The sequence below is a fragment of the Ambystoma mexicanum genome, chromosome 1q (assembly GCF_040938575.1).
Source record: "Ambystoma mexicanum isolate Mex_15411 chromosome 1q, UKY_AmexF1_1, whole genome shotgun sequence".
Classification (NCBI taxonomy): Eukaryota; Metazoa; Chordata; class Amphibia; order Caudata; family Ambystomatidae; genus Ambystoma; species Ambystoma mexicanum.
The window spans coordinates 180,675,342-181,226,560 of record NC_090922.1 but is presented as its reverse complement, the minus strand read 5'-3'; the positions used below and the strand labels follow the sequence as shown (position 1 = coordinate 181,226,560).

At 45.7% G+C, this 551,219-nt stretch overlaps 1 protein-coding gene across 2 annotated transcripts; it reads left to right on the top strand.

The window, feature by feature from the left end:
• The first annotated feature begins 213,507 nt into the window (after positions 1 to 213,507).
• On the top strand, positions 213,508 to 454,830 carry MYBPC2 (myosin binding protein C2). Of its 2 annotated transcripts, XM_069636949.1 has the most exons (30): positions 213,519 to 213,625; positions 278,663 to 278,692; positions 291,115 to 291,144; positions 293,780 to 293,854; positions 294,720 to 294,868; positions 299,450 to 299,567; positions 300,324 to 300,375; positions 302,770 to 302,829; positions 305,500 to 305,684; positions 323,312 to 323,444; positions 329,792 to 329,916; positions 331,719 to 331,824; positions 352,229 to 352,395; positions 361,588 to 361,753; positions 363,472 to 363,578; positions 363,674 to 363,703; positions 364,145 to 364,284; positions 365,991 to 366,150; positions 366,802 to 366,906; positions 367,966 to 368,154; positions 368,955 to 369,089; positions 370,675 to 370,842; positions 382,243 to 382,331; positions 425,413 to 425,608; positions 440,145 to 440,284; positions 440,638 to 440,797; positions 444,290 to 444,426; positions 452,993 to 453,179; positions 454,271 to 454,301; positions 454,467 to 454,830. In XM_069636949.1, exons 1-29 carry the CDS (start codon positions 213,604 to 213,606, stop codon positions 454,279 to 454,281), a joined length of 3,372 nt encoding a protein of 1,123 aa, XP_069493050.1. In that variant the 5' UTR covers positions 213,519 to 213,603; the 3' UTR covers positions 454,282 to 454,301; positions 454,467 to 454,830. The 2 variants fall into 2 exon arrangements, with proteins under 2 accessions (XP_069493060.1, XP_069493050.1); XM_069636959.1 differs by lacking the exon at positions 291,115 to 291,144 and having other exon boundaries at positions 213,508 to 213,625.
• The last annotated feature ends 96,389 nt before the right edge of the window (positions 454,831 to 551,219 follow it).

The following is a 551,219-nucleotide window of genomic DNA, read 5'->3' as shown; positions in this document are numbered from 1 at the left end:
TTCCTCGGAAAAACAGAACTGAAGCCAACGGCGCGGCCCGAGCTACTTATACTGATGGTGACGTCGACATGGTACAGAGCCCGTCGAGGGACATCGATGCCACGACCTCGTGCACAGCGCCCTCTGCCGAGAACATTTTTTCCGAAGCAGCAAAGCTGGCAAGATACGAATATCATAAGATGAGGAATACGTGGGAGTAACATCCAGTCGAAAGAACGTTACAGTTGGTAAGTAACTTGTTCATCTTATGCTTCTTGGTGCCACATTAACATATTTGGTTAGACTTTTAGTCCAGTCTGCTCTTAGTTGTCTCCTTTGTGCCACAATTGTGGTTTGCATCGTTTGGCTCCCCGGGCACAGATGCATTGGACTACAACTCCCATTAGTCGTAGACCGTATAATCAATGGTGAGGGTCAATGGGAGTTGTAGTCCAAACCATCTGGAGACCCGTAGGTTGCAGAAAGCTGTTTCCTTGGCGACACCGACCTTAACAGATTTTGTTCGGATTTTAGTTCAGTCGCAGTCTCCTTGGCCATGCAGCCTGAAATACATGCCATAGAGGCCATCATTTAGGACCTCATCATTCATGTGGCCATATTTCGTAACGGTGCCAAAAATGAATGACCCTTTACCCATGCAGAAATCATAATTCACACTACACTTTGGGCCTCATCACGAGTCTGGCGGTAACCCTTAAATGCAGCGGTAGCTCATGGCTTTGGCGGATTTCCCCCCAGCTCTCAGCTGGGGGGAAATCTGCAGCAAAATTTCTGATTTTCGGCGCGATTACCGCCGACAGGAAATCCGCCGGCGGTAATAGCGCGAATTTTCCCTATTGGGCCCAATGGGGAATGAGGAATTCCCAAATGGGCCCAATGGGGAATGGGCAATAACCCTTCCGCCAAACCCGTGATCCGGCGCTAATAGCGCGGGGGGTTTGGCGGTAGGGCTATTAGCGTTGGCGCTAATAGCGCCGGCGTTAACGCCCAACTCGTGATGAGGCCCTATGTATGGTGATGGTTATTTTGTATTGAGTCCCAGCGGTGATAAGTGGACTTTCAGCACGCTGGCCTTTGGGGGGCCAACGGAAGTATATAAGTGCTGTGAACCCATAATTATGTGGTACTGTAAAATATCGTATCAAGTCGTAACAAACTCAGTCTGCCGGTTTGCTTTTTTCTTTGTGGCATGCAATTGGCAAGCAGAAGTGTACACCAGATATCAGACTGGTACACTATTTTGCATTGCTGTAAATTATGCGCTCTTGAAAAAGCACACACATACTAAGTGAAGCAGTCAAGTAGACCATATATGAAACCCGGCGGGCAAATACATTACTTGTGGCTCATTTCAATGCATTTATCATGACATACATCTTTTTATCTGTTCACTTATGAAAAAAAAGTGTTCTATTGATTTATGAATAGTTGATGCACCTCAAACCTTACTACTACAAATGTTTAAAAAGATAGAAAACCTGCTCATATGAATCCAAAGTATTTGCAGCTTCTATCACAAGATATTGTGACAGCTTTATTCTAACCCTTTTGAAAAGTGTCCAGTCTTGGTTAGCTAAAGGGAGGGCTCCAGTGGGGGAGTGTACCTACACCACTGCAGCTCCCGTGGTGTACGGTACCTGCCCATCTTTGCGTGAGAGTGAGCCGGTTGAAGACACTGGATAACACTCAGAAATGCCTGTCTTTTCCGGAACTCGTTTTGGATTTCAGCAGTATTAACACTGACATTGACACTGATATCTGTCAACCCAAATGATAAGTACTAAGTGTGTTGTGGGGGAGTCGGATTACGGATGTCCTCCAAGCCAGTCGGGCATGCCATGCCCTCCTCCCATTTTGAGCAGCAGTGTTTTTCATCAGTGGATTCTGAATTTAGCCAGCGGATTGTAGGGGATCGAACTATGGGTGCCCGCCCCTTAATCCAGTTTGGTGTGCCTTAATCCAGTTTGGTGTGCCTTAATCCAGTTTGGTGTGCCTCACTTCCGTTTTGTTGGTGCTGCATAAACGCTCCTGTTTTATTTGTAATGGTTTATAATTGCTGCAGGAGTTGGGTGGATTGCTGCTGATTGGCTGCAGTGGGAGGGGAGTTGGTGGGGCAGAGCGCACTGTGGGTATTGTGTCAGTGTCTCCTGGGCCTGGTGGCATTGAATAGTCTGCAGCACGTAGTGTTTTATTATATATAGAGCCAAAACATGGCCAAAAGGATAGCAGATAATGCAATATACTTGTGCCACATTTGGCTTCCCGCCCAACCGATTCTGAATGGGATGGCCCATCGTTTTCAGTTGCACTACTGAAGCTCCAATTGTTCTGTCCACTTTCTTTTATGCTTTTTTTTGTGACTGTGTGTTTGCTGAATGGATTATTGCAAGGGCTGTCACATGTCTTTCTCCATGGATGATTATAGAATCCATGCCCATTTTTTACCACCACATTGTAACTTACAGGGGTTTAAAGCACACTTTCCAAAAAAAGCAAGTGTTCACAGTAAATGTCACCAGCAACGAGCGCTACCTGCTTTTACACTTCCAATGGGCAGTATATTGGCATCGCTAACTACTGTACCCTCTCGGCTCTCGCTCTCTAGTCCTTCCAGAGCAAGATGCCTTTTGGGCAGGACTCAGACTGCCATAATTAGATTCAGCTGGTTTAGCGTGTAATAGGGCAGTAACTGAAGGGCAGGGCCAACAGGCCACTGTTGGAGTATGTACACTGTGCTCGTGGTTGGTATTACTAAACCTGGGTGTTTTAAAATACACTATTTGGCAACATTATTTTCCTAAATGTGCGGCTGTGCTTAGAAACGTCTGAGTTTTTTGTGAAAACTAAATAATAAAAAACGTGTGATTGTGGGACTTTTTCAGACCAGTCTCACTTTTCTCATAGGCTTCGCTTGCGCTCTCCCATGTTCAGCAGCTCTCACGCCCACCAAATTCAAGGCTGTGACCCTTACTTAACTTACTAGTGTGTGTGCAGTGCAACACGCAATAGTGTGAAGTGAACGAATCGCCCACAGCACATATGTACTCCACAGCAAAAACCATAATCATAACCAAACAATTTACACACACATGGCATAAGAGTCATATAAGACCTGATGCACACGCACCACGCACGCACCATGGTTACATTCCACACAAGCACATGTGTTTTTAAAAGGACTTCAGAGCAAGTCACACAGAATGCCTATAAATCAAGTGGCTCTAGGATGACCTGCTTAAGACATTTTTATTACACCAGTAGGGGTTTGAAACTCCAATTAAGCTATTAACTCTCAGAAGACGGCTTTGATAAACACACTGGCAGGCACACTTCAAGTGCAAAGTTTGATAAGGCCTGATTAAAGTGAGCTCAAAGAGTTCCCATGAGCAAAGGTGTTGCTAGGGTGGGTGTGGTGGGGGGGCTGAGGAGGGTGTAGCCGTGGGTCCTCTTTTCGTTATAGCCCCTGGATAGAAGCTCAGGGGGCAGGGCTGCCTACAACCAAAATGGTAGCTAGCCCAGAGTCCCGCCAGTCCTGACATTAGCATAGCCTGCCCCTGGATCTTTTCCAGCCCTAGCAACACCCCTGCCCAATAGCGCAAACTAAAAATGATGCTGGGGTTGGTGTTCTTGTTGTATGTAAACAGGTACATGCTTCCAGATCCCCCAAACGCTGCACCTAGGGAGATGAGGGGAGTTAACAATTTACTGGGGACTGGAGCCCAAGTCCCGGCACCTCTACTGTGCACAATGTATAAGAGTGAGAGGCGTATGCGTTATTTCAGCCAGAAACTTAAACCAAAGCTGCCAGAGAAGGGAGAAATCCTTCGATCCTGCGCTGGAAGGGGATGGGAAGGGTCAGCAGGTCCCAAAACCGCAGTGGGGGGGTGGTTGGTCCATGCACTCCTGCGCCTCGGAGCTGTGGACCCTGTCACAGAACTGTATGCAAAGGAATGTGTTTTTATGAGTTGTGTTGTAATGTAACAGACACATGAACCCTCCATACGTAGCATTTTCTGTAAAGTCGTGAATTGACTCAGGCGAGGGGTGGGCCACTTTTTTGAGGCGGGGGGTGGGCCACTTTATTTTTGGTGTCCGGGCCTATTTCTTGTCCCAGTCTGACCCTGGGCATACACGTTTACCTGTACCTGGACGGCTAGCTCATTCGTGCCTGCTCACGGGAGCTGGCTGACTGACACACACAGACGACCGTCCAGATACTGACAGATCTGGGATTCTCCATCAATAATCCAAAGTCCTGCTAAACACCATCGCAGAACGTGCTGTTCCTGGGCGCTAGACTCAATACAGTGTCTTGCCTGCCGTCGCCCTTGGAAAAGCGGCTAGTAGCCATTCAAGGAAAGACGAAGACAGCCATGGTGCGGGCCATCAAGTCGTTACTGGGCATGATGTCATCCTGCATCTACCTCTACCTCATCCGGCTCTGCAGGTTGCAAATACGACCCCTTCAGGTGTTCCTGGATGCTCGCTGGATACCTGTGTCTGGAAGCTTCATAGACAAGACCCCTCTCTGCGACGAGTTCCGTTGGACGATAGGATGGTGGGGCGTCTGCTCCAACATCGCCCAGGGCACAGGATTTCAAATCCCCCCATACCAGGAGACGGTCACCATAGACACTTCCTTGGATGGCTGGGGAGCCCACACTGGACGTCTACATGCCAGAGGCCTGTGGCTGCCGGAGGAGAAGGATCTCCATATCAACATCCTGGAGCTATGGGCAGTGTTCTGGGCCCTCAAGTCGTTCCTTCCATCTCTGAGGGGCAAGGTGGTGAGGATCTTCACAGACAACACCACCACCATGTTCTACATCAGGAAACAGGGGGGCACTCAGTCCCCAGTGCTCTCCAAAGAAGCACAGGACTTGTTGCGCTGGGCCGTCAGACAAGGGATGCTCCTCGTCCCTCTTCATCTAGCGGGGGTCAAGAACACCCATTGCAGACTCCCTCAGCAGGTAGTTGTGCTCCTGCTACGAGTGGGAACTTAGGCAGGACCAGGTGGATCACATCTTCGTCAAGTGGGGCAGCCCCCATCGATCTATTTGCAACGGCGGCGTTCTCCAATTACCAGAGGTTTGCCAGTAGATTCCACCAACGGAGGAGCCTGGGGGACACGTTCTCCTTCCCATGGGAAGGGCTGTTTTTGTACGCGTTTCCTCTGTTTCCTCTCCTACTACGAGTCATCAACACACTCAGACAGTGCCAATGCAGGATGATAATCATTTCCCCGGCTTTCCCGAGGCAGATTTGGTACCCTGACCTTCTCAGCCTGTCAGTGTCGTCTCCGGTCAAGCTGCCAGTGGTTCTGGATCTTCTCACCAGCGAAGGAGACGCAATCCTGCATCCCGACCCAGGATCTCCTGAGTCTCGAGGATATGAGTTGCCAGCGGACTGCAGGGAGGTCCTCGCCAAAGCCAGGGCGTTGCAGACCTTGAAGCGCTACAGTCACAAGTATAAGCATTTTGTGCCGGTCACAGAAGATTAGCCCTTTCAGGGGCACGTCCCCACAGATCCTGCCGTACTTGCTATCCTTGGACAAGGCCGGACTGGCACACACCTCCATCAAAGTACATCTGGTGGCTTTCTCCGACTACACCAGGTCACAAGGAAGATCTTCACTTTGGTCCCACCGACTCGTCAAGGAATTTCTCAAAGGACTTTTCAGATCTTTCCCGCCGGTGAAGGCTCCTGCACCGGCGTGGGAACTCAACGTGGTTCTGACGAGGATCATGGGGGCCCCCTTCGAGCCTCTGTGTCAGGCCACTCTCGGGTTTCTCTCGTGCAAAACGACTTTCCTGGTGGCCATCACCTCTGCAAGAAGGGTAGGTGAGATCCAGGCCCTATCCTGCAAACAACAATACCTGACTGCTACGTACGCACCCCTCGTTCATGCTAATGGTTCCATGGGAGTTCCACCTCAACAAGCCTTTGGTGTTACCTGTTTTTTTCCTGAAATCTTTGTCGCCAGAGGAAAGGGCCTTGAATTTGCGGGACGTTGCTTGTGCCCTTAAGTTCTACGTCACACGCACAAAGAGTTTTCAGAAGACTTCACAGCTGTTCGTGACCTTTGGTCCTGTGAACCATGGGAAGGCCTTGTTCAAGGCTTCCATTTCAAGATGGCTGCATCACGCACTGTCATCGGTTGGCTAACCGACCGTTGCCCATCCAACCGAGTGCCCACTCCATCAGAGCGATTGCTGCGACAACGGCGGTCCTGTCTGGTGTACCCCTGCTTGACATCTGCCGGGCTGCTACGTGTAGGTCCACTCACACCTTCACGAAATTCTACTGCATCGACAGGGATTCCAGGAAGGAGTCCAGAATCGGCAAAGCAGTACTACACAACCTGTTGGCTTGAGGTGAATCTGTTCCAGGGGTAAGTGTAATTGCTTCGGTTGAGCCTTGCCACCTCTTGTGGTTGTGTAATGTTGTACTGCTATGTATTCGTTATTCATGAGCACGTGAATCCATGCCAGACCCCACGCTGGAGAAGGTTTGAGTTACTTACCTGTAACTATTGTTGTCCAGCGTGGGTCTGGCATGGATTCACATGTGAACCCTTCACCAACCCCTCTGCCGCTCTTCTTGGTCATACTGCCACTTTACGTGCTTACCAAATCTGAAGATGGCTGCCAGAGGCAGGGTTTTAGGGAGAACACTGTCATTGGATGGCAGCAGTATGACCCAAAGTGGTGTATTTATAAGTAAGGATTGGCAATGGGTGCATTAGTATAGGCCCTTTCACTTTGACGGAGACTCCACTATGACTGCGTTATTATTATTTGATGGTCAAAACTTGCTCCCATCCGTAGATTTAGGGTTAAATAGGCGTTCAACCAACCCATTGAAGTTCAATAAACACACTTGAACATTGATCACTAAGGTCTGTCTTCACTGTTTGATAGCATGCCTTCATTACAGCAGGTACTGAGGGAGCCTGGGTTGACATTAGCACAAATTCTTGAACTGGGTAGATCCTATGAGGTGGCGGAAACATGTGCCTCCAAAATGGACACTGCGATATGTATGCTCAAGAGCGAAGAAGTATGTGTAGTGGGGCGCATCCAAGGAGTGAGAGGGGCCCGGAGGACCATGGTGCTGACACATGAGAGGGGCGCAAAGGCATCGGCATCATGCCTCCAGTGCGGGTATGACCTCCCACATCCATCGTAATGTCCAGCAAAAGTGAAGCCATGTGGAAGGTGTGGCAACTCAGACCACTACATGCGGATGTTTCGCGCTCCGCTCCCAGTGGTCGTTAAGGGGGGCCTAGTCAGGGTTGAGTCCTTCAGACAGTCGTTCAGACAGCAGTACCCTCAGAGTGTGGCCCTCATGGACCAAGAAGAGGAGGTGGCGGAACTGGCGATTGAAGAGGAGGCGGATGAGGAGAATAGTTTCTTCATTTCCAGCATGAGCATGCTAAAGACAAAGACAAGGAGACAGCCAAAGTGCAAAGCGATTCCCGTTTTGGTGGACAGAAGGGCTTCAGTCAAGGTTATGGCTAAAGTGCATTACGAGGCGATGGAGGCTCCTCTGGTGCTGAAGCATCGAAGAACATGCATATTCACGTTCGGAGGGGATCAAACTAATCCCCCGATGGGGCGTTTGTATCACAAGTGGAACACCGATCCAAAGCAATCAAAGCCAGGTTCTTTGTCACAGACATTAGTGGCAACACCATGTTGAGTTGTGCCGCAGCTGAGGCATTGGGGATCGTGACATTTGCATACAGTGTGCATGTCGAGGATGTGCAGGCAGTGTTGGAGAGATTTGCTGGTGTGTTTGTTGGAATTGGGCAGCTGGTGGGAGAGCCGATTAGACTGCATATAGACAAATCTATTTGCCCAGTTGCCCTGAAACACCAAAGGGTTGTTTCATCTACGAGAGCTTGTAGACAAAGAGCTGGAGAATCTGACCAGACTTGACATTATCGAGAAAATGGAAGGACCAACGCCCTGGGTATTACCCATTGTTATAGCAAGAAAACCTAACTTGAGTCGGTCAGAATCTGTGTGGACACAAGGCTACCAAACAAGGCGATTAAGAGGGAGATGCATTTGAGACCCACAACTGATGACATTATCGCCAAATTGAAAGGGGCCAGGTTTTTCTCAAAGCTTGATCTGAGGGCAGCGTACCATCGGGTTGTGTTACACCATGTGTCCAGATATATAACCAGAATGGGTTTGAATTGGTATCTGTGCGCCGTTGACCACTCTTTTTTATTCAATTTGGCAGGCTGCATTCACCCCTCCACAAAGCCCACACAGACCAGGGCCTGGAATAATTAACAATGAGTATTAAATTGGATATTGGTGATTCGTACGCTGCAACCTGAAGATTAGCAGATTGGTCTCAAGATTTGGTTAAATCAAAGCATTCCAAATTAGTATTCTCGTAGTTTCAATTTATTTGTAATGTAGTCAGCCGACACGCGTTTCGACCTTGGTCGTTCCCAAGACCCTTCTTCTACTGTTTTTGTCAAATGACCATAATATTTCTCTCGTCGCTTGATTATTAGTCATATATCAGTTTGAATTTGAAAGACTCGAATGATAATTATGCACCTTAAATCCAGTATATCTTATTATATCGCATATAGTTGCATCTGCATTATATAATGCCGCAGGAAAACAATGGTACCCAGTCCAGGTAAATGATTTTGAGTGTGACCCCACCTTAATTGGCAATAAGAAATAGTCGTGGGGTTAAATCCCTGTTCAGTAGTTCCTGGTCGGTGCTCGCTTTCACGACTCACCAAGAATTATACCAGTACAAGCGCCTTAGTTTTGGTGTGTCATTGGCTGCGGAAGTCACCCAGAATATAATACGGGGCACCCTGGCTGACCTGCAGGGCGTCTTAAACATTAGCGATGATATTCTGGTGTTTGCAGGTTCAGAAGTGGAGCACATGGCGAGGCTGGTTAAGACACTGGAGCGGATATAGTCGCTGGGACCCACCCTGCACACAGAGAAGTGTGAGTTTCTCAAGACAAGCATCGAGTTCTTCGGATTTGTCTTCAAGGATGGCGGGGTGTCGCATGACCCAAGCAAGGTATAAGACATCATGAACGCCAGGCCCCCGGAGATGGCAGCGGAGGTGCGCAGTTTCTTGGGGATGGTAACATACTGCGGGAGGTTCATTAGGAATCTGCCCATGCGTTCGGAGCCATTGAGGAGCCTCACGTGGAAGGACAAAATCTGCCAATGGGGTCCCAATAGAGCAGGCTACTTTTGATGATGTGAAATCGACCTTCATGGCATAGGACACAATGGCGTTCTTTGACCCGTCCCTTCCGTCTGAAATAGTTGTGGATGCAAGCCCATTTGGCCTCGGGGCAGTACTTACACAGCTGGACGTCAAGGGTGAAGTGAGGTTGACAGCGTTTGCCAGCTGTGTCCTCTCTGAAATGGAGCAAAGTTACTTGCAGATCGAGCGGAAGGCCTTGGTGGTGCTGTGGGGGGTGTCGGCATTTCCGCCTGTATGTGCTGGGGAGACCTGTAATGGTGGTGACTGGCCACAAGCCCTTGCTGCCGATTATGGCAGGGTCGTCCTCGAAGCCCCTGACCATGATAGAGGGGTGGGTGTTGGCTTAGAATACAGAGTCTTTCTGGTGTAGCGACCTGTTGCAAACAATGCAGAAGACTACCTGACTTGACACCCACAGAAGAAAGGGGTTGACAGAGAGGACACGGCCGAAGAAGCAGGGGGAACATGTACAGGTGATCATCGAGTCCTCTACCCCGATCTTCATGCCCGTCCAGGAATGAGCAAAGGCCTTCGGAGGAAGATTAGTGTTTTGGCCTCCTCCTGGGTGAGCTGCGAAAAGGGGAGTGGAAGACCATTCTGGAAGGGCTCAGCAAAAGGGTCCTGGAGGCCCGTGTCACCCTGGAACAACTAGGGAGGGTGAGGGATGAGCTGTTGTTCACCGAATCAGACCTACTGCTGAGAGGGGACAGAATGGTGGTCCCAGTGAGCAAAATCCAGCAAGTGATCTCGCTGGCCCACCAGGGGCATCAGGGGATGGCCAAAACTAAGGCCCGCCTGTGGTTGAAGGTCTGGTTTCTGGATTTGGCAAAGAGGGTGGATGAATTTGTAACAGGATGCATCTGGTGTCAGGCAGCTGCCCTAGCACAACGAGAGCCATCCATCAAGCCCATGCCCCAAAGCACACAACTGTGGGAGGCGGTACATGTGGACTTTGGTTCGACAGGAAGAGACACAAACTTTCTAGTGGTCGTTGACCAATGGACAAGGTAACCCCGAAGTGGAATTTCATGGAGTCAGTAGCATTTGGCGACGTGGCGGCGGCTCTGGAGAAGGTTTTTGCCACTCATGGACTGCCACAGGTGGTGTGGTCTGAAAACGGACCACCATTTCAAAGCGAGAGTTTCAGCCAGCTCATGAGTGAGTACGGGATCCACCATTGTAAGATAACCACCATTTGACTGAGGGCAAACGGTGAAGCAGCGCATTTCATGAGGACCCTCAATAAGGTGTTCCGCATAGCCCATGGCCAAGGACACTGTCTCAAGCGAACCCTCTACCAAAAGGTTCAAAAGGTGTCTGAGGGGGCTGCTGCCAGCGACCAGGGACCGAGAACCAGCAGAAATTGACAATGACAGGGTGGCTATGGAGAGGAGAGCCAGGAATGAAGGGGAGAACATCCGAAGAGGACTCGGACTGCTCCAGCTGGTGCCATGAGATGGGGTGGTAGTGTGAAACCGGAAACCACAAGGGAAGTTATTGTTTCCGTACTTACGTACTTACGTACGTACTTACCCCATGGGCGTAGTGGCTGTGAAAGGGTCAATAGCGATAGTGTCCGACGGCAGCGCCATAGTCATGGGAAATGGCAGTTTCTTCAGGAAGATCAGGGAGAACAGTCTGTATAGCGGGTCGACTGGGAGAAGGATGTGCAGAAGAGTCCGTTTGAAGGCGGAGGGGGTGACCGCTCTCATGTCTCCCTGGACCAGGTGAGGAGACGTGGAGCTGGGGTGACGGCCGGCTGTACCTACAATGTAGTGGGCGGGGAAACCTGCTTACCTAAGACTATGTGCTGGACACATGAAGTTAACTTTGAACGTTGCTTAGAGTTTATCGGGAGTTTTGTTATGTTATTGCCAAGGTTTACTTGTGGGAGAGTTTGCCACTGTTTGTTGTTATGAAAAAGGGAAAGTGTGGTGTGTTGCTTTCAGAAACACATGCGACAGAGTGACGTAACCGTGTCACGTGTAATAAACGGGGCGGTCCTGCGATGCATCAGGGCACGCGCAAAGCCCGGATGGTGAGCAGCATGTGCTGTGTGGGACCGAGGGGGGCTTGCCGCATGCTAGGCCCTGCGGGCTGCGAACTACAATATTGAAGCAAAACAAAGCAATCTACATATTTGTAAAATGCGAACACATCTGTTTGTAAACTAATGTGTTAAGCCAATTTAGTGACATATGGGTTGGAATTGGGCCCAATGTCTTTGTGCATTAGTTTATCACAATAAAAATATGATATACTGACCACGATAGAAAGATTTCATCAGCGTTGCCTGCACGTGCTGACAAAACGTGTTTCCCCATTTGTGATTTAATCAAAATCCTGCATATTCCTAAATTATCCAAGATTCAAAAACACATTGAGCCCTATCGTCGGCATTGGTATTACTAAATAGTATGTAGATTTTTTTAAACCAATAAGTTGAGGATCAGTTGTGTTTGTTTTCTGGAACGCATAAATGTCCGTGTTGGAGTACTGTGTGTACTGATAATGAAATTTGTTTTCATTGCAAATGACGTTTTGTTGCATAATGTACCTCACGGTTCTAGCATGAAACGGCACCCAGACAATCGAGGCAATTTTACTGATTTCCTGGAATGGAAAGCCAGTGATTTGAACCCGTTTAATTTGTGAAAAAAATAAATGTACATTAGGGTTTAAACTGTGTAACATACTGGGATTCTAAGGTCGTGCTCATCCCAATGGGCATTCTTACAATTTTTCGTGTGATGGTTAACAGGAGCTGTATAATTATTTCAATCTCTGTTAAAACAATCATCAATAGCTACTTCTTCAAGCACCTTTGCTGATCCTGAAGTGCTGACATATACACTGTTGCACGGTGGAGTTTGGATATCCATCTGCCGCTCCCATATCAAGCCTCTTCTATTTCGTGCCCAAGCACCAAGTCAGGTGCTGAAATCCCACAGGGCATCTTGCCCAGTGCTAATGGCATATATTGGTTTCAGGAACCCTTGGAGAGGGACTGTAAATTGGCTTTTGGATCCCAGCACTGGTTTAACAAGGTCTTAGAGCTGGATCTGTTGCCACATGCTCCGGCCAGCGCAATCATTTGTAAGTCGCAGTGTTGGTCAAGACAATAAAGTACATGCAGTCTGTTACACCTGTCCAGGAAAAATGTGCTGTTCTGACGAGGGGCCAAGGGCACGTTGTAAGTGCTGGCCAAGGCAAGCTTTGTAAATTGCAGAGCAGGCCAAGCCAAGGAAAGTTAAGTAATCCATAGTCCGTATGAATCGTCCCTGTGTACTGGTTGAGGGAGGCGCACATATGTCACAGTGTTGGCCAAGCCAATGAAAAGTAGCCAAACTGTTCCATTTGTCCAGTATAAACAAAATAATCGGGATGGGGAGATCCAAAACAACGACACAGAAGTGCTAAGTGTGTGGGTTTATTATGTATTCACACAGGACGTGGTAGATAACTTCACAATTTAATTTACATTACTTCCGATAAGCACGAAAGTTTAGTTGAAAAAGACGGACAGGGTTGGTTTATGCAGTAGTGACACAGGTGGGTGTAGGCCTCTGAAGTATAGAGGTCGGCACTACACTGGGATACATGTTGCCTCATAAATCGAGGGGGTATAGGAACCCGCAGTTACACAAAACAAAAAGTGCACACAACAATCTTTGAATTTTAACGGGTGCAAGTAATGATACAGTTGTGATAGGAAGTTCGACACAGGGAGTGACACAAGGTGTGTTTCGGCCAAAGAAAGTGGCTTGGTTGTAGCCGTCTTTGTGCTGGCCTTCGTCAGGAAAAAGGGGCACCAGTGGTGGTGCTGTCCGTGCTGTCTGTGGGTAAAACAGAGCTATTAGGATCTCGGATAGTTGTACGTTAAGTACTATAAGTATTAAATACGGGCCTAATTGTTGCCCACGTTGTACACCATGTGGTGTGTCTAAAAGACAGCTTACCTGCCGTGCAGGGAATCAGGTGGGTGCTGTCAGGGAAGCCGCGAAAAGTGCGGAACGTCCGGTGCTGGGATTAGCACTTGGTGAAAGGCTTTAGTTTCCTAGGGGCTGGCGTGGTTCAAAGACTCACGAAGCCGGAGTTGGGCGTAATTGGACCCAAGTCTGAAATGAAAATTAAAAACCGGTATAAGTAACCTGTGAGGGTCAAGTGCGCCGGGGAGTATGTCCGCGTAGGAGTCAAGGGGAACTTACTGTTGTCTGGATGGTACGCTGCCGTGCTGGACGTGGACTGCTGGGAGCCGGATGAGTCGGACAGCGAGGGAGCCGTGTTGGACTGTATAAAGGACAGCCAGTGGCTGGGGACAGGCGAATGGGAACCCGCGATTCAAGGGCGACACCCAGCTTGGGCCAATAAGATGGCTGTGCGCCGTGTCCCAATGAAAAGGCGGTACTCCGTGTGTGATGTTGGGTAATGTAGTCCGGTGCGGTGAATGGGAACTCCTGCTCTTGGATACTTGCACAACATAACAGGTAGGATACATGGTTGCAAACATAGGTCATTTACGTGCGCCATGTGGATGGGCGAATGCCGACCACCACTACAGATGGTTAAACAAAATAGACTCTCGTATACAATAGTGTTCACAAGGTGGAGGATAGATGTCCAGTGTGTACAAGAGAAGTTAGTGCCAGTACAATAATGTTCACAAGGTGAATAACATTGGTTTCTAATGTGTGTCAGGACACAAGTTCATTCTAAACGGTCGAGCGTGGTGGCCACTTGGAGGAGTACTCTAGAAGTGTTTCCATTCGACGGTTACATTTAGGCCGTCTTGCACAGAGTTCAATTTGTGGACCCATTTTTGTTCGAGTTTAGTGAGGGCAATGTTTATGTCACCTCCTCGTCTTTGTGGCTGGAGTTGTTGGACCACGGTCCATGTGAATTGTTCGTGGGTATGCTTCTTCTTAGTGAAGTGTTCGACCAAGGGTTTGTCCTCGACTTGGTTTTTGATGCATGATCTGTGTTCATTAATCCTTTGTTTGACAGGTCTAATGGTTTTGCCAATATAAATCAGATCACAGGGACACTTAATGGCGTAGATCACGTGTTTGCTCTCGCAGTTGGTGTAAACTTCTAGGGGGTTTACACCAACTTGTGTCACTCCCTGTGTCGAACTTCCTATCACAACTGTATCATTACTTGCACCCGTTAAAATTCAAAGATTGTTGTGTGCACTTTTTGTTTTGTGTAACTGCGGGTTCCTATACCCCCTCGATTTATGAGGCAACATGTATCCCAGTGTAGTGCCGACCTCTATACTTCAGAGGCCTACACCCACCTGTGTCACTACTGCATAAACCAACCCTGTCCGTCTTTTTCAACTAAACTTTCGTGCTTATCGGAAGTAATGTAAATTAAATTGTGAAGTTATCTACCACGTCCTGTGTGAATACATAATAAACCCACACACTTAGCACTTCTGTGTCGTTGTTTTGGATCTCCCCATCCCGATTATTTTGTTTATACTACGCATACCCACCTGGGTAAATCGGGACCTAGCCAGGTGCCCTAAGATTGAAATATGTTCCATTTGTCCTACATAAAGGAATTGTCCTTGGAGGGGAGCTACAGTGCAGGTGAAGGCAAGTGTTTCAAAGTCGCAAAGCCAACAGAGAGTAACATCGTCCCTACAGAGTGCTGTGGGGACAGCTACTTAAGGCGAGTGATTGCAAATTACAGTGTAGGCCAAGCCAATGAAGATTTGCCCATTATTTCCTCAAGAAAAGCATCATCAGGAAGGGTGAGAGACTGTACTGGCTGAGGCAAGCATTTGAAGGTCAAAGCGCTAACCAACCCAACAAAGAGTAGCAAACTGCTCTGTCCAGCCATCACAATATAGGGATGCAAGGAATTGATTTATTCTTTTTGAACAAACCATATTCTGATTACGTGCCCAAGGCTTAATCAACAGCTAGGTGCTGAAATTCCACAGTGAATCTTGCCCACTGGTAGTTCCACATATTGGTATCCAGAACCTGTGGAGCTAGAATGGACATTGGGCGTTGTATTTCAGCTGTGCATTAAAATGGGATCTTAGAGCCACAGTATGTTGTGCCGTTCTCTGGGCAAAATGACACGTCTGTAAGACAATGAAGCGTAGGCAAACTACGTCCTACAAAAATGTATCGTCATCCGGTGGGCATTCAGTGTGCCGTTAGTTAAAGTATTGTCCAAGCCAACAGAGTAGTTCAACTGTTCCATCTGAATTCTAATCAAGGCAAGTCAAGTTACAGTGTTGCCCAGGCTAACGAAGAGTAACCAAACTGTGCCTGTCTTTCAAAATGTATCATCACCAAAAGGGATGCCAAAAGTGGATTTATTCTTTTTGAATGAACCTCTATGTTCTTTTGAATGAACCTTGGTCTGTTGTCACATGTGCTCTACGATGTAATGTTGCTCAGATACGAGTAGGTGTAAGCTTTTCATTCTGCCACCTAAACGTTAATGTTTGTCTCCTTTAAGCATGAATGCTTTAGCTGGTTCCGTTTGATCTTTAAATGTTTATCAATGGCACTTTATATGTTGATACGTTGTACAATGATCCAGCATACTTTGTGCCATATAACAATGTGAAATCACATAAAAAAAGGCAAAGTCCCAATGCAACCACCAAGATCATAGTATGTCATAATATGTTGCTTGAAATATATAATGTATTAAATGCTTAACTTTACACATTCTTTTTACTTTCTATTTTCTTCCATCAGTCATTATAAAAATATCAAGCAACAGAATAAAATGATTCTACAAACTGCACTGAACCTTGTGTGAAATCAACCACAGACTAATTTTGCAATATCCCTTCTTTTTAACGTTAACTTATTTTGTACTTTTCACCAAATGGGCATCTCTCGGCTCTTATTTATATAATAATGTAGAGCCATGGCCCATGTGTTTAATTTGACCAATCATAATGACATTCACATCTCAGCATATATCGATGTATTACAGAAAATGTTTGTGATATATGGTAGTTTATTTATATAGTGCCTACACACAATGTGTTTCAAAGCGCTTCAAGGCAAGGGAGGGAACAAGGGAAAATACAATGATATTCTTACAGGCCATGAACAGTAAGGATGTGAAATTAACTATTGTACTCAGCCTGACGACATTTCAGATAGTGCAAGAGCTAAGACAAAGATGAGGAAGGGAGGGGGAAAGTGGGAAGGAAATGGAAACAGACAGGCGACTACCGTACTAGGCCTGACAACATTTCTGGTAGAGCCGGAGAAAAACAAAAGGTGAGGGAGACGGGTGCAGAAAGGGAGGGGAGGAACACAACAAGCGACTACCGTACTAGGCCTGACGACATTTCTGGTAGAGCCGGAGGAAAACAAAAGGTGAGGGAGACGGGTGCAGAAAGGGAGGGGAGGAACAAAACAAGTGACTATCATACTAGGCCTGACAACATTTCAGATAGTGCTGAGGGAGTCTGGGGGGACAGTAAGGGGAGGGGGGAGACAGACGAGGTTGCTATCATACTAGATCCAGGGACAATTCTGATAGAGTAAGTGCATAGAAGAAAGTAAGGGGAGGAGATAGGAAAAGGGAGAAGGGAAAGGAGGAGAGAACAGAGTAAGCAGTCAAAAGGAGTGGAGAAGCAAGAGGGGAGAGTGAATACAATTGTAGAGCATAACTGTTGTGGAGCATAACATTTTGAACAGTTAATATCTGTTAACTGCACCTGTTCCCATCCACCATCTTGTGATACTCCACTATGATCAGCCTAAGGTGAAGGACCCCAGAGGCAATACATCACAGCACATGGCCCTGCTTTTGATGTCAGCTGCCTCAACCGCAACATTATACACCTGCTCATGATGTGAGTGGGCGAAGCAACAAACCGCACTGTCTAGGCAACGAATTTGCATGTCGTCATGGAAATGCACAAGATGCTTTATTGTTCAATAAAGATCAACAGAGCCTTTCTACGATGCCTGTATTATACACATACGTCGCTCACCGTTCGTTGTATTGCTCACCGACCAGAATCGTAAATTGTGGCCAGCTCCTATTAACTTCCAGCTACACTGAAACACGTATGTTTATTTATGTGTTTCTGCTACCACAAACCGCTCGCCTCCATGGTCATATAATGAAGCAATTATACTTTGGGAATTAGCTATTTATCCCAATGTGTTTCTACTGATGTCTTTTCGGCCTATTAAACCATTAACAAGTTCAGTTTGTTGTCGAAATATTTTTTTTAGCAATTTTTGCTGCTCTGTACCCTTCTAACTGATGCTTTTGCTAAACCCATGATTAGATTTACTTCATTTTATTTTAAGCAGGTTGTGAATTTCATTTTGACTTTAAATTCAATGCCCTGTTTTTTCCCTTTTTTCAACTGTTTTTTTTTCTTGTTTCCTTCGTCAACGAGCATGTCTAGTATTCAGCAGTTCGTGCATTGTCAGCAGCAGTCTGAACGCCCGGGGTGAAAGGGTATCTGGACAAAATAACAAACGGCCACATCTCTGCTTTCTCGCCCCTTCATTCTGGATTTCAGGACTCTGTTCTTGGATCTAAAACAAAGCACACAGAATAACTATTCTGCACTTTGGTTCTTTTTCCCCCGGCTCTCTTGTTTTAATTTAAAAAAACAACGAATGCTTCTGGATTCGTATTTAACTTGTAGCCCCAGCAAAAAGCCTGGAGGCTATATTCTGTAAAGTCTCTCTAATTACTGCCGCAGATTTGAAAATGTCAGCTTGTTTATTTTCTCTGAAGCTTCAAGGTGCACTATCTAATCTTTCTAGCGTACACTTTACATGTCCAGTTCTTTGAGTGAGGCTTGTGGCTGAATCCTGTTGTGCTTTCTTTTTTTTCTTGTATTCGGGAATTCCAATCCATTCTAATCTGACTGCTTTCTCCTTTTTGGAGTCCCTTAACTGCCTTTTAATTAAATGCTAAAAAACGGAATGAACCCGCGTTAACTGTGTTTATTCGGACCATCCGAGAGAACGAACGAACTCATGCTTGAACTGTCACATTGTACTGAAACAGATTGCCTATGCATTCACTTCAAGTGAGCTAATGCTTTCCCCTAAAGCAGTGGTCTTCAAACTTTTTTGGCCTGGCCCCCCCCTGAACAAAGTTTGGTCAGGCCGGGCCCCCCCAAATTGCCAGATGGACAGTATGTAGAAATCGCTATAAACGTTGGCGTGCCGTCACCGCACCCTGCTCCCAGTACAGACCCTGGGCTCTCCCAAACCTACTCCCACCACTATCCCAGTGCTGCCGCCCATCCTGCTCCCACCACAGTCCCATAATACAAGCATACACGCATCCATACACATATTTAAATAAAAAATAAATCGCCATAAAGGTACCTTCTGCAGGGGCCTGCGCGTGGTTGCTAAAATACCCCGCTCCAGGTTGCTCTGCCCGTATGTGCGAGGAGGCGCAGGAGCGCCCCCTCGCACATACATACATGCAGTGCCCCAGCCAGCATTTCCAATCAGCTATGCAAGGCTGGCGAAGCAAAACACCCCCAGCACTGCATGTCTCAGTGATCATGTGCGGCTGGGGAAATTAACTGTCAAAGGCAAACATTGTTTCCCTTTGACAGTTCAGCCAGCCCAGGAGCACTCCTTCAGCTGGAAAAAGCAGCTGAGGGAGTCCTCAGTGTTTCACTGGGCTGGCTCCTCGGCTCCTCCAAAATGGGTGAGGTGGCCAGTGGGTGGACGCCCCCTCACCCATTGTGGATGAGCCGGCAGGCTTGGACTGGCCTATAGGGCAATAGGGCGATGGCCGTACCAAAAATGCAAAATGCTAGTGTAGGCCAGTCAAAATGGGCCACTTTTTTGGCCAATGTGGCCCAGTTTGAGGAGTTACTTCACTATGCAACTAGTTGTTTGGGGAATAGTGCTGAATAAATATTCTTTAAATATCACAATTTGTTTATATTTGAACAAAAAACAACCCCTTGGGTACTATTCAAACAGTCTGTGACTAAAGGACTGAATATCCATTTGCAACTGCTGGCAATTTTTTCATTGGTGCCTAAGACCGTTTTATGGTCCAGTCTGACCAGCTGAGCTGCCCCTTCCCATTTCCTCCGATCTAAAAAAATAAATAAAAAAAAGGTTTTTTTTAAAATTATGATTATTTTTTACATTTCATGCTTGCCTCTGGCGCCCCCCCTGGCATGCGGCCACGCCCCCCTGGGGTACGCGCCCCACAGTTTGAAGACCTCTGCTCTAAAGCCTGCCTGTGCTTGAATGTGCTATTGAGCTGAATGGCGGCTTGTGTGCCTGCAAACAAATACACAACCTCCACGGGTAAGCCTCTGCGGCAGTGGCAACGAAGACTTGTCAGTTGACATCGCGCTTCCCTGCCTTGCCTCTCTTATTATGTATACTCTGACTGTCAGCAGTACATGCGCTGTGCCCATGCGCAACTCTCCAGGTACTTGTCGAGATTAGAGCATGCTGGCTCCCTCCAAAACCCCTCTCAAAGTCAGCACACACTCCAGGGAAATCTTGGTGCTAATAATCTAACTGCATACCTCAAGTGCATTCCACAGTCATGCTACAGTCTCTTTAGTGTGCTAAATATTAACTGTCTATGAAGTATGTACAAAGATAAAGTTTCAATTGACTCGAAACTTATCTTGTTAGTTGTTGCTGCTTGTGTCTCCAAATTGGCCTGGGTTCTTCTACTAGACATTTTCTGTGTCTTCTTAATACACCATTGCTTAACTCAAGAAAAATGTGAGCTAGTTCAAGATCTTGGATGAAAGGCTCGTTATAGTGCTTCTTAGGGCTCCACTCTGTTTCAGTGGTGGACTTCATGCCAATCAGTTTTGAGATAGCCCCCTTCCATCTTGTATAGGGACTGGCCTACGTTCCTGAAAGAACTTTAGTTTAGGGAAAGGTCTGTAACCAAACTAAATAACCACAAACAGCATAACTCCTCACTGAAATCTACTGTATTCATTGGTCAAAGAACATCCTCCCACCTTCTGAACAACCTGAGCCAATCTCCTAGAATATCTACCCTTAGGTAACCTCACACGTATGTACCAGAATATTGCGATGAAGAAATGGGATCAAGGCAAAGTCTGGGAAAAATGGAGATCTGTAACGCTCACCTGGTTCCCACGGAGGCGCGGCGTCGAAGGCGCAGAACTCTGAAGATGGACAGGAAGGGCCCCTCTATTCTGGCTTCCCTGGCTCGATGGATACCCTCCTGTGCGTGAAAAGGGAGTATTACCAATTGTGGAACAATGCTCAAGCCTCCCACTCCCTTCCAACCCTCCACGATACCTCCTCCACGATTCCCCGTGAAGCCTCACCTTAGGGTTTGGAAGGATGAGCTCTCCATCCTGCTTCTGATGCAGGGGCGCGTTGAAACCCAGTTACTTCACTGGATTGAGGATTGATGGGAGTTCAGGTAAGCTTGACTGTTCAGGTAAGGCACTGTAAAAGTTCTGTTCAAAAGTTCAAGCTTAATAATAATGTTCGTTGTCTAATTGCAGCAAGCGCTAATGCTTATGTCTTTTTCCCCTTAGGGGCCGGGGTTCGGAGTGCCGGAGATATGGCGCCGACCCGAAGTGAAACAGTTCTGGATGAGCGCTCAGGTAATGTCTTTGCATTCGCTCATTCAATGTCTTTGTCTTTTTTCCCCATAGGGGCCGGGGTCCGGAGATGGCAGGAAGCGGCAGGACCCGAAATGCAGTGGGAATAATCCAACAGGTAAGACTTAAAAGGAAACTGAGCTTTCCTTATTCCTTTTCTCCCTCTCACCTTTGTTCTTGTCTTTTTTCCTCTAGGCGCCGGGGCGTAGCTGAATCCGGAAGATCGCTGCTGAAGATGGAAGCGCCTTGCAAAGGTGAGTAAAATGCAGCGCTGCAGCGATCGAAACGAAATGCCTTTAAAATGATGTCTTCCTTTTCAGGGCCGTTGGAGAAATGACTCCGGGATGCAGATTTAGCAGGTAAGGGCTTTTCTTCTCCTATTCTCTTCCTTTCTCCCCTTGCAGGTGTTCCAGGGTGCTGGCAGGCGTGGCTGAAGTCAGGATGCAGGAGCTGACACGGTGAGCGTCCAGCTGCTAGGTGCAGAAAACGCGAAGCATGTGTGGCTGTTCGGGTGGGGTTTAAATAGCCTTGGAAGAAGTTCCTGGTATGTATCCTTCCACCAATCAGGTATGTATCCTTCCCCGACCACACCCGGGTGGTGAAGTAGTCCTACAGGTTAAGTAGTCCCATTCAGGCCTCCCCGACTTGGGCCCGCTGAGACTTCCCTGGGGAAAATGATGTCTGCCTCTGGGGTTGCTGGGCCCGGCCTGGCTCCTTAGAGGTAGGCATCATGACAAGATCACTGATACAGGAGCTGATTTGCCCGATCCAGAACCTAGTAGACTGGAAGACGTTTCCTCTTGGTATCACTGCCATTGATATCAACTCATGCTAATTTTGGAAGAAAATGCATATTGCTGAGAAAACTCCATCTGCAGGGCCTATCGATGAACATTCAGCACTATGCATAATATAGTTACCGGCCTTACTGATTCGGTTCTTGGAATGTTGATGGCTCTCATGCATGACCTTCGTGGTACTCTTTGTCCATGCATTCCCAGTAATGGGGGAGTATAGTGTCTATTTATTTTACTGATTAAACGATTTGGAATTTATTTGGACTTACTTTACAATCCACATGTCCAACAATCTCAAGTTTTTTCTATCTTTCCTGTTTGTTTATTTCAATCAACCAATCACTGTTTGCAAGTTACTTTTTTAACAATAAGTTTACGAATGTTATGTTCACAACCAAATCCAAACAAAAATGTATTTTCTGAAAAATATATTTCTTTTTATACTGACCCTCAATGATTTATATGGCATTGTATTTATTTGTATATTGCTTATTTTATATCTATCTGTTGGCGACCCCTGATGTTCAGTACTTTTGCCTTGCCCAGTTCTAGCAGAGTATAAAATTAAAAAAGAAAATTCAACTTTATAGTTCCTTTCTCTCAATTGAACAATTTCCATTTCTTAACAGATGGTACAGACTTATGGTATACAAAGCCTATACTTGGATTCATAGAAGACTGGGAGTCATAGTCCGCAGAGGTATACTAGTATGTGTTGTACAAACCGTAAGGGAGGAGTTTTCAAGTGAGACTAGTCAAGACAGAGGGCCTCATTACGAGGAAGGCGGCCGCAGAATGAACGATGCCGGTAATGAACCATTCATTCCGGGCCGCCACATTACGAGGTCTGCAGCGGGTCCCACTCCGGATGCCTGGCCAGACCAGACGTGCAGAGCGGGACCCGGTAGCAGACCAGGTTGCTAACAACGGCCCGTCATTAGCATCCTCCCCATTCCCATTGAGCCCTATGGGGGCTCAAATGGGAATGGGGATATACCGGGTCCGGGTCCCCAGAATGGGAATTACCGTGCCCGCTAAAGTCGGCTTGACCTGGTAATTCCCTATTTTTGGGACCGGGACCCGGTTTGGAGATAGCCATGTCGCTAAGAATGGCATGGCTACCTCCAAACCCCTAATGAGGCCCAGACTGTCTGTTAGCATACAGGCCAATCAAGCAGCATACAACATATAGTTTATTTTTTTATTTCACAAAAAAATCAGAAGTTTATTGTCAATGTTATTTTCTGGTCACAGTACACATGTGTAAAGACTGGAGGGGGTATCTGTGCCTCTGCCCCCTATATGATAGGGTAAAGGCACAGAACAACCTCAGCAAGGCTCTCAATTTGGTAAAACATGGCGAGCAGCCAGGCTTAAGCTTTCAGGCAGTGACGTAGGCAGGTTCTTAAGTACAGTGTTTCGCCAAAGCCCCCACAAACGAATGTCCACACACTATGTTAGGTGATAACACAACTTCTATATATAAAATAAGGTTTGCTACTGCTGTCCACAGTATATACATATAAATAATAACACTTTGTACATGGAATACTTATTCAAAGAATAGTAAATATACTCAGTAAGAACTGCACTTACTGCAGACAGTTTTAAATGGCAGGTGAATTGTTAAATAAGATGTAACAAGCATAGAATAGGAAAGAAAGGAAGGTTAGTTATGAACAGTGGCAGAATGCTTTCTTTAGACTAAACAAGTAAGTTTGAGTGAGGATCCCCCCACCCCCCACCTGGGCAACCTGTAATAGAAAGGTTAAGGAGTAACTTATGTTGTTTTTTACAGCCCAGTCCAATATTGCTCAATAACTTTGGGCTTTCTTTAAAAAGGTTCTAACACCCCAAAGTACCTGAGAGGCCACAGGAGAACAGGACCCAGGATGAATCTGGGACCCCTGGACGACTCCTGAGGCTAGAGAATCTATGTGATCACTGCTCCGTCCGCAATTCGGCTAACGAAAATGTCGACTCCAATTATGGCGTGGCACAGTGATCAGATAGATAACTTACTCCTATGTCCAGTCGTCCCGTCCCCTTTCCTCCATACTTATGGGACATCTCTCCGTCCTGTGGGACGGGACCGGAGCACTTTGTCAAAAGCATCCAAAAATGTGTCCTTCCTCTCTTTCTTGCGCGGGACCCGGCATGCGGCCGTAACCCCGCCCACCTTGGCTCCGCCCCGCGCATCGCCCATCAGTCCTTTTCTCCGCTCGTTCGGGACTGGACGCACTTGCATACTCGGAAGATTTTCTTCCCTTTTTCCTCTCTGGCTCTCGCTAGTAATCGTTTACTAGTCTGTCTATGTTGTTCAAACTAGACTTTCCAGATTGTTCATCGTGTCACCGTCGTTTCGCGAGGGCAGATCCCCATCCTCTTTGCTTAGAGTGTTTGGGTCCGGATCACCGTTGGGACTCCTGTTTTTACTGCGAATCCCTTTTGGTCCGGGCACTTCAACGTCGGTTGGAGCGGTGGGAGGAGGTGTTCCGACGAACTCCTGCTTCACATTTTCAGGCGTTCATCGAAGAGAAGAAAAAACGCCCAGTAAGTTCTTTACTTTTCAGAGCACCCGGGCCGGGGTATACCTTTCTGGGTTCCTGTCGGGCCGGGAGGGGCGTTGATCGCTCTGCCACCGGGGTTCACCCTGAGGTGCCCGTTGGGCCTAATAATTGTACCAGAGTTTTCTCTGAGGGTCTCCATAAGGGGCCTGTGGATACCGGAGTATGCTCCGAGGCCCCTCCTGTGGGGGCTGTTGGTAGACCCAGTTCTACTGAGTCGTGGGGTACCGGAGCTCGCTCTGAGGCCTCTCTGTCAGCTTACCTCAAAAATAAGACCGGGGTGCGCCCCGAGGCCTTGGGTGGGCTTGTCGCTACCGAACGGATGTTCGAGGCCCGAGTAGATAAGGCTGTTACCGGACCTGGGTCCGAGGTCTCTCGTTCAGAGGCTAAAGCTACCAACAGTTCTGAGAGGCCTGACAAGGCCTTGTCGGTGAAAGTTGTTTCTCACCGTTCCCGCTCCTGCGGTGATACCAAAGTTCTTCTTTTACCGGCAGTGACAAGGTCCTTCCTTCGAAGGCTGAGTTGGCGGTTGGTAAGTCACAAAAACATTCCAGGCCTCACAGTACCAGCTCTGCCGAGGTTCCTTATGTTAAGGCTAAAGTTAAGACCCCTGATCCATCGACGGGGACCCCTGCCTCACTTCCTCACATGCCGCAGTTCCCCTCAAATGAGGACAAAATGGCGCCTGTTCCAGCCACGACCGCGACAGCCATTTTAGGTGCTAACCCTACAACTACGCCATCGGCCTCAGGTGTAGGGTTTGGTCCCTTGGATGGCCATAGTGTCCCTTGTGCGCATCCTTATCGGCCAGTATACGATTGGAACGCCCGGATGCCTCTTCCGCACAATGATTCGTTGCCTGCGGGATCGGCACCTTTGATTTATGTGGATACGTCGGTGGAGGGGCCTATGTGGCACCCTTCCCCGTTACGTCCCTGGATTTGTCCACCTCATGAGAGGCCTCCTCAGGTTCCGAAACAGTCCCCGGAGGACGTCTTTTTCGGTAAATTTCAAACGCTTATGCGTACCGACCCCATGAGGGAATATTTCAAAGAGCTTTTCAGGGAGATATGTCCACCTGCACCTCCGGCTCCACCCATTCCTCCGGTGGTTCTGCCAGCACCTCCCTTGCCTTCGGTGCCTTCCCCGACTCTTCTGTTTTTGCCTCCATTGTCCCCGTTGGACAAGGCAGCACCTGACACGGCTCAGCAGGATCCTGACCTGTCAGATGACGCCCAAGGCGATCAGGACAACGAGGACCTTCCCCGCTCTATTAGAGCTTTTTATGACCGGGTAATGGACATGATGAATTTCTTAGATGTTCCGGTGCCCGAGGCACCCACTCCGCAGGAGGGAGTGCTTTCTGGGGCGTTCACCCTGTCTCCCTTGGAGCGTACCGGCCTGTTCTTGCAGAAGGACGTTCTGGCCGAGGTCCGCAGAGTCTGGGAAAAGCCACACTCTGGACTTTTTGTCAATAAGAAAATTGACGCGAGATACAGGCTGCATTCTTCAGAAGAGGTGGCCCTGTCGTCTTGTCCGCCTCCCTCCTCCACAGTGGTGGCTGCGGCCACTTTGCAGTCCAGGCCTGCAGCATCCTCTTCCACGACGGCTACTCAGGTTCTGGGAAAGTAGGACAAGCTCCTAGACTCCCTCGGGAGGAAAATCTTTGCCAACTCAGCCTTGCAGCTCAGGCAGGCCAACGCTGAATTGATTTTAGTGGGAGCTAACATGCGGATGTGGAAAGGTCTGTCAGAGTTTGAGGAGTTTATCCCGGTCGAGAAGCTGGAAGACTTCAAAGGTGGCCTATCCGACGCCAGGGTCTTGGCCCAGGATCTCCTAGAGGCTGCGGCTCGCTCATCACGTAGACACCTCGGCTCGGGGCCTTATGCTGGGGGTTGATACCTCACGGCAGGCGTGGCTGCATGCCACTACATTTTCAAAAGAAGTGCAGGACAAGGTGTTGGACCTTCCATTCGATGGTAAGGAGCTCTTTCATTCTACAACAGAAGTAGAGCTCACCAAGACGAAGGATAGCACTCAGACAGCTAAGTCATTGTTTGTCCTGGTTAAGGCTCCTTTAAAAACCCAGAGACCGTTGTCACAAAGTCGACCTTCCTCTGGCTTTAGGGGCTTCCTCGACTGCAAATCTCGCAGAGTGGATACCCCTGCGGGGAATAAGGCAACAAAGGACGCTGTTTTTCTCCCGCTCTTCAGCCTCCTCCTCAGGTTCAGGTGGCACTGCCACCGATAAACCTAGTAAATTAGGGTTTTCCGCGCTTGCACGAGACCCCGGTGGGAGGACGCATTGCGTCTCATTGGGAGGCGTGGCAGACCATCACAGAAGACAGATGGGACTTGTCAGTCGCTCGAGCGGGCTTCTGCTTACCTCTACCCTCTACCCCACCCCTCAACCCTCCTTTTCAGCTGTCGGGCTCGTCCTCCCTCAAAGCCGAAGTTCAGAAACTTCTGGACCTCAGAGCTGTGGAACCTGTTCCCCTCGGGGAGCGAGGGGGGGCTTCTACTCCCGGCTGTTTACGGTGCCCAAACCCAACCAGGCTGGCCTGCGCACCATCCTAGACCTTTCCCAGTTCAGTCTTTTCCTACCCCAAGAGAAATTCAAGATGATCATGCCCAGCCAGATACGCTCCTCCTTGCAGATGGGCGATTGGCTCAGCGTTGTGGATCTTCAGGACGCGTACATGCATATCCTGATTTGGAAACCACACAGGAGATGTCTGCGCTTCTCTTTGGGAGAGGAGCACTTCCAGTTTCGAGTGCTTGCTTTTGGCCTCAGCTCGGCGCCGCATGTCTTTACGAAGATGATGTCGGCGATTGCGGCTTATCTTCATTTCCAGGGTATCCATGTGTATCCATATTTGGACGACTGGCTCTTACGCAGCCCTTGTCCGCTGGCAGCAGCGGGCAATCTCCAGTCCCTCCTTCAGCTCCTGTTCCATCTTGGGCTGTCGGTGAACTGGTGGAAATATTCCATGACAGTCTCGCAGGACCTGATTTTGGGTTTTCGCTGGAACACGATCGACTGCAGAGTGTACCTGACCGGGGACAGAATGGCGGATCTGTTAGCCACGTGTCAGATGTTTGCGCAGTCGGAGAGCATATCGGCCTGGTGGTTCCAGAGGCTACGGGGCCTCATGGCCTCGTGTGTGCTGGCTCTTCCTCTTGCTCGTCTCAAGATGGGACGGACCCAGATGGCTCTTTGGAGTTCCTGGCGTCAGGCTGTGGACCCGGATTCCAAGCGGATAATGATTCTGAATTCCATGAGAGTGGACCTGGATTGGTGGTCATCTCTCAGCAACCTGTCAGGGGGCGCAGGGTTTCAGGACCCAGCCCCCATGGTGACAATCACGACGGACTCCTCCCTTCTGGTGTGGGGCGCGACGTTAGATCTTCTTCAGGTCTCGGACCTCTGGTCGCCTCAGGACAAGCTCCTGCACATAAATCATTTGGAGCTTCTGGCGATCTTTCTGGCGCTCAAGGCGTTCAGACAGCTCATTGCCAACAAGGTGGTCCGCATACGCACAGACAATATGGTGTCAATGTATTACATCAACAAGCAAGGGGGAACAAAGTCTCCCCCCCTCGTGGACCTGTCTATCCAGATATGGGAGTGGGCCGTGCTTCATGGTGTGTGGCTGCTTGCAGTACACATCCTGGGCCAGCTGAATGTCACAGCGGATGCCCTCAGCTGGCAGACAGTGGTCAGCTACAAGTGGGAGTTGAAGGCGGAGGTCCTCTCATGGATTTTCTCGCGTTGGGGTACACCGGAGGTGGACCTCTTCGCTACGGCAGTAAACAAAAAGCTTCCTCAGTATGCCTCCAGAGGGGGGCTGGGAGCCTCCTTTCTGGGGGATACTCTCGAGATTCCATGGCACAACATGAGAGCTTACGCCTTCCCGCCTCTAGTCCATTGCGCAATTTGGAAGCTGAAGAACTCTGTGAACTGTTCGCTTCTACTCATAGCCCCGTGGTGGTGGCCGGCCAGGTTTTGGTTCTCAGAACTTCAACACCTGTCGGTGTATCCGCCGATCAGGTTACCAGTAACTCCCGATCTTCTTCATCAAGGGGAACAGCAGATGTGGCACCCCTCCCCACAATCGCTTAGCTTGGCGGCATGGTGCCTGAGTTCAAGTCTTTAGAGCATCTTAACTTGTCTACGGATAACATGCGTATTATCCAGGCAGCCAGGAAACCCTTGACCAGATCCCAATACAGGAGTTAATGGCTCAGGTTCTGTCATTGGTGTTTGGAGAAGCAAATGGATCCAGGGGTGGCTACCATTGACACGGTACTGTCCTTCATGTCCTCCCTAGCAGAGTCGGGTGTTCACGTTCTGTCATGCAGAACTTACCTTTCAGCTGTTTGCAGGCTTGACACGCCTCTACCCTCCGGTTCGTAGTCTGCATCCGCCGTGGGACCTAAATGTAGTCCTGACGGCGCTGTGCCATAAACCTTTTGAACCAATGGCCACGGTGGACCTCAAGTACTTATCCTGGAAAGTGTCCTTTCTGGTCGGCGTTACGTCAGCAAGGAGAGTGAGTGAGCTCCAGGCCTTGTCAGTGGAGCATCCTTTCTTGGTCTTTCACAAGGACAAGGTAGTCCTGCAGACAAACCCGGCCTTTCTACCGAAGGTGGTAACTGAATTCCATCTGAATCAGTCGATCTCCCTACCGGTCTTTTTTCCGAACCCTGCCTCAGAGGCTGAAAGGCTTCTGCACTGTCTTGATGTCAGAAGAGCTAGTTCCTGTTAGGAGTGCTTGGGAATCTCCCATAAGTGTGGAGGAAAGGGGACGGGACGTAGGAGTATAACCAGGTTACTCACCATAGTGACCACCTTACTCCTAGTCCATAGTCCCCTTTCCTCCATACGCCCACCCGCCGTCCCCTCTAATAAGGTTCCTCTGTTATTGCTAATAGGTCTCTGACCTGGGGATAGAAAAGGACTGATGGGCAATGCGCAGGGTGGAGCCAAGGTGGGCGGGGTTATGGCCGCGTGCCGGGCCCCGCGCAAGAAAGAGAGGAAGGACACATTTTTGGAAAAATGTTTGGATGCTTTTTACAAAGTGCTCCGGTCCCGTCCCACAGGACGGAGAGATGTCCCATAAGTATGGAGGAAAGGGGACTATGGACTAGGAGTAAGGTGGTCACTACGCCATGGACACTTTTGGATTTACCCAATATAATCGCCACCGCTCACATCATCTTGGACACACCCTTGACTGGGTAGCAGTAACCAATGTGTCCAAAAAAGATCTGACGACCACTTCCTGCTTTGGTCGGATCACCATTTTGTTAACTTTGTTATCTGCTCAGCCTTTCCGGTAAAGCACAAAAGCAAAGTACTGCCACCTACTAAGGGTCGAAATCCAAAATCACTTACCTTAGAAAAAATGATCCCACTGGTCAATCACATGACCAATCTCTTGCCTACAGATTCTGTGCAGAACTTGTCCATAGTTCTTACGGACTCTTTTATGAACATCACTAACCGGTTAGCTCCTGAGAGATTGAGGAAGCATAAATCGGCACCCATAAATAAACCTTGGTTCTCTCCTGCCTTACGTAAGCTCAAGGTTCTTGCGCTTAAGCAATATTATAGTTGGAAAGCGAACTACTCTCCTATTTTGCTCTTTGCATACCAGCAGGCTATTAGAAAATATAAAGCTACACTATTGGAAGCAAAACTCCAGGGCATCAAGTCTAATATCCTCATTAGAAAAGCTAATGCATCTACCGAAGCTAGTGTCATAAGCTGTAATGTACTAACTAGGTGCCCTACAATTCCTGAATTTTCGTTTGCCGCATCACACTGGCAGAGTTGACGGAGGTTATGAAGCATCTAAAAATGACTAGCTGCAAGGGAGATGTTTTTTCTGATATTATCATTAAAACCTGTCGCCCCATCCTGTTGGATGCTATGCTTCAGTTCGTTAATGCATCCTTCAGAGAGAGCTCAGTGCCTGACGATCTGAAACGCTCGTGGGTGACTCCACTGTTAAAAAAAGCAGGCTTCCCTAAGGAGGACCCTTTGAACTACAGGCCCATTACCAACTCAGCATTTCTGATGAAAATATTGGATAGGGTCGCATATAAGCAGATAGCCAATCATCTCGAAAGCCACCCTATACTCAATTGCTGTCAATCGGGCTTCAGAGCCGGGCATAGTACCAAAATGGCTCTCCTGGAACTTAAATCTAGGCTCTTGTCCAACATCGACAAGGGAAAGAACACCATGCTTATGCTGTTGGATCTCTCTGCCGCTTTTGACCTGGTTGCCCATACGTTGTTGGTCACCAGGCTTGAAAAAGTGGCAGCATTTTCTACCAAGGCTTCCTGTTGGGTAGCCTCTTTCCTCCAGAACCGGGTCAGCTGTGTCTGCTCGTGCCGATTGAATATGGATTTCCACAAGGAGCAAGTCTTTCTCCTTGTTTTTATAACATCTTTACAGCTCCTTTTTTTGCGATGCTTGGGCAAGCAGGTATCTGGTTTACAAATTTTGCGGATGATACTAAATGTATTATCCCCTTCACTGGTGATCATGCACAGGACGAATACCGGATAAGACCGGATAAATAAGGCATAAACATGCATCGAAAATTGGATGGTCATGAATGGATTGACTTTAAATAGGTCCAAGACGAAACTTATGATTGTGGGGTCTCCTAGTTTGATCTCCAAGCTGGACCCCCGGTACAGAAATGTCCAACTTGGAGAAGTAAAGATCGATACCCTCAAGAAAGTAAAGTCCCTTGGGGTCATCTTGGACTAGCACCTCTCCATGAAGGCCCACGTGGGGAGTGTGGTCTCCGGAGCTGCCTACTATCTAAGACTCGTTGCACATTTGCGACCCATGATTTCCCAGATTAATGCAGAAACGCTAGCAAGAGCCATTGACTGACATTAGTAAAACCGAGATAGACTGGCTCCAGGTTTTCCAAAACGAGGCCGTGAGGGTTGTCACTGGTTTAGCGACACGTGACCATGTCACGCCAGCCAGAAGAACTTTGCATTGGCTCCATTTAGAGGCGAGAATTCGTTATCGACTCCTTCTGATTATCTTCAGGAGCCTTTTGGGCATTATGCCCAGGTATCTGAATGAACTTATTATGTTCGAGACCACCTCCCGATCACTCAGATCAAACGAGACAAAAATGCTAATCCCAAGAAGCAAATCCAAAAGGGCGGAAAAAGAAGCCTTTGCCATAGCGGCACCGGCGGTCTGGAATAGTATGCCGTTGGATCTTAGGCTGGAAACAAAACTAGAGCCTTAAAAGAAAAAGTTAAAAACTTGGTTGTTTGAGTAAACATTTCGTTTCTGCTCTTTTTCCGCTCTGGCTGACCCTTGTGTATGTTCTATGTATTAGTCTTGTCTGCGCCATCATGCCTATGGGTCCATTGCTGTGCACTATAAGTTCAATAAAGTAAAGTAAAGTAGAAGATGCTCTTTCTCGTCACGGTACCTTTGGTGCCTTGGCAGGCAAAGTGGCAGAGTTTCTCGGCTTTACTCGACGATTCCCTCAGAGGATGGACTCCCTTTGGAAGAAGGAGCCACTGGCATGCTGAGTCCAAGAATTAAAAGGAACCAAAGTCTTTCGGAATGGCAGCAGTTCGGCTCTTCGCAGTGTTCTCTTTGGTTGACGATTTTCCTGACTGTAGAAATCCTGGGAAGAAGAAACTTGCTGTTGTCTCCTTAAAGGCTTGGTGAATGAAGATAAAACCCTGGAACCCTTCGATGACTTGTGGCGGCGACGGGTGCATAGGTGTCATGACGCGCGCTCCCTGGAAGCTATGGAGCCGATGGAAGGGCTGATTCCGTTCCTCCACCAGCGGTCTAGTCTCTCACGCACTGCACATTACCGTCATGACGCATATATATAGGCGTCACACGCGGTAATCGATGCGTTGCAACCTTGCTTTCCTCGCCAGGTTCGTACGCTAGTGCTCGTCTCTGACTCCCCTTGTTAATTCCCGCTTGTTTTCTCTTCTCAAGTCCTCAGTGATTGCCCGCTCAGCTCCTAGCCTTTGATCTCTCAAGGTGCTTCCTCCACTCCTCTGTTCCTCCCGCTTTGTAGCCTTTGTTCCTTCTTCAGCTCTACTTGTTGTACATACATCTATGATTGTATGCTCCTTCCCATCGCAGCTTTCTGCAGACCTCTTCCTCATTCCTCGGCTACAGTCTCCATCCAAACAGTTCTACGTACGCTAGCTCGACTCCAGCAGGGTCTTCTGGGAATTGAAGTCCTCTCATCTACTTCAACGGAAAGCCTTCAGCCTTGATATTCGTAGTGCTACTACATCCAAGCACACCAGGGTTTTTCAGCCACGCTTTTCCCTGGAATTGGGGGCGGACTCCCTGAGGGTCCCTTCTGCCTTGCTGTTTGACAGCGGGCAGGTTGGCTTCCAGTGGAGCTCGTCCCAAACTCAACAAGAAAGGACTGGACCTCTGGAGAGAAAGGAGAGCCATAGACACAGACAGTTCCTCAGAAGAACTCAGTACAGGTGAGGAGGAGGAGGAGGGAACCAAGGAGGGTATTTGTCAAGCAACTAATACTTCATCGCATGACAATAGGTCACTTTTGGTGTCAGGTTTCGGAATGTTGAGTTTTTCCGACTTTCGCCTCTTTTGAGCTGCAACTGCAGCACGGACCTCTGGACATCTTCTGGTGACCTGGACTCGACCACTGGAGTGGACCTCGAACCCTCACCAAGTCTGGACCCTCAGGATGACTTCAATAGCTCCTGGTGGCGGGAAACCCACTGGCGGACCTTTCATGGCACCCAATGACTCTGGGATCTCTCTGACGGGAAAAAGTAGTCAGTGGTGACTGCAAGGATGTCCTTTCAAATGTTCTTAGGCAGTTTGGAACTTTCGCAGCTCTGGGTGTCCAGCAGCACTATGCCAGGGTACCCCCTCTTCTGGCCGATAGACAGCAACGGCTTCCAGTGGTCACGAAACACAACTCTGGAACTGGGGCGACATCAATGGACTTCTCTGGCTCGAGATGTCCGCTCTTCTCTTCTGGACTTTGAAGACACCTTCTCTGGACGGCAGGCACACAGGACTGGCTTCCAGGCTACTTTAATAAAGAGTAGCAGTATTGCACGATGGTCCCTCATAGCTCAGGGAAAGGTCGCTTTTGCAGGTCCTCTCTGGATTAGTCCTTGGGAGACACAACAGCTTTCAGGTTGTTGAAGAAATGCAGCAGCTGTCTTCTCTTTCAGCTGGGCTTCAAGGATCAGCTTCTTCTTGTTAAGCTTCGACTTCAGCTACTGAACAAATTGGTAAGTGAGAGGTCCCTGGATATACACATCTGTCCCTCATTCACTCTGCCCGAGCCAGGATCAGTCAGCCAGTCACACAGTAGGGCATTCACGCAGGCAGGCAGCTAATCAGGCTCAGAGGCATTCAGGCCATTTACTCCACACAGACACCCATTACAAAGAAATGTGGATTGTGCAAGTACATTCATGTCAGTTTCAGCCAGGGCTGTCTTGTTCATTGTGTCACACACACACAGAAACCAGACACCCACAACAGAGAATGTGAGTTCACTTCAGACTCCATTCACACAGGTACCAGCCCGAGGGTGTACTTACAACACACAACACCTGGGAAGGCTCCAGTTAGTCTGACAGGAGGCAGCTCCAGAGCCATATATGGTATTTCCAGCCAACAGTCAGTCAGTGGGAAAGGGAACAACAGAGACATATATGGTGTTTCCACCAACAGCCATTCAGGAGGAAGGGACAGAGTCAGGGCTTACCAGGACTTTGGTAAACAAGGTAAAAGGCAATAGAAACCAAGAGGTCACAGGGGCCATCTTGCCCTATGTCAGGAATCCACTGATTCCTATGGCAGGGTCTGGGTATCCCAAAATAGTGGATACTCAGAGCCACTGTCAAGTCTGCGTGTAGCTGCCACCAGCCCATACCCTGCTCTGTGAGCAACAAACAGGTGCATAAAAACACACATAAGGGGTGTAAGGGTGTACCCCCACCCATGGGTGCCATAAGGGTATCCCATTGGTTATGTTCACCAAAAGATAGGAGTGAAGAGCTGTACTGCCAGAGGTCCAGGATGGACCTCAGTGGCAGAAAACCTAGATAAAACACACACAGATAGGTTGTAGGACAAGGACAGGCGGTCCTGTCCCACCATAAGGCATGTCCAGCATCACAACATGTCTAATACAATTTAAAAAATACATTGTTGTTTTTCCCCATTATTTCTGGTCCCAACATATCACCTATACTCTGCTGCACTATACACAAGTTATGTGTGCAATGTGATTCTGCTGTGCACACATGCTTCAAGAGCAAGTCACCTGCCTTTCTTTAGAGCATCTAGAAAGATGGTGGTGTCTAGAAAATGAATCTCTAACTTATTTACGTTTGTAGTAAATTGTAGGTATCTATCTTGAATCTATCTTGTTTGTTCAACCACCTTAGGAGTGATTTTACTTCAATTTAATTTCAGTAAAAGCTTTTAATAAACACACTGATAAAAACTCACTGTTGTGATTCACTAGTTGCCATCCTAGGCATACATCTGAGAACCTCCCCTTTGGGCAGTTTCTTAGGCTGCAGAGAAATAGTTCACAAGACAATCCTTTCTCAATGAAGCAGAGTTGTTAAAAGAAAAACTATCTCAAAGTGGGTATCCCATATCACTAATAAACCTTTCATTCAAAAGAGCTTAGACAAACGATCAGAATGTCCTATTGGAACATAGAACCAAAGGAAAACAAAACATGAATACTCTTGTAAGCACTTTTTCCAATCTTTGTAAAAACATTAAGAAAGTGGTCCTAAGGAATTGGAAATACTTGAAGGTGGTAAAGCACCTCTGGGGAAACCACAGTTTGTGTATAAAAGAAGCAAAAAGCTTATGAAGCTAGCTTATGGAAATCATTGTCACCCCTCAACTCTCACAGTGTCTGGAATCAAATTCACTCCTTCTCCCTTCCCAAGCTGGTTTCAGACCCCTTAGAAGTACAGAGTCGGTGATGATATCTTTGTTGGATGAAGAGATTGGAGTGTTAATTCTCCTCAATCTCTCTGTGGCTTTCGATATGATAGACCATCATGTTGCTTGGAATTGGCCTGTTTTGTGGGCACCCTTCTTTCATGGTTGTCTTATTTTTTTATTAGAGTGATCACAGTGCCCCTCTTGCCGTTTCAGTCAGCACCAGTGCCTGTCACATGTGGTGTCCCTCAGCTGTCTGCTCCTTCCCCTCTTGTTAATATTTATGTACGTCCTTTGGCAGACCTCGTTACATCACATGGGGTATGTTTCTATACTACGCATATGATACACAACTGATCTTCTGACTCAATTACCCTATTTCTGACCCTCCGGAAAGGCTAAAAGCCTGTTTAGCGCCCATTGTCAACTGGATGTCGGAAAATTGGTTGAAGCTCAATGGAGAAAAGACAGAGATCTTGGTAGTTGATCCTCCGGACTCAAAGCAACTGTGGAACAATGATTTTGGGCCAGAGTCTCTGTATCTCAAGTAAGACTCTTGGGGTGAAAATGCTACCTACGGGCTCAAGAAGCACAGATTGCATCAGTATGCATTTCTGGCTTCCTTAAGCTTAAACTTATGAATGCACCACGTAGACAGTGTAAATGCTGTGAACAAACTATTACAAGTACTGAGGTAGGTAGATATTGGGCTATGAAAGAAGTGGAATCAGACATGTTTTACCAATTGGAACTCTGAGATGGTGGTTTATTTTATCTTGTGCCCAATGGGATTCTATATATAGGGAAGACTGAAAGAAAAAGGAGAGTATGAATTACAGAAACTGTATCAAAAACAAAATAGCAACAACTCCTTTAGTAACACACTTCATTGTGAAAGAGCACAAACCCAAGGAACTCAAATGCACGGTTCCCTATAGTATTAAAAAAAAGCAAAGCTTCCACAAGGGATAAAGATTGTCTGCTGAAAAAAGAACAGGAGCGTATCTTTTTTTACTAGAAGTAATGAGAAAGATCTACATAGACTGGCCCATGAGTCTTTTTTATTAATATTGATGTTTACATCCAGTATGCTACTCTAGCAGTAGATATGTTGTCCAGAATGCATTACAGTAAAGAACCCATATATGTACCTTGCACGTGTCTCTGACGCGTGCATATGAAGTTTAGAAGACCATGTCAAAACGAGGGGGGCAGTGTCAGCACTAGGTCTGCACACTCTGCGCTGTAGACAGTTTGGTTTTGGATGACTACATTACAATTGTTTGCGATACACTGAGGGCTCAGTTGTACTAAGCAGTGCTGTGCATTGTGATCCATGGTACTAAGGATGACACACTGGAAACTGTAAGCACGTAAGGAACTGTACGCATGCTGAGTTACTGTGACCAATTGTTGTAAGCAATGTTTAGAGCCAACGAGGTACAGGCTGGTTACTGGAGACCTATTTTGGTATCTCTTATGTGGAACGCACGTGACAACACCAGTCACGTGAGTGAGAAGCACAATACTTTGTTAAGTTGTTGGCACCCTTCTTTGTGTACTGATTATGTGTACTGATGAGTAGCGACACTAGTGATAATGTGTGGCGTTGTACTCCACAAGACGATGGCTTGCTGTTGAAATGATCCTGTAGATGGTTGAAAATGGTGTTAATAGCCGAAATATAGGCAAAAGCAAAAATTAAAGTGGTTACAGTGTGGCATTGTTCCACATGCATAACTTTGGGTGTGTGGTTGCACAGCAACAGGAAAAGTGCACAAACAGACAGGTAAAGATGGAGTATGACCAACAAATGCGTATAATTTGGTATCTATGTGCAACTCTGTTTTAGAACTTTGGTTCAGAACATTGGCATGTCCAGCAGATCACCCATGAAGAAGCTCCCCTTAAAAGGTGTGGTGAAGGAGTCAAATATGTTGGGTGAGATAGTTGGGATTGGTGTGATCTCATCTAATAAGATGTTGAGACAAAGGACATTGTGGTAGCCATATTGTTCAGGTACCTACATCGTAGTAAAACATTTTTAAGTTGGTGATCAAATTGTGTGTTTTGTAGTTAGAATTTATAGGATATCATATGTTTATGTACTGTGTTATGTCAAAAATGGTTAATGCAAAACATTGTTTCTGTGAATTGTTTGCATGTCAAAACAAATTGTTATTGATACTGTCACATGAGCCCTTTATAACAACCTTTTGTAAACAAGTGAGGGATTTCGGTTTATAATATTAAATTGACCATAAAGGAGCTGCAAGCTGTTTTATTGATGTTTGGAGGTGTGAATGGGCCTGTATTTGTTTATAATATGTGACAATCTAGCGATAGTTTATTTAGTGTTCTAGTCCCTAGAGTCTTCGCAATAGTTGTTGTACACCATTAAACAAAAATTATATTTGTGTTGCAACAACATTGCATAAATGGACATGTCCCGAGATGTCTGAGCCTAGAGACCCAAGCTGCTCCTCATGGATAACACCCAATAAGGCCGAAACATGTCTGGTGATGCTTGTGGTCTCATGCAGAAGGGATGTGGTCTGAGCCTGATTTGCATATGGTCTTTCTCCTTCTGTAATGGCTTGGCAGGCTAAAGAATGATGGTCTGCCCAGAGCAATGCCAGAGGTTAGGATTAATTCCAAACCCACCAGCCATTACCTCTTTTGTTTTGCATAAGTGTCCCTGAGTGGGACGGGTATGCCCAGATGTGGATCCCGAGCCTGCTGGGCCTAGATACCCAAGCTACTACTCACTGATGACGCCCAATGAGGCCAAAACATGTCTGGGGATGCTTGTGGTCTCGTGCAGAAAGGATGCGGCCTAGCAATTTGGGCTGGACTGCCTCTTTTGGGGTGGAACCAAGCCTGATTTGCATATGGGCTTTCCCTTTCTGTAATGACTTGGCAGGCTGAAGTACGATGGTCTGGGGTGTTGTCCAGAGCAATAGCAGAGGTTAGGATTAATTCCAAACCTTCTGCCGTCACCTCTTTTGTTTTGCACATTACAACTAATGACCATAACAATGTTATTTGAGATCCCTTTGCTTCTGCTTCATTGAGTTAGTAATATTTTGCTATGAAGAACTTTTTTAGATTATATAGCAATGGTCCACATTTCAGCTCAAAATGCATCTGTCAAAAAGGGGTCATAGTGCATATCTCTCATGGTTGTCAATTTACAACCTCTAAAATCCAAATATCCATTAGTCAACAAGATCCAATATATAGAGTTGAATGCACACGAAGGACACCACTTAAAATGTAAATAGTAGATGCTGTTGTTACAAAAGTATGTAATTTCACAAAGATGCTGTTTAGACGCAGCATTTACATAAAAGCCATGACAGCAAGTTGATTTTTTTCAATGTCAAGAGAACATACTGTGATTCAAAACATATATATTTCTTTATATAAGGAACCTGATGAACGGCACATGTAAATAAATGCCACTGCTCACATCTTGTTTCAATATTGTCTGGGACAGTCATATATCCAGAGAAGACTCTTGGTGTGTACCTACAGGCCTCCCTGGGAGCAGAAGCCCAGGTGGCATACCTCAAACGGACATGTCAATACCATCAAAGACTGTTAAAACAAATCAATCCCCACTTAAGCCAACAAAATAGCTCCAACATCGCTAGAGCTATCATATTATCCAGACTAGATTACGGAAACTCCCTAATGCTAGGTACCAACAAAAAGTGCCTTAAGCAATGCCAAGTCATTCCAAATAATGCCATAAGAACAATCACCAGCAAATCTAAAACAGACCATATATATCTCTGAAGAAAGAAAAGCCCTCCACTGGCTCTCTATCGAAGACCGAATCACTTTCAAGTCCATGGTCCTCATTACGGCTTTGGAGGCAGCAATGCCCTTAATAAGGACATGGCTGCCTCCAAAATTGTGTCCGGGTTCCCTGAATGGGGAAATACCGGGCCATTCCTAGTATGTAGGGCCCGGTATTTCCTCCTTCAGGCAACCCGGGCCCGGTCCTTCCCCATTCCCATTCGAGCCCCCATAGGGCTCAATGGGAATGGGTGCGGGAGCTAACAACGGACCTATTACGACCAGCCTGTTGTTAGCTTCCTGGTCCCCTCGCGGGACCCGCTCTGGACGTCCGGAAAAACCAGACGTCCAGAGCGGGTCCCGCTCTGGTACCTCGTAATATTGCGGAATGGGTTTAACGGCGCCGGCACCATTAGTGGCGCCGTTAAACCCATTCTGCAATAGTTGTAATGAGGCCCCATGTCTCTTGTCCATCATTGTCTCTATGGTTCTGCCTCGGACTGCCTAAAAAACAAATCAGCCCCTACGTACCCAGCCGGACCTTAAGATCAGGAAATAAAGGGCTGGTCAAAACCAGACAAATAAATAAAACCAATGGCTTGGGCTGAGCTTTCCCCAGCCTAGCCAAGATCAAATGGAACGGACTCCCACTTGAACTCCGACTTGAGCCCAACTACCTTAAATTCAGAAAAAAAACTGAAAACTGCACTGTTTAAGTAAACACCCCCCCTACCTAGCTCTGCCCCACTAACTGACAGAACCGTTCCGCTTGTCCTGTTTCTCCTATGTTGTCCTGCATATTCTTGTCAGCGCCCTGATGCCTGCGGTGCTCTATAAATAAATAAATAACTAAATAAAAATAAATCCAAATATATTTTTAAAGATACCACTGAACCTCTTGTTCTAATTGGCTTCATGTCACCTTTGAAATGAAATGTAAGTGATATTGTAAAGCGCCCTTCTATCACTATAGGTTGGCTCACTGCATGTGACTCTAAGAAAGTGAAGGGATTATTAGTAGAACTGTTGGAGATGCAGTCGTGAAACCTTTGGTATGAACAGGACAGGTAGTGAGTATTTGGTTCCTGAGTTCCACTCTGCTTTCTATGGTGTTGGTCTAGACACTGGTTATTTTGTTATCCATAGTGATGGGCCCAACATCTGATAGACTACAATGGTTTATGTCATCAAAAAATCTAACTACAATCACATTAAATGTAGTATGTATCAGACATAGGTCAACAAGCCTGTCCACCATGGGCATATGCTCATTTAACATCCTTTTGAGACCAACTATTCTTTGTACTTGTCACGCATGGGACATTGTGGACCAAGAAGTACATCAAGACAAGATGCACGAATCTCAACAATGTCATTAGGGACTGTGTACAGGGTTGGCCAACTTAAAAACAAACATGGATTCCGCAAAGAAAAAACAAAACATAGGATGGCCTTCTTGCTCAAATGTCTCTTAGACCACTTGCCAATCTGAGGGTGAGTCGTCAAACTTTTGAGTTTCAGACTTCACTGTTCCAAGGTCCCAGAGGGGTTAACTCACTCCTCCTTCCAGTATGCAGCAAACTCTTCTCCTGCTCCTCTGAGCTTAGATGCAGGCTTTTTCGCGGTTCCGTACACCAAGGCTAAGCGATTCATTGATATTCTGCAGGGCCCTCAGCAGCCTCTTAGAGGTGGCATGGGATTAAATACTAGAGAGGGAGAAATCTCTACTAGCCTTCCTTCCTGGCCCTGTTCACCACACCTCCTCTTTAAACTGTCCCAAGGCTCGATGGCCCCCATTGAAACCCCCTCCTGCTTAGAGCGTGAGCTGGACCTCTGGAAATTCCTACCTCTAGGTGACTGACCTGCTTCTGGCTCCTCACCTCTCTTCTCGATATCTTAATAAAATCCTGATCTCTTCTCTCTGTTGCTTTCTTCTTTTCAATACTCATCAATTCCTGGCCAATCTTCTTCACTCTCCTCATCTGAATACGTTTCATCCTCAGTCGCTTCACTCTCACCTACTTGCTCCTCCTGCTGATTTTTAAGTGTCTCCTTAGCCTATTTTTGCTTTCCACTCCAATCCAGGTCTTACTTCCCCCAGCATTCTAATGTTATTCCTTCTCTTAATTCCACTCCAGGCTTTATTTCCTTCCTAATTCCATCTGCTCTTGTCTCTTCTTGAGACTCCACTCCTGATTTTACTTCCTCCTTCTTTCCACTGTTCCTACTACTGCCTTCCACTCCAATCTTAGATGTGCTTCCTCCCTCCTTTCATCTGCTCTTAACCCCTTTTGCCACTCCACTCCTGGTTTTACTTTCTCCTTCGTTTACACTGCTCCTTCTAGTGCCTCCCACTAAACTTCTGGATTTGCTTCCTCCTGCCTTTCCTCTGCTACTACTACCAAATTCCACTCCACTTCTGCTTTTACTTCCTCCTTTACTCTGCTCCTACTATGAACTTCTACTCCACTGCTGGTTTTACTCCCTCCCTCCCTTCCCGTGTTCCTACTACTGCCTTCCACTCGACTTGTGGTTTGACTCTCTCCTTCCTTTATCTCCTCTTTAAATCTCACCACTTTCTTGTCTTCTGTAGAGCTCACTTCCTCCTCTCTCCTGCTGCAACTTCTCCAGCTCTCTGCAGCACATTGTTGTCTTCAGCCTCCAAAGTCTCTGTTGCACCTCTCCTGTTCAGCCTCCTCCAAACAGAAGCCACCGGTTCCTGTCAGCCACCACACTGAACTGGGCTGTATGGCCTATACAGCAACATGTCCCCACCCCTGATTGGAACTAGGGATGGTGGTTTGCAGCGGTGAGCGTAAACGGTACGAGATTTGGGATTGGTGGGCTCTCTCATTTCCTGATAGAATGAAGCTGAAAGAGCTGGGTTGAACCTGTAAGAGCACTGGGGGGCATTTTGAAACTCTGTGTGCATGGAGAGGCTGCATAAGCTACTTGTGTGAAGGATATCCTGCTGCGCTGCTGTTGGAAATTAAAGTGTGTTTGGTGGGCTTTAGGGGTGTTTAGGTTTCCCGAAAGGTCTTCCTGTCCAGAAAGGGATGATGTAATTTCTGCGGTCTATTCTAGGTTTTCCGGTTTGGACAGAAAGACACTGTCGGAGATGTAGTCCATCCGAGGGTAGTTTGTCTGTACACTTTTGGTGATTGGGCCCTGAGACAGATTTCCTTATGTCTTTCCTCGATTGAGTGAGCTGACATGATTATTTTTCCAGGTTTACCATATCCCTAATTCCTTTTCCTGGATCTGGTCAGAGTTTTGTCTTTGTTTCTGAGGGGGTACTATGGCAAATGTCTTTTTCTATTATTGTCTTGTCTAAGTACCCTACTCCCTCGGTTGCCTGGCTGTAACTTTGTTGCATACTGTATAGAGTGCTTTGTTGTAATTCTAACTATCTAACAAGGTGGGGTTGATATTGATATTGTATTTGTATCACGCTCGTTCACAAGTGTTTCAGAGCGTGATAAGTCAAGGGAGGGGAACAAGGGAGAACAAAAACAACGATCTGCGTCACATCTAGAAAGGATTATGAATGTTAGCATGTTCCACAGTTAGATGGAATTCTCGTTTTTAGCTTGCGTCACATCTAGACAGGCTCATGAATGTTAGCATCTACCACACTTAGATGGAATTCTGGATTTTAGCTTTTGTCACTTCTAGACAGGATTATGAATGTTAGCATATACCACACTTAGATGGAATTCTCGTTTTTAGCCTGCGTCACATCTAAACAGGATTATGAATGTTAGTATGTACCACACTTAGATGGAATTTACGTTTTTAGCTTGCATCACATCTAGAAAGGATCATGAATGTTAGCATGTACCACACTTAGATGGAACTCATGACTTTAGCCCGCGTCACATCTAGATAGAAATGGAAATGTTAGCATGCGCCACACTTAGATGAAACAGTGAATGATGACAAGTGCAACACCCGAATGGAATCATGATCACTAGCCTTCCTCACATCTAGACAGAATTTTGAAATTAGCAAGCGCGACACACTCAGAAGGAATAGTGAATGATGGCAAGCAACACACCTAGACATAAATGCAAGGACAGAAAGGCCAACTAACCAATCCACTAACAATCTCATCTCTCTGCATACACTGCTCAAACTCTAACCAAACACAACCACAACCCTAATACGCAGCAATCCGCACAAACTTCACTACACTGCAACAACAAAACAAACCGCACATAGACTTGCACAACAGCACACAATGACTATGGACCTTAAAACACCACAAGCCCAGCTAACGGACCCACCGGGTTGAGGCTGCCAACAGCAAATCACTGCTCTCTTGCACTTATTCCCACCAACTCACCCCCCGCCCTCCCTCTTTCAGAGCCGCCGGAGCGCCAGGGGACCACTCCGGTGGTGATAGTGCGCGGTACAAATATCCTTTAACATTAAAATTAACATCTGACTAGGCCCTGTGACATTGAGAACGCGCAAGTGCATGGGAGTCACTGTTCCTGTAGGAAGTGACAACAACCCTCCTTTCACAGTCAATTAACAGCACAAATGAATTAAGGTTTATATGACATTGTCATAATGTCCACAGCAGACACGGTGTCTTGACCTTGCTCTGTGTAGATGGTCTGAATAAAGAGACAAATGTCTTCTGTCCTTCTAGCCACTAGCGATGTCTCCTCACAACATATTGACTCCATCGCCAAATTCAAAGTCAGGCCTTGCAAATTCTTTAGAATGTCACTAGTCGTACAGGGCTAATGATTTACTTCACCTACTCGCCCAAAAAATTAACCTCGCCCCTCCAAAAATGTGTTAAAAGAAAATCCATGTTTTTTTGTTAAATGGTGCATGCCACCATTAATAAAGAACATATTTGGCGCACTGCTGCCACCTACTGTCCAGCCACACACAGTGAAACGTTTATTTGCTATGAAAGTTTCTTTGCAGTAAATAGCAAATAGAATATTCCCACATCCCTGTACTCGTCATGAAGGGGAGAGGACAATGCAGTCTTCTTGACTGTGCGAGAGGGTGAGGAGATTTTGTTAACCCTGTAAGTGTAGGCTCCGTTTAGCAAGGATCTGACAAGGTAGATGTGTCATTAGTCCTGCCAAATCCACCTTGTGGAAGTGACAATGGCCCTCCATTGAGTCAATAAAAATAAGGAATCAATGTTTATAAGTCATTGCTGTAACAGCCAACACAGACACGCTGTCTCAAGTTTCTCCTTTATTGACAGTCGTATAAAGAGACATATGTCATCGGTCCTGTTGGCCACTAAAGACCTGACTCCAAACATCCTTTTGGGACCATTGTCAAATTCAGAGTCAACTCAGTTTAGTAAGGATCTGACAAGTTGGGTGCACCACTGGCACTGGAGGAAGCAACAATAGCCTTCCTTTCAAAGTCAATTGACAACACACAGGAATAAAGGTTTGCATGTCATTGCCGTATTAGCAAATGCAGACAAGCTGTCTTGAGCTTCTCCTTTGTAGAAGAGAAAAAGAATAAGAATAAAGGCACATAAGTCATGAGGGGCCTACTGGCCACAAGAGACCGGTCTCCCACATCATTTTGACACCATCTCCAAACTCAAAGTGTAGACTCATTTTAACAAGGATCTGGCAAAGTGGGCCCACTCTAGTCCTGGAGGAAACAGCAACAGGCCTCCTTTTAAAGTCAATTGACAACACAAAGGACTAAAGGTTTATATGCCGTTGCTGTAATGTCCACTGCAGAAACGGTTTCTCTAGCTGTTCCTCTGTAGATGGTCCAACCAAAGAAAGAGATGTTATCAGCCCTGCTGGTCACTAGAGACCGGTCTCCTCACACCATCACCAAATTCAAAGTGTAGGCTCAGTTTAACAAGGATCCAATAAGGTGTGTGCACCACTAGTCCTGCAAGAAATGACAATGGCCCTCCTTTCACAATCAATTGACAACACAAAGAAATAAAGGTTTTTATGTGATCGCCATATTGGTGACTGCGGGCACAGTATCTAGAGGTAGTCCTTTATAGACAGTCACAACATGACACATATGTCATCAGTCCTATTGGCCACTAGAGCATGTTTCCTCACCCTATTGGCCACTAGAGCATGTTTCCTCACATCAGTTTGACACCTTATCCAAATTCAAAGTGTAGACTGGTGAATAATTAAGCAAGGATTGGAATAAGGTGTGTGTTCCACTAGTCCTGGAGGAACCCACTGTTGTCCTTTTTTTTACTTTTAATTGAGGAAACATAGCAATACAGGCTCCCATGACATTCTATGAAATGTCATTAATAATGTCTGCCACAAGCAAATGGTCGAATGATATCCTTTTGATACAACCTCTTGCTTCTAAGAGTAGATATAGCATATTGCCATTCTACGTCACTGTATTTCCTGCCCCCAACAGGCATTATCATACCTATTGAAAGGACAGTCCATCCTTTATCTGCCCCCATTTCATATATACATATTCGCTTCCTAGAGTATAAAGCCGAATTAGAGTCCAAAGAAACACCAATTCTCCACTTCATTCGTACAAAACAATTGCCACCCAGTACCTTGTCTTCAATTATGAATCACTCCTACCATCTTTGCCATACAGGTATTTCAAGTCTTTGTTCATGTTGTGTTTATATTCCTAGTGGTAAACTTTAATATTGTTGATTTTTTTTTGCTCATAACAAAAAACATCTCCAAAGGTTTCTTTTTGATTATGTCTTAAATATTAGTTATGGTTTAACTGTGTAGCAATTTTTTTTTTTTTTACTTTTGTTATTGAGCTTGGCAGCACAGGTGCAGGTGAGTAACATACAAGGCAGGTACAGTACAGAAACAGTGTGAGTAATACAGGTACACAGAGTCAGCTTACAACTTGATTATACACATAGGGGGCATATACAGAGTGGGTGCGGGACTGGAGAACAGCAGTTCAGGAGGGGGAATGGGGAGGATGAGGGGAGGGGCCTGGAGATGTAGTGTCTGACGCAGAGTTCATAGAAGACATATAGGATCAAAACATGACCCAAATATCTCTGGGTCTTGAGAGAGTTGGTTGTAGCAGAGCCCAGGATTTTTCAGTGTCTGGGGCCCATGTGACTGCCCTGAGCCACTGCGCATGAGTAGGTGGTATAGGCCGAAGCCAGCAGAGCAGAATGGACCGTACTGCGAGTAGCATGCAGAGGCCGGCCAGTTTTTTGGAGTCTCGGCAGAGTTCGGGGAAGTCATGGAAAAGACATTCATTGGGGATGGAGTGATAGGATGGACAAGGATAGTCGACATGGTAGAGCATACCAAATTCCAGAACTGGGCAAGGCAGGGGCAAAACCAGATCATATGAAAATAGTCGGCATTATCATAGCCACACCTAGGACATCTTGGGGAGTGGTCATTAAACATGTGGTGAAGTCTGTTCGGGGTATAGTGATATCTATGGAGTACCTTAAACTGAATTAGTTTGAATCGGGAGTTGAAGGATACCCCGTGTATACGTGCACACATACGGTCCCAATGTTCGTTGGTCATCTCCATCCCCAGATCGTCTTCCCACGCGTGTTTCAGTTTGGTGAATAGGGGGGTAGATCTGGTTTGAACCATGTTATAGAGTCTGGATACTTTACCCCTTGTGGGCGTGGGGGAGGTTAGCTCCGCAATTGGTGGTATCGCTGGAAAAGTGGGGTATTTATGTTTAAGGGTTTTCCGGAGGGACGAGTACTGGAGCCATATAGACGGTTTCTGTCTCAGGGACAATGGGAGGTCCGGCCATTCAATGAAGTTACCCTGTTCAAAGATGTCTCGGATCAGCTCATATCCTGCCTCGGCCCATCAGCGCACTATGAACGGTGGTACATGTGGGACCCCCGGGAGGAAGTTCCAAAGTGGGAAGTTACCATGGAAGGGGTGGGCGGTGCCTACTGATTTCCATGTCTTAGTTAGGGCCAGGGACGTACAAGCCACCGGGTCAAGTGAATCCAGGACTTTCGGCATGGGTTGAATAACTAGGGAGCGAATGTCCCGGTCGCAAACCGTCAATTTTTCGAGCCTGACATGTGGGGGGGGGGGTCCACCGTGTTGAACCAATGTGAAGTGAATTGGACTTGTGCTACCAGCCAGTATCTGTGGAAATTAGGAGCACCGAAGCCACCGCCCTCCATTGGGGTGGTCAAGGTCCTAAGTTTAAGACGGACCACACCTGAGTGCCACAAAAAGGTGTTAATCGTGTGAGTTAATGTACGGAAGAACCCTTCACCTGGCCACTGGGGGATGTTGGTGAACCTGTACAGAAGTTGGGGCAGCACTATCATCTTTAGTATCCCTATTCCGCCTGCAAGAGAAATCAGTAGTCTACTCCAGCCTAGTGCCTTTGTTGCAAGGCTCGTAAGGTATTTTTGATAGTTCTCTTCAAAGACCAATTCAAAGTGGTGAGCTACTTTTTATTCCGAGATAGGTGAATTTTGAATGGGCCCATGCAAATCCGAGGGTGGCGGGGGCGGGGGGCGCGTACAGTCTGTGAGTGGGAAAAGGGTGGATTTAGAGCAATTCACTTTCAGACCGGAGATGTGTCCAAAATGGATAACGTATTCCAGTATCAGAACTAAATTGGTGGAAGGAGAGCGAATGAAGAGAAGTGCATCATCGGCATACAGGGACACTATATCCGACTGGCCTGCAGTTCGCAAGCCTCTGTGTGCATGGGATTGGCGTAACATGTCCGGAAATGGTTCCATCGCTATGGCAAAGATCAGGGGAGAGAATGGGCAGCCCTGCCTCCTCCCTCTAGCAATTTGGAAAAGGGGAGAGCATCGGTCCTCAGTGCGGACCCTGGCAACTGGGTCGGAGTATAGCAGTCTAACCCAGGAGAGAAAACAGGGGCCGCATTTGCACTTTTCGAGAACCCGCCAGAGGTACCTCCACGACACAGAGTCGAACGCTTTTTGCAAATCGAGTGTGGCGGCAACTGCATGAACATTCGGGTTTATCCTACTCATTATGTTGAAGAGGCGCCTCAGGTTCAAGGAGGTGGAGCATCCTGGAATAAAGCCAGCTTGGTCAGGATGAATAATGTGCGGCATGTAGGGGGCCAGGCGTAGAGCTAATAGTTTGGCGTAGATTTTAGCATCACAGTTGATGAGTGAAAGTGGACGGTATGAGCCGCATTGTGTTGGGGGGTTTGCCAGGTTTAAGTAAGACAGTTATTGTGGCTTCATGGAGAGAAGGGGGAAATTTGCCCGTCTCAACTGATTCCTCCCAGAGGGCTATTGGGCGGGGAAGTAGGAGCGGTTTGTATCGTTTGTAAAATTCTATCGGGATGCCATCCGAGCCTGGGGATTTCCCTGAAGAGAGTGAGGCTATGGCATCCGAGAATTCCTCGGAAATAAATGGGGACTCGAGTGAGCTGATGGTTTCGGGGGAGAGCATCGAGAGGCGGAGGCTGTCTAGGTAGGAGTCAATCTCCGATGTCGGGGCATTTTCTGCGTTGGTATATAGGGATTCGTAGAAGGAAAGGAATTCGGAGTTAATATCTTGCGGTGAGGTGGCTAGGGAGCCATCGGGTCTTTCCATCCCAGGGATATGTGGGGCACCAAGTTCGCGACAGAGAAGCCTAGCCAGGAAGTGGCCTGGACGCTCACCCTCCCCATATTTCCTAGCAAGGCCAGTGCTGTCCAAGAATTTCAGCTCGCGGTTCGCCAGAGAGCAGAACGTGTCGAGTTCCGAGCCTATGGATGCTAGGGTGTCAGGGGTTTGGTGTAGCGAGGATTGGGCCTCCAGGGTCGACAGTGTGGCCTCACTCTCTGCGATATCCCTTCGAATTGTTTTGAGGATGCCATTTTCCTTGGAGAGTGCTATGCCCCTAATGTAGGCTTTAAAAGATTCCCAGAGGGTGGCCTTCGAGGATACCGAGTTGGTGTTTATCTCAAAGAACTCTTCAATGGCTGTCTTCAATTCGGAGCTAAAGACAGGGTCAAGCAGAGAATGAGGATTCATTCTCGAGTCTCTATTCCGATCGGGGTCAGGGCCCCAGCAAAGGGTAATCGTCACTGGTGAATGGTCAGAGAGGGTTCTGGGAAGGATCATTAGACGAGTCACGTTCCTTATCAGTATGTCAGACACTAGCCATCTGTCGATTCGGGAATAGGAATCATCTACCGATGAGTAGAAGGAGTAGGAGCGGGAGTCGGGATAGAAAAGCCTCCATGGTTCTAAGTGCAAGTCGGGGAAGGGATGGCAGCGTAGTATAGGCTGCTTTGGAGAGCTGGCGGGGTCTGGAGCCGGATCTATCTAGGTCTACGTCGAATATTGTATTAAAGTCACCCCCCAGAGGACTGGTATTAAAGGGAAGCTGTCAAGGAGGGACGTGAGACGTAAATAAAATTCTGGATCATCACTGTTGGGGCCGTAGACATTTAGAGTACCATGGAGCAACACATATCTGCCCTGAGGGTCGATCTGTGAGGATATGGAGTCAAACTTAAGGCTCTTGTGAATTAGGGTCATAACCCCACGGCTTTGGGTAGAGTAATTAGTGAAGTATCTTTGGGGGCCCCACATTTTGGCAAACTGTTTGGTGCAAGCATGTGTCTCTTGCAGAAAAAGGATTTTGACCCCCAACATTCAGACTGAAGCTGCAGTTGTCTAATTTTCTTGTAGTTACCCAGTCCCTGCACATTCCAACTCATAAAAGTCAAGTTATCCTTGGTTGACAGTGTAGATGTATTTGTTGAGGATCAGTGTTTATCGGAGTGGTGACCCCGGTGGCCGATGGATCGATCGAGCAGCACTGTAATACCATCGGTTCAATACTGCCTCGCACTCAACCTCCCTTGTGAACGCCAAGCCTTTTTTAACATGACCCCCAACATAACCCTCACTCCCACCCACATCCCTCCCCCAAACAGAGGAATGATAACCCCATACCCTTCTAACCAAATCCAAACCAATGGCATCAACGCCAGGGGGCCTGCGAACTGGCCTGGCGGCGATGCTCCGAGCTTAGGGCAATTTGAGGATAGACATGGTGTCTGACAATAAAATTGTGTGTAACTTAGGTAGGATCTTATGTAGTTGGGTCCAACGTGACCACATGATAGTTAAACAATTCACTCAGGGTTGGGAGGATCAACCTCCCAGACTACTAGAACATGAGGGTATCTTGAACTGGCAGCAACCAGTAAGCAGCGTAATAGAAGTGAATAGGTGCTGTAGGAGGGGGTCAGCCAGGGAAATGTTCGTCAATGAACCTGGAGGCCTCCTCTGGGATCGTGAAAAAATACACCTGGTTGGAGTGTTCAATCCGTAGCTTGGCAGGGTATAGCATGGCATATTTGACTCCCAGGTCTCTCGGTCTCTTTTTCACCGCCAGAAAGGTCTTGCGCTCCCTTTGAACAGCCACCGAAAAGTCAGGATATAGATGAATTCTGGCGTTTCCCAGTAGCAGTTCGCCTTTGGCTCTTGCTGCCCTGAGGAGGGCATCTCGATCGCAGAAATTCAGAACCCTGGCTATGATATGGCGTGGAGGTGCGCCAGTCTTGGGTTTGGCAAACTGGGGAGATAGCTTTGGAGAGTCTGGGAGCACCAGTAGTATACGTTCAACATAGTCATCCATAGGTTCCTTGATGCCGTCCTCGGGAACTCCAATAATGCGAAGGTTATTTCGCCTCGAGCGGGATTCAAGGTCCTCATTCTTATTCTCGACCTCGAGGACCTGGTTGGAGAGCGAGGAGACCCCCGCGCAAAGGGATCACAGGTCATCCTGGGTTGCGCTCACCCTCGTCTCGATCTCCGCCACCCGGCCGTCGGTCTTCTCAATATGAGCTTTATTGGAGGATATAGTACCATTCATATCATTGAGTTTTGAATGAAGTGTGGTGAAGCTCTCGCGGACGTATTCCATCATTCTATGGGAATCAGTAGGATCAGAGGATGTTGAGTTGGTCGGCGCCTGCTCCGTAGTCTCCTCGGCTGATCTCGACGGTGTTTTCGCAAACATATTGATGGAGCACTGTTTTTTTCCTGCTCCTTTGGTCATGGTACCGACAGGTGGCGAGCCCACAGACCCGGGCTCACAGGAGCGGGATCTAGAAGGGCCGAAAGAATGGCGCAACACTGGTAAGGAGCCCAAGGCGTCCTGCAGCACCTGACTGTGTTATAGGAGTTCAGTACGCCACGGGTTGAGGGGGCGAGGGATTTCCAGTGAGCAGTCTCCAACCAGAGCTGGGTAGGCGGACCAATCCTCCGGTGGTTAAGTGAATGTGTTAGGTGCTTATTAGGTGAGCGCTCCAGAAGGAGCTGTCTTCAATGTTTCTGCTCAGTGGCCGAGAGAGGCGGGCAATGAATGGTCAGAGGAGCGTGTGATCTGCAATATTTGTCCAGGGGTGGTTGAGCGAGACCAGAGGAAGGATTATGCTGCCCCAACAGAGGGCGCGAAGTGGTCCGGTGGAATGGAGAGGATGCGCAGCAGGTGCCCTGCGCAGGGATGGAGAGGCAATCACCAGGGATGGCGCTGTGCCAAGGCAGACGCGGTGATGGGCGATGTTGGTCACCCCCTGCCTCACAAGGACTTGAAGGTAGTGATGAATGATGTGTATCAGGCACGTGAGGGTCCAGAAAGTCCAGTCACAGGGTCCCGCACATCCACCAAAGCGCGGGCCCGTGTGGCCGGTTGTCCTGGGGTAGTCAGCCAAAACGTGAGTGGTAAGCCCACTATGTAGGTGGGGGCAGGCAATCCAGGTTCCCCGTGAAGCCCCGGTGCGCCCTGAAGGCTGCGCCCAAGAGTTAGACCCCCACCGGTCCCAGTACCTGGGGGCCCAGAAGGGGGTGGTAGTGGTGGCTGTGTCCCGGGATGGGGGGGCGGACCAGCCCAAAGGGGTAGAGCTGCGGGACCTACCGCCGTCGTCAGAGGAGTTGCGCGGCGCCTGAAGGCGAATGTCACAGCGGAACGGCCGGGGTCCAAGTGTTGATGAGGTCTCCTCACACAGCACGCCTCCCCGGAGGGGCGGCGGAGCAGAAGCTAAACGTCCAGGCTCTGTTTCAGTAGGCAGGAGCGGAGGCCGGCAGAGACGCAGGCACGGTGAGTGGCGTCTCTGCCCAGGTCTCGATGGATGCCGGAGGGACGCTAGAGGAGCCGAAGTGGAGAGGGCGCGGCGCCCCTCCCCGACGCCAGGCCTCGGATCCCCAGGCTCTCCGGACGGCGCCTCCGGAGAGGGGGAGCGGATCAGGCCGTGAGGTCTCTTGGCAAAGCTTCGAGGGGCCATATCTCGGTCCGGGGGTTGATTTGTGTCCCCGCACTCAGCTAGGATCTGGTGTGGTGCCCCACCAGCAGGTACCGTCAAGTGGACCCAGGACAGTCAGCAAACCAGGGCAGGATGCAACTATGAATGTGCCATCAGCATGGAGCTCCCAATTAGGCAGCCATTTTCAGCCAGCGCAACAGCGCCCCAACTGTGTAACAATTGAATTATTTTCAAATATCTTCATTGAGTTTGTCATTGATTTTCTTGTCAAAGTTAATGACTTTCATGCCGCAGTGTAATGTAATTTTTGTGGTCAGAACTTCATCTCTCAAAGAAGATGTATCCTGTCTTTTAATGGAATGTCCCAACTTTTCTCATGCATGTGAACTTATGAACCTACACAAGCCCCTTAAAATGAGGTAACAATACTTTGAGAATGATGGGGATGCAGAATATACTCAAACATCAATAATCAAACTGACTCATGAAGTTGGCAAAGTGTGTCTGTTTTAATATCAATTATCTAAAACAGAGTATAATGAACATCAACGAACTCGCTCGATCTTCTCACTAAATGCATTTAATAAAAAACATAGCTTATATAGTAAAAACTCCTCATCATTGACGTCAATCTACATTGCAAACTACAAAAACCTATTTTGGAAAGTCATTGGCTTAACTGGAACATCTAGGTATACGTTCCATACTTGTTGAGAAGGTGATTGGGTCTCTACTGTTAGGTGGGACAACTAAGCCCTCCTCTAGTGCAGATTTCTACGAATGTCATCAAATACACAACGTCCCATTGGTTATACAAACTATAGTGCTCTTCGACTACATGGCCCTTTATAATTGGTTGGCACCTTTGTACCCCTCTGTAATATTCCACCTAAGAAAGAAGCACGCAGGCTAACATCCAGGTGCTGGTGGGCTGATCATAACCATAGCTTCCCACCAATTAGCCTATCGTCAATCATCACTCTTGCAGTCTGTCAATCAATTAATGATTTGAACTTGGCTTTGGAAATGTTCTCTGCGCCTGTGAATAAGAGGGATTGTAGGCATACTCTGTCTCTTGGTTTCGATACAGCTCAACTCAGTATTTATTTTCATCCATCCACGTGACTGCAGACAATGGGCCTCATTCCGAGTATGGCGTTAAGGGATAGCGGCCACCGGTAACGAGACCGGTGGCGGTGATCCCTTACCGCCATACTCCGAGTTCCCTTTGCGCCCTCGCCCTTAACGCCTGCCTTGAGCAGGTGTTAAAGTCGAGGGCGCAAAGGGGCCTCCAAGCCAATAACGGTGACCGTAATGAAGGGTCACCGTTATTTGCATCTTCCCCATTCCCATTGAGCCCTATGGGGGCTCATTTGGGAATGGGGAAGAGCCTTGGTGAATGGGGAATTACCGCCCCGCCAACCTTGGAATGGGGCGGTAATTCCGCCATCCACCAAGGCGCTGCCGGTCCGGGTACGGCGTCAACCAAGGCGTTAATAGCACCATTGGTTAGCGCCGTACTCGGAATGAGGCCCAATGTTTCTGAGTATTTCTGTATTTAAAATACTATTAAATGATGAAGCTCTGATGTCTTCAATGTTCACACTCCTCATCCAAGACAGGAGTTTGTTCTTTTCACATGTTCTGTAACTACTGCATGAACATTCATGTTCCTAGTTGCCTTGACTTCCTGGTGCTGGGCAAACCAAGCCTCTCTTGATTCACCTCTGAATGCCGATTGCTTTTCCAACTGCGACACACTGAAAGCCTTTCTTTTCACTGGATCTAGCTCTGCGAAAATGCATGTGGAATCATCCATAGTCCATACATTGCTATGCATATACGTTGGCGCATTGCCGCAATCTATTCACTACGTAGCCAGCCTTTAGGTATACTTTGTTTACTTGCGTTACTGCATCTGTACACTTGTAAAATGACTTGATATCTTCTTAATTATTTCTGTAGCGTGAGCATCTTCATCTCAAGCCAGAAATGTTGCTCATCTTTAACACCTCCTTTGTTTCTATAGAATGTCTATATTCTTCAGCCTCTTCTTCTGAGTGCGTCAGCTGTGCTCTGTATGATGTCACCAGGCTTCTCTTTTGCTCAGTTTTCATACTTCTTCCGGGATTTCATTCGAATGGCCATCATATTGTCGTGAATGCGTGTATGGCTTCCTCAATGGAACTCTTACTTCCAAGATCCTTTTGGATATCGGTATTTTCACCGGTACTGCACGTATCTCACACTCTGGCTCCCAAAATATAGGCAGCATGGGGGAGATGCTTTGGGTGTGGATACTTGGCTCTACCTCTACACTCCCCCTCTGGGCGATTCATCGACCACTCTCTCATCAATCTTCACATTTAGACATCCTGGTCTGAAGAAATGCTTCTTTGGGACACATATTTTTATAACTCCTTTCAGGCCTTCAGCTGCTTTTACATGCTTTTCTTTATTCCAAGACATAAGCATGCATTGTTGACTTGAACTGCAGTAGATCCATTTCCCCACATACTTCTTGTGATTCTTTGGGTACAGGAACTTTGTTCCCTCGGGTGCATGAATACTGGCCTTCACATAGTCTCTGATTTCTTCATCTCTTAGCTCTTTAGTTGTCAATCCTGATTCAACATCAATCATAATCTTCATTCCTACTGCATTCTTTGCAGTCTTCTTGCATTGTGTGATAATTATCCTGATCATACAAAATCCAAGCAATACCATCACTATTAGGGCTCCAAGGAACTTGAACATATCTGACATCCATTGTGGAACCCACAAGAAGATTGATCCAAACCACCTGTCATCATCAATGTCTGCCACTTCGTCTATCATCTGGACTTGTAACTTCATCAGCATCGTTATGGCCTCTGTCAAAGTGCCATCCTCATCATCATGAGAAGGTATGAATGTGCAATACGATTCGCCAATTTTGGCACAAACACCTCCATCCATAGCTGTAATCATGTCCAGGACATATCTATTCTGAAGAGTCATCAATCGTATGGCTCTCAGCTTTACTTTGATAGCATTGAATCCCTTTATAGTAGTGTTAATCTTCTGCAACAATTCCCATCTGGTTATTTGTAACCACTTAGTATTTGCATCCGTCTGCATCCTGGGTATGAAGATTTTCGTGAATATCAATGAAGTCTCGCTGAACAATCTATGCTCATATGGAATGGATTCAAAAGCTTCTATTGACTTGGCTGAGAAATAGATCCCTCTCTTCATTCGATTCAGGAGTTCCGCTGATCTCTTCTTCCTCAGGTGGGCATCTGCTTTCAGAAACTCTGCAATATTCAGGTAACTTTCAGGAATTACCAATGCTGGAACATGGATGTTCACCATAGAACATAGTCCTCCCCAATCTCTGGGCAGTTTCTCGTAAGCTCTGGATCCACAAGCCCACTAGTGATCCATTATCAATGCTGTTTCAATGCTCATTCCTGGTACATCAAAGATTCAACCACAATTCTGATTCTCTCAAGGTTTTCTTGTGCCATTGTTTCTGAAACGCAGTTTTGCATTTTCCAGACGCACTATTTGCAATGGACCTCCATTGTCTTCGACCCATGTCAGCAGTTTAGCAAGTCTAGGCCATAACGGTTTGCATCCATTTTCCACAATGTCAATGGTTGGTTTGTAGCGGACAATTATTATCCACACTCTGCAGATGACCACTCCTTCTTCCCATCGTTCTGGAGAAAGTACTGATCCCCAAATCTGCATCTGGCCTCTGTTTTTCCATCTTTGAATTTCTTCTGCAGATGTTCCTGGACTCTCAAGTCTTCTGTTCACTTACCATCTGATTCCAGCCCCTTTCACTCCAGGCTGTTTGTATCTTATCACATGATTTCTAGTGTGGGCTCTTGCTCTTGTCTTTGTGTCTTGAACATAATCATCTTCATCTGGATCTGTCCATTCTGTTGCCAAAACTAAAGAAGCCGTTCGGCCCATGAACTGACCTCTTGTTCGGCAGAGTGCAATGTGTGATAGACAGTGTGCTGTCTGCACATCTATTTCAATAGCTATGAATATCTTAGACTTTCCCATACTACAAGGCAGGAGTGCACATACATAGCATTCCTCCTCAGAGGTTCGTTTGCCCACTTCTTTCATATGCTGATACCACATATTGTTACCCAAGTGTGCTGTACTATCTAGGAAGTCATTTAAATCATGATCATCCTCCCTTGCACTTCTCTTAGGTCTCTTCCTTGCCTCATGAGCTCTTGTAATCATCTCATGAAGTATGTCAGCATAATTCCTTCTTACTGGGGGAATCACTGGGACACTTGTCAGTGGAATCAGTGTTGTTACATGTACTACTGGTATAGGAACAATCACATACATCCTTGGCGGTCTTACAATCGCCATAGCTGTACCTTCCTGCTGCATAGGAAGATATACAGGAACTACTGCTCTTGTTGGATCGATATAGTAAACAGTACGTATCGTGAGGGAGAGAAGAATAACAATAAACATGAGACATGTATATATTATGTACAAATATGTCAATTTTATACAGAAATAGCTTCTTGCACGTCATGGTGCTGTCTGGTTGTTTGCCACATTGTTGTTACTATCAATGGTGCCCATATTGCTTGCGACTACTTTTAAGGAAGGAAACCCCAATTTTTAATCAGACAATCTCATAAACTTTTCTGTCAACTGTTGAATTTGCTCCACAAGCTCCACAAGCAGCTGGCTGATTGTAGGACGATTGACAGGATTCTGAATGAATACAAAAGTGTTATCTTTGTGCCAAACAAGATGAGGATGAGTTTCAAGCAAACAGTAAAAGAGCAAAGCCAGTAGATTGTGAATGTCATCACTCGACAGTACCATCTGTACTTTCAACAAGATGTTCAGGCAGCAAGCGAATCTGCTGCTGAATTTCACTTATCAGCCAATTTATCACAGGTTGAATCCTGGGATCCCTCAGAAATACACAAGTATTGGTTTGTCGTCCAACAAGATAAGGATGCTCTCCAATCAAGAAATAAAAGACCATTCCAAGCAGTTTGTGTGCATCTTCGTCAGATATGACCATCTGTAGTTTCTGTACTATACTCAGGTAACTGGAGGATTTGCAAATTATAGCTGTGGGCAGCCTCCTGATGATTGGACCATTTTTAGGATCTTGCAGGGACACGTGAATGACAACAGTTCTCCCAACCAGCGCAGGATGTGCACGAAGAATGAAGAGGAAAACAGCAAGAATGATCTGTTGAATGTTGCCAGTAGGCATTACAATGGGTGCCTCCAATGAGAAACAATAGCTTTTTCTCACTCCTTGCTTAGCAGCTGCAAAGAGTGTCTCGAAAGAACCACAGTCCAATGTACTCTTTATCTGTCTACTGGATAGTCGCTGCCTCCTTCTTCCTCGTAATCGATCTAGTCTGCACGTGCTGAGCTTCTTCTATGTGGCTTGCTTCTGAATGGGGTGGAGGTGTGGGGATCTCTCCAGCGTAGACTTTCACGTCTCCCAGATGCAACCAAGTGCATCTCCCTAGGACCTTCACTGCTGATGGAGTTACGTTCTCTACTTCGAAAGGACCATTAAATCTGTGTTGGTGACATTTGCGGGTAAAGTTCCTGATCAAAACTTGACCTCCGGGAAATAATTTTTGCAATAATGGTTCTTTAGTTCTGGTTGCTATATGGTCTTCATCTGTGTTCTGAGCCTGACACCCCGTCCGCTTGACTTGGTCTGAAAGGACAGAGATATTTGTAGTCATACATGTTAAGCAGGCATGTAACTCATCTCCTAACAATTCTGCTGTTTTCTGGGCATCACTTCTAGTCCTCGATGGAGGAGTGAGAGGCATTGTCATTCGCCTCCCCGATAATAATTGATGGGGCGTGAGGTGATGGTCAGAGCGAGGTTGATTCCTCAGTGCATATAATGCTAGAGGCAGGCAATGCAGTCATCCTTTTGTCAATGTTAACTTTAGTTTAGCTATCCTTTCCTTGAGCAGACCATTGAGTCTCTCACATATTCCATTTGCTTGCGTGTGATAAGCAGAAGAAAACCTAGGTTTTTTGCAGAGCATTAAACAAATTTGCTCGAATACTTTTTTCACAAAATCTGGGCCATTATCTGATATCAATACCTCAGATATTCCCCATCTAGGATAAACTTCTCGAACTAACAACTTTGCTGCACAAGTGGCATCTGGTTGTGTGCATGAACCAGCCTCGATCCACCTAGAAAAGGGGCACGCCACCACTATCATATACCTATATCCATTACAGACCTGCAGCATATCAACATAGTCAATATGTAAATGCTGAAAAGGACCTTTCGGTCGAGGTATAACTCCTCCGACTGTTCGCAGCGTGTGCCCAGCAGTAAACATCAAACTCCTTAGCAAAACTGGACAGCCATTGAAAGAGGGCAAATGGAAGGAAAGAGAGTGTGAGTGGATGCATAATATGAGAATGAGGGAGATGCACATGCTCAACTCCCAAAATGTGGCCGCTATCCCTGGCCGTTGTATGTGGAAATGTGGGGAGTTGGAGTTATGTATCGATTATTGCTTTGTTTCGGAGAATCTAAGAGATAAGGTGGAGAGCTTTGTGATAATGCCACAGAACTTTAGTGATCATGATCTGTTGGATATCTCCATCTCTGGATGGGAAACGGGCAAATGCTTGGAAAAAATGGGGAGGTTGAATTGGAATGGGGGTAATTGCTTAAGGCTTAAAAATAGGGAAGTGACCTAAGTGACAGGTTGATACAGGACTCTAATTCTTGAAAATCCCAATGAAGTTGACCATCTGGGAATTTTGATGGAATTTTATCGCCAATGGAGTAACAAAGTAAAAGGGAGCTGGGTACAAAAACAGGTGTATGGCCATGAGCTGGAAAAGAGGAGAAGAGTGATGAGAATGGACATTAGAAACATCAGAAGAGATGGGCTAAACTCTACACAAGAAAGAATTCAGAAATACCGAAATTGGTGTAATGGCTCGAGAATAATCAGAGCTCAGAATGATGCAGAACATATTCTCAAGTCGGTTTGTGCTAAAAATTCAAAGAATCTTTGGGAATTGATTAATAACGGAGGAACTGTCCGTCCGGCCAATTCTATTAGCATGGTACCGGAAAATGCATGGGTATTTCATTACACCTCTTTATTTGCGGATCCGGGGTGGGGGGGGTCAGCTATGATAGAGGGGTGACAGTTTCATCCTGGAACTTTGCATTTGACGATCATGATGCAGTGATGATGATAGGAAATCTAAGTTCATCGTGAACAGCAGGGCCTGATGGCCTGTCCAATCAGGAGTTGAAAAAAAACAAAGAGCAGTGGGGAAAACATCTAGTGGTCATGTTTGCACAGATCATGGTAAACAAGGAAATTCTATGTTCATGGAGGGAGGCCAATAATGTCCCAATTTTTCAAAAAGGTGGTAGGGTGGAGCCAAAAAACGACCTCCCTATTGCATTGCTTGACTCGATTGGGAAACTCGTTTTTCGACTGCTCTACTGAAAGATTTAAAAACATGGGCAGAGAAGAGTGATGTCCTAGATACGAGACAGACAGGGTTTGTCAAGGGGGTAGGTACTGCTATTAACCTCTTTATTATAAACATTCTTAAACAGAGGGCCTAGGAAGCAGGAATATGTCTTTACTTAGCCTTTATGGACCTCGAACAGGTGTTTGATGGAGTAATTAGGGAGAAAATCTGGGTGAAGTTGAGGGCTTGGCACTGTCCCGCCGACTTAGTAGAGGCTATGGAAGCACTCTACACGAACACCTTTGTTAGGATTAGGCTATCAGGGAAAGGTTATCTGTCACAAAAGATCCCCATGTATAGAGGCTTGAAGCAGGCGAGTGCTCTAGCACCACTGTTATTATTCCTCTATATTGCCGACCTGTCAGATTCACAAAAAAGAGGTGATAGCCTTTCCCCCTAAAATGAATGGCACAGGAGTGCCATGGATTTTATATGCAGACAATCAAGTTTTTCTAGATCAGACGCCTATTGGACTTCAGAGGAGGATTAAACATTAAAACATTTGACACCTTTTTGAGTGAAAATGGCATGAAGATCAACATTGCCAAGTCTAAAATTGTGAACATGAAGTCGGTCTGTAAAAAGAAGAATGGGGTATTTACGTGGAGAGTTGGAGCAACCCCACTAGAAATAGTTGAATCTATGACCTATTTAGGGGTGATAACAAACAGGAGTCAGAATGAAGTGGGCCAATACATGCATTTACGATTTAGGCTAACTACAGTAGGGTTCTCAGGTACGCCATTAATTAGTCCGGTGTCACAACCAGTACCTATAACACTAGGCCCATTCACTGAATCTTGCCCATTTCTTTTGACGAAAAATTGCGGCAAAAATTTGTTGGGATTACATTTGCTGAAGAAATTGAATGCAGTCATTTATTGTTCTCCTGATGGAGTGTATTTGACAATCTCGCCACAAAAGACTCCTGTATCGCAATTTGTATCTAAGCCGCTACCGACTGAATTGAGTAAAGTACCGGCTTGTATATGGGCAGTGAACGATAATGATGTTGGTTGTTTAAAAGTAGAGCCAGTGAAAATTGTTCTGAAAGAAGGCATTACATTGCCGCGTATTCCGCAATATGAAATTTCGGCTCAGGGAGAAAAAGCGTTGAAATGCATTGTATCAGATTTGATTAAAAGAAACGTAATTTAAGAAACTTCTGGTAGTACTTGCAATAGTCCGATTTTTCCGGTTTATAAGAAAGGAGGTAATGATATACCTTACCGTTTTATAATTGATTTACACGGAGTAAATAAAGTGGTTGATCTGCAATCTGCATTAGTCCCGGATGTGACTACAATTTTGACTATGATTCCAGCCTCTGCATCGTATTTTAGTGTAGTTGATTTGAAAAACGTGTTTTTTAGTATCCCAGTGCATCCAGATAGCAGATATTTGTTTGCTTTTACTCTAGGAGGACGTTCATTTACATTCACATGAATTCCGCAGGGCTACACTGAAAGTCCAAGTATTTACAGTACAGCTTTGAAGGAACAACTAGATATGCATGAACTACCAACAGGCTGCGTATTACTACAGCACATAGACGATCTATTGATGGCAGCAGACACAGAAGATATTTGTAAAGGGAGTACAGTTGCATTATTAACATATTTAGCAGCACATGGACAAAAAGGTTCGCTAAAGAAATTTCAGTATTTTCGAAAGGAAGTGGCCTACTTGGGCTACCTCCTTCTGTAGGAGGGAAGAAGATTGACACCAGAAAGAATAGAAATCATCTCTGATATGCCTATTCCAAATATGTAGGAAGAAGGCAGAGCTTTAATTGGCATGGCTTCATATTGTAGGCAGGGGATCGCTAACTTCTCAATGATTGTGAAACCAATAGTGGCATTGACATGGAAGGATTTTACCTTACCTTTGGCATGGAACATGGAATGTCAAGAAGCATTTGACCTGCTCAAGGCTGCATTGTGTTTAGCTCCGGTTTTGGGCACGCCAAATTACAACAAGAGTTTTAAGTTATTTGTGCATGAAAATAATTGATGTGCTTTGGCTGTTTTGACCCAGGAACACGGGGGGAGAAATAGACCATGTGGCTACTTCTCTTCCACGTTGGATCCTGTTGCATGTGCTTTGCCGCGTTGCTTGTGAGCTGTTGTTGCAGCCACTGCGTCAGTAAAACAAACCGAGGGAATGGTTTTAGGTCATGCTTTAACCGTAATGGTACCTCAATCAGTGGACGTTCTTTTAAATAGAATGCAGACGCAACACCTTACATCAGCCAGATTAACAAGGTATAAAATAGTTCTATTTGCACCACATATCCAAATTATGAGGTGTTGCGCTTTAAATCCGGCCGAGTTAATGCCCCCTCTACATGACAAAGGGGGTGAAAAACAATTCCCCCATGATAGCTTAATGGTTACTGAACAAGACACAAAAGGAAGAATTGACCTAACTGATACCCCACAGAACGAGCGAGATGGAGAACTGTTTTGTGACGGTTCCTGTTTTAAATTACCAGATGGCACATCAACTGCTGCTTATGCCATCACTACACTGAAAACTATTACAGAAAGCAAACAAATCCCATATAACTCAGCACAAGCTGCAGAAATAATAGCGTTGACAAGAGCATGTGAAATTTCTGCAAACCTCAATGTAAACATATATACTGACAGTCAATATGCCTTTTGGGTGGTACACAATTTTGGTCGATTATGGGCTGAAAGAGGTTTCCTGACATCACAAGGGACCAACATCCAACATGGCACTTTAATAGTGAAACTGTTGTGAGCACTTGCGCTTCCTAAGCGATTAGCGATAATGAAATGTGAAGCACATAAAAAAATAACATGTAATGTTGGAAAGGGAAACGCATTTGCAGACAAAATTGCGAAACAAACTGCCACTGATTTACACACAAAAATGTATGTCGAAAAAATAGAAGAAGTACCCTTCATGATAGAGAATGGAATTGCAACAGTTAAGGAAATGCAAGCAGAAGCTACTGTAGATGAAATAAAAAACTGGTCCGAGGGTCCAGCAGAATTAGATTCTGAAGGTTGTTGGGTGGACAAGAAAAATAACCAATGGATGTTACCAAATGCCTGTGTGATGGCTATGGTTACCATGGCCCACAGTCCAACACACATATGAGCTAGAAAAATGATTCAACATCTGGATTCTGAATGGCAGAATCCACACATTAAAACTGCTGAAAGATTGGTTCAGAATTGTATGACTTGTTTACAACATAACATTGGAAAGGGAACAATGACGCCAGTAGGAAGTTTTGGCCCACCGTCCATGCCATTTGAAGTCATCCATTTTGATTTTATAGAAATGGAGAGGTGCCAAAACTATAAGTATGTCCTCGTGGTGGTCTGCGCATTCAGTAAATGGGTAGAGGCTTACCCACTGAAAGATTGTACAGGTATGTCCACAGCTAAAGCCATGCTAAAAGAATACTTTTCCCGTTTCGGGCTACCCCGTGTCATATGGTCAGATAACGGCCTGCACTTTATTGCGGCTGTGATATTGCAAATTTGTGCAGGTCTCCAGATTGATAAACAATTCTATTCGGCCAGACACCCGATGAGTGCCGGTTTAGTAGAACGCCAGAAGGGTATCCTGAAAAACAAACTTAGCAAAATATGTGCAGGGAGCAATTTTAAATAGCCCAATGCATTACCACTAGCTTTACTTTGCACGCGAACAACTGTACAGGCGAGGACTGGTCTCTCGCCTTACGAAATCGTGATGGGGAGACCAGCAAATGTTTAGAATGCCCCTCAGCTGAAACGGTTGAGGGATATTGAGGACCTGTTACTTAGTGACTACTGTAAACAGTTGACTCAAAACTTGCATTTGATTCATCAGCAGGTGCAGGAGGCTCTTCCTGTCAGATATGCCGGCCCAGGACATTGTCTGCAGCCTGGAGACTCGACGCTTATCAAACATTTTGAAAGAAAGTCTTCACTTGCACCACACTGGGCAGGACCCTTCCAGGTGCTACTGGCTACGCAGACTGCAGTCCGAGTGAATTGACGAAAGCATTGGATCCACCCAACACATACGAAAAAAGTTCAGTTTCCGTTGCCACATGAGAAAGAGCTTGATGATCCTGAAATCGAAAGAAAGACAGCAGCACTTGATCACAAAGATATCATCGCAAGTTCTCTGTCAGAAGTGCTTCCTAAGCCTGAGGAAGGGCCTGGGGAGATTGCAACAAAGATCGAAAAGCCAAAGATGCCTCAACTTTGGCCGACTGCTGCCTTATCATCATCACGCAGTGCATCTCAAGCTGGCACTGAAAATCAGAAATGATCAGCTTTTGGTTCGCCTTTGTTCCTAGCTCACGGATGAAGCTGGGATTGGCGGCCTAGGCAAAAGGAGCGTTTGAGCTGTATCAAGCTGTATCAAATTGAAAGCTCTGACACACGGTTTCCCAGTGCTACCATCGAAAAGTGAAGGACCATTGCAACCTAGCACGGACAAGCAGGGGCATATGGTACCGACACCATCAAATTGATACTTGCTCCTGCCTTTTTGGAGCTCTGTGCAAATTCACATCAGCTTGCTACCATCAATAGACAGGCTAGCCTGAACTGGCCTGAACGATTTGTTGCTAATGTGTGTTGCTGTGAAGAACTTTCCCCGAAGGACACTGAAAAACCTTTCCTGAGATAAAGATTACAGGGTCTCATCACGAGTTTGGTGGTAACCCTTAAATGCGGCGGTAGCGCTATTACCACCGCATTTAAGGGTACGCCAAATCACGGCTTCGGCTGATTTCCCCCCAGCTCTGAGCTGGGGGGAAACCCGCTGAAATTGCCCGCACATACCGCCGACGGGAAATCCGCCGGCGGCAAGAGCGCAAAATTTCCCCATTGAGCCCAATGGGGAATGGGGCATTCCCGAATAGGCTCAATGGGGAATGGGGATTTCCAGTATCACCAAACCCATGATCCGGCGCTAATAGCGTCGGTGGGTTTGGCGGTAGGGCAGATAACGCCAGCGCTATTAGCGCCGGCATTACCGCCCAACTCGTGATAAGGCCCAATGTCTATATTTGCTCCTGCTCCCTCCTGCACTGATGCTGCTAATGATATAGAGACAGAGATTAAGCCTACTGCAAGAAAGTCTTGGTTCGGAAAGAATAATCTGCTAATGATTATGATACCGCTTTGCATTTTGATTACATTGGTCCCAATATTTTGGTATCTAGAAACTGTGCATCCTTTAAACTCTCTCTTGACTACTACCAGTGTTCCTACTATGAGCAGCCCAGTGCATGTGCTCTCTTATACTCTCCCCTCACAAGAAGTGAAAAGGGTATGACAAAAATACATTGCTACTGATTATGAATATGACCCTTGCTATCTTGAATAGGTCCAATTGTTGGCTCTGTTCCGATTGACCCCAGCACGGGTAAAGAGGAATGGGTTGGTATGTACATCCTTTTCCATTTAATACCGCCTCTTATGCATCATTAAGCGTGCTATTTTTCAGAAAATGCAATGATAGTGTCACTGCTCAGTTTGATGGAACAAATGTAAATGAATTTGAAAGATTGGTATTGGAACCGTTGGGTTGTTCCGTATTTACAAGCAATAGCAAAGTAAACTCGGTAACAACGAGTCCAGTAGATAGGCTCTCTAGGCCTGACAAGTCCCTAATCACTTTTAAAATGGACCGGTAGGAAATAAAGATGCTGTGCCTCCATGGGCGTAATAATAGGGGGGGTACAGGGGGTTTTGTCCCCCCCAACTTCTGTGGCATGCCTTTTTGTCCCCCCCTAACATTTGGAGGGAGGGCAGGGGGGCCGCAATGATCAATTATGTAATTGGACAGCGCAAGCCTTGCTCGGGTGCTCAGCAAGGCTTACGCTGTCTCATTACATAATGCAGAGATGCCTGGCAGCCGCGCTGCAACACATTCAGGGCTTGGATGCCCTGCATGGCTCAGTCCCTCACCCTGGCTGGCCTGACTCAAAGTCAGCAGCCAGGATGCTGAACTGGGTGCTGCAGGGCCTGGCGCCTGTGCTGTCACGCAAGCAGCAGCACTTCCGGGAGCCAGAGGCACAGATCATCGCTTTCCGACTTTGTGTTTGTGCGACACACAGACAGAAACTAGGAAGCTCATTCAGCTTCCTTGTTTCTGTCTGGAGGCGCGTGAGTGCGAAGAGGTTAGCTCGGTGTAACATGAGACGTGGCTCGGGTGGCATTTGAACGCAGAGCAGAGGTACTTTAAAACATTTTTTTTAAATGTATTGTGTTTGTGTATGTTTGTTGGGGAGCTCTGTCCCAGCCCTGTGAGGCAAAATACATGCAAACGTCCGAATTAGCATAAGGATTGCACCAAAAGAAGTGACTTCATCGAAAAGGACATTGCAAGGCGCAACATAAGTCTTTGATACTTGGAGGCACCTTGGAAGTGACAAGAATAAGTTGCTATAAATAATCCAAATGACAAATAACTTTGTGGTGCAAAATACCTAAATTGCACTTTTGTTATATATGGAGCAACTCTATAGTCATTAGGCTCTTCCATTATGATAGCATGATACATTAACATAAGCTTTGTAGTGAATCAATCACTTACAGAGCTGCAGATAAAGCACAATGTGATTAAATGATTTGCTCAGGATCACACACTTTGTTAAATGGTGAAACTGGGATGTGGACAATTTACGCGATCATGCCCATCTTTCCAAACTTAGTTGATATAGATATTTATTAAGGTTTTGCTTTACATTTCATGTGCTTATTAATTATATAATACATATAAAATATAATGATTTATAGCAATGCATTGGAAGCAAACCACATTACAGATTAATGTGAGCCTAACAAATCCCTCTTGTGTTTTAAAGCCATAGTCATTATTTCATAAAGCATGCCACAATATGCACCCTTCTCACTTCTGATCACTCCTCCCATTCACATTTGTAAAGGGACAAAAGTCCCTGCTAATAGTAACCCCGCTCCCTCCCGTCAGTGCCTAATGGCTCACATTGTAATACTCTGATACAGAGCAACGTGAGTACCCTCTGCTTCCCGGAGCTCCTTGGGACATAGTCCTGGCAGTGGGACACCTCTACCATTCGGAACAGGTAAGGTGTCCTGCTGCCAGGACTGCTGAGCAGGAATTGCTCAGCACACATTGTCCTGCCAGCGGGACACTTTTGGCATTGGGCACCCTCTTTGAGGTGCCAAATGGGAGAGGTGTCCCCATGACAAATGTCCCGGTATGGCTCTTAAAAGAGCTACGGGGGCAGCTTGACCACCCCCTTGCGACTCTCCCACTCGGTACTCCACTGCTTGGAGCCATTTGAACACAGGAAACATACCTTAATTTTAATCAGAATCTTGTAGAAAAAATCTATCAGCACGTAGACATATAAGATGCTGCGCAGAACACAAGTTTGGAGATAAATAGCATTTAAATATCTATACCAATTATACTTGGTCACCCACTGCACTGCATTAACCAATGATTTCTGCCTTTGAATGAAAGGAAAAATCAGGCAAATTACTGACATTGCAGTGAATCTGGTGCTTTCGACCATGGCTTTATAGTTCAGCTAGGTCAAGTCAACGTAGCCCACAATTTCAGGTATCAGGGGGTGATAAAGTCTGGTCTGCTCAATGGACGTTGCGCCACTGTTTCCATGTGTTATTGTAAATGTACATATACATGTTTTGTGCACCCAGTGTATGTCAGTGGAGGTGCTGGGTGCGTTTGTGTGTGAGTGAGAGTGTGTGCAAGCATATGTGTGTTGACTTTTGTGCTTGAATGAATGATAAATAATGCATTGTTTTTATGCTCTAGTGGAATTAAGTTTGTGAATGTTATGTTGTGTCACTGGGTGCATGGCAGGCCGACTGAAGATGTGTGGGGGCCTAATTGAATTTTAAAGATAAGCCACCAGTCTTATTAACGTTATAACAGAGCGTCAGCAATGGACTCTTGTGGTGTAGTAGTTTAGTTTTATCCCTCAGGGATTTAGGTTGTTTGACCGACGTATGAAATCACAGCAGAATTAATCGTAGATTTTTCGCTTCGAATACGAAAAACCAAACCCATGTCCCCTTAAACCACCAGTACACCCATAAACCCCCCACTTAACTTTTCTCCATCCGCTGCCTCTCCTGTAACCTGCAGCGTCAGATACATCCGTTTAACATGGGTCGGATCTGACGCTGCAGCGTCCGTTTTCTTGTTTTTTTGTTGGGTCCCCTGCCACCAATGCTGAGGAAGCGGGGGAAACCCCTGCAACCGCCAAAGCCAAAAATAACAAACATGGGCTCAGGGGCCACCCCTGTAACCACTGCTCTTCATGTTCGGTATCTTCGGCTTCGAACTAATGGTGGTGTCCGAATTCGGTCAAATCTACATTCGACCAATTTACTTAACAATTTGTCCGAAACGATCCCTCAGAGCCACTATCTGCCCTCTCTTCATCTCATCCCTTTACTTCAGTTGTCATGTCCCCCCCAACATTTTCAGCAAAGTTACTCCACTGTGTGCCTCCCTCTTATATTATTAATCATAGTCCGGGTTCTGTCCCATTTTGCTTACAGAAAAAGGGTTCCCACCCAGTGGGAACATTTACTAGATGCATGGACATTGGTGTGCTTGAACAAGAAGAAAAACCATTATATTTAGGAGGTTCTGTCTATTTTATATGTGGAGATCAGGCCTATCAATTTTTACCTAGAACCTGGGAAGGGACCTGTTATTTAGGTATACTTTTACTTGGTGTATTTGTTTCCAAAACTTCTGAAATATCAAAACTATCTAAATCTCTGCCACGTCGAGATGATACCACAGGACAGATCGTAGGGGATATTGCGAAATCATTTATACCATTTTGGGGACAAGCAATACATTCATGAAATATAAGGAAACTGTCTACGGTGTTAGAAAAAACGATAAAGGAACTACAGATATACTCTATAATATGACATTGGAACAAAAAGCAATCAGATTAATTGTACTTCAGAATAGAATGGTGCTTGATATCAGTTTGGCTGATCATGGAGGAGTATACAAATTTGTGGGGTCAGTGTGCTGTGTATTCGTAAGTGACTCCTCCCCCACCATTTTTGAAGCAATAAAAAAAATTGCATGTCCCCACAGGTGGTTGGAATCTGAATATAAGTTCATGGTTTTGGGAACTGCTGCGATCATGGGGATTGAAACTAATTGCAATTTTGGTTATCCTCATGTTCTGCTGTTGTTGCATACATTGCCTGCCAATCCTCTGCTCTCAAATTACAAATGAGTGTGTACATGCGATTAGAACAAAACCTCCTCGCATATTAAGTGAATGCGCACAACACGAAAATGAAATAACTAAAGAATTTATGGCAATTAATATTTCTGATGACCATTACACCAGTATGGGTAGTTCGGAATCAGATGCATGGTCCGATGAAGACGCAATGTATGGATGATGCTATTGGTTTACGGCCAAAAGGAGGGTTTGTTAGACCAGAAAAGTAACCCTATAGTCGAATGATATGTATAGTATGTTGGCCTGAAACCAATCGCATCAGGTGACAAACATTGCGACCTAAGAATTGTCAGTGTAACCAAAGGGCGTACATTTTGTGTAATGTCGGCCATTTGCTTTTTTCCTTTCTGTCAAAACGCTTTGCAAATATATTCTATGCTTCGAACTCACACAGAGTGCGAGGCCACAGCCTCAATGCTGAAATACTAACACAGACAGGAATGTCAAACTGTGCAGAAATACATTGTTTTTCTCTCTCACTAAGTCCTTGAAGTCGAGCAGAAGCTGCATCTAATCAGCAGACCAGGTGCCAGGTCGTCTTGCAAACGCTGTAGTAAAAGGCAGTTAAAACATGAATTATATTCTTCTAGCGGTGCTCCTTCTCGGAGAATGGTATTTTCTGCTTCAGAACTGTCTGACCCTTAGCTCATGAACCAAGACACACAGATAACGTAGTAAGGAATGTTTGCCTGCTAAGAACACAATATCCTTGCTGAGCCCCAGCGCCATGTTCCCCATAACAGAAAGCTGTCTCTGCTGCCTTTGCTAGAATAACTATGTTTAGGCTGAATGAAGACTTGTCATAACATGTCATAATTGTCATAATTGTCAATCACTGAACCCTAGCCTGTATGACATGTATGTGGGTGGATCGAATTGCCTTCACAAAGATTATGTCTAATGTATATATATTGCTGCTTGAGCACTGCTCGCTCTCTCTCGCATCTCACGGTGTTTGGGAACAAACGTCGTGAGGCGGTGAGACCCAGTCGGGCGACTGAGAATACTTTGAAGTAAACCAGACTTGTTTGGAAAACGAACCTTGTGTCTGACGTGTCACTTTAGTGTATGGTTGTTGTGCCTTGGTTTCCGTATGCGGTCTTTATGGCCTAGCAATTAGATAATAATATGGGTAATCAGGGGGGGCAGCAAAATAACACTGGTAATGCGAAGACTTTTGACAACACTACACACTCTTATTTCACTGAAGATTTTGCATCCGACGATGTTTTATTTCGCTAGGACAGCCCGGATCAGGGTCTGGAACCTACTTCTATTCCCGTAGACCAGAAAGGACTCTACGTAGAGATGAAAGTCGGGAATAAAGCGCTCATTTTGTGGGTGGACACAGGAGCCCAGAAGTGCTCCATTGACCATCTGCGGGTTCCAGATATTCCCCTGTCAGGGCAGAACAATGTTTCAGTAGGGTTTTCTGGTACTCCAGTAGTGAGTCCGGTTTTTCGACCAGTGCCAATAGCTTTGGGCCCATTCACTGACTCATGAGCATTTTTATTAACTACGAATTGTGGGGAAAATCTGCTGGGATTAACTTTATTGAAGAAATTAGACTTTATTTGACTATCTCACTTCAGCTGAATTCCACCTCAAGATGTATGGCTTTACCATTACCGATTGAATTGCACCAGGTGCCTACACATTTATGGGCAGTAAACGACCACGATGTGTGCATACTAGATGTTGAACCAGTTTGTATAGTGTGAAAATCCGGTATTACGTTACCACGCATTCCACAGTATAACAAGCATTTAAAAGTATTGTCTCTGATTTAATGCATCAAGGTGTTATCAAAGAGATTTGTAGTAGTACATGCAATAGTCCTATTTTACCAGTTTATAAGAAAGGTGACAATGCATTACCCTATCATTTTGTTATTGATCTTCGCGCGATTAACAAAGTAGTAACACCGCAGTTTCCCATTGTCCCTGACATCATCATCCTTATGACTATGATTCCTGCTATGGCTATGCATTTTTTTGTTGTCGCCTTGAAGAATGCATTCTTTAGCATACCCATTCACCCAGACAGAAGATATTTGTTTGCAGTTTCCCTTGGCGGATGCTCTTTCACTTTCACACGAATACCGCAAGGGTACACTGAGAGTCCTAGCACTTACAGTAGGGTCCTCAAGGAACAACTCAAAATGCTTGATTTGCCTTCCACTTGCACACTGATACAGTACATCGATAACCTGCTTATTGCTGCGGATTCAGAGAGCGCTTGCAAGGAGGGCACTATTTTGTTATTGAAGCATCTGGCTGTCCATGGCCATAAGGCATCTTTGAGAAAGTTCCAATGTTGTCAACAGGAGGTCACCTGCTTAGGCTATCTCCTGTCAAAGGAGGGTAGGCGCCTTGTGGCTGAATGCATACAAAGCATCTCTGGCATGACTGTTCCAAATACGCAGAAAGAGTTTAGGGCATTTATCGGGACGGCTTCGTATTGTAGACAATGGATTCTGCATTTTTTGATTAAGCCAATGTTGACATTGAAAAGGAAGGATGTTTATCTTCCGTTACCTTGGGATACTGATTGTCAGGACGCTTTTGATCTGCTCAAAATGGCATTATGTTCCGTGCCAGTATTGGGCACACCAAATTATAATAACAAATTTGTCCTATTTTTGCATGAGAGGAACAGATGCGCTTTGACTGTTGTGACACAGGAACATGGAATAAGAAGCAGACCATGCACCTATTTTTCCTCCACATTGGACTCTGTTGCATGCGCTTTGCCGAAATGTCTCAGGGCTACAGCTGCTCAGTGAAACTAAGTGAAGGTATGGTTTTGGGTCACTCCTTAACCGTGATGGTACCTCACTCAGTAGATGTTCTATTAAATAGAACACAAACTCAGCATCTCACATCTGCCCGACTCACGAGGTTTGAGTTGATCCTATTTCCACCTCACATCAAAATTGAGAGATGCTGTTCTTTGAATCCGGCTGAACATTTGCCTCCTCTGAACAAGGACTCTATTAATAACGCATCCCATGATTGCCTGTACATTACTGAACAGGATATCAAAGGCAGAATTGATTTGTATGATACACCATTGACATCCCCTGATGGAGAGCTAATCTCTGAGTGTTCTTGTTTTAAACTCTCTGATGGATGTTCTGCTGCCTATGCGATCACCACCTTAGACACCCATCATCGAAAACAGTAAAATTCCTCACAACTCTGCCCGGGCTGCAGAGATAGTTGCCTGGACTAGAGCTTGTGAAATATCCCAAGAATTTAGTGTAAATGTTTATACTGATAGTCAGCATGCCTTTGGAGGAGCTCACAACTTTGGGAGATTATGGGCGGTGAGGGGATTTTTAACATCTCATGGTACAAAGATTCAGCATGGTCCCTTAATGGTGCAATTGTTAACTGCACTGGCCCTTCCTAAACAACTAGCAATAGTGAAATGCGCAGCACACCAGATGGTCACTGACGACATTGGAAAAGGAAATGCATTTACATACAAAATAGCAAAACAAACTGCCACTGACCCACAATCAAAAATGTATGTGTTGAATTCTGCTGGATGGGTTGCTGAAACTGGGATGATGGAGGAGGGCATTAGCAGTGTGAAGGAAATTCAGGCTGAAGCCACAAAAGAGTAGATTGAACTTTTGGGGTTCTAGGCCTGCAGGGTTGGATAATGAGGGGTGTTGGGTTGACCATGAGAAACAGAGGTGGATGCTGTCCAATGCATATGTAACAGCTGTAGTTACACTGGCACATGGGCCAGCCCACATTAGTGCAAAAAGTATTTGTAAACATTAGACCCAGTATGGAATAATGACAATATTCCCACAATTGTGGAACGACTAGTTCAGAACTGTATGATTTGCTTACAACACAACATTGGTAAGGGAACATCAGCACCTAAGGGTAGTTTTGGACCCCCATCCTTGCCATTTGAAGTGATTCACTTTGACTTCATTGAGATGGAGCGATGCCAGAACTACAAATATGTGTTAGTAATATGTGCATTTAGTAAATGGGTTGAGGCCTTCCCTTTGAAGGGTAACACTGCCATATCCACTGCAAAAGTCATGCTGAAAGAGTATGTCCCTAGATTTGGGTTACCCAGAATAATTTGGTCTGATAATGGACCTCACTTCATAGCACCTGTCATGCTACAAGTATGCGAGGCGCTACAGATTGATAAACGATTTCATTCCGCATGACATCCTCAGAGTGCAGGTTTGGTGGAACGCCATAACGGTATCCTTAAGAACAAACTAGCAAAGGTGTGTGCACATAGCAAACTGAAATGGCCCGGCGCCTTACCATTAGCATTACTGTCTATGTGAACTGTGGCCCAGACAAGAACGGGGCTTTCTCCCTTTAAATAGTAATGGGGAGACCTGCTAATATATGGAACGCACCTAGACCTAGAAAGCAATCTGACATTGAGTACCCCTTTTTAGCTGATTATTGTGACCAATTGACTCAAAACCTGCGTTTGATTCACCAACAGGTTCGAGCAGCTTTGCCTAAAAAAAATACAAGGGACCTGGTCACCCCATTCGACCTGGTGACTTTGTGCTGATCAAGGTTTTGACAGGAAATCGAGTCGTGCAGCTCGCTGGAAAGGTCCCTATCAGGTGCTGCTGGCTACTCAGATGGCTATTCGAGTCGAAGGCAAGTAATGCTGGATACATGCAGAGCACCTGAAATGAGTGCCCTTGCCTTTGCCCTATGACAAGTGGGTTTAGGAGGGGGTTGATGATCTTTAAACCAAGTGTGTGCCTTTCAGTAACAACACCCATTCTGATACTAAGCATACATTTGAGCCCAAACAACTTGAGAATTCATCACTTTCTTCAGATATTTATCCCTTGTTCACGGACCACTCGGCACCAGGATCAACAAGGTACAATCTCCAACCACAGAAGTAGTTAGGGAATGGCATTTTTGTAGACTAGGAAAGTGTGGTATGATTGCTGCACCCACAAAAACACAACAGCTTTCCCTCCAATCCCCCTAAAGACGCTTCAAGGAGTTGCAGAGGGGGCAGGGTGAGAAGAAGACTACAAGCAAGATCGGCCACGTGGTCAAGTGCCACCCACGGATGAACTTATAAAGCCTGTTTCAGTGAGGCTTCTTAACGGACACTGAAAACTATGCCTATATTTGGAGCATGTAGAAATGAGGACATGGAAAGCATTGCCACTGGAAAGCCCATATCTAAAGAGCTATGGTCCACTAGGCACAAGTTTATAATTATAGCAATTGTAGCATGTGTCGTAATCACATTATTCCCTGTGTTATGGTATTTGGAGAGTTCACATCCACTTAGTATACTACTGCCTACTGTCAGCACAACCACTTTGTCTCCTCTCTATGTACACTCGCACACTCTTCGTCGACTTGATCTCAAACACAGAGAAGGATATCATAACAACACACTCATACAGATCATGAAAGCTCTCATGGGATTCTGAACAAAACTGCTGGGTATGGTCTTACCTACCACAAAACAGTGAGAAAGGTTTGGGTAGGTGTATATGTATCCACTCCCACTATCAACATCTTGTTATGCATCATTTAGAGCTTTATTTTTTGGAAAATGCAACGATAGTGCCACTCGTAACTTCGATGGAACAAACATTAATGAATTCGATCAATTCATTCTGTTACCTCTAGGGTGTTCTGTCTTTGCAAATAAAAGCAAAACCAATATTGCCTCCACCAAGAATACCGATATAAATACTAGACCCTATCAATCTATGATCTCATTTAGAATGTCACCAGTAGGAAACAGGGAAGCGATTCCTCCATCCTGCACCATTAATCATGATCCTGACACAGTACCATTCTGTTTACGTAAAGAAGGTTCCTGGTATATGGGCACATATAACAAATGTGTGAACACTGCGGTTTTGGTCAACGAGAATATGCCCTTATCCATTGGGGGATCTATTTACTTTGTCTGTGGCAAAGAAGCTTATCCATGGTTACTTAAAGATTGGAAAGGAACTTGTTTTCTGGGGATACTATTGCCAGGGGTTTATGTCACATCAACTGCTGACATACTGAAACACCGCCCTAGGAGGGGAATAGATGATGACAACCGTCTCTAGGTGTTAGGAGACATAGCAAAAGCCATGGTTCCTTTTTAGGGTCAAATAATAAACTCTCGAGATATTAGGAGATTGGCTAGAGTATTAGAGAACACTATCAATAAAACAACTGACATTCTGTTCAACGTGACATTAGAACAAAGAGCCATTAGGTTAGTTGCTCTTCAAAATAGGATGGTTTTAACGTCATGTTAGCAGAGTGTGGTGGTGTATGCAAAATGGTTGTGTCTGCTTGTTGCATGTATGTACTTGATTCCTACCCTACTGTGTTTAAAGCTATCAGAAGATTACATATATTGAGCTCTGAAGTTCACATTCCAGAAGGGGATTGGGACGTTTGAACATGGGCTTGGGAAACATGCTTAGAACTTGGGGTTGGAAAATATGCTCAGAACTCGCTATTATCATCGGGGCAATCATGTGCTGCTGCTGCATACAATGCTTGCATGTTCTAGGTTCTATACTAGGTAATTGCTGTTCTACATCTCTGATGAAATTGAAGCCTGGTCCTCATCCTCCTGTCAATATGACTAATGCCTTGATCATGCAGGAGGTTGCAATCAAACAATTTATGGCAATCAGTGTATATGACTCTGATAATCGTTCTGATGATGATGTATGATCTCAATATGTTGGCAATGTGTTGGTTTAGGCCAAAAGAAGGGTTTGTAAAAGTACATTGTCTGTATTATGTTGTGTTGTGATACACATTGAATCATGCAAACGTGCCATCCGAACTCCATCTTGGTCATTTTGCTCACTTTTTGGGTTTTCACTCTACATAGAGTGAAAGTTCACAGCTTGAAAAGTTCTTAATGTGTCTTTGCACAGAAATGCAAGAAATGCTGAGCACATTGTTTGTCTTTAGCTTAGGGCCTTGAAGAGCTGGCACAAACTAGATATTCAGTAATTTACGTGCCTTCCTGTCTTCCTGACTTCTGACTTTCTGAGGCTAATTGTGTGACTAGATGATTAAAAGGAGCACAATTGATGCCATGTGTATTTCTGAAAGTCAGATTTACCAAGTCGAAATACAGAATGACCTTTTAGCTAGGAATAACATATAAAATAATGTAGGTTAAGGAATGTTACCTTGTGCTAGAACAAGATATACTACTACACCCTGCTCTTCTCTGTTCCCAGAGAGTAAATTGTCTGAAGGACAAAGCTCAGCACTGCAGCATGTGTTGCCATAGCAAAATACCCACGTTTCACAGGTCATGAACTATTATCATGCGATGGACTGGGATGAATTTGAAGTGTTTTGAAACATTATTAAATATGTTCGCTCCCCCATGCCTTCGCTCATCTTCTGTAACGCTCACCTGGTTCCCACGGGGGCGCTGGTCTAGTCTGGATTGCTGTGGCCTCTTCTAGCGTGATGCGCAGGACCCGGAACACCGATTGGACAGAACCTCCAAATCGTGCTTGCCTGGCCCGTAGGAATATCCTTCTGCAGATGAGAAAGGGGATTAACAGTCTGCAGAATAGTGTGCTAGCTCCCCCCTTTCCCCCTTCGTTCCTCTCTAACTTCCTCCAAACCCCGGTTTAAGCTCACCTTATGGTTTGGAAGGATGAACTCTCCATCCTGCTTCTGGTGCAGGGGCGCGCGTTCGTCCAGTTACTTCACTGGTTTTCAGAATGGCGCTGGCAAAATCCACTTGACTTTCCTGAGCGATGCGCCGTAAGTATGAAAGTTCAAAGTTCAAGTGAGGCCCCCTTTATGTTGTCTTTCTAACCTGTGATCTGTCCTTTATTTCAGGTGCAGAATGAAGGCGATGCGTCGAGGGGTTAAACTGCCGAGGTGAGTAGTGATGAGGGCGATCCCTCTAAATGTCCTTATCATTCCCCAGAAATGTCTCTTGTCCTTTCCCCATAGGGGCCGGGGTACGGTACCTGCCAACGGGGCGGCGCCGACCCGAAATGTGGAAGAAAAGCCGGTAAGTATTATGGCTGTTAATCAGGCTTTCCTTCTGTGTTCCTTCTGCTCACCTTTTGTTTCTTCCTCTCTCCCCTAGGTGCAGAGATGTGGTGTCCAATGCTGACAGCCGCGATGGAGCCGGGAGATGTCTCGAGGACAGGTGAGTGAAGCGTGGCGCTGCAGCGAGCATCGGGATGCTTTTAAATGGAAGTCTTTCTTCAGGGATGCTGGCGAGAAGATTCCGGATGCAGGTAAGAAGTTTGAAATAGCCCTTGGTTCTCACCTTTCTCTTCTCTTCCTTCCTTGCAGGTCTTCCAGGTTCGAGGCGGGCGTGGCTGGAGTCCAGGAGCAGGAGCAGACACGGTGAGCGTTAAGCTGCAAGAAGCAGAACAACGCGAAGCATGAGCTGCTGTCTGGGCGTAGCTTAAATAGCCTCCAAAGAAGTCCCAGGTATGTATCCTTCCCCAACCAGGTATGTATCCTTCCCTGGCCACGCCCGAGTGAAAAAATAGTCCCTATGAAAAAAATAGTCCCTTTCAGGTCTCAGGGAGGCCTGAAGCGTGCAGCATGGTCTGCATCAGGTAAGTACACAAAACACCTCCCTTTATGAGCCTGGCGCCTATGGCGCCAGGACTGATGTCCAACATGAGCCTGGCACCAAAGGCGCCAGGACTGAGTCCAAAGAGCCCCTATGAGGGGCCGCTGGGCTTTTACCCGAGGGCATGATGCCTGCTTCCGGGGGTGCTGGGCCTGGCCTGGTGCTCCGGGGGTAGGCATCATGACAGCACTCCCCCCCCCCAAGGCCCCTCCCAAGGTCGTTCCTTCTGGAGGTTTCGGTTTGTTTGGGAAATTCTGATGGAACCTTTTTACCAGCCGAGGTGCATGTACGTGATCACTGGGTTCCCAAGACCTTTCCTGAGTCCCGTACCCTTTCCAATCAATTAGATAGAAAAGTTTTGATTTTGAGATCTTAGAATCCAAAATGTTCTTCACCTCAAATTCAGGCTCCCCATCTATCTGAATCAGTTCTGGTGGCTTTGTTAATCTGGTTCCTGGGTGTACTGGTTTCAAAAGTGACACATGAAAAACGGGGTGAATCCGCATGTTAGCTGGTAGATCCAGCTTGACTGCCACTGGGTTGATTATAGCTTTGATCGAGTAAGGGCCTAAATACCTTGGATTAAAAGTTCGAGGCCCCTTGAGTGATAGGTGTTTGGTAGCCAACCATACTTGATCCCCTATTTGGTATGGAGGCGCCTCTCTTCGATGCAGATCCGCATTCTTTTTGTATTTCCCTTTCACATGTTGCAAATGTGCAGTTGCATCCTTGAAGGCTTGAGTAATCGTAGAATGCAAATGGTCCACTGCGGGCATTTCAAGGCTCAGAGGTGAGTCCAAGTCTGAAGTACGAGGGTGATGTCCATATAGGGTATAAAAGGGGCTCTGACCAGTTCCAGAGTGTATCGAGTTATTGTATGCATATTCAGCCACCCATAAAATGTCCTTCCAATTACCCTCCGATTGGTGCAACATACATCGTAGATATTGTTCAAGGGTCTGGTTCGTTCTCTCCATCTGACCATCGGTCTGTGGGTGGTGGCTGGTCGAGAGTCTTACGTCGATTTGTGCCAGTTGACAACACTTTTTCCAAAAATGAGAAATAAACTGGCTTCCCCGATCGGAGACTAGTATGGATGGGAATCCATGCAAACGGATGATATTTTCGAGGAATTCCTTGGCAAGAACAAAGGCTGAAGGTAATCCTTTCAACGGAATAAAGTGGGCCATTTTGGAAAATACAGATCTGCTTTTCTGTTTTGCAGCCTGTGATCCAATTGGACCACTAAGTCTATATATTCAGTGCATTCTTGGGGCGGATTTACAACTTGTGCCAGGACATCTTTAAGTTCTCCGCGTAGACCTCGATAGAATAACGTGATTCTTTTATCCTCTGGCAAACCAGTTTCCACAATTAGTCTATTGAAGGTTGCAATGTAGGATAGAAGGTCTTGATTGCCCTGTCGCAGAGATAGAAGTTCGTCATCCAGAGCCTGTCCCTGGGAGTGTCGAGCAAATAACCTTTCCATGCTTGTTTGAAATCCTTGAAAATCACAAAGAATCGGGTCATCTTGCGTTACCAGTGGGACTGACCAATCGGCAACACAGCCGCTGAGATATGACAACGCAAAGGCTACCTTGGTCTGATCATTAGGGAAGGCCCCAGGTCTGCATAGGAAGTGCAAACGACACTGATTCATGAATACGCCGAATCGTTTGGGGTCCCCAGCAAAGCGTTCAGGTGGGGCCAGCGGCATGTTTCCAGGTAGATTAATCTGCACCGGGTTACTGGCAACCACAGGAGCGGGGTTCCCCCCGGAACTGGGCAAAGGAGTTTGTCCAGCTTGACCTTGCAAAAGCTGTCTAGCCAGGTCATCAGCTCTATCCTTTATTACAATCACTTCCCTCCTGAGGGCACTAGTCTCTTGACGAGCGGCGTGTACTTCGGCCCGTAATTCCCCCAGTAATTGGGCCAACTGGTCAGTTTCGGAAGTTTCCATAGCGCCTGGGTGGGAATTTGTAGGAAGGCTTCGCGTTCTGTAACGCTCACCTGGTTCCCACGGGGGCACTGGTCTAGTCTGGATTGCTGTGGCCTCTTCTAGCGTGATGCGCAGGACCCGGAACACCGATTGGACAGAACCTCCAAATCGTGCTTGCCTGGCCCGTAGGAATATCCTTCTGCAGATGAGAAAGGGGATTAACAGTCTGCATAATAGTGTGCTAGCTCCCCCCTTACCCCCTTCATTCCTCTCTAACTTCCTCCAAACCCCGGTTTAAGCTCACCTTATGGTTTGGAAGGATGAACTCTCCATCCTGCTTCTGGTGCAGGGGCGCGCGTTCGTCCAGTTACTTCACTGGTTTTCAGAATGGCGCTGGCAAAATCCACTTGACTTTCCTGAGCGATGCGCCGTAAGTATTAAAGTTCAAAGTTCAAGTGAGGCCCCCTTTATGTTGTCTTTCTAACCTGTGATCTGTCCTTTATTTCAGGTGCAGAATGAAGGCGATGCGTCGAGGGGTTAAACTGCTGAGGTGAGTAGTGATGAGGGCGATCCCTCTAAATGTCCTTATCATTCCCCAGAAATGTCTCTTGTCCTTTCCCCATAGGGGCTGGGGTACGGTACCTGCCAACGGGGCGGCGCCGACCCGAAATGTGGAAGAAAAGCTGGTAAGTATTATGGCTGTTAATCAGGCTTTCCTTCTGTGTTCCTTCTGCTCACCTTTTGTTTCTTCCTCTCTCCCCCTAGGTGCAGAGATGTGGCGTCCGATGCTGACAGCCGCGATAGAGCCGGGAGATGTCTCGAGGACAGGTGAGTGAAGCGTGGTGCTGCAGCGAGCATCGGGATGCTTTTAAATGGAAGTCTTTCTTCAGGGATGCTGGCGAGAAGATTCCGGATGCAGGTAAGAAGTTTGAAATAGTCCTTTGTTTTCACCTTTCTCTTCTCTTCCTTCCTTGCAGGTCTTCCAGGTTCGAGGCGGGCGTGGCTGGAGTCCAGGAGCAGGAGCAGACACAGTGAGCGTTAAGCTGCAGGAAGCAGAACAACGCGAAGCATGAGCTGCTGTCTGGGCGTGGCTTAAATAGCCTCCAAAGAAGTCCCAGGTATGTATCCTTCCCCAACTAGGTATGTATCCTTCCCTGGCCACGCCCGAGTGAAAAAATAGTCCCTATGAAAAAATAGTCCCTTTCAGGTCTCAGGGAGGCCTGAAGCGTGCAGCATGGTCTGCATCAGGTAAGTGCACAAAACACCTCCCTTTATGAGCCTGGCGCCTATGGCGCCAGGACTGATGTCCAACATGAGCCTGGCGCCAAAGGCGCCAGGACTGAGTCCAAAGAGCCCCTATAAGGGGCCGTTGGGCTTTTACCCGAGGGCATGACTTCCGGGGGTGCTGGGCCTGGCCTGGTGCTCCGGGGGTAGGCATCATGACAGCTTCTCTATGGCTGTACACGGACATGGATGAATCTGGGTTTGCTTAAGCGACAATAAACTGTTATATATTTTTTTCGTGACTGGTGTGTCTTCATTTATTCGCAGTTAACTCGGATTTGGGGCTAACATGATGAGAGATGAAAGAAATGCTAGAAACAAGTGAAGTTACGTAATCATATAGTTCTTGGGCCAACACCTCTGCTGCGATTTGGCAATCCCTCAGAGCCCTAGCAACCCTTTTATCTGACCTCTAGTCGAGGTTTTCGATATCCGCTGTCAAAGGAGGGAAAAGGTTATAGTACACTATTTATCAACGTTTTCCACTATGAGCCTTCGCAGCTCTGCACCTTACATGGCGGGCTCCGTACTCAGCCCCGCCTTCACCAGCACTGCTGCTGTCCAGCACACCACCTCAACCATGCGCAGGCTCCTTCCACGCACTGTTGCTTGTTCACCTGTCCTCCAATCCCAATTTCACAACACCATATCCTCGCCTTCCCAACACACTGTCCTATGCATCAACCTATGTGTGACGTCACCAAGCTAGAGTTCAAACAAGTGAAGAGACAATTGTGCGCTCAAAATGAATGCCCATTTTCCCCACTTCTCGCAAATACACCCCAAACCCAAAATAACCCCACAGCTGTCTTCCCAACTCTCCGGGGATGGAGTATTCTCTTTATTTCTCGTGTTTTACTGCAACTGACGTGTCGCCTGGTGGCTGAAACGCCTCTCTCCGGGAGGCTTAATCAGATAAAACATCTTCCGCAATCTAGGATAGCTTCAGCTAGCCCTTACAGGGATCCATCATCTATGCCCCGAACTAAAACGTCGAACACATAGGAATACCACATATATACATGTTTTCACAATCCTTGCTCATCATCAGAGCCTTTCGCCATGGTACTTGAACAAACACAGAAAAGGGACTTCTACCTCTGCTCAGGTCCCTACCACCATGCACGTGTCAAAACAACTCAGCACCAACATTAATTGTAAATTACACCTCCCTCCTCCCGCATACATGAAACCCACCCATACAACACATTGCCTGTTATGTGGACCACACTTACGTTCTTTTGTGTCTGTCGACGCTGCTCTGCCGCTGGCTCCCCGTTAACCGCTCGTATCACCCCTCTAAACTGCGTGGACACCTCGCCGACTACGGGCGGGATAGATTTCTCAAGGTGGCTCCCGATGGCCTATCTCCGGTTGCGCTGTCCGGTTATCTTGCAATTCCCATGAGGGTCCTGCAGCCTTCTGGGTCCGACAGCTAAGGAGGCAGCTTCTGGCCGGGCTGGCGTCACATCAGATCTCAGTGGGACCTCCAACTTCTTAGGGGCAGGCAACTGGACCGGGTGAGCCGCTCTGGGAGCCTGCTGGTGCAAGCCCATGGAAGGCCTAACTTCTTCCTTTTGCCCAATCAACAACGCCAGATCTACACAAGAGGCAAGGAATTACTGCGGTTTATTATAGCCACTTCACCACAGGGATCACAAACATGGAAGAACGTCCACACATCTCTCAACGGACCGTGGCTCGCAGGTCATTTTTGATGGCATCTGACATCACAATTAGCGTCATTCTCGGGAACCATCTGAAAAACCTATCTTCATTCAGGATAGGCTGTTGAGTAGTATGTCCCATATAGGAATTTATGGAGGTGCTGTGTTATTGGACAATGTAGTGTCAGGTGATATGCTTGGCTAGTCTCAAAAATGTGTTACTTGAAATTTGTTACAGTGAGCAAGCCCCGTGATTGGTTGATGACCCCCACTGTCCACCCCTACAAGTCCTTGGCTATGATTGGATGAGCCACGAGCCCTCCAAGCCTCGGACTAACTCTGTTCCAAGCCCACCAAACACCTGTGACTGGTGCCTTGTGCGATTATGTATCTGCAATGTGCAACTATGTGTCAGCGTCATAACGGTGTGTAGCCCATAGCTGCCATGAGCACGCTTCGCTTCCCAACGCAGAACAGTAACAACTTTGTTGCAGCTATTGTCTGGATGGCGGAACAGGTTGCTCTTCTCAGTCAGCAATCTTGGCAGCTCCTCAGCTCGGCCAGATCACGTGCTTGGAGACCACGTTTGTGAGCTCAGGAGCTCCTAATTATCCTGTATTTTGTTGGAGAGCGCACCTCTCCTGCTGCCGGTGTTACTTTGGTTCAGAGTGAGGAATGTCATTTGCAACATTGCGCCCTTGATGGCGGCTTCGCTCCTGCCACAATGGTTCTGCTTGCACGGCATTCTGTCAGGCTCGGGATACCTTTCTACGTTGATCGTTACCTACTAAATTTCCTAAACCATGGCTATGCTTCTACTGTGCACATTTTCTTATAGTCTGTAGGTTAGTATGTTATGGCTGTTAGGTCTCGTGAGTGCTCCTGCCACAGCATGGGGTTATTTGCATATGAGCGTCTGCAAGCATTTAGACAAACTCTTCTTTCTTCTTGCAATACTGCGGTGCTGTAAAGGTCTAATGGCAACATAATAAACATACTGTCGTCTAACTATAGAGCTGTATACCTGTGTTCTTCCTGTGTGCCATATTGTCTCAGATTCTTCTTCTTGTTGAAGGGTCTTCTGGGATGTAGGCACGTTCTGATTCCCCCTCTTCAAAATGGCATTCATTGAGGGAGTGGGAGGAGCGGAGGCAGGCACTGGCACCCAGGAGGCTGGAGGTGAGTCACTCCCCCTTGCAAATTGCATTGTAAGTAGGCCACCACTCCATCCCCAGTGTGAATGACCGACAGCCGGGCACTATGAGTGGGTGCAGTGCGTGTGATCTACCACAGCCACCCAGGACAGCACCCTTGTACCAGTGGCCCTAGGCGAACCCATGTATCCAGAGTTGTGAGTAGGGCAGTCAATGGACACATGCAAGCACCATGGCACACACATGGCAGGGGCACAGCAACGTAAGGTGGGTGTGAGTAGTACCAACCCACGCTCACTGACTGGGGCATGGCAGCTGTGCATTTGCATCATATGCATGAAAAGGCACTCCCAACTATTCAGAACCGTGCCCCCCATGCAGTATGCCCCAGTATTACCAACATCATGAATACTAAACAGGTCAGGGTTAAGCATGATAGAAACTGTCCTGTGCAACTCCCCCACACCACCCTATAAGCCTTTAAATGCATGAAAATAATTTGAGGTCCCCTGTCCTCGTGCATACCCTATGTCACCTACAGGCAGGCAGGAGTCATCTTAGTGCAACGTGGATGAGGAGGAGGCAGGCTGAAAGTGAACCCCAACTTACAGGAGCACCCCTTAAATATTTTGGGGTATCCCCTGATCACGCTCAAACCAGAGTAAATACACCCCTCTAGGAAATTAAGGTCATGAGTCTATCTTGCAAGCGATAACACATTTAATCTTTACAGATCGTGAGGACTCTGCTATTTCTGACCAGCATTCTGTCGTTCGTGGCTGGCTCCCAGGTCCTGAAGATTGGTGCTGGGCCTGGGGCTTAAATACTCTTGACATGGTTACTGGATACTGGCAGAGCTCATCCAAAACTGTTCTTCTTCCTTAAAAGGGATGCTGCAGTTCTTCTTTCTGGCATGGCTGGGTTCAGTTTGGGACAAGCTACATAACTTTATGCTGCCTATGCAGGAATACATTGTCGCTCTTGTTTAGCATAATTTGCTGTTATAAACATTTATACATAAACACATCTTCCCGCCATTCTCTCAACACTCAACTCAACATAATTATATTTGATCTGGTCCAGTAATTCCTACAAAAAACCCTTGTTTTCCTAGTACTCTGTATGTCGTGTATTGAATATTTTTTCAATACTTGGCTTGTAATGGACAGGAACAGCTGCTGAGTTACCTCGTGCTCTCTGTTAGAGCTCTCCGGGCCCCACGCAATGGCTTATAGTCTATTTTTAGTACAGGCTGCATTCTTTCTGGGAAGGGAGGGGGAGTATTTTTGAGTCATGTGCTAAGAACTGCATAAGCTTTAACATTTACAAATGTAACTTATATTTAAATAACTGCCTTCTATTAATACCCCCCTAGCCCCTTGTCTTTTGTGGTGCTTAGAAATAGTAACAGAATGTTGGCAAAAAAACTATTAACGGAAGTTTTGCCTAATTCTAAAGCGCTTCGAAAGTTTGGAAATGAAGGAAAGCACTAGGCTCCTTCCCAACAAGGCCCATCCCGATGTCTGCCCAGACGCGTCTCAACCACCACCACCATCCCGCGAAGGTCCCGGCAGGGTACTCCATGGCAGAGGATGCACCCAACCGCACCAGCGCCTCACCACCTCAACGCCCAGAAGCCAGCAGTGGCTCACCACCTCGGTGCCCACCAGCCAGCAGTGACTCACCACCACAGTGCCCAGAAGCCAGCAGTGGCTCACCACCTCGCCGCTCACAAGCCAGCCGACTCGGCGCCCACAAGCCATGAGGGCTGCCTCACCAAGCCCATCCCAAGTCACCATGGTCTCACAGGATGTAGAAGTTGCCATGAGTGCAACCACCTCAGATGAGGGTGCCTCTTCCATTGAAGAGAAGCATGCTGCACCTCTGACCATGCCAATACACAGTCCAGTGCAGCAAATGGACTCACGCAGAGGGATCCCTGAGCATGTGGAGACCCCCAGCCACAGGTCACATGTCCGTGCATGCCGCTGCCGTGCACACACACCAGTGGCAGATGAGGACACACCCTCATATGGGTCATCTGCTGGCAGGCCCTCAATCCATGGCAGCCCCACCGGACAGGCCAGCACTACATGCAACAGCAGCCTTACCACCCTGCTGAGACCTGCCAGGCACAGCAGCCCTGCACGGGATGCAGGGACAGGTCAGGCCAATGCAGGCATGGCATGCCTAGATGTGATGGAGGCACGCCAGATGAGGATAGAAGGCATGGCCAGTGAACACAACCGCTATATCAAGGCCATTAGCAGTGTGATTAGGGGATCCACACACAGAGGGTTGTAGAGGGATGCACTGCGGCACTTATGGGGTTTGGTACACAAATTATGTGAGGTGCAATCAGCGCATGCCGAACAGATGCGTGAGGCAAACAACCTCCTCCGACAGCAGCTGCAGTTGGCTGCATCAGTGCCATCCACCTCAACCTCCTCCACAGAGGGATCCATACAGGGGTCACCCAGGCTTAGGTCACTGCGTCATTCACAGCGGCGCTCTCCTGAAGGCAAAGCATGGGGGAAGCGACCATGTCCCTGTTAGATGGACAATGCACTGTTGGCTTGAGGGCCGGGCACATGGGCCCATATGCACTATGTTGGCGGAGGGTGGTATGTGTTGGGGAGTTGGTGGGGGGAGGGGTGTTTGTGTGCTGGGGAGTTGGTGGGGGGACAGGGGTATGTGTGCTGGGAAGTTGGTGGGGGTAGAGGGTTAGTTCCACGTATGCTCTTTGTGGCATGTGCCCATCCACCAAATCAGAAAAAATTCTCAATCAACGCCTGTCTGGCCAACCTCCCCTCCCTCACCCCATCCCTGTGTGCATTAGCCCCAGCAACGGGCCCATGGTCATTGTCACTCCCATCCCCTCGGTGTTGCGCTTCAGCATCAGGGGGTAGTGGCACATTCCTACAGCATCCACCATGCATCATGGCGCAAGTGAGTACAATTTTTCCAACTTTTTCTGGCGCATACATCTGTGCCCCATCAGTCTGGTCCAGGTACCGGAACCGTGCCTTCAACAAACCTAATGTCCTTTCCACACATATGCGGGTACGACTGTGGGCATTGTTATATGCCAGCTCTGCTGGAGTTTGTGGATTCCACACAGGGGTCATCAGCTGTGTGAGCTGCGGGTATCCTGAATCATCTGCATGGGATGAAATGTGTACATGAGGCCTAGGTTGCTTCACTGGGTCTGCAAGTAATAAGCATCAATGCAGTATGCACTGTGGTCATCTTTGTGTGCAACGGGGACATGCAATGTGATTGGCTGATTGGTATACATCTATCATCTTTCAGGACATGCATCATCTGACTCATACATGCACCCTGTGTGATTGAGTAGGCTGCTCTGTGGCAGGTTACATCTCCCTGCACTTGGGATTACTGGACTTGCAGCACTGGATGGTGACCTATGTGTATGGAATTGTGTGGGACACTCATGCTCAACAAGTACCGTCATGTTACTACTTCTCCTTGGATTATGGTGTATTCATGTGCCACGGGTTTGCTTTGCAATGTGAGACATGTCCCTTGTAGCCCTCTTTCTACATGCACCGCCCATGGGTTTGATTGGCACAGCGGTGCATCCATGATGTCAGGATCAAGATCCTGCCATGAATGCCTGTTCATTGCCAGTGCTCATTTATATTGGGTTGTGAGTTTTCTTTTTTTTTTTTAAACATGCATGTAAATGTACATTCATGGGTCACTCTCTCAGGGATGTTCAGGTTTTATCCAGATCTTCGGCAGTTGTTCCATGGATGGGTATTTCATTCATCTCAATTTCCATTCCCTGGTGGTGCCCTGGGTAAAGGTTGCACTTGTGTTTCAGGGTGTGAAGCTGCACTGCAAAATGGACAAGGTGCATTGTGGTTGTTGTGATCACATGTGTTATGGTGTTTGGAGAAGTGTGTGCCCATCACTATTTGGGGCTTCTGATGTAGTGGCTGTGTGCATGTGTCCTTGTGTGCCACATGTATATGGAACTAGTGCTGTGATGGTGCTGGCTGTGGCTCCCGGTGGCATGCAGGGCTTCCTGTGGGTCTGCCCCCCCCTACATTTGGTGTACTTTGGTATGCATTCCAGGCAGGGGTTGCACTCACCCACTATCCATGTGCGTTGTGCTCTGTGCTTCTCCATGTAGGCTGGCAGCACCACTGAGTCGTGGGTGGATCCTGGGTAGCGAGCACAGTAGTGGCTGATGGTCAGGTCTGTGCTACAGGTCATCTGCACATTCAGGGAATGGAAATGCTTCCGATTCCTTTAGGCAGCCTCATGGTCCCGGGGTGCTACCAGTGCAACATGTGTGCAGTCTAGGGCTACAATTACGTTCAGGACTTGGGCAATGGCACAGAACTGTGCCTTGAGTTTGTTCATCTGTGCCTGGGTGTTAGGCAATGTAATGTGTTGATTGACATGTCGCATCAGTACATCCAGCACCTAACCCAAGACGGCACTGAATGTGGTCTGGGCCATACCATGCATTATGGCCGCTGTGTGCTGGAAGCTGCCGGTTCCAAGGTATTGTAGGACTGACACATACTTCACGAGTGGGGGCACAGCAGTGCTGATGGCAATCCTGCTACCTATGTCACCTTGGATTGTGTCCAGCAACTGGGTGATGGTAGCCCTGTCCAGCCTGTATTCGGATACCAACTGTCCATCAGTCAGGGCCTAGGGTGTTGGCCTGAACCTGGGGATGGCTGGCCACCTTGCTGGGGCTGGTCTCCTCGTCTTCCTCCTCCCACCCCCGTGTTCCCTGTGCCCTGGGCTGGTTGGCAGGCCTCTGTAGCTCATGGAGCATCATGTAGAGGTCCACAACATGGTGTTGGGTGGGTGTGTGGGGCCAGGGCGGGTCTTTAGTGGGCCTCTTGTGTGCATTGTTTGCACCTGTGGCTTTATTACTCTCACCTGTGTTCTTTTACCTCCAGCATTTGGCCGGGGGTATTTTCATCGCTATTAGCGCCGGTTTTCCGGTGCTAGGTGCGGCGATGCTGTACTTGTGATAGGTCTGTAATAGCGCATTTGGTTGTCGCCGCTATTATAGCCGGCGCTGTTACAGCGGGCTGTAACAGCGCCCGACTCGAATTGCATCGGCTGGATTGCAGTCGTGATCCAGTGGAGCGGTATTGGCGGCGCTAATACTGTTACCGCCGAATTTAAGCTCGTAATGAGGCCCACTTTATTGAGTTTTGATTACAACCTGTTAACAAAACAGTCATACATACATCTGACGGGTGTATCATACAGCATAATATAGCGACTCAGAGCACATCTCAGGTAATTACCGCTTACAACATATGCATAACCAGAAGTACCTGAATCAGGATACAGACCCCACTAACCCAACCCTCAATCTTCTGCATGCTTAACCCACACAAAGCCACACAACATCTCTCTCCCAGCAATCCGCACGCACTTTACCACACCGCATCAACAACACATAAACCTCACCTACAGCACTCGAGGTCTTGCCAGATCCGTTACTAGCACCAAACCCCAGCACTCGGTGTATACCGAGCTGAAGCTGCCAACAGCACATCACTTCTCCCACTCTCCTTCTTTCCTCCTCCCGACTAACCCTACCCGTCCTTCCTGTTTACAGAGCGCCTGGGTGCCAATTCCATTGGTGACGGTGCGCTATATAAGTACCTTTAACATAACATAACATTATCTTGTGTGGGTTACAGGGGTGTATTTCCTGAGGGGGGGTGAGCCCCAGTTTGTTAATCCGCAGCTATAGGTAAGCAAGTGTGGGCGTCGTACCTCTACACAGTGCCCGGGGAGTGCCAGTGTCTTTCCCTTGCTCAGGGTTTCTCAGATCGGACTCTGCTGAGGGGGAGAACATTGTTTGTACCAATGTGTTCCAAGCATTGATCCTTGCACTGCTTTTGTGCATTCCCTTTTGCAGTGCATTATGCCATACGGCTGACTCGGCCAGCGACCAGCGTCTAAGGTCTGCACACCAGGCTTCTATCTTCAGACCTGTTTTGATTTCCAGGCTATCGTGATCCTGCGCTTTGCCAGGATGCACATTAGGTCCTTCATTTTGGCTAAGTGTGCTAATTGTTTGTTGCCTCTTGGGAATAGCCCCAGCAAGTAGGATTCTGGCAGCCAAGCATGCAGTTGGATGCCACTTGTGGCCGCTCTTGTTTTAATCTCCTCCCAGAATTTCCCAATCACTGGGCACGACCAGAACATGTGTAGCATGTTTGTGTTATCAGTGGCACATTTTGGACATGCCTGATCAGAATTGCCACCCATTTTGGATAACTTGTTCGGGGTTAGGTATGCTCTCTTTGTTACGTATAGTTGTGTTAGTTGGAATCTGGCATTTCTGGAGACCTTTTTTATGTACTGTAGGGCCCCCCCATTCTGTGTCAGTTAGTGCTCTAACCAGCTCATTTTCCCATTTGCTGCGTGCTGCGGGAGATGTTGTTGTGTTATAGTTGTGCAGGAGCAATTCATACAGTCTGTACACAGTGTATCCTCCTTCCGCCACATCGAACCATGTGCCGAGTACTTCATTTGTTCCCTCTCCTATTTTTAGTCCTGACCTTCTTTTTTTATTGTCTTGATCATGGCTTTGTACAACATAAATTGGCCTTTATGTATATCGTGGTCTGCCACTAACCTCTGGAACTAAGTCCACTGTCCTTCCTTCCATAAGTTGGCGATGTCGGCGATTCCTTTGGCTTTCCAATGCGGCCTGGTTGGCTATCAATGAGTCCCAGCAAGGGACATGTATAGAGCAAGGGTCCAGGGTTTTAAAAATCTTCCATGCTCTTCGCCACAGGGCGAGGCCTAGTGTAATGAGTAATGGGGGGTTTCTGGTTCAGGGTCTTACTCATCCATATTATCTCTTTTAAGTAGCAGTGCTGCAATGCGGGTCTAGGACTGAGAAGCTTGCGTCTCCTGCTTTGGCTCTTTGAAAGGTCGGGACTGCAAGCTGGTTGCAGTGTTGGGCCCGTTTAGGTCTTTCTGACGTGACACGTTGGATGGTTTCTGAAAGGTAGGGAGGTGCTGTGTTTGATAGGGAGGAGTGTGTGATGGAGAGGGCTTTAAAGAGGATGTGCTCTTTAACTGGGAGCCAATGGGCATCCCGCCTGGCTTGGGATTTGTGTTCCCTCTTGGGTATGCTGAGGATCGCTCTGAGGGCATTGTTTTGTGTGGTTTGGAGTTTCTTCAGGTTTTTGGATGATGTGCCTAAGAACAGGACATTACAGTAGTCCAACCTTGCCCCCACAGTGGCTCTGGCTATGTACAGGCAGTTTTTGGGGGAGAGGTAGGGTTTGACTGCGTCTATGACCTTCGTAGTTAGTGCGGCTGATGAAGCAATGGTGCTATCCTGCCGTGACATAGATAGGGTGGAGTCTATGTAGACTCCTAGAATTTTGGCTGCCGCTGATGTGGTGATAGTGGTATTGCAATGATGAATGATGAGTATTTACTATCCAATTTGTTAAGGATTTGTTTGGGACCTACCGGAAGTATTTTGGTCTTGTCTCCGTTTAGACATAGACCATTAGCCGCCATCCAGGCCTGGATGATGTCATAGGTCTTGCTGAGTGTGGCGGTGTCTTGTTTGTAAGAACCGCTGAGTGGGAGTAGCACTTGCGTATCATTGGCGTAGTTAGTGTACGCTATGCCATGATCGTCAAGGTCATTGAAAAGAGGGCGAGTAAAGATGTTGTAGAGAGTAGGTGAGGTGCAGGATCCCTGAGGAACTCCGCAGTGGATGGGGGTGGGGGTGGCACATGCTTGGTCTGAGAACACTCTCATTTGTCTTCCTTCCAGGAAGGAGGTGATCCAGGCGGTGGCTTGCTGGGAGAAATGGGCCGCATCTTTGAGGTGTCTGCATAGGGTCTACAGATCAAGCAGCAGGAGCAGTGCTGGTTTCCCTTTATCCGTGGTTTGTTCAATTTGAATTTTTAAATCGAGTAGGGCGGGCTCGGTACCGTGGCGTGGCCGGAAACCAAATTGCCTCTTACCCAGCATGTTGTTTTCTTCCAAGAATTGTTGAATCTGGAGGTATGCTGCCATGTCCAGTATTTTGAGCAAAAAAGAGACGGTGGTTATAGGTCTGTAATTGTTTGGCAAGTCTGGATCGAGGGAGTTTTTTTTTAGAAGCAGGCAAACCCAGGCTTCTTTGAGGGAGTGGGGGACAATGCTTGAGGAGAGTGAAGCATTAATGATGACCGTGACCAGCGGGGCTAGTTGTTCAGCACAGTCTTTGATGAGTGCAGCGGGGACAATGTCACCCTTGCATGAGGAGGGTTTAATGTGCTTAATGATGGATATTTTTTATTTATTTATTTAATATTTATATTGCGCCGGTAGCTTGCGAGCCTCGGGGCGCAGAAACAAGGACACGAGAACAGACGGAACAGATAGTGATTAGACGGAGCAGACGGGACAGTCACATAGAATTAAGCTAACTGAGGTATATGCCGTGATGGCCATTTATTTGAAGATATGGGTTTTTACCTGTTTGCGAAAATGCGAGTAGTTGGTTTCCAGTCTAAGGTGGTCTGGTAGGTTGTTCCAAAGGTTGGCGGCAAGGGTTGGAAAGGCTCTACCTAAGCCACTTTTGAGTTTGTGAGGTGACGTAGCAATTTTAACAAGTTGGGATGATCTCAATGTTCAATTAAGAACGTATGGATTGATCCTAGTTTTTAAGTAGTAAGATATGACTTCTGTTTCAGTAACTTGTCGGAAGGAGAAGGGTTTTGCATCTTTGTCGTCTGTGTGGTGGGCTGTGGCATGGGGTCTGTTGGCTTCAGGCAGTGCGTTGAGGTGGATTTTTATTTTTTGTTTAAGGGTGTTTATTTTTTTAAGCATGGCAGTCTGTATGGTGTTGCACCATGTTTCGTCTTTCACTGTTTCCTGGCTGTTGGTTGGGGGGATGCAAGCTCTTTGTAGATAGCAAACAGTTCCTTAGCCTCGGAATTTGCATTGGTGATTCTAGTGTTGTATGATGCAGCTTTGGCTAGCGTGATTTCTTTTTTGTAGCGGGAGGCAAGTGTTTTGTATGCCTCTAGCGTGGATTGGGACGGGCAGGCTTTCCAGGTGGTAAGTGCCATACGCTTTAGGGATCTCAGGTCTAGTAGCTCTTGCGTAAACCAAGAGTTGGAGTGTTTCCTAGTTTTGGCTTTTTTATTGGTTAATGGCGTGATGGCATCTATGGCCACTTTGATGGTAGAGTTGTAAGTGTCTACCAGTGCAAGAGGATCCGTGGAGAAAGGGGGTCTCAGGGATGATGAAGCCTCAAGGATGCGGAGTATCCTCTTCGGTTGGTTGACATGTAGGAGCATGTCATCTGCATAAAGAGAAATTAGGTGGGTAGTGTTATCTATTCTTATGCCTGCATTGGCATATTCCTTCTTGAGGAAGGCTGCCAGGGGCTCTAGGGCCAGTATGTAGAGCATTGGCGACAATGGACAGCCCTGCTTCATGCCTATGTGAATCTCCCATTCTTGTCTGGCTGTTTTGACCCTGGCTTTGGGCTTCGTATAGATCAGCTTGATCCATCTCAGAAACATTGGGCCTATCCCAAAATGTGCTAACACGTGTAGCAGCCAGTCCCAGCGCATTGAATCAAAATCTTTCACTGCGTCTAGGGAAGCTACCACACTATCTCTCGGCATGTGGTTAGTTTGGTCAATGACATGATATGATAGGTTATTTATAACGCGCTTAATACCCAGAAGTTTCTAAGCGCGTACCCAGGGATCGAACCTGTGTTGCTCTGTGTCGTCTTGCTTCCAGGGCGAGCACGTTGCCCCTGAGCTATCCTCCTGAGACATGGTGAAGTCTCCTCAGGTTCCACGTGGTATTGAGGCCTAGGACATATCCTGTTTTGTCTGTATGTACTAGGGTTGTTATAGCCTGTTTTAGTCTGTTGGCAAGGGCCGCTGTTAGAATCTTACTATCTTGATTGATCATGGAGAGGGGCCTATGCGATCCACAATCAAGTGGTTGCTTCCCTGGTTTCAGGATTAGTGTGATTGATAATTCTTGCATGGTGTCTGGTAGCATAACGTGTTTGTATGCCTCTTCATAGACTTCCAGGAGTTTGGATGCTAATATCTCTTTATATTTTTTGTAAAACTCCACCGGGAGTCTGTCAGGGCCTGGGGTTTTGGCCGTCAGGAGGTCTGTGATTACTACTTCAAGCTCTTCTAACGTCAACAGAGCGTCCACGACTGTTACTTGCTCTGTGCCAGTTTTGGTAGTTCGATTTGAGTTAAGGCCTCAAGCACGTCTCTTATTTCTGTGCTCCTGTGTTCCGTGCTGGCGAGTACAGTCCCTCGTAGAATTTGGAGAAGACCTCATTGATGCCCTTCTGGGTTCTGATGTTCTCTTCATCTTGATTTCGTATTGCGCTGATCACGTCTCTCTGCGCCTCTCGTTTGGTGAGCCAGACCAGTAGTCGTCCAGGTTTGTCAGCCTGGGCGTGGAATTTCTGTGTGTATTTCGTGTAGTCTAGTTTCCCTAGCTTTTCCCAAATGGTGATACATTTTAGTCTCAGTGCTACCGGCTCTTCTGGTTCTACTGCCGTTAGTCCTGCTGTTCTTTCTTCCCTCTCTATGTCGTCTTCTATGTCGGACAGTTCCCCCATCATGTCCTTTCTGAGGCCTCCCAACTTCCCAATTGCTGCGCCCCGTACCACCAATTTAAAGGCGTCCCACAAAGTGCCTGTCCTGTCAACGCTTCCTGTGTTAAGCTGAAAATATTCCTCCATCACGTCTGACATATGGCTTTGAAATTCCTCCTCCAGCAGGGCTGCTGCCTGCAGCCGCCATGTTGGTATAGGGGTTCTCGTGGTAGTATGCAGCCATGTCGCCACTAGTGGGGCATGGTCTGAGAGGGTCCTTGCCTTAAACACTATTTCTGTAAATTCACCTAGGGTCTCCGTTCCGGTGAACACGTATTCTATTTGCGTGTGTGTACCATGCGGAGCAGAAAAATGGCAGTAGCCTCTGTCCTCGCCGTGTTTATCCCTCCAAACATCTGCTAGGCAGAGGTGGCTCAGGAGGGTTTTTAAGGTTTTCGCTGGTGGGGCTGGTTTCTTAAATTTGGTGTCCGATCTATCTGGTAGTGGGTTGAGTGTGCAATTGAAATCACCCCCCACCCCCACCCAGATCTATGTCGCTCCTTTGGACGGTAATATTTGGGGACCCAATTATTTGAAGAACCCGGTGGTGTCTTGGTTGGGGGCATACGTGTTTACCAGGCACACTTCTCTATTTTCCAGGAGTCTGTGTACTATCACCAGCTTTCCTTCTCTATCCCTGTTTACTTATAGAAGTTGGAAGGGGACGTTGGTGGCCACCCATGTCAGCACCCCTCTAGCGTAGGTAGAATAGGTCAAGCCATATACTTTACCCCCCATTTCTTTTCTATCATGGAAAGTTTATCACTGGACAGGTGTGCTTCCTGTAGGAACGCTACTTTCACTCTTAATTGTTTCGTATAGTTATTTAGTGCCCTTACGTTCCATGTGACTATTTTTGTGCCTTCAAGACACAATGAAGTCCCTTCTTATTTTCTGTGTGTCATCATGCAATGAATTTCTTTTTTATTATTTAGGCTTCAAACCAAATGTTGGTCCTTACGTCGAGATACTTCAGACTTTGGACCTAAAGCAAGTTTTCATATATTGGTTTTTGATAGGACATTGTTGACATGTTTTCCAAAGTGCAAAATTAACTGCATTGTTTACTAACCTGATAATTTAATATCCAAGTCCTATGATTTGGTTTTGTGCTAGATCTTATGATCGCTGCACGTTTGCCCTGTAAATGATTTTTCAAAGGTATCGTCTATTTCTTTTATTCAGTTGACCTGTGGAGACAGAACCAACATTGTTGGAGGCGTGTTTCCCATATTAACTACAATATACTAATTTTCGCTTGCTCGCAGAGTTCCGCGGTTGTTTTTTTAAAAGTAGAAAAGGCAGCGGATCTCGGGGATACGATTCATTTACCTTTTGAAAAATTCAGCGGATCAGTCTTCCTTGTTCGTCGTGCAGCTCCTCTCAGTTTAAGCGCGGGGAGCCGACTCGTTCGAGATTGATGCCGCGAGGGAGGAGATTGTATTTCTTCCATAATCGCGTGTCATGTGACTACCGCGTGCGGATACTGAACGCCTACTCATTTCTGCTTAGTAATGCAGGCGGCCATCTTGGAGCGTGTATACCAAAGCTCCTTTTTGTGTTGATCTCCTTGAAGTGCAATTGTACTCTGTTGATTGTGATACGTTAAAAACATATAGGTAATGTAAAAGCTGGGTTTGAAATGTAGATATTTAAACGTGCACTCTGATGTTAGAGAAAGCCGTATGTAGCGACGTAGATGTGTTATTGGAAAACCATTTCGGGATATCGAAATTCAGGCGAAATGGTCTTTTGCCATATGTACAATAATACCAGACGCCCCTATGGATATTCACAGGGTACCACCTCTGTACTCGCTATAATTGAAAACACTTTTTGGGAAGCCTGTATGGCTTGGCCTGATCAGAAAGAAAAAACGTATTTACTCAAAAGAAAATGCCCCACTCGACTGACGAATTTAAGCCATTTTTCACAGTGTCCAGATCAAAAATCCACTTTTGTTCACATTTGCGCAAGGCCAGGGCGCGATCTCCTCCTCTTTTCGAAGTCTGGACTGTTTGAATAATAAACCAGAATATTTCGCATGGTTTGTGTTTGAAAAGGAGGTAATGGGCAACAAGGGGTTTATTAGGTGTTTTGTTTCTTATATTGGTCCGGTGTTCTCCAATGCATATTTTGATTTGTCTTTTTGTTTTCCCAATATATAGAAGTTGGCACGGGCATTTGATCGCATATACTACCCATTGGGAACTGCAGTTTGTAAATGATTTGAAATGCCAAATTCTTTCTTTTAGGTTGACACTCTTCAATTTTTTTTTCGTGAGTGAACAGACCGAGCACATACCACATTTGAAGTGTCCTATTACCAATGGGAGGTCCCAAAGGGTTTTCTGTGTTTCTGCTTTTTTTACTCGAGGGTATGTGTGGACCAAATTATCCTTCACATTTTTCTGTCTTTCAAATGCAAATCTCGGGGGTGCTGGATTGAAATCTTCAGTTTTTATAACGTGCCAGTTCTTTAAAACTAATTTGCGTAATTTGTGACTGATTGGGGTGAAAGTTGTAACACATGTCATTTTTTCCACAGTTGTTTTATTTGGCAGGTTAAGACATGTTTCTCGATTTTTATTTTTCGCATTTTTGTATGCCACATTCACCTGTTTTTTTGGATATCCTCTTTGTTCCAGGCGTTTTTTAAGTTGTTTCCCATGGATCTTGTAGTCGTCTATATTCGTACAGTTGTGACATACTCTTAGAAATTGGCCTATCGGAAGATTGGCCTTCAGACTGGCTGGATGATAGCTCTTATACTCCAGAAGTGTATTTTTGTCCGTCTTTTTCCTGTATAAGTTTGTGGTTAAGAAGCCGTCTGTCCCTATTTTAATTTCGAGGTCTAAGAAAGGGATACTCTTTGTGTTGTAACACAGGGTAAACTTGATGTTTGTGTTACATTGATTTAACCATCCTTGGAAATCTAATAGGAGTGAAGTTGGACCTCTCCATATTAGGAAACAGTCATCAATGTACCTATGCCATGCACTGATATTTGTTTTGAAAGGATTGTCTGTATGGTAGATGGACTTGGTCTCTACAGAATCCATATATAAATTGGCAATGTCTGGAGCAAATGTTGCGCCCATACTGGTCCCGTGTCTTTGGTTGTAGAAAGCAACTCCACAAATAAAATAGTTCTCCATAAGCGCCAGTCTTGCACATTCAAGGATGAAGGAGGTAGGAACCGTCTTATTATTTATGTTTCGTTGGTTCAGATATTGTTCCAATACTTGTAGACATTCGAGCTGCGGAATACTAGTGTACAAAGCAACAACGTCCAGTGTTGCTAAGATGTCTCCTTGTTCTGTGATTGTACTTTCTACGATCTTTATCATGCTCGTCGTGTCTTTCACATACGATTTCATGCGTGATACAAAGGGTCTGAGGAACCAATCAACATAAATCGACAAAGGTTCAAGTATCGAGTCTATGGCTGAGACAATTGGTCTTCCTGGAGGATTTGTGCTGTTTCTGTGTACTTTTGGGAGTAGGTAAAAGGCTAGGATAGTTGGATTGATGTTAATTAGGAAGCGTTTCTCATCATAGTCTATCCACCCTTCGGCTTCTGCATGTGACATTAGACTCGATATTTCCTCTTTTAGGCGCGATGTCGGGTCACCTTGTAATGCTTTGTATAATTTCTGATCTTCTAGATGTAATTTGATTTCCTCATTGTATGCGTTTTTGTTCCATAGGACTATTCCTCCTCCTTTATCTGCGGGTTTTATTACAAAGAGATCATTTGCTTGTAGATCTTTTAATGCCTGTCTCTCAATCGGACAAAGATTGTCTTTGGAAAAGTTTTTTGTGGATAACAGTTTTTTAGTTTCCTCGATTATTTTGTTTTCAAAAGCAGCTATGGCTGGGCTTATCATATGGTTAGCGGGTAAAAAAGTCGAAGGTGGTTTCAGACCTGTAGTGCTCTTTTCTTTTTCTCTATTCACTTCACTAGGATTTCGGAAAAAATATTTTTATTTTAGTCGAATTGTTCGGAAGAATTTTTGCAATTCAATCTCTGTTTGGAAATTTTCTGCCTTTTTTACAGGTACAAAACTTAGTCCACGGCTTAATACTTTAATCTCACCCTCCGTGAGGACATGAGTAGAGAGGTTGAAGATGGGAATTACCAATACTGCACTGGTCCATTCCAATTCCGTGTCTGCATCCTTTGAGTTGCTTGGGATCGATTGCGGTCTCCTTGTGCCCTCCCTTGAAAAAACTGTTGTCTTTGGTTTTTTCCTCCTCTTGGTGCGTTGGTGTTGGTGCTGTTATCGGAATCGCTACTTGTAGTACTGTTGGTGGTGTTTGAAAAAGTGACATATTCTTTTCTTTGGTATCCGTTTCTTCCTCTCAGTGGGCCTGTTTTGTTGATATTCTCGTAGTATGTTTCCACGAGATACGTATAGGTCTTCGTTTCTTTACACATTTCCATGTCTTTTTTCAGTTTCCAAATTTTTTTATCGATGGTTATTTTTTTGAATTTAGCCGTTTCTTCTTCAATTTTTTCAAATTTTTGTTTTATCTCAGTGATGACTTGGTCTGATTTTATTTTTTCTTCTAGAATATCAATTTCGGCTTGTTGTTCTTTGGCTTCTTCCTGAGCGATGTCGATGATTAGAATGAGCCAGTCCCTTGAACCTTTATTGCCCACACCACTGAATTTTCCTTTAAACTTTGCATTATCAATGAAAACTCGAGGGATGTTTTTGACCTGAAGGCCTTCCGGGATTATTCCAGCTTTTAAATAGGCTAACATCAGCTGTCCATGGGATTCTGTCCTGATAAGCTTTTTCTTTTTTTGTGTTAATATCTCGAAGTCATTCCCTGCAGTATTATTAGTTGGATTTGTTTCATCTGGGATCATTGTTAATGGTTGGTTGATTATTTTTCGATAGTACTCGTCCGTGAACAATACGAGATTCACTGTTTCCATGTTTGATAGATAACAGAAATTTCTATCTGGTTAAGGTTGCTGAATAACACAGACGGGCTGGCACAATGTCAGCACTTTATATTGGACCCTACAACAGCTGGGTTGTCCAAGTATGTGTATACAAAAGAGGGTGAGTCCCTATTTTTTGTTAAGGGGGATTGAGCTAACAACGGGACTGAATTTTGAGAGAAAAAGTAACAAAAGCTCAATTACCCCTCTTTTTGTCCGCCTTGCAAAGGGATCAGGGACAAAGGGATTTCTTTTTATAGATGTATTTCGTATCTATCTAGGAATCGCATAAAGACATATCATTGTCCAGAGAGCATTCAAATTAGAAAACACAAAATTTTAATAGGTTAAATTATACACTTTTATAAATGGTCGGTGCTTTCCACAAGACACCTCCGAACTTTAGAAACAAATTAGAACACATACGATTAAAAAGTCCAGCAAAAACACACACATATTCTATCCGTGGTGTCTAGGGTTAGTAAAGTGACAGTTCTTCTGAAAACCCTTAACAAATTACTTGTTTAGATTTCTCGTTCTGTTTGGGGAAAACCAAGACATTAAATGCACAGCATGAGAATTTTAACGCTGCAAAAAAGACACATCTATTCTTGTGTCAGGATGTCTACATATGTTTCGGCACACAGTTTGCATCAACACCATCCCTGGTGTTCTGCTTTTCTAGTTGTGGCCCTCTTCAGGACAGGATGCTGTTTTTTAGATTGACATAAATTCAGAAAACCCCAGGTATTCACTTTATTTTCCAATGCTGTAAAGAATGGAGATATGGAATTTGTGTTAGTGCTTGGTCTAAAAATACAGTTTAAAAAAACTCTTCTGGTAAAAGTTCATGCGAAATGGATACTCTATTTTCCACGTTCCCAGTTGGCACTGACCTTTATATGCTTTTGTGGTCGGACTCAAGTTTTTGATTTTTGTTGTAAAGACACAATGAAGTTGCTTTTTATTTTCTGTGTGTCATCGTGCAATGAATTTCTTCTCTATTGTTTAGGCTTCAAACCAAATGTTGGTCCTTACGTCGATATACTTCAGACTTTGGACCTAAAGCAAGTTTCATATATTGGTTTTTGATAGGACATTGTTGACATACTTGTTTACCAAAGTGCAAAATTAACTGCATTGTTTACTAACCTGATAATTTAATATCCAAGTCCTATGATTCAGTTTTGCGCTAGATTTTATGATCGCTGCACGTTTGCCCTGTAAATGATATTTCAAAGGTATTGTCTATTTCTTTTATTCAGTTGACCTGTGGAGACAGAACCAACATTGTTGGAGGCGTGTTTCCCATATTAACTACAATATACTAATTTTCGCTTGTTCGCAGAGTTCCGCGGTTGTTTTTTTAGAAGTAGAAAAGGCAGCGGATCTCAGGGATACGATTCATTTACCTTTTGAAAAATTCAGCGGATCAGTCTTCCTAGTTCGTCGTGCAGCTCCTCTCAGTTTTAGCGCGGGGAGCCGACTCGTTCGAGATTGATGCCGCGAGGGAGGAGATTGTATTTCTTCCATAATCGCGTGTCATGTGAGTACCGCGTGCGGATACTGAATGCCTACTCATTTCTGCTTAGTAACGCAGGCGGCCATCTTGGAGCGTGTATACCAAAGCTCCTTTTTGTGTAGATCTACTTGAAGTGCAATTGTACTCTGTTGATTGTGATACGTTAAAAACATATAGGTAATGTAAAAGCTGGGTTTGAAATCTAGATATTTAAACACGCACTCTGATGTTAGAGAAAGCCGTATATAGCGACTTAGATGTGTTATTGGAAAACCATTTCGGGATATCGAAATTCAGGCGAAATGGTCTTTTGCCATATGTACAATAATACCAGACGCCCCTATGGATATTCACAGGGTACCACCTCTGTACATGTTATAATTGAAAACACTTTTTGGGAAGCCTGTATGGCTTGGCCTGATCAGAAACAAAAAACTTATTTACTCAAAAGAAAATGCCCCACTCGACTGACAAATTGAAGCCATTTTTCACAGTGTCCAGATCAAAAATCCACTTTTGTTCACATTTGCGCAAGGCCAGGTCGCGATCTCCTCCTCTTTTCGAAGTCTGGACTGTTTGAATAATAAACCAGAATATTTCACATGGTTTGTGTTTGAAAAGGAGGTAATGGGCGACAAGGGGTTTATTAGGTGTTTTGTTTCTTATATTGGTCCGGTGTTCTCCAATGCGTATTTTGATTTGTGTTTGACTGACCAACAACCTCCCACCCAAAATAAGTCATTTCCAAATGCATTACAAGAGTTGTATACGTAACATAACAATGAATGCCTGTCTACATGCACGTTGTGCATTGCAAAATCAACACTGCAGCTTCTGTGTGCTGTGTCCTACTCCTGCAACACACTGCTCAGCGCACAGCACAGTGAACAGCCATTGTGTGTGATGCACACCCTGAGCATCACATCTAAGCAACAGACCACATCAAAAAGCAAATTAGGCATGTACAGGATCCATAATTGGTCACAGAACATGTGCTGCAGGGACACAGTGGGCACCAGAAGGCAAACAGTGTACACGTGGATATGCAAGGGTGGTAGTACATGTAGTGCATCAGAGTGCAAGTGTGTGGGTCAGCAAGGACATGCACTCAACATATGCATGTGCAATCGAGTGACCATCAGTGTTCTCTACACATCACATGTGAACATTCACCATGTGTACACCCCAGCATGTCAAACCACAACTATCCCCTCGCACTTGAAAGGTAAACACAACACATGAACAGGCATTGATCAGCAGAACACAACATGTACATAGGATACCACCATTACAATGTCAGGGTTCCCATCACACTGCAGGGCAAGGCAACTATCAACAACAACCCCCCCCCTCACAAATGACCATGACCCACTGAACAACTGCACCTGGGTCATGGAGCCTTCAACCCTCAATTCCACCTGGCCACAGGATCACCTTTACCCTTCGTCACCATCTCCCACCTTGTGTGTAAAAAGGTGCCTGCACCCTCAGAATCCACACTTATTTCCAAAATCACAAAATCCAAGGCATAAAAACGAACCAGAACACTCTCCAGTAGATGACTTGACGTAGCAGTACCTCACAAAGGCCAAGTACTACCACAATGATGCAACAACCAAGGTAGCACAGTAAAACAATGTCACAACAGGATGTGAACCATGTGTGGTACATAACATAGAATGATGCACCATGAACGGATGTGTACCGTCACAGGTCCCGTGTACAGGCGCGGGAGTGTCACGAAACAACCACCCCCACCGTGTCCCGGGTGCCTGCAAGGTCAAACTCACACAGGCCCCTGAGACCGTGGTGGGGAAGGAGGTTCAGATATATGCAGTCGGAACAGGTGTTGGCACACTGGATAACTGGAATGAGTGGCAGGAGAGGGGAGGAGGAATGACACATGAAAGTAGGGAATGCACGAAAATGTACTACCTGCATGAACACATACACAATCCAAACAAACTTAGACATCATTGTCATGGCCTCCTGTAGTCCAGGCTTAGGAGTGGCACGAACCAACCACCCCCTCTAGGGTTTTGGCGCCTGCAAGTTTGGGGCTTACACAGGCATCCGCAACCCCAGCGGGGAAAGAGGGTTAGGGAATGTTGCTTGGATAGGTACAGGAAGCAGGAACACCGGGTAGAGGGTACAGGGTTCAAAATTGCATAGTATTCTGGGTGATTAGGGGGAAGAAAACATACAAAATTGAATTACACATACATCCATGCATTAGTGCACCCCCAGCAAGCCTATGCAGAGCAGTTTGAAAGAAAAACAACAAGACACTTAGCTCTGGTTTTGAGTGCTGGCCTCCTGCCTGCGCACTCTCAGGTCCGGTTACAGGAGCACTGCAATGCTGCAAAGAGAGCCACAGTCAACAACCTGTACATGCCAATTACACAAAAACACACCACCAAACATGCCCCATAGCAACAAACTACTCTACAAACAGACAATCTGGTGTAGATGCTTCATACCCATATATAACATTACCCCTGTGATGGGTCATACACAGTCAATGCAGTAAGTCAGCCACCGGTGGGTGCGTGGCAAATGGAACACCAATGTGTCACAATTCACACAACATGCAATGTTCCCTGGGTAAGCAGACATACCCATATAGCAAGCCATGACATCAGAGCAAGTTATGTACCACCATGATCGAAACAAAGTTGGCAGTGCATTTATCATAATGTACATGGAAATGAAAAGCACTGCACCTGAGTATGTCCCTTGCTGTATGTCCCTGTGAGCTGGCCCTTTCCATGTCTCGGAAGGCTACATGGTTGATACAAGTGCCTCGATGGACCTTGGTGTACCGGAGGGTATGTGCCACTGCCCCTGCAGGTGTCCCAGACAACCTTACAATCAACAGCCACCAGTCCACCAACACATCTGAGCTGCACTGTGTGCTTCAACACCAATATTCGTCCAAGCTCACCCTCAGTGCTGTGACTAAGCCTGCATGTGCAACTCGCCTGGTGCAAGCTTTGCTGTGTTGTGGCCCCCCTGTGCTGCTCACCTTGCCTGGAGTTCCTTGGAACACGTCAGCAGTTCTAGGATGTAGGTCTGCAATCCCTGTGCCTCTGCTTGTGCACACATGTGCATGTGGGCACCAACAAACGTGTCCAGAATTCCGTCGTCCAATGGGCCATGTCTGCTGGCAAAGGTGCTCTGGAGGCTCATCCCCCTGCAGAAAGGGCATGAAACACATGATTAATGCTTCAAAGTCATCTGTGTGTGTCTCTTCAGGCATCTCATTACTTGACCATGTCAGAGAGTCACATCATAAATCACACCATCAGTCCGTCTTTCACATCCAAAGTGTGGAACACTATCTACAGCATGAATTGCAACAAGCATGTGTACAGTAAAGATAAGAAACATACTACACAATGCATAGCAATGAATGTACACATTAATCATGAAACACCCCATCTAGCAAAAGCTGAACAGTGGACAATAACACCAAAATCATCCCCACTAGGGGTGTAAACACAAGTCACACAGCACCAGACATGCCACAGATATGACAGTCCAAAGCCCTTGTGTAAAAGGTTGTGACACCGAACCATCCTTGCGAGCCCATGGATAAGGGAGGCAGGAGTGGCATATGTGAGTCAAGGACCCCAAGCAGCAAACACATACACAAGACAAGCCTTAAGGGCCCAGCTGGAACAGACAGTGGATGCCTTCAAAAGCCACAAAGCACCGCACCGTCACATGAAAGCACAATAGACAAGCAATTTTAAACTATATTAACTAATTACACTAACTATGGAAAACCTACATTACCTAATTAAACTAACTATCAAACAGAAACTTAACTAACTAAACTAAAAGAAAAATCAAAAATGGCCACATACGACCCGGGGGGAGGGGAGGCACCCAGGAGGGGGGAGGTACAGGGTGCTGCTCAACATCCACATGCGATGATGCTGAGCCAAAAAAAAAACCTCCATGGGCTCAACGCCTGCACAGCCCGACCTATGTGGGAGATAGATGGTCGTCCGAGTCTGGCTCATCCTGTAAAGGAGGACGTGGCACAGTAGCCTGGCCATGCCTAGCCGCAGCTTGCCCCTCGTCGGCAGCAAGTCTGCCGGACGGGTGAGCCTGGTTCTGTGTGGCGATGTGACGTAGGTCTGCATGCAGAACCTCACGTGATACACATGCTTCCTCTTGCAAGGTAGCACGTGTGACACGGAGTTCCTCCTGCAAGGCCTGGCTGGACAACCGCTGCACCTCCAGGCAAGCCTGTAGCTCAGCCGAGATGGTACGCTCAAGCTGTGCAAACCTCTCCTCTGCCTGCTGCCTCTGGGACATCATAAGGACACCCAGAGTGGATCTGAGGGAAGCATACTCCTCCCTCAGGGCATCCATGTGCGCCTCTGCGTGAGCAGCAATTGCTTGACGCAGAGACGACATTTCAGCCTGGCGTGCCCTGTCTGAGGCCGCCATGCCCAGCCTGAGCGAGCGGGCCATGGACCGTGCCGCCTGCTGCTGGAGAAGCACCTGCCTAGCAGGGGGGAGCACAGATCGGGCCACACGCTCCATGCTCTCAGCGATGTTCTCCATTGCTGCCCCCTGCCGTTTTGAATTGGCAGTCATGTCTTGCTCCCACTCAGTATACTGCGGTTGCGCGCGGCGACTGCGTTGCCGGGCTTGACCCCTGCGGGAACCGAGGACCGGGGGTCCTCGCTGTGTTGGCACCGCCCGCGGCTGCACGACTACATGCACCCGTCGACGTGATGTCCCAGGCACATCAGTGACTGGTGTGGAGGGTGACCCTGCGTCCCGATCCACCACGGGCGGAGGAACCAAGACTGTCTGATCCCTCAGTGCAGGTGTCGCAGACAGAGGAGTGTCCACATCAGAATCACTCACGCCTGACACAGGGACTTGATGCTCATCCAACTCAACATGGACGTCAGAGTCGTCATCAAGGCTGGACTCATAGGCAGCCAGAGACAAGATGGACTGTAGCACTTGGGGGTTTTCGTGGCCTACCACCCCACGACCCCCACTAGTGCCGGGTTGATGTAGTGGTAACAACCCTGTGTCCGGCACGACAACACCATCCTCCGCCTCCATTGCGTCATCACCTGAAAAATAGAGAGAAAAAAGGTCACTACACATGTCAGAAGCACACAACACACACACATACCGACAGCAAACGCATCAGGCAGACATGTGACACACAACATATAACCTGGCATGCATGCTGGGTCAACTTTGAATTGCTTCTGTGATCAGACCTGTTGAAAGGTAGCAGTTTCCATGGAAGTGGGTCTATGCAGTGCAGAAAATGTGTACGCCACTCACTACCTACATGTACAAGGACTCCATGGTGTGTGCCAGGAAATGTGAAGGCAGTGCAATGTCAAATTCAGACATCACGTGCATTGTGCATTCAATGTGTACCATATCTAGAAGCCAAGCACCCCCTCCACCCCAGTACCAAAGCAGGGATGCCTAGCATGGTATCAAAAGGCTGACCATACACCTGTGTATTGACAGGCAGTGTTGACTGGCATCAGCAGCTTAATGTGATTCAAGTGACAACACTGCAAATGATGCTGGGACAGTAAGCAGGGCACATGATGAAAACTCTGGATTCCGCCCATGTGTGAAGAAGACACAACAACAGTTGGACAGAGTCATTGGCCATTGAACAGGCTGAGGCCTGTGAGCCACACAGATTGTCAGACGCTAAACATGTGTGCAACGCAGGACTGAGCCACAGTTGACATGGGAAGGCTGATGAGATGGCAGGCAATGTATGTAACCAAGGACTTGTATTACAGTGATCATCCAGTCAAGGACACATAGGGGCATGCGTGCAATGCACATGGAGCATGAATGGGCACTCATGTCCCTGTGGGACATCTGACCTATGCACAGTACAAGTGAGATACCCTGCATCAAGTACTAAGGCTGTACCACACGGCATATGTTTGGCAGATTCTACGCTAGAAGTTAGCATCTACACAGGACGCATGAACAAGAAAGTACACATTGGCAAGATTGAAGAACACCAGTGCAAAGGTGGAACTGGGGTGCAGAGTGGCGGAGGAGGGGCAAGGGGGCATGCCTACATGGAGTCCCCGCATGCAGGCAGAGGAGACATGCATGACGGAAGCACTGCATTACTTACACATCAGAACCATGTACACGTCACATGTAGTGGCAATCATGCACAACACATCCCACAAGTGAAACACACATGTCCTCAACAAACACGCATCAACACTCACTGGACTGGGCATCAAAGTCCAGCATCTCTCCCACTCCTTCGACCAATTCAGGTGGTATGAACTCCGCAACGAGTGCCTCATGCGGAGTGAGCTCTTCCTCCTCTGGTGCAGGCCCACCGCCAGTCACCAGAGTCAAGTTGTAATTAGAGGCACGCTTAGCCTTAGTGCTGCGTTTGATGTCATTCCAACGCTTTTTGCACTCATGCGCCGTGCGCACCTCATGGCCGAATGAACTGACATGTTCCGCAACATGCTTCCAGTGGGTGTCACGTTGGGCAGCCGTAGTCTGACTATTGGCACCCACTAGCATGTCACGGCTGTGGCCCCGCACGTAGTCCACGAGGAAGTCCAGTTCCTGCTTGCAGAAAGGCTTCTTCCTCGACGTGCAGGAGGTCGTGGCTGTGTGTGGGGTCCCAGCCTGTGCTGCAGGTGCAACCTTCCTCCTCTTGGACTGTGGCGCAGACCCTAGCTGGCTAATGCCGCCCTGACCAGTATGGCCAGTGGGTTCGGTGGATTGAGCACAGGGAGTGGCAGGTGGAGGGATGACCAAAGGCCTGACTTGTGTCAGTGGCAGCTGGGTGCCCACTAATGGACCCTGCGCAGCAACATCAGCTGTGGCAGGGTCATTGACCGCAACGGTCCTGGTTGGCAGACTCACAACCGGGGTGCTGTTTGGTGCATCTGCCCCTGCACTTGCCAACACCCGGCTGTTCGGGGCAGCAGATGACATGACTGCCCCAGGGACACGTGTCTTGGTCTGAGTAGCCCGGCCTGCCCCTATGGTTTCCCTCCTGGCCTGTTGGAGATCTACCAAGGGCTCCTCAAGTGCCAACGCAGCCTGCGCTGGCAGACCCTGAGCCTGGGTGGTGGTGTCCACAGCTGCACCTGCAGCTACCACTACCCTTGGGCCCGTGGCAGTCGATGGAACGGACCGTCGGGTCACATGGGCGCCAGTGCCAGATGCAGAAGCTGCATCCCCCAGAACCACAGGGGGTGGTGGCATGACTGCACCGACAAATGGCACAACATTGTGCTCAAGTGGCGCCCCCCTGCCTCTTCCCCCTCTGTGGCTGCCCTGGACACCCTGGAGTCCCCCTACTCCCTGGTCACCACGGCCACGTCCCCGACCACGCCCGCCAAGAGGAGGACGCCCAGCTGAGGCGCCCCTCACCTTTGGTGGCCTCCCAACCATGGCACAGATGTAGTAGTGCCGGCACAGATGGAGTGGTGCCAATGGGAGGTGTACACCACAATTGACCTGGGCAATTGGGGTGAAGGGGGTGGGAAGCAAGATGTTAACAGCCTCCCTGCACCTGCAAGGCTGTATGTGACCCCGGTGATGTAGTGACGAGTCACGCAACGCTCAGGCACCCCAAAACTGCAGTAAAACCGTGCACGCAACCCTGCAGCCTACGTGCGTGGATTCAACCTCCCGCAGTACACGGTGGCACCCAGTAACACGAATAACGCGTACGTGTGGGACACGCAGGCTACTATGACATCGAAAATGGGTGCGATACACAGGGGCACCCGCAGTGGGAAAAAGAGCGTGTGCGACTCACCGTCTGACTAGCGCGATGCAGAAAAACACGCGTAGCCAATACCCCCGCCAAAAGAAGAGATACGTCCTTGATAGCTGTGAAGTTGTGATGGCGCGCGAAACAACAGGAAGCAGCAACACACGTCGGTCTCCACGAAAGGCACGTACAGCGAACTGCTGGGCCCGCTCACCTTTAACCCGTGCTAACGCCCGTGCGCGTCACTTCACTTACGCGCATGGGCCCTTTCCTCGGATTACAGGCGGACATGCAGTTTTTCACGTGCGCTGAAATGCCCATGCACGCCTGTGCGCATCACGTCACAGGGGCGCTTGCGCTTGAGGGGCCTTCTGTCCAATGAAATTGCGTATGCGTGCAGACGCGCTTACGCGCTAAGGGCCTTTCCTCGAATTACACGCTGACGTGCAGAATTTTCACGTGCCAAATCACTCCGTATCAAGCTGGCCACGCGTAAGCACACGGAAGACCAAGGTCCTGCCCAGAAGGCCGAATTACTGCCCCCCAGAGCCCCGAGCACGCTCCCACCTGCCATCTGCTGCTGCCTGACTGCCTGCTGCCCACGTGCCCTGCCATTTGCTGCCTGCACACCAGCCAGGGGTGCTGTTGCTGTGACCACCCCTGCTGGAATCGAAGACTCCCGACTGGGATTCCATCGCTCCACAGCCCAGCCCCGGGACCCAGTTGCCCACCCACTCCTGCCTCTGGGGTTGCCATGTCGGGCACTGCAACATCTGGCACCACTGACAACCCCCGGCCAGAGAGGCAGAGGGGCACCAGCTTCAGTGCCAGGGAAGTTGGTGTCCTGGTGGAGCAAGTCCTGGGGCAGTATGATGCCCTCTTCGGAAGTTCCCGCGCCGACAAGGAAGGACGGACTCATATCTGGACTGACATCGTAACTGCCATCAACGCGGAGGGGGTGGCAGCCCGTGAATTGCAACATGTCAAGAAGTGCTGGGAGGACTTCAGGTCCACGACCCTGAACAAGGCCCGGCGCCTCTTGAAGGCAGCGGATGCTAAGGGGCGCCGGGGCCACTTGTCGGAAGATCAGATGAGGGTCCTGGAACGCATATCCCCAGCGCTCCACGTCCAGGTCCTTGAGAGGCAGACCCGTCTGGAGTCCAGCGGTAAGTGTACATGCATCATGATTGTGAGCTGTGCGTGTGGTGATGTTTCAGTAGTGTGCAGGTTGCACATCTGTTTGTATGGGGTCGAGTATGGGTGGGGGTGTACAGGGCCGTGAGGCTAACACATGCGAGGGCGGTAATGTGTGAGACATGGATGGTGCTTGTGTGTGTAGGCTTGCATGCCAAATGCAGTTGTGTGGGCACACATGTTTGGATGAATGTGTATGTAAGTAGACATGTTCGTGATGTCACGCATGTATGTTGTTTTCAGCTGCATGTATCAGCACTGTGTACATGTGCATTTGTGTGTATTTGACAAGGGTGCAACAGTGATGCAACATGGATGCATGTGACAGCGGGATGTGGAAGCCTGATTGGCAGATGTGACATGGATGCCCATCTGAACACTGCGACACTTGGCAGAGGTGTACACATGCGTGCAAGTGTGGTGGTGTGTGTACATGTAAAAAAGACCAGAGCAGGGGGCTCCAGTTTCCCGTACCTCGCTGCCGTACACTGGAACACCCTCCCTAGCTCCCTGCGCTCTGAACCCTCACTGACCGCCTTTCGGAAAACCCTGAAAACGACCCGGTTCATCTAACAATTACATGGCCTAGCCCTCATAATTGTATTGTATGATGTATTATGTGATATATCTGATCACAGGTCACTGCCTTACTGTAACCCAAGGCACAACCTGCTCACATTGTAACTAAGTCTTCCTTGCAAGTAACAGTGCCACAATGCCCCTGGGCTGCCTGCGCGCTATATAAATTTAATAAATAAATAAATAAATGTGTAGTGCACTTCCTGTGTTACATGTGATGTCTGGCTCAGCTTTGCCTGCTCATGCTGTTGTATGTGTATGGATGGTGCTGGCAGTTGCGATATGGCTGTGGTATGGCTCATGTGTGCAAGTTGAAATGACATGTGTGTTGGGGATTGTGATGGCATGTCTGAGGTTTGCCAATGCCACTCATGTACAACTGTCATGTGTGTATGTGTCCATTGTACAGTGCCCTGATGCCTGTGTTTTATTTCTCCCTGTCTGCAGCGTCAACTGATGAAGAGGGCGGAGAAGGTGCTGTGGAGCACAGCGGCGGGGATCCCACCGCCAACCGGAGACGCAAGGCCCGGCTCCCCTCCCATGTTGTGATCTCGTCGGGGAGTGAGGAGTCCGGTGCCGCGTCTCAGGCCGCAGTTGCCGGGGGGAGGTCCAAGAGGCGGAGGTTGGAGTTAGACTCCTCGGCAGCAGAAGGGGCAGCTGGGACCCCACAGGGCCCAACGGGGGAAGATTGCACGGAGTCATCCAGGTTGGTGGGGGGTTTTGGTTTTGCTTTTTTTCACGGACATGCTTCTTTTCATTTTTTTACATTCCCATTTCTGTTTGTTTATTTTTGATTCAATTTATGTTTCCTTTAATACATATTTTTTGATCAAACTTCAATGTGTAGTATCATCTCATTGGTTTCATGCATATCATGATATGGGTTTTGAGATTCACTGACACCCATTGGGTGTATGTGAGGGACATGTGTTCGTTTCCAAACTTGCAATTGGTGTTCTATCATGTTATTGCCATTTCTAAGTGGGTGGATGCAATACTCAGGTGGGTGTTTTGCATTTGGAGGCTGACCATAGGGACCAGGGATCTAGATTGTAATGACATGTTGGCTGGGGAACATGAGTTGGGGCCTGCTGGCAGGTGCCCCACAGTGCTGGGGGGTGGGTTTGCAGGGGAACATGAGTTGGACATGAGTGGGGGCCTGCTGGCAGGTGCCCCACAGTGCTGGGGGGTGGGGGTGCAGGGGAACATGAGTTGGACATGAGTGGGGGCCTGCTGGCAGGCGCCCCACAGTGCTTGGGGGTGGGGGTGCAGGGGAACATGAGTTGGACATGAGTGGGGGCCTGCTGGCAGGTGCCCCACAGTGCTGGGGGGTGGGGGTGATGGGAGACATGAGTGGGGGCCTGGTGGAGGCTGCCCCTGCACTGCTGCGGGGTGGGGGTGGTGGGAGACATGGGTGGGGGCCTGGTGGAGGCTGCCCCTTGTGGCTGGGGGGGTGGGGGTGGTGGGAGACATGAGTGGGGGCCTGGTGGAGGCTGCCCCTGCACTGCTGGGGGGTGGGGGTGATGGGAGACATGAGTGGGGGCCTGGTGGAGGCTGCCCCTGGGGGGTGGGGGTGGTGGGAGACATGGGTGGGGGCCTGGTGGAGGCTGCCCCTGCACTGCTGGGTGGTGGGGGTGGTGGGAGACATGGGTGGGGGCCTGGTGGAGGATGCCCCTGCACTGCTGGGGGGTGGGGGTGGTGGGAGACATGGGTGGGGGCCTGGTGGAGGCTGCCCCTGGTGGCTGGGGGGTGGGGTGATAGGGGACATGAGTGGGGGCCTGGTGGAGGCTTCCCCTGCACTGCTGGGGGGTGGGGGTGGTGGGAGACATGGGTGGGGGCCTGGTGGTGGCTGCCCCTGGTGGCTGGGGGGTGGGGGTGATAGGGGAAATGAGTGGGGGCCTGGTGGAGGCTGCCCCTGCACTGCTGGGGGGTGGGGGTGGTGGGAGACATGGGTGGGGGCCTGGTGGAGGCTGCCCCTGGTGGCTGGGGGGTGGGGGTGGTAGGAGACATGGGTGGGGGCCTGGTGGAGGCTGCCCCTGGTGGATGGAGGGTGGGGGTGGTGGGAGACATGGGTGGGGGCCTGGTGGAGGCTGCCCCTGCACTGCTGGGGGGTGGGGGTGGTGGGAGACATGGGTGGGGGCCTGGTGGAGGCTGCCCCTGGTGGCTGGGGGGTGGGGGCAATAGGGGACATGAGTGGGGGCTTGGTGGAGGCTGCCCCTGCACTGCTGGGTGGTGGGGGTGGTGGGAGACATGGGTCGGGGCCTGGTGGAGGCTGTCCCTGGTGGCTGGGGGGTGGGGGTGGTGGGAGACATGAGTGGGGGCCTGGTGGAGGCTGCCCCTGCACTGCTGTGGGGTGGGGGTGGTGGGAGACGTGAGTGGGGGCCTGGTGGAGGCTGCCCCTGCACTGCCGGGGGGTGGGGGTGGTGGGAGACATGAGTGGGGGCCTGGTGGAGGCTGCCCCTGGTGGCTGGGGGGTGGTGGGAGACATGGGTGGGGGCCTGGTGGAGGGTGCACCACAGTGCTGGGCGGTGGGGGTGCAGGGGAACATGAGTTGGACATGAGTTGGGGCCTGCTGGCAGGTGCCCCACAGTGCTGGGGGGTGGGGGTGATGGGAGACATGAGTGGGGGCCTGGTGGAGGCTGCCCCTGCACTGCTGGGGGGTGGGAGTGATAGGGGACATGAGTGGGGGCCTGGTGGAGGCTACCCCTGGCGGCGGCTGGGGGGTGGGGGTGGTGGGAGACATGAGTGGGGGCCTGGTGGAGGCTGCCCCTGCACTGCTGGGGGGTGGGGGTGGTGGGAGACATGAGTGGGGGCCTGGTGGAGGCTGCCCCTGGTGGCTGGGGGGTGGGGGTGATAGGGGACATGGGTGGGGGCCCGGTGGAGGCTGCCCCTGCACTGCTGGGGGGTGGGGGTGGTGGGAGACATGGGTGGGGGCCTGGTGGAGGCTGCCCCTGGTGGCTGGGGGGTGGGGGTGGTGGGAGACATGAGTGGGGGCCTGGTGGAGGCTGCCCCTGCACTCCTGGGGGGGTGGGGGTGGTGGGAGACATGAGTGGGGGCCTGGTGGAGGCTGCCCCTGCACTGCTGGGGGGTGGGGGTAGTGGGAGACATGGGTGGGGGTCTGGTGGAGGCTGCCCCTGGTGGCTGGGGGGGTGGGGTGGTGGGAGACATGGGTGGGGGCCTGGTGGAGGGTGCACCACAGTGCTGGGGGGTGGGGGTGATAGGGGACATGAGTGGGGGCCTGGTGGAGGCTGCCCCTGGTGGCTGGGGGGTGGGGGTGGTGGGAGACATGGGTGGGGGCCTGGTGGAGGCTGCCCCTGCACTGCTGGGGGGTGGGGGTGGTGGGAGACATGGGTGTGTGCCTGGTGGAGGCTGCCCCTGGTGGCTGGGGGGTGGGGGTGATAGGGGACATGAGTGGGGGCCTGGTGGAGGCTGCCCCTGCACTGCTGGGGGGTGGGGGTGGCGGGAGACATGGGTGGGGGCCTTGTGGAGGCTGCCCCTGGTGGCTGCGGGGTGGGGGTGGTGGGAGACATGGGTGGGGGCCTGGTGGAGGCTGCCCCTGCACTACTGGGGGGTGGGGGTGGTGGGAGACATGGGTGGGGGCCTGGCGGAGGCTGCCCCTGGTGGCTGGGGGTGCAGGGGGACATGCGTTGGTGGGCAGTAGTGCAAGGTGACATGTGGGTTGGCTGGGTGCATGGCCATGGTGGATGGGGTGCCTGCAGGACATGTGCAGGGTAGGCCCCTGTGGTGTGGGCCACCTGCAGGTGCCGTGGAGGGTGTAGAGGGAACACCTGGGAGGACCCACACGTGCAATTCACGTGTGTTGCTCCCCGCGCACCCCTGTAATACACGTACCCTGATGGAATCGCGTGTGATACTTTCCGCGCACCCCTGAAATACACGTACCCTGCTGATTTTGCGTGTGATACTTCCCGTGCACCCCTGGAATACACGTACCCTGCTGTTTTTGCGTGTGACACTTCCCGCGCACCCCTGGAATACACCTACCCTGATGCAATCGTGTGTGATACTTCCCGCGCACCCCTGGAATACACGTAGCCAGGACATTTGCGTGTGGAATTTCCCGCGCACCCCTGATATACACGTACCCTGCTGATATCGCGTGTGAAACTTCCCGCGCACCACAAGATACACGTAGCCAGGACATTCGCTTGTGGAACTTCCAGCGCACCCCTGGAATACACGTACCCTGCTGATATCGCGTGTGAAACTTCCCGTGCACCCCTGGAATACACGTACCCTGCTGTTTTTGCGTGTGACACTTCCCGCGCACCCCTGGAATACATGTACCCTGATGGAATTGCGTGTGATACTTCCCGCGCACCCCTGGAATACACGTACCCTGCTGATGTCACGTGTGAAAATTCCCGCGCACCCCGAAATACACGTAGCCAGGACATTCGCGTGTGGAACTTCCCGCGCACCCCTGATATACACGTACCCTGCTGATATCGCGTGTGAAACTTCCCGCGCACCCCAAGATACATGTAGCCAGGACATTCGTGTGTGGAACTTCCAGCGCACCCCTGGAATACACGTACCCTGCTGATATCGCGTGTGAAACTTCCCACGCACCCCGAAATACACTTAGCTAGGACATTCGCGTGTGGAACTTCCCGCGCACCCCTGATATACACGTACCCTGCTGAATTCACGTGTGAAACTTCCCGCGCACCCCTGATGTACACGTACCCTGATGGAATCGCGTGTGGAACTTCCAGCGCACCCCTGAAATACACGTACCCAACTGAAATGACGTGAGGTACTTCCCGCGCATCCCAGTGATACACATAGCCCGCTTGCCGTGCTGGTACAGGGTTAGCGCAGCCCTTTGCGCTGGATTGGGGATTTTGATGGCTTTTCCCTGCACGAGAGGCGTTCTTGGGGGCGTAACTGGCGCTGCTGCAGGGTCGCTGAGCCACTGTGCGCCACGGCTGGTTTTGGTAGCTGGAATCCATGAATATGCTGTGCGCGGAAATGGATTTTAGCGCACGCAGCTGGCGCAGGGATTCGCACGCGCACACTGTGCGCCAGCCGCGTGCGCCACTTGTGCGCTAAATTCTATGAATTACCCCCTTAATGTCTTGGTTTTCCCCAAACAGAATGAGAAATCTAAACAAGTGATTTGTAAAGGTGTTTCAGAAGAACTGTCACTTTACTAACCCGAGACACCACAAATAGAATATGTGTGTGTTTTTGCTGGACTTTTTAATCGTTTGTGTTCTAATTTGTTTCTAAAGTTCAGAGGTGTCTTGTGGAAAGCACCGACCATTTATAGAAGTGTATAACTTAACCTATTAAAATTTTGTGTTTTCTAATTTGAATGCTCTCTGGACAATGATATGTCTTTATGCGATTCCTAGATAGATAAGAAATACATCTAACAAAAAAATCCCTTTGTCCCTGATCCTTTTGCAAGGCGGACAAAAAGAGGGGTAATTGAGCTTTTGTTACTTTTTCTCTCAGAATTCAGTCCCATTGTTAGCTCAATCCCCCTTAACAAAAAATAGGGACTCACCCTCTTTTGTATACACATACTTGGACAACCCAGCTGTTGTAGGGTCCAATATAAAGTGCTGACATTGTGCCAGCCCGTCTGTGTTATTCAGCAACCTTAACCAGATAGAAATTTCTGTTATCCATCAAACATGGAAACAGTGAATCTCGTATCGTTCACGGACGAGTACTATCGAAAAATAATCAACCAACCATTAACAATGATCCGAGATAAAACAAATCCAACTAATAATACTGCTGGGAATGACTTCGAGATATTAAAACAAAAAAAGAAAAAGCTTATCAGGACAGAATCCCATGGACAGCTGATGTTAGCCTATTTAAAAGCTGGAATAATCCCGGAAGGCCTTCAGGTCAAAAACATCCCTCGAGTTTTCATTGATAATGCAAAGTTTAAAGGAAAATTCAGTGGTGTGGGTAATAAATGTTCAAGGGACTGGCTCATTCTAATCATCGGCATCGCTCAGGAAGAAGCCAAAGAACAACAAGCCGAAATTGATATTCTAGAAGAAAAAATAAAGTCAGACCAAGTCATCACTGAGATAAAACAAAAATTTGAAAAAATTGAAGAAGAAACGGCTAAATTCAAAAAAATAACCATCGATAAAAAAATGTGGAAACTGAAAAAAGACATGGAAATGTATAAAGAAATGAAGACCTATCCGTAACTCGTGGAAATATACTACGAGAATATCAACAAAATAGGCCCACTGAGAGGAAGAAACGGATACAAAAGAAAAGAATATGTCACTTTTTTAAACACCACCAACAGTACTACAAGTAGCGATTCCGATAACAGCACCAACAACAACGCACCAAGAGGAGGAAAAAACCAAAGACAACAGTTTTTTCAAGGGAGGGCACAAGGAGGCCGCAATCGATCACAAGCACCTCAAAGGATGCAGACACGGAATTGGAACGGACCAGTGCAGAATTGGCAATTCCCATCTTCAACCTCTCTACTCATGTCCTCATGGAAGGTGAGATTAAAGTATTAAGCCGTGGACTAAGTTTCGTACCTGTAAAAAGGCAGAAAATTTCCAAACAGAGATTGAATTGCAAAAATTCTTCCGAACAATTCGACTAAAATATTTTTTCCGAAATCCTAGTGAAGTGAATAGAGAAAAAGAAAAGAGCACTACAGGTCTGAAACCACCTTCGACTTTCTTCCCCACTAACCATATGATAAGCCCAGCCGTAGCTGCTTTTGAAAACAAAATAATCGAGGAAACTAAAAAGCTGTTATCCACAAAAAACTTTTCCAAAGACAATCTTTGTCCGATTGAGAGACAGGCATTAAAAGATCTACAAGCAAATGATCTCTTTGTAATAAAACCCCCAGATAAAGGAGGAGGAATAGTCCTATGGAACAAAAACGCATACAATGAGGAAATCAAATTACATCTAGAAGACCAGAAATTTTACAAACCATTACAAGGTGACCCGACATCGCGCCTAAAAGAGGAAATATCGAGTCTAATGTCACATGCAGAAGCCGAAGGGTGGATAGACTATGATGAGAAACGCTTCCTAATTAACATCAATCCAACTATCCCAGCTTTTTACCTACTCCCAAAAGTACACAAAAACAACACAAAACCTCCAGGAAGACCAATTGTCTCGGCCATAGACTCGATACTTGAACCTTCGTCGATTTATGTTGATTGGTTCCTCAGACCCTTTGTATCACGCATGAAATCGTATGTGAAAGACATGACGAGCATGATAAAGATCGTAGAAAGTACAATCACAGAACAAGGAGACATCTTAGCAACACTAGACATTGTTGCTTGGTACACTAGTATTCCGCAGCTCGAATGTCTACAAGTATTGGAACAATATCTGAACCAACGAAACATAAATAATAAGACGGTTCCTACCTCCTTCATCCTTGAATGTGCAAGACTGGCGCTTATGGAGAACCATTTTATTTGTGGAGATGCTTTCTACAACCAAAGACACGGGACCAGTATGGGCGCAACATTTGCTCCAGACATTGCCAATTTATATATGGATTCTGTAGAGACCAAGTCCATCTACCATACAGACAATCCTTTCAAAACAAACATCATTGCATGGCATAGGTACATTGATGACCGTTTCCTAATATGGAGAGGTCCAACTTCACTCCTATTAGATTTCCAAGGATGGTTAAATCAATGTAACATAAACATCAAGTTTACCATGTGTTACAACACAAAGAGTATCCCTTTCTTAGACCTCGAAATTAAAATAGGGACAGACGGCTTCTTAACCACAAACTTATACAGAAAAAAGACGGACAAAAATACACTTCTGGAGTATAAGAGCTATCATCCAGCCAGTCTGAAGGCCAATCTTCCGATAGGCCAATTTCTAAGAGTACGTCACAACTGTACGAATATAGACGACTACAAGATCCATGGGAAACAACTTAAAAAACGCCTGGAACAAAGAGGATATCCAAAAAAACAGGTGAATGTGGCATACAAAAATGCGAAAAACAAAAATCGAGAAACATGTCTTAACCCGCCAAATCAAACAACTGTGGAAAAAATGACATGTGTTACAACTTTCACCCCAATCAGTCACAAATGACGCAAATTAGTTTTAAAGAACTGGCACATTATAAAAACTGAAGATTTCAATCCAGCACACCGAGATTTGCGTTTAAAAGACAGAAAAATCTGAAGGATAATTTAGTCCACACATACCCTCGAGTAAAAAAAGCAGAAACACAGAAAACCCTTTGGGACCTCCCATTGGTAATACGACACTTCAAATGTGGTATGTGCTCGGTCTGTTCACTCACGAAAAATATGAAGAGTGTCAACCTAAAAGAAAGAATTTGGCATTTCAAATCATTTACAAACTGCAGTTCCCAATGGGTAGTATATGCGATCAAATGCCTGTGCCAACTTCTATATATTGGGAAAACAAAAAGACAAATCAAAATACGCATTGGAGAACACCGGACCAATATAAGAAACAAAACACCTAATAAACCCCTTGTCGCCCATTACCTCCTTTTCAAACACAAACCATGCGAAATATTCTGATTTATTATTCAAACAGTCCAGACTTCGAAAAGAGGAGGAGATCGCGACCTGGCCTTGCGCAAATGTGAACAAAAGTGGATTTTTGATCTGGACACTGTGAAAAATGGCTTAAATTCGTCAGTCGAGTGGGGCATTTTCTTTTGAGTAAAGAAGTTTTTTCTTTCTGATCAGGCCAAGCCATACAGGCTTCCCAAAAAGTGTTTTCAATTATAACGAGTACAGAGCTGGTACCCAGTGAATATCCATAGGGGCGTCTGGTATTATTGTACATATGGCAAAAGACCATTTCGCCTGAATTTCGATATCCCGAAATGGTTTTCCAATAACACATCTAAGTCGCTAAATACGGCTTTCTCTAACATCAGAGTGCGCGTTTAAATATCTACATTTCAAACCCAGCTTTTACATTACCTATATGTTTTTAACGTATCACAATCAACAGAGTACAATTGCACTTCAAGAAGATCAACACAAAAAGGAACTTTGGTATACACGCTCCAAGATGGCCGCCTGCATTACTAAGCAGAAATGAGCAGGCGTTCAGTGTCCGCACGCGGTAGTCACATGACACGCGATTATGGAAGAAATACAATCTCCTCCCTCGCGGCATCAATCTCGAACGAGTCGGCTCCCCGCGCTAAAACTGAGAGGAGCTGCACGACGAACAAGGAAGACTGATCCGCTGAATTTTTCAAAAGGTAAATGAATCGTATCCCTGAGACCCGCTGCCTTTTCTACTTTTAAAAAAACAACCGCGGAACTCTGCGAGCAAGCGAAAATTAGTATATTGTAGTTAATATGGGAAACACGCCTCCAACAATGTTGGTTCTGTCTCCACAGGTCAACTGAATAAAAGAAATAGACGATACCTTTGAAAAATCATTTACAGGGCAAACGTGCAGCGATCATAAGATCTAGCTCAAAACCGAATCATAGGACTTAGATATTAAATTATCAGGTTAGGAAACAATGCAGTTAATTTTGCACTTTGGAAAACAAATATGTCAACAATGTCCTATCAAAAACCAATATATGAAACTTGCTTTAGGTCCAAAGTCTGAAGTATCTCGAAGTAAGGACCAACATTTGGTTTGAAGCCTAAACAATAGAGAAGAAATTCATTGCATGATGACACACAGAAAATAAGAAGCGACTTCATTGTGCCTTTACAAAAAAATCAAAAACTTGAGTCCGACCACAAAAGCATATACAGCTCAGTGCCAACTGGGAACGTGGAAAATAGAGTATCCATTTTACATGAACTTTTACCAGAAGAGTTTTTTTAAACTGTATTTTTAGACCAAGCACTAACACAAATTCCATATCTCCATTCTTTACAGCATTGGAAAATAAAGTGAATACCTGGGGTTTTCTGAATTTATGTCAATCTAAAAAACAGCATCCTGTCCTGAAGAGGGCCACAACTAGGACAGCAGAACACCAGGGATGGTGTTGATGCAAACTGTGTGCTGAAACATATGTAGACATCCTGACACAAAAATAGATGTGTCTTTTTTGCAGCGTTAAAATTCTCATGCTGTGCATTTAATGTCTTGGTTTTCCCCAAACAGAACGAGAAATCTAAACAAGTGATTTGTAAAGGTGTTTCAGAAGAACTGTCACTTTACTAACCCTAGACACCACGAATAGAATATGAGTGTGTTTTTGCTGGACTTTTTAATCGTATGTGTTCTAATTTGTTTCTAAAGTTCGGAGGTGTCTTGTGGAAAGCACCGACCATTTATAAAAGTGTATAACTTAACCTATTAAAATTTTGTGTTTTCTAATTTGAATGCTCTCTGGACAATCATATGTCTTTATGCGATTCCTAGATAGATAAGAAATACATTTATCAAAAAAATCCCTTTGTCCCTGATCCCTTTGCAAGGTGGACAAAAAGAGGGGTAATTGAGCTTTTGTTACTTTTTCTCTCAGAATTCAGTCCCGTTGTTAGCTCAATTCCCCTTAACAAAAAATAGGGACTCACCCTCTTTTGTATACACTTACAGTGACGTTGTCAGCTGCAATCTTCGGTTGGGCAAGATGCAGTCTTCGCCCAGGGCTGCCGGGGGTCTTCCGGCCTCTCTGACACATGTGTAGTACAGGCGTTTTGGGGCCGGCCCGGGTTCTAGTAGGCCCAGTATGTTCCCTTATCTCATGGGGTCAATGTAGTTAGGCTGCGCTGCAATCCGAGTAATGGTAGTGGAATTTACTGTATTGTGCAGCCCGGGCCGTGAGAACTTTGTTCCCAGGTGGCTGTTGTTGCTCCGGCTGGGTGCCGGTGGTTCTGTTAGGGGGCGGGGAGACAGAAAGTGCGTGCACTGCATTGGGGGGGTGCCCGCCGTTATTGTCTTCTTGGGTGGGGGGTGTAGTCCACGAAGCTAGTTTACTGCTGTGCACGCTGATCGTCGTGTGCACGCCGGCGCAATTTGTCTCACCATCGCCATCTTGTATTCGCGCTCTCTATGATTTGAGCGCTGTAACTTTTCCATACATGCAAACGACGCGTTGGAACACCGTGGTTTCAGGTCTGATTATTCCTCAAGTGTTCCGGTGCAGAATCTTGCAGGTACACAAGTCCAAGGTTTTTGGCAGGATTCAGAGTAATCTTGACTGGTTCAACATTCACCATATAACCAGAGTCATATGCATGTGTTAACCATAACTTGGCCGGGACTCGGTCCAGCAGTCACTGTCGTGAGCAGAGACTGTCGGCCCGGTCCTCAGGGTTGAAGTGGGTAATTTCCTGTAATACTGCCAGCACTTTGTGCTCTTTGTGAGCAGGGATGTCAAGATATATACCATCAGGGGAACAGTGAACACAGCAACGGAGCTTACTATATTGGTCAGAAATTGGACCTATCCTGACCATAAGCATGGCATACACAGGATGGGGAATTGGGGCATCCCCTATACCTACAGCTTTAACATTTTCATCAGAATGCATCATTCGCGGAAACTCAGAGTCTTTTGCTGTTCACCGCATTGCTCCTGTGTCATCCAAACATGAAATCTTTTGGCCAGCAATAACACAATAGACGTACGGAGCAGTAGAATCAATCAGTATGAGTTAGGCAACAAGTTCGGAGTCTCCTTGGCAATCCCATCCATCGATCTGAAGTGATGCTGGTGGAGGCTGGGACCTAGTCACCCCACTTACCGTGGTTGCTGTCTGCCTTGACCATCATACTGAGGCTGATGTGGACACTCGAATTTCCAATGTCCAAACTCTTTACAGTAGTTAGACTGTACGTGTTTGTGTAATACGTCTAAGCAGTTTGCCCTGGTTCATTTGATAGGCATGCTCCTCTCCCTCTTCCCCGCCCTCAATCGAGCCCTCCAGCCGTGGGGCGGAACCGTCTCCTTCCCTAGGAAGGTTGTAAACTCTGTATCTGCAATGCCATAAGTTTGACTTCTTCCTGTCTTTTGACTTTTTCATTGAAGTGCTGTGCAGCCAGTAAAACCTCAATCAAAACCCTTTCCTTCCCATCCTATTAACACTGCTTTAATTGCCTCTGATACCTCAGGTTGCAAACTTGGGACTAACTGAGCCACCACATCTTGTGGTGCTATGGTGGCTGTGTCAATGATACCAGACTATTGTTCAAAACTTTGTTTCAAACTTAGAAGATATTCTGCAGGATTTACACCCTTCACTTGCTTGAGCGCACTTATTTTTGACCGGACCAATCCGTCTTTCGGGGGCAGATTTCAAGAATAGTTTGAACCAGTCTATCAGTAAATATTTGCAAGTCCCTGGCAGTAGATGGTTCTTCTGCTGACCAGTTGGTGTGTTCTTCCAGAAGGGTAAAAGTATTTGTGGGCAGCTCTGCAATCATTGATTTAAATCCACTCACGTGGAGTGATAACATTTTATTATAACCTGAAGCTCTTCTTGAAACGTAACAGGATCTTCTCATATCTTTGGGAATCTCTGCATAATATTGAACAAATCGGTAGTGCTCGAGGGGGCATGTACAGTAACTAAGGTATTGCCTCCTCCAGTAAGCTGTCTTGAGTGGGAATGCACCAGTACTGGCTTTGGGCTTTACATTTGGGAACCTTTCCAACGTAGCAGAGGAAGGAAAAGAAAGTTTGGAGATCTGGGCTCATTATTCAGGGCTGAACAGACCAGTCACAGAGTTTAATGTGATGGACTGATGATAGATTGGCGGTTGGGTAGAAAATGGGCAAGCTGGTTGAGGGTCGGGTGCAACATTTAAAAGGGCAGGGTTGTAAGTGTCCATAATATCTTCGGGAGTTTCCTTTGGTGGGGGCTCCCCTTGGATAATGGGATATAACCGTTTGCACCCAGCTTTGTGGCCTGGTACCTGCAAGTAGAGTATTCGGGTTTCAGGGATTTAACTTTCTCCTGGAGCTCTTTCAGTGCTTGGGTCTTGGGCTCAGTCTGTCTCTCAGTAGCTTCAATATACCAGTCTAGCTAGCTGTCCCATTGCTGTTGGTATGCACATGCACCTTTCTTTTCTAGCACCTTACTTAATAGAGGAGTTAATGCTTTGGGGGAGTAGGGAGTAAACATGAAGTGTGCTATACTTCCTTTAGGAGGAAGTGGCACTTTCCTAGACTGGCCCGAATCCATTCTTTTAGGGGTAAGACAAGGTATGAATTATTACAGATTCAGGTCTGTTCCTAGCTCCATCACTTGTGAAACACTTGTGTATAGGCGTGTTATAAATGCCATATCATATCATATCTGCAGCGGGACGCTATCGTGTCCCATGGCTTGCGGAGTGAGTACGGCTGACCGCTCTGCCACATCTATTTGGAGGCTCAGGTATCACCACCCGACCATTGTTCTCCCCCCCACATACAGACATTTCAGTGACACCTGCAAGTGTTGGCCAGATTCCAGATGACTGCTGGTTCACAGCCTATATCCCCCGTTACACTACCCACAATGCAGAGCGGGTTTTCAGATTGTTTAAGAGACTTAGGTAGGAAAGAGTCAAAAGACAAGACACATAATTGGTATAAAGCCTGTTAATGCTCCTGTTCTAGGATAGAGGAGGGTGTGAAATATAAAGCAGGGTTGCAATTGAATTGCACATTTAGGGTTTCAAGTATCAGGAAACGGATTTAGACAAAGCAACCAAAGGTCTCTCATCCAAAATATTTTCTCCATACTCATATAGAACATATTCATCCTAGTCCCTGATCCATACTACACTACTCTGACCGGCACAGTTGTCTCGTGCCCTCTTAAATCAGCAGGGAGCATGGATGCACTGCTTTTTACTTTTTAATTCTAAGCTGCAGTGGCCAACCACTTCTACTTTTTCTTATTTAGATAAAGAGTTCTATAGGCAGGGTACCTACCCTCGTGTATCCTTGAATATTCACAACAGTTTTCAGATTTCGGAATTCTTTAACCAGAGAAAAACATTTACCCCAACCCATTTCAAACAATACTTATTCAAGACATGACAATACACTGATGCAATTACCTGTGTTCTCCAGCCCATGATTTTCAGTCGGCTCTCCTTCTGCATCTGCTCTATCCACCTTCTCCATGTCTCCAGGCACTCCGGCCAGCTCTCCCTTCTGATGAAATCATCTCTTCTAGGCTCATGGGGATCACTGGGAGGTGCGCTCAGCGACCCCTGGACCTGGACACATTGTGGCGGGCATCCGATGTCACAGGCACCAAACTTGTCATGGAAAAATTACCATTGACTATTCCGGTGGATTGGTGAACAATTTATTAGTAAAAAACAGCCAACAGGACAGCACAAACCAACAACAGTACAAGACTTTGACACAAGTGAGACACCCTCCCTCTGTGCATCGTTCTCGTACCCAAAAGAATACATGCGTTTCAATGGAAGGGGAGGTCCGGATAGGGCAAGGAATCATACTGAAACAATGTTTCTGCAGGGAACAAAGCCCCTCTTTACAAGTCTTTGATACCAGCTGCATTCCTACATGTAAAGACACTGTTATCAGGTAGGACAGCATAAGGTGATATATTTAGTTGAGCTGAATATACTCCTCAAAGGTTCCGACACGGTCTGAGGCAGGTGAGCATGCTTACAGTATGATGACTTCCCGTCTGCTAAAGCTCCTTTTCCTAAAACAGCGGGAGCCTAAAACACGCTTACATATGCCAAAAGGTAAAGACATCAGAAGCGAGAGATGTGAAGGCAAGCCTAACTACACAGTAGGCGAAGAGCTTTCATTGCAAAGACATGCGCAGTAAAGCCTAATGCCTCACCTTGCATAGGCAAGAAACAGTGTTTATGCATGGCAGTTTGCAGTGCCTACTCAATATTTTAATGCAGATCTATGCTAGGGAAGTACATCCAATTTTCAATTCCAGACATTCCCCACAGCAGTATAATCTCTACTCATCATGGGCTGGTTTACTAATTTGTTGATGTGAAAGGGCTTGTTTTATGAGACACAGTTTAATGAGCAATGAACACTTCAGAAGAACACATTAAAACTAGTTGTTGCTGCTCTGTGAAATACACAGGTGCCTGCCACTTCTCCCTCAGCCCACCACTTATTTTTAGTTTTCAAAATAACATGCATTGTTTTCAGCATTTACTTTTTCCATTGTTTTCAAAAGCAACTTCTCGCCAATATAAAAGATGGCAATAGAATTTTGCTCTGAACAAATCACTCCTTCAGCTTCAAGCAGTCATCCATGGGAGATATAAAGATTTTCTTTTGACTGGTCCAACCCATTCTCCTTCACATTTATAAAAAACAACTGCACGGATTTACACCACACCACATGAAGGAAAATCTGTAACACTTTGTGTCCAACTTGTTTCTCATTTGGCGCAAATCTGTCCAATGGTTTTCGTTATGCACCTGTTCAAATAATACACATTTTAACTATGGGAAAATGAATTGATTGGGCAAAAAACAGATTTTTTAAAAAACTTTTATAATTTTTGAACCGTTGGAGGAATGTGCTCTAAATATTCCATTTCGGGGGGGGACGTGTGCTTGACATTTTCTCTGTAAAATTTCAGACAGATGCGTCAGATGTTATTATTAATAAAATTTTCTTAAAAGTGAATGGTTCATAGGTTTCACCCTAGCTCCTTAACTATAGGGTCGCGACCATCACCACAGGGTGGCACTGTGGCTTGTTAGCTGAAAAGGCCTATTATACAGTGTGAAAGGGTCAGGGTTATGGCCTTGTAGGAGGAGAGAAAGGTCTACTCCGAGCAGGGGTGGGTAGCCTACAAGGGCATTGTCAGAGCCTGACCTACCCCAGAGGTGGGGTGAGGGAGTTTGGGGACGGAGTGGCCCAGTGCCTGACTGTCCACAGTGTTGAATGGTGATGTGAAAGCATTGGTACCTCTGTCCGTTCCGCAATACCAGGCAGCCCCTTCCTTTTCTGGCCTGATTTTTATTTGCTTCTTTTGCAGGGCTACATCTCCCAGAACTTCCCACCTAGCGATAATGATGATCTGCACTGCAGTCAAAAACTGAATTTAGGTTGTGGGATCGTCAAATTACTGTGCGCTAGTTTCCACTCTCGTTTTTATAAAAAAGAAGAAAAAAGGAAAAGAGGTGGCAGCAAGCAAACTCTTCCCTCAAACTTCCCACAAAGTTTGGAATCAATTGATAATAAGATATGAGTTTGGGGAGGTGTCTTGCGCTCCAACCACAATCAAATTATTGACACAGTCCACTGTTCTCAACTTTGATGCCAATCGAATAACTCCAACAATCGGTTGAGTAGTGTTTTTTTAATTCCTTGCATAGCACTCAGCCAACACGTGTTTCGACCACAGGTCGTTTTCAAGGCCCCACTCTTGTTAGTTATTATCTCTGAAAACGTTTTTGACAGATGTCTCAAGTGAACATTCAATGCACTGTAGTCTTGTTAATCAACTGTTGTCTTTACCATCCGCGGTACGTATCCTAATATTCACGATCCGGTAGCTGCGAACATTTTCTAAAGAGTAAAATTCAAGCTTCTGTATCAGACTTCCAATAGCCACATCCACCTATTGTGCAATTCCAATACAGGGCTCAATCCCTCGCAATGTGAAACAGGTGAGTACATGTACCGGGAGCCTCTCGGCCAGAACAAAGACCACAGATGGTAAAGACAACAGTTGATGAACAAGACTACGATGCATTGAATGTTCACTTGAGACATCTGTCAAATATCTTTTCTGAGATAAAGGAAAATAACAAACAAGAGTGGGGCCTTGAAAACGACCTGTGGTCGAAACACGTGTTGGCTGAGTGCTATACAAAGATTTAAAAAAACACTACTCAACCTATTGTTGGAGTTATTCGATTGGCATCATCAAAGTTAACAACAGTGGACTGTGTCAATAATTTCCCAAACTCATATTTTATTATGCACTGCAGTCAAGATAACGAAGTAACTGCTATGTTATGCTCATTGGAAAAACATCCAAACAGGACAACCTCGAGTCCTCACCCAGCTGTGTCAACCGGAACATCCATGATGCAAAAGGAATCACCCTTTCCTGGGGCAGAAAGCAGGCCTGCAGATTCCAAACCGTTTCTCATCGCAATCGCGGAGCCGATGTCAGAGAACAAAAATGGGGCAGGGCTTACTGGGCGGTTTTATAACTGGGCCAAAGAGCACGTGACAGGAGAAACTAATAGGAGACGGTGGAGTGGGGGGGGCAGAGAAGGGTAGGCTGGAATAAAAGCCCCTTTCCTCCCACGATGAATGACAGGTGTTCTGTGAGGTCAGATGAGGAGTTGGAGGACAGAAAGACCAGGTGGTGGAGAGCAGAAGGCGGAGATGCATGCTAAGGACATTGTGGCAGTGTTGGTGTAGGTCTGGCCTTGATGTGCTGTGATGATGAACACCCTGGAAGACCTTGGAATGGGAGATTGCGGAGGCTTCAAAGTGCCTACATGAGCTGCAAGGATCAGGCGGTCACCAGGTCCAGTTTGTGGTTCGACAGCAGGAGCTGGTACCACAGTGTGCAGGCGATTCGATTGGGAGAATTAGAGGCCGCTTTTTCGGGGGACACCAGGATCGTGTCGATCGACTTAGAGGAGTGGCGATGAAGAAACTAGTGGTCTATATAGTGCTCCGATCAATACAAGGCAGCGGTACTTCGCTGGTTCGAGCCACAGCAACAACGTGCTTCAGTTGGCGTGGTGCAGCGGCAACAGAGTCAAACAGTCAAACAGCTATTCATGGAAAAATTAAGTGTTGAAGGGGCCTGGTGGTTCGCTCTGCACCAAACACGCTCTAATCACGGCTTGCAGCGGGTCAGTGTCGAAAACACAGGGATCTTGGCCTTTATGGTTTTCAGGAGCTCTGAGTCCCACTTCAGGGTCTCGAAGGTCAGGATTAGTCATGCTCTCTGGCTCCCAAACACGGGGGAGGTTGGCACACACCTCCAGGGGTCCTGCAGCATGATGAGGCGCTAGGCAAGAGTGTGGCTGGCAGAGATGCAGGTCTTGATGCAGCAGCAGAGTTCACCCCAATGGTTGCTGGGGATGTTTGGGGGACAGAGCTCACCCCTGCCTTGGAATACCTGCCTTCACCTCACAACTGGAGGACTTTACAAAGGACTGCTCTCCCAGCAGGGACCAACACAATCTTCTTCAAGGGTTGGAGTCAGAGATGATTCAAAGAAGTTGTGGGAGATCCCTTCTTTTAGAGGTAAATGTCCACAGGTGATTGGACTAAAGAAACTCTGCCTCAGTGGTGAAATCCCTGTTCTTGAAAGACGTGGACTTTGCACTTGTGGCATCACGCACCAAGTGCTTTTCTCTAGAGGAAGTGTAGGGGACAGGAAGGGGAAAGAGGTAGAGAGAAACAAGATATTGGAAATCTTCCTCCACTGTACAGAGATCTCCTGTTTACACTAACCCCACCCCTTCCCTTCTCACTAGGAAACAAGGCCTTTACAAATGCAACATACTACTTTGGGGCTTCTCCCCTTGTAATAGGTGTGCTCCTTTAATGGGTGGGCCCAGGACAGCTGCCTGTTGTCCGTCTGTCTCTGGAGGAGTGTTACTTCGCCTCACAAAGAGATCAAAGGAGAGGCATGGCCATTCAGCTTCCTGTCCTCTCATTTGGCAGGCTAAGCCTGTCTGGCCAGAATACACATCACCTTCCACAGCTGAGCTAGCTCACAGGAGCTGACATATGTGCAATACAAAACTGGATGTGGCTGCAATGACTATAAGTAGTGCCAAGCACCATGCCTTAACTTGTGCACAGTTTATATTTAAAGTGTACCCTGCCACCAACATGGGCTACTTATAATCATCATCAATTTGGTACATGGGTGCATATCTTGAATGCAGCTCCAGCGCTACTGAGACTTGGCTATCACTACAGCTATCAAAAGGGCAAAGGCAGCCGCTGAACCTGCTCTGTGCCACTTGTAGAGCAGGCATTGCAAATCGGGATACTTATGCAGGAGGGCACAGAAATACACTAAATGTTTGCCATGGAGCTTATTATGAAAGTGGAATCTGATCAGCAGATTACTCTATCAGAGGTTGAATTACCTGGATCATTTTATTAATTAATACAAATCAAAAAAGACAGTCTTCTGTACCCTTGTCGGGTGGCAATTCTTCACACTTCCCATTTTTGCCCCACCTTCATTGTCTTACAATGAGTGATTTTTAAGAAAACTCACCTTTTGATGTCTTTATTTTTCTGGCCCTTAATCTTTAGTTTCAAAATTGAAAGCATGTGTCTCAGAGGCCCTTTTTTACATGACAATGGGAGTCTGGGACTTCCAGGATGTTGAGCACAAAGAACCATCATCAAATACTATGTATGTGGGAATATCAGACACATTCCCGGTGGCTATCCAGACAAGCCTCTGGAGGAGCCCGTGAATAAGAGTTTTAGTTATTCAAATTGACAATCGATGAACAAGGAAGAATGGTGGCTTGAAGAAGACCCTGATGAAAACACGTGAACAACTCAACATATTCAGATAGGAGGCCTAGGGTGGGGACTATTACACCCTGGTAGAAGTCAACGGCCAAAGGGTAATGGCCCTGCTGGACGGTATCAGTCCATTGCTGCACCAACAAAAATTCTGAACACAAAATGAATTGCAAAATGCACATTTCCACGCAATTATATGTTGGGGGGTATAGAGTAATACAAATTATAAGGGGAGTACGGGGGTCTCCCTGGCATATAATTGCGGGGAAATGTGCAGAATAAACCATCACACAGATCCCTGCTGGACGAGGGCAACGACGACACTGCCATTTGAGTAAATCTAGTTCTTCCAGGACAACATCTCAGCAGAAGGTTGACCCCCATCACTTGTGTTCATGTGGACCATGAAACATATCTGAAAGCCGAGATTAAGCTGTGGGTAGAAAATGAAGAGATCCCATTTGTAATGGCGGAAATTCTGAGATTACCAGAAAAATATACCCTAGGAACAGACCTTCAGATGTTTTCCTGGTGGATAGATCATGCCATAAGGAAGTTTAAAAACACCATTGATGCTGCTGCTTCAACCAAAGAGTGGACAATAACACGTCAGCGACAGTCTGGTGAAATCTTTTGGTGGATGAAGGTCTGCACACCAGGAAATGTCCTCAGGACTTTACATGGATGACCCTGAGAAATATCTGGTCGTAGACAGACCTGGATTAGCAAAGTGAGGGTCTTGTGGTGCTGGCTAAGCCTAGAGCAAGGAGGCCCTGCCCAACAGATCCTCTATGCATGTCCCTAAACAAAGCCCATTCGACATAATCAGTGTCTTGGGGGTGCCAAGTGCAATGCCTAAGGCTGTGCTTTGGGCAATATGCCCACACGTGCTTTGGGCAATATGCCCACACGGCATGGTCAAAGACCAGCATGCAAATTGGGTATCTTGGAGGCTCTCCTGGATTAAATGGGTGTCTCGGAGGATCCCTGGTTATCTCCACAGACCATACCTACTTACTGACCTAGCCCAGTGGACACTATAAGGAACGTAAAGATGCATAGCTCATGGCCAAAGGACAAGTGGGCACATTGTGTCTCTTAGAGGTGCCTAATGGGTGACTTGGAGGTGCCAGGGCCTGGCCAAAGGCTGTACTTTGGCAAAATGACCATGCCCATTGGAAACATTTGGTGTCTTGGGGGCCAAGGGAAAAATGTCTACAGGTCATGGCTGTACAACATGCCCAGTGGGCAAATTGGTGTCTCCCAGTGAACACATTGGATTTATTTATTGAACATTTGTATGGCATCTATACAGAAAAAAGTGTTTCTAGGCGCCAATGTGTGCACTGGGCATGACATGGAGGTTTCAGGGGCATGGCGGAAGGCTATTCTCTGGCAAAGTGCCCATTCCGAAGGGGAACATTGGGTGTCTTGAGGGCACAAGACGAAAACGTCATGTGGGCAAACTGGGTGTCTTGAAAGTGCCTCTATGACTATTAGATAACCATTTGCCAGGCACTAACGCATATGGCCAGGTACCTCCTACCATTTTCTAGTTGTTGCCAATTTATGTCTGGAAAATTCCTATCTCGTGCCTTAAAAAAAGCGAAAACGATTGCCTTTACCAATGCTTGTTTTGTTATTGATGTAAGGAGGGTGGCTGTCTGAGGACAAATAGGTGGCAATTGTTTATTGGGACTATGAGTTCATTGTTTCGGAAAAGGAAATAAGGAAGGCCATAAAGGGCCTGTATTGCTGAGCTGAGGCATGACATGGGCAAACCACGTGGGACATTAGGTTGACGGTCACTATGCATATTGTTTGTTTTCGTGAGTTGTTAATTGTGTCAGAAGTCCAGTTCTTTATTTCTATAGAATCTGATATATTTGCCTACTTTATATTGAAGCGCTGAAAGTGCATAATCGATGCAAAATTAACAAAAATGTACATGTATCAGGTTTATTCTCATAAGCAAGTCTCCTCTGTTGAACGAGCTTCATATCTGGGCCAGGAAGTCCGTGGGTAAGACATATCAGTTGATCATTGTGTCTGCTGCCGGGATCTCTCGTGTAGCCCACATGTCAGGGGCTCGGAGGTCTGTAAAAAGTTGTAGTGAGGTCCGTAGAAAAAATTGTGGCAAACCCCCTTACGAATTATTGCACTGGGCCAGTGGCGCCACTGCCATAAACGGGGGACTCAAATAAACCTCCTTGAATTTTCGCGTGGAGGAACCCAAATATGCTTTATCACACTGACGGAACAGGGCCCCCTACAGCCCCCGCGGTTCAGGGGACCCCGCCAGCACATATCCTGGGAGGGGGCCCCACTTTCTGTAACAAAAATAATTTCTTTATGAAGGCAGAGTGACTACAAAAAGAAACTTTCTTTTTTAAGGGTGAGGGCTCCCCCCAACCCATGACATTGAAGACCCTAGGCTGGAGGGCTCCATGTCATGGGGTGAGGGGCAGCCCTATAACTTAAAAAATAAATAGTTTATTTTTGAGGTCACTCTGCCTTCATAAAGAAATTATTTCTGTTATGGTTCATTCCTTAACTGAATCATTTCTTAATGAAGTTAGAGTGACTTAAAAAGGAAACAATGGGGCTCATTCTGACTATGCAGGCCCAGAAACAACGGTGCTGGTAATCTTACCAGCACCGTTGTTTCCGGACCTGCATATTACAGGTCTACCTGCTAAGGCTGCTGTACCCGACAGGTCTGACCCTGCTGGGCACAGCGGCCACAGTAGGCAGACCCGTCACGGAAGCACTGGCACCGTTAACAACAGTGCTGGTGCTTCCGTGTCCGCAATCCCACAGAGTTCTACGGGACTCCACGGGAATGGGGATTACCAAAATTACCGGCACCTGACTTCCCGGCCGCCGGACTTGAAAGAGCCCGGTGGCACCGGGAAATCAGACGCTGGTAGTTTTTTACAGTCAACCCTCCGGTAGCACCGGCACGGTTACCGCTGGATCCGTAATGAGCCCCAATTTCTTTTTGAAGTAATAGGGCTCCCCTCAACCCCATGACGTGTGCGTGTGTGTGTATGGTGAAAGGGTGCACACTTAAATGCATAGGTGGCTGCCTGTGTGAGTGTATAGTGAAAGAGTGCACATACATGTATGCGTCGTTGGGTGTGCGTGTTTGCATGTACAGTGAAAAAAGGTGCACACTTAAATGTATGGGTGGCTGCCTGGGTGCGCCTGTATGGTGAAAGGGTGCACAGTTAAATGTACGGGTGGCTGCTTGGGTGTGCCTGTATGGTGAAAAAGTGCACACTTAAATGTATGGATGGCTGGGTGTGTATATGGTCAATGGTGTGTGTGCTTGTGTACAGTGGCAAACCTACATTTCAGGGGCTAACCCTTCAAATGTTGGGAGAGGCGCTAACTTCACGGGTAGTGGGGAGAGGAAAACTTATTTGTGTGGGGGCATCTAACTTCTTTTCGCATTTTAATGAGAGTATTCTAGTGCAGCTTCAATGTTACAAGCAGTTAACTCTTTCCTTTAAGTCTCCTATTCCCTCTCTAACCTTCCAATCACTCCCCTTGCATGCAAGTACTAGACCCACATCGCAATTTCAATTGCCTAAAAAATGTGGCATTTGAATGCATGTACTAGCAGTGAAATGCTTTATGTTGGTAATTGCCGGACCCTTATTAACACCAAAACACATGTGCCGTTTTACATATGTGCCCTGTTCTGTCCGGCAACTGCTCTAAAGGTCAGCCAGGTCGAGTCAATATAGTCCAAAATGTCAGAGGTGGGGTGGGGGTGGAGTGCTGAAGCCCAGTCAACTCAATGGTGTTGCGCCACTACTTGTGTTTAATGCCTTGATTACTCCTAGCCCTATTCTTCCTCGTCCCAGTACCTATGTATGAGGCAGTACTTGTGTACTCTGCCTCATACACAAGTACTGGGATGAGGTAGGGGTACATGGAGGTAATGCCTGACATAGCTACCTGTAATCTTCATTACTCCTAGTCCCACTCTTCCTCATCTCAGTACTTACCTATGAGGCAAAGAGCCTCATACATAAGCTCTGGGACAAGGAAGAGGGATGTGGAGATAATTCTTGGCCAAGGAGCTGATTTTGGAGGTTGGAGTAGGGGGTGGGAGGGAGAGGAGAGGTGTGGGGGGCGGGATTGTGCGATAAATCATAATGGTTGTCCATGTCCAGGCTAAGCAGGAATGATATGTGGTATTAGTGGCTAGAGAGGCATTTTGGTGCAGCCAGTCTAGTCATTCCTCAGTTTGGTATGACTTTCTTTTAACTGGGAATTTCTGATAAAGTAGTCCTGCTAAGTGTAATTACCTGGCTAGATTGGCATTTGGGTGCTGCCAGTCTAGCCATTTCTTACTGTGGCATTGTATATTTTTCTGGGCATCTGTGATAAAATGATATGATAAAAGTCATTTATAACTCGCCTGTACACAAGTGTTTCTATGCGCGACAAGACAAGGGAGGGAAGATAGAGGACCCTAGGGGACCCTGACGTCTATGGAAACAAGGTAGGTCACCACACACGATAGAGACAGCAGACACAAGGTTGTATTCCCAAAGCTAGGGTTTTATTGCAAAGCAAAAGTCTCAGTCGGCCAACTCGGTCTCACGCCCCGTGACGTGTATCTCTAGACCTCGAGGGACGCAAGAGGAGTGAATTACGTACATCAGTTACATATATACAAAATGCATATCAAACAATCAGCTATGACATGTATAACACCCCTCTTCATTGGGTTTCTTTGAACTTGATGTGATCATGGACATCTCCGACCACTATGACACCTTCAAACATCTATTCTAGTTACAATTTGCAATTTGTGAGTGCGTAGGCATCTTTCGGTTATTGAATAGAACACAGCGCTTCTGTTCTTGGAAGCGAGCTACATACAAGGGGGAGTTGCATTCCGGACCTTGTTATCTATTAGGTGCTATTCGTGTCCTGGGAGCCGACATGCTCTTAGCGGGCTCAGCAAAGGGAGGCCGTTAGAAAAGCATAATTCAACCCTTTAGCGGTATTATTCTAACATATTCTACCATATAACAAAACTGGCTGGCAGCTGTGAAATGATTAAATGCCCTGCGGCTCTGCTTCAAGGCTACATTAAGGAGGGAGCCGGGCATTCTTCCTGACGCTGCCTACGTTTGTGTTTCAGCGAAACTCTTGTTATCCTCTCGGCCCTGTGGCCTTGTCCTTTTCATATACAGACAACAATGTTCCACAGTCGAGCAGTGTAAGCGGAAAATATACTGCGAAGCAATAGGAACAGAAAGCAATGAGCAATGGTTAGAAAACAAAATGGCCGTTCATTGGAAAACTCGAAAACCTATATTCTGTTGTATCGTGCATGAGACGGTTGGCCCACGGCCACCAAAATGCGTTTGCGGTCTCAAATTGGATTTCTAGACTGACAAACCCTCCTTTGGCCGTATGCCAAACGTCTCATGTATTTATTGAAACCTCCTCTAGTGATGATGAATCTGAAGTACTTATGTCTGAGTCTCGCATGCTATCGTGGACATCATTGTCTTCATTAATATCTATTGCCATCAACTCTCTCATTACTCTCATCTCATTTGGGTCTGGGCTAGTTCGATCATGAGGTTGTTTTTTCTTTGTTGTCATTTGCATGCATCCTTCCGTACATCCCTCAGTTACCTCTGCACAAACTATGGGTACACAATGTATACAACATCAACACGTTAGGAATATTCCGAACACCACTACTAGTATTGAGATCAGCTTCCATCCCCAAGATCGTAGTATTCCCCAAAACCAAGATCCTATTTCCCAGCTCCCTTCTCCCGTGGGGAGTTCAGAGCTTAGAACGTGCATTTTCTTTATTGCTTCAAAGATCGTGGGGGAATAGTTATCGACATAAACGCAACATGCTGATCCCACTATTTTGCAAATTCCTCCACGATCAACCAGGATTACATCGAGAGCCATTCTATTTTGCAGCGTCATTAACCTGATTCCTCTTTCTTCCAATGTCATGTTAAATAATATATCTGTTGTTGTGTTTATTGTATTCTTTAGGATTCTGGACAGTTGCCTTATATTATAGGAGTTCACTATCTGTCCTAAAAATGTAATGAATGATTTCGCTACATCAGTTGCTATTAAAACACCTTTGTCAGTCCTCTTGACTCTAGTTCTGGATACTTTGGCCATGGCTGCTGTTTCCAAGAGGAATACTCCTGGGAACAATAGCCCGAGATAACATGTACCTCCCCAGTTTCTGGGCAACCAAGGGTATGCTTTCTCTCCACATATAAAATAAACTGGATCCCCTACGTATACTGGTTCTATTTCCCATTATTTTAGTACCACTGTATTCATACAACCAGTATATGTTCCGACTGAAAAAGATCCTTTCTTTTTTAGGCAAAAAGGGACAGTTCTTGGGCTATAATTCACTGTGTAAAACGGGGGAATCGCATCTTTGTTCCCTTCTGTTCTTACACGAATCGTCATTACAGATGTTTTTTCTGGCGGGGACAATCTATCTCGTCTATTTTGTCGTGTTATCTTTCGTGTGCTTTTCCTCGTGGGCTCTGGGGCTATTACTTGTGCTTTATGGAAAATGGAACAATCCACAGGCTTCATTATTATCTCCTCAAACTCATTCATGTTGGTTCTGTCTAATTGACCCGTATCACTCTTATTCCACTTCCCATAGAACATTGCACCTAAAGATGCACTACATGCAGAACTTAATGGTAATGGCTGCACATAGCACCCTATTCCTTTCCCAGCATGCTGTGGTAAATGGGCACATACCCAGCAGTTTGTTTTCTTCAGGATTGCATGTGTCATGTTCATTATCAGAAGTAAGGTGTTATTCGTAAAACCTTCCCTGTGTTTTTCTTCCATTGGGGGTAGGGTATAAGTGATCACCTGAACCGGGCTTTCAGTAGTGGATATATTAATTATTGGTAAAAACATTTCTAATGGGTGTATTGTTTCTATCCACCATAATATTAGGGCAGCCGATATTGGTGCTACCACGCTCATAAAGCACATTATTATCGTTAGTGTCAGCATACAATTTGTTTTACCATGCGTTTTTCTTAAACTTATATGGCCTCATTACACGGATGGCGGTAGGGATTTACCGGTACCGGTAAAATACCGGTACCGGTAAATCCCTACCGCCTTACTACGAGGTCCCTTTGCGGGTTGGGGGATTTAACGGCTGCTTTTTGCAGGCGTTAAAATCCAACCCGCTAAGGGACCTTGGAGCTAATTACGGCACCGCAAAATCTCGGTGCCGTAATTAGCGCCTTCCCCATTCCCATAGAGCCCTATGGGGCAGAAATGGGAATGGGGAAGGGCAATGGCGGAAGGGGGATTTACCGCCCCTCCAACCTTGGAATGGGGCGGTTAATCCCCTTTCCGCCAAGGCGGTGCTGGTATTTTACCGGCATGAGCCATGGCGCTCATAGCGCCATGGCTCACCGCCTACCGTGTAATGAGGCCCATAGTCTTTATAACTGACTCATTCTCAGCGGTGGTGGTGCAGGAAGAGGCTGGTTCTCGTCGTCCTTCTTCTTCCTTATCACAGTTCGTTGTGGATATCTCTCTTCGTCGCGCTTGCTCTGATGTCTGTTAGTTCAATGGAATTCTCACAATTCAGTTTTGCCTGTCCTTTTTTTTTTAGCCTGGATTCGATTATTCGTTTTTAGGCGAGATCACTTGTCCCTTCTTATACTGCTCAGAGGACCTTTGATCAGTTTTCGCCTCAGTATCATGTGCGCCCAGCTTGTCCGCTCTGGTTCCGGACACATGTACTGTTAATCAATTATCTCACTTGTCATAGTACCATGTGCGCCCAGCTTGTCCGCTTTGGTTCCGGACACATGTACTTTTATGATCGCAACGAGGAGCCGCGAGTCTTGAATTGTCCGACTTGCACGATTCTCACGCTTCTCTCCTCTACACCCCTGGTTCCTTCTCCGTCCATGAGCTGAACCAGAGGTTGACATAAACACCAAAAGAAAAAGAATGCGGATCACTTTGTCTTCCAAGGCCGCAGGTTGTATCGCCTTGCTCCTGGTATCGTATGATCCGTGAACAGTGCCGGTGCACTTTCAGATTCAGGCTTGAAGTCAGCCTGTGGCGCTACTGCAGGTGCTGGTGTGCGCCGCGCCAATGATGCAGATTCGGTCTTTGGCGTGCTGGCAAGTGCTGTTGGGCGCCAAAGGGGTACACGATTTGGTTTTGCTGGTATCTGCAAGGCAGATTTCACGTCGGTCAGCAGTGATGTCGATTCTGCTGGGCAACGTTGGGGCACTCTTTGCCCTTCCCCCTCTTTGGCAATCGTCTCAGGCTTTGTTTCGAGTTTCACTTCACGTTTTTGCAGATCAGGTGGCTGCACACTGGCAACAGTTTCTTTCGTTTCTGGGACCACTGTCTCTTTCCGTCATCAGTGTCAGGCAAGAATTTCAGTGCAGTTGGAATCTTTTTGGCATGGGTGGCATGGATCCACGACTTCCTTCCATCCACCCGTATTGCCGTCTGCGTCGTTTAAGGTACTTGATGGGGCCCGCGCCACCTGGGTGCTAATGATGACTTTCTTTCGAAGTTTTTTAGCAGCACCCAGTCTCCTGGCTCCAGCGCGTGCCCCGGACCGGTATACCGCACGGGTAATGCCTCCTGCACCTACTGATGAATCAAACGCAATTTCTGCATTAAAGGGCCACAATAAGTACTAAGGACAGGATGTTCTATCTCACTGAGTCGTTTTGGCTGAGGTGCGCACCATACATTTGCCAGCCTCCCCATTATGATCTTGTATGGGGAGAGCCCAGTTTTAGCCTGTACAGACGTACACATGCATAATAGTGCTATTGGTAATGCATCCACCCAACTCAACTTGCTTCCCGCACAAATCTTGCTAATCTTTGATTTAAGAATCCTGTTGTGCCTCACCACCAGACCGGCAGAACTCAGATGCCTTGAACTATGGAATCTCTTATCAATCTGGAGACCTGCACATATCTGTAACACCACTGCACCCACAAAATGTGGTCCATTATCGGACCATAGGACACGGGGCAAGCCAAATCTGGAAAAATACTCCTTCAACATTACTTTTGCCGTAGTCATCGCTGTGCAGTCTTTTAAAGGATATGCCTCCACCAACTTACTGAATGCACAGATTATCACCAAGACGTATTTTACGTTTTGGCACCTTTCCATCTCTATGAAATCAAAATGAACTATCTCAAACGGCATGGAGGGCGGGCCAAAACTGCCTATTGGTGTCACTGTTCCCTTTCCTACATTGTGTTGTAAACATGTGATACAGTTCTGCACCAACCTCTCTGCATTCTTTTTTATGTTTGCATTCTGCCATACTGTAGAAAGGTGCTGCATCATTTTCTTGGCACAGATGTGCGTAGGGCTGTGGGCCATTGTGACCATTGCAGTCACATATGAATTTTGCAACATCCAGTTTCTAGTTCCCTTATCCACCCAACAACCCTTCAAATCCAACTCAGCAGATCCCTCTGCCCATCCCTGTATTTCATCGGCCATAGCCTCGGCCTGCATTTCTTTGACAGTCGCAACTCCATCTTCTATCATACAGGGTACTTCCTCTGTCTGAACCGTCATCATCTTGGTATTCAAATCAGTGGCAGTTTGTTTCGCAATCCTGTCTGCAAACGCGTTTCCCTCTCCTATTTTGCATGTTACTTTTTTATGTGCCTCGCATTTAACTATTGCTAGGCGCTTTGGAAACGTGAGTGCAGACAGCAATCGTACAATCAAAGGGCCATGTTGAATTCTGGCACCCTGTGATGTCAGAAACCCTCTCTCAGCCCAGAGTCGTCCAAAGTTATGAACCACTCCAAACGTGTACTGACTATCAGTATATATATTTACATTCAAATTTTCAGAAATCTCGCAGGCTCTCGTTACTGCTATTATTTCCATGGCTTGTGCTGAATTATAGGGGATTCCTTTACTTTCTACAACTCTCTCTAGCGTAGTGACAGCGTATGCGGCAGTTGTCGTGCCATCTGGTAATTTAAAACATGAGCCGTCACAAAATAACTCTCCATCCGGCTCTTTCTGTGGAATATCACTTAAATCAACTCTCCCCTTGGTTTCTTCCTCAGTGACCATTAAGCAATCGTGGGGGGGTGATTCATTCTTCCCAATTTCTTTTATGGTTATTGGCATTAATTCTGCAGGATTCAAAGCGCTACACCTCATAATTTGGATATGGGTCGCGAACAAGATAATCTCATATTTTGTCAATCTAGCAGAAGTGAGGTGTTGCGTCTGTGTCCTATTTAATAGAACGTCTATGGCATGTGGCACCATCAGAATTAAAGTGTGCCCCAATACCATCCCTTCCGTTTGTTTCACTGACGCAGCAGCCGCCGCGACAGATCGCAAACATTGTGGTAGTGCGCGCGCTACAGTGTCCAGCGCAGAAGAAAAATAGCCGCACAGCCTATTTCTTCCACCTGGTTCCTGTGTCAAAACCGCCAATGCACATCCTTCACTTTCACACACAAATAGTCTAAAAATGTTCTTATAGTTCGACGTACCCAAAACTGGAGCCGAGCATAATGCAGTTTTCAATCCATTAAATGCTCTGTGACATTCCTCATCCCACTGCAAAGGCATAACCGCATCTATTCTAGTCAAATTCACTAATGGTTTCACAATCAACGCAAAATTACCAATCCATTGTCGGCAATACGAAGCCATGCCTATTATGGCTCTGACTCCTTTTTGTGTCTTTGGAATAGGCATACAAGAAATACTTTCTATGCGTTCTGGCGTTAGTCTTCTCCCTCCTTTCGAAAGTAGGTAGCCCAAGTAAACTACCTCCTTTCGATTATACTGAAATTTCTTCAAACTAGCTTTATGGCCATGTGCCGCTAGGTGTGACAGTAGTAATACAGTGCTTTCTTTACAAATCTTCTCTGTGTCTGCAGCTAGCAATAAATCGTCTATGTATTGCAAAAGCACACAACCCATGGGTAATTCCAGAATGTCTAATTGTTCTTTTAATGCTCTACTGTAAATACTTGGACTTTCAGTATAACCTTGCGGAATCCGCGTAAATGTAAATGATCGTCCTCCTAATGTGAACGCGAACAAGTATCTACTGTCCTTGTCCACTGGAATACTAAAGAATGCGTTCTTCAAATCTATTACACTAAAATATTCTGCTGAAACAGGTATCATTGTCAATATTGTAGTGATGTCTGGCACTAGAGGAAATTGCGGATGTACTACCTTATTTAATGCGCGTAGATCAATTATGAAACGGTATGGTACCTCATTACCTCCTTTTTTATAAACCGGAAGGATCGGGCTGTTACATGTACTGCCTGTGATTTGCTCTATTACCCCTAATTTCACCAAATCAGTAACAATACTCTTCAATCCTTTCTCACCTTCAACCGAAATTTTGTATTAGGGTATTTGTGGTAGGGTAACAACTTCTTTTAAAATAATCTTTATTGGCTCCATCTTTAAACATCCCACATCGTTGTCATGCATTGCCCATATACAGGTTGGTACTTTACTTAGTTCCCCTGGTAACGCTTCGGACATAAATTCTGACACAGGGGCATCGTGTGGCCATATCGTTAGAAACACTCCGTCTGCCGTGCAATGTATAACAGAACCTAGTTTTTTCAACAAATTTAATCCCAACAAATTTTCTCCACAATTTTCTGTTAGAAGGAAAGGACAATGTTCGGTAAATGGTCCTATGGTAACTGGGACTGGTTTGGACACTGGGTTTATGACTGGTGTACCTGTGAACACTACGGAAATATTCATTTGCCCTGACAGTGGTATATTCGGAACCAAATGATGGTCTATTGAACACTTCTGTGCTCCTGTATCTACAAGAAAGCAGTGTTCCTCATTCCCGACTCTCATTTCTACGTAGGGTCCTCTCTGATTTACGGGAATAGACACTGGTTCCGACCCCTGTCCTGGGCTGTCCTATTGGGGAAATAACACATCGTCCGATGTGTAATCATTACTATTACTGTAATACGTGTTTGGCTGTGTATCGAAAACCATTTCCACTCTTCCCTCTATTTCCCCCTCTCTGATTTCCATATTGCTGATTTTGCTGTCCCTGACTCTGGTTTGGGGCATTTTGGTTTTGGCCTTGGTTTTGATGACCTCCGTTATTATGATGCTGCTGCATATTATTCCTATTTGGTCCATTCGCTCCTGGGTATCCTCTATGTTGTCTTCTCTGACCAGACCCATTTCTGTTCTGTAGATGCATGCATTGCGCTCGCCAATGTCCTTCTTCTTTACAATATGCACACTGATTCGGCCCCACTGTACCCCCATGCATATTCGAACTACTCCTTACTTGTGCGTTCCCTCGCCTTCTATTATGTCCTACTACATGCTGCATTAATACCCTTGTCTTTAGATTCACCCTATCCCTCTCTTCTTTTTCTTTTCCCGCAGTCACTCTGCGCTCATAATATTGGGCCATGTGCAGTACTTCGCCCAACGTTTTTGCTTGCCATGCACTCTCTGATGTCATTATTAGATCCTGAATTGGAAGTTTTAACCCCCTTACATATTTGTCAACAAATAACCTCCTGCTTCTGAACCCACATCCTGCCCGCTGAAGTCTGTGAATACTTCTTCAAATCTATTAAAATAATCTGTAGCCAACTCATCTTTGCCTTGTACACATGCAGTCAATTTTCTTCTCTCTGGAACAATTGTTTTTAACTTCTGTACTATACTTGCTGGTAATGCCGCCAGGTTCGGTCCTGGTGTTCCTCCAACCGCTTTATTCCTGTCTTCTATTACCAAGTCCGCCCATGTGGCGCCAAAGGCCGTTGCATCATCTACCTTCCTTATTTGTTTCCATATATCTGCTGGCAGGATCACCGGGAATATTAGGTCTATATCACCCATGGTAAGCACGGATGACTGTAGGCAGGACTCTACTTCCTTGTAAAACCCTGCAGGATTCTTTCTTATATCCAGGAATCGTCTGCTTTATGTTGTTCACCTCTTGTCTGAAAAAGGGGACATGCACGTATTGGGCGGTGTAATGGGCTGGTGTTACCTGCGCCGCTACATTGCCCGCTGCGGGAACCTCCACTTTGGGCACAAAGGTAGGTGGGACCTCCCTCATAGGAAATGCCCCAATTACCGTCCCTCCCCCTTCTCTTAGATGCAACAATATTTCCAGATCCAATGATAGGGCTGTTTCTCCTGTCCCTCGTTCTAATGCTCTCCTATATACTGCCATTATTTCAGGCGGGCTGGCCTTATCGTTTTTTATATCTTTATCTAATAAATGTTCAACCATCGATTGTAGCGCTTTTCTTTTCATAGGCATGGAATATTCATCAAATATCTCGTGTATCTCCATTGTGGGAATACTAGGATCTGACATCCATCTAGACGCTTCTCGCATACATACTTTTAACTTGTCGCCCCTTTGTACTGATGACATCGAATGTCGTCGCTGTATATATGGCTCTACAGTTTCCTTTCTATTTCTCCCGATCTCTTTACTCCTGTACCCGGGTGCAGTAAACATTTCGGCATAGTCATTATCTTATTCATCTTTAAGCTCAAAAAGTCTATACACATGTTCTCTTACTTCTTCATCCCTTTCCCTACAGCGTGCTAATGCATTCAAATCTATCAATCGCTGCGGTGGTAATTTCCCAATTAGCTGTTTCCATCTTTCCACCAAATATTCACCCATGCATTTCAACACTACCTGTCTTTCGTTGCTTCTACGAAAGTCATATATCGAAGCCAATGTTGCCGTCCCATCATTCCCGTCTATATACATCTCTGCCTGTTGCTGCAATTCCACCTTCCTTTCCTTGCTGATTGTGCTGCGGGTTACCCTCGTGCATCCCCGATGGTCAGTCCCGCCTCTTGCCCCCATGGTTTCAACTTCAACCCCGGGAGGAACGGACGGTACCGAGTCTGTGTCTAGAGCGGGAGGTGCGGATGGGACAATGGGAACAGCGAGTGTCTGTTGTGGGCCTGGTTGGCTAGTAGGAAGTGTTACGTGCACAGTCTGTGGCTGTGGGAGGGCTTGAGCTACCGGAGGGGGAGCTTGAGCTACGGGCGGCGTCTGGGCAATAGCTACTGACGTATCTGGTCTTACTTCTGATCTTGGGCCTTGTTTTGTATGGGTCAATATATTTTCTATCAATTCATCTGTCATGTGTAATTCTCGTTGTGGGTATATCTTTTCTATATTCAACTGGTCACGCCTGCCTGCCCTTCTTAGACTCTCAGTCCACTCCTCCTCTTCTTTTTCTTCCGCTACCTCACCTTTTGACTTATGCCTGCGCGCATGCTTTTCTCTGCTTTTAAATCGGAGCATTGCTTCCTTTCTCCAGTCTTTAATAGTTTCAAATGCTGCAGGACGCGCTTTCTTTCTTATTAACACCCTCTCCAAGTTATCTATTCTCGCCATCTGAAAACTACCATTAATCGGCCACTGATGGTCTTCTTGCTTTCTGGTTTGCCTTTGCCAAGTCTCACAGGATATTATCGCACCCACTCCATACTTCATATACATCTCATACGCCGGCGTTCCCCCAGGTGGTACAATTTGGCCATTTTCCAAAGATTGTCTACCACAGCGGAAAAACACTGCTAAGGTGGATAATACCCCAGGCATGTTTCAACCTTCCCCTTGGTTAATCAACCTTACCTAGGGCGTTTGATTTTGCAAAGTCAACTCTCAACCAATATCAGGATGCTTTGAATCGGGGAATGACTCACCTGATAAATCAAGTCGTCTGTATACTGATGCACCAAAGGACGTCGTGTCTGCGTTTCTTGGCTTCCGCCTCGTTTCGGGACCCTCGCCTCCTTTTTCTCTAGCCAGGCACGTCGATCAGGGATCAGATGTGTGCAGATCTGCAAAGGAGTCTCTCATCACTTTTACAGGGCACCCCGAACACCTCTTGATCCCGGCTCGATCGTCCCGTCCTCGCCGTTCTCTGCCTTTCTCAATTACAATGTTACGCGAAGGAACGGGTCCCTATTCGGGCGCCATCTTGAAAGGGGCCCCTAGGGGACCCTGAGATCTATGGAAACAAGGCGGGTCACCACACACGATAGAGACGCCAGACACAAGGTTGTATTCCCAAAGCTAGGGTTTTATTGCAAAGCAAAAGTCTCAGTTGGCCAACTCGGTCTCACGCCCCGCGACGTTTATCTCTAGACCTCGAGGGACGCAGGAGGAGTGAATTACGTACATCAGTTACATATATACAAAATGCATATCAAACAATCAGCTATGACATGTATAACACCCCTCTTCATTGGGTTTCTTTGAACTTGGTGTGATGATGGACATCTCCGACTACTATGACACCTTCAAACATCTATTCTAGTAACAATTTGCAATTTGTGAGTGCGTAGGCATCTTTCGGTTATTGAATAGAACACAGCGCTTCTGTTCTTGGAAGCGAACTACATACAGGGGGGAGTTGCATTCCGGACCTTGCTCTCTATTAGGTGCTATTCGTGTCCTGGGAGCCGACATGCTCTTAGCGGGCTCGGCAAAGGGGGGCCGTTAGAAAAGCATAATTCAAACCTTTAGCGGTATTATTCTAACATATTCTTCCATATAACGAGACTGGCTGGCAGCTATGAAATGATTAAATGCCCTGCGGCTCTGCTTCAAGGCTACATTAAGGAGGGAGCCGGGCATTCTCCCTGGCACTGCCTACGTTTGTGTTTCAGCGAAACTCTTGTTATCCTCTCGGCCCTGTGGCCTTGTCCTTTTCATATGCAGACAATAATGTTCCACAGTCGAGCAGTGTAAGTAGAAAATATACTGCGAAGCAATAGGAACAGAAAGCAATGAGCAATGGTTAGAAAACAAAATGGCCGTTCATTGGAAAACTTGAAAACCTATATTCTGTCGTATCGTGCATGAGACGGTTGGCCCACAGCCACCAAAATGCGTTTGCAGTCTCAAATTGGATTTCTAGACTGACAGGGGCACAAGACAAACAATTTCATTAGGCCTTGTGCCATTGTGAGAACGAGAGGTGCAAGAGGAAAGAGAGGGGGAAGTGCAAGGGAGAGGGGAGGGAAAAACAGGGCTGCAATGCTCTGAGTAAGTGCAGCCAGGGCAGCGCAGCTATGGGTAGTGCAAGGAGAAGAAGGGGCTGAAGGGTTACAGTTACAGCCCCTAAGTGCATGGTAGGCATGGAGGCAGTGCAAGGGTGACCGATCAACAAAGAGCCTGGACTCAGAGAGACTCTGAGGGTATCCAAGCAACCGGTCGGTACAGCAGACAGGTAGGTCAGCAGAGGAGGGCGAGAGAGAGAAAGCAGAGGAGAAAAGGACATTTTTGAGCTACTTCCAAAGCTTCAGATTGGCCGGCTCAAGTTTGAAGGGGCAGGGAGGCCATTCCAGAGGGAGGCACCAGCAGATGAGAGAGATCTACCCCCCACTCTCTACCTGGAGAAGCGTCTAACCCTTAGAGAGTTGGAGGTAGCTGAGCGAAGGGTTCGAGAAGGAAGGTATTTTGAAAGAGAGCGTTGGATGTAGTGCAGGCCCTGGCCCCAGAAAGCCTTGTGGACAATGCAAAGAGTCTTGAACTTGATCCTTGCAGCCACCGGGAGCCAGTGAAGAGATTTCAGGGCTGGAGAGATATGATCCCTGGGCTTGAGGCCAAGGATACGTCTTGCAGTCCTGTTCTGGATTAGTTGCAGATGACGGAGAGTAGAGGAAGGCATAATGAGAAAGTGTTACTCTCACCTGGCTCCCACAGAGGCGTCGATCTGGACTGGACTGCTGCGGTCTCCACCAATGTGACGTGTAGGGTCGAGATGACGGACTGGACCGGCCCACCTAGCTTCGTTTGCTTGGCCCGTAGGAATATTCTTCTGCAAGTGGAGAAAGGGAATTAACCACCTGTGGAGTTGAGCGTAAATCCCCCCAGCCCGCTGTTCTCCCCACTGATCACCTTGGATGTTCCCTCTTATATTCTCACCTGATGATTTGAAAAGATGAGCTCTCCATCCTGCATTGAGCGCAGGGGCGCGTAGATAACCAGTTGCTTCACTGGCTCGAAGGAATTGGTGAGTTCCAGGACAATATTGACTCCGATATTCCCGGCAAGACGCCATAAGTATGTAGTTCGTAAGAGTTCAAATGCCTGACTTTCACTCTTGTCCGATACCTTGCAGGTTGCAGCTTGACCCTACTGAAGAGTTCCTCATGGCAACAGGTAATGTTCTGGTAAGGATTTGTATTATCCAACACAGTTCGATAAAATAATGTCCATATGTAACCTGTTGCTTTCTCCCTTATTCAGGCGCTGAAAGAAAGCATGAAGTCTCGGGGAATAATGCCTCTGGCGGTAAAATCAGGTAAGTCTTTTGTGGGGAGGTGGGTTCCCCTTGTTAGCCCCTTGTTTCACCTTGCTGTCCTTTTGTTTCCCCTTAGGGGCCGGGGTTTGGCTAGGATGCAGTGGAAGCTGCGCCGACCCGTGAAGAAGAATAGTACACCCGGTGGTAAAATCAGGTAAGTCTATGGGGGGTATTCCTCTGTGTATTCCCTTGGCTCACCTTGCTGTTCTTGTCTTATCCTTAGGTGCCAGAGTGCGGCGGTAACATGCAGGAGGATGCAGTGAAATCTGAAGATGCTGCGAAGACCGGTGAGTTCAGCGCGGCGCTGCAGCAGGCGAGGCGACGCGCATAAAATAACTTCTTTCTTCCAGCTCGAAGGCGCGATGGATCAGGAATTCAGGTAAGGATCAAAGGTATTTCTCTTGTTCTAACCTTTTCTCCTCTCTCCCTTTTTCTAGGAGCTCCAAACTCGAGGCGGCCGTGGCAGATCACTGGATGCAGACTTGCAGGCACGGTGAGCGTTATGCTGCTGGATGCAGAATAACGCGAAGCATGTGCTGCTCTTCGGGCGTGGTTTAAATAGCCTCCAAAGTAGTCCCAGGTAAGTATTCCTCCCCAGCCCCACCCGAGTAAAAAAAATAGTCCCTAGGTAAAATAGTCCCTTCCGAGCCTCGTTTGGCTTGGAGCTCTTGCAGCATGGTCTGCATCAGATAAGTTTGCAGCATGGTCTGCATCAGGTAAGTTTTAATCTATGAGCCTGGCGCCTATGGCGCCAGCACTGATCTTCCATATGAGGCTGGCGCCATAGGCGCCAGGACTGCACCCAAATAGCCCCTAGCGGGGGTTGTTGGGCTTGCTTGGGGTAACTTGATGCCTGCTTCCGGGGTTCCTGGACTTGGTCTGGGTCCCTGGGGGTAGGCATCATGACAGCACTCCCCCCCAGACCCCTCCTAAAGTCATTCTTCCCTGTGGTTTCGGTTTGTCTGGGAAATTTCGGTGGAATTCTTTCACCAATCGGGGTGCATGAACACTAGGTTCCCATGACCTTTCCTGTGGTCCGTAACCTTTCCAGTCGATTAAATAAAAAAGTTTTGACTTTATCAGCTTAGAGTCCAGGATGTTCTTAACTTCAAATTCGGGTTCACCGTCTACAAGGAGGGGGTCTGGTGGCTTGGTTAGTCTTGTCCCTGTTTGTACTGGCTTCAAAAGTGACACATGAAAGACGGGATGAATTTGCATAATAGCAGGTAAATCCAACTTGACAGCCACCAGGTTAATAATGGCCTTAATAGAGTAAGGTCCCAAATATCTGGGGTTAAAGGTCTGTGTTCCCTTTAGAGGTATATGTTTTGTGGCTAACCATACTTGGTCCCCTATTTGGTATTATGGAGAATCACTTCTATGCCGATCAGCATCTTTCTTGTATTTTTCTTTCGCCTGTTTTAAATGTGTAGTTGCTTCCTTAAAGGCTTGTGTAATCGTAGCGTGCAGATGGTCCACTGCGGGCATTTCTAAGTCTTGGGGTGAGTCAAGGTCTGAGGTTCGAGGATGGTGTCCATATAAGGTATAAAAGGGGCTTTGTCCAGTTCCAGAGTGTACTGAATTATTGTATGCATATTCGGCGATCCAAAGAATGTCTTTCCAATTACTCTCCGTTTGATGTAACATACAACGCAGGTATTGTTCGAGAGTCTGATTGGTCCTCTCCATTTGACCATCGGTCTGGGGGTGGTGACTGGTCAATAACCTCACATCGATTTGCGCCAATTGACAGCATTTTTTCCAAAAATGTGAAACGAATTGACTGCCCTGGTCAGAGACCAACACGGACGGAAATCCATGTATGCGAACAATGTTTTCGAGGAATTCTTTGGCCAGGATTGAGGCTGAAGGTAGTCCTTTTAAAGGAATAAAGTGGGCCATCTTGGAAAAAAGATCCACAATAACTAGAATGGTGTTAAACCCATTACAAGGAGGTAGATTGGTAATAAAGTCTAACGATAAGGTGTGCCATGGTGTAGGTGGAATGTCTAAAGGTTGTAAGAGTCCAGCTGGTTTTTTCTTTTGACTTTTGTTTTGGGCGCAAATGCCACAAGACATAACAAATGATTTAATATCCTTTCGCCAGGTGGGCCACCACAGTTGTCTTTTAATTTTAGCTTCAGTTTTTGCAATACCTGGGTGCCCCTCCATTAGGGTATCATGATAACGGGAAATGAGTAGCTCTTGTAGTTCCTTGTGTGGCAGAAATAGCCGCCCTTGGTAAGAAGGCAGATCATTGGTGACAGAGTAGTCCGGGCCTTTCTTTACCCAGTCCTGCCGGGCTGTAGGATCAAAGAGTTGCTGGATCTTTACCTGAATGTCCTCTAGTGTCTGTAGAGTAGTCATGCCAATAATACTTTGTTTGGAAATTATAGGTACTGGTTCTGGGTTCACTTCTGCCTCTCCCATCCCTATTCGGGATAAGGCGTCTGCTTTACCATTCTTACAACCTGGTCGATAGGTTATCACGAAATCGAACTCGGCAAAGAACAATGCCCATCGGAGTTGACGTGACGATTGGGCCTTGGCTGTTTTTAAATACTGTAAATTCCGGTGATCACAGTAATGGTATGCCTGGCACCGAGAAGATAGTGCCGCTAAGCCTTGAAGGCGGATTTAATGGCTAATAACTCCTTGTCGGTAACCTCATATTTTAACTCGGGTGCCGAGAACTTTCTGGACCAAAATGCTACTGGGTGAAGCTGGCCAGTTTCAGGGTCCTTTTGAGACAGGACAGCTCCCATGGCTAGACTGGATGCATCAGTTTCCACTATGTATGGAAGTTCAGGGCGCGGGTGCTTTAACAAAGGTGCAGACGTGAATTTCGCTTTCAGCTCTTGGAAGGCATTTTCAGCTTCTTCAGTCCACATAAAGCGTTTACTTTTTCGCAAGAGTGCTGTGATGGGATGTACAACATGTGAAAAATCTGGGATGAATCTGTGGTAGAAATTGGCAAAGCCGAGCATGCTTTGTACTCCTTTAACTGAACTTGGTGATGGCCACTTAAGAATTGCGTTCACCTTTCGTGAGTCCATTCCGACTCCCTTTGGGGTCAGGATAAACCCTAGGAATTCAACTTCTGTGGCATGAAAAACGCATTTTTCTAGTTTTGCATATAGTTTGTGCTGGCGCAATTTCTCAAGGACTGCTCGGACGTGCTTCACATGGTCAGATACTGAAGAGGAGTATACTAGAATATCATCGATATACACGACAACACAAACGTCAATGAGTTCACGAAGGACATCGTTCATGAAGTATTAGAAGGCTGCTGGTGCATTGCACAACCCGAAAGACATCACCTGGTATTCGAATAACCCATACTTAGTTCGGAAAGCAGTCTTCCATTCGCCACCCTCTTTTACACGTACCAGATGGTATTCCCCCCCGGGGATCTAATTTAGTGTATATACAAGCGTCCTTCACTTGGTCTAGTAGTTCAAGGATCAGAGGCAACGGGTATCGGTTCTTAACAGTTATCTGGTTTAATGCGCAGTAGTCTATGCACGTTCTGAGGTCACCTTCCTTTTTGGGTACGAAGAACAAAGCTGAAGATGCAGGGGACTTGGATGGGCAAGTAAAGCCATTGGCAAGGTACTGGTCTAAGTATTGTTGTAGGTGAAGGTTCTCAGGTTCCGTAAGGGCATAGATCCTGCTACAAGGGGGTTGTGCACCAGGTATGAGATCGATTTGACAATCGTACGATCTGTGAGGAGGTAAGGTGTTTGCCTGTTCCTTTTGGAAGACATCCTGGAATTCTTGGTATTCTGGAGGTAGTTGCATGACTGCTGTGGTTACTGTGGCCAGGCCTGTGTTCTGATTTTTCTTTGGGTAACAGGTTTGTGCACAATCCGGGAAGGTTATTCTCTTCTCTCGCCAATCAATACAAGGATTATGTGTTTCCAACCAAGGTATCCCCAGTATTATTTGGAACTGTGGGGCTTTGATTAGATCAAACACAATAGTCTCTCGATGCCCATCCTGACCCAATAGTGTCATCTCTACGGTGGAGTAAGTTACAGGCCCAGAGGCAATTTCAGTTCCATCGACTGTGGTGATGACATCTGAGGTGGTTTTTCGGCAGAGAGGTAGATTCATCCTGGAAGCCAATTCATAGTCCACATAGTTTCCTATGGCCCGCTATCAATGTATGCCCTTACTGCGTGCATACGCGATGGCTGCCCTGGATCTACGAGGACCATTGGTATGATGAAATGCGAGGTCTGAGTATCCTTCTTCAAGCTCGGCAAGCGGACCTCTACGCTTGTCGGGCGTGGTTGTTTCCCGAGTCTGACTCCATATGGCTTTTATCAGCAGCTCCTACCACCTTCTTGGGTGGTTTTACAGGGCAATCCCGTAGAAAATGTCCAGAAGTTCCACAATATAGACACAATTGCATTTGCCGTCTACTTTCTCTTTCCTTTTGGGTTAGGGGTCTTTTAACCCCTCCGATTTGCATGGATTCTGAAGCATCTGCTCCTTTGGGGTTAGCGTGGGTTTCGACCAACACCCGATTCTCAAACTTGGCTCGATCAGCCTTTTGTTCTGAAGTCTGTGATCTAACTGGACCACTAAGTCTATATATTCAGCGCAGTCTTGAGGTGGGTACACGACTTGAGCCAAGACATCCTTGAGTTCTCCTCGAAGCCCTCGATGAAATAACGTGATTCGTTTTACCTCAGGCCATCCAGTTTCCACTATTAACCTATTAAAGGTCGCGATGTAGGATATAAGGTCCTGGTTACCCTGTCGTAGGGACAAAAGTTCGTTATCCAGGGCCTGTCCTTGGGAGTGCCGGGCAAATAGTCTTACCATGCTAGTTTGAAAGCCCTGAAAATCCCGAAGAATTGGGTCATCCTGAGTAACTAGTGGAATTGACCAATCAGCTGCACTGCCACTGAGATATGACAATACAAAGGCTACCTTGGCTTGATCGTTTGGGAAGGCTCCAGGTCTGCATAAAAAGTGCAAGCGGCATTGATTGGTTCATAAACACGGCAAACCTTTTGGGATCTCCGGCAAAGCGTTTGGTGGGGCTAATGGAATATGTCCTGGTAGGTTTATTTGCACAGGGTTACTCGATAACACAGGAGCTGGATTTCCCCCGGAACCAGCTGGGGGTGCTTGTCCAGCCTGGCTTTGCAATAGTTACCTAGCAAGATCATCAGTTTGCTCCTTTGACCAAATCAGTTCTCTCCTAAGAGTATTGGTTTCTTGACGGGCGGAATGCACTTCAGCCCTCAGTTCCCCTAGTAATTGGGCCAATTGGTCAGTCTCTGAGGTATCCATAACGCCCGGGTGGGAATTTGTGGGTAGGCTTTGCGTTCTGTTACGCTCACCTGGCTCCCACAGAGGCGTCGATTTGGACTGGACTGCTGCGGTCTCCACCAATGTGACGTGTAGGGCTAAGATGACAGACTGGACTGGCCCACCTAGCTTTGTTTGCTTGGCCCGTAGGAATATTCTTCTGCAAGTGGAGAAAGGGAATTAACCACCCGTGGAGTTGAGCGTAAATCCCCCCACCCCGCTGTTCTCCCCACTGATCACCTTGAATGTTCCCTCTTATAGTCTCACCTGATGATTTGAAAAGATGAGCTCTCCATCCTGCATTGAGCGCAGGGGCGCGTAGATAACCAGTTGCTTCACTGGCTCAAAGGAATTGGTGAGTTCCAGGACAATATTGACTCCGATATTCCCGGCAAGACGCCGTAAGTATGTAGTTCGTAAGAGTTCAAATGCCTGACTTTCACTCTTGTCCGATTCCTTGCAGGTTGCAGCTTGACCCTACTGAAGAGTTCCTTGTGGCAACAGGTAATGTTCTGGTAAGGATTTGTATTATCCAACACAGTTCGATAAAATAAAGTCCATATGTAACCTGTTGTTTTCTCCCTTATTCAGGCGCTGAGAGAAAGTATGAAGTCTCGGGGAATAATGCCTCCGGCGGTAAAATCAGGTAAGTCTTTTGTGGGGAGGAGGGTTCTCCTTGTTAGTCCCTTGTTTCACCTTGCTGTTCTTTTGTTTTCCCTTAGGGGCCGGGGTTCGGCTAGGATGCAGTGGAAGCTGCGCCGACCCGTGAAGAAGAATAGTACCCCCGGTGGTAATATCAGGTAAGTCTATGGGGGGTATTCCTCTGTGTATTCCCTTGGCTCACCTTGCTGTTCTTGTCTTCTCCTTAGCTGCCGGAGTGCGGTGGTAACATGCTGGAGGATGTGGTGAAATGTGAAGATGCTGCGAAGACAGGTGAGTTCAGCACGGCGCTGCAGCAGGCAACGCAACGCGCATAAAATAACTTCTTTCTTCCAGCTCGAAGGCGCAATGGATCAGGAATTCAGGTAATGATCAAAGGTATTGCTCTTGTTCTAACCTTTTCTCCTTCTTTCTCCCTTTTTCCAGGAGCTCCAAACTCGAGGCGGGCGTGGCAGATGACTGGATGCAGACTTGCAGGCACGGTGAGCGTTACGCTGCTGGATGCAGAATAACGTGAAGCGTGTGCTGCTCTCCGGGCGTGGTTTAAATAGCCTCCAAAGTAGTCCCAGGTAAGTATTCCTCCCCAGCCCCACCCGAGTAAAAAAATAGTCCCCAGGTAAAATAGTCCCTTCCAAGCCTTGTTTGGCTTGGAGCTCTTGCAGCATGGTCTGCATCAGGTAAGTTTGCAGCATGGTCTGCATCAGGTAAGTTTTAATCTATGAGCCTGGCGCCTACGGCGCCAGGACTGATCATCCATATGAGCCTGGCGCCATTGGCGCCAGGACTGCACCCAAATAGCCCCTAGCGGTGGTTTTTGGGCTTTCTTGGGGTAACTTGATGCCTGCTTCCGGGGTTGCTGGACTTGGTCTGGGTCCCCGGGGGTAGGCATCATGACAGAAAGAGGCTGTTGCAGTAGTCCAGCCTACAGAGAACCAGGGCTCTGGAGACAGTGAGCTTCTGGTGGAAAGTGAGAAAGGGAAGAGTCTCTTTGAGGAGGAGCAGCTGGTGGTGGAACTTCTTGGTGACATCCGAGATGTGAGGAGAGAAAGAGAGAGTGGCATAGAAGATGACACCAAGGTTTTTTGCCTCGCAGGAAGGTGAAGGAAGAGGGCCCAAGGCAGACGGCCAGAGTGAGAGAGGAAAGCTGGTGCAAGGGTCCTAAAGAGAAGGATCTCCGTCTTACTGGCATTAAGGCAGAGATCATTGGAGGCGCACCAATCCTGAATCGCTTATAGACAGTCAGGAAATAGCGAGAGAGGAGAGGAGGCTGATGGGAGCCTGCCATGACCCTTGCCCCTGGCCCTCACTGGCAAGTCAGCCTTCCAGTTAGGGCCAGGTCAAAGGCCTTAAAACCTCATCCAAGACTCTCTTGGAGTCATTCCTGGCGCCTTTGGCGCCAGGCTCATAACCATCAAGAAGACCAACATTAGAATGGGACTATTTACTTGTGACTATTCAACTTGGGTGGGTTCAGACAACATGGAGGCACACACATAGCTCAGTTACAAGGGACTGAACTATGCGGTCTAGTCTTTTGGGAGTGACAGGCCTGGGACTACTTTACTTGGACTACTTTGGGTGTGGCAGCCCTGGGACTATTTTACCTGGACTACTTTACCTGAGACTATTTAAACCTCACCCAAACAGCAGAACATGCTTTGTGTTATTCTGCTGTGGGCAGCTTAACGCTCACCGTGTCCTGTTCTTTGATGCCAGCCTACCTGAAACCAAGGACCTGCGGAGAGAGAAAGAAAACTGCGAAACCTACCTGGAACAGAATCCTGCCTTCAATCAATCGCTGCCTTCAGTTCCACTCACCTGAAGGTACGAACTCCATCTTCTGGCACTGCATGCATCCTGGACTACCATAACCTGGAAAGAGGAGAAAGAAAGACAGCATTAGTAAGCGTTTACTCACGTTTCCTCCCGAATGAAGAAAGCCACACAATTCTTACCTGGGTAGTCATCTCCTGGTCAGTATCATTGCTGAAACATTACAGCGCTCGGCGAGGAACATTGCAACCTGCAAGGAGAGAAAACACACAGGTTAGCAATATAAAAGGCGAAACAGCGCAGCGCATCGCGCATTACTCACCGGCTCATGCTCATCTTCAAACTGCATGACAACACCAAAATACCTTTCTATACCTAAAAGGAAAGAAGCAAGACATTATTATTCGAACTAAGAGGAACATAAGAACTGCATATAAAGACTGTAAAGCAGAAAACCTACGGAGTCGCAGCAGGCCTGGATTCCCACAGAGGGGCTTGCACCAGTGAAGTAACTTGGTCGCTGCTCGCCCCCCCACATTTACGTGCCCCTGCTACGAGGAGCAGGACGGAGAATCCACCTTTTACAATATTAAGGTGAGGAGAAGGCCCAAGGGGGAAGAAGGAGTTGAGGCCAAGGGAGGTGGGAAAACATAAAAACAATCTGGTATTTAATCCAGCTCTCCTATATTGCAGACCCATCTTTAACCAGAGGCCTTACCAAGGGCCCGGGAGTGGGTTCGAGAGTGCAAATCATCCAACCAGGGCTGGGTGGCGTCCCCAGTGGATACCAGGTGAGCGTAACAGAACACAAAGCCTCAATAATATTATCCACCTGGGCATCATGGAGACTTCAGAGACTGACCAGTTAGTTCAGTTGTTGGGACAATTACGCGCTGAAGTACATTCAGCCAGTCAAGAAACCAACGCTCTTAGGAGACATTTGATTGTTACCAAGGATCGTACTGACGAAATAAGTAGACAATTGCTCCAATCACAGGCAGGACAGACCCCATTGCCTGGTAACATCCCGCCAGCACCTGTACCAACTTCTTCCACCAATCCAGTACAAATAACCCTATTTGGGGCAGTTCCTTTAGCTCCACCTGAACGATTTACAGGGGACCCCAAGAAGTACGCAACGTTCATGGACCAGTGTCGTCTTCATTTTCTTTGCAGACCTGGGGCTTTTCCTAACGACCAAGCGCGGGTTGCTTTTGTCTTGTCATATCTGAGTGGCAGTGCTGCGGATTGGTCGGTACCATTGGTAAGTCAGGATAACCCGTTGTTACATGACTTTGGGGGTTTCCAGATGGAAATGGAAAAACTCTTTGCTCGTTATACCCAAGGCCAAGCATTAGACAACAAACTTTTGTCACTCTGTCAAGGAAGTCAAGACTTGTTTACATGTATAGCAACATTTAACAGACTAGTCGTTGAAGCTGGGTGGCCTGAGGAAAAAAGGACCACACTATTTCATCGGGGTCTACGAGGGGAACTAAAGGATGTCCTTGCTCAAGTGGTTACCCCACCTAAATACTGTGGAGAATTCATCAACCTTGTGGTGCAATTAGATCACAGATTACAAGACTGAAAAGCGGACCGGATGAGGTTAGACACTCGAGCTGTGTATATCCGGTCAAAGGATAATGTTCCACGTACATTGGAAAACACGGTAGAACCCATGCAAATCGGAGGCTTACGGCCCCCTTTAACTAAAACTGAAGGAGACAAGAGAAGGTAACAGCAATTATGCTTATATTGCAGAAAATCAGGCCACTTCCTCAAGGAATGTCCAGTGAAACCACCCAGGAGAACTGTTGGAGCCACAGAGAAGGAAGATAATAACAAGGAGTCGGAAAACTACCAAGCCCGGCAAGCGTAGAGGTCTGCCTGTCGAGCGAGGAGGATGAGCCACAGACCTCACACTTTGCATTACCAGTAACTTTGATCAATCACCAACAACCGTCTCGGATGCATGCTGTCGAAGCATACATAGACAGCGGAGCAGTTGGGAATTATGTAGACCAAGATCTGGAATCAGAGATGGGGCTTCCCTTATGCTTTAAGTCGACTACTGAAAAAGTTGCTACTGTTGATGGGATAGAAATAGCTTCCGGACCAGTAACCCGATGTACAGCAGCACTAACCCTACTGTGCCGGGATGGACACCGAGAATCCATTGCATTCGATCTCATCAAAGCTCCTCAGTTTCGACTAATCTTAGGGATGCCATGGTTGGTAGCTCACAACCCTCTGATAGATTGGCGTGCCAAGAAGTTGGCCTTATCCGATGATTGTGCTTGCACCTGTTATTACCAAGAAAAGGGGAAAACAGACTTATGTACATCTGCTAGTCCCAGTACGGCGGCGATTGTACTAGGTGTGACTAGTACTCTACCAAATGAATACCAAGATTTTCAAGACGTGTTCCAGAAAGAACAAGCCAATACTCTACCACCACACAGGCCCTATGATTGTCAGATCGACCTCATACCTGGTGCGCAAATTCCTTGTGGTTGAATCTATGCACTTACTGAACCAGAAAACCTCCATTTGAAATCTTATCTTGATCAGTACCTGGCAAATGGATTTATACGCCCATCTAAATCACCGGCAGCCAGTCCCTTATTCTTCGTACCAAAGAAGGAAGGAGATTTGAGGACTTGCATCGACAATCGCGCATTAGACCAGATCACAGTAAAAAAACCGTTATCCACTGCCGCTTATTCCCGAATTATTGGATCAAGTCAAAGACGCCCAAATCTATACCAAACTGGACCTTAGGGGGGCGTACCATCTTGTTCGAGTGAAGAAAGGAGACGGATGGAAAACCACCTTTCGTACCAAATACGGCTTGTATGAATACCAGGTAATGCCTTTTGGACTTTGCAACTCTCCTGCTGCATTCCAGTACTTTATGAATGATGTTTTGTGGGAGTTAATCGACTTTGCGCCCTGCTTTACATTGATGACATCTTAGTGTATTCTGCTACAAAAGAAGACCATGTCAGGCATGTCCGCTCCGTCCTTACTAAACTCCGCCTACATAAACTGTATGCTAAACTCGAAAAATGCTCTTTTCATGTCACCGAAGTGGAGTTCCTCGGTTTATCCTCACACCAAAAGGTATCAGAATGGATAGGCACAAGGTAGATGCCATTCTTAACTGGCCGTCACCAACTTCATTTAAAGAAATCCAGAGTATCTTGGGCTTTGCAAACTTTTACCGCTGATTCATCCCAGATTTTTCCCAAATAGTGCATCCAATTACTTTTTTTTTTATTTGTTTGGCTGAAATACAACCTTTCAAATATCTCATACATAATTAATCTGACAATTTTTTGTTATCCAGCTTATCAAATAAAATTAAATTTCACTTATAATAATTTTGATTAAACAAGAAGAATCTAAAAACATACAAACAATTTCACTTTGGAAAAATAACAGACATAAATTAAACCAAAGCAATATGCATCGATGTTCTGTCACTGTTAATTATTTGCCCCCATAGTTCCCCAAGCACCAAGTCATCGGCGTACAAGGTCCACATTATTTTTTGCTTTCCTAATTTCAGAGCATCACTTTCAATGTCGTTGAATGTATTTCCCAAATCTAGGATGAATAGATTAAAAAGGGTTGAGACCAAGATGCATCCCTGCTTGACGCCTCTTTCAGTTTTAACACAAGAGGATAAAAGCCCTTCCAACGAAAGCCTAATTTGGATGGTCGTATTGGAATGCAATTTCTCAATTATGGTTTGTAATGATTGAGGACAACCAAACATGCTCAACTTATCAAATAACAATCGACGATCAACCGAGTCAAATGCACATTGGAAGTCGTCAAAAGCCATATAAAGATTTTGGTTTTGATTGTTATATTTTGATTTTAACATGTTGAGTATTATCATGTTTGGTACTGTGCCAAGACCAGTCACAAACCCTGTTTGAAATGGGTTTCGTATATTATACGTATTCATACAGAGGTTTAATTCCTTCAATACTATTGGTGAATAGATTTTCCCAGGTGCGTCTAGCAAGGCAATGGGCCTGTTGCTCTCAGGTTTCTGACGGTTTCCTTTTTTAAAAAGAGGAACAATTATCGAATGTTTCCAAGAGGAAGGAATTGTTTGTGAGTGATTAACTTGCTCGAAAATAGAGACAGGACACTTGTCCATAGTTCAGGATGTTGTTTAAAGATGTAAAAGCTCTCGATGGACTAATTATTTTAATAAAATACAATATGTCCGATTTGTCAATTTTAAGATGAAAAGGGACTGCTCTTTTATCAGTTAGAGCTACATAAGCAATATTGGGAGAGGCGAAGATTTTACTAAAGTACTCTACGCAAGTCACTTCTAGGACATTTTTAATTTGTTTAGATTTTTGTTGAGAAGAGGTGGTATCATTAATGGCCTGCCACATACGAGTCATATTCTTATCTTTCAAGTATTCAAGCATTTGCTCCCCATCAGTTTGCATCATTTGAGCCTTATAATACTGTATCCAATTTCTGTATTTTGTTTTTATGCACTTAATAGTTTTGTATTGTACGCAAATAGGAAGAGTTTCAGCCTCTAGCTTTTCCCTGCAAAAGAGTATTTTCCTCTCTTTTATTATTGGATCAAATACATGATTTCTATTAAAGACTACTTTTCTTCTAGTATCCTGCTGGCTCAAATTTTGCATAACTTCATAGTAAATAGAAGCACTAGAATCTTGACCAAGTTCAGAATTGTTGAAGGTTGCTTTGAGCAGATAATTGAACTGTGAAATAGATTTTTCAGTCCAGCGTACTCGATTGACACTATTGTTGGCAGTTAAAGTGCCCCTCCATTTTGGTTTTAAGTGCAATAATCGTCATGACAATATGGGCCACTGTAAGCATAGCATGCTATGATCACTGCTCATCATCTTTTCAATTTTGAACTCTATTATTTTCAAAGATAATTCACTGTCTACATATATATAATCAATGGTACCACTAGAACCTCTTTGGGACCAAGTAGGTTGTGGCGGATAGTCATCGGGGCCAGTCCCATTCAACATAGAGAAACCTTGTGTTTCCATCAAATGATTCCAAGGAATTCTTCTCGTTTGTTCTACAACCGTAATGTGATTCAGATAGTGGAGATTTAAATCTCCAGCTATTATTTACCTATTATAGTATGTACAATCATGGGAACAGATGCAATATAGTCCAACATGGTTGGCACATTGTTAATGAATTCCTGATCTTCAATCCCTGCCGGATTCCAGTATAAATTGACCAGAGCATATAGGATGGTATCGATTGAAACAATTGTCAATTGTGAGTATGGGTTCGGAGAATATGTGTAAATCATTGAGATATTTGCACTAGTTTTTGTGCTGGTGAGAAGGCGTCTCATGGGACGACCTCTTGGGCCTTTTAGAGCCGGTGTAAGATGTATCTCGTGATTATCCCATAATATAAAGTCCGTAATCCACGTCTCCTGTAACATGACTATACTATGTTTTAATAATTCTCTGTTCTTGTTATTAATTAAATGACGGAAGCCACAAGTATTCCAGGAGACTAAAGAGATTACTTCACACTCATCCATATGCTCTAGTTAACTTCTGGACTCCTTGCAATTACATTGACATTTTTGTTTTTCACAATTCCCAGACTTTTGATTATTGTCATTTAAACACCACAACACGTTTTTTTTACCCCTCTCCTTCAGAGGAGGATTCACCAAAGCTGCTTCTTGGGGCCCAGAAAGCACAATAAATCCCATTTGAAACAAAACATCTTTAGACTGCCAAACAAGATTTCTGACTACTCTCGGCGGAACCATAGTCTCACTGTGCTTGATAGATTGGTGCCAATGAACTCAACCTGTTCAATATCAGAACTAATGATGTCATCAAGCAATGCAATGCCAGAAAATAGTTATATGATACTATGCCGATTTCAGACATATTTTGGATAAGGGTCTGGGCGACATCCAAGAATCAGTGAGCCTAAATTTTGGTAATTTACCTTAGTTTGAGTCACCTCCTTTAAGATCGTTGGGTTTTTAACGGACTTTGTAGGGGGTGGTTTTCCACTTTCTTTTACAGTTTTTGTTGGTAACAGCACTTGCAACATCCGGGCTATTTCTGCACCATGACTCTCAGATTGCATAGTAGATCTTGTTTGGTCACGGATGCTACAGTCTCGTGTATTGGAGGATAGGCTAGGATTCATTAAACCTTCTTTACTGAGGTTACATTTTTCTAGACTGGTTGGTTTGCTTAAAGCATTCAACAAGGTTTGAGATTTAGAGTTCTGGGAGTTATTAACATTTTCAGCACTTTTGTCCAAAGTACACGATCCTAAGTTAGAAGCTGCCTTGCTATTGATATCCGGCACCTCTAGGTCTCTTTGAGTGGAAAATTGGGTCATATAAGCATCAACCTCTCTTCTAATCTCCCTACGACGGGAGTCATCTTTTTGACCATCGTCACACTGCAGTGCAGCACTAGGCTTAGAATTAGAAGAGTTGATAACTGATTTTGATGATATAAGGTTAATGGAACTAGTATGAGAGTTGACCGCTTTGATTAGGTCATCTAATGGCTCATGAGGTACCACTACTGTTTCTAATGATCTTACAGCATTAAGCTTTAATTTATGTACTTGGGCCAGCTGCAGGTGCAATTTGAGAGTTGGTAACTGGCACCTTAAGGAGCTTTATAAATTGCTTAGAGGCAGCTGTCATTGTATGGTTTGTTCCTTTAATATTTTTTGCTTTCTTTGTCATTTTACAGGGTACTTTTTTAAGCTTCGTTGTTTTTCTACATGGTCAGCTTTAGAAATAATTGTGTATACAGTTTTTTGCATTTGTTATTTTCAAGGAGGCCTCACTTCCTTTTTGATCCAACACCACTGTGTCAGCCTGATTATCCAGAGGCTGATCATGATGCTGGGGAAACAAGGCAGCACAGGTGTCCATAGTTTTTTATCTATATTCGGGCAATCAATGAGTCTTTTAACCTGTGAAGAGGCTGTGTCAACAACCCTTACATTATCCAAATTCTCACAATGATTTTCTGACACTACACAACTTGTCGGCTGCGCAGCATCAAAATGTGCTTGCCAAGCCAAGATAGAAGTAAGTTGATTACTTTGCGTTTTCAATTTATCATTCAATGTATGAAATAGTTTGACCAATGTATTCATAGTTGTTTGCATGGCTTCAAAGGACATGACAACCAATTTGGACAAACCATCATTCTCATGATGAGTCTGAATATCATTTTGTTTATGTGGAGTAGGTGCCAAAAAAGAGGAAATCATTGTTCGATTGGGATAGGTGATTTCTGAAATGTTCGGCGAGAATGATAGTTTCTCTATCAATACATGATTAGAAGGTTCATTATTAGAGTCATCCAAATCAATGGTTAAAGGAACATTAGTATTGAGAGCAGAAAGTCCACCAATGGCAACACTTGTGTGAGCCACAGATTCCCCTCTTAACACAGTGCTGTCAGACAGAGAGATGTTACATGCAGTGATCTCTATTAGATCTTGATCATCATGAGCAGCAGGGCAAATCACTTTCTCAGTCATTCTGTTTTTTACTGGATTGCCATCTTTTGCTTCAGTGACTATGTGAGGCTCAATGGGTATGGTGGGCACAGTAGGAAAATAAAAAGTTCTAATATCAGCGAGATTACAATCAATGTCATTGTTTCTACCTCGCTTTCTGCCAACAGAACTTGATCTGGGAGTCAAACAGTTAGGCACTGCATTAATTGCAGTACTCCCGGTATCTATAGCGTTTTCTGTGTCAAGAGCAGTCCGCCATACAATTTGAGGCGACGGCATATTAGTTCTTAAAGTGTATAAATGTTGCATACTTTAAGTTGTTGTTCCACACCCTTGAGTTTCACAGAAAAATGTAGTTCCCAGCGCAGAATGCAAGGTCAACAGGAGGAATGAGAACACCCCGCGATCTTCCAATTTCAAGTTTAACAACAGCCAAAAACTAGGCAAATTCAATATTTGCCTCAACAACTTTCCAAAATGAACCAGATCTCGCACCCGCGCCGCGCACAGTGAACAGTAAACAGTACTTCGTTGTACTTGCATGGTGCGCACGCGAGTGCGCAGGCCTGGGGGTACTTATACAACACGTATCAAAGGTCGGGGGTGGGGTCACCAAACCAGGAAGCTTTTCTTAAAGGTATAGCTGCAAATAGGTGTAGCTGTGAAAGCAGTCCTCCCAAGGCAATCGCGCCTCACAATTGCGAGGCAAACAAGTGAAATTTCCACCAGAAACTATCAGTGAAGAGCACCAGTAAACAGTACTTCGTTGTACTTCCACAGTGCGCGCGCGAGTGTGCAGGCCTGGGGGTACTTATACAACACGTATTAAAGCTCGGGGGTGGAGTCACCAAACCAGGAAGCTTTTCTTAAAGGTATAGCTGCAAATTGGTGTAGCTGTGAAAGCAGTCCTCCCAAGGCAATCGCGCCTCACGATTGCGAGGCAAACAAGTGAAATTTCCACCAGAAACGATCCGTGAAGAGCACCAGTAAACAGTACTTATTGTACTTCCACGGTGTGCATCCATTTACATCACTATTGAGAAAAAAAATTAAAAGTTCCATTGGACCGAAGAAGCAGAGAAGGTCTTTCAAGAACTTAAGAAAAAATTCACTTCTGCTCCAGTTCTACGGCATCCTCGCCCAGACCTCCCTTATATAGTTGAAACAGATGCCTCTAGCATGGCTATTGGAGATTTTCTCTCACAAAGGGACCCAGGAACTGGTCAGTTACACCCTGTGGCCTTCTGGTCACAAAAATTCTCACCTCCTAAACTCAACTATGCTATCACAGACAAAAAACTCTTGGCAATAAAATCAGCTTTCAAGATATGGAGACACTATCTCCTTGGTGCTAGACATACTATCACGGTCATAACTGATCATCGAAACCTGCAATAACCTAAAAACAGCAAAGACTCAATAAACCCGTTAACTGCGGTGGGCTCTTTTCTTTGCTGAATATGACTATGTGATCACCTACCGGTCAGGAGTCCGAAACGGAAAGGCTGACGCCTTGTCCCGCATGGGTGTTGATGAAAAGATATACATAACTCCAGATCCAGTAGCCAGAAGACAAACTCCCTGGTTTTACGACAACATTGACACAGGGTGAACTCCAAAACAAGATCCAACTCTTAATGGATCCCACTTTCTCACAAGAGTGGTGTACTCAAGTAGAACATTACACCATTAAAGACCAGTTACCATATTTTAGGAACCGTCTGTACTTGCCAAGTAAAGATTTACAAGAGCAGGTTATTGGGTTATCACGACTCCCTGATTGAAGGTCATCCTGGAATTGCCAAAACTCTAGTTAAAGTAAAACAAAAGTATTGGTGGCCCATATGGCGTAAAGACATCATACAATGTATCCAATCCTGCGGTGTGTGCACACAAAACAAGTCCCAAAAGCAGAAACCAGCTGGTCTTCTCCAACCATTGGAAATTCCTCCCGCACCATGGCACACACTGTCCCTTTATTTCATTACAGATCTACCTCCCATTCAAGGATTCAACACCATCTTAGTAGTTGTAGACTTGTTCTCTAAAATGGCACACTTTATTCCTTTTAAGGGTCTTCCAAATGCATCCAATTTAGCAAAGGTATTCCTGGAGGTAATCGTACGGCTTCATGGTTTTCCATCGGTCTTGATCTCAGATCGAGGTAGTCAGTTTGTATCAAACGTCTGGAGGAAATGCTGTTCAATGGCCCAAATTGACATTCGACTATCCACAAGTCGCCATCCTCAAACTGATGGCCAAACAGAAAGAACAAACCAAACCCTTGAGCAATATTTACATTGCATGTTACATCAAGTGGAAAGAAATTGGAAGGACTTGTCATGGATAGCTGAATATGCCTATAACAATTCATGGCACACCAGCACTGGACAAACCCCTTTCTACACTATGGGCCTCATCACGAGTCTGGCGGTAACCCTTAAATGCGGCGGTAGCGCTATTACCGCTGCATTTAAGGGTCCGCCAGATCATGGCCTTGGTGGATTTCCCTCCAGCTTTGCACTGGGGGGAAATCCGCTGCAAAATTGCCGATTTATGGCGCTATTACCGCCAGCGGGAAATCTGCTGGTGGTAATAGTGTGAATTTTCCCCATTGGGCCCAATGGGGAATGAGGAATTCCCGAATGGGCCCAATGGGGAATGGGCAATAACCCTTCCGCCAAAACCGTGATCCCGCGCTAAAAGCGCTGGGGTGTTTGGCGGTATGGCTATTAGCGCCGGCGCTAATAGCACCTCCGTTACTGCCCAACTTGTGATGAGGCCCTATATATGGTAGATATCCACGTACTTCAGAATTGGATCTCCCAACCCCCTTGGAAATGCCAGCGGTTAAAACCCTACATATGACTATTTCCCAGGCCTTCAAAGAAGCAGCAGAACATTTACTCCAAGCCAAGAACGGACAAAATAAATTTGCTGACCAACATCGTAGTAAAGCCCCCGACTATCAAATTGGAGACAAGGTCTGGTTAGCATCAAAATATGTGCCCATAAAAGGGACTCGGACCTTTCGTCCCCGATATCTGGGACCTTATTCTATTGAATCCATAATAAATCCAGTGGCAGTTAAATTAGCCCTACCACCCACTATGCAGATTCATCCTGTGTTTCATGTATCACTCCTGAAACCGGTACAACCCGGTACTCGGGTTACAACACCACCAAAACCAGTATTAGTTGACGGAGAACCAGAGTTTGAAGTAAAGGATATCCTAGACTCAAAATACGCCAGATCCAAACTATACTACTTAGTTGATTGGAAGGGATACGGCCCTCAAGACAGATCATGGGAACCTAGTGAATACATCCATGCACCTCGCTTAATTAAAAAGGTCCATCAGAATTACCCAGCCAAACCAGGACCAGGCAGAAGTACCAACGTGAGAGGGGCATTGGGGAGGAGTGCTGTCATGACCCTTGCCCCTGGCCCTCACTGGCAAGTCAGCCTTCCAGTTTGGGCCAGGTCCAAGGCCTTAAAACCTCATCCAAGACTCTCTTGGAGTCAGTCCTGGCGCCTTTAGCGCCAGGCTCATAACCATCCAGAAGACCAACATTAGAATGGAACTATTTACTTGGGACTATTTAACTTGGGTGGGTTCAGCCAACATGGAGGCACACACATAACTCAGTTACAAGGAACTGAACTATGCGGTCTAGTCTTTTGGGTGTGGCAGGCCTGGGACTATTTTACCTGGACTACTTTACCTGAGACTATTTAAACTGCACCCAAACAGCAGAACATGCTTTGTGTTATTCTGCTGTGGGCAGCGTAACCCTCACCGTGTCCAGTTCTTTGATGCCAGCTTACCTGAAACCAAGGACATGCAGAGAGAGAAAGAACACTACGAAACTTACCTGGAACAGTATCCTGTCTTCAACCCATCGCTGACTTCAGTTCCACTCACCTGAAGGTACGAACTCCATCATCCGGCACCGCATGCATCCTGGAATACCATAACCTGGAAAGAGGAGAAAGAAAGACAGCATTAGTAAGCGTTTACTCATGTTTCCTCCCGAATGAAGAAAGCCACACAATTCTTACCTGGGTAGTCATCTCCTGATCTGTATCATTGCTGGAACATTACGGCGCTCAGCGAGGAACATCGCAACCTGCAAGGAGAGAATTACTCACCGGACAGCATCGAGCAAACCGCGCTTTCACCTACCCGCCCATGCACACCTTCAAACTGCATGACAACACCAAAATACCTTTCCATACCTAAAAGGAAAGAAGCAAGACAGTATTATTCGAACAAAGAGGAACGTAAGAACTGCATATAAAGACTGTAAAGCAGCAAACCTACGGAGTCGCAGTAGGCCTGGATTCCCACAGGGGGGCTTGCACCAGTGAAGTAACTTGGTCGCTGCTCGCCCCCCCAAATCTACGCACCCCTGCCACGAGGATCAGGACGGAGAATCCATCTTTTACAATATTAAGGTGAGGAGAAGGCCCAAGGGGGAGGAAGGAGTTGAGGCCAAGGGAGGTGGGAAAACATAAAGACAATCTGGTATTGAATCCAGCTCTCCTATATGACAGACCCATCTTTAACCAGAGGCCTTACCAAGGGACCTGGAGAGGGTTCGAGAGTTCAAATCATCCAATCAGGGCTGGGTGGCGTCCCCGTGGATACAGGTGAGCGTAACAAGCTTGAAGGAAAGCTGAGTCATCCGCATAACACTGAAAGTTAGGGGAGAAGGTAGAGATCAGGTGGGCCAAAGGGGCCAAGTAGAGGTTGAAAAACCAGGCTCATAGTTTAGAGCCTTGGGGAACGGCACAGGTAGAGAGAGGTGGCAGAGAGATTGGGACCAGCTTGGACCTGGGAGGGGGGCGGTCCAAGAGGAAGGAGGTCAGTCACTCCAGGGCCTGACCCGTGATGCCCAGGTTGTCACTGAGTCGATTGATCAGGATGGCGTTGTTGACTGTGTTGAAAGCAGAGGAAAGAAGGATGCTGAGGACAGAAGGAATGCTGGAATGAAGGTTAGAGAGCAGATCTTCATGGGTGTTCAGGTGAGCCGTTCCCATGCCTCTGGCAGCTCTGAAGCCAGACTGTTGGTCAAGGAGACAACCAACAGATTCAGTCTGGTGAGTAAGCTGGGAGATGGCAAGCTTTTCCAAGAGTTTGCCGAAGAAAGGGGTGATGGAGATTGGGCAATAGTTTGCTGGGCAGGTAGGATCAGCAGACAAGGAGTGGGTGCACAAGGGAGTGCTTAAGGGGAGAGGGAAACGTTCCAGTGGCTAAAGAGTGATTACAAAAATCGGCCAAGGCTGTAGCGAGCATGTCAATATGGTCCTTGATGGTTGTGGAGGACCAGAGGAACACCTGTTTGGATGACGCTTTCATAGATCAGACTTGTCTAGAAACCTTGTCAGGTGTTGTCAGAGAGAAAGAGGAAAAAGCAGGGGGAGAGATGGCCAAAGGGGGCTGAGAGAGGAAGAGGGAGAGGAAGAGGAGATAGAGGACAGGATGTCCTGAGATTTAGCAGAGAAGTGAGAGGGCAGAGCCGTACAGAGGGCCTTGGAGGGAACAGGAGAGACAGAGATCGCAACAAGAATTGAGCAGTTCCTTGCAGATTTTAAAGAGTTCGGCCGTGTTGGTAGAGGCAGCGGAGACGCAGGCTTTAATGTGTGCTTTCTTCTTGATGAGTGTTATTGCTTTAACTGGCATTTAGTGCAATCAGTCTAGGTATGTCTAAATATGGCCTGTCATGCTTCACTGTAATGTTATTATGTGTCTACACTGGTCTACATTGTGCAGCCAGTTGGACATGTTTTCATTGTGGCATGGCATTTTTAATAGCAAAGCATTAATGTTCCTGTGCACTGTTGGTGACTTACATGTATTGGATTGGTATTACCCTACAAAACAATTGCAAACACTGTGGCTTTATAGCTAATTTTTCTTCGAAAGTGTGCTGTATATTCCATTAAAATACATATTTATATCTTTCTCCTAGTGCAGTGTGCGGCATACCCGTTCAGCAGCACGTTCATGTACATTGCGCAAGCGTGACAATCTAGGCTGCCCCAGAGTGTGGCGCGACCCGTGATTTGTTGCTGAGTTGGAGTGGGCCGCCTCAGTATGGCTCGCAGGGGGGCCCCCACATTTTGTGTTACGCCATTGCTTTATTAAATTGTAAATGAACTATGGCAGAGATAGATTTCTCTACTGAAGAAAGGTTTATACCAGAGTAACTTTTGTATCATATGCATAAATATATATATAGAATGGCATGACGCCAGCATTAAGGAGCGCTCTGCCCCAGTGATAGATAGATGGTGTACAGTGGAGGCCGGTGAACTTTTGAACTGAAGAGGCTTAATTGTTTGTGCGAGTTGTGCAGCATTGACAGAGCACTGTGGGGGAACCCAAACCAAACACCGGGTGCTTGAGAGGGTTTCTCACTCCCGAGAAAATGTTTGAAACATTAGGTTAAAATTTTGCATTTTAAAGCACTTTCTTTGAAAAACTGTGAAGAAAGCCATGCAGTTTGCAATTGGTTTTGTATGGTAGGACACGGGAAAAAAACAATATTTGCAAGTCACAAACTGTGCATAGGAACATTTTCCAATGCATTTCATGCCGCCTTTGCCCACAACATATGCCAGTATGAAAATGTATTCATGCTGGCTGTTCCCATGTATGTCCATGCAGGTTGCACCATTATATGCCAGTATTACCATGTAAGGACTCCCAGCCAGTATAAATGCCATGGCACAGAAAGTATACCCAGGCTGGCTGTGCACCATAAGTGTCATTCTCCAGCATTGGATCTTTCATGGATTCACATGCTTAGAATATTCCCCGTCGTCAGGCTGGGAATCCCCGGTACATTATATAGACCCTTTCCCGTAGGAAAACTTTTTCGACGCTTATGCGTCCTATCCACCTCGTTTTGCATCATGCGTGCCCACGCCGTCGGGGCGTCATGACACAAATACAGGCCCCGCCCCCGCGCTCCCTCAGATTTCAACCGTCTTTCAAAGTAGTGGGATCCTCGTGTTTTACTACTAGTGAAAACTAGGTTGTTTTTGTCTGTTTCGCTTCGGCGAAGTTCAAATTCTAGGAGAATTATGTCTGGAAAAGCGTTATTTCGCCCGTGTGCAACCTGTGGCCTCAAAAAGGTTTATGAAGGAGATGGCCACATGGACTGTATCTACTGTCTCCACCCACACCACTCGGCGGATACATGTGAAATTTGTCAGGGTTTCTCCCAAAAAACCCTTAAGGACCGAAAAAGAAGGCTGGTCGACTGGCTTAATGACGGAGCAGGGGCCTACCCGGCTTCGGAAGTTGGCTCCACGGCCTCCAGGAGTAGATCGGAACCTCCATCGAAGAAGGTACGGCCAGCTGAAATGCGCTCTGAGGACAAGCATAAGAGGAAACAGGATGGATCTTCCTCATCGCATAAAAAGTCCTCCTCCTCCTCATCATCTAAGACGGAGAGGCTAGCGCTGTCAAAATCCTCCTCAGGGGACCGTCCCAGGTCTTCCATGAGTCGGGAAGCCTCAGCCGGGAAGTCGGCATCCAAATCGACGACGAAGTCTAAGGGCTCGACGACGACGACGACTTGCTCGTCGACCTCGGTGTCATTGACGATGCCTATTACCGTCCAAGCAGCAGCAGGGGGGATTCCCCCGTCAACGGAGACTCAGTCCATGGCTTGGCTGCCCGAGGTCTATGACCCGATCCCCCCGGAAGTCTTACTGCAGCCAGACACGGCCGGCTCGGCGGAAGGAGAAGGTGATCTGGTTCTGCAGCCATCGGATTTAGGCTTACGGCCTTCCACGTCAACGGCGACGAGCGCGAATGGGGGTATGGTACCGATATCGTCCACGTTATTGACCCCCCAGACGGTTTTGTCTCTGGATGTGCTTAATACTCTTCAGAAGCTCCTGCAGCGGCTGGATACGCAGTTCCCTCAGCCCGGGACTTCATCGTCACTTTTGTCTGTACCTTCCGTCGACGAGCAAACGGGTACGGCTCGATCGACGACAAAACACCCGTCGGCTCCCCAGGCAATGAAAGATTGTCCTCGAGCACAGGAGGAGGGTGAGTTGTCGGAGTCCGATTCTGTACTGGGGGACTCAGGGTCAGATATCTCCATGTCACCTTCGAGGGACCCAACATGGAATTCGGATGTAGAGTTAGAGTCTACGAGGAGCCAGTCACAGCCATCTCCCCCGGATGATGTGGGAGCCTTCCATGCAATGATGGGGAAAGCTTGTTCTGAATTCGGCTTGATTCCGGAGGAGCAGAAGAAAGACTGTTTCCTTTTTGACCATATGGGCCAAAGGAGAAAATCAGTATTTGCCATCCCAATCCTGGACCACGTGTGGCAAGAAGGTCTCAAGACGATGCGACATCCGTTCTCGGAGCCAGCCATAAAGGGTCGGATCGAGAAAAAGTTTAAAGCTCCGGAGTCCACTCCAAAATGTCTAACATCGCAACCTCTGTCTGACTCGGTGGTGTCGGCGGCAGCGGCTAGGAAGGCCAGGGTCCAGCAAAAATGTTCAACGCCACCTGAAAGCGAAGCTAGGAGACAGGACGCCTTTGGAAAGAAGGTGCTCTCGGTCGGAGCGACGACAGTAAGAGCAGCCAATTCCTTAGCGATCGTGTCACGATACGATAGGGAAATGTGGCACAAACTAGCCCCTATCCTAGAACACCTGCCAGACGAACACCGGAAAGCAGCTATGTTACTGGTGCGGGACGGCGAAGAGGCCTCAAACCACGCTATCAATATCGCAGTTGACCTAGCAGAATCTGGGTTCAAACAAATCAACCATGGAGTAGTACTTCGTCGGCAAGCGTGGCTCAAATGTACTACTTTCCGTCCTGAAGTACAGTACAAAGTCCTTGACATGCCATGCGAAGGGGAACACCTGTTTGGCGAAAAGGTTGATGAAGCGCTGAAAGGGATGAAAGAAGACACGGACACTGCTAGGTCCCTCGGCGCCCTTCAAACGGGTAGAAATTTTCGTTCTTTTCGCCCCTTCAGGGGTGCTTCTGGAAACTCCCGCTTTGGAGCTTCGAGGGACCGTGGATTCAACAGGCCCTCTTACTCTTCACAAGGGTTCAGACGAGCGTCCCAGTCGGCACGTAGAAGCAGGGATTATCAAGCCTCCAGACGGCGAGGCTCAGGTCCGTCGTCGACGAAGTCCAAGCAAACCAGCAACCAATGACGGCCTTCGGAACGTCCTGGGGGGTCGAGTCTCTCATCACTTCGACCGATGGAAATGCATCACCACAGATCGATGGGTCCTAGACACGGTTCGCATGGGTCATGCGCTGCAATTCAAAGACAAGCCTCCGCGTCTTCCTCCTTTATTCTCGACACAGCCCCACCTCCGAATCCTACGACAAGAGGCGGCGCTTATGTTGCAAAAAGGGGCGGTAGAGAGAGTTCCTGTAGCACAGGAAGGACAAGGAGTTTATTCCAGGTTCTTTGTTGTAAAAAAGCCAAACGGCAAATGGAGGCCCATTCTCGACCTGAGGGTACTCAACAAGTGGCTAAAGAGCCTAAAATTCAAAATGCTAAAGCTCCAAGAGGTTATCAGGTCGGTGCAACCCATGGATTATCTATCATCACTAGACCTTCAAGATGCTTATTTTCACATTCCAATACGCCCACGACACAGGAGGTATTTAAGATTCGTCGTCGGGAGAAAGCATTTTCAGTTCAAGGTCCTCCCATTCGGGCTCAAGTCCTCCCCCAGGACGTTCACCAAGTGCTTGGCCCCTATAGCGGCCCATTTGAGGAAGGACGGTCATCATGTCTATCCATATCTAGACGACTGGCTGGTCAGAGGTTCATCCAAGGAACAAACACGAGACAGTCTACGAGCCACAATGTCCCTCTTACAGGAACTGGGCTTCGCAATAAACTTCAACAAGTCCTCCGTAGAGCCTTCGAGGACCTTGGTCTTCCTAGGAGCGGAGTTTCATACACACACAAGCCTGGTGAGACCATCCAGCGAAAGAATTCAAAAACTTCAAAACAAGGCGTCGGAATGGAGAGGCGGTACCAAGGTCTCGGTGCGAAAGTACATGTCCCTTCTAGGGACCATGTCGTCCTGCATTCCGCTAATAAACAACTGTCGCCTGTTTATGAGACCTTGCCAGGAATTTCTAGCGGACCGTTGGGCGCAGAGCCGAGGTCGCTGGTCCGACAAACTGGTCGTCGACGAACAACTAGTTCAAGCACTCGGCTGGTGGAGAGTGTCTACTCATCTAACGAAAGGGATGCCTCTACTGGAACCAGAGTTCCAAAAGACGGTGGTGACGGATGCATCGCTGAGCGGATGGGGAGCTCATCTGGATATGTTACAGGTACAAGGCCAGTGGTCCTTGCAGGAGTCCTCCCTGCATATCAACCTGCTAGAACTGAGAGCAGTGCGATGGGCTCTAAAATCTTTTCTTCCACAACTAAGGGACTCGGTGGTGCGTGTCATGACGGACAACACCACTACGATGTTCTACTTGAGAAAACAAGGAGGGACACGTTCCAGGTCCCTATCGACGGAGGCACAGAAAATCTGGCATTGGGCCCTACAACACAACATACAAATCTTAGCGTTCCACCTACCAGGCGTGAGAAACGTGGAAGCCGATGCCCTCAGCAGAGAAATGAACGAAGTTCACGAGTGGGTACTGAACGACCAACAACTACAACAAATATTCAAGAAATGGGGACATCCGTCCATAGACCTGTTTGCAACGAAGAACAACAAAAAATGCCATCAGTACGCCAGCAGATGGCCTCAGAAGGGCTCTCTGGGGGATGCGTTCTCCTTCCCATGGACGAACAAATTCATGTACGCATTCCCTCCATTTCCCCTGGTCCGGAGGACATTGCAATGGATCCTCAGGTACCCATGTCGTGTAATTCTGGTGGCCCCATACTGGGCCAGACAGGTGTGGTTTTCAGACCTGCTACACTTAGCGGCTGCGGAACCGATGAGATTCAAGAAGACCCCCGACCTTCTGTCTCGACAGGACGGTGTTGTTTGGCATCACGACCCGGACAGCCTCCAGTTGACGGCCTGGCTCCTGACTTCGCCGAATTTGGTCGGCTAACGATTCCGGAGGACTGTCGGCGTATCCTACAAGCGGCAAGAGCACCTTCCACAAACGCCTCATACGCGTACAAATGGAAAAATTTCTGTCAATGGTGTGAGGATCAACCAGGCTTGGCCCCGCAATCGATTAAGCCAGAACAGCTCCTTCCATACTTGCTGCTCTTAGCCCAAAAGGGCCTGTCGGTATCTTCAATAAAAGTACACCTAGCAGCCATTTCCAGGTTTACTCGTCGACGGCACTCGGCACCTTTGTTCAGCGACCGCCTGATTAAGCACTTCCTTAAAGGCCTCTTTCGGATTTTCCCTCCAGAGAAGAAATTTCCGCCGGAGTGGAGCCTCAATCTGGTCTTAACATCTCTTATGAAGCCTCCTTTTGAGCCAATGTCATCATCGTCTCTAAAGTTTCTGTCGTGGAAATTGGCCTTCCTGGTGGCCATCACTTCAGCACGACGCATTTCAGAAGTTCAGGCTCTAATGGTAGACCCACCATACTTACGATTTTTCAAGAACAAGGTAGTCCTAGCCACTAACCCGCAGTTTATACCAAAAGCTCCGTCGGTGTTCCATAAACACTCCTCTATTGTGTTGCCTACGTTTTTTCCGGAGCCATGCTCGGGAGCGGAGCGCATGCTACACACATTGGATGTAAAAAGGGCTCTTAAGTTTTATCTCCATCGTACGCAACCGTTCAGAGAAACGAGACAGCTGTTCGTGGCCTATGGTTTGGGTGCTAAAGGAAAAGCCATTTCGAAGCAAGGACTGTCAAGATGGGTGTCATCTACCATTTCGTACTGCCATTCTAGGGCAGGGAAGCCTCTTCTACGACGGCCAAGAGCTCACTCAACTAGAGCAGCGGCATCGTCGACGGCACTGTGGGCCGGAGTCCCTCTGGGGGACATTTGCATGGCGGCTACCTGGGCGGCTACACACACCTTTACCCGCCATTACTGCCTGTCGCAGCAACATGCCGAAGATACCCGGATGGGACAGGCGGTGCTTCGACACCTATTCCAGTAAGGTAAGCCCCGGCTGAGGGGTTGCATCCTATGGAATTTATGACTGTATGTGGTTCGTTTTCCTGTGTTAACGATTACTGATGTATACATGATCATAGGGAACGGGCCTTGCGAACAAAGTATATGGGTTTGCATGCACGCCTCCTCTTTGGGGGTGGTACTGCTGTGTAATCTATTCTAAGCATGTGAATCCATGAAAGATCCAATGCTGGAGAAGGGAATAGTTTCTTACCTGTAACTCCATTTCTCCAGCATTGGTATCTTTCATGGATTCACATGCGCCCTCCTGCCTCCCCTGAACATGCAAACCGGTTCCCCCACTACTTTGGGGGCCGAAATCTGAGGGAGCGCGGGGGCGGGGCCTGTATTTGTGTCATGACGCCCCGACGGCGTGGGCACGCATGATGCAAAACGAGGTGGATAGGACGCATAAGCGTCGAAAAAGTTTTCCTACGGGAAAGGGTCTATATAATGTACCGGGGATTCCCAGCCTGACGACGGGGAATATTCTAAGCATGTGAATCCATGAAAGATACCAATGCTGGAGAAATGGAGTTACAGGTAAGAAACTATTCCCTTACTGGCTAGACTGACCTACATTCAATGTGGTCCAGTTTAGCCACGTCGTAACACTTAGGTTTGCTTCACTCTTGGTGCTTTCCTGTGTATCAAGGGTAAAGGAAAACAAAGATTGGCAATGCCAACAGTTTTGGCTTTCGTGTAGGCATGGGAAAGGAACTGCTGTATTGGTATTAACTAGCCGTTGATGGTAGCAGCTGCAAAATTGGGGCGGCGTCAAATGAAAGGGGCCTCACGAGGCCCACCAGCAACTGCCCCCATATTGCCAGTCAGCAGTCTTGTAACACAGCAATATGTTCCTTTTTCTATTTTCCTTCTGGGGCTTAAAATGTGCTATGTTTCCTGAAAAGCTAAAGAAAAGTGGAGGGAAATCAGGTATAACTGTAGGTTTCAAGAGAGCAAACCTGACATTTTATATCTAAAGCACAACAAAAACGGGGCTCCCGCACCTGGGGTGGGTGTGGGCACACAATTCACTGGATCATTTGACAAATCACACTTAACAGTAAATCTGAGACAGTGGAGAATGGAAGTCCAAGGAGAATACAACCGGACTTCAAAGTTCAATACAATTAATAATGACATTTTAATAAAAAGACATTTAGTATTGAAACCAACTACATAAAAACTGATATGTAAAATCTAACATATAAAAGCTGAACAAAGTGACTAGTGCTTCCAAGTCAAAGTGCTAAGTGCTATACAGTTTTGAACAAGTACAATCTACAGCTTCAAACAAACAAAAACCACACAAAGTGCATAAATTGAGACCTCCTTTGTTAGGTGTCTCTAGTCATGATGCCCTAGTCAAGGAGTACCTAAAGTGCATCAAAGGAGTATTGGTCCTAAAGCAAACACTTCATATTAGTATCTGTGAAAAGCCCACACAGATACTAATATGAAGTGTTTGCTTTAGGAACAATACTCCTTTGATGCACTATGTTTCCTGGAGCCTTTCTGGCCGTCACTTCCCACATGATTTAAAGAAGTGTTATCACCTCATTGCCTCCTAACACTGGTTCTTCCACATCAGCCACTTGCTGACAAAGAAGGTTTACAGCTCTTCAGTGGGCATTTAGTGTTTAAGATTCCTGCTGGCTGTCCATCGCATGATAATCGGTGGCTATACACCTTATCTTTGTCGCTATTGTAATGTACGCACCCAAAGGGTGCCTCAGACCGTTTTCGCTCTAAGCAGGGGGCCCCCAACCATCATGTTGAAATGGGCCCTTACACATCTTCAGCCGGGTCTGCTCCCAATCCTCCCCTAGCTGGACCCGCCCCTTTGCCTGCACCAGTAAAAAAAGTCAATTTCCACAACTGTCTGAACCCCAATGCAATTGTTTTGGCTTTTTGCCTCCTAATGCCTCCAGCGTTAAATTCAGTGGCCCGCAGGGTTGCTAAATTTAGGGGTGGGGGCTGGTACACAAATTCACATATGCCACTTTCGCCCAAGCATTCATCCACCAGTCACCCAACTCCTTGCATGCATGCATAAAACCAAACATAGCATTGACATAAACATAAACACCCTCATACACACGCACATTCATACACATATGCATACACATTTAATGTAAATACAGATATATACACATTTTATTTTAAATAAAGAAACCCTTATCTTACCTCCATGCACCCTTCAAAAGTGCCTGAGCAGCTACGGGAGGTCCGGATGACCCTTCCTTCACTCTGACATGTAGAAACGCTGTCTGACAGGAGAGGAGCTCCTCTCCTGTCAGTCAGCATGTTCACGTTGTGGGTCTCCGCAACGTGAACAAGCTGACTGACAGGAGAGGAGTCCTCTCTCGTCATTCAGCGTGTTTACGGTGTGAGCTCAATAATGGGAGGCGTCCGAGCTCACTTCTGAGCCCTGCTGCCTCCCAATATGTTGCTGTTTGTTGCGGAACAAAACGGCTCGACAGCAAACAGCAAAATCATTTCAGGGGCTGAGAGCAGGCAGTGCAGTCCCCTGTGTGAATAAAGAATAAGGTTGGACTGTGCTGAATTCTACACAGGGGAGGGCGCTGCGAGGCTCCTCACAAGCGTGAGGCCCAGAGCCGTTTGCCCCTCCTGCACCCGCATCGTGGCGGCCCTCAGAGTTAAAATATCACTTGGGCCAACTCAGCCTTTTCCTAAATGACAACAGCTCTCCTGCTAACTTTGTAAAGCTCTGAAACAACACAGAGACAGGTCCTTCACGAGGGGAGTGCAGGAGGAGCAATTTTCCCCAGGCCTTGCTTTGCAGGCAAATGTGTTGACCGTGGGAGGCTTTCGGTGAGTATTGCTCCTACTGGGGGCACCCACCAGGATCAGAAGCTTCCATATCCCACTCAACTGCAAACACAGGGCATGGAAAGGGGCGGGTGCCATGAGAGTGTAGGGCTGACCGGAAGTGGAGTCACAGGGTGGAGGCTCCTTTCAGATAGTGCAGAGGGTCGCCTGGTGGATTTAAAAAGTGGTCACATATTCCAGCTGCCTTTTGTCTACATGCTGTGGTGATCTTTTTCCCACCCACCCTCAATAAGTCGATAGTAAACTGATAATTGATTCTGCGATTGTGGTTTTGATGATGATTGTTTTCTTTGCCGCCAGAAAAAAGGCACCTTGGCTCCCAATCAGGGAAAGGATTATCTTCAAGGCTCTCTCTATCACCCACAAATGCCTGAGTAAGACTGCCCCACAATACCTGTCCCAGAAAATCTAAATAGCTAAAGCCACCAAGCCAATAAGATGCATACATGCCTATAATCTATCCATTCCAAGAGTGAAAAGAGCCCAAGGAGGGGCGATAAGCTTCCCAACAGTCGCAGCGAACCACTGGAACTCCCTTCCAGCAGATCTAAGAGCAGATAACTCTTACTGGGTCTTCGGAAAAACACTGAAAACCTAGCTCTTTGCCTAATCTATCTCCTACCGAGACAATGCCCTGCAGGCAATCCACATCTTTTCCCATTTTGGCTTTCGTGTAGGCATGGGAAAGGCACTGCTGTATTGGTATTAACTAGTCGTTGATGATAGTTGATGATAGCAGCTGCAAAATGGGGGCAGCGTCAAATGAAAGGGGCCTCACGAGGCCCACCAGCAACTGCCTCCACATTGCCACTCAGCAGTCTTGTAACACAGAAATACGTTCCTTTTTCTTTTTTCCTTCTGGGGCTTAAAATGTGCTATGTTTCCTGGAGCCTTTCCAGCTGTCACTTCCCACGTGATTTAACCCCTTTGAACTTCTCTATGGCCATCCAGTCAGAGGTCCATTGGCCCTGATTATGGAGGGGTTGGAGAGTGCTCCTTCCCCCAAGCCAGTCAGAGTGAATGACTATGTGATAGGTCTCTGGAGGAGAATGTCACACATGATGGCAGAAGCTAGTGATAACTTAAAAGTAGGTCAGGCTCTGGTCAAACATTGGCATGACCAGAAGGCCAACATGGTTGAGTTTACTCAAGACCAGCTAGTACTAGTTATGGTGCCAACAGGGCAGAGGGCCTTGCAGGACAAATGGATAGGACCCTTCAAGGTCGTGGGCAAACTTGGAGAGGTGAACTATCTGGTGGATTTAGGCAGACCTAAGGAGGCTCCCAGAGTCTTTCACACCAACCGTTTGAAGGCATATGTCTCGAGACCAGAAGTAGGAGCTTTGCTTCTAGCTTCAGCTCAAGAGGAGGAGGAGAGTGAACCTCTACCTGACCTACTCAGAGGCCAACCTTTAGATGAGAAGATAGAAGGAGTTCATCTCTCTTCTAATCTGACATCTGAACAGCAGGTTGAGTGCAAGTTTCTGTAAAATCAGTTTGCCTCCCTGTTTTCACTTTCACCAGGCTTCACCCCTTGGGGCCAGCATGACATTCTAAATGGTGACTACCTGTGAAAGCAAAGGTTACAGAATGTCAGAACATGTAAGATCCCACATAAAAGGAGAGATTAACAAGATGCTTGATCTCGGGTTTATAGAGCCATCTACAGGTTCTTGGTCTAGTCCAGTTTTTCTAGTACCAAAGGCAGGATCCAAGGAGTTGAGATTCAGTGTGGACTATAGAGCTCTAAATGCAGTCACTAAGACTGATGCCCATCCTTTACCAAGGACAGATGAACTGGTGGATGAACTTGGTGCAGCCAAGTACCTCAGTACATTTGATCTGACGTCAGGCTATTGGCAAATAGCCCTGACAGACCATGCCAAGGAGAAAACTGCATTTTCAACCCCAGCAGGCCTCTACCACTTTAAAGGTTATGCCTTTTGGATTAAAGAATGCTCCTGCTACATTCCAAAGGATGGTCATTCAAGTTCTGAATGGGATGGAGGACTTCTGCATGGCATACTTGGGTGACATTGCAGTGTTCAGCCCTATTTGGAAAGAACATGTTGATCACTTAGGATATGTTTTGCAGGCTCTTGAGCAGGCCCATCTGACCATAAAGGCAAGCAAATGTCAAATTGGTCAGAGCAATGTGGTCTACCTTGGTCATGAGGTCAGAGGGTGTCCAGTTAAAGTACCAAATACAAAAGGATTGAATGCCAAATGGTTGACTCAATTTGACCTAAAACAAAAGGGTCTAATTTTATTTTTAACCAGGTTGGAGGAGGTGAAATAAGGCCATTGCCTAGCAAAGTACAAGCTGTACAAAACTGGGTCACCCCTACTACTCAAATCCAAGTGAGAGCTTCTTAGGTCTCACTGGGTACTACAGGAAATTCATAGAGAACTATGGGACCATAGCTTCTCATTTGAATGTAGTCTCCTCTCCAAAATTCTGTAAAAAGGTTAGATGAATGAGGAGTGCACTCAAGCCTTTGAAAACCTGAAGAAAGCCCTTTGTCAAGCTCCAGTCCTAAGAGCTCCTGATTATCACCAACCCTTCATTGTGCAGACTGATGCATCCAATACAGGTATAGGTGCAGTCCTTAGTCAACTGGATGTGAAGGGTAGGGAGCACCCCATTTGTTTCATCAGTAGGAAACTGAAGGAACCAGAAACAAGGTGGGCAACCATAGAGCGTGAGTGTTTTGCCATTGTGTGGTCTCTGAAGAAGTTTTGGCATACTTGTATGGATCTACTTTTGTGATTCCCCATTTGTTTCATCAGTAGGAAACTGAAGGAACCAGAAACAAGGTGGGCAACCATAGAGCGTGAGTGTTTTGCCATTGTGTGGTCTCTGAAGAAGTTTTGGCATACTTGTATGGATCTACTTTTGTGATTCAGACAGACCACTAACGCCTGAGATGGTAAAACTACTAAAATGGTCAATCTGCCTGCAAAGGTTTGATTTCACCATTGAGCACAAGTCAGGATGCCACCACGAAAATGCTCATGGTCTCTCTAGGATGTTTATAACCGACTAGAGCGAAGGTATTCATCCAGGAGTGGATTAAATCCTGCTGTCCCTTAGTGTGGTGGGGGGGGGAGAGGGCGAGTTTTAGCGAGAATTCGCCAGAATGGCTAATTTCCCTTACCTACTGAGTCCCTCAGCAGCTTTGCTGGATTTCTAGGATTTATTTTTTTCACCTGGTAAGAGTGTGAACCTTTTTTCCCCTCTTACATGTGTTTTGCTGTGTGTTTTACATTTTTGTATTCATAGACTGTGGAGCCTCACCTACTCCATAGGCATCATCTTTTTATTGTGTGTCACACAGCACGTTTAGTGCAGTGACACTGGGTTGTCTTTTTCAGACTTCCCACTTTAAACTCCATTTTCTGGGACTGACTACTGTCTCCCAGAACATTCAAAGTTGCAATTGACTTTATTAGTCTTTTTAAATTCCCCGACCCAGTACAAACTATCTTACATAGAGTACTGGAAAGGGTTAATAATTATCCCTTTTTGTCTGTCTCTCATGGAACATTATTTCCTTCCCCTTTCTTTAAGATTTGGCTGGTGGCAGTGGTATCTACCATATTTTTCCTACTGCGGTCAATGAAAATAGCCTTGGGACTGTTTTAGGCTATTTTAGTAGCCTCAAACTTAAATCCGCTGGACCCCATTTACTTTTATTTGGTTCAGGCTGGGTTTATTCGCCATTTCTTTTTGTAAAGGTCTTTCTCGTGTTTTACTCTGCGTGGCAAACCAGGTTTGGTCCCTTTGTTCGCCGTCCTTTGGCGGGCTTCTGCACAGAAGCCCTCCTTAGGCACCTGAGAGTCTAGTTAGACAGGATGAGCGGGGGGGGGGGATTTAGGCCCCCTGCACAGGGTCTTCTTGGAGACCAAAGTCACACTCTTGTTTGATGGGCTAGGTGACTGTCCTGCCAGCCAGGCTGTTTGAGTGGGGGAAAATTGCATAAAAAGCAGGTCTCTGGGACTTGGAAGACAGAGTCGCCACTGGATCGAGAGAACAGAAGAGAAGCTGAAGGAGGAGGACTGCTGCAACTACTGGACCTCCCGGTGAAGCCCTGCTGTGGGTCTGAATCTCCTAAACTTCGACGACAGAGAAGATCTGGCAGGAATCTTCTTCTCTTGAGCTGGTGGGACCAACCAGTTCACCAAACACCAAGCAAGGCCTCCCTCCCCTGGTCAAATTTGCTGTGCACCCCTGCAGTGAACCGGATAGCCAGGAGGACCGGACCCTGTTTGGGTTTTAAGGAGCGCACCTTTTAATTTGTTGCTTTGCTCTGCTGCTGGTTTCTTCCCTGGGCAGTGCAGGACCCTCCAGTCTATCTCCTTCGTGTCAGTCCGACAGTCGCTTCAGGAACCTTGAGCCTGTAGGAACTGCCAGGAACTTCTGCCTCAGCTACAGCATTCTTCTTCTTCTAAGGTACTGTTCAAAACCAGTTGTTCATTCCGTCCGACCGCAGTGAAAGTGTTTTAAATCTTTCGCCAATCCGAGGGCTTGTCCTTCTCTACTCTTTTAAATAACTTTTTCTTCGACCAACTTCGTTTCGAACTCTTCGCAAAGACTTAACCGCAAACTACTCTGAACTGTGTGATCCTCTGCAAAGACTCTGAACCATTAGCATTGGCCCAGGTCTATTGATTTGAATCCTAGTTGTAGTAAGCCTTTTCTAGATTGCCATGCCCACTTACTTGTTAGTGCTGTTTGATTTTGTATAACCTTGTCTTTCCCTCCCTTTTTAAATTGCTCGAGTGCCATTTTGCTCACACTTCATTTTGAGCTTAACTTGACCAGAATTGATTGGGGGTTGTGTAGTATATTAAGATTGTGATTTTCTGCTACTTTATATTAATGAACTGTTTTAAAAATGAAAATGATGGTGTACTTAAATGTATATTCTTTTACTCAGAAACCTTGAGTCAGTGTTTGTTTGAACCATAGTAATTACTGTCTTTTGTATAACTTCTGATACTGCTCACGTTACTCTTGAGATAAGTCTGGCTGCTCAGCCATCGCTACCACTTTACTGTGTAGTACAGGCTTATGCCAAAGGTGAATTTGTACTAGTACTTGTAGTCTTAATTGTGTGTGGTGTTCCCAAAGGGTACTGCATATGATTCTGCCTAACAGAGACATTCCTCCTTTTCTCACCTTCCCCCAAAAGCTCAATGTCTCCAGAGCTCTGGTCTTCTCGAGCCTGGACTACTGCAAAAGCCTCTTTCGAATGGATTGTGTCCTCCTGTCAGGACTGGCTGGGTTAGTAACAGGAAGAGTAACAGGATTTACATTGTGCTTGCCCAAGTCAAGATGGAGCGAAAGAAACTTAATCTGATTGGTTAAAGGAACAATGATATGTTTGGTTTGCCTGATTGGTGGAAAGGACAATGGGTTTGATTCTTGAGAGGTGAGCAAGATTCTAAACTGCCTTTCATCCATAGAAATTCAGTGGCTGGTTGTACATTAGTTAAGCTCCTTAAGTAAGGCCTTTTCAGAGCTCAGAAAATCTACCAAAGAAGTAAGAATATCGTTAGCTGATCCAGTTTGAACAAGAAGACATCAGGTGGGATCGTTCTTTTAAAGATTTTAAGATTGTCACAGTGAACTTTCATTTTCTTTTATAAGAAAACTTAAAGAGTTAACAAGTTTCAAAATTATTTGAGAAAAGAGACATTTACAGTTAAAGTTATTATAAGGAATACAAGCTTGAAGATTGTGCGTAGAACTTTAAAGTTAATTAACTGCGTGTAAAGTTCTTCAAGACTGTTTAATGTGTGCGCGAGCTCGCAAGTCATCGTTTACGTGTTTCTTTTTTAAAGCGCGTGTTGGTTTGCGATAGAGCGCGTGCCCAAATGAATTGTGCGAGTGAATTTTAGCGCGTGTACATTTTTAACATGAAAGACGTTTCATGAGAAAGCGCGTGTTGGTTTGCGATAGATCGCATGCCCAAATAAATGCGGGAGTGAATTTTAGCGTGTGTACATTTTTAAGGTGAAAGACGTCTCATGAGAAAGCGCGTGTTGGTTTGCGATAGAGCGTGAGTCCATTTTGATTAAGCGCGAGTCGTTTTTAACGCGTGAACTATTTTACATGAATTACGTTTCGTTTCTCCGCGTGAGTTCGGTAGCGATAGAGCGCGAGTCCATTTTAACTAGCGCGTGTTATTTTTATCGCGTTTACGTATTTTTTCACACGCGCGGGTTTGGTAAAGAATCGCATGTTTATTTTAAACGCGAGGACAATTCTTCACGTCTTCTGATTTCACGTGTTTAACGCACACGCTTATCAAAGAAGAAACTATACGTTCTTGGTGTAAATAAGGAAACAAGTCACACGCAGAAGGAAAGCAGCATTCCAGAAAGTTAAAGAATATTTATTTAATGTAATTTATGCAAATGGAATTCAATACTTCAGAGAAAGACTGCATTTTATAAAAGCATTGAAAACTACATAGAGTTAAAAGAACTTTGAAGCAAGAAGAATATCTAGTTCTGAAAGGTGTTTGCAAGGGCCATCACTTTAGGATTCTGAAGAGACTTGAGTGGCTTGAACTATATGCACCACACAAGATATTATTTACAAGATATTCCACACAGTTTACTAGCCTCTAAGTCTTTTACTGAGGTTTAAGAGGTAAAGAGTTTAGAGTTTATTTAGAATAATTTTAGAAAAGAAGTTTATCTTATCATATAAGTAACCAGGTGTATTTGTTTACCACAGATACCAGAGCCTACCAGACGGTTGCAGGGCTGCAGTGTCTCCGTTGTTATTTTCTCCAAATTCCCCTTTCCCTTTCTTGGGGTTTTCAGCTTAGCCTATATTTAAGGGTTGAGAGGTGAACTCCTGGTGAGGGTCTGTGGGGCCAGCATCAGCTCCTGTGGAATTCAGTCAAGCCGGACCCTGACTGGATGAAAGGCCCACGATAATTATTTCCACCTGAGCTGATATGGATCCCACAGAGGCACTAGCAAGTTCCATAAGGGACATGTTTTCAGAGTTAAGGGAGGAAGTGAGGGCTGTGCGAAAAGAAAACCAGGAATTACAAGTCAAGTTTGAAGAGTTAAACTCTAAGGTTACCCGTAAGGGTGAAGAAATTTCTTTGGAGTCAAGAGGTTCAGAGGATCCTATTAGAGAATTACCAGTGTTAATTAGAGAGGATTTGGGTGAAGGAACGAGTTCTCAGGGAAGAAGTAGGGTAAGTTTGAATATACCTATAGGTCCAGTCCCCTTAGCACCTCCAGAGCGTTTTGGGGGAGATGCCAAGAAATGCCAGATTTTCCTTACACAGTGTGAACTTCATTTCCTTTGTAGACCTGAAGCTTTTAATACAGATACTTCTAAAATAGCTTTTATGCTGTCTTACCTTACTGGTGAGGCGGCAACTTGGTCAGTATTATTAGTTGGTCAAGAGAATCCTATACTAAATAACTTGTTAGCTTTCAAGTTAGAATTTAAAAAGATGTTTGACAGACGCCAATTATCTCAAGAAGCTGATGGAGAACTATTAGAGTTAAAACAGGGAACCAAAGATTTAGTGTCTTACATCACACAGTTCAAGTTCAGATCTTTAGTATTAGAGAGCAATTGGCCAGAAAAGAAGCAATCGTCTTTGTGCTATAGAGGCTTGAAGGAGGAATTGAAAGATGCCTTATCTACAATTGTTAATAGACCCACTTTATGTGAGGATTTAATAAATCTAGTCATACAAATTGACTATAGATTAGGGGAACACAAGGCTGAGCGTAGAAGAGGAGGAGTTGAGCAACCCAGAGTTTTCCCTAGAGTTGATCAAGGAAGATTAGAATTTGTAAATAAAGAATTGAGAACTGGGAATGCAGAGAGAGTAAATAAAGTGAGAGGTCCTTTAACTAAGGAGGAGAAGGATAGGCGAAGACAGAATAATTTATGTTTATACTGTGGGAAATCAGGACATTTTGTTGGAAATTGCCCATAGTGTCCAAAAACTTCTGTATCTACTAACAGCTCCAGAAATCAGCAAGTGGCAAATACAATCCAAGCAGCGGTACCACATATTACATTGAATGTATCCTTGTATATTAAGGAGGAATTAAAGGGAAGCGGTCCAGTAGTAATAGATTCTGGAGCCATTGGTAACTTCATGGATTGGAATGTGGTTAAAGATATGAATGTGCCTTACGTTGTAAAAAATATCCCAGAGTATGTGAGAGCGGTGGATGGGTCTCAACTGACATCAGGTTTAATTACGCACGAAACAATCCCATTGGAAATGGAAATTGGAGGACACTGGGAGGAAATTGTGTTTGAATTAATTGACACTCCACAGTTGAAAATAATTTTGGGAATGCCTTGGCTGACGTATCATAACCCTCAGATTGATTGGGGAAGAAGAGTGGTGAAATTGGATTCTGCTTTTTGTGTTACAAATTGTTGTAAAGAAGTAGCTCAGGAAAATGTTTCTAGTAATTGTTCAGAAGCAGTGGAAGATTTGGTGAATTTGGGAACTATAGTACATTCTATAGGGGCTGTAATTGGAGAATTACCAAAGTGTTACCATGATTTCAATGATGTGTTTAGTGAAAAGGAAGCTAATGAATTACCTCTTCATAGAGAGTATGACTGTAAAATTGATTTAGAACCAGGGGCCCACATTCCTTGCAGTCGCATCTATGCCTTAACAGAAAAAGAGAATCAACATTTGAAAGATTACATCCAAGAAAATTTGAATAAGGGTGTCATGCACCAGCCCTGGAGAATTGCTAGTCGTTGGAGATACTACTAAGATGGCGGCCTGTTCCATTCTATCGGTCTAGTTTATTCCAACATGGCCAACATATTCTATAACTAGCGGCCCATAGCAACGCTCTGCGCGTTGTATCATTTCCGTTACGTGCCCAGCAAGTCGCTCTCAGCGTCTAGCTTTTCAACATTGCCTTTGCGTTCTAGTCCTTTACTTACCCACCTATTCTTTCCCTACACTGGAGGTGATTTCAGGTTTTCAGGTAAGGTGATTAGGGTCTTATCTTCTGTCCTTTCTTGCACAACGTGCTCTACCCAGCGTTTTCCATGTAAGTATTTTTCCTGTCTTTTTCACTCAGCCGGCGCTTCAGCGTTAGTCTTTTCGCTGTGAGCGTTTTCGACTGTTTATACTTTCCTGTCCTTTTCCTTACCTCTTTCTTTCCTCCTTCCTTTCTTCTGTTGTTCCGTTCGTAACGCCTCTTCGGTGTTCCGACGGACCCAGACCTCCCTCCAATCACAACTCAGCCGATACGACAGTTGAGCAAGGTGTGGACATTCATACTACGTGTCCGGAGCTCTGTGACTACAGGAATCAAGATCTCCATGTAATTACCGGACATCAGTATTCCATGGACACCTGAATACTGATCGGGGTTTTTTGCCAGGAGGCTTTTTCCCCATTCTTTAGGGCGTGCTCCTCGGGTATTCCCTTGGTCTGTTATCAGCCAGATCACGGAGGCTACCGAGGGAGCACGTCCATACCTTCGACAAAAGAAAAAGGAGAAGAAACCCGCCGAAGGAGAAAAAGTTAAGAAGAAGAAGGCTGTAATAAGGACGGAAGAAGTCCAGGAGAAGACAGGTGAGGAGGAGTTGGGGAAGGCTGAGACGATTTGTGACAAAGGGGTTCATCAGGCACTCTCAATCGCCAGCAGCTTCTCCACTATTTTTTGTTCCCAAAAAGGAAGGCACTTTACGAACATGCATAGATTATAGGGAATTGAATAAGATAACAATTAAAAACAGATATCCTCTGCCCTTAATATCAGTAATGTTAGACCAGATTCAAGGAGCCTCAGTATTTACCAAACTAGATCTTCGTGGTGCTTATCATTTGGTGCGGGTACGTCAAGGTGATGAATGGAAAACGGCATTTAGAACAAAATTTGGTCTTTTCGAATATCAAGTAATGCCATTCGGATTGTGTAACGCTCCCGCGGCCTTTCAATTTTTTATAAATGAGGTATTGAGAGATTTTATTGACATCTTTATAGTAGTATACATAGATGACATTCTCATTTATTCTAAGGATCTACTGCAACATGAAGAACATGTAAAGAAAGTGTTACAGTGACTAAGGGAGAATAAACTATTTGCTAAATTAGAAAAGAGCCAATTTCATTCCATGGAAGTGTAATTTTTAGGTTTTATGATTTCTCCCAAAGGTTTGGAAATGGATATGAAGAAAATTAAAGCAGTTGAACAGTGGCCAACTCCAACTTGTGTTAAAGATATCCAAAGCTTCCTGGGCTTTGCAAACTTTTACAGGAGATTCATTAAAAATTTCTCTCAAACTGTTGCTCCTATCACCAAATTATTGAAGAAAGGAATGAAATTTGAGTGGAAAGATGAAGCGGATCAAGCTTTCAAAACATTGAAGAACTGTTTTACATCTGGACCGATCTTATTACACCCAGATCCTTCACAACCATTTTTTGTGGAGGCAGATGCTTCTAATGTTGCAATTGGAGCAGTGCTTTCTCAACGGCATCCTGAAACTGGACAGTTGCATCCTGTGGCCTATCTATCTAAGAAATTGCTTCCAGCAGAAGTGAACTACACGATTACTGACAGAGAACTCCTGGCAATCAAGAGGGCATTTCAGGAATGGAGGCATTATCTGTTAGGAGCAAGATTCACAGTAACCGTTTTAACCGATCATAGAAATCTTCTGTTTTTGAAATCAGCTCGAACACTATCACCTCGACAACTTAGGTGGTCACTCTTCTTTTCAGAATACGATTTTGTGATAACATTCAAGCCTGGGCGGTTAAACGGTAAAGCGGATGCTTTATCGCGACAAGGATCTTCAGGAGAAGTTGAAAATCAATTATTACCAGAACCAGTGATTGCAGAAGATAAATTTATTCTAAGTACTACAAAGGAAGAGAATCTGCTTCTTAAAAAAATTCAAAAGGAATAATCAGAAGAGGCGATTCAATCTTGGTTAGCGGAGGATTCTGGAAGACATTTAATTGAAGGATTTCCATGTGTCCATTCTAAAATTTACCTTCCAAGCAAGGAACTGCAAAAGGAAATTATGCAAGAATGTCATGAATCCAAGTTGGTGGGTCACCCTGGAATTCGTAAGACTATTGAACTGGTTGAAAGGAAGTTTTGGTGGAAAGAAATGAAAAAGGATATTGAAGACTATGTGAAAACATGTGAAGTCTGTGCTCGAGTAAAGTCTGGAGGAGGAAAACCATCTGGGTTATTAAATCCGTTACCAGTACCCCCTAGTCCTTGGTTTACAATCTCTATGGATTATATTGTAGATCTTCCTAAAGATCAAAGTTACACTACAGTATTAGTAGTTGTGGATTTACTAACTAAAGATGGGCATTTCATTCCCATGAAAGGAGAGGCTTCTGCAAGGAATCTGGCAAAAAGTTTTTTGCAAGAAGTGGTACGATTACATGGTCTACCAACACAAATTATATCAGATCGAGGGTCTCAGTTCATTTCTAAGTTTTGGCGAGCCTTCTGTACAGAGTTGGGAATTGAGGTAAAGCTTTCTTCACGTTATCATCCACAGGCCAACGGCCAAACAGAGCGAGTAAATCAGGAGTTGGAAAAATATATTAGAGCTTTTTGGCAAGAAAGAGGAAGTTGGGTAGATCTTCTTTGGCTAGCAGAGTTTAGTTATAACAATTCTGTCAAGGATTCTACTAAGTATTCTCCATTTTTTAGCAATTATGGTTTCCACCGACGATTTTTGAAAGAAGTGTTACCATCTGAGTATTTCAATCCAGAGGTTGAGCAGCGATTGACTTGTATTAGGGATGGTTTAGTGAAAGCTAAAGAAACTTTGGAGAAAAGTAAGTTAAGATTTAAGACATTTGCTGATAGGAAACGTCGAAAAGCACCACATTATCAGGTGGGTCAAAAAGTTTGGTTGTCCACAAAAAACCTACGTTTAAAGGGAAGAACTAAATTTAGTCCAAGATTTATTGGTCCATTTGAAATAGAAAGAATAATAAATCCCGTAGCAATCAAACTGAAATTACCCGCAAGTATCAAAAGTCACCCTACATTTCATGTCAGCTTAGTGAAACCTTGTGTGTCAGGAACTAGATTGGGAAAACCACCACCAGCAGTTTACACAGAGGAAAATGACGAAGAGTTTGAAGTTAAGAAAATCTTAGATTCCAGGATTGTTAGAGGTACCTTGCAGTATCTTATTGACTGGAAGGGATACGGGCCTGAGGAAAGATCTTGGGAGGATCAAACAGATGTACATGCCCCTCAATTGATAAAACAGTTTCACAAAAGGTTCCCTGCTAAGCCAGGCCCTGGGACATGGCTTTGAAGAGGGGGGTACTGTCAGGAATTGCTGGGTTAGTAACAGGAAGAGTAACAGGATTTACATTGTGCTTGCCCAAGTCAAGATGGAGCGAAAGAAACTTAATATGATTGGTTAAAGGAACAATGATATGTTTGGTTTGCCTGATTGGTGGAAAGGACAATGGGTTTGATTCTTGGGAGGTGAGCAAGATTCTAAACTGCCTTTCATCCATAGAAATTCAGTGGCTGGTTGTACATTAGTTAAGCTCCTTAAGTAAGGCCTTTTCAGAGCTCAGAAAATCTAACAAAGAAGTAAGAATACCGTTAGCTGATCCAGTTTGAACAAGAAGACATCAGGTGGGATCGTTCTTTTAAAGATTTTAAGATTGTCACAGTGAACTTTCATTTTCTTTTATAAGAAAACTTAAAGAGTTAACAAGTTTCAAAATTATTTGAGAAAAGAGACATTTACAGTTAAAGTTATTATAAGGAAAACAAGCTTGAAGATTGTGCGTAGAAGTTTAAAGTTAATTAACTGCGTGTAATGTTCTTCAAGACTGTTTAATGTGTGCGCCAGCTCGCAAGTCGTCGTTTACGTGTTTCTTTTTTAAAGTGCGTGTTGGTTTGCGATAGAGCGCGTGCCCAAATGAATTGCGCGAGTGAATTTTAGCGCGTGTACATTTTTTACGTGAAAGACGTTTCATGAGAAAGCGCGTGTTGGTTTGCGATAGAGCGCGTGCCCAAATAAATGCGCAAGTGAATTTTAGCGCGTGTACATTTTTAAAGTGAAAGACGTCTCATGAGAAAGCGCGTGTTGGTTTGCGATAGAGCACGAGTCCATTTTGATTAAGCGCGAGTTGTTTTTAACGCGTGAACTACTTTACGTGAATTACGTTTCGTTTCTCCGCGTGAGTTCGGTAGCGATAGAGCGCGAGTCCATTTTAACTAGCGCGTGTAATTTTTATCGCGTTTAAATATTTTTTCACACGCGCGGTTTTGGTAAAGAATCGCGTGTGTATTTTAAACGCGAGGACAATTCTTCACGTCTTCTGATTTCACGTGTTTAACGCACACGCTTATCAAGGAAGAAACTATACGTTCTTGGTGTAAATAAGGAAACAAGTCACACGCAGAAGGAAAGCAGCATTCCAGAAAGTTAAAGAATATTTATTTAATGTAATTTATGCAAATGGAAATTAATACTTCAGAGAAAGACTGCATTTTCTAAAAGCATTGAAAACTACATAGCGTTAAAAGAACTTTGAAGCAAGAAGAATATCTAGTTTTGAAAGGTGTTTGCAAGGGCCATCACTTTAGGATTCTAAAGAGACTTGAGTGGCTTGAACTATATGCACTACACAAGATATTATTTACAAGATATTCCACACAGTTTACTAGCCTCTAAGTCTTTTACTGAGGTTTAAGAGGTAAAGAGTTTAGAGTTTATTTAGAATAATTTTAGAAAAGAAGTTTATCTTATCATATAAGTAACCAGGTGTATTTGTTTGCCACAGATACCAGAGCCTACCAGACGGTTGCAGGGCTGCAGTGTCTCCGTTGTTATTTTCTCCAAATTCCCCTTTCCCTTTCTTGGGGTTTTCAGCTCAGCTTATATTTAAGGATTGAGAGGTGAACTCCTGGTGAGGGTCTGTGGGGCCAGCATCAGCTCCTGTGGAATTCACCTCCCACGTATTCCTCATCTTGTGATAATTCGTTATCTCCAGTTTCGCTGCTTCGGAACAAATTTTCTCGGCAGAGGGCGCTGTGTGTGCTCGAGGTTGTGGCGTCGATTGTCCCTCGACGTACTCCGTACTCTGTCGACATCACCGATGGTATAAATAGCTTGAGCCGCGCCCGTTGCTTCAGTTCCGTTTTTTCCGATCGCTTCGCTATCGAGAACGGCGCGCTTCTATTTTCTGTGTAGAAAATGTCATCATCTTCGACACCTTCGACACCCAGGACTGTGGGTGTGCAGATTGTGGATCTAAGATGTCGATCACTGATCCCCACCGGATTTGTCTCTGGTGTCTCGGTTCCAGTCACCGAACGGACGACTGCAGGTCCTGCCAATCTTTGACCGAAAAAGCTCTTCGTGAGAGGAGAGATAAACTGTCGGTGGGGAGGGAGGCCTCAAAAAAGGTTTCGTCAAAAAGACACAAGAAAGCGACTGATTCTAAGGAATCGGATCGCCATAGGCACTCAAAGAGATCTCGATCTAAGAGTAGATCGAGACACTCTTCGTCATCATTGAAAAAAATGAAGAGGAGACATAGATCTCCCTCATCACCATCTTCTTCTTCAGAGTCGACCGAAGAAATTCATTGTCCGAGTAAATCGGATTCTCGCAGTAAGTGGGAAGAATTCCGCAAAAAGATGATGGAGGTTTTCAAGAATGCGGCCCAAGACCCTTGAAAAAACCATACCCCTAAAGTCGCTCCATTGGACGACAAAGGGAAGTCCAGGGCTACCATGGCAAAGACCGGTAGCGTCGAGGAATCCAAAAAACCTTGAGTCGACGTAAAACCGTTGAAGACTCTTCGAGAGTCGAGCACTTCTCCAGTGCCATACAAGAAACACAAGTCATCGAAGACTTCGACAACTTCGTCGACGCCCTCGACGTCGATAATTTCGACTCCAAAGCCAAAAACATCCTCGATGCCATTATCAAAGTCATCTTCGAAGACTTCGAAGACCCCTTCGACTACTTCGAAGGATTTGCCAATTCCTTCGAAGCAGATGGAAGAGGAAGAAAGGAGATTCACTCCTTTGCCCAGGTCAGACTTTTTCAAATCTATGTCAGCAATCTATGAAGAGTCTGCTTCAGAAGAAGACGAGGTTACTCCTTTGGGAGTTACTTATGGTACAAGACAAGTTCCTGAGGAACTTATTGACCAGGAATCTAGAATGAGAGACCTGAATGATACTCTACATTCTGCCAGTGGAGTTGACACATCCCCGGAATTAGAGTTTGCCAAACCTGATCCTGCAGAGCATGCAGATGCTGGGTACAGGGGTCTTATGACCAGGGTAATTGAGTATATGGGTTGGGGTAATACTTCACCCATTTTTGAACAAGATGACATGACGGATATAATCGTCAAGGGACCTCAGAAAGATCCTGTTCTCCCTTTCCACAGAGCCCTCTTAAGGACTGTGGAGAAAAACTGGGAGAAACCAGAAACTATTGCTGCTGCAGATAGCACTTTTCCAAGAAAATATAGACCGGCTGGAACGGATCCTGAATATTTGAATAAACATCCGACTCCAGAGGGTTTAGTCATTCAGGCAGCATCTACTTCCAAACAAACTGCTTATCCAACTATCCCTCCAGATAGAGAGGATAAAAAAATGGATGCCTGGGCACGTAAAGTTTTCACGTCGGGCAGTATGGCACTTAAGTCAGCAAATGTCACCTGTACCCTAGCCAGGTTTACCCATACCCTGTGGGACTGTATTTCGGCGGCGGCTGATCATATTCCGGAAGGCGAGGAAAGGGAAGGCTTCCTGAATATAGTCAAAGACGGGAAGGAGGCAATGGGGGAATGTCTCCAATCTGGACTGGATACTGCTGATAGTATCAGCAGATCCATGGCTGCAAGTGTTGTGCTATGCAGATTTGCGTGGTTGAGGAAGTTGGGGTTTGCACCAGACTTGCAAGCCAGACTTCTCAACATGCCCTTTGATGGCTCAAGGCTCTTTGGCAGAAAGGTTGATGAAAGCCTAGAAAAACTTCAGACCTCGAAAGCGGCAGCTAAATCACTTAGCGCCTCTTTGCGCCAGCCTCTAAAACCCTATTCCGGCTCATCTTCGTGGAGGGGTCGTTCTTTTCGATATTACTCCTCTTTTGGTAGAGGAAGAGGACAGGCTTCTCAAAGGGGCAAAAGAAACTTCCCTCGTGGAGCACGAGGAAGAGGTGCAAAATCATCCTCAGGAGCGGCATCTGTACCCTCAGCCACTCCTGCAGCCGCCTCCAAATCCCTCTGAGATCTTGTTACACAAAACACCAGTGGGAGGCAGGATCTCTCAACATCTGAAGGAATGGCGGGGCATTACCCCAGATGCTTGTGCACTGGAAACAGTAGCCCAGGGTTACTGCCTCCCCTTTCTAAAAAGGCCACAGAATCATCCACCGGGAGCCAACTCTGCCAAAAATCCGGATCCGCTCCTGTTGCAGGAAATTTTAACCCTGCTAGAGAAAGGTGGCATAGGACTGGTACCTGTAGCGGAGAGGAACAGGGGTTGGTACTCCCCATATTTTCTTATCCCAAAAAAGGACAGAGGACTGAGACCCATCTTGGACTTGAGAAAGTTGAACAAGTTCCTCAGAAAGGACAAGTTCAAGATGGTGACTCTTTCTCAGATACTTCGAGCTCTCCAACTCCAAGATTGGTTGGTATCATTGGACCTTCTGGATGCTTACTTTCATGTGCCAATCCATCCAAAGCACAGAAAGTACCTGAGGTTCGCGATTGGCAATTCTCATGATCAGTTTCGAGTTCTACCATTCGGGTTGACCTCCACCCCGAGGGTTTTCACCAAACTGTTAGAGGTTGTGGCAGCAAGTCTCAGGAGAGGAGGTATTCACATATATCCCTACCTGGACGACTGGTTGATCAGAGCAAGTTCTCCAGAACAAGCTCAGGAACATCTTTCGATCACCTGCCACTTCCTCCACAAATTGGACTTCTCCCTCAATTTCAAGAAGTCCCACATGATACCATCCTGGAAGCTCCAGTTTATCAGAGCAGTCTTGGACACTTCATCGGGAAAAGCCTTGCCTCCCGAAGTGAGAGCTCTCCACATCCAGCAGATGGTAACGAAGTTTCAGAATGCCCAACGTCTACCGGCCTTCGATTTTCTCAGGTTGCTCGGCCTCATGGCATCCTGCATTTTCCTAGTACCAGAGGCCAGGTTGAGAATGAGATCCCTTCAATGGGGACTCAGAACTCAGTGGTCCCAGTTCTCAGGGAATATGTCGGATCTTCTGCAAGTCCCGAGCGCAGTTGCTCAGGATCTTCTATGGTGGGCTTGCAATGACAACATTCTCAAGGGAGAGTCTTTTTGGCAACCATGGCCGGAGATAACAGTAGTGACGGATGCCTCACTCTCGGGGTGGGGAGCACACACCAACGATCTGACAATCAGCAGTCGTTGGTCTCCATCGGAGTACAAACTACACATCAACCTGTTGGAGCCGAGGGCAATCAGACTAGTTCTGAAGGCCTTTCTGCCCTCTGCCCTCTGTACAGGGAAAGGGAAAGAATGCCCTGATAATGACGGACAGCACGGTGGCCATGTACTACCTCAACAAAAGAGGAGGAGTAGGGTCACTGCCACTGTGCAGAGAGGCAATGCAGCTCTGGTTCTGGGCAATACGAGAAGGAATCTCTCTATCGGCAATTCACTTAGCCGGGGAGAAGAACACAGCGGCAGACGCTCTGAGCAGGCAGAGCACGGTCTCGCACGAGTGGGAGCTGGCTCAGGAAGTTCTTCTGGAGATCTTCGCCCTTTGGGGAACCCCTCAAGTGGATCTGTTTGCCACCGCGATCAACCGGAAGTGCGATCAGTACTGCTCAATGGAATTTCCTCAAAGAGTAGCTCTGGGAGAAGTTTCCACTGCTGTACGCGTTTCCCCCAGTCCCCGTGATTCCTCAGGTGGTTGAGTGGAGGGGAAGTTTCCACTGCTGTACGCGTTTCCCCCAGTCCCCGTGATTCCTCAGGTGGTTGAGAAAGTTCAGGAAAACCATGATCCTAATTGCCCCGGATTGGGGCAGGAGGACGTGGTACCTGGATCTTCTGGCATGTCCATCTGCCCTCCAATACTTCTTCCGCAAAGAGAGGATCTTCTCTCGCAAGAGGAAGGTCGGGTTCTCCATCCAGAGGTCAAGACACTCAACCTTCACGCATGGTTTCTGAGAGGTTGAGATACAAGGATTGGGATCTTCCGGCTGACGTAATGGAAATCTTGCTTTCGGCCAGAAGACCAGCAACAAAATCTTTGTACCGATGTCACTGGAACAGGTTTAGTAACTGGTGCAAAGACAAGGATGTGGACCCTTTTCAGGGTGGCACCCCAATGGTGCTTTCTTTTCTACTACATCTAGCTAATCTGGGGCTCCAGATAGGAACAATCAAAGGATACCTTGCTGCGCTGTCCATTTTCAAGCGCTCCTCAGAAGAGGTTTCATATTTCAAAATACTGTTAATAATTCAATTCTTAAAGGAGCTTACTAATGTATACCCTCCAGTACCTTTTCATGTACCAACTTGGGACTTAAATTTAGTATTAACATTCTTGACTTGCATACCTTTTGAGCCTCTGCACTCATGTCCTTTGAGGCTTTTGACTCTAAAAACTGTCCTTCTTGTGGCCCTATCATCAGCCCGCAGGGTTAGCGAACTTCAGGCTCTCTCATGCAAACCACCATATACTAGTCCTTAAAGTTAAACCTTCGTTCTTGCCAAAAGTAGTCTCGGACTTCCATTTGTCACAAAAAATAGTACTACCAACCTTTTATCCTCCTCCTCATCTGGGCAAAGAAGAGGAGAGATTACACAGATTAGATCCCAAGAGGGCTCTTAGTTTTTACATCTCAAGGATGGCTAAATTGAGACAAGATGACCAACTATTTGTGGGTTATCCTGGTCATAAATTAGGCTTATCTGTAACAAAACAGACCATTTCCCGCTGGATCATATTAGCCATAGTTGAATGCTACAGATTAGTGGGAAAAGAACCACCAGATGGGCTTCGTGCCCATTCTACAAGGGGAATATCTACTTTTGCGGCTCTAAAGAGGGGAGTCACAGCAGCAGATATTTGTGCAGCTGCAACCTGGAAAACAGTGCATACTTTTGTTAAACATTTTTGTTTGGATACTGCCTCCTCTAACGAGGGTTTATTTGCCAAGGCAGTTCTGCATTCTGTCCACGAAAACTGAAATGAGTACTCCTGCCTCCAAAAATTGATACTGCTATGGGACCCTATCACAAGATGAGGAATACGTGGGAGGACACAATCCATTTGAAGAACAAGTCACTTACCAACTGTAACATTCTTTCGACTGGATGTTCCTCCCACGTATTCCTCATCGACCCACCCATCCTACCCCACAGTACAGTTTACGTTTTCTTACACTTTCCTCTCACAAAGAATGTATCGGTCATGGGGCACGCCTGGGTGTTCCTCCTATATATATTTCATCGAAAAAACAGAACTGAAACAACGGGCGCGGCTCGAGCTATTTATACCATCGGTGACGTCGATAGAGTACGGAGTACGTCGAGGGACAATCGACGCCACGACCTCGAGCACAGCGCCCTCTGCCGGGAATTTTTTTTTCCAAAGCAGCGAAGCTGGAGATAACGAATTATCACAAGATGAGGAATACGTGGGAGGAACATCCAGTCGAAAGAACGTTACAGTTGGTAAGTAACTTGTTCTTCTCAATATGACTCTTTTCTCCCTTCGCCCCCTCAAGCTAATCCAGAATAGGGCTGCAAGATTTATCATTTCCCTCAGGTTTATGTACCGCAACTGTCCAGCCCTAAATTCTCTGCACTGCCTCCCGGTGGCTGAATTCGAAACCCTCTTCATAATCTACATAGCGCGCTTTTGCTTTCGTATCATCCCTCTCTCGCTTCACCGCTAATCACCCCACTGCCACTGTGACTGGTGGCCTGATCATCATGAATCTCACAGGATCCCAGGAACATCCTCCCAGTCAATACCAGCACCCCTCCACCCCACTTCACTGCCCTGCGGTCCCCTGCTTGATGGCTCACATACCACCCTTGAGATCTGCCTATACTAGAACTAAGCCCAAGGTTCTCCTCCTTGGCTCCCCTTAGCACTTCCCTCCTGGGCCCTCCTTCAGCACTTGTCCACCCCTCTGCCCCTCCGTCCATCTCCTCCACCAGCACCTCTCCACAATGCACTTGCACGGGCAAATACTAAAAGGCCTAGTAGGACAACAACAGTATATTACTGTTTTGCCATCATTATTATTTCCCATGTTCTGTTCCCATCAAGCATTGTGGCGCTTTGAAACACAATTCTGTTGTCTAAAGCGCCTTACAAATACTTGATTAAATAAAATAAAAACTAGATAAATACACCACATTGAATTCCCGGCTAGCAGAAATGGTCACTACAAGTGCGACAAAAGGCTTGAGACAAAATAGGTATGAGTACACAGTGTTTTAAAGCCTCACCTCGTGGTGCATGTGGCTACTTGACATGAGAACAAACACACAGGAGACATATGGAGTGTGAGCGCGCAATCGCCTGATGGTACACAGGGCTGCTTCAGGTGCGCAAGTGAGCGTGAACGGACATGCAGGAATTATAGTAAGAGGCGTACAATATATGCCAGAAATGTAGGTAGCAAACAAACAAATCAAGGGTGGAACAGGGTGTTAGTAATGAAGGACAGTAGGTTTGTAGGAGAGTAGGTGCAGGGGTATGCTTTGGGACGAGCGAGAAGGGGGTATGGATCTCCTATTCTTACAGTGCAGAGATAGCCCCAGAGGTAACAGCAATACATAATTTTCTAGTGTTATTGCTTTCCCTTTTGAGGCACATATTGTAAATTGCTGTTTTTAACTCTCCTTAGTTTTCTAAACTACGTGTCAGAAGCAAGGTCTTATGCTGTATCTTTTATTGTACCATTCTTTCTCCAAAACGTAACCTACCCCTCTCTTGCTTAAATCACTGAAAGCAGGCTGTTATTTGTCCTTGAATGAAACTCACTAACAGTTCGAAGGACACAATGTGTCGAGTACCCAGAAATAATTGATAAAATTCACTATATTGAAAGTGGACATATGAAAGTTCAGTTTCTATTTCTGGGATCTGTTCAGACCGGTTGTTCTGCTTGACATCGAGAAAATGGAACACCGTGAAATTATGTAAGCGTAACTTTACATAATATTTGGGCGATTGAAAATGGCATGTGTGCTGTGTGCTTGATGAGTAACTGTGATGGACGGGGTCATCTGTTTGCTCGCTACTCTTTCCACTTTAATTTTAATGCCCTCTGTGGTTAAACCTAAGACTTTCGTATCTCTGTCCTTACTTTCAGGTAGGGGCCGCTATGGGAACTGGGTGCACCTGGGTTTCCCACCCATTCAGTGGTCTGACTACTTCGAGTGGATTGTGTCCTCCAACGTATTCCTCATCTTAGATGTATTCCATCCAGCTTTGCTGCTCTTCGAAAAAAAAAAAATTCGGCAGAGGGCGCCGTGCGTCAATGTCATCGAATCGATGGTCCCTCAAAGACCTCCGTCGAGGGTGACGTCATCGGGTGTTTAAGTAGCACGCGTGGCACCCATTGTCCTCAGTTCCGTTTTTCCGCAGTATACGTTGCTTCGGACATTCGGTGCGCCTCGAGTTCTGTGAGAATATATAATACCGAAATATGTCCTCGTCATCGACACCGACCACGACCCCGAAATCGGGATTCAAAAAGTGCAAATCGTGCGGGTCAAAAATGACGATCACGGACCCGCATCGGGAGTGTTTGTGGTGCCTCGGACAAGGCCACGACATGGAGTGAAAAACCGATCGAAAAACCTCTAGCGTCGAGTCGAGATCCCGTGAGGAGAATTCTCCTCGACGCAAAAGGCATCAATCGAGGTCCCCTAGCGATTCCCATCGCTCATCGTCTTCGTCAAAAAGATCAAAGAAACTACGCCACAGGTCTCCCTCCACCTCGTCATCAGACGAGTCTCCAAAAAACATGAAAAGCCCCACGAAACATTCGTCTGCCGAAGAGTGGGAAGCATTCAGGGTCAAAATGATGGAGGTGTTTAAAAAAGCAAAGTCTCGGTCCGTGCCTTCTTTGGAAGCCGGCCGGGAGCGTCATCGTTCTGAAACTCGCACGCCCACGAGCCCGAAAGATTGAAAAAGGAAGGATAGGGATCCTTCCAGGACGCCGAGTGAAAAACGCTCGAGTCTAGTCGACCGCTCAAGGTCATCGACGCCGCCCGTGACCCATCATACTTCAAATGGAAAATCTTCGAAGGTCGCCTCGACGCCCTCGAAGCAGACCCTGTCGACGACCATGGTGTTGTAGATGCCGTCAACGCCGTTATCGACGTCGACTCCGAAACCCTCGGGGCCAAAGGCTCCAGCCAAGCCAGGGAAGCCAGAAAAACAGAAGGATAAGGTTACAAAACCTGTATTGTCCACAGAGCCAGGTACTAGACCTATTCCTCCTGCTCTCCTAGAGAAGGTTTTCAAGCCTCTCCCCAGAAAGGAGTTTTTCAAATCCCTGACCCCAATTTTTGAGGAACAGGAGAGATCTGATGAGGAGAATGTACCTTTTGGGCTGGAATATGGCAACCCAAATGTCCCAGAATGCTTGATTTCAGAAGAAAGCAGAATGAGGGACTTGGTGGAATCATTACACAATACATCTCCTGAAAACGACTTTGGCAGACCAGAACCAGGAGAGCATGCCAGTCCATCATAACGTCAATTAATGACAAAGGTAGTAGATTACTTAGGATGGGCTAGACCATCAGCCCAATTCATCCAGGATGATTTAACAGATATATTGGACCATGGTCCCACCGAAGACCCAGTACTACCCTTTCATGTAGCCCTGCAAAATAGGGTGGCCAAGTATTGGGAAACTCCGGATTCTATTCCTCCGGTAAATAAATCCCTCACCTCAAAATACCTCCTGGCCAGTAGCGACCCCGGCTATCTGTCCAAACACCCAACTCCCGAGAGTCTGGTCATACAGGCAGCCACAGCTTCTAACAAACTTGCATACCCGTCTATCCCTCCAGACAGGGACAATAAGCGTGTGGATGGTTGGGCACGGAAGGTATTTTCAGCCGGGAGCATGGCATTAAAATCTGCCAACTCCACATGTGCCTTGACAACATTTTCCTACACTCTTTGGGAGTGCATTGCAATGGCGGCGGAGCACATCCCAGAACGAAGAGAAAGGGAAGGGTTCCTAGCCATCGTTAGAGATGGAAAGGAAGCCATGCAGGAATCCCTTCAATCTGGATTGGACACTGCAGATAGTGTAAGCAGGTCCATGGGCACTAGCACGGTAATGCACAGATTTGCGTGGTTACAGAAGTCGGGTTTCGCACCGGATGTACAGAAACGCCTTTTGAACATGCCTTTTGACGGGTCTCACCTTTTTGGCAACAAGGCTGACGAGAGCCTTGAGAGGTTGCACACCTCAAAAGCAGCTGCCAAATCTTTAGGAGCTGCTATTAGGCAACCTCAGCCTTTTCGTGCGCAAGGACAGTGATGGAGGGGACGATCCTATTGTTACTACACCTCATATGGAAAGGCGAGAGGAATGGCCAGTCGAAGGGGCCAGAAAAAGGCCACTCGTTGTGAACGAGGAAAACGTGCTAAACCAGCTCCAGCTGCAGCCTCTCTGCCATCAGCGGCTGCAACATCCGCCACAAAACCGCTTTGAGGACTTGCATCACAAAACACCTGTAGGGGGCAGGCTGTCACAGCATCTGCAAGAATGGTGAGCCATTACTTCAGATGTTTGGGCTCTAGAAATGATAGCCCAATGTTACTGCCTTCCTTTTCTAACGCAACCTCAAAGCAATCCACCAGAGAGACACCCATTGAAGTCTTCACACCCACTCCTACAGCAGGAAGTTTTAACCCTGCTGGAGAAAGGTGGTATAGAACCAGTACTTGCAGCGGAGAGGAACAAGGGATGGTACTCCCCGTATTTTTTTATCCCCAAAAAGGACGGAGGACTGAGACCCATCTTGGACTTAAGAAACTTGAACAAGTTCCTCATAAAGGACAAGTTCAAGATGGTTACCCTTTCTCAGATCCTTCAGACCCTTCAACTTCAGGACTGGTTGGTGTCATTGGACCTCCAGGATGCTTATTTTCATGTGCCGATTCATCTCAAACACAGAAAATACCTGAGGTTCGTAGTTGGCGACTCACATTATCAGTTTGGAGTCCTGCCTTTCGGGTTGACCTCCGCCCGAGGGTCTTCACCAAGTTAATGGTAGTGGTGGCAACGCACCTCAGGAGAGGGAGGATTCATGTCTACCCCTACCTGGACGATTGGTTGATCAGAGCGCGTTCTGCCGAGCAAGCACTGGATCATCTGAAAGTCACCTGCCACTTCCTCCACAAGCTGGGCTTCCCCTCAATTTCAAGAAGTCATAGATGACACCTTCCCAACAGCTTCAGTACATAGGAGCTGTATTAGACACTTCCTTGGGAAAGAGCTTGCCTCCCAAGTCGAGGGCTCAAGACATTCTTCAGATGGTTTCCAAATTCCAAAATGCCCAAAATCTCCAGGCTTATGACTTTTTAAGGTTACTCGGCCTCATGGCATCCTGCATCTTTCTGGTGCCAGAGGCACGCTTGAGGATGAGATCCCTTCAATGGGCCCTAAAGTGCTTCCAGTTCTCGGGTCAAATGACGGATCTTCTTCAGATTCCGAACAAGGTCAGACAAGACCTTCTATGGTGGACCTGTACAGAGAACATCCTAAAAGGAGAACCTTTTTGGCAACCATGGCCGGAGATCACAGTAGTGACGGACGCCTCACTCCTGGGGTGGGGAGCTCATGCCAACGATTTGACAATCAACGATCGTTGGTCTCCATCGGAGTCCAAACTACATATCAACCTTTTAGAGCTGAGGGCAATCAGACTAGCGCTGAAGGCCTTCCTGCCATCTGTCAGGGGAAAGAATGTCCTGATAATGACGGACAACACAGCACAGTGGCCATGCACTACCTAAACAAAAGAGGAGGTGTGGGGTCACTACCCCTGTGCAGAGAGGCAATGCAGCTCTGGTATTGGGCAATTCAGGAAGGAATCTCTTTAATGGCAATTCATCTAGCCGGGGAAGAGAATATGACGGCAGATGCTCTGAGCAGGCAGAGCACGGTATCCCACGAATGGGAACTGGCTCAGGAAGTCATTCAAGAGATCTTCGCCCTTTGGGGAACCCCTCAAGTAGACCTGTTTGCAACCGGAATCAACCGAAAATGCGAAAGGTATTGCTCAAGGGAATTTCCCCCGAGAGGAACCCTGGGGGATGCGTTCGTGGTGGAGTGGGATTTCCCACTATTGTACGCGTTCCCTCCGATTCCCGTCATTCCTCAGGTCATCAGGAGGTTGAGAAGGTTTTGGAGCAGCATGATCCTAATTGCCCCGGATTGGGCCAGGAGAACGTGATACCCGGACCTTCTAGACATGTCCATCTGTCCTCCAGTACGTCTTCCTCAGAGAGAGAGAACCTTCTCTCTCAAATGGAGGGTCAGGTTCTCCATCCAGAGGTCAAAATGCTCAACCTTCATGCTTGGTATCTGAAAGGCTGAGATACAGGGATTGGAATCTTCCAGATGACGTTATGGAGGTGTTGCTTTCGGCAAGAAGGCCAGCAACACAGTCTCTATACCGTTGCCGTTGGAAAAAGTTTTGCAACTGGTGCAGAGAAAAGAATGTCGATCCTTTTCTATGTTCTATTCCGGAAGTATTATCTTTCCTTCTGACCCTAGCACATAGAGGTCTGAATATCGGAAAAATAAAAGGTCACCTTGCGGTGCTTTCCATTTTCAAGCGCTCATCGGAAGAATGCTCCTACTTCAAAATTCCTTTGATAATATAATTCTTAAAAGGACTCACTAATTTGTTTCCTCCTCACCCATTTCAAGTACCGATCTGGGATCTAAATTTTGTGCTAAAATTCTTAATGTGTGCTCCTTTTGAGCCTATGCACACGTGTCCATTAAGATTACTAACGTGGAAAACAGCCTTCTTGGTTGCTCTAACATCAGCAAGAAGAGTGAGCGAATTGCAGGCACTGTCTTCTGTGCCACCCTATACTGTGTTCCATAAGGACAGAGTTGTGTCATTTTTACCGAAAGTAATATCTGATTTTCATTTAAGTCAGAAAATTGTCTTACCCGCATTCTATCCTCCACCCCATCCTTCGAAGGAGGAGGAAAGATTACACAGGTTGGATCCGAAAAGAGCTTTAAGCTTTTACATCTCTAGACTTTCCAGACTTAGAGTGGACAGCCAGCTGTTTATAGGTTACACAGGAAGGAAACTGGGTCAATCGGTGACAAAACAGACAATTTCACGCTGGATTGTGCTCTGCATTTCAGAATGCTACAGACTAGCTCAAAAAGACCCTCCAGAAGGGTTAAGGGCTCATTCCACCAGAGGCATCGCCTCGTCCACGGCCCTTCAAAGAGGTGTTCCAATACGATCCATTTGCGAAGCAGCAACTAGGTCTTCGCTACACACCTTCTCCCAGTCTAGGGAGCTAACTTTTGGCAAAGCAGTACTATACTCAGCCATCTAAGAGTATCGAACAATCTACCCCCTCCTCCAGAGGAATTGTCCATACTGCTTTGGGAGTCTATCTAAGATGAGGAATACGTTGGAGGACACAATCCACTCGAAGAACAAGTTACTTACCAACTGGTAACGTTCTTTCGATTGGATGTTCCTCTAACGTATTCCTTATCGCCCTCCCAGCCTACCCCTCTGTAGATTTTTCCGGGTTATTGCCATCTCAAATCTCGCAAGGCTCATACCTGTCTGCCGGTGTTAGGAAAGATTTCTTAATTATGGGTAATTTTCCTTCCATGTGGCAACCCCTAAACTTTTTGCTGTTGTTTTCACCCTGATCTAGACTTTGCCAGAGAAGCACAGCCTTCTGCCGCACTCCTCTGGGCTTTCCCTCCATTCTTACAGGGAAACTGACATGCCCTTAAGACAGTCAGTACCAGGAAACGTTGTTTTCCGTAGTTCTTTTATCATGTTGTGTGGGATGTATTTACCCATGCATCCGAGCCCTACCTCAAAACTGTGCAGTACTGACATGGAAAACATCATGATGGCCAGAGCTTCCCAGAAAATGCACAGGGAAATGCATGAAGAATAGGCTGCCACTCATTTTTGCCGATGTTATGGGCACAGAAGGACACTGCCTAAAACCACCAGTGGACTACCCACACAGTAGTCTGAAACCATTGGAAATGGCAATACTGATTGCCAAAAGCAAACCCATAACTGTTGGGAATTCATTTTCTTAAATCCCAAAAATGGGTGCAGTACCAGTACTCACCACTATCCAAAAGCCGGCGTTTTAAAACCACCAGATTTTGTAGAAAACTGAATAAATGAACCCAAAACATGCCAAAGAAAGACATTTTAAGAGGTGGATCCAATGTAAAGTTATATTCTGAAGTGACTTGAAGGTTTATAACAAGACTGGCTGAGCTGTGGATTTCAGCAGTTTAAGTAAATTTGGACTGAAAGACACTACAAATCTAAATGTTTAAAAGAAATGAGTGACCTACTTTGAGTGTCACATAGGTTGCAATTGTTTAAATGTCATAGTTTTAAACTTAGAATCAGCATCCTAGCTGCATATGTAAAAAAATGTCTTGACTTAAACTGGGTAACAAAAAGTGACATTTTGTCTGAAACCTGGCTTAAGGAACTGAATTCTGCCTGGCAACTACCCCCATCAGGAGTGAAACTTGAGTCACAGCTGTGTTCCCAGGCCTATCTGCCTTTTGCTGGCCACACTAAGGATATGCCATCTCTCTGATAATTGAATTAAGGGGAGCCCCCACAGAATACAGGAGCTCTGAACAAAGCCCTGTCCTGACCCAGGCAGATGGTTTATTGCAGATGTCGTAAATGAAGCTTCCTCCTGAAAGGGGAGGAGCACTGCCTGTGAGAGCAAGCTGGCTTGGCAGAACTGGAAAAACCAGAAATTCAACCTTGTGCTGGAGGAAACCACACCCCTTTGGGGCCAGAACATAACTCTAAAAAGATGAATAACTCATAGTACGGACTTGTGAAAATTTTATAAATGATACCATAATTCTTGTGATTTTTCTGCCCACATTTTAAGAGGTTTTTAGAACCGGTGGCATGTTCAGGGGGGTTTTAGCGGAAAAGAGGATATTACTCAAAATGTGTGCATGTGAAAAATCTGACACTTCATCAACTAATGTCCATACTCCTTGCGCACATGTGTGTAAATTTGGGTTAATGTCCGAAATTGCAAACCAGTTAAAAAGTGCAAAATATTGCCATTTCTGAATGCAAGCTCTCGGGAAGAGCAGAGTTTGAACAGAGGATACCTCCTGTGATATGTGAGGGGTGCATGTAATTTTAAACAATATGTACCTCTGCAAATATGTATTTGGTTCAAATCTAGATTTGTGTGCAAGTTGACAGGAGGAGTGGACTTTCTGCAGGCTGTAAAATGACATCACTCTGACACAACTTAGCTCCCCCAATCAGGGGAGAAATGAAAGCTTGGCCAATGATAAGTGGAGAGGGGCTGGCTAGTGATGCTGCTCACACACACCCATTTTGAAAACACATAAAAGCAGACAGACAGGACAGATAGGGACCTTCAAATCCATTTGCTGCGGGAAGCTCTGCCGGGAAAATCCATACTTTACCTCCATCAACCTTCAGAGACCCAGACCAGCAGAGTAGAGCTGACCTGTTAGCAGAACCAGATAGAGCTGACCCAGATCACTGTAAAGTGCAGAGACCAGAGTCCAGTCTAAAACCTGACCAGATCCGTGGCGTGGCCCCTTCTAATTCAAGAATATAGTGTGAGTACCTAGCAAGACTGTGCAGAACCAATCTCTTAGTTAAAATAATATAATTCAATCCTATTTTAATCTAAGTAGAACTGTCTCCTAACTGTCACCTGCCATTTGTAAAGCTGTCACTTGTCATTTTCTAGTTGCAAGCTGCACTTGTCTTTTTGAACTTTAAAATTAAAGAACCGCATTCCTACCCCCTCTAGTTTTGCCGCAATCGTGAAAAACGCATTCACGAATTTTGCCGCGATTTGCAAATTTCTTCACGTGTAAAAATCTGCTGCTGCTTGCCTCCCATTTGCCAGAAATTCGTTTAACCTGCTAATTATCCCTGAATCATTGCTGTGTGAGCCTGGACTAATATTAACTAGATACCACTCACCTGAACCTCCTAGAGGGAATTAAAAGCATTTTAGTATATTTTTTTTTCTACATTGCCAGCACATTTAAAAGCATTTGGGCCTGTGTTTCCAACTTCTGTAGTTTAAGTTGCTGGGGTGAACTGAATTACATTTGAATTGCATTTCTGAGAACTGTGTGCTTCCTTCCATTTCCTTGCATTGCATAAAAGGGGGGGGTGAATTGTCCAAGAAAGTGATTACATTGTCTTTTGCTGAAATCCTATCAAGTTATTTTCTTTACTGCATTTCATTCCACATTGCATCAATTTGAAACCATAAAAGTATTGTTGCTATCTTATCCATTTCATGTCAACTCCTTAGTGATTATAAAGAAGTGTGCTAGTGCCAGATTCTCCGTTGTTAATCTTTATCATATCAGACTAAGTGTGCTATTCAATTATTAATTTATTCTAAAGTGTGATATATATATCTATTGTTTAAATTATCAATTAAACCTTTTAACTTGCAAAACAAACCTACTTCTTGGCTCAGTGGGGTCAGGGGGATTCTAAGAGAGGGGTGTTATATAGGGGTAGTCATCCAGAACGCATGAACTGGACATAAAGATATATCAATAAGGGTTTCCATTCAGTATCCCAGACTAGGCATTGACTTAGCTGTAGTGTTGAATTGAATCCTCTTACAGTTGCAGCTTTCGCGCAACATGACACAAGAGGGCACTGTAAGCTAAGTTACTGCTCTCTTGGGTCTCTAGTCACTCTACAGGCCCTAGACACTCTCTTTGGATTGTTAATTAACGGTGCAAGTGAATCATGGACGGGACTGGTGGCAGCGATCGTTTCTTTGTGTTTTGAGCTCCTTTTGGCTGTTTAAGCGCGTTTCTCGCGCTTAGCCCAAAATGGTGGCCTGGCTCCCAAAATGGCCAGACCATGAGGCTCTTTGTCCTGCCCGCTGACCGTCTTGCCCCCTTCACCTTCCCCAGGTCAAGCCGACCCGGGGCCTTCCTTATTTGGGCATGTACTTTCCCGTGAAACACAGATGCTTTCGCAGGCTTCTACAGGCCTTGTGTGTGCCTCCAGGATGTGGGCTGGGATGTCTGGTCCCAATACAGATCCTGGGTGCCAGAGAGTCTAGTGTGTCTTGAATGCCTGGAACCACCGTGGTCCGTGACAGGTCCACGTATGGTGTGAGTGCTTTGTGAGCAGATCTCCCATTGGGTCCCCTCCGTTTTGGCTTGAAGGGAACTCTGGATAAGAGGAGGCTGGAAACACCACTACCATATCGATCTCCTGAGTTCTCACGAACGACGGATACAGGAGCCAAGTATCCTGCAACTACGAGGCTGAACCGAGGAATCACTGGTGACCCGCTGAAGGACTGCTCCTCTGCACTGCTGTCGCTCTGTGAAACCATTCTGCCTCTGATCGAACGAGAAGGCCTGTACTGGTACTTCGACCCTTTGGAATAGTGGGAACAACTATTCTCGGCATCTTCATCATCTCCTGCAGGTAAGCCTTCGGAAGCGTCTCTGGGCCATCCAGTGGACTGACCATCTTACCCAGGAGTCTTGCTCTGTAACCGCCGTCAGGTTGTGTTGTATTCCGAGTCCTTAGCACTCTCACACGATTCGGACGCTTGGCATTCCCAGGTCTGAAGTGAGAAGTGTACATTGGGCTGAAATACACATGGCCACTTCGTTGCCCTGCTGTGGTAACAATCTGGGCGGGTTCACTGCGTTTGGGACATCCTCAACTCTAACTTCTGCTGCCGCGGAATCTACACGACGCCGAGACGTCCCCTGCTCGCATCTGAACCTACCAGCACTGAAACTGACGCAGAGAAGCCTGGGTCTGCCTGCATCGGGGACCGGTGAGTAGCAACGCTAGGAACTGGTCGCCCTCCTGCAGTAGCCCGTAGCTTTTCCTCGCTGTGTTAAACAGCACACCTTCTTCGCACTCGCGCTCTGCTTCTGCCCGCAAGTAGAGGCCGCGCTTGAGTAGCAGAGATCTGTTCACCCTCCTTTGTTCACCACTCTGAACTGCCTGACTTCCTTGAAGAGACTCCCCTTGGCCCATCGGCACCAGTGTGTGCAGGTACTTTTGAGCACAAGGCTCCACTTTTCGTAGGGCTCGGACTTCCTTCTAGTTAGGTGGCCTCTGAAGGCGAACTGGGTCTAAACTATTACTTGCACTGCCTGTTTTCCTCCCCATCTAGGTGGTCTGCATATTTCGTGCTTCTAACTCTTTAGACCCGTCGGTAATTGTATATATATTGTATTTGATGGTGATGTGTTGGTTTATTTGAGTTTTATTGTGATTCTTTGCTATGGTCAATATTACAAAGGCCATGTAATAAATGTGTCTATATTTTTAATATAACACCTGCTTGGAGTAATTTGTAAGCGTCCTTGCTCTGTGTGCTCATTGCGGGCTTTCAGTCACCCTCACCCCCTCTTGAGACCTAGTCTTGACAGCCGCGATCGCTACCTTGATTGGTCTGGCTTGTCCAGAGGTTACCCTGTTCCAAGAAACTAGGCTAGCATTCTAAACCTCTGCCCCTCCACGACAGAGTTCAGAAATTCATCTTAACAGCCGGCACAATCTACACAGTACAAGATCAAAGATAAAAAGGGGAAAACCAGAACTGAGGCCAACGGGCGCCGCACATGCTACTTATGCACCCAATGACGTCACCCTCGACGGAGGCCTTCGAGGGACCATCGACTCGACGACATCGACGCACGGTGGCCTCTGCCAAAGAAATTTCCGAAGAGCAGCAAAGCTGGATGGAATACATCTAAAATGAGGAATACGTTGGAGAAACATCCAATCGAAAGAACGTTACCAGTTGGTAAGTAACTTGTTCTTCTGTGCAATTCCCTACACTTCGTGGTGTGACCTACTCACCTGTCTTGACATCTCTGTGTTTATTCCTTGTGGTGTGGGTGTTGCTCATTTGTTTTCGTCTGGTACTGAATCATAACGGTTAGCTAGCATATTTGAATGTGTATATTCGATTATAAACTGCCTACTGAAATATGTTCTTTTATTCTGTCATTTACATTGCTATATTCTACCATTCTGCGCGTGCCATCGTTTCCAGCTCCCGTCTCATGGATACTTCAATCAACATTGGATGATAATAATCTACAGCGCTTCTGTGATTTACATTATGTGGGACAATCACCAGGGACCAATATGTCCTTTAGCGGTTGCAGCAATAAGGAACAACCAGTCAGCGTTTATGACGTCAAAACCAGCGATGCGAAGGCACGGCTGAAAATGAAACAACTCATCTTCTGACTAATGGAACACCATGTGCTTTCGAAAAGAAAATCGGCGCTGGAACTGAAGGACAAAAGGAAGCAAGAAGAAATGAAACATGGGGATTAATCAATCGCTGAACGCAATCAGCATTTCATGACAAACTTATATAAAATATTTGTAGCATGCAATCTTCACTAGCAATAACTTCTATTGGCTGAATATATAAATATGTTTGTGGACATATTCTTCTATTTTGAGCGTTATGTGAAAAATAAAGGTAATTGTAACATTGCAGACTATTGTTGTTTTCTTCAAAAAGAAAGGTTTTGCGCTGTGAGAGGATGTGTGAGTTTATCTGCCTGGTTCTGTGTTAGGCAACTTTAGGGCGTGGGTGATGACAGGGTACATTTGGCTACGCTGGCCACAAACGCCATAAAATTGGAATAACATATCGTTTGGACAAGTGATGTCAGTTTGAGGGGCGGGTGATCTATATTCTTGCTGCGAGGGCACTTGAATTTAGGGCGATGTATCAACGGATAAGATTAGCACAAGATGGTGGCACCCACCCCGTTGGTTTCGCATGTCTTGGGAGGATAGCTCAGGGGCTACGTTCTCGCTTTGGAAACAAGACGACACAGAGCAGATCCCGGGTCCGCGCGTAGAAACCACTGGTTATTAAGCGCGTTATAAATAACCAGTCATATCATATCTTGGTAAATGTGAGGAAAGCTAAGGTAAGATGCATAGGATTTTTTTTTAAGATTCATTACATTATGCTTAAAAAGACATTGCTGATCGATTGGGACAATAACATTTCTTAGCAAACTTCCCCTTTAACTAGGATTTGTACCAGGACACGATGCTTTCAGGTGACAAGCATGAGACAGCAGAGTATTTACAACAGGGCTCAGATATGTCAATGTTCAGAGTGATTGGGGTCAGTTGGCCACATTTGGAGGATGTATGGTTACAACACTTGGATGAAAGAGATTTGCAGACAGTTACGGGACCCCGCTGGCCACCCCCCGAATGATGTCAGACTTGGATGGGAAGTACTTGGTTGACATGTACATAGCACTTTCATATTATGTTATGCATCCTTTTTCAATGCATAAACAGAATCTCGTCTTCCATTTGCACCTGCCCTTCACACTAGTACAATTTCCTCAACCCCCCCCCCCGCCCCTGCTATCATTTCTCAGACTTCATCCATAAACCCCTGAATCGAGGGGTTGCTGACTAGGAGCCTTTTTTCGACAGGGTGTTGTTTGAAATGCATTTTTTCCATGGTTGTATCCCTGAGTAGCACTCACACACACAAACACATTATATATTTACTAGTGTAGAGGCCAGTGTACAAAGGCCAAAGTGAAGGTTTTCATTGACACAATAGGACCACTATATAACCTAAGCCAACAGCTCCCTCTAGCAGTGACAGCAGGTTAAGCTATGCGAATTGGCATCATCTCTATGTATCCTAAAGCAACCACTCCCTCTAGTGGTGACAACAGGCGTTGCTACTGCCTCGGACAAACATACAAGGACAAACATACATCTGGCCTTTTGTTATATTGTTAGTTTAGATAGCATAATACAATAGGGCTTTTTCTATGATGTATTGTTCATTATGAAATAATTATTTTCATTTAGAACTATGAGCGCTCGTGCCATAATTAGGGATGCCAACCATATCCATGAGTTACTCTGGCAGACATGAGGATGCCAGCAGCAGGAATCTGCCAATACAGTGGGCATCCAATCCTTACCTTTGCTGAAAAAGCATACTGTCCATGGTCCTCGTTTTCCCTTGGTGGAAACTTCAGCCAAACAGTTATAGTTTTTACAGGATCCATTCAGAGACAGACAGGGCTTAAGTCCTAAAAAAAGGAGGGGGGCTCTGGCGAGCACTGGGAAGTGACGTCACTGAACGTCAACGGGAAATATGCACATTTCATTCAGGTTTGTCTTTCACGATTTGAAAAACCACACACGATTGAAAAAAACACCTGACAAAAGAGTATTTGCCAAGGAAACAGAGTGACAAATAACCTTGATGCTTAAGTATAAAAGGCACGCGCCTTTCAAACCTGAGAACTTCCCCCATCGCCTGACTTGGTGGGCAGTCATAATTTCGAAAAAAAATGTCGACAGACAAAAATGTCGACAAAAAAATGTCGAAAAAAAAAATGTCGACTTTCGTTTTTTTTAATTATATATTTAGGGGTTCGGGAGTTAAAAAAAAGGGAAAAATTTAAAAAAAAATTAAAAAAGGGGGGTTGGGGGGAACCCCCCCATTTCGAAAAAAAAATGCATTGAAAAAAAAGTCGACATTTTTTTTTCGACATTTTTTTTTCGAAATTTTGACTTTCGACATTTTTGTTGTCGAAATTATCACTATGAACCTTTTTTCTTTTGCTTATATTATTTACTCTCCTTGTCCCCCCCCCCCCCCATCCCACTTGCCTTGTGTCGTCTGGAAACACCATTTTATTGTATAGGCGCCTAACAAATGCTCAATAAATAAATAAAAAATACATGTCCCTATAGAAATATGTCAATATCAGAATTTGTTCATTTGTGCTACCAATGATTGCCATAGTCTTGCCGTTAAGTGCCTTTTTTCAGAGGCGAGGCCAGGATTCAAAACCCAATCGCAGCTTGTTATTCTTTTTTTTATTTGTATTTCTTAACGGCGATTGGGGATCGGAGGGGGATAAGGGGATTGGCATCCGGCCTCTCAAAAAAGTAGGTGGACACCGTCCACCCGCGTGGTCCCTCGACTTGCGCCTTGCACTGGCAGGTGGATGTTTGGTCACCTGTACTACCATGGAGGCACCAGGTACTTCGAATTGAAACTAGGAATTCGTTACTGATGTTTGATGATGTGCGATGGTGTTAACAGAGAGACATTTCTATGCAGGCCTGTCCCTCGATTGGTGGCTTAAACATGACTTTGTTTTATCGTGCTTGGAGTCATAACAACAAACCACAATCTGGGTCCTCCATCCACAAAGGAGAGTTCTTGCATATCCTGTCGGTGGTGCTGCGCTGTCGCTGGGCAAGTGCAAAAACTAGTAAGGGGGAGCCGCATCTTTTTTAGCCCCGGCCTCATCAAACTCAGTGACAACTCGTCCAGGGAGCGCACATTGCGTCACACCTATATGCTAGTGTTATTGCACAATTTTCCTGGCTCTATAGGAGCCTGTGTGTGTGCAGGCAGCTGGTGGGGGTCCTGAGTCTTCCCCATCCCCCAGCGGCCCACTGTCTCTGCTACTATTAATGCCAAAGCATGATTCCTCCCTCTCCCTGATTTAAGGAGCTCTATGGCACGGCTCAAGAATTTGGCATTGGGCCCTGGGAGAGGGGGGCGGGTCAGGTGGCCTGTGTCAGTCTCTCCCAAGGGGCATGGGCTAGTCTTTAAAGAGGCCTTGAGACTACAGAGGGTTGAGTGTGTGCCTGGACCCAGGAGAGGGCATCATCCCGGCCATGCCTGAGCCAACGAAAGTCGGTAGGACTCTTTACTGTACATCGTGGGGTGTGCTTGCGGATTGGGGAACGCATACGCTGTCCTGAAATGTACAACGTAGGGAACCGATCCGGGAGTCGGGTCTGTGAGGGGGCCGTCCTGCGCCCAGTGCATACTCAGGCGTCTGCATGATGCATACAGGGTGCGATAGGGGCTGTTTTGGCCTGATGCTGGCCTCGAAGCACTGTGGCCTGAAGTCCTCTGATGCAGTGCACACTCGTAACACTGCCCTCAGTTGTGACTCAACACCCAGGACAGTTCGACCCTCCCCTCCGCTATGGCCATGCAATCCTTGACCTCTCTGCTGGGAGCGATGACTGCGATGCCATTCATTTGGCCGTTGTGATGTTTGTGGTTGTGAGAAAGGGAGGTGGGCAAATAGAGTGCACGGGGAAACGGCAGAGGTGTGAGTACAGGTGTGATGAGATAGCTCGTTGGGTTAATGCACACTCTGCAAAAGATCTGTGGGTTATCTCCGTGTTGCAGTATGGAACCCAGGCGGGGCTGTCAAAAACATTCATCCTTCTGAGATACAGTGCAGGGATAAGTATAAGGGCCAGATTTACAAAGCCTTTTTCAATGGGATTTTTCAATTTAAAAACGCTTTGTAAATTAGGGCTGAAGACTTCTAATTGCAATTAAACAGCACGTATTTGAAGTGCAAGATTTGTATACAGAAATTCCTAACACTTCTTACCAGGTGTATAAGGCTTCTGACTGAACCGAACCAGAGCGCTCTTCTTAGCAGGTGACAGCTAGAACATGCAGGCTTTAAGTTAAGCACACGACTTAAACGGGCACATTGGCATTTAGCACTTAGCATAACTTTAAAAGATGGACTTCGGCACTTCATAGCAGATGATTGTTACTTTTCATAGGGCACTGCCAACACGCACATGCATCGAAGATAACATTTTAATGCGACAGTACTTACTGCACGCCTTAGCAGAAGAGTGGGACGTGTTATGAGTCAGTACTGGCATTTGCGTGCAGAAATGCAATGGTCAGTTCCGGGGCTTCTTCTAATAGGCGTGTCAAAGTGTTTTTCTCTCTGCAGAAGTTATCTGGCCAGTGAAAACACCTCATTATTACGACCCCTTTTCATATCAACTTAAGGCATAGTTTTTGCAGCTAATTTGTGTTACGATTCGGGGCCTGATTTATGGATTTTTTGCGTGCTGAAAAGTGACTTTGCAAACTTTTCAAAGCACAAAACTCATTTTCCGATTCATGGATCAGACTTTGTGTGTTTTTCCAGTACTCTGCACGGGTCCTTCACGTCTTTGCGCGTAGTCGATCGCTTTGCACGACTCCATGCAAAGTGTGGGTCAGTCCTGCACAATGAAAAAAATAGGCGGCAGAACATGCACATTCCCCATTCTCCTGGGAAAATGAGGAAGAACATGGGCGTGTTGAGGGACTGGCCACATAAAGAAATTGCATGCCCAGTCAATCGCAAACCCAACGCATTTATGAATTTCAACACGCAACTTCACGTCGGGTTTAGTCACACGCAAACCTTGTGAACTCACTGCTACAAGATAGGAGATGCAATGCACTATGCACATAGGATCCAGAATGCAACGGTAACGTATACATAGCAATTAAGGGATGACAGCATGTACTAAAGGTACTGCTTGGAGTTAGGGGTGATTGTATGCAGATTAGCAGGGTGCTGACTTGAATTACAGGAGTTCGCGCGCAGGTTTACCGGCTGCTGCCTTGAGTTACGCAAAATGGTAGGCAGATTAACGGGGTGTAGTTTTGGGTTACGGGGGTTCTTACGCAGTGTCTGGGGTGCTGCCTTGGTTGCAAGGGGAGGGCCCACAGTATTGCCGGGGTGCTTGATGGTTCGGATAAGGTAGGTGCAAAGGTTGGTATATGTCACTGGTTTTGGTTTGTGTGGGTGCGTGTCGTGGGCGTTCCGGGCTCTACTCTATTTTCTTTGTGCCCAGGGTTACTTTGCGGTTATAAATCCATTAGATATGCAGAACGCGCAACACACTTTTGCGTGCAGGTAGGAGCAAAGTTGTTTTATGCGCAGAGTACTTTGCAGATACTGTGTGCTTTTTCCATGAATCAGGCCCTTTGGTTCTTAGAGAAAGAGCAGATAACAAGGGGGGGGGGGGCTCCTGGGAGTCCCTGTGCCAGACATTAGTCCTGGTTATGAGAGACTTACCCAGAGTCTTTAGCTCACTATCTTTCACAGAGAAGAAATATCCCAAACATATCAGTCTTTGTCCTGCCCTCGTGTTAGAGAAAGAGCGGCTGGCCTTGCTGATAATGGCAAATAGAAAGAGGGGGTTCTCCTTTTATGTGGTGCAAATAACTCGATGGTAATCATTATATGTGTTTTGTTTTTGGCTTTTAAAATATTCCTGATTTGCTGCATCTTCAATTCTACTACGAATGGATTCACGGTAGAGCGTGTCTTAATTTGCATCCCAAGAAAAGATGATAGCTGTGTAACACACGTTTTATATTCTTGGTATTCTGATATCAATGGCTACTTTTGCAGGTTTTGTCAAACAGCAATCCTCATTCACCTAACCTAACCCCCTCACAAAGGAACCTTAAACGCAACATCCCCCTGAAATTAGCTCTTTGAACTTTGCAATATAGGCAGTTATATGATAGATACGATCTCATTCCACTGGCCAGCCTGCCCTGACCTTTCTGGGGTTGCTGCCAAGGCCCAGGAGGCACTGACGAGCATAGAGGTGGAACTCGCTCCAGGCAGAGGACGGGGGCACTTCATCTTGGTGTCAGTGAACAGTGACACACTTCTACAGCTGCCACCCCAAATCTAGAGTTCCATGTGGTACACATTTGACCTTTGACTACCTATATCCAGAAACTATTGCACTAGAGTAGAGAAGGGGGGAGAAATGGGATGCGAGGATGGACACACACTGTGCACTGTTCCATGAATCAGGGTGTTTGTTGGCAGTGCAAAGTCACTTTTCACCAGTGAAAAGTGACTTTGCGCTGTGCAAAACATTCCATGAATCAGGCCCAAAGTCAGTGAGCGTGGTTTGGCTATTTACTTACCCATTGCCCGACTATGGCCATGCTAATGCCTATAGCCATCCCCATCCTACTACCTGACGCTGCTCACCAAAACACAGCCTGCTGGGATTTCTTTGAGCCTGCTCTGTCATGCAGTAGAAATATAACACGTTGTGCTGTGTAGGGCCTGCCACTGTTGTTTGTGAGCATTCTTCTGAAAGTTGCTGACTTATTTGCTGCTGTAATTGAGCTATTAGTGTAGTAAAAATGTCTTAAGTGTGACTTCAGCCACTTCATTTACAAACAATAAGTCTGTCCTTGCATCCATTATTTGTACTGAAGTCCTGTTAAAAACAAGCATTTGCAAATCCAGCAGTTTTGGCTCGTGTTTAGGTACCTGACATTTGCCAGGTGCTGATATCATATGGCCAGTATCTCAAACCAATTTGTATCTGTTGCCATTGTGCTGGCAGTGACTGGAAAATACCTATACCATACTTAAAAGCCAAACGGTTGTCTTTGCCAATGCTTTTTTGTAATGAAAACAATTACAGGAAATACAGTACAGCCTTGTACTGCTGTCATATTCAGTACTGAAAGCGCCTGTCCTACCACTATTGTAATTTGTACCCAGATGCTGCATGTGAAACCTTATTGTGCTAGTGTAGTAGCGTATATTGTACCCAAAGTACAGGTGGAATGCTTGCACAATTGTACTTGCGTATAATGCCTTCTGCGACTGGTTGTGAATCTTTGCTCTAGTGCATTTGGTACTCAGATTTTGTGTGTGAATTCTTGCTGAAATAGTGCTTTGAAATATTGTGCATTCAGAGGTCGTGAGTGCATTTTGGCACTAGTGGTAAATTCGACGATGCGCCGAGTGACTGCTTGCATTGGTGCAACATGCGCTCAGGCTCAGTTTGAATCTTGAAACCAGAACAGTGGTTAGTGGTTTTTTCTACGTGTGAAGTGCACTAGTGTTCCTGCCAAATGTAAGCCATTCCAATAATTCATGTGTGTAGTTCACACTCCGATGCTACTGGGAATCTTTACACTCGAGAGGCACAAGGCCTGATTCATGGAATTCTTTGCACGGTGTAAAGTGACTCTTCACTGGTGCAAAGTGACTTTGCACTGCCGACACAAACCCTGATTGATGGAACTGTGCAAAGTGTATTATTTGCATGGCAAAATTCATTTTGTACTGTAAAAATGACTCTGCACTGACTTGGCCCTGCAAAAATACACTTTGCACAGTTCCATGAATCAGGGTTTGTGTCAGCAGTGCAAAGTCATTTTTCAGCAGTGCAAAGTCACTTGGAACCATGCAAATAATCCCATTAATCGTGCCCGGAGTTTTATCTTCACTTCAGTGCGCAGTTCATCCCACTCTCAAAGGGCCCGGTTCTCAAAAATGAGCACAAATGAGAAAAGCGCAGATGACACGCTATTCACTTTACTGAAATGCGCAGGTCACCTTATTCTGAAAGGTGACTTGCGCATTTTAGGAGGGGCTGCACAGTTGCACAAAGATGTGCCCCATGCATACATTAGTTTCGGGAGAGCGCTCCCTGCACTAAACAATGACAGGCTCCCAAACCCGTCCACCCTCCTAGTGTGATTGCCGTGGTTTAAACTGTGGCTGTCACATTTAAAGCAAAAGTCATGACAGGGTCAGAAATGACCCTGCCCTGGGGATGAACATCATTTCTGCGCATTTGAAATTGCATCTCGTTTGTGAATTCGGAATGTGCTTTTAAATGCGCAAAAAAGGCAATCTTAGTTGCGCTCATTCAGATGCCCATTGTGCATTGGGCTGCTCCTTTTTTGACACAAATGAGGAAAATCGCTAGCACCTCTCCTCAGCGCAACCCCTCACCTGCGGCAAAAAAGGTTTTGAGAATCTGGCCCATAGACTATATGCCTGAGTCCCTTCATTAGTTCACTGGACTATCCTTCACTTGGGGGCCATGAGCAGGAATGCTTGCACACAAGCAGATGGGCGTATTTTATACTCGGAGGCTAAGCGCATTCGCTGCGTTAGTTCCTGGAATGTGCTGCGTTCAGAAGAAGCTTAGGTGTAAATCTCTGCTCGAATGCATTAGTGTAGTATGCACTCAGAGTCAGAGTGTGAATTTATATTCTGTTGCACAGCTGTATTCATCACCAGGGGACCACTCAGGTGGTGCTAGTGCGTGGTACAAATATCCTTTAACATTAACATCTAGAGACTCCCATCACAGGTATAGCTGAAACAGTAAATACAGATGATATTTGCAAATATTGGCTGTTTACCACGTGCCACATTACAGGGTTGGGGGTATTTACCTCTGGCGGTATTCCAACAGAAAACTGCTTGTAGTAAAGTGCCTCTAATCATAAGGTTAAAAAATACCGCTGGAAAACACCACCAATGTGTACACACATCCAAGAGGTTCTGTAGAAAGTCCTCTGAAGAGTGTGGCGTTTTCCTGTAGCAAAGGGAAGAGCAAGTGCTTACCTTAATTGCAGAAGTCCTTTCCTGCATAATGCCCTGAAAGGGGGTTCGAACGTTAGATTTCTGATGTCGACCCTTTCACGTCCTTTTAATGGCAATGCAGACAACAGTCAAAAAAGGTCCATCACTGCATAATTCCATTTTTTACAGTAGCAATAGTTAGTAAAGGTCATCGTAGGCCATGCGGCTCAAAATCCTGGTGCTATTGCATTGGTCTGAGATCCGGCGGAACATGAGTTAGCGCTTCTGGGGGCCCATTTAAAAAATCAGGTTTGGGACACTTCATTACAGCCGGGAAAACCAGTCAGACTCTAAAGGAATGGAGGGAGGGGGTGAGTAGCCGCAGATTATCACGGGACAGGTTTATTGTCTTTGCAGAGAATGAGCAAAGGGAACCAGCGTGGAGTTCAAATTCTAAGGGCCAATTTCGCGTAATACTTTTTTGCGCCAACGATAACATGCGCAGGCGCAAGGGGATACGCATTGCATGACAGGGTCAATCCTGAGGCACCCCTACCAGGATGTTGACATGACCACCACAGTGGGTGCTTCAAGGTGCCTACCAGCTTCTTCACAACCTCGCTGCACTAATATTCTCAGCCTCTTTACTCTAACACACTACATGCATACCAACCAAGGCACTTGTAGATCGCCACAACATCCAGTGACATGCAGAGTCCCACAAGGCTCCATCCCCTCCACTCTTCAAGCCTTACATGGAGCCCTTCGGGATACTCTTAGCCACATTCAACATGGAAATCCACCAGTATGCTTATTTATTTATTGTATTCATTGTTCACTTGTTCGGTGCTTATACAGGAAGCAAATACTGTTTCAAAGCGCCCACAGGGCAACAATGTAATTACAGCAATGTTAAATAATGAAATACAACAAAGAAAAGACAATGGGGAGGGGAAGACGTACCTACTATCCCTTGTGAGTGTTCAAAATGTGCAGATGCAGAGGGGAGAGGGGTATGGAATAGATGCTTTGGAGCTCTTGGGAAGCAGAAGGTGAAGTGCTATGAATAAAGGTAAGTGCAACCTCTAGTGGTGGGGGGTGAGCCAAGGCAAGTGCAGAGGATAGACAGCAGCTGGGATGATAAGATGTGGGAGGTCAGGGCCCTGAGGATGCATAAGGGCCCTGCACACCAGTCAAGCTACTGTGCGATTAGAAAGAGGGGGGCGGGGGAAGGAAGAAGTAAAGAGGAAGGTCTTGAGGCTTTTACGGAACTTAAGGAGGTCCTGCTCAAGACTAAGAGGGTGGGGGAGGCTGTTCCAAAGAAGGGAGCCCGCTGCGAAAAGCGATCGACCACCTGCTCTCTGTTTAGCAAACTGCTTCACACGCAAGGAGTTGGTGCCAGAGGAATGCCGGTGTCTAGAGGGGGAGTATTTGGTCAGAAGGATTTGCAGATAGAGTGGCCCTGGCCCCAAACAGCCTTGTGGATGATGCAGAGGGATTTGAATGTAATCTTTGCTGCTATCGGGAGCCAGTGGAGACTGTAGGGCAGGAGAGATGTGGTCCCTGGGCTTGAGGGGATGAATGAAGATTAAGAAAGAGGCTGTTGCAATAGTCAAGCCTAGAGAGAACCAGAGCCCGGCTAACATTGAGTCTCTGGGGAAGGTGAGGAAATGTAGGATTCCTTTCAGAAGAAAAAGCTGAAGGTGGGACTTTTTGGCAATGTCCTGAGTATGAGGGAGGAAGGGGAGAGAAGAGTCGAAAATGACTGAGGTTTCTGGCTTCCGAAGAGGGAGCTGGGGGAGAGCCCAAGGAAGAAGGCCAGAGTGAAGGGAAGAAGTGGGGTGCCGGGGTCCCAATAGGGAGGATCTGTGCTTTGCTGGCATTGAGACAAAGATCATTGGAAGTACACCAGGCCTGGATGGCTGAGAGGCAGTCAGGGACAAGGGGGGTTCAAGGGCATCTGTAGAAAGTTTGAAGAAGAGTTGTGTGTTGTCAGCATAGCACTGGAAGTTGGGGGTGAAGGAGAGAATGAGGTGTGCCAGCAGAGTAAGATAGATGTTAAAGAGCCAAGGTGAAACAATGGAGCATGGGGAACGCCAGAGGTGGAGGAGGAAGTAGGCGAGGAGAAGGTTCGCAGTATGACCTTGGAAAGGCGGTCAGTCAAGAAGGAGGTAAGCCAGTCCAGTGCCCGTTCCAAGATACCAAGGGTGTCTTTGAGCCTTTTTATGAGGATGGAGCGGCTCACTGTGTCAAATGCAGAAGAGCGATCAAGGAGGATGAGGACAGCAGGGGAATTGGAGTCAAGGGATTCAAGCAGTCCTTCATGTGTGTTCAGAAGAGCAGTTTCCGTGCCTCTGGCTGCTCGGAATCCAGAATGATGGCCGTGAAGACAGCCAACAAGTTCAGTGTGGGAATTAAGTTGGGGGAGGGTCAACTTTTCAATCAGTTTCCCCGGGAAAGGGGTAATGGAGATGAGGTGGGCAGGAAGGGTCTGCTGATGTTTTTTTAAGGAGGGGACCGCAGAAGGGAGTGCTTGAGGGATGATGGAAAAGAGGCAGTAGCAAAGGAGTGGTTACAAAGATCATCCAGAGCAGGGGCGAGAGGAAATATTGTCCTTGATGGTTCTGGGTGAGCAAGGGGCAACCTGTATGGAAGATACCTTCATGTGGTTGATAACTCTGGTGACCTCTTCCAGGGAGACAGAGGCAAAGGAGGAAAGGGAGGTAGGCAGAGGGTGAGTGGTCAGGGGAGGAAAGGGGGGAAGGGATGGGTTGGGAGAGTGCATGACAAGGCTGTTCAGTATGTCTTGGGTGTTTGAGGTGAAACATCCGAAGGTCAGCAGCCTCAACATTCACTTCTTCAACCACTGCCAAGCCTGGATGTCAAGTGCTTACCTGAAATGTAGCCCTACCAAAACAGAGTTCATCCGCCCCTAGAGTGCCACTGAATGCACCCACAGTCATAACTGGCTGACGCAGATGGATTGCGATAGCTTCTTCCCCAATTCACGCCCAGTACAAAGTCCCTCTACTTCAGCATTGATTGCTAGTTCTTCAATGCACGCATTGCCAAGAAGATGCAAACAGCATGGTACTAGCAATCACCAATTTGCCGAACCAAACCTGTCATCCCTGCCTGAGACTTCAGATTTGTGGTCTAGGCCCTGGTGCTCTCCTACCTGAATGGTCGAAGCGCATCCTAGTGTCCAAACCACTACTCTGCCCTCCCCACCCCCCGAGAGCTGTCCAGCACGCTGCAGCACACCTCATTGCAGGATTGAGAAAATGTAACCACATTGCCCCCACTCTCAAGATATTACACTAGTTGCCCCTCCAAATTCGCATTCGCCTTCATAATAGCCTTCATCACCTGCAAAGCTCTAATATCCAAGAAGTCAACATCCATAGCTGAAAAGATCACTGTCTCAGGAGGTCACCTGTTACCGCAACACAGGAGCCAAGAAAAGACTGGAATTCAGGAAGTGCAAGAAGAAGACCAGCAAACAAGCATTCTAATGCTATGCTCCCATGCTCTGGAACAACCTTCCAGTTAACATCAAGCAGGCTCCCTCTCTCCTGCGATTATGGAAACATCTGAAGACCTTGCTCTTCAAGGAACACTTCACAGACAAATCAAAACGTTAGACCGACAAGATACCCCCTTCTCCCCATGGTATGTTCCACTCCCTTTATTGTACTTCACTCTGTTCCTTTCTAGCCAGGTTTGCACCCTGTAAATTACCTACACACATATATAGATCAACATGAAACCAAAGTTATATTGAAAAGTCCCTCTCTTTTCACTTGTCTAACCCACCTCCTCTCTTTCAGTTCTACCAGAGCGTTTGGAGACCATGCACATGGCAGCAGGGTGCGGTATATGAATCAGTGAAGTCATGCATGTAACTGGGTATTTTCTTTGCCAGTAGATTTCAAATATGTTCTACCTTGTCATAGATATTTGCAGTCCGAGTGCGATCTCATTATATTATGGGTCACCTGGGGTGGTGTGATTTGTGTATTTTTGCTCCACAAAACATTTTTTCGGGTTTAAGAAAGGGAGACAATTAAAGGGAAGAGAGAGTGGTAGGAAGAGTAACAGAAGGAGAGAATCAGAAAGGAGTGGAAAAAGGAGGCGAGAATGGAAGTCATACTAAAGGTGGACGTGTAGCGCAATCGGTGAGCGATGTTTAGGCGCTGCTAAGAGCATGGAGTGCGGATCAGTGTCAGACACGCCCGTTGGAGCAGTCTGTCCTCACAAGTGATGAAGTGATGACATGACCTCTGAACCTATCCTAAAGTGTTCAAAGTGCAATCTGACAGGGAGCAGTTGGTCGTCTAACGGGTGAAAGGTTAAAGGGACAAAGCAACTCGAGAGTGAAGGTACCAGCATATATGCCACTGCTTCCACTAGGGATGCGCCTCCAGTAGCACTACTTCATCCACCAAGGAAGCATGTGCAGCGACACTACCACACCGCCCAGGGAGCGTGTGCATCAACAGTACCGCATCCACGGTGGAGAATGCAGGGCAACACTTCTGTCTTCTGCAGAGATGAATGTGCCGTGAAACTACTAGCCCCACCTATGAAGCGCTTACAGCCAAAATGTTGTCCGCACCAAGCACGTTAATGGAATGAGCAGTGCTGAATTTGTAAGAAAATAAGTGCCAGGGCCCAAATATTTTCTAGCACGCTTGTGAGATTGCGAGTGGGCTGTACCCCACCTTTGCTGCCACCGGCCACAGCTGCTCCCCAGAGTGTTGACGCACTTGGCGCTAATACAACTCGCACCTGCTCTTTGGGGTGGATGGATGCCGTGGCTATCATTACTTCATAATCAATCTGAGTCTGAGACAATAAGTTGCCGGGCACAGAAATAAGTGCCAGGTCTGAGCCCTGGCAAACACCCCCACAAATTAAGCACTGGGAATCAGTAAGCAATTTCCTATGTAAGTGACCCTGCACTGAGCAAATCTGCCCCCCCCCTCCCGGCCCCGGCCCCCGCCCATTGCATTTGTGTTAAAGTGACACTGCTGCCCTTCATCCACCAAAGGAGCATGAATAGCCACACAACTGATAGGGGAGCAGGAGAGCCCTCTGTGACAATGAAATAGATTTGCCTCAAAAGGCCAGTACATTGAAAAGAGTGTGGCTGCACTACTGGGTTCCCAATCCCACAAAGGGTGGTTGTCCTGATTCAGCGGTTGTGTTGAAACTTCCAAGGAAGGTTCAGATAGTCATGTTAGGGAGATTTTATGCTGTGCAAAATCAACACCATAGGAGTTTCACAGCACAGCGGCTCAGCAGGGTGCTGGCCTGATGTCCTCCCGCCAGGGGTCTCCAAATAGTGACCCGTGGAAGACACGGAAAAGGGCAAAGAGGAAACAGGGTTAGACGAATGTCAAGATTTTGGAGACAGATGTGCAAGGATAAGGATAAAGGTAATATTTGTCGGCTTTTGGATGTATGCCGATCCCAACAGAACGGCCAAAGAGAGAATGCCGAACTAGGAGGCCAAGTGCTATAGTACCTGTACTAATCAAGGCAGTATTCAAGTGATAATCTCCTAGTAATGGAAGTAGTGTGTGTGGTATTAGGGGCTTGAATTGGGATGAAGTGGCCCTTTGGAGAAGCCAATTTGGTTGGGTTTGCTTTGACTGCCCCAAAACAGTTCCCAAATACAAATGTGGTTAGTGCCCAGATTGGCTGCCAATATAGTCTAGGTAGACTGTGAAAAAGCAGAATGTGGAAGGAGACATTAGGGAAAGTGGAAAATGGATGGGGTAGGATTCTGTCTGTGTGCCATGAATGCTTGCAATATATTCTGATGTGAGCTAATCGATGAAGATGCTGTAATGTATGGCCAGTTCCGTGCTATGTAAGGAGTAGTAGCGTGAACAATCATGGCCAATTGTAACAGTTCAAGCTGGAGCATGGTAAGAAACATAAAGGCCTATTGTAGCATTTGGATAGAGCTAACGTAGAAATCGCTCCCTAGAAAGTGGTAAATTCATAATACAGTATAAACAGCAACCTAGTGGTGCAATCAGTGTTACCCTAGAATGTAATAAAAGTCAAACGGTGTGACTCAGCATCATGGTGTAATCTACAAAAGAGACACAGACACATGGCCCCGCTCCCATAGTTTGGCAAAACTGTATGCACATAAAACAATAGAATACCATAAGTAAGAGCCATGTATGACAAGCTGAGCAGAGCATAGTATATGTTATAGACCGGCCTCGAAATGGATAAAAGGTACTCTGCCAATCATACCTCCCCCATACCCGTGTGCCCAGTGGAGCAGGAGAGTGGTCAGAGTGATGTAGTTGGGAATGAGGGGGCGGAACCCCAGACCAGGTCGAGAAGCACCTGATCTCGTCAAGGAACTGAATACAAGTGCAGTTGCGGGGGGAGCGGGGGGACTTAGGGGCACCTGCACGAGGGGCTGAGTCCTGGTGGTTTGCATTACAAAAAAGTACATGTGGGGGACCTAAGAACAACTACAGAGCTGTATACTTGAAATATGTCTGTGATAGTGATTCAAGCATGAAACCCTTCTTGGCAAGCAACGCACATTGAACTCTCTGCTCATTTCATTAGTCACAATATTCACCCTAGCATGAAAATATCTGTAAACCACAAGGCTTCTATACTCATTTGGACAGTGCCTTTTTGTGGTTGTGAGGCTTGGGCTGTTTTGTGCAGTGCTAATATTTGTACTACGAGTCTTCTGAAGCACTGCTTATCTGGGTTTGCTAGCCCGGGGGTGGGGCTTAGGCAGTGCTTAATTTGTAATAAAATAAGTACCAGAGCCCAAATATGTTCTTGCATGGGACTAAAATAATGAAGTTGCCAAAACACAAAAACATACTGGGTTTAAAAATAAGTGCTGGGGTTAGCCCTGGCAAACCACCCCCACAAATTAAGTACTGAGCTTAAAGCTTGGACCACAGGCCTCCACAGGACAGTGCTCCTGCTGGACACATTTTGCCAGAGCAGAAAGAGGACATATGAAAGCAGAGAACAACCTAGTATAGCAAAGTTATAATAGGGCATAGCAAAATGTATTGCGAAATAATAGGAGTAAAGTCAAAATGAAGACCGATGGGAGCAAAGCATAGTATGGTCTAGCATCATGTATGGGGCAATGATGGGAGGACAAAGGAACCAGATCAAAGATGGACACCTATGGGCACAGATGCAGCGAGGATAAAAAGGGTTAAAGCAAATTGCGACCTGGAAGAAGAGTGGTCAGTGCAACTTGGAGTGGAATGCGACAGAGCGCAAGCAATGCAAAGAAGAGTCAAACAAGGGTCACCATTTTGACTGACGCCTGTTGCCTAGTCAGACTATTCTGTGCAAATGGCCACGGGGAGGGCAACATCACAAGGTCCAGAATCAGGCCAAGAGAGGACAGGGAGCTCTAGGGCTCCTGAGAGAGGTTTGGTGAGGGTGAAAATGACACTGTTGGGAGTGGATGTATGTGATCATATCGGATTACGAAAAGCTCGAATTGCAAAATACCGAGGCCCGCTTTCCCGCATTGTGCAATTCGATCTTTTTTTATTTTCATTTGTCCCCTCCTTTTTTCATGTATGTGGGGGACGCCCCCACAACCCCTGAATGCGGAAATACCAGACAAGTTGAGTCGGGGACACTGCTGCAAACCCCCACTCACCTAATTCAGTATTTTCGGGTTCAGTCTTTTCTAGCTATACCGAATGCGAGAAAACCATCTATTCAGTCTTTTTTTTCTCAATCTTTTGGTGCGATTCCATTGGGAGTCACGGGTGATGATCTTAAATTACCCCAAAGCATCATCACAGCCAAAGATGCCATTTGTAGGAAGATGTTTTTAAAGTTTACTTGGTTGTCCGTTTTTAATCTCCTTAGGTAAATATTGGGAGCAATTTAGGGTCTCCAACACAGGCAAGTCTTGAAGTCACAGAACATCTGCACCACCCAATCCCGTAACTTAAGACACTTATTGAAAATAGTATAAAGGGTTAATTGTACACAGCAGGCCATTGCCACCGAGGCAGGTAGACTAGCACCCACAAAAAAGCCTGATGTTGACTAGTGTAGAGTATGGCTGCCACAGAGGCTGTCGTGTTCACAGAGAAATTTGATGAGATTTCCCACTCCAAGGGTGTCTCTGAAATGATGGTTGGGCCAAGTGGCATAATCCTTTATGTATCGAGCTGGAGCCTTTGGACGGGCAATGACTCCTGGGAAGCGTAGCACTCTACATTAGCCTCAACAGTCTTTTTGATGCTCCAAGCCAAGGGTGCCTACCTTGGATTTTCACTATTGGGGCAAAAAAAACCTCACTGAGGAATATGTGCAAGCAGCCTTGCTCACCCCCTTCCTAGGTGGAAAAGGTGCCCTTTAGGGCATATTTTACTTAGGAATTCGATATTTATAGGGTGCTCTCAAGATATAATATCTCAGCAACAGTCAACTAACCTGCTGTGCTACTTTGCAACTTTTTGCTTTGGGGACTGTCACTCAACTTGAAACATTTCCACATTGCAGTTGGGTCCATGATACTGCTTAAAGTCACTGAAATTAATTAACATTGCAGGTCATGCGCATGACTTAAAAGCCAACTGTGTTTTGGCTCCTACACCATTGACAACCCGTGCAGTCTCATTTCGGAAGTACTATCGGCAGCAGTGCAAACATCTGTAGAGGGGCAAAGTGTGTATCGCCGTTATTGACAAAACTCGATCTGTTTCCAAACACTCCCATTTTTGACAGATTTGTTTTAGTATCACATAATCTCGTCAAGTGGGGCGGGCGAGATTAAAATCCACCATCGAGACTCGACAATTTAGCCACCAGATTCCATTTGCAAACAGCGGTTTAGAAACCAATACCCCGTCTCCTGGGAACGTGGCCTGACATTCCCAAAGCGTGCCCTTTCTATGCCGCTGTCACGGGGTGCCAGCGATATGCTCTAGCAGCTGGTAGCCATAAAAGGGGAAGGGCAGTCGGACGGAGGAAGCTTTCGTGCAGAATGCTAGAAGAGCAGCCCAGAGTTATTGATGGGCCCGTTTTAATGACTGTCCTAAAATAAGATCGTGGAGCCGTTCAGGAGGTACTGAGGGCGGCGCGTCTCAGAAGGTTCTGGCCTTGACCGCTCAACCCTGCACTTGGGAATTCCTGGGACCTAGCCTCACACTCCGGGCCTGTTGGGAATTCCTTGGCGCAGGAGCCCCGAGAGGGTGCTGCCACCGCCCGTGGAGGGCCGAGAACATCTCTCGTGATGCTGACTTCATTTGAAGTCTTAAAGCGCACAGTACATCGCCTTGTGCCACCTCCATGCAGTCTAAAACTGTACACAACAAACTTTGGTGCTGTCTCGGCAAAGGGGCCTTGCACAAAGCAAAACAATTCAAGTGCTGCTGGACCCACCCCTTACGTCTTACACTGCACAGAAGGCGAGGGGTGATGGGAGCTGTAGTCCAAAACATCTGGGGAGCCAAAGGTTGAAGACCCCTGCCCCAGGACAACAAACACTTGTACTGATCCCTCCTGGGCTTGGTATGCAGGTGAAGTACATTTCTCTATCCCTGCAAAGACATGACTTTCATTATACATATAGGTATGTCCCTGGGAAGCAGTAAAATAGATCAAATATCAGGGAAGGGCTCTGTCAGGGACAAGGCTCGCTATTAAGCACAGAGGCCTCTAAAAGGAAGAGGCAATGGGGAACAGTACAGGGAAAAGACTCTATGATGGGGGACAGAAGGCCCCATGGAAGATAGGATGCATTATGCAGTACAGGGGGCACCATAAAAGACAGGTGCCGCTGTCAAGATTAGGCAGGAAGCAAAGGACGAGGAGCACAGTGAGGGACACAGGACAGAGTGATAGGATGACAGCACGTAAGGGCAAGGGGGTCTCCCTTAGTGGTAGCGAGCACAATGTGGCCCAGATGGCCCAGAGTAGTCACTTAGTCGTTCTCTAGCAAATAAATGGTTATATTTAAATACATGCTGCTATGTCCCTGTCAATGTCCCTTAGGATAAAGTGGAAGGCCTCACACAAAATGCCATCACCCCTGGCACGCCACCCCGCATCCTTCCCAGATATTGCGTTCATGTGTGCATTCCTTTGTGTGCATCTCGTCTATATAACTTAAAGGTGATGTTCACCTTCTCTGCAAAATCTTTGCTACAGATGTCATCTTCATTACAAATAGCTGTTCATAAATTTCACCTTATCATTGAGAATGTGAACTTTATGAATAGTCCTCAGTATCCTGCACATATCATGTTTCCTTCTCTAGGAAATGGAGGTTTCATGTGTACTAGCCTTGTGTCAGATCTTGCTTTTTCATACCAGCATTTGAGTCTCCTCTCTGGTGGTTCTTCCTGGCGCCAATAGTCCAGCAGTGGTTTCGTCCCCTCAGGGTTTTAGAATATATAAGTCTTAGCTCTATGGGTAATGTTTAGATTTGCAGGGAAAGATGATTCCTGCCTTGGTGCCTCCTTGACTGCACACCTTACCAGTTCATCACTTTCCGCTTCCACTCCATAGCCTGGGTTATGTAGGAAAAAGAAAGATCCTTGACCCATTATAAACGATACGCCGCTTTCTTCTCCACGCTCTCTCCAGGAGATGGTATCTCAATTGTTAGTCTTGGAGTTGCACCATGATTGTAGATCCACCTAATGTCCTTGCCGGCCCTAGATAATATCTGTGGCATGATTGGTTGCTCCCCAAATAAGCTAGTCATGCATCCAGATGATCAGGAGCCTGTCGTGATAAGGCAACTTCCTTCAGACCCGCATGGAAGGGCCAAATCATGGCTTCTCTTCGTCCGTGCTAAAGTTTTTGTGTAGGCTTTCAGGTCCTTGTTTTAAAACACCAGCAAGGTATTCAGAGGCCTTATTTCCTTGAGTCCCTCCGCCATTTCCAATAATTGGATTTGCAGCTAGTTCTCTATATTCCACTTCATCAGTCTTTGATATCGCCTCCTTTAGCTTGTCCGGTTATGCACTGGCTCTCGAAGTGGTGAGATCAATGCTCGGTAGGAGCTCCATCTTTCTGTGTCCAATCTGTGTCCCTTGCTCAGTTTCCTTTTAGCATAGAAGTCAGACCTCCCAGAGTCTGCCACAGGATTACTAGTGCGCTAGGCAAATCCCCCTATTAGTATGCTCTTTCACTTATTGGAGGTATTGTGGATGTTTCAGGATGATCTCCGAGTGCCCACTCCCCATCTAAAGTTTTTCAACACTTCACTGTCCACATCCACCTGAATACTAATCTCTTAGGCGCCACTCCCTTTTGTATACTGGCTTCCTGCTCTGGCTGCATGGCTTCATGATGGCAGTCCGTGAGGGGAGCATGTGCTGCATGTATTTGGACACCAGGTTCACTACCAGCGGCTCTGATGTACATTGATAACAGTATATCGCATCTGAAATTGATGCAATGTCACTTGCCCTAAGAAAAGGCTTCAGATATTGGGATCCAAGGGATTGCAATTTTTTTCCACTGAAAAACTGGAAGTGTGAAACCGTTTCGTCACCCGTAGCACACAATGGGCAGGCGCTCTTATTGCCCTCGAAGCACAACTAAGTTTAGCCAGCCTAAGAGTGCCCATTCAGATTTCTAATAATAGAGTTCTCGCATTGGCCGGAGTGATGACATCCAAGTACTCCTCTCGTACCCAAAATCCCCTTTAAGTTCAAGATAACTTGACCCCAAGCTTAGATGTTGACAGTCATCTTCCATATTTCTTCTAGACTGGTATATAACAGCTTCATTAAACCTTGTCAATGAGGCTCTAACCAGCCTTTTAGGTCTAGACCACAACCGAGGGGAATAGTCCCAGGCCAGGTCATGCAATACAGTATCTCTTCATAGAACCCAATCCTATCGATTTGCATGAAAGCAAAGAGCATTATCTCAACATAAGTAGGTTCAGCATTTTAAATTTGAAACATGTCTAATTGTGATTCAGTAAGAAACCCTTTTGAGCGAATAATGGAAGTTGGGCTCGGCAGTTTTAATTGGTCACACTACTTACCCTAAGAAATTTTTTTCTCTACATTGCAGTCTGGACAGCTACAACAAGTATCTGCATTTCCACCAATCACCAATCACTTTGGCTGTTTCTGTACCAAGTCTACTAAAAGCGTCTGCTTATGGAAAATGGAAACTCGTCTGCTTATGGAAACGTGGATTGCTCGTGCATGTGATAACTCGGCATCAGGACAGATCTCATTGGCCCGTACCCTGTTCTGAACAGAGTTGTCACATGCACAAGCAACCCTGCTTCATTGAGCAGACCGCTTTCAGAAGACTCGGCAGTGCTGCAGAGTCTACTGAAAGCTGCCTGCTCGTTGAAGAATGGGTGGGAGTCTCATGGGCAAGCCCCTGGGTCTGGGGACAGGGTGGCAAGACGTGTTTTGCCAGAGCCCCTCTCAGTTGTGTTCCGCGCAATTTCCTGCACTGCCCCCTAGACTATTTCGAGAAATCAACACATTCACTATGTGGCGTCCATGAAATGCAGGCTATATATTTATTAGCCTACGTTACGAGCGTCTTCAGTGTATCTTGGCCTGTCAACCCAACCCCAAGCTTTTCTCGCCACCAGTGCTTTATATGGGATATGAAATCCGTATCCATATCGGTGCTAAAGTTCTGTCGGGTGCTCCTTGTGGAGGACTGGGGGTGTGGAGCCTTGGCAGCGCACCGACTCAAGTACAATTTTTGGAGCCTGTCGGGTTTCCACCCTAGCTAGCCCCGGCCCATTTGAAGCCCTGCTCGCTCTGTTGCCCCTGCTCCCACGAAGCACCTTTGGACCTGTGAATATCACACACGGGTCATGCAGGGTGATCCCTCGAGCTATGCCATTCTCCTGAAGTCCCTTTTCCTTGTTGATAACATCATGGTCATCAACAAGAAAAACGGACTTAAGAAGTGCAACACAGATTCAGGCATCACTAAATAAGATTTATTTTTTTTATTCCAAGGAGCCCCTAGCACAATTGTAGAAGTGTACAAAAAGAAGTAGCAGAACTATGTTCCCTACTGGCCTGCCCCCACTCCCCACAAAAGCCATTGCCACCATGCCCCCTCTCACGCACAATACAAACCCCCAAACACATGCAAGTTTCTATTTCTGCCTACACTTTTATGTTAAAAAGAAACCATTCCGGAACAGTTTCTTTAACAGTAAAATGTGATTTAAAAAAGTAGAGGAGCAGCTCTACGCCCACTTCGACCACTGCCGTAGCACCCACATGGGACCTTTGTGGGTCCTAAAGGCGATATTCATCCAGGTGGCAGACCGAGCCTGCCGATAAAGCCTTGCTTGCGTCGCATGAGCCCTTAACTTCGGCGGTGAGCTGTTACCAGCAGGGTCGGCCTGCTTCCTTGCTGAAATCTCCTCATTAGCACCCAGGTGGGCGTTACGTCCAATCATCTTGCTCAGATTACAGGCTGAATCCCACAATCCAAACCTATGTTCCAAGCAAGCTGGAAGCTGCGAGCGCTCCACCTTCTTCCCCCCCACTACGCCTTCCCTCTGGTCCCCATACCTTGCTTCCCCCCAGCCCTCTTACCTGATTCCTTTGGCGGTAACACCACCGCCGCCAATGCTTCTGCATACCAGCCTGCCATGGAAATGGAAGAGGGGAGCCCAGCCTTGCATTTCCACTGTGACTGTTTTAGGAGAGTATTTGTTTGAATGGATGATGTTCAAGTGCACAACACTGTTCATTCAAACAAATAGATTGCTATCAGAACCCCGAATTAAAAACCCAGGGTGCTAACAGCAATAATACCCTTGGCGGAAAGCTGGAATGGGGCGGTAACAGCTTCAGGGTCCATCGTTAAGGCCCTAATTTCGCTTTGGCTTCCCGATCTAGCCTGCAGGTTCAAATAGTATTGCAATATTAGCACCCGGGCGGGGAATCCAACCAATCAGGTTTTTTCTGCACGCAGGCAGAATCCCACGATCTCATACGACGTTCCGAGCAGTCTGATGGCTACTTCTCCTCCCTGCCATCTTCCCCTTCCCGCCATCTTCCCTTCCCCTGCAGTGACCGTTTGCTCCCCTACCCGCCCCTCTGCCCCACTCACCTTATTCCTTTGGCAGTGGCAATCGGCGCCACAGCTCCGGCCTCCATCCTGGCCTACTGGCCACCATGCAAATGGAAGAGGCGCTCTGCATGGAGCCCTGGCTTCCAGCTTCACGGTGGCATCCCGTTCATTCAAACAAAATACATAGATAATTGCACCCCAGGTTTCCAGATTTAAAACCCGGGTGGTAATAGCAATGACACCCGATCCGGCCCACCAGATCGGGTGATATCGGTGTCGGGCCCATAGTTAAGGCCCTCTCTGCGCTCTGTTCTATAACTTGGACCCGAGCCATTACCACCCGATCCGGCTCACAGACCTGGCAAACTTGCAGAATGAGTTGTTCTATCTATTTCTGAAAAACGTTTAGTGATGTTCACAGAGGGCAAAAGAAGGGTTATGACCACATTAAGGTCTGGAGAACTTTCCTGTTACGGTTCGACTGAAGAAGAGAGGACAGCTCTTAGAATAACAGATTTGGGAATCTAAATTACTGCTCTGGAACCCAAATTATGCCTGTTCAAAATAGCAGTGCATCAATGGGGTAAAACCAATCACTTGTGAGGTCTGCAGGAGGCTGGTAGGACTGCTCCCAGAGTCAGACACACCTTAGATTGCCTTTGAAAGGTCAGCAGGGTTGGATATAGCCAGTGGCATGTCAGACAAATCCTCCAAGACTTCGGGGATATCGGGTCTGAAGGGAATTTTCTTCATTTCCATATATATGCCTGTCATCTACTGGGAATGGGTGCTGGAGTTAAAATATGGGGAGGGGACGTAAGGTTACTCCCTGTGTGCCTGTGAGTACGCGCGGGTCACTACTGCACTTCCTATGCCAAGCCTGGAGGCTAAAATTATCTCTGTACCCTGCCCACCCTGTCACCTGCTCCCCGTGGCCCTACTAGGAGAGACCCCCGAAAAGGCAGCAACTTGAGATGCCTCCGGAAATGTCTGCCAGATGAGATCGGTCTGAAGGAGACTTATTGAGGTGGGGAAGAATTTTGATCAATGTCTGATTCAAGGAGTCAACAGAGAAGGAGGGTGACTGGCCAATGTAGTCGTGGTTATATGTCAGTGCCCTAAAGGTTGGAATGGTTTGGGCATAATGAATCTCCAAGTTCTGTGTTGTGTAAATGTTGTGTTTTGAAATGAATTTCGTGTATATGCACTGCTAATGTATCGTTGTTAACGGTTTACAAACTAGAAACGCAATTTAAAAAAATGAATCTCGTGGCCGGTGTTGACACCGTGTGGGAGGAACCGCCTCCCTTATTATATAGGAACATCTTATAATGCATAAACTCTTGTATGGGTTTGTTTTGGTGCTTCTTATACAGATCTAATGTGCCACCTTACGCCACTTCCAAGTGTCGTAACTGTCCGGTCCTGTACCTGTGTCCGCGGAAGCTGCTGAGCCCCCACAATCCCCCCCGAGTTGTGCAGTCAACTACTGAATTTAAACAGCAGAAATCTCCACAACCCCAAGGGAAAGGGGGAAGTGGAGAAAATAACAAAAGACACAGGTATCTCTTCTGGTAGTCGGAAACCTGCAGTAGATAAAAAACAAATTATGTTATCTTTCTTTATAATCATTTCTTCTCCCACTATGCCCCTTTTAGAACCTAAAACACCTGTTAAGCCTCCCTGAAGATCTGAAAGGCTTGCTTATTAGTAACTTCAAAATTAATTGATGAAAACTGAAGAATACTTCTTGGCTTCACATTTTAGATGAATATGTTTTCCATGACTCTAAACATAAAGTTCATGAAATTAAATTGAACTGAAGTTTTCTTTTTACTGCTAGTCTCTTTTAAACCTTGTATTTCGCCTTTGATGACTCCAGAAGTGTAAACTTCATTAACTAGAATTAATATGAAATTACTGTTTTTAAGATGCTTTAAAAAGAACACATCTTCAATTAAAGAATCTGTAACATGCTTCTTTGCTACAGATACAGCGTTTCAGTTCCTTAGCATAAATTGAAATTGTTCATGCGTTTTGAATCATTGCAAATAAAAACCTTTTAGCATGCTTATGAAAGTCACTATTCATTTATATTTGCAGAGTCTGCGCATGCGTGAAGAAACGTTAAACACAGACTCTTCTACGCATGCGAACTGAAAGTCTTTCACAGTTCGTGTTATTTCACTCCATCAGCGCATGCGTGAATAAACACTTATTCGACTCAAAACTAACGGCGAGTTGAAATAATAACTCGACGCCGTTTACACTAGTTCCTTGTTGTTGCACAGTATAAAAATAGTCTTTCTCACTACTTCACCGCACATGCCCAGATAAAACTCCCTCACAGAGCATGCGCGAGAGAGTAGCGACGGAACCTTTTTAAAATCTAAATGAGTCTGCGCACGTTATGAAAATAAAGCTTTCACAGAATATACTGCATTTACAATAAAACGAACACGCCAACTACCTCCTCACGCATAATCAAATTACGTTCTTTCTCTCAGAACATGCGCGAGAGAGTAGCGTTTTAAACAAAGGAACGTTACTTTTCTTCGTAGTGCGAAACACATGGAATAAAACTTTAAGCACCACTCTTGAGGAAATAAACTGTTGCCAATATAATTAGCAGATTACTTTAACAGTTCCTTTGGATTCCAATCTCCAAATAAAAAAAAAAGGCAATAAGAAAACTTTAAATTGAAAAGATGCTAAAAAGCAATGTCACTTAAAAAGACCTAAATACTTAACTAAATACCTAAACGTTGAAATGACTAAAAATAGGCGCTTTAGTAGATGACTTCTTTACTTAACTTGAATTGATCTTATTCCAGATAGCTAGTTATTTGACTTAAAAGATTTACTTGAACGCTGCGCTCCCACCAAGTCTCTGCATGCCTTGTCCCACGAAGATTCTTCACCAAACCTGCTTCATACTTAACTCCTGATTCAAAAAGGTAAATACCAAGGCCAAAACCCAGAGCTGAATTATACAGGACCTTCCTGATAAAGGTTGAACAATGAAAGGCAGTTTAGAACTCTGAAACTGCTTCCAAGACTCCATAGCTTCCAATCAAAATGTATCATCTTGACTACCAAAAAGATCCCTGATTGATTCCCTCCTTCCTTCCCACCATGCTGGATTGGGACAATCTCCCTCTGATAAAAAGATAGTTAAGGAATATGAGGGGAATAATAGGCAATAACATTACAAACAGATTACAAATTAAAAGTGTACACTTGTAGTGGATTATAGGCTGGCAGTGAGTGAGTGAGACTGGCAATGATTAAAACCTGACAGTAACACACTGTAAACATATTGAAATGCCACAGCAGAGCAGAGAAATGCAGCAAAGAGAACAAGCCACGTGACACGTTCTGCGCACAGATCACCGTCCAGCACTCGGTTCCATCGGCGGGTTAGCTAGATAGTACTGAGGAGACTTTTCGAGTAAGTGTCGGCTTTACTTTGGAGGTTCAAGTTAACTATGAGTGCAATTCTTTGAATGTGCACCTGCAACAGGCCAGGGTGAACTGACCTCCTTGCTTTTCACATCATGTACCCACGTCCCGAAAAGCTTCTGCAAAATAGTCACATTTCCCACTTTTTACAATAGCCTTTGAAGTGCCATCCTTATAAGAGCACTTTTTTAATATAAGATGAATACAAGCCAGGTTTCAGCTTTAAGGAAAGCCTAGCGTCAGGGAGAGCGTGTAAACGCAAACATATCTAATTGCTGCCAGCACGCCACACGGCTATGACAATAGATGATGAAAAACAGTGCGGGAGGGAGGCGGTCATCCTTCCGGACTTTCAAAAAGGCAATAGAGATCAACGGTCCAACTATAGGCCTATTTCTTTGATAGACTCCTTGGCCAAAATGCATTTGAGGGTGATTCTCCATCGATCGGAGGATTGGGTGGAACATCTAGGTAATCTATCGCATGTTCAAGCAGGTTTTAGGCCAGGAGGTTGCAACTTTAGACCAGGCGATGAGGCTACACCTCATCTGTCGGAAGTATGTGGCCTTAAGTTCCCAAGGCCTGTATCTGACGTTTGTGGATCTCCAAACTGCCTTAGACACTGTGCCGAGGGATCTATTATGGACAGTTATGCAGGAAGCAGGTATTCCCCCAACTCTGGTCAAAGCCATCAAGTCACTGTATTTTAATAATGCACAGATTTGATGGGGGCCACATGGAAAGACCACAGATCCAGTTTCCATAGGTATCAGGGTCAGACAGGGATGTGTTTTGGCATGCGGCGGCCATGTACGCTCCGAGATTGGGAAGCTATAAATGGATCCTCCTTTAGTTTGCAGATGACATTGTTTTGTTGTCTAAAACCCTGATGGACAAAAGTCTGATTTTTAATGGAGCAATCCACCACAATAAACACTCACCTAATAATCCTCATCCTCATATGACAATGCAGTCCCTACCTGAAGAAGAATGCTTGGGAGGCTAGCTGGCAAGTGGCTCGATTCCATGCATTAAACGATCAGGCATTCCTTGCTTTTCATCCAACACTGCTTGCATGCAGGGGCATGTGGTACCCCTCTCTATATGTGCTAAAAAGTCTCATGTTATGTTATATTATGTTGATTTATACCACACACCACTACCACCCAGGGGCAGTCTCGAGGCGCTCGCGTGTCTCTGCAAGAGAGGGGTGTGGCGAGGTTAGTGAGGATAGGGTGGGAGGATAGGTTCAGAACAAGGAGGAACTGGCGTCTGTGAGTGTTGTTTTGCATGTGGAAGTTCGTGCGGGAGGCCTCGTGTGTTGTCACTATATGGTAAGATTCAGTGGTGTCCAGTCAATTGGTCGACAGCAAACTGGTCGACTGCAATTTGGTCGACACCATTTGGTCGAATGCCAAATGGTCGAATTTTTTTTTTTTTATATATATATATGTGTTTTGTGGGTTTTCGTGTGGGGAAAAAAAATAAAAAAGAAAAAAAAGGGGGTTGGGGGGGACCCCCCCAAAAAAAACCAAAAAAGGGGTAAAAAAAAAAAAAATAATAATTCGACCATTTGGCATTCGACCAAATGGTGTCGACAAGTTGTCCTGTCGACCAAATGTTTTCTACCAATTGACTGGGAACCAGATTCAGTGCCACGGTGTGTGGTAGTGTTTTGTGTTGATGTTAGTGTGTTGAGTGGGGTTGTGAAGAGTTTGGTTGTGTGCACTGGTTAGATAGAGTCCATAAGGGATCCAGAGTCACAGGTGATCGTAGCTGTACGATCATCCGGTGTCTTGGTGTGTAACTGCATTGTTGATAGTTTTATGGACTATGCGGGCTGTTAGCTCTAGGTGTGCTTCAGCATCTAGAGATGCTGGGTGTGAACATAGAATTGATTCTCAGTTTGTTTGTGTGTAGTGTGGCTAGACCAAGGTCTGGTATGGCGTCAGTTATGGTAGAGGAGCTGGAAGGGGAGATGGGTTAGGTTAATAAGTCGGTCGGTTTGTTGGAGTCAAAGAGATGATTGATGGTATCTTGCCTTCTTCTTGGTTGTGGTTCTTTGGCCCATCTTGTCTCCACTTCTCCACTCTAATTGTTTGTCTGTGGTGTTACTGTTGCCGGTGTCCTTTGGCATGTAAAGTGCAAAGCCAGGATTGATAGAAGGCTTCACACATGGTCCTGGGGACTCAGTTATTTGGGAGTCCAAGTAATTCTAGGACACATAACTGATAGGCTTTTCCTAATCCTTTGTAAACAGAGTGCTGCAAAACGTGGACTTGTAACCGCTTATGAGTGCTCTAAGACAATGTAAGCATGATGAAGTACCACAAAAATTTGTTTTCGAATAGCTACAGTAAATCGGGTAAGCATTGGTGCATCAAAACGTGCTTGTTGAGTGGCCTGATTTCGCCCACAAACAACCTGTCCCAAAGGAGGGTATCTAAGTGGAACCGAGGGCCCTCAAATGAGAATGGGCTTTTGTTAGTGCTCTGACTGTGCTTTCTCGACAGCATTCACATGCCCGTCAGTGGTCTGCAACCATTGGCTCTCCAGATGGCTAAACTCTAGTTAGTGTAGTCAATGTTGAGGAACCCTGGGAGGCACAGCCCTCACTATCTGGAGGAGAGCAGGTTGCATCCCCCTGAGCTATTGTATCGTGGCAGGCATTTCTTGGAAGGGGGTTCCTAGTGCACCTTCTGAGGAGGATTTCCTTTCCTGAGAAAGTAACTGGCAGGAGCACCAACAGGGAAGCTTAACGACCTGCACCAAGAGGTTGCCTAGGTGGGGCACAGGCCAGACAAATCTGAATCATCACAGTCCTGCCATGGATGAACCACTGATCCAGGTTGACAACTACATGACACATCATTGCTTTGCGACTTCAGAATTGTATGATCTCAAGAGACACTCATCCAAGCCAGGTATGTCTTATCTTTATAGTTTCCTGTACCAGCAGGACCTTTTTGCGACACACAATTATTATTTTGGGGAAACGGGAGCCTTTGAATGCATAGTACATCCCCTGCCTGCTTATAGTTTGGCTGCAGTAGGCTGTACTCAGAACGCACATGCTTCTTTTAACCTTGCTCTGCTGAAACTGCAGGCAGGAGGTGGGGAAGCCAGGAAACAGTCACGTGGGTGCACTGTGCTTTTAGCAGGGATCACTTTACGCAAGGGGTTTGATTAGCAAAGCCCCCTTTCAGAAGCAGAATTACAAGCCTTATTTTATGTAACAATCAAAAAAGTTCATGCTATATCGCCTTCACACATGGCCATTCTGTCCCATTTACACTGCATGCAGTGCCCGGAAAAGGTAAAAGTCAAACACCCTGGAAGCTGCAAAGGTTGCCCTCCTAGTCATAATGAGGTCATGGGGAAAGGTTCTTAAAATTCATTGTGTATGAGGCAGGCATGTGTGCACTTGGGGACCGTATAATAACATACATGGCAGTTATAGATCATGTTTCATTATCCATCTTAACAATGGTCTTCTCTACAACTTTGGAAGCCTGTGTCAGACACATTTGGATTTAAATCTGTGACCTATAGGTTGCACATAAATCCCTGCAACAGATGGATTGAGCCACTGAAATATCTCAGCAGATTACAAAAAAAGTGAACCTAATGGCGAAAACATTACAAAGTAATTTTAGTGCCTCATTGCCTACTGGACAATTGTAGTAATAAGAATTGGATGATTATTTTAGCTGTTCATGCTGAACTACTCTAGCTTTTATGCAATATAATAACACATGTCAGTGTTATTACCCATTCCTGGTACTCAATTGCTATGGGGCAGTGGGTGTTAAATGGCTGAAGCTGCCCAACAGGGGTGTCCAACCCATGGAGCACAGCACTGTCCTGTTTCCAAGAAAAGTGCATTGTGCATGAGCTTGCCTCTCGGAAATCATGACCTGTGGTATCTGTGCCCTTATAAAACTACCCATCATGTCACCAGCAGTGGTTAGTACATTCCAGAAGCTTAGCAAAATAGTTAAAAAGCAGTGTGTAATTTTATAAGCAGATCTCTTGTTAGCACCCTGAATCAACTCAGTGGTTCGGGTTTCCTTTCACTGCTGAAGGTCCAGAGGTCCACTGTGCCCTTGGATTTCCATTGCCAATTTAATTCCACAGTGCTGCTAGACCTCTCTCTGAGACACTGCAGTTGTTACTATCCAGGTGCACTGGAATACTTGCTTCGCAACCTCCAGTACATCCAAAATGCAACAGCAGGACTCCTTCCCCATCTTGACCCCTGGTGCCAAATATCACAGCCATAATTTTTTCTTCATGGGCTACCTACCACCGTATCTTGCAATGCCTATTTTTAACACTGGATGTCCAATACATCGCAGGGGTTGCAGCCATAGACCAACTTATAGGGCATGATTTTGGGGCAGTTCTTCCATAGGTCTTCATTGGTATCTACATTTGTAACCCAGTCCAGACCAATTCTTTGCCTCTTGGTAGAATTGTAACTTCTTTGTCCCTGTATAGATCACACCCAGCGGCTCTAGGGGCTACCCTTTTGGGGACTCAGGCTGTATTTGGTAGTCTTACAATCCTTAATGTTCTGTCTGGCAGTGGGTGAGCTCTGTATTGGGGTCTATGCGATCCCACAACAACACCACATGTCACTAATGTTTGAAAGAATACTCCAACTCCCAGACTTGTTCAAGGGTTTCTACTGATTTTTTTAGCAAGGTGGTAGTAGGGCTGTCTAAAAGTAGCATTTTGCACCCTAACGCAGGTGTTCCTAGTCTCTGGGTTAATATATGCAGGCTATTGACCCCTACTATCTATTTTCTAGGCTAACTGCTTGGCATAACCTAAAGGCAATGGCATTCTCTGTCTAGATTCCCTCATGGACTTCCTAGACTAGCCCTACACTATCAGTTGGTTAGTAGCTAACAAAGTATCCCTCCCCCATACTATTACTACCACCCCACCTCACCTGAACAACCCACTACTTCCGGTTTCCTGGGGCCTACCTTATCTCAATCCTCTGATTGGTTTTCTATCCCTAGCCTATCTGCCCCTGGCTTCTGTGCCCGGGAGGGGTCACAATCACGGGAAGTTACACAGAGCAGGTTCAGCCCCGCCCCTTTTCTCTGCACTGGGTCGCCATGCTGCAACAATGGTGGCTTGTGTTGCAAAGCATCTGAGTTTGTGTTAGGGGACGAGGTGTGTTCCCCTCAAGGTAAGTGTAGTCCTGGTGAGCAATTGCTGCTCTACTTTAAATCCTGGTGTTCTGGGCAGCTGCAGTGAGTTGGGGAGCAGTGAGAAAGGCATCTGGAAAAAGCTGCATAGGGGCTTCTGCTCCCCTTCCGCTGGTTCCCTCTCCCTGGGTTGGATCTGCAAATGGATTGTGTAGGTCGGTGGTGGGTTGCTGCCCTGCGGGTGGTCTCTTCTCATAGTTGTTGCTTCATTGTCAATTCTGGAAAGCAAAGAGAAAACTTGGTCAGCATTGTTCTCAAGAGGTATGGAGAGATGGAAGATGTTACTGCAAATATAAAGACTGGCACTTGGGAGGCGGCAGTTAAAATGGGCGTTTCAACTGTCAGTGTCCTCCTAAGGGGTAGGACTGGCTTCTACCCTAGTAGGCCTCCCGCACCAAGCTGAGAGTGGTTCCTATCTACCCTTGTGACAGGGTCAGGTTACTAACCTTCCCAAAATGACCAATTTGAACAACAATTGTTTTAAAGTGAAACATTAATTGATTGGTCATTTCTCAAATAAAGAAAAAAAACAAATTCACCTCCCACATCTGCTCTGTGGGGGGCCGATGGAATACCAACACCTTCCAGGAGGTGGCAGACCAAGGGGTGTTCCCCAACTGGAAACCCTTCTACCAACTCGTGGTTAAGTTGAAATTGTGAGCATTGTATCTTCACGATATGAGGATGAAGCTAATGATACTGAAAAATGTACTACTGACACCAAAGCTGTTTGAGAGGTATCCAAGTCTTTCAGAAAACACCAAGCCAATCAAGCTGCCTTAGTCGAGTAATAGGATGTAAAGGTACTATGGGCGCAGGAACACTGAATAGTGAGTAAGCCATCTGAAAAAATATTCTGTGGCGATCAGCGTTCCCTTCCAGGCACAAGGCAAACAGTCCTATCCGTGACCAACGAATGACGTTCTCCAGCCGAACCTAGAAGAATGTCGGGAAAAGGCAGTAGCAGAACCAGAGTGTCAATGATCAACTGAAGGACCAGTAAATACCATGCCTGGAACAACCATAATGCAGTGACTAGAACCAGCTTGGCAGATTGGGCCTGTACCTGGATAAGGACACTGGAAAACATTGCAAAAGGGGGAAAGCACAAGCTATGGCCCTGTTCTAGTTCTCAGCAAAGTTGTTGGTAGCCAAAGCTCCTGCTATGCCCTGCAACATAAGAAGCTTGGAAGCTGACCATTGAGGTGGGATGCAAACAGATCTACCTGTAGAGGGCCTCACCAAGCCTGCAGTTCCTGAATCCATTGGATCTTGCTGATGTTGGGAGCACCAGTCTGCAATCACATTGGAGAACTATGGAACTAATTCTGCCTAGACCTTTAGCTGCAATGGTAGGCAACATTCCCACAATTGATTTGCTAGATTGGAAACGTCCTTGGATGTTTCCCTGCTAGTTTGTTGATGTGCCAAACTGCTCACCGACTGTCCTCCTAAATCCTAATGAAACACAGCCATTTGTCTTTTGGGAAATTCTAGAGCACACAGGAGCCTGAAAGATTCTCTAAACGGTTTATGTGCTTTTGAGACTCCTGCAAAGACCACCATCCTCCAGTTATAGCAGCACCTCAGCATATCCCACTCATGACTGAGCATGGCATCGGATTCTGAAAAAAGACTGGGTTGAGAAGTGAAAATTGCCCTGCCTTACCACGGGTCTACGTGCCACTAAATCCACTTGTTGCACACTGTGGCAGAGGTTTGCACCCAACTGAAATACCCACACCCTTCATGAAGTCTCTGAATTTTCAACCACAGAAGGGTAATGTAGTGGGGCAGGAAATAATGGCCTGAATGGATGCTGCCAGAAGACCTTTATCTTGGTCAGGTATTGGAGATTTACCATGAAGGCTGATAGGGTCCATGCAGACAAAGAAACCCAGACACTGAAGGCTCTGAACTGGATGAACTTCTGACTTGTCCAGTTGATAATGAAACCCTGGCTCGTCAGCAACATGATTGTCTGTAGGTTCTTATGGACTAGGAATGGCGACTGGCCCATAATGAGAATGTCAACCATGTACATCAATAACCCAAAACACTTTTCTCACAAAAATATGACTGGCCACAATAACTTGGAAAAGAACCACAGTGCTGGTGACAACCCAAAGAAAGACAGAGAATAAAACTGAAATACATGATGCACCCCCAAAAGATCAGAAAGCTTATGCGTTACAGGGCAACTGGAATTGTCACATAAGCATCCTTCAGGGCTAGACGAACCAAACAATCACCTGGCCTCAAGAAGGTTCTCAACAGTGCAACTGTCTCCATCTAGAAATGATGATGAAGAGCAAACTGATTTAGAAGCCGGGGTTGAAGAGCAGCCAAAATTAACAATGCTTCTTTCTTACCAGAAATATATTGCAAACAAATTGGCAGAGCTGGGGACCCTTAGTTCTATTGCTCCTTGTACAATCTCCTGATGAACAATCACCTCCTGAGCTCGAGACATCAAAAACGGGACAGGCTGTAATCTCTGAATAGGAATGCTGGCAAATTCTATGTGATATCCTCTGACTATACCCAACACCCAAGGATCTCTGGAGACACTTAATCATTTCTTAAAGTATTGAAACTGACTCCCTAATGGGATATGATTTCATGTAAATGGAACCATCCCTGTGTCCACAAGAGAAACCTGTATCCCCCCTTCTGGTAGCTCTACCTCTCTGCCCTCTTTGCGTTAAGAAGGTGGACCTGGGTTTGGAGGCATGTTGGAAAGACTGGGTATTGCTGGTGGGAGTCTGACTTGCCACAGTATGTGGTGGCGGAATAACCCCAAAGTTGGCTGGCCCATGGCGAAACACTGGGCTGAAAGATTTTACTGAAGGATGAATGTGGATGAATGTGCCCTAGCCACGGTCTGGAAATGTTTTTCGGATCCATCTTGGAAAAGGACTTTCTCTAGATTTAGAGGAGTGCACTGGGCATGCACTAAAACCAACCAGTTTAAGATTAATCTCAACTATGTTATGGATCAAAATCCCTAACATAGTTATTGTGGGAACAGCCAGGCCTGGCTGCTTATACACACCAGACCCTGTCATACAGAGTCACTGCTCACCAAGTTGACAATACATTACACTAAATGATTGTGTCTTTATAATTGTGTAATCATCATAGCCACAAAGTCAAAACCAGACATGGCTTATATTTAGATTTTAATAATTGCTACCAGGCTGTCTTTGTTACAGAATTATCAGTTGAATCATTGATGATTAAAAAGCATGGGCGTAATTTTAGGGGGGGACAGGGGTGTTTTCCCCCCCAACTTTCATGTCACACCATTGTGTCCCCATTCATTCGGCTGGGGCACCTTTTCTTCAGATGTCATATGTCCTCCCCACCCCCAACATTTTCAGCAAAGTTACTGCACTGTTAAAAAGCCACATCTGCCTGTTTGAACTTTGTGTTTTAGTAGTTGTCAGAAATGAACATGTGCCCTTTCAACCTATGTTGCTGCCACTGCAAGGCAGGGGTTGTAGATGTCAGGAAACTGTCATAGCAAAGATACATGAGTGCGCTATGTTTTTGACATACGTATTGTGAAAGGGGGGGCCTGATTAGCAGACTTCCCTTTCAGAAACAGAATTATCCACCTATTTTATTAATAAAAATCCATAAAGCACATGCTACCCTGTACTCAGCAGATGGCAGTTTGTCCCACCAATACATTGGGCCTCATTACGAGGGTGGCGGTCTGGAAACAAGGGTGCCTTTAAGCTTACCGGCACCCATGTTTCCAGACCACCACAGTACGAGGCTGCCTGCAGGATCTGTAGCGCCCGGCAGGTCTGACCCTGCCAGGCACATCGGTCCCAGTAGGCAGAGTTGTCACGGAAGCACCTGCACCGTTAGCAACGGTGGCGGTGCTTCCGTCTCCCCACTCCCATAGAGTCCTATGGGACTCCACGTGAATGGGGAGTTACCGAATCGGCCGCCTGACTTCCCGCTCCACCGCCACTTGTAATGTCCCGGTGGCACCTGGAAATCAGGTGGGGGATTCTGTGTTTCGGGGTCGGCGGCAACCCGCTGGTGGCATCAGCGGGTTACCCCGACCGCGTAATGAGGCCCATAGAGTCCTGACTGGCTTCAACAAGTTTGCTGTTTACGTGCCACTTTTTGCAGTAAGGAGGGAGCCCTCAAGTCTTCTGTCCTAGCATCCTCTCCCTCGCTTGGTTTGTCTGCTAAGCCCTGCATGACAGCAGCGGTCAAAAGAGCAACCAAAGAAGCCAAGGCTATCATTAATGGCTGTCTCCACATTCTCGTTAGAAATGTGCCCACAGGCCTCCAACACCCATGCTGTGGATAAAGGTTACCAAAATGCTCTGCCACTCTGCGTACCCTAATGCCTTTTCTGTCACTTGTGGGGGCAACTTAACTCCTTTCTTCTCCTTGTCAGCAGCCATAGCACTACTTCTAAAAAAATAAGTAGTTTCTGATAAAGAACACTAACAATGAAGCTAAAACTGAGGATTCTCAATCTGCGACGCAAGCACAGCCACTGGGGTGGGGGTGGGGACACAAACACTAATCCTCGTTCCTTTTCGTTCCTTTTTTATAAGTAAATGCTAAAATCGTAAGTTCCTTTCCTCATGTATGAGGTGCAGCGACCAAGGGAGGAAACAAAACCTCTGGAGCTCACCGCACATCTACAAAGTTCAGTGGAAGCCACTGCGGCCCGCTGTACAGCGAGTAAATGTCACGGAAGACACCACAACTCCGTTTTGCCAACGTAAGATTGTACTATGGGCCAATTTACTCGTGCTGGAAAAACACCTGTCAGATACACTTTCTTGTCCTGATCCCCTCCTGATCTCAACATTAAACAAAATCTTATGCATAATTAGCAGATAACGAAATACTAATGTAAGGGGATAGTAAGCTTTGCATCTACAGGGAGCAGCAAGAAAAGAGGAAGATTAGTGACTGAAGAGGGATTTTCTAGGAAGCCCTGGATGAGGACTGAAGGATGTTCAGGGACGGGGAGCATAGACAGTGAGGTTATGGCCATATTGTTTCTTTGTTGCTGTTAAATAAAAGGAAAGAGACGTGCATGGTAGGAACCTCAGTGGAATGCCCGAGAAGTCTTTTCCAAATTTGAACAACTCTAAAAATATGGCTATTCCCCACCAGCTTTTTGCAGCAAGGCTGGTTTTCCATGAATTCGGAAACTGTCAGACACTGCGGCCCTGGATGCAGAATCTGGCCGTGCCAGAGCCGCTACACACTGAACCCACTACAGTGATCAGCTCTTCCCTCTGCTCAGAGCAAGCCTCCAAGCTCAGAGGAGCTTTGCTATGGTTATGGTTTGCCTTCGTTTTACATTAAAGTCTGATTCACGTGAGATGCAGGGGAGTATACAGCATTGCAAGGGGGGGAGGGGCGAGCCACGAAAAAAAAGTACTGTTACTTCCCTTCACATGCAGTGTGCACAATTCCATATGGTCGCATGCGTGCCCACAAACCGCCCATCCCTGCCCCAATCAACATTTTTGGCAACTTTAGTGGAAGATGGCATTTTAACACATAAGAAAAAAAGAAAACTGCAGAATCATCACAGATACAGGTCCCCATCTATTAGAGCTCTTTCGAGGTGCTCTCGGGCAAAATACATGCAAACCTCCTAATTTGCATGTGGATTTCACCAACAGAAGTGACTTCAAAGAAAAGGACATTTCATGGAGCATCATCAGTCTTTGATACTTCGAGGCACCATGGAAGTGACTTTGGAATAAGTTGCCATAAGTCAGGCCTTTTTTTTAAAATAAGAGCATGATATATTAACATAAGCTCTAAAGTGAACGCCTTACAGAGATGCAGATAAGACACAGTTTGATTAATGATCTGCCCAGGATCACACACTTAAATGGTGAAACCAGGAAGTGGATAATTTAAGCACATCTTCACAGGTTTCGTTGATATAGATATGTATTAAGGTTTCCCTTTGTATTTCATGTGATTCAAATTATATTTTATTTCGACCAATGCCTTGAAGCAAAGCACATTACACCATAAACTATCCTGTCATAATTGCATGTACACTATATGCATCATCATAGAAATATGTTGAGTAACAAGAGGATGCTTTTAGTTTTATTTCCCATCCCATCCTGCAAGCAAGGTCACAATAGCATCAAGCAGATTAATGTGAGCCTAACAAATCCCCATTGGGTAAAGCCATAGTAATTATTTTATAAACGCCTGCAGCGTTATGCACCCTTCTCACTGCTGATCACTCCCCCATGCACATTTCTAAAGGGACAAAAGTCCCTGCTAATAGTGCTGCTCCCTCCCATCAGTGCCTAATGGCTCACATTCTAATGCTCTGTTTACAGAGCAAGGTGCGAGAGCCACTCTGCTACCCAGGGCTCCTTGGGACATTGTCCTGGCAGGGGGTTACCCCCCACACCCCCCCCCCCAACCTCCCCGTCCAGAAAGGGTAAGGTGTCTGGCTGCCAGAACAATGGGTGTGCTGAGCAGGAATTGCTCAGCACACATTGTCCTCCTGGTGGAACAACTTTCCCGTTGGGCACCCTCGTTGAGGTGCTGAACGGGAGAGTTATCCCACCGACAAAAGTCCCACTCAGGCTCTCAAAAGAGCCTGTGGGGGGCATTTTACGGACCCCCCCATCCTCCCCGCTCGGCATGCCACTGGTGAGATGGCTGCAGACACAGCATAGAGGATTATTTTCCCTTTGAAGGAGCGAAAGGGGTGGTTAGACGCTTGAGGGCTGCATAACGCTGCATGTATTCAGGTGATGTAATATATTTTCTTTCACTTTCTTTGAGTCATGATAGTACATTTCAACCTAGATTCGTTTTTTAAGGCTAAAATTACTTTGCATGATGGGAATTGGTTGCTTCTGTTCAGGGTGTGGAAACTAGAATTTCGTTTTTTAATTGTTCATTTATAATGCACTTAATACCGAGTGGTTTCAAAGCACAGGATCGGGATTCGAACCTGTGTTGTGCTGTGTTGTCTTGTTTCGCTGCTTTGCCTTGCTTCCAAGACAAACACCTTGCCCCTGAGCTAGCCTTCCTCCCCTTAAACATTTTACTCAACATGTTATAACAGATGATATATTGTCAGGTTGGCTTATTATGGGATGTATGCATCCTTCTAGACTCAGTCCCGTCCCTCCACCCCCAAAACTCAAATGGATTCCCAAAATATTTTTTCCATTCCACTTACTGTTCTTACCCCTTCAATGAGATTATCTAGCAACAAGAACTCGCCTCGCTCCCTCAACTCTCAGCCACTTCCCAAGCACAATTCAACATTCCACCAGGTGGAATGTCAGTGAACATGCAAAATAACCGGTAACCATGAACAATCTTTACATATCCTGAAGTCTCAACAAGGCATCCGCACCTCTGCACCTCAGAGACATGGTCGCAGCACGCAATTGGTCCGAGCACATATCCGGTCAGACATAACCTTCTCAGAACACACTCCAGGCATGCACTATTCCTCCCACACACACTGGCAGTGTCTTGCATCGCACGCAGACCCAGACAAGACCACAGTGGTAGGAGACCACAAAAGTGTTCTCGTTCTCCATGTGCCACTTTAAACAGAACACCTACAGGACGCCGCCTACGCTCTACCCAATGATTTGGTGACGTCATTGGAGGAGCCATCTTTTTGTGAATCCTACCAACAGGACCAATTCGCCACCGGCTGTTCCCTTGCTAACTAAATACGACACCTCTTCTCCTAAAGCCAAATGCTATCAAGGCACGTCAGGCATCTAGTGCATGGCGCGGCCTGACTGCAGACGCTCATACTACACTTGGAGACCCTACGCAGGCAGCAGGTGCTCCCCCCCAGTCAAGTATTCCTAGCAGTGGGGGCTTCAGGGAGCAGGGCCGGTGTTGGATGCACCAAATCAATCCACCATGTACAGTACATTAATACCTTGGAACGCGATAGCATGGGGGCCTTGCCAGGGCCTATTTCAATATCTTCAGACAGGGCGGCGAGGTCAGATATTGGGCTGCCAGGGGAATGGTTTCCGTGAATCTGATGGCTCAGCGTTATGTTATCGCAGAAGGGGCTATATTAAGAGTTCCACAGGCAACATTTTGAATATACCTTTATTGCCCGAACGATAGCCCATGTGTTTGGCTTCCGATCAGAGGAGTTCTTACAGTCCTGTAAGGGGAGAGCCTGGGCCCTCTTTTCTCCGAACCAGGGTGTAGAAGCAGAAAGGGAAACCCAGGGAAACAGAAGATGGAGCACATGGAGACATTAAAGCTTAGCAGGGCTAAGGCTTCAGGGGGCAGAATGGTGACTAGGAACATGCAAAAAGGGGAGCAGGGAAGGATAATGTCATGTAAGCGGTCTTGGATAGCGCCCTTCTGCGGTATTAGCCAAACTGTACATTTATAATTGATCGAATGGTACATTTGACCGAATTCGGCCAGCACCATTTGATCGATTAGAAAACATACCGAACATGTGGAGCAGGGGTGTCCCCCGCTCCCCATGTTTGGTATTTATGGCCTTAGGGGGTTGTGTGGGTGTCCCCTGTTTCCTCGACATGGGTGTTGGGGGACCTAAAAAGAAGAAAAAAAAACACCAAAAGGAGACCATGCGGCATCGGATCCGACCCGCGTTAGAGGGACGGATCTGACGCCGCAGGGGTGCAGAGTATGTGGAGGCGAGCAAACAGGTAAATAGGGGAGGGTGGGTGGAAGCGGCCGCATTTCGGTTTTATATTTATTGGGGTTGTTTGTTCGTGTGAAAATTGTTCTAATGCGGGCAGATTTATTGCGACGGTTCTCCGAACGATTATCAGACGAACAAACAACTCCAACCCCCCCTTCTGCCACTATTGCTGGCCTCGCTACAAGAAAAAAACGTGAAAATTGGTATCCAGAGGGAGACTATGACATACGAGAGCACTATGGGAAAGGGGTTTATAGTTCAGGGAGCATGGGCGGATAGGAAGAGATATTAGGAAACATGTCACAATAATAGGGAGGTTGATCAGGGAAGAGAGAGAGAGAGAGAGAGAGAGAGAGAGGAGAGAGAGAGAAGAATGCAGTGAAAACACGGCAGGACATGAAAGAACAGAGCGGAAAATAGGGAGTGATATTAGGTCAGAACAGTGCGTCATTTGTGCGGGGGCTTGCCAGGGATCAGCTCTGGCACTTATTTCTGAGCCGCACCACTTATTTATAACCCTAGCTTGATTATGTTGTGGTGTTTTGGCAACTTTATTATTTTAACCGTCAGTCATAGAATTATAAAAACAACAGAGTGCACTGATCAGGGTCTCTTCATCCTGGGCTTGCTCATTGTTATTCACGAAATTGATAACCCAGGTTGGAAGGGCATGGCTATTTATCCACTTCCATGAATAACAATGAGTTAGAAGGTGACAATGTTGGGCAGTGATGCTGGCCATGCCCGCACACTGCACATCGGGCATGGACGATGTCAGTACGCTAGGAGCTGCCCGCCCCGATGTGTCAGTCATGTGCGCGGAAATATTTGGGCCCTGGCACTTATTTTCTCACAAATTATACACTGGGTCAGAAGATCGGAAATGTGGGTGGGGGGGGAGGCCAGGAAATTAGAGAGAAACATAACGGGGTGGAAATTGATATCAAGGAAACAAGGGGCAAAGAAGGGTCAAATATGCCCTGGAGATCAGTGAACTGTGTGGAGAATAGGGCAATACACCACAGAACGGTGGGGCCAGAGGTGTCAGCTATGGAGTGGAAAGCAGAATAGGTTTCCATAGATGGGATTAGTTGACTGATTAGAGTCATAGATGAAAGAAGCAAGTGCAGAATATGATCAGGGTGATGGGGCTCACAGGGGAGAAAAAAGCAGGTGATGGAGAATGTAGTATAAAGGGTGAGAAATGATAGGTGGGAGGAGGATAGGATTTAGAGAAGGTGGAATATTTGGAGGTTCATTCTGGAACCGTGGAGTAGAGCAGAAACTGGGGAAGGATTAGAGTACAGGGTGATGAAGCAAATAGACTAGGGAACAGGAGAAACAACAGGGTAGGGGCTCAGAGAACAGAATGCGGATGGAATCAGAGAATAACTGGGAGATTAGGCAATGGAGATTGGGAATAGCGGGAGAATGGTATGGCAGATTAAGGAGCATATGCGAATATGGCAATAGACCATGAAAAAGACGGTGGATAGGGAAAGAGGACAGATACTTGAGGAGTGTGCAGGAGTAAAGAAACAATAAAAAAGTGGGACAAAAATGAAAAACATGGATGCAGAATTTGAAACAGAGAGCATGGGAACTGGGGATTGACGAAAGAAAGGGAGGGAACAGCATTAAAGATGGGGCAACATGGTGAAGAACGGGGCCTGGAGATTGGAGGTAAAGGGGGTGGGAGATTAGGTCAACAAACATTAATAGAAGGCTGATTTATTCCTGGCTGTGCAGGTGATTAGGCATTCAATTATAGTACACGCAGTACTAGTGATTATTTGTGCACATCATTATTTGTGACTGTATGATACATGTGATTATGTGGACATGCAGGTAACCATACTATATATATATATATATATATATATATATATATATATATATATATATATATATATATATATATATATATATATATATATATATATATATATATATATATATATATATTTCTGAGGCTTGTGGAATCTGCTTAGATCACATGCTATGCATAGTCCGACATCTAGTGGAAGCTGCAGAGTATTACAGTTGTTGTTTTCGAAACTTGAAAAGGGACATAGACAGGGCATGCTAGTAATACTTTCCCTAGTGTTACGTCCACTGTATCCATGGCCCTTAACCTGTCAAGTTCCCTCAGATTGTTTTTTTCCGCCATTGTGACGGATGCTTAATCGCAGAGTTAATGTTAGCTAACACCATTTATTATTGAGAAATTAATACTCTTTCTGTCCTTTCTCAAAACCGTCTTCAACTACATCTTCGACGGCGGTGGAAAGGATGACTCTGTGTTTATACATTATCTTTTCCCCTAAGCTAAGCAGATTCATCCCTTTAACTTATTCTTCATCCTTTTGAGGGAGCTATTCTGTCTGTTTCCACACTAAGACCCTTACATCTGTAGCATGTGTAAGTGTGGCAGAAGGATGCCATTGTATTTTTTGGTGCTGCACTTTCAGATGTTAGTTTCAGAAGACTCCATTTTTTATTTTATGTCAACTGTGATGCCCAGAAGAGCTGTAATGGTAGTGTGCATCTCTGCCCAAAACGAAGGAAGTCTGTGAATTGCTGGAACATCTCTGAGATGCCATTGAGCAAATCTTTGTGCATAGCATTTGCATGTGAGTATTCCCATGTTGTTTCAGTCATTTCCAAATTAGCCCCACTCTTACGCTCTTCATCAGGAAACATCCGAGATGTTCAAAAGCATTTCCTCATTTGCTCCAGTGCAAGATTTCATGAATCAGAACCGTAATCTGCAACTTAACTAGAGATTCTTCTGAGATTTACCTTTGCCTTTAATGCTAGAAGACATCATCTGAGTGGATAGTAGGAGTCAGAAATTGCTTTACGTTGTCTTCTAAACCTGCGTTTGCTGTTCTTTTAAGAACGGCTAAAGAGTTTCCATTCTGATGTCTTTTATGTGTAGTTTTGTTAAGATACCAGGTTACTCAGATTTGCAGGATCAGTTATTAAAATACTGTCTAATCTTTAATAATCTGTGCACAAGCCATAGATTCAACAATTTAGCCAAGCATGTCGCAGATCAGGTCAATTTTGAGTTGCATCTTCGTTTGTGCTTAAAAAAGAAAAATGAAATGCTGCTGCTTGTTCTATTTTGGTGTACAATATATACAGGGAAGTGATTTTAGGGGAAAGAGGAGGTCGTAGTGTGTCTAGCTTTTATTAGCAGAGGCTGGCTGTTTAGGGCACAGGGGAACAGGAGCCTAGAGTATTCTTCAGGCAGTGTTCCCAGTTGGTTAAGTTGGTAGTTCAACAGCCAAGTACTTGCAACCGTTCAACTTTTCAAGTTGTTGAAAACGTTTTCAATTTTCAAATAACCACCTGTCTGTGATTATGTGCAATGTGTTATTCTGATGGCAAATAATGTTTGTGCACCTGCAAATGGACAGTCTGCGACTGCACCCAGTGCGTATTTATGTATGCATGCATAGTTTATGTGATTATGTTTATATGTTCTTTACATGTGATTACGTTATGTTTCCATGTCAAGTCGGTATGATTATTTGTGGGGTGTTGGTTTGGTTCTTTTACTTGTATATATATTCAAGGAGAAAACAGTGTTAACAGTGTAACCACAGAAACAAACACACAATTGGGAGATTTGAATAACTGAAACTGCATCAAATATATTACAATAGATATTGTAATATATTTTAGCAGTCTGTGTTCAATTGTATCTATTTTTGTAACTTAAAAGGCGACCTTTAAAAGGGCCATTTTGGGGGACGGAAAGTGGGTGATGGAATAGGAGAGGAAAACACATAAGAATGAAACATCTAACAAAGGGAATTAAAATAAATATATATATATATATTTTATTGAAAAAAGGGGAAACTGCCACTTAAAACAAGAAATAAGAATTACAGGTATTCAGTTTTCAGCAATTAACTCATACCATTCCTCAAATGTAGCGCCTCCCTTGACTAGCCATTCAAGACATCATCTACACATGGCATCATAGAAAGATAGGAAGTTGGCAAAACAGGAGTCTGTGCAGTTGACACCACTGCTGAAGTTGATTATGCACTACCATAGTTCACAGCTACAGTAACGATATAAGACCACATATAAGCCAAAAAAGACTGCAGCCCAGTATGGTCCAGACCATCTCATGCAATTTCCAATACAGTCATTCCAGAAGATTCCCACCAAATCATTTATCATAATTGATGCTCCCAAGCTTCATATCCCACATTCTTTTTTCGTTTTTCAGTTCCGAAAACGCTGCAGAGTCTTCAACCAAATAAAAACATTATTAGTACCCTGGGATGAAGTGGATGAAGACTTCCGGCAGATACATTGCATAAGAAAGAAAAGATCCTGCGAAGGCCTATCGCTCATCCAAGTGGTACTGATGGACATACAGCTCATCTGTAGACACTTCATGAAAAGCCTCCTCTCTGAACGTCTCTACCATTTCTAATAACTCTTCAAATAGAGTACTCAAGTGCTACCAGTGTTTGAATACTCTGGCTGTTGCTAACAGCACCTTTAATGGGCGGAGGTTAATTTTGCACAACCACTGCTCACAACTACAATAAACATATCAGACCACATATAAGCCAAAAAAGACTGCAGCCCAGTATGGTCCAGACCATCTCATGCAATTTCCAATCAACATCATCCCAAGAGACTCGCACCAAATGCTTTATTATAATTGATGTTCTCAAGCTTCATCCCACATCTTTTTTTTTCTTTCTCAGTTCTGAAATGCTGGTGTGTCTTCAACCAGATAAATACACTATTAGTACCCCGGGATGAAGTGGATGAAATCTTCAGACAGATGCATTGCATCAGAAAGAAAAGATCCTAGAAAGGCCTCTCGCTCGTCTAGGTGCTACTACTGGAGATAGGAGCGCCACATCTATAAACATTTAATGAAAAGCCTCCTCTCTGAACCTCTCTAGCATTTCTAACAACTAATCTAATCAAACTTTCAACAGAACTGTTAGGATAAACTCCCAGGCAGGTCGAGGGGTGCTAGGAGTTTGTGAAGCCACAGCTCATGGAAGGCCTAAATCCTTCCCTTCCCAAAAGGAATGCAGGCCCAGACAGACAGCAAGTTCCAACTGCGGTTTATTACAGCCAAAACCAACATGGATCAGCATGAGGATCTGGCTCCTGCAATTTATCAGAGATCTGTGGCTCGCAGGCCAGTTTCGTAGCACTATGTCGTCAGCATGACATCACAATCTGGGCCCATTTCCAGCAAACCTATCAAGCGAGTGGATTGGGTGTTGAGTGGTAGTTCCCCTATAGCACCCCCCATGTCAGGTGTCAGGCCTGGACCATCCCGGAAAAGTACTACTTCTACAATGTTGCAGTGTGAGGGTCTGTTGTTTGGTTCGTGCCCATGACTATCCCCCCTAGGGTCCTGTACTGTGATTTGCCAGAGCTGTTGCCCCCAGGCCTGGGACAGAATCGTTTCTCAGCTCGGAGTGTACCCTTTCAAGGTGCTAGAAGCAACTATGTGTCTGCATTATAACAAGTGTGAACCACCACAGGCTATGAGAGTGCTTGTTCTCATCATGCAACATTCGGCTTCTTCTGTAACAACGTTGTTGCAAGCCACTGTCTAGATGCGTGAGACTGCGTCTCTTTCCCAGCTACTAGTTTCGGTTCATCACTAGCTTGGTCGGACCACGTGTTCAGCGACTGTATTTCTGAGCTTGGCATCTCTGCGTTAATCTGCATTTGCAGGGAATTATTTGTACTTTCTGTGCTGGTGTTACTGCAGTTCAGGGAAAAGAATGTCACTTGTATCTTGGTGGCCTTGGCAGCAGGCCGTATCCCACATGTTTGCTCTTCTGTTTGCTCTGAATTCAGCTCGGCTTCAGCCTTTACCGAGACGGTTGTGGCCTACTATAATTTCACTGAGTAATGGCATGGCTCCTAACCTGTTTGTGCTGTTCTATAGTATCCATAGGTTAGTTGTTTATGGCACTGTCAGGTCCCTGAGGTGCTCCTGCAGTTCCATAGAGTTAGTTTGCACTTAAGCATCTGCAAGCATTTACACAGGATCTCTTGTTTCTTGTGGGTTCCACATTGCAGCGGTCAAGCTAATGACAAAATATTAAAGGCAGAAGTAGTATGTATATGTGACTGTCCTCTAGCTTATAGAACTGTATGCACATGTTCTTCATGTATTCGGGTGCGTGATTATGTCCTGATGTGTGGGTGGCATGTGTGCTTCATGTCTAACGCTGCTATTTTGTGGTGTCTCTAACAACTTTGAGTACATTTTCCTTGGGGCTTTAGTCAGGGTGTCAATGGAAGTGTCCTTAACAGCGTTCAGTGACTCCTCATCCACTCTAGGCAGGGTCTTGCTGGTCCTGGGCTGTAGGGTTGGCGGAGTGGGTACCTTTCAAAGTATTTGTCAGTCAGGGGAGGAGTGGGGGTCGGTCCGGAACGAACGGTCATGATTCCTATGGCTCGTCTTCCGGTTTGTGTGCCTGGTGTGATGGGAGGCTGGGGTGGATTTCCGACCTCCTCTCTTCACAACAATCAGCAACAACTGATTAATGCCAATCATATTTTATCACTGTTAACATGAACTGCACAGTGTGAGTTCTGCAGTGAAAATGAGAAAAGTAGACAAAAAGGGGAGTTTCATACTTTCCAAAATCAAAACTACAAAAAGAGGACTATATTACAAAAAAACGAATCAAATGGCCGACATGTTCACGGAAAAACAAATTTAACACTACCCAATAAGAAACACCAAAACACATACAAACCCTGCTCAGCATCAAACGTAGCCGCAGATATTGAACGCAGCTACAAAGCTCACTTATAGCCGTGGGTACACATACATTTTTCTACAAGCTCCAAATCAAATTAAAGTGGCCTTCAAATCAAATAAGTGAACAACCAAGTACATGAAATAACATACACAAATAAAAATCTGTACAGTATCATCCACATAAAAGTATGATTATTGCACAGAAAATGTATATTTATAGACGCAGCTTTAAATATACCCGCAACAAATGAAATGCAGAGTACTATTGATGCACCTACGCACATGCTTTTTTTTATAGACGTGGGTATACAAGAACCCCTCTTAGACGTTTGTTGGTAGCCATGGCTATCCGCAAAAACGTTGAATTCAAAATTGTATTTCCACTACACCAAACTCCCAAAACTGTCCCCAACATGCCTACCAGCACCCCGCCCACCCCTCATAATCATCCTCAACTCCCCTAGTCTCTTATAATCTTCCAAAACACTCAATGAATATAACATGCCTCCCACCCAAAACTTCGGATAACCGCGACTAACACACGTCCACAAACACACGACGTGTCACTTACTCTTTTATAGCTGCAGCTGCAATGGGGGAGGTGTCTACCCACGACTAGCAATGCTGCATGCTGGGCGGCTGTTTGTTAGCCGCAAATACAAACAATAGCACCATCCACCAATTAAAAAGTACAACACACACACATCACACATACCCTACTCATACAAACTACTAGAAATTCAAAGTAGGAATCATTTTTCTGGAAACAGACAAATACTGCAGATACCATGGCTGCTTTCAAAACTGTGTGGCTGATTGGAGGCAGTTGGCTGTTGGTTAAACGTTTTTCCAAAATTGTTAAGTCTGAGAATTACAGGGCACCCAGATGTCATGCTAATTCATTGTGGAGACAATGATTTGGGGAATGTACGAGGGGTGTCCCTTACTTAAATGATGAAACAAGACATGGAAAAACTAATAGAACTATTTCCTCACAGCATCTTCATCTTTTCCAATCTAATTCAAAGGCAAAACTGGAGATGGACCACCAGATTTAATGGTAAAATTGAGAAATCCCAGAGAAATGTTAATAAAGCAGTTTCAGCATTCATGAGAGACCACAACCAATTATGGATTTCGAACAATATGATACAGTTCTACATGGCCAATTTCTATAGGCATGACAGAGTACACCTAACCGATGAAGGAACTGCAGTGGCATGACAGAGTACACCTAACCGATGAAGGAACTGCAGTGTTTCTTGATAACATCAAAACAGTACCCTTGATGTGCTAAAGTTCTACAGTCAGTGTTCCCCCAAACAGTCCTTTTAAGGACTAGTCATCATATATAAATACACAAATACCAAAAAATAATAACAAAAAATCTTTTTTTATTATACCCGCGCCTACAGTTCATTGACTTTTATCATAGCTGCGGTTACAAAAAGTTAGTTGAGAAGGACACTGACTTTAACTTTTATACTACTATACAACTTGAATAATCAGTACAGAACACCAATGCTCATGTACTTATATGAAATAACTGAAAAATAATAAAAATATGTAACAATAAACTAGGTAGGCTAACATTCCACAGCCATACAATATAAAACCATAATTGAAAATACACACCCTAAAATATATTCTATTGTACATCTAAAACTACACTACAATTTCTCCTTTTCATATTAATATTGTTAAACAATTTTCTTCTATTTCTCTCCAAAGTCTCAAATGCTCAAGCGTCTGAAAACACACATCCAAAATAAAAAAGGCTCTCTAATACCTACCAAGTCTCTGACCATGGCCTTTGGTCATGGACTGGGATTTTTCACCCCGAATAGAGTATACCTAAACAAAGAACTTTCCAAAAAATATAAAACACTGACACCCTAAACTATATAGCCGCACATACCGAACTATACTACCCGCGCCCATCTGTAGTTTTTTGTAGCCTCGAATATAGCCGTGAATATCATCAAAACGGCAAAAAAAAAAAAGAAAATGCTTCCCTACCCCTCAGGCCCTCACCAACTGCCCCCTTCATCTGTGTAAGCTCCCCCCAATCTCCAAACAGCCTCCTAATCTCCTCTGCCCTATCCCTTTCACCCCTGAGCACACGCTGCTTCTGTGACACAGTTTGCATCGAGATGTCGGCTATTCGCGGCTATAGCCAAGACTACGGAAAGCTTCATGCTGCAAACTCAGTCCCTACACCCCCTCCGACTCCCAAATTTCACTCAGCGCTCTCTAGCCATCCCCCACCTCTACCCGAATGACATTGGTATGTTTTTGACCTACAAATAGCTTTTTACTGCATTTAATTTTCCCATAACCTCAGCTATAGCCCCGAATATCTCTCGCAATCGAGAGAAAAACAAGATTGCGGTCGTTTCATTTCTGAAAACCATGATCCTGTGATGCACCATGGGAGATATAACTATAATTTTTGTGGGGACGGGGGCACCCCCTTCTCCGTCAAATTTTAAAATAACCACTGCACGGAACAACCCCAAACCACAAAAGGATTGCAAGTCAATGCTTCGTGCCCAAGTTGTTTCGGACCTGGTCCAAATCCGTTCAGCGGTTTAGGCTGTGCGCTTTGGCATAAATTGACCTTTTTTGTCTATGGGAAAATGATGGGAAGTAGGCTGCACTTTTGGAGAAAAAAAAGAATTTGACGCTTAATAACGTTTTCTTTTTTAACAAATCTTCACAAAACTTTGCTATAACATTTCTCATGAGCACATTGCCACTATTAGTTATTCTTTGTGTATGTCCGATGCATTTGCTCAATATATATAATGATCTCACTCTGCCTTCAATAAGTGGGAGATTGAGTAAAGAGTGTAGAGGCCACCAAACTGAAACTACTGGTGGCTCCCGCCTCAGTAGCCACTGACAAGGTTCACACAGGTATTTCTGAGGCCTTATTCATTTAGGGATTCAGTGGCTGATCATAGCTATTCCTCACAGAGGTCTAGGAATGAGTACAGGCTTAGAAAAATATGCAAAGCATTACTAACAACAAGTAAAATAGGCAATCATTTAAAAAAAAAAATAGTTTATTGATTTTATTCAAACCAAACAACAATACAAACAAACCCAATACGCAGTGTAATTTACAACAATTCCAGTAAACACCATTTGTATTTCCAGTTTGCCACTGCTCCCCAAGTCCCACCCTCCATTATGAGCCTATTTGTACTTCTCGTTCAGTATCTGCTACATGTAGCTGGGTCTCATTATCTTCGGATTCAATCGGGTCCGATATAGATCCGAACAGTTCCGCTATTAATAGTTTCCATGCCATCAAGGTACCTACTTCTTCCTCCCCACTCATGCTGCTCGCCTCCTGCCATACTACCGTTTCAGCCTCTGCCCATTTCTGTAACTCCCTCCACCATACCTCCATCCGTGGCTTGTGACACTTCTTCCATCTCATGGCGATCCTCTGTTTTACTAACACATATGCTAAGTTTCTCAGTTTCTCAACATGTTTAAGTTTCCGTGGTCTGGGGAACCCTCCCAGTAAGCAGGCCCAAGCCGTATCTATGACAAGCGTGACCCCTTTTGTCGCTACTTTTTGTGCCACTTCACCCCAGAAACCTTCGATTACTGGGCATGACCAAAACATGTGTGTCATGCCAGCGTTTTCCATGTCGCACTTAGGGCACGCCTGTCGCCCTGCGTTCCGGAACTTGGATATCTTCAGAGGGGTCATGTATGCCCTATGCGTTATGTACAGCTGTATTTGTTTAAGTCTGGCGTTTCTTGACACTTTTTTGTGATATCCCAGGGCGCGTTCCCACATCCCATCTCCCATCGAGGCCCCCACCTCCTCCTCCCAATCAAGTCTCAAATGTGTCAATTCCTTCCCCACCTTGGTCATCACCATCTCATACAATCTAGAAATCTCATGCCCCCCTTCCGATATGTCGTATATTACCCCCACAGTAGCATCTGGTTCCTCTGCTAACACTGTTTCAGGTCACGTTTTCCGAATTTTCTGGACCACCCTATGGTATGTAACATATTGGCCAGTGTGTAATCCCAGCTCCTCCCCAAGTTCTTTGAAATCTCTAATGGTCCCCTCTTGCCAGATGTCCCCTAACGTTACCAGTCCCACCGATTCCCAGTAGGTTCTGATAATCACCCTCAGCTGCTTGTCCCCTCCTGCTAATGCGATCAGCGGTACTTGCGGGGAGCACGGGAATGGGTCCTCCATCATCCGACACGCTCGACGCCACATTTTCCACCCCAACATCATCATTTTAGGGCGCTCCTTCATATCTGTTTCAGGCAACCATATCATTTCCCTTAAGTAAAATGGGGTACAAACCCGCCCAAACAACCTATGTTCAGGGGTCACTTCGTCGGAGGGCCAATTGGCCACATATTGTAATTGACTTGCTAAGTAGTAGACCTCAAAATTGGGCAGCCTGATACCTCCCTTTTCATAGAAGTTCTGCAACTTCCATAGCGCTACTCGATTCCGGGTACCATGCCATAGGAAGTCCCTGCACACACTATTCAGTTAAGTGAAGAACTTCTTGGGTATCATATATGGGATATTGTTAAAATAATGTAAAAGCCTAGGTAGGACCACCATCTTAAGCATTGCCCCCCGTCCCATCATAGCTAGGGGCAACTTCTCCCAAAACTTCATGCATTACTGGATTTTCTCAACTGCCACCACGGTGTTGTGCTTATGTTCCTCTTCTGCGGTGTGATACACATCTATGCCAAGGTAACGGAAAGAACCAATCACCCAGGGTATCTGTAACACCGGCAACCTTTCCTCTGGGGCCCCTTATAGCTACCTAGGGGGAATAAACTGGATTTTTGAGGATTTACCGCTATGCCAGACAACCCCGCGTATTTCTCCATCACTTCAAAGATATATTGAAGATTCTCTTCTGGGTATTTCAAGTATAATAATAAATCATCCGAATATAAGGATATTAGATGCCGCTCCTCCTCAACCTCAATACCTATCATATCGTATTGTTGCCTGAGGTATATTGCTAGGGGCTCCAGGGCTAGGATGTAAAGCATCAGGGACCAGGGGAACCCCTGCCTGGTACCTCTACCAAGCTGCCATCTCTTGGATATCACCGATCCCGTTCGAACTCTGGCTAACGGCTCACTGTATAGCATTTCCGCCAACCTGATATAACCCGGCCCTACTCCGTAACCTCCCAGGGCTGCCAGCAGCCATGGCCACTTAACGGAGTCAAAAGCTTTAACTGCATCTAGGGATACAATCGCCATTTCGCCTTCATTTCTATCTGCCCATTCGATCACACGGTGGAGTCTCCTATGATTATGGGTTATGCTCCTGTTTGGGACATAGCCCGTTTGATCCGGGTGGATTAATTTACTAATTACTCTCCGCAATCTGTTTGCCAGGACAGCCGTCAGTATCTTTCTGTCTTGGTTCAGCATCGACAAAGGCCTGCAGAAGCTACAGCTATATCCCGGTTTGTTGGGCTTAGGAAGCGGTATTATGATCGCCTCTCTGAGTGACTCCGGCAACCTTCCTATCTCAAACGCTTCGTTAAGCATGTCTAGCAATGGGGGTAGCACCTTTTCTCTATATACTTTGTAAAATTCACTAGGGAACCCGTCTGCTCCTGGGGTCTTACTGGTGGGCAACTGCTTCACAACCTCCCCCAGCTCCTCTAGGGTAATTGGTGCATCAAGCTCTTCTCTCTCCTCATCCCTTATCTTAGGTAATCCTATATCTTCTAGTGTTTCAGTTATCTCCTCTTGACTACTCCCCTCCTCGTCACCGTATAGCACCCTATAATAATCCGCAAATTACCTGTTAACTCCTTCTTGATTGTCCACTACATCGCCATCTTCTCTAACAATTGTCCTAATTGGGGATCTAGGGGTCTCACTCTTGTACAGCCACGCTAAAAGCCTACCCGTTTTATCTCCCCCCGCGTGCTGTCTTTCTACATTCTTTTTATAATTGAGGTTGCAGAGCCTTTCCCAATGTTCCGCACATTGCTGTTGTAGTTTAAGTGCTAGCTCAGTGTCCACACTGTCACCTTCTAATGTCCTTTCTAGTTCATCTTCAACTCTTTGTAGGTCAGCCAGAACCCCACCTTGCAGGTCCTTTAACTTAGCTATGGCTGCCCTCCGCATCACCACCTTAAAAGCTTCCCATAGTGTACCCGCCGAGTCAACACTACCAGTATTCGTCTCAAAATAGTTAATGATCTCATCCCTTATGTCCTCACGAAAGACCGGATCTTTGAGTGCCTCCGCTCGGAGGCGCCACGTCGGGATCCGCGCCTTCGGGGGGCAGTATTGTCACCCAAGGATCAGGGGCGAGTGATCCGAGAGGACCCTCGCCTTGTATTCTATTTGAGTGCTCTCTGCCACCACATTCGCCGTAGCAAAGACATAGTCCAGTCTCGTGAGTAGCTGCTGCAGGGCAGAATAATGTGAATATTGCCTATCATTGGGATGTTTCGTTCTCCATACGTCTACCAAGCCGAAATCATCTAGTAACACCTGCAATGCTTTGGCCGCTGGGGTGGGCCTATCAATCCTGTTGTCAGATCTATCCACTTTGGGGTTCATTACACAATTGAAATCCCTGCCCCAGATAACCACGCTCCCAAACACATACTAAGGTTAGTGCACAGAGTCCTGAAGTATGCCGCCGTGTTATGGTTAGGGGCATACATACTCACGATGCATACCTCTTTATTCTCCAACAGCCCTCTCAATATAACCATCCTCCCGTCAGTTTCCACCATTTCCTGCAGTAGCTGAAACGGGACATGAGGTGCTACCCAGACAAGCACTCCCCTGGCATAAGCAGAGTACGACGAACCCACCACAATCCCTTTCCATTTTTTCCCAACTAGCTCCAGTTTCTCCCGCGTCAAATGCGTCTCCTGCAGCAGTGCAACATCTATCTTTTGCCTTTTCAAATACAGCATGACTTTATTCCTCTTCATATAACTGTTAAGTCCCCTGACATTCCACGTCACTATCCTGAGATCTCCCATAGCGCTCTGATATCTTCCTCCCTCATTCCCAACCAAACCCTCCCTGTCATGCTATGCAGATACAACCCTTCAACTCTTCCATGTAGGCTCATATTTAAACTTAAACTCCCCAAAACTATGTACAACCCAAACTTCGAACCTCCCTTCCCTCCCCCAACCTAACCCTTCCCCAACAACGCCCCCCCCCCAACTGTTGCCTAGCTCAATCCCTTGATCTCAGGCACCCCCACATCTAGCCCCGTCCAGCACAAACTTATGCTCAGGGCTCAGTAGGGTAAAGTCGCCCTAATGGCCACTTAACTATTAGTATTTCGGGGGTGAGTTGCCTCCATCCTATTGCTCCTATTCCCAAATGTATTACGCAATGTGTTACCTTTATGCTGCTTCCATTTACAATTTACCTACTATATTCCAGTCCATGACGGGCACAGGACCCGAATGCTATCCAGCGTTCAACTAATCTCGTTTCCCGGTATAATCCGGTACCCCCAATGTCCGCGGCACCAGTTTTTTAGCTGTCCTGTTCCTGCCGGTCATGGTCCACTTCTTGATCCGGACAACCATGCAGATCCAGCCACGTTACCACCTCTTCGGGAGTGTCAAAAAAGAGCGCTCTGCCCTTATGTAGCACCTTCAGCTTTGCGGGGTACAGGAGCATGTACTTGATGCCTGCTGCTCGCAGCCTCCTCTTGACGGCCACGTAGCTGTATCTCAGTCTCTGCACCAGCATCGTATAGTCCGGGTATGCTGTAATGTTGGCGGATGCTCTCTGTATTGTCCCACCTTTATGAAAATATTCTAGGATCTTCTCCATATCTCTGTAGTTCAAGATCCTCGCGATGATAGGTCGCGGCGGAGCCCCAGGTCGCGGTTTCCTCATCAAGGCTCGGTGCTCCCGCTCCACCGTGAATCCCTGCGAAAGCTTATCTGCTCCTATTTCTTGTAGGATCATGTTTTCCACGTAGTTTGTAGGGTCTTGACCCTCCTCCCCCTCCGGCAGGCCGAATATCCATATATTATTTCTCCTCGCTCTTCCCTCAGCTTCTTCCACCCGATTTTCGAGGTTAGCAACCTGCTGTTTGAGCACATGAACTTCCTTTGCGTTAGTTGTGCTGACATCAGTATTGGTCTTTACGGCACTCTCCAGCCCACTCGTTCTCTCCGCCAGCCCCCTGACATCTTGTCGTAAAAGGGTAAGTTCAGTCCGGACCGCATCAATTTTGCCTTTGAGGGCTGTCCGCAAGTCCGCCATTGCCGCGCCCCACTTGGTGCTCAGCTCCAATATAGCCTCCAGGATTTGGTGCTTATCTCCTTCTGGGGCTTCTTCAGCAGAAGTCGTGGACGCGCTCCGCTCCGATGTTGTGGGAATCTTCTGCGCTTTCGCGAAGACCTCCATTGTAGGTTGTTTGGTCTTGGCTCTCAAACTTTTCACCGACATGGTGCAACCTTGTCCATGTGTCTGACTCCGGCCCGGTGCCGCTTAGTTGTTGTTCGAGTTGTTGGAGTCTCTGTATATCAGCCTACACCAATTGTTACACACAAAATTGTTATTCAGGTGGATTGTAACTTTTCCGTGTCACAATCACCTCTCCACGTCCGTGCCAGTCATCAGCAGGGTGCCGTCATCAGCATCTCCGGTGCTTCTTCATGGTCTTTGCACCTATCAAAGGCCGATGGTACATACAAGATGCACATAACCATTTGCTGCGTCCCAGACCTTACGAGGCCGCTTCACGGTCCACCAGTGTAATCCTTTGTTCAGGATCAGTCGCCATTTTGTTTCGGGCATACAGGACTCGTCACCACTTATTGTGTCCGTATTTGCTCATCCACTCCTCCATGCGGATTCGGGATGTAATCCCTGTGTGCTCGACGCTTCCATCTTACTGCGGGAATGCTGTCAGTCTTCTTGTCCGTTTCATGTATACATCGTCCCAGTCTAGTGGGAGCACCAAGGCCGTGCCGCCTATCTCATGGCCCAGTGGCCCAACACTGTGTACATCCTCTCGGGCGATTCGTGGGCTTCTCTCCGGTAGTCGGCCACTCACTGTTTCATCCGCCGTTGCACACCAGCAGTCCAGTCACTGCCCGCCTGGCACCCAATTTCAAGTGCCACCGGGGGTCCCTTTGTGTTGACAAGCCGCCATCTTAGTTTCGATTGCGCCGCTTCCGGATCAGGACATAAAGTGGCCTAATTCAATCTGCTGTGTCCACTTTCTCTCGCCGATACGCTCATCTGCTGCCTGAAGTATTCACACAGATACCGCATCTGTTTCCCACTGGAATCGGCCGACAACACATGCGTTTGTCTTCGAATCTGTAAGTCGGATCACGGAGCTCCAAGGAATCGCAGCCTACTCCATGGCTGCTTAGCCACGCCCCCCCTAAAATAGGCAACCATGTATTAACAAAACAGATCACAACATAGTCCCCTAATATTTCATGAGTGTCTTGCAGTGAAATCGCCAGGTCAGTGCCCACAGCAAGCGGTAAGATGTTCTGACATTAAAGAAAGGTCATGCCAAAGTCAGATGCCTGAGAGTGTTCATGTGCACCCCCACACATAATAATGTGCATACCTTTCACTGATGGAGGCATGTGCTGAAGGTATCTGGGCCACCATGCAAGATCTTGGGATGCACCTGTAGGTTACTTCCACTTATTTTGGACTAATTCCCTTACTCGGAGTAGGTAGTGACTCTTTTTATGCATTATCTTTTTGTGTATGACTTCTGGCACTTCAAAGCTGTATTGAAATCGTCAGTCTCCACTTTAGACATGATCACAAAGACAGGATCACAGCCTAAATCTAGCTCAGGACATTCAAGCTTGGTACGCGAGCATTGTGCTTACCTATCTACAGTTCTTCATGAAGGAAAGGCTTGCTTGGTTGTGACCAACTCTGAGACCACTGTCCTGCGAGCAGATAACCCGTTTGCACAAGAGTTGCTTCTCCAATTATCATAAGCAGATCTTGCCTTCATGGAGGAACATAAAAGGGCTACTAAAGATTGTCAGAGACTCAGGCTTCTGAACACGACATGCCTGTAGCACCATGGCAAGGCAGGTTGGTGTCTAAAGTGAGTGTTTCTCTGCTAGAATACTGAGAGGCCATGTGGTAGCTCCCACATAGCCATGTTCAGGCAGCCTTGAGACAAGCAGCCCTTTCCAGTAGTCTTCTTTTACCTTCACCGTTTTGCTTATTTTCTAACTTGAGGATGCACTTCTAGGAGAGAATAAAAAGCCTGTCCATGGCTCGACAGAATCGGACCATGTCATTGGTGCAAGCGTGAAGTCCCCAATGGCCCAAACAGAATATTTCTATCTGGTCAAAACTATGTGAAACAAAGAGTTGAAGACACGTATAGTTTAACAAAAAGGATGCCACCTACTAACCTCTACATGTCTCACCATGGCTGGATAATGCGGAACTGGGAAGATGCACCTTCTCGTTTCAATCTTCCCTCCTTGAAATTGCAAAAGCATCCCATTAAGCGAGATGGGCCGTATGAATTCCAAAATGACTGAGTCAGAGATAGTTAGATTAGAATGGCAGAGTCCACCGACATTTATGCAATGACAATGGCGTATGTCTTGGATATGGAATCCAGTTAATCCCATAATACAAAATGACACTCCCTCCAAACTGCTGTGTGTGGCCCCCGGTTTTCCTGCCATCCAGAGCATACCGAGTTTTGCCCCAGTTATGGGGCCCCACAGTAAGTGGGGACGCCTGCACTGCGAGGGCCTCAGAATGCTTATTACACCCCTATTATTTCTCATTCAACCACAGAAACCGTCACATTCAGCGGCTACAGTGTCCGTTTCTTTATCAAAACAATGCTATTGCCAATGGCTGGAGAGCTACAGTACGAGCAATCACAGTTTATGAATACAAATAGCAAAATATGTATAACATAATATTGTAATCAGGCCTCAAAATGTACACTCACCATTATCCATTGACAAGATTACGAGTAAGACATGATGTGCTGTGTGCACCTTGAGAACTGAGGGGGCAAGGGTCTTTTTATGCCTGGCTAGTAGCTTGTAAATTGAAATTTGTAATATAAAAATGTTGTCACCAGTCAACGAGTTTATGTATGACTTTTGGATGCAAGTTACACAAAAACGACTGGGCCCGCACTTGTGCAAAACTGGTAAGAGAAATAGAACAAGCATTGGCAATGCCAGCCGTTTTGCTTTTGTGTAGGCATAGGAAAGGCATTTGCCAGGCACTTCCATTATGGTATTAGGTGGACATCAATGGAAGTAGCTACAAAATGGTGCGTGTAACTGGGCATATAATAACAGTGCCTGGTAAATGACACATTTTTATACACAAGCCAAAACTGTTGGCTTTCCCAATGCTTGTTTTTAACAGGACTTCAGTGAAGGACACGCAAAGTGCATATACATCGAGTTACTGAAGGCAGAACTGATTGACATTTTTATCACAACAGTAGCTCGTTTTCAGCTCCAAATACGTTGGTAACTCTCAGAAGACTGCTTTGAGAAAACACTGGCAGGCACTTCGAGCCACAACCTGATGGTAAGGCTTGATAAAGTTAGCTCATAGAAATCCAAGGAGGATGCATTTTGGATGGGGAGGGACAGGAAGTTGCCAGGAATGGCCATAGGGATCAGCATAGTGATGGGCAGGAAAGGGTTGGGTCAATAACCAAAAAACACCTACAAGCTTTGAGTCGCTAGTCATATGCCATTTCTCCCTATCTGTACTCCAGTGCAAACGTTTCAGTTTATATGTGGTGCTTTAGCACTACCTAATAGCAGATCTAAAAATGTCGGGGGGAGAAGAAGCATACTTTTTGAAATAATATGTGATGACACAGGTATTGCACATGCTCAGTATGTGCACCTAGACATGTACAGTATATCTGCGCCTACAGAAAGGTGTATGCAGATTTACAGTTCTCATGACTACGTGCACAGGTATTGTGCAGTATAATTATGTGCGCTTTTTATTGTATGGATGATCATGTGAACATGTATAGCTTAGTTCAGCATTACCATGCCATGTTTTAAATGGAAATAAACACTGCAGCAGTATTTCCTTTTTTGGGGCCTGGTTCCCCTACCATCTAAACCCATGGTCTTCAATCAGTCGATAGGGAGCCACTGGTAGCTCTCCTGATGCTTCTCAGTAACTTTTCACATCAGACAACAAAATGAGTAGTCTATGTGTATTTTGTTGTCTGAAGTCCCTGGGCCTCTTCCCATGCCATCTCCTCTTCCTGCAAAGCAGAGAGTAAAAGACTATGTGCACAGTGAGAGGAGGGGATGCATATGCCTTGAAGGGCTCTGGGAAGTGCCCCAACAAGGGGTTATGTGATGAATCAACTTCTGAGACACCAGGGGTGAATTTCGGTTTCTAAACCATCAATCAGCCCCACACCTCTAATGTACCAGAAGGGATCCAAACAGATTGGAATAACAAGCAAATTATAAACTCCTTGTCCAAGTTCGGTAACGTGGGTGGAACGGCAAGTTTATCCCAGAAAGGTTAGTGGATCGTTAGTTAGTTGTATCAAAACGATCTACTTTATTTATATCACAACAGATAGTCTAACAACGCTACGAAATACAACTCAGCCTATAAGGGAATGTAAAGGACAGACAGTGTTAAAGAAGGAAAAGGGATGCACTCTGGATGCTGACAGGAGGGTAGTCGGCATTGTTAATAACCACAACAGTTTAGGTTTGCTTGGCTTTAGCACAAAGGGAACAATGGGTCTTAATATGACTCTAGGGGCCTTCTGGAAAGACCAGGGGTGCAAAACTACAATGTACCTTGTGCTGTAGCTGTTCTAGGTGCTCCACAGGGTCTAGTTGACTTCAGGGCTCTTTGCAGGCTTCTGTGACACAGTTTGAGATGGGAGTCAGCTGTGGGTATGTGACGGCAAGACGGTTCAGCGAGCGAAGCTGGATGCATGGGTGCAGACTGGCCTACACGGAGGCTCAGTTTCAGGAATCATTGTCTAAGTGTTTATCAGTGGTTCTGAAGCACTGGTCGAGACGTCTTGGATGTCTTTAAGCAATGGCAGCTTGACAACGGTCAGCATTGCAGTCAGTGGCGGATCAAGGAACTCGACTAGCTCGAAAATATCCTTTAAGGTGGACGTTCGTAGATGCTCCTTGAGGCATTTCTCCCAGCTTCTTCAATGGGCTTGTGTCGTCCTTTAAGGTGGACGGCCCACAGCTGTGGAGTGTGTTGCAGGCAGCTGCCTTGTCCTTGGTTTTAGGTTCATAGACCTTCTGGCACTTCCTATCCAGAAAGCTTGCTGCAGAGCTTAGGAGGGCACACTGTGTGTTCTGGAGCGCCTGGAGGGTCCTCTGATTTCTGTTTCTCCCTCTGTTCCCTGAGAGAAGTTTAAGGGAGTGATGTGGATATTCTGGCCTTCCTCCACTGGCGGAAGATGTAAGGCAGACTGTACCTTCAGACAGGGTCCAAAGTTGAGTTCTTCTTTCAGTTGATCTGCCAAATCAGGGTTTCCAGACTTATTTCAAAGCCAAGTGGACCACAGAGATTGGTGTAGGCTAAGCCTACCTTAATGAACCAATCCTGGGGCCCCTACTAATAACATCCTGTATGCGTGAGGTAATAACCAGAGTGCTTTGCAACAGGATGGGTAAGGGGGTGAAAACAGAAACAAGGTGTGCTCCAGAACTAAAATGGTGTAAACCTGCTCTCAGCAGAAAGATCTCTGGCCACACTGCCTTGTGACACTAAGTCCCAACCATCTTCCTGTCTGTTGTTGATCAAAGAGCCTCTCTGATTAATGGTCAACTCTAGGTGGTCCCTGTTAGATCTGCAGGTTTCCCTTGATGCTGCAGCGAGTGCAGACTCTGTGGCTCATGCAAACCACATCCTTGTACCTTATGAATGGGGTCCCTCTAGCAGGGTGGCTTACTGTAAACACACAATCCCAGACAGGACAGCTCATTGTCATTGATACTGAGGACGGGGCTGCCTTCAGGCTGACACAGTTACAAACGAAAGGTTGTTGGGTTTCCTGTCTCCTTTGTTAACCTCTGCAGTGAGTGAGGCCTCAGTGGGCCTCTTTAAAGTACCACCTATTGGTATATTAATTGCTGCCACCAACTGCAGGGTGCAACAAAAGAACAGGGCGGATCCATTGAGCCTTTTTTAGTTAATTAGACTGGCCATGGCAGGGGGAAGGGGTGCACTCCTGGCTGTCACATTACAACTAAATATGACAGGGCAGACTTTGCCTGTATGCTGTGTCCACCCAGAGTACACAGGTCTATGCGTTTGTCATGGTGTGACCATAGGAAAATGTGTGTGGATTAGCCCCACACATTTTCCTGAGGTTGGTCTACCATCGTTCTAGTTAATAAAAAAATTCAAAAAGCCCAGGCGAGTGCACGCCCACCATGCGGATGGTCGAATTCCTCACAGATTAACTAGCAATAGCAAACAAATGTATATGGGAAATGTGTATTGTTGCCATTGTCACCAAGAGGTGCAAAAGGTGACTGATGAGAAAGGGAATGGGTGCGTAAATCTGCATGTCATGTGAAACAAAGCAGGGGCTGTGATTGTTTCATCCTCACTGTGTTTCATTAGATTTGTTTCAGTTAGCATTACTTTTCATGCTGGTAATTGTAGGCTTTCAACGGAATGGGGAAAATAAAGCTACAGCTGTAATTGTTTTTGGTGTGTGTGCGTGCAATTAAAAAGACAAACCGTGTGAGTCCCAGCTTACAAGAAAAAAGGTACATCTAGCATTACATGTTGCTGTTTATTTTAAAACTGTGCATTTTTTTTATTTGAAGATTCTGAGGTAGCTGTTTTAAGGCAGTGGTGCCCCAATTGTATTAAAGATTAAGATCTAATTTGCCTGTATTTGGAGGCGCCCACCTCCATGTGTGTCTCAATAGATTCATCCTCTAACAGAAAATTTACATTTCCGTATATGAGGAAAACTACTATCTGCACCGCACTCTGGTGCTTGTCCACTTACATTTATAAAACTAAACAGGACTGTAAAATGACATGTGCTAACAATGGGAGGACTTAAATAAATTATTTGCAAGTTCTGTTTTAGCCTATGTTTTACGAAACAAGAGTATGAATGAAGTAAACAGGGACGTCATTTCACCAAAATGCCTGGGGTAGCGGAAGTGACATCACACAACCCTTGACCCCCTGATGACGTCACAGGAAGTGATGTTTTTTGACCCCACCCCAAAGTGATATCGCGGGAAGCGATGGAACATGACCTTTCACCTGTTGACAAAACAGGAAGTGGTATCACATAGCATTGTACACTACGAAAAATATGGTTACGATATCACTATAATGTGATGTACATTTCATACAATAATGGATCGCCATATGTATCGTTAAGATCAGTGTGTATAGCCCATATTACCAAATTACTGTGAATGCAAGCAGGCGTCCATGACCAAATGATAATGATGTGTTATTATATAGCACTTACGCTTAAGCGCTTTACATAAAAGAAATATACACCCAATATCACCCAACCTGTGTTGGTACCCATTTATCGACCTCAGAAGGATGAAAGGCTAAGTTGAGGCGTTTAAGAACAGACTAAATCAATGACTCACCCCCTGAAGTGTGCCTGAAATAAACCTTTAATGATTCTAGCAATTATTGTATAGAATTCCAGAAAGACACATTTGTTGGCATTCCTATTCTTTCTTATTTAGGGTCAGTGTTGAAAGTGTTAGACTTGTGGCACTCCTGTTCTTATTTTTCTTCTTATTTTAAGGGGCCTGAACAACAAAGCCAGCCACTCCAGAATTAAAGAGACACATGGTGCTGGCCACAGCCCAGGAGCTTGCATTACAAAAACAAAAAAGAAAGATTTTCTTTTTGAGGTCGCAAGGGAGACCCCAGAGGTCAAAAGGGAGACCACAGAGGTCGCACTTGCGACCTGTGGTGACCCTCAAATGACGTCCCTGGAAGTAAATAGGCTAGAAAAATAAGCAGTGGCTATGTTCACAAACCGGGAGATCTAGAGGGATCTGTGGGGAACTTTCTGGATACTGGATTGAAATGGTGCAATTTATGACCACTGCTTGGGCAAAGCACCATACAATTTACAAGTGATTCTCTAACATGAAAAATTCTGATAGATGCCTGGTCACCAACAGTAGGCGGGATATGCTGGCACTGCCATTGTAAAACACATGTTGATGCCATTACAAACAATATGTCATAATTGTAATTTTAAACCATGTTTGTGATGCTGGAGCCCTCAATATGTTTGAGAAAGCTGTACGAGCATTCCAGGCATGGCCCATTGGTCATGCACCGGAATTACCTGCATGTATTGTATTGCATGTTTATGTCTAAGAATGGTTATCTATTGTTGCTAATGTTGTTTCAATGCACTTTTTTATTTATCACATTTCTTTGTAAATACGTGTTTAATGATATTTATCCATTTGTGTTTCTTGCTAAGACTGGGTGTTGTCAAGGTGTCCTTTGTTCTGCATGATCGAATAGAGCTAAAATTACCTTTATGGCTAAAGAGGATTGGACCAGGTAATTGTATTGCAAGAATTTAAACCTGATAGTGCCAACCCACAACACACAACGTTTTGTGATCCAATATTTTTGCCCTTGACTGGTGTGTCTCCCAATGGGCAGACCAATGCCACTGGATAGTGGCCCCTCTGTTTGCATATACCTTCTCAAATTTGGACAGCATTTGCATTTCTACTATCCATTCCTCTACCACAGGCTTTTTCCTACTCTTCCAAACTCTTAGGATCAACTTAATAGCAACCATCCACGCTTTATTAATCCACATATCAAACTCTCTCATGTTTAGACATCTTCCTCTATGTATCAGTAAAATCATACTCACAGCTGACCTAGGAATAACTATGTTCAAAGCGATATCTATCCTATCCAAAACTTCCTTCCAAAAACTTTGTACCTCCGACAATCCCAAAGTAAATGCAAGAAAGATCCCCTGTCTCCAGCACAGCTCCAACACATATCATTATCTAGAAGTTTAAGTTTATGCATCCTCTCTGGGATCCAGTATAATCTTCCAATAATCTTTTGCCTTATGAGCCTTAAATTAATATCCATTTTCGATCTGGACCCTATTCTAATCAGATCTTCCCATTCCTCTTCAGATATTTGCAGACCAACATCATTTGACCATATATCCTTCAATCTCAACCATGTGTCTGCATATTCTCGTCCCATACCCATAGATTTCATATAAGTAGACACCCCATGCTCTACCCCATCAAACAACTTGCAAATCTCTGGTTTCTCCATCAAGTCTCTATCAATCATATTAATTGCCTGACAAATGAGAGCACTTAAATCTGTGTAGCGTCTCAATTCTCTTCCATTCAAATTATATTTGCTTTTTAACTCCTCAAAACTCAGAATCTTATTTCCCTCTAAAATATCTCTTACCTTAAGAATGCCTTTCTTAATCCAACTATGCCAATGCAGAGGGCAGCGGCTCTTCTTAATGTGAAAGATAACTGAGGATTGGCAGAACGTGTCTTCCCAGCCTTGGGATCTTAGATAGCTACCGGACTGGGTGGACCTTTTCAAGGCAATGGGAACGAATGCTTAGGTGCTGTGTGTTCCATCATGTTGTCATCTCTGATCACTTAAGCCTGAGAGAGTACATTAAGTTGTTAACTTTGAGCAACACATGTATCTTTCCACCTCTAGTTCGATGGGAACAGCTTCTCTCCATCTACCTTGAGTGAACAGGCATTGTCCTGTTCTTCCTGGTCACATGTATTAGAGACCGCGAAATGAAGCACTGCTGCTTGCAATTGTGAGGATTTTAAAATATATTCCTTGCAGGTGTCTAGTTACCTTGGCGAACTTGGAAACATTACATTGCTGTTCATCCCTGGCTAGGGTGTGCATTGTCTGCGCTGGAAGCTCGGTTTGCCTACCTTTAGCTGAATCAGGCTGTCTGTCTCCTCTTGTATTCGAAGTCTGTATCCCCTTCCTCATTCACTTCAGTGTACCTATAGCTTCCATCTTTTTTCTAATGGCTTTCCATGTTAATTGCAAGTAAGCATGTGCAAGCTGGATACATGTATTCTTGGCATCTTGAGGTTTCTGCTTTGGTGTATATGTCTGTGATCTATCTACGTGAGTCGTAAGCATTTGTTTTGTGTCTACCTGCAATAATCTAATGTATGTTTGTGTAGCTTTGTGCGTCGATGCCTATGTACTTCATGTCTACGTGCACCTACGTCGTGATGTCAGTAATGACATCATTAACTTCTTGAGTTATAGTCAGTTGACCTGTTCGAGTGATGACATCTTCACCTCCTCCATATCATCAGTCGGGTATGGTTTGAATGGCTGCCTGAGAGAGCAACGTTTCTCACATCTGTGATGCATCGCCAATGGTGGTGAAGGGCCTAGAAGTGATGCACATCTGTAATGTCTATGTCTTCAGGCTGCAAGTTGGGTAGAGGTCCCAAAGCCACACTTGGACCTCCGTCTTCAAATGTTAAGCAATACTTAAGCAACAGTACAAATATAAAAATATGTATATTTACAGTATATTATGTGTGTTGTACAATGGTGGAAGTGTACCAAAAAAAGTAGTGGAACAGTGAACCTCGGCAGGGGACATAGTAGGCAGGAAGGGAGCAACATGCAACACATTTTTCATTGGTTCTAACCATGCTGGCTGACAGTCATTTGAGTTGAAACAGATTTCAGTTGAGCTGTAGTGGCTATTGGGTAATAAAGTATAGTAGTGTGATTTAACTTAAAAGAGAACAGTTCCGGGAATGGTGATAATGGTTACAAAAAGTAGTGAAACTTTTAATAGTAAAACATAAAAGTAGCGGAGCACTGCTCCTGACCGTTCCTGCTCACTCCGACCACTTGTGGAGTATTTTTTGTGCATTGGTGTAATTGTACTTTGATGCCACCCTATCTCCTCCTGAGAGTGAGGACCGACTGCTTTGTCACAGTCCCAAATGAGAGAGCTTCACCGGAAACACTGCATCAGAGCGTTTCTGAAAAACCATCCTAACAATACCATTGAGCACTCCTACCCATGACACACACATCCCTGCATGCCTTTAAATATGGACACTCACTTTAGATTCAAGGGACATACTGGAAGTTTGGGTGATATTATTTGAGGAAAGACCCTCAACAAACAGGGCTTACAACGAGGCCTATGGGATCCCATCAAATGAAGATAACAGCAAGTGTTGTCATAATGTGGATGTGATGCTCTGTAATGGAGCACAGTTTGCCAATAAGTGGGAAGCATGAAACAAAGTTGTTTGAGCATTATGTGTACCCATAATTTACACCCCCACATATTGTTCGCAGTGCTGGCTGCAGAGATCTGTATGCAACCTGTAGGTCACAGGGTTGAATTTCAGAATGAAACTGTAATCTGTAGGTTAAACATGCAATTCTGTATCAAATTAATTAACCCCATAAACAATTGTACTAGGATTGGAACCTGCAGGGAACATAGAAATCTCTGTTGTCGTAGCATACACCCAATCAGTTCTCTGCTTATTGGGTGTATGTTTGAAGTTGAAAGTCCTGAACTGTACACCTGGTGAGGAGACACTGTTCTTCTTTGCTTTTCTCCTGACTTATTTACCAACCTGTGGAGTCCTATATGTGATGTGCTTGCCAGGATTTGCCTCGTGTGGAATCCAGCAGGTTCTGAGACACTCATTCACACAATCAGCTGTATACGAGTCTGATCATTGCAGGTCTTGGCCACGGACCCTCCCCCATGCACTCCAACCAGCACCGCGAGGCAGGCAGCAGTTGTAGCCTTATATGGCTACATCTGTATCCCAAAGTGACCAGCCAAGCTAGGTACCTTAAGGCCCTGCTTGACTTTGGACAGAATGGGTAGGGCCAAAACTCTCACCCTTGAATGATCCATACCTGTGCCTTGCACAATATTTTACATACATTACCTATTTTATTTGCATCACTGTGTGGAGATTCCCTTATACAATGTTATACGTGTTGCGCTGACTCCTGACACCACCCAGCTCCGACCTAGTGTTGACCTTGACTGTTCAGCCACCGATGCCCACTAAGTGAACCGAAAAAAAGCTTAAGAAACACCGTGCCATGAACCTCTTGATCAGTGACTCCCACCCCTCCCCTTTTCACAGGGTCTAGCAGGGGTGGCCTGGGAACCAACAGAGGCCCTGGAAATCATTTTCAAAGTGGCCCAATATTGCACATTTTCAGCAAGCCCAGCCCTTTTCCTATGATTACATTTGGAAATACCACACAAAAGAGGCTTAGAGTGCAGAGGCCAACCAGGAAATCTCCAGAGTTCCCTAATGGCCAATCCACCTCTGGGGTCTAGAGAAACCGTACTAAGAATTAGAACCTGTGACCTGCGAGTTACACACAGATCTCTCTGAAATAGGTGGTCTAGTCATCATTATCTGTCCTATTGGAATTAAAACATGGTCCTGAAAGGGTCATATATATATACGCATCCACACACGCACACACACACCTTTTCCTTTCCCGACCCTCCTCCTGCAGCATGTGCTCAACTCAGTCAAGATTTATCTCTATATGTATTCGGACAGGTCCTTGTTACTCATGTCATGCCTCCTCAGTTATATTTCTTACGCAATGCCCCAAGTAAATATTCTGTTTTTGATCTTTAGATCGCCCTTTTTTTCATCCAACTTGAAGCATTGCAGCGGAGGCTGCTTTATTTTTCCAGAGAGCCATGCATCGTGTCTCAGCGTGCATGCCAGACCTCAGAAGATGAACGACTGCCCACCTCCACCCCACACCCTCACCCCACAAAGCACCCTGAATTTGGCAGGAGGCTACATGTAACATCCTGTACAAAACTCCTGATGGAACGTAGAGTATTGTTAGAAGGTGTGCAATATGTTTGATTATGTGCACGTGATTAATTGGCCAGGTCAGGTGATTTTGCGAACATGTGCAAGTACATACCGTTTTTCTATCGGTGCTCTAATATTGGATGTTAGTACCCACTGTCATGGTGCTCCATTTATCGGGCTCGGTAGGACGAGTCAGCCATGCTGAGAGTGGAAACCTGTGATTTTAGGGCCGTCTTGGACACATCTGCAAATCTAGACTTAATAGCTCACCCTAACCCATAGTATGTGGGGATATGTCTGTGTGCTGTATTTCCAATATGTCACATTGCAGCTACTTGTGATGGTTTTTTTGCTGAGAGTATGCCAATAGACACTATTTCTTGTGTAACGTGTATGTTTTCCCTCTTGCTTTCCAGAAAAGAAAGATGCTGCCCCGGCGGCAAAAGGTAAGATGAAAGCGCAGGAGCAATACACCTCCATTCCCGCATGTTCCCTTCTGTCCCCTGGCCCTGGCAGACAGGCAGGCACCTGATTCTTTGAGCAGAGCATTGAGCACCCGGCCTCCGGCTTCTAAACTGATTCCCTGGGAGATCTCAGACAGAGCCCTATTCCCTAGGTCCCTCCTCATTGGCTAACACCGCTGCTTTGCTGCTCACCCGGCTCCGCCGAAAAGCCAGCTGTGGAAGGGGAAGGAAGGCGGCACAGCAGGATCCCTTGCCCTTCACATTCCAGAGATGGCTGCATGCAATGGTCCGCCGCGGCTAGCTGTATGGAAATGAGTCAGTCCCCATTGAAGTGTATGAGCGGAGGATTTTTGGAATGAGTGTGACCCCACTGAAGTGCATGCGGTCTGTTAGCAGGAAGGTGTGAGGCAATGTTTAATTGTATGCGGCTAGAGTGGACGGGATCAGTGAGCCTCCACTGATTTCGCGTGAAGGGAGAGACTATTGAAGTGTCTGGGGCCAGGCATGGTGACTGAGTAGGATCCATTATACCAGACACGTGGGGAGAGGCTCCAGTGAAGGGCATACGGCCAGTGATGTGGACGGCGGGAGTCAGTCATGCTTATTTTAGCGTATGAGGCCTGTCATCTTACGAACGAGAGGGAATTCATTGATTTGTATGAAGCCCTTCTTGCTGAAACAGATGAGACTCCATTTAAACATTTAAAGCCAGTGTTGTGGTAGTAACAGGGTAATATACCCCGCCAGTAAAGCGAATAAGTGGGCCTCCATAAAAGCATATGGGACCACAAAATATGGTGATGAGTGTCTCAGAGAACTGACAGGGAATACATGAGACACCACTGAAGTGCATGCGGCCACCAAGGAGTCCACGAATGGGTGTGGAGTGCGGCATGTAGGAATAAGTGAAACTCCCATGAACTCATTGTGGAAATGAGTGGGAGCATGCTTGAGGCCAAAGGAGAAAGAGTCCATTGATGGTGTCTGCAAGGTCATGATTGCGACTCCCTGAGCTGTATGAAGCCAATGATGGTTATGGAGGGAAAGTGCATAGGAATGCCTTATACGCGGACTGCAGGAGGGAGTGACGTGTGCATGGACAGCGATGGAAGAGTAAGTGACGCCGCTAATGAGCAAATGGGACTCCAATTAAATGCCTGAGGCCTCTAATGTAGAGCCAGACTAGTGCTAGGGGAAGAATGGGATCCCACGTCAATGAATGTGGTCAGTGCTGGGCCACTGGTGGTAATGTTGAAGAGTGACCAAAGTGAACATGACTAACGGAAAACTCCTGCACGGCCAATTAAGGGGCGGGGCATGGCAATAAGCTGGACAATTCAGCAGTGTCACTTGGCACATATTCCGTGACACCTGGTCACTGGCCTCCTAAACCTTGTATCCATAATCATCATACTCATTCCAAAGGCACCAGGTGGAGCATGCAGAGCGATACAAGACGCACACAGCAACATTTGTAAGCAGTCTTGTGGCTGCTGGTGGGATACTCCTGGTTGTGTACACAGTGTTTAATTTGAGTCAAACTGTACATTGAATGGCTGCTGTGCCACTTCACAATTAAAAAAAAAGTTATTTGTACCCTTGCACAACATACCTGGTGCTAATAGTTCTAAAGGGCTTAGTGGGCGGTATTACCACTTAGTAATAGTGGGGGAGCCCGTTTTATGGCCCTCAATTTGCTGGAGACTGTAACTTGGGCCCCATGCCATCACAAAGCAGTAACGCCCTCCACCTCAGGTTATTTCTTTAGTAATAGTAACTGTCTCCCTGGGGTGCACCAGGTGGTAAGGGCCTGGGCCCAAGTTAGCATAGCGAGGGCCTTTAACAAGTGTCCCCAGGAAATGACCATCTGGTACAGCCTGGGAACCGGTTGTCATTGCTATAAGCAGCCCAGGTTAACGTCCTGGGGTGCCAATAGCAATGTATTTGTTTCAAACGACAGGTTACATTGAGCGTGCGACTCAATGTTTTAGAGAAATACTCAACCAACATGGCCACCATGGAAATGGAAGCAAGGCTCAGAGCGGAGCCCTGCTTCTATTTCCATGGTAGCCAGAGGGTGACAGTAGCAGGGGGTGGTGCTGAATGGCTTACAGGTAAATTGGAATGAGGGTGGGGGTTAGCGAAAGGAGTAGGAAGCAAGGTAGAGGCGGGAAGATGGACAGGCGCGAGTAGCTGTGAGCTTTCCCGGAACGCAGCCTTATACCATGTGATTCAGCCCACCTTCCGAGTAACCTGAATGGCTGCTGAGCCCTCCGAGGTGCTAATCAGGTAAAGAATATTTGCATATCTTCTGCATGGCATCTAGTAGGATGCACAAATCCCTGCCGGGATGAGAATCCCACAGATGGAAAGTGCTCTTTGGATGAGCATTTGTCATGCTCTAGCGCATACTGTGGATTTTGCTCCTGCACGCATTTGCGCATCCGCACTAGATTGGCAAATCATGAATATTAACCTAATCAGATGTTCAGTTTAGAGGTTCACTTAAGGGGAGCATTCGCAAATCTATGTAATCCGTGAATGACAACATGTACATATGTGTATTCACCCTATTTTATGGGAACATATTGATCACAAACAGCTGAATGGAATTTCACCATCTGCAAAACACCAGTGTGTAGTGGACAGTGACCTATGACCGCATAATGGATTTGGTGATGTTCTGGTCAATTGTTTTTGCACTTTCAATTCTGAATAGTTGTTTATGGCTACTGCAATGCAATAATCAGGGACTCCCCTACAATTTATGCCCGCCCACACCTTAAACTATACCCCTAGCTAGTCCATTTATGGCAATGCTTTGGCATGTGCCTATCCCATGCCTACGCAAAAGCCCAAACTGCTGGCATTGTCAATTCTTGTTAATTCATGTTTAGGATTGTCCATCCTCCCGCTGTGGTTGAAAAATTGGAATTCTCTCACTAAAATTGAAAAAAATGCAAGCGAATAGCTTTTCAGTTAGTTTTATGCGGCCAACCCCTTAAAGGAAGATTACAATAAATACAGCTGTTTAAAACTGATTTTCCCACTTCTTTATCTGTTCAGTTGTACGACTCACAGAGTATTTTAATGTGCAGGAATGTCATTGGTCGGTTTCAGCCTAGGCAGCATTGGAGTGGCTGATAGTGTGTACACAACCTCAGGTATCCCTTTCCTGCGGCTACAAGACTATTGGTCTCACCTGGGGTACCCGACACACACACACACACACACTCTACTCCTCGCTGATAGCTTCTAACATAACCCAGCCAGCCACAGAAACAAGCGCCCCTAAAAAGTCATGTGGCACGCCAGTCATCCAGCGGCCTATCTGTTCTTGTCTTGAGTTTGTCTTTTGCCCTTGCTTTAGGATTGGTGATCAGGTGAGTGGTTAAGGAAATTGTTGTGCATTCACGCTGTCTGAAGAAAGCGCCATGGGATAGCAGAAATATTGTACATGGATGAGACCATTCACAAAAGTTCTGCCCCGCCTCCAGTTTCCTGTTTGCCACAAAAGTCTTTGTGTCCTTTGTTTGAAAAATATCAAAATAGGCTGCCCCCCTCCGCTTGGAGCTTAGCACGATGGAGACACGCTACTCCTATTTTAAAAACAGTCCGGCCACAAAGTCCTGTCTTCGCCATGTAGTAGGATGTTCACGCACTTGTTTTAGTCCTTTGCTGTTTGCGAATGAAGTACAATGTTGTGTCCTGTAGCATTCAACCATTAAGAGCAAAGTCCACGTCCTTCTTATGAGGCCAGTCTCCAAACGTGGGATTTCTTCTTCTTGTTCACATTTTTGTCATGAAAATATGTTCTGTTCTTATTGTTTTGTTTTAAGAAGAATAGGTGTCGGGGATGGTGCCGAATGTTGTGCCCATTGCCCTTCTGCCTGCTTTTCATGAGCGCGTGCTTGTCTCTTGTTATGTCGTAAAACTGTGCTGCGTCCCGAGCCTTTGAGAGCAAAGCAGAATGGGAACGCCCATTCACAAAGGCTCGGCTGTGCATTTTGCCCTGTCCTGCTTTAAAATGCAATGTTTTGTACCAGCGCCTTTAAGAGTGAAGCAAGATGGGACAGCAGCATTGCTGTGACTTAAGGGAAACAAGTTGCAACAGCTCTGTCCGCCATACTGCATATGTTTGTTATACGGATATGCGTGTCTTTTGTTTAAAAATGAAACCCAATGTCCTGTGCCTATGAAAGCGAAGCATGCCGGAAAAGGCATTGCATTGCCAAAATGTCTTGACTGTGACCTTTCTCTGCGTGCAGCTTATCGGGCGTCAAGCTGTTGTCATGAATTCGTCTCCTGTCTTTTTGTTTGTTGTTGTACGGAAATGAGTGTACATTGCCTGCTGCAGATCGGGACCAGTGCCGCAATATGGAAAGCCTCACGCATGTACTGTCTACTCAGGGGCACTTCCTCGTCCTCCTGTTGTTTTTCCGTTTGTACTGGGCATTCGTCTTGTCCTACTGGCCGTCATATTTGGAGTATTTCGCAACTTTCCACCGGCAGCCTTGAAGAGGAAGGCATTATGGGAAGGCCTTGGGCCCTCTAGACGTGGTAGACCATTCCCAGAATCCCCCGGCTCTGCCTTTATCATCAGATTGTGTGTCCTGTCCATGTGTTGTTGCAGTATATGCAACCATTTTGTGTGCCCAAACCTGTTGTTATATTGTGTGTGGCTTCAATATTTCCCCTTATAAACGGTTTATCCTTCTACTGTGATGTAATGGCAGAGGATTATGGAATTCATAATCAACAGCTATGACGTCATGGCAACGGGATATAGCTTTATTTCTGCCGGGTTTTCAACATTTTCGTTTTAGGTTGCTATAGGATGAAGGGGGATGGAACTTCATAATTTTTAAGTAATATCGAGTTCCCTCATGTCTCCACTCAATACCCCATGCAATGTTACTGCAAAGGGGGGGTGCAAGGCCTGTAGAAGGGGTGTAGTGAGCCAGACACTGCATACACGTATATGTGGGTAGCTTTCTAGTACGGGTGTATTCCGCCTCAGAGTTCAGCTCTGCTCTTGTTGTCTACATATGTGAAAGTTGCCCATCTGAAATTCTATATGAGCTCTTGAAGCATTGCTTCCAGTACTCCTTTAGATCTACAATATATGAGAGACTCAGGCGTAAATGCGTTGCAATTCCAAGTTCGCTCAATAAAGTACACGAGCTTGTGTATAAGAACACACCTGAACCTATGTGAACCCTTTGCCCTGTATGTTTGTTATGAGTTTGGCCCTGTTCTTTTCCTGAGAGAGAATTTGGGTTGAAGAGATGCTCTCTGCTTGGTTCAATAGGAGCAAAGTATTGTAAGGGAATAGGACAGCTGTGTATAGAGCAGAGCAATCACACGAGCTCTGCCCCTTGTCCAGTTTTGTGCTTGTCACGGGCCTATTTTTGTCCTCGATAGTTCATAAATGAAATAAAAAGTTTTGCGGGGAACAGTAGCTGCTATACATATGGCACGACTTTCACAAGTCTCGACTCTACCCTTGGTGTGATGTGCGTTTGTTACAAACTAATGCTTGTCGTTTGTTATTTGGAAAACAGAAAACAAAAAAAGAAATGGCCTTCAAGTGAGGAGCATGGCGGAAAAGCACAGCTCTCCACTTTTTAAAGGGAACCCCCTCTCGAGGATCTGACCTCATCCTGCCATACATTTTTCATGTACTTGTTTTTTGGTGTTTGGAAATTAAATAGCATATGCTTTGCATATACACTCCCCTTGTAAGTTTGTGATGCTTGAATTCTGTTCCTGTTTCTGTATTCTCTGGCCGCCACACGTTTCATGCTAAAAGTTCCCTTTTAAAGGCATTTAAATATATTATTAACTGCAACTGTGATATTTTTAGTTTGGGATATTATGTGGCAGAGCCACCTATAAGCCAAAACTACTGCATGCGAGCGCAGATAGGGAGAAATGGCATCTGAGGAGGGACACAAAGCTTGAATGTGTTGTTTGGTTATTTGCCCACCCCTGACTGCCCATGGCCATGCTAATACATATGGCCCTTCCCACCCAGTTCCTGCCCTTTCCCGCCCAAAACACCTGCTCATGAGATCTCTTTCAGCTTGCTTTAAACAAGCCTTGCCATCAAACTTTGCACTCAAGCTTCCTTCAAGTGATTTTTGAAAGCAGTCTTCTGAGAGTTAATTACTTAATTGGAGCTATAAACACACTACTAGTGTAATAACATTTCTAAATCAGGTCTGCATTAAGCCACTTGATTTATAAGCACTATGCGTGTCCTTCACTAAAGTAATGTTAAAAGCAAGCATTGTCAAAGCCAACAGTTTTGTCTTGTGTATAAGTATTAGGCATTTGCCAGGAACTGCTATTAGATGGCCAGGTACTCGTACCATTTTGCACCTGCTGCCCTCAAAGGCCAGTTAATACCACCACGGTAGTGCTTGTCAATGCCCACATAAAAGCCCAAACTGTTGCCAATGCTTGGTTGACGTATCACTCGCCTCAGTTCCCAGCAGGAATTGCAGACAGTGGAAATCCATGCCTTCCTCTACATGAAGCAAGGACTAACAAGCCATTGAATATAAGCTCGTTTTAACTCAAAGTACAGCTCACAATCAAACTCATGCATCTACTTGAAAAACGTGATTTGAATACATATTAGTGGCCTTGAAAAATACGTTTTACACGAACCGTGTCAGCCAGAGATTACAGAAAAATAAACAGAAATCAATAACCAAAAACTTACTTACAATTGTTATGTCATTACTTTTGTGCTTCAAAAGAAATGTTGTTGCAGAAAACACGGAACCCATTCCTAATTTAACCTGAATTCCTCCATGACACATCCAGAACATAGGAGAACTCTTCTCAAAAGTGCAGCGTGAAGATGGATGCCTTAGTGACCACAAGAAAGAACATAAGCAGACATATCAGACCAGGCAGCACACGCCACACGAGGCCCTGGGCGAAAGGGCAGCTTTAACATTCTGTGTAAGACAACATTCCCACAAAAAGCCTCTCTTAGAATACACATAAGTAATGTGCTTTGTTAAAAAATGATTACTACATATATTCATTTTTCTAAAGCGCAGCCAACGTAAAATAGGCGATTTGGGGGTGCAAAACATAGTTTCACATGTACTATAATATATGATAAGTCATTTTTAACGCGCCTGTACGCAAATGTTTCTAGGCGCGACATGATCTAGGATCAATGTTTCTCTGTCCATGGATCCACTAGCAGAAACATAACTGCAGTGTAAGTCTTTTTGGCAATTCCCTGATATAAAGAAATGGTACAGCCGCCCTTTGAGCAAAGGAAATCACGGCCCTTCCGCAGAGCACATGCGATCAGAAACGTTTGCTTGTTATTTACTCCATCCCACCAATGACCTTTCTCCGCTTAGCTATTGGTGCAGGGATCCGGACCTCCATTGAGAAACCCCTACAGAGCGCATTCCAAAGACTGAGGGGTGGGGTGGGTACACGTACCCAGCGCAGGAGTATTATCAAACGCCAACCTCGAAGTAGCAGGATGCATTGATCATATCTGGCTTGCGCTTCTCTTGCCCTGGGTTACCATGATACCTTACCTTATATTGGCCTCCTTCACTTACGCACCGAAAGGCAGGGAACAGTCATTCTCAATGAGCTCCCACGTCTTGCAATGTTTCAGTGGCCTGGATCCATTTTGGGGGGTCTGAAGCTCCTGTGCCTCGAGATTTGAAGTAGTGCGTATTCCCACCGTGGGTCATTGGAAGTAACCTTCCTATTTACAGGCACTCCTGTCGACTTCCAACATACACATACAACGTTCCCAATGCACTGACAGACCCCCCCATGCTCCCCTCAGCCCCCATTAGTGCACCCACGCCCGCTTGCCACCTCTTTCCTTGTGACGTGGCTAAACCAGTTTTGTCATTTAAAGCGATTCCAGGGTAAGGAATCCGACTGTCCCCCTAACTCTCATAGAGAATAAAATGGGCAGAGTTGTATTCCGCCACGTGTGTCCTTCAGACATGCCACCGAGGGAGCGCTCGCCACCCAAACCATGTAACCATGGATGCAAGTGAGAGGGGATGTACACATGAGGCCCACCAGCGTCTACATCCCCCGCAATGCAACCCATGCCAGCCCCTCTGTTGCTGAACTCCTACCTACACCGTGTGCTCTCCCAGCTCCCAAAGTCTCTGAGGAAATCGGGTAAAAAATAAGTGGCAATAAATGGACGACGGGCTTCCCCAGGTCACAACTGTCCAATGAATACATGTAGTTTGAGAAAAGCTGCACCCAAAGCAGAGGTACATATGCCACCCCAACAGGAAATGTGTATTTCTTATGTGCTACAGGAATGCATTCTGGTTTTCTGTCAGTAACATTGAGAAGCAGGCCTGGAAGGGAAGGCCACACCAGAACACTTGCGACAATTTAAGGCCCTGTCTTTGTCATGGTTGTGGTGAGGTCTTGCCACGGCGGTGTCTGTCGATTTTATGTTCTTTCAAAATCCAAGAACATTTCCTGTGCTCTGTTATATCGTATTGCTAGCATGAACAGTGTTCTCTTTGCTGTCTGCGATTAGTGCATGGCGCTGCTTATAATAGCTGAAGAACGTGTGTGGTCCCTATGCACAGCAATTGCATTTAAAGGTGATAGACACTGGATGTAGCGGTGGCTTGTAACAGTGCCGAGGTGTCAGTGCATAAGCCTTACCTGGCGTTTAGAACAATATCCCATAGGATGGTTCACAATCCACGGCTGAGCCTCACACCGGTTTTCGGGATGGGTACTGCATAGAACCCCATGGCTTGGAGCCACTGTACACTTCTGGGCTTTCTGTCATTTTTGAGGGTGAGGGTCCGGGTCACTGCACAGGGCTGGGTCTATTCCAGTGTCTTTATAGTAGAGAGGGTGATGTATGGGACAGGAGGGTCGTGGATCACTGCTCATGGTGGTTTATACATCAGGGTTTGAGGGGACACTGACTGCACACAAATGGGGTTTCTAATAAAGTCAATAGCGTGGAAATGGGGTGTCACTGAAAAGGGATGTCATTTACAACACTGCCAGGTGTGTGGTAGTCACAGGACAGGGCTGTGGTTAATAACGCTGTATTTGTTAGTGTTTGGAGGGGGTGCCACTGCACAAAGCTGGGATCGCTGCCAGTGTCAGCCATGGTAAAAGCTCCAGTTGACCTGTTACAAATGTGTTCTAATGGATCCAGTCCCTGTCATGGGATTTTGGACATCTGTTGAATTGTAAGTGGAACAATTCCAATCACATTTTGTGATGGTTTACAGTGTTTTATGTTCTCCATTGTTTTCAGTCTAATTCACCCACTAGAATGTCTATTTTTCCACTGGACACACCACACATAATAATACAGTGTCCCAAAACCCATGTGATACAAATAGAACCATTTGAAAACGTGTGCAACTGGTCAATTGCAATTCCCACCTAGGGGTGGGATGTGCATGTCACAGGGTGTGCTTTATCCCATCGGTAGTGGTCACTACATATGTCTGAGCTTCATGCCAGTGCTAGGGGTCACTGCACATGTCTGGGGTACAACAGTGTGTGACGGCAGGCTGAGGATTCCACCAGTGTCAACAGCACTACTGCACAACACTAAGGATTATAGCTGAGTCGGGTGGTGGGAGAAGAACAGGGGATCATTGCACAGGTGTAGTTCTAGCATTGTCAGGTAAAGGGCTGGTAGAGGGGGCCTGGGGCACTGCACACAAATAGAGTTTGTACCTGTGATAGAGGGTTCTCTGCACAGGGTTATCATGTCTACCAGTGTCAGCAGAGTTGTTGCTTAAGCCTTTGCCAGTGTCCGCCCATGAGCTGAGTTCTTCATGGTGATTGGAAGCAAGTCTAGCAGTGACAGGCCTCACTGCACATTATTTCTGATACCTGGCCTTCTTGTAAGCATGACTAGCATTGTTTGTGATGATTTTATGTTCAGTGGGCCGTGTGATGCCATACCCAGGCTTTTTGCGGTCTGTGGATGGGTTGCTTTGTGTCTGTCGTGCAGTCACGATTGCTTCTTGTTGCTTACTCCACTCCTAATATCCCCACCCCATGCCTCAATGCTTCAGCCATGCCATTTTCTCTTCTTCATGCTGTCACCTGCTTCCCTCCTCACTGTCCTTATCACCCTCCTCCAAGAGCTTGCCGTAAGCAGCTGCCTCTTCTCCATTACTAAAAGAAAGCACTGCATGCACCCAATGCAGAGATATCTGTAGGTCTACAGCAGATCTCCAGACAGGCTGCTGTATCTGGAAGGAATGGGTCAGTCACATGCCAGACATAGGACCAGTGGTCCAGGATTGGAAGCGGTGGCACCAAGAGCTAGCATGGGCTCCGGGGCAAATAACATTACACACCCCAGCCACTGCCCACCTCCCACCCACCACGACACAATTAACAAAACTGACCTCACTCTCGCTTACCCCCTTTGCTATGTCCTTGGCCAAGGGCTACTGACTCCCTGAATTGATCTCAAATTGACCGTGTTTGGGAGAAAGGAAACTTGGCAAGTGGTTGAGAGTGAGAAGAGTCTCTGTTCACTTCAACACTCATTCAGTGAGCTAAGAATGTAGGTATTGTTGCCTTGTCTACAAGCCATAAAGTTAGTCTTAACTATAGACTGGAGCTGCTCACGCCCTCAGATGAAGGATGAAGTAACCTGTTACCTCTCTAAAAGACTGTAAGTGAGCATTTCTACCAGGAGGGAATTACCGAACTGGTCATTGTACACAGTGAGATGCTCGTCCATCCAATGCATGGATACTGACTTGATTAGTTAGCTGATATTATACAGCCAGCAATCAACTGGCCCAGTTATTTAGCAGTCACTGACTCAATCAAATAAACAATAGTGGCCCACTCAGAAAGCTAATGCTAGCCCATTCAACAAATCGATGCTGGACCACCAACGAGAGGTTACTCGATAACCAGTGAGCTCCTACAGGTAACGAGCTGAGGCACAACTAATGTGCTGATTCCTAACCAACCAATGAGCAGATACTGAAAGCCAATAAGCTGATGAAAAACAGTGACTGAGGTGATGTTGGACAGACATTGATCCCATAATCGGAAGACAATGGGCTGGTATTGGCGCAATTTGCGAGTTGGCATTGGAATTCTATTGAGGCGATGATGGTTCAATGTTTGAGCTAAAACAGTATTCAACTTGGGCACTGTTTAGTTACAATGGCATTTTCATCTCAACCACAGTTAGTCTGATGATCTCATAGAATCTCTTATTTCTGTAAATGAAATGAAAAACAGCTCTAGACAGACAAATGGTGCCCTGGGCATCACCAACTTTATGCTATGCATTTATATTATATTTGCAAGTCATGCAGCTCAATGTGCAGAGACCTTTCCTGGACCATTCGCAAGTATCTTCAGAACTTGATTTGATCATGTTTTCAATGAGAGTTTTCAAGAACGTACAATTTGGCACGTTTTTTTAATGAAATATGCTTCACACCAAGTGGATGTTGCATCCTTTTAGCTATGTCTGCCAATAGATATGCAACATTGCTCTAATCTACTGCATATAATAAGCATTCTGAACAATGTGATGAGATACATCGAATAATGCTGACCATGACGTCAGATACAAGGGTCACTTCTACCGGTCACCTTGTGGTGCAAAGGGCAGCAAAGGTTGTAACATGAGACAGTAGGGGAAGACCCAAATGTCACCTGAGACACCAAAGGGAACAGTACCATCACCGCTTGAGATACCGGGGCATCCCATCTGTCGCTTGAGATACCAAAGCGACCCAGTTTATCACTGAAGACACCAAGAGTAACTAAACTATAAGGGTCTATCAAAACACTAAGTGTTGCATTGATTTTAAACTCTATGTGGTGGATTCCAGGTCTGATGGGTACCGAAGGCCTTTCGGACCACTGCTTAGCCTCCGTCAGAAGAGTTGCTTTGTGCTTCATCGTGAATGTGCTTGTTCATTTTTCCCCATTGACTGCCCTCGCATTTTGCTGCAATGTTCGCTCTGACACACATCTAATGCCGCCTTCCCTGCCCTGAAGATTTGCTCTGCTTTTGAATTACGTCACTGTGAGGTGCCATGAAAGTTTGGAGGAGGGTGTTTTAGGAACCAAGTTGGGATGCACATGACCTGGGAAGAGGGATAGGGGCGACCCGGCTTGACAGACCTATGGTTGCTGCTGGGAGTTTAGCTGTGCAGCTTCATGGCTGATTGGGAAAAGGTTTATTTGTGATACAATGGGGTCTGCATTGAACAAAGTCCATCACCTACGGCTAGAAAATATCTCTCACTCCTAAGGGGAAGAGGCAGTGTCTATAGGTGAAGTCACGGCATGGGTGTCTGGTTCTGAAACTACCCTTTGTTCACTTGTACCTATTCTCGTTCTTTGATCCACAGAGGCACCCGCAGGAGAGGTGGCAGTGGAGGGTAAGTATTTTGCATTAAAGGGGACGCTGTTCTCTCTTTATGCCAACTGTGCAGCATGTACCCGAGACAAGCCTACCTTTTCTCTGCAAAATTCCCGCACCAGATAACTCACAGCACTGAAACAAGCCTGCATTTCCTCTGCATTATTAAAGTACCTGTGAGTCTACAACACCAAGACAAGCTGCACAACCACTGCAACATTACAGCATCCAAGAACCTACAGCTTTCAGACAAGGATGCATTGCCCAAGCAATATCACGGCACTATGAAATACCAAGCCCTCTGAGAAACCTACATGGCCTTTGCAATATTACAGTAAATGGGAACTTCGAACACTGAGCTGAGCCTGCAATACCTGCACAATAATGCAGGACCTGGGAATCCCCAGTACTTAGATAGGCCTGATCAACCTCTACAATATTATAGAACCTGAAAACGTCCAGCATCTAGACAAACTTGCACTGCCTCTGCATTATTACAGCACATGGCATTCCCCAGCGTACTTCTGCAGCATCATAGCAGCTGAGAATCACTAGCACCGAGACAGACCTGCCGTTACCCTGCAATATGGCGGTTCTGTGGGATCTCCACTAACAAGACACAACTACATTCCCTCTCCCCGATCACAGCAGTGAAAAGCCGAGAGACAGTTGAACACCAAGTATGGTTTACGGTAGTACAGTAAGGAGGGAAATGATCTAACTGGGAGTGCATCGAGATCTGTATTTACTGCTAGTATAATTTGAACTATGGATCTAAAACCTAACCGACCATCTACTCCCATGTATCCAAGACTCATGTCAAGGAAAGAAGGAATCACTCAATGTGGAGACTTTGTGCTGAAGCCCAATCATAACTCCATGATCTGTCCTCATCAGCAACTCAGTCCTCACTCTAGAAATGAACAGCATCTGAAGAAGGGGAGTCTTCTTCATCAAGAGCCCAATATGGATTGCTCTCATGCTTGTTCTTCATTGAGATGTAGTACATGGGCATATTCAGTGATCCATAATAGGCACTGCAAGGCTGCTCTAGGTGACAACTGGGGATTTCTCGACAAGCTGCTGAATCTAAAAGACTGGTAGGGCAGATCCAGTATTGTGTTGCCTTCAGCCTCATGCAGGGCTTAATGTGCCCCAATACTCAGGTGGACTGGGAACCAAAAGGGGCCCTGAAAGTAATATTTAAAGTGGCCCCAGTTGACAACATTTCAGCAAGACACCTCTTTGCCTGTGAGAAAATGTGAAAATATCACACAAAATAGGCCCAAGGTGCAGAGGCCTACCAGGAATACTCCAGAGTTTGCTATAGACCAGTCAATCCCTACCAATTCTAGTTCCCTTTCAGAAGCATCCTTTGTGTGGAAATCACTCTCCTCCATTCTAACTCAGAAACACAGGGTTCCCTCCAATAGACTTATGGTAATCAAAGCTAGAAATCGACACAAAGTCCATTGATTTCATCTTTCTGGTACGTAGAAGAACTGGGCCAAGTTTCCAGGGGAGATCCAGGGAATTGCAACAAAAATGGCTCGCCAATGGAGAGAGTGATCTTTAGAGTTTACTTCAAAGTCAATCTACTGCCTACTTTTCTGATGAACCATCGACGCCTGGGTCTTCATTCAGAAATGTGTCAATAATCAGTCAAAGTGCCACATGCTCCAGGTGCCTGGTTTGGAACTATCCCTGCTCTCCAACCCACGAGGCGGTAGTAGAGAGCACTACAACTCTCAAAATCACTGTTGGTGGGAAGACCCATCGCTTTGGCACCTGGTACTTTGTAGACACAAACATAATTGAATACAGCAAACCTTTACTTTTTTGGATCTCCGGTGACTGGACCCAAGATCCTGCCATGACCTTGTTGTAAATGAAAACTGCTTGTTCTCCCCGGCATTGTCCGTCTGATCTGCAACGCACAGATCATGTTCCTTGTGCTCACCTCGATCTAAAAAGAGAGCTTCATTGGCCATCACTGGCAAGAGTTACTTTAGAGCCATGGGTTGATGTCACAGCTGTTTATGGGTTGCCCTCTCCACAATAAGGGGAATCATTTAAGGAGTTTGAGTTGAGGATTCAGAAACGTCATGCCTGCTGGCCTCCACTAGCATGTCCCCCAAGAACCTTATTGTTGGTGAAAACAGGAAATCCTTCTAAAATGGAGTTCTGAGAATGTATCACAAGAAGAGTGTGGATACAGTTTCACTACGCATGTGGGAAATGTGTAGCGGCAGCTTCAGTTGTGTGACAGAAAGGAATTATTCCAGGCAACTATCTTCAAGAGACAGAAAGGAGATTTACTGAAAAAGAGAAACGACCCACTGTGAGCAGGCAGAAGGTTCATCGTCGCCTGAGGTTGGATCCACCATCAACCAACGTGATGTATTGTGAATGGAGAGATGATTTTAGAAAGTTCACTCTCTCTGGACCTATGGCTTGACTTTGTGCATATGACTGTGAATTGTTTCCTCCATGAAGTGTTAGTTGATTGTGCTTCATTTCCACGTTTTGCTTGTTTTGAGTATGTATATATTTATATATACACATATATATGTATATATAGATGTATATAGATATAAATAATTGGTCCTAATTAACCTCCCAGTCATTGAGAACTCTTTTTTTACTTCTCCTAGATGCTCCGTCGGATGCAAGATCCGAGCTAATTGGCTTGTTCATACAGAAGCCTGAAAATGTGATGGTGGAATCTGGTGAGTTAGCAGCCGAGGCGTGAGCTCCTAAAGAGTGAAACCCTGAAGAATAAGTGCCAAAAAAGAGCAAGCCTCTAAATAGTAATCCCCCTGGAGAGCAAACCACCCTTGGAAAGTAGCCCCACAAATAGAAGGTCCTCCGAGCATCGCACTTTTGGTCTTTCGTGTCTTGTCACTAAGGTAGTAACACATGTCTCCTATCTCCAATCTATCACTAGTATGTTCATAAAGCACCGACGGTCCATAAGGCAGAAAACGGGAGGGATTGACTGAAACAGATATGTTTTCACCTTACATCTGAAATTCATGAGTTGGTCTAAGGGGCGTAAGTCTTTGGGGAGACCATTCCACAATTTAGTTGCCTGGATCTGGAATGGCGGTCCCATTGCTCTTGTCCATTTGTAGTGAATTCCTAGTAAGATCTGAAAGTGATCAGATCGAAGATTGTGCAATGGAAAGTAGTATGGAAATGTATTTCCGGTCACTGGGGGATGGGGGGTGAAGGATGTTTCCCCAGCCTCTGACTGAAGTGACAAGACATGCTGTTTTGCCGTGTCACTAAGGGAACAGGATGAAACATGTATCCCCTTGCTTATCACTGAGGGGATAGCATATGTCCCTACGGCTTGTCACAAAGGAAGACAGGTCCCTCTTACCTTTTGCCCCAGAAAACAGAGAATTGTTGACAACTGTGCCTAATACTAAAAAAAACTTTGCTGTAGCCCAATGCATTGAGTTTGAAATTAGTAAAGCAATGGCTGCTATAGTGTATGAGTATGTTTTTTGCCTGACCGCTGGCTCATCACCCACCCTCACAAGTTCCCAACATAACTGAATTTTGAATTGTCATTGTCCCTTTATGCAGGTAAAGATATCTTGATTACGGCACAAGTGGACTCCAGCCATCTGCCAAATAAACCCACTGTCAAGTGGCTGAAGGGCAAGTGGTTGGAGCTGGGGATCAAAAGTGGCACCCGCTTTCAGTTCAAGGAGAGCTTTGACAAGGATAAGAAGGTGAGTTTTGGGTGGAGCTGGCACCCAGTTCTCTAGCAGTGTGGCTGACATGGGGATGATAAATCTTCATCAGCCTCAAAGTACAAGAGCAAGTTCTGTGAGAAGGACCGTCTTGAGAGGCAGGCTTGTCTATGAGGGCATTTGAAGATTTCCAGACTGGTATATGCATCAAAAAGGTTTTCAGGGCTGGGGCAGACATAGCTAGTCATGTACTGGGCTAAAGCCTGACATGTGAAAACCTGTGCATCAGCCATACCAGCCTTTCAGAGACGTGAGTTTGCCAGGAAATCTGTTTCACTGCAACACATTTAATGTAACCTGACTGTGCCGAAGCACCCTCTGATAGACTCTTAGTCCAACTTTGTACGCTAAATACTTGGGTCTAGAAACACGTGGCCCACAAAGGCTGTGCAGAAACGTGTGAGTGATGATCTACTGCGCTATGATCTACATATACCCGAGACATCTTTTGGATCTGTTTTCCCTAAATCTCAGTATAATTCTTAAATACAGTTTAATTGGTTTAATTGGTGCAGAATATCATATGAATTTTGTGTTCCAAACATTCAACAAATGTTGCTTATCTCTGGACAAGGTTGCATCATTAACAAAATTCCTTGTTCGTTCAGGGGTTGCCTTTTGACTGAAGCTTTACACCCTAAGCTGCTGAAAGTGGAAGAAAAAGTCAGGTGGTTTGCAAAAGCATCCAGCGATGCACATTTGCCACTCTACATCGTTTTTTCGGCCTCATCACGAGTTTGGTGATATCTTGGTGGTAAATCCATCAAGATACCACCAAATGGAATTACTGCCACTTTGTCCGTCGGAATTACCACCAGATTACAAGTGGTGGTAAGCAGTGTTAGTCCCCATTATTTGGAGTCCATAGGACTCCATGGGGATTTCGTGAAATGATCGCCAGCAGTAATTCTGCTGATTTTGACAATGTTTTGGCTTAAAGAGGCAGATTTACCTCCAGCTCTTAGTTGGAGGTGAATCCTTCTCTACGCCTGACTCGTAGTGGGGCAGTGCGGTAATGCACCGTTAATCGAATTACTGCCGCATTACCAGTGATTTTTACCACATCACCCGACTTCTAATGAGGCTGAAACTTGACTGAAAGTAGCAGTGGTTGAGAGAGCCGCAGAGTGCAGAATCCTCCACAGAGAGGAGTGCTCGGAATGATCAACACGTGTAGATCATGCACACTCTTTTGTACCGCATGTCTCTCGGGAGGATTTAGTAAACTGGAGGGTCTTATGCTCATTGAAATGCTCAAGCGACTAATTCAACTAAAGAAACACGTACAAACGCAGAGCCATGTATTGCACAGACCTCTCTTCTTTATATCGTCTTTCTACCATCACCACTGTACACCTACCCCTCCCCCTCGCCTCGTCGTTTCCTGTCCCAAATCAGTCCTGCCTCACATAACCACAGGGCTAAGATTTACATGGAATGTTACAGGGGGCTGGTCCAGCTGTGCAAGTCCTAATCCATCACACCCTCCAAAGCTGGCTGATGGAATCCATTGCAAGAGAGAGAATGCTGGTGAAATAAAAAAAGTACTCTATTTTTTAGTAGCGTGTTATGCCCCAGCAACATCTGCTGGAAAGCGTGGAGAGATACAATTAACATATAGCATCACCATCCACACCAATGATACATCAAATGCCAAGGTAATATCAAACGCAAACACTGCCAAAGGAAATCTTCTTTAGCTCTTCTCTAGAGGAGCTAGTCTGCTTACTTGATACAAAGGGGCCAACAATGTTTTGGATGAAAAGATTTGCAAAGCATCATGAAGCAGTAAATAAAAAATAAGTGAATTACATATTAGAAGTTGATTTCATTATAATAAAAAAAAGTTGCAAACACGTTTCCTCCCTTGGTAGGTCTAGCCTGCTGGATCTGTTGGCTTTATTGATTCTATTTTTATAGTTTCATATAGTGCAGCCCGGGCACAAAGTTTCATTAAAGTGCTGTACAGAAAAGCATGTCTGGTAGCAAGGTCATACATAACCACCAACATAGATGGATAGCATTTACAAGAACATCTTATGACAAAAAGTCAAACTAGCTAATGATCATATTACCAATCACAACAAACTAGGCTGTAACTTGAAGGACTATGAAACACAGCATCCCCATCGCACACCGGCTGTAGACAGGGGAATGGGTCAAGGTAGGCATTCAACAGGCACTAGGTTGTTCTTATAGTTACCAAATTACAACCATTCACTGAAGATTGTGACTTTCCCCATCACCATCAAGCAGGTTTTTGCTCAAACATGGGAAGCAAATAAGTACTTGTTGCAGTAACAGACTACATCAGGATGCTATATGACCAAGCACCAGCGGCTTAATACTACTCGACCCTCTAGTCGATTTTTAAATGGTTTACTATGCCACCCTCCTGGGCCATCTCTAGCATGCAGTAAACTGTGACCTTGCGCCAGCAGGGATAACACCCTGCATGCCTGATTGCTCACAATCAGTAGCACCAATCCTTTTCAAATCAAAAGAAACAGCCCTACCTTGTCAAGTACCATGTCTCCATAATGTCTTTGTTTTTCTGCAACATTTACCTCAAATCATAGGCTAACCTCACTCATAGGTTCCTGCAACATCTGACTCTTCACATACGCCGTAACACACACGATTGGAAGACACCTTCCACAAATACGCTACTGATGTCACCAACTGTATGATGAAAGTTACTGAATCGATTGATGCAAACAGATTCAAATTTAGCTACCCCAAAACCAACAAAATTACATTAAACTCTGACCCATGTTTTGGGACCCACAGTTGCATAAAAAGTCTGAAACCTGGGAATCAGCAAGAATTTTAATCTCTGTGCTTTTTCTTCTCCCTAACATCAGTATCGCGCATCATAGGGGTTTCACAATTAACTACAAAATAAAGCTACCCGCCTGGACTACTGCAATGGAATCTATCTCAGTCTCCCCAAGTCCCAAATCCATAGACTTCAGCTTGTAAAAAAATGCAGCTTCCAGTCTCATCTTCGGACTGTGACGCTAGGCAGCAAACCAAATCCTCTATTAACTTTGCATTCCACAAATAAGTATGTTCAAAGCCTTATGCACTGTCCATCACGCATTCCATGGCGTAGGCCAGAGCTTCATCCTTATCAAAGTCCAAAAACACACACCAAACAAAAATCCTTTCCGCCAAAAGTCTGGCTCACAAGGGAAAGCAGCTGTGCCTTCTTAGTTCAGGCCAGCAATCTCTGGAATTCCCTTCTGGCACAAGTCTGTGGCTTAGGCCTATCTCTTCGACGTCAGGAAGGCTTTCAGAACCTGGCTGTTCGCATCCGCTGATAAATCTCTTTGGCCTTTTTTCTTTTGACTCTGTTTTCTTTTGACTTTTTTAGCGCCAAGATACGTTAGGGTGAACAACGAGGTCTACAAAAAGGAATAGCAAGGGATTACGTTCTAAAGTGGGCATGGGGGAAAGAAGGCACTAATCACAGAGCATAGATTTAGGTCCATTGTAGATGGCCTGGGGATGGTAGACTGGAAGAACCGCAATGCTGAGACCAGGACTTGACATAGGTATCTGTCAATACGTCTCTAAGTAACACAAGAAGGGAACAGAATGAAAGGACAAACACACCCAATCGAAGATGTGGGGAAAAGCAGCCATGAGCTTGCGTACGGATGCATGTAACTTTGCATGAAAAATTGGGCATGGGCTGAGGGGGGAGGCAGGGGTGGGTGTACAGGCAGATTTAGTGAGGACCACAAGATTTCCCAGGAAGGGAACAGCTAAATACTACAGCTGCTGAGTGAAACATCCTATCCTGGCTTGGGAGCGGGCAAATAAAAACTCTAATCTTCTTCTGGTCATGGCCAAACAGGGCATGGGTAAAACGCATATAGGTGTGGCACAGAACCATAATGACTGGCAATTAAGCCATATACATAGTTCTCAACCATTTATGTCACAAAGGTGGGTGAAAACATCCAATTTTATTTTTGGCGGGTGAGAGACCCATTGAAACGAATGGGCGTGCAGGCGGCTTGGCGGGTGAGTCAGCTGTTTACAAGGCGGGTGACACCCGCCAAAAGCGTGTGAGTTGAGAGCTATGCATATACCATACTCGTGGTGAAAGGAGCAGGTAGGGGCAATACAAGAAGGACGTTTGGTTAGAATTTAAGCCAGAACTTCATACATGCAGAGGGAGGATCAAGAGGGAGGGTTCGGGTTGAGTCAAATGCTAGCAAAGGGGGTGGGCAGGCAGCATCTAACACGTAAATAGGTGAGTAGTTACACAGGTGAATAGGAATTGTATCATGAGAGGTAACCTGTCAAATGTTCTTTATATTACTACTAGTAGCTTGAAGTTGAGGGCCTTGTCACCAAAGTGAATCTCAGGCATGGTTTCCAAAGAAACCGCAGAAGTTGAGTTGGTCTTTCCGACAATAACTCTTGCGGGAGATGGGTAGCCCTCAGAGGCCTGCATTTTACAATATTTCTGTCAAGAACTCGCTTGAGACATTAGTTCTACTTGCCATTGACTGTCCCATCATCTTTTACTTTGCCCCTTTCCCTCAGGTTTATACATATGAGCTGAGAATTGGTAAAGCAAACATTGCAGATGCTGGTGGATACAGGTGTGAAGTCACCGCCAAGGACAAGTGTGATAGCTGCTCCTTTAATATCGAAGTGGAAGGTAAGGCCTGCATTTGTGGAGAGTTGCTCAGATTATGCCACTACAAACACTCGTAGCACAGCTTTATCATGACCCCCCAGTGGTGGCAAAGGGAGAACCCAGTGGGGAACTCCCTACTGCTCTGAGAAAGCAAACGATATGCTGAGCAGTGCCTTGCTGTTGCAAAAGCCAGGTGCAAAACCATCAGATTTCTTTAGAAACGACAACATTCACATTTGTAGGGGGTTGGGAGGTCTTATTTATGTATTTATACTGTCAGTGTATTGTAATGTCTTTAATTGTGAAATGTTCGATAAAAATGTGAATAAATAAAAAAAAACATTCCCCTTTGTTTTCCTCACCAAGAGTGTGCTATTTGACCAGTCATGTATGTTTATCCATATCTTGTTTAAGCTATATGTAAGTGTAATAGACGATGCCAGTGCCCGTTATACAAACACGCAGAACATTGTGAGTAGATGCATGATAGCAAAAAACATTGCATGTTTAGACCGAGAGCAATGTGTTCTATAATTCTCTGTTAGACCTGTACTGATACACGTTTTTATCAAATATAAAACATATCTCAAAATATCAGTCTGACCTAGATACATAAATTGACCACTTTCACTGCTGTCAAAAAATAAAATAAAAAATGCAGATCACTTCTTATCTGAGAGAGTGCTGCATCTCGAACCCATCCAACTTTAAAGTGGCAGAGGATATGGAGAAGAACGAACACTGGTGTTGACAAGCCTCTGTTTTATCTCCTTACAGCACCAGCGTCAGCAGAAGGCAGTGCAAGTCTTCTACAGGCTTTCAAACGAACGTGAGTGTTGCTCCCAGTGCATCGATGCAGGACATTAGCTCCTATATTTCACCAGTGCCAGCAGCTCACTGACAAGCAGCCACATGCCATGGGTAGTCCAAGAGTTCGCTTCTCCTGGCATTTACATTACGTCCTAAGAGGTCTTGATTGGGCAAGTAAGCACAATATTGAGGCAAGTATTATGCCTGCTCTTCTAGTGCTGGGCACTTGCTGCCTTAATAAAGGGCCCGAAAATAACCTTCTTTGCAAGATGAACATCTCTCAGAACCGAGCTCAAAACCCAAGGGCAGCTAAGTGTTGATCCACCAGCAAAAATACTTGTCAGTCGGCTGCATGAGGTAAATGCCTCCTTTTCATCTATGCCATGCTTTATCATCGGCATACATGTCTTGACAATCCATTGGGCAAAGAAGACGTGCAGATCTGCAAATTATAAAATCTGGGATAAAAACACAGAAGATGAACAACTGTTTGCAAAATGTAGACCGGCAGGTGAAGATCTCAGTACAGCTGGCGGTAGACATGGACAAAAGCTGTTAAAGTAAGATTGTTTTAGCTAGAGTAAGAGGAGGCAGGTGGAGAAAGACAGGGCCAAAAGAGAAGGAATATGGGGTAAAGGTATAGGAAAATGGAGACATATAGATGAAGATGGAGAAATAGGGAAATAGGTGGATGTGGATGAGGATGGGGATAGATGTATATGCAGCTGGAGTTTAGATGGAAGAAAGGGGCAAGATAAGTATGCAGAAGGGAATAGATGAAGCAATAGGAAGGAGTGAAGGGGAAAGAAGTGATGGATGAGGATGAATCCATGATGGGTGAAGATGAGGAACTAGTAGATACATATGAAGGAGCAGGTGGTGTTTGCAAGATGAAGATGGAGAATAGATAGAGGGTGATGCATAACACATTAATAGAAATGGGCACAGGTGGAGGGAGAGGGATGACGATTGTGTAAAGGGCTTGAAATGCAAATCCCTGGAAGGATATGAATGATGGATGAAGATTGAAGAGGAGCTATGTGATCACTTTATACGAAAGGCAAAATTGTTGATTTTCTTTTTCCTCCGAACATTTCCACGCAATTATATGCAGGGGTAGACCCCACCCCCTGCAGTCCCCCCCATACTCCCCATATATATATTTTTTATAAACCCAACCCGCCTCACCCCCACATACAACCACTGGTTGAAGTGCACGAAAAGAAGTAGTGGAACTATGTTCCCTACTGGCCTGCACCGCTCCCCACAAATCCCATCGCCACACACCATCCCACGCACAATACAAACCCCAAAACACATGCTCCTGCAGTTTAGCGGACTGCTCAGTGCAGTGCACTGAAAGAGCACGTTTCAGATTCTTCCTACACTTTTATTTTAAAACGAAACCATTCCGGAGCGGTTTCTTTTTAAAATAAAATTATAGGGGCTGTAAAACTGAATTAAAAGAAGTAGAGGAGCACCGCTACCGACCGCTCGCGCCCACTTCGACCACTGCATACAACTGTGGGAAAACGTGGATTTCGAAATTCGGCATTTTTTTATTCTGCATGTTTTACTTTGCACTAATGACATGATACATATTAAAGATATGAAGATGAGGATGGATGGATGAAGATGGAAAATAGTAGATGGATGTAAATTGAGAAAGATGATGAAGATGAGACTACAAGGATGAGCGTGGAATAGATGAGTCACCAGAAATCATTAAAGAAAATTAAGGCTATGCCAAGGGCAGTGAGAATGTGGCACGCACTAAAAGGACCCTGGCACCCAGGGGCCCACTTCTTCATCAAACGGTCCACCATCATCCCAGAGACACCCATGGTGGCCCAGTTGCTGAGGGTAGCCTTGGCCTGGTTGCTCTATCTGTGTGGGGTTGACCATTCAATCCTGAGCCATGAATAAACAGGGGGGCATTTTGAAACAGAGGATCAAGAAAAAAAAGAAAGACTGCACTTAAATCAGTTTAAACGTATCACACCAAGCTAATTGCTGTTGGACCACACTGATTGAAGATACCCAAACTCAGGCCACAGATCCCTATCCCTTCCACCCCTCCTACGTTTTTTTGATGTGTGAGGGATGGAGCAGCATGCAAACAAATGCAGGAAGCTGGAGGACGATGAGGGACAGCTTTAAAAAGAGGACAGTAGCCAGAGGACATTTTAACCAGATAGAGGAACATGGAGACAGCCGGAGGAAGGTATTGATTGTTGGCCGGCAATATGTAGAGGTGGAGGGACATTGAGTTGGGACCACCAGGGAACATTTTCATGATGTACTCTTCAGTATGAAAGAAAATTGTATTTTTTTTAAGTGTCATTATTAGAGGGCTATACTCCAGTAAATGCATTGAGCCTGTTGACTGACTTGCCTTCTGTTCATGTTTCAGAGGTGATGCAAAGAGTGACGATGCGGGAGAGTTGGATTTTAGTGCCTTACTCAAGAAAAGGTAGGAAGTACAGTTGGAATGTGTCTGCTTTACACACCATAGTGTTATATATACATGGACAGGCATGCTAACACTCAATGATAACCTCTGGTATATGAGTAGAAGAAATAACAGGGTATGGGGGGACTCAAGCAGGCAAATGCCATGGCTCAATTTCACTGGGTTTGTGGGTCAAGGACATTTGTAGACAAAGTCCTGCTCCTCTAGACCACAGCTATGACGTTGGATGTGACAAGGTATCGCTAGGTGTTAATAGGAGATCATGTAGGGTCTAGGTGAGAGTAGGACAGTGGTTTATCCAGGTAGAAAGGGGTCAACTATTATTCCTTTGTGGAGGACATTATTGATGTTTCCATGTGGGGAAGTTCATGGAGTTATCAATATAGGAAAAGGTTACCGTTTTTTCCATGTGTGAAGAGATTACTCAAGTGCCTAGGCCTGGTAGGTAAAGGTTCCTCTAAGTGGAAATACTTTAAGGATTTGTCATAGAGGGAGAACATTAGAGGCTTCTCTAGAAGTTAGGAATGAACTAGTTTATCCCTGAGGAATTAGATATGTACTTTTCAGATTGAAAGATAGCACTGGTTCATCTGGGCGAGAGGGAACACTGGTTTCCCCTGTGATAGACGGGGCAGGTTTACTCAAACGGATTGGAGTGACGCACCCCCCACTGTTATAAAAGGTATTTGGTTTCTCCATGTGTTAGGCGGCACTGGTTTCTACATGTGGAAAGACGTGGCTGGTTTCTCTATGTTGAAGAAGATGTTTTGTTCTGTGGAAGGAGGTCGCTTACATCTCTATGGGGCAGGCTTTGACAGGATTTCCTTTGGTCAATGATTTCAGCAAAACAAAAAGTGATGCTGGAGCGGTTTGAATCAATCATAACCACCACAACCACTCTGGGCATCCTTCCAGGCCTTGGTTTTTCAGACTGCTATTCCATTAGAGGATGGGAACGACTATATGGAAATGTCCCGTCCCAAAAGAAGCAGCACAGCCTGAACCTCTTGGTCAAATCTTGCTGCACGTATGCCAGTGATAAAGATATATTTCTAAACTTCCACCCATTATATTTTTTGCTTATAGTTTTTATCCCCATGTGAGATAGGGTATGCCCAGATGTTGGTCCCTTGCACAGTGTGCCGTAGGGGACTGAGTTGTACCTCACTGATGAAGCCCAACAAGGCTGAAACATGTCTGAGGTTCCTCCTGTTTCCATGCAGAAGGGCCGTGGAATAGCAGTTCAGGGTGCACTGCTCCCATTGGTGACAAAACCAAGATAGATTTGCATGTGGTTGGTCCCGTTTTGCAATTGCACAGACTGGGTAATAAATAATGGTGTGGAAGCTTTCCCAGAGCTACTCCAGTGGTTAAGATCAATTCATAACCTTCGACTCATCACATTTTTTGGTTTTAGGTGGCCATCGATTGCTTCATGTAAAATGAGATCATCGCTTTCTCAATATGAAGATGGGTAACTGGGTTTCCCTTTTGGGAAGAGGCCCATTTGGGCGGTCCTCACAGGTTTCCATACAGGAGGAGAGGTTACTAATTTCCATACATGGGAGGGGTTACTTATTTTCCCCTGTGGGATTAAGTCACAGGTTTATCAGTTTAGAAAGATATCCTTTGTATCACCCTATCCCAAAAGGTAACTGGTTTCCCCATGATTGAAGAGGTCACTGGTTTCTTGTGGGAAGGGTCCACCAATTTCTCCAGGAGACAGGAGTATATGTATATTGTTTGTGCAATTAGGAGAAGATCACAACAGTGTTGGAGAAGGTTGTTGGTTTCTTCTGAAGTCTGTGTACTATTGGTCTTTACAGGATGAAGGGGGGGCACAGATGTACTCATGTGGGTATCTGTTGCAGGATGCACCTTGTGAGAGGAGTTGACTTGTTTCTACATGTAAGAGAAGGATAACACAGGTTTAGCTAAGAATTACAACATCACCTGTTGGTCCAGTTTAGTGGAGGGTACACTTTTCTCCTGGTCTTGTTCAGGCAAATCATTAGCCTCTCCAGGATGAAGGCACTCCATGCTAAATACAAGTAGGAGGAAGTCACAGAACCTTCCATGTGGAAAGAGATTGCTGGTTTCTTGATGTGAGAAGTGGATCACTCATGTCATGTGGGAGGAGGATGCAGGTTTATCTTGGAAGTAAGCCCTCACTTGATTTCCTTGCAAGAGCAAGGTTATACATTTCTACAGGTCAGAGAAGGTTATTCGTTTCTATATATAGGAATCAGAATTTCACTGCTCTCTCCTGCATGAAGGAGGTCACTGGTGATGCTAATTGGGAAGAGTGCGCTGCTTTAGCCAGAACGAACGAAGGAAGGCTCTCAAGTGCTACATGGACAAGTTTTACAGATCCATAGACCTAATGTTTGACATCTGCAAGTGTTTGTAGACTGTCTCAATTCTTAAGAAATCACTGATTTGTTCCCATAATATTTACCCAAGAAATAGAGCAGAAAATATGTATTCTGGTATCCCTATCCTACACTGCCATGAAAGAAGTCACTGTCATAGCAAAGATTGTTTAAGAAAGATTTGAAGTTCCTGGTCTCTCATACTTCTGATGATTATGTACTGCTTTTCTGAAGAAGTCAGATCACATAATACATATGTGCCTGCATGGTGATCATGTGCCGTCTATCCTGTCTCTAGAGAAGAAAAAGAAAAGAAGAAAGAAGAGGATGGAATGGAGGGCATCCCCCCAGAGATCTGGGAGATGCTGAAGGGTGCTAAAAAGAGCGAGTATGAGAGGATTGCATTCCAGTATGGGATCACCGACCTCCGAGGCATGCTTAAGCGACTTAAGAAGGCCAAGGTGGAGGTCAAAAAGAGTGAAGGTAACAAGGCGACAGTGATAAAGGCAATTGTTGTTGAGGAACACTGTAAGGAGGGGTTCAAACATCAGACATGCTTTCAATACCCTCCAGGAGTGCTGCCTGCAGAACCCTCAGGCTTAATTATGTCCTGTTGCCCAACAAAGAAAGACTCTAAACAACCTTAATATGTTCAAACCACTAAGCAGATGTACAATTAGATATGAATGTAGAGTACCAGGTAGCAGAGAGATGGACATTGAGTCTAGCTTCAACTAAGTAATTAGGAAATAAATGGAGTGAACAGGATGGGGGCTAAGCAAGTTGTCAGTTTAAGGAAGTGGTGGGCAGCCTGAGGCCCACCAGATGTGTTGGCCATGACTGCCACGGTCCCTCAGCATCGAATTTCCTGGCGAGGATTGATGTGATTTGTAGGCCAAAACATCTGGAGGGCAGTAGCTTACCTACCAGTGGTGTAATCCGTTAAGGCATTATGTGTGTTGGAAGGGACTGAACTAGTGTTGAGTGAACTGAAAGAGTAGAATTGGACAGGATGATTGTGGAGTGGACTGGTTGCTTTGGAGTGTTTGTGATTCATTGGATTGAAGTGGATGAATAGACTGGATACATGGGTAGTGCATTGAATGAAGGATTGACTTGATGAGTGGAGAACAAACTGACATATGTAGGGAGTGAATTGGATTAGTGAGGAGTTGACTCTAGGAAAAGGGAGAGAGCTGGGTCCATAGCAGGGGCCAGATGAGTGAGCAGTGATAGTTCGGAATATTTTAGTACATGTTTAAAACAAAATGTAGATTTCATTTCTTTTTGTATTTAAAAAAAGTTATGAATTTGTACCCTAATCACTGCATCATCTCTGTACACTTAAGGGTGAACTGCATCATTTCAGAAACTTTTAAATGACCATACTAACACCATATAAGACAATTACTCTGGTATTCTACTCTCCTTCATCCCAGTTCGTTGGATTGTCATGTGATACCACAGATGGGCTAGAGAAAGCATATGACTGAAAACATGTGTGCTTTACCTTTAAAAGCTTTGAATTGGGCGATGCGTGGTACCCCCTGCACTATCTTTACCCACTCCTATAAATAGGACATCAACAACCTTGTTTCTGTTATTCCCCTTAATAATGGGTTTGGAAAACCATCACGATTTAACGGTTCTCCTGTATGTCTGTGTCTTTCTATGGATCAATCTGATGGCAGTGCCCTATTTTTCTGTCTTTTCAGATGTATTACTATTAAGTTTTTTAGCTTTAAAACCATAGTTATGAAAGGGTTTGAAGAAATAATATACATAAGACAGTGTTAGCATTATAACCTAAATAAGCAACAACCGCTAGAATTTATGTAATAGAAAAATATTGATAGAATTCTAAAAAATGCAGATAAGTGTGAGATTTTGAAAATATGACATTTAAGCATGACACCTTTTGCATAATACCTCACACTATAGTCATTTGGCTTCTGATTTTATATGCTCAATAGCATTGGATATGAAGAACTTGACAGACAGGGCACTGGAAAATAACATCATATGTCAAAAAGAGTAGCTTGTTTCAACTCATAATGAACTACCTTCATCCTACATTTTACCAAAGGGCCATCAGAACAATGTTCCTGATTGACAGATATTTTCTTGGTGAAGATGTCGCTCTGTATTAGAGCCTCTGTCAAAATATGCTGATCATTTTACAAAAGATTCATCACAAAATACAAATAACTTTTTGCTCAACTCCATTGATGTGATTTGTCTGGTTGAAGATTTGGACTTTTAATATTTTTGTATCTTGTACACAGAGTCCTTATATACTTGCATTCCCAGGAATCAAGCCTTGTCAATCTTGTTTGATAGCCTACAAACATATCCTCTACCACACACAGTGTCTTTTTTATGTAATGTGAAAAACTGTGATACGAAGGAATTTGCACGCTTTTTAAGGGAACCTTTTTGCCTAATGTAAGGGAACGGCAATTGGAACAGGCTTTAGTTTGAATCTGGCCAATTTATTTTTGGCAGATGTGAGGAAGAATATATTACTTCCACAGAAAACATCTATGAAGCGTCCATAAATCTGTGGAAAGATTTTTTGATGATATCCCGATGATCTGGCATGAGTGTCATACACAATTTGACTATCTTAGCAGCCTAAACACAGATCCCTGATTGACATCTATAGTTAGCAAAGCAAAGACACTATTAGTTGATTTATGCTTATTTCATAGTGCTGGCAAAATTGAGGTATCACTGTTTTGTAAACCAGCCCGACAAGATTACGACTTTATTATTCTCTAGTTAAAATCGGAGGGCATTAAAAGAAAATCAGCCTTATAGTTAATTTCTTTAAATAAGATGGAATTGTTCTTTCATTAGAGTCCATGGTAAAGAAGCTTTTGAAATTGTGCTTTCTGGTTCAAAGTTATCCTAAAAAAATAAGGGACCCATTCACTAAAAAAGGCAAGATGGGCACATAGGGATCATCTTCTACAGAAAAGAGACAAGGCACCAAATGCAGATCAAATAGTATTTGCAGCAACATTCTGCAGGTATAGTCATTCCATTTGGAAATTGATTTAAAAAGAACTGCTTTAGTCTTTAAGCACTTAATATAGCATTGGAGCAACCAGTATTTGCATTCAAAAACAGAAAACGTTTGACACAGACTTGGTTAGATAATTTAGACTGTCTCAGAAACCTTGTTGAGATACCTTAGAAACATTTTACAACCATTTATAACTTGCCACGTATTAAAGGTCAGTGCATATATGTTGTAATGAGACATGACATTCAACTTGACACCTATTTTGGGTTATTTATTTCGTTTTGCGTATCGTGTTGATATGGCTGAGCCTTTTTTTTTAAAGTAATGTTTTATTTACTGGTAGAGCTTTAATTCATGAACTTAGATTTGTGCTTTTCCTTGATTTTTGTGTGTACATATTTGGCATCTTAGGTTTGACACATTTCTAAATTTCACAACAACACATGTTTAAAGTATTCCTGCAACTCATTATGAATTGGCTGATCATTATCAGATGGCTGGTGGGTTGTTTTATTCATACTACTGTCCTCACTTTTATGGGTGTTCAATAGTTGTGGACAGTTTAAATTAAAATCACTTTACTGGTTTAATATCATTTGAAGATTGATTGTTGGGATTGGTGCAGCTTCTGCAAGTTTCTAATAATTAAATTCTTTTTACATTTTCTTCAACCTTTTTTGAGATTGAGGATATATTGCTTGATATCGATTGCATTCATTTTGATATTTATTTAAAACATGTCCCATCGTAGATCTTCTGAATGGTCTTCTGAATGGAACAAACATGTATAAAGTCTGAATTGGTTCTTTCTTGCTGCAACATAGCAACTTCATTCGTATGGTGCTTCCCAACAATATAAGGGGAGAGGACATTTCAGACATTGCAGCCAATCTTGATTGAACTGCAAAATAATTGGGGCTGTGCAGATTCATAACCTTTTCTTAAACTAGCCATGGTGTCATTGTGAGACTTAAAATATTTGTTTGCATGCAATGTATTGTAGGTATGCAAATATCCCAGTGAGTGTTTTACTGCTACAATTCTCACCTAGTCTCTAGCATCTCCTCCATTTTGGTCAACTGTTAATAGTGAATTGCAGAAGAGGGGCCTCTAGTTAGTGAAGAATGCACTTCGGTCCTCATTATGATTTCTGCTGTACAGATAGAGCTAATTCCAGCAGTTGGAATTATTGTTACCGTCATGAGGTCCGGTGGAATTAGCGACATATTACAAGTCCACATTTGCATTGCCCAACCATCGATGGTAACAGTGAATACGTTCAGCGTAATCAATACCTATGTTTAAACCCCCCACTTTTTGACAGAATTAGCCAAATGGTAATTCCCCATGCAGATTAGTGCTGATTGGAAATAGGAAATGAGAAGCACTGTGGCTGCCATCTTTGAAATCTCAATCTACTTAAAATCACCCATATCCTGTTGCCAGCCAATGTTACAAGTTGTGCCAAAGAAGCCTGAGAACAAAGGAAAGTTGCCCGAAATGCGGCTCAGAAAAACAAAATTTAATGAGGCCGAGCTAAATGTTCTTGCAGAATAGGTGGAAGCCTTGCTGGTCATCTATTTGGGGCACAGCAACGGAAAGCCACTAGCCAGAGGAAGACTGCCACCTGGACAGACGTATGTGAAAACGTGGTAGCTGTTGACATTGTATCCTGGAACAATGAAGACTGTCACAAGAGGTGGAATGACCCGAAGGCCATGGTGAGGTCTCTAATCTCTATTTACCAATGGGAGACAACTTCTGTAGGATGCGACATAGTCGAGACAGCCACCCTCATGCTCTGGGAGGAAAAGGAGAGTGGTATCCTTCACATGGCTGGCAAAGAGGGAATTGAAGGAGTAGAGGTTGAAGCATGCAGTCAACCCGAGCCTTGTGAGTAGGGATGTTACCTATGTGAAGCGAATGTATAACCTGACTCTCTAAACAGCCATGTGCCAGACTGTGGATTCAAATGGCTACAATGGTGAGGCCCAGGCCACATTCAGTGGGCCATGGGGCTAATGCTGAACCAACAAAATGCATGTGCCATCCCTGGAGGGACACCATGTCCACATGACTGTGAAGCTACTAATGTACCATTGCATCCATGGAAATGTGACCTCATGCAATCTGAAGATAGAGTAATCAGTCCAGGCCATGGTCATATAGTAAACTTAAACCTCCTGTACTCTTGTGTATCTCATAAGCACCTAAAAGTCACTTAACCCACATTAAAAACCAATGCCAAGAACAGGCGTGACTCATGAAAATGTTCCATTACCATTGCCTCTGCTGATGACTGTTGGCAAAGATGATAGGCTAAGTCATCACGTCTCCTTGCTTTATCCATCCTTGCAAGTGCTGTGTGAGGTCCATGGAAAGACATGATGTCCATGGTGATACAGTGCCACACTGGTTCCTCTGAGCAAACAACAAGGTGCACATGACAACAAAAACCAAGAGACAGAAAATTACATTGTCGCACCCAGTAATGTTTGTGCACATCAGAGGGTTTACGTAACGATGTTCGAATAGACACCCCCCTGCATGTGAGCCCAGTCCTCTCCTATTAGCCACAATATGAAAAATGCATGCATGCCTTGGTCTGACATATACGTGTCACCAGTCATATACCAGCCCATGAGAGTGATGTGACGAATCCCACAATGTCGTCCCTGCTTCCCTGGGGGGAGCCCCTTCCCATGAGGCTAGTGAGGTGGTGCCGCTACCCGATAGCCCCCATAGTGGTGATCATGCAGTGGGAGGATCTCATGGGGAGAGATTTGCCCTATGGGACCAGGGACAATTATCTGGGTACATAACAGTAGATACATCCTACACCCCAACCTCATTCATACCTTACACAGACCTCTGTGATTCCTGACACCTCGATATGTTTTTGTAGAACAGGAAACCCCATCCTCGTAGAACATACTGAGACAAGGAAGATTCCACCAAGCCCAATAGAGAGGACTCATATCAGGACTGGGACGAAGAAGCACTCTGGAGGAATGAGGAACGTACTGCATAACTAAGGGATGTGTTCCATTCAAGACAATCACGCTGAGGATACAAAAAGAGAAGGACTGGAAAAGGGTCAGATCCTCCTTGGAGGAACTGTGAGAGCCAGCATGGTTCAGGAAGGAAGCAAGGAGACCGGGACGACAAGAACGGAGCAGGAAGGTCGAGAGCCGGTCCAGGCAAACCTTGAGAGAGAAACTGGAGAGTGCGAGCAGGGAGAACTGCGCTGTCCGGCAGAAGCTTGAGACTGCAGACCCGCCACAGGCCAAAAGTAGACCGTGAGAGTCGGGGAAGTCCCACGACTTGTCACATGCGCCAACAAAGACCCAGGATGATCGTGGACCACGAAAAAAGGTGCACCATTGCTGGGAAGGCACAGGTGCCCTGAGAAGGTGGTGGAAAACCCAGAAGGGAGAAGGAAGCTGAGACTACAGGGCCTGGGACCCTGACCAAGGGTAAGAGACTTTGGCACACCTTGGGTCGTACGATAGTACTTGACAGGAGAGTGAATCAAGTTTATCAAGTAGAAAGGAGCAGCAAGGAAGGCAAGTATTGGACATGCACCCATAAAAGGAAGAGCGATCATTGTCATTCATCATAGTCACAGTACCTGGCATGGTCGTGAACCAGGTTGGCTGTGATTAATGAAAAGCCTGATGAAGGCCAGGTGAAGGGAGACATTCCCCCATGATTGTATTGTCTGAAAAGCCTGAGTAGGACGAGGGAAAGGGAGTCATTTCCCCTGTTTTGTTTTGTGGACATTGTGAAAATCCAAGAGAAGAGAAGCAATCTCTTGGCATTGCGAAAAGCCTGGAGAAAGCCAAGAAAGCCACGAGAAGAGAGGCATTCTCTTGGTAGTGCAAGGAGCCAAGAGAGAACCATGGACAGGTAGTCAGTCCCCCTGTTGTGTTTGTGAACATTTTGATGAGTCAAGAGAAGGAAGACATTCTCTTGATACTTTGGAACTTTGCATTCACCTTTTGTAAAGGATTGTGACCTGGGCAGAGGGATCCATTCCCTCAGGAACCAGTTCCCCTGATACATGGAACTGTGCCTGTCTGCAATAAGGGAGGCATACATCTGGACCAAGAAGAAGGCAAATCCCTTTAGTTTAGGTGTAAGTGTAAGGGTTGGAAATAGGTTTTGACACAGGACAGTGGACTCTTTTAGTTATTGGCCATTCTGACAGACTCCTTAATTTTAGTTGAGGCAGGGAAACCCCTCTTAGAAATAGGGCTAGATAGGTTTTATTGTCTTTACCTTTTTCAAGCAGTCAAAGTAATTGCCAATCACCATGCCACCATTGTGCAAGACTCGTACTTCAGAACCCTTACATATGGTGGGATCTGACCTGGTTGACACAAATCCAGTAGTCAAGATCTGGTTATAGACCCTCACCTTAACAGCTCCCAGAGGTACTTATATCAGGTTAACATCTAAGTCTGGGTTGGCCTGGATATATGTGTTTAGACATTCTAGCCGCGGTGGTGGACCTAGATTACGGGGGGATGTTAAGGTCCTTCTTCAAAATAATGGAAGACAGTCTTATCACATTATGATCAGAGATAAGATTTCCCAGGGGATCTTAGAAAAGGCAATGTTCCCAGTCTTACTAGAAGTCCTTGAACAAGATCAAACTGTTAGAGGGGAAAAGGGTTCAGGAAAGCTGACATAGAGTGGAAACCCAAGGCACAGAGACCCACACGAAGGGGAGACACTAAAGAAACCAAAATAATGCCTGATTTGCCGTTTGCATAATGCAACAATCCGATGTTAACTGAGGCCTTCCTCAAAGTGGTACCGGAAGACGAGGGAAGAAAGAAAGATGGTCCCTTCTTTTCCTCAAACAGGGGTTGTTATGTAGGGGAGAAACTACCCATGAAGGCATCCCATGGTCCCAAATTGTAGTCCCACGAAGCCACCAAAGGGTCGTTTGTGATGGAAATCGCCCATGCCCATCTCACCTCGGGACACTTGAAGGCAGCTAAGACCCACGGACAGGTGGTGACTAGATTCTACTGGGCCGGAGTTTTTGCTGACATAAAAAAAGTGTGTCTGCGTGCTTCTTATGCCAGAAAACAAGCCACCATGGACCCCCTCCAGCCCCACTACCACCCCTACCCATCATTGATATACCTTTTTCCTGCATTGCAGTAGATATTGTAGGATTACTAGAACAATCAAGTCTGGGAAACAAGTACATACTATTCATCGTAGACTATGCGACCCGTTACCCAGAAGCTTTTCCGATGCGAAACAGCTTGACACAGAACATCTAATCCCTTTCTTGTCCCACATAGGTTTCCCAAAGGAAATTCTTACAGATCAGGGAAGCAATTTCAAGCTTAAACTTACGGTTGAGGTGAAGAAAATGCTTCAGTTTAAGACGCTCCGAATGTCTGTATATCATTCACAGATGATAATAAGACTCTTTAAAGCATCCCCAGAAAACTAGTGGAGACAGATGTAAGAAATTAGGATATGGTGGTTCCCTGTGCCCGGGCTGCCATCATAAAAGCCCCCCAAGCATCCCTATATTTCTTACCGGTCGAGCTTCTATATGGGTGCGAACCGTAGGATGCATTGGACACCCTCAGGGAGACCTGGGAGGAGAGAGAGCAGGCTGTGTTACCTTTTTCCCAGAGTCCAAAGAATACAATTACACATGTAGATTGTCCGAGACATAGTTCATTCCCACTTGTCCCAGGAAAACCAAAGGGGCTGTATGACTGGAAAACGGTGACCCGTTTTCCATCGGACAGAAGGTGCTAGTACTCCTCCCCCCATCCGACAATAAAATGTTATCACAATGGCATGGTCCATATGAGATCATAGAACAGACTGGCAATAGAGTAGCCAAACTGGATAAAAGACTCAAGACCCAGATCTACCATGTTAACATCTTGTCAAGGATTTTGAGCCATCCACGGTAGATGCCAAACCCCACGGGCCTACATGGACATTTCGCACTCAGCTAAGTTGATTTACACCTCAGACCGGAAACACAACGCCGAGGGGAGGGGAAGTGGCTAAATCAAAAAATCATGCCCCAAACTTCTTCTCAGGTGGGACTCTGCATGCGTGAGAGAGAAAAGCAACATGAAGAGTTCATATTTGTCCTAACTCTGACTCCCCCAATCCACCCCTAAAACCTATCACACAGAGGATCCTCAGTACCTCAAATTATTCTGCTAGTGCTCAGAGGAAATTAAAATCACTGTGGTAAATGTTTAAGTAAAATAAACGAATAACTGCAGCCCTGACTCCTTCCCTATTGTACTGTTTACAGAGGAGTTCAGCAACTGCCCATGCACGACCTTTGCTCTTGGCTGAATGAACAATTGTGCTTTTGGCTTTGCCTGTGCTTCAAGTGAAGTTGCAGAAGTCTTGCTCTAAACTTGAAGGAAAATAACATCTTGTTCCTCACTGCGCACCCGTGCAAATAAAACCTTGTCAAAATGTCTGCAAGTCTTGAAACTGTCCTCAAGGTCTTAAAACTGTCACCGCTGACTGCGCTGCCAGCGCTATGATTACTCCCCTCTTCTTCCTTCCTTCACTTAACAGGCTGAAAGATCAATGCGCGCAAACTGGGCACATGACAATGTTCTTGCAGAGTAGAGAAAACCCCAATGCAGCCTGGTTGCCAGGGTTACGAAGCTCTGGCGAGGGTCACGCACAAGGTTATTTCCTATAAAATGCTTGCTTGGAATGAAACAATAAAATAAACGAAAATACACTGACGCTTAAAGTCGTGTCACAAATCATCTTTCCCACAATCCCAGATTAGTCTCTTCTGAGTCAGTCACTGTATAACTTGAAATGTAAAAGTGAGACAGAAATCCCTTAGCCTCTCCTGTGGCTGTGGCTACCAAACCTCTTCATGAATTCCTGTTTACCTGGAAAGAAGGGTTCCTCTCCTGAATCCTTCTTCCTAAAGCTTTGTGCTGCTTTTTGGCCCCAAGAACAGGAGCTCAGGAAAACTGAACCCCTCTGCTGGACAGTTGATAATGAAAGGTAGTTTAGAAAGTTCTAAAACTGACCTTTGTCCATCCATAGACCCATCAGGATGCAGAGTCCATTTCTCCATCTTGACCTCGGGAAGCTGCACACAAGATCTAAGGCCCAAACCAACTACAAAGGACCTGGAACATACATTGCAGTCAAAACACTGACATACTCAAAATGTGCTCACAGGTCATCCAAACCTGACACATCTTAAAAGAATGGAAAAAACACCCTGTAGAATCTTTCTTGGTAGTGATTGTCAGTCTGCTAGCTGAAAATGTCGGAGAACCTAACTTAGTACCATCTGATCTTCCTCAATCCGAACACCATAATATTCAAGATCTCTTCTACCAGTTCCTGGATGTTTTTAATGAGGAATCAAGGCGATTTAAGGGCATATACCATTATATTTGCACTCCCTTTGAGAAAGTGGTTAATTTAAAGCCCTATAAGATTACCAAAGCAAGAAGGAGTCCTCCAATAGGTGGCGAAAAGGATGGCAGCCAACATTGTGGAACCATCTCGGACACCATGGTCTTTGCCAATAGTCCCGGCTGCAAAGCCAGATCAATTGTGGAGGTTCTGTATCTACTTCCGAAAGTTAAATGCTGTGTCCCAGTTAGAAACTTATCGCATGGCAAAGATTGATGACCTGATTGAGCGACTGGGCACAGCCATTTAAATCTCCACAATTGATCTCACCAAGGGGCATTGGTAGGTTCCTTTGAATCCTGAAGACAAAGAGAAAACCGTATTCTCCACCGCTAAAGGACTGTGTCAGTTTAAACTACTCCCATTTGGTCTTCATGGTGCACCAGTGACCTTCCAAAGGCTAATGGGCCAGGTACTAAGGCCTTATTCGAGTTTCCGTGGAGCTTATTTAGACGATATCACCATCTACAGTAAGACCTGGGATGAACATATGACACATTTTTACAAAATCACGAAAGCCGTAAGACAAGCAGGGCTAATCGCTAACCCGAAGAAATGCCACCTTGCCCAATCGGCCATGAGATGTCTGTGGTTCTTTGTCAGTAATGGAATAGTCCAGCCCCAGTTAGAAAAGGTCAGAGACATGAAGAGACTCCCATACCAAAACCCAAATGAGTTCTAAGGGCTTTCTTGGGATTGGTGGGGTCTATAGAAGATTTATCCCCAATTTATCATCTATCACAGCCTGTCTAATCGACAAACTGAAAAATGCTGAGCCTCGGATGGTAAAGTGGGAAAAGAAAAAATAGGTGTGGACCGTAAGGTATCCCCCCAAAATGTTAAATGCGCATTTACTGTGCATTCACATGTTCAAAAATGATGACTCCCATTACAGTGACCAAGTGAAGCGGGGGTGTCCCCGGTCCCCTTGGATGCTGTAATGGGGGTCGGGAGTTCCTGGGGTGTCCCTCGCTTCCATTAGATGGTAGCAGGGGACAATAAAGTAAACAAGTTTTGGAAAAGGAAAAAGTACCATGCTGCGCCAGTTCTGACCCACGTTAGTGGGAGAGAACTGACGCCGAAGGGATAGAGGAGAGACGGTGGCCAACTTCTGTGTGTGCCGCCGAAAAGGTAAGTGGGTAGGGGGAGACAGGTATGGGTTGCGGGGCACAGTGATCTATGTGAACACAATGGAAGTCAGCATTTTGAAAGTCGACATTATGGGCGGCGCAATGTCCACATAGATCCGACCATACTATGCAGTCAACCAATTCTAAAATGACCCAACTTTAACAAAGAATTTCTACTCCAGACAGAAACCTCCAAAGTGGGCCTAGGGGCAGTTCTATCTCAGAAATAGAATGGAAAAGAACATCCGGTGATGTACATCAGTAGAAAATTGTTTCATAGAGAAAGAAACTATGCCCCAATAGAATTAGAGGCACTGGTGATAAAATGGGCACTAGGACATCTAATATACTACCTTACTGGGAGAAAGTTCACCTTAGGCACAGACCATTCACCTCTTAAATGTCTTAGTTTGAAAAAGGACACGGATCCCCAGATCATCCGCTGTTTCACGATCTGAAACCCTTGTTTTTTAGCATGGAACACTGTATGGGTAAAGAAAATGGAAACGTTGACTTCCTGTCCCGATTTCCTTTTACAGATGGAGAAACCAGCTGCTTTAGAAGAAGAGTATGTGACGAATCCCAGGATGTCGTCCCTGCTTCCCTGTGGGGAGCCCCTTCCCATGAGGCCAGGAAGGTGAGGCAGCTACCTGATAGTCCACCTGGGGGTGGTACTCAGCAGTAGGATTTCATTGTGAGGGATCCCCCTACAGGATCAGGGATGATTATCTGGGGAAGACACAATATATTCACTCTCCACCCCAACCTCCCTCATACCCTACATAGACCTCTGTGATTCCCGACACCTCCATATATTTTTGTAGAACAGGAAACCCCATCCTACTAGAACATATGAGATGAGCAAGATTCCACCTAACCCAGTAGAGAGTACTAATATCGAGACTGGGACGAAGAAGCACTGTGGAGGAATGGAGAACGTACCACAAAACCAAGGTACACATTCCATTCAATACAATCATGCTGAGGATACAAAAAGAGAAGGACTGCAAAAGGGGTCAGATCCTCTTTAGAGGAACCGTGAGATCCAGCACGGTTCAGGAAGGAAGAGAGAAGACCGGGACACCAAGAATGGAGATGATATGTCCAGATTGTTGTACTGTCTGAAAAGCCTGAGGAAGGGCAGGGAGAAAGGAGACATTCCCCCATGGTTGTATTGTTTGAAAAGCCTGAGCATGCCAGGGGAAGGGAGACATTCCACCTAGTTTGTTTCTGAACATTGTGAAAAGCCAAGAGAAGAGAAACAATCTCTTGCCATTGTGAGAATCCTGAAGAGAGCCAGCAAAGCCATGAGAAGAGATGCATTGTGAAGAGCCAAGAGACAGAAGCCATTCTCCTGATACCAGAACATTCTGTTGGAACTTTTGTTTCTTTCTGAACCAGAGAACGTTTGCTACTTTGGAACTTTCCTTTAACCTTTGGAAAAGGATTGTGACCTGAGTGGAGGGATTCATTTTCTCAGGAACCAGGTCACCTGACACCTGGAACTGTGCCTGTCTAGAAGAAGGGTTTCATTCTTCTGAACCAATAAGACAGCAATCCCCTTTTAGTTTAGTTGCAAGTGCAAGGGATGGAAATAGGTTTTGACACAGGACAGTGGACTCTTTTAGTTCTTGGACATTTTGATGGACTCTTAGAAATAGGGCTAGATAGTTTTTCTTTTCTTTACTTTTCTAAAGAAACACAAGCCTTTGCCAATCACCATGTCATCATTGTGTCAGACTCGTACTTCTGCACCGTTACAGTGACCATGTTCCATTTATTCCCCAACCGGTTCACAGGCCTCCCACGGAGCAGAAGCTGGGCCCAGGATATCAAAGTCAACACAGCCACCCACTGGGATCAGTGGTGTGCCAACATAACCAACAGCACTTTCGCCGCCATTTCTGCACCCCACAGCCATGGCACCCTCCAGAAGACCCTCCCCAAGAACACATTTGTCCCCGGTACCTGCACAGCACCTGCCCACATCAGAAAATACTTTCTTCACCACAGCAGTTTTTGATACAGATACAACCAATCTAGACACTGCCCCTGCCACTGGCAACGTCCGCCTGCAGGTCCCTGTGACCTGTCTGACACTCAAACAGCCCCTGTGGAGTTGCATAGCTAATCAGTCAGCAAGTCCCTGCCGCTCTTCATCTGCTTCACTGATCCAGTGACAGCAGCATCAGGAAAAACGGACACAGGAACTGATGTTTCTGATATTGAACCTGTGGATTTTGGTGGGTAGGGGACAGGTACCTGAGTGACGCCCCAAGCTCTGCCCGCACCTCTGACAGTGTGCCCCACTAAACTCTTGAAGGGATCTGAAGCAGAATTAATGGCTTTGAGCACAGCCAGAAGTGGATTGAAAACATAGAAAAGCAGCAGCTGCAACACCTGCAGGCTATTAAGGATGCTGTTCAGGGCTTACCCTGACATATGCCTAGGGCAATGGGAAGGCAGTGCCACCTCATAATAGCAACAGCCGGAAAATATAGTGATGGGCCAGAGGGTAAAAGAGCTGACAGAGGCTATTTTTGCAGGCGCTGAGACCATGCAGAGAGCACCTCTGCTGACATTCTAGCATATCCGGGGATAAGAGTCTGAAAGTTTCACTTCTGTCACACCCACAGAAGACTTACTTCCTGGCAGCCCCCATTGTTGGTCCCAACGCTCTGTCTGGCATGGTGAGGGTCACGTAAGTGAGACTGCAGTGCATGAGGCACTCATTCTAGGAATAAAGGAGTTTGGAAGAATAGGGTATTAGGGCTAAGGGAGGTGAGAGGGCAATGGTGTGGAGGATAACATAGGTAGGAGGGCAAGGGTGTTGTTTGGCCTTCAAAAAAGTCACATATGAACATGAAATGAAATCTTTTTGTGGAAGATCTACTATGTGATTATATGCAGCCAGTTGAGGTGTGTGCCATGCAATATCCTTAAAAAAAAGCCTCAATAAGTTATTTCCGCATGAGACGTCTGTCCCTACCTTCATCATGGTCACCGTGTGGTGGCAAGTGTTCATCGGCATGTGTGTCATCATCCTCTTCTGGGGGTCCCTTGTCGACATCCGAGGTAAGGGGACATGTCTCCTTATGCACATGTTGCACAGCATTGCACACTCTACAGATATTTTACCCACCATGTCTGGCTTGTACATTAAAGCACCTCCTGTCTGAAGTACATACCAGAACCATACCTTCACAGGCCAAAGGTACATTCAATACAGAGCCTGGTCCCAATATGTACCTGATTATATGCCACATCTTGTGCTATGTGTGAGCTCCGGACAGATGCCATCAGCCACCGAATATGGAGATAGCCGGAGTCAGATGCAAAGTCAGTGGCAATAAGTGTTATCTTGTGCTATGTGTGAGCTCCGGACAGATGCCATCAGCCACCGAATATGGAGATAGCCGGAGTCAGATGCAAAGTCAGTGGCAATAAGTGTTATCTTGTGCTATGTGTGAGCTCCGGACAGATGCCATCAGCCACCGAATATGGAGATAGCCGGAGTCAGATGCAAAGTCAGTGGCAATAAGTGTTATCTTGTGCTATGTGTGAGCTCCGGACAGATGCCATCAGCCACCGAATATGGAGATAGCCGGAGTCAGATGCAAAGTCAGTGGCAATAAGTGTTGGTTGTAGAACAATCAGCATCTGTAAAAGCAGTCATGGCATTATGATCTAAATTCCAGGCAATGTACGTATGGCACCATTGATGTTTCCACTATTGGTCTCTGTGTCCCCAAATTATGCCATGCCTCATGGATTGAGTGGTGAAATGCTTAATGTTGCTGGGGAAATCCCCCATTTCTAACATCACTGGCCCGCCAGCGTGGTAAATAGTTTCATGGGAGATTCTAAGCCTTGTTAACCACCCTTGAGCGTCTTGTCTGCCACCCTACATCTACAGTGGCATCCACAACACCCTAAGGGGAAAGGGGAATTGGACAAAACAACAAACTACAGGCAGCATAGGTCTCTTTCTGGTTGCGCACCTTCATACTGTGTCTGTAAGGCACATGCAGAAACAAACTTAATATTTCTGCTGAATGTCAGCTCCCAGCCAGTATTCTATTTTCCTACTCAATTTTTCCCATTACCTGGTTCTCTCTGCTAAGTGCCTAGAGCCGATTTAAGATGCTCTTAAATTATGCCAGAAACCCTTTTTCTGTTAATGTTTATTCCTTTTTCTTTTAGTTTAATATTTTAACGTTGACGTCTTTCTTTCTTCCTATGAACTCGCTTGCTAGGTTTTCTCTTCTGCTTTTATTATTAAACTTCCCTGTTTAAACACTGACTATTATCAAAAAGAACGATCGTAGCTTTAAAACGTATCGTACACTTTTCTTTAGTATACAGATTTTAATGAAGCAATTTTTTATAAAATGTCCTCACTCGTTTTTGGTATCTCAATTTACAAGTTTTTGAACTTCCTCCATTGTCACACTGCTTAAAAGTCTTCTTTTTGATGCTGTTCTGGATGAGGAAATCCTTAATGTGCCCACTCGCACAGTGTGGAGGCACCCAACACGCAGCTCTGCATCGAAATCAGTCTTTCCAACACATTTTCCGTGTTGCTATGGTGAAGCTTGTTGCTAAATGTGCCAGTGGGTTCCTTTCTCTAACCTCTAACTCTGCTTTTGCAGTTGCTAGCATTAGCTTAGCTGTCTTTAAGGGAAACAGACTATTTACTTTGCTTCGTCCAAAACATATCAATTACAAACATAAAAGGAAAGTTCACACTGGTAGTTTTCCTTGCGTCCTGCTTCATACTATCTCCGGACTTCATAACATCTTCCAGCATCTTAATATTATCAAAATTGTTCTTTTGCAGAAACCCAACGATAAGGGACCTGCTTGTCCAAGAGTTGCAAATGAAAGAATGTTCCCAACCTTCCAACTGCATAACAATGGAACCGCACCCAATCATTCTTCATATGTCCTTTTCCCATCGTGGAAAAGGACATTAGCACTTTCCTAGTAGAGAATCTGGTCAAGGGAAACGTTTTACCAACCACCACTGCCTCGCCAGAAATGCAGCACTCTCCACACATTCTACCAGACAAGCTCTCCCCATGCTTCAAATACTTACTGTAATGAAAAACATTCACCCACTCTATGAAGCACATTTGGCTGGCTGTCTTTTCTCTTGCATTGTGAAGACCTAACAGACTTGCATTGTAACTGGATTGCTGATAGACATGTAAACTGTGGATCTTTAGCACATCCCCTTTCCTAGGATGGGCCTCATTAAAAGTTTGGTGATATCTCGGTGGTAAATCTGCTTAGATACCACCAAATGATATTATCATTACAGCCACTTGGTCCGGCAGAATTACTGCCTGATTACAAGTGGTGGTAGGTGGCGTTACTCCCCATTTATTAGAGTCCATAGGACTGCATGGACATTTCAGTGAAATTACCACTGGTGGTATTTCTGTGGATTTGGTCTTTTTTGGCTGTAAAGTAGAGGAATTACCTACAGCATTCTGCGGGAGGTTTTATCTCCGGCTTACCTCCAAACCCATAGTTTGGCAGTGTGGTAATGCACCGGTAATGCAGTGGTAACTGCTACCACTGCATTACCAGCATTTTCAACCACACCGCTGGACGTGTAATGAGGCCCAGAGGAAAGGGCATTACAGAGTAGGAGTACAGTAGTCACTATTGTGAGTTATTCATACTTAACTCCAACCTTGGGCAATAGGGGAGAAACATATGGAAGAAGGCATGGCGCTTCAAGGGGCGGGGTTGTGAAACGACATGGTGCATCAGGCCCCATTAAGAGCTTTTAAAGATTCAGCACACATATGTTCCTTCCCATTCTTTTCTGGGCCTGCTTGTGGTACCACTAAAGGCAAGAACTAATCGTTTTGGAATGACCATGAAGGTAATATTTCCTATTTCGAACGTAAATGAACTCTCTGGAACGTTTATTTTTTTCTTTTTCGTGTGCCCAATAACACTGGACTCTGAACATGTAACCAACACTCAAGCAATCTGCATAATACATTTGTAAAATCATCATGGCCCAAAGGTTTCATTTAATGAGAAATGTGAGCTATGTGAATTGCACCGTAATGGGTGCCGTCGAAGGAGAAGTGCATGTTTCTTACAGTGAAGACCTGGCTGGTGACGGCTGGGTGGACATAGTGCATGTCTCATCCAAGCAGTGGCACGTTTTATACCACAGCACACACTCTTTCCAACATGGAGTAGCACGGCAGCTGAATTTAACATAGAATACAATGCATGGGTGCTTTATAGACTCCTTCTATGAACATCGTCAGTGTGGTCCACAGAATCATTTGGTGCCACCTTGATTCTTGTGCGTTTCTAGTTGCAGTCAGCGAGATTAAGTGATACCTAGAAAATCTCTCAAAATGTACCTTTGCCTCTCCCTCCCTTGCCCTAGTCCATTCCCAGCGCACCTTTGCTCTTTCATTTGCCCATCCTGGAATAATCTGCGTCTATTGTTCTCTTTGCAGCTTTCACAAAGAGACTGGACGCCGCCTACCAGGTGGACAAAGGCAATAAAATCAAAATCTTTGTGGAGGTCAGCAACCCAGACCTCCCGATAAAGTGGCTGAAGAATGGACAAGAAATACGCCCAAGTGCCAAGTAAGTATGCCAGCAGTGTATACCCAACCATGCCTGCCTCCCTGTCCTGCTCCTTCATGCCACAGGCTGCGTACGAAACATTTCAAGGGGTTTGACGTGCTCTGACCCTCTGAAAATCTCAGGAATAAACTCACAGAAAGTTCCTATCCATGCTGCTTTCAGAAGAGCACAAGTTGAAAGATTTTGGGGGAAGTTTACAAGAAAAATGTTTCATTGCCACTCTCCGCCTGTCTCACTGATAACATCCTGTGATCCCACTAAGCAGTTAAGAGTTGACATGTTCTCTGTAATGGGATCTTCATAAACATTGAACATATCTGCGTGTGAACAAAAATCACTGAGAACTTGACCAAGAGCCAATTCTTGCTTTTCATTTCTAGCTACAATGTATGAAAAACCTCAAGTCCCTTATTGTTTTCTAAAACTTTAGTCATAAGAAATTTCAATTAACCTCAAAAAAGTACATAAGTGCTGTTTTTTAATAATTTCTTTTCCTTGGTCCCACGGAAGCTGCTCTGCCCACAAAACCCCCTTGGCCCATTGCCCCAGCAGCATTAAGTGTCTGCTGTCACTTACTCACAGTCCCGAGGCGGGAAAAGGGAATGTGGATCAAACAAAAAATACAGTCTGCTCTCCTGTCGGCCTCACGTGCTGTAATCCTTACTGAATCGCCGGAGAAAATTGGATTTATTTGCTTCTTCTGTTCCGTCAGGCTGTCGATGTTGGCAACATTCTGTCCTCCTCTAGCGATGTTGACTTGCTGACCAACTCTGTCTGTCAAAGTCTGTAAAACCTATTACTGTTAATTCTAGCCTTCCCTGACTTCATGTATTGCTCTCCAGCCTTCTTAGCTAACTTTCCTCATTACTAACTAAATGTTGGCGGTCACAGTTTTACATCCACCAACGGTATAAACAGGCATGCTTGCCCCAGGGCTACTGAGGGGAGGAGATAGATTCGGGGATTCTGTTTTAAAATAATAATTCAGTGCCCACTGGAAATAGACCATTGAATGCCCAGTACATGCCCATTCCAACAGAGAAAGCGTGCTTGGCTATTCATCTGCAGGCTCAATCCTTGGTAATGGCCTCAGCACCTTGTTGAATAAAGACTATTCTCCTTCATCTCCAGCCTTCTGAGTAAGAATGAAATGTGTCCTGATAATATTAGGAAGAAGGTAGAGCAGAGCTCTTTTTTACATCTGCAGCAAGCCAACCTGGATGATCGTTGGGCGTTTTGCATCAAGAGTCTGTGGAATGAAATGTTGGTTTACCCCACACAAGACAACGAAGCACAGTTTTCTCAAATGTTCAGGCATTAATTAGGTAGCTAAGTGCCAGCTGAATTCTTCCTGTCAGCACAATGTCAAGAGGCATGTGCATTGGTGCAGACGTCAAGAGGCAGCATGGCTCAAAGTAACAACATTTCAACAGCAAGATACCCAAGAAATGCCACTATACATTGGTACCTGTTTCACTCATCCATGGACAATGATCTCCCGAAGAAACTAAAGCACTTTGATTTCAAAACCACTGGCAGTTCTAAGAAGGCAGTCTGGAAAAAACATTTCCTGGCTCTTGAAATGCCAAACAGCCCTGGTGCAGGCCCTTTTATCACTTACTGGAGAACAGGGCTATTCATTGGCACTGCTGTCCAAGAGCCATCTAACAAAAACAACAGGCCAGCAGTCGCAAACCTCTCCATCGGTCTTCCCCACAACATAAGCCAAGACAATAACAGCTTGCCTTTGGTTCACTTGTCTCCTGTGCTAGGGATGATATACCCTCATTTGTAGTCCTTGAATTTAAATCCTGGAATGTAATAACTTCCTACTATCGGTGTTTTTGAAAGTGGCCAGTCTGGATCATTCCAATTCCCCTTGCCTCCCTCTCTACTGATCCGTCCCATTCCCACTTCTCGGAACGTCCCGTCCTTTGGAGAAGCCACTGAAGATCAACACGATAGAGGAGGTTCCCTGTCCAAAGGCTATTTTTCCAGGTAATTCATAGTGCGAAAGTAGAACTGGAATGGCCTGTGCACCATGTTAAACCTCTCCTTCACCTTTTCCCTACCAGATTAAATGTTCCAGAGAATTATGCCTGCAAAGATCTGAACTTTCGTTGTCATGGGAGATTAACTGTGTGCAGTCAATCTGAAGGATGCATACCTGCTTATCCCATTTCATAGACCTCAGAGGTGTTTCTGAGGTTCTCCATAAGATACAAGCAATACCAATACTATGTTATGCCCTTCACGTCTCAGCAAGGCACGAGGGTTTTTATGAAACTGAAGGTGGCATTCCACCCCATGAAGCAAGGCATACTCATATATTGATTCTTGGACAAATGGCTCGCCATAGCCTTGTGCCCAGAAGTGGCTAGTTCATCTCTTCTCTCCTTGCTCTCTAGCCTCGGGCTACCAGTCAACCAGTGAAAATATAGTCTGATACCACCTTAAAGTCGAACCTTCACTGGTTATATGTGGAATACCTCTTTCCCACTGAGCAATGCATTAAAGACATTTAGTCACTGCATCACAGTACTTGGTGCCATGCACTAACACATCCTTCTGGATTTAGATGTTCTTTGCCTCCATGGCCTTTTGCAAGTTGGCAGTTTTTGGTGGTATTGCTCAGAAGGTAAAGGCTATGTTTGCACCTTTAGTTCAACTAGAACTAATCCTAACATTCCTGGTCAGTTTGTGTTCTAATCCGTTTCTGCTGACATTCTCTGGTAAAAGCAGACAAACCTCTATCGGGCTCTCCCTTTCGGAACCAGGAGTTTTTCAATACAAAAGGCTCCTCCCTTAAACAGGTGGGAGCTTCTGTAAATGACTTGACAGTGGACAACGTGTGATGCTCTCATGCTCAGTTACAATATTTAAACCTCCTGGAACTACAGGCAATTTTTTTGGCCTGGAGAGATTTCCCCTGTTGATGCATAACTCCACAGGCATGTTTAATCTGAATTAACAGCGCTGCGGGGACGAAGTGCCCTCTCCTTTGCAAATTGCTATTGGAGTCGTGGGAATCGGGTTTGGAATAGGGAATTCTCATGCACGCAGCTCATATTGCTGGAGTGATCAACGAAGAGGCAGACCCTTTGTGAATACACCCCCTGGGGAGTAACAAATGCTTACAGACATGTCATGTAGTTATGGCCTTCCATGGGAAGACCTATTTGCAAGCCACCTATACTTGAAATACCAGCTTTAGATATCATAGCAAGGTCCCTGGTCTCTGGGGAAAATCTCTACTAATCTCCTCGGACCACACTGGGGCATATGCGTCCCCTTCAATGCCTCATATTTATATACTGGTGACAAAGTTCAAGGGATGGAAACCTACTGCTGTTGTGACAAAATTCTAGTTTTCTCCAATTGACGGTGAGCTCTCGCCAGAGAGGATGGATTTACTGTTTTAGGGAAGGAGCTTGTTTCTATATATCTCCACTCATTCAGTGACCTTGGCGATATAGTTCCTGTGCAATAGAAATTTGGCAACCTGGCCTTATCTCTAGACATCCTTTAGATCATACAGAAATTACTCTATGAGGTCCTAATATCACAGCAAGTGGGTGCATGACTGCCATTGGATCTAGGGGTGAGAAGTCTGTTTTCATGCTAGTTGCCTGAATGAAGTGTTATCATTAATTCCTGATCTGGCCAGGTCAAGTATCAATGTGAATTCTTGTAGATCACATATTTAAACATCGGAGCACGTAGGAATTCGGAGGCAAATTCATTCTTTCTTTCCAGTTCATTGATAAAGAGATACGTTGATGGCCTCCTCCTCTTTGTTCCCCCTTGTCAGGGCTGGATCACAAACCCATCAAAATGGCTTTATGTGGAACTGAGATTACTCTCCTGGAATATGTTGTTTCTAGTTGCAATCATATCAGCACGTAGCATGAGAGGTCTAAGTCCTGTCCTTGAAACACTTTTTCGCCATCTTCACTCGTGTGAAAGTGGTGCTTAGGACGTATTCCTATTTCATACCCATAGTTTTACGGTTTTCGCTTAAACCAGGAGGTTCACTTGCTTTCTTTCGAAACCTGATCTCACATGCATTGTAAACTATCCACATTTTGGATTTAAATAGGGCCCTTGGGTTCTTTAGGGAGTATCCCGTTGTTTCACTGACAGTAATTACTTTGTGGTAATTTACCACAAAGTAATTACTTTAAAAAATTAATTGGAAAAATATAGGTATTTGTGGGTAGGGCATGGCGGATTTGGGGTAGGGTCAGTAGTGAAGGGGAAGCAGGGGATTAGAGGGAACACCCCCAAATAAAAAATGTATAAAAACATTGACAAATGTCGAAGTAATTACTTTGTGGTAAGTTACCACAAAGTAATTACTGTCAGCGAAGTGACATGGAACCCTTTATGGACAAGAAAAAAGGACTTCATATTCTCTGATCAGGTCTTCATTACCTACAGTACTGCCTGGCTGGGCGACCAAGCAAATAAATCATAGTATTGTGCATTGCATCCTAAACTGTACTCCATTCAGGGGTTCCTGTCCCAAATCAAGTTTATGCTCATACAGTCAGATCTAGAGCAGCTTTAGTTGCATTCAAAACGTATGTATCTCTAGAGGGAATCTGCAGAGCAGACACACAGGCTTCTCCCATGGCATATTTTAAACACCTCTTCCACAATCTGAGATCAGAATCTGATGGCCAGCTCGGCTCGTCGCTCCCCTAGAAAGTGTTTGGTGCTGGGGTAGGATGCCTACCATTCCATTATTACTTGGTAATCCCCCATCAGTATGGTGGAAAGGGTATTCTATGTAGGAGTAGGAACAAAATACTCACCATTGTGAGTATTGTACTTTTAGTCGATGATAGGTCCCTTTCCTTCTTAGGGCCTACCTAACTTCTTCATTAAGAAGGTAGCTAGACATCAGGTTGTACCTTTCTGGATGGAAACGGATTGGCTGGTGGGTCCAGTGTGGCCAGGGCCGGACACAGATTCTTCTATGCATGCCCCCTGGCTTTGCAATTCAACATTATATTTTTGCTGTACAAAAAAAGAAAACAGAACCATGGACTAGGAAACGGTTAGTTGCTATGGTGGTTAACATTTACAGAATTCTCTGTAGGCCCGTCAGCCTCAGTAGGACTGTGCAGTTTCTGCTCAGGGTCAGACTGCATTGTAATTGACATTTGCATAAGCACATAATTATGGTTTTCCTATCTCATTTAAAGCATCTCTACATTTTCCCCTAAATCCCCTAAACTCAATTCGCTAAAATGGAGGGTGCTTGTAGCCCAATTGTTATATTATTTAGGTTGTGCCACATATGCCTAACCTCCCCCTATTTCTTTCCTCTTAGGAAAATCCTGTGAGAACAGGAAGTTTGTATTTACGCCTCTGGAGATTTTGTGAGGTTCAGTGATGGTCCTCCTTAAGCTCCCTGTTGCCCAGCATATTGAATGCTTATCCCTAAAGTCAAGAGGGTTACAAGCATTCCAGGTTCACATTTTGGTATGGATTCTTAACGCTCAGGCTGTGGGGACACCAACTGCTATGTAGCACCAAATCTTCACTTGTTTGAGTCCTGCCTAGGCATTTAGGATTTCTACAATACAAATCTGTCAATGGAGCTAGTCTTCCCTAAATGATCCTCCAGGCAACAGCCAAGGTGAGAGAGCCTCTCCAGCACAGCACTCCAAAGAGACACTGTAGCCCAAACAGTCTGCATGGGGGGCTGCTGCAAATGTTTGGACTTTGCATATAGGGATGGTTTCTAAGCTCTCTGTAGTTGAGGAGCACCCACAGAACGGTACTGCAAGGATATATCACGGGACAGGGCTTCTTCTCGGGAGTAGGCACTAACATGCCTCAAGATTAGAAGGCTCTCCTAGGCATGAGAGACAACCATCGACACAAAGGAGTGGACCTGACTCTGAGTAGCAGGCAGCAGAGTCTCCTCAGGATGAGGGAGCCACAAGCAGAAGACCATTCCTAACTCCAGATCATGGTATTCGAAGGCCAACCTTGGCAGAGGACCCCCAATTGTAGGGAAGCAGGTTGCTTGGCTACCTTATACTGATTTGACACTTTTCGGTTGGGGCCATATAAACTGTAAAGGGACACACAGCCTACATCCCATCAGCTAGCCTTGCTCTGACAGAAAACATCTAATTTGTGTAGGGAATTTTCAAGGGTAATCCCCCAATATAGTGAATGGTCATTCAACCTTTTTGCTCTTTAGAAGTGTCGAACAAATGTGGTGCCTTGCTGCCTCCACTTCCCTCCCTGTCAGGTGCCACCTCATCCCTCCTCAGCTGCCAGAAGTGATGTTGCAGATCCCTCACCTCCTCCCTGTTCTTCCATCTCAGGTACATCTTTGAGAATATAGGCCTGAAGAGAGTTCTGACCATCAACAAGTGTAATCTCTCTGATGACGCAGAGTACGAGTGCATCATCGGCGAGGACAAGAGCGTTACACAGGTCTTCGTCAAGGGTAAGGTCCTAAGATTCATACTTGCAGTGTGCATCTTGCTTCACAGCTGCTCCATTCCATTGGCTATGCTTCATTTTTGTTACTAACTTCGCACCTATTTATATGACGCTAAAGAAATGCACTCTTACTAACATTCAAAGAATATGAGGTTGATTCAATGCCCACAACTATCCAGCCACATACTGTGCACTTAGGTGTTGAAAGGAGAGGAGAGACACATTGGGGGTCATTACGACCCAGGCGGTAAGTACGCCAACTTTACCACCATGGTGTAAACTACGTTTACACCATGGTGGATGGTGGATTTACCGCCCCATTCCAAGGTGAGTGGGGCGGTAAATCCCCATTTCCCATTTTACCCTTCCCCATTCCGATTTTTGCCCCATAGGGCATAATGGGAGTGGGGAAGGCGCTAATTACGCCACCGTAAATTACGGTGGCGTAATTAGCACCAAGGCGGTTTAGCGCCATGGATTTTAACGGCTGCTAAAAGCAGCCGTTAAAATCAGAATCAGGCGTTAAGGGTTAACGACGGCGTTAACCCTTAACGCCTGAGTTGTAATGAGGCCCATTGTGTTGAGATTCAGGCACTCGTGCCCTGACATGCCGCCGTGTTCCAGGAGAGCATGACTTGACACTGACTCTGTCCCACGTCTCCTGGCTATCAGATTCACCCACGTGACTTGACTGACTAGGCCCTTCTCTGCTTTCCTTTGCATTTCAGATACTTGAAATATATCTGACTTTACCCCAACCCTACTTGACTTTAAAAGAGGCAGCCACCTGACACATGATAGACGCCGATCCCGCTCAACGTTTTTCAAAGAGGCACAGGAGTGTTAAGATACCTCACAATTGTTCTACCAGATGAGTTACCGCAAGGTTGCCTGACCTTTTTCCTGTCTACGTGTAGGTTTTGGGAGATTTCGTGTCATTTTAATGTTTTTTCAGGAACACATGATGTAAATATACCCATTTAATGGAGAAATGTGATAAACATTATTGTGATTCTTAACTTATCAAGGAGACTCTCATAAGCTTGGGCAGAAGTAGAAGTGGGTTGACTGTGAAGACCATCCCTATATGGGCCTCTATTACTAAAAGCTCAAGATCTCATCATTTCTTCCTACTAACCACGTGGCTTTATCATACTCACCTCGTCACTGTGTCCCCACTACTTACGCACAACATTGCTTCGTTCAAATAACATCATGTTTTCCATTCTCATCATAGCTTTCTTCTGCTCATTTTCTTGTTTTTCCTAATCATACCACTGTGTCCTCCTAATAACAACATGACTTCCCCCTACTCACCGCATGGCGTCCTCCTAAAACCCTTATTGCTTCTGCTCACTCTAATCATGGCTTCCACCTACTAACATCATAGGTTCCTTGTTCGCATGCTATGGTTTCCTTCTCGGAACCCAATATCCTTGTACTTACAACATAACTTCCTCATGCTCCTGCCATGATTTCCATCTACCACAACATGTTTTCCCTTTACGCCCCCAAGACTTCATCATACTCATAACATAGCTTCCCCACACTCACCATTAAATGTAGTCATAGGATTTCTTCTTACAGCATGCCCTTACAATATTCACACCAGAGATTTGAGAGGTTCAGCGATGGTCCTCCTTAAGCTACCTGTTGACTTCCTCGTATTGACACACAATTAGTCTATAGTCACATCATTAATCCAAAGTGCACCATGACTTCCCCATGTTTTTCAAGAAATGTGATGTGCATGTATACACAATACCCACTGTACACGCCTGTTCTCTTTCTCTGTCTTTCCCAAAGAGCCCCCAGTCACCATTGCGAAGCCCCTAGATGACCATCAGGTGTTTGTTGGAGACAAGGTCGAGTTGGAGGTGGAAGTGTCGGAGGAGGGGGCGCAGGTCATGTGGTAGGTTACTGCTCCAACACTTACTTCCAGTTCGACTGTACTTGCATGATCAGTGCGTAAGCAAGAGTCACACGCTGTCTCAGACCTGGTAATTAGCAGCGTATTCCAATATTAATGCTGTCGATGTAGCACAATATACAGCAGTGTTCATATATGAATGCATCGATTTGGCACAGTAAAGCACTGTGTTCATATTATAATGCTGTAGATTTGACAAACGAAGTACAGTGTTTTATAGCAATGCCATTGATGTCAAACAGTAAATTACAGTATTCATATGGTAAGGACTCTGATTTGCACAGTACAAAGCACCACTCCTTGTGTGATCATATGCTGGGGCACAGGCTTGTGCATCATTCCTGTGTAAATGCTTGCACATGCTCTAGCCCTATGCCTCGGTATTCCAATGATTAAGTTCTAGATAGAGCAGTAGTCCTGTGGTTAGTGTCGATGTGGACTATATTATTCCTATGGCCTCACTCTTTGGTACAAAGAAATGCCATATTGTGAAGAAATCCTATCCTGAAGTCCTTGTTTCAGAGACTAGTGCAATATTCATATGTATGTTAAACAGATCAATTGGCAATATATAGAGTCCTCTGGTAAAGATCTAATTGGACACATTGCAGTATTGCTTTGGTAAAGCTTTCAATTTGGTACATACTAGTATTTGGCATATCTCATGTTTTGGGTCTTTTACAGATTCATATTCTTAGGAATATCCCCCCTCTCCGGTTGAGAACCTGCAGAATCTTTACATTGTATTTTAATATCGAAAGATAACGTCCCGCGCATACATTCACAACCAGCCCGTTATTGGCCAATCAATACTGACTGTGTTCCAAAGACACATTTTGACGTTCCGCCCATTGGGAGCGTGGCACCTGGGAAGAGCTCCCACTCAGCTTTCTCTGGCCGTGAATGAAAGTCGTTTTTTTAGAAAATATATTTGATTTTTTCACTTCCAGACTGTGCCAAATCTCAGTAAGACAGCAAGTATCTTAGAAATGAATAGGGGAAAGGGGGTAACCATGGCTTCTGTATTTACTATTTGTAAAGCCTCAGCCTGAGTGCGTTTCCTGTCGTCTGCGCCGAAGTTTGTCTATGAGAACAAGACAGGACAGAGAAAGGAGACTGTTAGCCTGTTTAAATAAAACATGGGTGAGAAGCCTAGTGTCAGGAAGTGTGGCACGGGCTCAATGAATAGGCAAAACTGTAAGGCAATGAAAACTGGTTGTTTTGTGTGAATCTACTTGAGGGTGGATAACACAGCAAGTGGTGACTATAAATGAAATTAAAGAAAACTGAAGGAGTCGTCTCATACCCTAGGACCCGCCTGGGTCTAGTCTCAGTGTGGTACTGGTTGGGGCTTACAGTCAGGCCTGCACCCTTCTTCCACAGACTCTCTTCTTGGGGTCCAAACTCAGGCTTAAGAGTTTTCCTCCACACTTCTTTTCTAGTCTTCTCTGGGTCTTGCCCCCTTATTTATTTATTTAGTTATTTATTGTACATTTGTAAGGCGCTCATACAGTAAGTAAATTGCATTTCAAAACACCCACAGGGCAACAGGTGGGAAGCATGGGATTGAAAAACTATTTTTAAAAAAACAACAATTAAAAATTAAATGAAATAAAAACGAAAACAATTAAAGCACAGAAGGATAAAGATGGACCTTGTGAGCTTCCAGAAAGTGCAAGTGTAAAAAGAGGAGAGGGGGAGAGGGAGTGAGGGGTAAGTGCTAGGAGTGTCTGTACTGAGCATCAGATATAAGTGTCAAGTGGAGGAAGTGCTAGGGAATGTTCCGCTGTCAGTAAATAGGTAAGTGCTAGGGAGTGTTCTCACTTGTTTTTACGCTCAGGTTTAAGGGATTCCTGTACCCTTCTTCTCTGCTTTTCTTGGGTCTTGTCTCCTTATTTTTACTCTCAGTTTCAAAATATTCATGCTCACTTCTTATCTGATTTTCTTAGGGTCTTGTTACTTGCTCTTAGTCTGGGGATTAAGGGGTTACCTGCACCCTCCTTGGGTTCTTTTCCCCTTCTTCATAACTCTCAGCTTTAAGAGGCTTCTCACACTCATCTTCTCTGGTCTTCCAGGGTCTTAATGTTTTGTTCCCCTGGTTTTTGAGTGAGATAACTGGGTGTATCTTCCTTTGTTTCTGAAGGTGCGGTTTAAGGGGGTCCCCATCACCTCACTATCTTAGGGGCCTGACTTCTTTCTACTCCTCTCAACTCCTCATCTGGCCCTGTTCCACCTCGAAGCTATGCCACATGTTCATTCCTCCTCCCACCGTGGGCTTGACCCCCTCAGATCAGGTTTTCACTCCTGCATTGGGCCAAGCGATCCCTCTCGTTCCTTCCTGATCTTGCAAGCTGTAACAATGCACACACTACTTCTTGCCCCTTCTTGCAAACCGTCTTGTGAGATTAAATTCTCATCTGCTGGTGATGTCTCAGACCAACCTCCACCTGATGTCCCCAACCAACATCCCCAACCAACATCCTCCTGATATCTCAGATCAACAACTTCCTGATGTTTCCAACTGGCCTCCAGCTGGTGTCTTCCACCAGCCTCCTCCTGATGATATATCTCCCCTCTTGCCTCCAGCCTCCTCCTCCTCTCTCGACTCTCCCTTCAAACTCCTTGCTCACTCTTCATATGCCTGTAACTGTTGCCAGCTCCTACTCCAAACACCTACACCGCCTGACTGGGACTCTGAGCTTATATAGCCCTGAGACCCGTCTCATGGTGTTGGGCTGTCTATGAAGGCCTGCATTTGTTTATTGAAATGGGGAGTGGGGTTTGTGATTGGCTCTTTTGAATAGATTCATTTGTAATGACTTGGGGCTTTGTGCCTGACCAATTCTTCACAAGGTTGATCCGACACTTTGAGATTCACTTCCTCTATTTTAGTAATGCTGTATCCCCGGTCTGTTTATGGTGCTCTTTTTGTGTACAAAAGGTAGGGAGCAGATGCTCGTGATCCAGGGCGTATTACATGAAAGTGAGCAGGGTAAAAGCATTTTGTAATTCTGTGCTGTTTCCTCGCTTATGCTCTTTGGCTTTATGCTACTGGAAAATAAATGCAGTGTTTGTTAAGCAGACTTGCGGCGTGAGTCTCATAGACATATATGATATACTTCTGATGTCTGCAGAATTTCACAGACTGGGGTATGTAGGAACATCTGATGTGCCTCTGATGTCTGTGTGGTTCTCCCTGCGAGTGTCATAGGAAAATGTTGCGTGTCTCTAATGTCTGTCTGAGCATGTTTTTCTTCAGTCATAGAACTGTTTGGGGACAGGAGAGACCTTGCCGCCCTGATTCCATTCTGTTTCAACCCCCAAAGTGAGGAACTTGTCTTTCTTAAACAGACAGTGTCCCAAGGTTTCCTTATGTGACCGTCCTCTGCCTTGGAGCAGCAGCCAAGTGCACCCCATCATTGGCTAACTCGGGAGGGGACACAGGCCCCTTGGTCATCGCACTAATGCTCTCAGAGCTAGATATTCTCAGTGTTTATCACACACTAATAATATCTTTACAAAGAACCATCATGTTGAGACAGAGAAAAGGGAAGCATACACACAAAGAAAAAACGGGTGTCGATCATATGAGATAGAACCCTTCGCAGAGCCTATCTAAGCTGTTTCTGGAACTTCCACCCACTGAGTTCCCGTCAATTCTGTGCGGCAATAAAATCTAGGTTGCTGAAAATGTGCTTAGTCTCCATGCAGAAAAAATGTCTGGTACCACAAGCCACCATGGACTTCGAAGGTACGAGGGAATCGGGAACAGGCACCATTTCTCACTCAGCATTGCCTTTCAGTACCAGTGTTAAAGAGGCCACCTCAGATAGATCCACGGGTCCTTGCAATGTCCATTCATGAGTTCAGTGGAAAGCACCAAGTTGCAAGGCTTGGCCTACTACACTGGATGACCTTTTCATCTCAGATAAGGGTCAGAAGGTACTGGAGAAGGTGTTTACTGCCTCAGCACAATCCTGAACAACTAAAAATCACTGTAAAGACCACGAGTTGTCCAGTAAGGTGGAGTCTAGCTCCCTTCAATCGGAGGTTGAGTCTAACTCCCTCTAGTGTCCCGGTACCACTAAGTCAGCACTGGCGGCTCCTAAGCTGGCTATTTCGGTTCCTGCAAACCATGAACAAGGCAGGTCCTCTTCGGATTTCCCTAAGGGAAAAACCCACAGACGACATTTGGCACCGGCTTCAGTACAGGTTGAGCCTTCTTCTAAACATAAGAAGCATACACATAAGCACAAACACTGTTCCCTGGTTGTGAGTGTGCATAATTCTATTTCAGAACAAATTCAGGTTTCTGATTCTGAGGCTGACTATTTCTATTTAGATCCTTCTAAGAAGTTCATGATACTGCCTGAAGAGTTTTCTGGGAAACCAGTGAGAGAGGAGAGTTTGCCATAGCCACATTCTCTCCTGAGTCAAGTTTTCCCACACCTCAGCCCTTGGTGCCAATGCCCTTGGTGCCAATTTGTCTTACGAATGTTCAGGTACTGAGGTCAGTGGTGTTTAATGTGCGTCAAAATACTGTTAAACCTGCCTTAGCACCTGTGTTACCAAGAGCTGATATCCCAACATTAATGAACCCCTCTATTTCTCCTAGGGCTTCCTTGCAGGAAGAGCCGTGTGGCCCCTTCTACAGAATTAACTGAATCAATAACCTCTGCAGTCATGCAGTCTTTTATGTCTGAGTTTTTGGAGGATATGGCCAGCAAGACTTTTGATAGATTACCACCACCAGCACCTTCTGCCTCTATTAATCCTCCCACAAAGTATTTGTCTCTCCTCCTCCAAAGGTGACCAGAGTTGGCAATGTTCCTTCTTCTTCGGATGATGAGGATGAAACGTCTGGTCACTGTGCAAAGCAGTTCCATATGGCAATGCCCAAAGCAAAGCTTTAGGCTTATTGCTTTCTAAAAGGCCTTCTGCCTCAGGCCTTTTTTCAAGGCTTTATTATTCTTCTTCTTTGGGAAATACTCTTTTGGCAATGGAACAAGCAATGCAAAATTGATCAAAACCTCATTCAGAGCCTGTAGTTTCCAAATCTTTGGATTCCAAATACAAAACACCAAAGAATTAACCTTTAGTTGCTTTAGGAAACTTGCCTGCTCAATCAGTGGCTGTTTCTGCAGCTCTTGGCAAGGGCAAAGACTCAATCAATTCAAAATCCTGCAACTGTCCTGGATGGAGATTCTAAGCTGTGGAAATCTCAGGATAGGAAGGTGTACCGGAATGACACTCTATCTCTCAGACAGACTAATGCAGATTGCGTATTGGTAGGACTCAATTTACAAAACTGTGAAGCTCTGGGGAAATTTGTTGACTTACTTCCGATTGATGCTCAGGAGGTATTTTTCTTTAGGTTGTCAGAAGGCAAGGAAGCAGATTTGCAGTTGTTGCAAGTCAATAAGGAACTTTCCAACACTACATCCAGAGCCATACATTCTTCACTTTGTATGAGAAGGCATTCCTATTTAAAGACTTCATTACTCTATTTGTATATCTGGGATAAGGTGGCGAATTTGCCATTTGATTGGAAATATCTTTTTCCCCTTCCTCTAACAAGCTACTGCAAACTTGCAAAACATGAGCTAATACATTAAGCAACCTTTCTGTATTATCCAGTTTGGGTTTCCAACCCCAGTCACCTTCAGGTCATTAAAATCGAGACAGTCTGCTAAGGGTAAATTGTCTGGTTCTTTTTGTTCAGCTTCTGGGTTTGCCAAAAAGGAGAATATATTTCACTCACGATCTAAACCAGCAGTTTCCTCCACTACCAGCCAGGATGCTGCTCCAAAAACAGCTTGACTCCGAAGTGGAGATGCGTGTTCTTCCATTTTTACCCAAGCATCATGCATCCCCTATAGGATGGAGGCTTTCCTCCATCTTCAAAGCCTGGTTGAGCACCACGCAAGATCTCTCGGTGCTCACTATCACCAAGGAAGGCCTTACCTTAAATATTCCATCCTTCCCTTCACCGTATCCACCAAAGTTTCAGCAGTTTGCTCTGATGCTCAAATAGGAGATTTAAAATCTTCCCCACCGTCAGTACCTCATGTTCATTCTGGACGCCAGCACTACCAAAATAAAGGCCTAGCTTTTGGTTTGAATGCAGTCCCAAGGTTGTTCATGAAAGTGCTTTCGGTAATGTCAGCTCGTTAGAAGATCAACATTTACCCATTTCTAGATGATTGGTTAATCAGAGCACCCCCTCAGGAGTAAAATGTGAATAGTCTCTCAGTTGTGTGCAACACACTGCACAATTTGGAGCTTCCGATCAACATGAAAAAGTCTTGCTTCACTCCATCGCAGAGCATCTTCTTCTTCTTAGGGGGCTCCTGCACACCTCTCTAGCTATGATTTTCCACCTGTCCGGTCCTGTACCTGTGTCCGCAGGAGCTGCTGAGCCCCCACAATCCCCCCGAGCTGTGTAGTCAACTACTGAAATAAAACAGCAGAAATTTCAACAACTCAAAGGGAAAGGGGGAAGTGGAGAAAATAACAAAAGACACAGGTAACTCTTCTTGATGTCGAGAACCTGCAAAGTATAAAGAACATACATTAAATTCTAATAAACTAATACTGGTCTCTCTCAACCCCCTTAAAGAAATTAATATACCTGTATTGCCTCCCTGAAGAGCTGGAAGGCTTGAAAGATTATAATCTCAGAATGATATGTTGAAAACTGAAGTAACTTCTGAATGCATGTATTCTGAGATTTTACTATTCATGACTTTTTAACTAAAAGTTCATGAGATTTCTCTTTAATAATTCAAGTTGCAGTTCTTCCTTTAAACCTTTGACTTTATAACTTGAAATAGATGCAGCATTCTTTAAACAAGTTACTTAAAGTATCTCTTTCTCAAATTATAGTTTTGAAAAGTTGAAACAATGCTGGTTTAGGAAAGTAGATTTAAAGATAATGTCGTTCTTTGAATTAAAGTCTTCAGCAAGTTTCCTTTTGATTGAGTTTAAAGATTGTCTCTTTGCACGTTCACTTTGCTTACAAATAACTGTGCATGTGTATGAACGTCTACAGCACTGAACATACGCTTGCGTATTGAACGTTTTGTTTTCAGGACTGACTGCACATGCGTGCAAGACCAGCGTAATGTTCACGGCGAGTGAAACCCAACACTTGATGCCATAACGCTGACTAAATGTAAAGAGCTGAATTTTACTAAATATACACTGCGCATACGAGTGATTCCACTTTATCACTGCGGCGGGTGAAAACAATCACACGCCACAGTTTCCTCAGGTTCAATGAAACTACGCAGCTAAAATAATATATGACACTTCCTCTCTGCGCATGCTCGAATTTCTGTTCTCTTCCGAGCATGCGCTAATGAGCAGTTTCAAAACAAAAAGGTAGCGACGTGCGTATTTAAAGGAAATGACGTTAACTGATTCACATTAACAATGCATTTTAACTTCTGAGTTCACAAGATAATCGTGCATGTTTAAAATACACTTTTTCTTATCTAAGCATGCGCGAAAGATTAGCATTTAAGCATTGAATACATTTAAACAGTGTGAAATATTTCACTTGAACACTTTAACAAGAAATGTCATTAAAACGGTCTTTGACATATATTAATCACGAATCAGATTTCAGTTGCTTAAACTTTGTGTAAAACCAAAATTGAAATTACTTTCCATAGAAGAAAACCAGAATTCAAAGTCTTTTTCAGAAATCTAATTACCTAGCTAAATACCTAAAGTTGTGCCAAACTGAAAGCGCTTAAAAGTTGTATCCTTAACTTGACTTGAGGTCAATTAAATTTTCAATTGACTGAATTACTGTCTTTTTAAATTGATATGAACGCTGCACTCCCACCAAAACTCTGCATGTCTTGTCCCTCGCAGATCAAACAGCAAATCAGCTTCTTAAGAAGATTTTAGTTCTTTAAATAATTAAAACTTTAACCAAAACTCAGAATAGCAAAATACAGGACCTTCCTCATGATGGCTGGACAATGAAAGGCAGTTTAGAACCTTGAAACTGCTTCCAAGTCTCATTAGCTTCCAATCACAATGTATCATCTTGACTACCAATCAGTATCCCTGATTGATTCCCTCCTTCCTTCCCACCATGCTGAATTGGGACACTCTCCCTCTGATTAAAAGATAGTTAAGGAATATGAGGGGAATAATAAGCATAAAGATCAATAAACATTAAAAGCAGTTTACAACTTAAAGGGAACTCAAATAAGTGTAGACTGGCAGTGAATTATAGATGTAGACTGACAGTGAATTATAGACCGGCAGAGAATTGAAACCTGACACCACCCAACAGAGTTGTAGCTTTGAAGCAAAAAAGCCCTTCGAGGGGATTGTGTCCTCCGACGTATTTCGGGGCAGGGTGTCCTGCGCCGATGACGTTGATCCGTTGTCCCTCGAGGGCCTCCGTCGAGGATCAACGTCACTGGGTGTTATATATAGGACGCACGGCACCCGTAGCCTCAGTTCCGTTTTTTCCACAAACAGAATCTTGGCGCACTCGATTCTTCTCTTCGAAAGCAATGTCTTCGTCTTCTTCTACTACCCCAAAGTCGGGCTTTAAAAATGTCGGGACTGCGACTCGAAGATGTCCATCACGGACCTGCACGACATCTGTCTCTGGTGCCTCGGCGAAAGTCACGCCACCGACGACTGCGAGGATTGCCGGTCCCTGACGTCTAAGGCCTTGCGGAAATGTAAGAAGAAATTGAAGGTAGGTAGGGTGTCTAAGCCCCATAAATCGAAGTACGCTGGGCTTTCGACCGATGACTCAAGGGGTGACTCTCCGCATCGGCGAAAATCCAGGGGGTCTCGGTCTAGGAGTGGTTCCCGCCATTCCTCTGCCTCGTCGAGGAATTCTAGGAAGCGCCATCACCGGTCGTCTTCCCCGTCCTCGTCGGAGGAGGATGACTCCGCCAGATGGTTGACTTGTCCCACCAAGTCTTCGTTGCCAGCCGAATGGGAGTGATTCCGCCGGCAGATGTTAGCGATATTCGAGTCGCAAGGCACAGTTCCATCCGCCCTTCGAAAGAAGCCGGCAAGGAACAGGCTTGGTCCACCACTCGCACGCCTTCGGGCTCGGGCAGTCAGCGCGATCATCGGGAGCCGACGAGGTCCCGTTCGGACAAGGGAAATCGTCATAGCTGTGCCAGATCCAGGTCCCGGTCCTCGACGCTATCGAGACCGTCGGAACCTGTGAAGCCTTCGAAGAAGACGTCGACGCCATCAGCGCCGTGTCCGTCGAGGGGCTCTCTCGAGGCTCCGCCCTCGAAAAAGTCGTCGGCGCCTCAATAGACGTCGACGCCGATTCCTTCGGCGCCCTCGATGCTGTTTGTGGAGGATTTGCTGGAAGTGCCCTTGAGGGCTGTGGAACCACTGAGGAAGGCTCTCGTAAGTCGGTGAGGCCTGTTTTTGAGTCCTATACTGTTCCTCCTCCTAGATTGGAGTTTTTCCATCCTTTACAGGATATTTCAGAGGTTGAGGAACTGTCTGATGTGGAGATGGGCTTGCCTGTGCCTCCTGATGACCTTTGGTCGGGGCATAGTCAGATGGAGGAACGACGTCAGTCATTGCATGACGCTAGTGGCCTTGACACCTCTCCGGAGGTGGAGTTTGGCCGAACTGAGCCTGGGGCGCATGCGGATTCCTCTTATCGGCGTCTCATGTCGAGGGTAACCGAATACTTGTTGAGTTTGATCAGGATGATTTGACGGACATCCTGGATCAAGGTCCGCCCACTGACCGGTGTTGCCATTTCACATGGCTTTGCAAAGGAGGGTGGTGGCGGCTTGGACTGCTCCGGAGAGTCTACCGGCAGTTAATAAGTCGCTTCTGAAAAAATACCGCCCATCCAGTAGTGACCCCTGCTACTTATCGACGCACCCTACTCTGGAGAGTTTGGTGGTGCAGGCGGCTACAGCCACCTCGAAGCAGGCTGCGTACCCTACCATCCCTCCTGATAGGGACGATAACCGCTTTGATGGTTGGGCGAAGAAGGTATTTTCAGCTGGGGGTATGGCGTTGAAGTCAGCCAACTCCTTTTGTGCCTTGGCGAGATTCACTCACACTCTGTGGAACTGTGCATCTTTAGCGGCTGAGCATATTCCCAAAGGGGAAGAACGGGATGGTTTTCTAGCCCTCGTGCAAGATGGCAAGGATGCCATGTGCAAATCTGTTCAGTCAGGTTTGGACATGGCAGACTGTGTCAGCCGGTCCATGGCTGCGAGCACCATGATACACAGGTTTGCGTGGTTGCGGAAGTCGAGGTTTGCTCCTGATATGCAATCCCAGCTTCTGAACATGCCCTTTGATTAGGTTAATCTGTTTGGCAGCAAGGCCGACGAGAGCCTTGAGAGGTTGCAGACCTCCAAAGCTGCAGAGAAGTCTTTGAGTGCTGCAGTACGTCAACCTCTGACTTTTCGTCCTAGGGGACAGCAATGGAGGGGAGGTTCCTTTCGGTACTACTCTACCTTTGGTCGATCGAGAGGAGCTGCCAGTCAAAGGGGCCACCGTAGGAGTACCTGGGGTGGAAAGAAAGGTACTCGGGATGCCAAAAGCCACTCGGGCAGTTGCCTCTTTGCCCTCAGGCACTGCCGCGTCCGCTCAGTCATGAGGTCATGTCCCATGGTTCGCCGGTTGGGGGCAGACTTGCGCAGTATCTTGGAGAATTGCGTGCCATTACTTCAGATGTGTGGCTTCTGGAGATAAAAGCCCACGGCTACTGTATTCCCTTTTGGCAGAGGCCTCACGACAATCCACCGGGGATGCTCTCTTTGAAGCATCTGGATCCACTCCTTGCGCAGCGAATCCTATCCCTGCTGGAGAAAGGCGCCATAGAACTGGTACCTTTAGCGGAGAGGAACAAGGGATGGTATTCCCCTTATTTTTGATCCCGAAAAAAGACGGGGGATTGAGTCCTATCATGGACTTGCGTTGGTTGAACAAGCTCCTCAGGAAGGACAAGTTCAAGATGGTAACTCTATCTCAAGTCCTCCAGGCCCTTCAGCTTCAGGATTGGTTGGTGTCTCTCGACCTCAAGGATGCTTACTTTCATGTGCCGATTCATCCCAAGCACAGGAAGTACCTGAGGTCCGCTGTTAACGACTCGCATTTTCAGTTTCAGGTCCTGCCGTTCGGATTGACCTCCGCCCCGAGGGTCTTCACCAAGCTGATGGTGGTAGTGGTGGAGGCGTATCTCAGGAAAGGGGGGATTCACATCTACCCCTACCTGGCCGATTGGTTGATCAGGGCGCGCTCTCCTGAGCAAGCCCTGGATAATCTGTCCGTCACCTGCCACTCCCTTCACAAGCTGGGCTTCTCCCTCAGTTGAAAGAAGTCACATTTGACAGCTACCCAGTAGCTCCAATACATCGGAGCAGTGCTCGACACATCCCTGGGACAGTGTTCGCCTCCACAGGTGAGGTCTCATCACATTCTGCAGATGGTGGACAAGTTTCAACGTGCCCAGAGTCTCCCGGTGTTCGAGTTCTTGAGGCTGCTCGGCCTCATGGCATCCTGCATTTTCCTGGTGCCAGAGGCCAGGCTGCAGATGAGATCTCTGCAGTGGGCTCTCAAGATGCAGTAGTCGCAGTTCTGCGGCAGGATTTCAGATCCCGTTCAGATTCTGCCCTTGGTCACCCAGGATCTTCTGTGGTGGGCCGTCAAAGGCAATCTGATGAAGTGAGCTCCATTTTGGCAACCATGGCCGGAGGTGACAATCGTAACGGACGCGTCCCTCACAGGTTGGGGCGCCCATGCCAACGAGTTGAGAGCCAGCGAAAGTTGGTCTCTGTCAGAGTCCAGACTCCACATCAATCTGCCAGAGCTGAGGGCCGTCAGGCTAGCCCTGAAGGCTTTTCTGCCGTCTGTGTGGGGGAAGAATGTCCTGATTATGACGGACAATACAGTGGCCATGCACTACCTCAAAAAAAAGGGGGGGCAGGGTCACTCCCGTTTTGCAGGGAGGCGATGCAGCTCTGGTTCTGGGCCATCCAGCAGGACAGTTCGGTCTCGGCAGTTCATCTGGCCGGAGACAAAAACGCGGCGGCGGACGCACTGAGCAGGCAGAGCACGGTCTCTCATGAGTGGGAGCTGGCTCAGGAAATTCTTTTGGAGATCTTCGCCCTTTGGGGAACCCCACAAGTGGATCTCTTTGCCACCAGTGTCAACCGGAAGTGCGAGAGATTCTGTTTGCAGGAATTTCCCCCAAGAGGAGCCTTAGGGGACGCGTTCGTAGTGGAGTGGTCCTTCCCACTGCTGTACACGTTTCCTCCAGTCACCGTCATTCCGCAAGTGTTGCGGAGGTTACGGAGGTTCGGTTCCCGAATGATCCTCATTGCTCCGGCATGGGCCAGGAGAGCGTGGTACACGGACCTTCTAGACATGCCCATCTGCCCTCCACACCGTCTTCCCTACCGAGACGATCTGCTGTCACGGGCGGGGGGTCGGGTTCTCCATCCAGAGGTCAAGTCTCTCAGCCTTCATGCTTGGTATCTGAAAGGTTGAGGTATAAGGAAGGCCCGCAATGAAATCCCTGTACCGTTGTCGTTGGAGAAAGTTCTGTGACTGGTGCAGGGTACAGAATGTGGATCCTTTCCAATGTTCCATTCCTTTGGTTTTGTCTTTTTTGCTTTCTTTAGCCCACAAGGGCCTGCAAGTGGGTATCATTAAGGGTACCTGGCGGCGCTGTCCATATTTAAGTGCTCGTCTGAGGAATGTACTTATTTTAAGATTCCTTTGATTTCTCCGTTTCTAAAAGGGCTAACTAATGTGTTTCCACCGTCGCCTTTCCAGGTGCCGGGATGAAATTTGAATTTGGTTTTAAAGTTCCTAATGGGAGCTCCGTTTGAGCCCTTACATTCTTGTCCGTTGCGACTGTTATCCTTTAAAACTGTGTTTTTAGTTGCGGTTACTTCCGCACGCAGAGTGAGTGAGTTGCAGGCACTTTCCGCCAAGCCACCCTTTACTGTTTTCCATAAGGACAGGGTTGTCCTGCGGGTACGGCCTTCTTTTCTTCCGAAGGTTGTGTCGGAATTCCATTTGAGCCAGAAGGTGATTCTTCTGGCGTTTTATCCTCCTCCATATCCTGTTCAGGAAGAGGAGAGGCTCCATCGGTTGGATCCTAGGAGAGCTTTGAGTTTCTATCTCTCACGGATGTCCCGGGTCAGAGTGGACAATCAGCTCTTTGTTGGTTATGCTGTAAGGCGCTTGGGTCAGGCTGTTTCCAAAAAAACCTTGTCCAGATGGATAATTTTGACGATCTCTGAGTGTTACCGTTTGGCGGGAAAGGACCCTCCAGTAGGCTTACGGGCTTACTCTACTAGGGGTGTGGCTGCCTCCACTGTTCTACAGAGGGGTGTTCCTATTTGCAATATTTGCAAAGCAGCCACATGGGCCTCTGTCCATACTTTTGTGAGACACTATTCCTTGGACTCCATCCATGGGCAGGATTTGGCCTTTGGTAAGGCAGTCCTCTATTCAGCCATTTGATTCGGCATTCGAAAATTCTAAAATTGTAAATTCTTTTCCCACCTCCATAAATTGGTACTGCTTTGGGAGTCTGTCATAGATGTGGACTATGTCGGAGGACACAATCCCCTTGAAGAACAAGTTTCTTACCTTATCTGGTAACGTTCTTTCGATGGGATGTTCCTCCGACGTATTCCACATTGAATCCTCCCAGCCTGCCCCTCTACTGAATTTCTTATGCGATCGCAGTTTACGTTTCCACAAGGTTTTCTGCAGTCATACTGGCAGGAGATTGGTGCCACACGTTCTGGGAAAAAACTGCAACTGGGGCTACGGGCGCTGTGCGTCCTATATATAACATCCGGTGACGTTGACCCTCAGCGGAGGCCCTCGAGGGACAACAAATCAAAGTCATTGGCGCAGTATGCCCTCTGCCGAAAATTTTCCGAAGCAGCACAGCTTTGGTCATTACCTGTCATAGATGTGTAATACGTTGGGGGAACATCTCAATCGAAAGAACATTACTAGATAAGGTAAGTAACTTCTTTCGCCATCAGGCGTCAAACATCTACCTGGTGGTTCCAGAGGCTTCTGGGACTGATGGTCTTGTGCCGTTTTATTGTCTCTCTGGACAAATTCAGAATGAGACCATTGCAGGTACATTTACTAGTGAAGTGGAATAAACTGCAGGACTCATAGTCCATGAAGATTTCCATCACAAATGAAATCAAGATTCCTCTCAAGTGGGGGACTTTGGAGTAGAACCTCTTCAGGAGGTCGATTTTCTCTCCTTCTCCTCAGATCTCTGTGACAACTGACTCCTCCCTCTACGTGTGGAAAGGCCACTGTAAAATCCACAGAAGGCATGGTTTGTGGAGCATCCATGAGAGGATTCTTCACATAAAGTACTTGGAATTTAGGGCCTTTCTTCTAAGCCTCAAGGCTTTCTTCCCTCTGATCCAAGGTAAAGTTGTTCAGGTGTTCATAGACAACAATCATGGCCATGTTTTGTTTCAATAAAGGAGGAACGAGCCGGGTCTGTGGCTCAGTGGACTAATGCATCCTCCAGAGGGGCCTGTGTGTGACATCATAGGCACATGTTCGAATCCAAGCATGTGCACTCAATCCTTCATCCTTCTGAGGTTGATAAATTGAGTAGGGTGACAGTAAACATCTGTTATCTGTCAATAGCACCAACATTCCCCTCTGGGCGATGAACACACGCTCTACAAATGCACCTGTTATGTTATGTTAAATCTTCCTCCTTGCACCTCATAGCCTTCAATCTCTGGGGTGGTGCCTTCTGAACTGTGTTCCTTCTGTTGCATCCCATTTACGGGGGGAACAATGTTGAACAGACAGTTCCTTGCCACTCAGGAATGGGCGTGAGAGCTAAAGAAATTGGACATCATTCAATTTTTTCAGAAATTGGGGCATCCTTCAGTGGACTTGTTTGCTACGGAAATTAACAGCCTGTGTCGGGAGTATGACTTCCCTCAGGATTTGGACCTGCACTTCCCTGGATACGCCTTCAGATTCGATTGGACGGTGAGGTTTCTTTATGCATTTTATCCCTTTCCTCTAATTTTCTGATTCTATTTACCTTCATGGCGGCTCCCAATTGCAGCCTAATTTTAGTGGCTCTTTACTGCCCTCAACAGATGTGGTCCTAGGACCTCCTCCTTCTCTTAAGGGGAGTATTTCATCTCCTCCCAGGAGCCGGGATCTCCTAATTCAGCAGAGACGGGCGTTTCTTCATCCTTACCTACCATTGCTGAGCTTGAGCATCTGGTTCCTGAGGAATTTGTTCTCGCCTATGCTGGGATCTCTGATGCTAACATCATTGGTCATGTGGGCAGTGAGGAAGGACTCCACAAGTAGCCAAAATAGGATTAAATTGCTCAGTTTTTGTTACTGGTCTCTTTCGTAGGAACGCAGTCCACCTGAGGCCTTGTTAGGCCTTGTTTTGTCTTTCATGGCCTTTGTAGCAGATAATGGCTTGCAGGTTCGATCCTGTGTAAACGTTATTTGTCTGCCAAATAATTCTCACAAGGAGACCTTTTCTTTGAACAATGAAATTGTTAAACAGCATTTTTAGGTTCTTCTTCATCTTCACCCCTCTTTCAGAGAAACTCCTCCTTCACAGAACCTTAATGTGGTTCTGGCTGCCATTATTCATTAGCCCTTGAAACCCTTTAATTCTTGTGACTTGAACAACCTAACGTGGAAAACAGCCTTTTTGGTGGTTATTACTTCCCCAAAGGAGGGTGGGTGTGCCACAGGATCTCCATTCGGAAGATCCTTACATTAACTTCCATAGAGATAAGGTTGTCCTCCAGACTCTGCCATCTTTCATTCCTAAGATTGTGTCTGATTTTCATTTAAATCAAGCGATTGCTTTGCCAATTTTTCCCCCTAGCCCTCACCCTTCGTCAGAAAGGAGACTTTGCAGAAGCTTGATGTGACAAGAACTTTGAAGTTCTACTTACAGAGAACTAAGTCTTTCGGAAAGTCTGGCTGTCTATTCATTACTTACTGTGCTCTTTCTCTTGGGAACAGTGCGAGTAAAGCTACCATATCTAGATAGATAGTGGCCTGTATTTCTAAGGCTTTTGAACTTACTGGTCTCCATGCTCCTGAAATATTGCACGCTCATTCCACCAAGGTTAAGGCAGCCTCAGTGCCCTTCAAGAAATGTAGGGCTGCCACAAGGGCTACTCCTCAAGTCTTTGTGAGGAACTGTTCTTTGGATGCTTCCTACAGGAGGGATGCACTCCTTGACCAACAAGTACTGCACAATCGATTTGCTTGAGACCTGGCCAGGCATGTGCTGTCAACTCCGCCCATAACATGGATCCCAGTCTAGTTTCTCAACTCATTGGGAAGGAGGGAGAGCAGGACCCTGGATTTTGAAAATAATTACCTTCATGGTGATGCCCGTACTCATAGTCCATGCTCCCCATCCTTCACAAAGCCCTCTCAGCTGTTACCCTTTATGAATATGCCATATTACACCCTCCACGGCAGGGGGAAAACGGCTGAACTGGCAGGCATCAGATGGTGCCGCACTGGTGGGGATGGGGCCAGGCAGGTGCAGGGTTAACTCAAGTGCACCGAGTCCCATTCTAAAAGCCTTAAAGTGGCAGCATCCTCTTTGATTAAGCTTTTTCCATGAAGACTGCAGTGCAGGCTATTCCAACCACTTCAGAAGGGTATCAGGTAATAAAATCGCGGCAAAAATGTTGCCGGTAAAAAATAATTGCTGCAAAAATGCTGTGGTTTGACCCGGTAAAGGTGTACCCCATTATACCATTTAAAGGGAACAGGGGTTGCGGGGGTCTTCCCCGCTACCCTTAAATGGTATAATGGGTCCAGGGGTTGCGGGGGTGTCCCCCACATCCTTTACTTGATTGTTGCTGTAAAACCACTGCATTTTTGCCGCAATATTTTGTATACACGGCCATTTTTGCCGCGATTTTAAGACATGGGACCTTCTGAAGGAGGGAGCGCAGCGATTAGGAGTAGCAAAATCACGATTAAGGTAATTAAATTGATCTTTGATGGGCTGATTTACTCCAGACTAGCCTTAGAAGCCTCTGAAAACTTAAATGTAATGGCCGTTGAAGTACTGTTCTCAGAGCAGCCATCATTGATGGAAGGCTTGGCAGCAAAGGTCCCAGTGAAGTTGGACGTATCTACAGCTCCAGAGCAGCAGGTTTTGAGATAGTTATCTTTCGGGGACAGTCGTCAGTCTCTAATGTTGCTTAAGGAGTTTCCATCGATGCTGGTCCTGGGCACCATCGTTGACAAGCCGGCGGGGGAGTCTGTCATTGATGCCTAGTCAATGCTCAGTAATAGAGTCCATGCCTTAGAGCTCTCTGTCCCATCGGGTTCAAGGTCTCCCCATCACCACAGCTTATTGGGAAAGTTTCCTCATCATCCCCAAGGAGTTTTCACCAGAGACACCTGTGCTTTCCTCAAGTAGACCAACTTGAGAGGAGCTGGGCAGTGTTCCTACAGCATTGCTGGATAAGGTATGTTAATCATTTGGGCAGGTCTGTAATTAACAGCCGTCTGTAGATGTAGCAGTAAGGCATGATGCAGAGGCATCGTGGGAGGATGAAACCACTCTACGGGAGAAAGCTGCCTTTCTTCTACAGCCTCCTCCGGATGAAATCATGACCTTGAAAGGCCTCTACACAAGGATGGCACATCTCCTGAAGTTAAATGTGCATGGCCATCAGGAGGAAGATTTTGTGCTAGCTGAGAAGCTAAACTGAACAAGAAAGTCAGCTTTGCTAAGTGCCATAATGCCAAGGATATGGTAGGTGGGCCAGCTATCAGGTGTTGATGGGGCCAGCTTTCCCAGCACCCATGGTGAGCTGTCCTGACAAAACGCGGAAGGATTTTGAGTCAGCTCCTTTGTGTTTTCAGAATCATCAAAGTCCAGGCTCGTTTATGGCTACATCAGTGAGGCGAAAATGAAGTTTCCCTGCTTCCCCAAAAATATTGCCTCCAGAGGAAGCAAGAAAGCTGAATGCCGCAGGAAGAAAAGTTATAAAGTCTTCTTCACTAGCTGTCAGCGCATCTCATATGTTTGCAATCCTGTCCCTTTACTATCGAGAGCCAGGGAAAAAGCTCACCTTAATCGAAGCAATGGGAAGCTGAAGTATTGTGCAAGGAGGGCTTCCTGGCCTCTGATGACATCAGAAGGGCGACAGTGGACCCGGTGGATACAATGTTCTGTAGGATGAACAGCTGAGAAGTGCAGAGAGGTTCTCAGGAGGCAATAATGGTTAAAAGCAGCTACATTTAGACCTAAGTTTCATTGTAGTTTGATGGAGTTCAGCTGTTTGTTAAAAGCACTGGCGATGCTCTATGAACAAGGCAGAAATTGCATGTGTGGGGAAGTAGGAGGAGTCAGTTAGCAGTTGTCTGCCTGTTGCTGGTTTGCCAGAGTAATTCAGCTTCTTTGTAACCTTCCCTGTCCAGCTCCCCGTCATTCACACACACCTTAAAACCTTAACTAATGTTAGTATCGTTTAGGGGGTTTAGGAGCAGGGTATCATGCTCAACTGACTGTGTCCACGCTGTAACTGATGATAGCACAGAAGCAATCCGCCTTTCTTCCGATCACACCCGAGAACGAATACCAGAAATGTCAGAAAAGCGAGAAGGGAGCAACTGGCAGGCACCACCCTCGGAGGTGCTTCAGAGATGGTGCATGAATAGTGTGGAGTTTAGTCTGCAGCGCAGAGGAAGCAGGTGGTGCTGCAGGGAGAGACAAAATGGCAATGGTGGTCTGAAATAATGAGTTACCTCTCACCTCCCAGGTACCCAGACTCCCCAAAAGCCCTAGTTTAACCATGGGGGTGGACTTGCTGGATACACCACTTAATGCAGAGGGTGATGGAGGGCGGGCATGTGTGAAGTTTCGAGGAGCTGGAATGTCAGCGCAGAATTTCGCAGAGCTGGAAATGGGGAGCAGGGTTTCGAGGAGTAGGATAAGAAGAACCGAGTTGAGCCTCGGCAGCCTGCCAACGAATAAAGCAACTGACGCTTCCAGCAGGTGAGTATTGAGTTAGGTTATTCATGGAGCTGCGGGGAATCATGAGGGTGACCTGATTTGTGCTGTGGACTCACAAAGTTAATGGTTGTTGTGCCTCAGTGGTGCATGCAACCATTGAAATCAGCGGTGCAAAGTGTATTTTTGCAGAGCAAAGTCACTTTGCACTGCAAAAATACTCTTTGTGCCACTCTGTGAGTTAGGCCCGTTTCAACGTGTTTGTTGGCAGTGCAAAGTCACTTTGCACCGCGCTAAAGGTTCCATGAATGAGGCCCTTGGATTTCTTATACAGGGCTGAGAGGATTTTCGAGCTGAACACGTTGGAAGTGGTTCAGTGTGCTTCTGAAAGACAAGTGTGTTGTTGTGGAACATGCAGTCAGGTGACATTTACTCTCCTAAGTACGGTAGATTGCATTATGGTAGTTGTAGTCCTGTTGAGGCTCTTTGGTCAGTGAGTAAGCATGAATTTTGGGAAAAGCATTCTTTCCTGACTGAGGCTATTTCTTTGCAGCATAATACATAGGTTTGAGGATAGGATCATGGAGCAGCCACCGTATTGGTTCCCTGTGAAGTACTGCGAACAGATAGACTGATTTCAAAGGCATTTTTTTATATGTACGTGCACATGGAAAAGGTGCAAATATATACTGTGCCCAGTTCTCAAAATGGACACTTGTGTTTGCGCATTTCTGATAAGCGCATGCGTGCAGGTGGCCATTTGTGAACATGTGCGTAAATATGGCTGATCAGGGGGTCAGTGTAGCATAACATTTGTGGGCAAACCGGATCCATGCACTAACTAATGCATTCGCAGGGGGGTAAAGTAAGACCCCTTAAAGAGGAGAAGAAATGCATTTCCTCACACAATTGGAATAACACCAAAGTGCTCCCCATACAGAATTCCACACTCTCCGAAAATGGCAGGGCTGGCCCATGCTGTTCTTAAAAGAGGCTCGGGCTCACCGCCCTCCCCCCCACCAACCCGTGAATGCGGAGTCTATTGCTACTTAAGTACTCAAATATTCTCCTTCTCCTGACACCCTCTCCCACAATAGTGAACAAGGCGACCTGCTGTGCTCACTAAGTGTAGTTGTCTGCAGATTTGCACTTTGCAGAGTTGTGCATTTGTTTGTGAATTGGGCTACAGTGCGTGGTTTGTAAGCCCTGGTTCCAGCACACGCCACCAGAACAGAATTGTTGGGCCATTTATTGCAGTAGATAACCCCAGTGCAGCCAGGGAGTGGTAGTGCTCTCACGTCATTACTTCAAGATGTCCTTTCTTCTCTCTGGCTCCTGCTGTCGCTTTCCCACATCATAACACACTGCTCTTTCCCTTAGGATGAAAGACGGCGTGGAGCTGACCCGCGAGGAGACTTTCAAGTATCGTTTTAAGAAGGATGGGAAGAAACACATCCTCATCATCAACGAGGCTACCAAGGAGGACATTGGCCTCTACAAGGTTATGACCAACGGAGGCCAGTGTGAGGCTGAGCTGATCGTGGAAGGTATGTATTACAACACTGCTGATGCATTTGCGTGAGGCTGGAGGGAACCAAACAGGTCTTTCCGTTTTTAATTTTCAACATTCTTACGTCCCATGCCCTATGGGTGTCCATCCTACATGTATATGTAGGGGGGTGATCTTCCAACGCACCTTATAAGGAGACAGGTGTAGGCGGGCACACAATATGCAGGTTCACCCTTATCTTATAACTTGACCCGCCTCTTACCTGTCTCCAAACCCTGCTCTCCTGGGTTCGAGATCACCCCAGTGAACTAACTTCTCTAGGAAGGAGGTAAGGGCAGGGAAGATCAAGAGGTTAGGGTAGGTTGGTTCCCCCAAATACCCCTAAGGAGGACACAAAAGTTTAGAGTAACTGGAGCACACAAGGAGAGGTGGTCAAACAGATTGCTGGTGTACGGTTCTTTTTAGTTGTTTTAAACTTTCTTATATACTTTTTCCAGTACACCAGCAGGGATTTGTGAGTTTTTTTTACAAAAAGGGCAAAACACTAGACAATTTATACAACTTAAATTCTCCTAGGCAGCTGCGTTACTAGACAAAAAAACACAAAAATATCAGTGGTACTTTAAAAATATAAAATATCTTAAAAATATATACAAAGTCTCTACAGTGCACTGTATTAAAAAACGATTTATAAAGACTTAACTTGTAAGCCAACCTGGTCAGGGCTGTCTCAAGGTCTTTGTTACTCGCAGGAGCAGCAACAGTGTTTGGGGGGCCTCAATGTCTCTAAGTCTTTATGTATTCTGGGCTGCGTATGTCAGGTGCAGCCTAGCATTCAGAGGCAGCGTGGGGGGCCCCACACTACTCACTCCACCTGTGCTACGTCTGTCAGGTGTGGCCCAGAGAGTTCTGGTGGGCCACCTGTAAGGGTGGTGGCCCTTATTCTTAATTTAAGCCCCCAGAAGGGCTAAAACACATTCAATGCGCTCCCCTGCTATGGGGAGTGCCAGTTATTAACCCCGGAATGAGGGCCTACTGTGGGTAGCAGCAGTGGTTAGAGTGCTCCCCTGCCTAACAGGCGGGGAGCGCTTACAGGGTCCAAGCAGTGGTGGCTACAGGTGCTGAGCGGAGCGCCATGAACCCTGTTGCAGGATTTCACCAACTGACCCTGGCACTCCACTCGTGCCCGCAATGGTATTTGATTTCATTTTGAGTAAATAGACCCTTGCATGCACACGCATGAAGGACCCTTACTCTAGCATTGTTTTTTCTTCCTGATCCCCGTTGCAGCTCTCGCACCGGGGATCCGATTTTCTTTTTTTATTTTCTGCTGGGGACACGGTTTTCTTTTTTTTCTCATATTGGGATCCCTGGCACGGGCACATGCGCCAGGGATTCTTTCTTTTACCCCCCCGCCCGGGGGTTACATATACATACTATGACACCCATAAGTGTGGAGGAAAGGGGACTAAGGACTAAGAGTACAGAAGTCACTGTGGAGAGTAACTTGTTCTTTTCATCATGGCTCTTTCTACCTTCTGGTTTATCCCCAAATGCACTTGCTGTTTTGCCTGTTCACCCTCCTCCACCACCAAACCCCCCTGCATTCTGGGCTTGGTTTTTCTTATAAAGGATGGATGAGACTTTCTGTAGGCTTATATTAGGGCTTTATTGGGTTATAGGATAGAAAGACCCCCAGCAGAGTGCCAGAGATTCATAAACAGCAACAACAACTTCAACGGACACTTTCGGAACGTCCAAAAGTAAACAAGAACGCTATGAGCTCATAGAACAATGAGCACAGGAATATTCCAAGAAACATTAACCATTACACTTGCAAGCTACATTACAACACATCTTCCCCTTTTGAATATAATACATTAAAAGATATAATCAGAACACATCATCACTCACTGCTCCTTTTCACCACTGCAATTCTGTTCTTATTCCAAACTTGGCCACCCACAACCCGCACAGCTCCTTTCAACACAGCCACAACTTTTACAGGATCCGAATATAAGAGATCTCCCTTTCTCTTAACAACACCCTTCCTGATCCTTACCCAATCCCGCACTCTATGCGCAACTCCTTCTTGCCTCGCCTTTCATTCTCGTCGCGCCTTACCCAATTCTCCTTCTTTTCTTTTAACATGTTCCTCACTTCAACCACAACCAAATCGGACTCTCTACTCCTCCCCAACCATGGAGGGCTCACCTTGGAGTATGGCTTGCGTCCTCTCATCAATTCAAAAGGACACAGTCCCGTGGTTGCGTGGGGCGCCATCCGCCTGGCCCAAATTCTATTTTGAATGGTCACCATCTTGTCGAACTCACACTCCTGCCCCATACATATACTTTCCATTGCACACCTGTTCATTCTCTCAACAACCCCATTGGTTTCAGGATGATATAAGGCTGACTTTTTGTGTTTTACCCCACATTTACTTAGGTATTTTGGGAAACATCCCCCAGTAAACTGCGTGCTATTATCAGTAAGAATACTCTCCGGGAGACCCTCATTGGCAAATATCCATTGCAAGACATTCACCATGCTCTCCCCTGAAATCTCTCTCACAACTCTGAAATCGCACCACCTAGAAAACAGATCAATGACCAGTACCACAAACTTGCCCCTACCATAACCTAAATCGACGGGCCCCAGAATGTCCATGGCCAATTCACTCCACACCTTGGATGGCACACCCACATCTACCACCGCTTGCTTCCTTGCTTCTAATCCCTTGCCAGTTTTGATACACGTGACACTCACTCAGTCGCCTCTCGATATTTCTGTCAAAACCCGGCCACCAATAATCAGACCTCAAAACCCCTTTTGTCTTGGAAACACTGATATGGCCAACATGAGCTAAGTCAATCACCTTGGAATGAATACCTTCAGGAACCACTGCACGTTCCCACCTAAACAAAATACCATCTGAAACCGACAACTCATTTCTCACCTCCCAGAACGGTCTCTCACTCTTCACCAACTCTACCTTCTTAGGCCCTACCGAAGTCAATACATAAGATATCACCTTACTTAACACATTGTCTCTCCTCACTTCTTTCAGCCACTCCCCCATAGACACAATTCCATCAGAATTCACAAATACCATCTCCATCTCGACATCATCCAATGAATCATTATTGTCCACCTTTACTCTCGACAAACTGTCTGCCAAGACATTCTCCTTCCCAGGAATTACCTGCATCTCGAAATCTATGGCATTGCAATCTGGTGATCCATCCAGCCACCCTTCGAGAAACTTTATCTAGGCTCTTGCTCTCAAAAATCACCTTTGAAGGTTTGTGGTCCGTTCTAATAATGAAATCAGTTCCCCACACAAAACTCTTGAAATGTTCTACCGCCCAATAGCAAGCTAACGCTTCCTTCTCTAAAACAGAGTAACGCAAATCAGCTCCCTTCAGACCACGGGACGCATGAGCGATCACACATTCCGTCCCATCATTACATCTCTGCAAAAGCACAGCACCTAAACCGCTCTCACTGGCATCCACGGTAATTATACTAGTCCTCTTGGTATCGAAACAACCCAACGGTCTAGCTAAATCTATTTCCTCCTTTATTCTTTGGAATTCTATTTCACAAGCAGAATTCCACACAAACTCTGTGCCTTTCCTCAACTCGTCCTCATTTCTTCCACTTTCACAGCATAATTCTCCACAAACTTTTGATAGAATTCGGTCATACCGAGAAAAGATATCTAGAATTCTATCATGTTCCGCCACTGACTCTCCACATATCAACACGTCATCCTGAAAACAGAAAACACCTCTCACACCTTTTGTCAAACGGTCAATTACTTATTGGAAAACTAACGAAGCTGATGCCAGCCCGAACGGCATCCTCTTAAATTGATAAACTCCTTCATGGGTAATAAAAGCTGTAAGCTTTCTACTACTCTGCTCTAGCTCAACCTGATGATACGCTGAAGCCATGTCGAATAGGTGAACACCTTAACACGCCCAACACTCTTCAGCATCTCTCCTATGTTCGGTAATGGGTGCCTATCCACTAGCACACATTTGTTTAGTTCACGCATATCAATACACAGCCTCAAATCACCCGACCCCTTCTTGACAACAACCATCGGTGACACCCATTCCAAACCTCTGGCCTTTTCTATCACGTCCATTTTCAGCAATTTCTCCAATTCCTTCTTGACTCCATCACGCAAAGCTAAAGGAACTGGTCTTAACTTAGCAACAACAGGCGTACTTCCCCTCTTTACAATTATCTGATGTTGTACCCCCTTTATCTTTCCCAAGGTTTTGCTGAAAACCCTTGAATTTCTCGCGAGAGGCACGTACGACACCTGTAGCACTTGCTCCTCCTCGTTGGGATCGAGTATAATTTTTAAATTCTTTTGCTCTCTCCACCCTAACAAAGTTTGTCCCTTCTTGGTAACGTATACCTTCCCATTACACGAACGCCCTTTGAAATCAAATTTTCCCATGGCATAACCTAACAATTCAATCCTGTCCTGGTTATAACCTCCAGGATTTATATCTGGTTCCAACAATTTAGAGACATCACCTTTCAATTCTTTTTCAAAAACAACTCTCGAAACTAAGGTAACTTGAGACTCAGAATCAGCCATCATGCGTACCATGTGTCCATTTACACTCAACGTAGCATATGGGTGCTCACATTCATCCTCCTCCTCACCATTGGAGACAGCATTCACAGTGTTAACAATAACATTCTGTGTTGGAAGCATAATCTCTTCCTCCGATGACCTTGCTTCATCTTCCTCGTGGACATACAAAACCCTTTTTTGGTTAAACTGGCCTGACTGGTAATTTTTGCAACAGTTGGCAAAGTGCCCTCTTCTTTTGCACTTTGCGCATATGGTTCTTCTGCCAGGACACATCACTGATGAAGCGAAATGTTTATTACTAGCACACCAAAAACACAGTCTTTCATCCTTCTTGTCTCCCTTTTGTGGTTGATTTATTCTTCTTTTGTCGTCTGCAGTTCCACGGACCGCCTGTCTGTCTTTCCCTTTTTTTCTACTCTTTGCATCAACCACATTAATGATATCCGCTTTGCTCTCCTTTAATTCACTAGATCCTCCCTTTGATAACTTGGTCACACAAGCCAAAGAATGTTCTACGCAACTTGCTATGTCCAACACCTCATCAGGATTGGGCTCATTTCTCAGCCACAGCTCTTCATGAATTTTGTTGGATTTACAATGAGTCATAAACTGGTCTCGAATGTGCTCATCAAATGACTCTTGAAACTTGCATGACAGAGCCAAATGCCGTAAAGCAGTCACGTACCCCTCCACGGATTCCCCTTGCTCTTGCACACGGGTGCGGAAGTTGAATCGTTCCAATATTGTACTTGTCTTTGGGTTGAAATGCAAGTCCAACTTGAGTAAGACACTTTCAAACTCATTCACTGCATCACCACTACCATCTCCAGGCGGCTGGGGCAGTGTTTCATAAATCCTCTGCCCCTCGTATCCTAAAAAGTGCAGTAACAGTGCGAGCTTCCTTTCATTTGAGTATGAGCTACCACCTGCGGCCTTGAGGTAATGCATAAAGCCCTTGCGCCACTGAGCCCACAAAAGCTTTACAGGTCCAGGCGTTGGCATAAATATCGGAAGACCAGCTATGCCTGGCAAAGCCATGTTGAGCTATTTGTCTTCCCAGTTATAAGAGACTGAAAATAGATCAATAACCAACACTTCAGGAACTCTCAGTAAAGATATACATTATGGTTCATTCAACATGTGATTTTTTTTTTTTACTTGCTGAGACTGACTTATGTGATCTCACAAGCAGGTCGCTGCCTGCCACTTGTTCAGCTTTTCCTGGGATAAATGATCTCTTTTTATGTCAAACACTTATGTCAAACTCTGAGGGCTATAATAGAACGTTGAAGCTGACTGCACCCGAATTCGTAACTAACTTGGAGTCTTGTTCAGCCTTTGCAATGCTTCCCTGGCAACAGATTCACCGATACAATTATTTGCTAAGCAACGCAGCGATACTTTCGCCTGCATTAGCGGCGCTCCTATGGCATTTCGTGTTGCTGATTACTGAAGACAATTCCTCATAAATTCCTCATAGCCTATTCTTCAGCCCGTAGTATGGGGCACAACTGTCTATGTGATCCACTAAGACCCCCGGTGACTGTGGCTTCACTACACCTTCATGCTGTGAATGTCCCTGCCCCTGGCGTCACGGTTGATTTGGCAGTCCCAAACTGGCTCTGTGTGCTACTGCCTGCTCCCCGCTCCGAACATTACAGTCTCATACTGTGGCCGTCCGATGACCTCGCACTCGAATGAAACGCTCCGACATACAGGACGAGCGTTCGTATTGTAACTGCGTCTTTATACCGTTATATACGGTAAAGCCGGAGGTTCGTCTGAAAGCAACAAGCGGAGTTCATAAGGGCCGCGCATTCACGAAGGCTGGTGCGGGTGTTATGCTGAGTTTCGGAGGGGCTGGAAACGCGCCAGGGGCACTAACTTGAGGTCAGGGACACACCGGAGTACACGTCCCAAAATGGCCGCTTCTGCACTCGGATGGAGTAGAGCGGCATCGGTCCTTGTAACTGCGGGGGACCCCGTCACATCAGCCCATCCTCGTCGCCATTGTTATAAAGGATGGATGAGACTTTCTGTAGGCTTATATTAGGGCTTTGTTGAGTTATAGGATATAAAGACCCCGAGCAGAGTGCCAGAGATTCATAAACAGCAACAACAACTTCAACGGACACTTTCGGAACGTCCAAAAGTAAACAAGAACGCTATGGGCTCATAGAACAATGAGCACAGGAATATTCCAAGAAACATTAACCATTACACTTGCAAGCTACATTACAACAGTTTTCATGTTCAGTGTTATTGTCTTGTGACACACACTGTGCACCCCTCTCCTTTCATACCTCTCCTTGCTCTTGTTCCCCCCCCCCCCCCCCTTCAGCCCCTTCCCTCATTTTCCTTTGCATTCTGGCCAAACAAGCGTATTTCTGTGTGGCCGGAAAGGCATAGACGTGGACAGGAAGAATTCAAATCCGTGAGAGAATTTGCAATGTACAAGCGTCTCTAGAGGTCTAGGGCAGGATTTACAACCGCGTTTTCAGTGGCGCCATCCCATTGAAAAACGTGTTTTCTATTTTCTGGGTATAAAGAGGTCAACAAAGTCAGGAATTAGGTGACGTAAAGGACATTAATAGTTTAGAGTTACAGCGAAAACTTCCAGAGTTCTCTTTTTCAGTAATTCCAAAATGAAACGCCAGGCATTTGGTGGGCGAATCTTGAAGCTGCCTGTCTCTCATTGTATGTGCATGCATTCATAGTGGGAATTGTATTTTTTATTGAGTACGAGTAAAGCGCGTTTCGATCAGAAACGCAGTACACATAAAGGAAAGAGTGATCGAGCAACCCTTCCAAACTAGAGGTGGTTGGTTAAAGTGTACTGACCGTGCATGGGGGGTGGGTCATAGTGGTACCATGGAGTGGGCTCAGCATAGACAGATGTGTCAGGAAGTGCACCTATGTGCAATTGAAGGGCAACATTATTTATCTGTGGCCCAGGGGAGTTGTTTTCACTTACCCCTATTTTCTAACTCAAATATAACACAAGGAAATGCAGTCCAGTTATCAGATGCATGCGCGCTGGCAAGGTCTCACATCAATTTCTCCTTTATTCCTTTCCGATCCCTGTCTGATTTACACAATGTAGGGCCCAATGTACAAAGAATCACACAAGTGTGGAGGATGCTCTTCATTGCCTTGTTCACAGAAATATTCTGGTCACCTTAGTCACAAAGGCACCTGCAGCTTCAGACGGGCCGTGATGGCCGACGCCCTTGGCGCTGGGAGCGCATTTCACCATGTTATCATGAAATGTCAAAAAGGAAACAGATATCCCTGCCTGAAGGCTAGCACTTCCACCAAAGCTTCAGCAGCTCTTACCACTGTTGGTCAGGATAAAATAAATGCACAGAGGGTCCAGGAAATACCCTTTTATGCACTGCACATTTAATGATGTAGCTTTACAGACTGAGTTAGTGGTCGTTATCGTTTACCATGTGCCATAATGTGGGGAAGGGTGATTATCCCCAGCGATAATGACCCCTCCGGAGGTCTACAAGGCTATTTGCACATGGTGGTCGAAGCAATACATGTTTCAACGTTTTGGTGGTGAATTAAAACATGTTAACTTTAATAGTGGATACAGAGAGCAAACAGACAAACTGATTTAGTGAATTAAATATGGCTTTATTTTCTAGTGTTTAAATAGCGTGGTTGTCTTCATAAGTTGAGCATTTTAATTGCAAACTTTGTTGAACTGAAACGGATTTAACATGAACATGCATTAGGTGACTTGTGAAAGTAAACAGTTTCTCTATAAAAAAAAAAAGAAGCGTAAACATTTTCCCATATTTAAGCTTTCTCTTTCGTATGTTGAATAAAATGTTGCAGGAAAAAAAATGGTCCTTCCAGAGAGGACGTGTCTTGTTAAAAGAAATCTTGACTGGAAATGTCAGTGTTATTTGCCTGTGTACTTTTGAAGACTGATTCATGGAATTATTTGCGCTGAAAAACAGGGATTTGTGCGCCATTCTGCCCGCAAATCCCCATTTGTTAAACAGGGAATTGCGGGCAGAATGGCGCACAAATCCCAGTTTTTCGGCGCAAATAATTCCATGAATCATGTTCAGAATGCAGTCTATACCATTAGTTATTGACGGCATTCTAAATATTCTGATTGGCTGATAGGAGGTCAATAGCCTGTAAGATCTGCAATAATGAATGTGACTATTATTTTCCACTTGTCTTACTCAATTTTCCACCTCGAGGCAGAGGGTGGTAAAGGCTCAGTTGGCAAAGGGGGTTGGGACCCATAATGCACAGCATCATTTTGTTCCCAAAAGCAACTGTGTTGCACTTGGGCAACCCACCCAGCCTTGCCAGGTTCCTATCACAAACAGGACAGGGGTATGCTTACTTTTTTCTCCTATTTCAAAGTGCATCCATTTTGTGCATCAGGGTGTGCTTTTGAAATGTGGGAAAACACCCCATTCCACTACCTGTTTATTGTGCAGGGAGCATTATTGATGAAAGGACAGGACAACATAACAGCTTTACATCAAAATACTGAGGAAAGACATCACTTCACGACACACGTGCGGTTGATCAATTGTGGCTTTTCCGCTCACTCATGTTCTTCTCGATTGCCTGCAGACAAACAGCTGGAAGTTATCCAGGACATCGCCGACCTGACAGTCAAGGCTGCTGAGCAAGCCGTCTTCAAGTGCGAAGTGTCGGACGAGAAAGTCACTGGCAAGTGGCTGAAGAACGGAGTGGAGATCAGGCCTAGCAAACGCTTCACCATGACGCACAAGGGCAGGTAAATGGGAGCAGAGGGCCACGGCGGCGGGGGTCAATAATCTCAGCGTGCTGGGGTCTAGCAAGGTGCTGGATCAGAATTAAGACGCCTGAACTCAGGCTGCCATATGCTTGGAAGCAGCCTTTCACAAGAGCTATAGGGGGCATTGTGGCACTGCTACAGGAAGACCACACTGCACTGCAGGAGTCGTGTCCCGAGTCTTTTGGTTGTAGCCCCGGATAGAAGCTCACGGTTACAGCTAAAAGGCTAGCTAGCCCTGAGTCCCGAGAGTCCAGATATTAGTGTAGCCTTTGATCTTTTCCAGACCTAGCAACACCCCTGCCAGGCCAGTTCTAGAGCAAGATCACACCGATGGTGGAACCATGCAACAATATATTGCACTACAATACAATGATGCAGACATGAACAAATGCGAAATTATTGCCAGGCTTAAATGTACATAGAGGGCGACAGTTTCCTAGTCCCTGTAGAGTCGCTGCAAAGGAGAGCCACATAAATGGTATGCTTTCCTTTACACCTCTTTTTTGCGCTCTAGGATATTTTTGTAGTTTTTGGAGGTGGAGTGGCGGCACGAAACATAATCACAATGTCCACCAGACATCCCTGATCAGCCTTAAAAAAATCACATGGTTTTATGCGATCATGACATATTCCTGCTGGTGTACAACCAATGGATTCCTAGGGAATCTGCTGTTTATAGCACCTGCTAAGAGAAGGTGGATTCCAGAGGAATCCCGACTAAATGCTCTATCCTGTGCGTAACTGGCAGGCAGCTTTTGCACTTTTTGCACTACAGACTGTAGAAAAAATTGTTATGGTGATAGCACCTGTTTTTACACTTTTTTGAACTTAGTTGTGCAAATCATGCGAATTGCACTAGGGGTACAGACTGGCACAGAAGTGAAAATGTTGGCTCACTGTGCAATGTTTAAAGTGACCACCGGAGGGCTTCATTTTACAAAAACGGCAGATTGTATGGAGGCACCACCTACATTTGTACCTTTATGCAAATCGGTCCTCTCTGTGCAATTTTCATCATTTGTGCTGCGAAGTGCAGAACAACATAAAATAGTATAAATGCTATGGAATCCAATGGCTTTTAGAAATCCATGGGTTTTAAAATCAACATGCTGGCATAAAACCACGTGTTTTTTGCAGTCAGACTTTAAAAGGCAGGCGAAAGCGGTTAGTCTGTTCTGTACTATCGTGGTCGAATGCAAAATAAGGTGCAAAACCTGTCATAACACTTTTACGTCTGGTTTTTACACCTGTTTTTGCTATCTGTGGATTTGGAAAAATAAACCCAGCATATTTTATATTGTTGTTATGTGTGTAGGAATGGCAGTAGTCAGTGTTATGATAAAGGTTCTATAGATCGTATTGAGGGTGAGTTCATTGCGTTATACTTGTGCATGCTGCCAGGTAGTATGCGCAGCTCTTCCCACCCTGATGGTTATGCCAAAGGAAAGGTACATTGTTGGAATGCTAAAGAATTCACAGGGCGCTGCTGGAGCCTATCATCAAGGCTGGCACATCTTTTCTGGGAAGCTTAAGCTGCTTAAGCTGCTGGAGTGCTGCACCATTGGTAGGACTCCTCACCTAAGAGCGCGTGCTGGCCCTGCCATAGCAAGCCTTCTGTTCATCTTCTCTAGTCTCAGGTGCCATCAGAGAAGATGCAGCGGTCACAGTGGTTCATAGCAGTGTTTTCTTCCACTCAGGATCCACAAGCTGGTGATTGATGATGTCAGGCCAGAGGACGAGGCTGATTACACATTCGTCCCTGATGGGTTTGCACTCTATCTGTCCGCCAAGCTTAACTTCTTGGGTGAGATTTAGAATCGGTTTTCTTGAAATTGTTTTGTAAAACGATGGTCTCCGTCTCCTTTTATGACGCTAATGCATTTTCTCTCTTTGTTACAGAGATTAAGGTTGACTTCGTCCCACGCCAAGGTATTGCACTTTTGCTTCACATTTTTCACTTCCCTTGTCATTGAAGTTGTTTTGAAAGTGTCGCTGCGGGCTGATGCAGAAAAGACTTTGAGGTCTAATGTTTCTGCAGCTATCATCCTTTGGAGGAGGGACACACACCTGGCCAGAGTTCCCAGGGCTGTCACAGTTTCTTCTGCCCTCCCATGCTGGTTCCGCTCCCCACCACAATCTCCCTGTAGCTGGTGGAGAATAATCGGACTGATTCTTCATGTGCATTGGTGTATACCTCGATGACTACATTAAGCAACATAGGCAGTGACCCTACTGTAGAAACATTCAATTGTTAGACTTAGAGCCTCCACCCTAAATCCTTTGCTTCATTAAGAATTCTTTGGCATATCTTCCCTACTTTGCCTCATGGATGTTAAAATATTTCCTCTCGCCTGTTTCTCCTCCTGAAAGAACCTCCTAAGATCCATCTGGACTGCCAGGGTGCATCTCACACCAACACCATTGTGGTGGTGGCCGGAAACAAGCTGCGTCTGGATGTGCCCATCACTGGCGAGCCAGCACCCACTGTTGCCTGGTTTAAGGGTGACATGGTAGGTACTTCTTTACTAAAGGCCCCACTGCTTAAAGCGCACCTTGCTACTTGTGACTTTATGTATGAGCAAGCATTAGGATGAAAAGGGGGTTTCGGCCCATTGCTTTCATGGGCTATGTGTTTATGCCATTAAGATCTACGTGTTATAGAAGCTGTGATAACTCTCATTTTTATAGCATACATTGTGTACCCCACGCTAATTTCTGGCACTGACATAATTGGGTAGGAACTGAACCACAGGGCTTCAGACAACAGTTTCCCTCTTTTAATGGAGTTTCTGATGATCACTGAGAGGACGACCAGGAGCTCATTTATACAGAACCACTGCTCACCCCATGTATCCTTTTACTTCTTTGTATTTCCCATACATGCTCCTTTGTCACCATCAAAAGGAAGAAATGGTTTCAGCGTGACCCATCCTTAACCTGTCTCCCTCCATCCATTTACTTCAACTCCATCGCATGCTCGAGTTGCACCATAAATAGTCAGACTGGCTTCCTATACAGACACTCCTTTGCCAATGTCCTTTTTACTGTTTCTTAGATCCCCCCCCCATAACTACCTGTGGTGTAAGCATTAAGCAGAAGTGCTTTTTTATATGAACGCTCCTACCTATTCATGGGTATACAGTGGGTAATGGTGGGTCAACTGAGAATGGAGGGACCGATTTGGGTGAGAATCAATCTCTTTAAGAATATGATTGCCTTGTGCACTGTATTCTATCTGTGAACCTCCATCTCTCTTGCATAACATGATTATACTGCCACTCCTCTCCCCTTGCCATTGCTCCTTTCTGGAAGATTCCAACACCAGTTCAGGCAAAATGATCAATAGGACTGCTCCCTTTATAAATGCTTGCAACTCCATGGGTTTTATCTGATCACTGCAAGCTGCTGTGTTACCAGTGATGGATCTGAATCTCCAATGTTCTCACCCACGGCTGAAGAGCCACCGTAAATCATCAGTAAAACCGCACTCTATGTAACGACTTACCATCCCAAACCCCTTATCCAATCACTGCGGTTAACGCCAAGCATCAGTAGATGATGAAACCACTGCATGAACACTCCTCACCCAGTGCATGTCCTGACATGGTTTGATCTAGAGACCATCTGGTTTGAATATGAATCTTAAACCGCGTCTTTGGAACTAATGCTTTTCAGTAGTAGAGTTACTGTGTGATATTTCCCAGTGGTAGTTGTCTTTACTGCCCCTTCACTGTATTTAAGACGAGGTTGAATGACTTCTTCGAGTGAAATTACCTTGAAGAGTATTACGTTGCAGCTGAAGACATTAGAACATTCTGATCATAGAGACTTCTGATTGTAATTGGAATGATACATTCTAACGCGTTTTAAACAATTTAGATGACAGTTCAAAAGAGGGTTGCTTTTGAATATTACGTGAAAATTGCCCAGATTTGTGTAATTACATTAAATATGAAGTTGATCGATCTTGTTTCGTTTTTCAAATATACAAAATAAACTCTTATTGCAGTGCATTGCAGGGGAACATATGAATTGTGACCTTTTGTTCTAACTCCCTTGTCTGGTCTCCACTTCCTCTTCCTTTCTCTCTCCTCCATATCTTCACTACATTTTCTAAATTCACTATCTCCGCTTCATTGTCTTTCCTATCCTACTCTTTTTTTTTCTCCCACACTCTTCCTCTCTTTTTTTCATGTCACTCTATGTGCAATGACAGCCATTCACCGACATTGAAGGCCGTGTTCGCGTCGACCTCAGGAAGGAGCTGAGCAGCTTTGTGATTGAAGGTGCCATCAGGGCAGATGAGGGCAGCTACAACATCATTGTGACCAATCCCGCTGGTGAAGACAAAGCCACACTCATCATCAAGGTTGTAGGTAAGCAGGACAGAATTGATGAATTTGGGGCCCTAGGTAATTCCAGAACTCAGAGGGGGCTTGACCCAGGAAAATAGGCCAATAAGAGCCGAACCTTGTTGCAGCAGTGTCATAGAGTTGAGTCAATAGGGGATAGCTCAATGCAACGTCACCTGGGATGGTTGTCTATGAGCATACTCGGTTGTGGATTGGTCAAAGAAAAGACCTTCACATGATGCAATGGGCCACTCCACCCATGCTAGATGCAGTGCAGGAGGATCATGCCTGATGATCTCTGAGTGCATTTAAACCATCACAAGATGGCGTTAGACAACTTCTGCATTCTGGAGAGTAGTATGGTCCAGCCTTGGTTGTGGCCATAAAAAAGTCCCAAAAATAGCTAAAACTATGAATGGTTGGTCTGCTGTAGTGTTTGAGCATCTGAAATGTTCTTGTATGCACGCTCCTCCAATAGTTAATTATACACAGCTAATTATTGTCAGCCAGGTCACTGGCAAGTTATGGTGTGCAATTCCTATGGTGAGTACTCTTAGACCTGACATCCAGTCTAAGCGGACACAAAGCCTTAGATGGGGGTATCCTAGCCATAAGTGACATGTCCTCAAGACTCAAGAGGCGCCATTCACTGGGTCTCCTCCTTATACTTTACAGATGTTCCTGATCCCCCTGAGTCTGTGCGCATCACCAGCGTTGGGGAAGATTGGGCCAGCGTTGTTTGGGATCCTCCGGCGTATGATGGTGGGCAGGCTGTTACTGGTAAGTGCTCATAGCCAGCAGATTTTGTTTCTTGAGTAAACACCCTCACTAGAAGTGGCATCATTGAACATGGTGAAAAAGCAAAGATAATAAGCAGAAGTGCAATAGAAACTAAGGAGAAGCTAAAGATACAAATAGCCTTTCTCATCTTACCGAGACTGAATAGTGGGTGCCCATGGAAGAATTTGCAAAGGACGCTATCATTGTTTTTACTTTTCTGGGGTCTATGCAGCTAAATCTTGCCCCCATACACTGACTGGATTTAAACCGTAGCCCTCTAACCATGCACCAAAGAGGACATTCTTTCAAGGATACGCGTTGTACCCAGTCTCAGTCCAAGATATCCCCACATGTCTAGTCCCAAGAATAGCTTATGTTCAGCTTCTAACATGAAGCAATATTACCAAATCCATGCCAGGATCCCCATGTTTAAACAATGTCTCAATACTTAATTCTTAAAAAGAGTATGTATACCTCATGGTTTTACCAACAATAATGGCCAAAATCTTGATTTCAACATGTACACAACCCTGTTCTCGCACCCTAGAGTAGAAAGACATTTCTCTCAAAGACAACAAATGTTTAAAACCTGGCCCCAATCTTTGCTTGCTTTTCATGATGAACATCGGGTAGTCTGAAACTTTCTGCAGCTGCTATAACATCTTTCATGTTGTTTGGGAAAAATGGAATTGGCAAATATAAAAGTCAGTGTTTCCTATTGAAAAGATACCGTGGCTACTTTGGGGAGCCTCATATGTCTTCAGAGAGCTTCTTGTAGATTGGATGGTTCTCATGAGGTTCTCTGACCAAAACCATTACGGTAACAGATTTCCCATAGTCTTGGAAGCAGGGAAAGAGCATGCAGAGAAGGGAAGTGTGATTGATTAAGCATGAGAGCACTGGGACAATGTATCCTTCATTTGTGGAATGTGTAGGTAGATTCCCTTGAATTCCCATTACAAACTCTTGCGAGCTGTGTGGCGAGTGTATCGATATCCACAATCCTATTTCTTGAACAATTGTGCTAGTAAGATGGTGATATTTTTCCCCATTTCATAGGTTACCTCATTGAGAGGAAGAAGAAGGGCAGCCAACGTTGGATGAAGATGAACTTTGAGGTCTACACAGAACTGACCTATGAATCGACCAAGATGATTGAAGGTGTCATGTATGAGATTCGAGTCTTTGCCGTCAACTCCATTGGCATCTCTCAGCAAGGTCAAGTCTCCAAGCCATTCATGCCCATCGGTGAGTGTGGGAGGACACCACACAGATTGTGGGTTTGTTAATATAGAAGTGTGAGCAGAGCAAGCCACCCCAGTCCATACTTTAACACTTCACAGTAATATGAAAGAGGGAATGATCAAAGCAAACATTAGTAACCCCACAAAATCGCCTTTTAGGGAGTGGCATGTGCTATAGGATGGATGGTCAATGACAATCCACAGAGACATCATTTAAGATGTAAATGCCCTGTTATACCACTGTTTAGCATGTCAGTGAGATCATTATGAACGGCCCGATTTTGATCCATGCTAGACATTATTATCTACAAAGCCCTAACACACTATGCCAAATATATAAGACATATATTACAATCCATGGGTAGAGGAAATGAGTCAAGTCCCCATCGGGATGGCCAACCCCATTAACCTTGCCATTAGTGAGACTGTTATCGCTTCACTGATGCTCCAGCCAATCAGAATTCATGAGCCCTCCCAACAGGATAAGGCTTCTGAAGGCTGTCAGTGCTGGATTAATCCTTTACAAGTTTGACTTTGCCCCAGTCTATCTGGAATACTCTTAGTTGTCCATGCCATCCCCACAAATGCAATCTATTAATGCCAGTTCAGTGCTTTAAATGGGAGGTTCAGAGAGACACTGAAGGCAAGTGGTAAGTTTGCTGCTTTTGGGCTCTGCACAATACATTCCCCTATGAATCTGGTAGTGGCAGAATGTGAGTATGTGTTCTCAGAGGCACTGGGGTTTTAAGACTGCAGCCCTTGTAGGATTCCTGAAACTCGTATTGATGATGTCTTGTCTTGCAGCACCGACCAGCGAGCCCTTGCACCTTACCATCGAAGATGTGACTGACACCACGTGCACCATGAAGTGGAGGCCCCCAGACCGCATCGGCGCCGGCGGAATTGATGGCTACTTGATAGAGTACTGCCCTGAGGGCTGTGAGTATCACCCAAGATGTGGAAGGGGAATTGGAAAGCAGTGGGACTCTTTGGCACTCATCGCAACACATAGCTAGTCACACAAAGGGCATTAAGGTGCAAGGTTCCAGATTCCATTTGCTTTCCTTTCTTGCTTTGCTCTCTGTCTCTTGTGGTCTTTTTGGTCCTTAAACGGCCTCCCTTTTTGTCTGTTGCTCTCTTCCTTGCTGTCTTTGGATTTAAGCCTGCATTCACAGTAACTGCCCTGTTCTATCGAATTTCTTCTCCATCAGGAGGTTCTACAGCTATGTTTTAGCTCACTGCACCTTTCACAATGTTCTCACTAGAGGGGCTCCCACACCCTTGTTTGACTTTCAGATATGGTTGCTTCATCAGCTTACTGATGAATCTTGATTCTTTGGTTGGCGACCTCTGAGTGACTCTGTGTGCAAACGTCTCCATCTCGCCACTGCTCAGCTGCTGACTGAGTGGGGTCTGCTCAGTCCTTCCCTCTCTGCATCCCTGTGTTTATCAGGGCTTCATGATTGACAGCGTCGACAGCGGCTGTTGCACTGGCAACGACTAAAAGCCTGGGTCGCCACTGTACTTGCAGAGGAAGGCATCATCAAAGATTGGATAGACGCCCTTACAGTGCTGCTTTTCGGCCTGAAGCCAAATTGCAGTCATGGGAGGTTGTTGTTCATTGTTTCTGGCAGCTACATTTTCGATTATCTTCCTGGGGAAGAGCAGGTTAGTGATATGCTGCTAATCGGCGAGAGTCTGGATTCAATGTGGGATCCCTTAGTAGTGGGAGGCTCAATCCTGTTTTGAGTGTGCCTGGGAAGATGTTATGGGTGATTGAGGGTTTAACTAACTACGTTGCCGAGGTTCGTTTAAGGTGGTCGTTATGGTGTTAAGGATGCTGATCCGTCAAGTGAGAGAGGGCATTGTGAGAGTGTTCCCTCCTGGGGTGTCACGTAAATTGATGAGTTGGACTGGGAGCCTCTACGTGGCTTGCTTAGTGTTGTCAGTGTGGCAGTTGGTCTTATTATGCTACTGAAGTTCTGATCGATGGTTTTGCATTTGTTGACTGTATGGGGTATTGAAGGATCTGGTATTTGGTTGATGCAGCCTGTGTCAGCTTTAAAGAGGGGTTCGCCCTCTTCTGCTGATTCTGGGCATAGTGCAGGCAACCATTCTATTGATTGGACACAGAAATCTCTCCCTCTAACCGTTCTTAAGTTATTAACTTAAATAAGAAGAGTAAAACTCGAGACTTTAGTAGCTGTTCGAGGTCAAAAATTATTCGAAGTAGTGACTAATAGTTTACTCTTTTTATTTTTACTTTATGAATATAACTTTCTTTCCTTTTACTCATTGATAAGGCACCCCAAAAAATTTGCAGACTGCTGTAAACCCTTCTGTGTGTGTGCTCGTGGATCACAAACTCAAATGCCACAAGGGAGAATGAGGATCACCGACTTACTTGGAAAATAACTCTTAAGCTAAGCTCGTATCACCGCACAATCAACAGGGCCAGTTTGAGTTATTCTTGGACAATGACAAACCTTCTAAATGCTGTGACCTCATCTTTTTCTCTTTGTAGCCACGGAATGGGTGGTGGCCAACAAGGAACTGGTGGAGCGATGTGGCTACACAGTGAAAGGCCTTCCTACAGGCCAGAAGCTCTTATTCAGGGTGCGCACTGTGAATATTGCCGGGCAGAGTGAACCAACTACACTGGGCCAGCCTGTTACTATCCGGGAGATAGTGCGTGAGTACTCACATGTGCATTTATTCGTTATGTGCTGCTAATACTCGACTAATGCTTTCCAACCCTCTCTTATGCAGGGCCAGTGCTACCTCGGCAAAGTGGCATTTCAATGGATTGATATTTTCCTTCAAATTCCTCATCAGATAGATATCCTTCCAGCATCAGCTGCTCGGAAAACATTTAGTCAGGGGGCGTAGTACACTTCGACTCGGCCGTCGCGTCGGTCCATCTTCACTTGATGTGGCGGTTGTCGACTCCAGACGCAATGTCGATCTTCGTACATATACAATGCCACTAAGCCCACGTACCTCAGTTCCTTTTTTCCGCACTCTCAGCACACTGCTCAGTGGAACAACTCTCGTTAGAGAACCTTTTTTCGTCACAAAATGTTTTGTCAACATTTTTTCATCAAGTTTGACTTCATTTCGCCTGAATGTCCTCTTCCAAGGTTTCCGGTTTCAAACGTGCAAGGACTGTGATTCCAAAATATCTATTACGGACAAACACAGTGTCTGCGTGTTGGTGCCACAGTGTTGGTCATGTCATTAGGGATTGCGGTTCTTGTATGAAGATGAACCCGAAATCACTCTTCAGGAGAGGGTGGCAAATCTCACGCTCGGTCAGTCCCCATCTAAGTCTCTTGCTCGCTCGGCCACTCAGTCGTCAGAGCCCGATACAGAAGGGCAAACCCCTGAAAAGGAGGACAGGTACTGGACAAAAACAAAAAAACAATCACATTTCCGGAGCCATTCTTCATCCTCCCACAAAAAGAAACGCTGGCGAAGGCACAAGTCTGACTCTTCCGAAGACCGTGCTAAGTCGTCATTGGGCCCAACATCTACATATAGGGCAGAGGGGAGGCCTTTAAATAGTAGATTCTGGAGATGTTTAAAGCAGGTATGGCTCATGCCTCGGCTCAGCAGGCCTCGGCAACTTCAGTGGTGCCTGGTGATTCCAGCCCCAAGAAGTCTGTGTTGGTAAAGATGCCCTCAGGCTCGGCGTCGCCTGTTGCTAAAACAGTCATGTTATCCAAGTCATTATCAGCGCCATTTGGCGCAAATCCATCAGGGCTGGTGCCCGATCATTCGTATGTCCCTCAGTCCTGATCAGCATTTTTCAACACAATGTCAACGATCTTCGACGATGACAGTGACCAAGTACCTCTTGGTCTTGGACCATCAAGTGGGTGCTCTGGGGGCATGGATTATTTTCTCTGACCAGACTGATTTACTCACCTTGGCACACCGACTGCAGGCTGCGAGTGGCTTTGACACTTCTCCCGACTTAGAAATTCAACAAGCCTATCCCTATGGACATGCAAATGCCCAGTACCGCACCAGAGTAGACAGGCTGGTAGATGCCCTAGGTTTGGGTGCCTCTGCCAAACCACTGTCAGGCTATGCTCTCACCGACATCCTTGACTAAGGGCCCCCGACAGAGAGGGCCTTGCCCTTCAACACAGCCATTGCTGACCCTGTTGTCAGCTTGTGGCAAAAGCTGTGTTCAACCCCTCCTGTGAATTCTGAATTCACAAAAAAATATAAGCCAGCAAGGGGCGATCCATCTTTTCTCTCCACCCATCCGCCTTCGAAAAGCCTAGTTATCCAAGCTGCCACGGTCGATACTAGACCCGCCACACCCAGATCCAATCTCTCTACTGATATGGAGGGTAAAAAGTCTGACACCCTTGAGAAGACAGTTTTTGCATTGGGCAGTCTGGCCCTAAAGGCTGTAAATGCTTCATGCACATTTGCAAAATACACTTTTGGTCTTTGGAAGGCAATCGAGGAAGCGTCAGAACATATTCCCGGAGGAGAAATGTAGGATGGGTTCTTGCGGATTGTGGATGATGGGTGATGGAAAAGAGGTGGCCCGCCAGTCTTTGCAAACAGGCCTGGGCATTGCTGACTGAATCTGAAGAGCAATGGGATCAGCTACAGTTCTGAGGGGCAGGCGTACCTGCATGATTAAGGTTTTTTGCCAAATGTCCAGGGAAAGTTCTTGGATATTGCCTTTGATGGCGAGAACCTGAAGGCTGCCGATGAGTCCCTGGAAAAATGTAAGGACTCGAAGCTAGCTGCCAAGTCACTGAGCCTAGCAGTGGAACTTCCACTTAAACCTTCCTTTAGCTTTGCGTCCAGAGGGTGGGTGTACAGAAGGTACGTTCCCTTTGGAAGGAAAGCGCAGCTCCTGCAACCCAGGCAGTGGCAGAGGCATTTCACGTGCTTCAGCATGGGCAGAGTAGCCTTTAGATGCCAACAAACTGCGCAGCGGTGGCTAGGGCGGCTGCTCTGCCCTCAAAGCCGCTTTGAGTTCTCCCTCCATGTTCCCCAGTTGGAAGAAGGATTGGCAAGCACTGGCCCCAGTGGCAGGAGATTACCTCTGACTCTTGGGCCTTGCATCTCATCCAGTGGGGTTACTGTCTGCCTTTTCCAAGGAGACCGCCAGACGGACCACCCTCTCTGCCTCATCAACCAGAACAGGAGTTCCAGGAAGAACTAAGAACCCTACTTTTGAAGGGTGCCATGGAAGCAGAGTATCGGGTTGGTATTCCTGTTATTTCCTGGTACCCATGAAAGGGGGAGGACTTAGTCCCATTTTGGACCTCAGGGCTTTGAACAAGTTCCTGAGGAAAGAACATTTTATTTTATTTATTTATTGAGCATTTGAATGACGCCTATACATCAAAAAGTGTTTCCAGGCACCCCACGGGGGAGAGGAGTGCAGGGGACAAAAATAACAGTAACGGCCCTACTAAGCCTTGTGGCATTCGGAACGTGCAAGTGCAATAACAGGAAGTGCCGGGAGAGGGAAGAAAGAGAAGTGCAGTGGGCAGAGGGGCCTAGGAGCTGGGCAAGTGCTAAGGTAGGACCAGGAGGGCAAGTGCTCAGGGAACAAAGGGTGGGGGCCAACTAGTGCAAGGGAGGGGGCTGGACCAGCCTCAGTAGGCTAGTTGGGAAAGGCTGCCCGAGGGCAGGTGCTGGTAGAAGGGATGAGGGGAGACTGGTCGAAGGAGGGCCTGGCCCCAGTAAGGCTCATGAGGGATAGAGGCAACCAGACATTGAGGCAGGTGGACGTAGCAGGGGAGGGAGAGCAGGATTGAGGAGGAGAAGAGGAAGTTCTTGAGAAGATTCCGGAATCTAAGGAGATTCGACTCAAGATGGAGAGGGGCATTAAGGCCATTCCAGAGGGAGGCTCCAGCTGAAGAAAGAGATCTACCCACCCACTTGCTGTTTAGAGAAGCGTATGACTTGTAGAGAGTTAGAGCTATAAGACCGAAGAATTCTAGCAGGGAGCTATTTAGGGAGAGCATTGGGTGTGGTGTGGTCCCAGGCCCCAGAATGCCTTGTGGATGATGCAGAGGGTCTTGAATTTGATCCTTGTAGCCACAGGCAACCAGTGGATAGTTTTTAGGGCTGGCGAGGCCAAGAATAAGTCTCACAGTCCTATTCTGGATTAGTTGAAGAGGGCACAGGATTAGTTGAAGAGGGCAGAGGGAGGAAAGAGGCAGATTAAGGAAGAAACTGTTGCAGTAGTCAAGCCTAGAGAGAACTAGAGCTCTGGAGACATTGAGTTTCTGGGGGAAGGTGAGGAAAGGGAGAATGCCTCAAGCTGAAAGTGAGATTTCTTGAGAAGGTCAGCGATGTGAGGTGAGAAGGAGAGAGAGGAGTCGAAGATAACACCGAGATTTTTTGCCTCACAGGAGGGTGAGGGTGGGGGGTGGGATGAGCCAGTAGTCCTAATGCGAAGAATCTCAGTCTTACTGGCATTAAGGCAGAGATTGTTAGAAGCACACCATGCCTGAATAACAGTCAGACAGTGAGGAATGAGAGAGGAGGGAGAGGAAGAAAAGGAGGGAAGCTTAAAGGAGAGCTGAGCCTCACCAGCATAGCATTGAAAATGAGGAGAGAAGGTGAAGATCAGGTGGGCGAGAGGGGAAAGGTAAATATTGAAGAGCCACAGCGAGAGGGTAGAACCCTGAGGGACGCCACAAGTGGAGAGTGAGATAGAGGAGAGGAATGGTCCCAGCTAAACTAGAGAGGGCCTATTTGAGAGGAAGGAGATCAACCAATCCAGTGCCCGGTCAGTGATACCTAGGGTTTCACAAATCCAATTTACGAGGGTGGAATCATTGATTGTGTCGAAGGCGCAGGAAAGATCGAGGAGGATGAGAACAAAGGGAGAGTTGTAATCAAGTTTTGAGAGCAGGCCATCACGGGTCTTCAGGATAGGAGTTTCCATGTATCTGGCTGCTCTGAAACCAGACTGGTGGTCAGGAAGACAGCCAACAGATTCAGTATGATGGATTAGTTGGGAGAGGACCAACATTTCCAAGAGTTTGCCCAGGAAAGGGGAAGTGGAGATAGGGCAGTAGTTAGCTGGGCAGGAAGGGTCTGCAGATGGCTTGTTCAGGAAGGGGTGCACAAGGGAATGCTTGAAGGGTGATGGAAAGGAGCAAGTGGCAAAGGAATAGTTACTGAACCAAGGAGTGAGTAGGATAGGCAATGTTGTCCTTGATAGTTCTAGAGGAGCAGGGGGCACCTGTTTGGACAATACTTTCATAGAGCAGACTGTCTTGGTGACCACATCCGGCACTATTGGCATGAAGGAGGAGAGCAAGGAGAAAGAGGGGCCAAGAGAGGCCTGGGTTCAAGGGAGGGGTGGGTGGCCAAGCTTGTGCAGAGGGCCTGGGAAGGAAGAGGAGGAGTAGAGACAGAAGTAGAATTGGCAAGTTCCTTGCAGATGTTGAAACGTTCAGCCAATCTGTGGCCATTTTTAAGTGGAAATAAGGCCACAGGAACATCAAAATGGTGACGTTGAGAGAGATCCTTCACGCTCTTCAGTTTCAGGACTGGCTGGACTTGTGAGATCTTCAAGATGCTTATTTCCACGTGCCTATCCATCAGAAGCACACAGAATTCTTGAGATTCCAGTTCCAAGGTGCTTCCCTTTGAGTTGATCTCCACAGCAGGGTCTTTATGAAACTAATGGAAGTAGTCACGGCTCACCTCAGGAGATTCAGCATTTATGTGTTTCCATACCTGGATGACTGGCTGATCCGAGCAGAGTCAGCAAAGCGAGTTTAATCACAGCTCGAAGTCACTTGCTTGCTACTGCAGAGGCTGTGCTTCTCTGTGAACTTTCAGAAGTCCCACATGACACCAATGCAAAAGCTCCAGTTCATCAGAGCAGTCCTGGAAAACTCAGGAAGAGGGGGCTCCCCTCATCCCTCGAGTAGAGAGTAGCCAGCGTCAGACAGATGGTTTAATTTCCAGACCCACACCACCTTTCCAGCGGTTTCCTTCCCCCACCTCATAGGCCTCATGGCCTCTGCATTTTCTAGTGCCAGAGGCCAGAATGCGAATACGGTCACTGCAGTGGCTGCTACAGGGTCAATGGTCCCAGTACGTTGGCACCTTAAAGGACATTCTAAGGTGTCCAAGCCGGTGGCCAACAATCTCTCTTGGTGGGCCAGAACACGAACATGATGGAGGAGCAGCTTTCTAGCCCCTGTGGCCTCAGGTGAGGATGGTCACTGATGTGTCTCTGAAGGGTTGGGGCATTCACTGCGAGGATTTTCAGGTGAGCGGCCTTTGATCCACAATGGATGCCACGTGGCACATCAACAGGCTGGAGCTGTGAGTGATCAGGCTAGCCCTGAAAGCTTTTGCACTCTCTCTCAAAAGGAAACATGTCCTGATCATGACACTACCTAAACAAGCAGGGAAGTGTGCGCTCCCTCCTCCTTTTCAGAGAGGAAATGCAGCAGTGGTTCAGGCTTTTATGGAATCAGATTTCGGTCTCTGCAGTATATTTGGTGGGGATGGAGAGCGCATTAGCGGACACTCTGAGCAGGCGGAGGACGATCTCACACAAGTGGAAAGTGTGCCAAGAAGTCCTAGAAGTGATCTACGCTTAGTGAGGTACCCCGGTGGTGGATCTGTTTGCCACATAGCCCGACAGAAAGTGCAGACAGTTTTTCTCAAGGGAATTCCTGGCGAGAGGGTCACTGGGGAATGCGTTCCTAGTAGAGTGGCACGTCGACCTCCATTATGCCTTCACTCCAATTCCTGTAATTCCCAGGAGTGTGAGGAGGTTCCGAGCAACGCTGAACTTGATCGCCTCAGATTGGGCAAGAAGAACGTGGTACTCAGAGCTTCTGAATTTGACCATCTGCCCACCTCTCCGGCTGCTTCATCGGCTGGACCTCCTATCTCAGTTTGGGGGTTGGGTACTTCACCCAAACCCAAAATCCCTCAACCTGCATGCGTGGCTCTTGAGATGATGAGGTATGATGACTGGGACCTGTCAGAGGAGGTACTTGAGGTGCTACTGGCTGCACGCAGAACTTCAACAGGATCGCTGTATGCATGCAGGTTGAAAAGATTCGAGGCATGGTGCAGGGAACCTGAGATTCACCCCATCTCCTGCCCCACCACAGCAGGGATGGAGTTCCTGCTGTCACTGGCCTCTTCGGGCCTTCAGGTTACAACAGTCAAAGGATACTTGCCAGCTTTACCTGTTTTCAAAAGGTCACTGGAGCAATGGTCTTTCTTTAAGATCCCGGTTATGTCCTAATTCCTGAAAGGGCTTGTGAATAAGTTTGTGCCTGTTACCTTCATGTTTCCAGACTGGGACCTTAATTTGATCCCAACCTTTCTTATGGCGGCTCCATTTGAGCCTTTACATTCATGCCCCATACACTTACTGATGTTCAAGACTGCTTTTCGGTGACGATTACATCAGCCAAGCGGATTAGTGAGTTACAGGCCCTGTCGTGCAAACCACCATTTCTTCGTTTTTTCAGGGAGAAAGTATATCTTATGGTACGACCAGGGTTTTTGCCCAAGGTTGTGTCTGAGTTTCATTTATTACAGACCATAGACCTGCCTGTGTTTTACTAGCCTCCTCACCCCTCCAAGTACAAGGAGATATTCCATAGGTTGGATCCCAAGAGGGCCCTTATTATTTCTGTTGCGCGAACATCAGACTATAGGAAGGAGTACCAGCTATTCATGTCATTCTCTCTGTCCAGAAAGGGCATGCCGGTGTCTAAACAAACCATATCCAGATAGATAACCCTCTGTATTTCAGAATGTTACCACGCGTCAGTGAAAGATCTACCACTGGGTATCAAAGCCCACTCGGCTAGGGGTGTGGCCGCTTCTTCGGCACTGCAGAGAGGTGTGCCGGTAAGGCACATCTGCCTAGCGGCGACATGGTCGTCGCTGCATACTTTCACCAAACACTATTGCATATATGTGGCCTGTGGAGCTGATGCTCGCTTTGGGAGGGCGGTTTTACAAAGTTTCCTGGTTTACGGATTTTCATCCCGACTCTGCAGTACAAACTGCTTGGGGAGTCTATCTGATGAGGAATCTGCAGTAGAAAAGTAATCAATTGAAGGAGAATTTACTTACCAGTAATGTTCTTTCTATGGATTCTTCTCCTGCAGATTCCTCACCGCTCTTCCATCCAACCCCGCTTTCAAAGTGTTGACAGTTCTGAAACTGATTTCTTTTTTGAGAGGTGGAGTCAAGCTACCTCTATCGAGGGGCTGCTCTGTATTTCATGTGTGATCCTCCATTTTCCTCATTAACAAAAAAAAAGTTACATTTTGGTTTTATTTTTGTGTGAGTTGTGGCTGTTTCTCCCAAATCTTTCGATTCTTCCTCTGCAGCAGTGGCAGAGCTTTGGGGAAAATAGGGTGGGGAACTGAGGTACGGGCTTATTGACGTGATATATATATATATATATATATATATATATATGATGACCGACGTCACGTCCGGAGTCGACGACCGCCGCATCAAGTCAAGATGCATTGCCGGCCGAGTCGAGGTGTACTACGCCCCCTGTCGAAATGTTTTTAGAGCAGCTGACGCTGGAAGCATATCTATCTAATGAGGAATCTGCGGGAGAATAATCTATAGAAACAACATTGCTGGTGAGTAATTTCTCTTTTATCCTTCTATGCCCACTCCTTTACTGGACATTTGGACACATTTGCGGCTTGTATTGGAATTCTAAGGCCATTTTGGCACCCCCTACTGTTGGCAGGTGCGCCGAGTACGCGGGGGCTCCGGGGCCCGGGCACCCCCTGGCAGAATGAAGTCGGGGCTGAGCCCCCCCTCCGGGACGCAGAGAAGAGACGCAGTATGGATGGCTTTTTGTTCCATCTATACTGTGTCTCTCTCTGGCGGCCTGGGTGAAAGCCGGGTAAAAAACGATGTTTAAAAATTGAGGGACAGATGCAAAGCAAGAGGCTCTTGCTTTGCATCTGTCCCTCAGTTTCTAAAATCGTTTTGCGTTAGGTATACTTCTACATCTCTGCACCCGGGTGCACGGATGTAGAGGTACACCCAACCCAAAGCGATTTTTTGAAATGGAGGCACAGATGCAAAGCAAGCCTGTCCCTCAATTTCTAAAAAAATCATTTTGGGTTGGGTGTATTTGTACATCTATGCACCACTCTTCGCAAGAGGCGTGCACAGATGTAGAGGTACACCCAACCCAAAACGATTTTTAGAAATGGAAGCACAGATGCAAAGCAAGTCTGTCCCTCAATTTCTAAAAATCTTTTTGGGTTGGGTGTATTTGTACACTATTTTTAGAAATGGAGGAACAGATGCAAAGCAAGCCTTTTCCCTCAATTTCTAAAAAATCATTTTGGGTTGGGTGTATTTGTACATCTATGCACCACTCTTCGCAAGAGGCGTCCACAGATGTAGAGGTACACCCAACCCAAAACGATGCAAAGCAAGTCTGTCCCTCATTTTCTAAAAATCGTTTTGAGTTTCATGTATTTGTACATCTGTACACCCCTCTTGGCAACAGGGCTTCTATAATTGTAATACTATGCTTTTGTTGAGGCAATGCTAGTTCATCTTAGTGGGGCTGCTATACTTTTGATGGGACAACATCAGCACTTCTCAGTTGAGCTGCTACACTCTTATTGACAAGGCACCAGCACTTCTCTGCAGTTTTATTTATTTAAATTTTAATTTGTTATTTATTATGCACGTAATACCCAGAGGTTTCTAAGCGCAGACCGAGGGATCAAACCTGTGTTGCTCCATGTCGTCTTGCTTGCCCCTGAGCTATCCTCCCGAGACTCTGAAGATCTGAAGTACATTTAATGATAGAGAACCAGAACTATTGAGCAAGTCTGATATCATCTTCATCATCATCAGAATAACTCAACACTGTCGTGGTTATACAAAAGCTAATATATTTAAAGGGATGGAATTACTCAGAATGTAGCAGCACTATTCAATAACCCAAAGTGCTTAAGCATAGATAATGTGAAAATACTACATTTCTCACCGTTGGGACAGTACTGCCACTTCTCACAGAGGCTTCTACACCTTTTATGGGGCAGCACTGATCCAGTCTACTGGACAGCTTCACTTTTAATGGCACTTCTCAATAGGGCTGCTACACTTCAATAGGAAATGACCAACACTACCCCGCAGGGAATTGCATACTCTTGGTGCCACCGAAGCAGCACTTCCACCCACCACAGCTGCTTTATTATTAATGGCACAGTGCCTGCACTTCTCAGCCACTATGATTTACATTTAAACAGACCAAATTGTCATTTTTCAGCAAGACTGCAACACTATACCATTGTGTTCTGTATGTTGAGTGCTTCTTCACCACCAATGTGGGTTCATGGCACTCTCCCAGTGTCTAAAAAGTAGATCTGGCTACATTAAATTGGCAACAGGCATATCCCGAGCTGCCTGCTGTACATAAGCTGCTGCTCAGAATGTTGGAAGCCATGATGGGGCAAGGGATAGAAGGCTCGAGCCTGTAGGATAGCAGAATCAGCAGGGTCTTAAAACCTGCTCACTTATTCTGGAGTGAGGGGCCATGGGGCAAAATGAGCCTGATCCCACATACAGGGGGTTGTTACCCCTTTATCTCTCCTTAATGAAAGAATAAGCTCTCTCAGACACAATTCATCACCCCTGCACACACAATGAATTAATATGGTATGGATCTATAGATCGAGAAAACTCGAGTGAGAATTCAGAGTGTTTTAACAGAAATATAATTCTCTTCCCAGATGGGAGACTGTCTCCATTAATATACATGGGGTCACTGAGATGACCAAGAATGAAACTATACGTTCAGTTGTGAGATTACCAGCAACGGGTATACTATGCTCCAAGGAGTGAGGTGCCGACTCAATATATCACACTGTTTAAATGTGTGAGACCCATCCTGAATGCTTGCCCAAAGAGCCTTGGCCAGAGTTTCACACTGAAGAAGTGAGCATGTGATCCGGGGTCTGCAGCCCACACACACGCATGGGATTCCCATGCATCCACTTGCGAGATTTGCACCAAATTAGGGAGATTGTGCGCCAAGGTAGGGGGCACACGCATAGTCTTTGCTCTGAGGTTTGACACACTCCTAGTTGTGTTGCTCTGCCTTTTGAGGGCTACTACAACCTGGATGATTATAGAAGGTGGAGTAGGGGCAGTGTCGGCCTACTGGAATGCAACTGGATGGTTTAAGCCTCCTTCTTACTTGACTTTAGTATATGCTGTACATGCTAGAAAATGTTTCCCCTGTTCAGCGCTCCCCCCACCCCCTCGCAACAAGTTGGTGACAACGTATAAATGCGGTCATATAACTGCTACCTCTGTCACTTCCTATATTAGGGCACCCCTCGGGAATTTCATAAGTCGGCTCCCTTGACTGTTGGGGTGCCAAAAGGGGACCAAAGGCAGCTCCCTTGCCCTAGAAACAATTCTTATCCTGTCTCTGCATCGGCATCCCAAGATCCTCTCCACCCTGCATATTCTTCACCTCTGGCCTCCTCCTTCTGTATGGAGGTAAAACAACCCCAGAGACAGATTGTCCTAAATATGGCCGAAATACTCAGCATGCACCATTAAACCAAATAAACAACCCCTACATCTCCCAGACACACAAACACACAATGTCAGCATTGTCTAAATATGAAGATTGAACCTCCGACACATACTTTCATCAAGGAAGTAAGGAGGCAGGCAGACTGTAGTTCATGCCTATAGCCGTAATGCTATCCCAAAAGCCAAAGTTGTGCAAGTACCACAGGAAAGAAAACTCCAGTACCTCTCAACGCACCCTCATTTGGATGGCGACACCCTCCTTGGACCCCTTTTTCACGCAACGAATTAGCTAAAGGTCTACCATTCATTTGAATATCCTCCTCCCAGCAAACTTGTCACTTTGTCATATTTGTTCATATCCCATGACTTCAAAAGGGATCACCCTCTTTGTTTCTCCTCTGGGCGTTTGCCTTTCCAGATCCCCATGGGCTCTGGAGGACCTTCAATTGTTCTTTTCTACCCAACTGTTCTTGTCATGTTTTTTGCTCTCACCTCCTTATATTTTCATTCACAGAACAGCCCAAGATCCGCCTCCCTCGCCAGCTTCGGCAGACGTATATTAGAAAAGTTGGACAGCAAGTTAACCTGGTTATTCCCTTTCAGGTAAGGATGTAAGGAGCTCACATTGCTGGTTCTTTGGCTTCCTGCTTTCCCCACTTCCGAACCTTGCTGGTATGTGACTGCCCCGCCAGGCAGATCAGAAAGTGTTCCTTGTGCTATCACTTTGAAGCATCTAGAATTGGCTCCATTCCACCACCTCCCCTTGCATGCAGATCCTAACCGCTATAAGGAGAGTATCCAACCATAACTCCTTGTTCCTACTTGCATTGCCTAGTGCGCAGGTAAGGAATATTTTTGTAGTTTTTACACTAAGCTGTGATGACTTGGCACCACTTTCCACACTCTTGGGTGAGTGTTCTATTTTCAAGGTACTTTTTCTAATTACTGTATTTGAAAAATTATTTAATTGAATGGCCCCTCTGTTGTTGTTTTACGAATTCACCACCTCCCTTGCCGTATGCCATACACAAATTGTTTCAAACGATATATTGGTTATGGCTGCAATTTTTCCATGGTGACCCATTACAGCCCTCTGTGACGTGCCTGGGAAACATCCCTTTGTTGAGCTCCTCTGCCTTTGGCTGTGGTTTAGCTCTGAGGTCTTTGAGCAAAAGGCTGTATCTCATGTCCAGGACTGTACCAAAGATAACTGCCTCATTCACAAAAGCTCACATGCTGTTGAACTTAAGTAAGGAGAGTTGAGTCTCGCAGGGTCTTTCAATACTGGTACAAAGATTGCCTTTGTTGCAACAAAGCCTTTGTCTACCCTATTTAAGGGGAGTCACAAGGGCTGACACACATTACTGGTTGTTCCTAAGGCTTTCTCATACTTTAAAAAGGGTGTCTCTTCCAAGATAGCTGCATCTAGCATAAAGACGATTAAGAAGGCTTTAAAATGTCAGTTCCAGTACAGAGCCCTCTTCTGCCCCAATTTCAACTTCTAAGCATAAACATATATATATATATTTTTTTTATTTACTTGTATCTAATCAAGGGAAAAATGATTTTTACAAGAAGTTGTTAATTACAGTTGATGTACGTCAGAAAGTGCGTAAAGGTAAGTCTCAAGGTATTAAATTCAAAGATGTTCTCAAAATTGAACAGGGAGAAAATCCTCTGTAATTAGAAAAATGTCCATTGAAAATCCAAGACCGGCCGGTCGCTTTAAGTTACGACGCCGAGTTTGATTAAGGCTGCTTCCAATATTTTGGCCGTGACTAGCGCCCATCGGGACTTTTCGCCAGATATCAAACGGCACCACCACGTGTGCTCATCGATCAGGACCGAGTCAAGCCATAGCGGAGTCAAAAACGGAGTGCGAATTTGCTTCAAAGCCGGGCAGTTTAGGAGAAGATGGCGAATGTTCTCGACAGAATCAGGGTCTTCACACAGTCTGCATGTAATTGAGCTGGCCAGCCGTCTTCTCCCTAGGATTTCTCGAGTATGGAGCAAGTTTAAACGTGCCCTTAAAAATGTTGAGCGCAGTTTTTTGTCTGGGAATCTCAGACAGTACGCCAAAGGAAGTTTCAATTTATTATAGGTTGGTGGAAGGTGGTTTAGGCACTTGATGGAAGCAGCTTTGTCAATGGTGGTAATCCAGTCCTGCAGTTTCAGTTTTTCACTTACTCTTTGCGGGTTCGTTATCAAGTCATTTAGTGAACATTGCAGGTCTTCCAGTTTGGCTTTTTGAAGGTGTGCCCATTTTTGGACCGTCTTGGTGTTAGTTGATTCCAATTCCTGCCCAATAATTTTAAAGATTGGCAAGCCGTCTTTAATTAAGGTTTTCCTAAATAGGGCAAGTGCGGCCCCACTGACGGTGGCGCTTAGCGACAGAAGGCCCAACTCTCGTCTGATCGCTTCAATAGGAATTGCATTCGGAAGGCCTAAAAGAGACTTCCATATATAGGCCTCTAGTTTTCGCAATAGTTGGGGTGGTACGGTGAACATGGCATCCATGCCATAGGTCAGTGCGGGGACCATTTTTCCCTTGTAGAAATTAATGGCCGGCACTAATGAGAATTTGCCATACTTCCTGTCAAGTGCTCGTAGTTGGGATGTCAGTTGTTTAGTTTTAGCCCAGAGATGTTGCTGCATTTTGAGTTCTTGAGACGACCCATCTATGAACACACCTAGATATTTAAATTGTTGGACCACTTCGATTCTAGTTTCGCACACTGACCAAGACCGGGTGGTTTTCGGAGGGTGGCGAGAAGAGGACAGCACCATAATTCTGGTTTTAGTCTGGTTTATTTGGAGATTGTTGGTGGTCATGTAGGTTGCCAGATTGTCCAGCTGCCGTTGAAGGCCGATCGGAGTTTGATCGAACAGGATCATATCGTCGGCGTAAAGCAGACGGGACAGGGGGGAATTGCCGAACTTCGGAGGGAAGCTACGCACCAGAACTTCCGAGTCTTTATAGTCCCTCAAAAAAGCCGCGAAGAGTGCCGGAGCCAGGGGACAGCCTTGTTTAACTCCTCTATGCGCTTGGATATCTCTAGACAGGGCCCCCTGTTTATTCAGTCGGACGTTGAGTGAGGTATTGGTGTGAAGGGCTATTATTGGCTGTAGTACAGCAGGTGGACACTTCCAGTTTTCCAGCTTTCTCCACAATCTTGGTCGGTCAACTTTGTCGAAAGCATGAGAAAGGTCGATGAAAGCCGCGTACACCTTAGGGGCGCCCTGCTTTATTTTGGCTTTTAGGATTGTGAGTATGAGAATGTTCAATGCGGTGCTGCCATTTTTCTTGAAGCCTAGTTGGTAGGGATCACTGCAGGGGGCTGCTTTCTCCCAGCGGTGGAAGTGATCCAAAAGAAGAGTGGCAAACAGTTTGCCCATAATGTCCAGTAGGGCAATCGGCGATAATTTTCCGGGGCTTCTCTGCTTCCTTGTTTGAAAATTGGTATGATGGTTGCTTTGCACCACGATAATGGGATCTGTCTGGTTGTTCTGCAGTGGTCAAACAGAATGCCCATGAAGGCAGCCCATTCATCACGGTGCTTCTTTAGATCTATATTCGACAGGCCATCCGGGCCTGGAGCTCTTGATGATTTTAACTTTTGGATGGCTGTGCTTATGTCTGATATTGCTGAGAGATCGATCCAAGGCGCTGCGCAGGAATCAAGAGACGAGATCGTATCCTGGCTCGGGCTAGCAAAAAGGTCGGTGAAAAACGTGACCCAGACTTGTTCCGGAAATGAGTTGCTCATGCTAAAAGTTGTCGATCCTTGTGAAGCATTTACCAAGGACCAAAAATCAGCCGTTTTTTTTGCAGTTAGGACTTTCATCATTGATTCTGCGTCTTGTTGGTATAAGACAGCTCGACGTGCTCTGATCCATGATTTGTAGGCTTTCTTTTCAGTTCTCCAGCGATCCCATGCAGCAGCGGTGCTGTCTGCCTTGGCGCGTCTTCTGAGAGTTCTCAAGACGTTTTTCTTCCCAGCTGTTTGCTTGTCGTACTGGTGGTTGCACGATTTGGGGATAGGCGGGCCTGCTGCTGAGTGATGCCTGTATTTAAGGAACATGGGGAGGTAGTCTGGCCTGATGGGTGGAGCAAGAGGTTGATCAGTCCCAAATTCCGCAACGTACTGGTCGGTAATAGATCTAATATTGGCCAAAGTCAGTCGAAGGCGCGAATGTTGGGGATTTGTTTCAACTGATGGTAAGCATAAACATATTAGAAACAGGGAACAGAGTCGTGGGATGCATGAAAAGCTTTTCAAAGTTGCATGAAAATACTTTTCTTCTTGTGTCAACCAGCTCCACACCCCAGGCTGTTGGGTTGGCTTCGTTGACACATTCATTGTATGAAGGGAAGGACTGTCTGTGTTTTACCCTTAGGGCCTAGATTCTGATGTTTTGATGTATTTTGCTGTTCCCCCCGGTCACTCATACTCTGGTGAGGGTTTTGCAATTTTCACCAGCGAACTTGTCAGCTCTTAAATTAGATGGGTTTTGTATTCCAAATCCAAATCCCCTTTCCTCTCTTCCTTGCCAGAGCCAGTTGATCTTTACGAATGATCGAGTACTCTGGCTGCTTTTGTTCAACTTTTACCACGCACATACTCAAAGGAAGTAAACAAAACCAAATGGGGCATAGACTGGCACCCTAAGCGCTTGTCGGGTCTCTGACCTTTATAGGGATTATGTGTACGTTTGAGATACAATTTAAGTCATATTGGCATATAACTGCTACGGGTGATTGAGTCAAACTGGATCCTTTGCCCAAGGAATCCACACAAAACTAACAATTCAGAAGGGGTTACACAACCACACTGCGCAGTTTCAAATAGTGAAATTATAGTCAGGTTTACTATGATTCAAAACAGCCGACACGTTTTCCAACCACAGGTCTTCTTCTATGCTGTTATTGACATAATTCCACATCCAAAATAAATGGTATGAATATCATAAGCATACACTGAATGCAAAAGGCAAATAAAAATGTATTTTTAATTTTTTGAAAATGTATACAAACCCAGCACAAAAAACAGGGACATAAGAGAAAGAGGAAACAATATACAATATTTTTGTATGTGTACAAATTTAATAAAAGCAAAAAGTAAAATTAATAGGCACATTGGTTGAGCCCAACCATATATATCAGTAAAAGGATACAATTGTTGCATAACACGGTCAAGACAAAAACCAGACAAATAAAGGCAAAGTGTTTAGACCATGATAAAAAAACCAAGACAAAGCAAATAGCTTCTTAAAGAGTGAGGAACAGACACACATCTTATGAAGGTAAGTAACAGACTCAAAGAAAGGTGTCTGAGCATGTTCCTTCAGCCTCTTTGCCTATAACAGTGGAACATGTTGCAGTTTCGGACCCTCCACTCAATAGAGGAATGTGTGGAGAGAGTCAGAGTGATACAGCCATGTTCATGGACACGTGCAAGCTCCTGGTCTATTTTGTAGCTCAGGTGGAAGGCCATTTACAACTTCCAAATGATCTGGCCACCCAAATTTGGCTCCAGGTCCAGCTCCTTATGTGCCAATACTGTATTTCAGTATCTGATAACACGGCCATATTGCCAGACAACCGTATGATCCGTCTCCAAATAAGAGAAGGCCAGATACGGATCCAGATTTGGATTTGGATGAGGAAACTTTGTCTCTGCATTTCACTATTTTGTACAACATGGTCAACATAAGTAAGTAGCGTGCAAGACATAATTCACCTCCCCATTACCTATCCATCATCAAGTCCTGGATGTCAAATGTGTTATATCTGGTAATGCTCATAAAGTTGTGCATATTGTATTAGTTGAAATTAAAGCTTTTAAGTAGAATGCGTAGTAGAATGTTATGAGTTGAGTTAGAATAGAATAGAATTGTTAGAACATAAAATTAAGAGTCAGTTGAGAGTCAGTTGAGAGAGAGCTAAAGTTGGGAGATGATTTCTCCAAAAAAAGATTACACCTGCTTACCTACCATATATTGTTCTCTCATCTATCATACTGGTGACGAGGGCCACTCATCCTAGTGCACAGCATTGGGCGAGGAAGACGAGTGTCTGCAAACAAACCCATGTGTGGCGCTCACAATGAACCAGCGGGTTGTGTGGTGGACGACCCTTTGCGGTTCAGCGGCCACCAGAGGTGAGGTGTGCCGTAAGGAAATCTCTGAGGCCATTGGGGCTTTGCTATAGCTCGAGGAACAGGCATGCGCTACGTTGCAATTCAAGTGCGTCATGCAGGAGCGTGTGCAGTGACAGTGTAGTTGTGCAATCACGTTGGGAGTTGCCAGGCAATCTCAACACGTCATGTGCCTTGCTAACGCATTGCATGAAGTGTGATCGGGTTGGACAGCTCCCGTCTCACAAGGGAAGATAAAATAGGGCAGTGTATAACAATTATAGTAGGGACTGAGAGCTCACACTGCTCAGCTGTTGTTGAATAACCCAGCACACTGATTGTCAAAGGACAAGATTACAAATAAAATCACATTGTTCAATACATCTGAGTGCAATGACTAAGATCCCAGGTCCAGGGCTTTGTTTTGCGCAACCTGGCAAACCGTTGGTTCGGTGGAAAGACTGAAAAGAGGATTTTCAGAAATGTGTACTGGCAGTTTACAGTTCAAATTTCACTAATGAGAGGAAGGATGCGCTATTAAAGCAATAGATCCTGAGGACAGTGGGATTACCAGTCTGGTAAGGCCACTGGGGTGTCAGTTACAGGCCCAAGCGTAGCGAGGGCCTTAACCTGAGCCCCAAGGCATTACCATACGAGTAATGTCCCCCCTCCAAGGGTTCTACATCTATTTGTATCCTGGTATGTTGTACCGTGGTACTAAATGTTTATTTTTCTCACATTAAGAAACTGCATGTAAAACATGTTTTAACTTGAGAAAAACTACAAAAAATGGCCGCCATGGATTGGGGCAAAGGAAACTACATGGAGTCCCTTTTCCCTTTCTATGGCAGCCATTGCCGGATCGGTGCTGTGCTAGGAACACTAGTGTTCCAGGTGCAGGGAAGGACAGAGCAGAACAGGTAAGTAGGGTGCAGTAGGGCGAGGGAGGCGAGATGTGGAAAAATGGTGTAAGGCTGGGAAGGGCAAGAGAACGCAGGGAGAGGTCACACTTACCATCATCAATCCGGCGAGGGAAGATGGCAGCCTCCTGCTCTGAGTGGGGTCTTTCCCGGTGTGGTAAAGACCCTGTTGAGAGCCTCCTCATTGGTCGGGAGGCCACCACACACCCTCACCGGATACTAATATGCCATTGTCTGAGACATGCTGGGCAAGAAATATATAAGAGGTTTCCTGATCCAGTCCAACCAAAAGGTTGGGGGAATGTGAACATATTTGAAGTCAGCATTGCCAACCTGGACAAGCACATTGAGGTCAAAGAGAACATGATATTAACAAGATATCATTTTGCCACGAGGGAACAAAAGAAAGGAGAGACAGTTGAGGAATTTGTAAATGCACTTAGAGGTCTGGCAATAAAGTGTCAGTTTGGACATTGTCAGGAGGAGCATCTGTGAGCTCAATTCATGATCAAATGTGCCAATGATAAGAGTATATGACGGGTTATGGAAAGAAAAGGACCCCCATTTGGAGAGTTCCATAGACATAGCCAAACAAGTGGAACACACTGCCTCTTGTATCAAGGAATTAAAAAAGAAAAAAGGAAGAAGACAAGGTTTTGGGTGAACAAAATACAGTGTTCAAAGGGAGGCATGTCATGAATAAGGGCACTGGAAGAGACATTGATGGAGCACTAGAGACAAAGGCAGTCTCCCAAAACCTCAATCCAGCCGGGGCACTACCAGGGCTCACACATCTTTGATACTTTCTTGATGCCTTATAGAATATCTTCATTCTTTTGTCTGTGCATCTCTTCTATGTACGCCTGGCTTGCCTCGTATGACGTCACCATTCCTCTCTTTCATTCATTGGTCCTGTTTCTTCCGGAATTTCATTCACATGGCCATCATACTGTTGTGTATGCAGGTATGGCTTTCTCAATGGGAACCTTACTTCCTGTCCCGATTAACACTTTTTTAATATTCTGTGCTGGGGATTTCAATGCCAGTACTGCAGATGGCAAGCCAGCGGACATTGCACTGTGCTATTCCATAGGTGCCAGACTGCTTTTGTTTCCTTCAGTAGACTAAAACATGTGTCAAGCAGTCTATTGAATAAAACAAAAGGAATTAAGCACATATGAAATAGCACAGTGCAATGGGACACTTGCTTGTCAGCGGCAGGGCTTGAGTACGATTCCCCCAGCATTGGACAGTTAAAAAAAGCATTTTATAAAATTGTTAATTGTCCCATGTTGGGGATTTGAAGCTGAGCCTGGCTGATGACAAGCCAGTGTCACATCGCACAGTGCTATTTCTGAGATGCTGGATTTCCTTTGTTCCATTCAATAGACTGCTTGAGACATAAAACCTTTCAATTGAATGAAACAAAAGAAAATGAGCACCTATTAAATAGCACAGAGCAGCAATGCGACACTGGCTTGTCACGGCAGGGATCCCCAGCGTGAGACATTTGTTTTTTATTGTCCCTTGATGGGGACACTTCAGGCCGCCCCCAGACGTTAGCCGACACCCACTCATTACAATCTCCCCACCCCCTCGATTGCTCACCACACTTAAAGCACTGCTCATAAGCAAAGAAATGTGCGGGTCAAAGATGAGATGCTGTGTATTATAAGAAGTCAGTCATAAGGCTAGTGTATGTTGAGTTAAATCCATTGAAATAATAGTAAGGTACATAGCCAATATAGATTTTCAAGGAAAGAGTTCCACAGGCTGTGAATTTGTAACAAGTGTTGGAGGGAATTTGTTGTCATGTGGTTGTGAAACGTCATTACAGATAAAACATAATCCCAATGCTGAGCAACATGTTTATACTTTGGTGGGGGTGAGATAACCAGTTTTCAATCTGCAGAAACATGAAGTGGAAAGGTGGGTCTCGGGTGTGTTTGTGGACAGGGATGGATGCTTTAAGTATTTTTATACACAGGATTAAACTAAAAAAGGGAGTGACTCTCATGGTAGCAAAGTTGAGGAGAGGGTAGTTTGTTTTACAAATTACGTGGACGACACGCAATGCCTAATCCTCCTCTCCGGAGTATATGTGGAAGCCGTGAAGGAGGTTAACAAAGTGTAGATGCTGATTCAGGCCTGGATGATCCAAAATGGACTTGCACTCAACGGTGGAAAACCGGAGCTGCTGCTGTTACGCTCTCTGGATAGGCTACAGAAGCTGGACCCAGTGTTCCAACACTTTATGCTGGCACGATGTAAGATCATTGCCGAACAGAGAGTGAAGACTCTGGGGGTATTTTTGGATCATACCCTAAATATGCGGGCACAGGTTAACAGCCTAGTCTCCACATCTGCCTATCACATCAGACTCCTATCCAGGATACGTCTGTATCTATCTATACAAATCTGTATTACAGTCGCTAGGGCCATCGTGAGTACTAAAATTGACTATTGCAGTAGCTTGCTAGTTGGAATCAGTAAGATGGACTGTGCCAGGATACAGACAATTCAAATTAGCGCAGTCAGAGCAGTTGAAGGACTAAACAGAAGAGCCCATGTCTCTGAGGCTAGACGAAAGCTTCATTGGCTTCCTGTAGAAGCCAGAACAACCTTTTTCGCCTATTGACCATAAAACACAGACAGGAAGAAGCCCTACATATCTGACAGAAACCCTGAGGAGAAAGCCTCGGTGAGATCCACTGAGATCTAATGATACAAATGTGTTGATGGTACCCAGGACTACATTGGCTATGGTCAGAAAAAGTGCCTTTTTTGTAGCAGCACCCATGGCATGGAATGCTATTCTACCGGACCTCAGGGGGATTGAGTCAAGACAAATGTTTAAAAAGTAACTAAAGACCTACTTTCTAAGGTAGAGCCCTCGGGTTTGGTTTACATGTGGCTTTCTGACTGTTAGCTGTCCCATTTGTGTTCTATGCATGTTCTTTTGCATTTACCTGTTGTGTTGACTGTGCGCCCGTATGCCTCCGGGCCCTTGGTGCGCGTTACAAATAAAATAGCATAGCAAGGTTTGAAAGAGCATACTTTTGCCTTCGCATCAAGAGCACTGAGAGATGGAGAGTCTCGCTATTCGGTTATTGAGCAAGAAGCATTGGCCTGTGTATGGGCCATAATAATTGAAAGTATATCTTTATGGATGACCATTTGTAGTAATGATATCTCACAAGCCGTTGGTGGCAATTTTCAATAACAAAGGTTTGGATGGAGTATCAATGAGTAGTGTTACGTGGGTTTGGAGTTTATTGTAGAACATGTGTCTCGGAAGAACAATGCATTTGCAGGTGGGCTTTCAAGAAATCCTGTTATGGATGAATAGATTGGGGAAGGATTGGGTGTAGAAGATATAAGGGACATATCTGCAGTATAGGAGAGTCTCAAAGAGGAAGTGTGGCAGAAGGCTTACTCAGAGGATGAGGTCTATCAGGAAGTGAAAAAACACATCTGAAGTAGTTGAAGAGAGAGTGGTGATGAAGGTGGTAAAAGTAATCATTAACTTAAGACGTATAAGCGAGTAAAGAATTAATTGAGTATTCAGGGTGTGTATGTGTGCAGGGGAAATGACTACTGGTACCGGATGTGATGAGGAGCGTCGTAGTAGGTTTAGGACATGATGGGCACATGGGGATTTCCAGGACGGAATCGGTGATACAAATAGACTTTAGGTGGCCGAACATGGATGAATTCATTGAAGCACAAATGAAAGAGTGTGGAGAATGTAGAAGCAGTGATAAAAGCTTAGAGACCAAGGTGCCTCCCATGGGTATTTCACAAGCACCTAGAGTTCAGTGGGGGAGAGTTGCTATTTTTTTATTTATTAGGTCAGTGCATGTTACATGACCCAGAGACAGTTATGTTATAGTTGTTATTAATGTATTGTTCAAATGGCCTAAAATAGGAGTTGTGAGAGTTGTTACAGCTAAAAGTATAATAGCGTTCTTGGGAAGGTGTATTCTGGAGGGAAGGAATTCCTTCAAAATTGTTGAGTGACAATGGTCCTCAGTTTTTAGCAAAATAATTTGAGACATGGTTGAAAGATTTAGGAAATGTACATTGCAGGTCCTCTTTATATCATCCTCAAAGCAATGGATGATTAGAGGGGTTTAACAGAACAATCATGGAAGGCATACGGATGTCAGTTAACAATAATGAGGATTGGCAAAGAGCATTAGTGAGGAGAGTGTAACATCCTGGCTCACTACAATTGTTTGCTATTGAAGGTGCTTTAGAATGTAGAATCTGGGGAGCCCCGGATTCCAGGTAAGACAGTTCTACTGACTTGAGGATAGGAGCTTGAAGCTAATGGAAGTTTAGCCTGCACTCTCCTGCCTAACTTCCTAACTGAATCCTGTAACATGAAATAAAGAAGTTTCCTTTTCTACTTACTTGCATCCTGGTGTTCCTGCTCTGTGTCATTCTTCCCTCAAGTCCCAGTATGTATCCTTGAAATATTTCAGTACAACAGAGTTACCTGGAATATGGGGCTCCCCAGGTTCTACATTCTAATGTACCTTCAATAGTAAACAATTGTAGTAAACCAGGATGCTAAAGATCTCCTTTCTTTATTCACTGATGAAACATGACAATAATATAACTCAGGATGCTACAGAGAGTGTTTCAGTGCAGGATCACTCCTAAAGGGATGACTGGTGTGTCACTATTTGAAGTTTTCAGAAGTAGAAAACCAAATACCTTGTTGGCACCTGGGCGCTTGGACAAGTCCAAAGTGGTCACTCCTGACATTGCAAATATTAAAGAGAAAATAATGAGGAGTGGTGAAATGCTGAAAGCAAGGTATGAAAAAAAGTATGGATGTAAAGTTTAGGCATTGGTTCCAGGAGAAAAGGTACAAATAAAACTGCCAAGGAGAGGGAAGAAGTGTGATTCCAAGTACTCACGTGACAAAATTGTTAATAAAGATCTTGGTAATGCTGTGAGATTGAATTCAGGTGAAGTATGCAAATAATTGCATATAAGATTCACTAATTCAGATGCTCTTTGTGAATTAAGCTGCCACTTTTTTGTGCAAGTGAGGAGATCTCATTGTGCCAAAAAGACTTTTGAGAATTTGGCCCACAATCTTTGGGATCCTCAGAACAGGCTCCATCACATCTATTCTCTGGAGCATGAAGCAATATTTCTGGCACTGTAGTCCTTTTTTTCCCCAACTTCAGAACTGGGTTGTTCAAGTAATAATAGAGAAATAAACTGCTCTGTCCTACTTGAATTAAAAAAGGGAGTACTCTGTACTTCCTCTCTGCAAGCAGTGGTAGACATTAAGGATTGGGCATTTCAGCATCAACTAATTCTTCCGGCAGTACATTAAGAGGGAGATGACAATGTCACAGCAAAGAGCAACCTCCTCTGCACAAATGGATCTTCAATCCCTTAGTGTCTCGGAAAATCTTTCATATTGTTAAGAAAGGAAGAAGGCAATGTGCACGGAATCTCACAGTGTACAACTTTGAATCTAAATATGTGCATACAAAACCCAAGACTTGTGTATACTAAAACCCAGGAGAAACAATAATACCTATATATGAAAAGGAATGTGGGGTAAGCACATTGAGGTCAAAGAGAACATGATATTAACAAGATATCATTTTGCCACGAGGGAACAAAAGAAAGGAGAGACAGTTGAGGAATTTGTAAATGCACTTAGAGGTCTGGCAATAAAGTGTCAGTTTGGACATTGTCAGGAGGAGCATCTGTGAGCTCAACTCATGATCAAATGTGCCAATGATAAGAGTATATGACGGGTTATGGAAAGAAAAGGACCCCCATTTGGAGAGTTCCATAGACATAGCCAAACAAGTGGAACACACTGCCTCTTGTATCAAGGAATTAAAAAAGGAAGAAGACAAGGTTTTGGGTGAACAAAATACAGTGTTCAAAGGGAGGCATGTAATGAATAAGGGCACTGGAAGAGACATTGATGGAGCACTAGAGACAAAGGCAGTCTCCCAAAACCTCAATCCAGCCGGGGCACTACCAGGGCTCACACATCTTTGATACTTTCTTGATGCCTTATAGAATATCTTCATTCTTTTGTCTGTGCATCTCTTCTATGTACGCCTGGCTTTCTTCGCATGACGTCACCATTCCTCTCTTTCATTCATTGGTCCTGTTTCTTCCGGAATTTCATTCACATGGCCATCATACTGTTGTGTATGCAGGTATGGCTTTCTCAATGGGAACCTTACTTCCTGTCCCGATTAACACTTTTTTAATATTCTGTGCTGGGGATTTCAATGCCAGTACTGCAGATGGCAAGCCAGCGGACATTGCACTGTGCTATTCCATAGATGCCAGACTGCTTTTGTTTCCTTCAGTAGACTAAAACATGTGTCAAGCAGTCTATTGAATAAAACAAAAGGAATTAAGCACATATGAAATAGCACAGTGGAATGGGACACTTGCTTGTCAGCGGCAGGGCTTGAGTACGATTCCCCCAGCATTGGACAGTTAAAAAAAGCATTTTATAAAATTGTTAATTGTCCCATGTTGGGGATTTGAAGCTGAGCCTGGAATATGAAAAGGAATGTGGGGTAAGCACTTAGAACCTCCTTATAACTGAAAGGAAAGTCGGCAAACTCCTTACCCACTATGCTATTACAGATACTGACAGCGCTAAACCCACGTAGAGGGCAAGCAAGGACAGGATCTGTGAGCTGACACTCTGGATGATACAGAATAAGGAACTTAGAAACTGTACTCACGAGGACCGGAAAGACCACTTGAATGTCAGTAAACTCACGAACCCAGTTGATCAAACAGGAACCCTGAAGGCTATAACAGCAATGGGTGGAGGAAACTAAATACATAAGACCCTAGTCAAGGGGCGAGTAGAAATAGTGATATAAAACAGTGAGGAAAACAAAAAGGGCATTAACACTGGGACTAGTTACAATAACACCAACACCTAATAATCCATGGGAAATGAATGCAGAAGTGAGATGGAAAACATGGAATGGATCCCAATAGAAAGTAAGGATCAGGAGCAGGGAAAATGATATCACAAAAGGAAACCTTGAGGCAGGAAGATGAATCTATAAAGGGAAAGACTAAAGCATCAGGTTTTTCAGTATCAAAGGACAGCAACAAAGAAACAGAAAACACAGGCGAATTGGGCAGCATTAAAGGGAAAAGCACAGAGACAGGCTGCCTGCAGACAGAGGAAGACAGAAAGGGAAATCCAGTGAGCAGAAATCAATTAAGCACAAGAATCCGAAATCCAGGGCAGAGGAACAAGAAACAGGAACTGGGCACTAGGCACAAAAGCTAGGAACAAGGAACAGGAACTAGGTACTAGGCACAAAAGCTAGGAACAAGGAATAAGGGACCAGTCACAACAGGAACACAGCAACAATGACCAGCGCTGGACTGAAGCAAACTGAGGCTTTTAAAGCTGCTTAACGAGCACACCCCTCAGGCGTGCCGCCTGCTGCACCTGCAGCCACAGGTGTTTCCTATCCTCCACCCAGCCTTGTCCTGCAAGGGAGGAGGTGAAGCAGTGAGCCAGGCATTCTGGGAAGCATAGTCATTTGATTAAAGTAGCAGTAGCATGCTGGCTGCCAAAAACCTGGAATGGATCCGGAAGGGAAGTAATTTGGGAAATAAGGTTTTAGTGCTCCCAATTCATCAGGACACTGTAGCATAAGGTTCGGAGGAAATGTCCAGTAGGGAATAAACCCCAAAACATGCCCCCAAGTGGCGGGAACGGGAGCGAAGGGAGCGAGCCGTGACACATATCTTGAGCTTTTTCGCTAATAGATCTAATTGTCACAAGCCACAATTCTCTGTGTCACCAGCACTTGTCCTGTGGGCCCCGGGCATAACTCTTTGTTTGATACTCTCCTTTTAGCATAGTCAGACAAGTCCCTGTATGAATTTCCTTCAACACCTTTGATTCTTAATCCTCTTCGGAAATTTCAGTTAGTTTGGCAACTCTTCTCTGATTCTGGTGGCCACATTCTACTCTTTTCAGGTGAGCTATTCAGATCTCCACCATCTCTCAGTAGTCAAGTTTCTGGAGCTCCATCAGGAGCTGGATCTGCTTTCTCATCAAAAGGACTATATTTGTATGCATTGTTCCCTGCATCACTAAACTTGAGAGCTTGGTACCTGAACAGTTAACGTGTGCCCAACAGAGATTTGCACATGCATAGTTGGCCATCACGTCTGAAGAGAGCTAATAAACCATTTTAAAACAGTGCAAAAGTGTTGTTGCCTTTTTGGGGGCTTTTGGCAGGAAGGGTAATTCTTTTTTGGCAACCTGGATATTGTCAAGTACTTCATGGCCTACTTACCTGACATGAATTCTTGTAGATTCCTGAAAGTACTTACTTTCAGATATCACTGCATATCTGAACTCGCCAGAGGATTCGTTTTCCTTGAAATAAATAGGCAATAAAGTATCACGTTGCTGGCCTTGTCCATCTTTACTCTCCCATGTGAGAGCCTGCTCACCAATGGAATTGGAATCCGGTTCTGTGTTCTCTAAGGAAAAAATCCTATGATCCTATGGCTTCATGAGAACTTACTGTCCTAGAAGACTGCTTTTCTTATGGGGATATCATCTGCCAGACAAATTAGTGAGCTACTGGCACATTCTTCAAACAAGCCTAACATTGCATTGGAGACAGATAAGATGCTGCTTTGTACAGTCCCCATGTTAATCCCTTTTGTCCTTTCTGACTTTCAACTCAATTATCAAACAATAGATTATCCTACCATTTGTCTATCCTAGACTGCAGGCTTCCTCGTATGAGGTGGAACTGCATAACCTGGATGTTTCAAGGGCATTGAAATGTTGCCTTCAGTGAACTAGACCATAAGGATTGCAGATTCTCTTTGTATCACTCATGGTGGTCTTGCACTTGGAAAGAAAGCACCTAAGTAACATACAACTAGATCGTTTACTGTGTCTCTTTTTCCTATGAATAGCTGGATATTCTAGTGCCCTATGTGCATTACTGCAGAACAAAGGTATCATCGCTGGTCTTTAAGAGATATCTCCCTGTTTTAGAAAATTGAAGTCTTTTGGGCCACCCCACATGTGTTTTGTGGATTACATTACTGTGGATGCTCCTTCAGAAGTGATGCATCTTTTTGCCAAAAAGTTCTGCGCAACCTTCCTAGCATTTGCTATTAACCCCCTCTGAGGGTGTAAAATATGTTAATGTGGTTCCAAAACAGGTTGGGAAGGCAGGAGACCATGACAACAATGAAAGGGAAAAATCCCCTCATGAGGAAAAAATCCCCTCATGGTGATTCTGGTTTTCTCCCTTTGTTCTCTCCCTCCTTCACAACACCCACCAATCCCTTCCCGCAAGCCTAAGCCTTGATTCACTTTCTTATGGTATATTTAAAAAACCTGACGATACATATGGTAATGGCAGGATGCTCTATTTGTAGTTGATATTGTCTGTGCATGATGGGAGATGGCACAGAGAGCTCATTCTGAAGAAAAAAGATTTCTTACCATAGTGACAACGGTAATCTTAGTCCATAGTGCCCTTTCTTCTGCACTCTTGGGACGCCCAACGGAACAGGGGAAGGACCTCAACGTTTTGCAAAGAAGCATCCAACAGAACTCTTAAGCATTACGGATGGACCCTAGCCACTCCACTGTGTGACACCTCCACTTTGCACCCTGCCTAATTGTCAGTCCCTTTATTAGTCAGACATGAGACTTATTAGGGGGTTAGGTGGGAGGACAAATGGATCAAAGGTTGCTATGGACTAAGAGTAGGGAGTAGGTGGGAATACAAATGGAGGAAAGGTTGCTATTAACTGTATATGGCCTGTTACCATCTTTCTTTTTATTGTATAGGCCACAGGGACCAGAGGCTTCTTCACCGAGCCTTTGCACATGCGCGCTTCGTATGCTCAATATAGTGGAAGCTAACCATTAACTAGCGAACCGCAAACGCGGAATGGTCACTCTAAATGTGTGCTAAGACTTGTGCTCCTTTACGAGCTCTGATACTTTGCAGCACATGTTGATTAAGTACACCCACCACCCAGAGATCACTAATGAATCCCACTGTCATTGCTTCCACTTTACTTGGATAACATAACATAACAGACCATACATCCTATATGAATCGCGCACTGTACTGTATTTTAACTCCATGTGTATGTACCCTTCAATCTGCGTGCTGTACGGTATGATATCTTGTGTGCATGTACTTGGTGCCTGCTATCGCGACAATTGTTACTCAAAGTGATAATGTGTATATGCCTCAGCTTTATCTATCTAATCCCAGAATCCAATTAGGTCCCCATCCCCTTCCTACCACTGTCCCGTCCTCCATAGCCACCTACCAGGCCAGGCATCCACAGGGCCTTGACCCGAGCATGCTTTACCTCTGACCTCCCCCACTACCTAATCTACCTCAATCAGGTTCCCTTTGCTGTCACCCCATAGCGACCGCACTCCTCAGAGTTCTCCACAACCCTCACCATGACCCCCAGCACTCGACGCACAGAACGCAGTCTGCTGCTCGGGGGGTTGCCTTCATCCCACTGAACAATAGCCTAGCACAAGTAGGTTGTTACCGTCACCATCTCCTCACTTGCTCGGCCACTTTTCTCCCTAAGACCTCACTGTTCCCTTCCAATCACGTTAATATGAACCAACCCAGTACTAGTAAGGACCCAACCATAGCCAAAACTGGCGCAGGCCCGCCTGCCCATGATACACCTATACCCATTGACTGCCACCACAGATACACCACTCCCATCACGGGTGCACTTTGAAGTTCTAGGCTCAGGTCCAAACTACCACTATCCCCTGTAGCCTCATTAAGGGTAAGAACAGATTAATAAGGCTAGCATCACGACTGAGCGTCACCATGTCCAGAGTAGACTACCCAAACAGTGTCATATTGGCCAGAAACCATGCCCAGTCAAGATCCAGACTAACCATACAAGGAGTTTGCCCGCCATGCTCCATTCCCCTCCTTTGCTATCTCCTCTACTGCCCACCCTACCAGAGCACCAACACCCACAATCTCCAATAAAAAGTCCACCCATGCTTAAAAGTGCCCTCTTGAATGTGCGCCTCCTAGGAACCCATTACCTAATTTTAGACCAGAAAATGGAGTTCCTAGTCCTCACAGAAACATGGCTCCATCAAGCATATGACCCTTTACTAGCTCTAACCCCCCCACTCCCCGAGTTTACACTACATAGAGCAGACTGCCTCAATTGTCGCCATCATTGCTAAATCCTGCTCAGATCTTAGAACATGCACACTTGACACCACAGAGGATTACGAAATGCTTCTGCTAAAACTCGCAACAGACCCTAAGAGCACCACTAACATCCTGGTCATCTACAGAGCTCCTAACAAACCCAGTCACCCTGATCTGGACATCCCGCTGGTCATCACACCTTACCTTAAGTGCAATACCAAATTCAGAATCCTAGGGGACATTAACCTAGGCTACAAAGACCCTCAAGACCAAAAAGCAAGTGCATTGCTCTCTGCGCTGCAGGACATGAATTTCACCCAACTGGTGATGGAACCCCAGATTGGGTTCTATCCTTAAATGTATGCCTATCCATATTCTCCATCTCAGAGATGAACTGGTCAGATCACCATTTAACCAGTTTCACACTAGCTACTCCAGAGAAACTAACCCCCTTCTATCTCTCCTAACCCCATTAAAACTAGAAACACCCGCAACCTCACTTCTGACAACCTCTCCCCGGTGCTGGCAGAGGCCCTCTCCTCTACAACACTTACTGACCAGAATGCAGACCCCAGCAGCATTGCTAGTGTGTACCATAATTCCCTAAAAAATACTATCGACGCTCTAGCCCCGCTCATAACCGAAATACCATGGCCAGTGCCTACAACACTCTCCTCAGCTTGCGGCCGTCCGTCTTAAAGGACGACACAAGTCCAGTGAAGAAGATACTTGGAGTGCATCGACAAGTATCCACCAGTGTCTGCCTTAAAGGACATTTCCGAGCCAGTTGAGCCCCACGAGCTGCAACCGACTGCACCGCTGACTGTTTGCCACGTTGCAGTCGCTAACGTCATCTGAGATGCCTCGACCAGTGCTTCAGACCTACCAGCCAGCACTGAGACAACGATTCCTGACCCTGAGCTGCTGTGTAGGCCAGCCTGCAGATGTCCTTCTAGCCTCGCTCGCCGAACTGCCTGACTGTTAAGAAAGGAAGAAGGCAATGTGCACGGAATCTCACAGTGTACAACTTTGAATCTAAATATGTGCATACAAAAACCCAAGACTTGTGTATACTAAAACCCAGGAGAAACAATAATACCTATATATGAAAAGGAATGTGGGGTAAGCACTTAGAACCTCCTTATGACTGAAAGGAAAGTCGGCAAACTCCTTACCCACTATGCTATTACAGATACTGACAGCGCTAAACCCACGTAGAGGGCAAGCAAGGACAGGATCTGTGAGCTGACACTCTGGATGATACAGAATAAGGAACTTAGAAACTGTACTCACAAGGACCGGAAATACCACTTGAATGTCAGTAAACTCACGAACCCAGTTGATCAAACAGGAACGCTGAAGGCTATAACAGCAATGGGTGGAGGAAACTAAATACATAAGACCCTAGTCAAGGGGCGAGTAGAAATAGTGATATAAAATAGTGAGGAAACAAAAAGGGCATTTACACTGGGACTAGTTACAATAACACCCACACCTAATAATCCATGGGAAATGAATGCAGAAGTGAGATGGAAAACATGGAATGGATCCCAATAGAAAGTAAGGATCAGGAGCAGGGAAAATGATATCACAAAAGGAAACCTTGAGGCAGGAAGCTAAATCTATAAAGGGAAAGACTAAAGCATCAGGTTTTTCAGTAGCAAAGGACAGCAGCAAAGAAACAGAAAACACAGGCGAATTGGGCAGCATCAAAGGGTAACGCACAGAGACAGGCTGCCTGCAGACAGAGGAAGACAGAAAGGGAAATCCAGTGAGCAGAAATCAATTAAGCACAAGAATCCTAAATCCAGGGCAGAGGAACAAGAAACAGGAACTGGGCACTAGGCACAAAAGCTAGGAACAAGGAACAGGAACTAGGTACTAGGCACAAAAGCTAGGAACAAGGAACAAGGGACCAGTCACAACAGGAACACAGCAACAATGACCAGCGCTGGACTGAAGCAAACTGAGGCTTTTAAAGCTGCTTAACGAGCACACACCTCAGGCGTGCCGCCTGCTGCACCTGCAGCCACAGGTGTTGCCTATCCTCCACCCAGCCTTGTCCTGCAAGGGAGGAGGTGAAGCAGTGAGCCAGGCATTCTGGGAAGCATAGTCATTTGATTAAAGTAGCAGTAGCATGCTGGCTGCCAAAAACCTGGAATGGATCCGGAAGGGAAGTAATTTGGGAAATAAGGTTTTAGCGCTCCCAATTCATCAGGACACTGTAGCATAAGGTTCGGAGGAAATGTCCAGTAGGGAATAAACCCCAAAACATGCCCCCAAGTGGCGGGAACGGGAGCGAAGGGAGCGAGCCGTGACACTATACCCCCTCCCACGGCCGACTCCAGGCGGCCGTTACTCGCACAAAACAACTTCTTTCCATGACAGGAGCGCTTTGTCTTCTGAAGTGGCACTGACGGAAACGATGACCCATGGGCAGAAGCAGAAGGACTGGAATGAATAGAATCAGGCCGCAGTCTATAAGAGCCATAGGCAGGTTTTCGGTGAGGAAGAGACTCATGGGTCGAAGAAAGGCATGAAGGACTTGCAGGACCTGAAGCAGAGTTGGAAGGTCCAGGAAGCTCAGTCTCTGGGAGCGAACACTCATACATCATTGAGGAGGGAGGCAGGCTGGTGCAACATGCTTTGGACAATGATTGATGCTCTGGTAGCCCCCCTGCTGAGAGCGGACACACAGGAGGTGAGAAATCAGCAGGTTTCAGGAAATGTTCATGTTCAGACAAAGAAGGTGGCGGCCGAGGTAGAGGTTCGGATCTTCTCTCATCATCCATTTGATTAAAGGCCTGTGGTTGAGGGTGACCAAGGTTCAACTGCATCTGTCCCACGCCTTGGGGGCCTGGAAGTCCAATGGGTTGTACGAGGTTGGCACTCCTGGTGTCAGTCATGTAGCCACCTTGTTGCACATGGAATACAACCGCAGGAACGTTTGGCATACCGATAGGAGTGATAGACGCAGTACTTGGCACATCAGGCACATTCGCAGCAGGAGCAATAACGGGCACATTTTGAACTGCAGCAGTCATATCCTTCCTTTGGCTACTAGCACCCGAATGGTGCAGCAGTTGGGGGGTCGTGCCCGTCCCTTCCTTCAGGCTCATGTGGGATCCGGCAACAAAAAGGCTGTCAAGCGGCTGATCCAAACCGGCCCGCAAATGTGAACCGTCCAGCCCGTTATCCTGGTTGGCTACTTGTTCGGTGTCTGGGCCATGGCGGATGGTATCCGTCTCCCTCTCGTAACACTCCAGGCAAATCCAACGGCCTTGCATGTAAGGCCCTCCCGAGTCGTGATCCAGCTTGATGTTTCTGGCAGAAGTCTCAGACTCAGATGTTGCATATGCGGGAGGTGGTGATTCTACAGTCAAGCAGCTGGGAGAATCAATTTGTGAAAAAGGCTGACCTTCTGGTGATCCTCCTGAAGCATAAGAAGGGCAGGTTGGACGTTCATCCGTAATAAATGGTTGGGATTCAGGAGGTAACTCTGAGGTAGATGAATCTGCAACATGATCAGACAGAGTAGACAGATACACCTCCGATATTGGCAGCGAGGCTGAGCAGGATACAGGTCTTTCATGAACTGAAGCCAAATTAGCAGTAGGCTCTGGGACCGGAGACAGGCACTCAGGATGTGCTACCGGAGGCTCCATGGCTGAAGGATAATCCGCTGGATGAGTCACTGTAGCCGAAAACAGGCATGCCAGAGGAAATTCAGAGGCTGAGGGCATGCAAGCTGGAGCCGTCTCGTTAGCTGAAGACAAACTTGTCAAGGTCTTTGGCTCTGACCACGTACATGGTGAAGGCTCTTGAGTGACTGACAGACATAGCAATTGTTCATTGATTGAAGACACGTTTGACAACGATGACTGCAGAGCCGTGGACTGGATAATCGAAGAGTCAATAGTTGTAGGAGGACAGACTGAAGTCCCAGAAGTCGACAGGCACATTTGTGGCTCAGGAATGGAAAGCACCTTTAGGGCGGTTGACTCCTTGGCACCAATAACCAAAGACTGAGCTGTACCCATGCCGTCCCTCTCCTTAGTGGATGACACAGAGTCTCTTCCTTTGTAGAATTTGTAAGAGGATTCAATTCAACACTACAGCTAAGTCAATGCCTAGTCTGGGATACTGAATGGAAACCCTTATTGATATATCTTTATGTCCAGTTCATGCGTTCTGGATGACTACCCCTATATAACACCCCTCTCTTTGAATAACCCTGACCCCACTGAGCCAAGAAGTAGTTCTGTTTTGCAAGTTAAAAGGTTTATTTGATAATTTAAACAATAGATATATATATCACGCTTTATAATAAATTAATAATTGGATATCACACTTAATCTGAGATGATAAAGATTAACAACGGAGAATCTGGCACTAGCACACTTCTTTATAATCACTAAGGAGTTGACATGAAATGGATAAGGTAGCACACTGGTAAATAGGGACAGAAGAATAATGTGGTAGAGAATGCTTTATAGAGTTCAAATGGATGCAATGTTGAATGAAAGTGCAATACAGAAAATACTCAATATGATTTCAACATAACAATGTAATCACTTTTCTCTGGCAATCCCCTCCCCCCCTTTATGCAATGCAAGGAAATGGAAGGAAAGCACACAGTTCTCAGAAATGCAATCAACTGTAATTCAGTTCACCCCAGCAAGCTTACACTACAGAAGTTGGAAACACAGGCCCAAAATGCTTTTATATGTGCTGGCAATGAAGTGAAAAATATACTAAAATGCTTTTAATTCCCTCTAGGAGGTTCAGGGTGAGTGAAATATACTTGGGATGAGTTCAGGCTCACTTTAGCAAGGATCTAGGAGTAACTAGCAGGTTAAACGAATTTTTGGCAACTGAAAGCAAGCAAACTGCTGTTTTCACACGTAGAGAAATTTGCAAATCGCGGCAAAATTCGCGCGTGCGTTTTTCACGATTGCGGCAAAACTATAAGGACTAGCACTATCGTTTTGGGGTCCTAGGACAGCCTAGGATCTCAGCTTCCAGATGAAAGTTACTGCAAGTCTCTAGCACAAACGGTCACGGAGATATGAGCGATTAAATAAAGGTCGTTTTTCAGATTTGAAATTTTAAAGTTCAAAAAGACAAGTGACAGCTAGCAACTAGAAAAGGACAAGTGACAGTTAGCAGGCAGTTCTACTTAGATTAAAATAGATTGAATTATATTATTTTAACTAAGAGATTGGTTCTGCACAGTTTGCTAGGTACTCACACTATATTCTTGAATTAAATGGGCCTCGCCACGGATCTGGTCAGGTTTTAGACTGGACTCTGGTCTCTGCACTTCACAGTGACCTGGGTCAGCTCTCTCTGGTTCTGGATTCTGGAGATTGATGGATTTGAAGTCTGGATCTTTCTGCACAGCTTTCTCTAGAGATTGATGGAGGTAAAGTATGGACTTTCCCGGCAGAGCGTCCCGCAGCAAATGGATTTGAAGGTCCCTATCTGTCCTGTCTGTCTGCTTTTATCTGTTTTTAAAATGGGTATGTGTGCAGCATCACTAGCCCCTACCCCTCTACACTTGCCATTGGCCCAATTCTCCCCTCTCCCATGATTGGGGAAGGAACTGTGAGTCAGAGTGATGCTGTAGGTTTTATGGGTCAGAGGATCCTCCCCTGTCAAATTGCACACAATCTATATTTGATAAAAAAAAACATATTTGCACAGGTACACATTCGTTTAAAATTACACGCACCCATCACATATCACAGGAGGTATACCCTGTCCAAATCTGCTCTTCCTGGGGGCTTGCATTCAGAAATGGCAATATTGTGCACTTTTTAACTGGTTTGCAATACCGGACATTACCCCAAATTTACACACATGTGCGCAAGGAGTATGGACATTAGTTGATGAAGTGTCAGATTTTTCACATGCACACATTTTGAGTAATATCCTCTTTTCCGCTAAAACCCCCCTGAACATACCACCGGGTCCTAACACGTCTTAAAATGTGGGCAGAAAAATCACAAGAATTATGGTATCATTTAAATAATTTTCACAAGTCCGCTCTATGAATGATCCATCTTTTTAGAGTTAGGTTCTGGCCCCAAAGGGGTGTGGTTTCCCCCCAGCACAAGGTTGAATTTCTAATTTTTCCAGTTCTGCCAAGCCAGCTTGCTCTCACAGGCAGTGCCCCTCCCCTGTCCTTCCAGGAGGAAGGTCCATTTACGACTCCCGCCAATAAAACATTTGCCTGAGTCAGGACAGGGCTTTGTTCAGAGCTCCTGTATTCTGTGGGGGCTCCCCTTAATTCAATTATCAGAGAGATGGCATATCCTTAGTGTGGCCAGCAAAAGGCAGATAGGCCTGGGAACACAGCTGTGACTCAAGTTTCACTCCTGATGGGGGGTAGTTGCCAGGCAAAATTGGAATCTCTTTAAGCCAGTTTTTAGCTACATGTCATTTCTGTTCCCCAGTTTTCTGCATTCAAATAACTAACAATTTTTTACATATGCAGCTAGAATGCTGATTCTAAGTTTAAAACTATGACATTTAAACAATTGCAGCCTATGTGACATTCAAAAGTAGGTCACTCATTTCTTTTAAACATTTAGATTTTTAGTGTCTTTCAGTCCAAATTTACTTAAACTGCTGAAATCCACAGCTCAGCCAGTCTTGTTATAAACCTTCAAGTCACTTCAGAATATAACTTTACATTGGATCCACCTCTCAGTAAGTCTTTCTTTGGCTTGCTTTGGGTTCATTTATTCAGTTTTCTACAAAATCTGGTGGTTTTAAAACGCCGGCTTTCTGATAGTGGTGAGTACTGGTACTGCACCCCTTTTTGGGATTTAAGAAATGAATTCCCAACAGTTATGGGTTTGCTTTTGGCAATCAGCATTGCCATTCCCAATGGTTTCAGACTACTGTGTGGGTAGTCCAATGGTGGTTTTAGGCAGTGTCCTTCTGTGCCCATAACATTGGCAAAAATGAGTGGCAGCCTATTCTTCATGCATTTCCCTGTGCATTTTCTGGGAAGCTCTGGCCATCATGATGTTTTCCATGTCAGTACTGCACAGTTTTGAGGTAGGGCTCGGATGCATGGGTAAAAACATCCCACAAACCCCCCTCTTGCGATGGCCATTCTATTTCACTAATGGGACTCGCAAGACCTGGGATGTTTCCTCATCTTCTTCCAATAGATGGCACAGTTCAGCATCTTTTTCTCCATCCGGTCGGATCGATCGGTTCTCCTCGCCGGTCCTGATGGGAATATTGGGCGGTACACCGGGCCCGTTGCGTCTCTGCTCCCGGTCTCCGGATCGTCCTCCTTGGCCCGTCTCCAGCTTTTCTTTCTCCTAGGACGACAAAGGAAGAGCGGCAATACCTATTCATGGACATTTCTTCCCCACCATTGATATAGTGGGGTGGCATATAAATTTCATCATAACGAAACATTACATTCTTATTTTGAAAAAAAAAACAGTATAACTAAGAGACAGTTTCATGCAAATCACAATATTTTAGAGACTAGATGTGGTATGTTTTATGGTTGGAACTGAATTAGTCTGAGACAGTACCCGCTAGGATTCCAGAGGATTCCTCCAGTTGTTGCAGAGTGTGCCTGGGATGGCAACATTTCAACTGGTTTATGTGGACCCACTTGTCTTCCCCCGCTGCCAAAGGACCTTTGGGGATGTGGATTTTGTAGGCCACAGGGGAGATCTTGTCGATGATCTCAAAGGGTCCCTTCCATGTAGGCAAGAATTTCCGCTGTTTTGCCTGGTTTCTTTGGAAGTTGTATAGATAGACCCGGTCCCCCACCTGATATTCCTTCCTGGAAGTCTTCAGGTCATAGTGGGTCTTCATGCTATTAGCCGATCTTTCTAGATTCCGCTGAGCGTAAGCAAAAGCATGTTGGAGGTGTTTCCTTAAATTCTCCACATACTCATGAGTTGTGGAGGCATTTATCATTGTCTGCTCTTGGGTCCTATAGAGCAAATGCTGCGGAAGCACCATCTTGCGCCCAGTCATCAACTCAAATGGTGACATTTTGGTTGCAGATGAAGGGGTAGATCTGATGGCCATTAGGACCAGAGGTAATCGGATATCCCAACTTGGCCCAGAATCTGCCACAAACTTCTTTAATATGCTCACAATTGTCCGGTTGTAGCGTTCCACTGCTCCAGAAGAAGCTGGTCTATAAGCAATATGCAGCTTTCTCTTGACCCCCAGTATCTCCCACATCTTTGTCATCACTTCACTGGTGAAGTGGCTACCTCTGTCTGACTCAATCCTTTGAGGTAGACCAAAACGGGAAAAGATGTGGTTAATCATCAAGGCAGCTGCCGTTTCTGCCTTGCAATTTGGGGCTGGGAGACATTCCACCCACTTGGTAAACAAGCATGTCACAGTCAACATGTACTTATTCCCCCTAGCAGAGCGAATCACAGGGCCTACAAAGTCGATTTGTAAATCTGACCATGGCAGTGTCATCCCCCTCTTTTGGAGAGGCGCACGGTGTGTGAGGGATGTTGGCTGAAATTGTGCACACACAAGACAACCCTTCAAATATTGGTTGAGGTCCTGGCCCATGTGTGGCCAGTATGCAACCTCTCTTAAGATTTCCAGTGTTGTGTGAAACCCCCTATGACCGGCGGTGGCCGCATCATGGGCGTGACTTAACATCAGGCTTCGGAATGAGGTAGGAACCACCCACTGATCGTGGCCAGCTTTGGATTTCCTTACCAACAAACCGTCTTGGATCCAGAACATTTTTGGACATTTCATCAACACTCTTAGATCCTCTTTCCCAATGTAATCGGTAACCGTCAGGGGAAAGTTCTCAGGGTCCTCAAGGTGTTGGTAAAATTTACCAATTATTGGATCCCCCTTCTGAGCGGTAATCAAATCAGCATCAGGGGTCTCCTTACTCCATTGTGCAATTGAAAGGTCGTTGTGAGCATTTGTCTGGGACCTAGTGATAGCAGTGACCTGGATTTCCCCCAACAGGGACTCAATCTCAATTAGATCCCCTTGGATGGCCCCGGTTTTGGCCAGCTGATCAGCTAAATCGTTTCCAGTTTTGTCTGGTCCCTCTACTTTGGAATGACCCTTGATCTTTTTCCAATAGATGGTCATCTCATTCGAGGTGACCAGATCATAAATGTTTTGGATCAACTTCCCATGTTTCAAGGGTTTGTTGTCAGCACATAACATGCCTCTGGTTTTCCAATTAACCAGGTGCTCCACGAACCCGTTCCGTACATAATCCGAATCTGTGATTATGACCAGTTCATGGAGTTGATGCTGGACAGCAGTGAGGATGGCCTGATGCACAGCCATCAATTCTGCCACCTGACTACTTCGGGGACCAATTTTGTGTCCAGCGGAGGGTTGTGGGGACTCATTCACCCATGCATTCCCTACGCCGGCCACCAGTTCTTTCTCCCCGTTGTTGTCAACATGGTAAGAGCATCCATCCACATAGACAGTGGGCATTCCCTCACACTTGTCCTCTTCAAAGACTTTGTGTGGGGAATTAAGGTATGCCTCCATGTTGTCCTTTATTTTTAGACTTTCGTCCTCGAGACAGTTTTCTCTGGCACAATCATGCAAGTCAGCCAGACCTTGCGCGAGGGGACTCTTCTTGTTTTGGCCATATCTGACCTCCACAGGAAAGCCTTGCATTGACAGAATCCAGGAAGTAATTCGGGAATTACTCACATTTCCGGCCCGGATTCTATCACTTTGGAGATATTGCAGAGGCTGGTGTGGAGTCTCCACTATGATGTGTTCCCCCTGGATAGACGGGCGGTAATTCTTCAATGCCCACACCGTCGCCAGGAGTGCCTTCTCACAATCGTTGAATTTTTCCTCCACAGAGGATAAAGTTTTGCTCGCATAGGAGATTACTTTATTGACCTTGTCATGCTTTTGGTATAATACTGCCGTCAAGCACGTATTAGAGAACCCCGTCTCCAGGAAGAACTCCTTGTTTCTGACAGGGTAAGCTAGGCAGGGCGCTTGTGAGAGGCTTCTTTTGAGTTGTCTTACTGCCTCGGCTTGTTCTGGACCCCATTCCCACTTGACCCCCCCCTTCAGGAGATGAATCAGGGGTCTGGTGATCTCTGCGTAGCCCTCAATGAACTTTCTGCTGTAATTAGTCAGTCCAAGGAGGCTCCTTAGTTCCCGCAGAGTTGTGGGGTCTTTCAATTTTTGGAGGGCTTCCACATCTTTTCCTGGGGACAGAGACCCTGAGGAGTAATCTCATGCCCCAAGAAATTAACACGGGTTCTACACCACTGTGCTTTCTGAAAGGAAAGTTTTGCTCCGGCGGCCCTCAACTGCGTCAGAACATAACGGATCTCCGCTATGTGTTCCTCCACAGATGAACTTTTGATGAGGACATCATCTACATAAGCCAGGTTACCCCTCGCACCCAGGTCGGGCATGGCCTTGTGTAGAAAAATGTTGAATTCATTGCCGGAGTTCAGGTATCCGAAGGGAGTCCGGGTCCATGTGTACTGCTGGCCCCCAAAGGTAAAAGCCAGTTTGTATTGGTCCTCCCTGCTGACAGGCACGGTCCAGTATCCATTGGTCAGGTCTATTGCAGTGAATACCTGTGACCCCTGGATCTGGGCCAGCCCTTGGTCAATGTAGGGCAGAGGCCATCGGGAAGTATGGACCCGTTTGTTGAGCTCCCTAAGGTCAGCGCAGAGTCTCCACTGGCCGTTTGGCTTTAATATTCCCAGCACCGGATTATTGAAGGTGCTGTGGATGGGACGGATTATTCCCCTGGACTCAAGGTTCTTAATTATTTCAGTAAGGGACTCCATTGATGCGAGAGGCAAGCGATATTGCTTCACAAACACTGGAGTCATGCCAGGGTCCGTAGGGATTGTTGTTGTGTGGATGTCGGTGCGACCACAGTCATATGAGTCTACCGCAAAGAGATCTTGGAAATCCAAGAAAACTTGTTTCAACTTTTGCTTTTGTTCCAGAGTCACACAGGCATCAGCTAGGTTGACTCTCTCTTCCACCATCTGCCTGAAGCCTGGAAAGACTTCTGGTTTGGCTATCTCCGCGGCCTCCTCCAGCTGGGTGGAGAAGTCCCTGGTCAGAGTGCTGATTTGGACCGGAGGCTTCAGGTGGGACAGGCAGCCCTCATGGACCTGGAAAATCACCTCATCCCTCCTGAAGTCACAAGTCACATCTTCCTTACCATAGGGGCAGGAAGTGTACACCAGGAAGTTCCCCCCATGCCGGGTAAAAATCCTGTCTGGTGTTGTATTGTCGTCACTGTCACTGTCAAAGCAGTCCTTGGGGATTGGCCCTAACAGTTCATTACCTAAATCTATGGAAAAATGTCGGTCATCAACCGCCATTCCAATAATGGTGCCTGCGGCTAGAGTAATACTCTTTAAGTCGCTGTTATCCACCTCCATTGGAATGGTGTCATGTTCTATGTTGACTAATGGTGTTGGGTTTACCCCTAACCCTTGCTGTTGGAGAGAAGCATTTAGATGTATGTAAGCATCAGGGTTTTGCAAATATTGTCCTCTTTTAACTTTCACTTCCAGGGAGAATTGTCGGGTCCTTTCTGGGATGGTGACTTCCTCTTTGATCTGAATTTCAACTGCATAAGGTAGCAATTGAGCTGACCTAAATGCTTTTTCTGGATCATCAAAGCCCATGGGATTATCCGCTAATCAGGACCAAGCTTTGAAGTTTATTAGGTCCAAACTAATGGCAAAGCGATTGAGAATGTCACTGCCTAAGTAAAAGGCGGCAGGGACGTCTCGCACGACCCAACAATTGTGGACTATGCTCTTGTTGCCAATGGAGATTTTGAGCATACACCTGCTTGGTAGGAGATGTTTGGAATTAGGTGCTTCCAGGTCCATTTCCCATTTGTCTATCAGTTTGAAGGTGGGAATGGCTGGATCTTTTGGGAGTTGGCGGAACATGGCTTCGCTGATGAAGCTCTTACCGTTGTTCACACACACTCGAGCGAGAACAGAGTCCTTCCCATCATTTAACTGGACAGGGATGAACAACTGCTCTCCAATTTGCTGAATATCAGCCAGGCTCTGAGCTGATTTCACATCTTTCTGGACTATAGGAGTGGGAGTTTCTGATTGTGGATTAGTATAGAATCTCAGAGTGTTTCCTTCCAGTGTGGAGTACCACTTTAGACTGGAAGGAAGGTTGATTTTCAGAAATAGAGAGCACCCTCCATCACCAGTCTGTTGTCCTACTGCTATTACTGTCACGTCAGGAATTTGGCTATTCTGGAAGTGAAATTCTACATGGTCAGATTTTTGTTCAACCATGTGGCAGGTGCCGTTTAAACTAACATGGTTGACACTCTGTTTTAATTTTATTGGTCGGCTAGTCTGGGTCCAGAGGACCTTGTTTACACAATCTATTAGGGGTGACAACCTTCTCAGGAGGTCATTCCCCAGTAAACAAGGGGTGCCCTCTGGAGTCACTACTATGACCAGGTGTTTCACCTTGTGTCGCCCGATCTTAATATCCAAATCTGCCGTCCCCTCGACGGGAATTTCCTTCCCGTCAAAGTTCTGGAGTTGTCCAGGAAGAGAGGTGAGAGGAATTTGGTAATTCTCTCCCCTTCCTGCATTCAGTTCATCAAAGGCCCTTCTGGACAGAAGGGTAGCTTGAGATCCAGTGTCCACCAGTGCCAAAATTGTACCCTGCCCCTGTACTTGTACTGGGGCATAGTATCTTCCCTCCTTCTCCTCAAGGGGGCACAGATAATGCTCATTTTTGGACAACTGGTGGGCTAACTTTCTGGTTTTGGACATCGCTAGCGAAGAGATTTGGGCAGAATTCTGTGGAGAGCCTTGGGAATCTGAAAGAAAAAGTTGGCAACTGGAGTTCAGAGCCATTGTGGGTTCCCCTGGCTCCGGTTCCGGGCCGCCCCCCCCTTTTTGGAGGCAGTCACCAGGATGGGTTTGAACCAGGGGATTTTCTTGCTGTTGGTTCTGGGATGAGATGGTGGGCGGCGGTAGCTCAGTCTCCACATCTCCCCAGTCTGGATTTGCATCCCTAGGGACCCATTTTTCTTTGGGAGGAGTTCCCCCCTCTCTGAAGGAGAAGATCCTTTTCCCAGGATCCTCTGAGGATCCCTCTCCCTCAAATTGGAAGATCTGTACCTCCTCCTCAAACTGAGTCTGTTTGGGTCTTTTGTTTCTCCTACCCCCCCTCTGCTCCTTAGGAGGCAGACTTTCAGGGGCAAGAGATTTTGTTTCCGGTTCCTGGGTTTCCAGGGGCTGTTTACAAGTGAGGAAGGAAGCTTCCTCCAAGGCTTTACACCCCCCTTCCCTTTGTGCCTCCTCCCTGGGAACCGGTGAGTTATCGGGGTGCTGCCCCCGTCATTGTTCTGGGGCACCAGGTCCAGAGTTGGGTGCGTTCTGCGCCGGCATGCCGATCTGAGGGTTCTGCTGTGCCCTCAGTATGTGACCCAGATCCCGCGCCATGTTTTGAACCTGGCGCTCTAACTGGGAAACCCGCTCAGGCTGATACGGGGCCCTGTTTTCTCCCCTGGGCTGATCCCGGGAAGGGTAGCTATCCCTTCTTTGGTAGTACCCCTGGTTGGGAAGATTTGGATACCCCTCCGCCCTTGGCCTCCCCTCTCCCAGATTCGGTTGTCTGGGCTCAGGGAATTGGGGAAAGAAGGGTGGAGGATTTTGGGGCTGGAAATTGGGTGGATACCTGGGGAAGAAGTTCTGCCCAGGGTTTGGTGTTTTTCTGCCCTCCGGTGGGAAGTTAGGAGGGAAGTTCCCTGGGTTAGGTGCTTGGCTGGATCCCCCCCTTGGGCTGGAGGAGTCCACACACAACCCAGGATGGGTCTGTTTCCCTTGTAACGGGGACTTACATAATCAGGAGAGCGAGGGACCCCATTTGTGGGGCTGCCTCCCTGGCTCCCTGTCTGTGACTGGCCCGAGGACCTTCTGGGCCTAGCATTATTAGGTGCAGGTAGGTTTTTAGGCCCCCACATCTCCAAATCCAAAACGGGGGCAACCTTTACCTCTGCCACCTTGGCAGCAGCAGGGGTGCTGTTAGTTTTGGGGTTTTTGGGCTGGTTTTTGTTTTCCACCGGTTTCTGCACCTCGTAGATGCGGGTGGCTTGTTCAATGACCCATTCTAAAGATCTTTTCTCATGAAAATCTCTCACGAGCTGGGTCATTATGTATTTGGGCAAGGCATGGAAAAACGTATTAACAAATTCTCTGCTGTCTGTGCGCACCCTTCTGGTGGTCTGCGCAAAGGCACGTTTCAGTTCTTGCACAAACTCTTGTGGGGCCTGATCCTCCCCACACTGCAAATTGTAGGCTGCCTTGCAAGCCTCTTGGGGATTTCTGTGAACAGAAAAATGTTTTAATATGGCCGCCCTATAGGTGGACCACCTGGAATGATTTTGGTCCTCCAGCCCTGCAAAGAAACTGGAGTACTCTGGGGAGAATGTCCACTTTACATATTGGATACAGCTTTGGCTGTCCTTCAAATGAAAAGTCTCCATCATTTGCTCATAGAGCTCCAAGTGTTCCCAAACAGAGTACTTGGCGTTCTTATGATAAGGCGTGATGACACTCCTGATTGCCTTAATCTGTTTCAATGGGTCCTTAATCAAGGCCCTTTTTGCCTTATTGGCCTTTTTGGTTCGGGTAACCCTTGTCCATTCATCTTCTGACTCAGAGGCACTGCTCCCAGAGGTTCCCGTCTGTTCTTCCAGATTTTCCCGGATTCTGCGAGCCTGGGAATGGCTGGCAGAATGTGGGGACCTGGTCTCCTGTGTCCTGTACCGCTCAGAGGAGTCTTCAGATCCTTCCTTGCTGCCAGGATTTGATGGGTACCCCTCCCACTGACCTAACTGGGCAGAGGTTTTCAGGATGCCCTTAATGGGCCTACTCACCTGGGGTTCCCCATCAAATTGCACTGTGCTTGGGTGCCCATACCCGGATGCCCGCCCCTCCATTCCTGGGTGGTACTGGCCTATGAGCCCCATGCTTCTGGCTGGATAGTAATCTGCCATCCCTGTGGCCCTGTGCTCATGTGCGCCAGGGGACATGGGGGTTGCAGAGTCCAGGGACTGAGAGAAATAAAGGCCTCTGGTACTAGGGCTCCTGAGGTTATGCTCAGGAGTTTCCCTTTCCCAGCGAACTTGGTCTCTATCCGCCCCTGCTCCCTGTTGCAATGCAAGAGCCTGCGCCTTCAGTTCCTCAGTTAAGGCCTTACTAGACTCTATCAGTCTCTCCTGCATCGCTACCTGTTGTTGGAGCCTATCATTGTGCTGGCAGAGAGCCTCATTCTCTCTCTGCGTTTCCTGATTGGTCCTGGAGCACTGGGCCAGTCTTTGCTGCAGGAGGGTTACCTCCTGAGCTGTGTCCCTATTGGCCTGCTCCTTTCTTGCCAGAGCATCCTCCACCTTCCTGGTGTGCTCTAACAAGTTATGGTGTTCTTTTTGGAGGTCACCCAGTCCCTGGAGGGCCAGGTGATTTTCTTCCATTTTCCTTATTAAGTGGCAGACTTCCTGGCCTAAGGTGTCCCTTTCCTGACTAAGAGTCTGCATCTGTGCCGCCAGGTCGTCCCTTTGCCTTTGGAAGGCACCAGCTTTCTGGCGCTCCTGGTCAAATTCTGCCTGGGTATCCAGGTCTTTCAAAATCAGTTTATTGCTCTCTGCCTTCTTCTTATCTAGGTGGCTTTGCAGGGTGACTACCTGCTCAGCACATGCCCTATTGAAGTCTAACTGTTGCTCCAGCTTTTTCTGGCTCTGCAGTAGGGAGTCCAAACCTTCTTGGTACTCCTTCTGCAAGGCCAGAAATCTGGTATCCTGGTCAGCCTTTTCCTGTTGCAGGATGTCCATATCCCTCTTTATTTTAATGATGTGCTGTCTACTCTCATTTTCTGACTCCTGGCTCCCCTGCAGCCTCTGCTCAGAAGAGACCAGGTCAGATTGGACCTTCTCTAACGCCATCTGTCGCTTATTCGCCAGATCTTGGCTTTCAGTACATTTATCCTGCATGTCTCCCATATATAGGTACAGGTATGCCGCTATCCTAACCATCTTGTCTTGTTCATCCTTAGCTTTAGGAGCCATGTATAGTTCACTCAGGGCCACATGTAGGGGACCCTGATCTCTCCATATATCTGACCCTGTTTCCGTGATCTTGGGTGCGATTGCTTGCAACCAGACCGTCTGGTCCTGGTGAGTCCACTCACCTCTCACAAATAACTTATGTAAGAAGTGCTCTCTGGCTATTTTCATATCTACCAAGGTCGTCATTCTAGAGATTGGTCTCTGTCCTGACTTACAGAAATTAGTATTTTATTTTTGCAAAACAGACCTTTTTCTTAGAGCGTTCCTTTGAGGAGTGCTTTACAGCGTAACACAGCGTGTGATCCGACCGGATATGTGTATCTGGTCAGCTGGCACGCTGTATTAATCTGCACAAGTGATAGATCTAATCCAAACGTCCGGCACGAGCCCCCAATTTGTAAGAGGATTCAATTCAACACTACAGCTAAGTCAATGCCTAGTCTGGGATACTGAATGGAAACCCTTATTGATATATCTTTATGTCCAGTTCATGCGTTCTGGATGACTACCCCTATATAACACCCCTCTCTTTGAATAACCCTGACCCCACTGAGCCAAGAAGTAGTTCTGTTTTGCAAGTTAAAAGGTTTATTTGATAATTTAAACAATAGATATATATATCACGCTTTATAATAAATTAATAATTGGATATCACACTTAATCTGAGATGATAAAGATTAACAACGGAGAATCTGGCACTAGCACACTTCTTTATAATCACTAAGGAGTTGACATGAAATGGATAAGGTAGCACACTGGTAAATAGGGACAGAAGAATAATGTGGTAGAGAATGCTTTATAGAGTTCAAATGGATGCAATGTTGAATGAAAGTGCAATACAGAAAATACTCAATATGATTTCAACATAACAATGTAATCACTTTTCTCTGGCAATCCCCTCCCCCCCTTTATGCAATGCAAGGAAATGGAAGGAAAGCACACAGTTCTCAGAAATGCAATCAACTGTAATTCAGTTCACCCCAGCAAGCTTACACTACAGAAGTTGGAAACACAGGCCCAAAATGCTTTTATATGTGCTGGCAATGAAGTGAAAAATATACTAAAATGCTTTTAATTCCCTCTAGGAGGTTCAGGGTGAGTGAAATATACTTGGGATGAGTTCAGGCTCACTTTAGCAAGGATCTAGGAGTAACTAGCAGGTTAAACGAATTTTTGGCAACTGAAAGCAAGCAAACTGCTGTTTTCCCACGTAGAGAAATTTGCAAATCGCGGCAAAATGCGCGCGTGCGTTTTTCACGATTGCGGCAAAACTATAAGGACTAGCACTATCATTTTGGGGTCCTAGGACAGCCTAGGATCTCAGCTTCCAGATGAAAGTTACTGCAAGTCTCTAGCACAAACGGTCACGGAGATATGAGCGATTAAATAAAGGTCGTTTTTCAGATTTGAAATTTTAAAGTTCAAAAAGACAAGTGACAGCTAGCAACTAGAAAAGGACAAGTGACAGTTAGCAGGCAGTTCTACTTAGATTAAAATAGATTGAATTATATTATTTTAACTAAGAGATTGGTTCTGCACAGTTTGCTAGGTACTCACACTATATTCTTGAATTAAATGGGCCTCGCCACGGATCTGGTCAGGTTTTAGACTGGACTCTGGTCTCTGCACTTCACAGTGATCTGGGTCAGCTCTCTCTGGTTCTGGATTCTGGAGATTGATGGATTTGAAGTCTGGATCTTTCTGCACAGCTTTCTCTAGAGATTGATGGAGGTAAAGTATGGATTTTCCCGGCAGAGCGTCCCGCAGCAAATGGATTTGAAGGTCCCTATCTGTCCTGTCTGTCTGCTTTTATCTGTTTTTAAAATGGGTATGTGTGCAGCATCACTAGCCCCTACCCCTCTACACTTGCCATTGGCCCAATTCTCCCCTCTCCCATGATTGGGGAAGGAACTGTGAGTCAGAGTGATGCTGTAGGTTTTATGGGTCAGAGGATCCTCCCCTGTCAAATTGCACACAATCTATATTTGATAAAAAAGACATATTTGCACAGGTACACATTTGTTTAAAATTACACGCACCCATCACATATCACAGGAGGTATACCCTGTCCAAATCTGCTCTTCCTGGGGGCTTGCATTCAGAAATGGCAATATTTTGCACTTTTTAACTGGTTTGCAGTACCGGACATTACCCCAAATTTACACACATGTGCGCAAGGAGTATGGACATTAGTTGATGAAGTGTCAGATTTTTCACATGCACACATTTTGAGTAATATCCTCTTTTCCGCTAAAACCACCCTGAACATACCACCGGGTCCTAACACGTCTTAAAATGTGGGCAGAAAAATCACAAGAATTATGGTATCATTTAAATAATTTTCACAAGTCCGCTCTATGAATGATCCATCTTTTTAAAGTTAGGTTCTGGCCCCAAAGGGGTGTGGTTTCCCCCCAGCACAAGGTTGAATTTCTGGTTTTTCCAGTTCTGCCAAGCCAGCTTGCTCTCACAGGCAGTGCCCCTCCCCTGTCCTTCCAGGAGGAAGCTCCATTTACGACTCCCGCCAATAAAACATTTGCCTGAGTCAGGACAGGGCTTTGTTCAGAGCTCCTGTATTCTGTGGGGGCTCCCCTTAATTCAATTATCAGAGAGATGGCATATCCTTAGTGTGGCCAGCAAAAGGCAGATAGGCCTGGGAACACAGCTGTGACTCAAGTTTCACTCCTGATGGGGGGTAGTTGCCAGGCAAAATTGGAATCTCTTTAAGCCAGTTTTTAGCTACATGTCATTTCTGTTCCCCAGTTTTCTGCATTCAAATAACTAACAATTTTTTACATATGCAGCTAGAATGCTGATTCTAAGTTTAAAACTATGACATTTAAACAATTGCAGCCTATGTGACATTCAAAAGTAGGTCACTCATTTCTTTTAAACATTTAGATTTTTAGTGTCTTTCAGTCCAAATTTACTTAAACTGCTGAAATCCACAGCTCAGCCAGTCTTGTTATAAACCTTCAAGTCACTTGAGAATATAACTTTACATTGGATCCACCTCTCAGTAAGTGTTTCTTTGGCTTGCTTTGGGTTCATTTATTCAGTTTTCTACAAAATCTGGTGGTTTTAAAACGCCGGCTTTCTGATAGTGGTGAGTACTGGTACTGCACCCCTTTTTGGGATTTAAAAAATGAATTCCCAACAGTTATGGGTTTGCTTTGGGCAATCAGCATTGCCATTCCCAATGGTTTCAGACTACTGTGTGGGTAGTCCAATGGTGGTTTTAGGCAGTGTCCTTCTGTGCCCATAACATCGGCAAAAATGAGTGGCAGCCTATTCTTCATGCATTTCCCTGTGCATTTTCTGGGAAGCTCTGGCCATCATGATGTTTTCCATGTCAGTACTGCACAGTTTTGAGGTAGGGCTCGGATGCATGGGTAAAAACATCCCACAAAGTCAAAATCAACCAGAGGAATCACCATAGTAAAGTCTCTGTTAATCAGGATTTCGTCAAATGTCCATTCCTCTGTCTTAGCTTCTGAAAGTGGCATATTAACAATCAACAGTTCAGGAATTGCCTGCCGGGTCTTTGGTTCAGTATACTGTGGAATGAGTCCATCAAAACATGAATTTTGTACTGTCTTTGACTGTTCATTGTGACAAAAATTGGCAGAAGAAGTAGCGAACACAGAGGTAGCATCGTTTTCCACATCAGCTTGGAAGTCTACTTCAGTCTCAGCAGCTAGATCAAGGGCAGAACCTAAGCCTACAGTAGTGACTGATTCTGTGTATGCCACCATTGTGGATTGTGTTTGGGAATCAGAAGCATGTATGTGTTCAAGCTCAGAATTATAACAGACTGCTACAAAGGAAATCTTAGGTAAAGGAGTGGCTTGTAAATCTTCAGCTAACGGCAATTCCTGACAAACAGTAGAACAATTGTCAGAACCTGTGCCCAGAATAAGTGCTGTGCTAAAAAGAGGACTTTCACTCCCAATAGATTTTTCATATTGACAAGTATCATGACCTACAAAAACCTCCGCACTCAGGGATTGAACAGTATTCACTTCATCAACGGATAAAGTTTGAGGTGTATTCAGAAAAGACCGTAAGGTTTTATTCTCCTCTAGTAAAGTAATGTATTCTTGTTTTAACTCCTCAAGTTCAGCTTTTAGCATGCCCCGCCTTAACTGTACATCCCTATCAGTAGGCACAGGGGAAGGCATGGTAGCATCAGGGCTGGATCCTGCCCTAGCCATCCGGATGTGCACTGATTGTACATTGTCATTTACTGCTTGCAGGTTTTGTGATCTATACTCTCTCTTACCGACTTGGTCTGTGTTGCCCTTAAGCAGACTACTGACATCAGACCTCTTGACATTATGGACTACAGTAAGTACTTGTGCAGAGGAGTAAACAGTAGACTGAGGGCTGAAAACAGAAGATATGCAATGAACCCCTCCATTCTTTATGTTTGAATCATGAAACTGTTCAATCTGAGGTAAAGCACAACCGAAATTATGGGGTTCAACAACAGACGTACTTGTGTGTAGTAAATCTAACAGTGTGTTGTTTTCCGCTGCTAAGGCTTGTGCGGACGTAGAATCTGGATCAAAATTAAAGACAGAACTAGGATCAGGCAATGTACGATGGGCCATCCTGTGGATAAAATACTTTGCACATAAATACCCATTTGTAACAAGGAGTTCATTTAAGTCAGGATCAATGATTTGATTGTCACAGGTAAACTTAAGGGAAGCTTTCTGTACAAACTTGTTAGTGGCCTTGCTGCCTTTCTTTCTTAAACTGGCCATATTCAAACGGGAATAACGGCTGGTCATTCTGTTAAGAAAGGAAGAAGGCAATGTGCACGGAATCTCACAGTGTACAACTTTGAATCTAAATATGTGCATACAAAAACCCAAGACTTGTGTATACTAAAACCCAGGAGAAACAATAATACCTATATATGAAAAGGAATGTGGGGTAAGCACTTAGAACCTCCTTATGACTGAAAGGAAAGTCGGCAAACTCCTTACCCACTATGCTATTACAGATACTGACAGCGCTAAACCCACGTAGAGGGCAAGCAAGGACAGGATCTGTGAGCTGACACTCTGGATGATACAGAATAAGGAACTTAGAAACTGTACTCGCGAGGACCGGAAAGACCACTTGAATGTCAGTAAACTCACGAACCCAGTTGATCAAACAGGAACGCTGAAGGCTATAACAGCAATGGGTGGAGGAAACTAAATACATAAGACCCTAGTCAAGGGGCGAGTAGAAATAGTGATATAAAATAGTGAGGAAACAAAAAGGGCATTTACACTGGGACTAGTTACAATAACACCCACACCTAATAATCCATGGGAAATGAATGCAGAAGTGAGATGGAAAACATGGAATGGATCCCAATAGAAAGTAAGGATCAGGAGCAGGGAAAATGATATCACAAAAGGAAACCTTGAGGCAGGAAGCTAAATCTATAAAGGGAAAGACTAAAGCATCAGGTTTTTCAGTAGCAAAGGACAGCAGCAAAGAAACAGAAAACACAGGCGAATTGGGCAGCATCAAAGGGTAACGCACAGAGACAGGCTGCCTGCAGACAGAGGAAGACAGAAAGGGAAATCCAGTGAGCAGAAATCAATTAAGCACAAGAATCCTAAATCCAGGGCAGAGGAACAAGAAACAGGAACTGGGCACTAGGCACAAAAGCTAGGAACAAGGAACAGGAACTAGGTACTAGGCACAAAAGCTAGGAACAAGGAACAAGGGACCAGTCACAACAGGAACACAGCAACAATGACCAGCGCTGGACTGAAGCAAACTGAGGCTTTTAAAGCTGCTTAACGAGCACACACCTCAGGCGTGCCGCCTGCTGCACCTGCAGCCACAGGTGTTGCCTATCCTCCACCCAGCCTTGTCCTGCAAGGGAGGAGGTGAAGCAGTGAGCCAGGCATTCTGGGAAGCATAGTCATTTGATTAAAGTAGCAGTAGCATGCTGGCTGCCAAAAACCTGGAATGGATCCGGAAGGGAAGTAATTTGGGAAATAAGGTTTTAGCACTCCCAATTCATCAGGACACTGTAGCATAAGGTTCGGAGGAAATGTCCAGTAGGGAATAAACCCCAAAACATGCCCCCAAGTGGCGGGAACGGGAGCGAAGGGAGCGAGCCGTGACACTGACGCCTGATACCAGCAGCTGTCTCCCGTCTTGAACTCTCTCACAAGAGCTGCAAAGCGCCCTGAAACCGACTCGACCCTGTCGAGCACCAAGAACTTCTACAAGCACAAGGTACATTGTGGTTGTTTCCCCATGGTCCTTTTCTGAAGGCCCCTAGTGATATTTTACGACCCATTGCTCCCTTTGTGCTGAAACCAAGTATCCTTGAGCTATTGCGATTAATTACTTTACCGACTACCCTCCTGTCAGTATCCAGAGTGCATCCCTTTTCCTCTTGTAACGATCTGTCCTCTGCATCCCTTTACAGGGTGGGTTGTATTTTGTAGTAAACTAGAACTGCCTGTTGATAATAATAAAATAGATAGTGTTATACAACCTTGACTGGACAGTTTCTTTTATCATTGGGTAATAATTTATTTTCGCTGTGTTACAACTAAGCGACGATCCACAACCTTGTGGAGATTAGCCTGCCGTTCCGTCCACATTATCAAAATTGGACATGGAGGTTTATAATTTCATTGTGTTTTCAATGGTGTCCGGTCAATTGGTCGACAACAAACTGGTCGACTGCAATTTGGTCGACACCATTTGGTCGAATGCCAAATGGTCGAATTTTTTTTTTTTTTATATATGTGTTTTGTGGGTTTTCGTGTGGGGGAAAAAAAAAAGAAAAAAAAGGGGGTTGGGGGGGGACCACCCCAAAAAAAACCAAAAAAGGGGTAAAAAAAAAAAAAAAAAAATTCGACCATTTGGCATTCGACCAAATGGTGTCGACCAATTGTCCTGTCGACCAAATGTTTTCGACCAATTGACTAGGAACCGTTTTCAATCTGTTCCGATCCCTTCTGGTGTACTAGAGGTGTCGGCTGATTGATGGTTTGGAAACCGATATTCATCCCTGGACCACTGGTGCCCCAGAAGTTGATTTGTCACAAACTGTGGACTACGTTGCTGTCTTCCCAGTCTCCCCTGTTGTTTTTCCACCCCTCGCCCCACAGATTCACAGACTCTGTTCTTCTGTTTGCGGTATTACTATCCAGTCTTCCTCCTCCAGAAGCCACTTCTTCTCCTTAATACTGCCACCGTTTATATCTTGTTCTAAAGCCAATAGCCTGCAACCACTCCTCTTAGGCTCCCTGCTGCCCCCCACCACAACACAAAACTCATTCCTGGTGTGCCAATTGTGTCAAATATGGTACAGTAAGATACAATTATTTGCCCAGCATCACACACTCTCGTTAAGAGATTATGCAGATTCTTTCAGTGCATGTAATAAGACCTAATCAGGCACTGCCAACTCAGTTTTTCAGGCGGCTAAAAATGCTTTGTGTGCGAGCGTGGGTGTACGTGCACCTCGGACCTGCTCTCATGACCTTGGGTGTCACCCGATATGTGCGTGCCAACCTAGCAGACTCCTCTCAGAGCCACCTCCCCAAATATGGCTGCGGCTCCTGCGGCATCTTCTAATTAATGCTGTAGTTTTGCTATGTCCGTGACTCATTAGAAAATATTGAGTTTTGAACCAGTAGAGTACAAGCACACCATATGTGTGAAAAAAGGTTAGTCGATAACAATTCAGATGTTTGGAGCTCCTACGGCTCACTGGTGGTAACATAAGTCAAGGGTGCGGGGGAGAAAAATATGACTCTGGTATCAAAAGTCAAAAAGAAGAGACTAAGAGAAGTGGAGAACCCATAAGACATGAGTCCTCCCGTCCCCTGCACACCTATTAGTACTGGTAATAAGGCCAGTCAATATTTATATGATTTGTTATGTCTCGTAGATACAATGTAAATAAATGTAGTAATCACTTTTCATGACATAATTCGTGACAAAGCACAGGTCATTCTTGATGACATCGGAATTATTATTACTCCAATTGAACAACCATCACTCCATATGATGAATATATGAAACAGAGGCGGCATATTAAATACTAAGGCCATGAAAAATGTATTCAGATTGCTGGGACATTGCAAACTGTTTAAATAAGTCTGAAAGATTTGGACTGTATTTATTTGTTGAAAAACATTACTTTTGAAACATGATAGTGCTCCTGAAGAAGAGAAACATATTCTCTCGAAACGCGTTGAGCCTTCCTTTTTTCGTTTGCTACACTCAATTTGTCAAATTGTAAAGTCACAAGATTGAAAGTGTGTATATATTTTCGCAAAACTGTGTGTATATATCCGCAACATTGACTACCTATATGGTACAAACTACATGTATGGTAAAAAAACAGGTTTCTGAGTTTTTTCTTCAATAATTTTCTCCAAAAATTATTTTACACGAATTATGTCATGAAAAGTGATTACTAAATGTATTTACATTGTATCTACGAGACATAACTAATCATATCAATATGGACTGGCCTTATTACCAGTACTAATAGGTGTGCAGGGGACGGGAGGACTCATGTTTTATGGGTTCTTCACTTTTCTTAGTCTTATTAGAAAATATTGTCAGGATCGGCGAGGTCTTGATAAATCTGTGTTCGGGTTGTGAATAGTTTTACAAGAATCTTAATGTTGTATTGTTCGGGCCTTGAATAACATGTAGAAATGCTAGATAGGGCACTGATAGGCAGGAAATGCGGCATGCATGTTCATACTACGAAAAGCAAACTCTGCTGCAAGAAAGAAGATACTCATAGGAACAGATAGCACTGTTTCTAACTGTTCTGTTTTTCAATTGTCGGCTTAATTTGGAAATGGATGCATAAAACACAAAAAGTAAATATTGCACAAATATAAAACCATAAAAAGTTCCACATATTTTACCAACAATCATCTATCAGGAGGAATATAAAATTTACCTTCAAATTACAATTCATAACATACCATTCAAAGATCCTACTGGAGTTCTAAGTGCTGAAGTCCCAGAGAGCTGACAGCTGGGAGAATTCTCACTCTGCTAGGGAAATTTTGCAGTCATAGGATAAAGTTGAGGGAAGCTGAAACTGCTTGATTAAGTAAATGTAAGGAAGCTTAAACTGAACCTTAGAGCACTTCGAGGGCACTTCTGCATAAAGCACACACTGCTGGTGTCCTGCTTCACTTTCTGGGCACTTTTGGGGGAGCCATATTCCATGGGTATGTTAACTCTCATTGCTGTTGTTCTCTAACCTGCTTTTGTTTTTATTCGGCGCAGGGGAAGCCAAGGCCTAAGGTTGAGTGGACTAAAGAAGGCCAGCCTCTGGACCCAAAACAAGTTAGCCTGAGGACCTCTGAGGTGGACACCATCCTCTTCATCAGATCCGCTGAGCGAAGCCACTCCGGAAAGTATGAGCTCTCTGTCCAGATTGAGGGCATGGTGGACAAGGCAACTATCAATATCCGCATCGTAGGTGAGTCCCTGAACCAGAGCTGGGTAGTGGCCTAAAGAGCAAGCGCATTTTCACCAGCAGGTAAGTGCCTGTGAAAGTCCTGCTTAGCTAGTGCAGCGTCTCACTGGCCTGTCAGGACATGACTGAGCTTTACTTTCTAGAGAAGCCACCCTTGCTCACCTCTGGCCTAAGTCAATCGACGCCCCCTGAATGCAGAAAGCATAGAACGAGGTGTCGCCTATCAAAGGCCAATGCTGAAGCACCCACCTGACAACGGCCTGAGCAGGAAACATTCACAGCTGTAAGCAGGTCTCCCCTGAAAAAAAACATGGCTGAGATAAGCCGACATGTTTATTATTAAGGTAGACCTCTGTACTCTTATTTTTGGAACACTCTACACAATCTTTATAAAAACCCTGATACATCGTGGGTGATCTGTGATTTCATTTCAAGTAAAGCGCGCAGGCAATGTTATAGAGGTGGCTGTGGTGCATCTGGGAATCCCTCCCATGTGTGGGCTGGAGCTACTATCATCATATACTGGTGAAAGTTGAGTAGGTCACCAGGTCTCTGGCCCTTGTGACATTATTAGGCACTATGTATCTGGGAGCTATTCCTAATGACCCACAACCTTCTTGCCCACTATACATAGAGGAAGGCCTGGCAACACAAGGATAGGGGCACAATAGGACAAGGTTTAGTCGCAGTAAGACCACTACGGTGGTGATTGCGCGGTAGAAATATGGTATAACATACTACATCCCTTCCTATCTCTTACTTGAGGGTGCCTTGAAAGTGTAAACAAAGAGAAATGCTCTTTTCTAAAAAAAATAAGCATCTGACATTTCAGGTCAGTAACACACTGCTTTTTTTATTATTTGCTCTAACTGTAACTGTATACACTACCTCTGCACTGAGTATACATTGCACTTGAAGCGCCACAGAAGATTGTCAACGTAAAATAAAGAAGTTACACTCAAACAAAGCTCCTATGCTTCGGGTTATGATAAGTCAGATTTGTGTAGGTTTTCTTTTACTTAATTTGTAAATCATGTTTGTCTGTCTTGTGTCGGTTTCATTGTTATGTTCTTGTCGCTTTCAGTTCTAATGTGCCCACCCGCATCCACTGTAAGTGCTTTCAGAGTAGGATACGGAGCTTGGATTTTGCAAAAGGCCTGAAGCTAAGCGTATGGGCGATTGTTCCAGATATATTTGTATTATGTTCTATACAGCTCTAGCTTTGTTGCAACCTTCCAGAGAATGCTGGCATGAGGGGAGGCCACATCTTTCATTTTCATTATGTTAATGGACACTGCGTTTGTGGGTCTGACGGGTCCCATTGTATACCATGAGAGAGATGCCATTGCCCTGATTTGGTGTTCATATCTCCCAAGCGTGTACGTCACTCGCGCCTGCTGTCTGCCTGGCCCAGCCAGCTCCGCATTTTAGCTGACCGCAGGTTGCACCTGTTAAGCTGCTAAGAAGCCTTAATGCCCAAGGCCCTAAGTTTATGATAGTTCATCCAAATGAGCCAGTGCTAATTCTATTAGATAGGAAACCACACATCTCCTCCCTGTGCTTCCATCAGCCCATAATCCGTCCTTAATGAATCCATTCAAGGAACCTATTTTTATGTCAGCAGCGAAGATGGCGTCCGTACTGTGCTGAGTGGGCAGTGCAGGCTTGGGACATCGTTGTTGTGATCTTGAAGGAGTCGTTGCTCCCCGTCCTAGCATACTGTGGGGGAATTCCGTAATTCTAATAGTTGTCCTCTTGGCCAGTCCTATCAAGGAAGGTAGGGTACACGTTTGGTGCCTGAAAGCACTTCCTCCCTCTACGAGGCCTGACGGTCCGACTGGGTAATAGACGGGAGACAAGGATTGCTGTGAACCTCAGAATGCAAACGCTCTGCCTTGTTTAGGGGCGAGGACTACAAAAGAAACACCCCAGAAGGGGTCACAAGCACCTCGGAACATGACCCGCCTCCCCTTCCAGTGAAATTATGTCATCCCTGAAAGGCAACCTTTGTTCTAGTTGTCCTGATGATAATGGTCCATTACCAGTACTGAGTTCAGAAAACCAGTCCCCTGTGAGGTGCCCACTATTTCTGGGGACCTGCTGTCAGTACGTGGAATCGCACAGATGCCTTCCTCTTACCCTGATGACTATCACCTGCGAGGAACAGGAGTATAGAGGCCTCTCAAGGAGGGTAGCCTGGAGGACTACAACATTGAAGAGGTGACTCGACAGAGTTGGTCTGGAGGAGCGCCTTGATGGGATTAGCGCTGAGAGATTCCAGACTGTAGCCGTACCTCACAATAACCAGTATCAAGGGTGTAAAGTTACATTAGGTATCTCGTTAGGTCCCACGAGCTCCAGGATTAAGCAGTGTCGCAACAGGGCGTGCCATGAGCTCCTCGTGAGTGGAAAGACATCGTAACAGGTTTTATTTATTTATTTTGCATTTTTTGAAAGCGCTCAGACAGCCCGGGGGCATCGAGGCGCTGTTACAGGAATATGTCTCTTAGTTGTGTATTTATAACGCGCTTAATACCCAGAGGTTTCTAAGCGCGGACCCGGGGATCGAACCTGGGTTGCTTCGTGTCCTCTTGTTTTCAAGGTGAGCACATTGGCGCTGAGCTATCCTCCCGGGATAGAAGATAGGGCTGGACTTGCCAGCGCACTGAATAGGAACATGTACATATATTTTTCTGGTCATTCTGAGAACCGAATTAGATTACATTTTTTGACAGGCCAGTGAGCCCAGACTTTATTGGGCAAGCAACTCAATAGGGGCAGTACTGAGTGCCTCTGGATTGGAGAGGTGCCGCAAAAAGACGAGTCCCAAGCAATCCCGGATTGCAGAGATGTCTCAACAGAGCTGGCCTCAGGATTGGAAAGGTTTCCTGATAGGACCTGTCCCAAGTGCCCACGTTTATAGCGGTGTCTTGAAAGGGCCAGGCTAGCCCGTTATGTGCTCCTTTTCCAAGCCATAGTTGACATGCAATCTGTAGAATGCGGGGCTCGATGGATCACATTGCCTTGGGCTTGCTATATTTATCCTGATGATGAAATCATGCCATCTGTGCAGGCTCCCTTTGCTCCTTGCCCCGAGCAGAATGTGAGCAATGGTTTATTTTAATCCCTCTTAATGCCAGGTTAAAGGAGGAATTCACCAGTCCTGAATTGGTCATGAAAGCTGCCCACGCTTCGCTCTGTCTTGGCGTCTATCCCTTCGGCTGTGCTGTCTTTCACTGCTTCCCATCTGCCTCCCTCCGATCCTTTGTGCTGTCTCTGGCGCACTTACTGTATGTACATCTTCAATCAAACATGTGTTTGTTCGCATCAGAAGAATTAGGGAAAGGAAATTAGAGGAATACTTCCTTGGTGGAAATATATAATATTCCTCCACAAGGCCAGACCCTTTTATTTTGGCTATCAAGCTCAAGCGCCACCTTTTAGAGAACCTATTGCATAGTAGTACAGGGAGATGACATGTAAGGAGGAACACACAGCGTGTGGGTGTTATTTGGTTATTTACCCACCAATTGACTGCCCATGGCCATTCTAATTCCTATTCTAATCCCCACCCACTCCCTGCTGCTCCCAAAACACATCCTCCTGGGATCTCTTTAAACAAGCTTTCTCAAGCAGGAACATCAAACAGGTTACTGCCATTGCTATTTCTAAGGAGTCAATGGATTAATTGCAGCTGTACATTTTGTGCTGGTGTAATAAAGATTTCTTAACCAAGAGTGCCTTCAGCCACTTGATTTATATGCATTCCTTACACTGAAGTACTGTTAGAAAGCAAGCATTGACAACACCAACATTTCTGGCCCATGTAAAGGTATCGGATAGGCATTTATTTGGGTATGGTACCAAAATACTGAACTTAAAAATACAGAGGACGAAAATACCGAATGGAAAATGCTGATTTCAATGTGTGCATCTTGTGCACACTTCCCATTTCAGCTGCCAACATCAGCAGAGCCTTTGCCATAAACCTGGGCATCTCCATCCAGCACAGGCTTGTGTCTCCTATGTCGAACCCATGCCACAGTCTTTTGGGAGTTATCTCCAGCATACACAGGCGAAGATAAGAGGTGGACTGAATTCTTCACTGATGTCTATCTGACATTGTTATGGGGTCATTCTTACAGGGCACAAATGCGGGTGGCTAAACTGTCTGTTAGTACTGATCAGAAAGTTGTAACCCCAAATCAGAGGCTTTTTATGAGTCATTTGGGGGCCATTGCTTCCAGACTTTCCAGCACCCTGAAAGTCTGCCAATATGCATAGTGTGAACCTTGGCTGTTCCAAACTGGATCCTTATTTCTTGCTGGACTAGATCAGTAAGACATGCACAGGCCTCGTCTGCTCTGGGTTTTTCAGGTTCCTACAGAATCCCCCAAAGAGGCTAACGTGGTACTGGCTGTCCATCATTGGGAGTAGTGCACTCTTGCTTCCATAAACCTTGGTTCCATGGTACGGAGCGCTCTGGCTTCTAGAAGATTCAAAGTTTGTGATCTGAGAGAACTGATTTTCCTTCTCTCTGCTCACTTCTGACCCAGAAAGGTAAAAAGTGGAAGTATGATTTTAAGCATGGTTCCAGGTTTGCTGGTTTAACACCACTGGCACTGGAATCTGTTCCATCACTGAAAACATCATAGAGGTAAACAAAGAATCAAGGAGTTGATCCCTTTGCTGCCTAGAGATTGGCTGTACTCCATTACTGGGACTGAACCAGAAAATCCTCCGCTTTCTCTTCCGAAGCAATCGGATATATTGTTTTTTGATGACCGTGTAGAGATATTACCTGCTGCTCCTTTCACACCGAGAATGCTTTGATCTCTCTTTTGTGTAAAATTCTGTTTAATGTGTATTTTTTTAGAAAGGTTCAGCATTTGAGGCTGGTTATTTTCAATGTAGCGAAACTGCCTGGAGCTTGGTCTTGGCCCCACCGCAGCCAGCTATGAGATTCTTTTAAACCAGTTTTTCTGTTGTTCGTAGGATAATAAGGGAAGGAGGTTGGACATTACTGCTTCAGATTCTGATCAATTACTGGACATTCTGTCTTCAGACAGATTTGGGGATTTATTGAATTGAATTTATTGTTTATTGGTATAGCGCCTATACACAATGTGTTTCAAAGCACTTAAGGAGGGAGGGAACATGGGAGAATACAATTACATTCTTAGGAGTCCTTGAAACAAGTGGCTGATAAGCTTCCGGATAGGGTTTTTCCAATGTCCTGTTATGCTGACTGCGGCTTCACCTATGGATAATCCTCTGATATTTCCTTTGGCTGTGCCTCGTGTGTATGAGTCTGTGCCTCCTCTCAAGGGGCCTATTGAAATGGATACAACTTCCTATGAGGAGATACATTCTTCTGTCCTAAACTAGATTGTTTATGAGTGTTGAGGTTGGGCCCTCCTATTAAACTTCATGGTCTTGGTCATTTACAAAAAATCAATCGGAAGATGTATCAGTTTTATTTCCGATGAAATCCGTGGCTTTTGTATATGACACATCTATGTTAAAAAAACAAAACATTCCAGAGCCAGGTTTTCCTAAAAGCCTTGATAATCAACATAAAACATCTAAAGATGAGCATGTGACAGTGCAAGGATATATTTCTGCAGAGTCATCAGTTACCAGAGCGAATACGTTTCTGTGTCTAGATCTGTACATTGTCTTGATAACAGAGTGAAGCAATGCAAGGAAGAACCGTTTTCAGTACACAGGTTTTGCTCTAAGACAGGTAACACTGTTTTTTGTTATTTTAAGTACATTTGAAAATAGTTTGATACATTTTCTGACCTAACAATTGAGGCTCCAGGTGAGTTTGCTTTATTAAACCTCGATAAAGAGGCTGCCATTCTTATGGCCCGTTTCCTTTCCTCCATACTCTTGGCATGTGCCACGGAACGGGGGACTGGACCGGACCATGGTGCTAGGCAGCATAATTCTAATTTTGTTCTGCATGGGCCTGCCCTTCCATTTTTTGCGAGGCACCTCCTCTGCGCACTCCGCATAATTGCCAGTGCCCAGTTCCTCAAGCTTTGTCGGACGGGGCAGAGCGTCAAGCGGCAGCTGCACCATCAGCAACTCTGGGTGAAAAAGGACGTGATTTACACAGTCACATCCACGGTTTATATATGAGATTCAGTGCTTAGTGTGAGGTTTATAATCTTAATCTCAATGTTCCAAATGAAGTTACAGGTGCTCCTTTGATGAAAAGATATTACTAACCCCTGAAAAGTACAAAGTGCTACATAAATATAAGACTGATTTGTTCACGGTCAAGACATCAAAATAAAATCTGGACCAAAACTGGTTCCTTGGGTTTTCCTGTTTATCAAAGGCCTATACAGATCATACGTTCAGAATGCATCAGATACCTAAAAAAGAGATTCCTTCCCAAAGTGAAATAGACATCTCCAGTTTCTGGGGACTTTTAAAGACACAAACTTTCACATCGCCATCCAGAACGAACAATGGAAATTCTTGAAGTTTGCAATTGGCATGGATGTATCCAGCGCGTGTTTTTTTCCTGCTTGCTTGAACAGTGCCCCAAGAGTGTTTACAAAGGACCCATTGCTGGTGGTGCTGCATGCCAGGCTTCAGAGGAAGCAGCTGCTTCTCTGTTTGGATGATTGGGATGATTGGCACCAGAGCCCTCCTTTTCCAGAGAGTTTGAGACACTGTCCAGTTTGGACTTTTCAATTAAAGAACAATCTGCTACTGGTACAGGGAGCTCATTTTCTGGGAGTGATGATCCTTGGTTCTCTGGCGTTTCCAATTTTCTTATACCTAAAAGGAACGGAATGTTCCTGGCTATTTTGCTTATCCTAAACTATTGCTACCGTGTCTAATTATACTCTCAGATAATATATAGGAAAGATCACTTTTCTCCTTCACTGGAAATTGTAGACAAACAAGAAACACGTTTTTTCAGACTAATCCATAATTCAACCCATTTTTAATTCACTTGTTCTTGAGCCTTTATGTTGCGCCCTTTGTTTGATTGAGGACGTATTAAGTGATGTTTTAATTGCCGAGTCAATGGGATCACCATTGGGATCTTTAACACTTTTGCGTTTTCTCTGCAACTTATTCATAACGTGCACTGATGGCCTCAGTAAAATAATCTTCTTGTGGAGACACCCTTCCAAAGTCATCCACCTGACGTATGACTCTAGATGGATGCCTCAGAGCTACAAATGGGGGGCACAATGTAGTGGACCTCTGGCCAGGAGAGCGTTTTTCCCGGGCCACTGATAAAAGGTGGTTCCGTTTCATGCAGGCAACACCACTGCAATGTCTTATCGAAACAAGCAAGTGGGCATTCACGTTTGCTTGTGTCTGATTTTTTTGTGGATGTGCATGTCCAAGGTGTGATCAACACAGATGAAGGCAGGCTAATTTGTTCTTGTCACTCTACCTCATGAGCGGAAACTCTATCCAGGTGGCAAGAGCATCTCCATACTGTGGGGTTGCCCTCAAGTAGACCTATTCACTGTGAGGGAGAATGTAAAGTGTCAGTTTTACAGGTCTAGATGATATGTTATTTATAACGCGCTTAATACCCAGAGGTTTCTAAACGCAGACCCGGGGATCCAACCTGTGGTGCACTGTGTCGTCTTGCTTCCAAGGCGAGCACATTGCCCGTGAGCTATCCTCCCGAGATTGAGGTCTTGAATGGGAGGGTGTGAATTCTACAGGAAATACATTTTTTCCTAAATGAATCCACAAGCCTCAGTTTCTACTGAATGTATCCTACTATGTCTACCCTTTGTTACCCCTCCATCTGCTCCTTGCCTCCCTCTTCTGTCACCCTAATCCTTATGTTCCCACCCCACACTTCCTTCAAAATGTGTTTCCTTTTAGTTCGATTGTCTAGTACTCGCCCTGTCACTAACCGAAACCCTTCAACGTTGACCCACTCCTTCAATTTCACTTTAAGTACCTTTCCATTTTGTCGTCTAGGAGATGTCTCCTGGTAGTAATGTGTCATGGTTTTAATGAATCAATCTGGTAATTTTTAAAATGATCATAAAGTTAATTGTGATATTTTGTCATTAAATGTTCATCATGAGAATGGTGTATGGCATGGCGGAAGCCTTCAAGAGTAAAGGGGACAGTGAGGGGTTCATTTTAAAAATGGCCTGTGGTCTGCTCCTCTTACCCCAGCTCCATCCAGAAAATACTCCTGCTTCTCCCTGCACCTCTAATCTAATTGTGGTTCATGAATCCTTATGGGCTCCGCCTGTTTTGTAATACCGATCAAAAGGAGGCAGAATCCGTAGGAAGTCATTATAATGTCTACCACCACGCATCAGCTCCAACCAAGTAGAATTCAGCAGGAGCTGCTGATCCCAAAGACCCCCATGAGCATCTATTTTGCAACAGGTTGGGGTCTACTGTTACACTCGCAACACCCCTCGCACAAAGGGTAAATCGTAAGTGGATAAAATAAGAAAATCAGATGTGGCCACAGCGATCTGTAACGAGAAAAAGAAAGTATTCCACACTACGCTCACAGAGATTTTTTTCTCTCCCCACTTTCATCTCACCCAAATATTTCCACTTAGTTGTTGGAGGCTTTTTCCACAGAGCTTTCTACTCTTTCTTTCGAGATGATATTACAAATCCTTGGGAGGAAAACTCCCTGATATGACAGACTTACTTGCTAACTCAAGAAGCTTACAGTCCTTGACTATCCTGGTACAGTCCCTCAGCTGCAGATCCCATATTTCCAGTTTTCCTCTTGAAATGCTCTTTGCTCTTTTTTCAAAATTTGAACCAATGTCTTATACCTAAAAGGAACGGAATGTTCCTGGCGACTTTGCTTATCTTTAACTTTCTCTACTGTGTCTAATTACATTCCCAAACAATATATATTGTTCCCTAACTGCTTCATGGAAGGTTTCTGGTCTACGTCTCTTCTGGGCCTTCCTTTTTCAGATCTGACTTGTCTTTGTTCAAGCTCGCCAGTGATCCCTGTAAGGCAGAGATGGAAAGGAGTCTCTTTCTTGTGGATGGAAGGCCAATGCACTGTTTTCAATTGTCTCTGCTCACAAGTGCCAAAAGTCTATCCAATTCGTGGTTAAGTAAGTTAGAAAGTCTGGAGCAAGAAAAACGAATCCATTCAGCTTTTTAGCATGCTCTCGCTCCACGCTGAGTAGGCTGACCTCTTGCAGCTTTTTTCAGACCTGTGTAATGTCGGTTAGCATGCACATGCGAAAGTCTTATCTCCATAGTCAGTTTAAGATTGTCTGCTAGAATTAAGAAGTGTTTGGCTTGTCCATTTTCCACGAAGCTCTGTGCCTTTATAAATATTATTTCCTCATCTACCACCTTGATTATTGACCGGTAAAATGAACGCAGCAAGCATTCAAACGTTTAGTGAGGGTCGAAGAACCAAAACTGTGCCTGTTGTACAGGACCCCTTTATTTTCTGCTTTTTCCTTGAACGTTTAGTGACCTTATCCCTCAGATGAGTCCTCAAGAAAGGCTTCTCTAGGGAGGCAAATCTGTATCAGTGCCGAGTCCAAAGAGAGAGAGTGCATGGGGCACCGTTTTGCCGAGTATGTTCAAAACTACAGCCTCCCTTGGAGAGCAGACACTACATTTGCCAGAACTAGATTGGCCTGTTTGTGAATGGCCTCTAGATTCCAGATGGAATGCATTCCTTTAGATAAATCCCTAAAAGAAACCGTGAAAGTGGAATGTTGATGTCCCCAGGGTATGAGTCACTGCTAAAACTTTGAATGAATGCCAATCAGAAGCTCGCACTTCTCCTCTTTTATGCACTGAGTATAGGGATAACTTCCTGTTGAGCCAATGCAGTCACTTAGGTACAAAGGTGCAAATTGTCAAACATTGTACTCAAAGGTCACAGTTGACTATATTTCATAATAATCTCTTTTGGGGTAAACAAGAATACCCCATGGGGCTCATTTTCTAATGAAAGTGTAAAAGTGCCCTTGTGCTCTCTTTCTGCATTCCATCTCATTTTCCTGCTGGTCGAAGGCGTCGGATGGCAGCAAAGTGGAGTTTGCACCACTGCTTTGCTTTCCTCCTCCATTTTGGAAGTTTACTCAATTTTATGCCTGCATGATATTGTCATGCAGGAGTAAAACGAAAGGATTGCAATGGAGTATATCTTGGTTTAGCACTTGCTAATAAATTACGGATGCGTATTGGAATCTAGTATAAAACTGCCTAGTGTAATTTCCCAGCAGTGTTTTATCTCTCACAGAGCAGACAGTAAAAGTGAAGATTAAAAGCTATTTCGCCTTCATTTACTCTTCACAGTTACTCTCTGCTTTATGAGTGTTGGAAACTGCAACTATCAATACGCAAGTGCAGCCATTGGTGGTCCCCTGCATACAATCAGAATATCTTTTAAAATGCCCCTCTGTGTTCTTGTCTTCCCTGCTCCCATCCTGACAGTAGACTTTGACGGCTTGACCATTGCTACCAGTAGATGAGCCAGAGAATGTCCTGCAAACCAACTGCTCCGCATATGGTTTGAAGTCACTGCTTAGTGGCTTGCCTTCACATATGGGAGTGCAGTTCACAAATTATGCTGACGACACCCAGCTGTTGCTGGAGCTGAAGTATAATTATGCAGCAGATTCAGATAGACTTACTTCTATATATAAATCCATCAAATATTGGATTTCCATGAACTGGATGTGCTTAAATAGTTCCGAAACAGAGCTTATGATATTTGGATGAACCAAGCTAGACCCAAACTCGACCCAAGGTACGCCAATTTTGTCTGTTTTAAATGAAGTGAAGACACTTGGAATTTACTTAGAACCCTCCCTTGGTGCGGATGCACATATTAAAAACATTGTAAAAAATACCAAATACCATCTGAGACTTCTCGGACAGATCAAAGCTTTTATCTCTGCTAAAAATTGGGAAACCTTGGCTCGTGCCACTATTCTGCCTAGGAGTGACTTTTGTATATATATCACCTTATTGGCTGGTGCTGGCAAAGGTGATATTCACAGACTTCAAGTAGTTAAAAATGAGGCTGTCCGCATTATGAAAAATATCCCTTGCAGAACTCACATTTCTGAATGTATAAAAGAACTAAAATGGCTGCGGGTGGCCTCTAGATTCCAGTTTAAGATGAATTCTCTGGTACATACATGACTTTATGGTTAGGAGAGTTTAGTTAAACATGAGGCTAGGAGTATTGCCCGACAAGCGAAGGGAAATGGCCGGTCATTGACGTGTTTTCTTTAGGAAATGAACAAGCTTCCTTTCCGAACTTTTTTGAAAACACATCTTTTTGAATAACAGATTGATTCTGTCACTGTTGGCATTTTCCTTTACTGTGCCTATTCTTTTTCGATGTATCATGTATGTTCATGTGTGCGCTGATGCCTACGGGCTATGTTGCATAAAAAACAAATGAAATAAATAAATAGGTGTGCATTTACATAGAGTGGAGATAATCCACCCGTACTATAGTGACTTACAGTTTTCTCAAAATATAAAGGGTTTAATGAAGCAATATAACTAAACTATACTAAACCTGGTGTTCAATATCGTCTTAACAAATATCTGATACTAACCAAGATAAGGTTTATAATGAAGAGGTAGGAGAGGTCCATCAGTTAGTTGTCTCAAACCCATGCCAGATTACTAAGACTTTGCCTACGATTTGTAATGTTATGTTTTGTTACTTAGCATTTATATAGCCCCTTATGTATCACTGGTATGATCTCAAAGCGCTGGTAGGTTGAACGCCCTCGGGAACCGCAGTTCAGTCAGTAGAGTGAGAGAGTGTGGTATGGTGCGTGGGAACACCGGATATGTGTGTAGCGGGTTTGGTTGTTGCATTAAAGCTGCTTCTTAGCAGTAGTTGTGGTGCTGAGGAAATCAGTTGGATGTGTTCAGTCTGGAGGGTGGACACCCACACTGAGTTCTGGCTGCATTAGGCCTGAAGAGACGCTTAAGCCAGCCGGAATGTGCTCAGCTAGCTGTGTTTTATAAGAATGATATGGAGTTTATGGGTTGATGTTAATTATGAGAACAGCTAGACCAAATGTGTCATAGTACAGCTGTGTTCTAGATGAATGATGGTGTATAGGGGAGAGTAAGCGTAGTAGTTTGATATGGTGATTATCAGTAAAGCGCCTTTCATCAAGCACAAGAGCAGGACAGGGGGCGTACATTTAGGCACAATTTCTAAGTTTATCAATACCAGAGTTACGCTATAAGGCACATTTTCTAGATTCAACTTTAGCACCTAATGGCAAAATGTAATTACTGTATTTAATAAATGCTTGAAAGAATTAAACGTGTTTCAAGTTAAAAAAAAACCCCTTTCAGAATCTCCACTCCCCCAAGTGTCCATCTACATATTTCCCGAATTGTTGTGAGATTTTAGTAACATCGAGTGGGTCAAGAGTGATCACACAAAACGTGTGGCTACGGACGCTTCTGACAGAATCTGTACCTCGTGGTGGTGGGATTGTGCATTAGTGTGCAGTGGCACAGCATCCATGTAGGTCTATCCACAGGAAAGTTGTAATGGCGTGCTGGCACATAAGAATATAGTTTTCATTGTCCATAGAGCACAGGGTTTCCCCAGTGAATATAAATCTCGTCGAGAAGCTGTGGCAATATTTCGAGTGTTGAAAAGGAAAGATTCTCTCACAAACAAGGCACACAAGAACAGGGACAGAGCACCAACCGGGCTCACCTGTGATTGACATTACACCAGCCAAAGTAATGTCAATGGAAACCAAATTCACTAGTCAAAGATAGCTACAAAACCTACACAGCATTGTAGCTACCCTGATCTCAGCAGACTGCCTAAGGAATCATCAGCCCTCTGGAACAGCCTACCTGCCTCCCTGAAACTTGAAGAGAATCATCTCTGGTTCCGGAAGCACCTCAAAACCTTTCTCTTTGCTTCTGCTTTTTCTCCTCCTCTCTCCTGCTGGCTTCCTGGCCGATACTGAAACTGCACTGGTTACCTGGCCACCCCCTGTTCTTGGGCCAAGGTCTCCCACACCCCCTGCAAGTAGCACACCTGCACTTCCTTCATGGCAACCCCCGCACTTAGGGACTGTTTCTGTATCCCTACAGTTCCACCACCACTTGACACCTGATGTCTGCACTACCCTTGCACTTGCCACCAGCTGGCCATACCTTACTTACTGTTTATTATTCTCATCCCGTGTACTTCACTTTCCCCCTCCCCTTTCCCATGCACTTGCACGATCTGAATGACACCTGGCCTAGGAGGATCGTTGTTTGTCTTCCCTCTGTTCCCCCTCCCTTGCCGCGTCGCGCCTTGAAACACTTGTGTATAGGCGCGTTATAAATGCCACATCATATCATATCATGTCACAAGAGCTGAATAAGCAGGAAGGTGATGGGAAGGGAGGCCGGTATGAAGAGGGTAATGGCATGGAAGACATTGTTTTGTGAGGACAAGTGCTAGACATTATGTGAAGGTGTTGATAGTTTGTATCGGGTCAGTGAAAGTAATATGCAGCCGCTCCACATATATTTCAACATTTAGGGCCCCAACGAACTTGTCCTGAGTTACTGTGAAGAGATCATTGTGAACCTAACAGCCAATACGTGTTTGTTACTGTTGTATCTGACTTGCATCAGCCCTTTAAACACAACTGGCATGGTATATCTATTTCTTTACTTTACTGCTGCAATATTCCCCAGGGACCTGCAATATACAATAGTGGTAGTATCAGGCCTTCCACCAAAATGGTGGCTGCGGTTAAAATTGTAAATTGTTAAGAATATCACGACATGTTGTGACTATTGACGGGTTCAGTAGATGCTGAGTAAAAGACCAATTGTACTAAAGCATCGCTGTGCTTAACGCACATTAACAAAGGGTTACTAGATATGGTTTTATGTGGACTAGTCCATAGGATCAGAGAAAATGATTTTGAAATGGAGACAAAATCGGCAATTGTTGAATAATATACAGCAGCGTTTCACCTGCTACTCATTAACCCATAGGCAACATTGCCTGACCTTGGGTGCTCGGCCACCTCCATATATTACCAATTGCTGGTCATCCCTTTCACCCTTTGTCCCAGCATTATTTTGTGGAAATCCATTGAGCTATTGGAAATTGTATTGTAGGAATTGACAGCCTATCAGGCTTACCGAGGCTTCCTGCAGGGCCTTTCATTTTTCCTGCATAATCAGTCCTCATGATCGCTCAGAGAACACACATGTATCTTTCTGTTAAGGGTTTAAACCGCAGAATAAATGTAGAATCTTTGTTACTTAAAAAGATGCAAATACATAAATAGTAATGAGTGGCAGATAAGGGTCACTAGCCCGTGCATCCACCACTTCCCAAAGCGCAGTAATGCCTCCGATCGATCTGTTGCCTCCAGTTTTAAACCTTCTGTTCTCCCACCAATGGATGCTGACAGAGGGATTGCGTTCACTGAAGTAGGTCAGTGCTCCATTCCTGCACCTTACAACCTTTTACCGAAGCAAAAATACTGCCCTAATCGTCCTCTCTGCTCTTGAATTTTAGAGAAGCCTGGACCTGCCCAACTTGTTACCGTCAAGGATGTCTGGGGCTTCAATGCTCTGATAGAATGGCAGCCCCCGAAGGACAATGGCAACTCTGAGATCACAGGATACACCATACAGAAGGCCGACAAGAAAACAATGGTGAGTAGGTCCCTGAAATGTGGGGCAAAGGTGAGTTTACATATGGCAGAACATGACTGGGCTGTTTGAAGTCTATTTCTGACTGACTGTCTTTAATCCAAGGGCATTGCACTGCTGGCAAACTAGGAGAATTGCTGACAGGTTGTTGATTCCAATAGATGGGTACAGTTGGATTCTTAACATTTCAGAGGGAATTACTAGTTTGGAATTCTCCCAGGATCACCTATTGCCTATTCTACCTCCATGCACCACATAATCTTGTACAGTATACCCTTAGTCTTGTAATAGTAGCATAGCCTGCCGCAATCCTGCCCTGCCCTGACCGGTTTATGTCTCTGGCCCCCTCTCTCCAGGAGTGGTTCACAGTGTACGAGCACAACCGGCTGACACGCTGCACCATCTCAGACCTCATCATGGGCAATGAGTACTATTTCCGGGTGTACAGCGAGAACGTTTGCGGCTTGAGTGAGAATCCAGGCATCTCTAAAAACACTGCTTTCATTCAGAAAACAGGTGAGCAAGAGTTGAAGTTCTGGGCGATGGCTCCAAGGGCATTGCATGCAAAGGGGGTGCAATGTCTGCATGAGTGTTCACTGCAGGTGTAACATGAATTGTGTTTAATAAACATGACAGAGTATAGAACATCAATTCCTTGTATATCTAAGTGTGAAGTGGTGCATGAATTCCTGCATATGTGCATCGTTTATAAAAGTAGGTATGTGGGTTGAACACAAAATTATCCAAACCAGTCACATGTTTTTAGAAAGGGTGTATTAGGGTCTACGGTGGTACTTTGAGTTTTTTATCTCAGAGCATCGTACTTTACATAGCTGCCCTTTTTGTTACAGAGACCTCCAGTGGTTTCCTGCTGTCGCAGAAGGTCATTAAGTCAGTCTTTTACTCCTTTCATTCCTTCTGCTCACCATGCAATATTTCGTAAATTTACTAGTCATTTTACCAAATCTATTTTAGCATAACATCGACATAATTAGGTTGTGTTCAAAGGAAGACAAAAAGTAAGCTCTATCAAGGTTCAGAAATCACAATGGAAAAATAGGCAGTATGTCTTAGATTTGAAGTAGAGATCGGTAAAGTTGAACTAATGCCCATTCCCTGGATAAGTGTAGATATAGTCTAACGTGTAGTGGCTGGCCAAAGTTCCATCTTAGACACAACAATGAACAGAGCTCCTCATACAACATGCCCTTGTTCACTCTCCTCCGAAATGTTTACTGGATTCAGAGATCTGGTCTCCTGGGGACAGCCTCTGCTTCCTGATGCTTTAGGATACAAACGTGAGGTCTAGGACATAAAGGTGACCTCTACCACTATTGAACTGATCGTTTCAATCTCATCCTTTATGAAAGGGATGTTACAGTTTGCTCTCTGTCCCTTCCTTGGACAAAGGAAATGCGTGAACTAGCTCTTCGCATAGGGATTTCCAGTTTTGAATCTTTATGTGTAAATTGTTTGCGGGCCTAGAGCGTTGGTGTTACTGTGGAATAGTGCTTTTTGGATGACCACAAGTGTAATCTAGGTGTCATCGGGAATCAGTTATGATGTAAACTGTCTGCCAACTATAGGCAATCCTGCAAATTGAACGTTTCATTCTCATGACTGATTCAGGCTTATTCCACTTTAATGATTTGAGCTTCAGTAGAGAACCTCCCGGTACATCATGTTACCACCCATGAAGTCCTCTTCCCACTAATGCCAAGGTGTTGCCAAAAAAGTGACAAGAAAAGTTGCCAGAACACAGTGGTTCAGTTCCTCTTGAGTGGCATAAAATAAAGAAGCATCTTAAGCAACACTTAACAAAGAGCAAAAATGGTATGAAGGAAGTTGACCCACACACATAGGGTTATGATAAGTTACTATAATTAAACAACTGTCAAAGAAGACACATACTGGAGCGGAGTGACAACACACTAGCAGGACCATCCAGAGAACAAACATTGAATTATGCAATAATAGGAAAACATCATCTAGGCTGTCATATGACGGTATAGAAGCCAGGTCACACCAGCTAGACTCAGGAAAAACAGCAAACATTCAAACCAATGCTTTCAAAGCATGAGCTGCAACCAATCGATTCAGCCCTACCGAATTAGCCTTATACAAGAACTGGATCAGCTTGGTATACCAGCTACGTATATCAGCTGGATCAGGTATGTAGAGAACAGCCCACTCAATCAAGACTATATTGAACTCAGACAAAGGATAAAGTAGTGATTCAGGAAAAAAGCAAGACCCAGGAACAGTTACATGGGATTACTCATCCCAACCCCATCAACCTGGACCATCCAATAGCAAACGGATTGCCACTGGCACCATAGGGTAATAAAACACAGTGGCTGAGTCTCACTGGAAACGTGATAAAGAAGAAAACAGGATGCAAGAAGCCCCAATTGAGATCTCACCAGCCGAAGAAGACACCTGAAGCACCAGTACCCAAAAGAGGAGGTGCTATCAAGTTGTCTGGGAACTATAATGGGATCAATAGAACCATTGCACTTCCAGAGATTGCAATTCCTTGGACCCTCATATGAAAGAATGGGCTATGCTACCATAGACACAACCGTATTTGCTGCTGAGCAGCTGATCCCTTCATTCCCTCAAGGCAAAAATAGGTCTACATTAAAAGGTAGGCCTCAGTCAGCTTGTCAAGCCCCACAGAAGACATGCAACGGCGAGAACAGCTGACAATATTTAAGGATAAGTGAAATATAATATATTTAAAAAGAAAAGTAGGGGGTCATAATGGAATCACAAGCTGCAACATTCAGCTTCAGTAAGGAAACTGATTCAGTTCTATGTGAAAATGTCCCCAGGAAAATGTAATCATGTGAAAATGTAGCCAGCAAAAATTCGTTTTAAAAAAATGTACTCATTCAATACAATCAATGCAAGTGTGAAAATGTTGCCAGTAATAAGGTTGCCAAAAAAGCTATTTTAAATACACAAAGGTACAAGGCTATTACCCTAACAATAACCAAAACCTTTGATAAAACCTCCAGAATCTTCCTAACTCCATTCCTAAACCTTCTCCCAACTCTAATTACTAGCATGAACTCTTACAGAACTCAGCATGCTAAAGCATTTTATTTGCATGTTCCTCAATACAAAATCAGTAGAAAATGAACAGTGAAACTAACTCCAACCCAATCACAAGCTCACCCTGGCCATACCCAAACTCCTGCTCCAATCCTTACGTTAGCCTTACCCTAATTGCAACTCTATCACTTACGCTAATAATTACTGTAACCAGTAGGTTTATCCTAACCCCTATGCTACACCAACACCACCAGCCCTCCCTAAGCTTCCTATCCTTTTCTTTAACACGTACCCAAACGATTACTCTATTAGCCCTAGTCTTACCATAACCCCTACCTGAACACTCACCCTGAAAATATACCCTAACGTCTAACCAAACCCAAACATCACCATCCCTGCAGCAACCAACCTGACCCTAACTCTACCCTAATTCTAACCAACATATTTACTCTAACCCTAACCTCTATCCTAACCCTAAAGCAGGCAATTACAAGCCCACAAAACCCTGCTTAACCCTAACAATTATCCTAGCAGCACTACACTGTTGGCTACTTTTCAGCTGCATTTTTCATGACTTTTTGCTTGGCAACTTTTTTACTGAACAGGTATTTTCACCACAGCCTTTTCTGTGACTACATTTTTTTCTGGCAACCTTTTCATGGATACCACGGATTGTCATAGAAATAGACAAAGATAAGCATACCCAAGTTAAGGAGAGGTTTCACATTGTTTTTTGTTTAATAGGGAAAGCATTGTTATGTGTCACTCTGACATGTACTCAACCTTATATTTAAAGACTCAATGGCAATGTTTATTAGAGTAATTGTGTTTGTATTGCATGTTTTGTTGCAAATGTGTGTGGTGTAAGAGCAAGCGTTACTTGAGCATGGTCAAGTGTGGGAAGTGTAAACGTACATACACTTAACATGCATCTTTTTACTTCTCTTCCAGGGCTGATCCATAAGCCTGCAGATTTCAAAGAGCATGACTTCAGTATGGCACCAAAGTTCTTGACGCCTCTGGTGGACCGTGTGGTCGTTGCTGGATATACCACAGCCCTGAACTGTGCAGTAAGAGGTCATCCCAAGGTATGAGCTCTTCTCCACTGTCATACCACTGAGATGGCCAATTAGAATCAATGGCAAATACAGAGAGATCACTTATGAGGCACTAGGGGCAGCATGTCAGTAAAGACTTGGACTGCTCACTTGTAAAAGAATGGACATGTTCATATCATTTCAATCATTTAAATGCTTTTATACATCATACGTAATATCACATATCAGTGTAGAAACTAACATAGATAATGTAACCAACATCTCTGAGGACGAGGTGATGTACTAAAATGGAGATCATGAACAAATTGCCTAGAATTAAGGTTGGCGGAGATAGGTTTTACCCAAATTAATCATTCTTTTTAAAGGCTTCTCTTTGTGACCTCTGTCCCTTTTATTTATACATTGTAATCGCTTTGGCACACTTTTGTATTATGAAGATTATCTTAATTAACTTTTTGACATGAAACAAAAGTTGGTCACATATTGTATACAAGTCACGTTTCACATATATTGCCCATATTTCAAAGGCCTGGTTTGGGCATGAAAATAAACAGTATGTGGGACTCCATTGGGCATATAAAACCAGGATCCACAAGATATCTCAATGTCCCCCACCACACCATATGCCCATAACCAAACACCAAAATTGCCTCCCCGTTCAAATGTATCTCATGCAGTTGCAAACTAAACTTGTCCCTTGATTGGTACAGCAAGAATACCATTATCATTGGTACTCCCCCTGCCATTCACCCCATATTTGATCATACTTATCGCAGCACCATCTCTGCTTGTAGACACATTTCTCAAGCTCAGTTGTTCTATCTAGTCCGCCATTCCATTCTGACAATCTGGGTATCACTGGGCATCTCCACTGCAGGCAACGCCCCCTTTTGACAGTGATTAGAGCCATGCTGATGAACAGCTACCTTGTGTAGAACATGCTGTGTCATCCCAGAAGTCTAGTAATGGCAACTTGAGTTCTATGTCTAGATGTTATCCTAGGACCCTACTTAGCTCAGTGAGTACTTTTGCGATGTATGCCTATTGTAGAGACCATTACCAAATCAAGTGCACAAAGGTGCCCCTATGAGTCTTATGTTTGAGACAGCAGGTGTGTCCCTTCCATCCCATTCCCACTAACCTGTCAAAGGGGTCGTATACTCTATGTAAGATTGTAAAGGATATCAGGCACAGCCTAGTATTAGTCTCAATTTACTTAGGCTGTATAGGTATAGGGCCTCCATCTAGTCCCTGTCCTCCAACGTTCCTAGATCTGTCTGCCCTTCCCCTCTCAGCCTCACCATGGGGTTTATGGTGTTATTAACAATGGGTTTACATAATGTCGAGATGGGTTTGTCAGGGATCCTCTCTTCGCTCACCCACCTTTCCAGTAGAGTGGCTTCTGTTGTTTCATAGACCCCTTTCAGCTGGGAGTGGAGGGAATGCCTAAACTGCAGATACTGGTAACATTGTTCCTTTCTGATGTGGAATTCTGTGTGTAGGCCCACAAAGGATTTTTATTGGCCATCCTTGATCGCATCCCTTATCTTCAATATCCTCAAACTTTCTGACACCCTGCCATAGAGAACATCACAGAATTAGCTTAAAGAGTCATTGCCCATAAGGGAGTTATAACCCTGTCCCATATTCTATCCGACTCCTCAGTTCTTGCCATGTCTATTTTTCCCGCTTGTCCTTCAGCGGAGGGTATGCCTAGTCTGCTTGCCAACAAGGATCCAGCTGGAGTCCACCATCCCATAAGTTCTCTTTCCAAATTTATCGCTAGTCTTTCCTTCCTTGAAAATATCCAATCATTGGCAGACAGCTTTTCTAGCACTCATTGTCCTGTTCTGTCACTTCTCTGTGCCTTTCTTCTTAAATCACCTTTTCACCTGGTGACCCATCTCCCTTGCCCCTTGTGACATTTCTTCAGTTTGCAAAGAGCTTTCCTGCCTCTTTCGTGCTTCTATTTTCCCTTCAGTCTTTCTCTTCTCTCTGCGCTGTTTGGTAGCTCAGCAAGTAACCAATCTTTGTCACCCTACCCTTTGAAGGATAAGAGAGAAGCATAGGAAATGCTGGAAAGCAATCCTGTGCTAATAACTTAGAATATGCAAATGTGTTTCATTGACAAAGATATTCTAGACACAAGTCTGACATGGGGCGGGAGTCAGTGCATGCGTGTGAGGTCTTTAATATGACATACTCCTGAAGCTCGTGAATGGCCTTTTATACTTCTTTATGTTTTGTTCTCTAGAATCTGACACAAGAAAAGGTATGTCCTTTTCTGGGCAAGATAGGCTGTTTGTTCTCCAGTCAGACGCAACAACATCACGACCATCCATGTTCCTCTTACTCAAGATAATTGGCGCTTTTCCATTCTCTAGGGCAATTATGCACACCAGAGCCAGACTCTAGAACATTGACGGCCTTTTGTGCTCTAGTCCAAGCATAAGCATGTGTATGCTCTTGAGACACTGACAAGCTTTTGCTCTCAAGCATGGACAACCTTTTTCTGTCCAAATGGCAATCGTGGTCACATAGATGCAATACTTAAATAATTCCCCACATAATATGAAAATGATCTCAATGAACCTATTAGAAGCAGCAGCAATCCATATAGAAACAGCATCACGTAGAATGTTCCTGGTGCTTTAAGTTCATTTCCAGGCTTGGCTAAGAGGAAATAAATGGCTCCTTGATGCCCAGCACAAGTTACTGGATTCACCTTTTGATGCTGCCCAATTTCATAATTCCACAGAAGAAGACCTCACTAAGGTCAAAACTAATGCGCTTACGGCAAACTCACTAATTGTAATTTGGAAACTAGCTTATAAACCCTCAAGAGCAGACATTCAGCCAAAAGGGTAAACGGTCAAGATCTAAACGGACTTTACCTTTCAATGTTTCCAGCCAAGTGCTCAGGCACAAAAGGACTGTCAAAACAGACCCTCAGCATTCAAAGTGAAAAACACCAAAAGACTACCAAAAGCTTCTGTTCCAGCACTTCTGCCCCTGTGCCCAAACGAAAACAGTGACTGCCTGCAGATTCTAGAACATTACATTCCAGTTAAAAGAAAAATATCCTGTTAGTTTCTGACCTCAACAGTAACAGCGAATTACTCTTTGAGCCTTACAGTGGTGGGATATGTCTTCCTCCACTGTTCACTCCACCTCTTCTCTAACCTTTTCCTCAGCCCATCTAAGCCCTACTCAAAGAGGAAATTTGAAAGCTATTTTGCATGCAAGTAATATAGTCAGTCCCATCATCTGTGATTCCCCATGGGTTTTGCACCTGGTTCTTTGCGATAAGGAACATTAACAATGTTTGTCTTTAAACCATCGTGGCCATCTTCCTTCCTCAATCTTTCCCTTTGTGGTAAAGAAGATGGCAACACCAATACAGAGTATCTGCTCGTTAAAGAAGGAGGAATGGGCCTGTGCAGCGACCTACCTTCACCTCATTTGGCCTGCACATGACAGATCCTTCTGCTTGTCAGCAAGAGGTTAACTTCGTCCGTACAGAGTGCTTCCATTTGGTTTGAGAAGCATGGAACCCAGAATTGTTACAGAAGTAATGGCACAGTGGCAGCTCACTATTGTATCTACAGAATACACGTTTACCCTTATCAGGCTGATTGGGTGATAAGGTCACAGAATCTTCAGGAAGCACGATGAGCATTTCAGAAGTTGCTGTCTCTAGGACTTTCTCCAGCATTGGATCTTTCATGGATTCACATGCTTAGAATATTCCCCGTCGTCAGACTGGGACCCCTCGGTACACATATATAGCCTTTTCCAAAGGAAAACTTTCAACGCTTTTGTGTCCTATCTACGTCCTTCTAGGGCCCGCCTACGCATGCTCTGCAGGCCGTGCTAGTATAAGAGGCCCGCCCCCGCGGCTCCCCTTCAGATTTCAACCGTCTCCAAAGTAGTGGGATCTCCTCGTGTTGTCCTACTGTTTTGTACTAGGTTGCGTTATTGGATTTCGAGTACTATAATGTCCTCTGTGTCAGGAAAAGCGCTGTTCCGTCCATGCGCGACGTGCGGCTTAAAAAAGGTTTACGAGGGGGACGGACATATGGACTGCATATATTGCCTCCACCCTCACCATTCGGCGGATACCTGCGACATATGCAAGGGGTTTTCACAAAAAACCCTCAAAGACCGGAACCGACGCCTGGTGGCATGGCTGAATAATGGAGCGGGGGCATACCCCCCTCGGAGGTGGGCTCCACACAGTCGGCGAAAACATCACGCCGCGCGGCCTCGTCGGAACCACCGGCGAAGAAATCTAAACCATCGGAAAAAGAGTCGTCTGGAAGTCACTCCACTAGAGACTCCTCGGCAAAGAAATCATCCTCATCAAAAAAGCATGAGAAGGAAAGGAAATCCTCCTCTGGCGATCATCACAGATCGACCACGAGTCGAGAGTCGAGTAGAAGCGGACACAGTGTGGAGAAGGCGGGACCGCCAAAACCACCTGCAAAGTCTACGTCGTCGACGGCGGTCCAGTCATCGGCCGCCTCCCTGCCACTTGCACAGGGGGCATCCACCGTCCCGTCGACAATGGCGTCGACGAGGGCCTCGTCGACGGGGGTCCTAGAGGAGGCCTGGAGGCCTGAAGTCTTTGACCCGACCCCCCCGGAGGCTTTGCTACAAGAAAAAGCTACATTGCTGTCCTCGGAGGATGAGAACGAGAGAGTTGCTGGCCCAATAGACCTAGGGCTACGAGCGGCTGATAAGTCGTCGACGAGGGCATCCGTTACTCCGGTTTCTGCCCCTCTCCTCAATCCTCAATCGGTTTTGTCGTTGGATATTCTGTCCACGCTTCAGTCCTTGTTGCGGTCGTTGGACCAGCGACTACCCCAGGCAAGCCTGCCACAGTCACCCGTCGACGAGCCGGGCCCGTCTCGTCAACCAACGCACCCACGCACGCCAATCTCAACACTGGCACAGGAGGAAGGTGAACTGCCAGATTCGGAGTCTGACAGGGGAGCCATGTCGGATATCTCATTATCCCCCTCCAGGGATCCTACCTGGGAGTCAGAGGCGGAGTTGGAAAACCCCAGAAGCCCAGCTCACCCGTCCCCTCCGGACGACATTGCGTCATTCCATTCTATGATGGAGAAGGCATGCAAAGAATTTGGTCTGTCCCAGGAAGAACAGAAAAAGGACTGTTTTTTGTTCGACCACATGGGCAAGAGAAGGAGGTTGGTGTTCTCGATACCAATACTAGACCATGTATGGAAAGAGGGGTTGCAAACAATGAGAAACCCATTCTCAGAACCAGCAGTGAAAGGAAGCCTAGAAAAAAAGTTTAAGGCTCCAGAGTCTACCCCCAAGTGTTTATCCTCCCAACCAACACCGGACTCGGTGGTGTCGGCGGCAGCAGCGAGGAAGGCAAAGGCACAGCACAAGTGCACGACTCCTCCCGAGAACGAAGCGAGACGCCAAGATGCCTTTGGCAAGAAAGTGCTCTCTGTGGGAGCGACCACAGTAAAGGCCGCAAACTCTCTGGCAATTGTGGCCAGATACGATAGGGAGATGTGGCACAGACTAGCTCCGCTACTTGATCATCTTCCAGAAGAACAGAGGAAAGCGGCGATGCTACTGGCCCGAGAGGGTGAGGAAGCCTCAAATCACGCAATAAACATCGCGGTGGATCTCGCTGAGTCAGGCTTCAAGCAAGTCATCAATGGGGTGGTATTGCGTCGACAGTCATGGCTTAAGTGTACCTACTTCAGGCCAGAAGTGCAATACAAGGTCTTAGATATGCCCTTTGAGGGAGACCTTCTTTTTGGTGAGAAGGTGGACGAGGCCCTAAAAGGGATGAAAGAAGATTCGGGCACGGCACGTTCATTGGGTGCCCTCCAGAGTGGCAGAAGTTACAAGTCTTTTCGTCCCTTTAGAGGGGCTTCAGGTAATTCAAGATTCTCTTCTGGAGACAGATCCTTTGCCAGATCGGCTTACCCCTCCCAGGGATATTACAATTGGTCACAGAGGAGCATACTGTAGACTGATATGGTCAAACCTTTTGAACAAAACAGCAGTCCCAGTACTATCGTTTCCAAAAATCTTGGTTGATATGTCTCCGTGCATTCTAGTTGTTCCGTATGCCCTACCCTGGATGTACCACACATAACTCCATTCTTCAGCCAAAGGGAGCAAGAATCATTTGACCATTAGTGCCTATTTAAACAAACATTTGGGCACTGTTTCACTGAAAAGCCCAGCCATGAAGAGACATTTTAAAGGAACCTGCCGAGCTTATGCTCAGTTTAAGGCTCCTTACTGCGTGGGGGATGTAGAGGTTTTAACTGCCTTCCCTTGCAAACCAATTGTACCAGTGTCTTCTTGTTGAACTGTGGTTATTTTCTTACAAAACTGTTTTTTTAGTGGCAGAGTTGTCAGGTACAGTAAATGAGTATGCTCAGAAGAACTTTTCACTGCATTCCATATGGACCCGGACACGTCCTACCTTCCTCCCAACAGTGGTTTCGGCATCCCCCCAGCAGTGAATCTCCAAGTACTTTTTCCCAATCCATCAGATAAAACAGAAATAGTTCTCCACAGTGTTGATGTTAGTAGAGCCATACAATTATTCATAGAACCAACAAGAGAGGTCTGTACCACAAACCTATTATTCGCGATATAAGGTCTCATGCTCCAGGAGTTCAGGCCTCAAAACCTTTCATCTCTCAATGAATAGCATCTTGCATTTCAGAAAGTTAAATACAGAGATGTCTGACGCCTCCTAAGGGAAGGTCAATGTGTAAAAGGAAAGCCCCTTTCCTCCATGTGTCCTATTCTTCATCCCTGGATTATGTGTCATCATTCTTTTTTAAACCTAATGAAAAGGACTGGTAGTTGATGCCAAGCTCATGCGGTAAAGAGTTGGGTGCATGTGCGTGTCCTGAGGATGCCGTGGAACACTTTTATTAAACTAATGCTGCACAAAGAGTGCTCTGATCCTGTCATGTTTCTAGACTATCTGAAATGTTGTCAGGCCTAGTACGATAGTCGCTTGTTTTGTTCCTCCCCTCCCTTTCTGCACCCCTCTCCCTCACCTTTTGTTTTTCTCCGGTTCTACCATAAATGTCATATGGCCTAGTACACTAGTGCCCTGTCTGTTTCCATTTCCTTCCCACTCTCCCCTTCCCTTCCTTATCTATGTCTTAGCACTATCTGAAATGTCTTCAGGCCGAATACGATAGTTAATTTCACATCCTTACTGTTCATGGCTTGTAAGAATGTCATTGCATTTTCCCTTGTTCCCTCCATTGCCTTGAAGTGCTACGAAACACATTGGCCCTCATTCCGAGATTGGTGGTAGTCATGGCGCTATTTGCGACATAACTGCCACCAATAACGGGTCCGGCACCGGTGTAGTTCAATGGGGACTTACCAGTGTAGTCCGACCTTTGCGGGAGCGGTAAGTCCCCATTGAAAATGCCATTCCCCATTCCCATTGAGCCCACATAGGGCTCAATGGGAATGGGGAGGGCGCAAATAACGGGCTCGCGAATGGCAAGCCCGTTATTTGCCCTATGGTCCCCTAACGGGGTGCCCAGTATCCCCTACCGCCCGACTCGGAATGAGGCCGATTGTGTATAGGCGGTATATAAATAAACTGTCATATCATATCATCCCAAACACATAGAGGAAAGGGGACTGGGGACTAGGAGAACAGTAGTCACTATAGTGAGTAACTTGTATTACTATGACCCATCACCCTTTTCAAGCTCCCATAATCCTCATCCTTCTTTGTCACTGTGCCCATGCAGTTGGCTCTCCAAGTAAAACCGTCCACTTTTCAAATTCCTTCTGTTGGTCTTTAAGTCTATCTGTGATTTAGCCCTTCATTCTGATAATTAGGTGGCTATCGCCTGCTACTCTACCCCTCACTCTCTTTCTTCCTAAGCCCTCCTCCACTTTCAACCCCGGTGTCAGCCATGTGATCTTTACTTCTTCCACTCTTTAGGTTTCCTGACTCCTCCCCACTGGAGCGTGGACTAACTGTATCTCATAATGTACTCGCCTGTAATGCTTTATTAATTTCTAATTTCACAATCCCTTGGTTTGGATATAGTCACTTCGCTTGATTCTTACTCATAATCAGTCTTCACCACACTCTTCTGTATTCGGTAATACAATTTTGAATGTAAACAAAGGACTGCAACTCCATACGCACTTAGCTTTATTGCATCCACATAGTGATGGGTTTCAAGAACACCCTTAAACTGCCCCTGTTACCTAAGGAATGAACCCCAGAATTGTGCATGAGCATCCTTACACCACCGAATCAATCCCCAAGGGCTGCTACCTGTTTGAACTATAAATTGGCTACTACGCAGTGTACTTATGTAACCCTTATCTGACTGAGCCATCTGCACATATGCTTCCAACAAACCCCTCCAGCCTCGGCTTTTATGTAGCATCTGTTACCTCATTGTTCCATTATTGTACAGTATCCAGGAATGGGACTAGTCTACCACCTTTTACATTTGTCAATTGTTTCTGTTTCAGGCACAATGTTCATTCATCTAGAAAGAAATATGAAAGATGTATGTATTTACTAACTTGTATATGGTTTCAGCCCAGAGTGGTCTGGATGAAGAACAAAATGGAGATCAGAGATGACCCAAAATTCCTGATGAAACACAACCAGGGCGTGTTGACACTGAATATTCGCAAGCCGAGCCCTTTTGATGGCGGAACGTACACTTGCAAGGCTATCAATCCTCTGGGAGAGGCAGAAGTGGACTGCAAACTGGAAGTGAGAGGTACTACTCGTTCCCTGGTGCTTTGTGGTGGTCAAGGAAGGCTATATATATATGTATAAATATCAGTAATCCCATCCTCCAAATATCACTGGTTCAAATGCAGCACCAAGGGGTTAGTTGTGCAAAGAATATATTAGATTATATATTAAAATTCACAAGCCACTTAGTGGCCATGCTGAGCTCAGGCATGTCCCTGCTAGAGGTTGGCACTAGACAACTACCATTGCCTTTGGTGTGTGTTGGCTCCATTAGAAGAGACGGTTAAAATATACAGTCATGGGCTAGCTGGCATCTCACGCTGTGGCTACAGCGCAGTAGCCTTTCAGAAACACAGGGCAGAAGTGGAAGGGTTAAGGATCTCTGCATGTAGAAAGCCTGCACTGCCATTAGGTGTGGGTTGCTATGTTTAACCCCTAGCTAATTTGATGAAATTATGGATATTTTGTGAATTGAGTGCTTTTGAATGGAATCATCACACTAAAATCTGAACTTCACCCGAGAGCTGCAGGCTTGGTATAGCACACAGAGAAAAACTGCAAGCACCGTCTCCCTGCCCTGCCAGTGTGCATCAAACTTCGGGATCAAAGTGGCTCAATTGGCAAGGGTGGGGTACAGTCTGGAAACTTTATTCAATCATGGCCACACGTTGCAGGGCCTTTTTCCGAATGGAAGAAGAGCTGCTTTATCCCAGGCCTAATAAATGCTTAGTCTTTGTACACCATGCCAACTTGTGGGCCAATGAGTGCCAATTGTGACAGTGCTTTTCAAGGAAAGTAGGCTTACGAAATCCGGGCCCCAAATTCAACACACCTCATGCCAGGACATTCAAATGCTGGAGACAGAGTGGGTTTAACCCAACATTTAAAGGCTTTTTGGGTCAAACGAATTGGCCATCTAGCCAGAAATCTGCCAGTTTTGCTAATATGGTACTTATTCATCGCAATTGCATATTATAATGTCCATTGTGTTAAAAATGAAGGTCCCAAATTAACATTGATCGCATAGCTTGATACTATCCTTCAAGTCTTATGCGACATAGTAATCAGCTTATTCTGTGCTCCACATTCACATTTTTCCCTTTCCTTCCACAGTACCCCAGTAAGCTGCAGTAACACTGGAGAGGTAAGTACTGCACAACTACTTCCCTGGGTAGGCCTGTCCCTTTTAACCTGTTTTCCCAGTGCTCGCTGATTTCCAGCCTCTCCATCCTTTGCCCGTCCAACATGTTAAGCAGTACGGCTGAATTTGCTCTTACCTTGTGCCTTTCTTCCCTTTTTGGCGTTGCAGGCCATCAACCGAGCTGCTTCTGGCACTCTCCACCACTCCACAGGAGCAGCAGAGCAGTCTACAGGAAGATGGAAGTGCTGAAGAACGCCCTTCACGATTGGAACTCCTGGCCCCTTTTGTATTGTTTCCCGCCGTCCCCATAATATGTCAAATCCATCTCCCTGGACCTCTACTAGTATCGCTAGAGGATCAGATGTGAGGACAGTGGTTTGTCTAAAGAAATAGACATTTTCAGGACTGCTTCAATTGCCCCTTTCATGTTTGATGTCCGTGTGCATCCTTCGCCCTCACACCAGCGCATATCTGTATTTTTCTGGAAACGGCCCTTTGCCGAATTTTGAGCAATAAAGGGAATAATACTGTGCCTCTGGTGCCTTCTTTTTAAATTTATTTTGTATTTGCCATATTTTGAAAATGTTACTCTTTGAGTGCGGTGGAATAGTACAAAGATTCACTGAAACTACCGCTGGTATTAAAGAGGTGCAGTTTACGGAGAGGCATAGCACAGGGCCATCAACGCCTTCTCCTATCCTCCACGCATAGTTAGGCGGAGGAGAGGCACACCTGTGCCGTCAAACCAAATGTGATAGGCCTCTTTATCCATCCTGTACTGGAGCACTATATAGCCTGGATTTGCGGCCCAGCTACTGCCACTCAAACGGCACTCTGCAGGAGTACAGCACCAGATCTATGCTTGCATACTTGCTCAGTGTACCGCCACTAAGGAGAAGACAGGCCAGTAGAAATATAGGCAGAGTGTACAGTCAGCAGGGCGGCAGATTTTCAATTTCTCAAGCACCTACAGAGGAGAATAGACATGTTTCTTGAAACATTTGCGAGCCCCTCAGTCAACATTTTCAATGCTCCTAGAAGATGATTTTGTATTTGAATTAAACTTTATTAACCCATTTCGACCATTGCATTTAATGATATTTGAGATTCATTTCAATTCTTAATAAAAAGGACAACATATTTCACTTGAAAAACGTACAGACATAGTTGGTCTTGCTGAACTACTACATAGTAAACTTCAATTTGATTTTCAGAATGGGCAATAAACAGAACTATTTTCTCTTAAACTCATGTGTATGTAAAATGTCCTCATACAAATTCATTGTGACTATCTGAAAAAATAAGCTTATTTTCTATTTCGTAAGACCAACATGCCAAACCCTAGGTCAAACCATGTAAATTGTGTCCCTTATTGCAAATAATTGAAGCTCCTACCATCCAGCTGCTCGTATTTCTTTTTAAAGCAGGCTTAGTGCGGCTCGACATCGTCTCTCGACACCCTTGTGTTTGGCCGCGCACCTTTTTTCTAACCCACTCATCAAGCTGCTCAGAACACACGTAGAATATTTCGACTTTTTTGAAATTCTTGCTATGCCATCATGTAGGGGCCTAAACCATCCTGATTCAAGTGCTGCAAACACTGCAACCCGAACATTTCCCTCATGGACCCAAACACTGTCTGCGTGTGGTGTCTCTGTGTCGGACATGATACAGAGCACTGTGGTTCTTGTCTGCCCATGAACCTGAAAATAGTGGAGGAACGATCGGCTTAGCTGGCCCTCGGTAGACAGCAGTTGAAAGCTCCAGCAAAGTCTGTATCGAAATCCGCAGAGCATGAGATGGAAGGGTCTAATCACGAGAAACTTCGGGAAGGAAGACATCACAAACATTTTTAAAAAACAGTCACACTCGCATAGCGAGTCCCACTACTCTTCTTCGTCATCGTCGCACAAAAAGAACCACCAATGCAGATGCGATTTTGACTCGTCGGACAAAAAAGGATAAGTAATACCCTGCAATGGTTGCATTGAGGGAGAAGTGGGAAGATTTTAAAAGGCAAATACTGAACGTTTTTGGGACAGGTGCCACTGGTTAGGCTTTGGCCTGGACGCAGCAGGGGTCTTGGTTCTGACCGCGCCCTTTTCGTCCGACACAAAGGTAGCCAAGGGAGGTCAAATGCCCTTGTGCTCGACCTCGAAGGAGAAGCTTACTCCAGGGGTGATATCGCCAATGCTCACCCGCGAAGTTCCTCCACCAGCAGAGGCTCCACAGGATTGAAGTTATGTACCAGAATCGGGATCTTATTCCTTCAACTCAATGCGGTCAATCTTTGATGAGGAGGGCGACCCAATCCCTTACAGGATGGAGCCGCTGATGATCATGACCATGGGCCTGTTGCCCAATTTTGTGGCAGGGCAAGCAGGGTTACTGGAACAGGCGGAGGGACTCCACAACACAAGCAGACTAGAGTTCCAGCAGGCGGCCCCTTACGCACATCCGAATGCTCAATACCGCAAGGCGGTCGAGAGGGTCACCATGGAGCTTGGACTCAGAGTCCCGTCGAAGCTATCATTAAAGTATGAATTGGCCAATATCCTTGACCGAGGACTGCAGGCAGAATGTGCCGTGCCATGTAATGCTCCCATAGCAGACCTCGTCACCTGCAGTATGAATTGGCCAATATCCTTGACCGAGGACTGCAGGCAGAATGTGCTGTGCCATGTAATGCTCCCATAGCAGACCTCGTCACCTGCCTGTGGCAAAACCTATGTTCCACGCCAGCACTCGACACAGAGTTAATGAAGAAATCCAAGCAAGTGAAAGGCAATCTTCCATCCATGGCGACACATCCAAACCCTGAGGGTCCCGTGGTGCAGGTTTCACCAGTTGCCTCGAGGCTCTTGACCTCTTGCCGTTTTCAACCTGGCTTGGGGGAGCAACAGGACCAACATGTGGACAGGTGTCAGGTTCTAGCTTGTCTTCTCTGTGGGAGCTGCTGATCCCACAGACCCTCTCCGGGCACCTCCAATCCAACCTTTCTTATTACAGTTGTCAAAAACCCCAGGAAAGGGAATGGGGTAGTGGATAAAATAACAAATGACAGATGCTTCTCGGACAGGTTGGCTCTGGTCACAGTGATCGGCAGAAGGACAACAAATTGCATTTGAGTTATTTCATCTTTTAAATGAAAATACTTCACTTTCTATTATGTGTCTCTTAGTTCCACTCTTACCTGTCTCACCTCTTCCAATTGCCAAAAAGTGAATAATTGGTTACAATTTTTCTAGGCCTTGTGTCATTCAGATCGTGCAAGTCCGATATACAAAGTGCAGGGGGGACGGAGAGGGGAAGTGCCAGGGGGATAGAAGGGGGAAGTGCAATCAAGGCAGCATTGCTCTGAGCAAGGGCAGCGTTGCTCTATGTAAGTGCAAGGAGGCAGGGGGCTGTAGGGTTCCAGTTACAGCCCCTAAGTGCTCGGTGGCCCGAAGGCAGTGCAGGGGCTACTGGTTGTTGGGGAGCCTGGTACCCAGTAAGACTCTGAGGGTAGCCAGGCAGCCAGTCAGTGCAGCAGACAGGTAGACCAGCATGGGAGAGAGCGATAGAAAGCAGAAGTGAAAACAAAGGCCTTGAGCTGCTTCCGGAACTTCAGGTGGTCCGGCTCAAATTTGGGACAGGCAGGGAGACCATTCCAAAGGAAGGCACCTGCAGAAGAGAGAGATCTACTCCCCACTCTCTGCCTGGAGAAGCGTCTGACCCTCAGAGAGTTGTCCAGCCGAGAGAGAACCAGAGCTCTGGAGACAGTGAGCTTCTTGGGGAAAGTGAGAAAAGGAAGAATACCTCTGAGGAGGTGCAGCTGGTAGCGGGTCTTCTTGGCAAGGTCTGTGATGTGAAGCAAGAAGGAGAGAGTGGAGTTGATGACACCAAGGTTTTTTGCCTCACAGGAATGTGAAGGAAGAGGGCGCAAGGAGTGTGGCCAGAGTGAGAGGGGGAAAGTGGGAGCAGGGGTCCCTAAGAGAAGGATCTCAGTCTAACTGGCATTAAGGCAGATATCGTTGGAGGCGCACCACTTCTGAATTGCAGATAGATTGTCAGGAATGAGCGAGAGAGGTGATGAGGCTGAGGGGAGCCTGAGGGAGAGCTTAATGTCATCAGCATAACACTGAAAGTTAGAGGAGAAAGGAGTGATAAGGTGGTCCAAAGGGTCCAAGTAGACATTAAAGAGCCAGGGTGAAAGGTTAGAGCCATGGGGAACACCATGGAAAGAAAAGACCCAAGTTGGACCTTGGAGGGTCGGTCCAGGAGGAGGGAGGTCAACCACGCCAGGGCCTGATCTGTGATGCCCAGGTTCTCACTGAGACGATTGATCAGGATGGCATTATTAACTGTGTCAAAAGCAGAGAAAAGATCAAGGAGGATAAGAACACAAGGAAGGCTAGAATTGAGATTAGTGAGCAGATCTTAACGGGTGTTCAGGAGAGCAGTGTCCGTGCCTCAGGCTGCCCTGAAGCCAGGCTGACGGTCATGAGACAACAAACAGATTCAGTGTGAAGAGTAAGCTGGGAGCTGGCCAGCTTTTCCAGGAGGTTTCCCAGGAAAGGGGTGAAGGAGATCGGGCGATAGTTTTCCGGACAGGAAGGATCGGCAGAAGGCACAAGAGAGTGCTTGAGGGGAGAGGGGAAAGTTCCAGTGGCAAAAGAGTGATTGCAGAAATCGTCCAAGGCTGGAGCCAAAGTGTCAATGTGGTCTTTGATGGCTCTGGAGGAGCAGGGCAGTACCTGTTTGGATGACACTTTCATAGATCGGACTTGTCTAGAAACATCGTCAGGTGTGGTCAGAGAGAAAGAGGAGAAAGGAGGACGAGAGGGAGAGCCGGCCAGAGGGGGACAGAGAGAGGGAGAGGGAGAGGAAGAGGAGAGAGAGGACAGGGTGTCCTGAGTTTTAGTTGTGAAGTGAGAAGCCAGAGACGTACAGAGGGCCATGTAGGGAACAGGAGAGGTGGAGACTGCAAAAGGATCGGCCAGCTCATTGCAGATTGTAAAGAGTTTGGCCGTGTTGTTAGAGGACGCAGAGACACAGGCTTGAATGTGTGCTCTCTTCTTGAACAATACAGAGATTCTGTATTGCCTTTAGAGCAGGCAGCAGGCCAGTTTGTCAGAGGATGCGCCCGATGCCTTCCACCTCCTCTCAGCCACCCTACACTTTCATTTCAGGGTGGCGAGGTCGGAGTCATACCATGAGTTGCACTTGGAGGTAGGCTTCAGATGGATTCTCATGACTGTGGCAAGGAAATCCAGAGTGATGGAGATAGAAAGATGCAAGTTAAAGAGGGCTGTGTCAGAGTGTGAGCCAGCCACAGGTGTAGGAGGAGCAGAGAAAGTAGCAGCGAAGGCCTCCACTGACACACGCTTCCTGGGCCGAATGACTGCGAAGGTAGGTGGCAGTGCAGGGGTCAGCTTCGCCTGGGGGACAGAGAGCTTCATGTGAGAGGAGAGCAGAAAGTGGTCATCCCAAGAGAGGAGTGGTGAGAGGTTTTGAGGAGGATGTCTGAGGAGATAAGAACATCCAAGGTGTGCCCGGCAGAGTGTCTCAGGCCAGAGGGTAGAATGGAAAGAGAGAGAGAGAGAGTGTCTCAGAGGTCACGTAGGAGCCCTAAGGAGGGATTAGTAGCATCTAGATGGATGTTGAGGTCTTTGAGGAGAGGTTGAGAGGTAGAAGCAAGGAGAGAAGACGAGAGGTCAGCCCACTCTGAGAGGAAGAGGGAGACCTGGCCAGGTGGCCTTTAAATGGTGTCCACAGTCAGAGACTTTACCAACTTGGGAGCATGGACCTCGAAAGCCGGTTCCCAGGATCTGTCCTCTGGACCAAAACCTTTCAAGTCAATCAAGTACTGAAATTGCCTGCTGACGCTTCTTAAAGCTAGCATGCTCTTCACTTCATATTCTTCCTCATTCTCTACTGGCAGCTTCTCCCGCCTCTGTTGTCCAAAGGAGATGTACCCCTTTCTTGAGAAATCTGGTTATGGGTGACACCATCTGCGAAAAACATTAAATTAATCTCCAGGAGAAATTCACGAATCCTTGGAAGCTTTGCACTTCTTTAACACAAGTTGGGGTCGGCCAATTGGTAACTGCTTGAACCTTCCGTCTGTCCATCTCCAATCCTCTGGGCAAGATCACAAAGCCCAAGAATTCCACCTCCTCTGTATGGAATAAGCTCTACTCCAACTTGGCGAACAACTTGTTCTCTCTCAATTTTTGTAAAACCAGTCGTACATGCTCTTGGTATTGTTGTAAACTCTTTATATATATTAGTTTGTCTTTGATGTAAACTACAACCAATACATCTAAAAATTCTTGTAAGACATAATTGATAGAAAATTGAAAGGTGGCAGGGGCATTGCCCACACCAAAAGGAATCACCTGGTATTGAAACAAACCGAAATTTGCGCGAAACACAGTCTTCCATTTATCCCCTTCTCTTACAAGTGTTAGATGGTATGCTCCCATTAAATCTAACTTTGCAAAAATGGTTGCCCCTTGCATCTGTTCCAGCATTACTGAACTCATTGTTCTTAATTGTTACCATATTCAAAGCTCTGTAATCTATGCAGGCGCGTAGAGTTCCTTCTTTCTTGGGGACAAAAAAATGGTGATGCTGCTGGTGACTGGGAATGTCTAATAAACCCTTTCTTCAAATTATCCTGAATGTATTCTTTGAAATGTTAATTTTCCTTCTCTGTCAAAGCATAGATGCAACTGCAAGGCAAATTAACTTTGGGTTCTAAATCAATCTTACAATGGTAATCTCGGTGGGGAGGTATTTCCTTTGCTTCCTTCTCATCGAAAACATCATTGAATTCTCGATATATGTTAAGCAGAATCCCAACCACTGCTCCAATGGAATGTACCAACAAACCAACCTCCACTAAACCCATCACCATTTCAGAGGGAACACAAGATGGACCTGACTGTGATTCCTCCTGAAAACAGAACTCTTTACAAAAATTAGATGAAAATTCCATTACCTTTGTGCCCCCAATCCATCCTTGGGTTGTACAAGGTCAACCAAGGCATTCCTAAGATTAATTTTAACTGATGGGTATCTATTATCTGAAACACAATTTCCTCCCAGTGGCCCCCTCAATACTTATCACTACAGGAATGCTTCCATGGGCAATTGGGCCTGAGGTTAATTGAGACCCATCTACTGCCCTAACCTGTTCTGCCCTTTCCTTACGAATGACAGGAATGCCCATTGCCTTAACTACATTCCAATCAATGAAATTTCAGTTTTATTCGCTCTCCCAGAAAGCTTAAAATCTACCCGCTGCCTCTGTGATAGCAGCATTTGCTGTGGGAATATTCTGGGGGGCACTCTGGTAAAGTCTAGAGGTTCAGCTCTGGTCTACTTCTGAGCTCTAGTCGTGGATGCCAGGGCAGGGATCACCCCGGGGCAGCGTAGAGTGGGGAGTGTGGACTCTCTGAGAAGTGTGTCAGAGAGCCTTGCCAGGAGTTTCCGGCGGGTGAAGTACTGCTCAAGGCCTGCCTCTGTGGCATCCCATGGGCACCAGGTACACAGATTAAACCCAGACCAATAGAGGAGCACCTTGCAGGGAAATTGTGGTTTCAATCTGGTTCCTTTCCACGGGAGCGCAGATCGGCAAGGGCCGCAGTGTCCCACTGTGCGGAGGCAACCAGGACTGCTGCTGCAGCGTCGGCAACCTAGAGAGAAAATCTACAGAGCACAACTACAGACTGGGGAAGCATTGCGTGTGGCAGGCATGGCAGTTGGCTGCCGGCGTGGGGAGTTGGCGCACCACTGCACCGCAGTTGCTGGTATTTGGTGAACATAGGCCACTCAGTACATTGGTGGAGAACTGACTGTCAGATTGGGGTAAGTCGCCCCAATAGTTTTGATAGCCAGGAGGCCTCATCAAACCCCGCAGGGGGATTGGCTGAAGAGAAGGAAGCTGAAGGGGATGCATGGTGTGGCCCTGGGTGCTGTTGGTGACTATGGTGGTAAACACACAATGGATTTGCTGCTGACTTTCCAGTATCCTGGGATGGCAGTTCTGAGGAGGTGCTTTGGGGGGACTTGTGTGCTGAGGGGCATGACCTAGGTCTAAAACGCAGAGAGGTTGGATCTTCTGGCTTTCTGGTTGCTGAGTATATGCGACATGAGTAGGCTGGTCACTATCTAGGGGAAGCCTGATATTGCATGGGGTTTCAAGATTGCTGACTACATGGGAGGGACAGCAAAAGGGGCACAACGTGGAAGAGACTGATACTGTGCCATGGTGTGCACTGCCAGGTTTACGAGCACTCCATCGGGGTGAGCTACCCTACTGACCATGTGACCCAGCATGCATCCAGCACGAGGGCCTAAAATCAACTGAATATTCAGCTGATGGTGCACACCACTTCGGAAAGCCTGGAGGCCCTGCTACGCCAAGCATCTACCAAGGGGTGACTCTCTGTGCACCAAGCTACCCTCCCTGTTTCCGTGATCAGGGATGTCTTGTGCACCTGACTTGTCCACAACTGTCTTGCTGCTAGGCTGCCGGGTGAGTTTGTAGGGCATTGTGCAGTTTCACCTTGCTTTGTGCAGTTTCTCTGTCTCTGTCTCTCCCTCTCCCTCTTTCCATCTCTCTGATCGCTCCACGGTGCTCTCCATCGCTCCTATTTTCTCTAACTGCTACTCTATCACCTATCCTACCTCTCTCTCGAAGCCTGGAAGGAAAAAGTTCAAAAAAGATCTCCTGGTCTCCAATCCAGGCCTGCCAATCGCTGACACCTATGTCAATACGCTGTCACAGACATCCTCTTTGTCATTCCCTCTCCGGACCTATGGACTCCCCACATGGCCCCTGTCCTCTCCCCCTTCTCTTCATCAGCCTTTAATAGTGGCACCAGATGGGAAGGTCTCTTGGCATGCTTCTCATTCTCTAGGTGCATCATTAATGTCTATCAGAATGGCACTGTCATGGCCCAGGGCTCTCAGACCAACCTCCTCCTTCTTGACAGGCATCTTCCATCTCTCATCAACTTCCTCCCTTCTCCTGCCACTTCTCAGTCTGCCACCCTCTTGCCCCTTCCCCACCTCCAACAGGTTTACCACAGCCCTGTACCCCTCCTCAGAAGAACTTCAAATGTGGCAACCAGCTTCACCAAGCTACCCTCAACTCTTGCTATGCTGCTAAACACTCCGCTGATATCTCTCTCCTTCTTGATGACTTTAACCTTGATGTTCTTGCTCTCACTGAGACATGGTTCACTGCCAGCTCTGTCACTGCTTTTGACACACTGCTCCCTGAGGGCTACAAGATCCTCTCTAAGCCCAGGCCTAACTGGTCTGGAGGTGGAGTGGCCTTGATCTTCCCTGAATGGGTCCCTGCTACTATCGTTCCCGCTCTTCCTTTGAATGCCTCATCTGCAGGCCTGGTGTCTCTCCAACCCTCTTGTTGACTCTCGCCACCATCTACTTGACCCCTGGTCCAGTTTCCTCTTACTCTAAGAGTGGTCTGACCTCACCTCTTCTCTTCTTGCCTCCACCTCCAAGTTCCTCCTCCTCAGAGACTTCAATATTCACATTGACTCTCCTGATTCGACCACTGGACTCTTCCGCAGCCTCTGCGACTTTCCCTCACCATTCATCCCTCCAGTTCGACGCACTCAGCTGGACATACCTTGGATGCTCTCACCTCAGCAGACATCCCCATCTTCAACCCTCTGCCCTCACCTCTCTCCTGGTCTGACCATGCTCTCCTGTCCTCTCACCTGGATCTCTCAGGTCCCCCAGCTAAACCTCTGCCTGCACTGCCAGTCTCCTCTTCTGTCATTCGACCTATGAAGCAAGTGTCAGTTGCTGCTTTTGCCACCACTTGCATTCCCACTCCTGCCACAGACTCCCACACAGACTCTGCCCTTGCTAATCTTCACCTCTCTATCACCAACACCCTGGACATCCTTGCCACTGTCATGAGGATCCGCTTGAAGCCTGCCTCCAAGCGCAACACCTGGTATGACTCTGACCTAGCCTCTCTGAAACACAAGTGCAGAGTTGCTGGACGGATGTGGCAGGCATCAGGCACACCATCTAACAGACTGGCCTGCCTCCTGCTCCAAAGGCAATGCAGACTCTCCATCTGTTCGAATAAGGGGGCCCACCTCCAAGCCTGCATCTCTGGTGCCACTAAAAACACGGGCAAACTTTTTAAAATCTGCAAGGAACTCGCCAATCCTACTGCAGTCTCCACTTCTCCCCTACCATCCCAGACCATCTGTACTTCTCTGGCCTCCCACTTCTTAACCAGAACTCAGGACATCCTGTCCTCGCTATCCTCTTCTATCCTCCCTCCCCAGCTCTCAGGCCTCCCTTGGCCCCTGCTCCCCCTTCCCTCCTCCTCTCCTCTTTCTCACCCATAGCACCAGATGAGGTCTCTAGACAAGTCCACTCTATGAAAGTCTCCTCCAAACAGGTCTCCCCTACTCCTCCAGAACTATCAAGGACAACATTGCCTTCCTTTCACCAGCATTGGCTGATTTCTGTAATCACTGCATTGCCACTGGCTCCTTTCCACTACCCTGAAGCACTACCGTGTGCATCCTCTCATCAAAAAGCGCTCTGCTGACCCCTCCTGCCGGGCTTACTACAGCCCTATCTCCATTACCCCTTCCTGGGCAAACTCCTGGAAGAGCTGGCCATCTTCTAACTGATCCAACACACTGAATTTGTTGGTTGTTTCCACGACCACCAGTCTGGCTTCAGTGCTGCCAGAGGCACAGAATCTGCTCTACTGAGCAACCATGAAGTGTTGCTATCAAATCTCGATTCCAATTCTCCATCCGTTCTTATCCTTCTGGATCTTTCAACTGTTTTTGTCAAACTCACTTTGTGACTCAGAACACTCTCCAAGCTCCTCACTTTAGCTGCTGCAGCTGATTGCTGGGGTCTTCTTCCTTCTGTAGCCTTTTTTTAAGTGGAGATATGACCTGCCTCGGGAAGACGCCACAGTGGTTGCTTGCAAGACAAGCAGGCCAGTGACCATGCTCCCGAGACAACCAGAAAAGGGGAAAACGCCTGGTTAGGAACAAAAAAAACCTAAGAGACTGTGGTGTGGAGTCCTTTGTTGAAGACTGGGTAAAGGCAGCAAGAAGCAACTGGTGATCCAAGTGAAATGTTCCCCGGCATGTCCAATTGGAGTGTACAAGAGATTCCAGAGTTAGACTTCCACAACATGTATCCAGAACAAGACAACAGACTACTGATCCAGGAGAGGTGAGGAACAGTAGTCTGTGATGCCAGCTGACCGGAAGTGTACCCTGCAGGAAAAAGATAAAACTTGGGCTAGTCAATCGGAGAATTCAAGGGGGGAAAGAGAAAGAAAGGAGAGAGAGAGAGAGAGAGAGAGAGAGAGAGAGAGAGAGAGAGAGAGAGAGTGAGAGGGCAAAGCACGGGCATGGTGTAGCGCCGGAAAGGAGAGTGAGGGCGAGTCCTGCCGCGGTGCGAGAGAGAGAGCCATACTGCAAATAGAGAGAGTGAGAGCAAGGTGCCAGGCAGGAAAGAAAGAGAGAAAGACAGAGCCGCGCAGAGCAGAGCCAAGAGGAAAACTAGTGTGTAGACCCAAAGAGAGGTAACTCACGGGGTTGAAACGTGCCAACCGGCGGGAGGACTGGAAGGAAGTACCTCCCGGCGGCGGCCATCTTGAGAAAGATTAGACCGCGCGAGCGGCACTGAGCAGAACGTGGTGTGCCATCAAATGGTGGATGGCACGCCAACGGTCCCAGATGCACCAGGTGGGGGAGCGCATGACAGCTTTCAACACGTTCAGACATGTCACCCTGACAAATCGGCTCTGTGACACACTTGGCATCACAGGCCGGGCACTTGACCTGTTTCCTTTCCGACCGACCTTCCGAGGTTCAACTTGGCCCTTTTCTCTCGCCTATTACACTCACCACCTGCGGTGTCCCTCAAGGCTCTACCCTCTCGCTGTGACTCTTCAACATCTACTTTGCTCTCTGGCCCACCTTATATTTTCCTTCTCTACTCACTTCCAGTGTTATGCAGACAGCATGTAGCTCTCCTTCAAGCTTCCCTCTACTTCCTCCTCATGTTTGGATGTTTGGGGCATCAAGCCCAGGGACTGCATCTCTCTAGCCCTAAAATCTCTCCACTGGCTCCCGGTTGCTGCTAGCATCAAGTTCAAGACCCTCTGCAGCATCCACAAGTCTTTCTGGGGCATGGAACCCTGCTACGTCCAATCTCTCTTCCTAAATACCTCCCTACTGGAGCCCTTCGGTCTTCTAGCTCCAACTCTCTGCAGATCAGTTGCTTCTCCAAGCAGGGGGAAATTGCTCTCCTCCGTAGGAGCCTCCCTCTGTAATGGTCTCCCTGCCCGTCTCAGGTTTGAGCCGGATCTCCTTAAGTTCCGGAAGCTCCTCAAGACCCTCCTTTTCTCTTCTTCCTTCCCTCTTCCCCTCCCCTGCTAACACCCCCATCTGCCACAGTGACTGGCTGTCTGGTTCCCTCTGAGTTCTACAGGGCCCCCGCCCAGTCCATTCCCCCTCCTTGCAATTAGCATGTGGACCCTCACCCCCTGCACCCCATGTAATCCCTGGCATTTGCCCTTATATCCTCCCCTTAGCACTTGCCTAGGCCCTGTGGCCCTCCCCCACTTGCCTAGCCCCTGTGGCCCTCTTCCTCCCCCAACTACCCCCATTTTCAGTTGCACTCTCCTCTTTTCCCTGCACTTCCCTTCCGACCCTAGCACTAGGCATTTTGCGCAGACCAGCACACGCCCCCCCAATCCCCTTGCACTTCTTGTTACTGAACTTTCACGATCTGAACTTCACATGTTACATGTTACTTTCTCCCTTGTCCCCCCCCCCCCCACCATTTTTGTATTGTGGCACCTTACAAATACCTGATAAATAAATAAATACAATTACAACTGGCCCACTCCCCTTCAACTACCTCTGCACAGACAAGGATAAGTTTAGATTGATGTGAGGTACAGCTGCTTGAATGGTATTTGCCACCCGCTGAGTCTTGGAACTGGGCAACTGAAAGGTTTGTGGACACCAAGGACATTTGCCTACGAAATGCCCCGAGCTCCCGCAGTACAAACATACATTATTTTGTCATCTCCTAGTCATTTTCCTCCTTGGACAAATGTCCTCTCTCCTTCCCAGATCTAACAAAGATTCTAGTTCTCACCTCTCTGTTATGTGAATAAATCCGGGATCTTTCTTTGCTTACCAATCTAAATACACTGATTCCCCTCTCTTCTCCACTTTTCGTTCTCCTAAAAGATCAACTATTTGCATTACCAAATTTATCAGGTCTTCACAAGATTTTGCCTTGTGCACTAGGGTGACTAGGGCATCCTTCAATTCCTCTTGTAGTCCCCGATAAAACAATGACGTCTGCTTCTCTTCCGGCCACCCACTCTCCAAACCCAATGACTTAAACTGGGTTACATAACTCACCAGATCCTTTGCTCCTTGCCTTAATTCCAAAAGTTCTCCATCAACCTCCTGCGAGAGCTGACGCCTGTTAAACATAGTTTTTAATTCTGTCTTAAACCGCTCAAAATTCTTCAGTATAGAATTTCCTTGACTAACTGGTAACCCCCACCATTTAGCAGCTTCCCCTATGAGATGAGATAAAATAAAAGCTAACTTAGTCGCTTCCGTAGGGAAGGCCTTGGGCCAACACAAAAAGTGAAACTCACACTGCGTAAAAGAATTTTGTTTGCACCTTTTACAATCTACCCGGAAGCGTTGTGGAGAGGCTAGAGGCACAGTCGTTGAAAATGACTTAACCCTCTAAGCATTAACCTCTCCATGGTCCATGTGTTCTACCATGTCCACCCTAACTCATTCTGGGGGCTGAAGTTGAACATTACCTGCCTGGAGGGACTTCTTTAGTTTGTAAATTCAATACTCTAAGACTTAATTCCTCTAATCTTAAATGTAACTCCTGGTTCTCCCTTCTTGATGCCTGCGCCTCATCTCTTAATTCTCGGAAAATATTCTCTAGCGACCCCCAGGAAAGATCTGTGGGATCCATAACAGCTCAGGTAGATAATCAACGTGGACCTTTCATAATCAGTTTCTGCCTTGTCTTCTCCACAGAAGCTGCTGATCCCATAGACCCTCTCCGGGGGCCTCCAACCCAACCTTTCTTATTACAGTTGAGTCAGAAACTCCAGGAAAGGGAAAGGGGTAGTGGATAAAATAACAAATGACAGATGCTTCTCAGGCAGGCTGGCTCTGCTCTGGTCACAGTGATCTGCAGTAGGACAACAAATTGCATTTGAGTTATTTCATCTTTTAAATGAAAATTCGTCACTTTCTATTATGTCTCTCTTAGTTCCACTCTTACCTGTCTCGGTCTTAAGTTAAAAAATAATTTTAAAAAGACTGCTCTGTGACCGCACAGAAGCAGAGGAGCTTGGGGGCGGGGGGAGTGGAAATCTCCCAATTTCTATCAAATCCCATGAGAGAGGGTGAGGGTAGGGGCGAAGCAATGTCTTTTTTTTGCTTTTTGTAGGCTGTCTAAAATCGGCCTAAAGTCAGTCTTTTTGTGAGGCGACCTACAAAAATCAAAAAAATGACATAGAACCCCTGGTCTCACCTATTCCAATCGTCAAAAGGTGAATAATTGGTTAAGTACATTTTCACGCTTGTATTCAGTTTGTTGAGTTCTACTATTTATTTTCTTTTTGTTGTCTTTTCCTTTGTCATAAAGTTTTGTTGCTCCAAACCTTAAAACTAACTGTCTCTATTTACTTGACTTAGAACCTTTATCCTGTTGCTTGAAGGTATTTTCTTTTATTTATTTGGTATTTATAATGCATCTACACACAATGGGGGTCATTACGAGTTTGGAGGTAGCCACGGTGCTATTAGCCCCATGGCTGCCTCCAAACTCGTGTCTGGGTCTGGGTTCCTTGAATGGGGACTTACCGGGTCATTCCAACCTTGGAGGACCCGGTAAGTCCCCATTCAAAATACCCATCCCCATTCCAATTCGAGCCCCCATAGGGCTCAATGGGAATGGGGAGGAAGCTAATAGTTATTAGCTCCCTGGTCCCTTAGCAGCTCCCGCTAAGGGACCTCGTAATGCAGGAGTAAGGGGTTAACAGCACCGGCATCCTTACTGGCGCCGTTAACCTCTTACTGCCGCACTCGTAATGACCCCCAATGTGTTTCAAGGCGCAACAAAACAATGGTGGGCAGGGATGCCAAAACAAAAACTGTCCTACTAGGTCTTGCAACATTCGGATCGTGCAAATACAGTAGCAAGAAGTGCAGGTTAAGTGCAGGCCAGGGTGCAAGGACCTGTGGGCTAAGCGAGTGCCAGGGGATGCCAGGTGGACAGAGCCAGGGGAATGCAGAGAGTGCAGAGGAGGGAAGGTCCACGTGTTAAGTGCGAAGGGAAGGGCTCAAGGGGTGCAGGCAGAACCAGTCAAGTGCAGGGGGAGGGGGCCCAAACAGGCAAGTGCACATTGGGGTGGGGGCAGGGGAGACCAAGTGCAAGGGTAGACTGGACGAGAAGGGCCTGGTGCCCTGTAAGAATCTGAAGGAAGCCAGCAGCCAGTCAAGCGGCAGACAGGGACATTCGCAGGAGAGGGATAGAACCTGAGTGACACCGCAGGTGGAGAGTGAGATGGAGGGAAGAAAAGGGCCCAGTTGAACTGGGAATGTCGGTCAGAGAGGAAGGAGGTCAACCAGTCCAGAACCTGGTCTGTGATGCCAAGGGTATCACAGAGCCGATTTATAAGGGTGGCATGATTGAGGCAAAGGAAAGGTCAATAAGGATGAGAATGAAAGTACAGTTGGAATCAAGATTCTAGAGCAAGTCATCACAGGTGTTCAAGAGTGCAATTTTCATGCCTATGGCAGCTCTGAAGCCAGACTGGTGGTTGTGGAGACAACCAAGGGAGGGGGTAATAGAGATAGGGTGGTAGTTAGCCAGACAGGAAGGGTCGGCAGAAGGCTTTTTGAGGAGAGGGTGCACAAGGGAGTGCTTGAGGAGTGAGGGGAAGGATGCAGTGGAAAAAAAGTGATTGCAGAAATTAGCCAAGGCTGGAGCAAGGAGACAATGCTTTCCTTGATAGTTCTAGAGGAGCAGGGGAGCACCTGTTTGGATAAGACTTTCGCAGAGCGGACCTGTCTAGTAACCTCATCAGGTGACATGGGAGAGAAAGAGGAGAGTAGGAGGGAAGGGGCGAGGGGGCCAAGGGAGGCCTCAGAGTGGATGAGGCAGAAGGGAGTGGTATAGAGGAGAGAGAGGACATGCTGTCCTGAGTTTTAGTGATGAAGTGAGAGGCCAGTGCAGTGCAGAGGGCCAGGGAAGTCAGAGGAGAAATGTAGACTGCAGTAGGATTGGCGAGTTCCTTGCAGAGTTTGAAAAGTTCAGCCATGTTGTTAGTGGCCCCAGAGATGCAAGCTTGGATATAGGCCCTCTTCTTCGAGCAGATGGAGAGTCTATATTGCCTTTCGAGCAGGTGGCAGGCCAGTTTGTCAGAGGATGTGCATGAAACCTGCCACTTCCGCTCAGCAGCTCTGCACCTGCGTTTCTGAGAGGCCAGGTCAGAGTCATAGCAGGTGTTGCTCTTGGAGGCAGGTTTTATGCAGATCCTCGTAATAGGGACAAGGATGTCGAGAGTGTTGGAGATGGAGAGTTGATGGTAAGTAAGGGAGGTGTTAAAGTGAGAGTCAGAGGAAGGGAGTTGGGGGAATGAAGGTGGCAGTAAAAGCAGCAACTGAAACTCGTTTCATAGGTCGAATGATGGAGAAGGAGACTGGCCGTGCAGGCATGGGCTTAGCCAGGGAACACAGGAGGTCAAGGTTAGAGGACAGGAGAGTATGATCAGACCAGGGTAGAGGAGTGATGAGAGGGTTGGAGATGGGGATTCCAGCAGAGATGAGATCATCCAAGGTGTGTTCGGCTGAGTGAGTCGTGCCAGGTCCATGGTCAGAAGGGCATAGACTTCCTTTGGGTTTGCGGGACTTTTTGGAGGAAAATGCTTTTCTTCTTCTATTTTTCTTTTGTCACTTTGGTTTGGGCCTTAACTTTTGTGTCTGGAGTAGGAAAGGCATCCCTAGCCAAGATGGAGGGAGAGACATTGCGCTTTGATTGGCTTCAACATCTACAAAGGTTATTGTCCAACATTCTAAACTGCCTTTCATTTGTCACTATCACAGGAGCAGGTCATGTTTTTAGAAACTCTCTAATTTTAGGCACATGTTCATCGTCACCACATGTTGGCAGTTAGGGGTCAGGAAGAATCAAAGAGTGAGAAAAAGGAGTCTGACGAAAATAAAGACTCTGGAAGAAACCTGCTGCAGCTACTGATGGCAGCTACGTTCTTAATCTGATAACATAAATACTAAAACGTATGTTGCAAGTGAGAAGGGAAAAGTTAATACTGTTTTTATTGAGCTATTAAAAGGAATCCGTCGTTAGTCAGTTAAAATAATGACTGTGGCAGTGTTTACAAGAAGGTGCGAGTGAAGTTGAAATCCAGCAAGCAATGATCAGCATGACGCATTCACCAGAGAGGGAGCGTGTAAGGATTACAGTTCCATTATTATTTATTTATTATGTGATTTAGTTTACAAAGAGAAACCTTTACATACATATTCACATAGAAACATTCAGCAGATTATAACGAAATTTATAGCATACAAAATCATTAAACATCATCATAGATACAATGATAAAATCATGTTAAATCAAAGACATTTCATATAATGACAAAAGAAGCTTTAATAAATTCATCACGTTAATTAGCAAACGATCATTGGGATTAATAAATAAATTCCACCAAAACATTTCCCAAGTTAACAAAGGGCGAGTGAGAAAATAGGACATAAAAGCTTCCTCACATAGAGCAGTTAGGGCCGGACACTCCACAATTAGGTGTTTCAAGGTTTCGCCAGTGAGTCTACAGCAGCGACATAAGCGATTGGTAGGTGGTTCCGAGGACCAGCCACTTAAGCCATCATTGGTTGGGAATAAATTCAATCTCGAGGCATTTTTTAACATACATTTCTGGGGAGAATTAAAAGGTTTAATATCCAAAGAAAAGTGCTCAAACAGCTTATAAGAGAGCAGTTATTTCCTGTTTTCGATCCAGTCCTTTTCAAATATTATCTTTTTAACCTTGGCTGGATTGCGCTCTAATTTTTCAAGGGAAATTGCTCTCTCATTCAGCATGGCTGAAACAGAAATCACCCGGGCCTTAAAAGGCACACAGTTGCCAAGATTATAAAGTGCATTCAGTTCAATAAAAAGGGTCGACGCCGGCGGAAACATAATAGTACGTAAGAGCAGAATTTTTCTCCAATGGCCCTTAGTATCGAGAGATGTAATACCCAAAATATGTTTAACTGCAGGGAACGGGGTGCCCCCTGGAAGGGACAGAAATAGTTTCCAGATGAAGGACTCAATCTTGGCCCATTCCAAGCTGACTTCCCGTACATCAGCACCATAGGTCACTTTTGGAACTAGCACCTGGTTATACATTTTGAGTGCTGGCAGAAGTGGAAAGCGGCCATATTTTCTGTCCAGTACTCGAAGTTGCGCAACCGCTGAAATAGCATCAAGCTTCAAAGCATGGTTAGCAAGGGACACTGATCAGTTTGTTTTGATCACAACACCAAGATACCTAAAGTCAGTGACCACCTCCAGCTTCCTACCATCAATGTACCAACCAAAATGCGATCTACCCGACAAGATCTTTCTGTGGTTAATAACCAAGATTTTAGATTTGGTCACACTGATATCCAACCCAAGGTCCCTCAAGAAATCCTGTGCCTGCACTAGAGATTTCTGTAGACCTATTGTAGTATGGTCAAGTACAAGATCATCAGCATACAGAAGATACTGAATGTTCACGTGTCCCAGCCTCAGGGGATTAACACCTGTGCCTTCCAATGCTGGCCTAATACGAAGATATTTAGATTAAACAAAAAGGGAGCTAGTACACACCACTGACGCAAACCACGGTCTACAGAGATCCACCCAAAATACATGCCCTTTTTGTCCAGCCTTACCTTGATTTGGATGTCTTTATGCAGAAGTTCCAGCACCTGAACCAAGGCCTCCAGACAACCCCATGTCCTGAGCATTCCCCAAAGCCTAGCTCGATCCACACAGTCAAATGCCTTAGAAACATCAAGAAAAGAAAGATACATTGTACACTTGGATTGAAATGCCTGATTCTCCAAAAGTGTAACACAAGGCAATTCGGAGCTGTGCTAGTTCCCTTGCGAAACCCAGATTGATTAGAGTCCAGCTTGTTGGCATAGGTAGCCCATCTTTCAAGTGCGCGCAACAGGAAGCCGGAGAAAATCTTGTAGGAAGCATACAAAAGGGACATAGGGCAGTTATTCCCCAGATTCGCCCTATCACCCTTTGGAAGATAACTACCACAATTGCCTCTCTACAAGTCGCTGGGGACCTGGCCCACCCAACAACATTGCAAAACAATTGAAACAGCACCTCTCCCCATAGAAGAGGTGCTGATTTTAATGTTAAATTGGAGAGGCCATCAGGACCTGGGGCATTTGAAGACTTGGCCCTCCTAATAGCCACATGATCCCTACCGGATCAATGTTTTATAGCTCCCAAGCCTCCATACCCAGAAGCACCCCCCCACCCCTGAGGTCTTGAACGCACAGACATGTCTGTGCGACTCACAGCAGCATAGATTACTAAAATAATTCTTCCACAACTGGCCCGGATCGGCTGATGTTGCAGTGAGAGTTGCACGTATCTCTCGTATCAATCTTCAGAAATTAGCTGTGTCTCTAGAGGCCAGGGCTGTTAGCATATTTTCAGCATCTTTTTGTAGTAGCAAGGCACGATGTCCCTTCACCCAATTTTCATAAGTTTGCTTCAGCTTAGCTATGATCGAATGCACATTAGAACCTAATGTTCAAGCTTTCCTAATGTTCTCTCTCAGCTTCTTCTTCCTGGCACATACATCCGAACTGAGCTTGTGAGATATGTCCATGCAGTTGCTGCCCATTCTGAAAGTCGAGGATGGAATCAGAGCTATGAGAGTGTCCTGTAAATGAGGGGAAAAGAGAGGTTACACATATCAACAAAGAATCCCCCCAATAGGTTGTGATCAATGTTAGTATTAAACCGGGATGCATATTTGGGTCGCCAAATTACAGCCTGATTTCGAGGATTAATATTAATGGCACCTGAAATCTGATCAAGGAGATCTGTTAAACCAATACCTCCAAAGCATGCCCTAAGAAGCGAGTGGTCACTGCAGGTCTTGGAGTCAACTCTGAAGCAATTAATGGTAGGAAAAATATAGGCAGAAACAAATATGAAATCCAAGATAGATTTGTAAGAGCCATCTGACCAAGTGTAATTAGGCGGGACATCATTCAAGGTATTCCTGTTTAAGGGACAAGGTCCAAACTGTCCAGACAAACAAGGAATAATATCCCTTGAGCTCTTGCAGATTAAGAGAAACGTCTGGATGCGCCAGGTCGATATCACTGGATATCTAAACATTCCGAATTAAAATCGCCCATAACCAAAAAAAACACATTAGGAAATAAAGAATATAATTTAAATACATTAGTAATGGATGCTAAAATATGTATCAATGAAGTCGATACAGGATTAAAATAGATATGTAAGACAATCAGCACTCTTAGAACTTCTTTGGATGGGTCAAATCATGTTATTTTGCAACCTGGGATACAGGATGGCCCATGCACAAATGTTCAATGTTAGAGCCAGGGCACACACGCAAGGCACAAATTAAGCCGCCATAGGACCTCCCCTTTAATCCTTTCATTGGAAGGCTCATGCATGACAGTAAAGCCATCAACAAGAGGAGCATCAAGCATGAAGGAGTCTTGAATTCAAATCAGATCGGCCTCGTTCCATAATTCCCTATTAGAGCGAAGATGGCAGAACCCATGCGTGTTCCAGGAGACAATCCTAACTGGGGTAATTCAATGGGTGCCCCTTTGCAATGGGTTATGTTAGTGTTGGGAATTTATGAAGTACGACCAATCGTATGTCACAAGATGGCTTTATGTCCGGGAAGGATCATCATTTGACATGTTTGATGCGCCCAATTTTACATTTATTTTTAAGGGTTCTCATGGATTGAGTTCAGGACTGCCATCACCACCCTGAATAAGTTCCTTTGAAATATTTTGCAGCCAATCCTCAGACAATGCACATATTTAGCAAACATTCTGCCTCGGCAACAACTAGATTATAAATGGGCTTAGAATAGAAACCGATTTTGACTATATCAAAACTCTGAAAATCCAGTTCAATGCCTGCGCTGCGATCCGCTCTGAGCCAGGAATTATTTTGCATTTTTTTATATTAGTAAATAGTTGTTCTTAGTAGGCATACAGATGCTGTGATTCAGCTCTGTGTAATGATAAACTAAGACATCATTGCTCTGTGACAGTTTCCTCTGGAAACAAATGAGACAATAGGGCACTCTAGAGGGCGCATTAGGAACTGCATTCAGCAGAAGAAAGATCTTTTAGTTTCTTGACATTTTAAACAAGCATTTGTTGTGCAGTCGCCGTGGTAAAGAAAGCAGAGTAGATCATGTTTATGAACTCAAAAGCAGAGTTTTTTTAATGAAGCCAAGTAAAGTAGAGAGAGACTAGAGAACGAACTGCAGAACGTTCATAAAGTGATTCCAAATAAACTAAAACAGAAAGTTAATTTCAGTCAGAGTGAAGGTAAATCTCAGGAAGACTTCATTCAGCTACAAGTGATTCCGGAGAATCTTTGAAAGAAGAGATTCTTCCAAGAAGCACATTCTCAACCAAAATTCCTATTAGCTGTAGTGGAGGGAATTCAGGTACTAGTGCTTAAACAAGGGGAAGAGGAGAGGGGGTTAGATACTTTAGCATGTAAGATTTCATTTGAAATACATTCTCGTCCCATGCAGATATCCTTCAGAGCCAAGACCAGGATACTGACGCATTTTTTATTTTATCCAATTCCCTTTTCCCTTCGGGGTGTTCAGGGCTCATCAGTTCAAATACAGGCTGAGGGCTCAACACCTTGGTGGGACTGTGGGGTTCAGCATCTCCTGAGGACATCTTCTGAAAACCTTGACCTGACAGAACGAAAGATCAACAAGCTTAAATCCTCCCAAGCTGTTATGAACCCTATCGTGCTCACTATGGATGCCCTGGGTGAAATTATCAAGGAGCTGAGAGCAGCTCATAAAGAGAATGTAGGTTTAGGGAAGAAGGTAGAGGCGTTAAGTGAGAAAGTGGCTCAGATTCAGGAGGCATCTAGTTTCGGGTCTTTACAAGTTGCTTCTAGAGAAATGCAGGAGCCCCTGTTTCTGGAGAAGGAAGATCTAGGAAAAATAGAGGTGGAAGATAAGGGAACAGTAGGGGGACTAAGGACGCTCCTTATTCCTGTTCCTCTGGCTCCACCAGAATGGGTTGGGGGGAACCAAAGAAGTTTAGAACCTTTTTTTTGTTTTCTAAACTTTTTATTTCTTATTTTCATGAACAAAAATATAGTACATCAACTGTAATAAAAGTTACATTTTAGGTCTTAATAGTAAATAGTAATTAAACCATATCACAACAAATAATACAGAAAATGGAACTTGAGCAGTACAATAGACAATAATCTTGGAACATTAATCCCCTCATGAACATCTTAATGTATTCTAACGCAAAACACAACCATTAGTAAGAGTCCAACAACCACTACAAAGAAGACTACAGCACACAGACACACAACATACACAACCCCCTCCCCTCTAAGACACCATTTCAGAAATGAAAGTAAACCCAATTTTCCAATAGTACAAACCAGGATCACCCATAAAGGTCAATGAAGCTTCCCCACGGATCATCAAACAGCTCTTCCTTGTGCTGCTTAAAAAACATAGATTTCTCATATCTCGGCAGAACTTGCATATACAAAATCCAATCCTCTATTGATGGTCTCTTCCTTGTCTTCCAGATCTTTAATATCTGTTTATTCGCCACCAATAAGACTTTATTAATACAGCACGATGTAACCTAACCAAAACTATATCTACCATTGAATAAGTGTAAAATGACTGCCAGGGGGTTACGCGGGCAAGCAATTTTCCAAACCTGATCAATTCTGTCCAGCACATACCTCCAAAACTGTACTACCCTTTCACAGCTCCACAAAAATATGAACCAAATTACCCCCCTCCTTCCCACAACCCCAACATTTATCATCATCAATCATTCCCAAGGCACACATACGCACCGGGTCCAATAGATTCTACCCAATATTCTCTGATGTATATAGCATAACTGTAAATCCGCCTTAGCCTTTATTGGAGCTCTCCATACCCTCTCCCACTCCTCCTGCATTAATTCACTACCCAACTCCTCTGACCCTAACAATTGTAGTCTTTCCCAAGAATCTAACCACTTCACTTCTGGCTGCATGAGTTTCAAAATGTTTGATACCTTTTGCAATCCACTGTTCAATACAGAAAAAAAAATTCTGGTTTCTTTGAGAATGGGGCAGTCATCATCCTCCGTCTTTCATTGATTAAACCCACCAATTCATTATACCTTCTTAACTCCCTAAATTGTATACCAAACTTCTCTACCAAACTCTCAAAAGGGACCGCACCTCCATCATCCCAAACATCACCAATCATTAAAATGCCTCTATTGATCCAACACCTCCAATTCAAAACCTTGTTATTGATTTGCAGCCCCGGATTATGCCAAAGGGATGCCTCTTTATACTAATCCTTGTCCGCTATCACTCAGAGTTGCATTTTTTAAGTAAGCCCAAAGTGTTTCCTTCCGAAGCGGCCAAGGTTACATTTATACTGTCATACTTGTCTGGTGAGGCAGCCACATGGGCTGGGCTATTAGTTCGCCAGAGAAATGCAGCTTTAAGGGATTTTTTGCTTTTTCTTGCAGAGTTTAGCAAAATGTTCGACAGAAGACAGGTTATGTTGGAGGCGGACGGGGAGCTCTTGGAGCTAAGGCAAGGAACTCGAGATCTAGTCAGTTACATAACCCATTTTAAATCTTTAGTTTTAGAGAGTGACTGGCCTGAGGAGAAAAGAGCATCCCTGTTCTACCGTGGGGTGAGGGAGGATTTGAAAGATGCCGTGTCATTGGTTGTCAATCAACCTACTTCATGTGAGGCGTTGATTGATCTAGTAATTCAATTGGACTTTCATCTAAGTGAGCGAAGGGTGGAGCGAAGGATGTGTTTGGGAAACATCCTAGTGGGGAAAAGACCCAGGTTGGATTTTGTAAACAAGCATAGCAAGTTCAAGACTCAGGAACATGCTTGAAGGGTTAGAGGGCCCCTTTTATAAGGAAGAGAAAGAAAGAAGCAGCAAAAACAACGTGTGGTTGTACTGTGGGAAGGGTGGGCATTTTCTGAGCAATTTTCCTAACACCTCCAACCAATTCCCGTCTCCGGTGATCAAGACTCACCAGTTAACAAGACTCTTCAGGTTGTAGTCCCTCATATCACAGTTAATGTATCCTTGTTTTTGAGGCACTTTGAAAGGGAGTGGTCCAGTGGTCATTGATTCAGGTGCCACTGGAAATGTTATGGATTGGGTGGTGGCTAGATCTTTGGGAATTCCTTTGGTACAGAAGGCTTTGGTGGGGCAGGTAAGGACTGTGGATGGTTCAGCACTTAATTCAGGACTTATTACTCATGAAACAGCTCTTTTAACAATGATCATGGGAGAAAGCCATGGGGAGGAGTTAACTTTTGAGTCAAATGACAAACCCCAGTTAAAGATAATTTTGGGAATGCCTTGACTCACGTTCCACAATCCTCGAATTGACTGGAGTAGGTGAATGGCAGACTTGCGATGCGATTTTTGCAAGGAACACTGTGTGGAGTTTCGACCTAAGGAAGGGTCTCAGGTACAGGAGGTTTCTGTGACTAGGAGTTTGGCTGAGGGAGGGGCCCTGTCGCATTCTATTGGTGCTGTGGTGGGAGAATTTCCGGAGTGTTACCAAGATTTTAGGAATATTTTCGATGAGGTGGAGGCAGGGAAGTTACCACCTCATAGACCCTATGATTGCAAAATGTACTTAGAACTAGGAACAATCTTACCTTGCAGCAGGGTTTATGCAAAATGTACTTAGAACCAGGAGGAATCTTCCCTTGCTGCAGGGTTTATGCTCTGACAGAGAAGGAAAATGGGTACCTTAAACAATATCTAGCAGAGAATTTGACAAAGAATTGTATTAGACATTCTCAGTGTAATAAATTCCCCTACGGGTTAAGAAAATCCTAGTCTTAACGGGCACCACAGTGACAGTGCATTACCTCAACAACAGGTAGGTGTCAGATCACTTCCCCTGTGCATGGAGGCCATGCAACTATGGTTCTGGATGCTGAAGAACAACATCTCAGCCACTATAGCTCATCTGGCAGGTGTGGAGAATGGACTGACGGACACTCTGAGCAGGTAGAGCTCGATCTCCCTCAAGTTGGAGCGATGTCCGTAGGTCAATGTAGAGATCTTCACCTCCTGGGGCACCCCAGGAGTAGATCTGTTTGTGATGAAGGACAATACAAAATGTGAACAGTTCTGTTCAAGGGAATTTCCATCCAGTGGGGTGTTGGGCACCACGTTCCTGGTGGACTGGACCTTTGACCTCCCCTATGCATCCCCCGCGGTTTGCTCTAGACTGTGTGAGGAGAAAGTGGTACTAGTACCTTCTGGCACTGACCACATGTCCACCTCACTAGCATCTTAGATGGCCGGAATTCTTGTCGCAGTCATAAGGCAAAGTGCGTCACCCGAAACGCAATCGGCATGTGGTTCTAGAGATGTTTTTGGCTGCACGCTAACCTTCCGCTAAGTCCCTGTACACGTGCAGGTGAAGAATGTTTGTGGCATGGTGTAAGGTGAAAGGAGTGGACGCTATGTTGTGTCCCATCTCCACAGTGATGGGAGGTTCTTCTAGCCTTAACATCAGGCCTGAAAGTGGGTAGATAAAGGAGCATCTAGCAGCCCTTTCTTTGTTTAAGAGGACGCCAGAGCAGAGTTCATGTTTTACCATTCAAGTGATGGGCCAATTCCTTAAGGGCTGTCAGGCTGAAGCTAAGAGTTAGTCCGCAGAAGCCGCTGAACCCCAACAGTCCCTTCAGAGCGTTACGCACTCAACTACCAGACAAACAGCTGAGCACGGCATACCCCGCGGGGGAAAGGGGAAGTGGATAAAATAAAAAATCCAGATAACTTCCGGCTACTTTTTGGGGATCTGCAGAGGAGACAAGAAAAATAAATCATGCCTCATTAACAACTTCACCTTCCTCTTATTTCCTTTCCTTTATCCCCTGAACCCTTCTTAAACAATAAAGTTAATATACCTGGAACTCTTAATGTAAATTATTAACTTGACCTTTTTTGTAGATTTGCAACTTTTTATCTTTTCTTAATTTAAGCATATGGGTTGCTAGTTACTTTGGTTTCTTATCTGTTCAGACACTGTTAGTGTTCTTGTATTCAGAAACTGAAAATGCTCTCTTTAACTTAAGGAACTCCACTGCAGCATTGCCTTGATGAACCAACTGAGCCTTGGTTAATTGGGTTAGCAGTAACTTCTTCCTGGGCAATGAGAAACTTCTTGGCTCTTTAGAGTCTAATGCCAGTCACCGCACAACTCGCGCTCACAATTTTTCCAATGAAGATTTAATTAGTCAAAGTCAGAAGGTTGACTCTCTTTTTGATAGCAATCAGGTCTGTAAGGTGGGACAATGAGTTGCAGGCACTCTCTTTTAAGTCCCGTTTCCTGAGGGTTTTCAGGGAAAAGGTATCCTTGAAGGTGTGCCTTAGGTTTTTACCAAAAGTGGTGTGAGAGTTCCACTTGAGCTAGAGTATAGACCTTATGGCATTTTACCCACTGCCCCATCCATCTAAGGATGAGGAAAGACTCCACAGGTTGGATTTTGATAGGGCGATGAGCTTGAATGTGTCCAGAGCTGGCGCATTCAGAAAGGATGACCAGCACATGCGTTTTTCGCAATCCATACTGGGACCGGCTGTTACAAAGCAGACCATCTCCCGGTGGATAGTGCTATGCATCTCAGGGTGCTACCTGAATGCGGGTAAGGAGGTAACATCAGGGCTTAGGGCCCACTCAACCGGAGGAGTCATGACCTCTTTGGCCCTCCAGAAAAGAGTGCCGGTAAGGGACATTTGTTGAATGGGATTGTGAACTTTATTACACACATATGTCAAGCATTACGTGCTTAAACATTACCTGATGAGCTGCTGCTTGTTTTGGAAGAGCAGTCCTCCAAAGCTTCTTGGTATAACTTCCAACCCTCCACTGTCATGGACACTGCTTTGGGAGTTTATCAAGATGAATATACTGTGGGAGAATACAATCCATTGAACGAGAAATTACTTAACAGTAATATTCTTTCTATGGATTATTCTCCCACAGTTTCTTCATTGACCCTCCAAATCTGCCCTGCTTGGAAGTTCATGGGTCTTAATTGCAGTCTGTTTTCACACCCCTGTGTGCAAATGATGAAGGAAGATATTTATTTCCCATGTTGACATGTTTTTTTTCTTGATTCCTTCCTCACACCAACAAAACAAACAAACTAAAGTTGTTTCCCATTGTTATTGGAAGGTTAGTTTATTTGGCTTTTTCCATTGGTACATGTTCCCTCTCGCAGGCTAAGCCCGGGGGAAAAGGTGGGGAAATGAGTTAAGGGGGTGTTATGTATACCTTTAGTACGGCGATAAAATGTCACATCCCGAGTAGAGGAGTGGCACGGCCTAACACGCGGGCGTCAAGAGACTTTTGTCGAGCCGCACTACAACCCTTTTTCCGAGCAGATGAAGTTGGAGGGACATCTATTAACATGAGGAATCGCTGGGAGAAGAATCCATAGAAAGAACATTACTAGTAAGTAATTTCTACTATTGCTGTAGCTAAAAGGAGTGGGTGGAAGAAGAGCATGTTTTGTCACTACTCGCAAGACAAAATATGTTGTAAACAAAAATATCACTTTGCTTAAGCCTACTTTGGCTCTGGTTGGCGGCCATTAATGTCCAAGCTGGCCTGTTAAAACAGGTGCTAATTCTAAATTCTTTGATGAACATTCTCCAGAGATTTGTATTGTAGGAACAAAAATTAAAGAAAAATAAAATTAACACAAGTTTCCAAACTTGCCATAAAGCAACAAGGGTACATACATAGATGGAACGTATGTATCCCTCCTGTCCATGCACCACCACAAAACAAAACAATTACATGGAAAATACAGACAGTGATATCAAAGATCTGTGTTAAACTACTCCAGTGCAATAAGGAGCGGGTTTGACAATTACCTGGCTATTTACCTTTACCATCTATGCCTTAATGACCGGATGCATCTTTGGAAATTCTAAATTAGCTTATGGCCCTTGCAGAAACATGCATATAGGATGGATGGGATTACACCATAATAATTCTAAGTCCAAATAACCAAACCAACTCAGGAAGAATGCAAAGTACTGTTTAATTAACAATGATCTAAAACAGGGAGGTTACAACGGACATCAACGGATGTACACTCAGACTCTCAATAATCTCTGCAAAAACATACATTTTATAACAATAATGTGTCAGAGTGACGTCATACTACATGGCAAAGGTGAAAAACCTATAGAGGGTCGTTATTGGTTAAGGGAGACATCTAAGTATACATTTCCTGTAGGACCTAGGATTGTTATTGGCTGCCCGTTATCAGGTGGGCAATGTATGCTTAGCTCTAAAAACATGAAATCTTCAGAAACATTAGATATACAGTTTCTCCTTGGTCTTCAAACTTTAAGGTCCTTCATTATATGGACTGATATAATTGGTTGGCACACTTGTGCCATGTCTGGAACATTCGGCTTACTTAGCAGCATGTAGGCCCAGACCCACGTATAAGGAGATAAGAGCATGAAACTACCCCACCACCTAGTTAGCCCAGCATTTCTCATCACCCATGCCTTCTGCCATGTGCCATGAAATTGTCTTTGTACTCTGCCTTGCAGAGTATCCTCATCTTTAGGAATACACGGGAGTGAGGACACTCACTGTCATGTCTGGGACTTGAAGTTCGAACTCTATTTCCATCCTTGGCTCACGTGACAGGAGACCACAACTTGGTCCATTTTGTGGTTTTAAATGCTTTAAATGAATTAAACTTGGCATCATTGGTGTTCTTTCTTTGCACCTTAACAAGGGAGGATTCATCCTCTGCATGCTCGCTCATTTCCAGAATAGATAGCTGACCTTGGCTGCTTCAGTCTTGACTCCAAGCCAGACAACCTCACCATGCAGCTCCTGAATTATGCTTATTCTTGCTGCGACACAGTTTTCCCTTCCCGCTTCATGGGCCCTTGCTTACTAAATTCATGAAACCAATGTCCAGTTTCTATATAATGGCAGCTCCGCCTTCATTCTATTCACTACATATAGCCAGCTTCTATGATAACTTAGTCTACCTTGTGTTTCAGCCTCTGTACATTCATTGAATGGTTGATTCTCTGCAGCACATTGTGCATGTGTAATCTTCTTCTTTTGTATTTAAAAGTCCCCTTGATTCTTTACTTCGTCATTAGTTTCTTTTAGGATCTATATATCCTCTTCAGCCAGTATCTTGGGACGTCATGCAGACCTTTTGTGACGTCACTAGCTTCTTTTCTTTGCTCTTTCTCATATTCCTTCTGGGAGTTCCTCCCTTAGTTTGTCACTTCAGGGATACATTCGGTAGGATTGTCTCAACAGGTATCTTTTTTTTGAACACACAATGCAGTATTGGCACAACGGCGGGTGTCAAACGGAGCATGGTCTCATGCCTCCAATATATGGGACGAACGGGAACAGGGTCTCTGAACAAAGGTATGCAGCTGCTCCTCTACATTGCCCCCTCTGGTCAAGTCCTCGATCACCTCCTCAAGTTTCTCTGTGTCCTTGTGTTTTCTCTTGAAAAAGTGTTTCTTAGGTGTCCATATCTTCATCACCCCCTTCAGGGTGCCTGCTGTTTTGACCCGTTCATCCACACTCCAAGTCATGTAATTATACTGTCCATTATGGGTACAATAGAACCAACGCCCCACACATTTTTTTATGGTCCTTTGGATAACTCTGTTCCTTCAGGTGCCACAATGCTGGCCTTTATGTACTCCCTTACAGCATCATCAGTCAGCTCCTTAGCTTCTGGTTCATCCTTGGCATCAATCATTATCTTCATTCCTACTGCTTTCTTTGCCTTTTTCTGACATTGGACAATTATTATCCTAATTACAAAGAATCCAAACATGATCAGCACCAATATTGCTCTAAGAATTTTGACTAAATTTGCCAACCAATGAGGAATCCATGAAAACAAGAATGCGAACCAACTGTCATCTTCAATAGCATCTGTCTCTTCCTCCATCTTAGTATGCAGGTCTGTCAGTATCAATATGGCTTCCATCAAGGTCCCAGTCTCACCGTCATGAGAAGGTATAATTGTGCAACATGATGCTCCGATTTTGGCGCAAACTCCTCCTTCAATTGCTGTGATCATATCAAACTCATATCTGTTCTGGAGGGTCATCATTCCTATGGCCCTCAGTTCTTCTTTTACAGCATTGGATCCCTTAATTGTAGCATTGATTGTCTGCAGAAGCTCCCACCTGGGGATTTGTAGCCATTTGGCATTCACTGTTGTTTGAAGTCCAGGCATAAATATGGATGTCATTATCATAGCAGTCTTGCTGAACAGCTTGTGTTCATCAGGAATGGCTTCAAAAGCTTTTATTGGTTTAGATGAGAAATAATTCTCTCTTTTCATCCGTCAGAGTTCAAGTGATCTTCTCTTTCTCAAATGAACATCCACTTTTAGGAACTCATCAATGTTTATATTGCTCTGAGGGATTACCAATGAAGGAACATGGACAAACACCAAGGAACACACTGCACCCCAATTCCTGGGCAACGTCATATATGCTCTAGATCCACAGGCCCAATATCGATCCATCAGAACAGCCATCCCTTTTCTCATTATTGGAACACCAATTGTGGTTTTTCACCCTTTATTCTGTCCAACGTAATTCTTTCCATGACCCTGGAAACACATAGTTGCATTAACTAGTGGAACTACAGCCACTGGGCCTGGTTCATCTTTCAACGATGTCAATAATTTTGAGTATTTTGCCCATGATTTCAGACAATCATTATTCACCTTCTGTATTCCTCGTACTGCTTCCTTCCTCAGCTGATGAGCTGCACAGGACATCATTCCAACTTCCCATCCCTTACTCATGCTCACTTGTCCATAGCTTAGTAGCTGAGATTGTTCCCAGCATCCAGGCATCCAAGCTTTTTCTGTCATATCAGAGCAGTTTATTCTCTTAATTTCTCCAACAATCACTTTATCTTGTCCTGCAGCAGGATAGACAAGCATCTTGTCTGTCCATCCAGGCTCTGTTTCCATTTGAGTAGTCTTGATGTAATCATCCTGGTATGGGAAAAACTGTCTATTTCTCCATCGCAAGGTTGCCCAATTACCTTGGAATAGTCCTCGAGTAGTACATGCTGCAAGATGGCTGAGGCACTTTGCATCGTGCACTGATACTACTTCCTTTGAGATGAAAGTCTTCACTGTGTTCATGTCATAGGAGATGAGAGAGCAGACATTGCAATTCTCATCAGATGTTCTTTGCCACACCTTTTTCATGTGTTGTGGGATGTTTTAACCCACTCTGCTCTGCCCTGTGACATCCCTGTATGACAGCTGTCAGTAGTTGCATCAGACGTTTAAAATTGTGCAATTGAAATCAAATGTCTGGAAACTAAGTGACCTGTTATTAAGAGGAACCTAGGTTGTAACTATTTAATTTCCATGGTTTAGAAGCTGGAATAAGAATTCTAGCTGCGTGTTTGAAAATTGCAAGTTTTGTTTTAAACCAAGAAAAATGTAATTAAAATGACATTGAATTTAAGCTGAACTCAAAGCCACCAAACCAGTTCCCCAGCTTCCCCCAACAAAAGGCATCTCCCTTCTGCTTTCTAGACCAGGAACTCACATTCATGTGTTGATTAAGAGGGGAGGAGCACTTGGGCTGCCCTGGGAAGGGCACAATGGACTTTCTCTGGCTGAAAGGATATGCAGATTGTGAAGTGTCAAAAATGGCCTCTCCCAGAAGGAAGGGGCGGATTGCTTCAGACCTGCCAGGAAGAAAATGAGGCAGGGACAGACAACTTTTGTTGATTCACAATGGACAGAAAGTATATTTCTAAAAAGACTGATAATTGACTGTGGACAATGCTAAAAAAATATGCAAACCCCGGACTTCTGAACCTACATTTTTGCTGCACATTTTAAGAGGAGCCAGAACTCTGTGCTATGTTCTGGGACGTAACTACAGAAATTGTGGTTTTATAGCAAATGTATTTATGTCAGAAGCATGAAACTTCACACGCTTATGCCCATATAAAATGCGCACATGTGTACAACATTTTGGACAAACTAGATATTGGGCCTCATTCCGAGTATGGCGCTAACCAATGGCGCTATTAACGCCTTGGTTGACGCCGTACCCGGACCGGCAGCGCCTTGGTGGTTGGCGGAATTACCGCCCCATTCCAAGGTTGGCGGGGCGGTAATTCCCCAATCCCCATTTACCCTTCCCCATTCCCATTCTTGCCCCATAGGGCATAATGGGAGTGGGGAAGGCGTCAATTACGCCACCGTAAATTACGGTGGCGTAATTAACATCAAGGTCCCTTAGCGCCATGGTTTTTAACGCCTGCTAAAAGCAGGCGTTAAAACCACCATGGCGCTAAGGGAACTCGGAGTATGGCGGTAAGGGATTACCGCCACCGCTCTCGTTAGCGGTGGCCGCTATCCCTTACCGCCATACTCGGAATGAGGCCCATTGTGTCCCGGACAGAAAGTGCGAAATTCTGTCAAATCCAGACCCAAGATCCTACCGCGACGGGCATTGGAAGAGCATCTGCTCCACAAAATATGTGATATAGATATGTTATTGTTATAACGTTTGTAAAATTGTAAATATGTATTATACTAAAAGTAGATTTCATGTTCAAAAACCAAGGGGAGGATGTTCTGACTCATAAAACCACATCATCATGGTGGCACCCTGTTTTCTCCTCCAATCAAGGGAGAGAGCAGACTCTAGCCAATAGCCTACCTAGGGGGTGCGCCTAGGATAATTCAGCATACACACCCCTTTATCAAATGCATAAATAGAGACAGCTGAGGACTTAGAAGGACACACCGATCCACCCACCATCCCCATCTTGGCGAAGCACCCTGAAGGAGAACTATCCATATTCCAGACTCCAGACTCCAGAAACTCTGCAAGCAGAAAGGCTCATTGCATAGCTGAACCACTTTCAGCTGGGCCTTAAATTCCAGAACCCATCCCACCAACTTAAAGGGGACACAAAAGAAGCAGCCAGGCTGTGCTGTACTGCTTGCCTGCTAAATAATTATCTTCAGAACCAGAAGGGCAGATTAAACCCAATCTTGTGCCGTGCTGTGCTGTGACCAGAGAGCCATTGCAGATCCAGTCCGTCCTACCGTGCGGTGACCAGAGGGCCTTGCTGATTGCAGACCAGAGGGCCTTGCTGTCCAGTCTGGTGTGCCCAGCAGAATCCTAGAATCCCTGACCTGAATCCCTGATGGTTCTGTTCAAACCTATATAGTGAGTATCCATAGATAGGACTGTGTCACTATCATATATACTGTCCATAGTAATCCCTATCTAAATCCATCCTATCTTATCCTTATAAACCTGCATTGTTAGAAATCTTTTTGAATTGCCTGAAATTTCCATCTTATCCTATATTCCTTCTGTACTAATATTGTTAAAATGATCTTACATATTGCACCTGAAGAAGGCAAGTGTCTCGGGTGACAGTTGCCTTGATCAAGTGGCTGTGCTGTCGTGTAGCAATTGCTTCTTCATAGTCCATCCCTAGTGTAAAGAAATACTGTTTGTCTTTTAAAAAGCACATCCTTGTTTTACAATTTGCCTCGATCTGAAAAAAACGACCTCCACGAAAACGTCCATAACTTCTTCAAATGTTATGCTTGAAACGAAATGTAAGTGTCTGCTTGTAGCTAACATCCCAAACTTTCCATAGAATGCAAAACCGCATCTCGAATCCTTATAGTTCTCTCAGTATCGTGATTAGCACGCGTGGAAAGGTTTGCCACGAATTTTCATTTTGGCAAAATCTATAACGTGTAAAATAGCTTTTCATTGCACCCGACCTCAAATTTAAGTTTTCCCATTGCTTATTACTCTGAAATCATTGCTAGTGTTTGTTTGCAACCATATAAAGCGGCTACCATTAGAATTTAATCAATTTCAGTGATTTAGCCCATATTTAGTGTTTTACTCACTCCATTCAAAGACCACTTTAAACCATTTTGACAGTTTGATAATCATTCCTGTTTCTCTCTTGTGTTGCTGGGGGGAAATTGGGATTGATATATTTGTTTGAATTCTGCATTCCTGAAACCTGTTCTCTCTGTTTCTATTTCTTCATATTGCATATTGGGGGGATTGAGGGCTTTGCAGGGGAAAATAGTAACCCCACTGCTATTTGATTTGTATATACACCCAAAAGTATTATTTCTGTGCTGCATTGTTTTTGGTCATCATTAGTCCGTGTGATTAAAGAGACTGCTTAGTGTGACATCATCCCATTGGTGATTATTGTATACCCATTAAAAATAGTGTGATTACATTGTGAATATAAATAAATATTTTAACTTTGCAAACCAGCCTGATTCCTGGTTCAGTGTGACCGGGGGGAGGGGGTTCAAAGAGAGGGGCGTGATATAAGTGGTACATCGTTCAGAATAAAATAACTTTTAGACACAAATAAATAAGGGTTTCAGTTGTGCATTACACGCTAGGCATTGACTTAGGTGAAGTGCTGGATTGAAATCAATTACAAGATTGGGGGCTCGTCACGAGATCTTTGAATTAGACATACCACTTGTGACAGTCTAATACAGCGTGCTAACTGATGGGGTACATAAACCCTGTTGGGCTACCACACTGTGCTACACTGTGAAAAGCACCCTTCAATAGGAACACTCTAAGGAATTTGGTCTGTTTGCAAAAATAAAAGAACTTCTGTAAGTCAGAAAGAAAATTAATATTTCCGGAATGACGACCCTAGTAGAAATTAATATGGCAAGGGAACACCTACTGCACAAATTATTTGTCAGGGGTGAATGGACAGAACAGGATCAGAATGTTTGTTTGCAGGAAATTAAAGAACAGGCCACTGCCACTGGATTAGACATATGGCAGGATCAGGGTCCATTACACATGGCACTTAGTGAATTGTACGTGGCCCCTAAGGTAAAAGAAGAGCAAAGTAAAATTGCCAGAATAGCAGCACATCCGTACCTCCATATTGGAGCAATACAGGAAAAATATGCCGAAAACCTAGATCTGGCAAATAGGCATGTACAATCACTAGAAAAAGCCCAAATCGATCTGGACTCTGCAGAGAAAAGGCTACAAAAGAGCCTAGAATCAGAAAATGAAACCAGGTAGTACCTGATAAAAATAAAAGGAGATCTGGATATCCTGCAGCAGGAGAAGGTAGAGCAGGATACCAAAGTACTGGCGCTGAAAAAAGATTGCCAAGAAAGTTTGGACTCCCTACTACGGAGCCAACAAAAGCTGGAGCAGCAACTGAACTAGAATAGAGTATGTGCAGAGCAGATAGTCACCCTGCAAAACCGCCTAGACCAAGAAAAAGAAGAAAATAATAAATTAATTCTCAAAGACCTTGACACCCAGGCAGAATTTGATGAAGAGCGCCAGAAAGCTGGTGCACTCCGAAGACAAAGGGACGACCTGGCTGCACAGAGGGGTACTCTCATTCAGGAAAGGGACATCTTAGGCCAGGAGCTCAGTTATTTAAAAGCTAAAATGGAAGAAAATCACCTGGCCCTCCAGGGACTGGATGAGCTCCAGAAAGACTACGAAAAACTGTTAGAGCACGCCAGGAGGGTGGAAGATGCTCTAGCAAAGAAGGACCAGGCCAGTAAGGACAAGACACAGGATGTAACCCTCCTACAGCAAAGACTGGCCCAGTACTCAAAGATTACACAGGAAGCCCAGCGAGACAATGGGGCTCTCTGTGAGAAAAATGACAGGCTCCACAGACAGTTAGCTATGCAGGAACAACTAATAGAGACTAGTAAGGCATTGATAGAAGAGCAAAAGGGCCAGATTCTTGCATGCCAACAGGGAGTAGGGCCTGAGAGGGATGAGGTCCGATGGGAGAGGGAACACCTGAGCATAACCTCAGGAACCCTAGTACCAGAGACTTTCATCTCTTCAATTCCCTGGACTCTGCCACCCCCATGTCCACTGGCGCACATGAGCCAAGGGCCACGGGAATGGCAGACTTCAAACCAATGAGAAATATGGGGCTCATAGATCAGCATCTCCCAGGAATGGATGGGCGGGCATCTGTGTATGGGTTCCCAAGTGCTAGGGCCATCTTCTCTGATCAGGGAGACTCCAATGAGGGGAGGGTCAGAGAAATGGATCCTCAAAAATATAATTTACCCACAGACCAGATGGTAAAATTTAGTGGGGAACTCCATGAGATTAAGCCCACTAAGGGCATCCTGAAAACCTCTTCCCAGCTAGAATAGTGGGGGGGAGGGGTACTCAGCCAATTCTGGGAGCAAGGAAGAATCAGAAGACTCTTCTGAGCGCCACAGGACTCAAGAAACTAGGCCCCCACATTCTGCCAGCCATTCCCTAGCTCGCAGAATCCAGTAGAGCCTAGAAGACCAGACTGGCACCTATGGTAGCAGTGCCTCTGAGTCAGAGGATGAGTGGACCAGGGTCCCCCGAACCAAAAAAGCCACCAAGGTCAAGAGGGCCTTGCGCAAGGATCCCCTAAAACAAATAAAAGCCATTAGGAGCATTGTCACGCCCTATCATAAGCATGCAAAATATTCAGTTTGGGAGCGCCTTGAGCTATTTGAACAAATGATGGAAACTTTCCATTTGAAGGACAGCCAAAGCTGTATTCAATATGTAAAGTGGACCTTTTCTCCCGAGTACTGCAACTTCTTTGCGGGGCTGGAGGATCAGAATCATTGCAGATGGTCCACCTATAGGGCGGCCATCTTGACACACTTTTCTATTCACAGGAATCCTCAGGAGGCTCGCAAGACAGCCTATAACTTGCAATGTGGGGAATATCAGCCCCCACAAGAATTTGTTCACAAGTTAAAACATGCCTTTGCGCAGACCACTAGAAGGGTGCGCACTGACAGCAAAAGGTTTTTAAATACTTTCTTCCATGCTCTCCCCAAATATATTATGACCCAGCTAGTGAGGGACTTTCATGAGAAAAGATCACTAGACTGGGTCATTGAACAAGCCACACGCATTTATGAGGTGTAAAAGCCAGTGGAAAATAAAAATAATTCCAAAAGCCCTAAAACAACCAACACCCCTGGTGCTGCTAAAGTGGTGGAGGTGAAGGTTGCCCCCATTTTAGACTTAGAGATGGGGGGGGCCTAAAAACCTGCCCGCACAGAATCAAAACAACCCCAAACCCAGAAGGCCCTCGGGCCAATCACAAACAGGGAGCCGGGGAGGCAACCCCACAAATGGGACCTTTACCTTCCCTGAATACATCAGCCCATGCTACAAGGGGAATAGACCCATCCTGGGTTATGTGTGGACTCCTCCAGCCCAGGAGGGCAGGAATCCCCCAAATACTGGATAAAAATTCTTCCCAAGGTACCCGCAAAACTTTAACCCCCAAAACAATCCATCATTCTTTCCCCACTTTCCTGAGCCCAGACAGCCAAATCCGGGAGAGGGGAGGTCCAGGGTGGAGGGGTACCCAAACTTTCCTAACCTGGGGTATTTTGGGAGAAGGGATAGCTACCCTTCCCCGGATCAACCCAGGGGAGACATGAGGACCCCATACCAGCCAGAGAGGGTGTCCCAACTAGAGCGCCAGGTCCAGAACATGGCACAGGATCTGGGTCGCATGCTGAGGGCTCAACAGAACCCTCAGATGAGCATGGCGGTTCAGAATGCCTCAAATCCAGGACCTGGTGCTCCAGAGCAATGACAGGGGAATAACCCCGACAACCCACCGGTGCCCAGGGAGGAAGCTTCCTTCCCCACTTGTAAAAACCCCCTGCAAATCAAGGAAATGGAACCAAAATCTCCCGCCCCGGAAAGTCTGCCACCCAAGGAGCAGAGGGGGGTAGGAGAAATAAAGAGCCCAAAAAGACCCATTTTGTGGAGGAGGTACAAGTCTTCCAGTTTGAAGGAGAAGGATCATCAGAGGATCCTGGGAAAATTATCTTCTCCTTCAGGGATTGGGGAACTCCTCCCAAAGAAAAATGGGTCCCAAAGGATACAAATCCGGACTGGGTAGATGTGAGGACCGAGTTAGCACCGCCCATCATCAAACCGCAGAATCACCAGCACAAAAATCCCCTGGTTCAAACCCATCCTGTGACTGCCTCAAAAAGGGGGGGGGGGCAGCCCAGAACCAGAGCCAGGGAAACCCAAAACTTCCCCCATATCTAGCTGTCACCTTTTTCTTTCAGATTCCCAAGACACCAAACAGAATCCTGCCCAAATCACCTTCCTGTCAGTGTCCAAAACCAAGAAACTCACCTGCCAGTTGTCCAAAAATGTACATTATCTTTGCCCCCTTGAGGAGAAGGAGGGAAGATTCTATGCCTCAGTCCAAATACAGGGGCAATGTACAATTTTGGCACTGGTCGACACTGAATCCCAACCTACCCTACTGTCAAAAAGGGCCTTTGATCAACTGAATTCGGGAAGGGGGGAGAAATACCAAATTCCTCTCACCCCTCTTCCCGGACAACTTCAGAACTTCGACAGGAAGGAAATTCCCATCGAGGGGACTGCAGATTTGGACATTAAAATTGGGCGACACAAGGTGAAGCACCCGGTCATAGTTGTGACTCCAGAGGGCACACCTTGTTTACTAGGGAATGACATCCTGCATAGATTGTCACCCCTCATAGATTGTGTAAACAAGGTCCTCTGGACCCAGACTAACCGACCAATAAAATTGAAACAGAGTGTCAACCATGTTAGTTTAAAAGGCACATGCCACATGGTTGAACAAAAACCTGACCAAATAGAATTTCACTTTCAGAATAATCAAATCCCAGACGTGACAGTAATTGCAGTAGGACAACAGACTGGTGATGGTGAATCCTCTCTATTTCTGAAAATCAGCATTCCTTCTAGTCTAAGGTGGCATTCCACACTGGAAGGAAACACTCTGAAATTCTTTACAAATTCGCAATCAGAAAATCCCACTCCTATAGTCCAGAAAGATGAGAAATGAGCTCAAAGCTTGGCTGGTATTCAGAAAATTGGAGAGCAGTTGTTCATCCCTATTCAGTTAAATGAAGGGAAGGACTGTGTTCTCACCCGAGTGTGCGTGAACAACGGTAAGAGCTCCATCAGCGAAGCCATGTTCCACAAACTCCCAAAAGATCCAGCCATTCCCACATTTAAACTGATAGACAGATGGGAAATGGACCTGGAAACACCCAATTCCAAACATCTCCTGCCTAGCAGGTGTATGCTCAAAATTTCCATAGGCAACAAGAGCATAGTCCATAATTGTTGGGTCGTGCGAGATGTCCCTGCCGCATTTTACTTAGGCAGTGACATTCTCAATCGCTTTGCCATTAGTTTGGACATAATAAACTTCAAAGCCTAGTCCCGATTAGCAGGTAATCCCTTGGACTTTGATGACCCCGAGAAAGCATTTAGGTCAGCTCAATTGCTGCCTTATGCAGTTGAAATTCAGATTGGAGAGCAAGTCACCATCCCAGAACCGACCCGACAATTCTCACTGGAAGTGAAAGTTAAAAGAGGACAGAAACTGAAAAACCCTTACGCCTATATTCATCTTAATTCCCATTTCCAATAGGAAGGGTTGGGGGTAAATCCAACACCACTAGTCAATATAGAACACAACACCATTCCAATAGAGGTGGATAACAGCAACCTGAAAAGTATCACTCTGGCCGTAGGTACCATTATTGGAATGGCGGTTGATGACCGTCATTTTTCCATAGATTTAGGTAATGACCTGTTAGGACCCATCCCCAAGGACTGTTTTGACAGTGATAGCGACGATGACGCAACACCAGACAGGATCTTCACCCGGCATGGGGGAAATTTCCTGGTGTACACTTCCTGCCCTTATGGTAAGGAAGATGTGACCTGTGACTTCAGGAGGGATGAGGTGATATTCCAAGTCCGCGAGGACTGCCTTCCCCACCTGAAGCCACCAGTCCAAATCAGCACGTTGACCAGGGACTTCTCCACCCAGCTGGAGGAGGCCGCTGAGATAGCAAAACTAGAAGTCTTTCCAGACTTCAGACAGATGGTTGAAGAGAGAGTCAACCTAGCTGATGCCTGTGAGACTCTGGAGCAAAAGCAACAATTGAAACAAGTTTTCTTAGATTTTCAAGATCTCTTTGCGGTGGACTCATATGACTGTGGTCACACCGACATCCACACAACAATTCCCATGGAACCTGGCATAACTCCAGTGTTTGTGAAGCAATATTGCTTGCCTCTCGCATCAGTGGAGTCCCTTACTGAAATAATTAAGAACCTTGAGTCCCGTGGAATAATTCGACCAGTCCACAGCACTTTCAACAATCTGGTGCTGGAGATTTTGAAGCCAAACGGCCAGTGGAGGCTCTGCGCCAACCTAAGGGAGCTCAACAAATGGGTCCATACTTCCCGATGGCCTCTTCCCTACATTGACCAAGGGCTGGCCCAGATCCAGGGGTCACAGGTATTCACTGCAATAGACCTGACCAATGGGTAATGGACTGTACTTGTCAGTAGGGAGGACCAATACAAGCTGGCTTTCACCTTCAGGGGGCAGCAGTACACATGGACCCGGACTCCCTTCGGATACATTAACTCCGGCGATGAATTTAACAGTTGTCTACACAAGGCCATGCCGACTTGGGTGAAAGGGGTAACTTGGCCTTTGTAGATGATGTTTTAGTCAAAAGCTCAACTGTGGAGGAACACATAGCGGAGATACGTTATGTTCTGACACAGTTGAGGGCTGCCGGAGCAAAACTCTCCTTTCAAAAGGCACAGTGGTGCAGAACCCGTTTCAATTTCTTGGGGCATGAGATTACTCCTCAGGGTCTCTGTCCCCAGGAAAAGAAAGTGGAAGCACTCCAGAAATTAAAAGACCCCACAACTCTGCAGGAACTAAGGAGCCTCCTTGGACTAACTAATTACAGTAGAAAGTTCATTGAGGACTATGCACAGATCACAAGACCCCTGATCCATCTTTTGAAGGGGGGTCAAGTGGGAGTGTGGTCCAGAACAAGCCGAGGTAGTAAGACAACTCAAAAGAAGCCTCTCACAAGCACCTTGACTAGCTTACCCTGTCAAAAAGAAGGAGTTCTTCTTGGATACAGGGTTTTCAAGTACATGCTTGACTGCAGTATTATATCGAAAGCATGACAAGATCAATAAAGTAATCTCCTATGCGAGTAAAACTTTATCATCTGTGGAGGAAAAATTCAACGATTGTGAGAAGGCACTCCTGGCAATGGTGTGGGCATTGAAGAATTACCGCCTGTTTATCTAGGAGGAACACATAATAGTTGAGACTGCACACCAGCCTCTGCAATATCTCCAAAGTGACAGAATCTGGTCCGGAAATAATTCCCGAATTACTTCCTGGATTCTGTCAATGCAAGTCTTTCCTGTGGAGGTCATATATGGCCAAAACAAGAAGAGTCCCCTCGCGCAAGGTCTGGCTGACTTGCATGATTGTGCCAGAGAAAATTGTCTCGAGGACGAAAGTCTTAAAATCAAGGACAACATGGAGGCATACCTTAATTCCCCACACAAAGTCTTTGAAGAAGACAAGTGTGAGGGAATGCCCACTGTCTACGTGCATGGGTGCTCCTACCATGCTGACAACAACGGGGAAAAAGAACTTGTGGCTGGCGTAGGGAATGCATGGGTGAATGTTGCCCCAGAACCCTGCACTGGGTAAAAAATCGGTCCCCGAAGTAGTCAAGTGGAAGAGTTGATGGTTTTGCATCAAGCCATCCTCACTGCTGTCCAATACCTACTCCACGAATTGGTCATAATCACAGATTTGGATTATGTACGGAACGGGTTCGTGGAACACCTGGTTAACTGGAAGACCAGAGGCATGCTATGTGCTAATAACAAACCATTGAAACATGGAAAATTGATCCAAAATATTGATGATCTGGTCACCTTGAATGGGATGACCATCTACTGGAAAAAGATCAAGGGTCATTCTAAAGTAGAGGGACCAGACACAACTGGAAATGACCTAGCTGATCAGCTGGCCAAAACCGGAGTCATCCAAGGGGATCTACTTGAGATCGAGTCCCTCTTGGGGGAAATCCAGGTCACTGCTATCACTAGGTCCCAGACAAATGCTCACAATGAACTCTCAACTGCACAATGGAGTAAAGAGACACCAGATGCTGATTTGATAACGGCTCAAAAAGGGGTTCCAATAATTGGTAAATTTATCAACACATTAAGGACCCTGAGAACTTTCTCCTGACGGATACTGATTACATTGGGAAAGAGGACCTCAGAGTGTTGATGAAATGTCCAAAAATGTTCCGAATCTAAGACAGTTTGTTGGTGAGGAGATCCCTAACTGTCCTTGATCAGTGGGTGGTCCCTACCTCATTCCAAAGCCTGATGCTAAGTCACGCCCATGATGCGGCCGCAGCCGGTCATAGGGGGTTTCATACAACATTAGAAATCTTAAGAGGGGTTGCCTTTTGGCCACACATGGGGCAGGACCGCGACCAATACTTGAAGGGGTGTCTTGTGTGTGCACAATTTCAGCCAACATCCCTCACACACCGTGCGTCTCTCCAAAAGAGGGGGGTGACACTGCCATGGTCAGATTTACAAGTCGATTTTATCGGGCCCGTGCTTCGCTCCTCTTGGGGGAACAAGTACATGTTGACCGTGACATGCTTGTTAACTAAATGGGTGTAATGTCTCCCGGCCCCAAATTGCAAGGCAGAAACAGCAGCTGCCCTGATGAGCAACCACATCTTCTTGCGTTTTGGATCGAGTCAGACCGAGGTAGCCACCTCACTAGCGAAGTTATGACAAAGATGTGGGAGATACTTGGGGTCAAAAGGAAACTACACATTGCCTACTGGCTAGCCTCTAGTGGTGGAGTTGAGAAATACAACAAGACAATTGTGAGCATATTAAAAAAGTTTGTGGCAGATTCTGGGCCAAGTTGGGACATTCCATTACCTTTTGTCCTGATGGCCATCAGATCTACCCCTTCTTCTGCAACTAAAATGTCACCATTTCAGTTTATGACTGTACGAAGGATAGTGCTTCCCCAGCATCTGCTCTACATAACCCAAGAGCAGACTTTGATAAATGCCTCCACAACTCATGAGTATGTTGAAAATCTGAGAAAACACCTTCAACATGCTTTTGCCTATGCTCAGTGGAATCTAAAAAGATCTGCAGACAGTATGAAGACCCACTATGACCTTAAGACAACTAGAAAAGACCGGGTCTACTTGTACAATTTCCAACAGAACCAGGCCAAACAGTGAAAATTTCTTCCTAGCTGGCGGGGACATTTTGAAATTGTAGACAGAATCTCACCAGTCGCCTACAAAATCTGTATCCCCAAAGGCAGTTTGGCAGAAGGGGAAGATAAGTGGGTCCACATCAACCAGGTGAAGTGTTGCCATCCTCAGCACACTCTGCAGCAACTAGAGGATTCATCTGGAAACCCAGAGGGGGACATTCCAGCTCCCTAGAACATTCTGATTGTAAAAACCATTCCATCTGCTGTAATCAGTAATAAGTGTAAGCGGGAAAGATTGTAATGTATCTATCAAATGTATGCGTCTGCCCCACTACATGAATAGTGATGGGGAAATGTCTACAAATATGCTCTGTTTTGTCATCCTAGGACTGAAACCATGGATCCTAAGCCCAAGGAGGACCACTCGGGGACTAGGAGGAAAGACCCAAGGGGCCCGTGGTATTGCTCCATACACTTCCATCTGGAACCGGTGAGGAGAACCTGTTGATCCACCACTGATGGGAGAAGCAGACAATTTTTTCCCACTTGGACCAAACCGAATGTATGACATCCCAATCTCCCGACTTCCCCTTGATGGGCTGTCAAAAGTCAAGTCACGAGGGGGGGCTTTGTGGGATGTTTTAACCCACTCTGCTCTGCCCTGCGACATCGCTGTGTCCTGGTGGTGCAAGAATTATCAGTCATGCGCCCCTTTTTCACAAAGCATTGGTATCGATGGAGGCTTGGCCGCCATTGAGTTGTTCCACCACGTTTGAGCCGTAACGCTAGGCTGCGTGCTAGTCTTTCCCAAGATGGCCGCCGCCAGGGTTATCAGGGCTCTGACTCCGCGGGCAACTCGCGGTGCAACTTTGCTCTACTATGCTGGTTAATACGCTGTGTTTCTCTCTTGGTTCTGCTGAGCCCCCCCTGTCCTGCCTTGGGCCTCTGCCCATCTCTCTCGTTCCTTCTGTTTATTGTCCTTCTTCTTGGTCATTGATCGAGTCTGCATACGTAAAAAATTCTTCTACTTGCCTTGCTTCCGGGTCTGCAACCGTTGGAGGGGGGGGTCTCGCTTTAATAATCTTCAATTCACTCAGTTGCAGCCAAGCTTGTCTTCCTGATACCTTGGGTGCTGAAGCAGAGACTTCTTCAATGCAAAAACGGGCCGTTGAATCTTTGCTCATGCCACCTGCAGGTACACTTCTTTATCAAAATAAAATGTTTGACAAAAAACTTTGGTAATGGCAATAGTTCAACTGGATTGGCCTCTGGATTGTCCTCTTCTGTATTCTTAGACCTCTCCCCTCAATGCTTGAGTTGATCTAAAATAAAAGAAATACTAGTAGTCATACATGTCAAATATGCGTGTATTTCATCACCTAGAGGCTTCACTGCACTCTGGGCATCACTCCTGACCCTAGATGGAGGCATAAGAGGCATTTTCATGCAAAGCCCTGTTACTAAGCATTGCCTTTCACATGGGGTATGTCATCATAGAATGCAACCTAATTTGCATAGTCATGCACATGATCACCTTCTTCTAAGGGTTCAGCTACAAACGTTGCTGGGTTTCCTATTTTCCACCTCACTATTTTAACTGCTGGATTGGAAATTATAACCTCATAAAATGTAGCTCTTTGTGATGTCAATGTACCCTTTGGTTTCAATAAAATGCCAAATAGGGCGTGCTCCACGCTAAGAGTCATGGAACAGCCCATGGCCAAACTTGTGGCTTTCTCAATTGCGAACATGGCAGCAGACAAAGATTGTTTGCAAGGAAATTGTCCCCTCATAAATGGATCTAAAATCTCACTGTAGTATGCCAAAGTGGAACCCTATTTCCATCCTTGGCTCACGTGACAGGAGACCACGATTTGGTCCATTTTGCCAGTTTTAAATGCTTTAAATGAATTAAACTTGGCACTCTTGGTGTTCTTTCTTTGCACCTTAACAAGGGACAATACATCCTCAGCAAGATCGCTCATTTCCAGATTAGATAGCTGACCTTGGCTGCTTCAGCCTTGACTCCAGGCCAGATAACCTTGCAATGCAGCTCCACAATTCTGCTTGTTCTTGCTGCAACACAGTTTTCCCTTCCTGCTTCATGGGTCCTGGCTTACTAAATTCATGACACCAATTTCCAGTTTCTATGTAATGGCGGCTTCGCCTGCATTCTATTCACTACGTATAGCTGGCTTCTATGATGACTTAGTCTACCTTGCATTTCAATGTCTGTACATTTATTGAACGCTTGATTCTCTGCAGCACTTTGTGCATGTGTAATCTTCTTCTTTAGTATTTAAAAGTTCACTTGATTCAGGATCTATACATCCTCTTCAGCCAGTATCTCGGGATGTCATGCATACCTTTTGTGACGTCACTAGCTTCTTTTCTTTTCTCTTTCTCAGATTCCTTCAGGGAGTTCCTCCCTTAGGTTGTCATCACTTTGGGGATACATCCGGTAGCGTTGTCTCAACGGGTGTCTTCTTTCGAGCACACGCTGCGGTATTAGCTCAAGGGCTGGTGTCAAACACGGCACGGTCTCATGCCTCAATTATATGGGAGGAGGGGGGTGGGGTCTCCTGCAGATGTATGCAGCTGCTCCTTTACAAAACTGTTGGAATCAATTGAAACTGGCTCTTCGTCCAACTGTGTCCATAGAACCACACAAACCAGTCATCACGCATGATATAAACACAGACATATGCATCCTCCTTACCAATCGAATCAGGCACATATTTATAGACCTCATTTTCCTTCCTTCCACCAATCATTCGCAGCCTTTCTATACTGCGACACTTCCCAGCACGCCAGCGCTTAGAAGAACTTAAAACCTCAATCACCTATGGGCGGGTAATAAATTTGGACATTCCATTTGCCAAAAAAGATGGCAATTTCATTCTAGCTACAAACCCAATACACACTTGCTTGTAGAATGCCGTGCCTCATCTCTATTCTTTTACAAGTCAAAATTGACATTCAAAATGAATTGCCCTTTCCTTTAATAGCCTCCAAAACAGTAATTTTGTTTCCACCTTAAACCTCAAATCAGCTTGAATAGAGAAACAAGTTCTACGAAGTGAGTGGCATTACACAACACCCAAATAAGTTCTTGAATATCTTCCAAATGTGTAAAACATGTTAGCTATTTGAAGAATTGGTTTACAGTGCCTTTTTCACCCACCGAATCTAGTCAGGCCTCAATGTCCTCTTGTCACAAGTTTCATTCGTTTATTCACAACCTCGCCTCGGCCGGCGACATTCACGTAGCTTTACTGTCCTCTAGTGGTCAGTAGAACTACATGCAACATTATGTGAATTGCAAATGATTTGATTGCAATATGTGCTGAGTTAAGCAAATTAGTTTTAGGCGACTAAAGAGTTTAATTGAAAGCAGTTGTAGCAGAAGAGCATTAATTGGGGGTAAAGGAGGCATGCACCCCTTTTTATAGTTTGACTTGCATGTCTTGGCTGAACATTTTTATGTTTAAATACTAGAGTCGAGATTTAGGGGGTCGAGTTTTTGTTCCAATTAGGTTTAAGTATTGGAGGTCGAGATTTAGGTAGAAGATCATTTCTAGGCGACTTTTGGGACAGGTGACATTAATTGATTCTTTTAACACCCTGTTCAATAATTCTACTAACCAGTTTGCCCGCAGATGAAACAACGATTGTGGCTTAATGCTTTTCACATTTTCAGTGATGAAATGATATTTTATTTATATCGCGCTCGTAAATTGTATGGGTCACTGACAATACTTTTGCTTGGGAAAGGTGTAATGTACATGGGAAATGGTACTTTGTAAGGGAAACATACTACTTTTAGCAAATCTAGGCGTATTTGTGCATGGCTTGCCTTAAAAGAGAAGAGTGCTGCACTCTACATGGGAGTCCTAGGCCGAGCATAGTCCCTATATTCCAGTTGTACTCTATTACCAATCAACATACACCAAGGCAACCGTTGCTGTGAAAACAGTTTTAAGACATTACCATTCCTAGTGCCCTTTGCAAAGGCAAAGAATAGGCTGGGCGGGAAAGAGTTTGGTATTAAGGGGGAGGGTGTCAATGGCAATGTGACTGCTGCGCCAAACCTTTCGTGGGATTTAGCCGTATTCTATGGGCTGCAGCACTGGGCTAAGAGAGCTAGATTAAGTTGCTAGGTCACCCCCAGGAGCAACTTAATGCAGCTGTAGGGTCTGTTATGCAATGTTTTCAAAGGTAAGCGCAGTGAGACATGCAGGGCCTATGCATATAGTATCGTGGTAGGCATTATGTGCACAGCTGGACCTAATTTGTTCATGGGACTCAGCCGTATGCTATGGGGCGCTGTGCTACATGCTGTGTACATGCACAATGATATATGATAACATGCAGTTATGCTTGTCCACATGGAATATAGACACATTTGGGGCAATTGATGCACAGGTACTGAGTGCATGAGAAAGCTGCATAGACCCTGAACATTGAACAATAACAATACAGAGGTTAGAAGGTTCATGATTAACGTCCAAACATGCAGATCAACTGGTTACAAATGGCTTTCCTTCCCAAGGACCAGGAGAGGCAACAGCACGCTCCTGCCCCCACCCGCCTCGTCCTGGGACCTGTACTGTGCATTCATGCTGGCAGCAATTCCTGGAGGTTATGACCCCGTTGCCATGCCAGCTGGGAAAACGAAACACCCTGCCCCTCACAGTCAGCCTTTATCCAGCAAATAGATGCAAAGTGTGAACACTCTTTACAAAGATGAGAGGGGGCCCAATAACATGCAAGAAAAAGGCAGCGGCCGCCATGTTGAGGCGCCTTTCAGGCCAGTATAGAGCTGGCGACGAGCTGCTGGTAAATGCGTATTCTCCATCGTAACACAGTTCAGGATTCACACAGACTGTGTTCTTCTTCACACCCAGACTTCACTGGTAACCCGCTAAGTGAACCGGTGTCCCAGAGAAGAACACGTCATTGAAGCCTGCCACCCCCTGCTCGCTATAAAGGACTCATTAGTGCAGCAGCTCATATACTGAACATGGCGCTAATGCGACCCTAGGCTTCCTTTTGGCTAATACTACTGCATACATTTGATAAGACTGTCTTTTATCGTTGCGAAAATAACCTACACCTCATGGTCCATTTTACCGACTGACTTGCTGGCCTTTCAGGGTAAAATGTAAAACATTATGTTCTAGTTTCCCGTCTGGGTCTTAATATGGATGTGAGTCGAGCACTTAAATGCAATTAAAGAGTTTTGCTCTACAAGACAAATGCACCACCATGCAAGACAGATGCACCGCCATGCAAGACAGATGCACCACTTTACAAGACAGATGCACCACCATGCAAGACAGATGCATCACCATGCAAGACAGATGCACCGCCATGCAAGACAGATGCACCACCATACAAGACAGATGCACCGCCATGCAAGACAGATGCCCCGCCATACAAGACAGATGCACCGCCATGCAAGACAACAAGACAGATGCACCGCCATGCAAGACAGATGCAACCACCATGCAAGACAGATGCACCACCATGCAAGACAGATGCCCCGCCATACAAGACAGATGCACCGCCATGCAAGACAACAAGACAGATGCACCGCCATGCAAGACAGATGTAACCACCATGCAAGACAGATGCACCACCATGCAAGACAGATGCACCGCCATGCAAGACAGATGCACCACCATGCAAGACAGATGCACCGCCATGCAAGACAGATGCACCACCATGCAAGACAGATGCCCCGCAATACAAGACAGATGCACCGCCATGCAAGACAACAAGACAGATGCACCGCCATGCAAGACAACAAGACAGATGCACCGCCATGCAAGACAGATGCAACCACCATGCAAGACAGATGCACCGCCATGCAAGACAGATGCACCACCGTACAAGACAGATGCACCACCATGCAAGATAGATACACCACATTGACCCACAAAACAGAAATACCATTGGGTTCCCCCTTCACAAAGATGGGTACACACTGAATCTGTCAGTGACAGTACTGAAAGGTGGCCTCTCAAATAACGCAGGCTCTCTAATATTTGAAGGTGTTTTACCTAAAAGACTGAGTGATTTCTGAACATATGGATGGTATTTATAGTACACTCTGGCTAGCTTTTAGGCCAGGAAGTGAAAGGCCATCACATCAATAACACTGGAAACACCGGAAGACAAGCCACCAATAAAACCACTCCCCATCAGCTGATGGGGACTGACGCTACTGTTCTACAACAGGATCCTGGGGGTCTAATCTTACGTGGCTGGCACCCATTGACAAGCATGAGGCACACTGAGATAATAATGGACATTGCACCTTTCATAAATGGGTGATGTGTTTGTCCCATTGTATGCAAGCCAGGAAACCATGATTACACTGATTCATGTGGTGTAACATAGGACATTGTGCTATTAAGCGAGCATATTGTGTGGCAATCGCATTGTTTGCTTGACAGTTGATATAAGGAGCTATTTTGAAATCACTACCTGGTCCTGACAATGCAACGAGGCTGCAAAACGCACTGTTAGACTCTGTATGTGATAAATGCAAGACATGCCCAGTTTTCCAATTGTGTGCTTTGAAATCTTTAATTTCAATTTGTTTCTAAAATAACATGAATCATTTTGTTGAACTACGTTGATCCAATGTTAAGGCCTGTGCCCAATTTGAGAACATATTGTGTACACCAGTTTTGTGCGAATTTTGTGCAATTAATAATACTGGGCATTTTTCATCACTGCTGAGAGTAATGATATCCATGTTCCCTTCTGTCCGATGTATGGCCGTTTAGAGAAAGCTTGGATGGGCATCCCAAAATGGAGATGGGGCTGGTGCGTTTTTCACCGCAAAATATACACATCCCCTTTCATTGTAATTTGGGGGCATGGGTGTGGTAGCGAGCATAACTGTGCACACTAACCCCACCCTCTTAGACCAACCTCCTTCCCTTTTTCCGCACGGGAGGAACGGACGCCTGCACCACGTCAATGTATTTATTTATTACATTTGGTCGTACGCCCAAACCCTCGGATATCACGGTGTAGGTTACAAGAATACTTGGTGCTTAATTGTTACAGGATAGCTTGGTACTAAGTTGGTGCATGTTGGCATATTATTAAACATACAGTTTTGAATCTTAATGAGTTATGCACAGTCGTCAAAGTGTACGAAAAGAAGTAGTGGAACTATGTTCCCTGCTAGCCTTCCCCCGCACCCCACAAACCCTTTCACCACGCCCCCTCCCACACACAATAAACACCCCAAACACTTGCACCTGGCGTTAAGGGAACGTTCAGTGCAGTGCACTGAAAGGGCAAGTTTCAACTTCATCATACACTTTTATTTTAAAACGAAACCATTCCAGAACGGTTTCTTTTTCAAATAAAAGTATAGGAGCTGTAAAAGGTAATTTTAAAAAGTAGAGGAGCACCGCTCCCGACCGCTCCCGCTCACTTCAACCACTCTTTATGAAGGTCATGGACATAGGGTTACAGCGTTGAACAATGAGGATTCTTGATGCGTTAGACAGATCATTTACATAGGGTTACAAAGTCAGACAAGGGCTTAGTAGTACTTACAGTAGATAGATATACATTCTTACAACAAATATATACTTTCAGTTTTGGTTATTGTGCTATGGATTTTGGGGCTTTTTAGAATTTGTTGAAAAGCCAGGTTTTGAGGGATTTCTTGAATTTGGGGAAGGATGGCTCATTGGAGATGGCGGTTGGCTGCTACTGGAAAACTGGAGTTACCTGTTCTCAAATTTTTGAGGCGGGGGATGCAAAGGAGAGTGTCAGTGTTGGATCTGAGTGTTCTGGATGATGTTTTGCAAGTTAGGCATTGGTTGAGGTATTTTGGAGCTGTGCCTGTAACACATTTATGTGCTGTGGTGAGGGTCAATGGTGGCGGCCATCTTGGAAATGCAGCAAGGGGCGTAATACCAGTGATTAGGCTGCACTGGTTTCTTCTTTGGCAGTCAGAATGCTACACGCAGTGCTTTGTGCTACAGGAGTGTGACCAGGCAGTAGATATGCATACCACAAGTACACCCCCAGCAAAATTAAAATGCACTCGCTTTTTGGGCATTCCGCTCATGGATGTTCAAAGATGCCGCCAGCAGATGGAATTGGAGCCTCTTGAGCAGTGTTGCGGCCTCCAGGCGTCCTACAGAGGAGAGGAGACCTCTCCTTCGTGACCCTCATGAGTTATATAAAATGTTTAGTTTAGTCTTGGAGAGCAGGAACCAGGACAGAGACAGGAATGAGAGTAAGCAGTTTTCCCATCATCAGTCAAAGCTTTTCACAAGAGGCTTGAGGGCATACCTGCCTAACCTCTGGGTTTAGCCCGGAGACTGAGGGTTTTAATGCTCTTCTCCGGGTCTCCGGGGAACATCATGGAGTCTCCCTATTTCTGGCCGTTCAGGACACCACTTTACAAATGAGCCATAAAGGAGCAATACATATTCTTCCTGCGTTAGGCATATTGCTGCCTGAGTGCGAATACCATGCAAAAAAGCACGTTTCTGCAATCTGGCTCATGGCGCTGAATGTTACACGACTGTCCCAGAAAATGCAGTGGTCTCGTCATTTTATATAAACAGAGCCCAGTGCCAAAAACTGTGTGTACAGTTACATTCCCTTTTTAAAGGGAAAGCAAGGCATTGGGCCTCATTACACACTGGCGGTAGCCGTGCCTGCAATACAGACACGGCTGCCGCCGGTATTCATTTCTTTCCCGCGACCAGAAATGGACATTTACCGGGCCATTATAGCCTTGCCGGACCCGGTATTTGCCCATTCCTGGGAGCCGGAACAAATTCTTCCCCATTCCCATTGAGCCGGGTAGGGCTCAATGGGAATGGGGAAGCCGGATGCACATTCCGACATGCTGTGCTCGCGGGTGCCTTTCATTCCGCCAGGTCAGACCTGGTGGAATGAAAGGCACCCGCCAGCACACCTCAGAGTTTGCTGGTCCGGATTCAACGGTACCGGCAAGCGTACCAGTAGCGTTGTATCCAGACCGGCAAGCTAGCTTGGGGAAAACTGTCCTGTTTTTTAGCACTTTTTTATGTTCTTTGAAGTCGTGTTTTAAAAAATATATATATGCGGGCGTGGCCGGTGGGCGGAGCCTGGGTGACGTAATTCTGTGGGTTTTTGTTTCTCTAATGTAGGCAGGTATGCTTGAGGGTTTGCAGAGTTCTTGCGGTTCTTACACCAACGCAAGAGCAAAGCACAATAGGGGAACTCTTCTCCCATGCAATCTTTCAATGGCTGGAAAGAGCCAAGTACTAAGGAAAAACGTCTCAATCAATTTGGCATAGGTTAATAGGAATTAAAGCAGTCATTAGATTGGGCTATTCAGTGTGTATATTATAAGCCATGTATATATAGTAAAAAGGATTTTTTTTTACACAAGGTTCTGTGCTCGTCACAAATTCTTCTTTAATAGGATACCCAACGCGTTTCGAGCTGGAATGCTCTTCATCAGGAGGTCATAATTGTGCCGTACAAATGTAGTGTGACAAAGAAAAATAACAAATGATTTTGTCAATTTATATAAATCATGTGATACAAAATTCAAAGGTACTAGGAAGCTTGATAAATCACCTTCAAGGCAATAGGGATCCACTGATGTGTAGCTATAGAATCTATCTTGTGGACAAGGTCCAAGGAAACCTATCCAACGAACTGAAAAAAATAAAGAGCGGCTGATGTAATAGTGTTAATTCTGAGCGCATACTGTCTTAGACCTGGGCTGACATACACTACGTGCTGTATCTCACCTCTCCAGGTCGTGTGCTTTGTGAACACATCGAGAACTTCGGGTCCCTCGTATTCAGCGATGCTAGTCTAAATCAGATAATCTTCATTCTATAGAATAAGGACATAGGTGGGTGTTGAGTGGCATGAACCACTCCTTAACTGGCATAGTGTTAAAGGTGTAGTCGTTGAAATACACTCACATGGGGTTCTGCATAATAATAATTTATGGCTGTTTGAAATTTTCGTTCAGCCGAAATTCGCACAAATATACCATTCGTTTTTTTTTTGTTCTAACAATTCTACGGATACCCCGATAAAGAATCAGATTTTAAAGCAGGCTTGGCAGAAGCAAGGCTGGTTGCCCAAGATTTTGTAGAATTTTCCTTAGGGCAGATGGACAGAGCTAGCAGGGGCATAGGTATTGATACGAGAAGATCTGTATGCATGCACGCCACTAAGTTCACAAGTGGCATCAGGGTCGGACTGGGACAAGAAATAGGCCCGGACAACAACAAAAAAGTGGCCCACCCCTCGCCTCCAAAAAAGTGGCCCTCAAACCATCATCCGTGAATCGCGTCAATTCATGACTTTTACAGAAAATGCTACATATTGAGGGTTCATGTGTCTGTTACATTACAACTCAACTCATAGAATAACATTACTTTGCATACAGTTCTGTGACAGGGTCCATCACAGTCCGAGGTGCAGGAGTGGCATGAACCAACCACCCCCACTGCGGTTTTGGGACCTGCTGCAAGTCAATGCTTATACAGGGCTCCGCAACCCCAGCAGGGAAGGAGGGTTAGGGTGACGATGGTTGGATAGGAGGGTAGGGGGGGTAGGGAAACCGGAATGAGGTTTAGGGAGAGGTCAGAAAATGCTACGTATGGAGGGTTCATGTGTCTGTTACATTACAACACAACTCATAAAATAACATTACTTTGCATACAGTTCTGTGACAGGGTCCGTCCACAGCTCGACTGCTGTGTCGGCCGGGCAAGACCGAGAAGGCTGTAGCGGCAGAAGGAATCCGGATGGAATCCAAACTGTGGGCTACTGATGTGGGCTTGTATGAATTTGTTGCCCTGGTGTAATGGTTGTGCCACTGGTTTTTGCTCTTGGCACCCTATTTGAATTGTGTGCCCCAACACTTCACATCCAATTACACTCTTCGAAGAACAACTACTGCATCTCACAGAGTAACATCAGACCCCTCCCTCCAGACAACGCCTCTACAGCCAACTTACACATACCACCTGTCCCTGGCCCCTTTCGGGATACCAATGCCCCTATTCCGTCGACAAAGACACTGTGGGGTGCTTCCGAAGTGCACACAGTCAGCAACAAAGGCTAGCTATCATCCGGGGTCAGACTGGGCCATGCAATTGTCTCAGGCACCAAAGAAAAGTGGCTAGCAGTTGCAAATGGCTTTTCATTCCTTTTGTGATACTGTTTGAATAGTACCCAGGGGGAGCTTTTTGATAAAGTGACATGCAAATTGTATATTTTAAAGAATATTTATTCAGCAACACTGGTCAAAACTACTAGTTGCAGTGTGAATTAACTCATCAAACTGGCCCACATGGGCCAATAAGAATCCCACTTTGGCCAAAAAAACGGGCCCACACCAGCATTTTGTGTTTTTGGTTGGCCCTGGGCCTATTGTCCTACAGGCCAGTCCGAGGCTGCTCCCAGCTCAACTGACTTTTCAGTACTAACACTTTTTCCCTCATATTTTCCCCCAGTTGCAACCCCTCCCCGCAGAAACAAAGTCATGTTTTACCATGGGCAGGGCCACAATCCATCTCTATCAAGGAAGCCTAAATGCTTTGAGAGCAATGTAGCAGCATGCAATACTCTTTACATAACTATTCATGCCAATGAACAGGTACAGCCAGCTTCCAAAACGGATACAGTTACATTTCGCTCATGCCCACATTGCCCAGTAACAAATACAACCAGCTCTGATGCCCAAGGGGCCGTACAGCATAACTGGTACAGCCTGCTCCCAGCTATGGTAAAGCCAGCTCACCTAACACAATCGGCTCCTGATCATTCTCTGTGAACGTTGCTGGCACCCATTTAGTAACAGGTAGAGCGAATTCCCACATATGTCAGGCAATAGATAGCGCAAGGTAACACCATTTCCAGTAACAGGTACAGCGAGCTACTGCTCACGTCCAGTAGCTTTTACAACCCAAACTCCTCAGACTCATCACCGGAACTGGTACAGCTATAGCCTTCAACATGCCCACCCCCACCCCACCCCCTTAGCTCATAATGTCCATACTATAGCTCCATTTCGAAAGGCATGTAACACTGGAAACTGAATGCGGAAAGGTAGGGAGACTAAGCATGAAAGTATGGCAGTAGGGCAATACATTGGCCCATGGCTGTGCCACCTAATTCTGACCGCTGCCCTCACCAAGAACAGCTGAGCTCAGTCTTGCAATAGACCAGTGAAAAATCCGAACACATTCTAAAATCAAACTATACCCTCCAATAATTATGACATACTTGTCGGATGGTGGAAAAATAAAGCTCGTAACTGGATCAGCCCCAGACAGGTCCTCAGAGGCATAGGCCCCTCTGGAGTGTTCCCAAGTTCCTTATGGGCCAGTCTGCCACTGTCGGCCTCACTATAAGTATGGTGGTAACAGGTGGCATTCCAGAGTAGCGCCTATCTTGCCGAAACACACGATAATGGCCTTTGCAGCCCATGCATATGCTGCCTGCTTGTTGCCTCATCTTCGATGGAAGTCTTGCCCCATGCAGTATTACCACATGTCCCCAATGCAGTTCAATTGGCCTCAAAAGTGGGCAATAACTTGCACTTGGCACCAACCCTAAATCAGTTGTGGTATTATCGTAGCCGCATGCAGTAAGAGGAATTCAGTTGAGCGGTATTACCAAAGTTGATAACGCCAAACTTACAATGTGGCGCAGAATTACAGAAACAGCTTGTCACATGATGGAAACAGAGTGTAAACATAGCGGAGTCCATGCTGGACACACACAAACATACACAACATTTGAGGTGCACAGAGATAAAGTAAATTGCCAGTAATCACAGTACTCTTTGGCTAAGGGCGTTGAGTCGCCAACGAGGTTGAAGTCAAATGTTTGGAATAGTGACCCCATTGAAATCAATGAGGTAAACATTTTTGGGAGGGTGATAAAGATTTGAAGGGGAGCGGTTTCCACTGAATTCTATGGAATGCATTAAGGTTGCTAGGATGGTAATCCAAGGTGGCTGACAACATTCAAAGAAGCTTGAGCTGACTTGTATGCGAAGGATGGATTGGAACTCAGCAGGGGAGTATCCAACATGGCAGGAGTGGGGAGGGGGAAGCGAACCCTGCAAAAAGATGTTTTTATATGGGGGAATCGGGTTCTCTCGATGTCTGGTCAAAGAAGGGTGCAAGAGCAAGACTGAACCAGCCATCCTCATGGGTTTATGTGCCCTACTCAGACAATGCCACTACAGTCTAGAGAGGTTGCAATTGCAAATGGTGAATTTGCAAAGATTTTCCCTGAACTGACCCGAGCATGCTCACATGAACTAATCAAGTAAAGTTTTGGGCGGTACTTCCTCTTCGAATTATTTTTAAATGTTGGGTTGGAATCAGGCCTTTTAAAGCAAACATTTTCGGAACAATTGGGTAGCAATGTAGAATGTACACTCAGTTCTGTAGAGGGGACCCGGCCTAGCAGTTCAGGCTGGGCTGCTACCATTGGTGGCACTGCCTGACTGATATACATATGGCTGGACCCCTTTTCCAATGGCGCAGATGGGCTAAATAACGGTGCTGTGGAAGGTAGCCCCAATCAGCGTGAGTGGTTCAGATGTATTCAAAACGTTCCACCAATAACTTTTTTGGTTGTAGTTTTGTCTCCCTGTGTGAGAGAGGGTATGCCCAGGCGTGGGTCCCTTACTCTCTGTGCCATAGGGAATCAAGCTACACCTCACAGGCCGAATAAGGCCAAAACATGTCTAGGGTTGCTTGTGTTTCTGTGCTAGAGGGGACCTGGCCTAGCAGTTTGGGCTGCTACCGTTGGTGGCAGTACCTGACTGATTTGCATATGGCTGGACCCCTTTTGCAATGGCGCAGATGGGCTAAATAACGGTGCTGTGGAAGGTAGCCCCAATCAGCGTGAGTGGTTCAGATGTATTCAAAACGCTCCACCAATAACTTTTTTGGTTGTAGTTTTGTCTCCCTGTGTGAGAGAGGGTATGCCCAGGCGTGGGTCCCTTACTCTCTGTGCCATAGGGAATCAAGCTACACCTCACAGGCCGAATAAGGCCAAAACATGTCTAGGGTTGCTTGTGTTTCTGTGCTAGAGGGGACCTGGCCTAGCAGTTTGGGCTGGGCTGCTACCGTTGGTGGCAGTACCTGACTGATTTGCATATGGCTGGACCCCTTTTGCAATGGCACAGATGGCCTAAAATAGGGTAGTGTGGAAGATTGCCCAGAGCAGACCTATTCAGAACCTTCCACCCATCACCTTTTTGGTTGCACTCAGTTCTGAAGGGTAACACATGACACACTGGAATGTCACCAGCAGTACAAAGGAGCATTTTTGCAACACACAGGTTGATGCTGGTTATCCCTAAAGAAAAACCCTGTAGCCTCTCTGAACAATATATGTCAGCAGTGCCCCGCTTTCAAGCAGGTCCTGCCCAAATCAGATCATGAGGCCTGCCCTCCTGTCATGCTTTTTGTGCCCAAAGAAAGCAATGAGGTTGGTCTCCACAATACATACCAGCATTGCCACTGTAAAATACATCTCTGCTCTGCTAGTGCTCAAAGACAACATGAGGCCTGTCTCAACAATATATGCATTGTGGGTTAGGCGTACTTTCACCCAGTCTCCCACTACCCGCTGATGGGCTTTTGTGGCTCTCCTTGCTCCATGAAATAATTCCTGTTTTCGTAGTCGCACTTGCAGCAAGCTTTTCATCGCATATATTGGTGCATGTAGTTCAGTGGTTTTGAGAATGGATGTCAGAGTTCGCAATGGCCTAACTAACCCTTATCCCTCCCGTGATTGAAATCAGTGAGACCCTCGTTGGCGTGTTTGGAGTCCTGCAATGGACCGCTCTAGCTTCCAGACCACTTCCTGATAGTCGCTGCAAGCTGTTAATGCAGTTTATATGGACTTTTAAATGCCCGCCCCGCCGCCTGCCTTTCATGCTGCTAGTGGCGAAGTGGCCACATTAAATCCGGCTGTCTGTCTCAATATATGCCGATCCTGCCCATCAGTTCTGCACCATGTTACTCTCAGTGTGTCTTTACAGCGCCCCCACAAAAAACAGCTCCCACTCTGTGGCAATTTAACGTTCATTATTTGAGCCAGCGACTGAAAGCTACTAGCTCAGCCAACCTTTTAAACATTCCCAGAAAGCCACAGGTTCCAATACCCATAATTGGGCAGCACAATATGAAAGTCTCCTTTGCTTAGTCGCTGGGGGAAAAAGTAAGGGGAGGATGGCCATTTTTTTTCCAAAAACGAGGGTAACATTGTACTCTTTAGTTCCTGCCTAGCGCCTACTTTGTGCTATATAGGCCATAAGATACAGTCACCAGAGCACTCCCCTTCAGAGAGATACGGCGCCTCACTACTAGTCATAGGTGATCACATCAGAATAGTCAAGCACGACTCGAGACACCAGGCATCAGCCTATGTGCAATTTCTGCTCATAACATTCTTGTCTCGCCAGTCGCCATCCAGAAATGTAAGGGACCACAGAACTAACCCCGCCGCATCCGCGAAAACGCGGTGGGCTATTAATCTGATATGGTAATTCAGTATTGTATGACTTGATAACTTGATCACTCCCTAGCACTTCCCACACCTTGCACTTATCCTCAACTCCTCACCTCTTCTCTCTCTCTGCACTTACACGTTCTGAATGCTCACAAGGCCTACTAGGTCTGCCACTAACTTTCATTGTTGGATGCGATTTCCATTCCCTTGTTCGCTCCCTGCTGCCCTGTTGGCGCTTTGAAACACAATTTACTTGCTTTTTAAGCGCCTTACACATGCACAATAAAATAAATAAATAAATACGTTTAATTCGCGTTGCTGGGCCAAATGGGCATGATATAAATGGATGATGGTGTGCCAACAATACTCTGTTACTCCATTCTGCCTTACCGGAATGACCGGCGCTTATGGTCATAGCCACTTAAGCCAATTAGTAGCATTAATGTACCCTCCCTGTCTAATCACCTGTGCCTCTGAGACACATGCACTTGTGTTATGCATGTTTTTCCTCTGCCCTCCTGACTAATATTTACGTTGATCAGGTGTTCAGTAAATTGCAGTAACATATATGCTGTAATTGATTGTTAATTGTACACTATGAAACTGGAAATGCTGTGATCGCCAGATTCGCCACGCTCGCATGACGGAATCTGTCAAAGACATGCTAAATAAGCAGTAAGAAATCTTGGCATAACGTGAATTGGCAATGATGGGATTACAGGGGATGAGGGAAGATTACATGCATGTGTTAAATGGCAACAAAAACACAGTTCATAAAAGTGATTTATTTTAAATATGCATAATTCCCAAAATGACAAAGGTGGTTCATATGTATTCACTGCAATATGTGTGTTTTATAGTTCCACTAAAGCTGATATTGTCATTAAAATAATCTAATGCAAAACACAAAGCATGTGTTTCAGATACAATCGCTGCAGTAAAATAGAACAAGATTTAAAACCAGCATCGCCGCCATCGTTTCGACTATATTACGAGGCGTCAAAGATTCGCTTCACAAATGTGTGTTCTGCTTGGAGCAGTGTTCTGCTTGGAGCAGACGAGAGGCCAGTGGACAAAGCTGTCTGACACGGAGTGAACAAGACATTTTCCCACCAATAGCGCTTCCCTGCTCTGGCTCTGCCCTCTGTCACCCAGCCCAAGGACAAAACAGAGGCATTTCCTGTACAGGCCACCACTGTTGACCTTTGAAGTCACAGTGAATAATGTCTGCAAACTCAAAGCCGGCCATTTCCTATGGAGGGCAGATAAAAGCGGCGAGGGGAATGTTTGGCCACTGCCTCTCAGACGAGTGAGAAGTTGCGATTAAATGAACTCATTTAGTCCCTGGACGGGCTGCCCGTGCCTCATCCTGCATTTGCCAAACCCCAGCCCTACCCCTACGAGAATAGTACAGTAGTCGGTAGTCCCACTCCCTAGACTCCTTACCTCAGTGACTGGCTGGCTATTGGCTGCTGTCTGTGGGCTGTGGCCGGCACTGGCACTGGGCACTGTCTGCTGGCCGCCTTAGTGCTGCCTGGTGGTCCCCCTGTGTGGGCACTGGCACTGTCAGCCTCCAAGTTGTCTGGTGAGGTCCACTGGTGACGGTGTGTGCTTGCACTGGGGCTCATAGCAGCATAATGCATTGGCGGCAATATTGGGTGGGCAGGGGCAGCCTGCCCAGCTGAATTTTCATTGGGTTATTCCACGGCGCCGGCGGCCCCGGGGCCCAGCCCAGCCCCCAGGCACATGTTGGAGACAGTTGCTTTCAACTTTGCAAAGAAGTGTTACTTACTTCCTGCAAAGTTGAAAGCAAGTGTGAAATGTGTCACTGTGTTCTGACAGTGCCGGCCCCAGCTCAGCGGAGCCCTCAGCCCTGCAAGCAGGCTGCACCCCCAGGGTCAGGACTCGGAGGGAGGCAGGTGTTACAATTGCTTTAGTGTGTGTTTGCAATTGCTTCAGCCTGCCTCCCTCCACAGATCAAACAAGTAACGTTCTCTCTGGCCGCCGCAGGCCAGAGGTTCGTGAGCCAGCGAGCACACACACGGCAGGCGCACCGGCCCCCTGCAGTGGCGGCAAGGCCGCCGGCCTGGTGGCCCAGGCCCACTGACGCTGTGAATGAATTATGCACATGCATCTGCATCTGCATGCATCATAAATTATGATGCATGCATGATGCAGATGCAATCATCAAAGCAAGGTAACATCTAGTGTTACCTTGCTATGATGATTGTGCAGACTCAGACAGTGCCGCAGCCACGCGGTACCTCTCCCTCCTGGCTCCCTGCCATGCCCTGCTGCGCAGCCCATCCCAGGCGGCTCAAACTCCCCCATCTGACTTCCCGGCCGCAAATACTCGACACGAGCTCCGCACGGCACGGCTTGGTGCACACACACACACTAGGCCGGGGTCGCCGGCCTGGCCTGCCAATAAAAAAAAATGACTTTTTTTTTTTTTTTTAAACCGGCCCGAGGTGGCTGCCGGAAAACCGGCCCCAGAGGACCCCAAAGTTGTTCGGCCACGGGCCGAAAGACCGAAAGGGCCAGTCCGACCCTGAGTGGCATACAAGATAGAACATTGGACCTTCTATTTGAAGGAAATGACTTTTTATATTCATTTGCCACCAGTGAATTAACCATAAGGAAAACTAGCACACAGATACATATATATGTGGCCATACTAACTAAGCCAACTTTAAAAACAGTTACACAAAACAAACCCAGAACTGACGCTTACCTACATGTTCCAATTTGGCATCCCCACCATCAATTCCTCAGATTTTCAGTAATGGGGAATCATTTCCAGTATGGAGTCCTTCCAATTGTGCTCCGTTCAGCGCCAACAGTCTTCAAATCAATAATGAATACAACAGTGTAAAGACCAGAGGGGGGGTCTGCACTCCCGCTCTCTATATGGTAGAGGGGAGACAATGAGACCCCTGCCAAGATTCTCTAGTATTGGTAGATGTAGTCGAGCAATCAAGGCCTAGCTTTTCAAGAGGTGATGCAAGCTGGTTCATAAGTACAGTGTAGTCCCCAAGCTCCCACAAAGGAATGTCCACACACTGTATTGGTTTAAAACACAGTCTTTATATAATCAATATTCAAAGTCATATACACGATCACAATTACTCACTTTGTACTTCGGAAATCAACAATGGTAAATATGTACAATTCTAAAGTGGTACCACTAACATTATTAGATCTCATTAAAGTGCACACGGTCAGAATGACACACAGATCAAGATAAAGAGGAAACCAGCAGTAGAGAGAAGAAGGAAAGCAAGATGGTTGAGCAATAGGCAGAATACTGGTAACTACCATTAAACACAGCTCTGTGTGGAGATCCCCCCACTTGGGCAACCTGTAGAAGAAAGATACATGCCCAGTCCATATATTGTTCCCACTAGACTTTCCAATAGTTCTGCAACCCCAAAGTACCTGGCGTTGTAGCGTTCCTCGTTGGGGAAATCGACAACCCTTCTTGAGTGCCCTCCCTTTAAGGCAGGAGTCACGGGTCGTCAAACGTCCGACGAGGAACAGGTCGCGCTACGATGGTGAAGTGGCCGTGTCATTCCTAGCGGTGCTCGTTGACGGGGAAGCGTAAATGTCCTGCAAGGTAGAGGCGTGCGGGGCACCTCGATGTCCATAGTTCTGGACCGCAAAGAGTTGAAGAACTGTGGCCCAGCAAGGGCATCGAGTCATCAGCGTCTCTGTGGTCTTTGGGTGGTGGGAAAACCACCAGTGGATGCTCCTCGGCACGTCGACGGTCAGGTCTTTTTCCGGTAGGATACAGCGGCGATGATGCGGACGAGAGCGTCCATGGATGAATGAAGTTCTTAAGCAACGGGAGCGCGGCTACTCCAGTCGGCGACAGCAGTCGGCGACAGTGGTGGATAACAGTCCGGATGCTTCTCCTTGGAGTTCCGCAGCAATCCCTGTATCGGGTCGGCAGCCTGTCGAAGGTCTGTCTATCAGGGAGCCTAGGCAAAGATCAGCTGTGCACGATGGTCCCTCGTAGCTCAGGAAGAGGGTGCCTACCAGGTCCTCTCTGGGTCAGTTCTTGAGGCACAGCAGCTGTCAGATTGTGAAGGAGAGCAACAGCAATTCTTCTCGTCCAGCAGGGCTCAAGGTTAAGCTTCAGTTACTCCAGTTACTCATCGTAGTGGACTTCAGCTTCTGAACACGATTCCTAGCAGTGAGAGGTCCCCAGATATACTGTTGATCTCCCATTCATTCCGCTGGGTCATACTCAAGCATCCAATCACGACTATGGGCATTCATGCAGGCAGGCAGCCAATCAGGCACAAGAGGTATTCAGACCATTCACTTCTCTCCAGACACTCACAACAAGTTATGTGTATTGGGACAAGTACCGAGCCATTCAGCACTCCAAGCTGCATTCATAACGGTTTCGGGCAGGGCTGTCTCAACCATTGTGTCAACCACCAGATACTAGAAAGCCACAACATAGAATGTATGTTTGTCACACACTCCATTCACCCAGGTCCCACCCACAGGCGTACCCACAACATACGGTCGTTGAGAAGGCTACACCACCATATACGGAACTTCCACCCAACAGCCAGTCAGGGGGAAGGGACAGAGGCAGGGCTTCCCAGGACTTCGGGAAGATCAAGGTAACAGGTGATGGAAGGCAAGAGGCCATGGGGGCCATTTTGTCTCCATCAGGAATCTACCGATTCCAATGACAGGGCCTGGGCATCCCAAAATGGAGGACGCTCAGGGCACCAGTCATTTCAACACGGAGCTGCCACCAGCCCGTACCCTGCTCTGTGGGTCACACAAAGGTGCCCAAAAACATACACTAGGGGCACAGGGTTGTACCCCTATCCATGGGTGCCACAAGGGTATCCCACGGGTCTGTTCACCAAACCAAAAGAGAGAGAGCTGCACCGCCAGGAGTCCCACATGAACTCCTGCGCGGAAAACATGACAGAATACACGATAAAAAGCAGTAAAGGACAAGGATACGGAGGCCCTGTCCCTCCGATGCATTTCCAGCATCACAAACAGCCAGCTTATTGGGAAGCAGGGGTCAGCATGTATACCCCTATCTAGACGACTGCCTAATCAGAGTCAGTGGAGGAAGGAACACAAACTCTCCAGGCTCTGATGAACATTTTGTTGGACTTGGGGGTTTCAGTCATCACAAAAAGTCAGAACTCATCCCTACTCAAAAGATTACCTTTTATTTATTTATTTATTTATTTATTTATTTATTTATTTATTTATTTATTTATTTATATACAGGAGGAGCAATGCTCTTTGTATCACAAAAGAACGTACAATAGATAAGAAATCCGATTTGATGGGAAGCAGTGAGATTCTTACAATTGGGTGAGTTTTAGGGACATTCAGACCAGGTTCTGGAAGGGAGTAAATGGAACAGTCACTGGGGACAATACATAAGTGGACATACATAGATTAAGGACAACAAACATGTGACATTTTTAAGTGCGGGTAGGCGGTACGGGCAGCTGTGCTCAGGATGTGACCATGATGGGTGAAGTGCTAGAGTGGAGGCAGAGGAAGTGAGGGACAGAGGCAGGTTAGAGATGAGGGGAAAATGTTAGCTACCAGGCAGATGAGAGGTAGGTTAAGAGGGTAACTCGGACACAAGGAGGTATTCATTTAGTTTGGTTTTGAACAAATCCATTTGGACTGTTTCTTGGATGCTCGGGGGAAGAGAATTCCATGCAAGTGGAGCAAGCAGAGAGAAGTAGCAGAAGCTACAGAAAGCACAGGGGGAGCCACAAGGGTAGTTGAGGAGGCAGAGAAGAGATTACAAGAAGGCTTGTAGGGTTGGATAGAGGATGATAGACACAGTTGTGCCTTACCATGGCTAGATTTGTGAACCAGAAGAAGACATTTAAATCTGGCCGTGTTTTGCATTGTCAGCCATCCAGCCTGGTGACGGTACAAGGACGAAGGTGTGAAGTGAGGGAGTTCAAAGAGAGTCCTGCCAGCGAAGTTAATGATCTTGTTGAGAGGATAGAAAGCATAGTTGGGAGGCCCAAAGAGAATGCTAGCACAGCAGTCAAGTTTAGAGAAGACAAGAGTGGTATAGAGATGCTTGGCAAGGTTGAAAGGAAGGAGGTTTCTGATTTTCCTAATATCTAGGAGGTTGAGGGGAGATGCTGTTCCAGTTTTGGATGGGAAAGTAGAGAAGGTGCTAGAAGGGTTATAGATGATGCTGAGGTTAATAGCTGAAGAGGAGTAGGGGAGAGTGTCAGGTTACAACTGGACAGGCAGAGGAAGAGAGAGATGAGAGAGAGCTTTTGCAGCGATGAAGAGCACCTCTCTTTTGGTAGAGTTTAACATCAGAGAGCGCAAAGCCATCCAATATTTAATGGCAGAGAGACAGTTGGATATTTTAATAGAGAGATCAAGGAGAGTTCAGGAAATGATAAATAGATCTGGGTGTCATCCGCATAGAGTTAGGACGAAAACTCAAAGAAGGAGGTTAGTGCTCCAAGAGCAGACGTATAGAGTGGAAAAATGGGTTTACACAAAACATAGCCTTGTGGAACACTAACAGCTGGGGGAGTGAGTTGAGAGGTGTTGTTGCTCCAGGAGACAGAGAATTGGTGAGGTGCAAGGTAGGATTCAATCCAGGCAAGAGCTTGATTGTAAATCCCAAGAAGAAAGAGAGTATTAAGGAGATCAGATTGATAGATAGTGTCAAAGGCAGCAGACAGGTGAAGGAGAATAAGGAAGGAAGATAGGTTGGAGTGTTTCCCCCCTTGTCTCTTATTGTTTATAAAAATATCCGGAAACCATGTTGCAGCCATTTAATAATCACAATCGAGTCAATTGTTTAGATTGTACCCCATGCTGATGTAAATGTATGAGTCTGGATCCTACTAGAAACTGGGACATTTGCTAAATAGGCTTCGCAGTTCACTTAAATCCTTGCAACTTTGTTGGTCAAAATAGTTTCATCTCCGCCCTAACCTTGACGCTTGCCACATTTACATTTACTTTTTTGACTTCTATAGTCTACGGGCTTCCCAATATCCTCTCCATGACCAATTTGTTAGGCTGCCCCTTGGGCAGTCCGGACTGATTTGGCCCAGCCATTCTGAGCTTGCGTGCTTTTGACAGTTATATTTTGGACCATCCACGTTATCCCGTGTATCTGGTCCTTTGAGTATCTCTATCAGACTCTTATGATACTTTACTTACCTGATCGGACTTTAATCTCAAGAGGAGATGTTCTTTTCCCTTTATTCTAGCTATCTCCAACTCGGACAATGCATGTGCGGTGCGTTATGACGTCATTGACTCTAACGTGCATGTTCGCTCTTTCATCACTCTAGTTACAGAATTTCAATTTCGTATTGAGTCCTGTACTTGGACTCTTACTGATCTTTTGGGTCCTTTATACTTTAGCAGAGTCCCTTTTATTGAACTCACTTTTGTTTGTTTTGTTTTTACTTTTTTTTCTATCTTGAACTAGGACGACAAATGCGCGTTATGACGTCATTGTTAGGATGCTAACGCGCATGCTCATTCCTACGTCACTGTAGTGACGGTATTTAAGAGTGCTCGCCACAGTAGAACCGCATCCTCCTCCAGCGGATGCGATCTACTGGAAAAGCGTTCTGGACATGGGTATAAGGAAAACATTTCAAAGTAAGTTTGTGCGGTGGTAACAAGACAACTGTCTAGTGTTCCACTGTCTATCTTTTTCTAAGACCCCTTTTATTATGTTCCCTATCAGGACTTTTTCTTGAAATCAGCTTTGTGTCAGTGGAGACAGCCTCCTGGATCCACAAACCGGCACTTTATTGGTCTTAAATCATCTAGCACAACTTGAGTGCTGTTATCCTTTTGAAAAGTAAGTGAGCTAATGTATTCTTAGTGATTCAGCCACCAAGACTATTGCTATCAGTTTTAAACTGACTTTGCTTACAACCAGTATTCCTTTGTCTCCCTAGTCCTCGTTTAAGGGATTTTCATACCTGGACCCGCGTTAAAAGTGTCACCCTACATCAGTACTGTTGTGACATTTCTGCTTACCAAGATCCTCCACCTTTGAGTGTAAGTACTATTGTTATATCATATCCTTGGTAAAGTATTGGGAGTACGAAGTCTCTTAACCTTATTTTTTACCATATCTATAGGTCTTTTGGCACATGTCCCCGAACCATTGCTGCCATCCAGAAAGTCCCTGATGAGCTTCCTAGTATCTTGTCCTGGCCAAGATACCCATCATCTTAGCTCTAGTTATCACGAGGTCAGCCGTTGACTAAAATACGATAAATTACTTATCATAAACACCATTTATTGACCTTTGAAAATATAGGTACCACGTATTTTATTTAGAAGGACTAACCCACTAGACCAGATCTTGGTTTTGAAGAATATAATTTGATGACTATGCTAAATATTTATTAGTGTACTCAATCTTGGTATAATGTATCTACTGTACTGATAAATCAACTATACTGATAACAGTGTACTAAAATGCATATATGTATTTTCTTCTTTGTAGAAAATTATGGAACTATGTTATATACCCCTGATGAAGAGTGAATTCTCGAAACGTGTTGGGCCAACTTGTATACAATATATTTTGAAGATATCTTGTAATACAAATACCATTGTTGAATGGTTCTTTTGACTGTATTATAACATGTTTGAACTATCTCATGGTTTAAATTGTATTTAAAAAAAATGTTTAAACTTTTAAGTTATGGACCGTGAGTAATGGATTCTTATCCCATTTCTTCTCACCATCTCACATTACTCTTTGTTAAGTAATTGATCTGTTATTTCTGACACCTGATAGTGTGCAGGGGACGGGAGTTCCCATAATTTGGAAACAACCTCTTTCTTTCTTCAATTTCCAACCTAGATGTCAAGGTTGAGACTATCTCCCCTGTACCTTAAATTACTCTAATAAATCTTTTCTTTAGATTTCAATATTAAGATATGTTTAAAATGTAGTTACACCTTTGGTGTGCCCGTTGTTTCTATCTATGAGTTAGGTGGGAGTGTTTAGCAGAGGCGATGAAGTTGGACACATTCATGAGAGCAGTTTCTGTGGAGTGACAGGAGTGGAAACCAGCTTGTATGGGGTCTCGAAGTTTGTGGATGTCTAAGAAACTAGTAAGATGGGCGAACACAGCCCATTCAAGCATTTTAGAGTAGTGTGGAAGGAAAGACACATGCCAGAAGTTAGCCAGTAGGTTTGGGTCATCCCTTTGTGTTTTTAGGAGGGGGATGTCTGTGGCTGTTTTGAAAACAGAGGGAAAGCAAGCAGAGTCTAAGGACAGGTCAAAAAGTTCAGCGAGGTGAGAGGTCACTAAAGGAAAAATAGGCTTGACTAGCTGAGGAGCAAGAGGATCTGATGGGGCACAAGAGGGGTTAACCTTCATCAGTAGTGTTGGCACTTCATCAGTATTAGTGTGACTAGACGGAGATAGAAGCAGAGGATGGTGGTAGTGTAGGCAGAGTGTAAAATGTAAGAGATGTGAGTGAGAGGAAGGTCAGGAGAGAGTCTGTAATTTTGGAAATGTTTGCAGCACAGTATTCAGTGAAAGTGGAGTTGATAGTCATAGACTTAGGAGGGGTGAGGAGTGAGTTTAGGGTGGTTAGAGTGAGAGTCAATGAGGGTTAGGTAGAATTCCATTTTTGCTCTATCAAGAGTGGACCTGAGAGAATTCAGGGTGGAGAGGTAGAGTTGCAAGTCCTCATGCAAGTGGCTACGCCTCCATTTGCAGAGCAGCTAACATGTCTGTGCGGAGAGAGTGTATAAATGGGGTGACAGATGGCTGAGGATGCTGAGACTTAGGGGTGAAAGTAAGCAGTGGGAGGAGAATTACTCATATAGTAGGTCTTGGAAGTTGTAGAAGGCAGTGTTGCTGGAGGAGGTATTTGGTTTGAAGGAGAGTGATAACTGTAGGTCAGAGAGAAAGGGGAAATGACAGAAGGTTTACATTTCCTTTTAGTAATAGGTGCAGCAAGTGGTGAGGAAAGGTTGGGGCTGGAAAGAAGATTGTGGTGGAAACAATTGAGTGATCAGATATGGATAGTGTGACAGTAGTATTAGTGGCTGAGAGAGAGAGGTGGAGATGAATAAGAGATCCAAAGAGTTACCCCCTGTGTGGGTAGATAGGTTATGGATAGAGTGGAGAGCGTGGTCACTAAGAAAAGTCTGAAGTTCAGATTTCTGAGAAGTGGTTGGAGAGGGAAGGTTAAAGTCACCTAAGTGAATGATGTAATGTTTAGTCAAAAGACAATCAAGGAGTTGCTCAAGATCATCAAAGAATGATTTGATAAGTCATTTATAACGCGCCTGTACACAAGTGTTTCTAGGCGCGACAAGACAAGGGGGGAAACAGAAGGCCAAACAACAATCTTACTAGGCCTTGTGTCATTCAGATTGCACACGTGCGAGGAAGAGGGGAGGCGAGAAGTGCCAAGAGGGCGTGGGGGTGAGGAGAAGTTCAGGTGGCTTTATATGTGCTGCCAGAGGGTGGCTCTTAAGTGAAAAGAGAAGGGACTTTAGGGTTACAGATAGAGACCCTTAAGTGCTGAGGAGGCTCGGAGGCAGTGGAGGGGAACTGGACATGCAGGAGCCTGGGCCCAAGTTCAGGGGTGGCCAGGTGACTAGTGTGGGGAGCTATCAGGGACATTAGCAGGGGAGAGAAAGAGAGAAAGCAGAAATGAAAAGGATGGTCTTGAGTTGCTTCCGGAAACGGATTTGGGTCTGCTCAAGTTTGAGAGAGGCAGGGAGGCTGTTCCAGAGGGAATCCCCAGCCGAGGAAAGAGATCTGCCCCCCATTCTCTGCTTGGATAAGCAACTCATCCTCAGGGAATTAGAGGTGGATGAGCAGAGAGCTCGAGAATGAAGATGTTTAGGGAGAGAACATTGGAGGTAGTGCAGTCCCATGCCCAAGAAAGCCTTGTGGACGATGCAAAGGGTCTTGAATTTGATCCTTGTAGCCACAGGGAGCCAGTGCAGAGATTTCAGAGCTGGAGAGATACGATCCCTGGGCATGAGGCCAAGGACAAGTCTTGCAGTCCTGCTCTGGATGAGTTGTAAAGGTCGAAGAGTAGAGACAGGCCGATTTAGAAAGAGGTGTTGCAATAGTCCACCCTGGAGAGGACCAGGGCTGGAGAGACAGTGGGCCTCATTATGAGTCCGGCAGTAGCTGTGCCGGTAAAAACGGCATAGCTGCCGCCGGAGTCATTTTTTTCCCAGCACCCGGCAATGGGGACTTACCGGGGCATTACGGCCCTGGCGGTCCTGGTAATTGCCCATTGCCGGGTGCTGGAAAATATTACTCCCCATTCCCATTCGGGTATCATTGGACTCAATGGGAATGGGGAGGACGGATGCACCGGCACCATTCAAGAATGGTGCCGGTGCATCCGTCAAGGTCTGCGAGCGGGTGCTTTTCCGCTCGCCAGGTCAGAACTGGCGAGCTGAAAGGCACCCGCTCGCAGAACTCGTAGTTTTCTGGTCCGGAAACAACGGTACCGACAAGCTTACCGGTACCATTGTTTCCGGACCAGCAAACTTGTAATGAGGCCCAGTGAGCTTCTGGGGGAAGTGAGAAAAGGAAGAATACCTCTGAGGAGGTGCAGCTGAAAGTTTGACTTCTTAGAGACGTTGGAGATTTGATGAGAGAAGGAGTGGGTTTAGTCGAAGATGACACCATGGTTCTTAGCCTCACAGCAAGGAGCAGGAAGGGGGCCCAGGGTGGGCAGCCAGAGAGATAGAGGAAAGGAGGGAGCAGGTGTCCTGATGAAGATGATCTCGGTTTTACTGGCATTAAGGCAGAGATCATTGGCAGCACACCATTCCTGAATTGCGGCTAAACAGTCTGGTATGAGAAAAGGAGCAGAGGTGGCTGAGGGGAGCCTGAAGGCGAGCTGTGTGTCATCCGTATAACACTGAAAGTTAAAACAGAATGTAGCGATGCGGTAGGCCAGAGGTGCCAGGTAGTGGTTGAATAGTCAGGGAGAAAGGTTAGACCCCTGGGGAACACCACAAGTAGATAGAGAGCCTGATCACGACTTTGGTGGTAATGCCGTGGTATTACTGCCAGTGGTATTAGCCCTACCGCTGAACTCCCCGGCGCTAATAGCGCCAGATCACGAGTTCGGCGGTAATGTAATTCCCCATTCCCCATTGAGCCGATTCGGGAATGCCGCATTCCCCATTGGGCTCAATGGGGAAAATTCACGCTCTTACCGCCGGCGGATTTCCCCCCGGCGGTAATAGCGTGAATTTTCAGCGGATTTCCCCCAGCTCAGAGCTGGGGTGAAATCCGCCGAAGTCCTGATTTGGCGGACCCTTAAATCCGGCGGTAATAGCGCTACCGCCGGATTTAAGGGTTACCGCCAAAGTCGTGATCAGGCCCAGAGGGATAGAAGAGAGGAAAGACCCTATTTAGACCTTGGAAGGTCGGTCAGTGAGAAAGGAGGTCAACCAGGACATGGCCTGACCAGTGATACCCAGGTTGTCACGCAGGCGATTGAGCAGGATGGCATGGGTGACTGTGTCAGAAGCAGAGGATAGATCCGGGAGAATGAGGACAGGAGGAAGATTAGAGTCAGAATTATAGAGAAAGTCTTCATGGGTGTATAGGTCCAGTGGGACCACGAAGGCGATAGATGGAGATGATGTGAACCGAGTGAGGCAGAGCAATAGCAGAGATGGTGAATTCAAAAAAGGTAGGAGAGGACGTGTCATTGGAGATTTGTGAGGCATTGAGGCAGAATGAGAGTAGGGGCCTCATTAGGACTCCGGCGCTAAACCATGGCGCTATAAGCGGAGTCCGCCATGATGGAATGGGGAATTACCACCCCATTCCAAGGTTGGTGGGGCGGTAATTCCACATGCCGCCATGGCCCTTCCCCATTCCCATTTTTGCCCCATAGGGCTCAATGGGAATGGGGAAGGCGCTAATTACGGCACCGTAAATTACGGTGCCGTAATTAGCTCCTATGTCCCTTTGCGGGTTAGTTTTTTATTGCCTGCTAAAAGCAGGTGTTAAAGTGCAACCCGCAAAGGGACCTCGTAATCAGGCGTTAAGGGTTTAACGGCGCCGACACCTTTTACGGCGCCGTTAACCCCTTAACGCCTGGGTTGTAATGAAGCCCTAGGTGTCTGACACCTCCACCTCTGCCAGTTAGTCGAGGAGACTGAATGAAGGATAGTTTCGAGTCATGTAGGGCCACCAAAGTGACAGTGTCAGATGGAAAAATCCAGGTTCCAGTGATAGCAAGAAGGTCTAGGGGAGTAGAGATGGGGTGAAAGTAGTTGGTGATAAAGGAAAGGTTGTTGCATACCGACTGAGCATTCCAGAGTGCAATGTTCAGTTGATGGGGTAAGGAAGAGTAGAGAAGTTGATCCACAGAGAAGAGAGGCGAGTTGCATAGGTGTTAGAGGAGGTATGGTTAGCTCATCTCCTTTCTTTGTTGGAACCTTCATACATTTCCAGAGGGACAAAGTTCAGGACAGAATATTCCCGATGTCGGACAGGTGGAATGATATTTTAGTGAAAGTGACTCATTTTTTACCCAGAAATTGTACGTCTGTGTCGTGGTACCAGAATCTGCTGGGTCTACTGGCTACTTGCATTCTCATGGTACCTCTAGCAAGATTCAAGATGAGAAGAACACAACTTCATTTAGCAGCTTCCTGGGGCCATAATACAGGAACACAATCTGACAGAATATCGATCCCAATGTCAGTGAAATAGGACCTTCCATTACACTTGAGGGTCTACACCATGGTAGTGATGACAGACTAATCTTTAGACAGCTGGAGAGCTACATTCGTAGTACATACGACTCATGGGGCCTCATTACGAGTCCGGCGTTAACCGAGGCGGTAAAACCGCCTGGTTAACGCCGGACTCGTATTACCATTCCGCCTCCGTGACTCCCGGAATTACCGGGGCATCACAACCCCGGTTTTCCGGGAATCACGGAGGCGGAATGGTGTAAATCCCCATTCCCATTGAGTCCTATGGGACTCAATGGGAATCGGGATCATGGAAACACCGGCAGCATCTTGTAATGCTGCCGGTGTTTCCTCGTCCGCCTGCAGGCGGGCGGTGTTAAACCCGCCAGGTCAGACCTGGCGGGAACATCACCTCCCGCCTGCAGGGGTCGGGATCAGGCGGTTCGGAAACAACGGTGGCGGCGGGTTTACCGCCACCGTTATTTCCGGACCGCCACGATCGTAATGAGGCCCATGGTCTTTGGTCGACCATCGACAAAGAGAGGCATATAAACTACCTTGGATTAAAAGCCACATTTCTCACATTTAGATAATTCCTCCCCCTACTGCACAAGGGTAGTACTAATCTTAATGGTCACTACGACATCAATGTTCTATGCCAACAGGCAAGGTGAGACCAGGTCCCCGATCCTGTGGATGTAAGCTTTCCAGATTTTAGAGTGGGAAATAGAACAAGGTTTATAGCTTTGAGCAGCTCATGTACCGGTACAGGACAATACTGAAGCGCACAAACTCGGCACACTCAGAGCAAGCTTGTACGAATGGGAGATAACTACGGGGATTCCTCCAAAATTGTTCAGACTATGGGGTCCCCCAGAGATAGATCTGTTTGCAATGAGCGGCAATGTCAAATGCAACAAAGTTGCGTTATGGGAGGGCCAGGAAGAGAATTCAGAAGGAAATGCATTCCAGTGGGAAATTAATTGTTATGCATGTCTGGTAACTCCACTGGCACTGAGGGTTCTGAACAAGTTCAGAACGTCCAAGAATTGCAAACTGACACTAATAACCGGACTATGCCCCTCCAGAGCATGATTTTCGGATCTAAGCAGTATGACATTTCATGGTCTGTTGGAACTGGAGACTTCTAAGACAATGATCTCTCAACAGGAAGGCTCAGTGCTTCACCTGAATCCTCAAGCGATGTCACTAGCGGCTTAGTTACTGAGAAATGTTTCATTGGCTCATCTTAAACTCTTAGAAGACAATCTGAATATAATTCAAAAGTCTAGAAAGGATTCCACTAGATCTCAATATACTAGTAAATGGACATGTTTATGATACTGGTCACACCAGAAGGGAATTTACCCTGGGGCTTGTACTCTGGACAATGTTCTATCCTTTTCAGCTTATTTAGCTCATTCAGGTGTGCAGGTTGTTGTATGGGCAATGGGATCACGCATTCATACAGAACAATGGATTCTGCAATAATGTCAGGCAATAAATCAAGGCAACTGCAATAAGACGCGGAGACTCAGAATGTGCATATCACAGTTTATTAAGTTAAGCGCGAACTGCCAACTCAATGATAGCCCCGCCCCTTCAACCACGTGGGTCGCAGCCCACAACTGAAATAATAGAAAGGAGACTCAGCTCCTGGCATTTGTCAATGACAAAGGAAATAGGACGTTACATCGACCCCTCGCTTAGCATGCAGCTAGGTTGTTTAGTTCATTTCTTCGATCCATCTCGTTGGCCTGCATATGGTCCTCCATGATGGACTGCATACTGGTGGAAGAGCACTCATGTGTGCATTATCGCTGTCACTGTCGTTAGCATCTCTGTCCTCCTCTCGGTATTCAGAGTCTATGCCCGATGAGTCTTCTGCAGGGGTCACTGTGGTGCTTGTTTGCTTACTGTTGCCCCGAAAGTCCGGAAGAAAGAGGAGTTTCTGGTGACAGTGCCTTGAGGGCTTGCGGCCATTATCATTGAGCCGTGAATGTGTGTTACAGTCATTGTTTCTGGTTTGAACGCTGGGATGTCTTTGGCACTTTGACTCTGTCGCTCTAGGACTTGGTCTCCTATCTAAATGGAGCTTGGTCGTGCTTGTCTTCTGATGTCTGCATATTCTTTCATTCTTGTCTTACTTTCTTTGTCTTTTGTTCTCGCAGTGTCGACATAAGTGGTGGGCAGCACAGCATGGGGGTTGTGTGGCAGCCTGGTTCTTTTTACTCATCCGAACATTAGGGCGGACTGACATTCTCCTGTTGAGATATGGGGTGTGTTCCTATATTCACGTAGTAGTTTGCAAATGGCCTGGATGAATGAACTGTTGGTGATGGAACAAACCTGGAGGGTGCGTTTTAGATTGCTCATGAATCTCTCTGCCATTCCATTCGCTTGTGGCCACAGTGGTGTGATCTTGCGATGCTGGAATCCTAAGTGCTCTGCGAACATGGCGAAGTCATGCCCACTGAAAGGCGGCCTGTTTTCTGACTTAACGATGGATGGGATGCCATAGTCCGCAAAAGTCTTGTCCAGAGCTGGTATGACTGCCTGGGCACTGGTGATGCGGAAGAGGTGCACTTCGGGGAAACGCGACATCTCATCGACAATTACCAGCACATATTTACTGTTCACCAGTGGTCCAAACATGTAAATGGCTACTTCGTCCCACACCTGCAGGGGCATTGGAGAGGTTCTGATGGGCTCGGGGAATGTGCGTGGGGCCACTGCTTGACAGGTGAGGCACTTTCCTAGTAGTTGTTCTACTCTTTTGTCCATTGAGGGAAACAACACTTTGGTTCTGAGCTGCCGCTTGGTCGACACTATGCCCCTATGTCCTGCGTACGCCATGGCTAGCACTTGTTCCTGAAGACTGGATGGAATGAAAATTCTGTTCTCTTTTAGCAATAGGCCTTCCGATGATGTCGACACTGTATGTCTGATGAGTTTGAAGGTGCGGAAGTGTTGTTTGTCACATGGTGATAAAGTTTGATCTTCTTTCCGCCTGTTGTGCCACTGGTTAGACCTCAGACACTCTTGTATTGTTTGAAGTAGGTGGTCCTTTTCTGTGGCTTCTAGCAGTTGAGCTGTTGGGGAGCGCACTGCTTACCAAGTAGTTTAGATATTGATTTGCCTTGGCTGACTGCTGCTCATCTTGAGCTGGAAGTGGATGCCTGGATAGAAAGTCTGCCGGGTTGTTGTCCTTTCCCGTATGGTGAATGATTTTGAATGAATACTCTTGTATCCTTAAACCCCACCTGGCAATGCGTGGCGGCATTCTGGCTGTTGGTTTGACGTAAATGTTGGTGAGGGCCTGGTGGTCAGTGATTACAGTGAACGGGCGTCCATAGAGAAACAAGTGGTAGTATTTGCATGCCCATACAACTGCCAGGCTTTCCTTTTCAGGTTGGGAATATGCGCATTCCATAGCAGACAAAATGCGGATTTCGTATGCCACAATGCGTCTCAGAGAGTCTGGTGATACGCCAGGTTTAGATTGTGCTAGTATTGCCCCCAGCCCCACTGGGCTCGCGTCTACTGTCAGCTCAGTGTTAAGATCAGGATCATAGTAGGCCATGCACGATGCTGATGCGATGCACCTTTTGATTTCTTGAAAATCTTCTTTGCATGCACTTGACCACTGGAATTCTTGGTGTTTTCCCATGAGTAGTCAGAGGGGCGTGCTTACTGATGCAAAGTCTTGGATATAGCGTGTGCAGTAACTTGCCATTCCCAGGAATGAGCGCATTGCTGACACAGAGGTGGGTGTGGCGGTCTCCACCAGATCTTGCACCTTTTCAGGGTCGGGTTGTAGACCGACGCTCGAAAATATGTGTCCAAAGAATTTCAGCATGGATTTGCTGATTTCCCACTTGTCCGGGTTGAGTGTGAGATGAGCATTCTCAAGGGCCATGCACACTCTTCTCAGAGTGTCATCATGAATTTCTTGGGTGGTGCCAAAGAATAAAATGTCATCACTGTAATTTAGGCAATTTGGAATGTGCTTAATTACTTGGTGGATCTCAATTCGAAAGATTTCGGCTGCTGATGACACGCCGAAGCGGAGCCTTTTATACCTGAATAATCCTAAGTGTGTTGAGAATGTGGTGATGTACCTTGAGGATGGATGCAATTCAAGCTGGTGGTAGCCCTTGTTTAAGTCTAGTTTTGAGAACACTTTAGCCCCATGGAGTAGGTGCATCATATCAGTCATCCTTGGGGCGAGGTGACGTTCTCATTCTATGGCTACATTTGGGGCCCTCATGTCAACGCAGATGCAAATACTGTCCTTGTTTTCCTTTTTGGGCACGGGTACGATTGGGGATACCCACGGTGTTGAGGCTGGTTCAATGATGTCTTGCAGCAGTAAGGATTGAATTTCATTTTCAACGTGCCTTTGAATGTTGAGGGGAATACCTCTGCAGTGTTGAGCCGTCTGAGGAATGTGCGGGTTTATGTGTAGTTTGATCTGTTTATCCTTTAGTTTTCCCAGGCCTTTGAAGAGAGCTGGACACATTTTCTGCATCATGTCCTTCGGGCTGGCTGTGTAGGCTGACATGATTTGGTACATGATTTGAATGACCCCCATTTGAATTGCTGACTTGAAGCTCAGTATGCTACCTCCTGGTACTTCTCCTTTTATAACATACATTTTGACTCTTTGACTCTTGTCTTTATTTTGACATGTTGATGTGAACATTCCTCGACAGTCGATGGGCTTGTTCGATCCTTAGGGGTAGATCAGCGTGTCCGCTTCTTTTAGAATTTTCCTTTTAGCGAGCGACATGTGAGTATCATCGTTAATTACATTCACGGTTGCACCTGTGTATCAGAAATTCTTGATATTGTACATTTAGTTGAAGCAGTAATGTGGGACTATATTCTGCTGCTACGCTGTTGCCGATGGCATGGACGTTTCCTCTTTTGCGGTCTCCACTGGAGGAGGATGAGTGTGAGTCACGTCTTCGGCGAGGCGAGTGGTCCAGGTGTCTAATCTTTTGTCTTGAATGTCTTCTTTGGGAGTCATGCCTGCTCCTGTAATAACTGGAGTTGTCTCTCCTTTCCTCTCGCCGTCTATATTCTCATGGCGTTTCACGTGGTGCGCTGTGAGAGTGGCGCCTGTTGGCCGCAGGAGAGGGCAGCATGCGGGGTCTTGGGCTTTCCCGCCTTGAGCTGCGGCCATCTTGTCTCCAGGAGTCCCTGCTTGATTCAGTTGGTTGAAAGAAGTCAATGTTTCAGCAGGCGGACTGAAAATTATTTTCGCCGCCACACTTGTCACAGTGGTGTCCAATAGCCGGGCATGGACAGACATGGGGAAATTTTAATCCGCATCTGTTTTTTGTGTTCTGCTGTGTCCCTTGTCATTCGAATGGGGCACACCGTCGCAGCTGAGGCAGACTGTGTGATCTTGATATTACCTAAGGATTAATTTTGTAGTGCTAAGGCTGAGTCAGCTCTTGCTAGCTGTAATATCTCTTCTAGTGTTCTGCTTTTTTGGAGGAGCTTCTTGCGGAAGTTAGGAGATTTGCAACCGGCAATGGCCTGTGATTTTAGCGCTTCCTCCGTCGAGTATCGATCAAAGTCACAATATTTTGCCCCTTTTCTTAGTCTCATTATGAAATTGTCCATGTTTTCACCACTTTCTTGAGTGGTGGTATGGAAAATGGGTCTTTCGTAGTCTACAGTTCTCAGTGGTGCGAAATAGGCGTTTAATGAGTCAATTATGCCTTGGAATGTGTCTGCATTGGTTTCTGGCATTTCAAATACAATATCTCGTACTACAGGACCCAATGAATGTAGTAAAATACCTTCTAGTAGACATTCTTCTCACACACCTGATGCGTCAATGTAGATGTGTAGTTCTTGGAGCCACCTGGCCCATCTGGGTGCCAGACTGCTGGTGTCTGCAATGTCAAAGTGCTGCAAGGCTTGCAGCTGTAGAAATTCAGAGCCACCATCTTCTCTGGATGTGGGGTGGTGTGGTGTGGAGCTGGACGGTGGGCTCAATATTCCGTTGTCAGTGTTAGCTTCAGAAATGGTTCTGCGGGTCTGCAATTTGGTGGCTGTTCACTGGTGTGGTGATGGTAGGCCTGGTTGCTTTTCAGGTGTTGCGGCCTGTGCTGGGCCTTGAGATGCCTAAACACTCTGTGTAGCGGTGCGTGGCAGCCTTTGATGTCTCTTTGTAAAGGGGTCTGAGACCGTGTGCACTGGATGTCAGCGTTGTAGGTGCTACACGTGCTTATCAGTGTTGCAACGTTGTGCACGTGTACTACGCAAAGCGCATAATGTAGAAAGAAAAGAATTTCCTCCGTGGTGGTGTCGGACCGTTGCTATGTGGCAGGGCTTCTTACTTGCTGGGTGGGTGGTGCTCACGTGGAGTTCGGGCAGCACCGGCATCAAAGGCCTCAGACGCTGCGGTGACTTGCACAAAGACGGCGTGATGATTTTGACTCTGATAACATCAGGATCGGGGTGCTGCCTCAAGCGGTCCTCGTCGCCATTGTTAGATGCGCACTGGGATCGCGCATTCATACAATACAATGGATTCTGCAACAATGGCAGGCAATACATCGAGGCAACTGCAATAAGACGCAGAGACTCAGAATGTGCGTTTGACTGTTTATTAAGTCAAGCGCGAACTGCCAACTCGGCGGTAACCCTGCCCCTTCAACCACGTGGGTTGCAGCCCACAACTGAAACAATAAAAAGGAGACTCAGCTCCTGGCATTTGTCAATGACAATGGAAATAGGAAGTTACACAGGTAGATGCCTGCAGAACATATTTAGCAGCTGTAGGGGCATGCAGGAATTCGGAGCATAACAGTTTTTCCTTGGCAAATCCTGTAGTTAAAAGACATCTGAAAGGATTGCCAAGATTAATTCCACCAGTCAGAAGACCCCACCCTACATGGGATCTGAAAGTAGTCCTAGAAGCACTAGCGTATAAACCTTTTGAGTTGATGACCTCAGTAGTATTCAAGATTGTAAAATTAAAATCGGTCTTATTCTTTGCCTTAACGTTGGCAAGAATAATTAGTCAAATTCAAGCTCTGGAGGCATCTGAACCCTATACAACATTTCAGACATAAGGTAGTTTTACGCACTCATCCATCAAAGATTGTGTGCGAGTTTTACATAAATCAAGAAATAGTATTGCCCACATTCTTTTCTAAATCCTCAATCACAGGCTGACAAAGTCTTTCATGTTTTGGATGTTAAACTAGCGTTAACGTTCTGCTAACGCGGGATAAAAGAATTCAGATCTTCAGAAGCTCTGTTTGTAATCTTAGGTGAAAATTCTATGTACAAGCAATCATCGAAAGCATCTATTGCTAGATGGATGGTTGTTTGTATCTCGGAAGCTTACAGAGTCCAGAGAAAAACTCCACAGGATAGCATTTGTGCACATTTAGTGAGAGCAAAAGCAATGCAGTAGCTTTTCAGCACCATGTGTCGTGGAAAGTTATTAGAAAGGCAGGCACATGGGCAACACCGTTGGCTTTCTGTCGACATTACTGTCTCATTGTTAGCTTAAGAGAGACTGCAGATTTTGGCGTTTGGTAAGAAATATATTTGCTTAAATGGGCCGTCAGTTAATCATCACCCAGGAGTATCTGTTGTATTGGAATCGCCCATACAGTATGGACGAAAGAGAATGGGACGTAGGAGTAAAAAAAGGTTTCTCATTGTAGTGACTGATGTACTCCTAGTCCATAGTCCCCTCTTCTCCATTCACTCCACCCACCTTACCCCTCATATAAAGATGTGTAGTTAGGTCTGTGGTTCTCAGCATGCTTATAAGGGGGGACTGAGGTGTGGTGCCGGAGAGCACAGTTAGCGTTCACGATCACGGCTGCTGCCACACCTAGGGATCGCAACTGTGACCTGTGAGGTCTCCCTTGCGTCCCCTGTGTTCAACCTTGCTACCCCTAAACAAATATATATATAATTGAGGATCCTGGGCTGTGGCCAGCAGCATGTGGCTCTTTGGGCCAGCAGCATGTGGCTCTTTGTTTCTGAAGTGGCTGGTTTTCTGATAGCTATAGCTGTCAAGATAGCTCAGTGGGTTGAGCGCTCACTGCTACAATGTGTGTGTGATCTGCAGGTTCGGCTCCTGACAAGGTCAACTCAGCCTATCATCCTGCTGAGGTTGATAAATGAGTACCAATACAGGTTGGGTGATAGTGTATGTATATTTGTTCTATATGAAGCCCTTAAGCGTAAGTGCTGTTTAATAACACATTATTATTGTTTGACCTTGGGGGTCTGCTTGCATTCACAGTAATTTGCTAAATGGGCCTATACACGCTGATATTAACAATACATATGGTGATCCATTCTTGTAGGAAATGTATATCACTTTACAGTGATATCGTAACCATATTTTTCGTAGTGTACTTAGAAACAATGCTATGTGATGGCACTTCCTGTTTTGTCAAGGGGTGAAAGGTTGTGTTCCAATGCTTCCTGTGATGTCATTTCGGGTTGGGGGCAAATGGCATCACTTCCTGTGATGTCATCAGAGGTCAAGGGTCATGTGATGTCACTTCCGCTGCCCCAGGCATTTTGGTGAAATGACGTCCCTGGCCTATGCACACCTTAATTAAAATTGTTGGGGAAGTGCATATTTCACAATGCAAAAGGCTCTGACCCGGTCCGGAGGAAAGGGGACCATGGACTGGGAGTTGTGACAAATCTAGGGAATTCGTCTCTTCTCCCCGAAGGGGAGCCACCCCATTTGGGACTAGGGCAGTGAGCTCACTACCGATACCCTCTCTAGGTTTTCAGGGCAAGCAGAATCCCACTGAGGGGTGACCACCATCTGGGGACAAGGAATGTCCAAATAGGGACTCAATTCCACCTATATCCACCTCAAAATCTCCTCAAACCTGGATTTATGAGAATTAAACATAGGTACAGGGTCCCTTTAAAGTGGAGGGCTTGGTTTCTGACCCATTTTTGTTGCCGCCTATTGAGAAAGACCAGGACCAATGGAATCTTCCTCCTCTCCATTCCAGGGAGAAATGTAATGACACCATAAACTAAAAGAGGAGGAGAGAATCCGCCCAAGTTTACGGTGTGCGTAAACGCACAGCAGAGGAAGACTCTTCCACAGAGGAGAAGCTGACAGCCACGCAGTTGGCATGGCGGGTAGAGACCAAGGATCACCCATGGAGAGCTGCCACTTCAGAGAAGTTGGTAGTCCCAACCAGAGGGGGACCACAGAAGAACGAAGCAGAACCGGACATAGCAGGATGCACTGGCACCCTACTCCGCTGAAGCCCAGAGAAGGGAGAGGCAACACGGAAAAGTCAATTTGGTGGACCGGACCAAAGGCAAGGATTCATGTCTGCACGGGATAGGGAGACCGCCTCCAGCAGTGCCACTGTAGTACAGGTATGCAGCAGTACCTGTGAGCACCTGGAGGGTTGTGAGGCCACTTGGGCTGAGAGCACGAATACCCGGCAACGGGGGGGGGGTAGGAAAATGCATAGACCGCACTGGGCTAAGCAGGCCAAAGCCCACATGTGACTAACAATCCTAATAGCCTAGGTGTGGGAGATGGAAGCAGCCACACAAACTGGGCCAAAGAAGCACGAAGCCCACGCTGGGCTCAGAGGATAAATACCACGTGGGGGCGTGAGAAAAGCCAAAGCAGGCTGATCAGACACGAAGCCCACATAGGGCTAATAACCTTAATGTCCCAGCAGGGGGTAATAGAAGCAATGGCACACACCAGGCTGAGCATGCCCATAGCCCACCCTGGATTGAAAGGATGAATATCTCGGGGGGGCGGGGCAGGGAGAGAAAAGCAATAGCCACCAGAGTGCTGAGCAGGTCATTAACCCACCCAGTGCTGAGAAAATGACTACCCCACGAAGGGGTAAAGAAAGGGAAAAGCAATCCGAGTGGAACAGACTTGAGGCCTACCCAAAGCTAAGATTGTGATCAAACCAGGAGGAATAATGAGTGAACTTGGTTGTTTTTGTAATTTCTGACAGGTTAAGGGAACTTATCCCACAAGAAGGAATCAAGCAGAGACTACACAAACTACCTGATGAGGCCATTATTTGAACCACAGAACCATTGAAAGACATTTTTTTTCTTTTGATGGGAGCATTCTATGAAACCAAGAACCAGAAGAAACTGTGAGAACTCTTTGGCCCAGGAGTGGTTTCCAATTTCTATTAAAGGGTTCAACTAGAGGTATGGGGATCAAAGGACCAAATATCCAATATTTCTATGGCGACTTCTGCCTCCCACGGATGCCTCATATTTGATATCTATCTCCCAGTACAGCTGTTCTCCGGAAACCTTTCTGCTGCCAGGGAGGCACAGCGCGGCTCAGTGTCAGCTCTGCCAGAGGCCGCTACATGTCCTGCACTGGATGTGACATCCAGGCCAGTATATTTAGAGCCACTGTACCCCATGACTTTAGTTCCTTTTTTCTGTGTAGGAACACTGTTTCTTTGAAGTTTTCTCATGTTCTGCCTTTAGGGTTCAAACCCTGCGTCTACTGCGGACATTAGATAGAGGTCTATGTTAGATCCACATTTGCATTTAATTTCTTACTGTGAAATGACATATTTGTACTGGGCATTAATGGTTACAGCAAACATAACTGTGATTATAAGCTATACTAGCTCATATTGGTTTAGCAGTTTGGATATACTTTCTTTCTGTGGCATGGCAGTTTTTACTGGCTGGGAATTCTTCTAAGTAATACTGACATATTTTAGTGCAGCTTTCATGGAGATGTATGTGAACAGACAGAATAACAATGTTTTTATACCTCCAAGTAGCAGCTGGATAAGCCTACCCAGTTAAGTCTGGTGCTCTCACACGTGCTCAAAACTGAGCTGTATGTTTATGCAAATTCTTTTGAGAATCTGTATAGTTTAATTTTGTACTTTGCGGAAAGAAATTAGGACTGAGTTCTATTTGCTGTTGTAAACGTAAAGGATTTTCTTTCATAGGTTGCCTTGAGTATAACAATCTTCTTCATGTCATTTATAGTTATACTTGGAAGCATTTCCTGGAACATAACAAAGTCAACAGTATTTGCCTATGCATTTCGGAATACAATTCTTTATTCAGGGCCTTAACATCTAATATGTTCAATAAGTGACATGAATGAGCCAGTGTAGGAACAGATACATTGATACAATTGTTACACAATACACGATTCAGGTAATTACAATACATACCATTAGCGCATATGTGGGACATTCAGATATTTTCAAAAAAAGTGGGAAAGAGCACATAAAACACATTAATTAGAAATATGACCCACTTAGTACATAGTAAAACATCAGAAAATATTTTTTTAAAAGGAGGATTTTAGTGTACCTTGTGACTATGAGTCCCATGGTTCTGTACTCAGACATGTTCATAATGAAACAAAAGAGAAAGAGAAAAAGAAAGTAAGAGAAACAAATGGTGATGATTCCCTGGATGAAACTACATAAATGTAAATCCCGTTAAAAAAAAGTAATTAGAAAACGGTGTTCATCGGGATGAACCTCTGTGTAACCTGTGCTCTCTGTGAAATGCTGTTACTGCATAAATTCAGGGCTGTAATAGACGTAGCATATATGTTACAAATATTTGTCTGGGATACGTGCCATATGTAATATGAACACTAAGTGAAGTGTGTTTGCACTAAATGTGGAAAAAAAATGCTTACCTGAACGCTGGATGCGTTCACACTAAAGTGCTGCGAGCCACGGCCCAAGACGCAGCTGTGTGAAAAACAATGTTTGGATGGTTGCCGAGGTGATGCCGCGAGGCATCACAGAGCATCAGCGTGCGTGCCCACGCTCCGGCGCTTCGCGTCCTGCTTCCCCATGGAAACAGGGATATGGGAGGAGCTGCTCAGCGAGGACGTGCAAGATGTGCACGATGGAGAATGGAAACAATGTGATGCAACTCAAAAAAATGAAGGTTTTGCTCAAAGTGAGCATGCCTAGCAAAAATTGGAAAAACTTGGGCTGGACGCTATGTGCATGTCAATGCAGATATGAATGTAGATAGAATATTAAGCAAACAGTGTATAAGGCACTGTACTTTGAGTTGAACCCAAACACAAAAGCGACCAGATGGATGCGCATGCCCACGTGTTGTCCTAAAGGTCAGAGAAAAAAAGCCTAAACCTACTTAAAAGGAGTAAATGCACAAGAATATGTAAACAAAAGAGTACAAACCTAAAATTAGGAGTAAAATTCAGGAATGGAGAAGGTCATAATGTGATGTTGTTAAAATGAATGGTCTCAATGTAAGAAAACAAACTGGCTAGTGTAAAAAAGGTGTTATAGAAAGTCAGTGTGCCCAACTGTAGGTGTATAACGTGTTGGCCTGTATATTATGTGATGAAAATATATAGGTGGTATCTACAGGAGATAATGAGACTAAATAAAGAATGTAAGCCTACGGCATTGCGATATTCATTCACAAACTGGGTACTAATCAGAAAGGAGGTATACAATCATATTCGTGTATAAATAGTAAATAGCTGATTTCTATGTATGGTGCCTTAGATATTAGGGTACCTAAGTGTGCAAACAGTAAACATTGTCTACTAACAACATTAATAATGTTCAAAAAAGGAGATATCCAATCATCTTCACAAGTAACATGACCAATTAATTTCTTTGTTAAGTCCCTTAGGGGTAAGTGTCCCTAACCGCTCAATCCAGAATCATTCTCTTCTATCCATTCGTTTTTGTAAATTCTCATGGGGTTCATTCTTATAAACCACTTCCAATATAAAGAACTGGATTTGAGCCAGATTATGGCCCTCATTAGGACCCTGGCGCTAAGTGTTTAACGGCGCTGTAAAAGGCTGCGGCGACGTTAAACACTTAGCACCTTACTACGAGGTCCCTTTGCGGGACCCGACCTGAACAGCTGGTCTAGACCAGCCGTTAAAGTAGGGACCCGCAAAGGGACTCTCGAGGTAAGTACGGTACTGCAATTTGTGGTACCGTACTTACCGCCTTCCCCAGTCCCATTGAGCTCTATGGGGCAAAAAAGGGAATGGGGAAGGGCCAATGTTCAATGGGGAATTATCACCCGCCAACCTTGGAATGGGGTGGTAATTCCCCATTGAACATTGGCGGACTCGTTCCGATACCGGCACCAACCATGGTGCTAATATCACCATGGTTTAGCGCCAGTATCGTAATGAGGTCCATCTCTCGTTTGTCCAATGTCTAGCTACTGCAGAGTTAGAGTTCTTATTTCGTATGCACGAACGGTGCTCATTCCATCAGACTTTAGCTTTTCTTCTCGATTGACCTACATAATATAGTCCACATGGACACTTAATTCCATATATTATGTTTGAGATTTCGCATGTTGCAAAATGCTTAAGTGCTATTTTTTCACCAGTGTGAGGATGATTAATGATATGCCCTTTCTGTACATAGCTGCAAATGTTGCATTGTAAATAGGGAAATGTTCCTCTACGTTTTGTTTCCACTCTTTTGTTCTTTGGGCGTGTCTGTACCAGACAGTCTCTGAAGTTTCTACTGCATTGATAAGCAAAGGTAAGTAGATCTCTGAACAAGTGTTCAATCTTAGGGTCACATGTCAACACCTGCCAATGTTTTTTGATTGTAGTTTTAACATGTTTACTTTGAGCAGAATATCCTGATACAAACACCAGTGGGGGGCTCAGGTTTCAATTTCCTTGGTGCTATCATCAACTCTTCTCGGTTTTGGAGATCCACTTTTGTCTTAGCCGCTATAATCTCTTCTTCTTTATATCCCTTTTTGCTGAATTTTTCTCTCATTTTGGTAAATTGGGTGGTATAGTCTGTAGGGTCACTAATGATACGTTTCACTCTAAGCATCTGGCTGAAGGATAAATTACGTATCCGACTAGGCTGATGAAAACCTAGTCTATGTAATAAGGTGTTGTGAATAAATACAGACCATGTGAACAGCTCTGGCAGGTGTGGGTCTAGATGGTCCTGCTGGTTGTGTTTCTTTGTCGGTTGTGGGTTCACCTGTAGCTTCCGATTCAGAACTTGATGTGTTACTTGAATTGGTATATCTAGGTTTCCTCAGTGGTGGACCATATTTCTCCATCCAAGTATAAACTTTGTCATTAATGTAATCGTAGGTATCCCTTTTAAATTTTCTAATCTTTTTGTTTTCCAATTCTGATTTGTAATCTGCTAACTTGGTGTTGATATCTGTGATCATTTCTTCTATCTCTTCTTTCTTGAATTTGTGTATTGTTGACAATTCTTTCTGGATTTCCTTGATTTCTATATCAATTAGTTGTAGATTAATAGTGAGTTCCTGGATGGTCAGTAATATCAAATCAAGTGAGCATCTATTTTGAATTGCTTTCTATTTTCTAACGAATTCTTTGCTTTCCTTGCATAGTGTTGGTCGAAGTTGAATCCAGAAGCCTCCAGGTATTCTTTAGTATCTTCCTAATGTTATAGCATGAAGTTTATGATTTATCTCCTTTCTGATGAGATACTCCAGTTGCTTAATATTTTTAGCAGGATCTTGACTTCCTGTGGTGTCCTTATTGAATCCACTGTCACTAATTAATCCCAGAAAACCTAATGTTGCAGCTCTCTTCAAAAGACATTATTAGAGTAAATCTACTGGTAGATTTATAATCCAAATTGCTATGAGTGCTTCGATATCTTCAAAAGACATTATTAGAGTAAATCTATTGGTAGATTTATAATCCAAATTGCTGGTCTCTTATATGTTCTCAAGAAGGGGTGCCTCCACCTCAGTGGTGTCGAATGGGGTACAAACTGAACTGGCAAGAAGAGGTGGGCACTTCCCTGGATTTGAGGTTCAAATGTTCATATATAACAAAATGACTGATCTTTAGTGGAGCTACCAGGTTGTGTGAGGTTACCAGGACCTCCATGCTGCAAACCTCCAAGTAGAAGCTGGATAAACCTACCCAGCTAAGTCTGGTGCTCTCACGCGTGCTCAAAACTGAGCTGTATGTTTATGCAAATTCTTTCGAGAATCTGTATAGTTTAATTTTGTACTTTGCGGAAAGAAATTAGGACTGAGTTCTATTTCCTGTTATAAACATAAAGGGTTTTCTTTATTAGGTGGCCTTGAATATAACAATCTTCTTCATGTGATGTATAGTTATACTTGGAAGCATTTCCTGGGACATAACAAAGTCAACAGTATTTGCCTATGCATTTCGGAATACAATTCCTTCTTCAGGGCCTTAACATCTGATATGTTCAATAAGTGACATGAATGAACCACTGTAGGAAACAGACACATTCATACAATTGTTACACAATACATGATTCAGGTAATTACAATACATACCATTAGCGCATATGTGGGACATTCAGATGTTTTCAAAAAAGTGGGAAAGAGCACATAAAACACATTAATTAGAAATATGACCCACTTAGTACATAGTAAAACATCAGAAAAGATTTTTTAAAAAGGAGGATTTTAGTGTACCTTGTGACTATGAGTCCCATTGTTCTGTAGAAAAATGTGTGGGATCACTTAGAACAAAGTGACCTAACTCTGTGCAGAATATTGGGCATGAAGTCATGCAAAATAAATCATCTTGATACAATTTTGTAGTTAATAATGTTTTTTACTTTTAAATAATTCAAAATAAAGAATATCAATATACTTAATGTCGATATCACTGTTCGACTTTACAAATATTCCAAAAATAATATAATTCACAATTTGACATTATTCTTCATGCAAATCATTAATTCAAATTAAGTACACTTTTTTCAATGAAACAGATGTGTAACTTGTAACAGCTTTTTAAAATAGCATCACCAATTTTGTGAGTTCAATAATTAATTTTTTATAAGTTTGTGAAAACTTAGAGTCCAAGGTGTTCCATGATGGTTAGTGAACTGATCTTTAGATAATCTTTTTCTCTAATGCACGACGCGTTTCGGGCTCTTTATGCCCTTTATCAGGTGCAACCAAATACTATTTTTCAATGTGTTGATTCTGAAAATTAAACATATATTTCTATTTAGAAATTCTGTCCTTCATATGTTGTCTATTTTTTAAAAGCAAATGTTTTTTTAGAAAAATGATTTCTTATTGTGTTTATTAAGTGACCATTGTACCTGTGATCTTGTGAAATTCTCTCCTCTTCGCCTTCATCTACTACATGTTCAATTTAGCTCTTAGAGTTTTAGCCACTTCAGTTCTATTGTGCACGTAAGGAGGTTTGCTCGATCTGTTAAGAAACAAGCAAACATTCATTTTTAAAGCTGATTCAACTTTCTGTAATAGTCGGTTTTGTGCTGGAAACAGTCGCTGTGCAAGAGCGCTGTGCCCCAGTCACAAAACCAGTTTACAGTTTGTTGCATGTTTAACATTTGGTTGTCTCACCTGTGTCGATCGGCCGACGTAGGGAACAAACTCCTCATTTGATAAGCGTGCGTGCTTGATGTTCAGTACACGTATGCCGAAATTCATCCAAACACTCGGTTTCTTCAATTTCACCGCTCAATGTGTGCAACACGGCCTCTCGCTGTTATTCAGTCCACAGTATGCGTGCTGTGTTACCGATGCTTTGCAAACACATTGTTTTAGTCAATTCGGGCTCCATCTTAATTGCCCTTTGTTTCTTTCAATTAGGTTTCTGAGTTACTGGTTGTGTTGATGTACCTTAGTGAAACCGTAGGCGCCATCTTTTAATGGCTTGACTGAATTAGAAGATCGGATTGCGTTGTGCTGTTTAATGCTTGAGATCTCACGGATACTCTGGTTATTTTAAAGTATCAGTTTTACACGATATTGTAGACATGCTCATTGTTATGTTAAACATTACCCTGGCGTTCCTTTGGGCTGATGATTTTCCTTGATTTTCATGTGCATTACCAGCTAATGGTCCTTGTGGTAAACATAAACAAAATCTTGAACTTTGAAATGCTTTCCTCAATTTCGTCCCTATTTTGCTGCTGTTTCAGAACCGGCATTGTATGTATCTTTCTGATGTTAAATATGCACTTTAATAAAAGGCAGCTTAGATCCCAATCCGCATTCATTCCATTGGGTTGCAGTGAGTTCAATTTCTCTATCCAATAGGTTTCTCTTTGCAAGAGCATTTTGTTTAGGTTTCCTCCTCTTCTTGATGTTTTTATCTGTTCCAGAATGATGAATCTTATTTGTGAGATATTATGTCTTTCTTTCTTGAAATGTTGAGTGACGGGTGATTTGATGGCTCCTGTCCTGATGTTTGACTTATGTTCCGACCATCTTGTTTTTGCCTTCCTCATTGTCATCCCTACATAGTATGTACCACATGAGCATCTTATGCTATATATTACATTTTTTGAATCACAGGTAGAGGAGTGATGCAGATTTATCTTGTAACATTTGTGTGGTTGGGTAATACTGTTTCCTTGAATTAAGTTGTTGCAATTGATGGAGTTGTAACATGGAGTTGTTCCTTTGTAGGTATCTTGGTTTGATATTTCTGCTGAAAAATCTGCTTTAATGAGATGTTCTCTCATTGATTTGCTCTTGTTATACGCAAAAAGCGGAGGTTCTGGGAAAAGACTTTTCATCATTGGATCTAAGGTTAATATAGACCAGTTCTTTATGATGATTTTTTTGATTTTGGGACTTTGTTGGGAGAAAGTGGTAACGTATACTTATTTCTCCTGTTCCTCTTTGTGTTTGGATTGCAACGCTTCTTCTCTGCTGATCCTACTTGCTTTTTCTGCACGCATTCTAATGGTGGAAGGCTGATACCCTCTTTTCTCAAATTTACTTTTCAGTTCTTCTGACTTTCTGATGTATTCCTCTTCTTCTGAAATAATTCTTCTATATCTTAGAAATTGACTGAAGGGTATGCTTTCTATTGTTCTCTGTGGGTGAAAATTATTTGCGTGCAGTATACTGTTCCTGTCTGTTAATTTTGTGAATATTATCGTTGTTGAGAAGAAGCATTGCAATCAGAACACAAAGAGGAACAGGAGAAATTAGTATACGTTACCACTTTCTCCCAAGTTACACATCTGTTTCATTGAAAAAACTGTACTTAATTTGAATTAATGATTTGCATGAAGAATAATGTCAAATTGTGAATTATATGATTTTTGGAATGTTTGTAAAGTCGAACAGTGATATCGACATTAAGTATATTGATATTCTTTATTTTGAATTATTTAAAAGTAAAAAACATTATTAACTACAAAATTGTATCAAGAAGATTTATTTTGCATGACTTCATGCCCAATAGTGTGCACAGAGTTAGGGCACTTTGTTCTAAGCGATCCCACGCATTTTTTCTGCTGATTACGGATTCTGTAGCCCAGAATCATACTCTGTATGGCACCTAAGTAAGTCGCAATTATATGAAAAATCATTTGAGTGCACGCTAAGTAACGTACAAGTTAGGAGTGCTCCTCTACACCAAATCTATCCCTGTGATAAAAGCTAGAGGCTACTCCAATTCTAGGTGGAGCACCTACCATTTAATTGAGAAATCAAGGCATGTCATTCTCAAAAATTGAATCCCTTACTACAAACAGAGCGGAAACACTAGGCTTCTCCACTGAGGAAGCCACAAAAATCTTGGGACTAATAAAGGAAATCAATATTGACCCCAGTACCTCAGATAATCCTGAAGAACTTATACATCAACTAGAACGGCTAATATGAAGAGAGAAAATCAGAAGCTACATGTAACAACATTAGCTCAATGTTACAAATCACAACGAATACCACGTGGTCTCAGAATAGATCTTGAATCAACTCTCTGTAAAGAAAACCCAGAATTCGTCAAAAAGTGGAGATTCATATTAAATAAATGCTCATTGGACTTGATTTTATTAACGAGGGCGATCCAGACGTGGACCCCTTGCTCACTGTTCTTAGAGAGGCACCGGTTTCACCTCACTGATGATGCCCAACAAGGCTGAAACACGTGTATGGGGTTACTGATGGTACTCTTGTTCAGAGGAGAATTGCCTAGCATTTCGGCGCTGGACTGCCTCTGGGCAGGACAAAGGCTGATATGCAGGGAAATTTCTTCTCTGTGAAAGGGACAGTGAGCTAAAGACTTGGTCGAGTCTCTCCCAGGGGTTATTCACCCAAGAACAGGTCATTGGGCTGTGTTCGTGCTGGTAGAGAAATTCCCAGACCCCCCTTTGTTTTGCATTAATTAACTTTGGGTTTCACCCTAAGTTAACAGGGCGATCCAGACGTGGACCCCTTGCTCACTGTTCTTAGAGAGGCACCGGTTTCACCTCACTGATGATGCCCAACAAGGCTGAAACACGTGTATGGGGTTACTGATGGTACTCTTGTTCAGAGGAGAATTGCCTAGCATTTCGGCGCTGGACTGCCCCTGGGCAGGACAAAGGCTGATATGCAGGGAAATTTCTTCTCTGAGAAAGGGACAGTGAGCTAAAGACTTGGTCGAGTCTCTCCCAGGGGTTATTCACCCAAGAACAGGTCATTGGGCTGTGTTCGTGCTGGTAGAGAGATTCCCAGACCCCCCCCTTTGTTTTGCATTAATTAACTTTGGGTTTCACCCTAAGTTAACAGGGCGATCCAGACGTGGACCCCTTGCTCACTGTTCTTAGAGAGGCACCGGTTTCACCTCACTGATGATGCCCAACAAGGCTGAAACACGTGTATGGGGTTACTGATGGTACTCTTGTTCAGAGGAGAATTGCCTAGCATTTCGGTGCTGGACTGCCCCTGGGCAGGACAAAGGCTGATATGCAGGGAAATTTCTTCTCTGTGAAAGGGACAGTGAGCTAAAGACTTGGTCGAGTCTCTCCCAGGGGTATTCACCCAAGAACAGGTCATTGGGCTGTGTTCGTGCTGGTAGAGAGATTCCCAGACCCCCCTTTGTTTTGCATTAATTAACTTTGGGTTTCACCCTAAGTTAACAGGGCGATCCAGACGTGGACCCCTTGCTCACTGTTCTTAGAGAGGCACCGGTTTCACCTCACTGATGATGCCCAACAAGGCTGAAACACGTGTATGGGGTTACTGATGGTACTCTTGTTCAGAGGAGAATTGCCTAGCATTTCGGCGCTGGACTGCCCCTGGGCAGGACAAAGGCTGATATGCAGGGAAGTTCCTTCTCTGTGAAAGGGACAGTGAGCTAAAGACTTGGTCGAGTCTCTCCCAGGGGTTATTCACCCAAGAACAGGTCATTGGGCTGTGTTCGTGCTGGTAGAGAGATTCCCAGACCCCCATTTGTTTTGCATTAATTAACTTTGGGTTTCACCCTAAGTTAACAGGGCGATCCAGACGTGGACCCCTTGCTCACTGTTCTCAGAGAGGCACCGGTTTCACCTCAATGATGATGCCCAACAAGGCTGAAACACATGTATGGGGTTACTGATGGTACTCTTGTTCAGAGGAGAATTGCCTAGCATTTTGGCGCTGGACTGCCCCTTTGCAGGACAAAGGCTGATATGCAGGGAAATTTCTTCTCTGTGAAAGGGACAGTGAGCTAAAGACTTGGTCGAGTCTCTCCCAGGGGTTATTCACCCAAGAACAGGTCATTGGGCTGTGTTCGTGCTGGTAGAGAGATTCCCAGACCCCCCTTTGTTTTACAAGCAAGACATAGTATACTCGTGGAAAGAATATTACAAGTAAAAAGATAACTCCAAAAGCGGAAGAACACCTTATAACAAGAGAACTCCAACCACGGGGAGTGCCTCCACCGAGGCATCAAGTGGTGAATCAGAACCATAAGAGCAAGAACAACAAATACCTCCGGAAAGGAATGGACAAACACAATCTATCTTAAACGCAACGAAATCACCCTCAGACAATATTGCGTCTTTTTTAGACAGGGCAAAACTAGAAGAGGCAAGAAGAAAAAACCCATCCCGTAAAGTGAATTTTCTGCAAAAGAGAAACTAGTGATTAATATTTCAGATTACAGACTCAGTAAATTTGAGGAAAAAACTTTACAAAAGGGCATCTCATTTGTCCCCTATCACAATAGCTCACTTTAAAAAAAAAATGACTTTTTCAAATTAACACGTAAGATGAAATTGAAACTATTTTTCGTTACATGTGAATAGGGAACCAGTAAACAGGATTGTCCCTACTTGGAGATGAAACCCAAGAGTTCATTCATGCCACCAGTCCAAAACTCAATGATGGATGTGTTTCAAAAACAAGTCTTAAAGGATCCAGAAAAATTAAACTACAAAAAAGGTCCAAAACTAATTTCTTAAAAAGAGAACAGCAAGTTCTAAACAAACTGTGGCAAAATCCAAAATTAATACTCAAACCGGCTGACAAGGGAGGTGCGCTGGTGGTGATGAACTCAGAACAATACAAAATGGAAATAGAAAAACAACTGGCAGATGATAACACTTATCTCGAAATATTTGAAAATCCAACGGAGAAAGTGCAGAAACTAATCAAGAATAAACTAGACGAAGCAGAAAATGATGAACTAATAAGTCATCGCACAAAAACTTTCTAATCAATTCTGATCCATCGATGCCAATTATATACACGTTGCCAAAAATTCGCGAACGTCTAACCCAACCGCCAGGAAGACCCATTATTGCTGCAAATAACAGCCTACTTGAACCTCTGGCACAATACATAGACCGGGCAATTCAACCTTCAGTTCACAAGTTTAAGACTTACATTAAAGATACAAACTATTTCCTGAACAAACTAAAACATGTTGAAATTGATGATGAACAAGACATCCTATTCACGATGGATGTCGTAAGTCTTTATACCAACATCACCCACGAGGGTGTCCTGGAAGCCATGGAGTGGCTATTGTTAAAAACAGATACAGATTGCAAAGCAGATAAACTATTCATCTTAAAACTATTGAAAATTGTGTTGCAAAATAATTTCTTCATGTTTGAGGACAAGTACTATATACAAACATCGGAAACATCTATGGGGGCCGCAATGGCCCCCAGCTATGCCAACACATACATGGCGTATTTGAAGGAAACCCATATTTTCAATGAAGACAGATGGACAAATAAATTGAAGTGCATGTTCCGCTTTATAGATGATATATTCGGAATTTGGAATGGCACAAATGAAGAATTGGACACATTCTTCCAGCACCTCAACAGAATGGCACCAAGGATAAAACTCACAACCAAAACAAGCAAGGAAACCATTGAGTTCTTGGATGTACAAATATAAAAGAAACATGGCAAATTGGAAACGACAATATTCACAAAATTAACAGACAGGAACAGTATACTACACGCAAATAGTTTTCAGCCACAGAGAACAATAGAAAGCACACCCTTCAGTCAATTTCTAGAATATAGAAGAATTATTTCAGAAGAAGAGGAATACATCAGAAAGTCAGACGAACTGAAAAGTAAATTTGAGAAAAGAGGGTATCATCCTTCCACCATTAGAATGGGTGCAGAAAAAGCAAGTAGGATCTGCAGAGAGGAAGCATTGCAATCCGAACACAAAGAGGAACAGGAGAAATTAGTATATGTTACCACTTTCTCCCAACAAAGTCCCAAAATCAAAGAAATCATCAAAAAGAACCGGTCTATATTAACCTTAGTTCCAATGATGAAAAGACTTTTCCCAGAACCTCCGCTTTTTGCGTATAACAAGAGCAAATCAATGAGAGAACATCTCATTAAAGCAGATTTTTCAGCAGAAAGATCAAACCAAGATACCTACAAAGGAACAACTCCATGTTACAACTGCATCAATTGCAACAACTTAATTCAAGGAAACAGTATTACCCAACCACACAAAGGTTACAAGATAAATCTGCATCACTCCTCTACCTGTGATTCAAAAAATGTAATATATGGCATAATATGCCCATGTGGTACATACTATGTAGGGATGACAATGAGGAAGGCAAAAACAAGATGGTCGGAACATAAGTCAAACATCAGGACAGGAGCCAGCAAATCACCCGTCACCCAACATTTCAAGAAAGAAAGACATAATATCTCACAAATAAGATTCATCATTCTGGAACAGATAAAAAGGAGGAAACCTAAACAAAATGCTCTTGCAAAGAGAAACCTATTGGATCCAGAAGTTGAACTCAATGCAACCCAATGGAATGAATGCGGATTGGGATCTAAGCTGCTTTTTATGAAAGTGCATATTTAACATCAGAAAGATACATACAATGCCGGTTCTGAAACAGCAGCAAAATAGGGACGAAATTGAGGAAAGCATTTAAAAGTTCAAGATTTCGTTTATGTTTACCACAAGGGCCATTAGCTGGTAATGCACATGAAAATCAAGCAAAACCATCAGCCCAAAGGAACGCCATGGTAATGTTTAACATAATAATGAGCATGTCTACAATATCGTGTAAAACTGATACTTTAAAATAACAGGAGTATCTGTGAGATCTCAAGCATTAAACAGCACAACGCAATCCGATCTTCTAATTCAGTCAAGCCATTAAAATATGGCGCCCACGGTTTCAGTGAGGTACATCAACACAACCAGTAACTCAGAAACGGAATTGAAAGAAACAAAGGGCTATTCAGATGGAGCATGAATTGACTAAAACAATGTGTTTGCAAAGCATCGGTAGCACAACACGCATACTGTGGACTGAATAACAGCGAGAGGCCGTGTCGCACACATCGAGCAGTGAAATTGAAAAAACCGAGTGTTTGGATGAATTTCGGCATACGTGTACTGAACATCAAGCGTGCACGCTTATCAAATGAGGAGTTTGTTCCCTACGTCGGCCGATCGACACAGGTGAGTCAACCAAATGTTAAACATGCAACAAATTGTAAAGACGCTAAATTTTGGTTTTGTGACTGGGGCACAGCGCTCTTGCACAGCGACTGTTCCCAGCACAAAACCGACTATTAGAGAAAGTTGAATCAGCTTTAAAAATGAATGTTTGCTCGTTTCTTAACAGATCTAGCAAACCTCCTTATGTGCATAATAGAACTGAAGTGGCTAAAACTCTTGGAGCTAAATTGAACATGTAATAGATGACAGCTAAGAGGAGAGAAGTTCACAGGATCACAGGTACAATCG

What these genes read in the sequence shown, in the direction of transcription:
- MYBPC2 (XM_069636949.1), top strand. Translation starts at nt 213,604, where the DNA reads ATGCCTGAGCCAACGAAAGTCG. An exon ending in GAGGGGGCGCAGGTCATGTG is followed by an intron (nt 331,825 to 352,228) that starts GTAGGTTACTGC and finishes TCTTTCCCTTAG; the next exon opens with GATGAAAGACGGCGTGGAGC. An exon ending in ACCTGGTTATTCCCTTTCAG is followed by an intron (nt 382,332 to 425,412) that starts GTAAGGATGTAA and finishes TATTCGGCGCAG; the next exon opens with GGGAAGCCAAGGCCTAAGGT.